General features: G+C 41.5%; 15 protein-coding genes across 28 annotated transcripts in view; 6 read left to right on the top strand and 9 right to left on the bottom strand.

Moving 5' to 3' along the window:
- Positions 1-13,556, bottom strand: part of GJA5 (gap junction protein alpha 5) — a 19,425-nt gene extending 5,869 nt beyond the window's left edge. Inside the window, exon 1 of one of the 2 annotated variants that reach the window (XM_063419364.1) lies at positions 12,391-13,556. The gene's annotated coding sequence lies outside the window, so the exon portion shown is untranslated. Of the gene's footprint in view, positions 1-7,222; positions 7,405-12,390 lie in introns of those variants that run through there. The other variant, XM_063419365.1, reaches the window with a different exon arrangement.
- A 10,847-nt stretch (positions 13,557-24,403) lies between these two features.
- GJA8 (gap junction protein alpha 8) lies at positions 24,404-55,901 on the top strand. 2 transcript variants are annotated; one of them, XM_063419355.1, is made up of 6 exons: positions 24,404-25,090; positions 25,903-25,996; positions 39,590-39,671; positions 42,491-42,692; positions 43,514-43,679; positions 47,444-55,901. In XM_063419355.1, the coding sequence occupies exon 6, from the start codon at positions 47,454-47,456 to the stop codon at positions 48,645-48,647; it is 1,194 nt and encodes a 397-aa protein (XP_063275425.1). In that variant the 5' UTR covers positions 24,404-25,090; positions 25,903-25,996; positions 39,590-39,671; positions 42,491-42,692; positions 43,514-43,679; positions 47,444-47,453; the 3' UTR covers positions 48,648-55,901. The 2 variants fall into 2 exon arrangements, with proteins under 2 accessions (XP_063275425.1, XP_063275426.1); XM_063419356.1 differs by lacking the exons at positions 24,404-25,090; positions 25,903-25,996 and adding an exon at positions 38,581-39,468.
- Positions 55,902-57,429: 1,528 nt separating this feature from the next.
- On the top strand, positions 57,430-73,901 carry GPR89B (G protein-coupled receptor 89B). Its single transcript, XM_063419340.1, has 14 exons — positions 57,430-57,552; positions 59,982-60,041; positions 60,799-60,902; positions 62,409-62,515; positions 63,290-63,391; positions 66,083-66,203; positions 66,439-66,519; positions 69,658-69,767; positions 70,698-70,786; positions 71,189-71,281; positions 71,587-71,682; positions 72,249-72,338; positions 72,997-73,062; positions 73,207-73,901. The coding sequence occupies exons 1-14, from the start codon at positions 57,511-57,513 to the stop codon at positions 73,411-73,413; spliced, it is 1,368 nt and encodes a 455-aa protein (XP_063275410.1). The 5' UTR covers positions 57,430-57,510; the 3' UTR covers positions 73,414-73,901.
- Positions 73,902-74,932: 1,031 nt separating this feature from the next.
- Positions 74,933-81,564, bottom strand: PDZK1 (PDZ domain containing 1). Its single transcript, XM_063419339.1, has 8 exons — positions 81,355-81,564; positions 80,804-81,053; positions 79,653-79,789; positions 78,240-78,435; positions 77,808-78,004; positions 77,141-77,335; positions 76,087-76,380; positions 74,933-75,153 (listed from the first exon to the last, which is right to left on the bottom strand). Exons 1-8 carry the CDS (start codon positions 81,562-81,564, stop codon positions 75,076-75,078), a joined length of 1,557 nt encoding a protein of 518 aa, XP_063275409.1. The 3' UTR covers positions 74,933-75,075.
- Positions 81,565-97,193: 15,629 nt separating this feature from the next.
- Positions 97,194-109,071, top strand: LOC134561936 (cell surface glycoprotein CD200 receptor 1-B-like). The gene is made up of 8 exons (XM_063419300.1): positions 97,194-98,317; positions 98,877-100,646; positions 102,840-102,921; positions 103,632-103,966; positions 104,861-105,110; positions 106,159-106,254; positions 107,032-107,078; positions 108,312-109,071. Exons 3-8 carry the CDS (start codon positions 102,861-102,863, stop codon positions 108,426-108,428), a joined length of 906 nt encoding a protein of 301 aa, XP_063275370.1. The 5' UTR covers positions 97,194-98,317; positions 98,877-100,646; positions 102,840-102,860; the 3' UTR covers positions 108,429-109,071.
- Positions 109,072-129,622: 20,551 nt separating this feature from the next.
- On the bottom strand, positions 129,623-156,944 carry LOC134561956 (transmembrane protein 45A-like). 2 transcript variants are annotated; one of them, XM_063419348.1, is made up of 7 exons: positions 156,604-156,944; positions 152,115-152,531; positions 140,694-140,903; positions 138,568-138,780; positions 137,912-138,096; positions 135,657-135,802; positions 129,623-134,498 (listed from the first exon to the last, which is right to left on the bottom strand). In XM_063419348.1, exons 3-7 carry the CDS (start codon positions 140,881-140,883, stop codon positions 134,405-134,407), a joined length of 828 nt encoding a protein of 275 aa, XP_063275418.1. In that variant the 5' UTR covers positions 140,884-140,903; positions 152,115-152,531; positions 156,604-156,944; the 3' UTR covers positions 129,623-134,404. The 2 variants fall into 2 exon arrangements, with proteins under 2 accessions (XP_063275418.1, XP_063275417.1); XM_063419347.1 differs by lacking the exon at positions 152,115-152,531 and having other exon boundaries at positions 130,587-134,498; positions 156,604-156,930.
- A 14,183-nt stretch (positions 156,945-171,127) lies between these two features.
- LOC134561948 (leukemia NUP98 fusion partner 1-like) lies at positions 171,128-180,051 on the bottom strand. Its single transcript, XM_063419337.1, has 3 exons — positions 179,896-180,051; positions 173,351-173,596; positions 171,128-171,328 (listed from the first exon to the last, which is right to left on the bottom strand). The coding sequence occupies exons 1-3, from the start codon at positions 180,040-180,042 to the stop codon at positions 171,128-171,130; spliced, it is 594 nt and encodes a 197-aa protein (XP_063275407.1). The 5' UTR covers positions 180,043-180,051.
- Positions 180,052-183,088: 3,037 nt separating this feature from the next.
- Positions 183,089-208,217, top strand: LOC134561900 (mitochondrial import receptor subunit TOM70). The gene is made up of 12 exons (XM_063419244.1): positions 183,089-183,379; positions 191,650-191,823; positions 192,886-193,012; positions 195,482-195,591; positions 196,912-197,060; positions 198,176-198,383; positions 198,945-199,079; positions 200,185-200,292; positions 201,389-201,505; positions 202,348-202,445; positions 202,971-203,093; positions 204,014-208,217. The coding sequence occupies exons 1-12, from the start codon at positions 183,131-183,133 to the stop codon at positions 204,165-204,167; spliced, it is 1,752 nt and encodes a 583-aa protein (XP_063275314.1). The 5' UTR covers positions 183,089-183,130; the 3' UTR covers positions 204,168-208,217.
- Positions 208,218-208,769: 552 nt separating this feature from the next.
- On the bottom strand, positions 208,770-219,201 carry LOC134561899 (omega-amidase NIT2). Its single transcript, XM_063419243.1, has 10 exons — positions 219,067-219,201; positions 217,044-217,162; positions 214,671-214,791; positions 214,463-214,551; positions 213,069-213,162; positions 212,014-212,088; positions 211,492-211,570; positions 210,788-210,886; positions 209,684-209,739; positions 208,770-209,267 (listed from the first exon to the last, which is right to left on the bottom strand). Exons 1-10 carry the CDS (start codon positions 219,092-219,094, stop codon positions 209,179-209,181), a joined length of 849 nt encoding a protein of 282 aa, XP_063275313.1. The 5' UTR covers positions 219,095-219,201; the 3' UTR covers positions 208,770-209,178.
- Positions 219,202-222,123: 2,922 nt separating this feature from the next.
- LOC134561954 (TBC1 domain family member 23) lies at positions 222,124-253,998 on the bottom strand. Of its 2 annotated transcripts, XM_063419343.1 has the most exons (19): positions 253,846-253,998; positions 246,900-247,011; positions 246,541-246,646; positions 244,403-244,607; positions 243,000-243,123; positions 240,709-240,833; positions 240,554-240,597; positions 239,538-239,641; positions 238,643-238,765; positions 237,579-237,671; positions 234,869-235,039; positions 234,604-234,646; positions 233,761-233,867; positions 233,150-233,292; positions 231,699-231,743; positions 228,699-228,787; positions 225,824-225,959; positions 225,117-225,311; positions 222,124-223,954 (listed from the first exon to the last, which is right to left on the bottom strand). In XM_063419343.1, exons 1-19 carry the CDS (start codon positions 253,884-253,886, stop codon positions 223,873-223,875), a joined length of 2,088 nt encoding a protein of 695 aa, XP_063275413.1. In that variant the 5' UTR covers positions 253,887-253,998; the 3' UTR covers positions 222,124-223,872. The 2 variants fall into 2 exon arrangements, with proteins under 2 accessions (XP_063275413.1, XP_063275414.1); XM_063419344.1 differs by lacking the exon at positions 231,699-231,743.
- Positions 253,999-254,893: 895 nt separating this feature from the next.
- Positions 254,894-474,761, top strand: LOC134561973 (uncharacterized protein C3orf26 homolog). Of its 9 annotated transcripts, none has more exons than XM_063419372.1 (10): positions 254,895-255,100; positions 454,875-454,975; positions 459,652-459,723; positions 462,702-462,831; positions 465,480-465,539; positions 466,220-466,322; positions 467,797-467,857; positions 468,696-468,783; positions 470,410-470,498; positions 474,539-474,761. In XM_063419372.1, exons 1-10 carry the CDS (start codon positions 255,031-255,033, stop codon positions 474,620-474,622), a joined length of 858 nt encoding a protein of 285 aa, XP_063275442.1. In that variant the 5' UTR covers positions 254,895-255,030; the 3' UTR covers positions 474,623-474,761. The 9 variants fall into 9 exon arrangements, with proteins under 9 accessions (XP_063275441.1, XP_063275442.1, XP_063275444.1 ...); XM_063419374.1 differs by having other exon boundaries at positions 254,997-255,091; XM_063419373.1 differs by lacking the exon at positions 254,895-255,100 and adding an exon at positions 300,674-300,755.
- On the bottom strand, positions 258,454-292,312 carry LOC134561976 (filamin A-interacting protein 1-like). Its single transcript, XM_063419379.1, has 4 exons — positions 292,171-292,312; positions 273,360-276,093; positions 260,404-260,588; positions 258,454-259,169 (listed from the first exon to the last, which is right to left on the bottom strand). The coding sequence occupies exons 2-4, from the start codon at positions 275,976-275,978 to the stop codon at positions 259,079-259,081; spliced, it is 2,895 nt and encodes a 964-aa protein (XP_063275449.1). The 5' UTR covers positions 275,979-276,093; positions 292,171-292,312; the 3' UTR covers positions 258,454-259,078.
- On the bottom strand, positions 326,202-444,575 carry LOC134561975 (filamin A-interacting protein 1-like). The gene is made up of 6 exons (XM_063419378.1): positions 444,212-444,575; positions 403,691-403,832; positions 358,744-358,833; positions 335,907-336,193; positions 333,555-333,728; positions 326,202-326,384 (listed from the first exon to the last, which is right to left on the bottom strand). Exons 4-6 carry the CDS (start codon positions 336,174-336,176, stop codon positions 326,202-326,204), a joined length of 627 nt encoding a protein of 208 aa, XP_063275448.1. The 5' UTR covers positions 336,177-336,193; positions 358,744-358,833; positions 403,691-403,832; positions 444,212-444,575.
- A 1,095-nt stretch (positions 474,762-475,856) lies between the features above and the next one.
- On the top strand, positions 475,857-484,958 carry LOC134561972 (cell cycle control protein 50C-like). The gene is made up of 7 exons (XM_063419368.1): positions 475,857-476,139; positions 476,958-477,068; positions 478,187-478,288; positions 479,664-479,754; positions 481,556-481,693; positions 482,670-482,879; positions 483,663-484,958. The coding sequence occupies exons 1-7, from the start codon at positions 475,927-475,929 to the stop codon at positions 483,851-483,853; spliced, it is 1,056 nt and encodes a 351-aa protein (XP_063275438.1). The 5' UTR covers positions 475,857-475,926; the 3' UTR covers positions 483,854-484,958.
- An 8,139-nt stretch (positions 484,959-493,097) lies between these two features.
- On the bottom strand, positions 493,098-535,891 carry LOC134561933 (discoidin, CUB and LCCL domain-containing protein 2-like). Of its 2 annotated transcripts, none has more exons than XM_063419298.1 (15): positions 535,514-535,891; positions 518,469-518,696; positions 515,080-515,217; positions 513,867-513,918; positions 512,446-512,518; positions 510,119-510,252; positions 509,442-509,482; positions 507,105-507,320; positions 505,248-505,372; positions 501,299-501,446; positions 500,713-500,883; positions 499,643-499,736; positions 499,221-499,270; positions 498,209-498,346; positions 493,098-497,138 (listed from the first exon to the last, which is right to left on the bottom strand). In XM_063419298.1, the coding sequence occupies exons 1-15, from the start codon at positions 535,626-535,628 to the stop codon at positions 496,696-496,698; spliced, it is 2,166 nt and encodes a 721-aa protein (XP_063275368.1). In that variant the 5' UTR covers positions 535,629-535,891; the 3' UTR covers positions 493,098-496,695. The 2 variants fall into 2 exon arrangements, with proteins under 2 accessions (XP_063275368.1, XP_063275369.1); XM_063419299.1 differs by lacking the exon at positions 535,514-535,891 and adding an exon at positions 534,191-534,309.
- Between the last annotated feature and the right edge of the window lie 40,825 nt (positions 535,892-576,716).

Below are 576,716 nucleotides of genomic sequence, written 5' to 3'. Positions count from 1 at the left end.
ACTGTTGCCCTCACATGCTTTGACCTCTCAGCAACTGAGCATCTGCAGCCCTTTATATTCCTAGTTTGGACTCAGTTGGACAAATCTGGTCTAACTCTGGCGTGACAGGGCAAAAAAACACCTCTGGGTATTTTTGTGGGGTCTCAGCACCTGGTAAAAGACAGCCTTGGCAGCAGGGTCGTGTAGATTCATGAGCAGTCGTGGGCTGTGCCACTGCCCTTCCATACTTTTGGCTGGCAGCTTTCTGCTGGATCCTCACGGGAGCTGGGTGCCGTCATGGGATCCTGGCACCAGGAGACGCGTGTGTGACACAGAGCAGAGGAGCTTGGCACAAATCCAACGTGGCCAGCCCGGCTCAATCATCACCTGGAACGCCACTGAAGCTGAGGAAAACTGAGCATCACCCCACAGGCCAAGCATGGAGTCTGCTCAGCTCCAGGCTGCCTTGTGACTGCCAAATTCCATGATAAAAATACCCCAGCGGGGACGGCACCTGCTAGTACGCCAGGCTGGCTCGCCAGCCATGGGCTGCTCTCTGCCATTCCTTTTTTGCACTGCCTTTATCTGCGGGAGGGGAAGTGTCTGTTGGCCTCTGAGCAGTTTTGCCCATCCTCTTGGTGATGCCATGTGCTCTGAAGGACAGGCAAGCATTTCACATCACTGCTGCTGGCTCCAGCCAGCACGCTCATTCTGGTTGGAATTAGCCAGGGCTTAGATGAACAGCTAGCAAATCCACACCAGAGAGCCAGGAGGGCTGTTCCTGTGCAATCATCTTTATATGAGTTTATTTCCCTGGGGGTCGCTAGGAAGAAAGTTTTCCCCTCTTCAGAAGACAGGCGAGACTATCAGCAGTGATATAAATAGCTGAGCTCAACACTTCAAGCTAGCTTTTCCCACAAGGAAGGTGACAGGAGGTCGCCGTCTCTGCGGGATGTTTCTAAAATAAAGTGGAGAGTCTGATTATAACACTGTTTCTGCTCTCCCTTGCTGGGCTCACCTCTTCCCCATGGCAAATCCCAGGGGTTCATGGAAAGGCTCTCCAAGGAAGGCTCCTTTGTGTGAGGCAAGCACAGTTCCCAGGGAGTGGGAAAGTATCAGATTCGAAGCCATTGCATTTTTGCCCAATCTCTATGCGTGATTTGCTCAATGAGGTACAAATGTGTGTCTCTGGGAATTAATGAGATTTCACAACGAAGTGGAGGGTCCAGGATGTTTTAAGAAACTCACACTCCAGACACGTGGCTGTCTGTGGAGGCCATGCAAGAAGTACATCCACTCCAAGCTACTGAACGAGGAGGCAGCTGTCCCCTCTGGGTACTGGGGACATGAGCAGTGACATTGCAGTGGGGCATCCAGGCTGGCTGGGGCATGGTCAGTGCCTAGGAGTTGCTCGTGGCTTTCCTCCCTCCAGCTGTGTTATCTCATACAGGTCCAGGCCAGCATGTGGCACAACAGATCCTGGTGGGTGTGAGGGCAGAGGTCTTTGCCCTGTGCTGACACTTGTTAGGCTGAACCCAGACAGGAGTGGAGCCCACACTGCCAAACTGTGCACTCACAGCTGTAGGCACTTGGGAAGGACACTTCAAGCTCTGCACGGGAGGTTGGTTAATGCTACTTTACTTAAGGATCTCCAGCCCCTTGTTAGCCTGAGCAGCTCATGCAGTGCAGATGTTGTCACCTCTGTCTTGCAGATGGTGATCACTGGGGAACAGAAGAGACAAACTGCTTGTTTGAGGTCACTGTGTCAGAGACAGTTTGGGGACAGAGCACAGGAGTTGTGACTTGCAAGACTGTGCTCTTTTTTCTACACAGCACTGCCTCTTAAACCTCATGACAGAAATACCACACTGCTTCTACAGCACATCTGCTTCTACAGACCACAGCCCTTTGCTCCTGTGCCCTCGGACAACACTCCCTTGGTTACCTGAAAGAAAACCCTCTCCTGCTGCCCTTCTATAGCAGGTACACCTGGCAGAACCAGAGGTGCTTTGTTTTGTTTTGTTTTGCATTGTGGGGACATGTGGCTTACAGTATTAAATGATGAATAGAGTTGGACATGCACTGTGCAGAGTGAGCACACTACTTTGGATTACAGAGGATTTGTGATGCTAAAGCCCGCCTCAGCAGGTATCTGTTTTGAGTTTACTGGCATTGGTTCCTTCCTATGGATATACAATGGACAAGCAACAACCTATCAGGCATTTTTGTCCAAACATCATCTTTCTGGCTTCATATATGCATGCATATGCTTATGGTAAGTTTTTGCCTGAACCAGGCCAGTTCTTTAGCCAAATTTGTAACTCTGATCTGCACATGAGCCTGGAATAAATAGTTTGTACTTAACCTTTTAAAGGAAAATTATTGACATGTTTGCATTGGTTCCATTCTAGTTCCTTGGGTTCGAAGTCCTGTTTTGAGCCAGTATCAGAATGACTTTGACTCTAGAGCTGAAATCTCATGGAAGGAGAACAGCTCTGTGTTAACAGCTCTTGTCCTAGAAGACAGACATCCAATGTTTCTTATCTTTGTGCTCCTCCCAAGTTCACTGTAATTTCTGGAAGGGTCTAACTGGTATCCAGACTGCTGGCCCTACTTGTAGTTGCAGACAGCTTGTTATTCCTTGACGAGGTGTGCTTTCCCCCTCCTCTCCAAATGTGGAAAATCTCAGAGTTCACAAGAAAGAGAGTGGGTGAGAAGATAAGGGAGTTGCATGACCCCTCACCTCCTACACACACAGGCACACAACCCTGACGCACACAGGGACACAGACAGAGGGGAATCACTCAACACCTTCAAGTGTGTACATCAGGGATGTGTTACACACACAGATGATAATAATATATAGAATATTTTCATCTGAAGTGATGATGGAAGCTGCAGACTCCCAGTCAGTTGAATTTTTATTAGTTGTCTGTCCAGAACATCTAATGCTGTTCCTCCCCCTGTGCTTTCATATATCCAAATATTAGGGCCAAGCTCTGCCTGATGTAGTCTCAGGAGATCAAGAACAGAAGAGACCTTGAACTCAGATGAGTCAAGCAGAGGGACGAATTTATCCCACTATCTTTAAAAGGCTGGCATCAAATAAATACATGACAATTGTATCAGGGCTTACTTAAAATGCAGGGAGCATCTTCCAGTTCTCTTGGGATTCTCTCTTTGCCTTAGAGAAATGTGTGTCCCTAGAGACCACAACAGATGTGACAAAACTGGACTTGAGATAAAGTAAATGAAGGGTCACTGTGCTTTTTCTAGGAAAAAAAAAAAGCCATAAATTCTCTTTCTAATGTAAATGTTGGAAACTTGATGCTCTTTCCAGTATCTTTCTCTTTGCAGAGAGAAGCTGATCTGCATGAATTTGCAGATGATACTAGATTGGGCAAAATAGAGGTGAGGAGGTAGCCAAAGAGGGCATAAGGATCTCTGGAAAACAAGCTGAGAAATTAAGGCGCTGCTGTAGTAAAAGCTGTCCCTGAGCTCTGCTGAGAGCAGCTGATCTCAAGCACTGCTCAGTCAGTGGGGAAGGCTGCTGTAAGGAGAGGTGCAGTGATGGCAGGCCTCACACTGGGCACAATATAGCAGAAATTAAACCTGCCCATGGGATTTTAGGCTCCTTCACAGACTGCATGAGGTGCAGCTCGTTATAGCGTTGAAATAAAACAGACTGGAGAGGTAATGGGAGAAGCTCTCACCCCAGTATCTCCGTGCCTACCAGTTCCCCATAGTTTCCCTACAGTCAAGCTCCCCCAGAGAGCGTTGTCTCAGTTTTTCTGTAGTTTTGACCAGCTAACTCTACACAGCACCCAAATTGCTAATTCTTTCAGGCTTAGAAAGGGGAAATTTTCAGTGACTATCTATTTCCCACTTATTACTGCCTTGTCAAATCTCATTTCTTCCTTCTTTCCAAAAATCTGTAGGATTTTTTTCACACTCCAGCCTCATTGCTGTATCCTTGCCTTAGTCTGGCTATGTGAGTGGATAATTTTTTGTACTCAGTGTATGCACCATGTATATATATATATGCACAAAAATACACCTCCCTTTGAAACCAACTAATACTAAATTGGCAAAGCCCAGCAGTAGGGAGTTAGGAAGTGCTGGGGTTACTGTTCTCAGTAATCTTAATTCAATCTCTTTGTGCCTGTGCCTCTTAGAGTCCTTAACCACATCCTCACATTGTCACCTCATTCTTTGCACAGGATGCCTGCCTTGTTCTGTGCCAGCCTGGCGGGGGCTTTCTTGAACAGCAGCTATTCAATGTTTTGTTTTCTCCTCATTGTTCAGTGGGTGGCCTGTGCCTCATTTACTGTACATTATTCAAGTCCAGCTCTAAAGACAGAATTATTAGTTTCCTCATGGGTTTTCCTATGGCTTTCATCACAACATTATCTGATGGCTTCACAATTATAAATCTACTTACTTTCATTACCACCCAGAGGTGAGGAGATGGTATTAGATCAGCTGTGCAGCCGAGGAACTAAGGCTGAGAGATTAACATAAAAACTGTTCATTAATTTTGGAAGCTCTTTGGTGATGTGACTAATCTGCTGGTGCTTTTTTTCCCAGTGTTTTTAGCAGTGTGTAATGTGTATCTAAAGCACAGCTCTGTCTGGTTTGTGCTGGGATAGGAGAGTTTATCACTTCCACCAGTTGCACCACATGTAGAAGTCAGATACCCAAAAGACAAGAAATGGGCATTTGTGGGGAAATGTGGCTTAAGTGATTTGCCTCATCATGACAGAGGAAATTGGACTAGGAAGCAAGAATTAACCCCAGACCTCTTGATAGCTTTATCTGATTACAAACTGGAGACAGATTTTCTCCCATCCCACTATTCCCTCCTTTTTTCACCAGACATCTGAGTGCAGCAGAAGTACCTGGAGCTCTGCAGGCATCACCCTTGCCAGACTGCTTCACTTTCTGAGCAGCCCTGTGCCCTGACCAAGGCATCTGTCAGCTTTTCTGCTTCTAAGGGAGAGCAGTTTCATATGGAAATGCTCAGCCATTCTCAAAGCATGTCCATAATGACATAAAAATGGAGAAAGGCAGAAATATAAGTGTAAACCCCGTAGTTCTTACATTAAAACCCCCTGACCTCTCTTCAAAGATACACTAGAGAGATTTCAAAGAGTGCATCTCTCTGCTCATTGCATGCTGTGTGGCATGAATATTTCTTTGTTTCAGGGAAGAGCTAGCATGCTGAGTATTGTTCACAGAGATCTCTCTGTTGCTTATCAATAGCAATAAAATTGATCTCCCCACCCCCTCCTTATGGATTCTTAGCCCAAATATTGAAGTCTCTCTGTTGTCTTCTGGGAATTATTTTTAATTTTAAGCCTCTGTCCTTGGGCCTCATACAACAGCACCCAAAGTGTGGAGAAGTCTCCAAACTGTGTTCCCTAATGAGCAGTGTAGTGCTCCCTAACAGTGTATTGCTGAATTACTCATCCCTCCTTGTCTATTTTCAATGCTGCAAGGTAACTTAGAAAATGGGCAAATGTGTGCAGAATGCGTGAAATCTGTCTGAAGGTCAAAAAGAGAAGAGAGGCTGAGGCATGAAGTCCTGTATTTTCTGTCAGAGTTTAAATTTTTTAATGCCCATATAATACTAAAAATATTGTGATAATATATACTGTTGAGTGGAAAAAAAAAAACAACCAGCCCCAAATACTTATAGTAACAGGAATGCTTAACATAGTTCCCAAGCGACCAGAGCCTGATGAGTATTTTAAACCCTGAAGCCTCAGGAATTCTCCTAGACTACTGCTCTGCTCCCAAGGAAAAAGGGAACAAAGTTAGAAATGTGTGCTCTTCTCAGAGTAGATTTTGAAAATAGCAACAAATGCAGGATATTTTGGCTCCTGGTACAAATACTGAATACTGTGAGGCTTCTGAATAAGTGTTTAAGCTGATCCTAGCTGCACACACATATGCATACATGTTACATGCATGAAGTTCTTTAAAGAGAGGAACACACAGGCAGCAGTAGGGGAAAACCCCCATACACAGGGCTTCACCAAAGGAGTTTTGATGGGTTTATTATCATGGAGAGAGAGTTTAATGCCTAAGGCTCATTCAGCACAAGACTTTTGTAGCTGAGGTTTGTCCAGAAAAGCCATTTATAGGATCCTCTAAGGTTGTTACGGTACTTGAGGGACAGGGGCACTGCCTCAGTTTACCTGAGTTGATAAAACCAGAGTGCCACAAAGCTCCTTAAACATGACAAATGGGCAGCCAAACGACCCTTCAGGAAATCAAAGGAGCCACCACAGATCTGAGGTGGCAATTAGTCAGCAACCTTTACTCTCAGCGATACTGCTCCTTTCCAGGTGGGTGTTTTCCAGGGCTACCATATTCTCAAAGTGGGCTATTCTTTGAAAAAGCAGTGTTAAATTATGGAAATGTAATTGCATAATTATTCCAAGTACAAAAAGGGAGGGAAAAGTTAGGAAGGCAAATAAAAAGAGGCAGCAGCTGCTGGTGTGGGAGAGGACATTTGTCCCTTCGGGTCTGTGTGCCTCCTTGCTGAGGCTGCCACGGGCAGTGTTGGGATGGAGGAGAAAGGCATTTTATTCCCTGGCGGGGCACACAGAACGTGTGACCACAGATACCAGCAAGGCACTTCTCTACACTGGAGTTACATTCCCAGGCTCCGTGTCACAGACCAGCCAGCACACAATACTCTCAAGGAAAAGAAACTGCAACATTTTGAAAGCATCCTGCGCACTTCAAAATATGGGCGGTTAATGCAGTCTCTTGGTAAAGTGTTTATACCCCGAGAGCCTCTCCTAGGTAAGAGTTCCCTTCACCACCGTCCCCTGAGCAGCTTGACAGCATGCTGAAATGGGATCTGACAGAAATGGCAATTTGCACTTTATACTGTCTGAGGGAGGATGTTTGGGGCTCTTATCCTGCTTTCCTATACATTGGAATCTATTGGTATCTAGGTTCATCGCAGGGAAGTTACTTGTTATTTCTGTAGCTGCCTGTGGCAGAACAGTTTAATTTTTAAAATGTCCCAAGCCCACCATGTTACTAGTGAGACTGTTTTGAAGAGAAAATGAAAGAAAAAGTAAATTTCTTAAGTTCTTTTTGGCCATCCTTCTTTTCCTGCCTCTCCAAATCCTTTTTTCCCCTCATGCCGTTTTCCCCTTGAGTGTAATAACTTGATCTACCATCGGCACTTCTGCAGTTCTATTATTTCCCCCTCATGGTTGCTTACCTGATTTCCAGTGTCTTGTCTTCAGTCTCCTTTCCTTGCTTTAGCACTTTCCCTTTTTGTAGTTAAGTTGAACTCCTTGTTCTCCAGTTGCTTTGTTTTATTCCTTTAATATGGTTCTCTCTCTCTCTTCCTCTCTTTTTCTCCACCCCCTTTCTGTGTCACTTTCTGTCTTCCCCACTGCCTCTCCGCCTTTCCCCCTCTTCTTTCTTCACCTACTTTTCTTGTCTCTCCCACCCCCTCCAGACTAATCTTTCTATTTTCAAACCTGGTTTCCTGTTGTTTTTCCTTTAAAGACCACGGATCTCATTCCTCCCTCTCCATTCTCAGCCTCTCCCTGTGCCACCCTCCTCATGCCGACAGGACGCATTTGCTGCCGGCTTCGCGCAGTCCCTTCCAGTCACTGCTGCTACTGTTCCTTTGTACATCTTCCCACAGATAATATTTTATGGTCTAAGCCTTCCCCAAAGTGACAGCTTTGCCCCACAGTTACACCAGCCAGACCCCGGAAAGCTTTTTCCATACAGGACAAAAGACAATTCAACCAACAAAGGACGTATTTCTGACTCGTTCAAACTTAATCTGGCAAAGTGGAGTTCATGTGGAGCAGGGTCTTCCACCTCTTCCAATCACTCAGAACTTGCTCTGCTGCCTTGGACCAGGGGCCCAGCACAGCTGCAGCCTTGTGCTAAAGGGCACCAAATGCTTCCCAGGGACTTTTTACATGCCATCTTGCTGATAAATAGAGAATAATCTGCCTGTCAAGAGAGGTGTTTTTTGTCACACCACCCTACCACCACCTCCCTGCATACACAGTCATATGCACAAGCATTTGGGCCTCTCTTAAAATGTTTCTGACATACCAAATGTCTGAAGGTCTTGTATTTCATGTATGTGTCAAGCTGAGCCTCTGATTCCTGCACATCAGGAATGGCCCAGCAAGGAGGCAGAATCAGAGATGCCTTCTGGCTTTGATAAAGGTCTCAAAGAAGAGGTGGCAGGAGAGCGAGATTTGCACAGAAGACTCTGCTGACCTGAGAACTGACTTGCTGCACACCAAGCTTGGTTGGTGGTTATCCCTCCAGCAATCCTTCTCAGGCTAGATATCTCCCACCCAGAACATTGCCTGGTGATCTCTGTGCATCAGTGAGCGCAGATCACGAAACAAAAGCAGTCCTGGGACTAAAACACAACACTCTTCTAATAATTTTTCTCCCACTAATTTAATACCTCCTTTAGTCACAAGATTGAAAGCCAGTCTATAAAAGGGGTAGTGCTGTGCAGAGGCTACCTCTGGAAGTGTGTCCTGTGTGGACACTCTCACTCTAAAACTAGGAGTGCAACTCTTTTCCAGGAGGGCTGTATCCTCACTGATGGTTAGTGCAGGATGCAGGACAAAGAGTGCACAGTAAATTCCCACAGCAGCTCCTGGTATAGTCATCTGCTGCTTCATTTCTAACTTTATTGAAAGCCCTTCTGTGGCTTTTAAGAAAATAGAAATGTTTCTGGAGTTGTTTCTCCCTCTCCTGTGTGGCAGTTGAGTATCTGCAATGGAAATTCATGGGAAGGAGACTATTATTCCACCTTTTTATCTTTCTAGAGTAATTTCCATGAAGCATTATTATGTAAACTCATGTTGATTTTATGCCAGTGAGATTGTCAAGGACTTCAGCATAGAAGTGTCCAAAAAAAAAAGGTGTTAATAATACAGGTCTAGCTCACAGATGGCTTTGGGATAGGCTAGGGATAAGGCTTGTCAAGTGTTTTTCACATGCTGTAGAGAGACAGGTCCTGTGAGAGAGCTGTCTGAAACACACTCACCTCCCTGCGTGGCTGACACTTTGCTGTACACTCAGGGTGATCAGGTCTGATTCTCCCTTCTCACTCCTTTGTGTTTCCTGCCCAGGTGTTATTCCTGGGTAGCATACAGAGGTAATCCTGAACCCGGCAGATACAGTCTGGTTGTGCTGAATGCATGAGGGTGGGGAGAAGGTTTCTGTCCAACACATGCATGATGCACAGGAGGTACCTGTTTGGAGCTCTTTCTGTTTTGATGCTGGTGGTAACTATTTGGATTTTGATGCACAAAAAGGAAATGGTAGAAGGCAGACAGGGAGACAAAAGACAGAAAGATATGCTGTATGGATACTTCAGCCAGCCCCTCAATGTGTCATCCCTTCTCTACTGCACCCTCTTCAGGGAAAACAGAGGTGTCCTGGCAGCTTCTCCAGCCCCTCAGTTAGAAAAATAGCTGGTTTGGTCAATCTTAAGCAGGGGAGAAGAATTTTGACTCCTCTCCCCAAGTGCCTGTTATGCAAAACTTGTCAGACTTGAGTGAGGAGAGCAAGTGGAAGAGAATGCTCTCCCAGACAGTGGGAATGAGAACAGCTGACAGCTTGCCATGTGCAGCAGTTTGTGATGCTGTGCAATGCATTTCGAAGGAAAGCAGAAATAAAACCAGGAGGGAAAGGGAAAATAAAACAACATGTACTATCTTTTGATCAAAACTTAAGAGCTTTCTTGGAACAAGATTCTCGACCCCCTAGGTAAAAGAAACATAGCAGACCTTGTCTACCTGGAGTTCAGTAAACCATATGATATGGTGTCCCAGAAGAAACAAATTAGTGTAGAAGATTCAGCTGAAGAAGACAGGGATTATTAAATAAATCCTCAGGTGAGGAAGAGACTGGCAGAATTGATACACCAGTTCCTTAATTTGAAGGTTGAAGGGAAATTATCTGTGAGGCTGCTTAAAGATTGCTCTTAGGACTGATCTTTTTTTATATTTCTGTTAATTACCTTGGCGTGGAAAGTAGAAATATTAATGAAATCTGCTGATGAAACCAAGCTGGGAGGTATCATGAGGGCAGAGGTGGATTCCAGCAGTACAAGAGCTGAAGGCTCTTTGTGACTAAAGTGATCAAGGTGAGGTTAAGTGGGAGAGTGCAAAGTCACACACCAGGAACTTGTTGCTTGAAGAGCAGCAGGAATCTCCATCTCCCAGGAGAGCTAGATGGAGAAAGATGGGGAAAGTTCATGGTTCGAAGGAGAAGAAACCAGTGATGCTACGTGGGAGTGAAAAAGGCAAGCAAACTTTGAGGATGTAGCAGTATTTCCAGTTGCAGTGAGTGGAAGTAATGTCATCCAAGAGGATGAGACTTCTCCAGATGCTTCTGCAGTGCTGCTTCCCCCCGTGCAAGGAGGATATTCAGCCTGGAGCAGGTGCAGAGGATGGAAGGTGTCTCAGCCAACAGCGTGTTTACTTATCAGTCACAGCAGTGACTGCACAGAGATATTTGAGCCGATTGGAAAATAGATGTGCTACCAGTTTGAGCTTTTCAGCATTAATTATTTTGCACTGAACTTCATGCTAGTGCAGCTACACAAAATAATTAAACCATGTGATGTGCCTGCAGGGTGAATACTATAAGGGAGCTTAGTTACTTAGTCTGGCAGAACAAAGGTTAAGAGAGGAGAGATTTGCTGCCTATAAATACTTTTAGGAATTGGGGGTTGGGAAGGTAAGTGCTCGGGAGAGAGCAGAGCTACACAAGCTAAAGGACAATGTGGCACAAGAATAAATAGATATAAATTGGCCATGAATGAATTTAGGTTGGAAATCAGAAGGTTTCTAAGCAACCAAGCAGGCAAGGAGGTGCTGGAGCAGCATTTTAGCAGCACAAGTTAGGGTGGAAACTTAATGAGATTTAGGACAGAGTTTAGTAAGTTTAGAAAAGGCCATTTGTTTTGTACTTGCCCGTTATTCAAAGGGATTGAACCTGATAAGCCAGGAGGTCCCTTTTCATTCTATTTCCTGCATTTGCCTTAGTGCCTTATCAGATCTGCACCCTTGCATACAAAAGCCAGGTAAATCTGGAGCAGAGTTTGTGTGATGAGTTTTTCAGCACTGATCCCAGGGATATTTAATGGAGGGATTTGTTCTGTGCCTGAGATTTAAACAAACAAAAAGAGCAAGCCAAGAAGATGCATGGAGGTCTGCAAATATGCAGCAGTATAGATGAGAGCTCACATATGATAGAGCTTCTTCACATAAAACAGGTGCTCCCAGAGCATCTGGCTTTGCTGGAAGGTTGTCTCAAATGCAGCTAGATGCTCTCTTGAGATGTGAAAACTGAAAGAGATTGTCTGAAGGGATAATGTCTGGTATGTTCCTGCCATTACCGAGGACTTTGTCCTTGAGGAGGATACCAGGTTTACTGCATCGGGAAATTTCAGAAAAACTACCACTCAGCAGTGGTTGAGCTCATCCCTGCTGCCTGGCCACAGCACTGCACTTATTTCTGGTTCTTCATAATGTTCCATGCTGGACAGGCACCTCTGGTATCTTCTCTAAAGCACCGAATGTTTCCTGATGAAACATTTTATCTCAAATCCCCATGCATGGATGTGATTGAAAGAGAAGGCCAGAGAGGCAAGTGCTCTGTTATACATTAGACCACTGGAGACAGTTTGAAGGCACCCTCCATCAGGAGGCAAATTCCCAAGGACAGGCTGGGCCCAAGGGAAGAGGAGCAGCAAGGCCCCTGAATAAGAACAGTTTTATAGTCACAGTTCCTCATTTAGTAAAAAAAACCCAGATTATTCCATATGGATGGATGTTTTCATCTTCCCAACCCAGAGTACCATACTAGCACAGAGTGAGAAAAGAGGAAACAAGAAACAGCAAGTTGTGAAATATCACTCTGTGTCAGACTCATTTGCCAGTGCAGTTTTCAGCAAGAAAATCTGGAAGAGATTTTCATCTCACTGATGAGAAATTGCCATCTATCCCAATGTAAATGCTCAGCTGTCAGCTTTATGTTACTGGGAAAAAAGTATGGCCCTCTCACCCCTCCTGCTTCCACTTCTCAACCCTGCAGCATCTCTGAGTAGTTGAGAAGTGCTTTGCAGATGATAACGAAATTGCAGCTCCTATAAACACCCTCCTTGTTTTACAGGTGGAGGAACCAGACCATGGAGAACATAAAGGATTTGTCCAAAGGATCAGCAAGTCATTTGAAAGCAAGGAGTCCTCATCTGCCTAGCCACCAGACATTCATCTTGTCCTGCAAACTTCCAGCTGGATGAATTGCTGCTTGACAGAAATATGTGTGTATACATATATACATAGATACGTTTCCGAAAGAAGAAAAGAAAGAAGAAACCTTTACCTCTTTTTGCTGAGCCTGCACAGGTAGAGAGAGGAAGAGGCAAAGTTGACTGAAGGGTGGGAGAGCTTTAGCACAGCCCTTTGGTCTTGCTGGAGCCCACCTCTCTGGCAGTGTTCGGCTCCCAGAAGAGATCCTGAAGTGTCTGAGGGAGGGTGAGTTCACTCTGGGCAGGGTGAGTGAACCCCGCCAGCTCCCAGGAGCTCAGCCTGTGGTCTGACACTGTCTCACTGGCTGGAGATCCCCTCCAGCCTGGAGGACCAATGCTGGGGGAGACTGGCTCCTGAGCTGTTCCTGACATGCACTGGCAGCTGTCTGCCTGCTATTCTTTTAAAGGGTCTTCGTGGATCGGGATAAAATGTGATCTTACGCAGGCGGCATTGTGAGCACGGCTTGGCTCGGGTTCAGCTCTTCCTCTGGCTCCCAGCTACTCTATTTTTATTGAAGGAATTTGGGGCTATCAGAAAGGAAGTCAAATTGTTTTAGGAAAACAATAGAAAAGCAACTTGAAGTTTATTAGCTTCCTGCCCAGGGCCTGTGACCAACTTGTCAAACTTATTAGAGTGATGGCAGGATTATTTATTTAAAAGGGCTAGCTACAGGACCCACAATTTCATTCCTGTTTGGGCCTTAGTGAAAACAAAGGAAAGCCATAAAATAATATCTGAAGGGAGCAGATGGCTAACTGGTAAATGGTGTGAGTCTGGCCCGTGAGCCATTCGTGGTGCTCACCAGTGCAGTGATTTTGTGGGATTTGCTATCAAATGAATGCCTGCACTTGAATTCACAGGCCAGTCCCATCACCCCAAATTCTTTACTGTGCTCAAATTTTCAAGTGGAAGCCTGACACCTAAGAAAACAAATTTGGCAGGAAAAGGTCTTCATTTAGAGCTACTGAAAGGAGTGAAACAATGCAGCAGGTCTGCAGGGGAGCCAGGAATAGAGCCCAGGTGTCCCTGACCCTGTTGGACTGCTGGAGCCCCTCGACTGCAAAAAATATTTATATCCTTCAGAAGCAGCTGCACTCTGCTTCCCCATCCAGCTCCCCCAAAGCAGCCACACCATGGAGCCACTGAATGCATGCTGGCGTGTGGCTGGCCAGAAGAGTGGGCAGCCAAACCATCAGAGTCACAAAGCGTCTGTGAGCCTGAGCCTTCCTGAGGAGCTTCATGGTTTGCAACAAAACAAGAAGAGGATAAAACAGGTAACGGAAAAGCGTTTGCAAACTCTACCCAGTGCAAAGCTATGTATCCCTTGTTCAGAGGGCCCTCTGCTAACTCAGTGTTTAACCAGCTTCCAGGGAGGATGTAGGAAGAACTCACCTCTCCTTTCAGCAGTGCAGTCTCTAGGAACTCAGGTGCTGAGGTACTGAGCTCGCAGAGCTACGCACGCAGGCTTTGCACAGCTCAGTAACTGCTCTTCAGATGTAAGGAAGAAGAGCCCCCCTCAAAAATTCTCTTCCTTCTCCTCCTCATTAGCTTAACTAAAAGTAGGAATGCAAAGCTGCAGTTTTCTCTGAGGCCTGTGGAAATAATGCATCTTGTATTGGCAAGTGATAGAAGATCTGGGTTATATGTTCCTTTTAATTTATCCAGGTTAGGTGTTTATAAAAGAGTCAAACTGAGTGCATTATCTCTATACGGGCCTAAGAAACTGGGTTGTAAAAACTTGGTAATTTAAATGTAAATGCAACGATCTTCCCTTTATTTAAGGTATCCTTGCAGCTTTTAGAAAGTTTCTGTAATTTTTGTCCCTCTGAGATATTGCCTTGATGAACAAATCAGCCAAAGAGTGCACTGAGCACTGCAGCATCCTAGTTCATCACAGTCTGTAGGTGTTTACTTAAAATTAAGTACATTCTTGAGTTGCATTGATTGCAGTGTAATTTAATAGTCTGGAAGTTAGGCACCCTACACTGCAGCCAGGGCAGCTTTCCTGGGGGAATCCTGAGGCAGGCAGCAGTGGATACACTTCTCCATAGCTTCTGAAGGAAGAGATGCCACGTGCAAATCGCGTGATGATGTTCTGGCAGCAGAAAAATATTTTATTTGCACTTATTTGGCGTTTGTGTCATCTGGGCTGACATCACTTAATCTGTGCTTTGTTCCAGTGAGTAGTGTTTGATCCTGAATGTGAGCTGTGAGAGCCTTTTTGTCAGTCTCTCAGGGCTGCTGGACTCTTGGTAGCCCCTGAGGCTGAGATCCTGCAAAGTCTTGGTCACATGAGTGACTTGATATAGTTACAGCTTGGGGCCAGCTGTGTGGGTAAGGTTCCTCCATGTACAAATGTCAGAGACTGGAAAATGCTGTAGATTGTTGGAACTCCTGAGTTTTTTTCTTCCAGGACCCAACATGGTTTCTTAGAAACTTCTGGAATGACAGCAGTTCCCAGCCTACTGCACACATGTCTGCTGGGGGACTTTCCACCCCAGAAGGCTGTGACCTGCAGCCGTGTGGTGCGAATGCTGGCACCAAGTCCCTGGGATGTGCTCTCTCATCCTGGAGTTAAGGAGTTGTGCTGCTGCAAGATGCCAGCTCTAAATCTTGAGGCTTTAGGAAAAGTCTGCCAAAGTGGAAAGAATCACAGGCACACGTCTCTTCCTAAAGCAAGCTTAGGGTAGAAGGACCTCAGCCTGCTCTATCCTTTCTCCACAGAGGGAAGAGAAATCAGGCCATGAATCTGCTCTGAAGGCAAAGTTCTCTAGAGATTTCCCTGGAAGTCAGCTTCAGAGGAAGAAACAGCTGAAAGGATTTGAAGGAAAAGAGACGTGCTTGGATGATGGTGAGTGAAACTGAAAAGTAAACAGCCTGAGTTATGGGAGGGTTCTCAGATGGTGCTTATTGCTCCCAGCCAGCTTGTTCTCTTTTGTGATGGTCTGTAAGAATCTCAAGGCACGACCTCCCAGGTAAAATTAAGAACTTGATTAATTGGAAAAAACCATGAATCGTGATTCTTCCCACCAGTTTTGTGATGTGTTGGCTGGATTCTGAAGCCTTCTGTAAAGTAAATCATAGCAAATGGCAGGGGGGAAGCATGAGGACAGTACTAGCCCAAGCAGATTAGAAAGGTGCATTTTATACTAGAACACCAAATATCCATGCATGTGCAAGAGCTCACAAGCCCAGCAGTGCTGTGGGGCGGGGAAAGTGCCTTTCAAGGGGCTTTCCTTTCCAAAGGGTGCCCTGTGAGAGAAGCAGGCAGCTCTGCTCTTTCATGCTGCACTTCTGCATGGCTGCATGAAGGCAAATCCTCTCACAGGCATGCACCAGGCACGTGGTGTCCTGAGGATTGATCAGAGGAAAGCTTGGAAAATATTTGTACACAGTTTTGCTTTCTGGAAGGGTGAAGGATTTGGTCAATCCAAATCTTAATTGTTTTTCTGGACACCTGGGTTTCCTGGTAAACCTTGTCTGGCTACGAGCACCTCCTGCCCAGAGAGGTGAGAGGCTGCAGAGGAAACAGGTGTGTGCATGAGTCACCTGCAGTCACAAAGCCAAGGAAGTGGGGCCCTGCCTTCTCCCCACAGCCCTGCTGGCTCTCTAGGTGGCCACAAGCTCATGTTTAAAGCTACAAGGGGTGGGGGGAGGCTAGGGAGTTCTCTGAGGACTGAAGGCCTGCATGGAGCTTTCCCCACCTAGTTTCCCATTTAATTTAATTTGAATTCTCTCTTGGTACTCGTACATAATATGATGCCCTGCTCCATATAAATCCAGGCACTGAATTCCCACTGGGTCCTTAGCATGCTGGAGCTTCTTGTTTTTAATGCTGTGTGGAGGCAAAGTTGACATATGACCACAGGACACCTAAGAGAAAACTGTCCCCAAAATTGCTACCTGTACAGAAATATTTCATTTGTGGGTTAATGTCTTTTATCTCCCTAATGTAGTGATTGACAGATGTTATCAAATTGGGCTTGCACTGTGGAAGAGCCCCTGTATGAGCTCATGCAGAAACCTGTGATAAAATCTGACCAGTAAGTGATGTCAGACAGGACTGTGTTTGCTTGCTGATGATGTTTATTGCTTCCCTTGAAGTGGTGGAAAAGGAAGAAATATTTTAACTTGATTGAAACAAGTTGAAGTAGCTATAAATTCATTGGTTTTATTCTGAATCTTGCAATTCTCTTTGGCTTCTTGGTGAGAAATGTGAAATTTATTTTCCTTAAAAACTACTCCTCAGGTTCAATTGGGATATGAAAAAATAGCTATCAAAATAATAAGCAATTTTTTTCCTGGTTGGGGGTGATCAGTTTCATCTTTCTGTGTGGGAGAAAAAGAGATGCCCAAGCAGTGCACGTTACTAGGATAGATGGTTTTTGCATGTGATAGCCATGTGATGTGGCATAGGGACTTCTTGTAATTATCCTGTGCCTGTTGAAGGAGAGCAGTAAATTGGTTCTTTCAGCCAAGAGGAACCCAAGAATGATTTTTCTGACAACGGTCTCAGTATTTAGGAGTGCTGTCACCAAACCAGAGACAGCACAGGATATGGCCACTGAAAGAGCACTTCAGAAAACGAGTGGCAGTGGATAAAAGCCAAGCAAGATCGCTCACAAGAAGCAGAGAGTAGGGAAATGGGAATCCTTGATGTTGTCTGCTGTTCCCACAATCTTTCCCCATTTTCCTCTCAGGCCAGATTTGTGAGGAACCATGTTTCTCCCTCAGGGAAAGTAACAATTTAACACAGCAGGGATGAAAGAGGTTTTGTGATGTGCTGCATGAAATGATGCAGTATCGCCCAACCAGCATCTGGTAAAGCATTCCTAAACAGCCTCATCTTCCTGTGTCAGCATTTCCAACATCAATAATTTTATTGGTAATAATCAGCAAGGTCTGGGATTTCTTGGAGGAGGATGGATGGCTGCATTTGGGGAGAGAATCCAAAGGGCTTTGAAGGATCCTGATAGAAAATGCTGAGGCAACACCACAATTACTGAGCTGAGAAATCTGCACTGATTTGCAGTTCCCAAATTGTTTGGAAAACATCAGAAATGCTGCTTTGGGAGTAGAGGCTGATGCCTTAATGCCATCAGATTCCTAAGAGCTGGAGAATTCTCAGAATACCACAGTCTAGGGTGAGCCTAAACCCGACTTATGTTTCTCCTGAAGCTCCTGTGGCTGTCCGTGCTGGCCCCATGAGGTGCTTTCTCCAGAACTCCCTACAACCCCCTCCCAAATATTTCTGAGAGAAGCTCTTCTCCCATTTCTATCTGGTAGGTCTAAACAAATCCAAGCCAGTCTTCCAATCAACTTCTTTCTAATCCAGGTCACACAACTTTTCCTTCCACCTGAGCAATCCTTTCAATTTCTCCTCCTTCTCTCAGATCTCTGATCATTCTTGCATTAAAAAGATATTTTGATAAACTACTTCATATAGTTAAAAAGAGTTATGCTCCACCCTGAAAAGTGGGCCCATGTGAAAGCTCCAGCACAGGAGCGACACAAAACTATCTTACAACTACCAAAGTGATGTGAACTGGGAGCCTGCAGCTGTGTAAGCAAATAGACCAGCATTAGAGGAATCCATGCAGAGGTCAGGGGTGATCTGTGGACTGGTATCTGAACTGCTTTGTGCAGGCAGTCTGCTCTGGGCTGACCTGCATGGGAACTCACATTTTGTTTCCAAGCACAACAAAGCTGTGAGATGGTTCAGCTATGGAAAAAAAGATGATGGAGATGAAGAAACTTAAAGTGATGCCAACATTAATATTATCTTGCTTGGTATGGTCAGAGTTCTCTAAATATGGAAATTTCTGGGTCTTCTGCTTCCTTTAGTCTTCTGCTGTTACCTCCTGTCCAAGTGGCTGAACCCAGCTGGTGATGGTCAGAAATGCCCTGCAGCATTTCCAGTCATTGGAGCAGAGCTATGGTGACATAGTCAGTGTGAACAATATTGAGAAATTCATTCTGGACTGGATTGTGAGGTGCAGGGAAGGAGAGTGGGGAGGACCCATCACTTCTGTACCTTAAGCTATCTTAAAGCCCTCAGAGTTCTGGACCTGTTTGAGGCTTCTTTTATCACCCAGAGCAGCCTCCAAGCAGCTCTACCTGATAATAGTTTCTTCTCTGAGCTATACTCCTGCTCAGCTTTGCCACCTAGACTCCTAGTCTGTCTGGAAATAAAGATGGGCTGCTGGAAGAACTGATGTCAAAAAGGAAGGCTGGTCTCAGCTGATAAAATTAAAGAACAAGAAGTTCAAGTTTCTTGATGTCCCTTCCCACCTGAATTATGCTGTGATTATAAATTGATGGGAGCAGATGGTCTGCAGCAGATCAAGGTCAATGCAACATCTTCTATACAGGTAAATAACATCAATGTACAGAATTTCTTCAGCATTTCAAGAATAGTAGTAAAAGGAGAAATTATTTGTGTTATTTTTCAAAAAAATCCTCAGATCAGGTGGTTAAGGGGGCCATGTGGCCTTGGTTTGAGAAGAAAACTTGTTACAGATCATGAATAAGTAAAAAGAAGGAAATTGATGAAGTAGTTTGCCAGTCTAACACAGAAAAAAAATAATAAAGGGACATATCCCAAAGCACAGATACTGTTTAAAAGATATGGTAGTGACCTGAAAAAGAACAAGAACATGACCAAAATGGTAACTAGTGCAAATGTATCTACCTACTGATGTGTGTATCTGGTAAGTAGTGTTATACATAGGCCCATATGTCCCATAGCATCAATAACATTCCTAATTTGGGGGGTAAAATTGCTCATTGAGGAGGTCTCTTCTATGTTTTAACACATTTTATTTACTTTTCTAGGCGCATATCTGTCAGAGTGGCTTTTTTTTTTGTTTTGATTGCTTGGGTTTTCCTGGTTAGAAATAAATGTATCAACTTTTTTTCATGGCCAGCTTTTCTTAGTAAGAAAGAGTCCTGAAAAACGGACACAGACATTGTGGATTCGTTTTCTTTCCCTGGAACATTGTTCTGTGATTGAGACTCCTTTGGCAGAGGATACTTTGTCCCCAGGTTTCACAGAGACTATTCTTGCCTCTGAGTTCCCGTTCCGTTTTAGGGAACAATTGCTGAAGTGCCTAGATTAACAGCTTTGTTTTCACGTGCCAGGGGATTTCTGAGGCTGTCCCAAAGAGCATCTCTCCTGCTCTGAGACACCATGGCACAAGTCCTGTGGGAGCTGTAGCCCGGACTCCTGTGATGGAGTAATCTAAAATGGCCAGGAGACGAAGCAGTGCAGTAGCAGCAGAAACCTCTGGAGGAATATGAGCTGCTGCACTGGCAGAGGAAGTGTAATGATCTTTAAGTACTCCAGGGTAACCTTAACTCCTCACAGAAAAGGTTGTAGGCAGCATTCTTGTGAGCAGCTCCACGACAAGAGAGGCATGATTGCCCCAACATGAGGGTTATTGCTGGAAGTGAAAAGACAGTGTCTCAATATTGATGAGAGAGTGCTCTGTTCATCTTGAGAACAACTGATTCGACACAGCTTGTGTCCATTTGGCTTTCCTCTGCCTCCCTTCCTCCCTCGGATCCCCAGCTGGGTGTTTTTGTCCATGCTGTCCTATGGGAGCTGTGATTCATCAAGCCAACATCCTGAATCATCCTGGGAGAGCATCATTGGCTGGGGAATAAGTGGTCAGGGAACATGCTGACTGCTCCGCAGTACTGATGACAGAGGGATCAGACTGGATCCTGTGCCTTGGACCTGTTTGTGAGTTTTAGATGGACCTTCACTGTTCAAGAGCACACCAGGTTTGGAAGAGGAGGAAGGTCACAAAGTAAGCAATGAAAGTTGACCATGCCTCTGAGCACAGGGAGAGAGGAAAAATTATATCCCTTAAATTGCAACCTGCTGCTTTTATTGGACTCCTTTTGGTAGTGGGTAAAGTGATGGATTCCTCAACTCCTAGCTGCCCAAAGAAGTGGATAAGGACATAATCAACACCTTTGCTAAACTAATGAGCTGATGCAGTAGTTACTTTGTGTAGCTCTGGACTGATGTGCAGGTCAGTGCTGGACTAGGATTGGCTTTTGCAGAGCCAAGTGGCTCCAGCCTTTTGTGTCTGTGGTATCTCCAGCCAAGCTCTGGGCATCAGAATTCCCAAACTGTGCATGGCTTGCTCTGTGCTGGGCACTGAGTACAAGCTGGCAGGGAAGCAGTCAGTCCTGAGACAGCACGTCCATCATCTTTGAAAAACAGTATTTGTGCACTAACTCTGCTTTTTGTAGAAGGGAAGCCACCAGCTATTAAATATCTAAGTTTGGCTTGGTTGTCCACTTGTCACAGATTGGAGGAGGAGAATCTTGGCTGATTCCCGACTGCTTTTCAACTTTTGGAAGGTGACAAATTTGTGGAAAGAATGAAACTGGAGCATAAAATCCTGCAGAAAAAGTTGATGCAGTCACACTATTACCAAACTCTGCATTCTTACACAGACAATGTTGCAGAGCGTTTCCAGATGCTGGGACAAATATCTTGTGTCTGCAGAGAGCACGTGCTGTGTCTGGAGATCCACTCCCTAGTGCACTGTGCTCTTTCATTTGGAGTGTCTTTGAGGTGAATTTATATATTGATGTTTCTCCAGTCAGTACCTGAAGGACTTTAATTTTTTTATTTTATCCTAAGAGTAGGTGACAATAAGGACCAGCATGTGTGTATATATAAGGTGGTTACAGATGAGATTTTTTTGCAAATGAAGAACAAACCTACGAAGAACAAAAAATCAGGAGCCAACTATATGGCTGTATGGACAACCAGAAATATTCTGGCTGGCTGAAAACCTGGTTGTTGGTCATTGCTCATCCTCTACTCAGCCAGATCAGAAGTGTTCAAGTACTGAAGCATGTTGCTTTTTAATGCACTGCAAATTACCAAGAAACCAAAGATTTTCTTTATTCCTGCCTGGAGCTCCCAGGAAGCCGTGTAAGTGTCTGTCAGTTCACTTGGCTGGGACTTGTGCTGCCTTGTTGGTCGGCTGCAGGCAGCTGTGTAATTTAAGGGGCAGTGATGTGTAACACCCTACAGTTGTTTGGTCTGTCGAACACGGAGGAGATGCCCTCACCTACTGACATCATTGTGGTAGCTAGTGCAGGCTGGAGCCCATCCTGCAAAAAAACCCTGCAAAAAACTGGCAAAAAAAAAACCTGCTCAGGAGGAGGGATAAGGACATTGGTGGTGAGCCTGTTCTCTGTGCTGTGCCACACGAGTTACAGAACTCAATGTGGCTTGTTTAAAACAAGGTCTGGTAGGAACAGCCATCACTACTGCAGCTACTGCAGTTTAAGGAGAAATCCAAGAATTTTTAGCAGGCAGAGGTGCTTTCTTCCTGCACTCACCTTCCTTCTCTGAACTCACCAGAACCTGAACACAGCTCAGTAGAAATGGTGGATGGCGGATGTGCTGCGTGGTGTTGGTGTGCCTCAGAGATCCTAGAGTAAGGTTCTCAGTTTGAATGCATTCCCTCGACTATCAGACACAACCATCTCTGGTTCCCAGAGACCTCTCTCCCCAGCTCAGTGATAAAAGCACTTTTTAACACCAAAGCTGCTGTGTTCCCACGCCTGTTGCTGTCATGAGGGAGGCCGGTCTTGAACAATAGCAGAGGAATAAAGAATGGCCTTGCTAATCGATATCCTGCCTAGACGCTGAGTCAGGTGGCAGCTTGGGCCTCTTTAAAATTCCTACATTGTTCCTGATTTCTCATTCGACTGGGATAAAGTTTTATCTTCAAGGAAAGAAAACACACAGGACCAAGTGTCTCTGCCTGCTCCACCATTCCCACACCACCCCCACTCAGTTTTGCTGTCTTTGTGCTGTGTTGGCCTCCAGCAGTGAGGGGTATGGATGTGATTTGTTAGTTTGGACTGGGAGCTGAGGGTGATGTGCTGTGGTCAGGACAAGGTGGCTGCGGTCTGAGCAGGGCACCCTGAGTCACACACACCTGCAAGGCTTTAGATAATGCACTCTTTCACACCCACATTTCCATGTGGGCTCAAATTTGGTTTTAAAATGGTTGGAAGGCAAGACAGGGATGCAGGCACAGGTTTCCAGAAAATTTCTCCTTAGATGAGTGTTTAGAGCCCTGGCAGGATGCTAAGACAGTCTGTGTGTGAACAGACATTTGGAAAATTGACAGAAGTGATATTTGCTTAAACAAACTGCAAGATCCAGTAGCTCAAGCTCTTGAATCCACCTCAGATGCACTAAAAACATTTTCCAGGAGAAGGGAGCCAGTGAGGCTTTTTGAAATCTCTGAATCTCACGGGGCCTTGCAGGATCCTTTTTGGGGATTCTGTTCAGCTCCTGTCATCCCTGAGCATCACCCCAGACCTCCTCTCACCAGCCTGGAGTGGGACAGGGAACACTGTGGCTCTGCTCCTCCACCTGTGCTAAAGGCTGTGGAGGAGAAAGCTCGGAGACCTTCAGGATTTTCTTCAGGGCTGGGGGGTCCCTAGGACATCTTTGGTCCTGCTTGCCTCCCGCTGAAAGGGCTCAGGAGAGGGGGAGAGCGTGGTCCTGGCTGTGCCACCAGGCAGGAACTGTTGGAGCTGCAAGGGGAACTGGTAAGGGTTACATTTGTGCGTGCAGATGTGAGATAAGAGCTGACCTACCCTTCACCCCAAACTGAACTCTCTGGAGCTCAAACAAGGTAAGCAAGTGCTTCTGAAAATGCTGGAGGGAAGCCTGCAGACAGGCAAGCTTGCTGCTGCTGTCTGGGGCTAGGAGCAGACCTTCAGCCACTATCCATGGAGTCCATGAGGAGCTTGCCAGGCTCTCGACTAAAACGCTTGAGGACTGATAGCATGGAGGAATGAGGAGCTGCAGATGCCTGTCAGGAACCAGAGAGAGGGGTAGGGGTGGAGAGAGAAATAGAAATTACAGGCAATGGAGAAATTGTTTCAAATTGAGTTGAAATAGCATCTACAAGATAATTGAGCAAGACCTTTCCTGCACGTAGTCTCTGATTGTTGCTCACAGATATCCCTACAGCAATACACATTACAGATGCTGCCACAGCTTCTTCCTCCTGTGCAAATATAAACAGGTCAGCATCCACATCTGTGTGACAGAGTTCCCCCATAGGAAATCTGTTTCTTCTGGGAAAGAAACATCTCCCCTTAGTGATATCCCTGAGTGCTTAACTCTCCTGGGAGCCTTGGATGTGTTTTTCACAGCACGGGAAGTGGTGCCTGCCAACACAAGCATGGTATGGCATGGGGAGGGCTGGCCTGGCCCGACACCAAGCTCTCACCCCTCAACCCTACATGCCTGCTGTCCTGGGAGTGAGCAGCAGGATCTGCCTGTCCTGCTACTGCCTGTGAGATGTGTTTTTGTATTGGATCTCAGGGAGTAGGGAGAGACTGTTTTTGCCCATGGTGTCTTTATGAAAACTAGGAAAGAGAAAGCATGGATACCTCAGGAGGTGTTTTCCAAAAAGTATACACTAAGAAAAAGTGACTCTCTCTTCTCTCTATGTAAATGTAAATTCAGGGTGTCGGAGGATCACACAGCTGGGCTGGTTAAATGCTCAGTGCAGCTCAGCCTTGCACAGGTGGGGACTCCCTGGAGGTGAACTGAACATTTCTTTCCAGGCCTGGGTGTCTGTGCTGAGGCTGCTCTTAAGGGCTTCATTGGCACCAGCTGGGAAAGGGAAGAGCTGAGCCAACCACACTGGCCCCATGGGAATACAGGGGAGTTCTTTAGCTTCTTACAGAGCCTGTGGGGGTTTGCTGGGCGTTCAAGCCTGTGGCAGGGCTGTGGTTGCTCTCTAGAGCAACCACTGAGCCACTGAGTCCCACCTGTGGTAGCTCACGTAGTAGGGGTGTCCTTGGTACATGTTTGGGTCCTGATTCCTGAATTTCATGTTGTTTTGAAACACTCCAGTCAGTCTGTGGCCAGTTGGGCTGCCTCTGCTCTTGCCTTGTGGAGTTAATGGTCACCATGCCAAGGATGCATCCAGGATGTTTTTGCTCTGACAGCACATATTGCTCTGTGATCTGTTTAAACCTCCTTTTCTTTTATGGGACTCAGCTCAGGGACTGTGGGTGCACAACAGAAATAAATTCCTCATGAGCTTGTTCACCTTCTCCTGCAAATCTGGTGGGAAAGACTTAAGTCCTAACCAAGCCGTTAGTCACAGCAGGTTTCCCAGGCCTTGGGGCTTGCCTGAGCAGGGGGCAAATCTCTGTGGGGTGTATGCCAGTCATGCTCCTGGGGGCTCTGCTCCAGGCATGTGGGAGTGCTTGCCTGGGAAAGAAGTCACTTCAGGCAGCAAATCTTTCCTCCTGGGGAGGCATGAAGCAACCAGGGGACATGTCCATTGGCATGTTTGAGCAATGAAAAATCTCCTAAATGCTCACTGAGGATTTAGTAAGAAAAGTTTTGTTCTGCAGGGCTGGTGTCGTGACAGCTTCCAGTGGAGATGGGATGGACAGGAGGCTGCGTACCGAGAGGAGAGGGTGAAAGGTGCCTCCTTGCAAGGCAGCAGCTGGTGAGAAGGAGCCTGGGCTGCTCAGTGTCAGCACACACGTGGCCCGTGGGGAAGCGTGAGCCCAGCTTCAATCCTTGTCAGTGGCACCTCGTTGACTTTTAGCGCTTCCTTATCGTGTCTGTGCTCACCTCGCGGCGCCGATAAAATGCCACGGCCGGGGCGATCTGCCGAGCAGCCCTGCAGAAAACCTTGCACAGCATGGGAGCCTGAGCTGCCAGCCTCCAGCCCAGGGCTCCAGGGCACAGCAAGGTAACAAAGGAACTCTCCTAACCTGGGACAGGGCGAGGGTGGCATGATCTCCAGGGTCTATCCGATGGGACTGGCACGGCAGCAAGTGAATTTTGGGTCGGAATAGGGGTTTGTGAAAGTTGGGCTTGCTATGTGACTTTCCCATACCTAGCAGAGTTGGAAGTGTAAGCCGTGTGAAGTGATTGCAGGATGTTAGCTCTCAGAGCTACAAACAATAGAGTTGGGAAGGAATGCCCAGGGTTGGTTGGTTTTTTTTTCCCTAGTCTTCTTTCTTTTCTTTCTTTTCTTTCTTTTCTTTCTTTTCTTTCTTTTCTTTCTTTTCTTTCTTTTCTTTCTTTTCTTTCTTTTCTTTCTTTTCTTTCTTTTCTTTCTTTTCTTTCTTTTCTTTCTTTTCTTTCTTTTCTTTCTTTTCTTTCTTTTCTTTCTTTTCTTTCTTTTCTTTCTTTTCTTTCTTTTCTTTCTTTTCTTTCTTTTCTTTCTTTTCTTTCTTTTCTTTCTTTTCTTTCTTTTCTTTCTTTTCTTTCTTTTCTTTCTTTTCTTTCTTTTCTTTCTTTTCTTTCTTTTCTTTCTTTTCTTTCTTTTCTTTCTTTTCTTTCTTTTCTTTCTTTTCTTTCTTTTCTTTCTTTTCTTCTGCAGTAATAGCATTTCTCTCTCTCGGGGTATTAAGCACCTAAGTAATCCTGGTACAAAACTTAGTTATCACTAAAAAAGGGTATTATTTTCCCACATGTTACTTCTGCCTTACCTCTAGGCCTACCTGTGGGCCCACAGCAATTTTGAAGAGTAGTTTTAATTTTTTTTTTTTTTTACAGGTGAGCAACTTGCAGTGATACACTTGGAAGAGCCCTCCTGATGGGTTTGAGCTGAGGGCCCCTGAATATAAAACCCTGAGCATCTACTGAGCAGGTATGTAATTTGTGAAACCTGTAACTGCTGCCAAACTGGTGAACAGTATCTTGCCACTGCAGGAGAACAATGAAACCTGACTGGCTGGAAAGAGGAATTCTCCTTCTGAGTGTGAAATTTAGATGTGCTTTTCCTTTATTTTTTATTTTAATTTTATTGTGTTAAAAAATTTAAAGGGTCATAAGCTTAGTGTCCTTCTTCCTGAACTGGAGAGAAAATCCATTATGCTAGAGTTCCTTGCTGAGAAAAACCTCTAAAGTTTTTACCACAGAATCTGGGGTCAAAGTCCTTTCCTTCTTTCCATGGTTGAAGTTTTGACTTCACCTTTACTGGTCCAAATATTCTAAGTGATTAAAGGTGAAACAAGGGACTTTTTTAGAGAAAGGAATGATAGTTAATAACAGAAACTTGCAGTGAAATCAATGAAAGGTTTCAATTTGACTCGTTCTTCTTCTTTTGCATCTTATTCAGAAAATAGGTTTAAGCAGCTCTTGGCATATTTTTTTCTTCTTTGGCTACAGCTCTGCTCTGCACTGTGTTGTTCATTGAATGTTATTATCCCAGATCTCTTATACAGCACTGCTCTTTGAATCATCCCTGTAATCACTTCCACATGCTGCAGACTTGCAGAACGGAACAAACTGCTTCCATATTCCCTGTATTGACATGAGATTTGCCAAGTTCTTATTCTCCAATACTTGCTGGGACACCTCAAAGTTTATTTTCAAAATCATAGTCCCAAAGCTCTTCTCACAGGAATATGCAGTGTTGCCCAGTCACCTTTAGGAGTCTCCTACTTCTTTCTCACCAACTTTGATCTTTTCTGTGCTTTTGAAGTGTTCTTCTCTTTTGCTTTCTTTTGTTTCTGCCCAGCATCTTGTACTAGCATCTCTTCATTTTGAAGCCTCACCATTTCTCCAGGCTTCCATCATCCCCCACCAACATCAGGAACTCTGTGTGGGAAACCTGGGCCTTTTCCCAAGGCCACCACTCTTCATCACCCCCAGCACTTCCACTCCTCTTCCTGACAGGGACATTCAGATCCCCACACCTTTTACTGTATCTAAGCTGTCTTGCATATGAACCTATAAGATCTCACCATTTTTGCCTCTGAAACCTGACTTTTTGTCTATACTGTCTGACTGAAAAGCTCCTCTATGCCTCTTTTCCAAGCCCTCAAAATTAGTTATACTGCAATTCAATATTGTTGATTGGTTTTTTTGTTTTGGTTTGGGTTTTTTTTGTTTGTTTGTTTGGTTTTTTTTTTGGTTTTTGTTTTTGTTTTTTTTTACTCTGTTCGTACAAGGTAGGATTGAGACCACGCCTTGAAAACAGTGAATAACTAATTCCCCTTGACACGAATACTGATTGTCTATCCACCTAGGAGTTAGGCAAGGGAATATTAAGGTGTTTGTTGCCAGTGTGCCACCTGGCACCCACTGTTAGCCCTTTGAGAGCTGTACTTGGACTCCCAGTGCTGCTGATGCCACCTTGTCTCTGGTTTCTGTCAGTAATGCCCTCAAAGCCTGTATTTTGTAACAGCCTGAGGATGGTATCCAATTGTTGCTTCTGTCCACTGGGATCCCTCTGCCTCTCCCCCTGTCAGGGCTAGATTTTGGACAGGTTTTTCTTTGGCATTTGAAGGAGCTCCCACTTCAGATTTGAGTGAATTTCATTCCAGAATGTGCTCCAGCCCAAAGGGCAGAGCTTTTTGTCCAAGACACTTGAGATCAAATGGAGAAAGTGTTGATCTTGATTATTTTCTTCTTTTTTCCCACATTCTAGAGAAACTTTTTAATTACTGACTTACTGGGCCACATTACCACCAGCCTGACCTACTATAATTTTATCTTTTTTTTTTTTTGTCTTGAGTGCTTTATGACATCCCCCCAGCCCCATTTTGTACACAGAGCAGGAAAGACAGCCGGGTGGTGAGTCCCATTTTCAGATGAATACATGTGCTACAGATCCGTGTGAGATATCCATGTCCTTATGAAACCATGTCCTCAGCAACTGTTTTTCCATGGATATCGGATGTGGCATCCCCTAAGGGTGCTGGTATTTGCTGATGCTCTTCTGAGGCACCCAGTGCCAGCCCCCTTCACTCTTCATGCAGCAGTGAGGAGATGTGAGCTACCAGCTGAGCTGCTCCTCTTTGCCAGTGAAAAAGTTCACCGTGCCAGCAAAAAAAGGGAGGAGGAGGAGAAGAAAAAGGGAACAGAGAAAATAAAAAGTGGAGCATGAAGTTAATGAAAGTGAGGGAGTATTTCTGGTATTATAATGTTGCCAGAATTAGGTTTCTTTTAGCTCCTGCTGTGCTTTGCTAAAAGCGAGTCTTGTTAGCAGCAGCAGATGTGAATGTAACAGCTGTACAACTGTCAGGGGAACGAGAGAAGCCATGAGAAATCCATGAATTAAGTAGATTCTCTTACTCTCTTTGTATGGAGGTCTTAGAAGTGGATGTTTCCAAAGAGTGTCCTGCTGGCTGCTCATGTCAAGTGATTGGGATGTTGTAGAAGGTGGGAGGAGGGTGCAGCAAGCAAGATGCATGGCGTGTTTTCAGTCAGGAAAAAGAGAGCACTTGGGGAATGGGTTACTGGAGCTGCTGGGGGCTGATGGGGTAGCTGGGAGGAAAGATGTATCTTAGGAGTAGACACTAATATTGCAGAAGTGGGGATGGGAATGCATGCAGCTAAGAATAGATGCATTTATGGAAAGGATACTGCTGGTTATTTGGTAACCAGAAACTTCAATGATCAAAGAGTCTAGTAAGACCTTCTGACTTTGCCTTGCCCTTCCAAAAATATATCCTGGCTGTGTGGAAGGTAACCTCCCATCCTTTCTTAGATGTTAATCACCCCCTTCCATATAGGTGGCCTATCAGATTGCATAGGCTGGGTAAACACTGGGATATGTGATAGCATATTTGCTGGGCTGCAGTATCTAAAGGTAAGGCTGATATCTGGGATGCCAAGATGTTTGTGAGGGGAGGCAGGATTCCTGCTCTCTTCAGCTGCTTGCCCTCCAAGTGAAAGGAGAAGGCATTTCAAATTCCTTGCAAGCTCCAGGCTATAAACAGGCTCTTCCTGTATGAAACAATAAGGATCTAACAGGAGTACTCAGGAGCTGTCTGCTTTTCTGAACAGTTCTAATACTACTGAGAAATGCTTTTGTGGGGAGGATGAAGCCCATCACTTGTGAGGACAGAAGTGCCCAGTGCTACTGATGTAGATCATCCAAGAAGATGGCACTGAAGACAGAGTCATGGGGCAAAGAAGAAATCCAAGTCCCATCGAGCAGAAGCAGAGAGAGACAGAAAGGAGTCAAAACAAAAAGAAAGCAGGAAAGAGGAAGAAAATAATTAGGCAAAGGTGGGAGAACTATGAGCATTGTTTTGTATAATGGAGAAGTGTTCAGCCATTAAATACACTCCGTAAACACTGTATTTTTTCAGCTAGCTGGGCTAAGGGCCTCTGTGGGGGCAAGCACACAAAAGATGAGTCCCCTAGCCCTGCTGCTCTCTCAATGAGAGTAGAATTTATCACCTATATAATGATCCTGAATTCATGTGGGGGGAGGTGCTGTGGCTCTAGCATGGTCTGGCTCCTCTGTATCAGATTTCTGAGTAAGCCTGTGTTCCCCAAAGTAATGTGAAGGTTGATATGAGCAAGGGAATGCATTTGGTATTTTACTTTGTGGATCACAGGGCAAGTCCCACATGCAGTAGTCATGGATGCTGTTTATCCTTACCCTTCTTGCTAACTTGAAGACAGTGGTGCTACTGCTTGAGTCTCTGAAGCTGTTCTTGGCACGTAGGCTTTTGGCATTAAAAATCTCCATGGGTCTGTCACCACAGGCCACAGCCATTCCTCGGGGTGCAGGATATGCAGGGTGTTGGTGCTTTGGAATTATTTGTAAGGCATTGCTCTGTTTTGCCTGGTCCTAGGCAGGGGACTGAAATGAAGGTTAATAAAATGCAAACCACTTGGATCATGCAGGAACAGAAGTGTCCCTTATACTAAACTAAAATCTTCTAGGAGGCAGGTTGTTCTCACACTCACCAGCTATGACAGTGGGGGGAAACATGCCTGACCAGGTATGATCTGTTTCACCTGGACCCTTTGTTTACACGGAGCAAACCCATGGGATTTCACACCTATTGTACAGTGATCCTGTAGTAAAATGTGAAACTTCAGGTATTCCTGTAGGTACAGACTGTGTGACCCTGTCCCAGATGGGAAATCTGCACAGTAGGACGCCAAGTCCATGAGCCCTTTTCCTGGGATGAAAATCCTTTTATTTTCCATTGGGAATCCTACCAGCCAAGGGTGTTGCCTCAACTTACTCATTAGCCAGCTAGTGTCGGTCTAAGGGTTAAGTAGTTAATCTTAAAAAATCCCTTGGAAGTCAAGGAATCCATACATTTGCGTATTTGTAATTTGTATACTGCCCCTGAGGCAAGCAGGCATGGGAATGTAATCTCATATTTGTGTATTTAACAACCGAAAAGATGATGTGAGAAGAGATTTGGGGTTACAACAGTATAAAGCAAACTGTGACTGTCTAACCTCCTGTTTCAGCTCCCCTGTTGCAGGTCATGCATCTTCCTAGTGCCCAGTCCTGTGGAAATCCTATATTTCAGCGTGCATTGAGACTGTCTTTTCTGGCACAGGATGGAGCTTAGAGTGTGCTTAAGCTTGTTTTTGTCCCAACCAGAGAGGGGAAAACTCTCTTCATTAGGGGCCTGTTTGTGGTAGGCTCTACAGAAACACTCATCAAATGTTGACTTTACTTAAAACTCTTAGAATCAAATCACACGAGGTAGGCTGAGCCAGGAATAGATGGTGCTGCTGCAGTGCTCCTAGAGAGGTTTGTTGTTGCTGTTTTTTTGCAATGCAGATGTTAGGACTTTACAGGAAACCCATCATTCCTCCAAATGGGTGGAGATGTGTAGTTGTAAGGAGGAGTGAACATCGGAAAGTTGGTAATTTGTGGTTGCATGCTACTGAGCAGGACAGTAAGACAGTAACTGATCAGTAGGAATGACTCAAAAATCAGTGATCTGCAAAGAAAAATAATCCCAGCCACAAACCAAAAAAACATTACTGCAATAGTCTGGATGACTCAGAAAGATGGGGCCAAGCATAACATTAGCTGCTGTAAGTCACATGTCAAAGAATAAGGAATACAGGCTACATTTATCAGTTGGCAAGTTTGTCTCGGGAAGGAGTGGAGGCTGGTGCAGCTCCCTGGCTGACTACAGGATTCCAGGAGGATGTTGTAGCTGCGGGAACTTGCGTGGATTTCAGTAAATAACCTCAAGCTGAATGGTTCTAGGAAGGGCTGAGTGTGTGTCTGTGTGATTTAGCACTAACATGTCACTTCCCATGTACTCTGTTTAGTGCTTTTGTTGGTAATTCCTGGATGGAAGAGGTTTCAGGGACAATGCCTGAGGGTGTTAAAGAATTGGAAGTGTGCCTTCCAGTAAAAGAGGCTGAAGAGGTGGAGTGAAAAGGGAAAGCTGAAGGCTAACTTTTTTCAGTGTCTAGACATACCTACAAGGAGAACAAATTTCCTATGGCCTAGCAGAGTGAGGGGCATGAAGACCCCAAAACAGGAATATGAAACTGGATAAAAAAACCAAAACAAAAACACATCAAAAAATGATATGAGAAAAAGCACTGTAACATAATCAGTAATCAACCACTAGAAAAACAGTGAGGCTTTTGGAGGATCCTTCCCACAAGGCTTTAAAGTTGTGGCTTGATTCTTGTCAGAAAGCGGACCCTTGTAGAGATGGGAAGGATTTCTGCCAAGTTTTCTGACGTAGGTTTGTGAAGATGTGGGTCTGGATGATCGTGCCACTTTCTGGCACTGCAGTCAGATGTTGGCTCACAGCTGTTGGCAGCTCTGGGGTTGAGAACTGGGACCTCATGGCAAGGGCCAAAGGCATGGCCTCTCAGCCCAGGCATTGCTCCTTTTCACCCTGTCCTGTGCAAACACCAGTGTTTGGTTCACCTTTTTATTGGCTGATGTTGCACTGATATTCCAAAGTAAACAAAGCTTCGTTATTCCAGTGAAGTGGTCAGTGATGACTAATTGTCATCTATCAATTGTGCTTCTTCAATTCTCTTCTAGCCAAATCAAGGCATTCCTTTGACATACCATCATCTATGGCTCTGTCATCCATTTCAAACTTTAAACCTTGTTACTGTCTTGTATTTCTTAGCCAAACTAGAATGAGCTTTTCCTTCTGCTACCTCAACAAACATCTTTATTTTTATTTGATTTTTTTGTGGAAAAGCTGTATTCCCGTGATGCCAGGTTTTGCTTTATTTCTTACCTTGTTCCCCACAAACTTAAACTTTGTCAGAGGCCAAGTCTGTGCCTGTGGAAGAATCGGAGGTGCAGTGTGCCATTAGAAATGAGAAGGAGCAGGATGGGTGTTGATGCAGGTGCAGGCTGGGACAGCATCAAGAGATGCCAGCAGAGGCTCGGAGCCTTTGCACGCAGCCAGCATGGCCAGGTCCTTGCTGTAACAGTAAAAGAACTTCCTGGGAAACACAATGGCCAGTGGTGAGCCAGCCTAGCCCAGGGCAGCAGAGGGAAGCCAGGCAGGGCAGCGTGTCCCTGCGGGCAGCAGGGCTGGCTGGGTGGGGCGTGCGAGGATCTGTGGATGTGACTGCCGAGGCTGTGCGGGGTGGGAAGCTTTTTCCTCTTGTGACTTCACCTGCACTGTGTGCCAACCCCGGCACACAATGTTATCACTGCAAGCCAGCACATGGTCAGGACGGCTGTGCTCGCACAGGGGGCCCCAGGAGACTTTCTCCAGGCCTTACAGCTTTTGGCCTTGATGGCTCTTGCCTGAAATTTGCCACGGCCCCGTTCCGTGGCTTTGTTTCCGGTGGTACCAGAACTGGCTGTGCTCGTGGATGACTTATGCTACCGAGGTGGAGATCTGGTTGTGAGGAGTAAAGGTGAAAGGTTTTGTCAGGACCTGAAGCAGGGACTTCAGCTCTACCCCACCCCTCTCTGGCAACCAGAGCCCTTGGCTCTTTCCTTATCCAGGGTTTATTGCTGTGCAAAACAGCCGAGTTAATGAGTCATTAAGAACGCTCAGTCCCTGCTGCATGGGGACTTTCCTGCCTGGATGAAAGTCCTTCCCAAGAAGCCCATTCCCCTCTCTGTAGCAAACACACAACTGTTGAAACCTCTTCGATAAATAAATGCAGTCCTTCAGGGCTCAGGCCCAGCCTATGGCAGTGGTTTCCATGGGTCAGGGATGAGTGGTCTTGCCGACAATCTTTACTTTTGTCACTGTTAAATACCTTGGCTAAAAGGGGGAGTTGGGCCTGGATCATCAGAATCTCTTGGCAGTTTCACAGATCTCCTTTCATGGCAGTCTACAGAAGCTCTATCTTCTCTCCAAGGACACACTGTAGATTAAATGCTGCCTCTAGAAGTCCCAGCCTCAGCCTGCCCTTTTCCCCACACTAGGAGAAACCCTGTATTGTTTATTTTTTTCTGTTGTTCCATGAATGAGACCTTTCTGCCCAGACAAGCTCAGGCATCCTTTCCTTAAACAAAGAACCTTTCCTTGAATTCTTTGGCAGACTTTGGTTTCCTTAGGACTGATGTTTCGAAGACATCCTTGTTTTCCGTGCTTTGACATCCAAAGAATGCAACAGCACTGGACTAGTTTGCAGAAAAATGCAGTGGTTCCAGCCTTTGACATCTGAGATTTGTCATTGACTGGTCTTTGGCATCAGGGAGATGCAGGACACTTGTTCATGTGAGTGTCTGTCTCCAGGTTGTTCAGAAGTCTTTGTGGGTTCATCAACAGCTCTCCAGGACTGGTGTTTGTACTTCAATGGAGTTGAAATGGTGCAGTACCAAACAGGAGTTTGCTGGAACCCTCATGCTGTGTGAGAATCCTCAGGATAATGCAGCATTTCACCATTTGTGACTACTCACACCACTTTCTGGGCTACCTCACAAATCATAAATTATTTTTGGGAGGTGGACTGGAGATGAACAGATCTGAGCCCTTAAAATTACATACCAGCAGCCCACGTGCAGATCTGCAATCTCATGTGATCAGTACAAGGTAAGAAGACACTTCTTGACAACTTCTTCATTCAAGATGGTAGGTAGTCATTAAATAAGTTGGCTTTTGAACCAGAAAATAAGCACTCTTTCTAATTTAATGATTTAGTGGTCATGGAAAACACATAACAGGAGCTTTTGACAGCAGCAGGCTTCCACAAAAATTGGAGGATAATCCAGGCAGGACTGGGGTGTATCCACCTTGCCTCTACGTGTCACCCTAAGAGGTGCAGTGGGAGTTCATATGCAGCTCCTCAGCTCCCCTGAGCTCAGAGCCCTACAGGATGTCACTGCTTCCTGGGGCAAAGTTCCCCACAGCAGAGCTACAGCTGGTCTCCCTGCAGGAGGGCAGGAACTGACCCAGTCTGTGTTAGTCCAACCCTCTGAGCTGCTCTAGATCAGCAGTCCCCTTTTTCATGATCCACCCCCCTCCAGAACTTGGTGACTTTTGTAAAGTGTTTGATGTTTTCTTCCAGGTTATTGACTAAAAATATCCTGATGCCAAACAGCCTCCAGGATCTTGGCATAAACATATTATAAAAAACCCCCAGTCACTTCTAGTTCTCAATTGTGTTTTGGAACCAGTCTGATAGGTCATTTATAGTCTGTTTAATGACTGCTATCTTATTTTTATGCCAAGCAAGTTCTTTAATCATAGTGCCACATGATAGAAGGGAAACTGCCTTCCAGGATCTCAAGTATATTGTACCAGCTTTGTTATATTTAACAATTGTACGATGCAATTTCCTCAGAGAAAAGTAGGAACACAGTTCAGTGGGGCTGAATTTTTCTATAAACTTGTGTTGGTTGCCCCTAGTTGTATTTCCCTCTTTTTATTCCCTGTGTTCTTTGTTAGCCACTTCATTATTTAGTTCAGGTTGGAGATCCTGTCACAGGTCTAGTTACCTGTGAGTAATTATGAGATAATTATAAAATAATTATGCCCTTCTACATAGTCTTTACAAAATGCCAGACTATGAGATTTCTTCTTCTCCTCCAGGACTTACGCATTGCACCAAGAAGTACAGATCAACATAATCATGGAATTATGTATGCAGCCTATGAAAAATCTCCCAAACTAAAGAAAGTTAGAAATTTTCAGTGCAAGGTACCTGGCCATGGTGATTTAAAATGCCTGATTTTAACTCCTCTGAGATACTACCAGAATAGACATGTCATTAACAAGGTCTTCATCAACTACTTTCTTTCCTCTCAGCAGTAGGATAGGAGTATTTATTGATTTCTTTTGTTGTTCTCTGCATTGTTATTGAATAGTCTAAGATTTCCATCTGATAACAGATCAATACTATGAGTCAGACTCATTCTGGTCTTAATTTACTTTTTAAAAAAATGCCTTTGTCAGTCTTTTTTTCCCCCTTTCACCTCCATCATATTTTTTATAACTCTTATCTTCTAATTGATATTCAGCTTCTGTCATACTATTTGTTATATGTGTTATACTTCACTTACTTAAAGCTGCCTCGTTTCAGTTTTACATCAGGTTGTGTTTTTTCAGTTGCACTATTCTTTCTTTACTGGTGAATTGTGTATTTTTGGTGCCTCGTAAATGATTTTTAAGCAGTTGCTAGTGATTATTTATATTTTTGTATTTATATACTTTGTGTTTATTTAGCTCAGAATTCTCTTCAGGGCTGGGAGATGGGGCTTTTTAAAGCAACATATCTTTTAAAGCATTGCATTGCCAGTTTGGACTTTCTTCTGCTTTCATATAAGAGTGCAGCGAGCTGGGGATCAGAGAACTTGCTACCAGCCTCTCATTCCTGCCATCACTTCACCCATCCTGATAAGGGAAATACAAGTTTTGTTCCATTTGGATTTAAAGTCCGCCAAATGAGGAAGCTGTTAAGAACATTTAAGAATCCCCAGGGCTGTTTATTGACTCAGCAACATCACCATGCATTAAGCTAAGCAATAACTCAAGATTTTTCTTTGGTGAGTGCTTGAGTAACCAGTGCTGCCATATTCTGGTGTTTCTTGGTTATCCATCCAAATCATCAATCCTGTTACCAGAGCACCAACTCACAAATATTGAATACTGGTAAGTAGGAAATTGTGATTCAAAGTCACAAACAAGCTAGCAAGTACTTCTATTTTTGCTCCACTCACTCTGTCTTAGGGCTATGCCTATTGATTTTAATATGGTCTTACAAACCATGCCAGCATTTATTGCAGTGTCTTACAGCTGTAGTCCCCTGGGCAGGCAAAGCCTTGATGAATATAAACTGTAAAGGAATGCCACAACTGTATGCAGCTAAAGAGGATGTACTGGAATGGACTTGACTTCTGTATTGTGTTCCTGTAAAGGAGGGCAAGCTTTGAAAGGCAGAGTCAGGGCTGCAGCTGCATAAACTCAGCACTGCTCAGGGGGAGTAGAAACCCACCAAACCTTCTGCACCCTGGGCCAAAGCAGGGGGGCAAACAGAAATATTAGACCTCATGTCCTTGCTTCAGAGCTTTGGGCACTGGAGAGACACAGCCCACTAAAAAACATGCCTGTATTTTGCTGAGGAACTACCTGTGATAGCTGCATTCACTGGGATGGCATTTATCAATCAGGCAAGAATGGAGTCTCATAGCACAGGGCGTGTGGGAGAGCATTCAGCAGTTGCCAAGGTGGGATTTAGAAGTAGCTCCTGAAATTTCTGCCAGGTTTCACACAGGATGGGACCCTCAGAGAGCCTTAATGCTTCTTTTAAAAGGATCCTGATATGCTTTAAACCATTTTCTTCCTAAGAATATCATATTCACTGAGCAGTAACAGGGCTGCAAGGGACTGAAGTTTGCTGGAAATACTGAAGAAAAAAACCTCTCCAGTCCTCTCCAAACTGGATAAGCCCTTTGGCTCTCCCACCTATATTTTCTGGCAGGTCTGTACACAGATAATCCTTGACTCCTTCCATCTGGCTGTTTATGAGTTTAAAGCCAAATTGTCTCAGTGAATGCTGAACACCTCTGGACCAATGATGTATCTATGGACAGGTTGTCTTCTTGATCAGGAAAAGAGAATGACTGGCTCAACAGCTTCCAAGTTCAATAACCTCCTTTACTTCTTAATGAATTGCTGAGGCATGAGAGCCTTCCGTTCCTTGCTGGCATCTTTTACACTGTGCCCAAAGAAACAATCATATCAGGCTCAGGAAGACTGAAAGGGCAGGGAAACAGGAACCATCCCCACGGATGTCCTCCCCAGAGAGGCTGGGAACACGCTCTGTTGTGGGAAAAGGGAAGCTGAGGTCAGCCAAAGTGCACAGCAGGTATGCACATCTTTTGGGATGGGAAGAAGAGATAATGGCCTGCTTTGCCATCCCCATCCCTGCCCTGGCCTGCTGGGGATCTTTCCTGGGCCACCTTCACACCTTGCATGCAGAGTGCACCTCCACTGGGTCATTCCGTGGTGTGGAAATGAAGGCAGGGAGATAAAGGTGGAGAGTGGGTGGTGACAACGTTCCTGAGAGCCCTGAGCCTACCACTCAGCAAGGCAGGCCTTGGTGGTGTGAGAAGAGCCCAGAAGGAGGGAGAAAGGAGTAGAGAAGGAGCCCCCATCCAAAACTGGAAAGCAAAAAACCCCATGGACAGTGAGGTAACACGGGATGCTTCTGGCCATACAGACTTGTTCCCATCTTTCAGAAGCTTTGTCCCTTCTAGCTCCTCGTGCTTGGGAATGTTAAGAGATTGTACAGAAAGTCTTGATAAAACAAACATATGGAGATTCCCCTTAAGAGGCTGGGAGATATTATTAGCTCCTCTTTTACTGGCAGGCCTGGAGCAATTAATTATTACCAGAAGTATTATCAGGTACTTGTCACTGCTTTCCCTGGATCCACTTCACATAGCCCAGACTGGCTGTAAGCAACATGTTCCCTGACTGGCCTGATACCCCACAGCTCCTGATAGCAGTTCCTCTGCTCCTCTCCTGAGGATCTCAGCGCTGGTGGAAGGGCCATAACCTTGAATTTATGCTGGGAGAAATTTGAGTCCATGGGCCACTTAAGTATTCAGCATGCCTGTATTTTTATGTCTTCTCAGTGATGTGCTCCACCTCTGTGACCAAGGGGAAAATTTTAGGCAAGAGGCAGAGAAAGGGACAGGTAAGAGGAGGTTATCTGGGGACCTAGGAAAAGGCATTTTGTGTGTGATGGCAGCACAAAGCATGTTTAACAATTTGCCTATGTGCTCTGGGCCCTGTCCCAGTGTCACTCTTCAGAAATGCCACTGCAGATGCTCTAAGAACGTAGAATTTCTAACCAACACACTCTTGTAAAGGTCTGTGCTTCTAGAAATAGTCTGGCCAGGTTTTGAGTGAAATTATGCTGATCCATGAAATCATGTGTCTAAAGCAGTACTCTTCTCTTCCTGGCCCTGGTGCTGCTGCTGCAGTAGCACAGCACCCACCTTTGACACGTGAGAATTCATCTTTTTTGCCTTTCTAGTTCTTTGTACTTTTAATGAATTTTTACTATTGATATACATTTAGTGAAGCTTCTATTATTAACCATGTTATTGTTAAAGGGAAATTCATGCAGGTCAGCTGGTATACCTGAGAAGTATTTGCTGGAAAAGGGGTGCAGGTTCAGGTGAAAATAAAGATTTTACTAGTAAAAAAGGTGCTTTGGCAACAAAGTATACACTGAGTCTGTAGGTAAAATTAGAGACATCGAAACGATCCTCACGTCAGTTTAACTCCATCTGTAAACAGTACTGCAAAAAATCCTACCCAGAACAAGTCATTACAGCATCACCACGCCTTCCCCGCGTTTGCCGTGCTCAGTTTTGTATCTGCAGAAGCAGCTTAAGAAGGGAGTGCCGGGAGAGGCGGGGTGCAGCCGGGAGAAGGCGTTTGTCACCGCAGCATCCCCGGCTGCGGGCGCACGGGTGGGAGCGCACTGCCCGCTAGCGGCCCGGGCTGCGAGAGCTCCGCTGCTGCTGCTGCTGCAGCTCCGCCGGTGCTGCTCCACCACCGCACCGGGACGAGGTGCGGGCCCCTCCTTCCTGCGCCCGCGGGTCAAACCAGCACCCCGGCAAAGGCCCGCGCCGGGCTGGGCCAGGAAACAGAGCGAATCGGTTCAAATGGGGTTATGGGGAGCAAACAGCTCTGCATCTGCAGCACGTTCAGAGGCATCGCTGGAGGCGCAGAACACGCGGGTGACTCTCCTGGAGGTGCCCTGGGGCCAGCCCTCCTCGCAGGGCAGCGTGGGGGAAGCTGGGGTGAGCGGTGGGAAGCAGGGCAGCACCGCCGTGCTTCGCTCTGCCCCGGCTAATTAGCCCCACTCCAGAGGAGATCATTAACTCTCGTGCAATTCCAGGCATAGCCAGCCTGCTTCCATCCCTCAGCTGGTGTCCCCCAGGTCAGCATGGCACTAGGTACTGTAGATAACCTAGGCTGGGTTTTCAGAACTTGTGGCAAGAGCCTATTTTTTTTGTTGTGGTTTTTTTTTAACTGAAAATATTTCTCTGAGATTTTTCCAGGTCTTTGGCCCCACCCAAAAACCATGGAGCCAAAGGGCTCAGAAAACCTCCCTCTCCCCCTGCTTGTTTTTCTGCTTATGAGGTAAGATCATCCTTAACAGATGTTTGTTTACCTCTTCATAAAAACCTCCTGTGATTCTACAGCCTCCCCAAGCAGTGTGCTGCCGTGCTTTGCTACTCTTGCCATTGCAAAGTGTTTCTCTAATGCTTAACTATATCATTTTTATTGCAAATTAAGCTGATTATTTCCTCTTCTACTTTTGGTGAATGTAGGGGACAACTGTTTAGTCTCTCCACCCATTATAACAAATGTTTATGTGCTGGAAGACTGTTATCATGCCTCCCCTCCTGTTGTTCTTTTCCTAGAGAAAACAAACCCAATTATTTTATCCATTCCTTATAAGTCATGCTTTTTTTCACCACTCTTATCATTTTGCTGTTCTGTTTTGGACTTTCTCCAGCTTGTCTGCATCTCCTGTAAAATGTAGTGCCTGGGAGTGGACACACTGTTCCTGCTGGGAGCTCAGCAGTATCAAGAAAATGCACAAAATAATTGCTTCCATTGCCTTATACACAAAATCCTCATTAAAGCACCTCAGAATGAGATTTGGCCTTGTCTGTGGGGATCTCCCTGAACAGACACACGTTGGGTCCCACCCCAGCTCTCTCTGCTGGACTGGTCACAATTTATTTTGGAGCAGCACACCTGGTATCTGTGCAGCCACCTTTCCTGAGCTGGACCTTGGTGCAGTCACCTCTGCAGAGGCAGCCCAGCTCCCCAGTGTCTCACATTCCTCTCAAATTCCAATCACTTCAGCCCCCTGCCTTCAGGAGGGACTGCTGACCCCCAGCCCAGCTGTCATCCTCTTGGTTTTGTCCTCTAGTCTGTTGTCCAAGGCACTCAAGGAAATACTGAGCAGCCCTGGAGGCAGAACTTCAGGGACACAATTCTCCCAGCTGGAAAAGTGAAGCCCTGGTAATTACCCTTGATTATGGTACTTCAACCTTTGTACCCTTCTGCACAGTGACTTTGCATGCTGCCCTGGGAGCCTGTAATCTAGATATTTTCTAAGAGTCTACTGAAGTCAAAGTATTTTACACCCACTGTTTCCTCCTCACCTGCCAGGCCTGTTAGTCAAAGAAGGAAATTAGCTTGGTTTGACATGATTTGTTCTTCAAAATTCCCTGCTGGTTGTTTCTTATCAGCATATTGTCCTTTAGCTGCTTATAAATTGATTGTTTCATAATTGGTTCCAGTATCTCTCTAGGTATCACAGTTAGGCTGACTGGCCTGTAATTCCCCAGGTCCTCCTAGAACAGTAATTTTCACAGAAGAACTGCATTTAACAGATATTGAAAGACATTCCACTTTTGCCCTGCTTATCTTTATTAATTGTCTACTTTGGTTCCATCCCTTAAATTAAAAACATGTTTCCCATTAGTATTCATCCTCTGCTTGAGGCTCAGCACAACCCAGCCCTGTCTTCACCTCTTCTGTATTCCTGCCCTTCTGTTACATATTTCCCCAATTTTCTTCCTCCTTGCTGCTTTATATCTTCCTCCCTCTCTTTTCTTTATGGTTTGCTTGCAGCTCCCTAACAAAATATATCCCCCAGCAATTCACATCCACCAGTGCCTGGAGAGACTCCTGGAAAAATCTGGGAGCCTGGCCCTAAAAGTGCAGGCAGTGACATTTGCCAGGCTCGCAGGGACATGGTAAGGTCTGCTTAAAGAATTGTCCTGGGCTGGCTACACTTAGATGAGATTCTGAGACCGGTAGGTGGCAGAGAGATGATAAAATCTGGGAGACTGATCCTGGTGATCAGAGGATGGATCCCTTTGGCTCTGGGATGGACAAGGACACGTGTTACTAGAGAGCTGGGTGAGTGTCTGGCAGAGGAGAGCGCCTTGGTGAAGGTCCCGGCTTCTTGCAGGGAGGCTGAATGTGCCCAGTGTTCAGCCTCAGCCACGAGTGAGAGGTCTGTGTGTTCAGCAGAAGAACAGGAAGCGTGTGCCACTTCCCAGCTAAGCAGATCCCCAGAAGATAACTTTGTTTGAGGGAGGGGTATCGTTATCCAGGGTTGTGCGCTATATAATTGCACAATCTGCTATCATGCATGAACAGAGCTGCTCAATAGCATGGCCCTGCCTTGTCCTGACATCATGTCTGTGTTGGAAATCCGTTTGGAATAAAAAATCCCACATTCCCCAAGTGACCTCGTAGTCTCTGAGCAAAAGGCTGAGTTGCAGTGGAGACTTCGCAGACTCAGTGGTGCCAGGGACAGAAGCTCAGTCACCAGCCTCAAAGCAGCTAAAGGTTGAGAAGTCAGCAATGAAGCAAAACTTCCTTCAAAAGAAAATAGTATTTTAAAAGTGCAGGAGATGCCCATGATTCTTTGAAAGCAAGAAAAATCCCAAAGGCAAGGAAAAGCCACTGTGAGTTAACAGTGCAGTGTTACTTTCACTAGCTGCTACTATTTTTGGCAGAGGTTTTTGGGGATGAAAGTATTCAGCACATCTACAGGTTGCTGTAGAGAGAGCATAAATTAATGAGAGCATAAATACCAAGCCAGCTACACAGGCTGGAAGTATTTGCCCTTCTCAGTCTGGCACTGTCAGTGCTGCAATTCTTTTGCAGACTCAGTGATTGTCACATGCTGCATGTGAGGTCCAGTCTTCTCGACCTTTGCTTTTATGGTCTCTACTCCTTTCTTTCACAGCCACTGCTTTCATGCTACAAAGGGAGCCCTGAGTTCCAACACTACCCTGATGCCTAAGAGAATCAAGTTTCCTTCTTGCTCTTCTCATGCTCTGCCTTCTCCTCTTCATTCCCATCTCAACTTCCCTGCATAGCCCCAGTATAAGAAGGATTCCTCACTGCCCATCTTCCTTTTCATTCAGACCCTTTTCTTCAGAGGGAGGAGGCCCCAGTGAGCTGGAGAACCTGACCCAGAGCTCAGTGGTGCCTTTGTAAAAAGCCTCCAGATGAAGGGACTCTGTGCTTTTCCACAAACCAGAAATGTCCTGCAAACTGATGTGCCCCATGCTAAAGACTCTGCACTCTGTGATACCAAAGAAAGTCAGCCTGATCGTTTGGACGAAGGTAACACAGACTCAAAAATCACAGACTTGAACATAATTTCTGCATATTGCAAGCTGTTCTGCAACTTGTCAGACAACGTTGGATATTTGCATAGTGTTAGCAAAAGGCAGATAGAAGGTTAGTGGAAAAGGTCTCTGACAGTAGCTGGATGTAATTTAGAGATGGACTACAGCCGTGTAGTTACATACCAGATTTGGGGGTTGGCTCATGGTATTAGAGAGAAAAGGCCTAGAAAGGCATGTGCACATTCAGCTGGAGCTGACTTTTCCAAAAAGACAGATTTGGTCTGAAAGGGAATGGGCAGTTTAACACCTGAACCACCTGCCCTCTGTGATGCACCAGCATCCAGGCACTCTCTAAAAGTGATGGATGCTGGTGGTACTGTTTAGTTCTCCCTCTCTTAGTGCTTCCCAGAGAGGGGTTGAGAGTGGCAGTGATGATCACTCACTCCTGTATTGATACTAGTTTATCTCAGTAGTGTATAGCAAAACAAAACAACAAAGGCGTTCCTTCCTCCTCCTCACTGTCCTTACTCCTCTCATTGGTCCAACCATGCCTTTCCTTATTCACTTCATGTTCTTGGGACTTGTGAATTCTCCACTGTATGTCCTCTCTCCAGGAAGGCTGTTCCCATGCCTTTATGTAGCATGGCTGAAAAATATTCTGCTACTGCTTCCCTGTTTAACAGAGTGATTTCTTAAGGTGTTCAAAATAGGACTTTCAGTCCAACTACATGCACTGAGGGTGATTTTTCTTTTGTGTCTCCAGACTGGTTCTTCTTGCAAAATATGATTCTTTTCCATCTCTCATTTACGCTTTAGCTCTTTTGAAATCCGGTTTGAGAAACATCATCTCTGCCTCCAGTTGTGCTTTGGACCTTGGGGCTCTGCAAATCAGCCTAAAAGCTGTGTGAAATGAAGCTCTGAACTTACATGGACACAAGTGCCCAGAAACACAGAAGAGTGGCCTGAAACTGTTGGTTTGAAGGTACAAAATTTTGTGGCCCTCGTGTTTTAATATCCCATTCAAATGCCAGCATTTCTGGAGACAGAGTGTCTCCCAGTGCCATTCTGGGATATTAAATTCAGTGTTGAGTTTGCATAAAGAGAGAGGAGAGCTACTTGCTGCTTCATCACTTTATGAGCTTGGCATCTGTATCACTGCTTAGCAAATCTTGCTTCCAGTAATCCTCTTTTTCTTCAGAGCTGAGCACCAAGAGCACATTCTGAGCAATGCCTCCAGAAAGACTACAAAAACCATACCTCAGAGTAAGGTTACAGCCTTTGACTTTTAATTAAAACTCTCAGGGCATTTAGTTGTATTTGTGGATACATTACTGAGCCTGTGATTCCTCTCTTCTGTGGCCTCCCCAGCATTTTTGCAGGTGGCTGGTGGTAGATGAGTGTGCCTAGGGTAGCATTCCTGTGTGCTGGGCTGCTGGAATTCAGCTATGCTCCTTAACAAAACAGTTTGGTTTAGACATTCTTGATGCATGTGCACATGCAAGATGCATTTGGAGGAAAAACTAAGCAGAGCTAAGACACTGAGAAGTGAGGTGGTAAAATTGGTCTTCCTCAGCTTTACTATTGACTGATAATCTTGTTTTCCCATTCTGCTGCTTTTTGCAGGTAAAATATGTTAAATAGCAGACCAAATATAAAACCAGTACTTCAGTATCTGCCTAAAAATCAGTAACGCACCTTGTCTGTCAGAGCTGGGTGTGGGGTAACAAATTAATTCAATTCATGCTGCCATTATCAGAGATGTTGGCGTTCACTTTTCACCTGCTGCACCACAACACCCACAAGTGTGGACACACACAGAGCTGTGCTGAACCACAGTGGAATTGCAGAGATGCTTTGGTCCCTGCTAACTGAGCAAACTCCCATTTATACATGTATTAGGTTTTCACTGCCTGCCGCCTGTTCCTCTCCCCCCTCTGCTTTTTCATGTTCAGTGGACTCTCCTCTCTGTGTCTCTGCCTCTCTCTCTCTATTTTTTTTTTCTCCCTATTGTTCCCCACGTCACTGACTGTCACTCACTTCATAAAGCCGTCTGGCTCGGAGCTTAAATATTGCAGGGCAACTAAAACCCACCATCAGAGCCAATTCAGTCATATCTGCTCAGTCGTGCGACAAGATTGGGGCTTTTAGGGTAGGGAAGAAGAGAGACAAAAGTTCACTCTTCCCTGCAGAGTGCCAAGAGAGGAGGGGGACACATTTCTTCGGTGGAGCCTCTCACAGCGGCAAGTTGCTTGCTCAACACCCTTAACCTGTTCAGGCTCTTTCGCCGGTAGCGCGCGCAGGTTGCGGCGTCTGGGAGCGCAGGGTGGGGGTCTGCGGCCAGCCCGGGAGAGTTCAGGACACAACTCTGTTGGCTCTGAGTGGGCTTAGGCAGAGTCCTGCTCTTCCTCCTGACAGGCAATTTCAGGGAAAAATACCTCGCTTACCCCTTTTTTTGAGGCTGGAGTGGCTGACTGCTTGCAGGTGGAATCCCAGACATTTTCGAACTGGTTGTGCCACTCATCATCCCTCCACCCAATATCGTTGCTTGCAGTTGAACCAACTGAGCAACCTCAAACTTTTCCACTTGCAGCAAACAGAGGGGATGGGCATGGCAGAGTTGTGAAGAACGTGGCCAGTTGGAAGTGATCTCAGGGAGGGCTTAGCCAAATGTAGGAAGCTGCGAGCAAGACGTGTGATGGAGTTAGACAGGAAACATTTTCCCTTCTCATGTGATAAGGTTAATCACACCTAGAGTGTGGCTCTTGCTCGCTGCAGTGGAAGTGCTCAAATGGTGGCGTAGATATCAGTGTGACTCACAGGGAAAGAAAGGGATGGAGTTAACCGAGGTGCCTGGGGGACAATGAGGCTTGTACTGTGTAGTCATGTTCTTTACAGAGCTGCACGTGAATGGGAACTGTCGGGTGTACTTTGCTCTGTGAATTAGCAGAAAGAGGATGTTTAAATCAGTTTAGATAATGTATGTAAACAGCATAATCTTCTGCTAGACTTGTTAATGTAAGCGCTGACATTAACACACTTCTTTACACGACTTTAATGACTGAGAAAGTAGCAATTTTCCTCGGTGATTAAATTATGTGTTTGCCGCTTATGTATGCAAGGTGTTTGTGCAAGCTGAAGGAACTGTGTTCTGTTCTTCATTTCCTAACATGGGTGTCCGGGGTAAAAATATTGTGAGGTTTGAAGGCAAGGAATATGAGTCCATCTTGCTTTAGCAAAATGCCATTGCCATTATAAGCTTTTTTTTTTTTTTTTTTTAAATTGAAAATTTGTGAAATTCCCCTGAGCCATAGAATTCTCAATATTTTGCGTGTTTGTCTATGTGTGACTACGTACACAGAGTAGTTGAAACAGACTGGTACGCGTTGGTGTGTCATAACATATGGCATTACAAATATATCCCAGTGGTATCTGCAGCAGGAGGGAAGTTTAGACACTCAGATTTTCATGCTGTTGACTGTACCTTCCTTTTCCCAGTGCATGTGCATGTATCTGCTCTTAGGGAACTATAGATGGGGGTAGTATCTAAGAGATGAACTTCTAGATCCCTGTGAACAGCTATTTTATGAATAATATTCTCTGTTTCACTTGTCATGCTCTACAAGTCGGTCTTTCTGGGCCACTGTAATATTCTGCATTCCTCAGAGACTTCAGACTGCTGTGATGTGTTAAATCAACGCATACAAAACAACTTTCATCTCTATTCTCCTCATTCATAGATTTCCCCTTGCCTGAAATTATATAGTGGGAAGTTCAGGATATGCAGAATAAAGCCCTGACCCAGGAATCATTTCTTATCATGCAAAAGTAATGACAGATGTAATATTTGACTTGCATTACTTGAAAATGGACAACTGCCTCAGCTTTCCAATAGTATATCTGCAGCTGACTCCCAGCTCTGTGTTAGCCTGAGACAGTGGCACTGACATTTTAGAGACAGCAAATAGTATTTTAGGTCCCAGTCAGAGACCTTGGTGTCTTCCCTAGGTTGGTTACTGTCAGTGTGGCAACCGACTTCAGAAGGGGATGCAAAAAATAGCCCCAACAGCACCAAATAATTACACTGCATATAACATATTCTACATAGCAAAATGAATCTAAGTAGTAGTTGTTAAGCTTATACAGCATCACTAACACAGTAATGGTGGTGTAATTGCTGTTCTTACCTAACAGAGTGATTGCTAAAGTGGAATTGACATTTGCAACCTAGAGAGAATTCAGGTTTGTTTAGGTGCAAGATGGGCGCAGATTTGAGATCTGTTTGACCCATGAGGGGTTCTGGTGCAGAAGTGTTTGTGTGCCTGAAAGCTTCACCCTGTCTTCTAACCACTGCAGCTGCCTGCTGATAAATCTGTTCCACTGTATTGCTGGTGAGCGTTTGTACGTGTACAAAATCTAAGCAGACTCACAGAACTGAGCCTGCAAGGTGCCACAGAAGACTCTCACCTGCAAAAGGAGATAAATATACTCCCTGACTGAAAAGTAATTGCCCATTTAGAGCCATGGAAGGAAGAATTTAGCAGGCAGCTTGCTGTGGCTTCCCAGCCCTTCTTCTGATAATAAATCACTGTGAACAGGCAAATCAGCAAGTAAACAACTGCCTTTCTGTTCTCAAAGCATATTAGGGAAATACTGATTGAAAGCAACAAAATACGTCGGCGGGAAAATCTGAAATCTTTAAAATTTAGCGTAATTTGTGGCCTTTTTCTTTGTTTTTTCTTCCCTTAGACCATAAGAAATGGGTGACTGGAGTTTCTTGGGGAACATTTTAGAGCAGGTGAATGAGCAATCCACTGTCATCGGGAGAGTTTGGCTCACAGTGCTCTTCATTTTCCGCATCCTGATCCTGGGCACAGCTGCCGAGCTCGTGTGGGGAGACGAGCAGTCAGATTTTGTGTGCAACACCCAGCAACCTGGTTGTGAGAACGTCTGCTATGATGAGGCCTTCCCCATCTCCCACATCCGGCTCTGGGTCCTGCAGATCATCTTTGTATCCACCCCTTCGCTGATGTACTTTGGGCACGCTGTGCACCACGTCCGCATGGAGGAGAAGAGGAAAGAGAGGGAGGAAGCGGAGAGGCGCCAGCAAGCTGAGGTGGATGAAGAGAAGCTGCCCCTGGCTCCAAACCAAAACAAAGGCAACAACCCTGATGGAACCAAGAAGTTTCGCCTGGAAGGTACTCTCCTGAGAACATACATCTTCCACATCATTTTCAAAACCCTCTTTGAGGTGGGATTCATAGTAGGTCAGTACTTCCTGTATGGCTTCCGAATTCTCCCCCTTTACCGCTGTGGGCGGTGGCCCTGTCCCAATCTTGTGGACTGTTTTGTCTCCAGGCCCACGGAGAAGACCATCTTCATTATGTTCATGCTGGTGGTGGCTTCTGTATCCCTCTTCCTCAACCTGGTGGAGATCAGTCATTTGATCCTGAAAAGAATCCGGAAGGCTCTGAGGAGACCGGCAGAGGAGCAGCTTGGAGAGGTCCCGGAGAAGCCCCTCCACGCCATTGCAGTCCCCTCCATCCCAAAGGCCAAAGGCTACAAGCTGCTGGAAGAGGAGAAGCCGGTGTCCCACTATTTCCCTCTCACGGAAGTAGGTGTTGAGCCCAGCCCCCTTCCGTCAGCCTACAATGAGTTTGAGGAGAAGATTGGGATGGGACCCTTGGAAGATCTCTCCAGGGCGTTCGATGAGAGGTTACCATCGTATGCGCAAGCAAAGGAACCAGAAGAGAAGGTGCGAGCAGAGGAGGAGGAGGAACGAGAGGAGGTGCCGCCTCAGGAAGAGCCAGGGGTGAAGAAAGCAGAAGAGGAGGTGGTGAGAGATGAAGTGGAAGGGCCTTCAGCACCTGCTGAACTTGCCACTGATATGAGACCCCTGAGCAGGCTAAGTAAAGCCAGCAGCCGGGCCAGGTCAGATGATTTGACTGTATGAAGGTGCAGGATGTGGGGAGCACGTGAAAAGGAAAAGATTGAAGAGAAAAGGAGAGATAGAGAAAGAATCAAATGATATTTTTAAGCAAAGTGCTAAAACGGCCACTTGAATATTATTTCCTTTTATGATTCTCAACTGGAAAGGTACTACCATGGCAACTGTGCCTTATTTTGCCCCATATGTCCCTGTATTTCCCTGTTTCCACATGCCAGCTCACTCCTTACAGTAATATCTACACTGTACACATAACTGATGTATTTTAAACCCTAACATGGCAGTGATACCCAAATGTCGCCACTGTGATTTACTGAAAGCCTTGTGTTCCACATTTCTCTTGGAATGTGGGGAGGATGTCTTTCAGCCAGTGAGGGGAAGGACTGATCAACAACTGTATCTAGTCTTTCTGTTTCCTCCTATGGCTCACTGAGCAGATCTCCCCTTTGCTGTTGGCATGGAATGGCAGTTATTTAATTCACAAAGTGAATTCTATGCTTAGCATCAAGACACTAAAATACTAAGCTCAACTTCCCTTCTTTATTCAGAAAATAAAGGGGAAAATGTCCCAAATTTCTCTGTGAATGCATATCTGAGTTAGGTAAAAATATTTTCCCTGCTCGAAACTATTTCTGCTCTTCAAGTGACATTGACAGTGGGCAAGGTTAACAGGCTCTCTACTAGAACTTAGCAGATGCCCAGAGATGGATTATATGTTCCCAAAAGAGCCATCAAGCCCTGAGATTAGTTCGGAATACTGGAAAGAATAAATTCAAGTGATATTTTTTACTTGTAGCCTTGTGACTTAAAGATCTGAACCTAGATTCAGCCAAGCAAGAGGGAAAAATCTTCTGAGAAAGGAAGGGACAGCTACAGCCTCCAGAGCATGAAACCAAATACAAGCCTTCATGGTATGATCCTGACAAGTGTTCAGTTCCTGGAGCTTCCAGGCTCCCAGGCACTCAGCAAATCTCAGGTACAGTCCTGAAGGCACTTGTGAACCTAAACCAGGGGTCTGGGTAACTATGTGACTTTTTAAACCTCTAATACAAAACTGGTTGGTCAAGTTTGAAAAGACTGATATGGTAAAAGTCTCTTGACAGCCTGTGTTTTTAATTTGACAGATGGGAGCCATTCAGTGGGCTACCTACATTCAGTGGTCTCCATTAAATGCCAAAATCTTGCTCAAGTAAGACAATGCCTTTCAAAAGATGATTTAGACCTTTTGTGCCAACAGGTCTGTACAGAACTCTCAGAGACTCAGAAAATTCTTTTTTTACAGAAGGCAGAAAATGATGTGCTTGCAAATGTTTAGATGTCTAATATAGATTTCTAATTTTAGGACTACAGCAGCAACTCTTGGCTGGGACAGTGCAGCGATGCGTTCAAAAGCTTCAGGTTAACCGCTATGTCCCCCCAAACTGAGCCTCATGCCAAAAAAGTGCAGGTATGCACTCTGCTCTGCTCTGCTCTGCAAACCTCAGACCCTGCCATCTCAGCAAATTCTTTCTGCTGGGCTGGAGCCCATCCCATTGTTCCCAGGGCAGGCTCTAATCCAGGTCAGGGAAAAAAAAAGGTCTTTGGCACAATGCATCAAACTCATCCCGCCATTAGCTAGAAAAGACCCCCTGCGGCCTCCCATTGTGGCAGGTCTGACTCAAAGCCCAGGGAAGGCAAATGGGTGTCTGTGAGAGCCCTGGGTAGGCTTGGGCCCCGTCCCAGCCCCAGTACAGTCAGTCCTGACACTCCTGATCCCACCCCTCTGGTGGGTTCCCTGCCTGGCCACGCAGCCACGAAGGTGGCTGGACTCTGCTGCCGAGTGATGATAAGCTGTACATATGTAGAAAGTTTGTAGGGTGCATTGGGATTCTTCAGTGCCACAGAGGTGCCACATATTGTTCTTTTTTTTTTTTTTTTTTTTTTTTTTACACGATTCATCCTTCTGCTCCTCTTGGGCCTGTGTATGTTCCCAAGATTTGCAACCTGAGGTCAAAACCTTTATTCCTTAGACAAAGGCTGTTGGGTGTCCTTCCTTGTGAAGGAAGACTGGAAGGTCCCTCCTCAGTTTTGGGAAGGAATATGTCAGAGCAACACATGCAGAGAGAGAGCCTGGAGGCTACCATTTATTTACTCTCTTAATATAGAAACAGGAGAACTGTTGTCACAACTGAGGAAAGAGAATGGCTTTCAGCAGGAAGAGTCCACTGTGCCCAGTTCAAGATATTAGAACTAAAGGGAGGGCTAAGATTTAGATGAATAACACAATCACCACACTTACAGTAGATGGGATCTATTTTATTTTCTCCATAGAAAGATATAAGAGAGTTTGAATGATTCCAAGCATCAGCCAGCCCACTTGTTGAAGGGGGTTGGAAACACTTTCCTGCAGGTAAAAACCACAACCTTGTAACAGTTTAGTATGAGGTATCTGCACCAGAGCATCTGAACCCTCCAGATACCAAGGTTCCGGACTGCTTGAATCACACCCACACCTGTTGACTTCTAATTACTTGACAATTCCACTCCTGATCCTTGACATTCATACATTCATTAGACTACAGGACTACTTAAAGATGAGTGCTTGTTCATCAAGAGGACGTGGTTCACCGCACGGCTGTCAGGCAGGGCAGTCTTTCATCACCACACATTAATTATGTCCTTTTCCACTGGAGAGCCTCAGTAAAATGCACCCTGTGCAGTGCACTCCATGGACACTGTAGTTCTCTCACAGCTGCTACAGGAACGCTTCTTTCTTCCTCTGGGTCTCCAACAGCACAAGGAGAAGCTGGCATTTTCCTCCTGCATCCACTCAACTGCTTCTTGATTTTTAATTTTTTTTTAAGCCAGTTTTCAAGTACTCTGCCTGGCTGGCAGTGAATCTGTAGCCACGAAGCACGGGCCACGGCATCAGGACAGTGCTGCTCGGGCCAGGGAACAGTCCAGTCTTCTGGCACTCAGCCTCATCTCTGCAAGGAAATTGCTGTGGGACTGTCAGCAAGTCATCCTTCCTTCCTGTGCAACTGGGAATCATTTTCTACCTTACAATGATATGTGAGGCCTGACGTTGTGCTAGTTATGGAAAGGGAGGGCCTTGGATGGAAGGCCCAACAGATGAGCAAAGGATTATTGCTATTTCTGGGTGTGATAGCACATAAATGTGCTTTATTCCTTCTCAATGAGACAAACTTAATCATTTATTCAAGAAATTCCTAGTGAAGTTGCATAACAGCCTCAGAGCTGTGGATTCAGGGTATGATTCTACTCAAAAAATAACTTAGCAAAACAGAGATATATATGATGAATGGGGAATATTATTTCCTTGGGAAGGGGGAAATCACTGGACAATTAGAGCCACGCCTGGATCATTTAAAGGTGTGTTTAGCCCCTTGGCTCCCTGTGCAAATAAATTCCTAACTGATCACATGGCTCTCTGCAAGGAGCATAAGATGCAAGTGTCAAAATCACCAAAGGAGGTGAAAGTAGAAGAGCAAGGTAGTCTCTTAGCTTACAATAGCATGTGGGGGTTGGTGTTCTCTAGTGTCTAGAGCAGTGGACCTAGGATAATAATCTTAGATTTATTTCCAGCTCTGCTTCTGACTTGCTGTGATAATCACTTTACCTCTCAGTGCCTGTTTTCTCCACCTGTAAAATGGGTGTAAGAATTTCTACCTACCTCACAGGGATGTTGTGAGGCTTCCTTAATTCTCTTTGTAAAGTAAGTAGGAATGATCTGATGAAAAGCACCGCTGAAATGCATGGTATCCTTGTTATTTCTTGGCAGAACTGCTAACTTGGGTAATACATGACTCCTCAATCAGAAGGGCAGTAGTTTGGAGATGTGAACACTGCACTGCACTGACAACATTAAAGTGGATGTGGATTTGCCATGGGTAAAAAAGGCTTTACTGATTCCCTCACCCATCTCTCCCACCTTAGCCAGGGCCATGTATGAAGCTGTGGTGACAGTGTGGTGACGTGGACCCCTCTTCTCCACCCCGGGCATCCATTCTGGGGCAGCATTTGTGCTTAAATAAGGCAGTTCCTGGAGCACTTGGTTCAGGTTGGTGGAGCTCTGACAGTTTCAAGGTGCTTGCCAGGCATGTGGGAGAGGGTTGTATCCTACAGAGAATATTGCTGGGCTTCTGTTTTAAACCACTCAGTGCAACAGAGACTGACACCCACAATCTCAGCGCTGAAATACAGTGAGGTGCAGATGCCTCCTCCCGCAGGAGAGGAGAAATTTGGGGGTTCTCTGCTCTCTAGGTCTGTGTGGGCATCAGATCTACTTACTGACAGGGGAAGTCCCATCTCTCCTGCTGCTCAGTAACTCACTGACTGTGCAGTTTTACATTTAAAGAGCGGCTGTGTCACACAGTGCTGAAAAAAAAAGTGGCAGTTTGCTGTTTTGTATAGAAAATGGCTTTTCAGACTGACAACTGAAAGTAATCCTAGCCTAGGCTTAGTTTTGTTTAGTAAAGACAGGAACATCCATGAGTACTACGCTAAAGCCTTCCTGTAAGCCCAAGGCAGCTGTGATAAAACAGTTTATGATGCCAGATTTCCTGAGGGCCAGGGCTGGGTAAATGTACCAAAATCAGGGGACTTGTCAAGGTACTGGAATAATCTTTTCCCCCAACAGAATGACACTGCCATTCCTTGGCCTCTGTGTGTGCTGTACCTTTTAACATGGCTCAGGAAAGGCTTTTTGCCAGCACCGAATGTGCTTACACAGCTGAGCAGTAACCATGGCCAGCGAATACGTGTCAGCTTGCCAAGACATAGCCTGGCACACAATCCTTTCCTTGCCACTCGCTTGGCACCAACCGTTTTCAGTAGGAGAGACAGGACTTATGTATCTGTCAACAATTGAATCTTTCCTCTCAGTAGCCTGCTGTACAAAGAGACACAGGAAGTTTGTTCAGCCTGGAGAGGAGGGGGCTGAGGGCACTGGGAGCCCTAAGTGCTTTCTCCAGGTTCCTAAGCGGGGAGGAATTCCAGGGAAGATGGAGCAGACTCTTGACAGAGGTGCATGGCAAAAGACCAGAGGCAACAATCACAATGAGCAGCAAAGGAAAATTTTGACTAAAAAAACTCTGACAAGGAAAAAACTTGTTCAAATGGAGAGTGGTTCAGCACTAAAGCAGGTGCCCAGAGACATGGTGGGATCTTCATCTTTGAGGGATGAAGCTTGGCTGGGAAAAGCGTTGAACATCCTCACCTGACTCTGTACTGAGCTGAAGGTTGGGCCAGGCGATGCCTTCCAGCCTGAACTATCTATCCCATGGGATATCCCAAGCTGACAGCTTGGTGCAGCCACTGCATGGTGCAATGACATGTGCAGGGCACTTTCTGCCTCCCAGGGTGCTCTGGCAGAGCTGTTTGGGCTGTCCCTAAGGCCACACCACCTCCCCAGGCACCGGCAGAGGCTGGTGCACAACCAGAGTCAGCTGTCCAAGTGTCCAAGGCCACGCTGGATGCAGCTCTGAGCAGCCTGGTCTGATGAAAAGTGTCCCTGCCCATGGCAGGGGGTTGGAGCTGGATGGGCTTCAAGGTCCCTTCCAACCCAAACTATTCTAGGATTCTGTGATTCTATGAACTGATGTTTGGTAGCTACAAAAGGTGCTTGAGGCCAGAATCGTGTTGTGTAACTGGTTTGGAAAAAGCATTACAAATAAAAAAAAAAAAAAAGAAAAAAGAAAAAAGAGAGTATGGCTGTCAACACATAAAATCATGGAAATATAGCAGCTTAGATCTTTCCATATTTTAACTTCAGCATCAAGTGTGCCTTTAAATCCATCTGAAAGTGCAGAGGACTGCATTTTAACATTCTGTCAACAAAAACCTGTGTGTTTTAAAGCTTGCTGATCTGGGATGAAGCAGCACTGAATAGAAATGGTGATTACAGAGCTACTGACAGAACATTTTGAAAAAAACAAAGACTGTTGGCCTTCGCCTTGCTAGATCCAGCTTGGTACAGTGAAAGCAAACCAGCCCTTTATTGGCTTCCAAGTTGGAAAAGCTATATAAAAAAATGCTCAGGTACACTTTTCAATACATACACGTTAGTTCAAAAAAGAGCCACAGACAACCCTGTAAAGGAATCCATGAATTGCCAGTGAACATCATCACCTGAACTCATCAAAAATAAACTCAAAAGAAATGCAGAAATCAGAACGATGTGGGAATACTTCCAGCTTCAGAGTTCTTGTTTATGAAAACCTCTGGAGAGAAGAGAAAAGAAAATGGGTGGCTGGCTGCCAGCTAAAGCTATTTGTCATAAAAATGCCCTGTAGCACCTTCTGGAAACCTGTGTGATTTCTAAATATACTCTTGGCCAAACCCCATGATTTAATTCAATATGCTGCACCTTCCTGTTCTACATGAAAGGCTTGATTTTGGTTCTTTCTACAAACTGAACATAAAATAGCCTCATTCACTATAATATGTGGAAGAACAACTACAACTGAGAAGCTGCCTTTGTACCATGGCCCTGTGGAGGGCCGTGGAGCCTTCTCCCCACACATGCACATCAACAACTGTCTAAGGAGGAACAGCACAAAAGAAATTTCCCATTTTTCCTCACTCTTTTTGTCTTCCCTGAAGTAGAAGTCCTGGGGCTGAGACGGGGGTGTGGGGCTGGGTTTTTCCTGAAGGAATTATCTTGTTCCCTGTGTGTTTCTCCCAAGGCCCAGGGATCAGTAATTTACAGCTAAGCAGAGACATGTTTCAAGCCTATTTCCAAACACATGCAAGGAAGAAGGTTTGAGACCTATGACCAAACTCTGCCTTGTTTTTTACCTTTGTGTGGAAGTTGCCAAGGCATAAAAAGGAGAATAATTTGGCTTTGTAAAACTTATTTTTAAAGGATTTCCTGTTAACCTTGGTCTCTAAAAGGCAACCAGCAGCTAACCTTGCCCCACAACCTATCAACACAGAACAAAACAACCACAAATCCCTCCAAACTCAGGAATCTCATCATTTTAGGAAAGAACAGTTTCTAAGTAGCAGATACAGAAAGAAAGAACAGGCAAGGCCTGATTTCAGCTCTGCATTAACTGGCAGTGATACCAGAAGCTGTAAAATAAAAGGTCTCAGATCAGATACAATAACCTGCTCCCTTAGTTCATTTCTCTGTGAAAGCTGAATGTTTTCTTCTCTTTGCAATGCTGTAGACAAGGAGAGAAATTTCAAACCAAGAAGTCTGAGAGCAAGACAGAATGCCAAGGAATCAGAGACTGTGGGACTAATCTGGTGATTTGGCACGACCATAGATTTGTTTTCCTAGTGAAATGAGTTGTAAAGAATAAAGTTTGCTGATTTTCAGTCAGCAGGGGCTCTGTGCTTTGTTAAACTCACAACTTGAGCACTTTCTTCTCTTCTGTTTTATTATTCTGAATACAGATAGTTTTGAGTGGCAATGGTTAGAATCATAGAATCAGAATCATTAAGGTCAGAAGAGGCCTCCAAGATCATCAAGTCCAATTGTAAACCCAGCACCACCATCAAACCATGTCCTCAGGAGCCATACCCATGTTTTTCAAACATTTCCAGGGATGGTGACTCCACCACTTCCCCGTGCAGTCTGTTCCAATGTTTTACAGCCTTTTCTGTGATTTTTTTTTTACCTCTAATGTCTAATCTAAATGTCCCCTGGTGCCACTTGAAACCATTTCCTCAAGGTGTGTTTTTAAGAGGAAAAAAGAAACAGATTCAGATGCCGTGGAGGTCAAGTGGGAACATGACTGTGACATGAAGGATTGGATCTCACACCGATAGCCATCAGGAAATTCCCTGTCTGCACTTTTGCTTCCTTTCTGGCCCCATTCCTTGACATATTGCAATTGCAAATCCTGAAGGGCAGCTGCAGCCCAGTCCTCGATGTGCAAAGAGGATGGAGAGGCCTCCACGTGGGAGATCAATCTCCCCTTAGGGGGAAGATGGGCCAGGAGCACTGTGGTGTGCCATGAGCCACTCACTGCTCCTGCAGAGGAGTCACAGTGGTGGTAAAATGGCAGAAACACAGAATTGGTTTTAAGAGACCTTAAAGATCACCCACTTCCACATGCCTGTCATGGACGGGGACATCACCCACTAGACCAGGTTTCTCAGAGATTCACCCCGTCTGGTCTTAAACACTTCCAGGGATGGGGCATCCTTATTTCTGGGAAACCTGTTCCAGTGCCTCACCATCCTCACAGTAAAGAATTTCTTTGTAATGTTTAATCTAAACCAGCCCTCTTTCAGTGTGAATCCACTCCCCCTGGTCGTGTCACCCCATGCTCTTGTACAAATCCCCTTTCCATCTTTCTTGCAGGCTCCCTTCAGACACTGTAAGGCTGCAATTAGGTCAGCCCTAAGCCGTCTCTTTTGCAGGCTGAACAATCCCAATTTTCTCAGCCTTTTGTCGTGGGAGTGGTGCTCCATCTCTCCAGTTAACTCGGTGGCTTCCTCTGGACTTGCTCCAACAGGTCCGTGTCCCTCCCTCCAGTGCTGGGGACCCCAGAGGTGGGTGTTGATCCTCCCCTTCCTGCTGTGCCTCGCACACTTCCTGCTGCCCCCAGGGCCAGCAGCGGGCGCCCTTCCCGCGGCTTTTGAGGGCAGCCCCTGCGCTGAGTTTCGAAAGGGCAGCCCAAGGGCTCAGGTTCGCGGGGACACGCCCGCTCTACTCCCTCACAGCGGCATCGCCATGTTATCCTGGCTGGGGGCGGAGCTTCCCCACCGCGGCCACGCCCCATTGGCCACGCCCCCGCCGCGAGGAGGGCGGGGCGCCGTGCCCGGGGCACGCGCCCGCGCGCCTGCGCGCTGCCGCCACCGGAGCCGGAAGCGCGGCGGGCGGGGCGGAGCGCAGCGGGCAGCGTTGGGCACCGCCATGAGTTTTCTCATCGACTCCAGCATCATGTTCACCTCCCAGGTACCCACCCCTTCCCCGCCGCTGCTGCGCGGCGCCTGCGGCCGGGAGAAGGGCGAGGGGCGGGGGGAGGTCCCGCCGTCACCGGGCCGCCTCTCCCTGCGCCGTGTCCGTGCTGGAGAAGCGCGAGCGCGCCGCCTGGGGGCGCGCGCGCGCGGCTGTGCGCGCGAGGGGCGCGCGGCCCCTCAGGGGCGGTGCGGCCGGACCGAACCGAACCGAGCCCGGCCAAGGCGAGCAGAACTCCGCACGAGTTTAAATTTAAAGTTTCCCCGGTTGGAACAGACAGGGAAGTTCATCTTGCTGATCTCTACTGAGTGCTTGGTTCATTTCTGTTATTTCTCAACAAGGCTGATCCTAGGCAGTTGGACCAGATGAGAATGCGTTTAAGTGGATCACAGAGGGATCTGATTTAAGCTTCTGGGCTGGTGTTAAAGTATTGCTTGGTAATGATGGGGGATGAGCTGAGGAAAAGGAACCTTCCCTCTCTCAGCAACAGGTGGTTGTTTTAGATAGACTTCAATGCACAACCCTAATTTCTGACAATTTTCAGGACAGCTTTTGACCATTTCTTAGAAGAAGAATCCCCTCCTATTTTATAATGCTTTTAGTTTTGCTTACAACGTGCCTTTTCACTCTCGGTGGCTTGAGCGTGCTTTGGTACTGTTAACAATTCACCCAGAACAAAAACTCCCACTTCTTTGCTTTGAGTTCTGCTCTGTAACTTAACTAATAGCTTTTCTTTAATTTCTGATGGCAGCTTTGAATCCTCTCATCATCAGCAGCAGTACCAAGTTAGATGTTCAAGTTGCTGCATGTAATTGTCAAATGCTCAATATTTTGCTGAGTTTACGTGTCACATTCACCTGCAGTGTCGTGGAGTGTGAACTTTTACCAAAATGTCTTTCTTTGCTTTTGTACAGTCCTAACACGGAGTGGGGTCTAATCTTCATGTTCAGTTTTCTGTTATTATTGTCCTTACTTATCTCTTCATCTTTTACTTCTTTTTGAAAATTTGTCTCTACCTTTTTGCTCCTTCCCACTGTTTAATGTGGAATTGCTTTGTGTAGACCTCATTTGCTTATTGTACTTCTTTAAATTACGACCTGTAGATAAGGGGCTTATGGAATATCTTTCCTTTTTACTAGCAGCTACTTTAAAGTCTGAAGTCCTCCTCAAACAAGTTTTGCCAGCTGTTTCCAATCACTCACTCAGACTCATTCCTATTTCAGTTGTTCTTTCAAGGCAGCTGTGTTTGATCTTCTTGCCCAGCATTCCAGGTATTCCTTGTCTGTAAATCATGTTAGTGTGTTGCCTTTGCCGCTGAGGTTACTCCTGATGTGCAGGGAAGTAATCCACAATAATTCCTTTGGTTTTGCCTTGGAATGTTTCCCATCTCCACGGCAGGATGGGCAGAAAGCTCTGGCCACTTCCATGTTCTCCGAGCAGATACACTGACTTTATTCCTTGGTGTCTGACATATACTGAATTGTGGCTTTGCCTTGGTCAGAGCTGCTTCTGTAAAAAATACTGAGTATTTCCTGAGTTCTCTTTTTGCTCGAGTTCTTTTAAATCATTACATTCCCTTTCAGTCTTATGAGGAATAAGGGATTACCCACGGGAGGCCTGACAGCACAGTCCCCTTTCACCTCTGAGTACAGGTGATTGCAAATTTGGCTGCCTTGTTCAATTTGTATTTACTTCATTTAAGTCATTTGCAGCATAGCTGTGATATGGAGTTGATCCCTTAAAAACACAGTGTGCTTTCACAACCACTGAAATGCAAAGTGTTGCTGGCTTTTTCTGCTTCACCTGCCGTGTCCATGTGGCTTTCTGCAGCTCCAGATTGTGGTTTGAAGCACTCAGCATTGCCTTTTCCCCATCTCAGAGATGCTCGTAGCACCTTTCACTCACAATGTGTCAGTGTCTGGCCAGATGTACTGTAAAGACCTCCATGAAAAGTTCACATGCATCTCTAGTCTACAAGAAAGAGCAGATGTTTTTGTAAAATTTACTCATCCCTAGAAGATGTGCATGTGGCAGACATTCAAGTGTTTGCTTTGCCTCCATTTCTGTATTTCCCATTGAAAAACCCATAGGCTTTAATTCTGTAGATTACAAGAGTGAAACAAGAATCAAGAGTGCCAAGGATTCTGGCAGACCAGGAACTGAGGAATTCTGAGAATTTAGGAACATCAAACTCTGTTGTCTTGACTAGATCTTCCTTGGGGCTGTAGCCTTGAGTGTCTGCTACACTTGGATATTTAAAATATAGGTTTTTTCCCATGGTACCATGTCAAATTTTAATCTTTTGTGGATCTTGGGTACTTTGGGTTAGCTCTTTTCCTTCCAGTTGTTGAATTTCCAGTCAGCAGTGCCGTGGGTTTGTGTTTGGCAAATGGATGCAGATGTTGAGTGCTTCATCTCTTCTGCAGGTGCTGTTCTTTGGGTTTGGGTGGCTCTTCTTCATGCGAAAGCTCTTCAAGGATTATGAGGTGAGAAGGAACCTTTCCTTACATTTCTGTGTCTTAAAAAATTACTCCCAGTTACAGAAATACTTTTAAAACGGCATTTAGCCTTATTTCTCTCGTTAATCTCTTTTCTCTTACCTGCAGTTACTTTCTTTTTAATTTCCTCTTGTGCGTCTATTTGAAAGACTCCTAGGTATCTGAGGAAATGTGTTCTTCTGTGGCCACTCAAAGTTTCCATGCTGGCTACTGTTAAATAAAAAGAAATATGGAGGAGATGCAAGGGTAATAGTAAACTGAGGGAACTATTTTGCCTTTTGCCCTAGTAAGCCCACCTTATCTTAAGTAAATTTTTGAGAGAAAATCAAATCCAGAGGTTTACTTTAAACTCAGTGCAATGTGTCAGTTGCAGCTGAATTGGTTGTGAGGCTTGGATGGGGTAAAAATGCCATTCTCTTATCCATAGTGGAGACTGTAGTCTAGGTCAGAGATGGTTTAAATGCAAGCCTAATTCAGAACCCAACAGTTTTTCTGATGTGGATTTTGTTTTGAAATCTATAAGGTTAATATCAAAGAGCTCCCTTAGTGTATTATGAGTTTGCCCTCTGTTTTCCAAGAGGCTTTTAGCTTCCTCCTAAGCAGATAAAGGGCTTGGTGCCTTTAAGCAAGAGAGTGAGTGGTGGGCCATCTTACCTTGTGATTTGTTCTGTTAGCTGAGGGATATCAGGATGCCATTCCAGAAATGTAAATGCCCACTGTCCCTGGATTGTTCTCTGCATTGCAGGTGCGACAGTATGTGGTCCAGGTGATTTTCTCTGTGACTTTTGCCTTCTCTTGTACCATGTTTGAACTGATCATCTTCGAGATTTTGGGAGTGCTGAACAGCAGGTGAGTCTGGGAGCCCACTGGGGACTGGCCTGTCTTGTGCTCTGCAGCATCTTCAGTCTGACTTCTAAATCAATGGATTAGTCTTGGGTTGGGGAAATCACAGGAGATGACTGTCAGCAGCTCAGGGAAGATGTTTGTACAGCAACATTTGTTTATTTGACAGAACGTGGGGCTAGTAGGCATAAGCTTCCAATTTTCCATGCAATTGCTATTAGGAATTGGTCCAGGTCCTTAGGGCAAGGCTTTAGCCTTTGATTTGCTCCATTTGTGAAGTTAAAAGAAATTATTTCTTTTATGGGAGTATTGTGACTCTTCAGATCATGCTAAGAGCACTTTTCAGATGCTAAAGACTGCAGAAACTTGAAGCACTGGTTTTTCTTTGGTGGTCAGAGGAATGAATAGGATGTGAAGCTAATTGTGGAGTGGAAGCTATGTCTGGAACAGTTCAGGATTTGTGAATCAAAGGTGAATCCCCCCTTGGCAATAGGGCGAGGACTTCTACTTAAAGGGGATGTTAAAAACTGTCTTCTTTGGAAGTCAGTAGGAAAGAGAAGATAGAGCAATAAGAAGTAGAGGCTAAGCTGGGTTTCTTCTTATTCTATCTCATCATACAAGTGTGAGAGAGCAGGCAAAGGGGTTGAGAGGCAAGAATTGCAGAAGTGATGAAAGGTACTGTTAGTTCTGCATGTTATTAATACGTGGGGCTGGGAGCCTGAGAGATCACTGAGGAGAATGCTTTTATAAGCTTCAATAAAGGGCTAGACTTCATTATACATGAAAATGTTTGCCTCTGAGTTAGGTAGGAAAAAGTGACAAGGATCGTTGTAACTTCTTATTCTTTGAGGATAAAGAGGAGGTGAGTTAATGTTGGGAGTGTGGACATGTATTTTTCTGTTCAAGTAAAGTGAAAGGTCAGTTCAGCCAAGATGAATCTCACCTGCATTTCACTACTCTAATTTGGTCAGAGGAATATTGATCCTGTTGATCTGTATATGTATTTATAAAACCTTGCTTTGCAAAGTCTTGCAGATGAGAGAATTCACTCCCAAGTGAAACATGCTGAATTATCAGCATTAAATATTTTTAGTCTTTTCAATATGAATGATCTCTTTTTTTTGACTCAGCTGTTCATTAGAGAATTAATTTCTGCTTGTACTTAGTTTTGATTTACTGTTCAACTAGATAAGCAGTCACATGAATCATGCTGCAACTGGCATTAGTCACCGTAAAAAATACAGTATTTGATAAAATACCCAGTGTGGTTTTCTGGATAGTTGTTTAGTTTTAAATAGACATTCTTGACCTCTGTATTTAACTGTACAAAACCCCAAACCAAACAATTCCTTCTCTTCTACCCTAATAAAAAAAATCCAGAATATTCTATATGCTCAGCCAATATTATTCATTGCTTGATGTAGTTGAAAAGATTTCACTGACATGCAATTTTCTTTGAGCAATCTGTTGTATTATGATATTGTGCTAATCAGAATTTTGGCTTTATTTCAGCTCTCGGTATTTTCACTGGAAGCTGAACCTGTGTGTTATTTTGCTCATCCTGGTCTTCATGGTGCCCTTCTACATTGGTTACTTTGTTGTGAGCAATATCAGATTATGTGAGTACTTGGTTCGTGGCAGGGGAGCTGCTGATTTGAGACCAGGACTACAAATGAGAAATGATTTTGGTCACTGTCCTTGTACCTCCTTCCTGCCCTGGCTTTGTTCTGGCTCAACACCTTCTCTTTGGAACTTTATGCTTTATCATGGACCATCCATTGAGCAGTCAGGAAATGCTTTACATGGCCCCAGCAGATGCTGCTTTTCTTCATGGGTTTCAGCAAAGTCGAGCACTTCTGAGTAATGTTACTGGGATTTGTTCCTTTGCAGTTTTAAGCTTGCAGCCAAACTCTGCAACCCTTGGCAAAGCCATGTTGTTGTGCTAGGGGGCAAAAGAAATGAGGCAGAGAAGCTCAATAAATCACTCTGAAGCAGAAAAGCTCAGTAAATTGCTTTTGCTTTTTTTGTTTCTACTGTCTGGATGAGGCCTCTTCCATGGGCTAATGGACACTTAACCCTTGAGCTGTTGATACCCATTGCTCTTTTGCATGAAGGTCGGGAATATTAAATGTGTAGTTTTGCCATGGGGATGGAATATTTAAGGTTCATGTTCAAGATCACACAAGAAGGAAGCAGTGAAGTGGTGCCATGTGGACAGTGGAGCCTTGTGGGAGGTGAAGGGTGCACATTGCAAGCTGTAGCTCTGTCAGGTGACACCTGCTTTGGCCACCTGTTCTCAAAGTAGCATTTAGATCAATGTAGAAATGTTGCAAGCTATAAAAAGCCCTAAAGGAAGAACCAATTTTAAACACTTCCTTCTTCCTCTCCATTAGTGCACAGACAGAAACTGCTTTTTGCGTGTGTTGTGTGGTTGACATTCATGTATTTCTTCTGGAAGTTGGGGGATCCATTTCCTATCCTCAGCCCAAAACACGGTGAGTTTCATTTTCTTGCTGATTTCTACCCTCCTGCAAATAGGCTTTGTTATTTCACTTTTATTTTGGATCTATTATTATCCCAGCTCTGCAGCTAGGACTGTAGAAAGTAGTTTCTGCAACTGAGGGCCTGCTCTGCTTTGAAATCTGCCATGTGAAGGTTGTCAGACTGACAGAAATGGGTGGATAAATTTCATTAATTTTCTTTCAATACCACAGGAAAACCTGAAGGAAGTAAGTCCCAACCAAACCTAGACTATGTAAGCACATGGTGTACTTTGGAGGACACACAAACTTTATCTCCTCACAGAGTTGATCACAATTTTTATTCACTTTCTTCTATTGTGGAGACTAAACCTAGTTTGTTTAAGAAACAGATCAACAACCAGTCCTTCATCTGACTTTTTTCAGTCAGGTTTTTCTTTCTTGTGACTGAAATCAGCTGAGTTTAGCATGAGTGGCTGTCCAGTTGTGTCCAAAACACAGCAGCGTGCCTGAACACCGGAGCTGCACAGACTGCAGCCAGCAGTGGGCCTGGTGGTTGTGCTGGCTTTGGTGCAGACTCCTGCTGTGCCTGAGCCCAGGGGCTGTGCAGCTGCACGAGACTGGAGTGTGCCTGCTGGATGCCAGAGCTGTTTGTGTGCAGAATTACCTTGGGTGTCTCTGTTGTGGTCGTGAGTATTTACGGTGTGAGGACACCGTGTGAGCTTGTGCCTGTTTGGGTCCAACATGTGCCTGGCTCTGCTGAGCCCTTGAGGCACCTGACTGTGCTGAAGGATTGTGACGCTGTCAGAAACAGACTGTTTGTCACCTGTGTTACCTGTGTAACTTACACTGCCCTTCAATTTCCCCTGCTCTGGAATATTGTTTGGATATTGCTCCCAACAGGTGAAATTCAGTCCATTTCACAGACATTGGTGAACATGTCTGTCTGCATGCAAAATGCTCAGCTTAGTCCTTGTGTTCTGTGGGAAGCTGCTTGACTCTGTACTCACGTGAGAAGTTGAAAGATATCAACTGCTGTAGGGTCTGCTCACCTTTTCATCTGTGATCCTAAAAGTTTCCTAAGAGAAAATGCTGCCAAGAAAAGCTTGTATCCATTGTGAGCTGCAGAAGGTAGAATGAGTTGAGTTGGCAGAATGTAATAATCCAGTGGAAACAGCCATGGGGTTTGGGTAATGCTCTTTAGGTCACCAAGAGGTTCTGGGAGGCTGTGTAACATCTGAAGATTTCCAGAATGGGTAGGAGGGGGTTTTCTGTTTTTCATTGTACTTTACAGGGTGGGATACCTCCACTTAAGAGTTTTGCTGTGCCTTATCCTACCAGGTGTAGACATGAGGTTAGAACAGAGGATTCTGCTTGTTTATTCCCTGCTGTATTGTTGGGGTGCTGCTGTCCTGCGTGGACAGACAAGGCTGCTGTGGGTGTCATCAGGGAGGGGTGACCCAGTTCAGGCAGGGGGTGAGGATGGCAGTGTCCTGCAGCTGAGGAGTGCAACCTGACTGCAACTTCGTTAACAAACCTGAGTTTGGGAGCTCACAGTAGAAGGAAGGTCATGCTTAATGACACACCAGTATTCTGATAAAGTTCTTACCTTGATCTGAGTTGATGGAACATTTGTTCACTTTATGTGTGACTCTCATGGGGAAGCATTGCTCCAACCAGTGGCATGTCATGTCATTTTGGAGGCACCTCTGTTTGAAGTGCTGCAGTCTGACAGTGTGTGGGGCAAAAGGCCAGTGTATTGTAGCACATTCTGTAGCTGCTGTAAATCTCTGTGCAGCTGCACATGACTGGGTGTCTCGGTTTCCCTTTGTGAAGTCTTTTTGCCTTGTTTTCATCATTCATTCCACTTCTCTGAAGCATGAAATGTGGCTTGGCGCTCGGCCATCTCAGCTTTGCAATCGTGTAAGCTCTAAATGTGCTGTGTGTGGCAGCTGCTCTATAACCAGCTCCCCAAAAAGGGAGTGGTGTTTACTACACGTTTACAACCTGCCTTCCCTGTCCTGGGAAGGTTGAGGTCTGCGTTGAAGAATAAATGCAGCTTCAGTGCTTGGTGATGGTTACAGCACAGGGTTGATGTTCATGTTGAATTACGTGTTTTAGAGTCCTCTTGGTGCTCAGGTAGAAGACCTTGTTGGTGGTCACCTCAGCGTGTTGTGACAGCTAGATGGACATTGAATAGCCAGGAACCGCTTAAGCTTCCCATGTCCACTGTCCTGCAAGCACCGCTTGCATCTGATCTGAAGGGGTAACTTCTAATGGGGTGGGGGTTCAGACATTTTTAGGCCACTTTGGCAGGACCAACTGATTTGGTAATAATTGCTGATAATTGCAGAAGTGTCTTTGTGGAAGACACTCCTTTAAGTGCTTGGTGGATGATCTGTGTTCCCACCTCAGCAAATGGCAAACATATTTTATTAGTTAGGAACCAAAATACTGATATTTATTCCTCTCCACATATCTATATATTCCACATCCCTGTTTCTAACATGGTAATGCGATTTCTGAGGGAGATGTCCTGCCCCTTTCTTCTCCTAGTCGCTGTCTGTCCTTCCTGTTACCCGGGGTCATTGCAGTGGGAAGGCAGTCAGATTAATTAAGCAGGTCTGTGTTGTGTTAGGAGGGCTCCAAGTGTGGAGCAGAGTGAGGAGAACAAGGTTGCTGATGCCATGTTTTTCCCTCCCTCAGGAATCCTGTCCATAGAGCAGCTCATCAGCCGTGTTGGTGTGATTGGGGTGACACTCATGGCTTTGCTGTCAGGATTTGGGGCTGTCAACTGTCCGTACACCTACATGTCCTACTTTCTCAGGTAACTGCAGCTTTATGAAACACTTGTCCAGCTTTTTGAGATGATTTTTCGCTTTTCATGTTGCGTTAAGTTGTTACTTTATTTCTGAATCTGGCTGTTCTCATGTCTGCATGCTAGAACCATTTCCACTGCTGCAGCATCATCCCCTTATAGAGGTTTTTCTTTGTCTCATGGGTAGGTGCACATCTCCTCTGAAATGGAGTAGCAGGCCTGATTGGAGGTCTTTATTTTGCAGGAATGTGACAGATGCAGATATTCTGGCTCTGGAGCGACGACTCCTTCAGACTATGGACATGATTGTCAGCAAGAAAAAAAGGTGAGAGGACAACAGTAGCACAGAATTATTTATCTCAAGGATTTGCAGTCTGTAGGGTATGAGATGATTCTTGAAGTGGGATAAGATGGATTTTGAAATCTGAATTGGGTTGAGCTGTGTGGTGTTTTGTTCTGGCCTGATACATGACTGTGTTTAACACTAAGCAGTGCCCTTTGTGGCTGCAGTGGCACAGATTAGGCTTCCAAGACCATTTGTAACTCTGCTGGCAGCATAACTAACCTGTAGGATGAGCACCTTTCTCTCCTGCTGAGGCAGGGACCCTTAGGCCACCACAACTGGCTCTTGTGGTTTCAGGACAGAAAGGGGTGGATCGTGGTCAAAGCTGAAGCAGGGTAGTGAGCTGGTGTGGACACAGCTAGATTCTGGCAAACAGCAAGGTTTATGTTGGTTAAGGTTTGCAGAATTGCAAAACATTGCTTATGTGGATATACTGTAGTACAGAAATGTGCCATCAGGACTCTGCTGGCATTGGTTTAGCTTATTCCATGTCCCCCAGGCTAAAAAAAACCACTTTCAGAAGCAATGTAATTTCACTGAAAAGATTTTTGTCTGCATATTTCATATCAATGTAACATATTTCATGTCTTGCTAGTAGTGCACAATAAATCCAGTTGCTGGGGTCACTTCAAAGGTTTGCTGTCTGACACAACAGTCTCCCAGACTTTACTTTTGGTGCTTAATGTTTCAATGGAACCTTTTAACATGTGCAGGGGAGCTTTTAGATAGCCTAACCTTGCCAAATTTATCACCATGTATGTATCTGCTGATGAGTATGAGCTGATGGAAGTGTAGTTAAAGCATAACCTCCTTCCCCTTTGAAAGTGTTAAGTGGTGAACAACTGTTAACTCTGTATTTGTGGTCACGTGTAAGATGGTAAGTAGCGAGAGAATTTAATTACTCGGGTTTAATTGATTTAATTGACTGGAAGCACATTAAAAGACTGCCTTTGGAGTTAAAAGATAGTGCTGTTTCTGACTCTGCTCTTTTGTTTTGTACAGTGTTTCTGGACTTTTGGTCCAGGGAGAGTGATGTTGGGGTAGAATTCAGGATGGCAGAGGCTTGTAACTAACTGGCACTTTCTTGCCTTCCTATGGCCAGGCAGTCTTCTGACTATGGCAACTTCCTAACCATTATGAAGAGCCATGTGTTAATCACTTGGGAATTATAATGAAGCTTGTGTATACATGTTTAAAAAAAACAACAAAAACCCCAAAACAAACTGTAAAACTGAGTAGTCTCAGAACCGTGCAAGAAGTAGCAGAAGCTTGAGTTCTGTAGATTTTGCTCTCTTTTTTGCTTTGACAGGGAGCAATGACTTGCATGATTGGACTAGTTGCTCATATAAAGCCAAATTGAAAAGTTTAGGTAATGTATCAGTCCAAATGCAACCAAATAATTGGCAGATCAAGTGGGAACAGCAGTATTTTCCAGAGCAGGGTAAATGACACAGTTCCATAAATTGTCAGTGATGTACTACTGATAGTTCAGAACTTATCGGTGAGCACAAGAGTTGCAAGGCAATAGAATATAAAGCTTTTTGTTTTCTTTGCTGATCCTGACATTTCTTCTCATGCCAACCCTTACTCATGCTGGCTCAGTCAGTAGGAGATGGTTGGTGAAAGTGGTTTGCCCTGATGGTTTTTGCACAGGAATCACTTTTCTCTCCTTAAGGTAAAGCCTTACGGAAACTCATCTCTAAGGCTGTCAGAGTCTCTATCCTCACTCTTGCAGGTGTGACACAACTAAGGCTCAGGTTTGAAATGCCAGCATTCTGATGGCATTGCTTCATTTGGATCATCTTGGAGTCAGACCAGGTGATGTGACACACAAATATCACATAGTGTTATTACCAATCTACATGCACAGAGCATGTGGAGTTTGCCTGTGGATCCTCTCTGTGAGGTCTCCAGAGCTCCTGGCCACTGTGTGGGTACAGAGATCCCTGCCACCTCTCAAAAGAGAAGATTTGCCTTTGTGTAGCTGTGACCTTGTGCTTCACCTGGACATTGCTGCATTTTTGCTGCAGTGCTGCGGATCATTTGGGATGGACCATGTGAATCTGTGTGCTGTGAAGAGAGCAAGGATGAAAATCCATTTCTTACATTTGGCAGCTATCAGGATTCCAGGATCTCTCTTATTTGTAGTCTGTGGCCATATGTGCTTTTATGTGCATGTAGGGTGCCCCAAGGGTGTTTCTTTGGCTGATGTGAAAGGAATGATGGAATGATTTATAATTCTTTTTTATTACACTGCTTATGAACAGCCTTGAAGAGTGCTCAGTGCCAAATGTAGCAATGTTGGCTGCAGCTACAAGAAAGGGACTAAACACTACAGAATCATGGATCATCCTGAGAATCCTGTCAATAGTTTACAGCTTAGGAGTGGGTAACTTCCTTACAAATTTCCGTGGGGAGAAATGTGAGGGAACAAGACCAGAAGCCAGCGCTGCTCGTGGGGATTATGCCGTGGTGTGCATGGAAGTGTGAGGGATGATACACAGCTGCTGCTGGAGTGTTGGAATTAACTTCAGGAGTCACATTCAGATCGCCTGAAGCATCCAGTGGTTCAGTCTGGGAATGGATTTGTGTGTTTCTGCTTCATAACAGCTTGTCATGCAGCCCAGCAGTGAGTGACAGCACATCAGAGTGCTCTGCACACCATCCAGAGCTCACAGCTCCGTGGAAAAGGGGGATCTGCAGTGATAAAGAAGAGGTGTCCAAGGGGAGGGAGGAGCATGAGAAGTCTTCTAATTCCTGAGCTTGAGATAACACAGTCATGTGTTTGAGGAGAGGAAAGCAGCTAATCATATGACTGAGAAATCCATTTGAATTCCAAAATTTTAACTGGGTTTAAATCCCCTTAGGATTGAAACAGGATCCTGAATGGAAGTGTCTTATTGAATCCCACTTGATTAGATCTGGGCTCTACTCCAGAGTTAATCAGGATAATTTTATGTAGTGGGATTGGTGTTTAGGGGAAGAAAAAAGGGTCATCTCTTTTTAGTGAATTTAGTTTAATAGCATCTTCTAAGAAACTGGTGGATTTTTTTTCTTTTTTCTTGTTTTGATTTTTCATGAAAATATATTCCTAAGGACTTGTGTTTTCTGTTCTTTCAGGATAGCAGTGGCTCACAGGACAATGTTCCAGAGAGGAGAAGTACATAACAGACCCACTGGCTTTTGGGGAATGATAAAAAGTGTCACAACATCTGTTCCTGGCAGTGAAAGTATCCTTCATCTGCATGCTGACACCTGCCTTGGGAGGTGGATCCACCTTTCTTTGTTTTGAGAGGGACAGTCACAAAGCATTTGTATTTCAGCACCTTCCAAGCCTCATGTCACTAAGTTTGTTCTCCAGCACTGTCTGACCTTTTGCCCAGGCCTCGGGCACAGTTTTGCTGTGACACAGGCAGAAGTTCTGTGCTTCTGCCCTGCTCTGTAAATGTTCTGTTGCATCACCATGGGTGAGGTCTGCCCGTGGATCAGGGGACACTTGATGTGCATACTTCCACAGAATCATAGAATGGTTTGGGTTAGAAAGGGCTTTAAAGATCATCCAGTTTCAGCCTTACCTGTAGAGGGAATCTGTTGGGAATGACAAGGGTCTGTACTTCTCTAACAGAGTTGCTTACCAGTGATTTCTGTCAGACGGTTGAAGTGTGCATTGTGCATATTTGGGGCTGAGGACTCCTCCTCCTCTCACACGAGCTGCTAAAATCAGAATCTGGCTGTTTGACAGACTCTTCGCTGTAATCACTAATCTCTTGGAGCAGTTACTCAGCAGTTTTGGTTATGAGGATGATCTGAGGTGACATCTTGTGAGATACACTTCAGTGGCAAGGGACACTGATCAAAGTGGAGCAGCAGTTTTTGAGAGCTCTGTGATGTGTTTCCCAGGGAAAGAAATAAAGAGTTTGTTGCATGTCTGCCTAAATACTGTCCTGCCTTCCTCCTTGAACTGGAGCAGTGTGCATCAGGTACATCCTTGAGATTTCTTTGGTGCTGTATTGATGAGGAGCATGAAGAGTGAATGACAAAGATGATCTGGATCTAAGGAGAGACCATTAGATATGGCCCTTGGGCTGAAGGTGGGGAGTGTTTTGTTCCTAATTAAGAATTCATGATGTGTTCTAGCCTTGACTATGTTGGTTTGCCAGATCTGTCCCTTATCCAGCAAGAAGTGGATGCCCTGGAAGAACTGAGTCGGCAGCTTTTCCTGGAAACTGCTGACTTGCATGCAACAAAGGTACACAGCAAATAATTGCCCAGATGGGTGTTGGGAGGTCAGAGGAGTATGAAAGAGTACAAATGTTATGAGAAATTGAAACCTGTTCAATAGGTAAATGGTGAAATGTTGTAATGCAGTGGAGTGAGGTTCTGTGTCTGTAACTTTGGGCTAGATGACAGTTCCCTTCCAGTTCAGATCCATCCCTGAGTCTGCCCCATGGCCCTACAACCATTCACAAGCTTATGAATTCACACTTAGGAGTTCAGAAACATTTGAATTAAAAGATGTAGAAAGATAAGGCTCTGTTTGCTACTGGCGGTACTCCAGTAAAATTGTAATAAAATTACAGTTGTATGTTGGGCATGATTGTGAAAATGACCTATTTTTTAATGTTCCCTCTCCCTCTTTTTGTATTTCCAGGAGAGAATAGAGTATTCCAAAACTTTCCAGGGAAAATACTTTAACTTTTTGGGTTATTTTTTCTCCATCTATTGTGTCTGGAAAATCTTCATGGTATGTAAATGTTTTATTGCATTTTCTGTGGATGTATGCAAATATACCCTGAACAGATTTCTTAAAAATCCAGAAATTCTGAAAGAAACTAGCCCTTGGTTGAAATAAAGCTCTAAATCTGGCTTTTTCTATACAGCATTAGACCAGTAATTCTTACATGGATGTGTTTTGTGCCTTCTTTGGCAATGTGACCGGCCCCTGCCCTGTCCTTGGTGGTACAATAGAAGAGTCATGCATGAGCCTCACCTGTGAGAGGAAGAAATGCTTTTGCCTTTTAGTTGAATGTAAATCCATCTCTCTTGCAGGCAACCATCAATATTGTATTTGACCGTGTGGGGAAGACTGATCCAGTCACAAGAGGAATTGAGATCACTGTCAATTACCTGGGAATCCAATTCGATGTGAGCCTTTATTAATTCTTACAGCCTTTTCAGCAATTCATATCTTACCTAAATAAAATCATCCTGCTGCTAGGGAGAAAGTGATAGACCCTGACAATGTGGCTTTGGCTTTTGACTTATTAAGGAGGAAAGGAAAATGCACCATGAACGTTGTTTTCACACTGATTTTATGCTGAGATGGTGATGTGGTCTTGCCAGAGAGGCAGGGATTTTTTTGTTGTTGTTGTTTTGGAGAAATAGAAGCACATTAGACAATCTGCTTAGATTGATACATTCGGCTACAGAATAATTTTGATTGTTTATGCAAATAGTTGTTCTGTCATTTACACTTCTAAAACATATGCCTGTGAAAATGAGGTTCTTTGTGATTGGTGTAAACTGACTCTGCTCTTGTGTTTGGAGTAAACAGTTGCCAATACATTTGTGGAAATGTCTGTTATATAAACCTGTCTTCAGTGGACATCTGTACAATTAGGAGAGACAAACCCTGAAGAATTGCAGCTGTACAATGTGGTGTAAATGATGTTAGTGTTAAAGTTTTAACTGTGTTCTTCTTATTGATACAGGTCAAATTCTGGTCTCAGCACATTTCCTTTATTCTTGTTGGAATAATCATTGTTACCTCTATTAGAGGGTTGTTAATCACACTTACAAAGGTAAGAACCAGGACTCTTAAGTGGTTTTACACAGAGAAATCAGATCTTTACCTTTTGATGGAACAAGTACTATATAAACTTCCAATATGCACTTATGTTTAAATGTCTGAATATAAATTCTTGCAGAGGAAGGAAGGTAGGAAGAATACCTTTTGCAGGATATTCCCCCAGTCTCTGTCAGGAAGGGATCTAGATGCTAAGTAAGATGCTAAATGTAAGCAAGGGTTCAAAATTATGCTGGAGCCAAGGCTTATTAGTAAGGTTAATGAGATGGTGATTAAAAACGTTTGGATTACTTAATTACTTAATAAGGTGCTGGTAGGACTGAAAGGCATTAATTCAGCAGACATGTGATTGATTGACTTGACCCGGCCTTTGGTACCTATGCTTAACCTTCTCTGTATTGTTTTGTGATTTTTAGCACAAGGTGCAACTGGCTGGGGGAGATTGATGGTTCAGGCTAGGGTTTGTGAAAGTTTATGGAAGGTTTATGAGAGTTTGAGGTTTATGAAAGGCTACAGATAGCCCTCTAGAATGTATGGGTTTGGGTGTTTGTAGATGAAAAGGTATTGCATGGTATGTACCTTTCATGCTGTCCTAAAGCATATCAGGCTTATCTAACTGCTTATTTCCAATGTTTTTGGGTTTTTTTCTCTAGTTCTTCTATGCCATTTCCAGCAGCAAGTCCTCCAATGTTATTGTTCTGCTGTTAGCACAAATAATGGTGAGTATAGAGAACCGTGGGCACACCCATGTGCATTTCTGTTGCACATCTTGTGTGTGTTTAAACATACAACAGTATCTTTGTGTGCTGCCCTGTTAGGCACAGAGCCTGTGGTGGTAACTGCTGTCCCTGTTTAACTTGCAGGGAATGTACTTTGTGTCATCGGTGCTCCTGATCCGCATGAGCATGCCACCGGAATACCGCACCATTATTACAGAAGTCCTGGGAGAGCTCCAGTTCAACTTCTATCACCGCTGGTTTGATGTGATATTTCTAGTTAGTGCCCTGTCCAGTATCCTCTTTCTCTATTTAGCTCACAAACAAGCCCCAGAAAAGCACATGGCCCTCTGAGGCAGAGCTGCAGCCATGCACTGCTCTCTGTCCTGTCAGCTGCACTGCTGCCACTCCTGTGGATTGCAGAACTTGGAGAGACGGGACTGCTCTGTGCGTTCTGGCAGTGTAACTGCAAACCTTGGAGAGACAGGACTGCTCTGTGTGTTCTGGCTCCTTGAACCTCCACACATGTCATCACCAAGCTCTGTGGCTCATTTTGTGCAGTGCCACAGCTGGAAGGGACGGGCTTGTGTTTCTTAAACTTGAAACAGTTCATTGCCAAGCAGTAAAAGCAGTCCTGGATACACCACTATCCAGGGGCATCAGAACTTCTGCGGCAGGCTGGCTGGGGGAACACCTGCTACTGTTGGAACAACTTGTTCACAGAAGGCATCAAGAAACATGATTTTTCTTTTGAAAATCAACTTATGATTGGGGTTTGGAGGACAGCAATTCTGGAACTGAATGTTTGAGTCTGGAATTAAATAAGCTCTTTTAATATGCAAGTATCGGTTGTTTTTTGTCAGTCCCAAAGACGTGGCTGGATTTGAGCCAGAAGGTGGTTAGGATTTGTTGTCCGGCAGAAGTGAACTCCATTTCTGTATGCAGTGTGTGCTAGTGTGTTATCACTAGTACCTGCTGTTCTTAGGAACAGGAGATTTGCTTTCTCTTACTGAGTGTCAACTTTCTTTTCTCTCTCTGCATAAGTGAAACTGAGGTTTTGAGTTCCTCTTTGCTAGAGTTCAGTGTTAAGTCAAAAACCACTACCATGCCTTGTTTACATTGTATGTTACTGATTTTATTCCTGTGACTTAAACTTTTGGGTTCCCATGGCCACTCTCTGAGGCTTTGTTTTATAATTGTTCTGGAACATAAATTGTAGGTGGTGAGAGTAAGACTTGGAGTGGAGAAAATAACCACTCTAAACAATTTATTTCTGTATTGTCTTTGGTGTACAGCAAGGAGGCAAAGTGCACAGCAGCAGTATTACAGAACCATTTATGTCACATTCAAGACAATGTGGTGGTGACTTGGGGTTAGAGAAGCGTGCATGACTGAATTATTTACACTATTCTAATCCACAGCCGTATGCAGAGGAGACAGAATAGTGATTAAACATCTTGGGTTGTGATTTACAAAGTTAGCTTAATGTTTGAAAGAAATTTCTGCAATGTTAGCAAGAAAAAGGATTATAATGCACAGAGTACCTGGGCTTTGCCATTTCAGAGCAGCTGTACTGCTCTAGGCAGAGGTGCTAGAGAGATTGAGGTGCTGGACTTGGATTAGGGAGAGAGCTGCCTTTCCTGGGAGATGGGCAGAAATCAATTGCTCTTTATTAAGAGCTTATCCATAACAGGCTAAGATGCTTACAAATCTGTAAAATGTTTCCAGCTTCTACTGCAGGACACTTAATTATAAAGTTGCAGTTCTTTAAGCCTTTTCAGAAGTGAGTGACTGAGTTCCCACTTTGCAAGGCAGAAATTGTGCCAGTGGAGCACAACTGCAGAGTGTTAAATGGATGCAAGTTACACTGAAGTGTTTATTGCAGCAAGAGTTTGCAGTCCTTTTTGGCTCTGGCACTCCTTGGAACAGCCAAGTTCTGAGAGGTGGAATAGCAAAGAAGAACTGAAGAAAAGATTTGGCAGATTTCTTTGTTGTTGTTGGTATGATTTTGTCTTCTCACAATTTTGTGTCATCACTGTTGTCACCATCAGCTCTTGTGGAGGCAGCTGATTGTGAGGAGGAGGATGAGTCTGCCTGCAGAGGAGTGATAAAGACGTGATTATGTTCAGTTTGTAAGCATGTTTGATAGTCTGCACTGTTGCAGACTCCTGTTTTCATCTGCACTAATCACACATTTGTTTAGGTGGCAGAATGAACCAACAAATGCCATTTTTGTCGTTGAAGGGTTTTTTTAGTTAAGTACATTTTGATAGAAATTTGTTCAATGGCAGGTTTCTCTTGTTGAATTCCCATATCTGCTCAGTTTGAACACAAAAGTTGTGCTAACTTCTGCAAAATGCAGCTTGGGCGACTAAGACATCCTTGAAAGAACTTACAGACAAGGCTAATGAAAAATAATTGGGAAGCACTATTGGTCTTATATCTCTTTTGCATGATCAGAAAGTAAGCATTATAATATTTACAGATGACCACACAGAGGGTTATAAGTGTTTCAAGTAATACCTTCTTGCTTTTCTGACTTTAGTCATGCTTCAGATTCTTTCTAGTGGCATGAAGTGAGTGTAAAATAATTTCACATCAGCACATTGCCTAGAAAGCTGTCAGTTGCTGTTCCTTCTCCAAAATGACCTCTTTTGAAATATTTCATGTGGTTTTCACAAATGTTTGTTTTTTGTGTATTTAAGCACTTTCCTCTCCACTTCCACAGTTGTATTGCCTGTTTCCCATCACTGGGATTACTGTATTTGGATTATCTTGCTCCATAAAATCTCTTGTATGTGCGTTCTTTGTATGATTGAATCTTGCATTAAAGGTACTCACTTGAATTATGTGGGGGAAAGAAGAGTTGGTGTGATAATTAACAGCTTTCTGTTTAATAACTTGCCAAAGTCCAGGCTCAAGTTAACCATCCTAGCTCTGGAAAACTTACTACCTGAAGAGAAAGTTCTTTTGCAGAAAGATCACCTGTGTGATTGCTCAGCATCTGCCTCATGCAGGAGTACTCACCCTTTCCCTTGGCTCAGGTGAGTTCCTCTCTGGCTCTGGTGGATGGTTTTCTGTGTAAGCAGGAGGCTCGGGAGGGTCTGCATCTGCCATGGAGGCTGTGATGGGAATGTTTTGGCCCTGGAAGTACCTGTAAGCATCTTTGCTGCACACCAGCAGTGTCAGTGTGTCCCCACTGCTTTGGATCCGGGCCACCACTTTGTCATAGGGTTCCTTGGTCACGTTCACTCCGTTCACTTCCACCAAGAAGTCGTCGTTTTGCACGCCTGCTCTGCCCGCTGGCCCCTGGCTTTGGACCTGCAGAGGGGAGTTCAGAGCAGGAGATTGGCAGAAAACTGGGAAAGATGCATTAACAGCTGAGGGTCAGCTGTTACTGCTTTCCCTAGAGGATGGGGCAGGAAGGAATTGGGATGGGTACTGGGCCCAGACATCATAAACATGGAGCCCATCAGTTTGAGATTTTAGGATACTTCTTGATCTTTATAGACTTACATTATAGGAATGTGGTGAGGTAAAACCATGAAGACTGGTAGAAAAACAGTTTTCTAACTATTTGGAGGTCTCTGTCCAGTGACTTCAAAGTTTAGTACAATTCACAGGTCCCTTAGTAATGAGTGGAACCCCTCCTCTCAAGAAAGCTGAATTTACAGATTTAATTTGGGACAAAAGGAGTTTGGATATTACCAGCTGTGGAATTTAGTGAATGTGGGTAGTGGTAGGGCAAAGGCATCTCCTGTAATAAAGCTGTTCTACAGTAAAAGCCAATTCTGTCTAAAATACTAATTTTAGTGTGCCAGACTCGTGAATAAAAGTAAAAATGAGGCAAAAGCTGAATTCTTCCCTCTAGATGTCTAACAGAAGAAGGAATGTTTTCTGGTGCTCATTTTTTGTCTTGGGCCAACAATGTCAGTCTGACTTAAACAATTCCAGCTCTGATCTGAGAACACTGGAAAAGAGACTTTTGTGGCTTTTCTTGCATTTGTCTGCAGGATAGAGGGCAGGAATCTGCCCAGCAGACTACTTGAGCTTCTCCTTGCTCCTCATTCGTCATTAGTACCTCAGTGATGAACAATCCAGGTTTGTTCTTGATCATGTTTAAACTGAAGCCAAACCCATTGGGTCCTTTGACCATCTTGCAGATCCTTGGCTTGTGGTTCACTTTCTGCTCAGTGTGCAGCTCCACTCTTTCCTCCCTTTTAGCTGGGGTTGAGTCCTGTGCTTTGTAGTAGTATAAGAAAGGGGAGATTTGAGCCTGAAAAAAGGGACAAAACTACATTAAAATAAAAACTTCTGTTGTGAAACCTGTTTCAAACATTTTGTTTGAAATATGTTTGAAAACTTTGTTAATGACTCAGATTTTAGCTGCAGTGAAAAGTTCTTCCCTATTCTGTCTGAGTGCTACAGTGCAATGATCTGTGTGAGAAGGGAGCTTCGTTATTCATAAATGGTTACACAGTCATGTAGCTCTGAATTTGAGTCTTAACAGCAAACCCTAACCCTTCTTGTGATGTGTTTGAATTTAGAACTGTTCCAGTAGTGTCTAGAAAAATCAGGAAGAGGCTAAAGATTTGAGTGTTGAGTGACTGCCTGTACAAGTGTAACTGGAGTTGCTGAAATACAAGTGTCTTTTAGACATTTCCTGCAAGCTGAGAAAGTGTCAGAGCAGATTGGCTGTTTCACTGTGATAAATTATCAATTCCTAGCAGTAGTTTGTGTTTTCTTACCAGTTTGTACATGCTGTCAGTTTCCTTATCCACCACCAACAGGGAGGTTCTTTCCTCACACTGCTTAATTTTTCCCACTATGCTTTCATGATCCAGCCCGTCCACACGCTCGCCATTGACAGCCACTAAGATGTCATTGTCCTTCAGACCTGCCATGGCTGCTGGGCTTCCAGAATTAACATCTTTGATGATGTGGTCTAAAATAAGAACGGGAGAAAGATTGCTGTGAAGGCAGAGCTTGGTGAGTGTTAAAGACATTAAAAAGCGTGGCAAAGGTAAATGGTCAGAATTGCACTTCACACTGAGGCTGTTTTCCCTGAGGGTTTCTCCTAGATGGCCGGTAAGAAGCCAAAGAGAATAAGGGCTGCAAACATCATATAGGAAGAAATGATACAGCAAATGTCATGGTCAGTGTGTTAACTTGGACCTTACCACCAGTATTTTGTTCCATCCGCAGGTAAAATCCATAACCACTTTTTCCTTTCTGGATCTCAATGAGTCGTGGTTTGAGGGGAAGCAACCTTAGGCTGGCGCTCTCTTTGCTCAGTGCCATCCTCTGGCTGGTGAAATAGCGGTCTGTTTCTTCATTTGAAAGTAGAAACATAACATGATTTTCAGACTTCTTTACCTGTGACAGCACATGTACAGTCTCAGATGTCACCCCTTCAACAGCATGTGGGAATTGGGGATATTTGGTAACTTGCAAATTGATACATAGTGCAGTTAGTCCAGGATAGTGGAGTTAGTCCAGGCCATGCTACTATAAATTGATTTTTCTCTTCCCCCTCTCCAGTTGGAAATTTAGACCATGACAAAATTGGCATGTAATATATGATGAAATTTTCTATATTTCATACTTTGTTCCTGACCTGTAGGGAATTACCTGTGGAGGGCCATGGGAGTGGCATACAATGCTCTAGAATCCAGGGAGCCTGAGTAGATAGTATTTGGCTATTCTAGGTGTGGAACTCTACAATATAGACTTATCGTGCCATCTATACTGCTATTGTAGATTACAGTGACAGGAGTCAAGGTTCTGTCACTCTTGGTCCTCTTCTGTCTCCCTGTATGACCGTTTCTGAGGTGAGGGGGATTTTTCTGCCTGTTCAACCTCTCCAAGTCTGTCTTTCTCTTAGTCCTTTCTACTCTAATGGGGGCTGTTTTTGCACATCTTAACCAGTGTCACTCTGCTGCTGGTGTTGCAGTAGCTCAACAAAACACAGGTAGGTGCTGCACGATTCCATAGTTAGCTGTGTGCACTGAATGCTGCTGGAGTGCTGGACTTCCATGGCTTCTGTGAAATCTCTTCACCTCCAGCTGCATTTTAGCAGTGCCAGCAGTGAAAAGCTGGAAGCCTCACTAGTAATGTTCTTTGCAGCCAATTAGTGAAATTACTTGCACAGTAATTTTCATAAGTTTCGGACTTCTCCCAGGAGAAAGGGACTACTGTCTCAAATCATGAAACCTTCCCTGCTCCATGCTGACTGTATCATCAGAGGCTTCCCTCTTCCTGCCCTGGAAACCACATCTGATGACTTGCCCTCCTGCCATTAGGAGCATTTCCAGGACCTCTAGGAAATGAATTTATTTAATAGGGTTCCTGGCAGCAGTATACTTGTGTTATTTGAGATCCTCTGGCCTGTCCTGAAGGCAGTGTTCATTGAGAGGCAGTTCAAGAGGCTGCTTGATAACAGCCGGTGCAGAGGACTGTGCTGAATTGTTGATGGTACATGAGCAGCAGCTCCCAAGATTTACTGTGAAGTGCTTAAATCAGCCAGCCTGGCCTCCTTAGTAACCCTGATAGGTTGCTGTGAAAGCAGGCCAGAACAGAAGATAAATCAATACCTTCTCCACCACTTCCTCGTGCGTGTCATTTTCCACATTTTTTCCATTGATTTCAATCAGGCGATCGTTATTTTGGACACCAGCCTTTGCAGCTGCTCCTTGTGATGAAAGCTCTACTATGAACAACCCCTTCTGTCCTAAAATAAATGAAAACCCATTACACAGGGTAAGTCACTGTAATAGGCCTGAATATAGTGCTTAAGGAAACTCAGCACTGATGTCCTCAGAGACTCTTGGCCTCTGCTTGCATGCGGATTACAGGAGCACCACCAACCTTCCACACAGACACTCCTCTGTCTCTTACTCTGGTCAGGAAAAATCCCTTCAGTGGTGGAGGGAGATACTTGTTCACTACATGCAGCTCAAACTCATGTTTATTTCCCAACCAGGAGTGCAAAGGGGCTGATTAACATAGCTGAAAAGGATTTGATTCCTGCTCCCTCCCACCCTCCTCTCCCCCCATCATTTTGAAGAGAGAAGCTGCTTTTACTGTTGTTTTCTACATTTCATAATTTCCTGTGTTTGGAAGCAGCCTATGTTTGGTCCTTCAATACGTTGCATTCCAAAATAGCCTTTAGAGGGCTCTTTAGAGTTGGTGCTCTCCAGAAGACCTCCCTCTTCCGTTTACTGGCCTTGGAAAAAAGGCATATATGGAAATGGTTCAAAATCCTTTTTCTAAATGAATTAATGTACAAATTAGAGAAAGTGTTTCTTACAGCTGTCTAGAATCTCATGTGCTGATTCCTGAGGTGATTTTGAGGAATGGAACAGGACTTAACATAGCACATTGAGCATATATCTACTGTTTGAACAGGGACTGTACATTTGGTTAAGTGGGCTTAAATAACAAGCAGAAAATAGCTTTTTATTTCTCTCTCTCTCTTTTTTTTTTCATCTGTTTTCCATCCCACGAGAAGCATGGTCCTCCGAAAACCTTGCGCTGCATCTGCTGTACAGAAATGTACTGGAGGTGGATCTGAACTCAGCCTGCCACTTCTCACTTCCTTTCTGTTAGCAAGAACAGTTTGTGTGTCCCCATTAACCCCCACGTGTTAACTGTGGTTGCCTCTGTCCCTGCTGCCAAATAGATAGATATAGATATAGATATATAGATATATATAATCTCCAGTTTCTTCTCTCCAGGCTCTCACCTTCTGTGCTTTTCAGGGAGAAGCCATAGCCTGTCTCCTCCTTCACGAGGTAGCAGAGCCGGGGCTGTGGAACTGCAGTGGTTCCTCTGTTGGCCGTGGATGGTGGGCTCTGCTGCTGCTGCTGTCCTGTGGATGCCTTTTGACCCAGCTCTTCCAGGTTCACCCCCTCCTTTTGTGCCTTTTCGTAGGATGCGTCATCCAGAACAAGGAGTACAACGGAATTCCCGCTGCTTCTGACAATCTCCACCACCTGTAATGGACAAGGGGAAATGGAGGCGGGCACTTGAGTGATGGAGCTAAAAGCTTTCCCCAGGAAAAGCTGCACTGTCCACTGTCTTTGTTGTCTCACCCCCCGCTAATGCACTAGGGAGGCACCCCAAGGACATTCCATGGCCGTGGTGGGTAATAGATTATACAGGGGGACACTCAGAGCAGTTGACTCTGCTCCTGGATTTCCTAGCCGTAAAAACTGGAAGGAAAAGCTTCACACAGCAGCCACGGGCGTGGGTAATGGGGGCATGGTGTGCATCCCAGACTGAACAGATCTGTACCTGTGCATGATCCTCCGTGTCCACAAAGACACCATTGACCCTGAGGACTCTGTCTCCATCCCTCAGGCCAGCCCTGTGGGCGGGGCTGTTGCGTTCCACGTTGCGGATGATGTGCCCTGCGGTGTCCTGCTCAATTCGCAGGAAGAAGCCGTATTTCTTTTGGGGCTTCTTGGTCACTGTACACTCCCGGGGCTGCAGAGCAGAAGTCATCTCTACCAGACAGGATGGAAAAAATAGCTCTGAGTAAGAACAGTGAGCTTACCTGGGGTATATTCCCTCTAAGTACTTGTCAAGAGGGTTTGCTTCAGAATTCTTGGTGTGGTTTTTTTTTTGGCTTCAGGAAATCCAGCTGTGCAAAGCTGAATTTAGTTAACAAGGTTAGAGTGAAGGCTTTTACTGGAAAGACTTTTTTTTCTGTCTCTTTACTGACAGAAGTCAGTTCTTTAGATCTGCTGGCAGTGAAATCCTTCTGTGTGAGTGCAGAGCAATTGCAGTGGCTATCCCTGCTGCAGACTCCTTGCTATGAGGGCTGAAGTTTCATTGTTGATGCTGCTTGGGCAGCACATAGAACAGCATGGATGTGTGGTGTGAGTTTGGCACAGATGTCACTGGAGCTGGAGAATACAGGAATTTCAGCTTGCAAGGATATGCAGCCTGCGGATCATGAATCACTTGTAGTCCCTGCTCAGGTGCCTTGAGCATTTTTGATCTCTGTGTACTACACTGACAATAACTAATAAAGGGATGAACTTCCCTGTTATTTGAACACAGTTTAGAACACATCATACTATATCAGTTGCAAGCACAATTCAAAGCAGCCTTTCTTGACAAACACGGGGAATCTGTGATAATTCCAGAAAGTAACATGCAAAACCAGTTCTACACAGAGCTGGAGAAACAGTAGGCTTCTATGGGATAAATTACTTATTTATTTAGAATTGGAGATTCTTATTTATTTAGAATTGGAATTTATTTAGAATTTATTTAGAAGTGGAGAGAAGGTTACAGTGCACTGCATATGATACCCTTTGATCTGTGCAAAATTATTTGTATTACAAAAACGAGTTTTCAAAGGGAAAAGGGATGAGGAGAAAATGAATTTCTTACCTATATATCTATGTAGAGCAGCCTTCACTGGAGTTCTCTTTTGCTGTTCCTCCTGTGGCTGTACGTATAAGTAAGGCTGGACTTTGATTGGGCAAAGGTTGATTTAAAAGATGATTTATTTAACCAAGTTTCACTGAATGTGTGATACCTTGATAGGCTGTCTTGTCCTTGTGGGCAGATGTGCTAATCATGTGCATTTCTCACCAGCTTTGCATTCTGTCCTGCTGGTATTAAACTCAAAAACTCACTCAAGGAGGTCATCTGAGGCAAGCCTGACCTTTGCTCTGGGCAAGAGCCTTCTCCTGCTCTGAGCAATGTCTTAAAGGGAGCAGGTTTGGGTTGTGCTGGATTGACCTGGACCAGCAGCATTTGCTTGCAGGTTAGGAAATTACTGGTTAAAATCTGTGTGCCCATTGTTGGATGAAACAAAAAGGACTGTGGCAGGTTAACCTTGACCAGCAGCCAGATGCCCACTGAGCCACTTTCACCCCCTTCCTCTACAGGACATGGGGAGAAAATTGGATGAAAGAGCTGGAAGAATCCAAGATAGGGACCATAACTGGGAGGGATGCATTGAAAAAAATGGGTTTGTGATTGAGGGGTGGGCCCTGAGTGTTGAGGCCATTACACGTGTGAAACATGCAGTGCAATCAAGTGACCCATGTAGGTAAAATCTCCCCGGAGCAGATGGAGGGAGGTGTCTGTGATATCAATATGGTCAGGCATGGCAAACTGGCTGCCCTGTAGGTGCACTGGGAAAGGCAGTGTGGAAAAGGAAAGTGCATTTGTGCGATTGTGTTTGCTCAGGGACCCAGGTGCACGTGGTGCAGGAGAAAGTGGCAATCTGCTGTGCACCTCATGGAGATTTATTCCTGGCAGAAAAGAGTCCATTATTTGACTTGTGTGGTATGGGAAGGAATACAGCAGGAATCATCTGAACCAACAGATAATGAGCCTCACCAGGAACCATGTGAGTGCAGGGCTGACCCACCCCAAGTGGGTGTTGCTTAACAATCCAAGGTGGTGCTGTCCTGAGTGATCCCCTTGACAGATATGACCAAAGTAATTGATTGTTATTATGGAAATTTGGGGGAGGAAGTGCATGGAATGGGAGAATAATATCTGTACATATGTCAAGGGACAAGATGTAGTGGTTATAGAGGATGTATAAACCTGAGTGTTGAATGTAAAGATGGTTTAGGTACATATGTGTTGTAAGTGTTGTTAAGAAGCAATTTCAGGGAAGATAGGTAGATGGAATGAAGAGGTTTGAGTAGGGTATAGAAATGAAGCAATGTGTGAGGGGGACAGAGGATACTTTGGTATCTCAGATCACACATATGTGAATGGTGTGGAATGAGGGGTTAAGATTGTGCTGTGGCTGGCTGGGATGGAGTTAACCTTCTCTCTGGCAGCCTTCGTGGTGCTGTGGCTAAGACAGTGTTGATGTTACACCACTTTTTTGGCTGCTGTAGAACAGTGCTTTCTCTCATGGCTTTTCTCCCCTTCACTCCTCCCAGACTTCAGGCAGGGGACAGAGTGGTGACAGCTGACCTGAGCTGACCAAAGGCATATTCCATATTCCACATTCCACACCATTTGATGTCCAGCTCAGCATTAAAAGCTTGGTAAAAGGAGGAGGAAGGGCAGTTGTTTGTGGTTATGGTGGTCTTCCCAAGCAGCTGTTGTGCATGTTGAGGTGTAGCTTCCCACAAAAGTAGCTAGAGATCTGCCTGCTGATGGGAACCAGGGAATGAATTCCCATTTTTCTTTGCTTGCATGTTCAGCTTTGCTTTCCTCTCCCTATCAAGCTATCCATATCTCAATGCATAAATCTAGCTTTTCTTTTATTTTGTCCCCATTCAACAGGAAAGGCGTGAGAGGGACTCAGGGTGGGTGTTTGGCTGTTGGTTGGGGTCAGTCTGTCACAAGGGCATATCTTATCCATGATCCATGAGCATGTGCAGGATGTACTTATGGACATGGACTGACCTGATGGTGTTTCTAATGCAGGCAGAAGCCTCTAAATTTGAGACCTTGGAATGCCAAGGTAATTACTAAACTGACCGTGTGAAATTCTTGTTAACTTCTTGTTCAAAAATCTAATTCAATTTTATAAAGCTTTAAAATGACTTATTTCTCTTACTGACTTGCTGCAGAATTGGATTATTAGAAATAATACCTGTGTTTTCCCTGGCTGTCTGTTCTGACTGCTTCATTCAAGGGGAAGATAATGGAAATGATCATAACCCAAATGTGCTGCAACATGACAGTCACTGATGTTGTAAAAGCCTGACTGTAATCCCCTGACTCTAAGTGGATTTACAAGCTGTTGTGGCTTGGTGTTGCTCCTTTTGGTACAACTTCAGATCTACAAAGTGAAGTAAGTGAGCCCTGATGTTGTAAGAACCAGACAAGTCAGACCTGCCCTGTCCTCTGCTTGCAGCTTTCACACAAGTCAGGCAGACTGGATGATGAAGGACATCAGAGTCATCATCAGCCAAGCACAGTGCAGATGGGAACTCCACAAGGCTCTCAGGTCAGCACACAAGGAAACCGCACCTGAATCAAGATTTATTTTTTCATTGTAGTGCCACTGTGATAGTCAAGGGAGGTAATTTTAGATCCTGACAGGATTTTTCCAAGAAAAAGGTGCTACACCTTTGTAAAATGTTAGCAAAGTGCAGAAATTCAAAAATTCCACTATCCTTCCACCAGTAGAATGAAAATGATTTGAGAATTGATCAGAGTAAAGGCAGCTTGCAATGTCTCCTTTTCTGGCTCTTGAGCTTTTTACAAGAGTGTTCTCAAGCATATTCATACAGCTACAAAAATGAGGAACATAACTAAAAAAAAAAAGAAGATTTCTTACTTTTTAACACTGTGAAAAGTGGTAAAATCTGAAAAAAGCCTCTTAATTTACAATATTCCTATATAGCAGGAGTTGGCAACAGTGACTTAGGTGGTGTGGTTCTGTTAGCACAGGGCTTAGATTTAGGGGGTCTGCTTTCTCTCAGTTATGTCCCTTTCCAACTGCAACTGGTTGTAGGCTACATGAACCTTAGTTTCTAGTGTCATAGCATTATCCTGTGCGATAACATTTACAAAATATTTTCTGTAATTCTTTTTGCCAAAGCTTTCCTGATGTTTGGTCAGGAAAATTTCTGTGAAACTCACATGTATTAGCAAAAATGGTCAGAAATAAGTGTTTGCCAGTAGTTATAAATGTATACATTCTGTTCCCTCAGCATGTTGGGTGAATGGAGGGAAGCGCCTTTGTTTTTAATTTTGGTACTTGCTACAGTCTCGGACTTTAGTAAATTCACAGGTAAAGTATATCTTTAATGTCTTTAATATGAGCGTAAATTTACAAGGTTCAGTTGACTAAAAAGTGCCTTTTGTTATTAACACCATTTTACAAGGAGTCTAGCCCTAAAATTGAATGAATATGCTTCATATGTTTGGCTCTGAAAATAAAGGTATGCTCAAATGAATGAGTAACACTGTATCGCTGCCAGCATTGTTGTGTTGACACAAGGTTTATGTGGCTACTTTGGTGTAAAAATATTCCTTCTTTGAGATGGTGACTCACTTTCTTGTCTGGAAGCATGTACATCCCTTAAAAATTGATGTAATGAGGATTTCTAAGTAGTGCTTGTTCACCTATTGCTTACTGTAGACTTGCTGACCACAGGCTCGCTTCTCTCCTTGCAGTGCCACCCTTTTCTTGGATGCATAACAAAGCAGTTAATGAAAATTCATTGTTAAATATTTGGAAGCATACTTTATTTGTTCCTGTATTTAAGCCTTTCAAAATCACTGCAGCCCTTTCCCTTTGCCCCTTCTTTTGCCAGTGATGGTTTTTCCACTTCAGTTTGGCAAGTGTATAAAGCACCTTGTGATTTGGTAATAGAAATATTTGGTTCACTGAAGTCCTCCTTAATCATGAAGCAAAGTCCATTTGAGCTACCAAATGAATATTCATCAGTCATCCTGTACAAAGCCAAGTGGTAATTAATTCTTTCTTTTCTGGTGACCACATGCTTCTGACCTGGTAAAGAGACTCAGAGAAAAAAAAAAGGAGGGGAAGCAAATGTTGAAATCCTACTGGTTTGCAGGATCTAGAGGAAGGGGGGAGAATACTCCTCCTTCGAGCATTTTGGGCTTATGTCTTCCTAAAAAGTAGGAGAGAAAAAAAAAAATCATTTGCTGTCCCTGTGTTTGCAGCAAAGAGGGGTTTTCTGTCCCCTGGACCAGCCAGGAAGGAACTACAGTTGCAGTCCTCTTGTCCCAGGCTTTGCTCTTTGTGCTCTAAATATTGAATTGTCTTCCCAAGTGCCCCTTTGACTGGAGAATATAAGCTCTAAACAATGCTCTCTTCTTTAGAATGTTCTGTGTTGATCACGAATTTGGGCTTTTAGGTGCAGAATTTATTACTGAGGTAACTATGAGGTCTTCTCTTTCTGTGTGTCAGACTGAAATCAGTGTTAAAAACCTGGGAAAATTTCAAAGGTCTTAAAAACGAGGACTCATGCAAGCTAAGTGGACATTTTTGGTGGAGCTCTTTTGTTTTTTCTCCGGTAGCTTCAGTCGGTGTCTCGGCTGCCTTGGTTGGTCTTGGTTAGGGGTGCACTTACGTACCCCCCTGTCCAAGCAACTCCGGCAAAGCTCTCGGGCACCGGCAACACTTAGCAAGCTTAGTTATAGTGATATTCAGCTCTTAGCAGTGATCAGCTCTTTAGCAGTGATTCTCAGCTCATAAGCTTGCTAAGGTGCTTTGGCAGACGCAGGGAGAGAGAGGAGAAGCGCCGTATGGAGTTCTACAGATGAATCTTTATTAGCTTCTTCGGTGAAGGGTTCCAGGGACAGCGGCTTCTCCTGAGCTGGGGGAAAGTGGGGTTTTTATAGGGTACAGAGGTTTTGAAAAGGTGTCCAATGGTATGGTTCGGGGTACAAAGTGACCTATTGTCTTACAGGGAGATAAGCGAGGGTCTAAGCGCGGGAGAAGAGTTATTTTGGCCTAGTCACCATGACTAGGCATTTCTGCCCTTAAGCAACTGACCGCCACGGGAGCCTACCAGGCCTCCCGGCTGCAACAGAGCTCCATGTTTTTTCCAGTAAATGGTAGTACACATGTGGATATATTCACATGCATGCACAGCAACCAGGCTGCCTGCTGCACTGTTTGGGTAACTGGAGCTGATGTTGGTGCTGCTTGAATGGAAATGCCTTTGGAATTCTCCTCTTCCCTCAGGCCCTGGTACCTTGAGAAGACTTTTCATTCCAGCTCACCCCATTGGACATTTTCTGGATGTGTACTTCTTCAGTTTTGCCTTTCAATTGCTCTATCATTTGGTGCTCTTTGGACATGCAAGATGCTGAGACATAAAAAATAATGTCATAAATTTACAAGTCTGGCTTTTTCCATCCAGCTCACAGATCGTTCTTTTTACTACAGTATGTACACTTATAAAATGTGGTGTTTTGTTTTTCCTTGACCCATGAAAGAAAAGTGTAAATTACTTACCTCTCTGTTGCATGTGAATTTCTTGCACTTTGGAGAGAGATTTCTGAATTTGACAGTAGACTGTGTTCCTTTTCTTTTAAGTTTTGAAATGTATAAATAATAACCACTATGTCTACTTCACCATTTTCCTCAAGGAGTACGATGGAAATGTGCTTATACACTTACCAGACAAAGCATATACTCTTCCTCCAGAAATAGAGCTCAGTGAGACTGGAAGTATCCAGCTCAAGTTGTTGATTTCTCTTTCTCTTCCCTTCTTCCATTCTTCTTCCTGCTCCCTGTGTCCCATCTCCTCCCACTCCCACCCTCCAAATCTCTAATCCTCCAAGGAAATGCCCCGAATTTCTGCATTAACCTCTCTGTAGTAGTCAGTGTTTACTTTCACTTTGCCAGTGAAGACTCTATTCTGAAATTTCATTACCCTAAGATCAGGCTGAACTGATATTTGGAGTGCTTGGGTGCTTTAGGTTCAGCTAATTAGGACCCAACTTCTGCATCAAATTTCTCACTGGGTGCATTTACTCTTGCAGCAAGAAGGGTTTAAATGAGACTAGCATTCATTTATCTTTCTATCTGAGATCAGTGAACATAATGGAAAAATCTGAATGTAGCCTTGAAGGCAAAGAGAAATACAAACTTACTGTAGGTTTCCATCTTCTTGGCCACTGTATATTGGCTTTTGTGTTGAGAGAACTATTGTGTTCTGCTCTGATGAGGCTTTTGTGATGCTTATAGAACTTTTAATAGGAACGTGAGGGTGGGATAATGCCTGGTCTTTATTAGTTCTTGTCACTTTGTGGCTTTGAAAGGCTTGTTATCTGTTATCACAAAAAGGAAATGGCTACTGCTATGTTTGGCACTGCAGAAATGCAGAATGCAGCCCTTTTCCTGTGTAACTATTGAAAACCATTATTATAAGCTTTGGAGGGGATATAAATCTAGACCCCTATTTGAACCCAAGAGTAATAAATAAAAATAAAGTGTAAAATTAAATTATTTTAATATTGTGTAAAAGCCAGTAGAATTTCTATGAGCTTGTATTTATTCTTTTAAAACTCCCTTCAAATAAGCAACAGATCCTATCAGGAAACCATGCCTAAGTACTAAGGACAGAATAAATCTCAATAAATTGCATACTTGGAAATAAGGTTGGTTTGATTGTAAGAGTAAACCTGGTTTTGGTTCCAACAGAACCTGTGCCCCTGATTTAACTGGAAGATGACACAAACTTTCTAGAAAATACCCACCTACATCTTAGCTTACTGCCTGCCTTGAAAATCACCCTAATCATCCTGATATGACTATACCTGGGCCTAAAAAAATGATCCTAAATGATCCTGAAATGTGGAACTGGATTGAGAGCTGCAGTGAGTGGGACATGCTTTTTCAAGAAGTAAAGAGAAGGAAAACCAAAAAATCCTGTTATCCACAGACACAGCTGAAGTTGATTCCTTGGCAGGTCATCCAGGAAGAATTTAAAGATCTTATGTCAGTGGGGAAACCAGCATAAGCCTGAATGAGACTCTTGTGTGTGGCAGCAAGTTCAGGGTTTGAGTCCTTAGAGCCAGTTCAAGATCCTGAGAAGGTAAGCAGTAAATAGTTTGTCCTGCTCTCTGCTTTTTGGCTTTTTTCTTTTTTTGCCTTGCAGGGTGCAGTTACACCATTATCTCTTGCTTTTCATTTTTCTGTGCACATGAGAGATTCCCAGCAGAGTTCTTTAATGATTTCCTAAACTTAAACTCCAGCCTCTCACTGAGTCAGGCTTTCTCATAATAATGGTTGCATTTTAAGCTGTTGCATGACTTTACTGTTGGACATTTTTTTTAAAGCTCACTGTGTCCTTTTGAAAAAGAGAATGATAGAATATGAACCCTCTTGTGTAGTGAAAGGAAAAACTAACTAGTGCACAATCTAAGTGCATTTATATTAAGTGAGATAATTGAAACTGAATGATGACTTAAACTCTCCTAGGGTTACTTTAGTGGCAATAATCTGTTATTTTAGTTTGAGGGCTTGATCACTTGGCTGTGTTACCACTGTAATCCTGTAAAGTTATATATTTAATTAATTTAGCTAGCAGTGCAGTGTTGATTTCTCAAGGTTTGCATACTTGTTATTTGATTGACATAATTAATTTTGTTATATTGATAAAAAAAGAGGTGCATCTTTTCACTAATTGGTATCCTGTTTTAATTCAATATAGAACACTTGGGTTTTGTTGTTAATTTTTATATTATTTTTTCTATCTTGATATAAGAAAGCAAAACTGGCAGCTCATTTGTCATTTCTAGAAGCCAATGTATAAGATATGTAATAATGAAGTGGTACTCTAGAAAAGGAAGTTGGATACTGAGGTAAAGTAGAAGGGTAAAAAGGTGTCTTTTGTCATCATTGAGTTGTTTGGAGTTGTATTTTTCCCCAGATGATGCATTTTTTTAAACAAAGTAGGATAGAAAATACCAGGATTTCAATAGCTAAATTTTATCGCTGTTTAATATTTCAATATCAGCACACACAAGAACTCAAACCATCTTTTTTTTTTTTTCTCCTCTTTCAAGATGAGGTAGGTTCCTAAAGCAGGACATATGTAGGATACAGGAGGACAGTGGAGAACACACTGTCTGATCTGTGTTTTTCCTAGTCCTGATTGCCTTGCAATCCTGTAATGAAATTTGCTAACTGTTGTATTGAATCCGATGGATTTACCAAAGCTGGGCTGTCTGGAGGTCTCACTTGCCTTAAAACAAATGGGCACATATTTGGATTTACTCATCAAGAGAAACCTTGCTATTTTTAATTTTTTGTGTGTGTGGTTGAAATATGAGATTTTTTCCCCTCTTTTAAGCCCTAAGCACACTGTCTTCCTGTGTTACTCAGCTCCCATGCTGTTGAGAATGTGTGTGCAGCTCACAGTGCTGACTTCAAGCCTCCCAAGGCTTTTTTCAGATAAAAAAGGTGGTTCACTACCCTGTTTCTGAGGGAAAAACCTCAGAGACGTGTCCAGTGCTCTGTGCTGGTGAATGTGAATCCTGAGGCTTCTCTGAGGAGGCTGAGTAACTGAGATTACACTGCATTGACTGACCCAGTGCTGAATGGACTTCAAAGTCCACTGCTTGCTCTGCAGGAGAAGGGATTGCTTTGGGATTGGCATGAGATATGAGAAAGTGGAAGGAGAAGAGAAAAAACCATCTTGCTTTGCTCTCAGAGTTGTGCATGCTTTGTGAATGGCTGCTGCTTGTGTCTGAGGTCTCAAGCCAGCACCTTTAATGTCTTCTTAAGGAAGTTTGGGAGCAACCCTGGAAGTGAACATTTTCCTGCACAAAGAGTTTACATTCTCAGTGTGCATGTCTGGGACACTGACCTGCTTTATGTTAGTAAGGAGGGGTTTGCTTGCTTCAAAGGCTTACAGAGGCTGTGAGCTGGCAGCTCCCATTATTCCCTTTCCATGAGCCACTGGGCTCTGTGCACCTCTGGAGCTGTTAAAAGAGCAACTGAACTGGTGCTTGTTTCTTGCAGTCTGAAGCTGAACTGTCTTCTGAGTCTTATAAGAGTGTGAAAATCACTGGGCCATCAGGAAAGGCTAAGCCAAGCTGGCCTCAGTTAGTAAAAGCCAACAAAATCTCCTGGTCCTCGCTAGCTGACCCATAACTGAAAGTTTAACACCAGAGTGCAATGTGGACCCTTTTAGAACACCAACAGAGAGCTGAAAGATAAGTGAAAAATACATATAATTGTTAAAATAACACAGGAGCCATCCAGACATGTAACTTCTTGCAAGTACAGCCTCCACAGGAATTTCTGTGCAGTATAGAAAGGTGCAGATAAATGCTTGATGGTAATTTTCAATCCCATTTGCTGCCCTCCCCTGCCAACAAGAAGATCAGGGCATACCAAACATAACTGATTTAAGTCAAAAAAGCACACAGGACACAAACAGCTTATAAGGACTGGGCAATGTGGAATAACCAGAAATCCTTCCATGGCTAAGATGAGAGGGGGGAAAAAATGAATCCCTAAGCAAACAAATACTTTCTTTTGATTTTTAGTTTCCCATTGGAAACTAAACCTACCCATTTGGAAAATGGAGCAAGCAAACCATTCTTGTTTTCTCCTTTCCAGCAGTGTACCAAATTCCACTTACTGGTCTGGCACTTAAAGATGTTTCTAAAAGACACTGTTTTTCTATGAAAAAAGAAAGATCTATATTTTGAAGTAAAGAAAGAAGCTCTCCTGCCTCTGAACGCTAGTCTGAAACAGGAGGATGTTGTGGTAAGCATTATTCTTTTTTCTTTCAGAATTTCTCTATTATTTTTCCTGATGCTTACATCAGAATTCTCCAATTTAAAGTACGAATTACAGTAATAAGAATTGGTATTTTTTTCATCATTGAAAAAGAGATGCCAGTAGCATGTTCTTCTATATATTCATGTTGGTGGGAGCCAGGCTGTTACCTGTGCCAGGCAAATAATTTGATACAGGTGCCCTCTTGAGGAGGAGAAACAATTACAAAGGAATTTTGCTTGCTTTTGGCTTTTTTTCAGTCCAGTTTAGGAGTTACTTGGTGTGGCCAGGAGGTGCTGCCCAGGTTCTGGGAAAGGAAGAACTTCTATTACAATAAGCTTCTGTTGAGGCAAGATGTATTTCAGTCTTTTGTTTTCTCTGTGCTCAATTTTGCCCAGAGAGCTGGGAGGTGAAACCTGATCCCAAAACAGAACTATTTTAAGCCAATCAGTATTTTTAGATTATGTTTCAATGGAACAGCTCAATAAAAGGAAAAACCTTCACAGGGCAGCAATAAAAACAAACAGCTGTCCCAGATATCCCTCTCCCCTGATGCTTTCACTTGCTTATTTTTTGAAGAGAGAATGCTTTTGTCATAGTCCATTTTCATGAAAACAGCAAAGCTTACAGAGAATATTCTGTTGGCATAAGGCCTTTGCTGCAAGATCTATATTAGGAAATAGATTTTCTGTCCTCTCATGTGAGGGAAAAAGTATTGTTTTCGTCGTGCTGCCTGTTGTCCTGGGTGCTCTGTGCACATCTGAAGCACAGGATATCCCCTCCTTTTCCAGTGCATTAACAAGTGAAGGGATTGGCCTGGCACAAAGGTTGGCTCAGTTAATGTCTGCACTCTCCCAGCACAGAACACAGCATGCTGGAAATCATTTATGCATCTGCCATGAAATACCTGGAAGGAGGAAAGAACCTCAATCTGAGCTGCCTTATCAGGCACCAGCAGAATCACAAATCACAAATCGAGGCTCACCAGCATGAAAGAGCCAATAAGGAAAACAAGACTGGGTTTGGAGAGGAGATGGAAAGCTTGCACCTCTCACAAAATGCAGACCCCATGGCAGAAGTCACATCCTCATTGAAAACTTCTGAAAATATGGGAAGTCAGCCAGTCAGACAGTGCCTGCTGTCAGTGCAGAGCCAACATAAAGAATATTTTCCTAACTACTGTGGGCCACTTGGTAGTGGTGTCTCAGCAGAAATTTCTGTGTGATAAAAGCCGTGTTCATGAAGATGTATCCTCTCCTCCTAGGGTGTGAAACTGAAATTGATTGCTGCCACACTCTGACATGTGCAATAAGTTTCATACTCCTCTGTCTTCATCTGTGCATGCTAAATGCAGGGCTGACACGTGAAAAATGTCAGGGATTTGTTTTACATTGGCTGTGGACTTCTCTGAGCTAATGGAAATAGCTTCCCATGGGATTTCTGCTCCACGCACCGTTACCAGAGCTGAAAGAATTTGGGTGAAAAAAGCAGTGTGGGAAAATGTGTGTTAGTCTCGGGTTAGATGCAGGTCTGCCCCAGCACACCTAGCATCTGTTCCTGGTTCATAGCCACAGCTGCATTCACAGGCAGCAAAGTTATTTTATCTAAAATAAAGATCTGTGAATTTTCTTGGATCGAGAGATTTGTGTATGCAAACAGCCCGGCCTTATCATCTCTGGAATTCATTTTCCTGTATGCAGACCTCAGGGAGGATTGGTGCTTAGGGGAGAGGTATGGCAGCCACTGCTGGGAGTTACCTTGTTCTTTTTGAGATGCCTTTTTAATTCTCCTGCTTCATTGGTCAGAAGAGAAAAAAATACTATGCAGAAAGGCTGGGGAGGCTGAAACACACAGTGGCAGTGCCCCTGTGTGATCGTTTCTGGAAGTGCTTAACTGGTCACAGGGTGTGATGTCCTCTACTTGTGCCCAGTGACTTCAGCTCCATATCCCCAGCAGAAGGAAATATCTATTTGGCCTAAGTAGCCAAGGGGGTGAGTTCCTAGAGCTTTGTGGGTTGGTTCTGCTCTGGGTGGGGCTGAGAAAAAAATTTGCATTCCTTCCAAGCTGTTTTGTTAAAATGTAGGGATTTATATTCACTCTTCTTCTTTAAGTTTTCGCCAAAATATTTTGGCTAAAAATAAATTTGATGCCAATTTTTAGGTAAGGAAAGACACAGTTCTGCAGACTTTTATTTGCAAGTTCATTGTTGTTTGAAGTTTGGCATTGCCAATTCCACAGAGTACAGAGGTTTACCAGGAAAGAAACAAAGCTCTGAGGGTGGATTCTGGACTGGAAGAGATGTGGGCTGTGGTCATGATATCCTGCATAATTGTGTATGTCAAAGGTAAGAAGATATATACATACTTTTTTTTTTTCTGAAAATAAGATGGATGCTTGATTTTATAAAATCACAAGTCTCTTGGGTGGATTTCTGGCATTGTCTATATATTGATTGACACTAGTTCCCCATTTTTTTTCCAGCTGTACTTTCTGGGACCTACCTCCCATGCAGGGTTTTTTTTTCCTTTCTTCTACTGCTGTCTGTGCAAAGAAGGATTTCCTGTGTTGTTGTCTCCTCTGAAATATCTTCTGGCTCATTTCTAGTCCATCCTCTGTGCCCTTCAGCTTGCTCTGAGAAAGCTGAGAACACTCTCAGTGGGATGAGCTTAAGGAGGGGAATGCACAGGAAGCAGAAATGAAGCTAGAGTCAAACTCACTCTTGTAGAAACAGAAACCAAAATAAGTTGTGATGTTTTCCCCAACTCTGTGATATTTTGAAAGCTTATTTTGTCTACAGCCTTTTAACACTGCTGCATCCCTTTCCCCTTTTCCAAGCACTGATGTAAGCTTGCCTTTTGTGAAAGGACTTCTCTCTCAGGCCTTAAAATTTGGTACCAAATGACAAGGGGAAGATGGTTACACCTGTATCTGTTTCTGTGGTGACTAAGGCTTGTCTAATGAGCACTGCTGGTCTCTGCCACATTTGTAATACCTGGACATGCGTGTGATGTTTTTGAGTGTCAAGGCAGACACATAGCCCAAGGGAAAATGTATCCCCTTGTCACTTTGCAAGGGATCTGATGGTTTATCACTTCTGAAGGGCTGCAATGGCTGCTGCTGTGGGAGCCCTTCAATCCCAGGCAGCCTGACTTTGGATTCTGGTTGAAATAAATGTGTAAGTCACATCTGACAGAACCAGCTGCTTTAAGGGCACCCACAGCAAGCAGCATAGATGCCTTGCTGGGGGGGAAGGGGATGTGGAGAGGCTCAGGGAGAGCATTGTGAGATGCTGTGTTTTGGGCTCCAGTGAGGCAGTTTGGACTGCAGGTATTTTTGGCACCGCTCTTCAGCAGGCAGCACGCTGTACAACTGCACATCAACACCATGCTTCTCCCGTAGGTTGGTGTAGCTATGTTTCCACCTCCTGGCAGCTACAAGGAATAGCTGTGGAGAGACTAAGGAGAATTTTTTTTTGTTTTTGCAAGGCACTAGAAGATGAAGTAGGAATTTTAAAGAGGCAGTTCTCTTGAGCTCAGGGGGATTCTTAACTCTTTAGCATTCAGTATTCCATGCTGTGTATAAGCATAGAAGCTGCTTCCAAATATCCTGCTTTGCAACAGCTGTGAATAGGAGTCCTTGAGCTGAAGGGTCATAAAAACTGCTTGCAGCAGGTCTGTGAGTAATAGGACACCAGAGGGACACTTTACCTTAAGGGAGGGAGTGTCAGTGTATATCCAGGGTAACTGGAGACACGAACACACCCAGTGGAATTCCAGCTCCATACACCTGTGCATTCTGTCTGTCAGGAACAACAGTTGCTACAGAGGCCAGTCCTGGTACAGAAGACACATCATCAAGACTAGGAATTCTGCGACATGAGTAGCCTTGAGAAGAAAATGCTAATTTTTTCTCAAAAATGAGGAGTTAATGTGGCTCAAAGAATCAAAGGAATTGGCAAAAGCAGGTTTAATATTAAAGTGAAAGCACAACAAAATGCATTGGCAAGGCTCACTCTGCTGCTTACTAGGTGGTTAAAGCACAGAAAAATCATGCTGAAATGTAATCAATCTAAAACTAAAATCAACACAAATGATCTATACTGAGGTTGGGGAAGGAAGAAGGGGAACGATGGGAAAAGATAAGGATAAAAGGAATAAGGAAGACCCTCCCAATGTTCAGAGAGGTCTGCCTTGCCAAACATAGGCCCAGACTTGACCAGTGACTTAGGCCTAAACTCAGGTCGTTATTTGGGCACGAAAAATAAATTTCCAAAGCTGTTTGTTAAAAACCAAAAGCTTATTAGACAGCACTAGTTCCTGGGAACAGACAGTGTTTCTGGTTTCTGATGCAGCTCATCAAGGCCAAGGCCTAACGAGCATTTTTAAATCACAGTGCGGCCCAAGGAGAGTGGGGAAGGTGTTCTGTGAATGTCCTTCAGTAGTTAGAAAACACTGATTTTCCCCAATAAAAATCTCTTGCACAAGTCAGTATGACCTCTCCTTTGTCCTTGACAACAGTAGAGCCAGAGCTGGGTTTTCTTTCAGGACCAGCTCAGAAATCTGTAGTGCCTGTTTCTCATCCCATGCCAGGGCAATGCCATCTCCCTGCTTCACAGGAAAGAATGAAAGTTCTTTATTCATCTCAGAACTGCCCTGTGTAAACAAGCAAAAGAAAACTTTGAGTAGATTGTGCAATACATGTTTCCAGAGCCTATAAAGAAATATAGACTGTTAGTCCAAAACTTCCAGATCAAAATATTGTTTTCAGTGAAAATGATTTTCAAGCTAACTGTCCAGGTATGCATTCAGCAAGGATCCTTCACCCCATATGTTCCGTATGCCTTTGCTAACTGCATTAAAACTACTTTGGAGAAGTTTGCAGCACATGTAACCCTGATGGAGTAGAGGTGCTGGACTCACTGATTCTCGACTTTGAGTGAGGTTGTTTTCCTCATTGTTCAATTGCAGGTACCCCCTATATAAAATGCCATCACTTGTCCATAGGTCATCTTCTTTTACATGAGGAATTACCTTATTTGGGGAAGATCATCCTCTTCAAAGTGGTTTGTTGGAAGCCTGTATAGTTCAAAGTTGCCTCTAGTTTATCCCTTTGGATGCATTTTAAAAATCATTTTGCCAGAGACTCTCTCATTACAAAAGCCATAAACTAGCTCTGACAACAAGCCATGTGGAAGCAACGTGCAAAACTCGTATTTTTAGGCATGGAGACTTTGCAAGCAAGCCAGTTAACTTTTCCTGCTGTGTCAGAGGGCTGAGTGCAGCAGCTCCAAGTGTGTGCATACAGTTGTACCTGTATATAATAATTTTTTAAAATATTAATGTATGTAGCAATGCACATAGACATGGCCACAGCACAGACACTTTCAGCAAATGAAGACAGGTTTTTTTCATGTGTTTTAAGTGAGCCCCTAGCTGTGCACAGACACAGCCATATGCCATACATAGCCTACACAAGCCTGAGGGTAGGGGTGACAAAAACGTCTGTGGTCTGTGGCATGAATGCATTCAGCAAAGTTCTTGTGGGAGTGAGCTAGAGGCTTCCTGAGTCTCTGTCTGACACTTCTGCTTCTGTGTGCTAGTTGACTTTTTTTCAATCTTCCCTTTCTCTCATTTCTTTTATAGTGCTGCGCCTCAAATTTTCACACAGAGCCTCTGGACACTGAATCAGGAGACAATGACATGGATGTTCTCCCAGCCTGGAGAAGCTCTGCCACCCCATCCTCAGGAGCTTCCCCTCTGGAAGTGTGCCTTAAGCCACTCTGGGAAGATGAGAAAATGAAAATCTTTTATCAGAAATGCCCACAGTGCCATGGCAGCATTAACACTTGTGGGACATGACCTGAATTTATTCTGTGTTTTTCACCTGCAGACCACTGGCCTACAAAATATGGGGCGAGGTTTGCTTAGCAGAAACCTCTATAAGGACATGTTGTAGGACTCCTGCCAGCAGCTCCATTCTCCTGCATCATCCTGCCTCAAATGGAGCTTAAAATCTGCCAGAAGTGCTGGTAACCAGAAAAGAGACGAGGTGAGAAATTTTACTGGAAACCACCAAAGAGAATTTTTCTAGACCACTGACACAGAGCTCTAGGTGCTCACTGGCTCATGAGACAGGGAGTCTATGGCACTAAAGAAACCTATATGGTGAGGAAGGAAAAAGGATAAGCATCCCCTTTGGAGTATTATGCAGCACCAAAAGAGTGTAGGCAGTGATAAATGGCATCCTGACCCTGGTGTCATGACTTGACTTGGCATTGGAGAGGTGGGATGTGTAGTTTTTTCCCATATAGATGTGGGTTTCTATTTTAGGTACATTTTGTTATACAACCAATTTATTCCACTTGTAAAAAAACCCCACAGAAAGGGAAATGAAAGAAAACTATTCCTCCTTTGCCACACAATAGCAGTATGTATTTCGTATTTGTAAGTGTTGATCTAACTGCTCTATAAACACAGGCCAGAATTTTTTTGCCTTTCTTAAATATATAAATAAGTAAAATACATATCTTCTTCCCTGCAATTACTCCAGTGAGAATGGAGAAGCTGTCTCTCAGCTAGCTGATGAGGGTTCCTGGGGCTTCTTGCAGGATCTTCACAACTTCCACGGAATGGGGAAGCTGTAGATTTCAGAGAAAACCATGTTCCCTGAAGTTAAGGAGGAGGAGCAGTGAGGAGCTGAAGGAGGGAGGTTGGGTAAGAGCTGCATCTCTGCCCCTGCTTAGCACTGCCTAAACCATGGTTAGCAATGATACAGGTAAGACTGACTGACAGTGAGGAAGGACTGCCTGGGGTTTTAGTTCTGCTCTACTCCAGGTCTTCTGCTATTTCTGATCTTTTTAAAGCAGGAATTACTTGATGTTTGTAGCTTTATGTGCAGTTTGGGATGTGTGGTGCAATTCCATCATGTTTGGCTGTGGAGCAGAAGGCCCGTACCTCTGACTGAAAGATGGGGAAGAAACTTTCTTCTGGGGAGCCTGAGATACGTCCTGATGCTTAGCAGAGTGTTTTAGAAGTAAAACGTCAAGCTGTAAACCATCTTCTCTCTGTTCATCTGTGAATACTTGTATGGAAGACAACTTCTCTGGTTATCCACAGCCGTGAAAGCAGTAATTGCACTTGTGGGTTGCTAATTCCCAGGTTTTTTCCTGGGAAATCTGCAGCAAAAAGCAGCAGGCCCACAAGGGGCAGGAGTTAAAGCAGTTAAGACCATGAACATATGTGGTAGATAGATTTGTCTGCTGCAGTTTTGGGATTGAGCAAGAAGTGCTGGGGAGAAATGGGAGCAGAAGAGGCTGACCTGGGAATGTTGTCAACATGCAGCATAACCAGCACCTCTCACTTCAGAAAAGCTGCAGGCTTTTGAGTTGGGTGCTGGGTGGACTTGGTGATGAGGTAGAAACATCAAATACTGCATGGAAGATGCAGCTGCTGCTCTGACTGCCAGAAGTGTGGGTTTGGATTTTAAATAACGTAGCCTTGATTTGCAGAGCAGTTACCTTGTCCTTATTAGGGAAAGCAGGAAAGGTGATACAGATGTGTGCCACTGCTTCCTCTTCCTGCCATCCCTTCCAGTCTCAGAGAGAACAGACTTCTAAGGTAGGGTCTTTAGTACCCTTTAAAATGTGTTTTCACTTCAAAACAGAACTGTATTTTGCTGAATTAAACATGGGAATGGCTCTGTGACATCCTGGTTATCCTTTAAAAATTGTGGTGACAGCTGATGCACTGATGGATACCTGACCTTCTCCTCTTTCAGGTTGTGTTAGCAAATATTTAATTCACGCTGGACCTTGCATTTATTTTATGTTGGATTTATTTTTATGATTTCACTCTGCCACATCCTCTTCAGGGCAGCGCACCACCAGAGGGGTTTTTAGACTCATCTCTTTCAGGGAGGGTGGAGCATCTATCTACATGAGAAAAAGCAGCTGCGTGTTAAGGTCTCAGACGCAACAATGGAAAGAAACGAGTGAACCATACGGCCGAACACAGGGACTGCCTGGGATGGAATCTCCTAAACTGAGATAGTTCCCACTTTGCAGTTACGTGCCTGCAGTTCCGTGGTGTGCAGGAACTGCCTCAGAATCAGCATCAGGACTGGGATCCCCGTGGGAGCGGCTGTGTGCCGACGTCTCCCTGCTCGCCCCAGAAGGAGAATCAGAACACCAGAGCACGCTGGAACTGCTGCTGCTCCCTCCTGGGCTGAGGAGGGCTCCTCTTGAGCCTGGTAACAGAGTGAATCTCCCCCAGCCTCAGCACTCCTTGGGATGAATCCGAGCAGGAGCGGTGCCGTTCCCCGGCTGGAAGAGTGACACGCGTATCGCACGGTCTTGTGCAGCCACCGCCACCGAGGCTGAGTAAAATTTTTAATTTATTTTAATGCAGCTGTTGAGGCATTTAGATTCCATCAAAGGCAGTAACACAAGGAGAGCCACAACAGAGAACACAAGTATTCCTTTGCCACTTTTAAATGGGTCTGCTTCATCTCTGCTTGGTTGGTCCTTTTTGGATTTTGAGAGTTCCTTCTCGCTCAGAAGCACAGCTGTTCAGGGGCTGTGAATTTTAAAAATTCCAGATTAAATTCTGCGTTTCACACATGAATATTTAAACTGAGTCATATACTCTCATCTTTCTGTAAGGTCCCATTTTTAATAATTAATGCCAGTTCTTTTGAGGAAATAAACCCCATATATGAGATTCGTATGCATTTAAAAAAAAACATACTTCTCTGGGACAAGTTCCAATATGACAATATTCTGTTATGAATATTTATGGACCCATCAAAATTGGTGAATACTGAATTTGCTGATAGAATTTATGGAAGGTTTGTTGTTTTTTGTTTTACTTTGCTCTTGAAAGAGACTGAGAAATTCTTTGCAAGTTGGGTCAAGTTCAGTACATGAGTCTGGTCAAAATGTATATTTTTCACTTTTTGGTTAAAAAAATTCAGCTTTTAAAGTTTCAAACTTTTTTGATTGAAAGCAACTTTTGCATGCATAATGTATTCAAGTGCAAAGAAAAAAATCCCCAAAACTTCTGACAGCACTGAATAAAATGAAGCAAAACAAAATATTTCCTTTATGTCAAAGATTTTATGTGAATGAAAATGAAATTTGAGACTTTTTAATGTAAGAATTGCATTACTTATTGCACATTAGTAGCAGAATATAGATCAGTGTGGTTGTATTGGCATTTTTACTGGGTTGTAATGAAAGCTTTTCATCCAGATGTACCACAATTCTGTGTTAGAGTTGTGAAAAAAAACAATTCTTTGAGGAAAGCAGTTCTATTGAGGGTGGCGAGGCACTGGAACAGGTTGTCCAGAAAAGCTGTGGATGCTTCATCCCTGGAAGTGTTCAGGGTCAGGCTGGATGGAGCTCTGAGCAACCTGGCCTGGTGGAAGTATCCATGGCAGGGGGTTGGAACTGGAAGATCTTTAAGGTCCTTTCCAACCCAAACCGTTCTGTGATTCAGTGACTTGAATATGCACTTGTGTTAGGGAAAACACCATCCCTTGCATTTGGCATGTGACTGTGGCAGCGTTTGCTCTTCCTGTGCCGCATGTGTGGCAGTGTTGTGGCTTCTCTCCTGTGCACCAGGCATCCTCACGTGGTTGGTTTCACATTTAAAATGAAATCTTTAATGCTGCATAGTTGAAGCCTGTACTCTCACGGCAGTTGGTACCAGATGAGCATTCAGGTCTCTGGGTGCAGAGTGAACCCTGGCTGCCTTTCCTTCTCTTCCCAGCACATGCTGGGGAACTTGGTTGTGTTTGAATCAGGGAGTGAACAGTGCGTGATCCAAACAATCCACAAGGAAAGTCTTGTTACTGCAAATACGACATTTCTGAATCAGCTGTTGCACAGAGATGTTTGCTTGTCTGCTGCATCTTGGGTTTTGCCTTGGGAATGAAAACATCGTGTCAGTATTTCCCATGGGATGAGAGCACAATTTTCTGATCATCTCTAGCTGTGGGTGCCTGATTCAGACAGTAAATTATTAAAGAGATAGAAATGGCAGCATTTATAAGACATGGTTTGTTAAAAGGTTTACATAGTTGCACAACAGCAGGAGTTACTAGATGCCTCTTTAGTTCACCCTGCCTATGGATGCAAGAAGCAAACTCATATAGTTTTGATTCCTTGCAATAGGAGGGTTGCTCTTTTTGTCCTGCTCCAAAAGGGAAGTTGCTCTTCAAGAAATTAAAGGCATGCAAAGGCCAGGAATAATTTCTTTGCCAAACAGCTGATGAAGTCTAGACCCTGAGTGGTACCAGAGGATTTAAAAAAAACCTGTTTGTAAACAGTAGCACTTTTGTTGTTATTGTTTGTTTTGTTTTAAATGTTGTGTCTTTATTTTCTTTTTAATTTTTTTTATTTTCAACCCTGTTTTTGCCTTATGTTCTTAAATATAAGAACGACACTTGACATGGTCTTGTTTAGGGCTCCTGCTTTCAAAGGAAACAGGGGTTTTACTGCAAGTTCTCTTTGAAGGGATGAGCACAACAATTTGTGACTACATGCCTTTTTCTTTGCCTTCATTTTCTGCAGTGCTGATTCCTTCTGCTAAAGATGGCTCAGAAATGGGCAGCTCTGGCTGTGCTCCTTTTCTTGCCAATCAATCTGGTTGAAGGTAAGTGAGAAAGATCCAAAACTACATGTAACGTTGTTTGGTCCTCTGAATTTCTGACTTTCCAGGACACTGAAACTTCATAGTACACCAGAGCAAAGTTTGCCTATTGTTTAGTGGGAATGGAAAGAGTAATGTCACCTCAGCTGGCAAAATAATTGAGTGCCTTGCAGAATGGCACAGAATGATAAATCTGATAGGAATCCAAAACTGGTCATCTAAAGACACATCTGTTCAGCTGGGACAAAGGCAGGAGAGCTATGATTTCTGGAATAAAAGGGATCCACATGTCTCTTACTAAACTGCTGCTCCAAGTGATGTTGGTTTTAACTGTGCCATAGGTGTGTGTTCCACAGCTGTCCCAGGTTTTACTGGCACTTGAAGCAAGGCACCTAATTCAGGAACACAATAAATTTTTTAAAAGCAGTTTCCTTTCCCTTAAGAGAGGATTTTACCTGCCCCATCAATTTTTCAAAGCCTATATTAAAGTGACAGAAATTTGTTGCCTGAAATAAAGGTGGAGGACTTGAAGCTCAAGTCAGCATCATTGTCCACAGCAAAAAGGCACCATCTCCACTGCACTTCCAAACTTCAGGAAGGTGGATCAGGAAGCTGAATACTAATATGTGCCCCAAGGTTGCCAGTGCAGTCAGGAAGTATTTTTGGAAGTGCGATGAAGCCAAGAGTTTCCTGTGCTTGTACAATGGCTGTAGCATCTTCTAAATGTAATTTTTCATCTTATGCAGCTCACAACATGAGTGTAGAGGCTGGCCATGAAGCTGTGCTGAGCTGCCCCAACGTCTCCAAGGTGACTTTGGTGCTGGTGACATGGAAGATGAGTTCCAGCATTTGTGTCCTGTCCTACAGAAGGGATCACAATGAGACAAGCAGGGAGAACTGCAGTGAGAGGATCACGTGGAAATATTCACCTGTCAGTGACCCTGCGCTTCGTATTTACCCTGTGAACCTTGGGGATGAGGGGAACTACACCTGTGAAATTGCCAACAGTGAAGGGAATTTTAATTTTTTCACTTCTCTGACTGTGATAGGTAAGACTGCATCACTAAAATAAAAATTAATTTAGTCTATCTGCAACATAGGCAGGAACAAAAGAATATTAGGAAGCATAATGAATACATCAAATCACCTTTTTCATATAGTCAGGTAAAATATATCTAGGTTTCCATAAATTGAAAAAAAACCCAAATAAACCACAGGAGGACTTTGTGATTTGGCTATATTAGTTAAATCATCTCAATATAACTAAAAATGATGAGAAATGAATTTTCAACTCTATGATTGCTATTACTAATTTTAGTCACTTGATTATTTTTTTTTTTTTTTTGGTTGGGTTCTTTTATTAGTTTGTTTTGGTTTGGGGTTTTGGTTTTTTTGTTGTTCCCTGCAGAATCTTACCTTTCTGATGAAGACATAGGTGTTGTGCAAGCCTTTCCCTGTTTTGCCAAATGCAGAATATGAGTTGTTGGACTTCAAGCAGAACAATTTTGCCCAATTCCTTTTTTTAGTTCCCTGCTATCATATTTTTGATTCTGCATATTCAAACCCCTAAATATTATACCCGAAGTTTCAGCAATCTGCCTTTTCATCACTCAAGTGGTAAATCTTAATTTAATCCACCCCTCTCTATCATCCCATCTCCTGTTTATCTGTTGTTATCTTTTGGAAAACAGGAGGAAGCAGTAGTTTAGATGCAGCCAGCTAATTTTTGAGATGTCCACCTTGGACTTTTCGATGTATTGTTTTTCCTTAAAGATGTGCTAATATTTCAAATTATTTTAAAATCTCAAGAATTGGTCGCACAACTAAAAAAAATACCACCTATTTGTCACTTTCTCCATTGGTGATTTTATACTAAAAATGAAATAGGATTATAAAATATGAATAGAAATAACAGTTGTGGTTTTTAAAAATTTCTTCTGCGGTCCCTCCTACGGTGGCTCTGACCCAGGACAAGAGCAGGGTGGCTGTCTGTCAGGCATCTGCAGGAAAGCCACCTGCTGACATCTCCTGGATCCCTGCAAGCAGTCACAGCTCTGGGGAAGAATCCCATCACCCCGATGGAACAGTGACCAGAGTGAGCTACCTGGGCCGGGCCAACAGCTCATTTCCCTCTGTCACCTGCCTGGTCACCCACCCAGCCATGAACCAGACTCTGGTCATGGACCTGAGATGTAAATAATGTTATTTGGTGATTGCTTTTTATCGTGCCTTGGGCACCTTTCTGCCCTCTCTGCTGTTCTGTGTAGTTGTTCCCACTAAATGCCAGGGCCCTGGAATGAGGTTGGCATGGTTATAAGGTGAAGTCCTAGCGCATGTTGAGAGATAAATTAATAATCCTGAAACCAAATGCTTTGTGGTACTGTAGGGAGAAGCTGTCAGAGTGTTTTTCTTTCAATTCCTGTTCTGTTTTACAAGAATTCCTTATTTTGCTTTCAGTGGGCTCACCTTGGCTGGCTGCCAGGTGCCCTCCAAGCTGCTTTATTGCCCTCCCCTTTCAACAAGACATGGAGAAAAATACAATGGACAGCTCGTGGGTCAAGGTGAAGACAGGGAGAAATCATTCACCAGTTACTGTCACAGGCAAAAGAGACTTGAGAGAAAGTAATTTCTTGCCACTCAAATGAGAGTAGGATAGGGAGAAACAAGAACGAATCAAAAAGCACCTTCCCCACAACATTTCGTCCAGCTTTTCCACAGTAGTCATGGTCTGGAGAAAATTTCCTTGCACAATGTCTGTCTGTGACTTGTAAGAGTTCCAGAGGTACTAAAGGCTAAAATTCAGCTTCTCCTCTGGCTGTGCTGGACCTGTTGGAAGTCTATTGCAGTAAGATTTGTAAGAACAGCTACATAAGTGCTCATATCACCAAAGTATCTCTGCTAGTAGAGGCATGAAGAACAGAAATCAGCATAAACCAGTCATTAGTAACAGCATTTTGCAGGGATGGCTGCTCAGTCATTCAGGGCTAGTAGTACTTGAAGAAAATGAGACTGTAGAGGCAGGTGAGTTAAAAATGAAAATGTGTTTATACACACAGATGACTGGGGGTGTGAGGCAGCTTCTTATTGCTGGTTGGCATCCAGACATCCCATCTGTGTCTCTCTGCTTTGTTTGGAAGCAGAGGATTAGCTTTTCCCTCCAGTTAAGGTAGGCAGTAACATCACAAATCCATAGATACTGACATCTAGCTCTGTATCTTGCTCTCTTTTCTCATTGCTCAGACACTTCCCATGGGCTTCTCTACATCCTGATAGGAGCAGCTGCAGGTGTCAGTGCTGTCACTGCTGTGACTTCATGCTTGCTTTTCAGGTGCAGAGGTGAGTCCTTTGGTGAACCTGAAATATATTACAGTCCCATTGCTGGCTCTGTGCAGGCACAAGGACATGCACTTTATTGCTGAGACTCAGGTGGGAGGCAAGGGCTGAGGGAAATGTTCATATATGCACTGTCCTTTTGGAGAAGTCGTGATAAAATAAGGGGGGCAATTTAAAATAAGTCTGGAGTTTTGAAAGAGCCATAGGTATCGTGGTATTAATGCATTACAGACATGTCAGAGATTTATTCAGGATGAAAAGGGTTCTTTCTGAGAATAGGGCAGGCTTGGAGTTTTTTGAATTGTTTGTTTTGCATTTACTGGCACAAAATTCTGTACTTAAGAATGACAGTTCATAAACTAATGACTAAACACAAATGATCTCTGTTTCCATGAGCAGTGATAAGTTTTCCCTTGAGCAAGTGTAAGAATAGGCCAAATATACATACTTCAATATCTTTCAAATAATTGTGCATTGGCATATTAGATAGCTGATTTGTTTCATTTCTCATACTAAATGAAAACACAGCTACTGAGAGGAAAATGAACTCTGCCCCAATAGAAACCAGGACACTCAGCAAAAGTTTCAATGAAGGGAAAAACACAACAAGAGCATGTTAAAGAGTAAGATGTAAAAAACCAAGAACTTAACATATGAGGGTTACCATATTTTGAAGAAAGTCTTTCAAGAGCTGGAGGCAGCTAGAGCAGAACCCCAGATACAACAGCTGTGTACCCTGCACCATCAAACCATTTTAACCTCCTGACATCCTCCTTTCAGCTCGCTGGTTACGTAAATGGGCACGTGGCCCGGCAGAACGCTTTACAGTAAGTGGCTTTTGTGCCTGTGTGTGTGCTTTGCAGGTTTTGGTGTATTCTTCACTAAAACTTGTAATTTCTTTGCAATCTGTCTGCTCTGACAAACCTCCCATTTACCTCTGTGAGCCCTTGGAGAGGGGAATGAGGAACACAGCTTCTGTGAGAATGTCTGTTGTTTGGATGGCCCTATCTTCATGTATAATCAGAGTATTTGAGCAATTGTTTAAGCACTGGATAGAGAGTGGTGTAGTGCATTTCCTGTCTATCAGTTACATCATTTACAATGCTGAATTTTAACTCTCCCAAAGCTCAATATTTTCATATTTCTGCCTCACAGAGTAGTCTTTACTCAGATTTTTACTTAAGAATGTTTATTCTTAATGGCAGAAGCCTGCCTAATTAAAGATTGGATGGAACCAGACATGCCTTTCACAGTAAGTGAAAAAGGTCCACTTTGTTTCACTATATTGGAGACAAACACAGCTATGCAACTTTATTTTTTACGTGGCAGTTCACATACTTGAAACCAGGAAACAGCAGTGATAAATCTGCCACCACAACTTTTACTTACTTTCCAATTCCAGTGTGTTGCGATATGTGTTTAACAAAAGGAAAACATGCTGCTTTTCCTCAGGGCTTCTGCATCACTTAATGCACATGGAAAGACCAATTATTTCCTATTTTGTTTTCTGCTCATGATTTAATTAATGGTCGTGTACCTTGTTTGTTGCAAACAAGTCAGAGTTCTCTGAAGTTAGAATGATTCATTTCCTGGCATGCTCTTGTGTGGCATTCAGGACAATTTCATTGCTGAGAGGGGGAGCTGCAGAGATCAAAGGCTTCCAATGATTTTAGGTGCCTAAATTGCATTGATTGTGGTCTGTCTGTTTTGTTTTTGTTTTTGGTGTTTTGTTTTCAGAGGAGCTAGTATTGTTCATTTTCATCTATTTTACTGTAGATACCAACATCTCAAAATTTGTTTTCGATCATATTAAGAAAAAAATTTCAAAGGCTGTCCTGTTGAGGCTTTGTGAAGGCTCTTTTTGCATCTGTCTGCCAGTTCATATTTCACCCTCTGTGCTCCAACCTTTTGCTCAGAGAGCTCAAAGAAATCACATTTCTTTTGCAGTAATGTTACCTACCAGGTTTCTTCCTTGCTTTTTGTTGGGGACCTGTAGGAATAAGGGTCCCACAAAATTCTAAAATATAATACAATGGTAAATGTTTTTCTTCCTGTTGCAGACTAAAACCTACAAGTTCCCACCTTCACCTGCGAGAAGAGAAGCAGTCAAGCCTCCTGACTTTCTAGAGGATATTTATGAGAATTACAGCCCAAGAACTGTTTATGTGTGCTTATAACAGTGCAGGCACAAGTAGTCAGCTCAGCTAATGATACTCAGGTACTCGAACTTGCACTTCAGCTCTTAAGACCTTACCCACAAAAACCTCTGTCTTTCCTGACCTGATGGTGGTGGGGCAGAAAGGCCCGTCTTAGTAAGGTTTTTTTTTTCTCTTTCTCTAAATGTCAGTACAGCTCTAGAAGAAGCTGGAGCTTTTAAAGATTGAATTAGGAAAATACCTGAGTTTTGTTTGAAAGTGGACTCTGATGTATGTGCTGCCTTTCCTCAAAACAGCGATGGACATATTTCTGTGCCAGAGTAAAAGACTGCTGGTGAAAATATAGCACTTCTCTTTCCATTTTTCAACTGGATTATCTTTAAAGTTCTGTGTTGGAAACCAGAAAGTGACATGGGGGACCTCAAAACACAGAATGTCAAAGCAATACATCTAACAGAAATGCAGAAATAAGAGAGTTTTAGGGTTTTTTGGTGGTTTTGTTTTGTTTTCTGGGTAGATGGTTGCACATGACAGACGATGATCTAGTATTTGACATATTTGTTTATTTTTGACTTTTTAACTTATTTCTTTTTCAATTAATCTTTCTGTTTGCATTGCTAATGGATGGAAAATAAAACCAATTTGATATTATACTGGATACGGAAATGAGAAACAGCAATGGACAATTTTTGGACATTCTTTAAAGTAAATGTACAAATATGCAAATACTTACCTGAAGGATTTCTGTGGTTATTTGTGTAAATGTTTATTGACCAGTTTCTGAGAAGCTGACATCACAACATGGTTTTACTGAGAACAGAAGTATCAAGTTGTATAAAGTGCAGGTGGTGGGCTTGTTTAAAACAAAGAAAAAAAAAGACAACCCTAACCACACCGTTTATTTCTTCTTATCTTCGTGTTCTCAAGCTAAAAAACCTCCACAGACTGGTTGTTAATTTCAGTTTTCATTGGTCAGGTCTGTCACACCTTCCAAACACTAATGCAGCAGTAACTCCACTGAAATGTGTGTTTTGAAGAGGCTTTTCCTGCTTGTTTCTGCAGGGTCATCTCTGCTCCATAAGTGTTCTTAGGCATGAGCATCACCCAGTGCCTTTTAATTGCACTTTATCACTTGTAAATAGACATGGATGTCTGCTGACATCACTCCAGCCTTTCATGTTAGTCAGAAAAGCATGAAGAATGGCTCTCTGCCTAAAGGAACAGGGCCTACAGAGGCCAGGCTGGTTTCCAGGCTTGGTGGACAAGCAAATCTTTCCTGTGGTGTTGAATGTCAGTGGTGGGTCGCTCTCAGAGCTGTGTGCAGCACCACCATGTCTGCTGTGGGGAGGAAGAAGCACTTTTCACGTGAAAAAACTCTGGGAGAAATAAGTGACAGCTTGGAAGTAGTGCAAATAGGTTTGAAATGATGCTAGAAAGGAAAAGTGTTTTGTAGCTCAAGTGAAATCCGCAGCAGTGCCTTAGTCCAAGGTGCTGTTGAGGGGTCACTTGTGACTTGAAGCCTCTGAAATAGAGGGAAGATTTCTTGTTGCTTAAGGATCTGCCCAGTCAGGTCTAAACCTGGGTTCCTGGGCTGGTGTTTCTCAGTGTGGTAAGTGAGCAGGGATTGTTTTTGTGGACAGCTACAGCAATCTGTGTCTTTTTCAGAAGCTGGATCATTGCAGCCAGACCGAAGGATGACAGGGCTGTTAAAATTAAGAGAGTGAGGCTGTGGAGCAGTCTGCTTCTGGGAATCACAGTGCATGTGTGCTGTGGTTATTAGGATATAATGTGAGACCTTTTTTTAATTCCTTTGCACCAAGTGAAATGTTGAAGGGATATAATGTTGAAGAGATATAATGGAGACAGAAAAGATACAACCTAGACAGGGAGTTGATGGTGTGTGTGGGGAAAGCTCTCTGAAGCTATCTGTGATCATTTGTCCTGGCTGAAAACTATGGTTTTCATGCTCATAACTTTATTTTCACCTTTAATTTATATTTGGTGGAATTGCTCCAGTCACCTGCAATGTGTCAGCACTTCCATTAACTTGGAAATTCTGAGCAGACTTAGTGCTGAAATGAGCTGCTCTGGCAATGACATGGGCTATCCTGGAATAAAATTGGCCTTTATGCTTTTTAGGCTTGTTGTGTATGATTAATAAAAGTTATCAGGCCAAAGAGAATAATGTGGCTATGGGGGTGGTTGGAAGAAAGGGACATCAATAAAGCTGCTATAGGTACTCTCACTCTTGGCTGTGACTGTTGAAGGGCAGGGTTTTGTCATATGTGGAGCTCCTGGCGTGGGCTTTGGTGGCTTCCACTCTGCCTGCCATGACCAGAGCCATGTGTGCCCTGCTTCTTGGGCTGATGAGCTGATCTGTTGAGTATTTGAGAGTGAGAAATAAATCACTTCAATATTTTCTGTCATGCTGCTTTTGTATGGAATAGGCAGCTTGGTGTAACACAAAGAACAATTCAAATTGTGTGTTTGGTGTCTTATAACAATTTGATCTCAAAAATAAGCAACTTAAAATGTTTTTATGAGTATATTTATCATGATTTCCTCCCTCCGCTTAATTAGAAGTACACTTTTGGTGACCCTACAGTCTTTTTATTTGCACTGAAAGAAAATTTAACCAAGGCAGGTATTTTACACTGCCAAAATGTGTAGGAAAATGATGACTGTTTGTTAAATAATCATTGTGAGAGAGCTGCTAAAAAGCAATGGGAACAGGAGTGAACTATTTGCAGCTCTGGCTGCTTTTGGAGTGCCAAATGTCTCCCACAATCTGACATCAGGAACATGGGGAGGTGAGTTTAGTTTCCCATGGAAAAGGGCCACCCTTTCCCTTTCCCTTTCCCTTTCCCTTTCCCTTTCCCTTTCCCTTTCCCTTTCCCTTTCCCTTTCCCTTTCCCTTTCCCTTTCCCTTTCCCTTTCCCTTTCCCTTTCCCTTTCCCTTTCCCTTTCCCTTTCCCTTTCCCTTTCCCTTTCCCTTTCCCTTTCCCTTTCCCTTTCCCTTTCCCTTTCCCTTTCCCTTTCCCTTTCCCCTTCCCTTTCCCTTTCCCCTTCCCCTTCCCCTTCCCCTTCCCCTTTCCCACCCCTTCCCACACCTTCCCTTCCCCTGTTTCTGAAGGCTTTTTCAACACTACTCGCTACTCCACCATCAGTGTTGCCAGAGATGACTTGTTTTTGTCTCCATCAAACTGTGGAGACTCTGATAAACCCTGGACTAGAAGAATTTGTCATTTCTGTACAGGGCAAATCCAGCTCTGCCACTGTCTGATGACCCTTTGCAAGACAAAGAGAAAAGTAGGTATCGATAGCAGATATCAGAGAAAGCTGATGGTGCTTTTGGAGAAGCCTGCACTATACACACAGTCAACATTTACAGATTTTTGTTTGGATTTTTTTTTAGAATCCATATAAGTAGTCGAGAACACCTGCTCTTCCCATGAATGCCAGGAGATAGCTTCAAGTTTTGCTGAGATGGGGTGTGAAAATAATTATTACCCTTCTCTTAGTTTCATTTCTGGGGGAAAATAGTGGTAAATGAGGAAAATAATATCCTAAATAATAATATATGCACACAGTCCAAATGGCCAGACTTTTAATAACCTTAAATAAGAAATAGTCACACCAGTGACATTTACTGTTAGTGCAAAGTCAGAAGATAAGAGACTGCCTAGCTTTTTGTCTTCAGATCCCACTTTTTGACTTTTTTTTTTGCACAATCCTACCAAATTAGAGTCCATCGCTGTGATTTGAATCACTCATCTTAACTGTAGCTTAAGTGAGGAAGCAAAATCCTGGATTATATACTAGACTTTGTTATTGATGTTATGCTTTTGACTTAAGATCAGGAGAGACTGATTTGATCTCTCTGATCTGATCATCAGGTGAGACTGATGTAACTGTACGTCTACAAAATATCACCAGTGTTCACTTAATATTGAAGAAATCTGCTTTTTTAAGATAAACTGTGCATTCAATGTCTATCTGTCTTGAGGGGAGTGTTTTGTTATACTGGCATTATGATAAAGGCTTTAATTACATGATCACTGTTTTTCCACAGTATTGTTGTCTGAAATGGTGAACAGAAGTGTCAGTGACCTGTTAATGAGTTATCCACTGATTTTTATTGTCAGTGCTGGATGTGTGAGGTTACTTGGTTTATCTCTTCACATCTTTTTCTAAAGCTGGTGAGAGGACTGAATTATTCATTTCCCTGTGGACTTGTATTTGAATGATGTTCACCATTATGTTGTCTAAGTGTTCTACTGCCTTCACCTTTGTTATACTGTTGTGATGTCTCAGTGTCACTGACACTTCACTGAGAGACTGAGGACAAGTCTGCTGGTTTCAGGTGCCCGGTGTGAAACTTGTGAGGTCAGAGAAATGCACATCTTTGAAGCTCAACTCTTCCACACCCACCAACTTCTGAAGCAACTGAAGCAGAAGAAATAGAATTTTTTTTTGTCCTGGTCAATACCACTTTATCCTCCAAGCACTGCAGAGTGTAAGTAATGGACATCTGGAAAAATCCCAAGTGAATAATTTTATTTGCAGGTGTTAGGATGTGGATGTCCTGGCTGACACCTGACAGTAGTAATAATTTTAGTTGAAATGGTTGATATCTTCAGATTTCAGGCAAAGTAAGTATGTACTTGTTCTTGATCTCTGTTTGTAGAGTTGCAGTCAAAGATTCAGCACATCTCAGTTTTAGAAAACAAAACAACTGAAAAAGTCCCAAACACCGAAAGCATTCCGGCCATTGCCTGTATCTTTGCATTCTTCTGTAAGTAAGATTACCTAGCTCATTTGACATATGCATTTCTTACCTGAGGCATCAGCATGCATAAAAACCAACCAGTTAAGGGCTTTTTCCCCCAAAGGAGATTTTTAGTGAATATTTATTAAAAATTTTCTGAGGTGCAGTTTTCAAAAGAAGAAAGAACATGCTATTACTCACAATGTTGAACAGCATGTGAACTTTACTACCGAGGTCACCAATAAGACCAGGAACAACATTTTCCTGTATTTCCAGTTTTTTTGGCTGACCCTTTCCCAGTGCTCTATCTGCAACAGTTAGCAGAGTATGAGTTAGGATTTATGATTCATACTGCTGTGTCCAGGTAAATCCAGCAACACATAGGACTTACTTCTCTGTGCCAAAAACAGAATCATAGAGGAACTTAATTCCAGTGGAGCAGACTGGATGGAAACATTGGAGTGTGAGATGTTGCCAGTCAAAGAAAATTCTTCCATTGTTTTTGTGAGGCTGCATCAAGGTAATGAGTGGGATAAAAGTTATCATTTGTTATTATACACCTATAGCTTCAGCTTCTGAGTTTCCTCTCTGATTTGGTTCTCCAGTGAGAAGTGCTCCTCCTTTTCTCTTCCCATCTTCTCTCTAAAGCAGAAGAATCCAGCAATGTTTACATTGGTGTAAATTGGGAATTACACATTGGAGTTAAGGGCCAAAAATATTTTTACTTGGTTATGAACTGCTTTTATCCTGAACCAGAAGGGGAAATGCTGTTGACTTACAGCTAAAGAAAATGGCAAAAGCTCGAGTTACCTGCTTGTAGAATTGACAAGATTATTGTGGCTGAATTCTGTTTTTTGGCATGCAAGAGCTGACTCACTATAGTCACTACTGCCACAGGTACCTGAGACAAGCAGAAAAAAACATGGCAGTATTCAAATGCAATTGAATAAATCACCCCACGTGATACACACTGAATGGGCAAAGTAAGAACACTTAACAAGCATTGCTTGAAAGTTAAACAACAGAGGTAAAAGGTAAAGGAAGCCATTCAAGAGAGCACAAACTTTGTGCCAATGGGTTCATAATGACACACTTTTACAAATTTAGTTTGCAAAGATTAAATTATTGACTTAAACATTAAATTAAGCTCACATTAGAATTTCACATATAGGTCTAAGCAGCTGATAAGTTTACACTCAACTCTGAGAACAGACCCGACAGTGATTCCACATGTAAGTGCTCAAGGACGCTTAAATAACTTTCCTAAATGACAAAATTAATGCATTTGTTTGTAATGTTATGTACAGTTAAGAAAAATAACAGTGTCTTTTCTGCTGGTGGAGGGGGTGCAGAATCTGCAGAATTTGGTATCCCAAATATTAAGCCCCACAGTCTTATTTTAGTCCTAATAAGACTCAACTGAAAGTCTTCTGAAACATTTGGCTTTTTTCTGCACTGCGGTGTTTGCAGCAGCAGTGATGGTCAGTCTGGTCAGTCAGTCTGGAATGGAGCTGAGGATTTGAGTGTTACTTGCAATAACTGAAACTTTCCTGGAGCTCAGTTTCAACCTGTGAGGAAAATGTCATTCAACAGAAACAAAAGCAAAGGAAAAAGAACCACCACGTCATATCATTCTCATACAAAATAAAAATATGCAACTAATAAAAATATACAAGTAATTGGCCATCTAAGATGCTTATGTTAATGTCAAGTATGTGGTGTTTGCAAACTCTCCCTAGAGATTGTTTTCATGAGTTCTTGGAGTATCTTGGGTTGGAAGGGAGCCCTGGAGGTCCCCTAGCCCAACAGGGGCTGAAACCAGGCTGTTCAGGGGATCACTTTGAATATCCACAACCTCCCTCAGAAAACTGCTCGTGTTTGAACAATGTTAAGGGGAAAAATATTCTTTTATCTGTCTGGAATTTCCTCTATTTCCACTTGACTCTGTGGGCACTCATCCTAAAACTGCACACCTTGAAGTACAACTTGGCCCCATTGTTCTCCACACTGTGCCATGAAGTAGCAGCAGGACCTCTCTTTTGTCTTGAGGTCACTGAGTTCTCAGTCTATAAACTTCTGTGCACCTTTCATTGTTCCTTAAAAAACCACAACAGGATTTTTTGAAAGGCCAGCAAAGGAACTTGAGAAATGTCCTCTGGATCAATCATGCCTCTCTACACAGATCTTATAGCCTGCACTGAGGACATTATCCTCACTTCAGTACATTCTACAGAGTTTCAGCTTGGAATAAATGTAAAAAAAAAAAAAAAAAAAAAAAAAAAAAAAAAAAAAAAAAAAAGAATAGCTATATGCACTGGCTGGATCCAGTTTGAGTCAGTAAGCACTAAATAAATAGAGATTAAATGTCTGTAGCATTTTAAAAGTCTAAACACAAAATGAAGCTGAGGCATCTAGCTATATCTTCGTATGATATATGAAAGTATAGCTAGATAAAAATAAGAGACAGAAAATCTGTAAGTCATCAGGTCAAATCATCTGTTTCTTAATCCTGTCAATGAATAACTCTACTGAATTGATTCAATGACTGAATTGTTCTCAAATTATTTATTTTGGGAAGCTACCAAAATCAAGATTAATTCTATCATGCAGCTTTGAAGCTTTGATAAAGCTTGGAATGGTAGGTAAGAAAAGTGAATGTGTTGCATAGGGAGGAAGGAAATTTGCATTTATAATTACTGGAGATGATATTATTTACCTTGAAAATCTCTGCATATGCATGACGGACCAACAGTACATCACAAACACCTGTGTTCCCTGCTCTTGCTTCTGACTTCTAGCATGATCTTGGATTCAAAGTAAATATTTCTATTTAAAAGTAACCAAATCCTTTTAAACCTGGGCTAGCATGAACACCTCCTGCTGCCATTCCCCAGCTCCCCAAGTGGCCCTCAGCTCACTAGATGGCAGCCTGGCATCACAGCTCCCACCAAACCCACACTGTACTGACGGCAGCAGAAAACCCAAATGTCACACCGTACTGGCACTAGACATAGCTACTTGTAATATTATATATTACTTTGAACCATTTAGTGAAGGCTATGTGCTGGAAAAGTGTAATATTGAGCTCGAGAGTTTCTCAGGGAAGGATCCAAGCATTGGGTTGAAGGTACAGTAGTCAAGCAAAAATGCACGAGGAGAGGACTTATTTAATGGGACTGTAGCTGGTGTGTTTGTTTTGGTTTTTTTTCTTTTTTCTTTTTCTTTTTCTTTTTTTTTCAACTGAGACTAGTGATAAGGAAATGAAACACAGAAGCAGCACAAGGGAAGCAGTCACTAATGTGCTTCGTCATGTTCTGCTCTCCATGTTTTGCAGATACAGCAGGGCTAAGCCTTAAAGGGAGACTTAGAGAGTTATGGATTTTATGGATTTTATATATGGCATTCATACAAGAGAGTTTGAATTTGGATTCTTAATGTACAGAAATGTTGACAGAATGGAAAGTCTTCACTCTTAATCCTTCTGAATCTTCCTTGGTGTCAGTATCATCCTCATGCCAGTCTTGTCCAGATCCTTTCACATTCTCACTGATTTGGTCCCCTGGGTCAGCATAGCCTCTGCTCAGAGGCATTTGCCATGAACTGGGAACCTGACTGAGGAAACTGCAGGCCAGTTAAGAAATATGAAATGGGATGCTGTGCTCAGGCAAACTCAAGCAAAATAAAATGATCACCGTTGGAAATTCAGGCCATCTGCAAAGCAGACACATGCCTAAAATTCCACTGGAAAAGGCTTTGGTAATTTGTTTTTCTTTCTGCAAAGTTTTGAGGAACATGAGATATATTTCCTGGCCCCATTTTCTATTCCCACTCCCCCTTTTTTTTTTTTTTTTTTTTTTCCCCAGGACGATGCAGAATCTCAGAAACTGTTTAAGTAGTAGTTTAAGATTACCTGTGATGCCAAGCAGTCCAGATTTTCATTACAATTCAGAATTCAGGGAGGCTTTAAAGTAGGAATTTTAATTTCTCTGGAGCACATCTAGATTTCTATTGAAACATTACCTGTAATTTTGTAAAAGCAGCAAGATATGCATTTAGTATAGAAGTTCTCATACATTCCCATGACTTCATTGGGAGTTAAAACTGTTCTGTGGTTGTGACACCCTATCCAGTGTTATTTTCTGTTAGCTTGTAAATTTTTTTCTTCCAGTGTTACAGGCAAACATAAATTATTTAACTATTTATTGTTATTTATGGAAGACTATTTATTTATGTGGCTTACATTCATGAACACAGAGGGGCTGACATTCTTTATGTCACAGACAGATAGGCTTTAGTTATGTTAGAGCTGCAGAAACACATCTTTTAATGGGGAGGCACTGGCATCAGCTCTGAGCTGTCAGACAGACTTTTTACCATGTTCTGAAAAACACAGTTTATATGTCATGAAAGAAATGCAAAGGACATGTGGAGCAGCTGTGCAGCACTCATTCCTCTGCAAGGTCTCTGAAAGCTGAGACAGTTCATGGATCTGCAGTTGATGGAAAACATCCTGAGTCCTAATGCTAAATAGTAGGATATAAACAGATTTTTTTTCTTTTAAAAGGCTGTTCATGACCCTGACTGTCCTCCCAGCCCCTGACAGGCACAGGTCCATCTCAGCATGTGTACCTGAAATTCTCTGCATTTGGAGTAGAAAGCTTTGCAGAGAAGTTGGTGCTCCTGCTGCCTGAGCTACGGAGTTCTGGCTTCAATCACAGACCTCTAATCTGGGCTAATAATCTGACATCTTTCACAAACCTTACATTTACTTTGGGGAAATGGGAGCGAAAGGAAAGAAACACATATACTATTCACAGTATCAGGTGCACATTCCTTTTTGGAGTGGCCAAATTTACCCACTATAATCTGTTCAAAAGGAAGGTTTTTATGTTGCTTTCAGAAACGTTCACTGTCTCATTACTGTAGTCACAAAAATTAACCACACAGAAAGAAAAAAAAAATATATTTCCAGATTAAATATTTTTAACATAAGGATCAGTTTTCAAAAATGAAATAGTACTGAGAAAATAGAAGTTCATTGAATCTTTTGCCCTATATGAAATAAAAGCACTTAGGTAAATCTTGTCCAAACCCAAGCTTCCAAGCTGCCACAAGAGACATTTTTGAAGTCAGTGAAGTCTTAGAAGCCCATACCTTTTGCCACCTCTTCTATTTTCACTGTTTTAGTCCTAGAAAATCTGTAAAACATTATAAAGCTTCACCTTTGGTGTCTTAATACCCAGGCAGAAATCAGACTTGGTAACCTAATGCCACATAATACAGCAGAGGGCAAAATTACCCGCTTTTGTGTATTTTGAACAATTAAGGGGGAACAGTCCTTTGTGACTCTAAACCATGATGGGTTGGATTTGGCTTTTGGTGCAGGAAGTTTCTGCCCTGCTGTCTGCTGGACTGGGACAGGCTGACCACCCCAGAACCCACAGCTGATACTGGCTACATCTAAAGGCAGCATGGTGAGCCCAGTGAAACCTGGCCTGGCCCAAAATTACATTATGTAATAATGTAAATGTAATTTACGTTAATAAATAAATGTAATTATGTAAAATAGGCCTGGCAGCCTATTACATTCTCATGTATCTTACTGCTATAACTTAACACAAATCTGCCTCACAAAGATGCAAACACTTGGAAAAAAAAATTCAGCACACATGCAGAAAATTTTTGCTTCATCTTATGACTTGCAACATCCTGGTTTTTGCTAACTTTTGCTAATTCAGACCATATTTCAGCTGACTATGTCCCATCAGCAGGATTGACTCAAAGCATTTATGGTCAGGGTCCTCAGGGGGCTTAGGGAATCTGGAGTGTTCTCTGTGTTCTGGCACAGAATTTCATGTCAAGTTACTTAACTTTCTGTGGATTTAGTTTTCTACAGGGTCTCAGTTTCCTACTATACAATGACACTTTCCTTCTACACAAATTATTATGAACAAATAAGGATACACAGTGCTGCAAAGATGAGGTCTGCCTTACAGCACCATACCTGAGCCTTGCTTGCCAGAAGATGGTTAGCAGGACAAGGTGACTCAAAAATGTGGTGGAAGAAACCTCTGGAGGGCATCTGGGCCAAACAGAGGCTCCACAACCTCACTAGGAGATGTGCTGCAGTGCCATGATACCTTTCCAAATCCATGAATTTGTCTTCATGCTCAATCTCAGCATCTTAAGCTGCAGTTTCTGACTGCTGTGTCTTGCTTTACCCTCTGCTGTTACTGAGAAGGTTTAGGTTTGATGGTCTTTGCAACTCCCTCTCAGCTGAAGGCAGCTGCTAGCTCTGCCCTCCATCTCCTCTTCAGCACAGTGAACAAGTTCAGGTCTTTCCCTGCTTCCTGCAGGCCACCTGTCCAAAGCCCCTCACTGACCTCACTGCCTCCTGCTGAACCCTCTCCAGCTTCCCTGAGTCTGGGTAACCTGGCTGGCAGGTGGCAAAACTAAACTTGTATTTCCCAGTGGTGCCTCACCAGGACCAGGAAGGGCAGGGTGAAAGTGTCCATCAACCTTCTCCCTCCACATAGCACAGCTGCTCTTCCACCCTGTTTGCAGAGAACCACACACTGTTGACTCATATTGAACTTGGCATCCCCTGTCATTCCCAGGTAGTTTCCAGCAGGCCTGCTCCTCAGCCAGCAAGTTCCTGCTCTGTACCAGAGTCCCTGGCACGGAGATGGGCACTTATTCCTGTTGGACACCGTGAGGTTTCTGCTGGAATGATCTTCAGGTTTCCCAAGTTCTTCTGCATCGAAGCTCTGCCACTGACTGTGTCAGCCACGCCTCTGCCCCACTCCGGGTTCAGAACTGTGGGCACACTTGCTGACATGGCCCAGGTGGTGGATGAAGACACTTCTTGCCCAGCAAGTGGCTCTGCTTTTACAATATCCCGATCAAGTCACTGATCACTACCCTTTGAGCTTGGCTGTTGAGGTGGTTTTCAGCCCAGCAAGTTGTTCATTCACCCAACCCATGTGTCTTCACCTACCAAAGAAGCATGCTGAGGGACATGGTGCCAAAGGCACCTATAAATCAAAGTGTATTGCATCTTGTTACTCTTCTGTCTTCTGCATACAGTTATTTCAGGTGGCAGACAGTCAGACTGGTCCTACATGTAAATTCATGCTGTTCCTGATGATCTTCTCGTCTCTCATACATGGAAATAGACTCCAAGAGGATATGTTCCAAAATGCTTCTAGCACCTGAGGTAAGCCTGACTGGCTTATGGTTCCCCCAGGTCTTCTCTTGCCTTTCTTAAAGGCCTTTTTCCAGTTCTCTGTGGTCTCTCTTCATAGGTGACAGGGGTCCCACAGGGGCCTCAGTCAGGTCTTTCAGCTGTCTTGAATGAATCTTCTCTAGACCCATGGGTTTGAATACCTCTGTGATGATCCTGCCTTCCCTGTGAGGGATGAAAGCCAAGAGTATGTTGCTACAAACACGTATGCATTCATACAAGCCTTATTATTTTTTTTCTTTCTAGCTATTCAAGCCTTGATCTGAAAGTGGTTTGGGCTGGTTTGTATGCTTATACTACTCAGTTTCAGACTTAGAAAAGACAATCCATCTGAAACAAAATTTTCCCACTGATGCAAATCTCAAATGATTCCAAATATTTTAATGCCATTAGGATCGCTCCAGATTAAAGCAAAATAAAACCAAACCAAACAAAAAAAGATCCAAACAGAACAAACCACAAGCAGAAAACCAGGCCCATTGTCATGATTTGTGAAAGAAAATAACCATGACATAATGTAGAAAAGCAATGAATTATGAGCCAAGTGGAAATTTTTTCATCATTACTGGAACAAAAGTAATTGGGTTACAAAGTTGTCTATGGTGTATGCCATGCTCTCTTTTCCTGGCAGTAAACTGGATCACCTCCTCCATACTCCCAGCACCTGACTGTCCTTTCTGCCCTGCTCAGCACCTTTGGCACTGTGTCCCATACTCGTCAAGCTCCATCATGTCTCAGTCCCTCTAACCTCTTAGATACATCTTTATATTTTCAGTACATAAAATATACATCTCTGTTTTGTTAGCTGGTGAAGAGGAGACAAACATCATGGGTAATTTATGAATCTTAGTGACTGGACTGGATTGACTGAGGGAGCTGGGGTTGTTCAGCTTGGAGAAAAGGAGACTCAGGGTGACCTTATCACTCTCTACAACCTCCTGAAAGGTGCCTGTACCCAGGTGGGGTCGGTCTCTTTCTCCAGACAGCAACTGACAGAACGAGAGGACACAGTCTGAAGCTGCACCAAGGGAAATACAGGTCGGATATTAGGAAAAAAGTTTTTACAGAAAGAGTGAGTAAGTACTGGAATGGTCTGCCAGGGGAGGTGGTAGAGTCACCATCCCTGGATGTGTTTAAAAAAAGACTGGATGTGGCACTCACTGCCATGGTTTAGTTGAGGTGTTAGGGCTGGATTGGACTGGATGATCCTGGAAGTCTCTTCCAACCCAAGTGATTTTGTGATTCTGTGACTGGTCATGCAGCCTCAGCCTCCTCATTGATGGTGTAAGTCTCCTTTCCTTTTCCTCTTTGAGATGTTTATAGTGTTGGTCTTCTGTACCCGGCTAGTGATATGTGCAAAACTCATAAGATTTTGAGACCTTTAAGATGCATAAGCACCTAGCAAATTTAATTGAAACTGGGCAGCAAGTTAAAGAAAGTGCCAAGAAAGTGGAACAACAGACAGATGGACAGTATAAACTTTCCTCAGGAAAACAGTGTGAAATTGAGGGTTTGTAATTTCAGTAATGTTTGTTATGATTTCAAGTTAATTATGTCTGTTTAAACATTTTTACCTCATGCATTTTAAGAACTATAGCTATTAAAATGTATTCTTTAAGGCAATTCACAGCAAATCAAATGGAGAATACTTGAGCAGTGAACAAAGGAAATTACAGAATCATCACAATGCTTTGTTTCCAGAGCTGAAATCCCAGCCATGATTATTTTATTTAAGCCAACTTCTCTGAAACATTTTGCCCAAATGTTCCAATCAGTCATGAACTTATTCAATCTATCATTGTCTGTTGGATGTGCTGCCCATCCTGTGATAAGGGAAATAACATGGAGGACCTGAACTTTCCATCCACCTGCAGTCCTCACCAGGCACATTTTCCTGGGTACACTGCAGATATTTTGACATCCTTCTGACCAGACGTGTCACACCATTTGACAAAAGCCCAGCTGACACATGACGGTGTATTTGCGTGTCATACTGGCCACACTGTGGAAAAAAGGGGAGCTGGGGATTTTCCCAGCTCTGGAGATCCTGCAGCTCACTGAGCTGGCAGCCTCCCAGCACAGGGTGGTGCAGAGATGCCCTGTTGTGGCAGAGGGGACTGAAATGGGAAACCAGGACAGTGCTATTCCAGGTATAGGAAATTTGACTCATCCAAGACTCACCCAGTGCCAGTGGCAGCAGGAGCTGAAGGCAGGCATTGTCCTGCTGAGGTGGATGGTGTCCTCAAACACAGGGCAAATCCAGACACGCAACACTGGTCACTGAGACTTGAATCACATTTTCAGGTCACTGTGATCTTCAAGCAGGGGAATTCAAACAATGGCCAAGCTGGCTAGAAACAGGCCACAGATTGTGGAAACCTGTAATGTCTTCCCCAGATGTGCTATTCCTTTGAGGTGGGTGAAAAATACGGCCTCACCAAGCAAGAGCCACGGCACTACTCACAGATCTGACCCTGCTGAGCAGATCTCAGCAGCAGGAAGGGTCAGGGGTCTCCCAAAGGGGAGGTGTTCCCGAAATGGTGCCAGCTGCCCATGCTGCCTGTATGACAGAGAGATCCCACCCACTCCTCTGGGCACACACAGGCTCCATCCCCAGAGCTGCCCCTGCTGAGACAGAAGCACGGAGGTTCCGTGGGCTCTGTAGTGCTGTGCAAACAAAGAATCAAGATATGTCTACATATATCTACATCAATGGGTATGTAAAATAATGTATCTACATAATTTGATGAAGGAAAGAAAGAAGCATGATATTTTTGAAGCCTCAGCTACAAAATATTTATGATCCATAATCTTACCCATATAATCAGTCACTTGCCCCTAAAACTAATGGCATGATTCTGGGGCCAAATCTTCCAAACATGAATTTGCATTCCCAAAACAATGTAGGTGGAAACAGTTTTGTGCAGATGCTGAATGAGCAGGAGTGTGGCCCCCCAGTCTACCAAGAGCTCAAACTGCTAAGTCCATGAAACACCCAAATTATTTTTGCAGGAATTCACAGGACCAAGAAGGCAAAACAAAGACACAGATTGCCAGTGCTGAAGGGCCTGGAACAATAATAAAGACAGGGCTAGTCACACATCCGAGAATTAGATTAAGATGCTGTGATTTAAGACAAGCATTATAGGATAAAACAGAAAACTCCCATGCCTCAACCTCAGCCAAAGCCTCTATACCTACTTATGGACAGGTGACAATTTGTATTCTGTCTTTTGGCAGAAATAGGGGGTTTTCTTTGAAATAGTCATTGAACTGGCTGCCACAGCTTTGGGAAACAAAAAGGCACAGTCTAAGCAATAGCACAGAAATTGCAGATCTTAGAAATTTCTGAATATATTATGGTATTTCCTGTGTATTATGCTATTTCAGAGTAAACTCTGAAAATGATAAGGTTTTTTTAAAAAGAGACTGGGAAATCTTGAATGGTTAAAGGGGCTTTCTGCTGCAGAAATTGTAACAGGGAAGGGGTGAGTGGGCCTCAGTCTTAGAAAGATCCAAGAGCTGGCAGACCTCCACAGAGCAAGGTTTCCTCACAGTCAATCTCACCAGGTCCCTAAGTGAAGGATGGAGCTGGAATCCTTTCCAGTAAGGTTCACAGTGGAAATTGCACACCTATGCACCGGCTGTATGGTTTCAAATAATGCAGAAAACTGGATTTGAGGGCTGCCATTTGTTCTGATATTTTAATGCCTGTGTTTTGAGACACTGACAGACAAAGTAAAGCCAGAATGCTCAAAAGTAAACAGCACTGCCAGGAACATGTGTCATTGTATACTTCTAATGTCCTCACTGAACTGAAGAGATTGCTTAACTTCTTACTCTTTAATGGGATTCATATAACTGGAAGATTATTGTAAACTATAAGGGCTGTGCCACGTGGCAGGGGTAATTCTGTTCTTGGCTCTCTTTGCTCAGCTTTTGCTCATGCTATTGCTATTTAGCAGTTGTGTTTCAGGCTGTCTCAGCTCCACTGCAGCCAGATGTCTCTGATGATAGTGGAATAACATCTAAGTGTAGCCAGGTAATGTCTGTCCTAGCCATCAGCTTTTCAAAACACGTCGCCTCTCCATTGGAAACCTTACAGGAAGGAAAGGAAATCTCCTCCAGCAGCTGAGATTTGTGTGGCCCAGATTTGTGCAGCCCTAAGCAGCTGTGAGGAACATCTGGATCTGTGGGAGCTGGGTGTCTGATCCTGCAGTTGTTGCTCCAGTGCCCAGCAGCACTGTCTCACCAGGCAGGCCCTGGGTGTGGCTCATGGGGCAGAGCAGTGCCCCTGGGGCTGGGCCACCTGCCTGGGCTGGGAGCCTGGGAACCCCCAGGACACCGGGGAACCTGCAGCACAGCTCCAGGCTTCTGCCCTGCCTGCTGAGCACGAGCCCAGAGCAGCCAGGCCAGGCAGGGCTGCGGGGTCATCGGGCACCAAGGATCCCCAAAACCAGGGAGGGAGCAGGGCTGGAGCCCGGGCTGCCTGCAGAGGAGCAGTGTCTGCGACAGCCTCAGGTGGGAGCAGTGCTGGAGCTGCTTCTGCAGCCGGCTGGGGCAACGCTGGTCGTGGTCTGCAGAGGAGGCAGGGAAAGAGAAAGGTGAAAAAGTGGACGGGGCTGAGACTCCTTTGGAAGCCACAAAGCAGAAAAGCAGGCAGCTGTGGGGTACAAAGTTCAGCATTTACCCCTGGAGGTGCAGACAGAGCTGCCATGAAGCCCATGCAGCAAAGGGCAGGTGACAGCAAAGGGGAGGTGACAGCCTTACCTCTGCAACAACGTGACACTCGCAGGACCTGTTAATGCCAGGAGAAGCTGTGCCTCTGTTTAGAGCTTCCTGGTAACTTTTCTCAGCCTACTATTCAAAGTCTCATGAAGCTTTTTTTTTGTTTCTGAGGGAAATCTGTTTTTTCCAAATGCAAATTCCTGAGCTGACTTATGCAGTCACACCTACTGCACATGTGGTAACTCATCAGGCTCCAGTTATTGTGGCACAGGCTTAAAATCATGGAGTTCTTATGGTTTTAAGAATTTTATTTTCAGAAAACATTGTCTTTGTCTTTGTCTTTGTCTTTGTCCTTTAAGTTTTGCAGACACTAATCATGTCAAGAATCCCACTGATTTTTGACTGTATATATTTCTAAACTAAAACTGTTTGATTCTTACATAACACCAGGTCACCATGAACTGCTGAGGGTGTTTTAATCAAGCATCGTGGGAACTGTTGATGCTAATACTTGTGATCGAAATCTAAATAAAGAAGAAACTTTAGCACTAAGCACAGCAAGCAATGCGCCAGATGGGCATGGAGGTATTTTCCATCCCTGGAGTAGCTGTGGTTTGAATGCCTTTCTTAGCAGCTCATTTGCCTGCAGCTGTGTTAGGCAGGAGCAGAGATATCCCTGAGACTTCATTCCCATCTCATCTGGCTTTGGCTCCATCGAGTCAAGCAAAGGTCTGAGCATGTACTGATATTAGCAAAGGTAGATTATTACTGACATAATGTTAAATAATCACTGTTTACTTTTGTGTCTTTTCTTGGGCTCAGGTATGTTCAATCCCTACAAATGTCTGACAAATCTCTTGAAGTAAATGTAACCTAATGAATCCTCATCTAAACTTTTCTTCAGGCTTCTTGGTCTTCAGTCATGTCTGATTCTACTGGACAAGCAGCCAGGATTATTGATTTTTCAATGAATTTTGAATATAGGTCTGTGCATAGTTTTGTGTCACATCAATGTAGTGAGAATTTTGCTGAGAGGAAACAGTGACCAGTTTTCCTCTCCAAGTTTGCACACAGAAATATTCTACAAGAATACATTGACCTGATATTCAGATAGAGAAATGCAAGTCCCTGATATTCTTTCAATAAATATTTCTGCAATGCAAGTTGCAATGAAAACATGAACAGCTGCTATATGCATGCAAACATACAAACATCTGCAAAGTAAATATTTCCTTTTTAAAATACAATTTACTAGACCAGTTAGAGGTTTGTTTTTTCTCTTTTGAAAAATAAATCAAATTTCTACCAAAAGGGTGAGAAAATGTCAAGACATTTCTCAAAGTTAGATCAAAAGAGTCATGAGCAGTGTACACAGGTTCCAATGAAAACATTTCTGAGATTGTTTGTCATCCTATTCTGTCTTACAGGAGCATACAAAGTTTGGGGTACTTCTCCAAACATTGTTGTAAGAAAAATATTTCCTGAGAGATGTGCCACATGAGTGTGATAATATTTGCCAGCAGTTATGCTTAAATATTTAAGGAAAGGAAAAAGAACCCAAAGAGTTCAAATGGGTGGAATAATTTCTTACCTGCTTTGAACCTGAGGAGCTGCCAAGTACACAGCTCCCAAAGGGTCACAGTCATTACACAACAGGTGACTCCAACCAAAATTCTGTCCCAGTGGAGCGAAGGCATGTTGCAGTGCAGGCTGTCTGCAATGCTATAAAATGGTTATTATACAATCATTCTCTTGTCATAAACCATTAGCTACTTGTCTACTGATAAAACTTTAACCTTTTCCGTTCTAAGAAAAAGAATTTTGGCACGTTTGTGTCTATTACCTCTTGGGAACTGACTCTGGTCCTCAGTATAGACCTGCACGTACCCTGGGTGGGCTGGTGCTGGCTGGCACAGGGTGAAAGTCAACACAGTCAAAGTGAAGAAGAAAATAGAGTTTTTTAAAGAATGAGTTGGAATAAACACATCTTTTTTTGGCATTAGCATTCAGTACTAATTCCCATTCTGTAAGTGGGGACAGTACCTTGTTTTTACATGATATTTTTCACTAGTGAGAAAAGATATGTTTGGCTTTTTTAATTGCCAAAGCAATTCCATCTCAGTTTAAAAAACAGGACTCAACAAGCTGATGTGATGTGCCAAGGATGTAGAGAAATGCAGTCAAAAAAAGGGTTCTGGTCTCTTGGGATGTGGCACAGTGGTCTAGCCATTAGATACTACTGATACTGCTGCTGCTACAATTCCAGACTATGCTTCCTTTAATGCCTTGCAGATTGTTATGATGTTTTTCCTCTTATCAAGAATAAAGATGAGTAATATAAGATATGTACTTGTTATTTTAATTTAACTGGTGGCAATCTGGAAGGTTCTGATAATGATACTTATATTTAAAATATTCATACTGAAAATAAAAAAATATCTGATGTCAGGTGACCAAGACACTCTGTATTGAAGAAAACTCCTAAGGACATAGGAAAGTCTAGGGAAATGCTGAAATAATTAAGATTACTTTTACAAATGGGAGCACCAAAACTGTTAATGTGCTCCTTCAGATAGCCAAATGTCTCAATAGTCTGCTCACAGAGGTTTTAGTTAAGGACAGGCTGTGCCACCACACCAGTGACAGACTGGTACAAACCTTTAGGAGGGACAAGGCTGCACGGTGTCCCTCTGGGCTCAGCTCTGTCCCTTGGGGGTGTCACTGCCCGGGTCCAGCTGCGGGGAGTGGTAATGGATCCTTGCCAGCAGGGAGACAAGGGCTGGGACATTCCTGCCAGCAGGAGTCACTAACACCGATGATCAAGAAGTGGGACTGACGAAGAAAGCCCAAAAAGCAAAGAATTTAATAGCAAAACAAAGAAATAAGGCATACATATAGAGCTCCTTCGAAGATGTGGAATTCAGGAAAACATGACATTACATAGGAATTACCTGAGGGTAGAGAATCAGCGAGTGATGGGAACTAGAAACATTTGTGTATATGGAGTATGTTACCAACCAGTCATAACCCAGAGGTCAGAACACTGCCTTACGAGGAGCATTCCTCATAAGGAATTTGTTGGCGTAACTGTACCCACAGTCCTGTTCTCCTCGCCATAACACAGCCAGATCTTTCCTTTCTTAACATCTCTTCTCAAGGCCTGGAGTTGAGGCCTTTGTTGTTAACAAGGGCTGGCTCACTATCCATCCCAACCAGCTGAACTCCCACAGGGGTGTCTGCCTGCCTGCCTTGTTACAAGCGCATTTCTTGTCGTAGATCTTTCCTCTCTTCACCTTATTCTCATTAGCATGGGAGACAGAAAAGGGAGAATATGCTCAGTGCTGGGATCAGCACAGAGACATGAAGAGGACACAGGGGCTGTGTCACTCAGGTGATGGGTGGGAGTTGGGAATCAGCATCCAGGGGCCACCGGAGCCCTTTCATTCCCTAAGATGCCAAACTGCAGTTTCCCCCAAGGGGATTGCCAGGGAATGGGAGGCTTCGTCAGAGAGGGGCAGACAGGGGGCTCTGTGGGGCAGGACAGCCGTGGGTGGAGGCCGGGTGGCACTGCTCAAGGGCTGGCCCCAGTGTGCATCCCAGTGCCCGGGTATCCCACGGGCTTGGAAGTATTTGTGGGGTTGGCCAGGCAAACCATGGGAGCCTGCAGGCTGCAGGGCCCAGCTCTCCCACTGCTGCCAAACTGTGAACAGCAGCAATGCTCAGCTGGACAGAAACATCTCCTCCTCATCCTCCTCAGAGAGAATGCTTTGGGCCCTTGAAATGTTAATTACTTTACAGCCTCCCACCATAAGCAGTTAAATGCTTTTCTGCTGTCTAGAGGGATAGGAAGGTAAAACTGGATCTAAGAGACACACATGAAGATTCTCATTCCTGAGCAGGACTCTTACGGACAAAACAGAACCAGGTGTAATTTGGATCTTGAAGATGGGGAAACAGTTCAGTGACATTTGGTTAAGCTCCATCCAGCTTTGCTAACCTAAGTCTGAGGTTTGTGGTATATTAAAAGCATACCCAGCTTCTGAATCACGAATCTGAGTCCTTTGCTAATAGAAAGACTGCTAGATGATTACAGATATTTTTAAATGATGAAATAGGAAAGAAATCATGATTCATTCTCATGGTTACTTACACTGCCCTTCCTATTCAATGGAAAGAGCATCCTTGCTTCTTTCCTTTACATGGCCAACATCATCATGGATGTCTTTGACTAGAATGCTGAGCTTAGATATATGAAATACTAAGAGTCCAGAACTTTGGATTGCAAGCCCATCTTTGCAAATGGAAGACAGTTTGTCAGCTGGGAAGTTGCAGTAGGATTGTGAGCAAAACTGATTGTGAATTTCTAACTTCACATGAACAATTTATATAAAACAGAAAAAATGACGTAAGGCACCAGATGGCAAAAGCAACACAAATGAATGAACACCTCTTAAAAGATAGTATACTTTTATTTATGAAAATATTAAACCATGTTTATATGATAGAATAATCCAACTGAAAGGGACTCTTAACACTTGCAAATTTCTATCTGTTATGCAGATGCAGGGAGATAAAATCGCTCTTGAGTGACTGGATATATTTCTTCTGCTTTCCTCCATTTCTTTTAAGCCTTAATTAGAGCCAGATGTTTCTTATTTCCTTTCTTTTTTGTTTTCAAGTGTGCACAAACTGTGGTGCCAGCAGTAAACACCATCTTTGACTTTTTTTTTTTTGTGTCAACTGCATCTGAATCAGAGTCACAAAACAGTAAAATTCCAGCAAAGCATTGCAAGCTTTCACTCTGTCATTCTCACTGGAAGCAGGAGATTGGCATTGCTGTTTCCTGTGGCACAGGAGTCATAAAAATCCCACCATGAGTCTGAGAGCCTTGCCCCTGGTAAGTAACACTGGAGGCAGGAGGCAGGAATGTTGTATACCATGAGCACAGCTGCCCCTCCCATGCTCTTCACAGTGCTGGGAGTGATTTCTTGCTGCTTAATTGCTATTCAGCTGTATGGATCTGCAGCCTGCTTTCCATTTCTTCCTTCTCCTCCTCAGGGAGGCAGTGGCTGGTAACCACAGCATGCAGGCAAAACCATTTCTGCTCCAGTTTCATGCCTTTATTGTGCCCTTACATTGACCTCTTAGGTGCCATCCTGGCTGAGTGTTATATCAGTAAATGGCAGAAGTCTTTAGATGAGAGCTTCCTTTCTAAATAAATTGCTAAGTAGTATTGCTGTAGTATTTATAACTATGGTTTTAATCTCCTTTTCTAAACATATTTTCATTCTAAGAAGTGTATCAAATATAGAATTCCATGAACTGCAACTATTACCTAGCAAAGAGATAAAAATTAGTATTCAAAAAAGGACAGGTTATTCCTTATTTGACAAATATTAGGCTTTTTACTCCCACATATTTTGAGCAAGCACATTTTGTACCTAGGATAGATTTTAAGGACAGATTTTCCGGCAGTTTTCCAGTTGTCTTTCTCCCTTTTAACAGATGTGCTCTTTGTTGCTTAGTCCTTGGGAATCGGGCTCCCTTCCACTACTGCACATGCTGAAGGCCTTTTTGGATAAAAAACTATTCTGTTTTCTTCCACCAACTTCTGCACAACTCCCACCCCAACTGCTGCATTTTGGAGGAACTGAAACTTTTTGGGGAAGGGCATTAAAGTACCTGATCCACTGAAGTTTTTTAGTGCCTAAGTTTTAAGGATGAGGGAACCTGGAGGATTCAAATTCCTTGCTGTGATATTTGCTCTTCGTTCATGTTAGTTACAAGGGGAAAATGTATTTGTTTACAGAATATAGAAAAAAATCACACTTTCTGATGACAAGGTGGTACTGACCTTTCTTGAATTAAAGTGCAACTTGTTCAAATGTCTGGATGCGTTATGAGAGTAATGTGTTTATCCCATCCCATCCTGTCCCATAAATGGTTATATTTTTTCCCCTGAAAACATAACAGACATCTTACATGAACAAATCAATTTTATTTAAATAAAATTACAGGTGTATTATGTCTAGTAAAAACTACCATATAGTTTTTCAAAGGCACCAATATTTAAAAATAATTTAAATTTTCTTGAGAGCAGCTTCCTTTTTCTGAGTGTTGTTTGTAAACTTGTTGGACTTCCCTCCCCTCATTCAACTCAGGCAATACCTGCTGCTTGTGAAATGAAGAAGGTTGTATCTTTTTCATTGTCATAGGTGCCCTACTGTTCCTGGGCATCTCTTTTGAACATAGGAGAATGGGTCAACAATTCCATGTAGCAAAACCCTACTCTGAAATAGGGTGTATCTTTCCTTTGTGGCACCATAAATTTGTCAGGCACAACCCTCCACTATGATACTCACTTTGTATGTACTGTAAGTATTAAAAAACAAATTCAAAAGACCACTGTTTCTTTGAGACTTCAGGATCTGTCTTTCCTTGCATTTCTCCAAGCTTGAGAATGCAATGCCACCTTTTTTAATGTGAGGAGAGAGCTTTTTGCACGAAGCCTGCCCTACAGTTCTGTGTCACAGACTGCATCAGCCTCCAGTTTGGGCTTCTTTAGAGGTGTCTTTGCTCAGCATGGTTACACCAAGGCCAGCAGACTTGTGTTGGGATTATTTGTCTAGTTCTGTGATTATTTACAGGAGATTCCCAGCAGGGACCCAGAGGGAGGTGCAGGCACCTCTCAGCAGGCCAAATCCTGCCCAGTTTCTCTCCAAAGAGAAGACCCAGCTCTGCAGCCACTGCTGGGTATGGGTAAGGACAGAGCCAGAGTCCCCAGGCTCCCCACAGGAGGAACCGCGTCAGGCAGCCCCTCCCTGGCCAAAGAGTTCCAGTACTGTCACTTTTTGCTTCTTCTGTAAAAGCAGAGAATTTTTTTTAAGAGGAAATTTTGTTTAGCACCTTTCATGTGCACAGCTCACCCATAAGGGCCACTTCATCAGCTGATTTTGGCTTACTAAAACAGACTTTTGTAATAATCCCCAAATCTTCTGCGATGCACAAACATCTTCTCTGCCTAGCACTACAGAAGATTTGCAGCTCAACCATTCTAACAGGAAAAAGAATCTGCCCTTTAAAAATCCCCACAATTTAGAGACAACAGTGATGAGGTGCAATGAAGGTAAGATCAGAACAGGGATACATTTGGCAAATGTATCCCTGCTGCAATTAACAGACAAGCTCCTCAGGGAAGCCATGGATCTTCCTTCTACAGAAAATCTGATTTTAATGGAACCACAGTAATCAAATTCAAGTCTCAGATTTGCAGAGTGGAGTAAATACAATTATTTCAGAGTTTGTAGTAAGACCACTGTAAAGCTGAGACAGAACTACAAATACACCATACCAATACCCATCTTACAAGAATGTCCTGAGACAGCCTTTACTAAAGTTTGCCAAAATCTCCAAGAGCCTTCAGAGGAAGGCATTGAAAAAGGGCCAACAATTGCTAAGAAAAGCAGTGGTCCTTGGCTAGCAATGTGCAATTTCCTCTTTGATATTTGTAAATGTAGAAATGTATGTGAGCCAACTGCTCTTGCTTTCCAAAGAAGATTCACCTGGATAATCTGACACCTGGTTACAGGTGTTACTTCACAATACAAACATCTAAAATAATTTTAAAAATTAACAACTGAAGTCTTCTAAGATGACATACAAAAGCTCAGACAGTTTACTGTGTTTTTCATCCTGCTTAGGTTGTCCCTTTAGAGATACAGCACCTTAATATTTGCACAGCATTAAATGTATTTATCAAGAACAGCAGTGAAGGAATGGGCATTGTTCCTGCCTGTGAGAAGCAAAGTAGTTTCTGAAGTTCTCCTTCAGAACAAACAACACCACTGATTTTGGAAAGGCACTGACAAAACTGACAGATTAAAATACAGCATTAACAGCATGTGCAGCTAAGAAAGGTGCTCCCTGAACAAGGGGAGATAAAAGAGACATCTTAAAAGTGAAGTAAATATTTATGCTGCATTGAAGGTAAAGTAGCTTTAGAAAAAGCCTGTAAGGACTTTTGGTATCTTGGGATCCCTTTGAGGTACAAATTATTTTATTAGCTAGCTTTTTTAAGCAAGCAGTTTGCTGCCATTGGCCATGGATACTGTGCTTTTCACTAGATCAGTTTGCATGGAGAAAATAAGTGCAATTAAAGTGGTGTTATTTTTTTTATTTCCTCACTGGCGTTAGTTGCTGGGTACGGAGGTCCTAAGAAGGCAACCCCTCCCACAGCTCTCTGTGCAGCTCTGTGCTGCCTGGTGACTGCAGGGGTGACACAAGGAAAGGGATGCAAAACCCTCTCACCCTGCCCACAGAGCAGAATTACCCACTCCTGACTCAGGTGGGGGGTCACATGCCTGCTCTGAATCCTGTAGAAAACCACCAAATTCCACCAAAGGAAAGGAAAGAGATTTGGGAAAGAAGCTGGGTTTGCAGTTGGGTGCTGCCTGACCAGACACCCCTTTTTCTGGAAAAGAAATTGTTCCAGGCACCAAGGGAAGGCAGAGTCACTTCCACTGCCTTGCAAAAATGGACAGGACTGTCAAGGCACCAGCATGAGCAACTGCACTGGGTTTGTTCCCCACACACATCTTTGGTGCTCCTGCCAGGCTTGGTGCTGTCTCTGGGGGGGTGAACCACCCCACACTCCTCAGTGAACCACTCCAGGGGTTCACAGTGAGAAGTTCTTTCTGTTTAACATAAAGCCACAAGCAGGGACACAAAGTTGTCACACAAGACAGCTGCAAGACTGTGGTTTCTTTATCTTGTTCTACTGTTCTCCAGGTCTGCAGTTTTTTATCCACAGGTACTTGCAGGGCAACCAACACAAATATTTAAACATCCTAATTATGGAAACTTTATGTCCAGCAGCAGCTGAAAAACATTTTACTTAGCTTTTAATAAGGCAAACACACAGACTTCATTGTGCCATCTCATCCTCGCCAAGTCTGTCTAGTACTAGTCTGATTTTCTGTGAAGCATGTGATAAGCAGGGTACTAGTGCAACCACCATGAATCAATATCAAGCTTACCCTTCACAAAATACCAAAACCAAAAATGAAACAACAACAAAAAAAACCCAAACCAAAACAAAAACACCAAAAAACCCCTGTGTAGACGTAGACATCATAGAGGATTGATATTTGCAAAGCAAGTCGTAGTAAAGAATGGATAAGATGGCAAAAAAATGTGTAGAAATGAGGTATCAGTTAGCCTAATGGTTGGAGTGGGCAAACTGGTCAAGCCATGCTTGTGCTAAATTTCTTCTTCTGACTCATGATCTCGTTCAGACGTTTTCAGTAAACCCATTTCCATGGGCTGGGACTGCTTAACCTTCGAACGGACTGCCCTGGAAACAACAACAAATAATAACTCAAATAGTCAATAATATCTCAAAGGCTCATCTGACCATTTTTTGCATGGTAAAATCCTGTTTTATCTCTCTTATATCTCATCAGCCAGTTAGGATGACTGATTCTGTGACTCTGTGGTTAGGAAGAGCTGCCTTTACTGATACATCCTGACTGCACAGCTTGTAAGCACCTGTTCCTATGGACATATCACAGAGCACTTTAAACAAGCCTCAGTGGACCCTCCAGAAGGTTCAGCATTGTGCAGGCGCTCTGTTCTCTTGGGAAGGGACCATAAAGCTGTGAGAGGGTCTGGCCAAAGTATCCTCAGATGTGAGATTGCTGCCACACTCTCCAGAGCTGCCCTTCTTCATGCAGCAAAGCAGTCACCCAGCCTTGAGTGCTGCTGCCTTTCAGACTGAGATACATTTGCATCTCAGTGCAAATGAAGACTGGAAGAACCATGCATTTAACATGATTAAATCAGGCTATTGGGATGGTAGGGATAAAGCAAGGGGTGAGAAGCATGTTCAGGATGCTGCAGGAAGAGGCTTGGTAAGGTCCTGTGGACAGAAGGTGATCACATTCTGTGATCTGATGGCAGAGGCATTTTTACAGCCAAATTAACACTGCAGTTGGAATTTTGTCAGAATTAGCACTGGGCAGAGAGGAAAAGGGCTAAGTTTAGATATTAGGGGATGAAAATGACTAGTGAAAGAGATATCAGGTTTGATCACAGGGAATTTCTAGCAAGGAATTCTGTGTAATTATCTTCAAAGTAAAGTCATGAAGCCTGCTCACTAAGCTGCATAAAATTAGCAGAGTTGAGCAGCGGAAGACAAGATTCTGCAGGTAAAAAGAATCTCCTACTTCTGACTTTGCATGCACTTACAATGTGGAAGACTACTGGAGCTCACCTGATGTGAGCAGTATTAGGCTGTCAGAGCTGTATTTATGGATGTGTTTTTTTCCCCTTTCTACTGAAGCAGTGTCATGTGATCTTCACTGATTACTAATAACTATTTTTATTTTACCTTGCAAGACAATTCATTACTTCATAGAAACCTTTGTATTTGTCAGTGAAACTTTTCAAAAATAAAGCTCCTGCTAGACTAAATAGACAAGTCACCAAAGTTTGAGTGTTACAAGTAACTTACCAGCTGACAATTGTGTAATTCACTGCAAGTATAAGAAAAGCAAAAGCATAATGCCAGCAATAGCACATGGTCAGGAACATCATATTAGTGTGATCCATCTGATTCCACTCTGGGCTCCCATTTGGAGGATAAAGCACAAAGCCAATCTGTAGTAAAATAAAAAGAGATTTAGTGCCTGTCATTTGATGAGCATTCTATGCCGTATCACGTTTTATGCTACCCATCACAAGGCAGACATTTAATTTTCTTATGGTGTTTCTTATTTCTGTGCTTATTATTAAAACAATTTTTTAGTCGATCTCAGATGTGATGGAGCACTTTAAACACATCTGTGGAGAAATGCCTTTGGAGATAAAGTGCCAGTCCCAGAGACTCTTGCCCAGAAAATGAAGGAGCCTGCCCAATCACAGTTCACAGTTCACACCAATCACAGTTATGCACTGTAAGGAGAGGGGCTGGTGCTCAGCCCTGTGTGCTCTGAACTGAAATCCCCTCTCGGATCAGAAAACCTGCCTGGCCACTTGCACTGCCTCCCTTCTTCCCAGCAGTGTCTGGGAATGCGTTGCAGGCTGGGAAGAGGAATAATAAATGAACAAATAAAGGGGAGCCACAAGTCTGTTTCTTCTGGACCATCCAAGGGAAAGGTCAGAAATGGCATAAAAATGGGGCTTCCCCATGCAAGACTGTAAGTTCATGTAAATTATGTGGCTGATTTGCTTATTCAGAGCTGGGAAAGATCCAATTCATATTTGTGCATAAAATGGGAAAATGGTCAATCCTGTGCCTCTGCAGGGTTTGCATGACAAACACCAACCCTCTGTACTTAATACTCTTCAAAGTCATCACTCAGCAGTTTAGCTGAGAATTTAGAAACTGGGAAGAGGAGAGGAAGAAGGAGGGGAGTGCATTTTGCTTTTCCATGGAGAGAATTCAATGAATGAGAGTGTTGATGATGCAGAAAGAAAGTCCCTTTACCTTTTACAAATTTCCTGGGCTGCAGTCAGAGTGTGGTTTTCAGTCAAACAGATGGTTGAAGTCTGATGCGGGTGTGAAAAAGCCACACTTAAATTTCTTCTATTTTTAGTACTTCAGTTTTTACTTTGAAACAAAACCCACATTGTCTCTAGAGCTAATGAAATAATGTGTTCTAAAATTAGACTAGGCAGAAAACAACAAAAAATGGTTGCATCTATTCCTCCTATGTAAAGCTTCTTAAATCACCAGCTGAAAGTTTACAAACAAGAAAATGAAACAGCAAATGCTGCAGCACCACATTCTTGAGTTCACTTATAGAAAAATACAGCCAGTTCTGAGGTCTGTCTTCATGCCAGAGCAAGCATTTAAATATTTGATTTGGTGCTGAGTGTCCAGTTCTCCCAAGAAACAGCAAACATTTTTATTCATCGTGTCTGGCCAGCAAAGAAAAAAGGGAAGCCAGTCTAGACATGCTGGAAAGAAAAATCCTTGGAGTGACCTCAATTCTCCACTATAAGATGAAACACACATCAGCACTAGTGCTCCTGTTTCTGTTACAAACTCCAGCAACTCCTTCAATCTCTCTCTTGTTCTGACAGCAGAGAAAGAGCTGCTGTCAAATATCTGTTATTGGACAGACTCACAAGTAAGTGAGGGCGTGGAAGCCACATTTTGAAGAGTCCTTTCAGGAGCCACATCCCTGAAATATCCATGTTTTGGCTGTTCTTTTTTCTTCTCAGCTCCCAGAGGAGCAGGACCCAGTCTCCTGATGAGAATCTGTAGCTTAAGTACCTTTGGAACCTGGCAATGTCAGTGAGGCCTTTGCCTCACCTGTCCAGTGCTACACTGGGCACCTGCTCACTGCTCCAGCAGCTGGCAGGGGAGACTCTCTGTAAAGAGCAACATTAGACTTCCATGCTCTAAAATCACTGCTGTTTGACTGGCAAATTTGGAACAGGATGTTACAGGGATCAGAGAGCGCTGTAACATGGGAGAGCTCAAGAAAAACTCTTTAGCTTCTTTACTGATTCAAATAAAAGGCACTTGAAATAAAACAGCTGCTGCTTCTTCTTCTGTGAAATGGATAAGAGAAATACTTTTATGTCCTAAAAGGAATATTTTTTCTGTATCTCTTAAAAGGAACTTATTTTCTAATAAGTTAAGTAAGTCTTTTGAGGTCTGTGATTAAAAGGCATATATATAACCTGTGAAACATCTGTAAAGGGTTAAAATACTCCTTTTGATGAGGAAGAAATTACAAAGGCAGAAAAGTGACCTACCTGCCAGAACCAGCTGCCTTGTAATATGCAGAGGCTTGTACGGAGCATCTCTAGCACAATACTGCCACGGAAAAAAACTTCCAAAAATATGCAGGCAGCAGCTCCAAAGATAGCAAATAGCAGTAACTGATGAACATGAACATCCAGCATGGCTCTCCCATGAAGATGGTAGCAGAAGAGAAAACCTGGAATAAATTGTGATCAGTTTAAGATCATTTCTTCTCTTGCAATTTCCCTGCACCTGCTTTTAGAAAACAGGGAAACATTTCTGGCATTTCTCTTTATGCCAGTATGACCTTCACTCACGCTGGCTTTGGCTAACTAGTTGTGCACCATGTCAGTACCTACATCAAACACATGCCTGAGCTACTGAGCACTTACCCCAAACAGGCTTTTGCTGCTATTTCCATAACATTTCTGTTGCTGTCTGAGCCAGGTAGGGAAGCTAAGCTACACCTCTACAGGGCAGGATCATGACCTGGGCAGGGTAAGGAGGGCCAAGGCTGATGTTTTTGTGATCTCTGTGAATTGTTCCAGGGAGTGAAACACCCAGCTCCCACAGGGTCATGCTGTAAGGCTGCTCTGACATTCCCAGACCAGTGATCACCACCCATGCACGGGATTCATGCCCATCCCTGCAGGGAAGGCAAACTGACCTTCAATGAAGACTGCCAAGGACAGCATCATCCTGTCCACAGCCACCGGCAGCGCGTTGGTGCCGTGGGCCACGATGTCCACCAGCCCTGAGATGCCGTAGAAGAGGTACATGGTGGCATGCTGCCAGTTCATCAGGTGATCCCAGTGCTTCTTCTCGTAGTTGTACAGCTTCAGGTGAGGTCCATCAGGAACAAACTGCTCAGCCACCATCCCTGTGCATGACACAGGAAGAAAAACCATTTGTTCTGGCAGTTAAGGTATAAACTGATGACAAGAATTTACACAAGCAATAGAGGCAGCAATATATCCCCAGGCAGAGTAATGCCAGTGAGTTTGAGGTTTTAGCATCACGTAATCTGGAGAGTGGAGAGCCAGAGGAAGTCAGGCTTCAGCTCCACTCCTGCTGGAACTATTTGCATCTTGCAGTTTCCAGCAGTGCAAAGGAAATCAGTTATTCTGTGCTGCTTTTTCTTCTTTTAAACAATTGCTATTGTACTAGTCCTGTGACCAAATTTTTCAGCTGCCTTTTCCAATGGTTCAAACATGAGCATAACACACACTAAAGTCTCCAAAAGAAAGATTTACCATTTCAGTGCCCTGCCACATGCAGGATGGCAGAGTTCAGACTCATAATCCAAAGGGGATTTTTCCTCTAAAGCCATAAAAGGAAACCCCTCCACCGTGCAGTGTTATTAAAAGTGCCATGGGAATGTACACAGAGTTGGTATTTGAATCTCTGCTCCATTCTCTCCCTCACCTTGGCCCCTCAGTGTCTTGCTGACTAGCTGAGATACTCCAGCAAGGGAAAACTGCTTTTAAATGCTTCATCTGATCAGTGAAGTTTGGGAAGACTTTAAAAGTTGTTCTGCTTTTAAAACATTAAAGCTGCATATATTGTTTATAAAGCATAGGCCAGCATCCTTATAAGTACATATGCTGTAGAACAAATGCAGAGTTGTTCCACCTTTATTTCCAGTTTTCCTACATGGAAACAGCAGTCTTTACTGTCTGTTTTAGCTTTTTTTTTTCCATACTTTTGATTGGAGTTGGAATTTCCATATAATTTCCATATGTTAAAATAATAGCTTGTGGTTTCAAAGTGAAAACGATACAGTAGATTAATGTTTTAGCTGCCAAAATACCTCTAGACACAGACTGGGAGATTTGTAGGGAAGATGTCCACAGTGACATCTCAAGATGAATGCTATTATTTAGATTTTTATCATTTTTAATGATAAAACTGTAGACACAACATCCCTTCAGTGATGATGTATCTTAACAGAGAGAAAGGAAAAGCAAGAACAAGACTCTGCAGCAGCCTGCACCTTGATTAGAAATGAGGCAAATCCAAAGAAGAGCAAACAAATAGATCTAGAAGTGCAAAAATGTTTAAAATTTAGATATTTTTCAACTTAAACTGCAGATGCTGAGCTCCACAGATCCCCCGTTGTTTAGTTTACTTACCCTCTAAAGCTAAATTGCTACCATACAGCCTGCCAGGCTGTAAACAAGAACTAAACACTTCCAGTCAGCTACACAGCCCTCAAAGCCATCCCAGTGGGTTTGTACCCAGGCCTGGACACAACAGAAGGACAAACAGCTCCCTCACACCCCACACGTCCTGCAGCAACAAGATCTGGAGTTCAGTCTTTTTGTGGGAATATTTTCACTGTTGGCTGAGATTAATCAAAAAAATCATCTGCATCATTTACATATTTTATCAATACATCAGTGGAGGCTTCCAGCATCTGATGTGTTTGAATTCAAAATAGAAAAGTAACACCTTCACAGGCGGGTGCACCTAGCCTGCACTTGAGCACCCCTTGCCTAAATATCTTATTCCCCTCCCTGAAGACTGAACAGTACATGAGCACTGAGATGTGATCAGGAGTGGTCAAGTGCTCAGGAGTGGTCAGGAGACCTCACAGGAGCTCCAGAGGAGAGCTGTGGATGGAAACCACGTTATGGCCACAGTTGAGTCATTAACAGCAGCCCCATCACCTCTCAGTGGTTAAAGGGCAAAAGAGCAGAACACAAGGAGATAAGGAGATCCTTTTATCAGAGAACTAAATTAATGGCTAAAAGTGTTAGAGGGCACAGCCTGCCCTTATTCCACCTCACTTACCAATGAGGGCAAAGACAGCTTTGATGATGCCCTCCACAAACTCCAGGCGCTGGAACCCTGCCCTGGAACCAAGGTAGCAAGCGTTCTTGTTTTTTCGACAGGCATACTTCAGTGGATACTTCACTGACCACCACAAGCCAAAAAGAAGGAAAAAGCTTCCAGGGAGGGCATGCCCTTTGAAATTGCCCATGGTTTTCTGCTAGGCAATACCTGAAGGAAAAACAAACAGAGACGGATTATGGGAATAGTGGGAGAATTCTGTGGGTTATAATTTTAAAGTATCTCCTCACACAGATCAAATGGGTGCCACTGAATTGAGGACTCACAGTTAATATGAAAATAAATTTGAGTGCTTCTCTTCCCAGCCAGCCTCCCCAGTTTCATAGCTTTGCAGAAGCAGAAACAGAGACCCAGCTGCAGAGCAGCTGACCTGAAATGCAGAGCTGGCAGTCAGCAGGGTAGAAGGAAAGCCATAGCACACTGTGTCTTGCTGAAGGAGTTGGGCTAGCAAAAGAGAGAATGAACATCCACTATTTGGTGTTTTCACCTTTAGAGAAGGTTTTATATTTTTTTCCTTCATGAAAAGAAACCAAGACAATACCTGACTGAAGGAAAAATGAATTGCATATCCATCAAGTGGGCAAATATTCACTAATAAATTGTATTTTTTATTTCAATTCAGATGTCTTTTTATGCTTTACAAACATCAGTAACTCTCATTATTTGATGGGTGGATTATGCACTCACAACTAGATATATGTTATCAAGAACAGCAAGTGCACTGTGTGACAAGGTTATTAGTTGGTCAGGATTATACATAACCCTAGTAATTCTGGTCATCATCCCAACATTTAGGATAGTTGTCTTTGAGCCAGTGGCTTCTCCATTAAAATGACAGTTCTAACATTAAATTGCAATTTTGCTTTAAGATATTATAAACTGAGTAGCTGTACCTCATGCCCCAAAGACATACTGAGTCTCTGCACAGGCAGCAATCAGGAATAACCACTTTAGAAGGATTGACAGCATGTACAATCTGTTATAATTGTTGCTGACTTAAAATTTCAATTGCCACACTGCACTGGAGCCAGCTGGCTATGAATGGAACATGGAAGCTCTGATATATCTTTCTTTTTCATGAGTACTTCCTGTGGTCAGCTCTGCATAAGAAGTTTTAAACTGTGGCTTCTGGGCAGTGGAGCCCTTGGTTCACATAAGGCTGTCCAGTCACGTAGTGTGAGCCCTCTCCTGTTTCTGGAGGCTCAACTCCACTGAAAGCACTATTTTGGGGGATTTTTTTTAAGAAGAGAAACTTTTCCACATGCACAGGTCATGGAGTTCTCCTGAGGCTATCCCATCTGCATGAGGAGAGGTGACCGCTGTAGCCACAAAGGAGAAGAAAAGAAAACACGGCTGTTCATGTGTAGCGTGAGTCTGGCCTGATTTAAACAGGGTGCTGAAGAGGGTCCTGCAGCCCCTGCCTGTCACCTCCTCTTCCAGAGCTGAGCTCTCCCACTGTACGGGCTGCTGAGTGGGAGAGGTGAGCTTTAAAAGCTTTCCCTGGATAATACCCTGCTCACCTAATCTCTAGGGAAGTACAAGAGCAGAGAAAGGTGATGCTGGTTGCCCAAGCAGGCCCAGTTCTGGATGTGCCCCCGCAGGTGTTGCAGGGTCTGGTGTCTGCACATGGAAGCTGGGAAGGAGAACGTGGAGATGGGTGAATCCAGCTCAGGGAAGCAGCACCTGCCAGTCATGGGCAGCCAAAGGGGGCATGAGGGCCGTGTCTATGAGCAAAACATGAAGGACTCCCACTTGGGATTTCTGCTGTGTGGGGAAGGCCTCCTGCAGCTGAGGGTCCAGGGGCTGGGAGAGCCTTTCTCCACCTCCTCCTACCACTGGGTTGATGCCTGTATGTTTTATTGGCAGGTGGGGAAAGCACAGCTCACTCTGCAGCACAGTGGGGCTCTCACTGGGGAGGTTTGGGGAGCCCAGCCCCATTGTGGCACCCAGCCCCTGCTATCTCAGCCAAGTTCTTTCTTCATTTTGGGACACCTGTAGTTCAAAGGGTCTGACCTGCCTGCACATCCCTGCCTAAGTACAGGGCAGTACCAACAGCTTCAGACTGTCGTCTAAACTTTGCTTTAACCCTTAGAATACTTCTGCTTTTCAAACCTTAACTTCTGAGGGGTTTTTTTTAAACATGCTGGCCTGGAAGGCATTGCTGTCTTTTGAGACACGCTGGTCTTTTCCCTTTGACTGAAAGAGGGAAGGAGAGGGGAGTGGCTTTTCCTCACCGTGTCTGATCTCACGGAACACCGCTCATTGGAAAGACTTTATTCATTATTCATTATTATTCACCACAGGTACAAAGCAGTTCAAAAGGAACAATTTACCCTGTACTGCACAGCAAAGCAAAACAATGGATTAGAAAGGCAAATGAAACCTCTGAATAACCTTCCCTTAGGAGAGTACAGCTGCAGAGGATTGGAATGAAGAATTGTGTTGACGTCATTTGTAGGGCACGGTATACAAAGCTTCAAAAGTAATTCTTAATTTGTAAATTCACACCTGGGTTACTTAGGTCTTTAAACACTGGAGGATTTTTCTGCACTAAATCTGGGCAAGGTATAAAGGAACTTTGTTTTAAACTATTTTTTGCCTTTCAAAACAAGCAAAAAGAATAAAAGACTGATAAGTAGCTGATGTTCCACATCCAATGTAAACAAAATAGAACCAGAAAAAATACTTTTTTTGCTAAAAGAAATATTATTAGCTTTAGAGAGTGTTAAATTCCAATTGAGTTCATGCAAAGGTGTTAGGGATTATTTGTAGGATTTCTCTAGAAAGACACACATCAGTTCTGCTGGCCAGCTGCTGTGGCAGACCTTTGGAATGCTGCATCTCTACACAGCTGGTGTCTGAAAGGACTTATACAACTTACCCTTCAAAGTTTCAAGTAAATTTGAAAACATTGTGACAGAACTTGTCTCAAACTGATTAAACTTCCCAATTCATGAGATGAATTAGGTCTGAGGGTTACTTCTGGTGAGTCCAAAGTCACATGCCAACACCCAGTTTCGATGTGAGAAATTTTGACTGCAAATAAACTGGGGGATATTGCACAACTTGGGGGCTTAGTATGGAACTGAGAATGTGGTGAGGCTGAGCAGAGACTCCTTGGTAGGAAAATAACTGTGGGGTCAGAAGATGGATCTGGGAGGTGGAAAGCAGGGTTGTAATGGGAGGTGAAAGTAGAGGAGAACAATATGTCAGGCTGCTGCCTTTCCATGTGGCACTTTGGCATCCCCCTGTGCAGCCTGGGACAGAACATCTCCTGCCAGCTCTTCTGCACAGCTTGAGAGCCAGACAGTTTTGGTACAGCAGGTGCTATTTATTGGATAAAAATGTCATCAGCGTGTTATGACAATACTTGATAATTCTGAGGGCTTATTTTTGCAGAGCCTTATCAGTCTATATCTGCAATGTTGGACTGATGTGCAGGTTGTACAAATCCAAGACCCTCTTTTTTACCCTCAGTGATTTCAGGGCCAAGGGTGTTGGCAGAGCCACAGCCACATTCTCAGCAGCAACATTCCTTGCTGCCCACAACCCTCCCAAGTGTTCATCATCTTAGATGGGATATTGGGAGAAATTTCTTCACTGGAAGAATTGTCAAGCCACTGCCCAGGGAAGTGGTGGGATCATCATTCCTGGAGCTATTTAAAAGATATGGAGATGTGGCTCCTGGGACATTGTTCAGTGAAGGACTTGGCAGTGCTGTGTTAACAGCTGGACTCAATAATCTGAGGTGTCTTTTCCTACCTAATCAATTCTGTGATTCTATGGTCTGCCAGAGTTGTAAGCAGAGTTTCCCCACAGATGGGGGCCATGAGGCCTGGCCCCAAAGCCACCCAGTCCCACCAGGTGCCACAGGCACTCCTTTAGCTGGTGACCTGCTCCACAACTTCAGCTCTGTCCAAATCCTTCTCCTAATCCTGCCAGGCACAGCCAGTGGTTCTGAAGCCTACAAAAGGCACACAGACAGCTGACATCACAGAATCACAGAATCACAGAATCACTAAGTTGGAAGAATTCAACTCTAAGATCATCAAGTCCAACCCATGCCCTGACACCTCAGCTAAACCATAGCAGTGAGTGCTACATCCGGACTTTTTTTAAACACCTCCAGGGATGGTGACTCCACCACCTCCCCAGGCATATCATTCCAGTACTTTATCACTCTTTCTGTAAAAAACTTTTTCCTAATATCCAACCTATATTTCCCCTGGTGCAGCTTCAGACTGTGTCCTCTCCTTCTGTCAGCTGCTGCCTGGAGAAAGAGACCGACCCCACCTGACTACAAACACCTTTCAGGGAGTTGTAGAGAGTGATAAGGTCACCCCTGAGTCTCCTTTTCTCCAGGCTAAACACCCCCAGCTCCCTCAGCCATTCCTCACAGGGTTTGTGTTTCAAGCCCCTCACCAGCCTCGCTGCCTCCTCTGGATGTGCTCAAGCATCTCAATGTCCTTCCTAAACTGAGGGGCCAGAGCTGGACACAGCACTCAATGTCCTTCCTAAACTGAGGGGCCAGAGCTGGACACAGCACTCAATGTCCTTCCTAAACTGAGGGGCCAGAGCTGGACACAGCACTCAATGTCCTTCCTAAACTGAGGGGCCAGAGCTGGACACAGCACTCAATGTCCTTCCTGAACTGAGGGGCCAGAGCTGGACACAGCACTCGAGGTGTGGCCTCACCAGTGGCGAGTGCAGGGGAAGAACAACCTCCCTGCCCCTGCTGGCCACACTGTTCCTGATCCAGGCCAGGATGCCCTTGGCCTTCTTGACCACTAGGGCACACCGCTGGCTGCTGTTCAGCTGCTGTCACCAGCACCCCCAGGTCCCTTTCTGCCTGGGCACTGTCCAGCCACACCATCCCCAGCTTATAGAATTGCAGGGGGTTATTGTGGCCAAAATGCAGGACTCAGCACTTGAACTCATTAAACTTCATCCTATTGGACTGCACCCATCCATCCAACAGTTCCAGGTCTCTCTGCAGAGCCCTCCTACCTTCCAGCAGATTGACACACACTCACAGCTTAGTGTTGTCTGCAAATTTACTAATGAAAGACTCAATACCCTCATCCATGTCATCAGTAAAAATATTGAACACAACAGGCCCCAGCACAGATCCCTGAGGGACACCACTGGTGCCTGGCCCCCAGCTGGATACAGCGCTGTTCACCATCACTGTCTGGGCCAGGCCATCCAGCCGGTTCCTGACCCAGCAAAGAATGTTCCCGTCCAAGCCATGGGCTGCCAGCTTTCCCAGGAGTGTGCTGTGGGAGACAGGGTCAAAGGCCTTGCTGGAGTCCAAATAGAAAACACCCACAGCCTTTCCTGCATCCACCAGGGTCACCTGGTCATAGAAGGAGACCAGGCTGGTCAAACAGGACCTACCCCTCCTAAGCCTGTGCTGGCTGTGTCTGATACCCTGCCATGCTGTAGGTGCTGCATGACAACACTCACTATGAACTGCTCCATTACCCTACTGGGTACTGAGGTCAGGCTGACTGGCCTGTAATTACCAGGATCCTCCTTCCAGCCCTTTTTGTGAATGGGTGTCACATTGGCCAGCTTCCAGTCCTCTGGGACCTCACCAGTGAGCCAGGACTGTTGGTAAATGATGGAGAGTGGCTTTGCAAGCTCATCTGCCACCTCCCTCATCCCCCTGGGATGGATTCCATCTGGGCCCATAGATTTATGGACATCGAAGTGGCTCAGCAGTTCTCTGGCTGCTCCTCCTGGATGACAGGGGGACCATTCTGCTCCCTGACACCATCTACCAACCCAGGAGGACAGCTGGCCTGAGGATAAGCCAGCTTCCCACTAAAGACTTAGGCAAAAAAGGTGTTAAGCACTTCTGCCTCCTCCTCATCTGCAGTTGCTAAGTTCTCTCCTGCATCCAGTAGAGAATAAAAGTTGGTCTTACCCTTCCTTTTGCCATTAGTATATCTGTAAAAACATTTTTTATGATCCTTTACAAAAGTTGCCAAATTAAGTTTGAACTGAGCTTTTGCCTCCCTAATTTTTTTCCTACATGCCTTAGCAACCCCTATACTTCTGGAGAGACCTGACCCTCCTTCCAAAGATGTCACATCCTCTTTTTATTCCTAAGTTCCTCCAAAAGCTCCTTGCCCATCCAGGCTGTTAGTTTGCTTCATCAACTCATTTTTCAGCACACAGGGACAGTGTGTTCCTGTGCCCTCAAGATCTCTGTTTTGAAGCATGCCCAGCTTTCCTGAACTCCTTTGTTTTTAAGGGCTGCTTCCCAAGGAACCCTCTCAATACATCTCCTAAATAGGCCAAAGTCTGCCCTCTGGAAGTCCAATGTAAAGGTCTTACTGATATTCTCCTTGTTTCACCAAATATTGGGAACTCTGTAATTTCATGATCACTGTGCCCCAAGCAGCCTCCAACCCCCACATCTCCCACCAGCCCTTCTCTATTTGCAAACAACAGGTCTAACATAGTCCTTCCCCTGGTGGGCTCACTCCTCAGCTGCAGCAAAAAATTGTCCTCTACACACTCTAAAAATTTCCTGGACTGTCTCCTTTCTGCTGTATTGAGTTCCCAGCAGATGCCTGGTAGGTTGAAGTCAAGGCAAGATAAGGGCTGGTGATCTTGAAACATTCTCCAGCTGCTTGTAGAATAAGTTGTCCACATTTTCTTCCTGGTTAGGTGGTCTATAACAGACTCCCACCAGGATGTCAGCCTGGTTGACCTTCCCCTTAATTCTTACCCACAGACATTCAACTTCATTGTCATTAGTTTGAATACCTGTGGCATCAAAAGCCACCCTAATTTACAGACCCACCCCTCCACCTCTTCTACTTTCCTGTCTCTCCTGAAGAGCTTGTAGCCATCCAGTACAGGGCTCCAGCTGTGAATCATCTCACCACATTTCTGTGATGGCAGCTACATCACAGCTCTGCTGCTGCTCCACGGCCTCCAGCTCCTCTCGTTTGTCACCCATGCTGCATGCCATGCATTAGTGCCCATGCACCTCAGCTGGGCTGCTGATTTCACCCCTAGCTCAGGCTTACCACCCTTGGGCCTGCTTTCACAGAGCCCAGCTGCATCCCCTTCCCCCTTCAGACCTGGTTTGAAGCCCTCTCAGTCAGCCCTGCCCATGCAGGGGCTGGAATCCTTTTGCCCTGGACAGACACATGGAGCCATCTGGCTCCAGCAGGTGCCAGGAAAGTTGCCCCATGATCAATGAACCCAAAATCCTGCCCATGGCACCAGCCCTTGAGCCACTTATTGATAGTGTGGGCTCTCCTGTTCCTTTCATCATTTCTCCCTGCCACCAAAGGCACTGAGCAGAGCACCACCTGTGCTCCTGCCCCATCAACCACTTGACCCAGTGCCCTGAAGTCCCTTTTAATTGCCCTGGCACTCCTCTTTCCAGTCTCATCACTGCCAGCCTGCACCACCAGCAGTGGGCAATAATCAGAGGGCTGAATCAGCCCAGGGAGTCTCTCAGTGATATCCTGTACCCAGGCCCCAGGGAGCAGCAGGGCTCCCTCTGGGATGGGTCTGATCAGCACACAGAGCCCTCTGTTCCCTCAGAAGGGAATTCACCCACTACAACTCCCCTTCTTTTCCTTTTGGTGTCAGGGGTGTGCTCTGTGTGACAGGGTGATGGGGAGGCTCACTGGCACATCGGTTTCTTCCCCTGTCCTCCCCAGGGATGACAGGGTTGGCTCCCCAGCACATCCTTGCCCACTGCAGATCGAGTCACGGCTGTTACCTGCTGTGTGCACCCCCAGGATTCCTGCAGATCACTCACTCCTGATGTCTCCACCCTGACGTTTCACCACTCAGCACCCTTCCACTACCCCCAGCAAGCAGCCATGGAGCCACAGCAGCCAGGGCAAAAGTAAATTTTGAGCTCTAGCAAAGCAGATTTTGCAGTCAAGATGAGGAAGGGTCCCCTTCTGCCAACCAGCAGGGATAAAGCACACATTCCAGCCCAGACCCAGGCTTTTCACACATTCCAGCCCAGATCCAGGCTTTTCACACATTCCAGCCCAGATCCAGGCTTTTCACAGTGCCCCTTGAAACGCTGCTCTCAGGAGAGTGTGGCACACGCCAGGACAGGAGGCTGCTGTCAGGGTTCCAGGACACCCACAGGCTTCAATTGCCTCAGTCCTACCAGGACCCCCATCCTGGCACCCCTGCTTAGGGGCCTGTGTCCTCAGAGGAACTGGGGAAAAAGGTAATTAGGCATAACTGTGGCAATAAACTCAATTGTTGAGGTAGTTTATAAATTTGAAGTACCAGTCAACGTTTCTGCAGCTGATTGGAGTAAAGAACAATTTACAGCTACCTGTCAACGTGAGATGCTTTTTATTAATGTGAGAATTCCAAGTATAATTTTTCTTGGAATAACCACAGAAAGCACTGCATGATTAAGGTTTTTCCAGCAATTAGAAAGCTGCATGGTATTGCAAAAGTGTTTTACATCCACACTTTGCCAAACCAATACAGGCCGTCCACAGTTGCCAACAAATTCCCAGTGTAGCCGTAATGCTTTATGTGCTTGGATTGTTCATCCCTCTTTTCAGGCTGCATCTTACTCCTTGGGGCCAGAAGGGAACACGGGATTCCACTGATAAAGGAGATTTCAAAGTGAGCACTCAAGAAAAGGTGTGCATTTTTGTGGCTATTTAGAGCTGCCTTTTTAGCCTGAAAATTATCTCCCACCATCACAAGCATAAAAGGCAGGCAAGAAATAGACTCAGATGGTTGATTTAAATATCCTCTGGTGTTTTTGGGAGAGATGTTTTGTAACATTTACCAGTTTGATTTCTGATCCCCGCTTTTGTAGGGTCTGAGGCAAACTTGGAAGTGCTGTGGAGAAACCCTACACACCACCTGGTTACTCAGAGGGCTTCTCAGTTGCTTCTGGAAGAACTAGGTTAGTTTCCCTTTTATCCCCTTCCCCTTTAAAGGACACACACAGGGTTTAGGAGCGCAGCCTACATGGGACAGGGACCTGAGCAGAGCCCGCCCTGCAGCAGGCAGCTTCCCCTCCCTGCACATTCTCCTGCCACAGCAGTATGCCCTGCAATTTCCTGTCCCTGTCAAGCCCTGGGGGATGCTGCAGAGGACTGTCCACCAGGAATGTGGATTTCTTTTCCAGAAATGGCACAATTCATAAAGCCACAAACTCACTCTGCTGCAATGCTTCCATTTCTGCTACACAACCATATGACAACAAAGGTTAAGACCAAAGATTAAACATCACCAATTTTTTTCCATATGCTAGATTAGACAACAGGGATGTGGAGTTTATAATATTTGATGGGAAGTGTTTATTTATCCATAACAGCTGCAGAAATGGATTGTGGTATCAGTGAGAATGATGCACCCAGATAAGAGGAGGAAATGACAATTGTAGGCATTTCCTAATCAGTGCCCAAGCTTGATCATACAGTTTTTACAAAAAATGGAAACCAGCAGAGCAGAAATGTGTGCAAGACAAAGAAAATCACAGACAAGTTCAATTCAGTACCCAAGTTTCCTACTTGCAGATAGAGATCTATTCAGGAGGCAAGTGCCTTTTGTCCTGCAGCCATTATGCTGTGAACACCACAGAGAGCCAGGCTGATCTCAAAACCTGTCTGCTCCAATTGTTCACTAAACACAGCCCTGACTTCATGTCATGACTGAAAGCATTTCAGCGATTACAGCTCCGTGTTGCCAGATGACATCACTGCTCTGGTGTTAAGGAAATATTCAGCCGGTACCTATAGCTGCTTTAGGATTAAACTGGAACTAAGTACTGTGTGTAGGAATGAAAGCAGGACACAAGGCTGTTGGAAATGCTAAAAAGTGATGGGACAGCCTTGGTATTTTTGGTTTAGGGGTGTGGAAGAAAAAGATTTTCAGGAAAAGAAAAAAAAGTAATGTCATAAACACACATCTTCAAAGTCTGTAGCAGAAGAATTTAGGCCTTGAGAGAATTTTCAAGCCTAGAAGACAGGGATGAAAACCAAAAATGCCAGAGGTAATGACCAGAAATTTATCTGCTGGCCCCAGGAAGGAGGGACTCTGGGACACAGTCTCCCACAGTGATGAGTTTGGGCCCACAGCTTGTACCACTCTATTCTATTCCAGTGCCTTGCATCTGTCAGAGGCTCTTGCTTCCCAGATACTTGTCAGCCCTCTGAGTGCTCCTCACTGTGTTTGTCATCTCTCATGACCCTCAGTTTTCTGGCTCTCTTTCCCTGTTCTCAGTGCACGTGCTGCCTGTTTCTGCTCCCATAGATGAGCAGGCTATCTCCAGGGGTTATCCAGGGACAACAAGTACTACATAATAATCTTACCATTGGCTCTTGATATCTGAGCAGCTGCTCGTCCGGGGATATGAAATTTTTTGGTCTTCAGGACTGCCAAATCAGAGCCTTTTTCAGAGCACCACAAATTCAAAAAACTTACACACACAAAAAGTAAACCTGGTAAGTGCATGGGACATATAAGAGTAATTTTTTCCTATGAAAGACTCATAGTTCCTGTATTGGCCATAAACCCTGGTATTTCTTGGCACTGAAATATTTATGGCTGCAATAAAGGGTGGAATAGCACGGGTGTGTCAGTAAACTGTTGCAGGTACAGCAGTGCTGCCTCTGGTGGGGCCAGGCTGGGCTCCAGCCCACGGCGAGGTGCCTCCTGTGGGTGGCCCTCCATCTGTTCCCCAGGCAGGCTGGCAGTTTCCTGCTCCACAGAGGGTCCCAGCAGACTGCTGCACTCCGGCTGAGGTGCTGCACGGCTCCTCCCAGCTTGGCAGGTTTTGGTTGTGTGGGGCAGGGGCAGAGTGCTGCCAGAGAGAGGGCATAAGGAGAGACTTGCTGTGACATCCCACTGCTGGGCTGTGGGAGCTCCTCACTAACATCCAGACAACCTCCCCTTTCCAGTGCACCCAGAGCAAGATAACCTGGATCTCAGTGCTTCCCTATTTTAACCCATGCTGTGCTGGCTAGTGAAACTCCTATATGCAGTCACTCTCCTTTGGAAGTCAATTCCTTTTATCACAGAATCACAAAATCATGAAATCACAGAATGGTTAGTGCTGGGAGGGACTTCTGCACGTCATCTAGTCCAACCTCCCTGCTAAAGCAGGTTTATCTGGAGCAGGTTGCCCAGGATTACATCCAGACAGTTCTTATACATCTCCAGATTATCTCCAGTGAGGGAGACTCCACAGCCTCTCTGGACAACCTGTGCTCAATCACCTGCACAGGAAGGAAGTTTTTCATCATGTTCAGGTGGAACTTCCTGGGTTTCAGTTTTGTCCTGACACCAGGCACCACTGAAGAGATTCTGGCACCCTCCTCTTGGCAGCAGCCCTGAAGATACCTGTATGCAGTGATGAGGTCCCCTCTCAGCTGTCTCTTCTCCAGGCTGAACAGGCCCAGCTCCCTCAGCTGTTCCTCTGAAGAGAGATGCTCCAGTCTCCTGCTCTTCCCTGCTGGACCCTCTTTAGTAATTCCTTGTCTTCCTTGAACTCAGGAGCCCAGAACTGGACACAGCCCCCAAGACGGGCCCTCACCGGGGCAGACCAGTGGGAGAGGATTGCCTAAAACAGTCCTAGTCACTTCAATGAACAACCTCTGCAGGAGTCTAGCTATTCCTGGAGTTCCATGGTCCAGCAGAGGTTACACTGCCACTGGGAAGATTGCTCCATGGCTTTGCCACAAAAACCAGTTCTGTAGAGTGTAGTCTCTGGCTCCTCTTTGTCTTTCCAGTTGTGTTCACTTAAATGTTCTCTGCTTCCTAGGAGAAAAAAGGCTTCTTAGGCTAGGAAAACGTCAAGAGAGCAAAAGTTTGATGTCTCAACTGATGATTTAGAGATCAGGGCTCTGCTCTGGAAAGGAAATTAAATAAAGTATGGTTTGGTTTCTGTTGGCATCCTTTTTATGGACTTCCTCCTACAGCATCTTGACAGTACAGTTGGGGTTTCAGTCAAATGATCTTGTAAAACAGCAAAGCCGACAGGACTACTATGGAAAATAATTGTAATAAATACTAATGACCCCTTGGGCTGTGAAAGATCCTGCATTTGGCATTTACAAAGCTCTTTACAGACTTTTTGAAGTTAGTGTAATTGCTATTTATGTCTCCAAACACTTCTTGAAGACAAGAAGACACAACCCCCAAAAAGGGAGGAGTCTACTGAGAAAACTTAATGTTTGAGTGGTCTTCAATGGGTATTTTCCACCAGCAAAGAAGCCATATCTGAAAGAGAACTCCGTGCTTAGGGGACGTAAGGTCACAGAATCACAGAATTAGCTTGAAAAGCACCTCTCAGATCATTGAGTCCAGCCTTTGGTCACCACGCTGTCAGCTACACCACGGGGCACTGACTGGCATCTTCAATCTTTGCACACCTCCTGGGACAGTGACTCCACCACCTCCCTGGGCCATCCAATCCAGTGTCTAATCACCCTTTCTGTGAGGAAATTCTTCCTAATGTCCAGCTGAAACCTCTCCAGGCACAGCTTAAGACTATGCCCTTTCATCCTGTCCCTGATAGCTTGGGAGAAGAGGTGGACCCACACCTGGCTACAAACTCCTTTCAGGCAGCTGTAGAGGACATGTGAGGGCATGAAGGTGTGAAGAACAGGGCTTGCTGACCTCAATATCAGTTATCATGCTTTGGTTGCAAGGGTTGCTCCCTTACAATAACTCCTGGTGACTGTGCAGAGAAGGCATTAGAATTTCTCTTCATTGTGTACAGTACCAGATGTTGGGGTAACCAAAGCCTTTGAATGAGAAACTGGATTACAAGGAGGACCCTGTTTAAGGAATCACCAAACAGTAACACAGTATGGGAAGCAGAAGTGTCATCTGTGCTGTGTGTATTAGTAAGCTTTCATTTTAAGGACAGTCTCAAACTGACAAAAATGGGAAGGGAGCTCATATCAACAAATGTGAGGTCATTATTAAGTCCTTGATGGTTTTCATAGGAAGGACTTGGTTTTGTTACTGAAAAACTACAAAGAGACTCAGTTTGCTGATGTGATGCTCATAACAGCTCATACTTGGGCAACATGCAGGTGACACGTGTAAGAGCTGAACTTCTGTCTGCTGCAGGGGAGAAGGCTGGAAACATGGGCCACGTGTGTCCAGAATATTGCTTCTGCTGTGACACTGCTCTTCATTTTCCTGTCTCATCCCATAGAGAGCCAGCCACTTGTTCATGAATCTCTGCTTTCTGAAGTTATTCCATTAAGTGTTCATAACCTTATGATAGAATTATAGAATAGTTTGAGTTGGAAGGAACCTTTCCACCTTTCTGGGCAACCTGTGCCAGTGTCTCACCATCCCCCTCACAAAAAAATTCTTTCTTGTATCTAATTTAAATAGACCCTCTTTATAGTTTAAAACCATTACCCCTTGTCCTATCAACGAGCCCTACTAAAAAGTCTGTCCTCATCTTCAGGCACCCCATCTGTCTGTGCAGTAGTTAGGTGGTGTGAGCCCTCGTTGCAAACCAAGTGATTAAAAATAAATGTTTAAAACTTGCGGATTTGAAGATTGTAACCAATTGTATGAGTGCTTGGGGCTTACAGCATTCTGCTGTGATAAGAAAAAAAATACAAAATTTTTCTTATCAGTAATTTCCACAAAGCTGCCCAACAGAGCAGGTGGGGTTGGTACCTAGAGCTTTGCCTTGGCTAACCTGCCTTTGTACCTTGAAGTTTTCTCTGCAGTCTTGTCTGTCAGTCTCAGGCTGCCTGATGATACTGCTTTCTCCAAGGGGAGCCAAATGCACTGCCTCTACCAACTATAGCTTGGGGGAAACACACAATCAGCAGCAGAAAGCTGTGTAGATCAAAAGGAAAAAGAGAAACACTAATTAATAAATGGGAGTGTTGGCAAGGCAAGTATTGATGCTGGCTGGGAGAAAAGAGCTAGAAAAGACAAAATGCTTGAGAGGTGTAGTTCCATTCTAGGGAACCACCTCATACTCATTAAATTGGAATCATCTTGTGCTTATACAACATTAGCAGAAACTGAAGAGTCCTACATGATACAAGGAGCAGCAGCTTCAGATCCTGCAACCCCTCCAACAACACAATTAACAGAGGGAACAGACCCAGCAAGATCCTCTTCCAAAACCACTGGCGTTACAGATGGTACACGATTTGTGTTAGAAATGTGTCTCAAGTGCAAGGTGATTTGGAACAAGAGTTTTAGAGTTGTCCCTCAGATAGTATTAAAGTGTTATAACAGTGTTATGCCTGATTAAGCATAAACTGATAAAAGGACTTAAGTCTTCTTTTTACCTCCTGGAGCAAAAAGTTAGGGCCCAAGGTCTGGGTCATGCTGCATGATGGGATAGAACTGCCCCCAAGGAGAGCCACTCCACTAAAAATGAAGATATTTCAAAACCAATGTCAAATCATTTGTAATTCCTGGGTTTAGAAGCTTGTCTTGTTCGTGGCTTGGAAGAGAAGGTCAAAATTGCTACTACTGCCAACTGCAAGTGAGCATGAGTGTGTAAGAAAAAGGAGCCAGCTGACAAGAGTTTCAACTCTGAGAGGTCTTGGTTCATGTACCTCTTCAGACTGGAAACAAGGAGCCCATTTTTGCACTGCTGCACTGGCCAGCTGCAGTGCTGACTAAAATGATCTTTGCAGGCTGATTTGTGTAGGAGAGGAGAGTAAACAGCAGTTTGCCTAAACACAGGCACAATTATTCCAGCCACTCCTCAAGGTTCATTTGAGTTTTCTCCTCCAGCAGTTATTTCTACCCACAGTCTCCACAACTGAATGAAATCTGTTTGGTTTGCCCAGCTTCATTTGTAAAGAGAAAAATACAGAAAAAGCCACACAGGCAACCCTGAAAAGCAACAAAAGACATCTGGGCAAACTTCTGAAAGGTAACTCCAGAATACATCTAAAATGGATACTGGAAACATTCCTTTAACAAAGTACTTACAGGGACTTGGAGTATAACTCATGCCACCATTTAAAGAGTTCCACAGAAGCAGCAATATTAGGTGATGCAAACAAAGTTATACATAGTGGAGAAATCACAAGTCCTAAGTATGCAAATGCATGGCAATCATCAAACACTTGGTTTTAGAAGTAAAAAGCAGAAATAATTTGGTCTTAGATACTTCAGTTCCCAAACTTCTCAGGAAGCCCTTTATCAAAAAGATAATAATTTTTGGTACTGTGTCAAATATTAAGTGTTATTAGGAGAGTAGAATATGATTTATTGATGGAAAATTGAAACAAAATGGAACATATCCAGGGACAGAAAGTGCTTTCCTGAGTCTTACTCTGTTTTGCAATGAAATAAAATAAAGAGACTAAGATAATTTTAGGGTTTCTCTGATATAGTAAGAAGTCATGAAGTTCATTTAACTTCTTTCAATTTTGCCTGGAAATTGGATTTTGGATGTACATCTCCATTCGACACATCCAAGAGGGAGGGAGAGGAAAAAAAAACCCCACAAAAAAACCCCAAAAAACAACAACAAAAAAAAACCACGCAGAAAACTTAGAACTGAGCCGAACACTTAATTTCCCCTTTGTTCAAGGATCCAGAACCTCGGCTGCGAAACCCCTGGCACACGAGGCAGAACGCTCCGGATCCCTGCAAGGGCCACCACGCTCGCCTTTGAGCACCAGCAACCCTCGCTAAAGCCATGGCTCATTTAAAAGTCCCGTCGGGGCTTTTGGCCTCAGAAGTGTCCCCCGAGCGGAGGCAGGCTCGGAGCATTTGTCCTTTCACCGGGCAATACCCCCCACCCCCGGCCCCGCCGCCGCCCCTGCTGCCCTGCCCGGCGCTTCCCGCGGCCGGGATGGGGGCCGGGGCCCCGGGCTGCGCTTACCTGCGGCTCTCCCTCCCTCGCAGCCCCCTGTCCGCCTTCCTGGCCCTCCTGGGGGCTGTGGCTGCGGGCCGGGCAGCGCCGGGCAGGAGGCTCCAGCCGCGGCCCGGGATGCGCCGCGGCCGCGCCAGATGTTGGCGGGGCGGCCGCCCAGATGTTCCCCGGCGGCCCCGCGGGGGGCGGGCGCTCTCCTCTCTCCCCGCCCGGCCGGGAACGAGCCGGAGGCAGGCAGAGGAGAGGGGCTCGGGGAGAGCCGGGCTTCGGCGGGATCCAGCCCTGCCCGCCCCCTCTCCTGCCCCGCTTTCCAGGAAAAGCGGCCCGGAGCGGGCAGGGCTGGCGCGGGGCTGGCGGCCGGGCACAGGAGAGGAAAAACAGAAAAAGTAGAGAGACTTTCAGACGTACAAACCTTCCTTTGATCGGTGCACATAACAGAGGCCTTTTTTTATTTACACACACACCGACAGCCGTGGTTTTCTCCACGAAAATGAGCACCCGTGGCTGTCATTCCTGTAATTTAGCAGGAATTTATGGTACAGCCCTAAATCCAAAAGAAGAATGTCTAAAAATAGAATTTAAAGAATGAAACCACTGCTTTATTTGCAGATGTCATCCTGTAGTAAACAGCATAAGTGACATTACAGAACCATTCAGAGTGTGAGGAAGGGCATCTTACACGGCAGCACCTCTGTTACAGCAGCCAGCAGGGAACACCAACGAAAGCCTCAAAGCTTTCATCGTGGAAAAATCCCCCTTGGAGGTATTTGCCAGGAAGTTGTGATAATCGGGTTTTGAAGCTCTGTTTAAACTACACCAGAAGACTCCCTTGACCCTTTTCCACCCCTGACACCATCAAGACCTTGTGTTGCCAGATTACCCTGTGGCTGTAGGAATCACCAAGCCGAGGTGCAGCTCTCCCTACCAGTAAGTCACAACTTGGACTAAATTCTGAGACACACCCCCGTCAAGTCCCCTGATATAAGATTTCTGCTTTTCATGATCCAGAAGCTTGCTTTTTTTTTTGTTTTTTTGTTTTTTTGGTGGTGAAAATTTGTGGAGGAAATCAACTCCATGTCAAGATTTAAACTTCTTCATGCTCACTTGTCTTCTCAGACACGCCTGCTGTCTATCACAAAGGGACACTTTCACTCTCAGATAAAAAGTACTCCAGCAAATACCCCTCAGCATCTGGCAAGCAGTGCCTTTGCAGGTTGGATGATGGAATGAGTACAGAGAAAGGGGCAATAATATTTTCCAGAAGGATGCTCTCTCTGTAAGCAGTGCTTCAGGAATCCAGCCTCATGAAAGCTGCTTCCTATCCATTACTTTTTCTGCTTTTTTTTTTTTTTTTCAAACAGCAGAATGCATTTCACTTCACAACATTAAACCCTACCTAATAGATATCCTTCTCTTGATGAAGAGTTTCCAGTTAGACTGAGCTATATGAGTCAAGAATACTGATAATTGTAATTTCCTCATCTATTTACCACCAGTTTGATGCTTGTCTTGGCAGTGGAGCAACAATCGCTTCCTGGGATTCCTCATTTCCACCCACACTTAAAATTACTTAAAAATCATTCTAAGTGACAAACAATGTTGCCAATGTAAAAAAACCTCCAATTAGCATCCCTGGAGTCCTGCAGGAATCCTGCACTTCTGCGAGGCAGTGAGTGTCAAAGTAACCACAGAGACGTGCATGCATAAAATATTCTACAAAAGTGTTAGAGACTATGGGAGTAACATAACCTCTTTTGCAATGTTTTTACCTAAGGTCAACAAAAGCCAACAGTGCTGCCCCACTCAGTCAAGTTCAGACCTTCCTTCGTTTTGACCTTACTCTTTTTGCCTTATTCCAAAGTGAGTTAGGAAATTAATTCAACATTCCTCTTGCAAACTTAGGATACGTGCTTGACACACAGAGAGGCAGCTGAGCTCCTCTCTTGCTGGAGGAACAGAGCATCCAAACAGAGCATTTGTTTGGTTGTTCACTGCTGATATTGAGCATTGCACCTGAAGCAAGGAACTAAAACATTATTTCAGGGCAAAGCCTAAGTGATGTGAGATGAATTTGCAAGTAGTGCTTGAACAACTTTCCACAGGAGTTATCCTAATGTAACATCACATGGCCAAATGTCTGTGGCTCCAAGACCCACAGGTCTATTACATGCATTTAATGTGGTGTCCAGTGCTTTTGCTTCATCAAGGTTATCACAGATAGCAGGCACTAACATCAACCATGAAGTCACACATCTGTTCCTTGATCCAAATAATTCATGAGCACATTACAGACAAATTAGAGCCCTAGATGTTTTAGGATTATTGTAACATCTGCATTTTGGCCCAGAAGGAAGATAGCAGGTGAGCTGGTTTCAGCCTGGGTACTTGAGGGAACTCTATTTACATATCCATTACTTGTTTCTGGGTGAAAACTGAGGTGAAATGTTGATATACTCCCCTGAACACTTGGAGTCCAAGGTTTGCATTTGCTGCCTGTGGGTGTCTTTGTAAAACTACACCTAATTTATAGCTGGGGGAGTGAAGGCCCTCCCACCATAAATGAAGAGCAGGTTCAGGAGCACCTGATGAAGGTGAATGGCCACGAGTACCTGGGACCTCGTGAGATGCATCCCAGGGTCCTGAGGGCACTGGCTGATGTAGTTCCCAAGCCACTTTCCATCATATTTGAAAAGTCACAATAGTCAGGCAAAGTCCCCAGTGACTGAAAAAAAAAAGGGAAACATTGCTCCTGTTTTCAAAGAGGGGAGAAAGGAAGAGATGAGGAGTTCTGTACTGAGAATTCTGTACTGTGAGGGTGCTGAGGCAGTGGCCCAGGTTGCCCAGAGAAGCTGTGGATGTCCCATCCCTGGAGGTGTTCAAAGCCAGGCTGGATGGGGCCCTGAGCAACCTGATCTAGTGAAAGATGTCCCTGCCCATGGCAGGGGGTTGGAATTTGATGGTTTGTAAGGTTTCTTCCAACCTGAACCATTCTATGATTTTATGAAATGTACCATAGAAGTGTGGCTGGTAAAATAATAGTTCTCTGGATAGAGTGACCAGAAAGTTAAACAAATAATTCCTTAAAAAGTTCATGCAACAATTCAATAAAGAGCAAATATATGCATTGGCTATGACTTGAGGAAAAACAAGCATTGACATTCTGGTTTTAATACAACTTGTAACACCAAAATAAATAAAAAGTGCATTTGAGTACAAAGATCCATCTCACAAAAGTCCATTATTTGGAGTGCTATTAGGGATATTTGCTCTTGTATGGATTTTGAAGGTACAAGTTTCAATCTGTAAAGTTTAAAAATACTTCCAGGCCTAATCCTATCATCTGGGGGGGGGGAGTAGGCAAATGGTGACATTATACATAACATTTTTAATTTTTTATAATGTTAATAATTATTTGCTATGTTTATGTTGTCTGCTTTTTGGTTCTTATTAGTAGCCTATAAGACCTTTGTAGGAAATTTTCAAAAGGGGTACTTTTTCCAAGTTTGTATCCTGTCCATGCAATTTGTCAAGCTGATTTCTACATATAAAAATGTACCCTCCCTTATGAAAGTCTTTCATCCAGAAGAACATGCAAAAACAATAATGGAGATTTAAAAAGTCAGCAGAACTCATCTTAATGCTATCTACATGACCAGAGGAACTGCAGTGACTGCAGGAGCATTTCCTGAAACAATCTATAATTCACAGGTAATTGGCTATGTTTCAAGTTGATCAGAGTCCTTTGAAGTAGTCTAGCAATTTGGCATGGAGAATCCAGTGTAATAAAGCCAGAAATACCAGGAGTAGTAACAACAGGAACTTTCTTCCCAGACTTTCCTGTCCCTATATTATGATGATGAAGAACGGAGAAATCTGGGAAAAGCAGAAGCACCAGGAGCAGGTTGAAAGTTCCAAAAGTTTTTCTTCTCAGAGTTTCAGTTCTTGAAGCAAATATGTCTCAACACTGAGAGCTGTGCAGGTGAGGTTGTCCGCAGTGCTGTGCTGCTTTTGTGCAAACGTTAAACCATGATACAAATGCACAGAAAATGGTTGAGCAAGAATCTTTGCTTTTGCTTGTCTCATCGGGTATCAGCTGAAGGAGAGAAAAGATGATTTTAAAGCTGCAAATATCAAGGGGGAGCTCTGAAAAATCATCTCTGAGCATGTGGAATGGCATTTCTTGTTACTATGCTCCAGCTCATGATGCAAGTTTAGTGTTAGAAAATGAAAGATTATTCACACTGAGGAAAATGACCTGGCAGTTTTTGATGAAGGACAGTCAGCAACAGAAGAGTCAAACAAGTTCACAATACATGACTTCTAAATAGCATCAGGTAGTGGAGAGCCCATCTAGTGTGCTCACTCAGGGTCAAATATGAAGCCAAGTCCTACCTTATCTGGGACATGGAAACCTAAGACAGAGGTTTGTGGGAAAACAGGGAATAATCTAGTAGCAGAGAAAGAAATGGCAGCTGAAAGAACAAGAAACTCTCCCTACTCCTATCAAGTTCCTTAGTCACATCTAGGTGGGATATCTTCATGTCTGGCTTATGGTTTCTTGGTTTTAGACACTTGGTAGGAGACATTTAAGTTATAGATTTATAGAAGTACCCAGCACTCAGAACAGCAAATGGAGTCTGCTGCATCAGTTAGTAAAATCATAAAGTATTCTGAACAAATGCCAGAGTCAATGGAGTAGTCAAAAAAAACTTCATCAAATCATAATAAAAAGTTCCCAGTTCCCTGGAAATAGCTTCTCACCTTTAGGCACACTGTGGTGATAAACAGTCAGAGGCCGCAGGGAAGCCAGCCCAGAAAACCTCATGGAGAAGCTGTCAGCTCCGAGTTCAGGGCAGTGTCTGGGTTGGGTGGTGATAAACGGGGCTCCTAGTCACACACTCAGTCCAGGAAATGCAGAGACCAGCTTCATTCCCAGACACTGTCCTGCGTTTACCCTAAATGAGGCACTAGTCCTGTGGGAAAAATAGTATGCAGCCAAACAATTAAATCATGTCACATAATACACATTGTGTGGGGGAAGGGAAAAGGGGGCCAAACTATCCCTCCAAAGGCAGCCTTAGGTCTGGATTTGTCCAGCATTTGAGAGTGTAACTTTGTAAACCTAAAGGCGTTCTTTCCATCTTTTTTAAAAGTTGCAGTTTTGTCTTCCTCGCTGTTTTGTTAATTTTTGTTCTCTCAGTCTCTCTGGCTCACTTGCTGCCGTTCTGCACGTACCTCGGGTGAGTCAGGATAGTTAGCTGGGGAAAGACATCAGGGTGAACAACCCTCCAGACAGAGACACGAGGCAGAAGGAACAGGATGGAAAACCGGCCAGTTAAGCAATGATAGGAAAAACATCAGCTGTAGCCCAGCCTAGGGAGAAAGAGGGAAAAATGCTTTTTCATCAGAAGAGGGAAAGTGGGAGCAGGAACACAGCTGTGGAAGGTGAGCATGGATGGATGAGGAGGTTGGAAATCCAATGTCACTGCATAGGCATTGCCTCCTGCCACCCTCCTCCCTTGGCTCCTCTGCAGCACAGCAGGAAATTTCCTCCTGCCTGCCACGAGTGGTTGTTGCCTTCATCCCACAGGACATCAGGGCCATAAAATCTCTGGTGCACAAAAGCTTCCCCAATACACACACTGATCACTTAGACGAAGAGAAGGAGCCATAACAAGGAGGGAGTCCATCGAAGTCACAAAAGTCTCTGTGACCAGGTGCAATATTCCCAGGAGACAAACACCTTCCCCTCAGCCACTGTCCTCCCAACCAGCTCCTTACAGACACAGAGATGTGTCCCATCTCACTGGGAGATGGATCCTTTGGTCTCCTGGCTGGCTGCCACTTAGGGAAATTTTGGCCTCCCAAAACACCTGAATTTACAGAGCACCTATGAACCCAAAACACCTCTTACAAGCTTCCTTCCAAAGGCAGCTCTGGGCTCTCTCCACCACACTCCTCCCCAGGGATGCACTAACCAGACATGAAAAAGTTCAGCCTGAGCTCCTCATCCCTGGCATCATCAACTCTGCTCCCAAGCTGGGCACCTAGTCACAGCTGCAGAGCTGCTTCAACGTTAATTCACCAGGGTCCTTCTCCTCTTTGCTTTAATCCAGAAATCCAGCTGGCACTGCCACCTCCACAGTGCAGACTCCCTCTTGTTCCTGCCTTTTCACAAGGTTTCCCACAGCATGGGAATGTCCATCTGCCCATGGGCTAGAATATATTGACACAGACACCTCATCAGCACTTGAACATGGGTTTGAGCTTGCAAGATGGTGTTGGATACAAATGGGGTCACAGGCAGTCAGCTAAGCAGCTCTGCAGGAAAAGGCTGTTGTAGGTAAGCTGGGGATTGATGGGGAGAAGGCTGTTTCTGAGCAAGAAAGTTGAGGGAAAGCAGAGAAACCCAGGGCAGATTGAAAAGTAATAGTTTGTGACCTGGCAGGAGGAGAGGTGGACAGAAACCCACAGTACAGCACAGTTCTCCTGGGAGATGCAGATAAACAAATCATGTGCTACCTATTGTCAGCACATGTCTCTGAGTGTGATATACATATATATATATATCTCATGTATATATGTATAGTGCATATATTATATAAATATACATAACATGTTATTTTGTACCTTGGTTTTCTGCTGACCACGGGGTAAATACTGCAGTCCCTAATACCAGACTAAGCTCTGCCATTGGTTTCAGTGTATATCAATTTCCTTTATATAAAAAAAGTCATATATGAACAACACAGCAAAATGTGACCACTCGGACCTGGGCTGCTGCTGCTGCTGATGGTTGCCTCCTGCTGGCACTGTAACTATTTTAGTCTTAGACTCGTGCTTGCACTGGACTGTAGTGCCTGTTCTCACTTGGTATGGACAGACTCCCTCTGCTGGAAAATGGCTATGAAGGTTATCTAGTTGATTACTGATCGTAAGTGAAAGAACTTGCAAACAATGTATTTTGTAGCAAATGTGCAATTTTGATTTACACTGTCTAAGGAATTGAAAAAATAAATTTTACTTCTTCTCTAATCACTGGGAAGGAGCTACAAGGTTTTATCTTCAAAATTCATCTCTGAACTTTGTAAAAATCCACACCACTTACACTAACCTTATAATGCATTAATGCACTGAGTAAAGACTGGATTTCTCTTTTCTTCTGCATCTAGAATCAAGCCTTGAATAGTTCATCTCTGTAATCCTAAAGGACCCTCTCTTCCTCAGTTCTCTATCACGGAGGACAAGGACCTGCCACTGACTTTACAGATGCACCAGGACATGACATGTGGGACAGGCTGGTTTCTTCAGCAGCAACTTTTGAAACCATTGTTTAAAGCAAGAGAAAAAGAGCACTTGCAAACAGGATTTTAATGCAAGAATTCCTGTTAATTCTCAGGAATTTTAAGAGGTGGAGCTGATATATTCCCTTCAGAAATTAAGATCTCTGGTCCAAATTATTTACTGGATCAGTGATCTTAAAGAAAAGATGGCTACTATTGTTAGATGAAGTCCTCTTATAATCAGAATAACTTCAACAGGATCCAGGTGGAAAAAGCTTTATATTTTTCTCTAGAAGAATGTGTTATGCAGTGCTTTCTATTTTTGCTTATTTGATATCAGACCAAAGAGTATTGAGATAAGATTTGTGTTTTAAAGCACTACTATAGCACAGCAGTTATGCCAGCTTCTCTCACTCCATCCCACCCCATCACTGTGTCTCAGATGCCACTTACAGAAAGAACCTCCAAAGAGAGGAGCACTTGATGCCTTTCCTGAAGTTATCAATCTAGGCAACACCTATATCATATAATTTATCTCTACCATCATAGGATCACAGAATGGTTTGGGTTAAAGGATTGTTTGGTTCCAAGCACTGTGCCATGGGCAAGGGACATTCCAATAGACCTGGTTACTCAGGCCTGGCCTTGAACACTTCCAAGGAGAGGGAGTCCACAACCTCCAGGCACTTGTGAAAAGTTGCTATCCAGAATTCTTGTAGGTCTCCTTTAGGTACTGGCAGGTGCTCTAAGGTCTCCCTGGAGCCTTCTCTTCTCCAGGCTGAACAGTCCCAAAACTCTCAGCTTGTCCTCATAGGAGAGGTGCTCCAGGCCTGTGGTCCATTTAGTGGCTCAGCTCTGGACTCGTTCCTACAGGTCAGTGTCTTTCTCCTGTGTAGGAGCCTGGATGAGAGATGCAGGACTCCCAGGCAGCTCTTAATAAAGCTGCTGTTTATTGTATAGATGAAATTACAGCAATCCTGGGTCGTGGGTAAGCAGAGCCAGCTTCAAGTTGCCAGTCACAACTGAAAGCGTGCTTGAGAGACACACTAATTCTGGTTACAATACATTATATATTTTTCTGTACTGAGTAGGCTAATTTACAACATCCAACCAGTAAAAGACACAAATCCTATAGAATCTACATACAGCCTATTAGAAGTCCCACATTACCATACTGTGTCACATTTTAAGCCTATTAGAAGTCCTACATTACCATACTGTGTTACATTTAAAACCCTAAAAGCTACTTTCTAGACCTCCTTTTTCTTCTCTGCTGTAAAAAACATGGAATGTTAATTCGTGTTCTTATGGGTTATGGTATGTTAAAAATCATAAGTAACCATTGTAAATATGTTATATGAAAATGTAACCTTAGTTCCAGCCAGCCTTGGAATTCACTGATCCTGAGGCAGACACCACCCTAGAATTAACATTTAGGAAAAGACGAAGAATGGTTGGGAAATCCTGGCTCCTTCATTGGCATCAGAAAGGAGGACACATTAAGATAAGCAATCAGTCCTTCCTCCCGTGGACAGCAGAGCTATCAGAGCACCATCATCGCCGGGATCTCTGGAGAAGAACGCCTTTCCATTCACAAACCTCGGTTTCCATTCACCCACGGGAAGCCCGAAATTGGCACCTCTCCCTACCGGAGGAAAATCTTTTCAACAGACCAACGACCACTATGAATTCAAATAACCGGTCCCGGGAACAAAGAGACTGTGGGGAAATCTTGTGCCAGGGGCAAAATAAAGTGTATAAAACCTGAGCCCCAAACTAGGCAAACTTGTGAACTTTGGGGGGGCGGCAGCGTCCCAGTTCACCCTTTGAAGATTTCCCGGGTATATCGTTAACATAACTCCGCTGGGGGTTTTACCGAAATTCTGTTATTTGATCTTTCAATAAACCAAATCATATTTCCAATTGGACTTTTGGATTGGCATTTATAACATCTGCCAAACTGGCAGGGTCTCCCTGACCCTTGGATCCTTGGCATCCCTTTATTTGCTAAGGGTATTGTTCCATCAGCAGGGCTCTTCCCTTCAGCTCACTCACCCATTGTCTTTCCAGTTGTTCAGGAGCTGACTGGCTTGGCACCTTATACATCAAAACTAGCTCTCGTTTCGATTTCACTTATAGGTTTCAAATTCTCAGATTCTTTTGCCAAGCAATCATATTTATAAGACTTTTCCAACACTCCTGTTGGGGGCCCCAGAGCTGGAGACAGTACATCAGCTAGCTGGGAATTAGGAGAACTGATTGCTCCCTCTCTGCAGCGCCAGCTCTGAACTGCACACATTGAAACACCCAGCTGCTTGCAGCTCTTTCAGAGCACTGTGCTCCACTTTTCCACTAATACAGCTGTTTAAAGAATGACACCCTCTGGCTGCAGCAGCTTCAGTGTGGCTCACCATCTTCACCTTTGGTCTTTCCATCAGTGCAAAACCTTGATAAAAGCCATTAAAGATAATACTGAGGGTTCTCCCACCTTGTAAGTGGCATCTGGCAATACAGGATTACTGCAGCAGCTCCAACACACAGATGTTTCACCTCTCAGTCACCAGCATTCAGGGTTTAGTCAAGATTTGTCCTTCTTCTACTCTCTATACTGCAAGTAACAGAAGATAAGGCCCTGAGATTTTGCCATAACCCCTCTTTATGACAGCTGTGCATGCAGTGAAGTTCTGTGCTCCTGTCAATCCCCAAGACACCATGAGAAATTGCACATGGATCCAAACCTCCTTACTTCAACTGAAAAGAATTTTTTATCAGTCTTACGCATTTCAGCTCAGAATTTCTTTGGATTAGGAAATCACATTGCAGTGAGAACCCTGAGTGAGTGATGGACATTGTGGTTGATGCCCACTGATCAGCTGAGACCCGGATTATCCTAGTGTGAGAGTCCTTTTGTTCCATGCAAAAGGCATTAAAGGAATGGAAGATCTGTTATCTGAAGTAGCCTCATCTGCAGCTGTGGGCATGTAGAACTTGACACAGTGGAGAAGGAATTCATGAATATATATTACGTATATCCCAAGTCCTGGGTAAACTGTGGTTGCCAGTCCTGCACAGGTGGGAGCAGCCCAAAGTTACTTTGTTCTCCCTGAGGATCTTTTATTGCTGCTGGGACAAACAGAGCAAAGAAATGCCCTCTAATAATTTCTCTTTGCCAGGCATGAACTTGTGCTAATCTAAAATCACTGTAGCTGCTTTCTGACAGACAAATTTCTCTGTATAGGAGTCCTCAGGGAGTAGACCCACTATATTTACCAATCTAATGAGAAACATTGAAGATGTATTTTGTGTGTGCAGGAATAGCAGTTTACCAAATGAGAGCCATTGCACCACGTTCCAGGAAGGGTTGCTTTTCCAAGGACCAAATCTTAGCATTCACCTCATATCATGGGATGTGGCTGCAGGCAACCATGTCCATGAATCCTGCTCAAGCTTTAGAGCAAAAAAAGAGTTCTTTTTTGATATTTCATTATCAGGAACAGGACTAATTCTGCAGTCTGAGGACTCTCTGCAGGGGCCTCGATGGCTTTCAGGTACAACAGTTACAAGTTGACTGGTTTCTCAATAGACCAAAACTTCTGTCAGTTTAGAAATTGTGTGAACTGCAGCATTTTGACAAACATGTAAGAAGGACAAGAATGCATCCAGTATGACAGAATATTGATGCTCATTGTGTAAATTCTTATTTTCTGACCTCAGGGACAAGACACAGCTGAGCCAAATTATCTTTTTCCAAAGAACTGTAGATACTGAGCTGGAATTCAGAGGGATGCTCCTAGTAGGAGCAATAGCATCTGTCAAGCCAATCTAAAACAACAGTGAAAATGAAAATCAACATACTATGAGCAGTGTTTTCTATGATGAGTGGGTTTATTTTCACATGTGTTCTCACACAATTACCTAAAGCTCTGGTACAACAACTGCAGGCAGAGCATTCTTTATGAAGTTTGTTGCATTTCAGTGTTCAATTTTCTCATTGAATGACTAGATTTTGGCTGGAAATATTTCAAGACCTGTTCATTTACAACAGTTTTGGCAGAAAGCTGCAATAAGCTCAAAGTCCCATGATTATGATTCATTGCTGTGTGAATAATTTCAGTTATCAAGCTTGATTATATCTTTACATATTTTTGCACTATTCACATGTATACTGAGTGCATTCAGAGCCAGGTCTGTGCTTACCCTGATACCATTTTTTGTGCTAAAGAACAAAAAACTGCCAATTAATATTTTAGTATTTTTTGTATTTAATAATTTCTTTTTTAATAGATATTAAATTGTTCTTCAGTTATACATTGTGGTTATTGCATTTCTGTTTTATTCATGCATTTAAATACTTCCTATTTTTTCCCCAGAAAGGGTTGTTGTGAGCATGTACATAAATACAGCTGTTACACCATTTAACCTGTATAGGGGATGGTATTTCATATACCAATACATGATAAGTTAACCAGCACTCAAAATTTAATTTACCCTCCAAACCATGCTGCAATTAAACAATACCTGAGAAGCATGCATAAATATTTTGCTTTGGGAATGACCACCCAACACATGAGGTAACCATAACTAATGTCCTCTTCTTAGTCCTCTCAGAAAACACTGGGGTATGTCTCTCTTGCTCTTGAAAGGTTTGTGTGTACTCACATCTTCCCTTCCCACAGGAGCACTTTCCAGCTAGCCTGAGTTGCTGGAAGAATTCACATGGATGAGCATTTTATCAGACCATGCTCTTCTACTTGTGAGACACAGCAAGTTTAATATTTCCTTCATGGGTCCCTGAATCACACCAGTTTTCATGCTCATTCCCCTTTCTGTTTCATGTTTTCAATATTTCTTATTAGTAAGCATATGGACTTTTTTATCCCTTTGTCTTTGCTTCCCACTGAAGCCTGACCTCCTTCATGTCCAGGCTTTGGACTCTGATACAACTTGCAGCCATCCCACTCTTGGAAAGGGCAGAAAAAGCAAACAGTGTTTGTCCAGGAATGGGTGGGCAGAAATTGCCTGCAGCCAGCCCCGTTGCTCTCAGAATTCAGGATGGATCCAAGGCAGTGACTATTTTTTATGTCAGTCACAGCAGAACTAGTGGCCTACTCTGAGAATGGAGCCCTCTGGAATCTTTCTGACCACTTGTATATTCCACTTCCTGTGGAAACAGAAATATCAGACATGCCATTGCAATCCGATTCCTCTTTGGATGGTTACCTGCCTTCCCAAATGCCTGATTTGTGATGGAGTACTTGTTAATTTCTGTGGAGAATTATTTCATTGCAACATGCAAGCTCCAGTCCATCTAAGTAATCCTATTGCCTCAGACGGGAAGGGGCTGAGCTGGAAAGGGCTGTTGGTCTAATCAGCCATGATACAAATTTTGATTTGTGTTTTCTTTCCATCAGGTCTGGTGTACAAATATTGGTCTGATGAACACAAGCAAATTCTGCTGGGGCCTGTTGAGTTGACCTGTCTGTAAAACTGGAGGAGGTAGCTGATGGCCTGAAATCCAGGCAAAGCTAATGCAGCCACAGCATTCGGCTCTCCCAGGATGTGAGGGCAGGCTCCTACCTGAAAGGATGTATGTGAGAGGTTTTATCTGAAGAGCTCAGACACTGCTGGCCATATTCTTTTCTATCCTGACCTTCTGTAATGCAGTCTTCAGATTAAGGTTGTAAAGGAAAAGTCATTTGTATTTAAGTTTTGGCTGACAGAAGAACTTTATAAAAATTCAATCTGGATCGGGAAGGACAGGAACTATGCATAGGAACAACATTTTTCCATTATTAATTTATTTGTTTATAATATATGTTACCAGGCAAGAAGCAATTTACAAGCATCAGTAAGGGTTCAATTGCATTCTTATATAGCCCCCAAACCCCTAAAACAACATCAACAACAAAAAACCCAAACAATGCAATCCCTTAACTGATGTAAGTGTTACAAAGTTTTAAGGATGCCCTAAGCTTTTAAAGGGCTGAATATTCAAAAGTAAGGCTCTAAGGTAAATTAGTAAGATCTTTGTTAATTACAGAAAAATCACAGGAAGAATATCCATCAGACCTTGACTTTGGCTCATGACTTCATTAGTCTTCACTCTTTTCTAACCATACAATCCAAATCAGGCTTTCTCCATACTAGGCCTGGGGAGATGATTCCCAAAGAGAGCAGGGTTGTATCTGCAGAGAACACTGGCACTTTGAAGAAAGGGAGGCATAGGGGAGTGTGTGTGTGTTTGTGAGCATGTGGAGCTGAGATTTACACCTGCGTTCAGGAGATCCTCAGCCAGAAAAACAGAGCTTTCCTAGATCCTGCTATAACACATAGACAGACACTTTGGCCCAAAATCTGGAAAAGAAAAAAGGGTTGCAATGCCTCAGCAACCCCTTGATGAAATTATATGGAAATATACGAGACAGAACATCTCTTGTTTTACTGGTGAATTTTCAGCAAGGCTCAGATGTTGATGAAGTGAAAGTAGGGATATAGCAAAAGAGATTGGTAGCTGCAAGGCAGTAAAGTAGTAAATGGAGAGAGGAAAGGCCACAAAAGAAGCAAGGTAAGGAGGGTGAAGTTGGGAGAAATAATTAGTTGTGTGACTGGGGAAATGGGACTGAGGACACGGGAGAGGGCTGGGAGATGCCAGTGAAATGAGTCACATAGCACAGTGAAAGGAAAAACAGAGAGAAGTGAGACATCAGGGAGGTGTAGAAGAGAACATGGGCTGCTGTCCTCTTCTTTACATAAATTTGGAGCTGAAAGATTGTCAGAGCAAAAAGATACCTGTTTTCAAGACAAATCTTAGTGAATGTCAGGGCCAGGAAGCAGCTGACTGTTTATGTGTACTTTTTCCTTCCCAAACCTACCAAAAAGCCTGTTTTCAATTAAAAAAGAAACAAGGCTTTGCATGGCTCTGTGACACACAGACGGTGGTGGTCTCCTCTTAAAGGAGCACATCCACCACTGTCCTGCTGCAATGCTAAATATGCCTGAAATCCCCTCAGGATGGTTAATCTCTAATTGGGATCCTGCTACTGATACACTCCTATGACAAAGGTCACATTTCTAATGACAAAAGTGAAGAAAGGAAGGTAGTGACATGGTGCCAGTGATGCAGTTGAATTTCACTTTTATTTTACAACTTAGGGGTTATTCTAGCTAATAGGCCTCTTCTAGTGAAACAGAACAAGAATGCTCCCTCTGCTCTTCAGGGGGAGTGCTAAGATTGGTTATCTCAATGCATTCTAGCTGCCTGTGCACACATAACCTTTCTGAATGCTTCCTTGTGATGGAAACTGTTTGCTGTGTTTTGCAGGTACTTCTGAACTTTCAGCTTCTTCCCGCTCTCTCCTTGCTTCTGATTTATCTCCCATTTTCTTATGAGACTTGCTTTTTCTCAAATGCAATTTTTCTCTTTCTTGTCTCTCTTTTGCACCTTCAGGTTGCTGAAAGGAAGAGAAAAAATAGCAGGGAATTAAAAGAGATTCCTAAAAGAACAAAAAAATTAAAAAGCTTATTATTTTATTTCACTGTGTAACAAAATATTCCAGTAACCTCCCTCACCAAGATCAGCTTTACCATCATGGGCTCAAAATCAAGACCCAGGACAATCACCCTAAAGCTCAGAGAGAAGCAACAGACTGTTTTGATTTTACTCTGTATGTGATAGGAAGGTCACAGGCTCAGTGGACTTGAAGAGGAGAGCAGACAGGAGGGAGAAAGGGAAGAACTCTGAAATTTCAGCCCAGACTCCAAGTTTCTATCCTTTCATGTGATCCATTTTAACATCCCTGAAGGCTGCTCAGTGCTAGCTGCAAAGACCTCACTGAAAACAAGGTCTGAAAGGTTCTCAAAGACACATTTATATGAGAAAAGCAATAGGCAGGAAAGGAGATGAATTACCTTCCCCACACTGTTCACCTGTCTGATCATGGTGGTTTGAATTGCACCCACAGAGCTCTGAATGCAAAAAAATGCTGCATTGGAGTCACAGGTTTAAGCCAAATTTCCTTTCAGATCTCTGACCTATTGCTCAGTTCTTTGAGATTCACAAGTCCTCCACATCTCCCAAACTACAACTGTGACTGATGGAATGGCAACAACTTGGTCTGCTTGAAAACCAGATTAAAATACAGCTCAGCCAACCTCACTGCTGATTACAGAGGGGCACTGGAATCCATGTTTTTAACTGGAACCAAAGCCATATTTAATACATTATGCTCACTAAACCTAATCACACATCAACTACACACTCACAGACTTTCTAGCCACAGGCATTTTTGAGAAGTTTTAAATGATAAACCAGACAACCACTGGTGAATGATGGCACATGAGGCAATGTAAATTTCCAAATGAAATCAATTGAATAGCTCCCAAAGAAGAAAAAGAAGATTAGGGAATGCACTTGACATTTTGACAATGGTGTAACAGTGCTGTCATCATCATAATTCTCCATAGTCTTAGAGGACTGGTCATGCAAGCACTATAATTATGGGACTGATCATGTAATTATGCTGCTTACTGAAAAGAGATTTTTTCCCCTCTTTTGCTGTGCAAAGAGAGTTGAAAATTACTTTTCCATACAAACTGTCAATAACAAGAAACTGGGAAAAAAAGATACTTCCTTCTGTGGTTATTTGATGCTAATGTCAGGTGTTATTCAAGCACAGTTTTTTGAATGAAGTGACAATTTGATAGTATTTTTCTGATACATTAAAAATTAGTTGGGATTTATTACCCTTTCTTCCATAGCATGATACAGCAGATACTATGGATCATAATAATAAAAATATATTAAAATGTCAGAGACAAAAAGTTGTTATTGGCTACTTCATTAGCACACACTAGACAAAATGCTCATGGCTCTGGACAGAATGATGGGGAAAAGGATGAAATGTGGGGAGAATCCCCTGCTGCCTGCACGCCCTTCCAGTGAAAATATGTTCCACCACTTAGGACAACAGCTGCTGCTGCATGGTGACACTGCAGAAAGCAGATGGATGGAGTCCTGAGGGGTAAATGAGAAGCCTCTCAAACACTGCAGTGCCTGGCAGTATTACACATAATTCCACACAGGTTAAGTCAGGTCAGCAGCAGTGAAAAAGGAGCTGGGTCTTGCAGCAGGAGTGAAGCAAACCTGGGTTTGTATTGTCATATTTTGTGGCCACAGCCATAAAAACCTCTGAAAACATTGCCACGTGAGCCCGTTTGGTGTCTCATTTTGAGATTAAGCATTCCTGAATAAACCTAGACAGTAACACCACATCAAGAATCCCTCTACTAATGATACAACTTTTACCTTGTTTGTGCTACTTGTAGTAATTTGAGACTACATAATATGAGAAATTCCAGTTGGAGTCTATTTCTGCACTTCCCCCAGTAGTCACAGCAATTACACAAAGGATGGAGCTGACTTGGTTGGTTGGGGTTTTTTCTTCTGTAGTGATCTTAACTTGGTTGTTACCTACCAAAGAAACTGAGCGTTTGCTTTTGAGATGCAATTGCTTTTCAAAGGACTCTGCAAATTCCTGAATGGAATTTGATCTTGTCTCTGGACATGAGCTGTCTGCTGAAGGTGTTCTGCTTGCCTTCCTGTGGCAGTGGCACTTGACATCTTGGTCTTCTTGAAATTCCTTGGAGCCCCTGAGGTGGCCTGAAGATGAGCCTTTGGCAGAAGCATGAAGTCGTGTTGTATGGAGGGAGGAAAGCTTGGCCTGAAAAACAAAAAGTCTTTGTTGACTATTGAATAATAACACAGAACACACAAGGCAGATTTTTTCTGCCACAGACACTCTCCCAAACAGTGGTGCAAAGTGAAGAACCTTCCCCAGAATTCTATATTTTTCAAGTGTAGGAGAATCACACTGCCGAGAACTTGCTTTCTGGAGGCAGCAGTGGCAGAATTTCATCTTATTCCTGGGTTTGAGGACATAAGTTTTGGCACACAATGAACATTTCAAGTGCACTGGGTCCTCTTAGTGTTCACTGACACTAAAAGGAACTGGGACTCTTCATAACCTCAAAAACTCAGGCCTTGAACCTGGCTGCAGTTTCTAGGCAGGACTCTCAAAAAGCATTACCCAGCCTTTTTCAGCCAGATGAGTCAGATAAGAGGTTTGACCCATGAGTGCTGCGGGTCTTATCAGCTGTTTGAGTTTAGAGTGTGACAGCAACCATTTCTCACCAAGTTCTGTCAAGTTTTCAGCACGGCCCACATGCAGACAAGATGCTTTAGTGCCCAGACTTGAATTTTCTGCTGGTTTCTTGGGCACATTCGTCTTGAACTAATGAAGGAGCACTTTCAGGGTATAAGGGACACATCCCTACCAAAGAACTGGTAGGAAACAGATTTGTACAATTATATTTGCAGGTCTGAAGTGGGGAGTGAGTAGATAGTTGTGTGAATTAGAATTTAGATTCTGTGTGAATCAATTTTCCGAGGCCTGGCATGCAGATAAAAGCTATTGATCTGCATCAGCTGTGTTTAATTGCATGTCTGCAAAGCAGATTAAACTGATACAGAACTGCTGTGTCCTGTGGAGTCATACTGGTGGTTTTAGAAAGGGACAGACATATAGAAGAGAGGCATGAGAAGGACACCATACAGAGCCAGGGATACCCCAAACCTGCCAGCTGTTGATGGTTTTCAGGATGAGTAGCTGAACACTGGTAAGATGCAGATGGTGAAAGTTGTGAGAGATGCAAGGGACTGAAAATTACACCCCTGCAGGTGTCAGATTAAAGCACTCCAGGCACCCAGCTTCTGCATATATTTTTGAATGCATATATATTTTGGACATTATGAGGAATTTACTCACAGAAAGGATGACCAGATATTGGAATTGGACTGCCCAGGGAGGTGGTGGAGTCACGGTCCCTGGAGGTGCTTAAGGAAAGACAGGACATGGCACTCAATGCCAGGGTCTAGCTGACATGGTGGTGGATTAGTCAAATCTGGACTCAGGTCCCTGATGCTCCCAGGGGTCTTTTCCAACCTACCTGATTCTGAGATTCTCTGTTTTGTATAAGCCTGGTGCTAAGCCTTCAGCTACCGAGTAACCCCATGAAGATCTGCTTTAAGGGAGCTGTGATTGTTTATAACAAAGGAGGGTTTATCCCACCAGTTCTGCAATGCTTCCTAAGAAAATCCAGCATGAAATCCTACACTCAGCACAGGGTTTGGGGTGTGTGTATTGGTTGTTTTGTTATTTTAACAAACAGGGAAACTAAACCAACTTGGTATAGCGTTCACATGAATCTACAAACCTTGGACTGCAAGGGACCTGAAACATGTCCTGCACACAATTTCATTCACTCTGACCCAGATGCTACTATAAATCCATTGGCACAACAGGGACCTAAGCAGCCTTCCTCTGAATAGAGAGGCTGTGCATTCCTATGGTTGCAGCTACATCACTTTAGACAGCCTTGATGAGAGATGCTAAAAGTGATAAATCTCACACCTGACAGAAGTACCTAATACTGAAGGGTGTTTACAAAATACATGGTACGGGTTCCATTCCTTTTCCAGGCATAAGCTTACTATGTCCAGTATTAGGGACTGCCTCTGAGAGTAGTGTTAATGATTGCTGCCATATTATTTTTACTTTGGTTTCAAACCGGTCAATACAGCTGCAAGTTCTGTAAGGTCATATTGTATTGTTACTTTAGAAAGCATCAAAGCAATTGCATTGTGCTCGAGGGACAGGAGCACACATGCCATGCCAGGCTCAATAAGCTAAGTATCTTCTCTGTCCTTTTAATGGCACCAACATATATTCTTTCCTGGAAATAAAAATTGTCTCATGGTAAAAATCCCTGGTATCTGTTCCTAGAGGGTGTGGGAAAAAACCAAACCAAACACAGGAGGACAGTGAAATGGGGGATTGTATTCTATCAATCCTGTTTTGCCAAGTTCATAAATGTTTTCTTTTACTAGGACATTGCTTTTTAATTTCCCTTCACAGACCGAATTACAGTTAAGCCCTTAACAAAAAGACTGCAGTTTACCTACTGATTTGGCAGCAGTGGTCCAGAAAAGGGACAAGCTTCCCTCTGAAATGCCCATCTGCCTCAGTGGGCTAAGGCTACACAGACAGGTCTGTGCAGTCATATTCCTGTGACTGCGCCTTCTCCCACAGTGCCTTTGCACAACACACTAAAGTCTTCACTATCAAAATGGGGATTATTTGCCAGTGCTGGGAAAGCCAGAAACACCAAGGGATCTCAGGGATTGTTTCTCATTCCCATTAGTGCTCCTTTTTCCTGTGTTGGGTAAAGGCCACTCATGTTCAGTGTATCTATTTACAAAACAGCTAATCTGCTAATTGCCCATCTCAAACACACAAAAGGTACACAAACAAAAATACTTCACACAACAAAAATTTTTGTCAGTATAATTTGCCTTATCTCTTTCCCAGTTTCTGTTGTAGACAAGTTAATTGTTTACATCTTTTGGGCTTGATCTGAGAGCTTGCACAACTGTCAGTAAGAACATTAATCTTCAGTGTCAGTACAAGTGTTCATTGTTTGTTGGAGTTTACAGAATGACAGAGTATTTTAGGGATATTTTGGAACATCTGACATTCAGATGCTCTCCTATGGCTTCATTTCCTTCCAAGAAAGCTTACAGAAAAGCATATATTTCTTGAAAATGTTCTGGTCTGGCCTTCAATTGGTCTATAGTAATAATATTGTGGTAAATGCTCAGTCTAAGTTTAGTTTAAATTAAATGTCAGTAACTTCAACAGCAGTCATTTGCTCTGCTCCCACTCTCAGCTGTTCTTAGCAATTCTCTCCTGTGAGCAACGATGTCTGTTTGAAGGTGGACACATGTGTAGGGTTGTAAACTTCTTATCAGTTCTCCTTTGTCTCCAATCTTTTCCTTACAACAAAATGTCTGGGAGGTAAGAGGTGTTCTGAACCAAAATATATAGGTTAATTAGAATTCGTCAAGGAAAGTCATAGCTGGAGGCTTCAAAAAGGGTATCACAGTTAATTTGTCTAAAGTTTGACAGGGGAACAAGTTAAATAAAGGAGATGGAAACAACTGACTTAACTATCCCCAGGCAGTTTTTATGTTCAGTGTTGGCCCACAGCAACACACACAGCTCTGAGCTTTCCAGGAGAGTGGTGCTACATGTTGTTTTAGCCTGACAGATTGGAGTTACATGCTTTAGCCTGACTTGTAAGTGACCCAGTGAGGGATGAATATAATTTTGTGTTCCCCTCTGCAAAGGGTGAACGACAAGAGCAAAAGCATTTTGTAAAACTCATCTCAGTAGTGTTTGTGAGGTATACCAAGATATTTGGGGGAGAAAAAAGAAAACTGTTGTTAGTTTGGAAGTTATTCTTCAAAGCTTTATCCATATTTAGGGTGGGAGCTGTACCACGATAGGATACCAGAGGAGTTTAGTTTTGTCTTTGAGCAGTGACTCGAAAATCTCACTACAGCACAGGAAAAACTCCAAAGACCAACACACCAGTTTGGAGCTGGAGTGATATTCCAGCAGAACCACCTTTTGTGCTATCCTGAGAGCACTTTGCTGTGTAGCACCAAAAGGCTTAACATTCACATGGGCAGGACTGCTCTGCTGCTGATGCCCTCAATTCCTTGGATATGAGACCAAGTGAGCTGGCAGTGCTCTTCTGGCAGTACCATTGTATCTGCACAAGGAGCTTTCTCCAGCAGCTGTGTCAGAACCTGCTGAGTTGATCTTCACCTAGACAGTGGAGTTATCTCAATTTTCAATGCTGAGACAGAAGAAAGGGTACACTGTGACCTGCTGTGGAGGTATTAGCTTTCAGAAGAGATGCACACTAATTTCAGTTATTATTCCTCGTGATAATTAGCACTGTTCTGATAAAATGAAGACAATATTTAAATAACAGTATCGGTATTTTGAATCTTACAATAGTTATAATTTGCAATAATGAATCTTACAGTAGTTATAATTTGGAGTAACTGTGCAAAAAACACACATCCAGGTGCAATAGTTCTCAAGCTACTGCTCTCAACAACGTGATGCTCTTTCTGGAGGTATTTCCAAGGCATCAATAGTGCCCATTTGTTTAACCTCTGGCTTTGGTTAGACAACACATAATAGTGCTCTTCACTACCAACTACTCAACTTCCAAATCAGGAGTTTGTTTCAAAATGTATCCCTAAATCATAAAATCCCCAGACAAATTTTCCTGTCTCATTCAATGTATCCCTAAATCATAAAATCCCCAGACAAATTTTCCTGTCTCATTCCTCCAGTCAACATCTGGCACTGAGAAATAAAGCAGGTAAAATTTACATCCTCTATATGAAACTAGTGGAGCAAGACAAATTTGTGTGAAGCATTAATGTAAAGGCCAGATATAATTAGGCGTCCACAATATCTTTAGCTTGTTAAACAGTGACATCAAAAAATCATCACCTTTCTGTCAGCTAACTTCATCTAAATTCTAGGTATGGATTCAGGAATGTAAGTATAGCAAAGTATTTGAATAGCTATTAGCTAAATATTTAAATAGTTTTTGAACAAACTGAATATAAGGACATGCTTCAAATGAAATGTCTGTGCACACACAAACACAGACGCAAACCTACGTGTTCAGCACCTTGCTGAATGGAAAGAGATTTCAAGTACATTCTTACACTCCAGTTTCTCTTGAGGCCTAAAGAAATCACATATGCATGGGTCTCTGAGTGAAAAAAGTAAAATGCAGTAAAATTAATTAACCTCCTTCCTCTCCCATTAATAAATGTTATGTATTCAGCATTCTGATGGAATACAGCAGCAAAGTTCTAGCTCAGAGTCTGTCTTGCAATCTGTGGCTGGCGTGAAATATAAGAGTAAATAACAAATGTGGCTGATCAGACCAGAAGTTATGAATGAAGGTTACCTCTCCAGCCTGTCCATGAACTCAGACAGGGAGGAAGTGGTTTTGGAGTCATTTGTTTTTCTTAGCTAATTTTTTTGGAAATGAAAAATCCCACAGCTTAGAACCTGACAGATGTAGAGGAGAATTTTGCACAGTGGAAACATAGAATGGCACCAAAAAAAAAAAAATAGTTTGGAAAAGATTAACTGTTTCTCCCCCAATATATTAGCATTTGCTTCATTCCAGCCATAATTATCTCAGGATATAAGTAAAAAATGGTTTGTAAGGAAACATAATACCTTTGTTAAAAAACTTGTGTAGCTGGAAAAAAAGAAGACATGCTTGGACCACCTAAATATTCTTTCAAAAGCTGAAAGGAAAGCAACAATCTTTGAATAAAGAAAAGGCTGTGAACAGCTGTTTTCAGCTTAACCTAATTTTGATAATCGTTTAGACACTTGTGAGCTGCCTTCTGCACATGAACCTGCCTCTTTCCAACTATTTTGTCTTAAGAATAAAGAATGTACTTCTATCTTAAAATCTTGCTTCACAGTTTAGTAAGCTTTGTTATGTGTTGTATCATTGTTTTCAGAGTCAGATGTTTTGAAACAGGAGGGACTGCCTCCGCTAGCTTAAAATAGAAGTTGCATTTACCTGAAAACAGGTAAGTCCCAAGGGGTAAAGGGCAAAACTTCCTGGAGACAATATAGTTGCATAATTAGGTCAAAATCCTTTTCATACATATGGAGTTACACAGTTTTTCACATGAGAACAGCCTCGTTACAGACAGTCTTTATGTATGCAGGTGCAAAGTGTTTTGATCTCTGCCAGGTTGTGTTGAGCAGCCAGAACAGCACTGTAATACATAGTTAGGCAGCTAATACAACCTTGTCCTTACATTTCTGGTCCTATCATCACTTCCCTTGGAGTTTGCCAGTTTTCTGTATTCCAAGACCCAGAGGCTTGACCCTGTCAGACAGCTAAGTTCAAAAAGCAGCTAGCAGCTGCCAGCAGGAACTGAACTTACTTGGCAAGGTGTCCCACACTCCTCATACCTCCCTGGGGCCGTGCCTCTGGGGATGAAGTTATATTTATACACACACCACGTGCACACACAGAGAAAGCTGCACACTGCTCTTACCGGTAGCGAGGCTCTCCTTTCACTGCAGAATCGTGGCTGACGTTTCTTGTGGCTTCTGCCTTCTTCCTCCTCATCAATCAAGTTGTGGCCCCAGAAGCTGCTCATCCATTTTGCAAAGAAAATATCATCATCCTCATCATATTCCATGTACAGATGCTCCAAACTTGGGGGGGGTCTCCCAGCCAGACAAGGCAAAGCAAGGTCAAATTCCACCCCCAAGCCTGTAGCTCCACACTGTTCTGCCAACAAGAGGAAGCAGAGACACAGTTTCAACCTCTCTTTCTGCACTCCCTCCCCAGAACCTGTCCCACTGCAGCCCCGGGCGCTGTCTAACCATAAAGTCAGCCCTTTCTCATCTCTTTTCAACAAGGTTTCCTTTAACCTTTCCATTGCAGCGATGTCCAATATGACACTGCCGCAGGGGGTGGGTGGCAGGGCTGTGGCTGCTGCCTGTGCTGCTGCTGAGTGCCCCAGCTGTCAATACCAATGCAGAATTGCCCACAGTTACATGCCTGCGGGGGGCAGAGCCAAAGCACGACTGGGATTTTTGAGAAGCGGAATTGACGTATTGATGTTGGTCAGAAACTGGCACAGCTGCTCGCAGAGACCTAGCTGGCTCTGCGGGAGGGAGCACAAATGGCCCACTCTCCCCCTGTTGCTCTCTCTCTCCTGACTTCTGTTGCCTCTGCTCTTCCTCCAGTATTTCAGAAACATCCACTGTCTAGGTAGAAACCCTCCCTGAAGGAACTGCTCATTCATTTTTGGGTTATGACAGACAGTGCAAGCTTGCAGCTGCTGCTTTTCACCTGAGTAATTTCATCTGCCATATCAGGGGGTAGGGGAGGCCCTGGCTCACTTGAATGCACTCAGGGTAAAATGTGCTGGTTCCTCCTCACCAGCCCTGGGTGTAAGCTGTACAGGCCCTGCCTATACCACGGAACAGGGCCAGGGAATGACTTCTGGCCCTCAGACCAAGTGTCTGCACTGACCATACGTACCCTACGTGGTGTTTGAGCTGAGGGACTCTCCTCGAGGCTCTGCCCTGTAATCACTGCACTGTGACTGTAATACTTCATTGTCATTTTTGTGTCTCCTTTATTTCAAAATCTCTGACATAACACAAAAACTGTTGTGGCCCAGGAAACTGTTGTCTGCATGGTATGAAATTAGAAGATGTGTTACATATTTTGGGACTTGTCAGGAGGACAACGAGGGCTCTAAGGCTGTAGAGCTTGTTGGGATGATGCTGGAAGACTGCATGGGAGGAAGAAGCCAAAGTTCTTACTGGAAGCAGTCCTTGGTGTGTGCTGGTGTTCTTCTGGTGCTCAGGCACTGCTGTGGAGATGCTGGCTGGTTGTGGCCAGAAACATGCCAAAAAGCTTGCTGGTAATTTAGCAGGATGGAGAATCAGTGGTCCACATAAACATTTTCCCCAACCTGTTTAGAACTACAGATGTAGCTACAGAACTCCAGTTTCATTCTTGGGGGTGCAGGTGTAAGTGCAGTGTGGGACTGTTCATTCTGAACAATACAGGTGAAGGGAGTGATTGGGCCAATTTACCTTGTCCAGGGCAGGCAAGAGTGTGATGAGCAGAGGGACCTGAGCACACAGAGGGTGTGCAGATGGCATTGCCTCAGAAGTTCTGTATGAGAGCCTGGAGACAGAACCATGCAGGCAGCAGCCTGGACAGGAGCAAGAGGAATACCTGCAAAACAGTGCAGTAAGGAGACACCTGGAGCAATGAAAAGCATGTGCAGGCTGATTTTCTAGGTGGGGAAGGATACTCCTGGCCATCTTCAAACAGCATGAATTTGACTGACATCCTGGAGGCCACCCATCTGTACAGGCATGGCCCACAGGAAGCACGATGTGGGTGCAATTGAGGCTGTCCCAGCAGGAAGCTATCGACCTGTTGGATATGTATTTTCTATTGTGAGGTGACAGGGAGAATGGGGAGAGAGCTTGTTGCACAGCTTTGTCAAAATATGCTTACATTAATAGTAATAATCCATCTATTAAAGGACATTTTTCAAATTGTTTACTACTAGGCACATGGATACACTGACTCAGAGCACAGCAGGGCAAATTTTATTTGGGACCCTGAGGTGTTTGCTTTGCAATCTTATTGTTGTTTTTACTTGCAGCTGTTTATTCTTCTGTGCAATGTGTGTCTTTTCACATTTCCCTCCTACCTGCAATGAAATTTCCAGGCATGAGATGACTGGAGCTGGTTGTAAAAACACATCAAAAATGACTCCTCTTCATCTTCAGCTGAGTGCTCCACAGAAATAAGTGGAGACAGGAACATAAGCTTCCTCTGCCTACGGGTAAGGATTTGAACTAGGCATAGACACACACACGAACAAAATTCCAGTATTACACATTAATTATTTTTATGACAGATTCAATTAATAACTGGGGAGAAAACAGAAAGATTTCATTCATAACAAGGATTACTCCAAAACTCCTAAGTACGAAGTCCTAGGAAGTCTGAATCAGCCACATTTGCTGAAACTTCACAGAATTAGAGAACCAAGCAGGTAAGGTTGGAAGGGGATCCTCTGGTCCAGGGTTGTATCCAGACAGGTCTGGAATATCTCCAGTGAGGGTGACTCCACAGCGTCTCTAGGAAACCTGTTCCAGTGCTTGGCCACCTGCACAATAAAGAATTTCTTCTCCATATTCTGGCGGAACTTCTGTGCATCAGTTTCTGCCGCTTGCCTCTTGTCCCACCGCGCAGAGCCTGGATCCACACTCTTGGCATCCCCTCTTCAGGTACTTGCATGATGAGAGCCCCTCTCAGCCGTCACTTCTCAAGGCTGCACAGCTCCCTCAGCCTTTCTCTTAAGGATTCCCTTCATCACCTTCGTTGCCCTCTCCCGGAGCCGCTCCAGGAGCTGCACGTCTCTCCGTACTGGGGAGAACTGGACACAGCGCTCCACATGTGGAGCGCACTTCTCGTGTGAGCGGCTCAGGACTCCTCCCGCACGGATCGCTCCGGCCCCGAGCGCGATCCCGAGCGCGATCCCGAGCGCGGCCCCGAGCGCGGCCCCGAGCGCGGCCCCGAGCGCGGCCCCGAGCGCGGCCCCTCACGGGGGCTGCGGGTGCCCCTCCGCGCCGGCAGGGGGCGCTGGGGGCGGGCGGAAGCGGCGGCGCGCCCGCGCGCTCCCGGCGCGCCCCGCGTGTCCGCCGGCGCTGCCTCCTCCCTCTTTCCTCCTCCTCCTCCCGGGCGTCATGGCCGCCTCGAAGCCCGTGGAGGCGCCGGGCGGCGGCGGCACGGCCGGGCTGTCCCGCTGGCAGCTGGCGCTGGTGCTGGGCGCGCCCGTCCTGCTGGGCGCCGGCGCGATCTACCTGTGGGGGCGGCGGGCGGCGCGGCGCGGGAAGGGCGCGAACGAGCGGAAGACCCCCGAGGGGCGGGCGAGCCCCGGGCCCGGCGGCGAAGGCGGCTCCGGGCAGCCCGACGGGCCCGGACACGAGGAGATGGTGAGCGGGGAGCGGCGCCCCCGGAGCGGCGGCTGGGGCCGGGCCGGCCGCGCGGGGAGCCGGGGCCGGGGTCCCGCCGCCGGCCGGGCCGCCCGGGGCGGCGTGGGGATGCCCGGGCTGCGGGCGGCAGGGCCCGACGGGCCGCTCCGGCCAGCGGCGGTCAGGGTGCCGGCCCCGACCGAGCAGCAGGCGTGTGATGGATGGAGCTCGGGTGACATCCCGGTCGTGCTGTGCGTGACACGGCCGGCAGGTCACGGAAGCACAGGCTGGGCCGTCGGAAGGGCCCACAGTGGGTCCTCTGGGCCAGCCGCCGGGGTGGAGAGGGGCCATCCCGAAGCACATTGCACAGAATTGTGTCCGGGAGGTCTGGAATATCTCCTCTGAAGGAGACTCCACACCCTCTCTGATCAACCTGTTCCAGTGCTCGATTACTGCTCAGTAAAGTTCTTCCTCAGGTTCAGGTGGAACTTCTGTACATCAGTTTCTGCCCATTGTTTCTTGTCCCGTTGCTTGGCACCACCAAAGAGAGCCTGGACCCATCCTCCTGACACATTCCTCCAGATGCTGATAGATATTGATGAGATCCCCTGTCAGCCATCTCTTCTCAAGGCTGACCAGGCCATTCTCCTTTAGGTCTTGCTCCTGTGGGCGATGCTGCAGTCCCTTAAATCACGTTTGTCAGCCTTGGCTGGACATGCTCCTGGTGCTCCGTGTCTCTCTGTGATCAGCCTGTGTCACCCACAGAGCTCTCAGCTGGGCATTCGGGGTGGCAGTTCTGCCCTCGCCGCACAGGGATCAGGAGAAGTTTGTTCCAAGGTCAGGCACGGCCAAATGCATCTTCTCATCAGGTGGCTGAGCACGGATCTGTGCTGCTGAGGGGAGAACATACCTCTGCCTCTGAGGTCTAGAATAGCTGTGAGTTTCCTCCAGTAAATTTCCTTCCTTTTGAAAAGGAAATCTGTGATCTGTTGTGTGTGAGATGCTGGACACAGCAGAGTGGAAAGAAAACACAACCAAGATCGTTTGAAAATAAAATATGTTCCATGAAAATATAGAAGCCGCACAGTTTATGAAGCAGAGACTTTGATGTGTAGAATTTGCCTGAGTAGACATGCTCTCAAAACATACATTTATCCTGTTGTAAATTACCATTCTGAGAACTTTCAGATAAAGTGATCTGTGCAAAAACTCAACACAACATGTAAGGATGGAGTCCAGATCAGATCCATGGTTCTCTTGCATATCTGTATTGGAAAAAAATACCTCTAAGATGCACTTTCTGCACAGCTGCAGTCCCAGATGTGCCTTGCCAGTCATGCAACGTTACTGAGGTGAGGTTGTGGTTGACAAGCATGTTTAAAGTAATGGATTTGACAAACTGATTGGCTTTAATAAGAATATCCCATACTGCATTCTCTTCTCCCGTTCTTGTGTATCACCCAAGGTGCTTTGAATTGTCAGACAGTTCAAGCTTCCCATCTGAAATGGTCAGGAGAGAAAAAAAAATCACCTCTTGGAGACTGGAAGAGGTCATTTTTAACCTTGGTGGTTTGAGTGATGAGCAGTGACGCGCCTGGGCGGGCAGTGCAGGCACACAGGGGAGTGGTGAGGAAGGTGGCAGCTTCCCCAGCTAGTGAATCACAGCCGCTCTGGGGCATTCCTGAAAGCACAGCAAGCCCTAAAACCTATCCTGGACCTGGAGGCACTTACTTGAATGCAGTGATTTGTTCCTTCCTGGGCACCAAACAGGGCTGAACACTTGTGTACACAGGATGAATTCAGACTGTTTACTGTGGTCGCTTTGGCTCGTGGCTGCAAGCAGCATCTGGAATATTTATGGGAGTGTGCTTGCTGCGGGTGAGCTCTGGTTTGCAGGCTGCTCGTGACCTTTGTCTTGCTGCAGTGACTTCCCTGTTAGTGCATTCACTCTGTATTTCTGAATTGTGTTCCTGACTTCCAGCAGTGTCCAGGGGTTTATAGTCATTCTGCAGTTGTAGGAAGGAAGCACTTAAAACATTTAAAACACTTACGAAGCATTTGATTTAAAATACTGTGTGTTGCTCCACAGATGGAATTACCAGAAGGCTCTGTGCATTTAAGAGTAAGTTGAGCGATGCAAAGTTTCTTGAAGAGTGTCATTGCTTACTGTAAAGAAATGAGAGATATTGCTTAGGAAAGCTGCAGAAGTTACTAGATTTGATTGATTACATGAGATAATTGTCTTGCTGGTCAAAATATGGCTGCATCAGGAAAATAAATGTGGCTGCAAGTTCCCAGGATTGCTTTATGTGTGTGTAGAGGATTGTCTTCCTGTTACTCATATCCAAAACAATGATACCATGTAGATTTTATGTTTCCTCTCATACTTTATTGGATATGGATATTAGTGATTGAAAGACCCATGATTGAAAATGCAACCACTGCAGGTGCTTCATTTGTAAAACTGCCTGTATTGTATTAATCTGCCTTTCTAACATGATGGGTATTTTTTGAAACTCAGTTGGATTTCACGTACAAGTCTGCACAGTGAATAAGAGCTGGTAATTCATTTCACAGTTGAAATACAAGAGGAAAATCTGGTAAACACATGGGTCAGTAATGAATCTGCTACCAACAGCGGTGTCAGCTAACTATTCTTGTACTCATAAATGTAACTTAGGACTCACACTTTTTTGTACTTTTTATTAAATCAGCCCCTTTATCCATTTGATGTTCTGGTCACTGTTTCTGAAGATACAAACTTGAGTTTTTTTCTTTGTCCTTTAAAAACATGTAAGGTCCAATATCTTCCCTGTTCTTTATTAAGACTTGTTACTATTTTGCATGCAGTTCAAGCTTTTTTTTCACCTGCTGCTCAGGCCTCACATTTTTTTTCCCAGTCTGTGTCTGCAGCAGAAGATTCTCCTGACATGGGTGCACTGGCCAAGTGTGTGATCTGTGACTGACACGGTGTTGGCAGAAACCCTTAGCACAGGTGCTATGTAGGGAAAAGCTGAACTGCTTCTGAGAGTCCTTCTCCTGTAAGCACAGCTCCTTTAACAGCACAGTAAACTGGCATTATTGGACCAGTTAAGTGATGATGATAAAACTGCGCCTATGGATGGCTCAAAGGTGGTAAAGCCCAATTGCATCTGTTAATGACAATTGTCATTGTTTCTTATGGTTTAGATGGACTGTGTTTTAGTCACTTGGTAGCAGTTGTTTTTTATGTGCTCTCCTGGTTTGTAGGGAGGATTGCATAACTAAAACACGGAGTGCTTTGCATATACTGCTTTAGTTGGTGCCCAGTTGATTCATTTTTTTAAAACTTATTCCATGATAAATTCTTAACAGGTTTTTATACCCCCCTTGTATTACAGGAGTGAGCACTGGTTAGTCAGTGAGGTAATGTGTTGGTTGCTTCAGTATTTTTTTCCCTGGAAGTTGGGTTAAATTCTTTTTGCAGCTCTGTGATAGTCCCAGTTTGACCCCTTGGCTCTTCAGCAGGTTCCCAGGGTAGCCCTGTGTTTGGTGTGAGGAGGTGAGCTGGGTGCCCTTGAGTGCTGCAGGCAAAGCCGCCGGGGTCCACAGCCGTTCCCTGTCCGCGCACACTTTCCATGAGCTGGGTACCGTCCTTGAGTGCGGTGGGTGAACGTGACAAACGCCTCGGCCTTTGTGGTGCCACAGATGGGGACCAGCAGCCAAGTGGCGTGGCTTCCTTCCAGTGTCTGTTTTAGCAGCAATCGCTGGATGCTGCCTCTCTCACTGCGTGACATTAGATCAGGATATGGACGAACTGAGCCCCTTAGTCTGGATACACTCACATTGGTTCTTACTCTAAATTGATCTAAGCAAAGTAATTAAAACGTAATTTCTATTGTACCGTGCACCTGTTGCTTAATAAATCTCACTGTCAACCTACTGTAAGTCTTCTGTTTCATGCTAGCTGTAGTGGACAGGTGTAGAGAACTCCTAAATGTGTGTGTGTATAATAGCAGTAAAACACTTGTTACACTTTTGGTTTACTCATGGAAGGCATGGATGGCAAATTCATTTAACAGGAACGTGACTGACTGAGAACACTGTGAATTTGTCCTGTAAACTTTGTTTCATTTTTTTCTGCCTATATTACATCCTTGCTTGGGCTTTGAATTTACTTCTAAAGCTCATGTAAACATACTTTTTCTCATAACGGTTTTAATGCTAAAAAGACTTTAAAAACCATTTATATTCAGTTAATGCCTTTGTTTGAAAAAAGACTTGAGGTGAACCTTAATCGAAAAAAAGTAGTGGAAAGATAGATATTCAGAAAAAAACCAGGATTTTTTTTTCTCATCTCATTAAGAGAATACAAGTACCTCATCTCATTAAGAGGGTTCTCTCCCTTGGAAAGGATGAAAAAGAGGTCTAGACTTTATTTTCTGGCAGTTTGAATTAAGATGGCTGAAACAGTTTTTGCCCTCCATGGCATCTGTCAGACAAGGGCTCATGCAAATCCTTTTCAACAAAAAGAAAATGCTGAAACTCTCTGCTCGTGCTTCTGTTGTGAATCACTGTCATCGTTGGCTGGCAGGAAATTTCTTGTTCTGCTTTGAATAACAGTATCCCTGAAATATATAAGGTTCTGAACTGCTAGTTTAACAATATTGGTATTGCTGGAAATTAATAAGTACTATTATTCTTGCAGCTGGCAGTCTGTTGCTGTTAAGTTGCTTTTTACACGCAGTTTCTGAACATTTTGTGAGGAAAGCACATTTGCTGAGGTTAAAGTAAAAGTTAAGAAAATTTTGTCAGTGTTGTCTATTCCTTAGCCAGTTAGCAATCTGCTTGTTCAGGTACCTGGGTAAATAACTCAATTTCTCAAGTGTCCTTTGGCTTAAGTTCTGTTCTAAGACTTGTTAATGAACAGTCACTAAAGCAGTCCTAAGTACTGAGATGTTATTTTTTTGTGCAGCTGCAAATAACTTTGGAGTTGAGCTGTTATGAACTTACATTCATTTTATTGAGCTGGTTTGGTCATTGCACAGATTCTTTGACCAGAGGATGACAAACTGGAGAGTTTTTCTTACTCTGTATGGACCTTCACCTTGTGGATAAAAAATGCCCAGTGTGCCACATAGGATGGTAATGGGTCAGGTGAGGAGAAGCAGTGAAATTTGATAATAATGTCTAGAATTATTACTTTGGCAAGAAAATGGAAGAATGAGGTTTTTGATTACTTGTGCATGAGGTACATGAAGTTTGTTTGCATAATCAGTTTCTTATCTACACATCTTGTCTATGTCCAGTGTACCAACTGAGAAGGAGTTTTTAAAAATATGCTTAAAAAATTTGTAAGGGTTAAAGTTAAGACTTGATAAACCTTCAAAAACTGATATTATGTGAAGAATTAATTTTCATATTCTTATTTGTGCTATCACAAAAAGGTGTTGCAGCATATAATGTGATGTGAGTTCTTTAATTTTTTTGTTTTTAAATAAGCAGCCACCAAAAAACCTCCAAACCAACAACAGCAAAAAACCCCACCAAAGCAAACAAAAGCATACATTGGATTTGGTGTTTGGGGCGCATACTGAGGGCTACAGCAGAGTAGTTTGAGTAAGGGTGCAGAGAAAAAACATCTCAGAGCACGCAGTCTAGTTTAGGGCAGCATAAACAAACAAGCAGATTTCTTCCTTGCCTTGGGCACCACTGCTGACTTCCCTGCGTGCGAGCACGTTGTGCTCTGAGTTCTGACTCCTTTCCCCACATTTCTTGCCTCATGCCATGGGTGCAGCAGGGGTAACCAGGGGTCAGCAAATGTTCCCTGGTTCATTTCTGGGTGATTGGTGCGTGGTCTGGGATCCTGCAACTGTTACTGGAAGTTGACTCACACAACAGTTACTGGCGTTAATAACTTCAGCGTCCTGTCTGCAGTCTCTGAAGTTTTTGATCACTGTTGTGTGCACTCTGTGGGCTTGTCTGAAGGCTTGATGCTTCCCAAAAACCAGCAGAGCACCACTGAGGGCCCCAGACCTGCACATGTCCCATTCCCATTACAGTTCCCCCACCTGACACTGGAGCAGCCGCTGCACTGGGGTTATTCCGCAGCCCTCATCCGCAGCTTGTGTCTTTACTCAGGGATGGAGCACACGGACTGCTCAGCCTGGGGCACATACTGGGATAGGAGAGCCCTGGGATGAGGTAGCTGGCAGGGATCATACAGTAGTAATCCAGGTGCCCTTAGGCTTAATCTCTGCAGTCTTAGGTAATTGTCTCACGGGGAACACAGGTATGAATGTTACAACATGGCCCAGATCACATATCATGTGTTATCTTTTTCTACCCAAGTTAATAGGAGCAGCACTGAATTTTGTAAGATTATTACACAAAGGCATTTTTAACGTGGTTTGCTCTAGAAATGCACAAGGAAAAATTCAAGCTGACTAGCATGCATTTAAGTTTGCAGCATATGCATAACCCTTCCCTTTGTTAAAAGAAAAGCATTGTTGTATTTGGAGGTAAATTTAGGACCTACTCAAAATACATTTAACCTTTTGAGATTTTGTTCAAGTTTTAAAGAAACAACTTATCAGATGCATAGTTACTTTTCAGCAAAAATAGTTGCACTCTAATTTTGGTTTGGCGTTCCGTAGAGTTACACATAGCGTATGGAGTGCAGTTAATAATCTTTTATCAAATTAAATTTGAAGCTTTACAACAGAAAAATCTGAAAGCCTTGCAAATTGCCTTGTTCTGTGAACAATAAAGATGGTGCAGATTGATTTCCTGTGAACCCTGTGATTAATGACTTGTGAGAGAAGAGCTTTGCTGGCAGTAGGGATATTTAAGAAATTCACTCCCTTATATGGTTTCACTTGTAAGTCTCCCCTCAGGAGAATGCCTTTTGTTCTATTTGGATGCCTACTTTTATGTAGGAAGTGAGGCTGGTACCCATTAACTGATTCTCTCCTGCCAGGATAGGGATCCAGGCCTTAAAAGACAGGTTGTAGAGCAAGTCCTGGCTTCCCCTCAGGTTTTCAGTTTTAAAGTAAATCACTGAGATGCAAATATGATCAGGTTGGAATGAAATGAGCAGACATTAAGGGGAATGGGCAAATGAAGTGCAAAGTTGCTTTCAAATTTGTGTTACAGCTGTCTGTGTGTATCTGTTCAGTTTGGCCCTGGCAGTGGATAAGTGGGTAGAGGAGGCAGAAGTATGGTCAAAGAGCAGAGGGACAATTCCCAACAAATCCTCGATGATCTGAAGTGCAGGTGGTGTGTAGTGGATCCTGCAGCTATTGTTAAAGGCACTCCTGCCCCCAGTGTGCAGCCTTGCCCTCCTCAGAAGGGTTGGTGGAATGGTGTGTGTGCTCATACTGCTGTTCATTTTGGTCTGGCAGAACTGCCCCAAAATGTCCATGAAGCAAGGCTGGGACAGAGGAGCAGGAATCCAGAAGATCAGTGTTAGGATCTTTTGCAGCTCTTATTTCTTGAATGTGGGTCACACCCCTTTGATAGACAGAGCGTTCTTAGATCTGATCCCTTACAAACCACAAGATTTGACAACTGATCCAGGGATTTCAGGTAGGTAGCAGTGTTAATTTCTGCAGAAATACCGATCATCAACATGCGGTGCAGAACATAAAGATGCATTCAGCAGGATCTCAGGCCAGTCAGCAAAGTTTCCCAGTTTCCCATCCCAAGATGGTGATGGTCCAACACTTGTCATTGCATGAAGCAGCGTGTGTGAAGCTGTGCAGGAGGCAGCTGTAAAGTTGATTTGCCTAGTGCATGAAAGGCAAACGAGCTTTATTTTCCTTACAGGTTTTATTTGTCTTGCTCAGTAGGTCTTTCCACAAAGTGTTTTCTGTATTTAATTCATAGTCTGAGAATCTCCTCTGGTCTTATAGGCTGTATGTATTTCAGAAGGAAACTTCTATTTGAATTGCTTTGAGGGCTTTGTTATCTTTGCACATTTAGCCTTTGAAAAAACAACTTACCTCATTGGTTCTTCTGATCACCAGCCATGTAAAAGATGACAATCTGTTTAGCTTTCCAAACAGAAATCACTGCATCATTTATTACCATTGTAGTGAATCTTGTGAAAAGGTTGTCTTCTATCTGATACACTTGCAAAAGAAAATTCTTGTGTATTTCCAGGAATTGAAATCAGTGAGATTTTTCAGAAGTCTGAGCTACAGTTTACAACTGAGGTCCATTTTATATCTTTGAAGATGAGCCCTAAAGTGCATAGCTTGTGTGCTGTGATGCATTTTTAATTTGAACTGGCCTCTCGCTTTCTTTTCCAGAGTCCTCTTGGTAGAGCCCAAGCAGCCAAGAACAAAGGAAACAAATACTTTAAAGCAGGAAAATATGAGCTAGCTATTCAGTGTTACACTGAGGCTATCAGCCTGTGTCCTCCTGAGAAGAACCTGGATCTTTCTACCTTCTATCAAAACAGAGCTGCTGCCTATGAACAACTGGTAAGAAATTAAAGATAGTTGTGTGTTTATTGTAAAAAGTAGCATTATCAATTTGGTGTTTTGTCACTTTCATCCAGTGAAAGGTCCCAAGTGATGACATCTGCTGCTTTCACAAGATGCTGTTGCAGGTGTTTTCAGCTCATCATTCTTTTCTACATATAAATAAAATTATTTTCTGTTAACTACATTCAGTCTATCTTATGTAATTCTTATGCATCCTGTTTTTCCAAGACAAAGTTTTAATCTCTTATTCTCTGTAGTAATTTTCTTGTATATAAGTTAATTTTACTTCTCTCTACTTGAGTGTTTAACTGTGAAAGAAAAGTGAAAGGCCAAATATTTTGGAAGGATGCTACTTCAAACTTTAAACAAAAAAATCATTGAAATCGTAGTAAAGGCCAAGGCCTAAATCTTGCACATGGGGAAGTAACATTTACTCGACAGCTGAGTATACTTGGTGTTATTTTAGAAGTCAGCCAGTGTTGCTTATTATGGTATGATGGATTTGCTTATGAGGTCGAGTTGGTGAGCTGTATAAAGGAGTGGACAAGTTGGCCTTGTACAGTCTGAAGTATCAAGTGAGAGACTGTGCTTACATAAATTGTTGTTAGATTTAGTTCTTGTCTGACACAAATTTGTGGCATAATGAGTCCCAAATGTATGTGGTTCCTCTATTAGAAAAGCCTGTTTTGATTAATTGAAATAACTTAAAAAAAAAGTTTTAGCACTTTGGTAATCTTGTTTGCTTCCATTATATTTCTATCGTTTTTCTTCTAGTTGTTTTACAGCATCTTTCAGTCCCAATGTTGCCTCCTGCAAGCATCTTTGCATCAACTCCCTATCTTCTCCCATGGGGTCTGTACGCTGTGTGGTGTAATATTTTGTAGGAGTTCCATTTCTGGTTTAGGTGGTTCGCAGTGTGCCCAGGCAGTTTCTCCCTGTGGCTCTTGCAGAGCAGAGGGAAGCCGGGAGAGCCCCGGGAGCCGCGGCTGCCGCTGGGTGCGCGTGACCCCGGAGCTGGGGGACACAGGAGCTCTCACTGTGTTGTTTTCCTGCCCACAGCAAAAATGGACAGAAGTGGCACAAGACTGTACAAAGGCTGTTGAGCTTAACCCTAAATATGTCAAAGCTCTCTTCAGACGTGCGAAGGCCCATGAGAAGCTAGACAATAAGAAGGAATGTTTAGAAGGTGAGTGGCTCATGCTGTGTGTACTGAAAAGTGGAATTAGCTCTGCTACTTTGGAGATGGCAACTTCTGGAAATGTTTTGTTTTACCTCTGTAGCTACAGTAATACAGAATTATGTATTTAAAACCATTCACAGCTTCTGCAAATACATATTCTTGTCAGAGAAAACCTTTTCACATTTCTCAAGCTTTCTTCTGCTCACTTCTGAAATGACTGCTGAGAAATTGATGTTACTGTAGCAACTCAAGGTATTCTTTTTCCAGGAAACTCCTTCACTTTAGAATAGAATTCATCTAACTTGATGAGTGGATAACCAGGACAACACTTGTTCTATTTCCATGCAATAAAGAGACTTCCTTCTTCTCTGTTTGTTTTAGAGAAATCACACTACTACAGAAATGATGGTGTTTTTGCAGGAAGAGATACATGGTCAAAAATAAAAGTATTGCAGTAATTTAAATGCATTGGACAGGTATTAGAGGAAAAAAGCTTCAGTAGCATTTTTTTTGAAGCATAGCTTATGAAAACCAGAACAGATTGATTTTTTTTTTTTAATATTAATACTTTGTATTCAGAAGAAACTACTGTGTCAAATCCTTCCAGTGCTATTCCTGAACAGAATACGTTTTGAACTGTCAGGAAGATGTCACTGAGAAGCCACGGAATTTAAGAATTACAGGTCAGATGTGTTGTCTCATGGCACTTTTGAGCTACACTACACTGCTTGAAGTTACCCTAATAAATTTCATCAAGTGAAACCATTCCTGCTGATGTTAGTTTAAAAGACAGATGAAAATTTCAGCTGTGCTCATTATCAAAGAAGGACAGAAAATAAGGCAGTGCTTTGGCTGGCAAAGCTATCTGTTAAATTAGTTTCATTATGTGTAACAGCTAAGAATTAGGTCTGCCAAATTAGAAGGTAAATTAGATGAGGAAATTTTATCTATGTGTTTATCTGCTGGCAGAATGCCTTCTTGCCCTTTGAGACCATAGTGACTAGAAAAGAACAGCTTTGTTCATTTGGTGCACTCCTTTGCAACCACTGTGTATCAGCTGCACTTCCAGAGTGCTGTAATAAAATCTAAGCCTTATGTAGCTGCCAGGTGATAAAAGCCCCAAGAAAGATCAAGTGTCCCTGTGACAGTAGGACAGTGTTAAATATTCTTTTTAGTGTTAATAGCGGTAATGTTAGTGACAATTATTTTCAGCCTTGATTTCTATTTGATTTTTTGCTTGCAGTTTTTCAGATCTGAAGCTTTCTTGTTTTTTTGAACTACACTATTTTTCTATAACCTTGCTTTTACCTGCCAACTACATATGGCCAGTAAAATCCCAGGAAGGAGGGTATGCCCATGTAGTGGACAAATGCAAAACCAAAGAACCCCCAAAATGCCAGCCACTACCAGCAGAAAACTCCTCCAGTGATCCCTGGCAGTATAATTTGGGAAGATGCTGCTGCTGCAGCCAAGCTTGGAGTGCAGCAGTCTTTGGGCAGAGTGTTTGTGTAACACGTTCTTTCTTGGGGTGCCACATTTTCCCAGGCACCCTGATGTGCTTCCTGACCATGCCAGAGGTGCAGGGAGTTTCTGTATAAGTGATGGATAAAAAGTCCCTCTAGCAAAGTAGATTTAGAGAAATATACTAAAACTCCAGGGCAAGACATTTACTTTTCAAACATATTCAGACAATGCACTACTTGAATTTCAAGTCCAGGCTCTGTCCATCTTCACTAATGTTTAAATGAGAACAAAACAAGGAAAATCCCTGTGGTAGCATTGCATTAAGTGGAGGATCCAGAGAAACTGTGTGTGGTAAGAGTGCATTTCACACTGGGAAGCTTCACTCGGGCAGCAGTGGGTTAACATGTGCAGAGGTTTCTCTGTGTGAATGAAAGCCACGTGATAGGGGCTGGCACTTCAAATGGGCCAGCAAGGGATTTCTCCTTGCTCCCTTCCAAAGTCATGGAGGTGAGCAGAAAAATTTGAGGTAGAATTTAGGCAGATTTCTTCAACTGAGGAGTAAGTGAGATTTGATGGGACTGAATATGAATTTTAGAAGTAGAAAATAATACCAGCCCCAGAAGAGGGGTTAGCACTTTTAATGTGAACATCACATGAACATAATTACTCTCCTCAAAGTTTCAAAATGGTGAAAGCCCCTGACAGAGGTATACATTTTCACTGTTGATTTAAGTGTGTTTGTCTCTAGATAAAAACATGAACAGAAAAATAAATGTGATTTCTTTTCATTCACTGTCATGTAGTCCTTTTATCCCAGGAAGATCATTTTGGATACAAATACATGTCTTGAAAAATACAGTAAATACAGCAAACTGGAAGCAGAGGCTTCTGCCTGAGAACAGGACATGTATTAATTTGGCATTGCCTTGTTGTACTCAGTGGCACATTTTATAGTGTACTTCAGTGACTATCAGAATTCCTTTAATCTCACTTCCCTACGTTGTTTCCTAGATGTCACGGCCGTCTGCATTTTAGAAGCCTTCCAAAACCAGCAAAGTATGTTATTAGCTGATAAAGTTCTTAAACTCCTTGGAAAAGAAAAGGCCAAAGAGAAGTACAAGGTAGGACTTGTGATGCTGCTGACTAATAGTTATTTCACCTGACCAGTTGTGGCAAAGTCGGTTGTTGGCATTCTGTCAGTGTTGTAAACAAGTCACTGTCTTCGTCTGCTCAGGCATAACAAGCGACACAAACTGGTTTCTACAAAGCTGCCATTGTACCAGTGCTACTGTCCTTTGAGACCTCTGCTGAGTTTTTGGAACCTCAGCAGGGAAAGAGATCTACTTCTTGCAGTTGTTTTCCTTTAAGAATGAAATTTGTTACGACATTCAGGAGACACCCTGAGCTGGTGTGCTGCCCTGCACAGGGCTTTTCTGAACTTGCAGCTTCGTGGAAACTGGGTGTGTTGGAACAGACAGCCATGCATGAATGTGTGGGAACGCAGAGAGAGAACTGTGGAAGCACAGTGGTAGCCAGGAGCAGTCATTTTAATTGGCTGTAGGTTTACAAAAAGGTTGGGACTGATATTAACACATTCTTGGTTGTTATTAAAGCATTGTTATTAAAGCGTTCTTGCTTGGGTTTTGATGGTAGTTGAAGTACTGAAATCCCGTGTTGGTTTTGAGATGCTGAATTTCTTTCCTGCAGAAATTCACATAAATGTGTAGTGTAGAGGTAACAACAAATAATGTTATGAGTGTGGTGGACGTAGATGGATGGGCTTCAGAAGAGTGCATTCAGTGTTTTCCTGCAGGAGAGATTGACTTGTAATTCTTGTGTGCAGTTTATTTTAAACAAGAAATATTTTTTTGGCTGTAGGAAAGATTCATTACCTGAGAGGTGTTACTTCTGGGACTTCAAGATGTGTGGTATTTGGGCCAAGTTCCACCCAGAACTAGGGAATTGCCTCATTAATCTCCACTGTAACAATGGCAGCTGCTTCTCCTGGACAGGTTGAAGAAAAGAGAAAACTGCCATTCAGAATCTGCTTGAATTTAGGCTCATGCTTAAATCACCAGCTTGCATTTTTCACCCAGTTTATGTGCACACATGCAATGCTTTAGTGCATCTACCCAATGTCTTATGATATCCTAAGAGTCCTTATTTCTAGCTACATATGTGGAAAGATACAATCTCCCTCCTCCCCGAATGTTATCACTTTGTTTTCACTGGTGATGGGTATTGCACTGTGATCTGAAGCTTAAAGAATCCCTAAACCTCAAAATGGCAAATCCAAAACACCAGGCTATCAGATGACATAGTGAAAGTCATACACTGGTTCTTCCATCAGGTTTTTTTAATAATCATGTTTGCTGTTCATTTCCATCTGTACCATCTGATCTGATCACCTCATGACTTGGAATTACCTTTCTCTGTTTCAGAATCGGGAGCCTCTGATGCCCTCACCACAGTTCATTAAATCCTACTTCAGTTCTTTCACAGATGATATAATTTCCCAGCCTTTGCTTAAGGGTGAGAAATCAGATGAAGATAAGGACAAGGAGGGAGAGGCTTCTGAAGTAAAAGAAAAGTGAGTGTACAGTGCAGTTGGGAATTGTTTGGTACTGGAATTAAGTTTTCAGTGATTTGGACGTTCTGCTCAGTGTAACGTGCTGCTGTTTGTGTAGTACTTGGCATGGAGGTTCCTTTGATATTAATGATTTCAGTATTGCAAGTGAAAGCTCAGTGAAAGCTGACTGGCTAGGTCCAAACTTGCACTAAACAGAAGAAGGACAATGAGACTGGGAAAATATCCTGAATATTTACTGCAGTATCACCGTAAATCTTAGGAGATGGGAGAACTGGAGAAGGCTGAATGATGACTTGGGGGAAAAGAATATTTTATACTGAAGGAGCATTTCCAAGGAAAAGAGCAAGTTAGCCTTTGCGCTGGCAGGGAGAAGATGAGCTAGGAAAAGGGGATTTTTAAATGAAAACATGCATTTATAGCAACTGAGGCTGAAAGGGTGTTCTGTCTTTCTGGAATCAAATTGCCCATAAATGAAAAGTGTTGTGGCATTGAAAAACGTGGTTTTGTTCTGTATTTTTTTAGTGGAGCCTGAACACCACATAAATGGTTCTTTAATTTATTTTGCTACTTTCCAGATTATTTTTGGAAGATAGCAGTGCAGTCAGTTTGGAAACCATTGCAAACAGCATTATGATTTTTTTTTTTTTTTTTTAAGTAAGAGAGAGTGTCCTGATCTGCAGGCAGATTCACTGAAACCAGGATACAGATGAGAACAAGGGAGTGCTGTAACTTTTTGCTATTAAACAATTTCTTCCACATACAAGCTGCATTGCTAGGTTGAATATTTCACATTCCTGTCCATGAATTCAACTTTAAACCAAGATTATTGCTGTTCTTCATGTGAAAAAATACCTCAAGAGACAAATGAAGCTTACATTCAAAATCTTTAAACCATTTTTCTTCTTTATTTCCAATGTGATTTGACCATATTTTGTGCAAACTGTTTTCCACCTATGATGGCTCCATCCAGGAATGGATGTTGCAATGGGACTATGCTGGTGTTGTAAAGTATAGCACAAGTTAGTGTTTGTAATGATTTGCTGAAACATCTGAATGGAAATTGCAGTGTTCAGTGAATGCATGTATATATACAACTGTTCTTACATCATTTACAGCTCTGGCTATTTGAGAGCAAAACAATATATGGAAGAAGAGAACTATGACAAAATTATCAGTGAAAGCACAAAAGAAATTGAAGCAAAGGGAAAATACATGGCAGAAGCTTTGCTTCTGCGAGCTACTTTCTACTTACTTATTGGCAATGCAAGTGCTGCCAAACCAGACCTAGATCAGGTCATCAGCATGGAAGATGCAAATGTGAAGGTAAGACTCTGTCACAGCTGGATTGTAGTTGGGATTGAGAAGTTAGATGATAAACATGCAATATACTTCAAGAAGTTTTTTGTCCAAATTTTCAGATGTATTAATGGGAATATTCTGGTTTATTTACTGTTATTGACAAATTGGTTTTTTCAAGGGCTTGTTGATTTTTGAGACAGCTGTAGTGAACTAAAGGTGATACGTAGCACAAACTAAAGAATGAGGGAAGTTGAATGAATTGGAGGCTTATCCACTCTGGATAAGTGAAAAACCTTAACTGCACTTGCATATTCAGCTGCCTTAGAAAACACTGATGTATTTTTAAACATAGGAATTGAGAAGGATTTTGGGGGGGGCTTGGAAATCCACTGAGATGGAAGCATAGGCTGACATTTTTGAAATTAAGTAAGGGAACTCATTCATTAGGGTCAACATGAAAATCCTGCTTAGAGTAATTGAAACCTGTCAGTGGGAGAACCTAGTGAAATGACCCATCTGCTGTGACTGTAAGGAGGTGTTAAATGTGGCGATCCCGGTGGCTGACGTTCCTGGCCTGTTTTGCAGCTGCGGGCCAACGCTCTGATCAAGCGGGGCAGCATGTACATGCAGCAGCAGCAGCCCGTGCTGTCCACTCAGGACTTCAACATGGCTGCTGACATTGACCCGCAGAATGCTGACGTTTACCACCATCGAGGACAAGTAAGGAACTCAGAGGTTTGGTCCCCACGCTCGGCTGTACACACTGAAGGGAAAAACGGTGTCACTGGAGACGCTTGATACTGTGTGTGGCAGAAAAACATGAGCTCCTAACTGGGAACTTCTGTGGGATAAACACACAGTCTGGTTTGGAGGTTCAGGTCAGGCAGAAGCAGTTTATAGCTATAGGAAAGCCCTCTGTCAGTATGAACTGAGACTGAAAAGTGCTGGGGCTTGTGTACATTTACAGCAGATAAAAGGGTTCTGTGAAGGGGCCTGGATGGCAGAGCATCATCTGCACAGCAGGGAGCTTTGGTACAGCAGAGGAAGCGTGTCCCTGACAACACCTGCAGCCCTGTGGCCTGGACTTGGATCTCTTCAGCACATCCCTCTCTGCCTTGTGACACTGCTGTGTCCTTGACTAATTTCTAGCCCTAGAGAAGCCTGCTGCCACAGATGTGTAAGATGAAGGGTGCTGGAAGTAAAAAAGGAACACTAGAATATGCAGATAGGCTAAGTCATATTTGTAAGGAAGACTTCCATGGATCAAGGGTTTTTCTCCATGTGTTGACTGAAGGGAATGAAAGTTTTCTGCAGATTGAAATTTTGTGTTTTACAGTGGCTTCACAGTAAAGTGTGAGAATGATGAAGTGAACTCTGCTTCTGTGGAGGAGTAAGAATGTCAAAACAAAACCAAAAAAACCCCAACCCAACAAAAAAAGTTGAAATACAAGCTGGAAAAGCTGAAATGTTTCAATGTCCATATAGTCCACAGACACTGGCTACAAAGAGGCAAAACAACTTGAGAAAATATGGGAAAATTTTGGAGACTGGTCATAACACTGGCACAATGATGGCAAGTCTCAAATGCCAGCATTCTCAATCCCTACACAGGGTCACTGCCTGCTCATGTAGGTAGCCAAAGTTTCACTGGTGGCTTTGATCATACATTATGACAGGGGTTTTTAGTTACAGATTTTGTAGGTTTCTAGACAGTTCTGCAGCTGAGCTGGAGATGATAGGAGTAACTGATGCGAGTTGAATTACCATGTAAGTGTCTGAAGCACAGATGAAATAGAGAAATAGGATTCTTTTTCATTCTGGCTAGCTGAAAATCCTGCTTGACCAAATTGAGGAGGCTGTGGAAGACTTTGATGAATGTATCCGATTGCGACCCAATTCCGCCTTGGCGCAAGCACAGAAATGTTTCGCTCTGGTAGGTAACGTGCTGGGGTTGATGTGGGTTCTTCTGCTTTAAAGAGTTTTGGAAAACACCGTGGTTCTCTGGTTTATTCCAATTCTACAGGAAAGTAGGGCAGCATACATCTCTGTCATTTAATAAAAAGGCAAAGGAATAATGCAGCCGTTTCTTCAGCTGGAGTATGGGTTTGCTGCTTTCCTGCTGGAACACTCATTATTCAAAGAGCAGAACATCTGTTCTGTTCTGTGGAGAGGAACCAAAATCTTGATTCTAACTGGAGCACGTAAAATTGATTTTAATGAAGCTTTACTATTGTGGAAAATGGTCATCATCAAGATATTAAAAAACTATTCCAAGCTAGTACAATGACTCAGTGTGCAAGAATCTTGTCAGGACAGCTTTGCATGGTGTGAACAAGGAGGAATGCCAAGTTTGGAATTTCTAAGCATTTGAAATATAGGGAGGCTGTCACAATTATCAGGCCTCATGACTTCCTTCTTTCACCCGTTTTCCTCTCCAAGTCTAGACACTTGGACATGTGGTAGGTTCCCAAAACCAGATTTGCTAGGAAGTACAGGCTTGTCACCTTCTGGAACTTATCACAAAATCCTACAATGGCCTGGGTTGGAAGGGATGTAAAAGATCATCTCATTCCAACTCCCCTGTCATGAACAGGGACACCTTCCACTAGACCAGGTTGCTCAGAGTCCCATGCAACCTGACCTTGAACACTGCCATGGATGAGGCATCCACAGCTTCCCTGGGTGCTGTTCTAGTGTCTCACCACCTTCACAATAAAGGCTTTTTTCCTAATATCCAATCTAAACCTGCTGCCTTTCAGTTTGAATCCCTTCTCCCTTGTCCTGTCACTACATGCTGTTTTAAAAAATCCCTCTCCATCTTTCTCATGGCTCCCTTCAGATAAGTGAAGGCCACAATTTGATCACCCCAAAGCCAGGCTGAACAATCCTAATTCTCTCATCTTATGTAAAATAACTTTGAATTATGATGATGCAGGCAACTCTTTGGGAGGTGGGTAGAGGCCTGATCAGCCTTTTTTTAGTCTGTTGATGGTGTAATTTTTTTCTTTCATTTTTTTCCCTTGGAACAGTATCGCCAGGCTTATACAGGAAGTAATGCTTTGACTGTGCAAGCAGCCATGAAAGGCTTTGAAGATGTCATTAAAAAATTTCCAAAGTGTGCCGAGGGCTATGCACTCTATGCTCAGGTATGTTTTTCTCTCTCTTAAAGCAAATGCTGCATTCTCTAAAATGCTTTTTATCTTGGATATAACATTTCTTCAAAGAACAGGTGAAGATTTCTGATGCTAACTTCTGAGATTGTAGATTCTGCCTGGAATAAGCTACTTGCATTTATGGTTATTGGTGTTCTGAGGCAGAGGAAGTACAGGGACAATTGGTGGAGCAGGATATAAGTAATGAGAGTTGAGGGTGGTTATTAGGAGACAGAGGTTATTCCTGCATGATTCCCTCCTTCCTGCATGTGTGTGTCATCTCAGTTGATGAATGTCAGGGATTCTCTGGGTAATTTGAGAGTCAGATGTGTGGAACTAGGGGGACATTTTTGTTCTGCTGCCAGTGGCATGTAGTGGTTTAGAACAGCTGCTTGGAGTACGCTTGTAACAGAGACTGTAATTTCTCCTCTAAGGACATACTGCTGGTTTTAGTAGGAAGCATGAGACATTCTGATTTTAAGTAGGTTGGCAATATATATGCATTTCCTTCTGAAAGAAGTATATTTGAAAAAGAAAGAGTTGAAGCTTGCAGGTACAGAGTTTTAGAATGGTTTTTATTTTGAGCACACAGCATGTTGCTTGTGGATCTCCCATTACAGGTGACACTGTGGTCTGTAATTTGTGCACTTAAAGCCCAGAAGCTTTCCAAAAAACCTCGATTTTGAAACTTTACTCTGGTAACACATGTGCCTGGCCTGCTCTACCACAAATGAACTACATCCAGCCTCACATTGTCAATACAGTTTTAATTAGAATTAGCTGAGTGCAGAGTGCATGCTTTGGTTGCTTATTGACAAAATTCTCTTTTGATTCAGGCACTAACTGATCAACAGCAGTTTGGCAAGGCTGATGAAATGTATGATAAATGCATTGACCTTGAGCCAGACAATGCCACTACCTATGTTCATAAAGGGTATGTATTGAATTTGCAGTCCCTTTGGTCGAGAGCAGTTGGTGTAGTTAGATGAATCAACCTGAATTTAGTGTTTATGTTTAGAAGTTTATAGAAGTTTTAGAAGAAAAATAACTTTCTGAAAGCATCTTTGTGCTCTTAAATGTATTTCTATATTTGGTCTTGACTAAGCTGCAAATAAGTTTCAGGAAAGTTTCATCAGTGTTCGTTGCTAATTGAATAACTACTTGAAGTATATCTGACTTTTCCTTTAGCCTTATTAGTTCCAGCTTTATGTTGAAGTTTGGTTTTTTTTTATAAAACAACATGTACCAAGTCCTCTTGGGAAAAATTTTTTTGAGTTATTAAAGCAGTAAAGAATCTTATTGAAAGTGACTTTCACACAGGTGTTTTTAAAAGTCATGAAGTTACTTAGTTACTGTGTACTTGCATTAGAAATGAAATACATTTGGGATGGTTTTGCTTACCATGATGAGGTTTTCGAGGAGTATATAAAGCCTGTTTGAAATTGTCTCTCTCTTATAGTTTACTTCAGCTCCAGTGGAAGCAAGATTTAGACAAAGGATTAGAACTCATAAGCAAGGCCATTGAAATTGATAACAAATGTGATTTTGCATATGAGACCATGGGAACGATTGAAGTGCAAAGGTAATGCTGAATTGCAATGTTTAGAATTCTGAGTTACTTCTGAAGTTCTTTAAATTTCCTCATGGATCCTAAGTCTTGAGATCTTCTCCCTGGTGTCCTGTAAGGGCAGCTCTTACCCAAAGTCCTGATTTCTGTTCTGTAACTCTTAGGTAAAGCCCGCCATTCTCTGTGGCATAATTGTGATTTAGGATCTGACAACTTACCACCAATTTCATACTCAATGGACAACATGCAGATGAGTCCATGTATGTTTAGATACTTCCCTTCTGCATTTAAAGTGACTTCCTTAATCATTACCTGGCTTTGTGTGTATCTGCTGTTGTCCTTGGACATTGGACTGTCTGTTCTGAGGATCCTGTGCTGTTTTCTCCCGCAGCCAACAGGACTCCAGTTTACAGTTCTTGGGGGAAAGAGGAATGCACTGCTCTGTAGCATTGTATTGCAACTGTGCAAAGGTTTGGGGTGTAGCTGACAGTGCAGGCAAGTCTCTTTTTAATAGTTTGTTCTCTAGAGGACAGACAATTAGACCACTGCCATGAGAAATTTTGCAAGTGTTTCCCTATTTAAATAACGTGCTTCTGTCTGTGCTAGTTTTCCTCTTTTGTATGCTGAGTCCTTTCAGGGGAGAAGAGACTTCATTCAGTTGCCCAGCATTATCTTTGTGGTGAACTTGGTGTCCTGTGGGAGATATTTTATCCTGCACCACCACGCATGGGGACTCTCAAGGGGAAGGCTGTTTAACAGCTGTCCTGGTTCCCTGAGTTTACTCAGCAGCACTACACGTTCTTGTGGTGGTTCCTCCCAAAGGCCTCTTAAGTTATTAATGGTGGAGAGTGTAAGTCCTGAAAGAAACAAGATGTTCTAGAGATGACAAGATTGCTTTGGCAGTCTTAACTGGGCTAATTTTTTGTTTATTTCAGAGGTAATCTGGACAAAGCCATTGAAATGTTCAACAAAGCTATCAACCTGGCCAAATCAGAAATGGAGATGGCCCACCTCTACTCACTCTGTGATGCTGCCTATGCCCAGACAGAAGTTGCAAAGAAGTATGGATTGAAACCACCAACACTGTAAAGAAACAAGGAGGAAATGACCTTCCAAAGTGAAGCTGCCCACTTCAGCCAGCCCTAAAGACGCTGTTGCAGACCATGCTGAATGGTGGAACTTAGTTTTTTCCCGTTCGTGGTGTTGTCATTTGCTACATCTGTTAAATGTTTAGGTGTTGTGGGAGTGGTTGTTCAAGGAAGTATGCAGTGCTGCACCTTGTTCCTTCTGCAGCAAAAACCTTAGAGTGTTTTAAGGGAAATAAAGTCGCAGGGGAACCAAAGGAACATATTCTGGCCATGCAAATAAAAACTTCACACTGGTTCATTTTGGGTGATTATGTTGTGGGCGATTTTTGCTTTATCAAATAATATTACAGCATGTGGGGTTTTTTCCTGTTGATTTTAAAGATAATACTAGTCAGTGCTGTAAAATAGGTTTCTTTTTTATATACAATTAATCCTTGAGGGTTGATTTTAATTTTGCAAAAATTAATTTTCAAACTTTATTAATAGAGGGTTTTTTAAGTCAGTAGACGTGGAGAGAATCCCTGTAAATATATGCAAGCATGCACAATCTTCCCTTAAATCCCCTTCTTCCACCCTCTGCATAACTTAATTAGAAATAGTCCTGTGGCAGCTATCAGGGAATTAATTTGATAGTCCATATTCTCACCCCAGGAAGCCCTACAGTACTGCATAGGAGAGCTAGGAAAAAGGTCGGCTGTGGAAGGAGGTCAGGTAACATTGCTTCAGTGTAGACTTTACTGGAAGAAAGAATGTATTCCTGTGCAGCAGTCCTTACTTGAATGTCAGAGGAAGTTGTTCTGGAGGGTTCAGAAAAGAACCCTCAAGAACCTCAAGAAAAGAAAGCACTGCTGGGAGTCAAACTCCGAAAGGTAAGGTCGTGCTTGCATATAATCTTTGGAATCTCTGATGCTTCTGCATAAATGTAGCAGCTGATAGACTGTCTAAATTCTCTTCACTCTCTAGAGACTACTGGGTTATGATCTCCTTTAAGAGCCCCTTGGCAGGATTAAGTGAGATAAGGAACAAAGCATAGGCTCAAACTTCCAATAATGGATTCGCAATCTGCACTCATCTCCTTGTTCTGTAGACCGTGTCTTGTCCAGGATTACAAATACTGTAGAAAGGAAGCAATTGTGCTGCATACACCAGACAGGCAAATTATGAAAGTTTTCCTCTTGTTAGGAACTTCACAGAGGGCCCTCTTGCTTTGGGTTCATCTTTCTGGTGTGGAAGTCACTCAGTCCATCTTGCCTTTCCCTGGACTGATGTGGCTGGACAAACCTCATGCAAATAATGTAGCTTAATTTATGACACACTAGTTTGGGTTTCTTTCCATCCTGAAATCATAGATGTGTTTGTGGTGAATTGTCTAATGTATTTAAGCTTTTACAGAAACGAATGATGCTGTAGTCAAACTGTCTTGGTCTGTAGTTGTGCCACCACACAGCAGCAGCTTGTGTTTTCAACTTGACCTTCCTTTCTCCCAGCAACAGGAGTATTGTTGAGTATTCAAATGGTGGAGAGTAGATATAAAGATTGAATCATTACTTTAGTGGGTCATTAGGTGATCTGAAATCATAGCACTGGTGTGGAATTGAAGATATGGGAAGGTACTGGCAGCTTCTAGGGGCACTGAACGTAACAAGTGTCAAATGTCTTCTCCAACTCCCAATCTCTATCAATTACCTGAGAACAAAAATATGCCAGACTGACGAGTCCTGTTCTCTGAGGAGTTTTTATTCGCATGGCCTTACTTACATTGGCATTTTCTCCTCATCACCCCATCTGTACCCCATTCCTTACCCCACCCAATCAGTTAAGGGAAAAAAGCATGTGCTGTCAATTACTAGCATTCCAAATCATCACAGACTTTTGCCTGTTCTGCAACTAGTTTGAAACTGCACTGAAAGGATGCATTGTCTGTAATTTTTTTGTAAATGACATATCACCTGTAAACTGAAAAAATAAATACTACCTTCAAGTATCTCTCTCTGACATGTATAAGAGCAGGTTTGGATGAAGGTGTTCTCTGCAGTGGTGAGCTCGGTGCTTATGTTCTAAGTCTAGGAAGAACTGATACTTGACTGACTCCTTGTCATCTTCTCTCACTTCAGCCTTTAAGAAAGAATGAGGAGACATAGAATCAATAAATCCAATCTCTGTTTGCTTCTGTCACCTTCAGAGGTGTGATCTTGAGTGCTGAAAATTACAGGGAAAAGGGAGTGGAGCCAGGAAGGCTGGGAATCTGAGTAGCAGCTGAGACCCTATTAATGTGTGTACGCAGGTGCATCCCTGGGATGAAAGGGACTTTTGTAAATGGCTGACACAGTTGAGGTTTTATTTTAAGCCAGGTGTGCATGTGAACTTTGAAATGAAACAAGTATTATTGCTATTAAAAAAAAGAAAAAAGTTGAAATGATGTAGGAATCTAGTACTGAAGACTTGGATAAAGCCTGTGTATCCTAGCGGGATACTCTGAGAAGTTGCTTCTACATACAATTGTCCAGCAACTTCATCCTCACCATGTATGGTCCCTGCTGTTCACAGGGACAGTGCTCTCAGGCACACGCTGTGATTCTTGGGATGTCCTGCACAGGGCCAAGAGCTGGACTCAGATCCTGATGGGCCCCTTCCAACTCAGCATATTCCATGAGTCTAAGCTGTGCTTGAATTCCCAGGATCTAACTGTGGATGGAAAGGGAAGAGGGAACTAACATACACTGAAGAGCTGTATTGTAACTTACTCTGGAACTATCAAGAGCAGCTTAGATGCAGCTTTAACCAGCAATCCTAACACTGCCCAATTCTTTAACAATAATTTAGATTCTTGCAGGCTGAGGTTCTGAACTGTTTCAGGGTTGTTACTGATTGGTTCCCTGTAATATTCTGTATATTACAGAATACTGGTGCCTGTGTGTCACATGGATACGTAAAAGCGCCTGTTTGCTGCCAGCACAAAGCTTGAGCATTGCCTGCTTCAAGTGCTACGGCTAAGAACTGACAGTGCACTTTTTTTCAGTGAAAGCCTCACAAATTCAGAGTCTCATCTGTATCACTTCTGACTGCAGCACACTGGAGCCCCTACTAAATACCCTACTAAAACAAGGTGCTTAGAAGTTGTCCTGACAGACTGAAAAGAACTGAGCTCATGTCAGCTCTTCAGCTGAGTTCACCAAAGGAGCTTCTAATAGATTTTCATCCATGCTCTCCCTTTGGGATTCCAGGGAGGAGAGTTCAGACCACAGATTCTGGAACCTGTTGCAGTCTGCACTTTGCGTTTCTCAGATTGAAGTGGTCAGCCCATGAGAGTCCTGCATTACTCTAATCCTCCAGAGGTAGCATTCATTTACTTCTGTGTGTTGAATGAGTAGAGGGAGGGGAGGGAAAGAGTTAAAATAGTTGAGTTAGAAGTTGGAGCCCAGCAATGGATGTGGGTTGTTGAGTATGTGGGAAGCACTAATCTAATGCAGGAGACTCGGCTCAAGTGGTAAATTGTTAAATTTTTAATATTTATTTTTCAACAAATAAACCTTCGTTTCACCTTGTGCTCTGTGGCTTGTTTCTTAGAAGTTCCAGGGCAGCGTGTACACCAAAATGCAATGAAAAGTACAGACCAAAAATACCTGCTGATACAGAATGCCACTGAAGGGAATGGTGGGATCTGCTTTTGAGGGAAGGGTGTGTCAGGGCTTGTTTTATAAAACACACACCAAGCTCATTGCAGAGAAGACAAAATGTTAAAAAAAAATACAAAACCACAAAAACCCCCACCAAACCAAAAGCTGTGGGAACAGGAGGATTGCTGAACATGAATAAAACGTAAGATGGTTTTGGGGGAAATGTGGTTAGCTAGAGCAAGATAAAACTTTCTCTCCCTCCATTTTTGTATTTTGAAATCTCTTTTGGCCTTACAGCTGTTTCATGCTGCAGGAAAACTAAAAGCTTAGCAGTGAAGGCTGATCAGTTGCTTCTTGTTTTCAGCCCAAGGAATAAAAAGCATAAATTTTAATTTTTTTACATTAAAAGACATCTTCCTTCAAAAAAAAAAAAACCCAAACCAAAGGTGCAACATGCTTGGCTGGTTTTCAGTGTTTGAAAGCCACTTTCCCAATCAGTTTGTGTCCAGCAATAAGGAATGTTTCTCTGCAGGGGATGGGCGCTGCCCATGGTAGCAGTGATGCATTCAAACACTGAGCACTGTTCTGGGAGACCGTGGCCACAAGGGCTCGGTGCAACAGCGTTTCCAACCCGACGCCCCTCAGCCTTTTCCAGGCACCACTCGCACATTCTGTGAAGGAAGCAGAATTGAGCAAAGGTGTGGCAGCTGTGAACTGTAACACAGTAACCCGTGTCCCTTCAGCAATGAACAGCACTTGCCCTGAGGAGAATTTAATACACACATCCAGACAAAACATAAGAACCAAAACCTGGTACAGATTCTTCTACAGGAGCAGCTCTGTCTGGCAGCTTCTCGCAGTGTTCTGAGTAATGCAGAGCAGTATTTGGCCTGTTTTGCTAAGTGTGTTAAATTTTAAGCTTCCCAAGTTAGAAGTAGGGCATTCAAGGACTTAGGTTAAGTCATGTACTTATCTGTACTCATCTGAAAAGGACAGAGTAAGAATCATGCTTTGAGATTTTCTGACAATTCACTGAAAAATTCATAATACCAAAGCTGACTTGAGAGAGAGTTTTAGAGAACAAGATCTCCATTTCTGTGTTCTACAAAACAGCCCTCAGAAGGCAACTAAAACATTATGATGCATAAAAATCAAAGTTAATCACTGTGTTCAGCTGATTTCATCTCCATCTTTATCCTAGCTGTAAAATACTATGAAATACTTAAGTATGAGAGGAGATACAAAAGTTCTATTTCAATCATATTAGAATTGCACCAAGTTTTTTGTTATGTGGTGGTTTCTTAACTGGCACATTGGGCAGTAAATTGTGGAAATCCTTCCAAAGATGGAGGCAACAGCCATTGTGACAGCTGAACCTTCCCTCTTCACTCAGCTTCACTTTTTCATCTCTACACCATAGAGATCACAGCGCTTCTGGCTTAAAATAGGAATTTGTTCACGTATTTCTGCAAGTTTCTTTAGATCTGTGGGGGAGAAGAAAAGAATTAAGAGAACAGCAGCCAAAAAAGAAAGGTCCTGACTTGCTCTGAGGTAAGACGGGGAAAATAGCAGCTTTGATGAAGAATGGGGTGGTCGGGCACTGCAGGAGAGCAGCCAGGGCTGAAGGAAGCCTCAGCTTTGCTTTATCCTGATGTGGCACCTTCTTCCTAAGGAAGTGATCTAGAAGGGCACAGCTATAGGGTATTATATAGAGAACAGTATAGGCAAGTGCTGCTGCTTCTTGCTTTAACCCAGCAAAGTGTGGTCAAGGCAGAGGAATGCTGCAGCATCTGCAGCTGCATGTGTAAGGCCACAGACGTAAAAAACTGTCTCTCCTTAGTGCCATGACCTGTACTCCAGAAAAAGAGTGGGGAAAGAACCAAAACAATTCTTCCCTTACCTATGTCTGTGTATACAACTGTTTCCTCAGCCCCAGCTTTGGCTATGACTTCACCCCTGCAAAATCAAGCACATTTGTTCACAGGATTAACACACTGGTCTCAAGGCATCAGCCCAGTTGCTGCAGTTTGTACAAAAAGGAGTTCTCACCATTGATGCCTACAGCTGTAATGACAGGGCTGTCCTAAAAATAGCATCATAACCCATAACTGGCATGATAGAAATGGCTTCCAGGCTTTATAGATGGCACTTTTTACATGTGATATATACAAACTTAATGTAAGTGTCCTTCAAAGATCAGGAATTGTGCTAAGAGCCACTCTGAGAATCACTGCCTATGAGCATGTAACACACCTCAGGGGGAAAGGAACAACCACACTGGCAAAGATGAACACTTTCACCTTGGAAGATCCTACTGGGTTTTAATAGTGTGCTTTTACTCTGCATGAACTACTGAATATGACCATGTCTCCCCCAGGTGTTCTGTCACTGCTTTCATCACATAAAGTTAAAAGCTCAAGACAGACAAAGTTTTTCTTACTCTGGAAACAACTGGAAGAGAACTATCAGTAGATTTATCTGAAGGAAAAAGAACTGCCTGAAGATTTGGTCACTTTTACTTCCTGTGCACCTGCGTGACTTCTGCTCAAGTCAGAATCTCTCTTCTCTAGCTGAAGACTTTCTTCTTGTTCTTTCTTATGTCAAAGCAGTGTTGTTCTTTGAGGAAACGAGATCGTTCTGTGTAAGCTGTTTAAGATGGTTTGCTTCTGCACAGAGAATTACCATATGCATGGCATACAATGGACTGAACTTCAGGGACAAGGTGACAAGGTCAGCAGTTCAACTAATGCCAAATACCAGTACTAAGTAACGTCTTTACTACCAAAATGAATACATACTCAAACTAGTGCTAGTTCACTTCTTGTTTTTTAGTTTGGCTGTTTCAAATGACGATCTTGAGAATGTAGGATCAAGTCTCATGTGCTTTTTACCAAGAATATGCACTTTTAACAGTATATGGAAAAGTAGGACTGAAGTGTGACTGCCAACTAAAATACATTTTTTAACCAAAAAAGGGTGGTGTGTTTTATTTTATTGAACTCACCAAGGATTTACTACAGTGCTGTGTCCCCAGGCAACATAGGATGCTTTTTCATCTCTAGCAGGAGATACAGTAGCTACGTAGAGTTGATTATCAACAGCTCTGTGTTGACAGAAAAATGAAGGAAGGGGGGGAAAAAGTGAGAAGAATTGTTTTTTATAATACCATTTAATTAAGCAGAAGAGAAAGAATCCACTCTGAAGGACAAGCTATATATATCCTCTAAATGACTAGCCCAAACTGAACGATACAAAGGTCAGAGAAAGAAGAGCCTGGAAAGAGAAGTCTCTAGCACCTGGCTCTAGAGTTAGAACCTACATATTTCATGTAATTCTCAGGGTCATTCAGTATGTAGCAAAATTGATTGAAGCTGACCAAATTAATAAATAATACTGCATTCAGGAATCTCAGAGTCTATTTCTACTAGTGAGTAGAGCACTTCCCAAATGGTTACTGGCTCTCCTCTGTAGAATTTGTGTGTGAAGGGTGCTTATAAAGCCATGGGAAAGGGTCATTGAAAGGGCATAACGGGCAGGCAGGAGTAGAGGCTGCTTTTCTCCTTGGCAGTAAAATCATTTTGGTGTCCCATGCAAGGCTTGAGGGATGGTACAGCTGGAAGGTACAAGTGTCATTTGCAACACACAAGTTCTGTTCCATGCACCAAAACTGCTCTAGAACAGGAGGATAAGCTGTAACTGTGATCTTACCTTCCTCTTTGTAACAGTTCCCAATGAGCTGGTCCTGTTGTCATGTTAAAAGCCCCAGGATATATCAGCAGCTGGCAGCCTTTGTTAAGACACAAACAGAACCCCAGCATCATTAAGAAGAAGACGGTTTGCCCTAGAGTGGCCCTTCACACTGCAACCCAAGGTGAGGTTTCTTTCCATACTTCCCAGCCTCTGCCCAAAATGGAACCCAACAGAGCCAGTCCACGTGTACCAGGTCACACCAGCCAAGAGCTGTTGTGGGATACCCCCATCTCCATCACTCCACCAGCACATGTGGATCAGGAAGGGATGGTTACTTTAAACCCTGAGAGGAGTCGCTCATCTGAGTAAGAGTCACTGGGGGCATTTTGTGTTACTGGGCAGGGATAAGAATGCCTGATCACAGGATCAAGGAATGCCTGGTCACAGGGATCACCCAGCGTGTACCACCCAGAACCAGCCCAGCCCTGCCTGGCCCTGGCCTTAGGGCTGCTCATGCTCCCCTAGGTGACCCAGCCTCACCTTTCTGGCCGTAGATTTGAGCCATCTCAGCAAACCTCATATCATAGCAGATGCCCAGGCCCACTTTGCAGTATGCTGTTCTCAAAACACAAGAGACAGCAGTCACATCACTAGCACAAGTACACAAAACAACAAACTCCCTGTAGCCATCCTGCCAACTGTTATTTTACATGGCTCACAGCAACAGGAGGAGCTATATTCAAACGTGTGTCCAACAAGCATTGGCTATTGTGGGGGAGAATTCATGCTTCATGATTACAAAGACTGTGAGAAGCAGTCTTATCTACCCCTTAAAAACAGCCATTTCCACACAGTCATGTTGTATCAGGTCCTTGTGTAACATATTCCTCTCTCATTTGGCTGCAATTTTTTCAACTATTTTCTTTTCAATAAAAGGAAACACTCCCTGCTTTTCATGGAGTAAAAATACTATTGTGTACTTTCTTAGAGCATGCACATTGCAAGGAGGAGAAAGTGACTGTGGCAGGCAAGACTCTTTGGAGAGCTCAGTAAACAGACTGTGCCAGTTTCTGAGCAATATGGGGTGAGGAGGAGTAGGTATTTTTGCTTTTTTATCTGAGGTGGTTGTTCAACCATCTTGATTTGTTCAAGAAGGCTGGAATGGGATTCCTGATTTAGTTAATTGTCTCCATTATTATATCATCCTCGCATGAAGCAGTGTACCAGTGTAGGCTGTTACATATTTTCTTTTCTAGGCTATGTTTTATAAGAACCATTTTCAAGCTGCAACTGCTATAAAAAATAGTCACTTCTCTAACAATTCAATAGGATCATTCTTTAATTAAGTGGGGTGACATATGTTTCAACCCTTTCTACTCCTCTGTCCTTGTGCAACCACAGTGCCTTTTTAAAAGGTTCAGAAATGACCCAAACACTTGAAGGAAACTTAAACTATATTTGCCATGGTTATCAAATGCCCAATCTGACAGTCTAAAAATGCACTTCTGGGAATGAGGAGGGGGAAGAGAACTCCAGAGTGACTGTAGTGTTACTGCAGTAGAGCTCCTTAAAGAGAGGGCTTGTCTTATACTCACGCGTGTCAAACATGGAGAAACTATTCCCTGGACTCAGTGTTTCAGACTCTTTGAACTGTATCTTCCCAGGAACATTAATGTCAAACAAATGAACCTGAAATTACACTATGATTAGTAACAATTATTAGCAATTTCTCTGCTTGGTATTTGAGCCTCTTCAGGCATGTCTTTTCTACTGTTATCCAGACTACTCTTTTGGAAAGATTTAAAGTAAAAATTGCTTAAGATCGTTAGATCCCCCGAAGATGACTTAGTGTTCCCTTCCTTACAGAAATACACATGTCTAAAGTTGTAAATACATGCAAAGCAGCTAGATGTCTTGACCTAATGAGTTTTTTCTAACATTTGAGTCTCATTCCTGTAGAATTTCTCAAGAAAATCCCTTCACCAAGCCATTAAATTCTCATGACTTCAGCTATGCAGATGCCTCTGGGGGCCTGCAGCAGCCTTTATCCCTCCCTTGCAAAGGAAGGTGTTGTTCCTAACAGCAGAGCTGGTTTTATTTTATTTTTTGTTCATACTTAGCACAAACCTGCAGTCATTCTACAAGCAGCTCTTGTGCTTGCAGACTGCTGTGCTGGGAGAGGTGGAAGGTAACACAGAACTGCTCAAGGTGATCTAGTAAGTGATGCTAATGTAGAAGCAGCAAACAAATAAATGAATCCCTGCACCACCAAGGGATTTTGCACCTTATTTGTTCCAAGTAACCCTGCATTATTTTTTGGCTTACCCTTGAAAGAAATAAGCTGTTGTTCACTCATGGAGTGATCCCTGTTTGCACAGTCCCATGAACAGAAACTGGGGATAAGAATGAACAGAACAGTCCCATGAAGAGAAACTGACTCTGGAGTTACAAATGGGAGGCACTTTCCCAGAAGACACAAAGCAGTGTTGAGGTGAAGATGACAGCAGGCAAACATCTACCACAAACAGCAGTGACAGCTTAACTTGGACTCTGCATGTCTGCACTAATCACATGTATAGCACAAGGTATGTAAAGAACAGTATTTATTGTAACAGAAGGACTAAATCCATCAGGAAGCTGAGGGAAAATCTGATCCCACTCAAGTGGCACTGTGTTTTAGACTTGGGCCAGGGTACAGAGATATCTGAATTAGATCAGTTTTTATTCTTTATCATGGTTTTCCCAGCATGCCAACTGGGGAAAACCAATTACACCTTCTATTATTTTGTCATCCTTATCCAGAACAAATTTATGACCATCTTTTCAAGTGGTGTTTACATGCCCCAAATAACAGTTAAATTTCATGGGTGATGGTACACAACTTACTATTATTGCAAGGTTCTACTAATTTATATCTCCTTTAAGTACAGATGAAATAGTTTGTGTAACTACCAAGAACACTTTTCATGGCAATATTGTGCCATCTTACCTTCCTGTGCTTTGCCAGCAGAGCACCATCAGGCCCAAAGACAGTGCATGTATTGTAGAGCTTCCCACCATCCTCTTCTGGAATGGATCCTTTGCAAAGGCGAGAGCAGAGATTTCCCCCTCTGTATTACTGATGGAATTTGGATCCCATGGCAGTAACAGACACTGCCCATTTCCCCCCAGTGAGATGGGCACTAAGAGTAAACTACCTCCAATGAGATATATGCTGCACTCCTTTGCAACTTCTGACAGCTTTTGGGTTGATTCCCCAGGGATCTTCTCTGCATACTCCTTAAAGTATTGGGTTCCATATGGAGAATTAAAGCATTCCTGGAATTAGATGGGGAAAAAAAGGCTGAAATCCAGTAACACCACTATGAGATGTACCTAACTTTCCAAACTCCTCTCTAACCATGTTCTGAAACAACCTTTAGTTACAAGAGTTTAGTTTATAGGAGCTCAGTAAGCAAACCAGAAAATGCCAGGAAGGCCAGAGAGACTTGAACAACTGTTGAAAATACAAGAGGTGTGTTTGTGGAGTGCACACCAAACAGAACACGAGCTAACACTACCATGCCAGCTGCAAGGCTAGCACATTCACTGCTCTGGGCTTAGCAAGAGCACAGGGGATGTTCACATCAGAAGGAGGAGCCAAGTTCCACACAGCTCATTTGACAAGCTACATCTCAATAGATCCCCTCTAAACTGTGAAATGCTCATGCTCATCCACAGCCCATGATTTCTTAATTTTTAAAAGGATAGCTGCAAAAGCATGCATTTCTCAAAATTACTTATTGCTTTGCTAACACAATCCTTTAAACACGATTTCCTCACAACTGAACAGTGTCCTCCACCTTAGGCCCTGGTTAAAGATTTGCCATCCCTCAGAACCAGGCATGTAATCTTTACAGTGTCAGATCAACAGAGCAGTTTAGATTCCTAAGATAGGCGGGCTAGTGGTGTTTGAGATACCAAGATATGAGGAACTTCCACTCTGCCTTGCACTTGCCAGCTCTGTGAGGATGTGAGACACCTCACCCAACACTTCTTTGTCCCCTGAAGGCGGACAGCTGGAGGCCTCAGGCTATCAAACTGTGGCAGCAACTTCTCTTTGTGAGAAAGAAACTCCCAGCCCAGACACCTCCATTGTTCCCTTTGCCCATCAGGAGTGACAAACACACCCCCACCCCCGCAAAGAAAAAGGGAGAAAAAAAAAAAAATCTAGCTGTGACTAGCACAAAGAACATTCCTGCTTTATCTGCTCAAGCAAAGTCCTTAACAACTGAGGTAGGTTCTACTGAACGGGCATGAATGAACCCAAGCTGGAAAGGCACTAGGCCAGCAGGTACCAGCTCACCCACAGAACAATCTGTGGATGGAAGAAGCAGGAAGGGAGGTCTGCAGGCTGTCAAAATGAGCTTCCCAGGCTTCTGAAATCTGGGCTGAACTTCCAAGAATTGAAAGCAAAACCAGCTGCCTCCATCTTCACATATTCAGTGTGAGTTACTTTTCTTTATATAAAGTTATTAAAGCAAACAATGAACCCCTAAATAAACAAAACAGAGGGAGGACAATATTTCATGCCCATACCCTAACATTAATGCAAAATGTATCTCCCAAAAGTCTGTGAAATGCCTTGCCCATGTTTGACACCTTGTATTCTAAAAGCATAAATCATGGTTGGCAAAGGGAGTATCTCAGCTAAATAAGTCTGGAAAATTCAGTGTTTGTACACATGTTGAAATCAGTAAACAACAGGTATTCTCTACACAGGGAGAACACTGAATGGTCACGTCTGCAGCACAAGAACCACGTTAGCACAGGGTGCTGGGAAGGTTGCTCAACTCTTCCCCCATGACAGCAGGAGAGAAAACATTCTGTGTGTAGAACTGAGACACAAAGTTCACTCAGACGAACTTTGCACTCCTGTGTCAGACACTGCAGGGTGCAGGAGTAACACAAGTACCCATGAAGGGAGGAGAGAAGCTCAGAGCTGCACTGGGAAGGCCACCCTGTGTGAAAATGCAGGAAAGTAATTATGGCTGAAGTTCAAAAAATAAGCCAGAAGTGATTGCCCACTTTAAGTGGCTATTTATGATTCTACACATGGAAGTCACAAGAGAAATGTGTCTTAATCATAATTCAGCCAGAAATGACCAGCTGGAAACGTGTTTTAAGTCTATTTTGTTTTTCATGTATCTGGAATGCTTACAGCAAAAAGAGTTACTGTGTACCATCTTTCACCTTCACGTCAGCATTCCTTAGCTGAAAACTGTCTTTTTCTACACTTCTTCAGTAAAGATTCAAACTACAGCGTCACTTATCTGAATTCAGAATACATCCATGATACCATTGCCTAGGATCTAAACCATCAAAACTTTACCAGAATCTTATCAACTTGTTTTTTGTTTCCCTTTTCATTCCTCACCTCTTAGTGTGCTGCCAGATACAACCCCTGTGATTTTTCAGTTTTATTTTGAACCTTCATACAGCATCTAAGCTGTCCAGGGAGGAAGAGGAATATATACTGCATTAATAACATTACAAAGAGGTTTGAAGCATAAGGCCTAATCTTTACTCACAGGTAGAGCCACAAGTTTTGCTCCTTTAGCTGATGCTTCTCTCACCAGGCCACAGGCTCGTTGGAGATTATCTGATTTAACAGCAGATACATGCAGCTGGATAAGAGCAAGACGGAAGGCTGATGGCAGAAAAAAAAAATATTCATCAGAAGTCCCCAAGGAAACTCTTCCAAATTTGAATTCAGCAACGAGCATTGAAGAAAACAGATGAGTTTATATATAAACATATGCACAAACCACTACCAAGTCATTCTGCAGCCTATGTGTCTTAACACAGGGGGAGCACTGAAACCCAGGATTGCCAGGGAGCCATGCAGGGCCACCACCCTGCAAAGATCACAGAGCCCCTGTGCCAGCAGCACCCAGTGCACGTTCCAGGGGAAGGGCCATGCTACAGAAAGGGAGAGCACAGGTCCCCCAGCCCCTCCTTCCCAGGCTGCTGCCCACTGTGGGAGCCTCTTCTTGTTGCACAGGTCACCTGAAATGTCACTACCACACCAAAGGACTGGATAATCCCAAAAGCACCAAATAAAGGAAGTGTTTGCTTTTATCCCTCAATTCACACCTAGTCTGGGAAATGGCTATAAAAATCAGAAAGGTTAACATCTTTCCTTAGCAAACTGGTTTCTGGCCAAGTTGCAAGTGTTATCAACAGCTTCTACTCCCACAAAGCAGGATACACATTTGCAGGCTCTCCAAGCAGCCAGGTCTTGTGCACACCCCTTGGACTTCCTTCCATTAACCTCTGAGTACCCTAGGTTGTAGGGAAACACACCCTGAGCAGGTAGAATAGTTTCCTTTAACACAAACACCAACCAACCAACCTTCTCTGGCTTCATAAAAAAAAGTATCGCAGTTTCATAGCACTTCTCCTGTTTGAAAAACTCCCCCATCATACAGTCAAATATCACAATAAGAAAATGACAAAGCTGGAAGTAACACAGTCCCAGTGGTCAGGGAACCTGGAAAAGCTGATTCAAGTGAAAATGAGACTGGGTCAGGAGCAGTTGAGATACAACATTTTTCCTACTTAATTCTCACTTCAGTAGCTGAGCATCTGATTTCTAGAGGTTAAGCAAATGATTAACTGTTCCCTTTGCCATTCCTCATGTGAGAGACTTTTACTGTTGGCTCCACTGAGCAAACAAAGCTTATCTGGTATTCTGAACAGGTGTAACCATAGATCCAGATCCACTGAGATAATCGTACTAGGGATCTGACAAAAACTTCCCAGTATTTGTGGAGTGTGTTTTAGTTCAGAGAAGTTGGCCACTTAGATTTACACTTCAGTATAAAAGAAAAAAAAAAAAAAAAGAAAGAAAAAAAAATAAAAGAAAGGCACTAGGAAAAAACCCCATAATGTTTAAAACATAAGGAAACAGAAGTAAGGTAATTAATATTATTTTCCTATATACAAATATAATATTATATGCCTCAGGTTTGGTGTTTGATAAGGTGCGAAACTGAAGCTCAGCCACAACAGAACACATGTATTTAAAATTGTACCAGTTTCGTTCACAAACACTCAGATGTGGAAGCCACAGAAATGCAGAGAAATGTGCAGCAGTGTTGCAGAGACCTCTGCTCCCAGCCTTGACCAGCTGCCTCAAAAACTTTTTAAATGCAATTCCCAGGAAACTTAACGCAATGCAGGCCACAACCAGGTAAAAGCGCATCGGAGTAAAACAATGCTTCACATTCGTAGCACTATATCACAAAACATGCTTTTTTTTTGTTTTTTTTTAAAGCCCTGGAGCGAAGCACGCCCTGTTTGTTCGCATTTCTGGCGGAGCTGAGCCCTGCAGGGCGAGCGCTGTATCCCGGTCCGTGCCCAGCCCAGCGCCAGCGCCGCTCCCTTCTCCCTGCGCCGCTCCCAGGCCGTGCCAGCGCCCAGCACCGAGGCCTCTCCCGCTCTCCCCGGGGCCGGGCACTCCGGGGAGGCGCGGGGCAGCCGGCACAGCGCCCCGTGGAGCCTCTCCCGGCCGGGAGGGGCAGGAGAGGGACGGGAAGGGCTCCCACTCACACGCCATGGCTCCGGCGGCCGCCCGCATTCCCGGCACCGCCCGGGCCGCGCGGGCTGCCGGGACTCGCCCGGCCGCGCTCACCCAGCGCCGCCCTCGGCCCGCCCCGCGCCCCGCTCCGAGCGGCGAAGGGCAGCGATGAGGCACCCCCGGCCTGCCCGCCCTGCAGCAACAGCGGAGCCCCCACAGCTCCGGCCGTGCCCAGAGCCGCTCCGGCCGTGCCCAGAGCCGCTCCGGCCGTGCCCAGAGCCGCTCCGGCCGTGCCCAGAGCCGCTCCGGCCGTGCCCAGAGCCGCTCCGGCCGTGCCCACAGCCGCTCCGGCCGTGCCCACAGCCGCTCCGGCCGTGCCCACAGCCGCTCCGGCCGTGCCCACAGCCGCTCCGGCCGTGCCCACAGCCGCTCCGGCCGTGCCCACAGCCGCTCCGGCCGTGCCCACAGCCGCTCCGGCCGTGCCCACAGCCGCTCCGGCCGTGCCCACAGCCGCTCCGGCCCGCCCTGCGCAACAACCCCTGGCAGCCTTAAGTGTGCCAAGGGCTCATCCCAAGGCACCTGTAACCTTACTGGTAACTCGTTCACCTGGGACATCCCCGTCCTTCTTTACAAGAACAGCATCTCCCAAGGTACGAACACCTCCACAGAAGTGGAGCAGTGTCCAGTCCTGGGCTCCTCGGTACCAGAGAGACAAGGAGCTATTAGAGAGGGTGCAGTGGAGGCTACAAAGATGATTTGGGGTCTGGAGCATCTCTCGTATGAAGAGTCTGTGTGAGCTGGGCCTGTTCAGTCAGAGAAGGGAAGGCTGAGAGGAGATCTGGTAAGTGCATATAAACATCTCACAGGCATTTGTCAAGAGTGTGGTGCCAGACTAATTTCAGGGGTGCCCAGTGACAGGACAAGCAGCAATGGCCACAAACTAAAACACAAAGTTTCACCTCAACATGAGGAGGAACTTCCTCACACTGAGGGTGGCAGAGCACTGAACAGTGAAAGTGAAGTCTCCCCTTCTGGAGACATTCCAAACTCACCTGGACAAGTTCCTGTGTCACCTGCTCTAGGTGACCCTGCCTTGGCAGGGAACTTGGACTAGATGAGCTCCAGAGGTCCTGTCCCACACTGCCAATTCTGTGAAACCAACACACCGAGTACCATGCTGCTCTTCCTTGGCCTTAAACACTAAGGGCTCCTCTTTACTCAGCACAAAACATTGCTGTCTCACGTACATATTTCCCAGCCTTGGGCTTTTTAGAAGCATGTTTATAGAATTGTAGAGTTATGTTGTGTAGCAATATTCTCACACAAGATTATATCTGTAAGCCAAAAGCACATAACAGCAGAATGGGGAAAGATAAAATGGGTGACCCAGGGTGATCAATCCCTTACACACCTTCCCTTTCAGGAAACACGCAGAGAGATAAAGGATGGGAAGTGCATAACCACTGTAAAATAAACAACCATGACTGTGTGCAACAATTACAAACCTTCCTTCAACCAGAGAATTGTTCAACCTGTCCCTGAGGCAGTAAAGGGAACCACTCATCCCAATCTGGCCAAGCCAAAGGATGGCAGAACAGACAATGCAGCAGCCCTCAGCAGGCCTCCCTCCTTTTTATACATGTCCATAGTGGTAGAAAGAGCATATGATTTTTAATTTTTTTTTCCCCAACCATCACGCTTTGCAGGGCTCCAGGTGCAAAGAACAGCTGTCTCCCAACTTCTTCCCAAATAAGAAAAAGAATAAAAAATTAAGTTGTATCATCCATTCAAGGTGCAAAGCACACCCAAAAATCCAGTTTCCCATGGGTCAGAGAGATAAAGTGTATTTTTCAAGTTTCCAAACAAAAGTATCTGAAAGCACTAAGTATGGCCAGCAGAACAAGTTACATAGTACGACCCTTTTCCTTCCCTAAAGGAAAAATTTTCACACATTCAGGAAGGAAGAAAAAGATTTGATCACAGGTAAGACCCATGTGTTAGGGCTAACTGGAAAAGGCAACTTTAAAAACTGCAGCTTTGCAATCAACAGCATTTTTGGTGGGTAATACATGTAAAGTTCTTTACAAATTCTCATACAAATCAGAACCTAAATGAATTTGTGAGACGAGTGAAGCACAGAAGCACCAACTCTCACTGTGACACAAAGGTAAGAGCTTTCATTTGGCAGGGAAGTTTACTCCAAGACTTTTCCCTACTCCAGATCTCATTTCTATCACTCCTGCATCATAACAACTGTCACCTTATATTCAACAATATAGACAGGGGTGCATGCAGAATAAAACAAGAGCCAACACATCTCTAGCAAATAATTTTTAAAAAATCCTTGAAGCTAAAATGGACAGGAAGTACCATACCAACCTTTTTGATTTTCCTTTTCAAAAAATGTCACTGCAGCACTATAATTGGAATTTCTGCTTAGTAATACAAGTTTTATAACAAAAATAGTAACTATGGGTATGTACACTAAGGCAAAAATGGCCCTTAGACTGTAGGTAGAGACACACCAGAACTTGAAATTATTCATAGTTTGGGCTGAGCTTTTTAAGATGAGAGGTCTGTTGATAACTTGTACATTGCCTTAAAATTTACAAATAATTAGCCTTGAAGTGGCTTGCATTATATTTTCTACAGAGAAGGGCTTTAAGAACTGACTTCCTGTTGCTTTGCTTGCTGTAGATCTCCAAGGCCTGCTGTATTTGCTATCCTCATAGTGAAGCACACACATTAGCCACGTTCCACATTTAATACTCAAACACACCTGTTAAATGACTGTCATTCACTTTTCCCCCTCCTGACTAGGAGAAATATGTTGTATCATTCTGTCAACACTTTCATAATAAAAATATGATGCTGAGAAGTCTGGAATTTATTGCAGAAACCTTTTCTATAACTTGATTATTTGTTAATTTACTCTGACCTTTCTGTGAATGCTCACCCAGAAGTCCTTCATGAAATGAACTTATATTCTGAAATACTTACGCTAAGAGGTCACTGGTGGTAGCTCCCTATGATCCATAATCAGCTTCTTCCACTCCAAAGATCAAATTCACTTCCATTTACAAAACACCTTTAGGAAAAACTTTTAATTGATTCAGAGAATTTACACAGTATGCAACTAAATGCCTTCTGACAGAACAAGTTATGTTCAAATTGTACTGGTTTATTTACAACTGTAGTTTATAAACAGTAGCACAAACATCTTTACATGAAAAAGTCTTGTTGCTGAAGTAGGCACAGAGTCAGAGACTCTTGAGGATATTTTCAGAAGGGATTAGGAAGAGGAAAATGTAATACAACAGCTGCTGGGCAAAACTATAAATACATGAGCATTGGCCCAGGTGCAATTTCATGCAAATATTTTCAACAGTTCAAGTTCTATTGATGTTTACTCAGATAGTAAGAAAAAAAAAAAGTTATTAGTTCCAGAATTAAGGTGCCCTAGCTTGATTCCTAGTAAAATAACTTAGAATAAATGTTTTTTATAAAGGTCAGTTTAACTTATTTTACCTTCTGATGAAGTACCAAATCATAGACTTTGATTCAAGTACTCAGAAGATTTCATGCAGCAAAGCTAATCCCCATTATCTTTATTTCACAGTTTTTGGTGATTTCCCATCAGTCTACAAAGATGCTCTGCCTTGTCCATGAGAACATTCCTGTACTGAGTTTTGAACAACAGAACCATTCTTGAACAAATGGAAAGCTTATGATGAACAATCATACAGTTGCCATCTCCCAAATATTTACTAATATAGAAGTTCTTACTCAAAATAATAGAAATAAATGCTTGGATCAATGAAGGCAACTGGTTAAGAATACATTTATCACAGGTATTTACATTTACATTTAGCACTGGAATTTCTTCCCTGGTTTTGTGTGCATTCATCTTCTTGCTGAACACACCTTTGGTCAGTGTGTACTCACTTTTGTGCTGAACTGAAGGGTTTTAAACATCTATGTTTCTTAGACATTTTGTTTCTGAGGAGCAAGGCAACTTGTTTTCAACTGTCATATTCTATCATGAAACATGCATTTCAATGCACACACTCATCTTTACAAGGGAAACACCCTCAACCTATGAAATGTAAAATTCTGCATAATTTTAAAAAATCACAACCCTGTAGAAAAAACTACAGTTAATTTCAGTATTTAAAAATAATCCTCACCACGAATTCCAGTTATTTAGCCTAGTAGCTGGTAAGACTTTAAAAAACCCTTAATTTTACAAATTGCTTGTATTTTTTCCATTTATCTGCAGCCCAAACTGGGCTTAACCGTTTTTAATGTGAAAAGAATGTTTTTAAGATTTGTATCTGCTGTGCTCAAAACCCTAAATTTTTTAATTAGCCTCTGATACTACCTGGTAGGCAAAATCAAATTTCTAGACTGTAGGCAATGGAGACATTTTATTTGCAAGGGATAATAGTTTAAAAACCAATGTGTTTTCAACTGCTTCTCTGTATCTCACAGTCCTTCACTGCTTGAACACACTTAACGTGAACCCAGCTGCATCTGCTCTTGCAAAGATACAGATCGCTCCCATTAAGGCTGCATTAACATGAAACAAACTGACCTTTATAATAAACACTTCTCCAAAACAAACAAACAAAAAATTATAATTAAAAAATACTAAACAAAAATCCTGTTCAGAAATGGATAATAATTTACCCTATCTTAAGCCTGCTACTCAGGCACTCCCACCAGCAAACCGAAAACTCTTAAGTTAGTATTCAGCTGGGAAACAGTCAGCTTGAGTCCACATACAGTATCTTGGCTGCTTCTTCTTTATAAACTGGTCTCTACAAAGTCTTTAGTTATTAACTCTCCAAGGCATCCAATACTTTCATGATCTGTTGTTTTATGGCTTTGGTAGCATCACCTGCATTTGGAATCAAATACCTTCAAAAAAATAGAAAAAGCCATCATTAATTCACTATAAAATTTTTGAGTATAAATTCCATAATTCTTTTCATTCTTCCTCTCTCTAGGAGGAAGTGAAGAGGGGAATATATTAAAATGGAAAAATACTAAGAAAATAATGTTTAATTCCTGATTATATGATGCTATGAAACTTTCTCTCTGTGAACTTAGAACTGTTGAGGAGTACTTCACTGGCCATCTTGGAAAGAAGAATTGACAATGGGATTCAAGATCTCTACAAACAGCACTGTCTGACTGAAGCACAGCAGTCCTTGCTTGGTTTATGGTTTGTGGTATTTTGTTATTTTGTGGTTTTTGTTCTTTTAATTCCTACAGATAGCTCTAGATCAATCTGCTGCGGTCCACAGTGAGGTGATGAAGTAATTCAACAAGCAGTAAAGATTTTCTGCAAAACTTTAATTTCTCTTTGTTGATCCACTACAAACCTAAGCAGCCAACAGGCACAGAACATTCCCAGTTAGGTAGGAAACTCATCTCCCCTCTCTTGTGAAAACAGAGCACCCACTGCACACAGTTCGCTCCAAGGAGGAGGATGAGAAAACCCCAGCTGGGATCAGCAACCTTCTTAGAACAGTGCCAAGAAAGGGCAGGATACACCAGTGGGAAAAAGCCTGAGACACTGCTCCATCTGACCCCTTGCCCCTCTTAAGCATGCAAATACAGAGCACTGCAACATGTAACTTCCAGGAATCAGGTTTCAGGGAATCATGGTTTTGAGTTCAGGCCTCTGGACTCCTTGCACAATGTGCAGAGAATGAAAGTCAGAGGTCAAAAAAAAAACCAATTCCACAGAAGAATGACCATACTCTTAAATCCCACTCTTCCCAAATCCATATTTTTGCTGCAGAGAACTGTCCACTTTATTTTTATTTAAGACCTATTACAAAAAGAAAACACACACACACATCCCATCCCCAACAACTGTAGCTGCAGTAGTTGCAGTTCCTTTCTTCTGGGCCTCACTAGCACTTATCATTTTGCTGGCAAATCTTTTTTCCTAGGTCATATCTGAATTATGTATTCCTAAATAAAACCTATTATTTTGAACTCAATTCTGGGAATTACAGCACACCCCTGATCTCCAGTGTACAGTATCCTGGATATCATTACCTCTGCTTACCTTTCAACTGCCAGGACTTCTATGCCTGAAGTATTGCTATTTCCATACTTAAAGGTGATCAGTTCTGGGTGTTTCTTCTTGGATGTGATTTTGACTACAGAGTTGAGTGCCTGTCGAGACTGTATGTAAGCCAGTCCCTTTCGTGATGGAATCTCCCTCAAACAGTACATGTGAGTTGCTGTTACTAGGAGATGACTTGAAGGAAAAGAAAAACACAAGTTACTTTTGTTAACAAATTAAATATCAGCTATTTAGAAAGTTAAACTACATGGAGAGAGCTATATAATACAGCTACTAAATCTAAAAAACAGTTTTAATACTTTCATATTACCTAATTAAGAAATCTCTATAAAATACTTGAGATTTTCCTTGAGGACTATAGCATGGCCATTTCTGAAAACAAGGATGGTATCACCCCCAGCATTACTTGTGCACAGAGCATGGAAAGTACCTCCAGCTCCTCTCTCCCCTTCAATTTTTCTTACTATCTTGTTCTTCAAAGCAAAACTTTACACCAGGTTTTATGCACAATTACTATTCTATAACACTGCAAATACAAGAATGCAAATACAGTAATACTTTGTTCTAGGTTGTTTCATACTTTAATTTCCTAGTTTAACATAAAGGATAAATTAAGTGACCAAAACATTTTTTTGAATGTATATCAAGATGGATGTTTTCATTGAACTTAGGATTAATTTTAGTACCTGGGAAACATATGTCCATTTTCTTTTACTTCATTACATGGAAAGTTGTACTTCACATCAGGTTTATTAATCCACGTTTGGATGTTGACGACCTCTTTTCGATCATCGTCCGACATTGAGGAGCTATCAATTTCATCTGTTTTGAAAGAAGGAGGTAAAAATGTTAAAAAAAAAAAAAAAGAAGTATTTTCACACCCATCAGCCAACTTTTTGATTCACTTGAACCCCCTGTAGCTACACTAGTTCAAAGCAAGTGGACCTAACCATACAGAATTATTGAGAGGGAAGAAAGAAAAAGGCATATCTGGTATTTCTCTCTTAATTTTCTCTCAACAAACAAGTGCTTTTAGGTCAGGGGATATCTTAGGCTGATCTGATTTCTCCATTCAATAAAGTTTCATGGATTTCTTTCATATGGACTTGTCCAGACTTTCCTTGAAGCCATATAAACCCTTTGCATTTAAAGCACCAATATCTTTTGGCAAGGAGTACCAAAACCAAGCCAACTACAGTCCAGGAGAGTCTCTTCTTGTGGCTTCTAGTTTCTTTTACAAGGAGAAATGAACACCTGTTGATCCCTTTCATGGCCAGACATTATTTTTGTGGATCACTTTTCCTCCCTAAAAATGCCTCTTTCACATAACAAAACTTCTAACATTCAGCTGTGCCTCTTGTGAAAGTAATATCACATCGTTCCTCACCCTTCTTACTCCTCTCTGAACCTTCTCCTGTTCAAACATTGTTTCTCACATCACGGGCAGAAAACACACGATATTTAATGTGTGGGTGAATCATGGATTTCTGAGCATTTGATTTGCTTTTCTGACACCTAAGGACTGCTTACTTATTATAAGTAAGCCAAAAACATCTACCCCAACCAGATCTGAAAGCAGAAGTGGTTGGATTTTTTTTAAATGACTTTCTTGCATTAAATTCATACTGAATTTCATGTACCATTTTATTACCTAGTCATCAGATTAGCAAAAGACTCAGTCTGTCCTTGCTATCTCAAATAACCTTGGATCATTAGCAAAAATTCTTGTCTTTGGCTTCACATTCATTTTTCAGGACATTTGAGAACATATTCCAACCCCATATTTTCAGCAAAGACCTCTGTGAAACACTCAAAACTCCTGCATGTATTATTACTTAGTTGCCAAATACTGTTTTGATGTCTAAAGATGGTGATTATGTTTACATAGTAATTTTGGTGCTACATTAGAAGAATTTAGGCAATCTAGTTATCTAATAAAATCAACTGTATTAACTCCATACAAATTACTCCCAGAAATAACTCAGGACAGCTCTTTAAAGAGCCTTTTTCAAAGTCAGTTCCCTGCACTTGTTAAACTATTTACTTCTATGCAATTCAGAATTTGAAACACACTTTGGAAAGCATTTTCACTGAAAAATACATTATGGAATTGAAGCAAATGGAACAATAATCCACCCTCATGTCACAGAATGGCTGAGGACAGAAGGGATCTCTGGAGGTCACCTGGCCCAACCCCCCTGCTCAGGCAGATATACCTAGAGCAGGCTGCAGTAATTACAGCTGACTGCAATTACTTACTACAGAAAAAAACCAAACACTACAACTTCACAAAACCAATTATACACAAACAGATTCACTTCTTTCATTCTTCTGTATCAAAATTATATATATTTCATTTCATATATATTTCAAAGTTGGCTTTGCTTACTCAAATTGCTCTGATTCTGCTTACTTACCAAGTGTAATAGTGCTTTTAAAAGCAAGTATTAAATACAACTCCACAAACAACCATTACTGAAAACGTGTTCTAGACAATCTGCTTTTCTGAAACTACACAGACTTTGCCAGACACTATTATGGATGCTCAAAGAACTGTGCAACTAATTACATGGCATTTGGAGAAAAATCTTGTTAGCATTAAAGCTTCCACCTGATAATTTCACTTTGTTCCTTCAAAATTTTTATTGCAAATAATGTTCAAGTGTTTGTCATCCATGTTATTTAAGTCTGTGACTCTCATTTATCTTCCTGAATTGTTTCTTTTGCACGTCAAAGATTCTCAGACTAGTTACTTGTTTCTCCCACAGAAGCCAAATATGCCTTTTGGCACAGAAGAGTTATTTGTGAGATGATGACTGGGAGTGGGCTAAAACTACCAGAGCAAAACCAGGGCAGCAGTAGGGCTGCACCATTCCAATGTTAGAACTGCTCTCAAAAACCCTCCAAACAAACCTTTTTGAAATGTGTGGTACTCCAGTTTTGCCTGTAGAATTTCAACTACAGAAAAAAAAATTCAGTAAAAATTGCACTTTTTTTCTACAGCAATCTGCATGCATATCAAGAGATGAATTCATTAGTAATAGATTCAGTGCTGAAGAGCAGAGTCTGAAACACTGGAGAGGTGTGCACACATCAGCCATTTGAAGTCTAGCTCCAACTATATTTCAGAAATTCAGATCATTACACTAACTGACAACACTAGACATTTAACCTGAGATACATCAGCCAAACTAGGTTTTTTACATTTTGCTTACTGTTGTGAGTAATAAAGGCACAATTGCCAGTTTCCATGTACAAGATCAGTGTAGAAAAAGATCTTTACCACAGAAATAACGAGTGAGACAAAAGATCCACTATATCTGCTTATTTCAATTTCTTCCTGTTGGCTGTTTGGTGCCTATCACAAATTATTTTTTATTTAATCTGCTACTATGTATTTGAAGAGGGCTGGTCCTAGGCATCACCATAACACACATGAACAACAATAATAGACAAGTATCATACTGCAAGACAAAGAGTTAAGAGACACTCTTTGATTTTGTCCAACTTAATAATTTTGTCTAAATAAGATAATCTAAGTAAGAGGAAAATCTACTGTACCAGTATCATATTCTTCCTCATCTCCGATGCTGAATACTGGCTTCACACCACGGTAGGGTTTTCCCACTCTGTCACTGCTGCTGACGTGTCTGTTGGGAGAGGGCAGGGGACAGGAGAAGAACAGTAACTTTCAAACTGATGGGCTGAGCTCCACAGTGACATACTAGCAAAATGTAAACACAGCTGTGTGACACACAAGGACAAGAGACTGTCATGAAGCTGCCTGCAAGGAAAGCGGGAGTGACCCATCGAGCAACTTGGTTAGTGAAAGCACACAGCTCAGTTGCTTTGTGAGGCTGACTGTTGGAATAAAGAAAGTAAAAAGAAATGCTGTTTTGTTTTAAACACCCCCCAACTTCTGCTCAGCTTCTCAAATGGCAGCATACATTAGAGACCTGAAAACTGACAACATGCTAAGTTTCTAGCACGAAACTAAAACATATCTGGACAGTCAGGGCATGTCTGGCAGTTAGATTTTTCTAGTTAATTCCTCAAAAGATAACAAAATGCCTTAAGAATTACACAGTGGGGTTATTACAAACCATCCACTGTAGTCTAAGCCCTGACTTCCTGGTTATTTCTCCCAGCTTGAGTCAAATCTTGAAATATTTGCTCAAACAATTCCTACTGCTACAATCCCAGCACCATTGTGATATTGATGTCAAAAATCACATTCAAATTGTTTCTACAGATCATATCAAATGACACAAACACAACAACTGAGTCTTAATGTGAAGAATGTTGTGATTACATGGTCACAGCTGAATTAAAAGTTCTTGCCCCTTGAAAAATATGACAAAATATGAGAAAAAACCCGTAAGTTCAGAAAGCAACAATACAGGCAATTTGTGAAAAACCCAAACAGTTCATAATTTTAGCCTTTAGAAGTGAGAACGCTTAGCAGTTTTAAAGAACTCAAAACAAGACCAAAAACCTTGCCTTTCCCTTTCCTCTAGTTCAATAACCTCCTTCCCCACACTGTTTATGTTTCCTACCAACTCTAGGCCTTGGTCCCTGTTTTAAGTACATGCACAACTCCAGTTTAAATGCTACTGTAGAACCAAGCTGGACAGGGAACAGGTTTAGTAACAGGTAAATTAATGTTACTACTTATGGATATCTGAAGGTAGAATTGAAAGTTAGAAAAGAAAACATTTTCTATGGGTAAAATTTACTAATATAAACAAAATAAGGAAAAGCTAAAAAAACCAACCAAACAGAAATGTGGTCTACAATGGCACAAAAATAAACATACAATAACATGCTCATTAGTGTTAAAAACAATAAGCATCAATGACACTGACAATTCAAGAGGGCAGTGCTTCCATATGGAGGCTTCTGTAAATATGTTTTAGTAATGCATAACCAATTGAGTAAGAAGCAGCACATTTAATCAATGTCAAATTGAATTATACCCACGATCTAAGAGCAGATCTCACTGATGTTATCAAGTGAAGTTAGTCAGGACCAGAGAGTAATAAGAGAGTAAAAAGCTACTTTATAAAAGCCTGGTAACATCTGAATCTAGAAATTGATTCCTTTTAACCCGTTTACATGGAAGGCCATCATTACATGGTTACAAATTGAATGCAATGTCCTTTGGTGGCAAACCTGCCAAAGGGAACATCCTTGTGATAAACACAAAGTAGACCTAATTGAATGGATACAGAAAAAATGCCATTCTAGGTTTTTAAGAACCGTAATTTTAAGAAAATACTCTAGGGATATACAGTGTGAGCTAATTTATTATTGCACCTACCCAATGAAAGAAGATGCGCAATAGGAATGAAAGGAATAAGCAAAATAACCAAAGTAAAACCTCAATATATCAAGACTTCTTGGTTACAAATACAGATTCACGCATCTCTGAGTTATCAAAAAGTTACTATATACTTAATGTGGTATTTTAACATCTTACTATATTTTAGGAACAGATCAACAAAATGTGGAGTACAATCCCCATGATCTTTAGTATTTCTAAATTAACAAAACGTACTGTGTGCTACTGGGCCATTCCCATTGTTCTTTTACAGAATACTGGTTAGCACTAATAGTGATTTTGCTCACACAAACAACACCTTTCTGTGATGCTTTTGGGTGATTCCCAGCTCAAATTATGTGTGAACTACTTGAACGAAAAATTAGTCAAAAATCCTTGAAAACCCACTTTTAGAATTTTCAATAATTCATCCAGCATTAATCTTCATACATTGCAGTGTAAGACAGTCAAAAGCTACAGAGCTCAAAGTATAGCCAAAGTTCCAAAGAGATTATGCATGAGCTGCTCTTCAATTATCACAAGGAATTTTATAAAAACTCAATTTACAGTTTTTTATTTCTGAAATAATTATAAGACACTGTATGTGAGGCAAATGTGAAGGGCCTCCACATTTGCATGAAATGCAGTAGTTATGTGAACAAGATGAGGTAAATTGCAAAGCATATTTACTTATAATATTTCTTTTCCCAGTAATGAGCATGTCTGTTTCTTTCAGTGTGTTCTATCACTGTGTGATAAGAAGCATAAAGATTTGAGACTTCCAGACAGAATTTCCATATGGGTTCCCTGTCATATCTAAGTACTGATAATTTTTTATGAGAAGTTTACTTTTCATATTTATAGTCTCTCTTGTTAAAACCTTAAGCCGTAATTTGTTCAGCAATTGCTTCTGATGTCTTCTACTAGTACAGGTTATTAATAAAATGTATATAGAAAATGACAGATTAAAAAAAATTCATAAAAAGCAATAGTAAGGAGACAACAGAAATAACAAAGCAGAAACTATGAGAAGAAAGCACTGCCAATACATTCTTTTTCTTCCTTTAGTCTCTTGACCAGTGCTTGTAAAAAGCAATAGTTTAAATATAATTCAAAAAATTAAATTAATACCAAAATACTCAAGCAATCTTGTCAGTGTAACCAATGCTTACAAACATTGTGATGCCATGCTAAATACAAGAAAGGTGGTTTTAGTCAGACTGCTTAATTATCAAGCTTACCGCTCCATGCTTGCTCTGTCTGGCCAGGAAATATTGAAAGGTATTCTACAGTACATTGGGGCAGAGGACAGAACAAAAGAATTAAAAAAATGTAAAGGAAAAACCTAGATAAATAGCTGAAATTCTCTACATTGGCAATGTATCTTCTTCAAGGAGGATGCTTGTAAATAAAACCAAGGCTTCATGAAAGCTGGACACAAGGTAGAAAAATATTTGCAAAAAAAATCTATAAAAAGATGCATTTCCTATGCTCCCTCTGGCTTCCATGTAAGCATTACTTGATTTCACAGCATGGCTGGGGGTGGAAGGGAGCCCAAAGACCGTCATGTTCCACACCCTGCCCTGCACAGGGACACCTCACACCAGAGCACTCTGCTTAAAGCTCCATCCAGCCTGGCCTCGAGCACTGCCAGGGATGGGGCAGCCACAGCCAGGGCAACCTGTGCCAGCGCCTCACCACCCTCACTGTCAAGAATTTCATCCTAATAGCTAAGCTACATCTATTCTCTTCCACTTTAAATCTCCACGTTCATTTGGTTTATTTCTTCACACAGTAAAAGCTACTATCAAATGCTATTGAAGAATTTTTCCACTAATTGTGAAATAAAAGTAATAATAATAATTTAGAAAAACATTTTCCAGCACAACAAGAAGGAATGATCTGAGGTATAAGACTATTAAAAACTTCTCTCCATTTGATATTTTAAATGCTGCTATCAAGCAAATGCTAGGTCTCTTGAGATTCCTGAATACCAGTGTCCTGGTGTTCAACATACCAATCCAAAGACTGGAATTTAAAGTACTACAGCAAGAGTTTCATTTAAAGCTGTGACAGATGAAAGCTGCTATTCCTGTATTTAGTTAAAACAAGTATTTGGAATGATGACTTCCAAATTTGAAAGTGTTCTGCAATCTACTTGTACATTCTCATTCCTTGCTGTACCTGAAGACACAAAAACCAAACAGGGTGGATTCTGAGTTTGAAAAGCTTTACAAAAGGACTTGAAAAAAGGCAAGATCTTTAAAAGAAATAAACTCAATTTGGCAAGATGCAGCACTGAAAGAAACCAAACCAAACCCAACCAACCAAAAAAACTTATTCAGAATGTTGCTGTCATTATTTCATTAGCGTCAGGATGGGGAGGAACTGAAATCATTGTTCACTTTTAGAATGAACACAAAAATTACACATTATAAGAAGTGAAGTTAAATGACAAATACTAGATTAACATTCAAGGCAACAGGAACCCACACTGGCCCTGCAATAAGTACCAAGGAGCACAGTATGCTCCCTGGGTCACGATAAAATTGTGAGGAGGGCTCGGGCAGAAAATCAAAAAACTGAATATGGAAGATCCCTTTTTCCTAATTTGCCCAGTCTTCTCTCTCAGCCACATGAAACAGGAAGTCACTTCTCCCAGGTAATGCACAGTGAGATATAAATGACACACCTGTCCACTGGAGTAGATGTATTTTCAATAAAACTGATAACTTTCTCTTTCACATTCACAGATTTAGTCTTCAAAGCAACCGTCATTTTATTTACCAGGGACTTCACTCCTTTCCCATCACCTGAACCGTTAGGAGAATCACCCTGTAAAAGTAACACCTCTCAGGATTAATCACATAAAAGTATGTTATTACATCTCAATGAATTTATTAAAAAGAAAACAGACTACAAAACAGCAATTTACTTTTTGGTACTCAGTAGAACCTTAATTACACAACTGTGTATTTCTTTAGAGTTCTATCGAATAACAGCTATTACATGTGACTGAGGAAAATATCATCCAATAAAGCAAGCTTGACAAACCACATTACCGAGCACTCTGCTATGGATATCTAGACAAAGGAGTCCTATTAGTGATACATTGCATCTAAATTAAAAGCTTAATTCTACACATTAATATATCAGCTGTGATCACAGTTTGAAATTAAACACACAAGCGAAAACAGTCATGACTTGCAATAACGCATTTCACAGAACAGAATGAGGAATGTGAAGAAAAAAATCAGTACCTAGGGCTCCCATCCCACTGTAACACACTGAAATTTCACTTACATCAACAGAGCTGATGCTATTTCTTGAGCCTGAGGTACTAGCAATCCAGTGGCCATATCCGTTTTCTGGTCCTTCCACATTGATATCTGCTAAGTGCTGTTGGAGGGCTGTTAAAAGGCCATCAAAAACACTCAGAATTACACTGGACTTAGTCTGTTGATGAAAATATTGTATACACCCAAGACTAAGCAGTAACAATTTTTTCCCTTCAATTCAATAAAATAGATAAATTCAGCAATCACTATAATAATCCCTGGCTTTTCTTTCACTAGTACAAAGTCATTAAGATAATCTATTTAACTACCTGATACACTAATTATTTTTGTAAACATTTAGAATACAGCAGCAATTAAAATTAAATCACTGCTTTGACCTTGAAGGCAACTCTTGCAACACCACAGGTATTGATTAAAAATGCCTCTATTGTCATACTGTAGCACAGATATCTCCACTGTTGTAGAGCCTGATTATTTCCAGCAACATCAACTGCAGAATCACGAACTCCTGATTTAAGAAATTGTAACAACAGTAAATAGTAATTATGAAGTTACATCTTCATATGAATCTACAATCCACAGTGGCTAAAACATCAAGAATGACAAGTTGGAAGAGGGAATTTCCCTAATTCCTGCATTGATTTTTCACCACTCAGAAATTTGGGTAAGCCCCAAGAGTTAACCACAACTGTGTAAGTCCACAGTGTTTACTTACACAAAACAAAAACCTGACAAATGAGACCTAGTTGTTATTCATTTAGATGGTTTTTAGCAAAAGCCTCAAAAATACCAACAGTGTTAAGACATCAAGATTTTTCAAGTCAAAGTTCATTATTAATAAGCTTACCCATAAAGCCTCCTTTGGCAATGCTTACGTACTCCTTATTTTTCTGCAACAGAAAAGATAATTCTGATCAGAGCAAAAACCTGTGGCATGAGATTGGCAAGTATGGTAATGAAACAGGGGTCAGTCTGTTTACCAAAAACTGTAAACTCAACTAATGTAAAATGCAGTTCAGATTTTAAGGAGAAAATGTGTTACCATTCACCATCAATGACACATGCAGACACCCTTTACTGCAGCTGTTAAATCAATAGCAATTTAACTGTACCTGTAAGAAATGTGCTAACACCATGTTCATATACATATCTTCCTCCTCCCTGCCACTTCCCATGAAGCAGAGATGTTCCCCACCAGCTATGGAGCCAGACTCAATGGATTGTTTTTGTGCTTCTAACAGGGATTTTACAGACTGTGCAAATTCTGATGGGTTTTGAAGCATCTGTGGAACGAACAAACAAAAAAATGCTGTGTGACACCAAGATATTGTAACACAAGTTGTGAAAGGAGACAAACTTTGAGAATGGTTACAATCTGAGCACAAGCAAGGCAACATCAGCACTGTGCAAGTCTCACACACGGAACCTGACTGAGTCCTCATGTTACACAATGAACACTGTGAATGCTCCTTTACTTCCTCAGCCCACTTGCTCTCCCCAGGAAAGACATACAGCTAACATTTGTTAGTTTATTTCTGAAGGCATCAAGTAATAATGGAACAACTGTTTGCAACTTTCATGCTGTGTTAATTTGGTGGTAGAGCAGTGGGACTGGTTTCCACATTTATACATCCTTGGGAACCACACATTCAAACTTTGGGGATTTGAAACCCTTTAAACTACCTCGAATTTCTAGATGCCAGTAAAGTTTTCCTCTTGTTGCCTCCCCACTAAGCTTTTTCTCATTTACTTATCAAGAACTGGGAAAAGAAATTACGCTGAGAGTGCAAGGAGGTATCTGTGATTCTTTGTACTCTCAAAAAGTTAAGGCTGGGCTACATGAAGGCTTACTATGTATGCAAAACCATGAGTCCTATATGAAAGAGGTGGAGAAACAAGGACCTTCTCAATACAGCTAAAATTTTAACCTGTGTTTGTGGGGAAGGTACTTAAACTCATAAGGGAATTTTGACCTGTAACTGGATTGAAGGGGGGCAGGGAGGGGCCAGAAGGGAGTCTCATTATCTTGTCTGTGCAGTGGATTAAATGATGAAGGACAATGTCACAAGTACACAACCTAGCCATCAGTAAGTAAGGCTGAATTTTAACTGAGGTTTCCCTAGAGATAAAGGCTACTGCTTTATTACACAGGTCTTAAATCTCACTCCTTCCTCTAACTATAAATGAGATGGATTCCAAAGTGTTTTCTTTCCCCATTGTCTCTCAATACAATAATTTTTGTAATATTTTATATATATATGTATATAAATTATTTGGGAATATAAAATGCACTGAAATTCCATTAATGACTTTTCATCACAAAGACTTTTCCCTATAATATTTTCCTAGCATTGAACATTTAAAAACAAGGATGAACCTGATGACATTCATCCACCATTAATTCCAATATACAATTTAAATACATATGAACAAATCACATCTAATTTAAGACTTGTTTGCATGGATTCCTTTTTCATATACTATCTACTATTTGTACTACTTAATAATTTAAAATACTTATTTCTATTTCATTGAAAATGACATTCAAGTAAGTCTAGCAGAACGCTCACTTAGGACAGGAGAAGTTTTTTCCTAAATGATTTTTGATCTAGGTCAAAAACCACACTGTATCAAAGAATCATTCAGGTTGGAAAAGACCCTTGTCATCGAGTCCAACCATGAACCTCACCCTGCCAACTCTCCACTGCCAAGCCACGGCCCCAAGTGCCACATCTGCAAGTAATAAACACCTCCAGGGATGGTGACTCAACCCCTTCCCTGGGCAGTCTGTTCCAATGACTGACAACCCTGTTGGGGAAGAAATTTTCCTAATATTCAACCTTAACTTCCCCATGAGCAAGGTGAAGCCACTTCCCCTTGTCCTACTGCTCGTTACTTGGGAGAAGAGACTGACACCCATCTTGCTCCAACTCCTTCAGATAATTACAGAAAGCACTAAGGTCACCCTTCAGCCTCTTTTCTCTCCTATGTCATTACATTTAATATTATATTTACATATGTGCATATAATACTGAATAATGCAACATTTAATTACAGAGATAAAGATATTAGATGCAGGACTGAACTTAACTAAGGTATAAAAGTCTTTTGTGGTGTATATCCAAATAAATCATTCCATATAGCTTCCATAGGCTGCTTAAAGTAAAATAGTTGAGGGCTAATCTAGAAGTGATGAATACACTGCTGAAAAGGAAGTGATTTTAGGGAGAAAAAAGGACAGAGAAAAATACAACAATTCAATTAAGAATTCATAATCAAACAGAAAGTACAAAAATATTGAAGTTATTCATCCATAGCACATCTCAGTGCTAAAGTTAAGCACTTTTTCTTTCCTATTGTACAGCAAAAATTTTAAAGAAGTGACCCAATCCTTTTCAAGATCTATGCCCTGTAAAAGCAGACTGTAATAAGACTGGCTGAGGCAAAAAAAGAAAGCGGCAAAGAAAAAAAAGTGCTCTTTTAAAAAATTAATTACACCTTTCACTGTAAGTTAGGATGCTAAAAAGATTTCTCTTCCAAGCAATATTTAGTCTTTAGTCTGTATGGGTTTCCATTCCTAACCAAATAACAGGAAGTCTGAAATCCCAAATTCTAATGTCATTAAGGACTAAACTTCTCAGTAAAATGATGGTTCTACCATCTTCTTTAGAGAAGGTAATTTTTGAAACTTTACCATCACACATCTAGACACTGCAGTCCACAGACTAGAGCCTAAATTAAGGATATAAAGGCCGGCATTTCTCTCCCCTTCTACCTCAGTTAGGATTCAAATATCAGTAAAGAAACAAAAAGCATACAAACCAAATCTGAGTCTAAATGAAATGCTGTTGATAAATGCCCAGCATTGTATTGCTCTGCAGGACGACAATCCACGACAAAGAATCTCACTCCTTCCTGAAAGAGAAATTTATATATTTTAAAATTGCATAATTATTGACAGAATCCAGTTACATTCTAATACTAATTCCAATACACCAGGAACTGCTCAGAGAGACCAAGAGCTATTAAAAGATATCTTACTTCATTTGAATAATCTGAATTTTGTCTACAGTTACCAGACCTTCAGTAGTACTCTAGTATCAGCTTGTGCATGGAAATACATCATATTGATGCATATTAATACATGAGTTTGTGCATGGGAAAGGATCATCCAAATGCAATTATATAATTTCTACTGAGAGGAAACATAGTGGGTATGAGACAATCCAAGAGTCCACTACTAATCAGCACAGCACATAAGGATGGGTTTATATCCCACCAACTTGGACAGTATATAAACAGATGCTTAACTTTATTTGGGCAAGGAAGAAATTCTAACTATGCATGACAAAACTAGGGCCTGGAAACTGCTACAAGAAGGCAATAGTCAATAAGAAACACTGTAATCTAACTACATAATGATCCATATATGGGTCTTAAATATTTCTAGTGAAGTCCCAGCATACGGGCCTCCAATTAACTTTTACTGAAACAGGTTCAATAAATTTTATTTTTTTCATTTAAACCTTTCATTGACAAAAGACAGATATTCCTTAACAGCGTTCTTCTCAAAGGTACTGAGTGGTGAGTTTTAAATTTTCCTCTACAGGAGTTACATTTGGAAAGGAATTCAAATTAGTAAGATACTACCTTCAGCTCACACTCATCAAATTCAAGTCAGCTTAAGTTCCCCTATGCTCCTTTCTACAGCACAAATGCACTGAAGACAGGAGATCACTTACAAGGGAGAAAATTTCAAGACAAAAATATTCTTCCTGAAATAGCAAATAATCATTTGTGCTGTTAGCAGTTAAAATTTATGGTTGGTGAGTGATTCTTCTCCTTTTCTACAAAATTGAGGGGGAGGATTAATTCAGTATACTGACTCCTTGTTGCTGATTTGCTTGCAGAATCTCAGACACAGAAACTGCTAGACAGAGAGCCTGGCTCAAGTCCGTGTCATCATCTTTGAGGCCCAGCAAGCTGCTGCCAAAAAGACTGTGGTTGTCCTAATAAGGCAAGGAAAAAAAAGGTTAACTGAAGGCAATGTCTTTATGTGTGAAAGTTAAAAATAAAACTATATCCACCAAGTCACAAATATTAAGTTCCACACATGCGTATCCTGTGCACATAGTACTGAAACTTTTGATTAACTGAAATTCTTGCCAAGGTCTGCACTTACATTACAAACACGCTTGTTCACCACTTTGGCCATGCCAACACAATGCAGTGCCTCTGGAATTTGTGGTTTAGTTGTTTGTTTTGTTTTTTCCCCACAAAAAACCCTCCCATACCTGCCTACATACATCAGAGAAAGTACATACAAGCTGAGGGCAATGGCTATCAAATACTTTGATTTCATTCATTCACTAAGTCAGATATCATGAGTAAGAAGAGCTGCAAAAACAGTGTAGGTGATAACAGATTTATCTCTAGTAAGAGACTTTTTCCTCTTTGTTGTTGTAAATACAGCTAGCATTGCTGTGCAGTGTACTACAATGCAATTGTGCCAATGTGAAGTTTAGCCTCATCAGTTTTTACAAGAACCTCGTTTGGAAAATGAGGTTATCAGTCATCAAGTGAGAATATTGCAAGGAAGCTTCTCTCTAATATGTTTCATTAACCTTATCTTTCAAAGATCCTAACAGTAAATTCCACTAGAGTAACAACATGAAAAAATTGTTTAAAAAAAAACCATTGCAATGAAATACTCAGAGTTACTGTCAGCAGGAGCTTAAACGCTCACCAAAAAGAAGAGAATTTCAAAATTACTGTTATTACCTTCCTGAAAGAAGCCGGAGTTTTGCTACAGTAATATTGTGCCAAAGAGAAGAGATCTTCTATATCCTCTAAATTGAAATTGGCTGGTGATGTTTCTAAGACTTCTGAGACAGACAAACAACATAAATGCAACACTATTTCAGACACAGAAATCAAGCAACATAGATCATAAAAGAACTTATTTTTAATAAGGCATAACAACCTAGTGTACTGATTAAACATGAATATTGATCCACCCTCCAGATGAAAAGTGAAGATACAGGAAATACTCCTTATTAACTTATAAAAACTTATTACTCCTTATTAACTTATAAAACTTATACTAGATGTTTGAACCTTGGATACAAATTATTTTTACCACATTCTTACTTCTGTACAGTTTCAGCTTTCAGTTCTAACTCTAAGTCAGCTACTTTTCTAAAGAGCTCTGATCATGAGAATCCTTTAAAATGAGTACTTAATCAGTAGCACTGTTCTCTGTCCAGGATAACTCAAGGGTGTAGTTCTGCAGTGTATGGAAAAGCCACAAAATTCCAAGCATTCTCATTTTGAACTACTAGAGATTACAAATTACACTGTACTATGTATGTAAAAAAAAAAAATACAAAGGCAAGAGTTGTTTAAATTTTCCACTGAAATTTAATGCATTTTCTATAAAAACAATGAATTAGGCTCAAATCAAGTGTGCATGAAGACAATCCAGAAAATACAACAGGTGAAGGATTTGACAGCTGTTGCTTTGGGCTTAGAAAGACCAGGTTTTGGTGATTGTTTCCAGTACTTCAAACTGAAGTATAAAACTAGGTGTGGGAATACTAAAAGGAACAAGGAAAGAAGGTCAAGGACAGGGCAGCAAAAGAACAGTAAGAAAGGAATTAGTGGGTGAAGGGATTCATTAATGAGAAAAATCAGATGGAAATTAACAACCTAGCTCTTTAGCACCAAAAATAGTAATAAATGGGGATTACAGTATATAGTAAATATTTCACTTGCAGCTATGTAAGAGAAGTACTTACTTATCATTTCTTCTTTATCTGATTCTTGTGCTAAGATAACGTCTCTGAAAACAGTAAAGTCACAGGCATAGATTGTCAGTAAAACCAAAATGAAACAAACCTGGATTAAAACAGTGTCAGCAAAGAATGTCCCAAAGAATTAACTACACACTTACTTTGCATTGACAAGGATGATCAACATCAAGAAATAAATAAAGAATGGATCTGCTTGTTGTAGGTATCCATCCCATATTGCCTGAGTGACTTCAGCTGAACAGTAGTATGAGAAGAGGCTTCCAAGCTAAAAATTTGGAAAATGATGTGAGAAAAAGCAATTACCAGGAACAATCTCATCAGGAATACATTTTTAACAGAGATACCAGATATCTAAAAGAAAATAAACCCAACAAACTTATGACAAAACCTGCGTCTGCACAGCATCCTGAAGGATGGTTCTAATTTCTAAAACAATTTTTATGGAAACAGTGCACAAGACTACAGATTATCTGTGAATAAATATGACTATTGTGAAGGCAAAGTTGGCTGTACACTGCCAGCCTTGCAAATTCACCCACAGATAACACAATGAAGCTGGAGTACTGTTTCACTCACAGCCACTGCTAAATACCAATTACACCAACAAGACAATCATAAGAGAATATATTTACTCTAATAGCATAGCAATTAGGGCTTTGAAAGGATCCTGCAAACATAATTATTTTTATTTTCCACAGTAGAATTGGGCTAATTGAACATGGTTCACATTAGTTTGACAACATCACTTACTTAGCATTACATTATGATGCTTTATGACTGAGTAATTAAACATTTGCAAGCATCAGAAAATTTTCATTACCATTTAAGAAACTCTTTGCCTGTTCCCATGCTCCCACTTGGAAATACATCCTCTCTGATATACCAGGTTCAAAGCAGATAAAAGGTAGGAACTGCTTCCCATACATGCCAGATAGGGCTACAACCACACCTAAATCAAATGCAGGCCACCTGACTTCACTGGGCTCTTACTGAACTTGCTGATGCACACAAATTCTGTACCAACACAGCTACAGCTTTCACAAGCTTGGTACCTGCTTTAAAACACTATCATGGAATATTTCAACACTTCCTAGTACAGTTTTATGGCAAAAGACAAAAAGAACCACTCAATTCTAACTCAAATGCAACTGAAGACAAAACATCCATGAACAAATGGCAGTGGCAGGTCTCTGTATGTTGCTTATGTATTTCTAAGTATTAGAGATACACCTATATAGACTGAGATTTTTCACAGATGAAACAGGGAATTTTACTGTAATCTCATTACATAAAATGCAACTGAAGGTTTTTTCCTAGAATTGTACACAGGAAGCATGGCATTGAGGACTGGCAGCCACACCAGCTTACTTCACTACCACCTTTCAGAGAGAAGATCCTTTTTCTGATTAGGTTGCAAAATTTTAGTATACAACTTCAAAGAATTTTATATTTACTAAGGAAAATTCTATTTAAAAAAGGAAATTGAGTGGCCAAAAAAGACCTGATTTCTCTTTTGAAGGCTCATTAGACTGGCAAAAGGCAGATTTTGAGAAGATGAAAATTTTTCCTAGATGGACTTTTATAGTAAAATTGGCAGTAGCCTTAAAAAAACCCACTAAAACACAAAGCCAAAACAAACAAAATAAAAACCAAAACCAAAATACAGATCTCACAGTTTAATAATTCATTTCATTCTTCTTTAACTGAAAATACACGAAGTTGAAAAAAATTTCACATAGCCAATGAGTATGAAAGAAGAACTTAGAAGAGTTCATGGGTCAAAGCTTTCTCTATTAAATTACAGACTTGGCCTGTGCAAGCACAGTATCATGATTTTGTATTGCATATACTAAGTACCATTGAAACAAAAATTTTGTTGTAGTCCTGATATAGAAATTTTATAAAAAATTATTGAGGTAAGCATCGTTGTAACTACCCACAATCTGAGGCAGTTTTGAAGAGGAAATGAGTAATGCTTTAAAAGTTGTAAAATATATGTGCCTAAATTCTAAAAGACATATATATATGTCTTAGCAGGGAGGTTTTTAAAACAATTCCTACCTCAGCTTTACAAGACCTGTTAGACTGATGTTTATCCATATCTACAACATACAGCTGCCCACAACCAAAACTACCATCAGGAGTTCTTGCTTTTCAGGAGTCAGCTGCTCTCACTCTCCCTTACTCCAAGAAGTTTCAAGCATCAGAGGCTCAATAAGGTCTCAGTACAACACAAATGTGACATTAACAAGACCTCATACCTCATGCTAAACACTAAAGACAAAAAGTCCACACTGTATTAAAACATGCAATTTATTTTAATATATGCAGTTCTAATTGCTTGTACTACTCTTAGATAAACTGGCAACATAAAGTTAAATTGTAACAGAAATTTATTTTTCATTATGTTTCCCTACTTTCACTTTATTACCCAGTTGAGTGCATACGAATCTGGAGTCATCTTCTTGGTATCAAGGAAGGAGCAGAGTTCAGGCTCATGGTACTGAAGCAACAGTCTAAATAGATGAAAGGGTCTTCCCTTCATAAAACAATCCCTAAAAAGTAGCAATGAAAATAATAAACTCCTCTGCAATATTGCAGTTTTCAGACTTACAGTAGCAATTGTTTACTATCTGTGATTATGTAATTTCCTGCACATTGCTCTTTTAATTCACAGGGACTGATCATGAAGTCAACTTGCCTCAGGAGTCAAAAGACCAACCAACCAAATCAAACCAACAAAAAACCCACAAACACTGAAACGCCCACTAAACTAACAAGGCAGCAGAGTGAAATACTGTCAATACTTGACAGATTACATAATACAGAAGCATCTAAAACAGATTTAAATCCCAAACCAAGACAAGCATGGTACCAATGAAGCAGAGAATCACTGATCTACTACAAGTTGCCTTTCTATGTCTCTCATTCTCCCACTGAAGAGAAAAAACCAGGACAACAGTCTACATCTCCTTGAAACACCACCTAGATTCCTACACAGAAGCTCAAATGCCAGATACTCTGCAAGCCTTCCACAGCTGAAAGCACACGAGTTATGTGACCACAGTGCCACCATCCCCAAACTGCTCACGGAGCCCAAGAGTGTTCCAGAGCAGAAAGGGACACGAGCTGAGTCAAGTGACAGGAATCATAAATGCTTCCTGCCACTACAGCAAACATGCACTTTTCATATTTTGGGCACATATCCATCAGCCAGGCTGGAATCTGCTCTACAGGCAATCAGACTAAGGTCTTTAATTACAGACTATCCAGCCTTGTTGAAGTATTGTGGTTCTCCAACATATGTAAGAACTTATTTTAATGAGAGCACCTACATAACAGCATGAAAAGCACAAATTTAGTATTTGTCATTAAAAATATCTAGCAATTTAAAAATAAATCAGACCCAACTCAATAGAACATAGAGAAAATTACTTCTAAAGAGATTTTGAGACTTAATTGGTGCTTATGAATTACTGTTTCTGAAGGAATAGAAGTATTTTAGATACCAAAAATGCTAGGAAAGGGAACAAACCCCCAGTTCTACATAAGCTATGTGAATTAGTTCATAAACACATGTTTTTGATATTGCATGAAAGGACAGTTCTTTAAAAGGCATACTGAGTCTAGATCAGTCACACGTTAACTTTTGGCATCTTAAACCAACACAATCATCTCCTGGCTTTCAAACCAACAGGTACTGACATTTATGATCACATGAAGGAATCTGACCACATGGCTACAAACCGTGCTGCTCTAGCCAAAACCAACATGCACATCTTTCACAGAACACTCCTACTGCCAAAAAAAAGAGTACCTATGGAAGAGTTTTACCTTGGAATGAATTTATTCATGATAGCGTAGAAGCAGTTGTACAAATCACTGCGGGGCAAATGAAGGTGCACCAGGGGTTTGAGCAGGTGTATCCAGCCCAGGCAGGAACTGTATTTGACATTGCGGGATTTACAATAAAAAGTAATGACGGACTCAATATCCAAAATTAACACTGACTTCTCCTCTTCTGGCACCGACAGCTGGTCTGAAACAGGCACAGTGATATAAACTGTGTTAAAGGCTTTTCAGAGAAACTGGATGAGATTATTTCATAGCAGAATTGCACCAATAGGGACTGCTCAGGGAAAAAACCCGACAAAACCAGACAAACAAACAGCTGCCTATTTGGATTAAATTCTAACAGAAAGGCATTAAAAAAGGTATCAAAACACAAGTGATTTTATAAACCCAGTAGGATAAGACATTCAAATATCATTTAAATACAACAAGAGGATGAAAGTAGTTTGGGGGTTCCAGATTCTGCATGAAAGAAGGAGGTAGATTCTTTCAGTGCACAGAACTCTGCTCTTCTACTCCTATTTGGTGTGCTCAGCACACAACTTAGGCTCAACTCCATAACAAATTAATTTGAATTTCAACATGGGTCAACCACAATGCATACCTTCAATTCCGCAAAAGCTGACTGACATGCAAATTTATCCAAATCAGAAGTTTTTGTTCAGCTAGGCTTACAGACTCGAATTTGAGCATTAAGTTATAAATCACAATTTTTTATGTCCAGGATGCGGGAAAGAGATCTGTACCCACTACATTAACATAGTGGCATTAAATTTCTAGGAAACATCTTTCCCCCTCAGTTACAAGAAGACCACAAGTCTCACTACTGTTAATAATTTTTTATTACGGAAGTCTTTAACACTTTCCCATCAAAGCCAGTCAATATTTGGCATTCCTTTTCTCTGCCTCTCAGAAAAATGAAACAGTACATAAAACTCATGCCAGCTGAGGATATACTTTAAATTTGGAGACTACTTGCTTTGCTGAAACATTGAAATAGAAACAAGCCAACAAAAAAAATGAAGTCTCCATATAACCTTCTTTCTGAAGTAACTTTACATTTCTTCCCTTTATCAGTTTAAATCCTTACATATCACAAAACATTTGCCAATAAATACAAAAAGAGAACTATCAGAAACCGAAGTGCTTAATTTTGTATGTCATGAATACAACCAGGACATTTTGCATCTTCCTGAAGAGAGACTGTGATTAAATAAGAGTGGAAATTCCAGCCCCATCTCTTTCCTTTATAGGACAGAGAGAAGGAAAATAAGTCCTACTAGACCCTAAGGCTAGAAAGTGTAGAACTGCATTTCAAAAATGGTAGGTATGTACACATGCATCAACTCCATCCTCTGCCTTAACTTTAGATTGCACAAGAATAAATAAAGTGATAGGTAATAAATTAGAAGATTCTCTTACTGAAGTCGTGAGATGCATCTTGATTTATGATTTATCAGCATTGATTCCCTCAAGTGATCACTGCTATCAGTGTTGTTGACAAACTCCAGGGGTTTGACCAGTTCTGTAATGAGCTGCCAAGCAGATCCTGTGGCTGCTCCTTGCAGACACACCAGAGTATTATTCCTCTGTCCTGGCAGCCCCTTGCTTGCACAAACATAGCCTTGCATTTTAGCTGAAAATGCTATTAAAAAGTAGCTTTCTTTAAAAGAGTTTTGGAAGTCCAAAATGTTTAATGTGTTTCTTCTCTCAAATATTATATGCATTTTTTGTGCTACAGCAGGTTTTCAGATTAAGAACCAGGCCTCCCACAAATAAAAACCTGACATTATACAAAGAATGTCTGCTTTAAAAGATGGAGCTTAGAAAACAATTACCATGTTTTCATCTCTCAAAGCTTTCTGACTATGCAAACTATCATTTACAAGCTAATACTTTAAACTCCCACGATGTCATCTCCCAAAACGTCTGTGTACAGTTAAGATACTATTTGTTTTCTTACAGTTTCTTAGTGATTTTTATCTGCTCTTTCATCTTCCTCCTCAAAGCTTCCTCCAAAATGTAAACATCATTCAGATAAATTAATTGAAAAAAGTCTCGAGACAACTGAGAATACAGATGTTTTCACACAGATGATCTAAAAATGTAACAGAACTTACCAATGAGCTCTTGGCAATCCTTATGAATTATACTCTGCTCAGGTAGGTCTAAGGAGCCATCCCAGGATGCCAGGCTGTCCCCCTTTCCTACAACATTAAGTGCAATCTGAAAACAAAAGTAGAAAGCCCTCTAAATATTTTAGTGTCTTTTTGCAGTTGTTAAATTACTGAACCCAGTAATTAAAAAAAATAAAAATAAAAGAGAACTATTCTTAAACTGAATCAACACAGACGCATATTAAAATCCCAGTACTACATCTCTTCTAGATGTAGTAGAGATGCCTGGCAATTAAATCTTTTACCTCAAATGAAATACAATTTCTAGCATTTCCTGCTTCTTGATTTAAGCTCATATTTACCTTCCAGACTTTGGCCCTTAGATCAGCGGGCAATTGCCTTCCTTGGATGATGTTTCTCACAGTTTCAAGATCACAACCTCCTTCTTCTAGAGCGTCTGCAAGATCTTTTATCCTAAAATAATGAAACATAATTTAAAAAATCAATTATACTATTTCTCAATGTTTATGTAGACTGAAGGCTACTGTCAGGCAAATCCCACACATATGCAAAGGTATAAGACAACTTGAAAATTACTAAAAGCAAATGCTTGCAAAATGTTATTTTTTCCTCTACTTTAAGGTTGCTTGTAACTCCATTTAACTTACATAAAAGAAAAAAGAAATTTGCTTTTTTGTTTTCATTCAGTGACAATGTTGTAAAACGTATCATAAAAATGCAAATACAATTGCAGTTTACAACTTTCAATTTCAATAAGTTTTCACACACAAAGCAAACATTGCACCTAAATTAGACAGTGGAGTTATTTTAAATAAAATATTAGATGTCCTAGAAAACAGAACACTTATTTCCAAGGTTTAGAACAGTCAGCTTTTAACCTCACCTTTCCCCAAAATGGGAAAAATCCTTTTAGTCAAACTCAAATTTTTATATAGTTCCAGTATTTTAAGTGTGGACATATGCACAAGTCTGAATTAAAACATACAAAAATGTTAACATAGAAAACAGAAAAATACACAAGCTGACAAGGCAAACATTAATGACGACTGCTGTAGTAAGACAACAAAAGTTCCCAAGCATTATAGATAAGAAGGAACTCAGCATTCAGGAATGATTACTTTACAATCTCTCTGACAGCTTCTGCAGCCTGGTTCAATGTTTCCATGCTGTCAGCAATGGGAGAACCACATCTGATGATTTCAGGATTTCAATATCATGTAGCAGAGCAGTGGCAAAACAGGTTCACTGGAAAAACAGCAATGGCAGTGACACATAGGCCCCACAGGCAAAACTTCTCCCTTGCTATATCCTCTTAATTCTTCTCTACTTGCTCTGACATCTGCCTTAAGAAAAGCTTTGCTTCAGATACCTGGTGAATTAAACACATCCAGGAGGTTTAGAGCCAGAGCAAAACAAAGAACAGGATTGTTTCTCCAGATATTCACGTGGGAAGATGCATTCCTGGTGAATAACACATCTATTTATAGACATGCAGTAACAGATGTTGAACTGTTATCAGTACAATCTCTATTACTCCATGCCTACCATGTAGTCAATTCAAATAGCCACAGAAAAAGAATGTCAGCTGTTGAACTCCTGGCTACTTAAATTTCCATATATTCACAACTAACTCCTTCATATAAAGGTTCACAAGCTTGGTCTCCTGAAAACTTCAAACACACATTGCTGATTTTCTAAATAACATCCTTTTGCACAAATAGATTAGAATCTTAGACCTTGAAGAAAGTATGCAGATATTTGGCTAGCTTTACTCAAGCCTTCTTGAAATATTTACAGGTCTGAAGAATAAGCATTTCCCTTGCTTTGTACCAGCCAGTTTCTTTGTCACTACTTTTTGGTTTGCATTTTAAATCATATTTCAAGTATACACTGGGGTACAACTCCATTTTCTTCAAGTAATTTTGTAAATTTGGATGAAAAAAACCATAGATTACAAAGAGACTGACTTGCCTTATTTTCTCACATTTTTAATATTACAAAAAAAAAAAACCAAAAAAACCCAAAAAAACCCAACCAACCAAAAAAAAAAAAAAAAAAAAAAAAAAAAACCAACAAAAAAAACCAACAAAAAAACCCACAAAAACAAACAAAAAAAAAACAAAACAAAACAAACAAAAAAAAACCCAACAAAAAACCACCAAAAACAAAGAAATCCCGAAGTCTGTTTTGTATAGGGATACAGGTTGCACAGGTTGGCAATCCCTTCCTCCAGGCAGAAATGGAGGGAAAACAGAATATGGAAGCACACTTGCACTTCCATCACCTATCCTGTTGTCCAGTTGTGTACATAATGGTCAATGCCTGCAAAGTTAAATTAATGGATCGGTTAGCACTGAATAAATTCAATTATTTCCAGGACATCTACACAAAGAGACCTCCTAGCTCTCAGCAGAACTGCATGAACTCTAGGATGATCTAGCTTCAACAGAAGCCAACATCAAACACCAGCTGGAGAGAATGAGGTGCACTTCAACATATCGCACGTTTCTGTGAACACTGTGTATGAAAAACAGACTAGAGAGCAACAGCCAGGCCTTGAATTACAGCACACAAAACATAACCAGCTGATACAACTATATCCAAGAATTACACAGGTATGTGGAAATGAATGCAACAGCTGTGTACAAGTTCCATTTCTAGTAGAAAGGTCCTAAACTGCAAAACTTTAACTTTGTTTCTATGTCACCCAAAGAAACTCTTTTGAGAATAAAAAAGTAATTTTTAATTGAAACAACACTTAAAACTACATCTACACTAATTACAGAACCACCTGGCAAAGAATGTTTCACAAACCCACAAGTACTAATTCTAGCAGTTACTAGTACCCAGCATTCCAAAAGCTGTGCATGGGTTAACACTGAGTTCAGCGTGGTATCTGCAAATGTTTGTTTCTTCTGCTTGACAATATACTAAACATTTGCAGAAACTTCTTCCACGTGCTGTCACCCTCACTTTCTATACTGTAAAGGTGAGAGGCAAATGCCTCACAAAGCAAGACACTGACATGCCCATCTGCCACACGAAGAGATGTGATACATTACCAACAAGGAGTTAAACGAAATAGTGGGGGGAAAAATACTTTGTTCTGCTGTGATTCAATTAGGTGCTCATTTCCTCCATCAACTGCAAGATTGCTCACAGGCTGTAAGTAAGGACTTTTCAAAGATTAAGTAAATTCTTCGCTAATAAACTTTTATTCAGGCTAGCTTGCAAAGTACAAAACATGAAAGTGACTTCAACACTTAAACACATGTCCACTCGCTGTTTTACCTCATTTCTCTCCGTTGTTCTATAAATATTCCAGTAAACCCCTAGCAATCTGGATCCTTGTCTTTCATGAGTGATGAGCAGCTAGGAAGTCTTCTGTTCACATGGACAGCTATGACACTTATTTTGAACAGAAAGCAGCACTTCTCCCTAGGGGCAAACTCCTCCAACCCGAACATCTGCACTTTCTGCTCTGCCATGGCTTCAGTGCCTGTTCCTAGGTGCTACTCAAAATTTTGGTTAGATGTGTAGAATTCCAGAATTCTACACTCGAGCCATGGCCTGATAGGTAAATTCCCACATGATACACTGTTCAAAATGTCATAATACAAAATGTTCCTATTAGTGTATCTGCAGTACATCTCCACACTTACAGAAGGATCTCTTACATTCATGCCAGTCTGGTGACATACTATAATCAGTAAGTAGCTATCTTCACAGATATTAAACCGGACCTTTTTAAACTTAAGATGTGTCAGGTGGTGGCAAGAAAAATTGATCAACTGTTGGGAATTCAGCTTAAGCCACTTTTTCTAAATATTACTTGTATATGACTGAGATACCTGGTAATCATCACTCATAAATACTAGTGAAGGGAATGTGAACAGCAGGAAAGATAATAGTAAGTGATCAATAAACTCCATAAAGTGTTAAGAATATTACAATCAATTTCATACTTTTATAGAAGTTATTACTAGAAGCTATTACTATAGAAGCTATTATACTTTTAATTCAGGATTTTCCTGACTACCAGGAAAAAGCCTCAACAAGAGCCATATTGAATTGAAATTAATGAGTGTTTGTTCTCTATTGAAAACAAACAAACAAAAATCAATCCCTCACATTTGCTTCAAAATAGCCATTGTACCCAGCACACCACTGAACCATCTATTATTCTCCAACAGAATTTTGGAAAAAAACAATTCCCTGACATTTTTTCTTCTATTTCATGCTTAACTGGAAAGGATTGTTCTTGTTCATGGGCTTTCAGAAGAAATACCACAGCTCCAAGGTCTAATTAGCCAGATTGTGAGAATGGGAAAGATATATGGAAACCAGATTTGTCCCCCCGTTGTCTTAGGCAGTTGCAGTGCATTTTGGGTCCCTTAAGATGGGTTATTCCAATGCAACGTTAAACACACAGGAACAATTCCATCTGTGGTTACAGTTATATTTAGTTACTTCAGGTCCTGATTTTCCAAGTACAGATCTTAAAAATCACTACTTGAGCAAGTTTCCTGAAGCTTGAGTATTAAACAAACACTTGCAAAAAGGTTTTAGAAATTAATTCATAACCATTAATCCGTTTGAAAACCTGAACAAGAAAAATAAGGTCCAAATCATCGATTTCCTTGATAAATGAAGAGAGAAAAATCTATAACTTCCAATTACAAACATTTTAACTAATAACAGACCATCTTATTTGTGTCTATACAATCTACTGACTAGATGTACTCATCAACTGAAATTATGAGGAAAATAAACAAATAAGCAGACCGAAAAAAAAAGAAACAAAGAACACTTTACAGCAGCTTGAAAGTAGCCTGCCTCCTTTGTGTTTCACAGCATTCTTACCTTTGGACAGATATGTCTTCCAGAACAAAATTGTGCTGGCAATTTCCCAAATTAGCTTTTGAGTATATGCCAAATAGCTCAAAAGAAACATTTAGCAAACAAGGTCTATCCGGTTTTGCTCATTTTTAAATCAAAACTGTTGACAACAATTTCCTGTACCTACTGAAGAGAAAAAAATTACACTCTCATCTTTCTCTATACAAAAGTTTGGGGTAGTGGTGATGCTGGGTTTTCTTTTTATTTTGTTGTGCAGTGGCGAAGTACCCTGGGTTTTGTTGCGCAAAACACCAAGCAGTCAGTACACACATTGAAGGGTTTAATTAATAATTAGTTTGTGACACCCTCACCCAAACCCCTTACACCAGCACTGCATGACAAGTTAACACAGGGAAAACAAACAGGGAATTTTATGTTAGCGAGGATAGATCCACATCTGGATTCTACACACTCAAGGTGCTGCAACAGCCTCTGAACACAAAATTCCATCTGTCTTTTAATCCTCCTAAGGAAGTGAAGAGAGGACACGGAATCAGCACTGCCAGTTTTGCTCCTAATAGGCTCAGGCATACATATGGATCATTATATGTTTGGGTATTTTTTAGATTTGAAATCCTATATACTTCAAAATACGATAGTGTAGTAATTTACACCAAAAAGCTCTTTTAATAACAACTGTTCACAGCATTGAAACATGAATACAAGACAACACTTATGGATAAATGAAAAAGCAAATACTCCACTGAAACTGGATACAAACAAAAAACAGAACAGGAAAACAAACCCAAAATGCCATGTAAAGTTTCTAAGCAGGCAATAAGGAATGCAACATTGTCACTCACAGCACACAGCTCTAGTAACAGGATGCACTGTCACCTATTAATGTAGCATTTAATCATAAAACTCTTTAACTGTTCCCATAAAGCCTTAAATCGGTTTTAACAAATGCCTTCAAGTTTGCATTTTCTAGTACCATCAGCATATTAAATTTACTCTAGTTTTGAAGCTGCCAATCAGAATATCAACAATGCAGGCTGTGCCTTGAAATGTCTCTGGAAACACACTTGTCCTCATCCTTAACAGAAATTCTGGAGAAGTTTTGTGATCTGGGAGACACCAATATTCTAATATTAGTAATGGAAGTCATCTGAAGTATTTTTTCCAGATGTATTTGAAGTATGTCTCTTATTCAATGACCAGGATTATATTTCAAAGTGTCAAGAGTGCACTGTCAGTGAGTCCATCCTCGTATTTGTAATTATAGGGCCCAACAGTCAGGCCTGTATTTAGAAATAATGTCTATGCAACACTGTGCTTATAGAAGTAGCTTTATAAATTTTGAGGCTGTAACTAAAAGTAAAAAAAAACAAACCAAAAAACAACAAGAATAAAAAATGACACCAACTAACTTTCATTTTCTAGTTAAACATACTCAGTTGTTTTAACCAAGAGCTGTATTTGTAGAACCAACCTAGACCAAGAAGAGGTTCCACCTACACCTGTGTGTGTGTTCTGGCTTCTTTACAGTGAGATAACTAAGCACAAAGAAGCTAGGCTCAGTCTGCAGCAAACTCTGAATCTGCCACACCAAATAGAGCCTAAAAGCAAAAACATCAGATTGGAAGTGATCATAGAAAGCAGCTCTGTAAAGTGACTGCTTGAAAAGCATATACGTGGAGAGGACAAAGAGCAATGGTGTGGCACAGAGCCACAGAAGGAAATCACATGCAATGCAGAAGCGCAAAGACAAAAACAAAGTGAAGGCGCAAATGGATGTGCTGGATGCAGTAAGAATAGTTTCAGTGTTTAAACACAGTGTTTATTTAAGCCTCGGCAATCCTGAGTCAAGACACATGCAACAAATACTAAAATCACATCGCTGTTACCATCAAAATGATCCTATACACGCTCCAGAAATAGTCTCTATTCTTGTCCTAGAGGTTCAACGTAAAATCCATTATAAGAAATAGCTGTGCTAAAGGAGGGTGCAAAATCATTCAGAAAACGAGGCAGGACCCACTGCTGTCACCTGTTCCTGGGACCAAGCACGCAGCGAATGGGAAAGCTGAACTGAACAAAGCAACTCCACTCCAGGCAGACTCCTGGAGCAGCTCCTACCGCATATTAAAGCTGTCATTTAAACTGGAGCGACCGCTTGGCTCCAGGCTGGGCACGGCCCTCGTTTTGTGTCTCGCCCGTGTTTTGACGGGCCCCTCCTCTCTGGGGCGCCGGAGCCGCCGAGCAGCGCCGGCGTTTGCGGGGGGCTCCGGGCTGGCTCCCAGCGCGACCCCGCACACGCCCCGAGCGCGGCGGCTCCCGGGGGGAGAGCGGCGGCGGGCAGGGCGCTCCGGCCTCTCTTCCCTCGTCCCCGCTGCGGAGGGGAGGGAGGCGAGCGGGAGGGAGGGCGCCCACACCCCCATAACTCACCAGCTGCCCGGCGGCGGCGGCGCCTCTTCCCCTTCCGCCATAGCTGTTGACGTGCCCGCTCGCCCGGCCGTAAAGCGCGCTCGGGAGGCGTTTCTTCGCCGAGGCCGCTCCTCCCGAAGCCTGTCCCTTTCCCGAAGCCTGTCCCCTCCTCCAAGCCTGTCCCTTCCCCGGCTCCTGTCCCCTCCCCGAAGCCCGTCCCCTCCCCGGCGCCTGTCCCCGCCTCCCCGCGCCGCCGGGCTGAGGGCGCGGGCCGCAAAGCGCGGAAGCCTGGCACGGGCGGAGGGCGGGGGCGGTGTCTGAGGGGGCGCCCGCGCAGCGCCCCTGGAACAGGGCAGGGGAGGCGCGCTGTCGGAGTTTTGAATGTTTTCGGTTTTCGTAGAGCTGAACTGCTTTGCCACATGTAGGCTTGATCATTAAGTGACTTCCCCCATGGTGTTTAATGTACTACAGATTGGACGTACTCCGCGAGTCGGGAAAATCCACAAATTTCACGCCGTTTCCGAGGGCTAAAAATCTCTTGGTGATGTCCATTAACAATCCTGGGCAGAACAACACTAATGCTCTCTGTCATGCACGCTCCTTACCCACCTGTATCCTCAAAGGTGGAAAAAATAGGGTATACTTCAATGGAAGTTGAGAAAAATCACTGGGGCGGGCTGTACACGGAATAACAGTGCCGCCTTACGAGGAACTGCAGTCCTTACACTGTGCCACTCCCCCGGCGTGGCTCGGGACGCGCTCAGCAGGTGAGGCCCGGGCCGGGAGCGGGGAGAGACACCCGGTGGGGACGCGCATCCCGAGGGAACTGCACCCTCTGCAGGCGCCCAGCTGCTCCTCGGAAAAGATTACGTGAATTACCTCAACCAAGAAAGTGGGTGTTTTACAGTACGAACCCGGGTTGAGGCAATTAAGTGAATGCTGTGAAGAACGGGATAATAGTTTTAATACCTTTCTTGTTTCTCTCCCTTCTATATTTTCCACTAAAAAAAGAAAGAAAGGAAAAAAAATTCAGAATGCCTTTGAAAGCCTCCTTCTCTTTCAGAGGACTGTCGTGTGACTGTCAATGTCAGCTGCGGTGGCTGCGGCCGTGCCCCGGGCAGCGCCGCCCCGCCCGCCCGGCAGCGCGGGCAGCCCGGCCCGGCGCGGCGCGGCCCCGCGGCAGTGCGCAGGCGCGGCGGCGGCGGCATGGGCGACACGCTGGAGGAGCCGTGGTGGGACAGCGAGCCCGCGGCGGGCGGCACTCCAGGCACTCCAGGTACTCCGCTTCTGGAGCTCCCTCCTCACCCTGGGGTTGAAGCGTTTCGCCTGAGAGCCTGCCCCCTACCCTCCTTTCCTGCCCTCCACCCTCCTTTCCTGCCCTCCTTCCTTTCCGTTGGATTTGGGTGGGTTTTTTTTCCACTTCCACCCTCCGCCTTTCCCTCCTCTGCTTTTAATTTACTTCTCCAGGTTTTCCACTCTCGGTTTTTTTCCCCCCCGTTCCTGCTTTTCCCTGCTTGCTACCGAGGGCGGGTTTGTTTGTAAGCAGAATCTCTGCAGCGAGGTGATGTCCAGTCTCTGATCAGAGCCCTGGGGCAGATGATGGAGCGGCAAACGAAAATACCAAACCCTAGGTAACGACAGGAACCCACCTAACACAAATTTATGCAAAGTTTAAAAAGCGGGGCGACGGGAATGGGAAAACCTCTTGCTTTGAATTCAGAGCTCCCTTGCATTCCTTTACCTTCCAGACTGTATCTTCTTCCCAAGAGTTTATTTGATGGAAGGCTTTTGCATAATGTGTGATCCTTGTGGGTTCCTTCCACCTCAGAATATTCTGTGATTGTGTTTGCCATTACCGTCGTGAACTTACTTGCAGTCCTGTAAAGCCTAGGAAACAGTAAATCCATAGTAGAGCCTTTGGAGGGAAAAGTATCAGTGGTACTTGAAAAGCATCACCCGTGTACTCGCTGGGGTGTGTCGCATCACCCTTGCCATGTGTTACTGTAAAAGGGCAGGAGTGAAAAAGTTCTCTCCAGCCATTGCTCTTTGGAGTAGGGTGCCGTGACTGATTTGTCTTTTTTTTCCCTGATGGTTATGATATCTGGCTTATATACTTATATTTTTTCAGTGTGTTGAAACAACAAGCTGTAAAATGTTTTATCTGTAATGCTTATATTTACTGTGAAAATTTAGGTATATCTAGGCACCTAAAATGACTTTAAACTTTATAGTGCCCTATTTTATTGATTGTTTTTTAAATTTCTTTTAAAATACAATATGGGCAAGGGTTGGAAACTACTGGGAGTTATCTGCACCTCTGCAAAGACTCCAGGTTTTGAGTATCTTGATAATTGGTGTTTATTTCCTGTGAAGAGCTACTTGGAGAATAGTTAGAGTGGAAGCAATATAAAAGTTGTATGCATGTAATAAAGGGGGCTCACAAGACCTAATTAGACTTCTGAGCATTTAATTTTTAGTTTTAGTCTCATGTGGGTTCCTTAAGCAGTCCCAGTTCCAATGCTCTTCGTTAGGGATTTTTCTGAAGAGCCCACCTGCACATTCTGCCACCACAGGTTTCACTTGGGGTGGGTGGTTGCAATGTTGGCAGCTTTCCTTTAGAAACTGGATACAGAGCAGGACTTGGATGATAAACTTTTGACATAATGGATGAACCATCGGACTTTGAGGTGAGACTGTGAATGACAACCTTTCCAGCTATGAAAAATTCCTTGGGACTTTCACAATAGTATTTTTGAGCTACTGAAAGAATCCAGGTGGAACGCAACCTCTGGAGGTGCCTAACCCAGTCCTGTATACTTTACTCCAAGAGCATTCTTTGGAATGAATGAGTGTTATGAGTAGTGATTACAGGTGGGTGTTGTGCAAACCAGGTACTCTGCTGTCTGCAGCCCACCTTTGGAAACTTTTTGGCAGGTTCTTTTTATGGAGCCTGTTGTTGGATGAAGTTGACACAAGCTATCAGTAAACATAAAACATCTGTTACTTTTATTTTGTGTAGCTATTTTTCACGTAAAACAGGTAAAATCAAAGATTAATTTGTACAGCATCTTATTGATACTGTAAAATGCTTTAAATTCAGTTGGCGTAGAAGAGGAAATCAGGGTTCACAATGTATGATGTAGGCAGCAATACAAGAAAATATTTGCACATTACTGAGCACCTTTGAAAGACTTGGTCAATTTTATTTCTGTGAAACATCAAGTTTCAATAAAAAATACTATTCAACCTCCTTTGCTGACTATTTAAAAATAACATCTCTGCCATAACTGCAGGTGCGAAGCAGAATTCAAAATGTACTTTTGAAATACTGATCTTTTGCCACATCCTTTAAAATTAACCCTAGAATAAGCTCTGACTACAGAGTATTCATCAGAACTCAGCTCTCAAAGGTGTTTTAGATTTTAGCCACTTGTAGTTACAAAAGGCTACTTTTAAAATGAGTATGAACATTGTTCATACACTCCACCTAAAGCATATGAAAACACAAAATAGATATAAATACATATCCTAGTGTACGGATATGTAATTCTAAATTTGCTTTTGGCCATATCATTTGAAGTCATTATTTTAGAGTTCATATTAAAGATTGAAGGTAATTACTCTCACCTTAAGACATGAATGTTTACCCTGCTGCAAGTGATGTTTAGATGTACAAAAAAGCCCGCTAAACCCAAGGAAAAACAATGTTAAAGGGATTACCCATCTTTTTACCTTGTCACATGACAATAACGAAGGAATCTTGCCTAACAACGTCTTCAGCAAACCTCAGAGATGCGATTTGTGGAGGGACTAGTTGGGGATCATTCCCTGCTTAGCAGCGTGATTTAGTATTACATGACCCACGTCATGTAACTGCAGGACTTCCTTACCTTCCTTTTTCCAGTTTGTGTCACAACTTTGTCCAGTTTTTCATGTGATTTTTATATTGCATTTGGAATTGCAAGGGAAAGGATAAGGAATTCAGAGGAGTTTATTTCGTTCTGATGAAGGACACCAACTTTCTCCGCTTCCCTCTGTGAACAGAAAAGAAATTCTCACAGCACTATAAATGTCTGGATCTTGCCTGTAGCCAGTGTGCCTCATCTCCCAGTCAGTCAGAGGGAGAGGGATGCAATTCTGTTTTTCAGAAATTCTTCCAGTTTCCTCCTTTTTAGTCACCACTCCTTGTCTTTCATTTTCCGTGCTTTCCATATCGCCCTTAATCCCACAGGAGTGTAGTATCCCCATTTGTCAGTTTTAGATGCTTAAATAGGATCTACCTGTGAGGGGCATGGCCCTCATAGGTAGAAATTAATTGTGTCGTTGCAAGACAGGAGCAAAACTCTTGTATGTCAGCACTACAAGTAGATGAGAAGTGTAATATGGGACCACAGGATGATTTGGCAGTGCTTGTGGGGTCCTGTGTGGGCTCTAAAGCAAAGGATGCTGTTGCAGGAATTGATTTCTTTTGCCAGGGCTTCTGTTTTCTTTCTTCATGCTGAAGGGTGCCAGTTAACATCAATTTTGAATGTGTGATTTGCAGCCATTGAGAAGCAGGCTCTTCACTGTAGTGCGTTCAGTGGGAGCACTTTTGTTTGATCGGAGCTGAGGTCTGTTGCTGGGCTCTGTATGAAGAGGTTTGTTTCTCCTTTTTGGCTCATCAATGACTTGCTGTTCCTTGTGATAGAACTTGGTCAGTACTTGAGGATCTTTCTGATAAGCATGCCAAGCTGACAGCTGCTTTTTGAAATCTAGGTTTCTTCCCATCAGTGTACATTCATTCTGCTGATTGCAGTGGTGGGCTTCTGTGAGCTGTGTTGGGATCTGAGCATACATGGTACAGACTCTCAGAACTTGATAGCTGCAGATTTAGTGAATACAATGGGAAGCCTTTCCTTTTTACTGAGGAAAAGTCAATCTTTATTGTCTCCATATTAACACAGGTGTGTCTTGTAGGACACAGCTGAAATAATTTTTCAGTAGATTGATCTTTTAAAACTTTTTAAAGTACTTCCAGAGAATTTCTTGTGAAGCTGTTGAGAAAGGCATAGGTTTCTTGTGGATTTGCAAAAACAGTCACACAGCAGTGCTAATGTGTTGTACTGTCTCAGTGCTTAAGGTAAACTTTTAGCTGTGAAATGAAAGGGAAAAATCGGGTAACTGAATGCATCAGAATCTCTCCTTGCTTCAGCAGAAGGATTGCAGTTCTGGCTATGGCACTGTGATCACCACCAGCTTTTGCTTTATTTAGGAATTAGGATTTGGCAGTTCTTAAAGAAACGCCTATGTGTAAGGAGTTTTCCCACGTATTATCAGTTGAGCCATTTAGACTGTTGGAATGCACTCTGTTAGGGGAAGAAGAATGAGGGAGACATTAATGCCAGAGAAATAAATTAATTTTTATATTTTAAAGCAGTAACTAGTGTTAGTTGGTATTACAGGACTCTTGTGGGGGGTTCCTTGCTGTAGTATTTTGTTAGTCTTTCTTAACATCCTATAGAACAGTGAGAAATTTTCCTGCAGAGCAACAAAAGCTGTTTATCTGAAAACTGGAAACAACAAGCAACTCTTCTCATGTTTTTGTTTGTGTTTGTTGTTTGAGGTTTTTTGCATGTGTATGTTGGCTGAAGGGAAACCTTGAATTTTAAGTCTTTTAAAGAAGTTACGCTTTAAGAAAAGCACAAACGTAAATTCTCCCATGGTTGAACTAGAATTTCTTGTGCAAAGAATTCAGTTAAAAAACCCCCTTCACTAGGAGCAATGAATCCAGTTACATATTATAAGTGAATGTGAGGAGTTGAAAGGAAGGGCAAAATTGTGGAGGAATGCAAGAATAAAGTTGCACCTCTGTGTAAGCCACAATTTACTGTTAAGCTTGATACTAATATTAATCAGTTCTAGAATACTGTTTAAATGAACTGAAATCTAAATACTGTAATCCAAATGGTGAAAGTTTATGTAGTTGATGCAAACCATGTCCATCTTGATTCTCACATCTGTTTTTCTAATACAACCTCTGCATGAATTGGAGATAATCACACTAGTTAAGTCCTTGAGGAAGGAGTTGCTTATCTTCACATCATGCTTTTAAAGTGATGCAAGGATTGCTGTGCATTTCTCTAAATTCAATATGTTATACAAGAGCAGATTTCTTGAACCTTTCTTCCATACCGTGACACTTTCAAAGCTAAACCAGCTTTGAAAACATGACACCTTCTGCAACCCCTCTTCATGTGATTAACCATGTTTTTATAAATCTACTTAGATGACCTTACTATTGTTATTTGTAGAACATGTCAGAAGTGAATTTGTAGTAGAAACCTGTTTGTGTCTTGTGCTCCTGTGCTGTGAGTGGCAAAATCTGGAATTGCACCACAAAAAAGGGAGCAGGGCATGGTTCCTGCAGACATGCAGTAACTTTGGCTCCTAAGGACTTGGCTGTCCTGATGTGCTGTGCTTGGTGACCATTGATGTGCTGACCATGCAGATGGTTCCAATTGTTTTTATCCAAACAACTGCTGCTGAGATTCAGATGGCTTAAATCCATTTTAATGTCACAGATCACAGAAAATGATTTACCTTCTCCCTCCACTTTGAAGGCACGCTTTAGACACGGTCCTTACAATGCGTATCTTTCCAGAAGGGCTGTCTTGGAGTGGTTTGTTGAGGTGCCCAGCAGGAGTTTTGCCAGGTGCTTTGGTTGTGCTTGCAGGCTTGGGTTTGGGGATCCGAGTTGGGATCGAACGACGGAACGTATTGGTAATCTGGAAATAAACCGAGAAAAGAAATCATGCATTAGGGAGGAGAAACAAGTAGTGGTGGTTTTAGCTTGGTAGGGCTTTTTCTACTTTGTAAACCTGACTGCACTGCTTTTAGAACTGTTTGTTTAAACTTCCTTATCTTGTTGGTAATGAGACAGAAGCTCTGTGTTTAACTTACCTACTTGATTGGTGAATGTCAATGAATCTCGATGGATTGAAACTCCGAGTATAAATAAGAGGGATTTCCTGTCTGTCAGCTATCAGCCCTGGGAGCTGAGTGATGCAGTGCAAACTCTTGAACTGTGTGGGTTCTCTGGGTGAATAATCAGAGAACTTCCACATGCAGAAGCTAAAGTTGATTCAATCCTGAGTAGAAGACAATACCCAGGTCATACTTTACTGAGACATCATTCTTTGACAGTGACCAGTGTATGCAAAATTAATGAATTTGTGGGACAGCGCACCCTCCAGAATGATCATAGTCATATTTAATTGCAAAAAATGTAAATATGCCCCCAAAAAGTTATGATGTGCACTGAAGAAGGGGTGAAGAACTATAAAGGCAAGAAGTTTGTTTGAAAAGTACTGTTATCTGAAACCAGGATTAAACATGTGCTACTCATGAGAAAACCTTTTTGCCTCACAACCATTTTTTATATCTTTTTCAGTCAAGTTAAGGGTAAAAGAACTTCACTTAATGTTTTTGTAAAAAACCCATAAAATATAAATGGTGTTGTATATGAGGACAATAGAAAACAGTGTTGGAATTCTGATGACTTAATTATGAGTAAGAATGAGCTAGGTCAAAATGGATTTTGAGAAAACTTCCTAATGGTCTGTCTGGGCTGATGAAAAAATAATCACAAATCAAAAGCTTGCCATTTACCTGTAGATAATTATGTATGACAAGGGCTTTTTTGATAGAATAAAGCTGAACTAACATCAGATCATTGCATGTGTTCAGCATGGAGGAATTTGGGGGAAGTTTGCACTTCACAGATGTGCTTAATGAATCCTGAATAAGGAAAAAAATGAGCCTGGGTTTAAATGAAGTTTGATAACAAAGAGACAAAATAGTAATGATCTCCCAAAACAATGTGATATGTTTCTAAGAGTAGTGAAGGAGATGATTTTTAACACTGCAGAATCCTTTTTAGTGATATGTAATCCACCATTGAAATTGTTGGTGATGCTAGAAGGGTGCAATGCCACTTTACTCTAAAGCTTCACAGAAGACTCATAAAAGTAACTGCTGAACTGATCAAAGTGTAGAAATGTCAGTTAAGTAATATGTTTGCCCTCACGGTTACCGATTTTGTGAAAACATTCACATTTCTTGTCAGGGATAATTTTTGGGTCTGTTAGTGAGATATTGTTATATAGGTACATGCTATTGGATTGTTTAGTGATGAGACCCGTGTGGGAGGAAGAGAACTAGGTAAGTTTTAAAAAAATCCCCTTGATAGTGGTCTCTAATGAAAGAATCTTATGAGAGCAGATTTTGTGTGCAAACTCTGGAAAAATAAGGAAATTTCTCAAGGTTTATAAGTGGCAAGTGGATAGGTAGCAGAGAGTGAGCTAGTTTTTAATAGTATAGTGGAGATGGCATCTGAATCTCACGGACACTTCTGATACTCAACATAAACTGCACAGAAAGACAGTACTGAAATGACAAATTTGTATATGGTATAACAGGGAGAATATTAGAAGCTGACAGTAGTTTGCATTAGTGAGTAAAAATGAGTGTCAGTTCAGTGTTAACAATTGAAAAATAATATATGTAGGGAAAGCTAGTTCATGTACTGTAGTGACATTTATTGTCAGTCAGAACACAGATCTTGGAATCCCTGTGAATTGTCCTCATTGCTCAGCAACTGGCAGTTGTCAAAAAGGTAACAGGCAGGTTAGGAATGACAAGGAAAAGAATAGAAGAAAACAAACCCCATTTTTTAGTGTGTGAATCCAAACCATCCTACACTGTGAGTGTTTTGCTGCGTTTTGTCCAAGCAGCTCTAGAGAGGGTATGCCAAAATGCAAAAAAGGAGGCAAAGACCATCAATTATGAAATGTCTTCTGAGTGAAGGTTAATAACATACACTAAACATTTTCAGGACTGGAAAATAGATGGTGGTGAGAAAAATTAAAAGGCAGTGGAAATGTAGTATTATGGTGAATAGAGCAATTCTCTAACATGCTTGAGGGGGCATCCACTGCGGGTGGATTAAAGATGTGAAAAATGTTTTCCCTTGTCAGTGAGCCATGAAACTCATTGGGACAGACAGTTTTTGAGGTGGTGATATAAATTGGTTTGGAGAGAATTTGTACTGATTCGGGGCATCCATCAAGGACTGCTAAACACAAAGATCTGTGGAGATTCCAGCCGTAAGTCGCAGCTGCCAGAGGCTGGGTTTTCTTCTCTGTGTGTCTGGTGCTTAACATTCACAGACATTTACTACTGGTCACCGCCAAAGAGAAGATAGTAGTCTGAGTGTCTAAAACCTCTTTCATGTTTCTGTTTTTAAAATCAGCATGGTTCAATTGTAATACTTCTAATTTTTTTTAAAATGCATTGAGAAAGGAGATTGGCTTTGAAAGTGAGTAAGGGAAAAAGAGATGCATTTTTCTTCCTATGTTCCTTCAAGATTTTACCTCTAGGTGGCAGCGAAGATTTCCTTTTGTATTGCGTCCCAATATTTCACTTAAACCCGACTGAAACTCTTCGTTAAATGCTGAATAAACAAAATTAACATGCATTTTCATGCTAGGCTGGAATTTTAGCATTCATATTGTTAGTAGGAAAGAAAGCAAAAAAAAGAATTCCCCCCTTGCCCCCAAACCAAAAAGCATTTTGCTTCAATTACTAAAGGTGCTGTGTTAAGAAAGGAATTGATGTTGGAGGGGATAATTATGTTACTGCTATGTGGCTTTCCATGAGTACTGGGTTGGAAGAGTTTGTCTCTGACCATATGATATGGCCTGGTAGATAGGGCACAATATTGAGAATAAAATGTTTGGGTTATTTGGGCTATTACTGGCAGTGCTACTGCCTGATACAATTATGGAGATGATAGAAAACATGTCTGTTTCCCAGCTAGAAAAAGAATTACGTTAGCTATAATTTGCTAAGTATATTGAGGTGAATAGATAAAAATATTTATCTGAAGTCTTGCATAGTGAAGTGAGGTTGTATCTCTAAGAGTTGTTTTTGGTTGTTTGGTTTGGGGTGCTTTTGAGAAGTGTTCCAGTTCAGAGATTACTTAGGTTGCAAAGTGATTGTAGTATTGTCTGGAGTTGCTTGACCAGCCATGTTATTACTTCAGGAAGGTATTCATAGGCCCAGATTTTTACAGGTTTTGTGCATCTGACTCTGGTATTCAGGCCATAAAGTTTTATTGAATCAGGGAAAAGTTAGGTGTTGAAATATGCCTGTGCTCTGGCCTATAATTTGCACCAGTGTCTAGCCCATGAAAACCACCATTGACAATATGGCCTTCTGCAACATCAGACTTAATTTCAAACAAAATTTTTTTGTGATTCAAAATGATGTATTTTGCAGTTCAGAATGACAGTATTGAATACATCTACATTATTATCACCTAGTGCCTAGAGGTGCATTATAACTGATGGACTTGTCAAAGTTTGATCTGCTTACAGAGTTTGTATCGCCCTCTTTTGCTTGTGTCATGTTTGATTATAGCCACAATATCTGCATTGCTCTAACTCCTGGCATAGGCTCAAACCCGAGGATAACAGTGGTATTATGGGGCTTTTTTTCCTATGCAAATAAACAACGGAACCCTGCACTTCAGTGGTTGTACCAATCTAATTTCTGATGAAGGCAAGGATTTAACAAACTGCCCATCTAGTTCTCTTCCTTCTCATACTGCTCTTAAAATTTGGTTTATTTTTTCATCATTTGTGATATAAATTCTAGAGAGGAAAGAACGAATATTTTATATTTAAGGAAAACACTTACTGACACTTAACCTTTTGAATTCAATTACACGTGTAGCTAGATCAAGGACTAAATTTGATTTATTTTCTGAAACTTGTACTTGACAAATTATGAATCTCAGATAAGAGCTGTAAACAGAACATTTGGGGTCAGTTAACTAGATTGGTGCTTAAGCTGCTGTAAGATGTACTCATAAAGAGGGAAGGGTACTATGTGGGAGTTGTCTGGAAAACACTTGGAAGTAACCATATAAAAATTCAGCATTGCTTTAGTTGTATGTGTACTCAAAATCCTTATGCAATACTCCTAGGCCCTTCCCTACTGCTTAGTGTAGAGGCACGTAAGCAGATAAATTGGCCATAGCAGGATTGTATCTCAGGATGTCTGGTTTGGTTTTTAGGCAGACCTGAATGACTGAAAACCCCTTATATATAGATTTTGATGGGCATTTTCAATTTGATTTTTAACTATGTATGGGAAATCTGTGTGCACAACGTGAATTACTTCAGTTCTCTTTAAATGCATGCATCCTTTCTGCCAGTTCTCCTGGTAGAAAGAATGTACACATTTGAAAATAAAAAAGTTTTCTCCTTCGAGATGAATGTTTTTAGTCTCCCTCATTCTTTTTTGGACTCTCATTTGTATTCTGAATTTGCTGGCTTTGTGTTCATCTTTGCTGTTTAGCTATATCTCTTGAGTTCCCATATGCAGGCCACTTTTTATATCTGCTATCTTTCTAAGTCAGAGAAGAGAAAAAAAGTTATGTTTGTTCTTCAACAAACAAGCTGAGCTGCCTTTCATGTTCTGGAGATCCCTTCTGAGTTCCCATTAATGCTCTTGAAACACCCCCAGAAACAAAATGTTGCCAAGGACTGACCTGTCTGAGTGGTTATGCATTTTTCCTTTACTTAATGTGTCCAAATAAGCATCGGCAAATAATCACTGCAACAGCAATGACAGCCCCCAAAGCATTAAACTGGCCACTTTTAAATGAGATTATGTGCTGTGTCTAAGTATAATAGCACCATAGTGGTTCAAGGCATTAGGCTTGGAAAATAGCAGTGTTTAGTTGGAGAAATGAACAGATAAAGCTAAATTTCAAGGCAAACAGTGATCTAAGAATCAAGAAGGCTGCATTTTAAGTTCATTTTTAAATTAACTTCTGAAACAGACATCAATTGCCTGTAATAGGAATTGGCAGAAGAAGTGTGAACTCTACAAAGGAACTGCATTTGTTGTCTCTTAGCAAATGACAGTGGGTACTTCAGGGATGGGGACAAACACTGGCACAGGTGACAGTTGAGAAATTTTCACACATTAATGTGAAAATGGCCCTTCTAATTTCAAGAAGACAATAGAGAAAGCATGCTCTTAAATATCAGGATGTATATTCCAAACCCACCCTTTTTTTCTCCCCGGTGGCAACAGAGGTGGCTTATTTGTATGGGCCAGCTTTTAACACGATGCAATGCTTGCTTTAGGGAGTGGGCTAAGGAAAGTGTGTGTGGGAACCTCAAGGAGAGAAAATATTTCTGTTTCTGTGCTGTTGAAGTAGTTCTCCTGCTTTTGGTCCTAATCCTTTCCCTTTCCTTCTGAAAGTATGTTGTGTGCTTTGCTTCTTGTTTGAACTTTATTCATTTAAATGGGGGGAGCATGGATTATTTATGCTGTAAGTTTTCTTATTTGTTTTCCCATGTTATAGTAGCACTTGATCTAGGAGAAATAACTTTAGATAAGGTTCTTTTTCACTGCAAAACTTTTAATTTAAGGTATTTGAGTAACAGAGTATCATTTGCAGCCTTAGTGAAAGTGTCCAGGGGATGGTGCTGAAGGTCCTTTACTCAGAAGTCCATGTCTCTATGTGCACAAACGTGCCTCTTGCCAGACTTAAGTTTGTTCCTGGATGATTGAATGCAGTCGTAATGAAAGCCAGGTCTGCAAGTGAGAACGAGTTAAGATTAAGTGATAAACTTGAATATTCCCTTTGGTCTCCAAGCCAGACAGCTTTGGCTAAAATTTCTGGTTAACTGCACACAACATTCAGATACTTCCTCTTCTTTACTTTTCTTTCACTAGATCGTGGCATTTGTTTTCTAGGAATCCAAAGTGAGAGGTCTCAGTGGCTCTGAATTCCCTTTTATGCGGCACACCTATGTGTGTGTGACTGTTCTGAGATGTGTGAGCAGGAGCAGTGCAGTCCTGGCTCTCAGTAACTCACTTAGGGCAAGACCTGAGCCAGGCTGGTGTCTGGCCTGCCTCACTGCATTGTCACACCACTGTAAACAGCTCGGCAGAGGGAATGTGACTCTGCAATGGTCTAGAGTCTAGTACTTGAGCTATTAAGTGGGAGAGCAATTGGGTTTGTTTAATCTGGACAAAACAAAACTGAGAAGAAATGTGATAATTGTCTTCTAATATGTGTTGCAGAGAAAATAATTTTCAAAGTCCAGTGGAGAGACAGGAAAGAAAATACTGGAGCACAATTTCAGCAACGTAAATTTAGTTTGGAAATTAGCAAGATTCTTAATGGCAAGGATATTTCAGCCCTGTTCTGGATTCCTGGATAGCTGTGAAATTGTCATTGTGAAAATTTTTAGAACTGTATGAACCAGGTTTTTATTTGGACGGTTTTAAGCCAAGTTATAGTGAGAAAATAGGCTCAAAAAATGTCCTGAGATCCTTTTTAAGCTCTATTTTATGCACCATCTACTCTTCTGCTGCTATTTGCTTTATTAGAGCCCTCTTGATTTCAGTAATATGGCATATTTGACAGAAAAATCTGTATTAATATTAGAAATTATTTCCATCTATGTGGCACAATTTGCACTAATGCACTTACATGTGTCACTGTGATCCTATTTCCTGAATGCAGAGTTTAAATCGCCTTTTTGCTGGTGGGGAAAAGAAGAAGGGCTGGATGCAGATGTTGTATTTACAGTTTCTAAAATTCTGTTGCGTGCCTTGCTTTTCTTGGGACACGTCTTCATTGGCAAGTGTGATGACATTATTTTAAATTCAGATAGCTTAAAGACTCGTTTCTAGCAGGTAATTGACAAGATGCAGGGAAGGGCAGGGTTATGTTGTGGGCTGACTCCTGTAGGATGAGGTTACCTGGGGCTGGCCGATCAGCATGGTCATGCAGCTACAATGATCAGCTGTTTGTGGTTTATCTTCCCTTTGCCCCTTGAGAGTCCAAGGGGTCTCAGGCACCTTGATAGGGCTCCCTTGGGGATCCCTAGGAACAGAAATGTGTGGCCTTTTTAGAATACTACAGACGCTGCAATAGCAGTTGTGTCCCACACAGGGGAGTGCTGGCACTAAAGTGCTTCTGCAGGCACTTAGTGTCCGTGCAGTTGGACAGAATACAGCCTGCCTGAGACCAGCAGTCCAATTGCTTTAAAGCTGCTCTGCCATTTGTTGAGTAAGATTCTTGGCAGTGGAGGATCATCTGTACAGACTGGGGGCACGGTGGGATATTTGTGTTTGGGTGTTTTTAAGGCAGTTTTTAAAGGTGTGTGAATCTGCGCTTATAGCCACACACGCCTTTGAACGTGAAAACATCTTCATTATCATTATTGTCTGTTCAAAAGCTTTGAGGATGTTTTCCCCATTTTAGCAAATTTTTATATTGAAAAGGTTTACAGAGGTTCTGCATGGAGAAGGAAAAAGACCCTCTTGCTGTTACCATCATGGCTTTACTCTGTCTGTGAGTAGGCTGTTTTCCCCTTGGAAGGCCACTTCAAAAGATGTGTTAATCAGAATCCTATTTTCAGTATATATTTTTTCCCCCTAATATATATAAAATTATAACTAAAATAAAAGACTCTCTAGCTTTTATCCCACTAAGACTGATGTTTCTTCAGGACAAAACATAACCTATAGTGGCTTGAGTATGAGACAATCAAGGATAAGAAAATGTAGGTACTAATCACATTCGAAGCTGCCTTGCTCGGTTTTTGCACAAATCAATTAACTTCTCTCCCAAGAGAGAAGTTTGGTTTTTGTTTCTTTTTTCTTTTTTTTAAATGAGGATTTGTGGAGCATGGCTTTTTGTTTGTGGTTTTGCTGTTGTTTTTTTAAATCCAGGTTAGTGTCTTGACCTAGTTCACAGTGCTGCCTTCTGGAACAGTGGTGACAGCACAACTGAAAGGGCAGTATTTTGTAATCTGGGCTGTGGTAGGGGTGAAAAAGGGAAAGGAGCTTCTTTGGCCCATCCCTGTTTGAAGACTGATATCAGACCACTGCATGGCAAATGCGGAGACATTGATTAAGGGAGATCTTTGCACTTGTACTCAGAAAGTGTTTCTCAAGAATACTTTGTGGTCAGAAGAGAATCATATTCGGTTGGCAGCTCTGCTGTTGGCTTTCTGGGTGCCCACAGTATTGTGGCTCATTGGCTGAAGTGCTAGCTAGAGCACAGGGAGAATGCAGCTTCATCTTGGGGCCACTGGCTGCAGATCTGTGAAAACACTTCATGCTGCTTAAATTGTTATGGCTTGTCTTTTCTTTGAGCAATTTCCCACTTAAACTACTTGGTGTTAATTTTGAAACCTTTTTATACACCCACTTGTGCTGTATTTGAACTGTACGATCTTTTTCTCTTCTGTTTCTTGGTAACATAATGTTTTGGTAGTCTTTCCTTAAGATTAGGCAGTTGTCAGTTTTTGTTTTGCCTGTCTCAATATCTGTTTCCTAGGGACAAAGTCATCCTGCAGATGGTTACTCCATTTCCATCATCTAACCCTGCAGCATCCATTGAATCTTATTCAGAAAATAGAGCTGTACAATTCTGTTTCTGATTATTTTTTCCCTAGTGTAGGGAGCACGCCTTCCTAATCCTTGCATGAAATGCTTACATACGGATCTTTTTCTTATTACAGCCTTACATACTGTCCCCAGACACCGTATTGGCTACAGCGTTTTAGATCAGGAAGATTAGCAGTCTGCTCCTGTAGTTTTTGTCAATTCTGTTTCTTAATTAGTGGCTTGCAGGAGGTCTTTAAATAACTTGAGATGCTGCCTCATAGCTGATGGATGGGTGCTTTGGTCTCAGATTACCATTATCGCTTCACATTATCTTCTTTTTGCTTTTCCTCCTTTTCCCTCCCTCCCCTCATCCATCCTCCCTGTAAGGACAAAAATTGCAACTATTTCTTCTGAGAAATGTAATCACATAAAAAGAATGGCTGAAAAATGCTGAACACCAAAGTGTTGGTGCTGCCCTTGCTTGTGTCCGTTTGATCATTCACTGAAATAAACCCAAAAAGATGAAGGAAAGTGGGCTGGTAACTGCTGTCATTTTTAATCAGTTAAGTCTCCCTCTCTTTTGCTGGGAACTAAACATAAAGGAGAAAGGGTAGGTTTTTAGAGCTTAGAGATGCTTGCCAAGAGTTTTGGAAAAGAGAAGGATTGATATTACAATCTGCTGAAAACTGTTTTTACGCTCTCTTTCAGTTTAATCCCTCTGATATATGCTTCTTATTATGTGACCTTATTTCCCCGTAACATTTACATGAACCATTACATACCTGTCAGACTTTAGTCTTTTGAGCAACTGCTGAAATCAAAAATGTCTCAGCCTCCAAATTAACAGCAATACTTACCACTTACAGAGTAGTTGATATTCCTAGAAAAGCTGCCTTACTTGTTGAATTTTAAAATGATTATGCTTGATGGTTTTGTTCGGAGTGCTAGAATCAATGTGCAGATAACTTATTTAAATTTCTCCTTGCTCTGCTGTTTCCTTATGCCAAGAAAGCAGGTGGCTATTCCCACTCAGAAAAATAGAAATACTCTGAAATATGGAGTGATGAGCTGAACAGCTCAACATTAATTTGTAATTTGGTAATTTGATTCCTGAAGCTGTGCTTTCTATTTGCTATTTTATGATAAAATTACAGCTTACTTCTTTCTGTTTAAACAATTAAGTTTCAGCTCTCAGCAAATACATCCAGGTATTTATTTTCTCTGCTTTGAAACCAGTCTTGGGAATTCAAACAGAAAGAACCTCTTTCATTGTGCAAATATTATTTTCAGGCAAAAAGAATTACTTAATTTTTTTATCTGTTGGAATGACTGACAAATTTTTCTGTGAAATCAGTAAATCTACACAGAGGTTGTTTCATCAGTAGAGGAATGTAAGCTTCCCTCAATCGAGGTGTTTTTTTAGAAAATGTAGCAATTTCATTTCCAGGCACTGCTGAAGCTTCTTACTTAGGAGTTAATGGTCACGAGTGGCTGCTTCCTTTGTCTTTTGTCAATGAGACAGTTTCTGATAAATCATTATGAGTTTAAGACAGGGACAGGAGTACTGTACTGTTAAATGATTATACTTATAAATGGTGTGAACTCTCACCTAGGTTTTGTACTCAAATCTTAGCTTTAAAGACTGAACTTCCTTATTCATAATAGCTTAGTAAGCGCCCAAAGGACTCTGTGTACTTATTGTTACACCCTAATTTGAGCTTTTCTTTTATAAGATATTGTAATAGATGGCCAGGTGGTTAATTATCAACACATTTCTGTGCATTTTTGAAGGTAGATCTGATTTTTTTTTCTACATGCTTTTTAAGTCTAACTGAAGAAAATATTAGTGCCTCTGGAGGACAAGTGTTACTCCTTTAATTTTTGGAGAATTTGGTGTCTGTTTGTATGCTGGCAAGTGGCTACTTGAGACAGTTATTCAGTACCATGCTTGTAATGTGTTCCTGCAGAGACCTTAGCTATCAGCAGGATATGCAGTATCCCAAAGAACAGAAGTGCACAGAATGTATGTTGAAGGTACTCACTTCTGGGCTCTTAACTGAGCCCTGCATTAAGAATGTGCAGCCTGAATGTAATTAGATAACTTGTTCATATAATTAACACACTCTAAATATTTTTTGATTTTGATTTGCCTGAATTCCGGCTGCTGTCTTCATCAGTAACTTTTGCTGAAGTTGGTGTGAGTCAAAGTTTGCTTTGCAGAATAAGACTACTCCTTCTGACCCAGGTCTTAGTCAGAGCTTACTCGTGCAGCCATGGAGATAAAGTGAGACAAAACAAGGAAGAAGGACCTTTCATGGAGCCTAGTAACTTCAGATTATATAAAATGGGGTTGTGCAGGTCCACACACAATTTCCCTTTTTGAAATTGCCATTGTTCCACTGTAATACATATGTTATTATCCATTTCTATCACATATCTTATATAATTTAATATTTTTCTCTTCACATTGTTTACTGAAAAAAGTGTATATGGGCAGTGGACTTTGCTTTTCAATAGAAACTATTCTAAAAGCAGTTATTTTCTACCATTATAAACATTTAGTTTCCTGTCATCAAAGGACTTAAAGTGATAGAAGTCCCCTTGTTATGTGAGATCATGGGCCAAAGTTCTTTGCTGAATCCATTGCTAAGTTATATCACAGAAATATTTTTTTCCTCTGGGTAATATAGGCAGAATAAAGATAAGAGTTTAGTGATAGGGACTTTCTGCTTACTTGCAAACTTCCTTGTTGATAAGGAGGCTGCAGTTTTAATTTTTAAAAAAATAATACATAACATCACCACCCCCCCAAAAGCATCAAATTTAACTTTTTAGAATAAGAATAATTGTTACAATTTAGATTTGGAGTGCACAGCTTTTGTGAAAAAGAGAAGTTTGAAAGTGCATTCCAGATCTTCTGGACTGATTTATATTGTATGTGAAGCTGCTCTACCACTTACAGTATTTTATGGGAAATTAAAATTGACTGCTTGGCACATGTGTAAAGGACAGAATTGATTACATTTCTGTCTTTTTCCTAGGCCCAAACGCTGTAGCTGTCACTGAAATACCTTAACCTGCTTTGTCCACTCTGTGTGGCACTCCCATTTATCCCAGACTCAGGGGCCTGCATGTTTGGAGACTTGGTCTAGTATTGCTTCTTAATGCTTCTGCCAAGCTTTCTCTGTCTGTGAGGGGAAAAACATGAAGGTATGCCACAGTTTGGTAATCTTGTTTCTTCTTCAGTGTACTTGTGTGAGGTATTCTGTTTGTCAAATTGATGGCTAGCAGCTTAGATGAAATGAGAATATTGTGTGTAAATCTATTCTCCTGAAGCATTGTTTATTGTTTTATAGCGTACCTAAATGATTGCAGTTTTCCTGTTGTATTGGAATAAAACTCTTGTTTGGGGAGAATTGCTTTGTGATACAAGTTTCTGAACTCGGTTCACTTGCAAGCAAAGTTTGCAGGAAGGTTTAAAAAGAGCTTTAACCAAACATTATTATATAATACATAATATTTTGTATGTGATGTAGTGATAATTACCTGAAATGAGAGGGCTAGAAGGAATTGGGAAATAGCAGGGAAGATAATGAATCAAGTCTTATCTGAAGTTAGCAGGCAGTATTATGGCTTAATTCAAATTCTACCATCCATGCAGAAAAATACAAACCACACATAACAAACAAAAAATTTTCAGCAAGCAATGATGAAAATAATCAATTATTTACTGTTTTTTTGTAATGTTAAAATACTTTACCAAGGCAAGTTGCAGTCAAAAGTAATGTGAGTTATTTTGAAAATGACAATACATAAAGATGCATTTATACAAGTGCAAGACTAAATATTTTACATAACTGTATTTCAATGAGAAGGTATACAGTAAGTGCACACTTGATAACACTAAGCAGGCAAAACTTAACGTTAGTTCCATATGCTGTTGTATAGTTCATGCACAGATCTTTCCCAAAGTAAAGAGGCTGTTCCAAATAATTCTTGCTGGGATGAAAAACAGGATGGGTTGCTGGTAAGGGTGTCAGCATGGATGGGGGTCAGTTATAGACATTACTTACTGTAATTTGTGATTGCCGTGGAAGAGGAGTGGCTGTTGGTGTGATAGTAATACTGCTGGTGATTTTATTGGTGGGCTTAGTGGGTAGGCCATTAGCTAGAGGTGGAGTTCTGTTGTCTTGCACTGCATTGCAAGGGCTGATGGGCTTGGAATTGGTGAGAGCTTGGACATAAGGACTTCCTAAATGAATGTGGATTTTGTTATCCTCAGTAGTTATTACACTTGATCCCGTACTGTTAGATCTCTGAAACTGCCACGATGACTGCCTGTCTGGGGATACTCTAAACACAGCATGCTTGGCTCCCATTTCCAAAGGCTCCGAGGAGAGTGTTTGTTCCTGAGAACTTGAGCCTGGTAAAGCCAAAGGGGACATTGTTCTTTCAGGAGTTAAAGAACCACATGATTCTGGAGTCTGAGATCTTGCATAAGTAGTCATAGTAATAGGAGAAATTACATGCTCTGGGGTCATGTAACCTTCTCCTGCTTTTGATTTTACAGGTGTTAAGGAGGCGTTTTGAATAATGGTTATTCTTTGCTTTGGAGTGCCACAGTTGGGTATAACTGCTGTGCTTGTGTAGGAGTGAGGGCTTTCAGTGGTAGGACTGGTTATTTCAAGGGTTGCTGTGTTGTGTCCATGGTCTGGAGTTACTTTTATGTGAAGGGGTTGGCCAGGCGTATGGCTTAGCACTAGATCTCCAGTCTGTGCACAGTTTCCATTTTGCTTCGTGTGTATCTTTCCATTTTGAGGATGGCTCTCTTTGGACTTCATCCAAGGGATCCATAATTTTTTGTTTGCGGCGTTTGTGGTGGACGAGTTGCTTTTGAAAGACACTGTTTGTTCCTCCTCGTTATCACTGTCTTCATAGAGCTGCCCATTTACGACAGTTCGCTCTAAAGGCATGAGGGTTTTGTAATCGGGTGGTTCATTGTCGGCTGGATCTGTTTGGATTTCTTTAGAAAAAACTTGCACATCTGGAATTTTCTTTCCATTGAGACCGGGCCTGATGTTCTTGCTGAAGGATCTGTACCTCTCCAGTTCTTTTGTGAGGTTTTCCATTTCCCTTGCTAACTCCCTGTTTTTGTTTTCTTGCTGGAGGAGTTTCTTCTGCAAGACTGTGTGATCACCTCGCAGGTGACAGATTAGGTCTTCTGTTGCCACGTATTCATGAACTTTCTCTTTCAGTGCATCTACTTCTCTGGAAAGGTGGCTCGATTTAGCTTCCTCTTCTTTGAGTCTCTTGAAAAGGTGCTCCTGATTGGATTCTGCCTTTTCTGTTAATTTATACCTCGCCAATTCCATTTTCACAGCCTCCAGCTCCTCTGAGAGGAGCTTGGCTCTGTCCCGTTCACTAACATACTTTCGTTCTAGAGACTCAAATTCATCTTCAGTTTTCATAAGATCATCTTCTACAGACTTCATTTCGTTGAGCTTCTGCTTAAGCCTCTCAACTTCTTGAGAAAGCTCTTTGATTATGTTGTTTTCCTGCTGCAAGGAGGTGCTAGATTTAGTACTCTCCTTACGTTTATTTTTAAGAAACTCTTTTTCAACATCTTCCAGAGACTGAAGCCTTTTACTTAGAATATTCACTTTGGAAACAAGATCACTTCCTTTCTCCTCTTCTGCTCTGAGTTTGTTTTTCAGTTCATCTCTTTCTTTTGTAACACTGGACATTTTTTCCTCTGCATCAGATTTTGATTTCAGTGCCTTTTTACTTTCCTCCATCAGCTTTTCTGTAACCGACATGACTTTATTTTGTTCCACTTGAAGCTGAGAAGTTGCAGCTTGCAGCTTTTCTTCTGTTTGCTTTATTTTTTCACCCATTGTTTTTCTTTCATCCACAAGCATCACTGTTAAACTCTTCAGCTTTGTTAAATCTTCTTTAAGTGTAAACTCAGTTTTCTCTAACTTGCTTTCAATTGCTTCAAGCTCGCCAACTCTAGCTTTTAAACCATCCAGCTCATGGGCCAACTGTTTTGTTAACATTTTTTCTCTTTCTAGGTTGCATTTCAGGGAGTAACATTCTTGTTTACTCTTGTTGAAAGCATCTTCTAGTTTCTCCAGTTCCATAATTCTTTTATTAAGTTTATCAACTTCCCCTTTAAGGCTCTTGCTCTGTGATGCTTCTTTTTCTAACTTTCTATTAAGTTCTCTGCACTGATCTTCCATTTTTATGAGCTCTTCATCTTTTCCTTCCATCTCCAGCAGTCGTTTCCGAAGTTCTTCTACTTCATTCATAAGTGTGGCATTCCCACACTCTCCCTTATTTATCTTATCCCTTAGGTCTTGCAATTCCTCTTCTGCTTTTCGCAGAGATTTGTTGGTCTCTTCCAGCTCATCGATTTGCCGGCTGAGAGTTGTTAATTTTAGCCGGAGCTGGCGATTCTGACTGTCTTCATTGGTTAGTTTGGCCATCATTGCTTCTTGGTCTTGGGAACCCTTACTGCTCTGGGAGCGAATTTCAGCCTCCAGCCTGCTGGATCTTTGCTTCTCTTCTTGAATTTTTGCCTCAGCAAAAGTCAGCTTTTCGTGTGCTTGTTCTGTAGAAGTGGTTAATTCTTGAATTTTTTTACTTTGTTGATTCAACTGCTCAGTGAGTCTTTGCTGTTCATCCACTACCATTAAAGCAAAGGATTTCAGTTTCGTCAATTCTTCTTTCAGTTTAGCTATTTTCTTGTTGTTTTCCTTTTCTTTTTTTGCCTGATACACTGTCTCTTGTTCAAGAAGCTTTTTCAATCTGTGGGAGGAAATAATATTGTATTTTGTAGCCATTTTAGTGGGCATTTAAAAACACACTTGAAATATTACGACATTTCTGCCAGATGTCCGTGAACATCCAATTGTAACTACAAGCAGACCTCTCCTTGCAGCATCATTTGGAAGTGCCCACTGGGCTCACTTCCTATTCAGAAGTTCTTTTGTAATGAACACTTCAGTATGATCATTTAGACTTGGCAACTTCAGTTACTGTGCATCTTTGATTACATTTTCAACTTTTGACAGAGATCAGTGCAACAAAACTGTTTTGTTATTCTGCACTGGCACTGCACTTGTCTCAGCTGTTTGCTGAGGCTAGGTATGTGCATGCAAGCTTTGTTTGGTTTTTTGTGTGTGTTGTGCCCTTTTTTTTTATTTTTAAGAAATGTGATTATTGTAATGCTTGGGAAATTAAGTCAGTGCAGCCCTCAAGGGCAGATATAATTTGCAGCATCATAAACTTCCCAGCTTTGTTACTTATAAACCGTCCTGAAATTGTACAATCAACCTTAAGGATGTTTGAGTGTGTGAAGGAAATGTAGCCACAATGCAGTTAGTCAGGCTGCCTAATGTGAATCCTTAAGCAGCATACCAGAGCACAATTAGGTGAGTCTGTCCTTAGTGAAAGTGCAGGCCTTGTGACTTTGGGTCAAACACACACACACAAGCACACAAAACCCTGGTCAGCAGATAAACAGGTATTTAGTTGTGCCTTTTGAACTCAGCAAAGCCCCAATGTGTGTTAGGCCCGGATTTGCAGATATGCCTCAGTGCAGCCCTGCTTCTACATGATTCTTGAAGGTTTTCATGATGATTTTCCAAAATTAGTTTTACAAGTTTATGTTAATACTCAGCCTTTACTGGGATGCAGCATACTTAGTTTGCAAGAGACTTGGGATAAGGTTGTGTGTTTGTTTATGTAAGATCCTAACAAACCTCCAAATACCTCAACTTCTTAGGTTCTTTTGTAGACTTTTCTTTGTCAAGGAGATGCTTGTGCAGTTCATCTAAAGTATGATTAGGTTTGGCCAGCACATATGCCTCCTTTTAATTACATTTTTCCTACAGCCAAGATAAATATATTTTGGTATTAAACAAAAATCTGAAAAGCCTAGGTTAAAGTAATAAAGAATTAGAATTTGTATGTTGTTCATAAGAATGGTACAGACTCAGTTGTGTAGATCATGTGAAGGAAATAACTTGGTTACCAAGACTGTATTTGTCCAAAATTACTGTTTAAGCACCCACTAAACCTTATTTTTTCCCCCTCTGAAATATGATGACAGCTGTGTGGAAGTTGCTGCTGAAGCACAGGATTCCTATTGCACATTTGTCTGTGGTCACTATTGTGATGTGCGTGTGCAAGTGATGAATCTTTACAACTTCCCACTGACAAGTTCCTGTTGCAGCCTCCCTTGTTGTTCAGGAAGAGCGTAGATGAGGGCCTCCTTTGCACAGCTTTTAATTAGCTGTTGACTGACTGAAGGCATATATTCCTGGGCAACAGGTTGGCTCAGCAGCATCCCCTTTGGAAACAATGAAATTCTCCTGCACAGAGAGAGAAGTCCTTGCCATCGTACAACTGTCCACCAGACTTGTCTGATTTAATGGTGATGTTGTATAGAAATCCATGACAATAAAATTTCTTGTAACAGCTTCATAATCCTTACTGTTTCTATTTTAGTGCCTAAGTTGCACTATGTTAAATGTAATGAAATGCTTTGTATGAAAAATTAACAGAACGGGAAGTAGCCATAAACATCAAGGACTTGAAGCAGTCACAAATTCTGTACAACAGTCAATCAACATAATGGGGGAAACAGATATGAAAATGTAGAAATGGAGAGGAGAGGTTTGTGAAATGAGTTTGAAAGAATGCTGCTGGTTGACAGAACAAATAAATGGGGACTGCACCATCTCAAAGGCAGCTTTTAACTGTGTTCATGGTATATAACTTTTGTCCCCTTTTCAGTGCTACTTTCAGTTCTAATTCTTTTCAGTGTAAAAATCTTTTTTCCCTCCCCACCCTCGTCTCTGAATGCTTTAGTAGTGAAGTTCAATTGATGATTTACTGTTGCCATAGCTATAAAACCATAACAGAAGTACAACTAACAATTTCATTTGGAATGAACTCAGGCTTTGTGTGTGCATGAAGTTAAGACATATTAATATGGTTGCTTGGACTTACTAGCATTTGATTTATTTTAGGTTGCTTCACTGTAATTTATTTTTTTAAGGCAGATTTAGCTGTGGTCATTAAAACCTTAGGTAATCACTGTTTTACCCAACACTTGTATATTAATGAGTTGATATCTCTCTGGCCAAATGAAACTCTAATGATCCAGCAAGTCATGCCCCTTAAATTGCTTTGAAAAGAAGCTCTTAGGCCAAATAGTAACAAACAGTTATAATTTTCATAGAGATGCTGTCCAAATTTTTTATATTCAAATAAGATAATTGTGCATAAATAATGAATAAAATAAGTGGACAGTCATGTTAAGTCTGTATTGCAAGGGCTATTTGAAAAAAAGTCCCTATATTACTGGTACCTGGATTGTTGTGTGAGGATTTTCAAGAGGGTCTGTTTCTTTGGTCATGCCAAAAGACTTTGGGTATTTAGAAATGATTCCTTCATTCAAAAGACAGTATGCAGTTTGAAGATTCAAACAGACTCACAAGCAAATATTTGCAATAACTGAGATCTATTTCATTTTTAAAAAATACTTCTGTAAAATCACTTGATTGAAGTTAAGAGCATAGTGGAGCAAGTAGGAGTTAAAGGATTTTAATGTGTTTCCAGAAAGAAAAAAGGAATGTATTAAGCATGGTATATTTTTTGATACCGTGTCATTAAGTGTTTTCACTTTCTTTTGATAACTGTATGCTTAGTCATATATTCCTATCTAGAAAATAACCTCAACAGTGCTGAATAGATAGTGATTTCTTGGATAAACACTGATATTGTAAGAAGTCAACTGGGTGTCTGTTAATATTTGGGAAGAACTTTCCTTGGCTGCTGGGTTCCTGTTTCATGGTTCAGTAGAGCACAGTGACTGTTTCTGCACATTTGCACTTAGGAATGGAAGAGGACCCTAAAATATTTGGAGGTTTTGATGTTATGTGTTTGCCTGTGTTCTTAAATTAATTGCTTAATTTTGGTCAGAGGTTTTTTTTGGAACCCGAGTTCTGTGAGTTGGTGCTTGGTTCTGTATATTACCTGAATTAAGAAGTCACATGCTTGAAGAAGTGCTTCAGTTGATAATAGCACTTAGTGACTTCAGTGACAGGGTTTTGTGTTAACTTCATCCAAAATACTGTCCTCCTGAAGAACAGTATCCAGAGTATATGAGAGAGCAAGTTTACTGAAAATATGCAAAGGTCAAAAAAGTTGGCTTAAATAAATAATATTTTTTTAAAAAGAACAGGCACTCCCCTGTCCAATAAAATATTTTATCGTTTTCTTTGCCAGCTAAATTTCATGATCATGTAATTCTGTATTAGGCAAAGGTAGGTGTATCATTTAGAAAAGCTTTTGCACAACTCTAAGCAGTTGACTTCACAGGACTACAACAATCCTTTCTGAATTGAGGCCAGCAAAAATAGACTTTGAAAACTGTTTTTATGAACATGACTGATAGGTAGTTAAAGAGAGTCAGGGCAGTGTCTTATTACTTCAGAGCTTCTGTTATAAATTATTGCTTTATTATGGCTTAATATGGCACTTATTTGCAATACCAGTTAACTGCTCCTTTATTTTCTGGAAGGAATTGTTTGTCTCAGCTCTCCTCTGTTCATGTAGGTGTTTTCCTCAGTATGCAGACCACAGCTCCTTGGTGTTAACGCTGTGCATTCAGCTGTGTTGTCTTGTTTTTCCTCATTTTTGTCCTGGTGCATATAGCTTCAGCTACACTACATTATATTTGGCAACATAATGATTGCATTCTCTACAAGATGTGGAGACTCCCGTAACAGTTCACTGTCCTGGTGTCGTGTCATAACATTTTGTCTTTAAGAGGGAATTTCCATTTTCCTGGGGTGACCTGTATTACCTGGAGATTGTGTAATTTATGTTTTTAAAGAATTCTAAGGGGGCGACTTTTCCTTTGAGTTTCACAGATAGCAAAGAAAGTATGAGGCTGAGATTACAACACTCTTGTTTTTTTATTTTTTTAGTTTATTCTGGAATGAATCATTATTCTTTGAATAATAAGAATTAAAATGATGATTTTTTTTTGTTTAAGCAGTGTTGTGGTAACTTTAGAAAAGGCTGTCTTCTAAGGATGCAAGTGAAATAGATGATGGTTTGTAAAGCTCAGCTTTTGTCTTTCCTCTCACTGAAGTGTTGTGGAGTTTTTAATGTACATACTGTCAATATCTGTATCAGACCATTCGGCAGAAATGATAGTGATTATTAATTTCTGTGATTCTTTTTATTTAAATCATAAAGATAGATATTTTTAACTAGGTCCTGCTCTTCACCCTTCCCCAGATGAAAGATGTGGTTTATGAGAGGTTCTACAGGTTATTACATGAGGGAGACTTACTTCTAAAGTTTTTGGACATATGCTTGAATTTCCCCTGGTACAAAGCAAATAAAAGCTTTAAGCTGAAAGCTTTTAAATGAAGTCATGCCTCTTCCTTTTGAGGCACTCTTCCCAGTTAGCAATAAGACATGGTCTGGCCTTTAATAAGAGAAGAAACACGCTTCATCATTTCTGGTAAATGTTACAAGTTGTTGTAATTTTTTGACACCAGTGCAGTTACATATTTATTTTTGTAAGAAAGCCAGTCTGTGCCTTCCACAGTTCATTGAAACAAAAGTTGTGTTTGTTAAAAGTATTTCTGGTCTTGGGATGGTAATGCATTTTTTTCTTTTCCTCTGCCTACAGTTCTATTTACCAATATGCAGTTTTTATGAAGACATATGTTACAGCTTTGCTCTCTATTATCTTTATTAATGCTTCTTTTTCCCCTGTCATAAAGAGAGTCAAAAGCCTTTGAAATTACAGCAGCAACAACATACCATAGCTGTTGTGTAATCTGCTGGCTTCATCTGAATCAGTCAGCACTTCCCAACAGAATGTGAACACTTACTTTAAAATTCGTTTTCCATTATATTAATTTACATCTGTGAATTTCAAAGAATTAGTTTATGCTAGGATGCAAACCTCCACAACGGGTGTCTCGACTGCAAGAAGCTGTGTAAGGCACATTTCCCAATAAGGAAATTTATTTTATAAAATAATGAGGGGGGTGTGAGTTCTTATTACTCCATAGACTATCACAAAGTAATTATCATTTTATCTGATGCTGAAAATGCTGACTTGCTTTACAGGTCTTAATGGAAGTCATAGAAGATGAATAGTATTGCCAGTTCTGGGTTAATGGACAAAATTTCACATGGATAACCAGATGTATTTACCTTGATGATGAGTAAACATATGTAGATAACATATGCTTTTAAAAATTAATTATTCTGGAACACTGATGTTGTTTGTGACCATGATTTCACAACTACTAAGCTGCTGAATATTCTTACTGGTGATACAGGTATATTTGCACTCATAAATGTTATGAAATCCTGTGCCAATTCAGTGACAGTAAACGGTGTGAGAAGCTTTTAACAAATTTTTATTGGTTAATATAAGATTTAAGACTGGATTAACTTTCAGTTCAAGTAATTTTACTTCAGCACTATAATTCAGTTTTGTTTTATTATGAAACCTCAGCTTAAGAAAAAATTTTCTATCCTGAAGTACATTCTTTCCTTATCTAGATGTTCTTAGAAGTCATCTATCAAAACATCAGTCTTATGTAAAAAGAATTAATGCTTTCTGTGGCAGTAAGGATTTGAATGTCAGTGTAATAATTATTCATTCTGATGTTCATTTCTAATCTTCTGATGGCAGCCATCTACAGTGTTTGAGATTATGATAGGGAGGTGAGAGTGAAGAATATGTTGTCCTATGAAATTTTTGGCAGGTTTTTGGTTTAGTTTGTTTTTTGACTTGACTGCTTATCCTGAAAACATTTTGAGTGAACAGTAAGCTGAGAAGACCGCAATATTAATGAGCTTTACTTGAAGTTAGCCTTAAAATCTCTGTGTCCCAGCATTCAGCTTATTAGAAAACATGGCACAATGAATTGTGAGCTGGGCTCTGATGTGTCTCTGCTTTTGAGATGCACTCTGCTTTCTTCTTTCCTCTTTCTAGATTTAACAGCTAATTCAGGTATTCTTTGATGTCAGTATCTATTACTGTTGGCATTTCAATACCATATGATTGTGCATGCAGCATGACTTAATCCTCTTCTGTTCTGAATATAAATACCTCAATAAGGTAACCAGCTTATAGGAACATCACTTAGGTTTTGTTACTTAGTAATTTGGGATTTTTTTTTAATACCATATTGTATATTTACCACCTTCCCCTTGCTCCCCCATCTCTCTCAATGTTTCCCATCTTACTGCCTGTAAAGTCAGAAATAAAGCCAGTAATTTCAGATGCAACACCAGAATTTGGAACTCTTCAAATTTACGTCAGCCAGCAAATTATAGTTTTGCAGATGAAAAGCTTTCTGAAGGAAATGGAAAGATGAACCACAAGAGATGTGGTATAGGGGTCAAAGCGACAAGACGGAGGCAGAACTTCCCAGTTACTAATTCAGGTCCTGCTTCTGTCTTGTCTTCATCTTTAACAAGTGAAATTTTGTGCCTGATCCTCAGATTTATTAAAATGGAAAAATAGTGTTAACTTACTGTAACAGATTTTGAGAACTATTATTAACCCAAATAGGTTTTAAGTGCAGTAACTACACAAAATAGACCCAGACAACTACTGTTTTTTTAATTTGTGATTTTTAAATAACAGTGTCATTGAAATGATTGCATTTGATATTTGATGTTACATGCTAACAAGTTAAATTGATGGGAGAAATTGTGTGTCTTCATGAACCTCAGTTTTAAGTGTATACTTTAAGCATTATTCCTGATAGAATGTTATTGTTATTGCTTGAGCACAGTTACTGAGCTGTTTTTAAAATCACCAGCGTGATAAAACACTCAATACCGCAGAGATAAACAGGTCAGGGCCTAATCTACCTCTTACCCTGTGGGCAGGTGGATGGGTTTGCATTTTCTATTGAGTGTCAGTACTAGGAACCGATCATGTTGCAGTCTCCTGCTAGGATGTACCAAGTGAAAAACGTGCAGGAGTTACCCCAGCTCCTGAAAGTGTCCTTGGGAGCCCGCCTGTCTTCACCCCCACTCCCCATGGGAAGAGTAGGCACAAATGAGGGAGTGCAGCTTGCCCAAGTTGTGGATAGCTCTGGTGAGGCAGCTACAGACTGATAAATCCCAGCCACGTGTGTTTGGTTTGTGTAAGGCAAACACTAATTTGCTGTCACTGCTATGCTGTGTTTACTACTGATGGAAGAGTAATTTTGGAAGTGTCAGTTTTTGTCTTGGCTATTTACTCTGCATCCTTCAGTTGACTGAGGAGTTTGCAGAAGTTCTGGTTCTCTGAATGAGTCAGTTGCCTCAGCTTGGTGTAAGTTTGCAACCCTTAAGTCATATTTTCACACTGTTTTACATTAAGAGAACAGTCTGAGCTTTCTTTAAGCAATTTCTATACATAAATCCTGTGGGTTTTTTTAAAATTATTATTCTGTATGTAACATCATAGTGTGTAGGTTCAGGGTGAGCCTCTTTTATAGAATGTTTTTTGTGGGGGCACAGGTAGGCAAATGGGTGCTGTTCTGCTATATGATGCACCTGAGGCAGTTCTGGTGCTGCTGTCTTGACCAGAATTGGGCATAATTGTGCAAGGATCTAATTTATACAACCTTTTTTAACTTCAATTAGTTAATATTTTTGGTATGACAGAAAATGGCACTCAGCCACATCATGTTACTCAGAAGAGACCGGTTAGCTGTAAATGTCATTTTCCCATAACATTTACAGGAACTGGATGTTCTCTAAAACAATTTTAACACACATTTTAAATAATAATGAATGTCTGGTGCTGCATTTTCATCCATGGGCAGAGTAGGCACTGTGCCCATCTCTTATGCTAACCATGGCCTTATTTTATCAGTCATCAGCAGTGGAAAAATATAGAACTTTCCATACTGCCATGGCCACTTATTCTTTTGAACTGAAGGCATCTTACTCATGCTGCCAGCCCTGGATAAGCTGCTCAATGGCCACTTCTAGACAGGTGGAACTTGTCTGCAAACTTTATTATGCACTCTTCATGCTCAGTGTGCAAGAATTTATGTGCTGAAATTGTGATTTAAACAACATAGATTAAACATGGTAAGTTAAATAAAGATACTTTAGTGCTGAGTGGCACCATTAGGGAAGACTGAGAGTTTGCCATTATTTGGAGGAATGAGGCCAGTTGTAAACAATTAGACAAACATTCCTCAGAAATTATATAGATGGTGTCACTACTTTGCAGGACGATTCAAAATCTGTTACTTCTTGAGGGTTCTGTTCTGTTCATACCCATAAATCTTTATTGTATACATGTATCCTCAGACAAAAGTAAGCCCTTTTTCTGCTGTGCCTATTTCCTGAAGAAGTTCTGTGTATGTGTTTAATAAACTTTGAGTGTTTGAAACTGGGCTTGGGTGGCACCCCACTTCTTCTTTTTTGTCAGAAACTTAAATCTTGATTGCTACTGCACATTTAGTTTGAGGTATTTAAATTTTCCTTGATGCTAAGTTGCATGAAGCAATGCAGTTGAAGCTTTTATCAGGTTTGCTAATACCGTTCCAACTTTTTCTGGTAGCCAAGACTGTAAGTAATAATGTTAACAGCAGTAGTGTTAATATCAAACAGAAGTTACATCTTGAAGCTAAATATGCATCTTTTCCCATAGACCTGACAATGTGAGGGTGTCCATTTTCTCTAAGATAGGCTTGGCCAGCACTGCATGTTGGAGGCACGGGTGAGAGAGATGCATTGTGGCAGGGTTACTACTTAAGCTTGGCTTTGAAGCTGCAAGCCATGAAGAATCCTGCTGGTTTCCTGGTTTGCACTCTGTGACCTTTGGAAATTGTATTGGAACTTTTTCTTATGCATTACAAATTGCTTCTGGGTACAGTTCTAGGTACTGAGCCTCTACACCTCTGGTGACTTAGCGACCTGGCAGATAATTCGTTTTCTTGCTATCCATTGTAAACCTGCTGAATGTTTGGAAATTGTATCTTCTCCCAGTAGCCCTCTGGCCACAGAGACCTGGGAGCCCTTGGTGAATTATCTACAGCTGCAATGTCAATGTATATTTTGTCTAAAACATGTTAATCCTGAGCAAAGGTGCTCTGCTTCAGCATTTAAGTTTACATGGTTTCTCCAAACTGATCCTCTTTAAAGAGGACTAACATTGTTTAGGACTCCAGGGCAGGAAGCTATATTGGAAATGATGAAGATGATAGTTTGAGAATTTTTTTAATGGTTAGAGTTCTAACCAAGTTTTACTTAACAGATTAAATTCACAGTTCAATAGCAAATGATAGTTTAAGTAGCTTCTTTAACTGTGATGAATTGTCTACCTGAAGAACATCTTTTACTCTCAGTCCTGTTGATTATGATGTGTTTTCTGTTTTTGTGCAGCCTCGGTTGTTCACTGTTAAAGATCAAATACCCTGCTTAAGAGTAAAAGAAATTGGATTCTTTAGTTGTATGTCCACTCAGAGTGCCAATAGCAGTGTTTAGGGTGATTGTGGTGTTTTGGGTTTTTTAGCTACTTGCATGTGTGTTCAGCAGCTGGAGTAACTTCCTTGCTTTGTAAAATAAACGTTTCTCTATTTCCTAGGGGGAAAACCCCTACAGTGTTAAACGAAAAAAGTGGATTTAACTAGTTCTAGCATTTCTGTGATCAATTATTTCTTTTAAAATTGGTCTGAGCAGTCTTCCTAAAGCCAAGAGAGAGACTTTTTCCATCTTTAGTTGTTTTCCAGTGTTCTTTGCCTTTCAAAAACTGTCATAGGAAAAGGCTTTTTTAGGAAAGTGAAGGGTCACGTGCATCTATGCTTCCCTTGTGCTTGCATGTGGAGACTTTGTGTTCCTTGTTCTTTAAGGAACTATGAATTCAGCTGAACATTCTGTGCCTTGTTAGTGTACCCCAAAGTGATTTATAAGCCAGTATCGTTATGTGACATTTGGCTACATGCCCTAGGTGATGTCTTTCCTTGCCTCTTGGCTGATGGTCTGCGGTGTTCAGGTTATAGTTTCTTGTTTCAGATGTCACTGAAAATGAAGGAGCTGTAGCATGCTTTCATGTACACTATTATTCTGATGGAATACATTTTAGCTTTTATCATTAATTTATATAGCAGTTTCAAATGCTGAAAGTAAGAGTTCTCTCTAGACAGAACTTGCAAGTTTAGTTAACTGCTTTAATCTATAAGAGGGTCATTTACAAGTTATAAAAAGTTACAATGTCAATTTCTGACTCCTTCCACCCAGTTAATCCTGACTGAAATCAGGAAATGTTGCTATTTACAGAGATGGCAGTAATCCTATAGAGCTCTAGGTGGCGGGTGGGAACAAAGCAGGGGCGAGAAGACCCTTTCCAAAGCGGCTGCTCCTGGGTGCGTTTTCCTCCCTCCTCCTTTGCAGGGGTTAGGAACCTATGGAGGCGTGACTGTCCGTGTCAGCTGTTTGCTGCTTGGCCAGAAGGGATGTGGGACTCTCCCAGCCCAAGCTAAGCATTCCCCACCGGTTGGTGTCGTCCCCGCACCGCCCTGGTCTGCAGCGATTTGTCATCGGGAATTGGCCTGAGGGAAGCTGTGCTTGCTGACTGCGCTGCACAGGCTCTCATCCCCTGCGCTGCTCACTCATGGCATACAAATGAACACGCTCATTTATATTAGATATGGCTTCAGAAACAGAGAGTTTAGAGGGTTGAGGGCTGCCAAGGTTCCTGATGGCCTTTTCGTTGAAGATAATTCAGTATTTAGTTTGGGAATTTAGTTTTTGGCTGCTAATTAAAAAAGTTTTCTCTTTACATGAAAGTTTTACATTTTGCAAGTTAAGAAAAATGTTTCAGATTTTAGCATTAACACTTGAGCACAGCATTTTTTTCCACACCTTCCTACATCCAGGTTAGTGTGTTCAATACTGGATTTCAGATATTTAGATTAGGGATTGGCTGCTCCTAATGTGGTGTTGTTACACCCTCAGGTTCATGTGACCAATACAAATCACTTTCCTTTTTTTTTTTATATGGATATTTTTTTGGTACCAGAATAGCTCTTCTGAGGTGTAGAATGTGCTTGACCAGGGGGTAGCATTTTGAAGTTGAAAACAAAAACAACTGTGGCATTTATTAGGCTTCTTCTGAGAAACCTCTTTGTGGCTAAGTAGAATGGAATAATTTTTGGGAATGTGATGAGTGATGTTAGTTCAGGTAGGCCAAACTTACATGGGATAAAATTTCCTAATTTTCTTCATAATTAGACTTAATGACTGAAAGCTGTATAAATTGTACCAAAAAAGATTAAATCCATTGAAAGCTGACAGAATTCAGTCAGCTTAAGCTTAACTCTTAGTTTTGTCCATGTGCTAAAATTCAGTGTGTAATTAACATGTGAGTTTTATGAGTGCATTACTTTCTATTTTTAAGCAGCCAGTTTTGTGGGTTTTTATGGCAGTAGCATCGTGCTGCTTCATTTCAGTTTTTAAAATTTTTCTTCATTCTCTTACTCTGTCATTGCGATAGTTGCTATGCAAACACTAGATAAGCTCCGTGTCTCTAATAAATAAAGACAAAGTTTTAAATCAGCTGTGTGCAATGAACTAGAAAGAAAATGCTTTGAATATTACGTTTAAGGCAGATCTTCAAAACTCTATCCATCATTTAAGTACAACTGTTGTGTTCCTTCCCAGACCTTTGGAAATCTGTAAAGGATAATGAAGTCTGAGGTGTTGTTTCACATCTCTGACACGTCTGCAAGATGAGTGTTTTTCCTGTCAGGAGTGGACTCTTTCCCACCCACGTTTTCAGTCACGTTCACTAGAGCTTTGTGCCCCCTACCTGACATACCTCTGTGAAGCTTGGGGAAGGTTGGGCAGGAGCAGTTGTGGGCTCTGGTTTCTCAGCTTCTTTGAGCACGCAGCCTGAACCAGAATGGCTCAGGGGCTGCTGCTGTGCCTCAGCACCACTCTCTGGTGGTCCCCTGCCAGCCTCAAGTCAGGCTGCTGTGTCACATCATCCCCATGTGCACCATGAGCTGCAGCAGCAGCTGTGACTTCTGCAACAGGCAAAAAGTGCCTGCATTATCAGTTTGAGTGAGCAAGGTTATGGTTTTGGGTTGTGTGGAAATGTGTATACAGCAAGGCTGGGTTGAGCTTTCACCCCCAGTATTTCCATACTGCTGTTAAAGGAGGGTTCTATGATGATGTTGCTGGATGTTCAGCCAGCATTCATTGTTTGCACGAGCATTCACCTCTTCACAGTCACATCAGCCCTGGTAAGGAACAATTGTTTTGGGAGATGTTTTTTGTAGTTTTTTTAACTGCTGGCTACAGGCTGCCTGAGAAAATCTTCAAATACATTCTGCTAGAAATTGTGAACGCATACTGGAGAAGTGAGCTGTAAGTGCCTGAGAGTGCTCCACTGATGCATCGGTGTGAATGCAGCTACTGAACTTCAGGAACACCATCGTGCACTGGACATGCAACCAAAGGGATTTTTGTCTTGTTGACAGAAAACACAGCAAACCTCAAAATCAGCATGTTGTACTGAGAGGTGTTAAGAGCCAGTGTCCATTACTTCACTTAAATCACAAGACTGGGCACTATGTTTAGAACTTTTCAGCAGTGATTTTTATCTTCTTGGAGCTGAGTAATACAGTTTAGTGAATGGTTAAACTAACCAAGCTTTCACCTGCATCAAGAAGCTCAACCTAAACCCTGAGGGTGCCATGGCAGAATCTATTCAGTATGAAAGAAAAACCCTAAGCAAGTAAAAATTATTGCTAAGACACAGTTTCTAAGTTCAAATCAACTTGGTGACAAGGTAAAGTGTTGAGGGAAACTATTAATGAGAGAGAACTACAGTTTTATACAATGGTTTTTAAAGATATGTCTTCCTACATTGTAAACTCCTTAGGATTTTCTGATTTAGATATTTTAATTGCTTTTTTAATGAACTTTATTCAGGTAATACCACACCCAGGATTTGAGGACAGCTGCTCATAGGAAAGGTCCAGAGGAGCTGTAGTTGCTCAGTTGCCCATGCCAGACTATTTCTCCTGTGGCTTTTAAGATCTGCCACAGAGGAGAAACTCACTGGGAGTAAAACCAGGCTTTTTTTTTTTAATCCCATGACAAGTGCAAAATTCGTTATTCATCACAGTATTAGGTAAATAGTATGAAAATTCTGTTGCTCAGCACAAATCAAGAAATACTTTGATTTTACTAATACTGAGGGGAATAGAAACTAGCCCTTGTCTTCTGGATCAAATCCCTAAAAATTCTGCTGTCAGCAGATGTTTGTCAGTGGAGGAAAGGGAAGTGACGGGAAAGGAACAAAGGGTCAATGCAGTTTGATAGGAAGTTGACTTTCATTTCTGGAGGATATATTTGTTCTTAAAATGCTTTCACATTGGATGTTGTGAAAAATTATTATAAAAAGAAATTTAGATGAAGAAATACAGTTGTTTGAGTCTGAGTTATGTGATGATTCCTTTCTATCACTGTCTCTTTTTAATTAAAAGCAGCTAGCATTTTAATCACTTAAAATTAGGAATACCGATCAATTAATACCCAAAACATGTTAAAAAATCTGATATAATAAAGGATTGTAAAACAGCAGTGAGACAGTTTAATCATTATGCCTCCGTCTAATTATTTTGGAGTTTTACCAGTATAAATAAGAGCAAAATTGGTCCTGTAAGTATTAAGTGAAGAATGTTTTGCCTTTTAATCTAAGGAAGACAGACTGTGGGAAGTAGAGTTCTGGCTTTTGATAGATGTTATGATTTGTTTTAGGCTAGCCGTATTCAGAGTACAGATGGTACTTTAGATACTGCTAAAGCAGTAATTAGTGATAGAAGTCACCCTTCTTTGTTGGATTTGGAGCAGCTGAAATTGCCTCTTACCTATGGGGAGACTTTTTTCTTTTTCTACTTAGTGTTTTTATCAAATTTATTGCATGCACAGTATTCCTGTTAATATTTTTTCTTTACCATATTGTAGTCTTTCGACTTCTTTAACTCATCCTTTCTACCCAGACACACTTGTTGAAGACTGTCACTTGACTTTGGTTCCTAACACATCCGTTCATAACGTAGCTAAGTTTTGTTCTTTGTAACTTGACAATGGATATTTAGAAAACTAAGTAATCATTTTAAAGCTGCGAGGACTCTGCAGGTATGACAGAATAGCAAGCAGAAGACTTTTTAAGGGGCTCAGGATACAGATTTGGGGTATTGTTTTTATACCGTGAAATTACATTTGTTCTGGTTGCTAGGATTCTTTTCATTCTATATATACACTATAGAGTGCCCTCTTCCCTGATTCTCTCAACAGAGGTATAAACTTCTCTTGTTACAAAAAAGAGTATGTTGGAAACATGGATGTGACTTTTATCTAATTGCCAGGTTAATAATAACACAAATACCTGAATTATCTTTGAAATGAAAAGTCTCTTTATAGTTACAATTTTTGAAGCATGTTGAAAATAACTGCTTCATATTTTGTCCATGTTTAAAGCCCAAAATAAGTTATTAAAAAGTCCACACAAGCTATTTTGGCTCAGTGTCTAAATTCATGTATGCATGATACTACAACAATGCATATGTTAGTACCAGCTTTGATTTTTCCAAAATATATAATTGAACAAGGATTTTGCAGGATTCAAAACATCAAATAAAGGGAAGAAGAACCCTTACTTCTCTCCTAAAATTGCATTTATTTTTGTATTAAGGAAAAGGAGAACATACCCCAAAAACATGTTTTACCTGTAAGAAGAGTTTGAAATGAAAGGTCTTAAAGTCTAACTTTTCTAACATTCTGAATTACACATAGGACTCTGAAGAGCTGTGCTCAGTAGTTCCAATTTGGAAGTAGGACAGTACAATTGACTTAATTGCAGTTGTTCCTATGAACTAAGATTTGACAGGGTTTGGCTCTTAATTAACGGAGAGGACAGTGTAATTTTGCTTACTAAGCAGGTGTGAATTATAAACACACTGAGGTCTCATCTTTCAAGGTACCTTGTGCCTCGTCAGAGCTGGTTTTCATTCCCTGTTTTCTGCAGTTAATAGCTGCAATACTGTTGAGCATCTTGCAGAATAAGCCTTGAAGAGAGCAGTGTGCTTTCTGACCCTCACACTCATCATGTGTTTGACCAGGATTAAAAGTTTTTTTCATCAAAATCTGACAGTTCTGCCCTCTTGTGATTTGACACTTGCACGCAAGACGCAGAAGAGGGAAGCAGCATGTATGAGTTGAAAAGTTAGTTAGTAATTAAACTAGTTGCAATTCTTTCTTTTAGACATAACATAGTCTTATTGCAAAGTAAAATGTTTGTGGCAAGTTATACATCGCTCTGAAAAGTACAGTAGAAGTTGTTCAAAAGTATAGTAAATGCTTAGAGACATGCGTGTGTACATGTCTACTAATACATAGCATATGCATGTAAATGCAGCAGAAGGAGAGGCAGTAGCTCTACCTAATATATTACAATACTGTTGGACTCCTTCCACAGCCTTAAATGCAGTCATGATTTTATCCGACCATTTGGAAAGTGTGTGTAATTCATAACTCTGTCCTTCTTTAATGTTTCGTTAATTCCTCATCTGTTGCCTCTGCAGGAATTATTTTAAAGACAGACTTGAAATAGTCACCCTATATATGATTCACCAGACATCCTCTAGATCTCCTGGTGCTGTTTTGGGGTATTTCACTGTTTCTCAGTCCTCACCCCTCTTTTCTTTTTTTTTTTTTTTTTGGAAGTGACTTCTTTTAAAAAAGGTATCTCAACAGGAAAAAGCCAGAAGCGCCAGTGCTCGCCAGAAGAAGCTTGCTTCCCACCCTGTGCCTTACCTTGCGCTGGCGGGCTGCAGCACTCCCGGGTGCGCCGGTGCTGCGGGGCGCGGGCGCTGCGCGGTGCCATCGGCGCTGCTGCGAGCGCTCGGCGCTGCCGCCGAACAATGAGCGGCGGCCGCGCCGCGGCCCCAGCCTAGGCACCATTACGTCAGCGCCTTGCCATATAAGGCGCGCCGCAGCCCCGCCGCTCTGAGCCGCGGCCGCTGCCCGGGCGGCTCGGCCGCCTCAGGGCAGCGGGGCTCGGCCACCGCCGGGCGGCGGGGCTCGGCCACCGCCGGGCGGCGGGGCTCGGCCACCGCCGGGCGGCGGGGCTCGGCCCCGGGCGGCTCGGCCACCTCAGGGTAGCCGGGCTCGGCTACCTCACAGCAGCGGGACTCAGCTCTCGGCCACCGCTGGGCAGCGGGACTCAGCCCTGGGCAGCTCGGGTCCCTGTGGGCAGCTCAGCTCGCCCCGGGCAACTCGGGTCTCTCTGGACACCTCGGCCCTGGGCAGCTCGGCTCTCCCAGGGCAGCTCGGCTCGCCCTTAGCACCTCGGGTCCCCCTGGACACCTCAGCTCGCCCTTGGCAGCTCCGTTCCCCGTGGACACCTCGGGTCCCCCTGGACACCTCAGCTCGCCCTTAGCAGCTCGGGTCCCCCAGGGCAGCTCGGTTCCCCCTGGGCAGCTCAGCTCGCCCTTGGCAGCTCGGCCCCGGGCGCTGGCTCTGGCTGAGCCCAGCACTGTGTGAAACTCTGCGTTTGTCCACCAGCTCAGGGCCAAGAAGAATGCGCGGAAGGTTTGGGTTAGGGCAGTTCCTCTCTAGCGCTGATAATAAAGTCATTAGAGGTTGTTGCTGATTAGGTACGATGTTTTCCACCGAGTCCCACAGCCTAGAGTTTGAAAACAGAAAAACTAAACTCCAACTCATCTTGTTTAATTAGTTGTTCTAAGGGAGCTTTTTCTGTTTTTCTGCTTCCTTTTTTTTTTTTTTTTTCTGTTAATTTTATTACGACAAAAAATGCGACTTTAGCTGAACTCCTCTGAGGGTGGATATGAACTTTGAGCCTTCCTTTTTTTTTTTTCCTTCTGTAAAGAGTCGGGGTCCTTGGAGGATAGTATTTTATTTCCTGATGATGTAACTACAAAACAATTCTCTTAAGTGATGATGGGAAGGCCAGATGAAATCTGATTTTTTTTCTCTCTCTTAAATGTTTTTTCTACAAACCCCTTTCCTTTTTCGTATGTTTGTGTTTCAGCTAACACAATTAAGCACTCCAACCAACTATTTTTAGTAAAAAGGTCTTGAAGAAATGAGTAGTTTGTTTTAATATTTAGGAAAGAGGCAGAAAGCCAAAAAGTAGGATTTAGATTGAAGAATTTAAAATGTATCTCTTGTATTCCCCGTCCTTTAGTGTATACCCTGAATAAATATTGATGACAGAAGGAAGAAATAGTGGAAATAAGCACAAAATTTGTTATTGAAAATCCACGAAGCATTAACAGGAGTGAGTGAAATAAACTCCTTTTATGTTGGTGGGTAAATTAGACCATTGAAAGGCATTCTATACACTCCTAAAGTAGTAAGTAGGTGCATCCACAATTAATTTATTTGCAGCATTTGAATTTTAGTCTTCATCTCTATAGCTTAAGCTGTTCTCTGCCTGCTTTTAGTATGTTTTGTCATTTTGAATGTAATGCTATCAATAAGGGAAATTATTTATTTGGGGGTGTTTTCTGCAGGTATAAAGACAAATGGTGGTTAAGATGTTTGCATTTCATTAACAAGACAGACATCTTCTAGCTATGTTGCATATATTTACCCTGAGTGCAGCCTGGAAAAGGTACTTATTCTTTAGTTAGAAAATTCCAGGCAACCCCTTGCATGGTTACTGAGTACAGACTTGCTGAGACCTCTGCTGCTTATTTGTATGGGTGATCCTGCCGTGTCCTCTTTGTATCTAAGAAAGTTCAGATTTGGGTGCCTCATCAGAAAACTTTCAAATTATTTAATACTAACCCTTCCCAAATGGTTTTGGAGATAGAAAACATCTTATTTGAATTTAGCAATGGACAGACCAGGATATTACTTAAGTTGCTATTCTAGGGAGAGTTAATAATCAAATCCAAACAAAAACAAAATAACCTGTGATTTAGCAGACATTGCTGTATTCAGTTCCTTGGCTTAATGTTTGTGGAGGCTCACAATTTGTCTAGTTTTTCTCAAAAGTATTATGCCAATATGGCTCATTTGAAATACAAGCTCATCTTGGTGCCCTTGGAATGGGAAATATCTTTAGCTACAAACTCAGCCTTTCTGCTGGGACTCTGTTTAAAATGACAGGACAACTGCAGGTACAAGGTGCTGTCTACGAGCAGGCTGGGGAGGTGCTGCTGTATCCGGCTCTGATTTGCAGGGGGAGTCAGGAAGTTACTCAGTGGGGGCTAGGTAGGAGTTAAATGTCACTGCCTTCTTTTTATATGTATATATGTTTGTATGCAAGCATAAATATATAAATCCTTAGGGGTGAGAACTACTGTTTCTGTCCTGGTTTTGTAATTTTTTTCTTCCCTTCCCTTTGCAATGGTTTTATTTTTCTGCAACTTTCCCTTCACCTGCACACACCCTGTTTCTGTAGTCCGTATGAAAATTGCCTGCATTTTTGTTCTCCCACATGAAACAGTTGTTTTAGGCCATAAGCAACTTTGAAGAGGAGGACTTCTCAAAAGCTGGTGATCAAAAATTCATCCTCACAATCTAGTTCTGTTCTGGAGTTGCAAGGAACACAGCTCAGATAGTGCTGGTGATAAGCTTATTGGTAGTCTGGGAACAGGGAATAGGAAATGCAAGTCTTTCTGTTTATAAGTCTGTGTTTACATCTGGGGATGGCCAAAATACAAACTCCTCATTTCTTAATAAATTCCTCTCTGCAATACAAAAGCGCACATCTGTAATCTTCTGCAAAACAGCTTTATCAAAGAGCATCAGCTGAGTGTGTAATGACCTGACTTCCTTCTCTTACATTGTTATGACTTACAGGACATTGTACAGTGCTACCAAAGCCCTTAACAACGCTTGGATATATTATTTAAAAAAATTCTGGACTGCTATAATATGAAAAGCTTATTTGTATCTGAGGCAATGAATTGAGTTACAAAGTTGAGTTCCTTTACTACATTTTTACAGTTTCTTTCAGTATCTGTAGGTGGAATCCTGGCACCGGTGAACTATACTGAAGAGGGAAAAAAAAAAAGTCTTTGGGCAGGCAGCTATACCTGTCTCATTCTCTGTTGCTCCCTGAAAATGGATTCTGTTTCCTTAGTTACTGCACATAGTTTTGCACAGAATTGGTGCATTTGCAAGTATTGTGACAGCAAAAGGAGCTGTTAATTTGTAGAAAATGGAGACCAAAAGAAAATCTTATTAAATCATTGGTGCATCCAGTGTCAATGCAGGGCTGCTCTCTGCAGCTGCTTGCAGTGACTTTTTTCTAGTCTCTGCTTATCGTTTTGTATTGTTTGTTTGTGCCCACGTTCTTTCAGGATTCTATTTAGAAAAATAGAACCTGGGAAGATGGAAGATTATGTGAGGCAAGGAGAAGATAGGAGAAAGAAGCTAAAAGTCTTTGAGGCAGTTTTTTAGACTTTATCTTAAACTATCTGAATTCCTCCCATTACTTTCATCGTTAAACTGCTTCTCTTTCTTTTTTCTTCCCATGGCGTTTCATAGCAGCAGTTCCAGTGTCCTTAAACCCATAACCTATCTATTGCAGCATTTGACCCCTTCTTTTGGCCATTTTATATCTAAGATAAATAAAGGAAGTTAGAACTTGGGCCTCAGTTCAACAAAGCACTTAAAACTTAGCCCTGTGTATTTTTGTTGAAAAAGGAAAGGACTTCAGCAGAAGTCTGATTTTAATGATATATTGAAATGCTTGGCTGAATTGGGCTCTTGGTCACATTTACTTCATGTAGATATTGTTGAAGCTTTGGGTTAGATATTGTTGAAATTCTCCCTGGGGTCTAAATCTTTGGGTTACTTTCATATTCTAAAAATAAACATCTACTGAAGTACAAATACTGTCAAAGATTTTATTAGTATTTTACATTACTTAAAGCTGTTCACTTTTTTGGAGGTGGTCTGCTTAAGTTTTGCATGTGATACCTGGAGAACTGAAACATATGCAGAACTGACAAGTTGAATTTTATTGCCTTGCATAAATGGGGTTTGATATTTAATGTTTTAATGACTCATGTGAGCTCAAGGATTTTTCTTAAATGTGTGCTCAGCCTTGTCTCTGAAATCTGTGGGAGTTAGGACATTACTCAGTGGAAGAAGATTCACTCTAATTGTTTCTTAGATTATTAGCATCCTTCAAAAATTTTCTAATTTATCTTTATTATTTCTGATAGCATTGTGTTTGATTCTTTAGCTTTCATCCAGAAGGTGTTTCAGGGCTTCATATCCTAATGTAGAGATTAATTTCTGAATATTGCAAAGAGAAATATGGAGGTTATTATGGCTTATTTACAGTCTGAAATGTACTGACAACTGATAAATGCATGTGGAAGGCAAGGGGCAGAAGTAGGGGAAAGTTCTAAAGATAACATTCTTCAGATTCATGTGTCTTTTACTGTGGACCATGGGTGGAAAGAGATTCATATCTCCATTACTCTGTGGCTTTAATTTTTTTTGGCAGCAGGCAGAAATATTTTTTCAAACTCTCCTATTGTTTGCAGATTCCATTATTCTCCCTTTTTTTTTTTTTTTGGCAGATACAAATAAAATTCCTAGCCAAATGTTAAGGATAATTAGATCTCTTTATGTTGGGTGCTGTATTGGGAAGTTGATGACTGCACCTCTCAACTACTAATGGCTTCTCAGGAGAACTTGCAAGTGCTTCATATCTGCTTGGGAGATGGTTTCATTTTGTGTATGGGACCAAGGCAATTTTTAATGAAAAAGACAATTTTTGCATGGCAGAGTTTACCATGAACAAGGATGGATAGAATTTAATTTGTATGCCTTCCTCTACTCTATATAAATCATATATACCCAAGTAATCTTTTCTCCGTGATAAAATGAGATGGTGTTTTTTAGTTCAGGAAAACTCTGTACAAGAGTGTATTTTAAGAAGTAGTTTGGGATTGGAAGTTTGTTTTGTTTGTGATGGGTTCTGCAGTGAGATTTTTTTTTATCAGCCCGTCCCCACCCACAAGTGTGCCTGTCTAGTTGGGCTATTTCTGGAGGCACGACAGCCATTTCAGTATTAATGCAATAGCAAAAGTGAGTTGTAATCCTGTGAAGACTTAGGACCTTGGAAGGTGCTCAGTTTCATGTCTGTAAACATGAAGTAGAACATATTTTACATGTCTGTCTTTAGTCATTAGACTGCAGAAGAAATAACACTATGTACTACTTTTCTTCATCCATTTCCTTTGAATTCAGTCAAAGCAAGATTCTTTTTGTAGAACTTAAGGGAAGTGGTATGGCTGAAACATTCTGGGCTTCAAGTCTGGCTCCACATGAATCCCTCTTTTTAATGTATTAGTCTAAGCTGTGAGTTCAGTCATTTTATTCAAAGATATCAACTCCTTTTCAGAGCAGTATAATTCTTGTTTGAATAAAAACTGTGCAGGTTTGTTGACTGAACTTTTCACACTGCCATGAATTGAGTATGGTGCCAGTGGAGGATGCTTCCTTCAAAGCTTTGATGATAATGAGGTGAAAAAGTAGCTCAGGTTATTGCAGGCTCTTTCAACTCCTCCATATCGGGCACCATCTCTTCCCTTATGCTTTTCCCTTCACGTCTGTTGTTCCTGCACTTGTTGGGGATGATGCTGTTCCAGCAATGTCTTGGAGAGCGAAGCCCAGCACAGAGATAGAAGGGGTTTGCATTCAGTGCATTTCTTGCGGGCTGCAGGTTTACAGGAGCTCCTGAGGCCATTGGCTGCTTTGGAAGCACAAGGCTGTCAGGCTTGGATGCAGCATCGGAACTGGAAGAAGGCTCGTTGGTGCCATTGATTTTATGCAAAGGGGAGTACAAAGCTGTCATGCTTTTTTCTCTTTTTTTGGTGGTTAAGTAGAGAGAATCCAGAAATAAAATGTAGCATGAAGCCTACATGTCATTGTTATAATTCTGTTGAACAGGCTTCTCTTGCCTCCTACTGATTAACCCAGTGAAAACAGAGCTGTTAAAGAGCTTTTTTGAAAGGGAGTAAGGCTGTAGAAGAATGAGTATGGTTGCTAAGGAAGGCAAAATTTGCAAGGAGAGAATGTATTTTTTTGTTGGGCTGAGCAGTGTAAAACACAAACATGGTTTTGTGCCCAGAGGCCCTTCTTTAGGTCTCCAGATGCTGCATCTATGTTACAAAATCTATGTCATAACAGACATATTGTCTGCATTGATAAATCCCCCCCTTAGGATTCCTGGTAAGAGATACATTCAAAAAGGCTTTTCTTATTCTCTGGAATTTCAGTAGCTGTATGTTAGTTCCTGTTCAAGGCACAGTGCTTCAAGTTATTGGTGATTTTGGTACCTGTTCAAGGAATACGTGTTGAAATAACGCAGAGGCAAATGTATCCTATACAGGCTGGTTTAGATTGTGGATTCCTAGGGATGTAATGTAGCTCGTAAAACTTTGATCCCATTGGGGTTCAGAATTGCTGAGCTATCTGATGGATTCATAGTTCAGAAATGTGACTTAGTTGTGCGGTTCAGTTCCCTGGTCTGGAAAAGTATTTACAGAATTTCTTGACCTCCTAGGGTGTAGTCACATGTAGCTCTTTGTGTTAGTCTTGCCCACAGCAGGTACTGTTCGAGGAGTCTCTTGGGCTTGGGGAAATGTATTTAGCAGACTCAGACACTCCACAGCTCCAGAGTCTGCAATAAAAATTTCACAAAACCCCGGAGTGAGGAAGGGGAACAAATACAAAAGGGTATTAATTTGGATTTTTTACAGCAGCTGGCATGAGACATATCAGCCTTAAGAAGCATTACTTTCGACTCGGCAATATTGAAGTTGTGTCATTATCTGGGAACACTTTTATTGATCTCATGTCTCCGGGTGTTATGTCAACAGGATGGACTATTGCTAAGAAAGTCTTTTAGGAGATGAACTAAATGCTTGAATAGCCTACAACTCGCTTCATACTTGAAAACTGAACTAAAGCACAAAATAAAGTGGTTTAAGGAAATTCTCATCCAGCACCTGAAGGAAAAGCAAAATTTTATTTTAGTCCCTAAAATCCTATGCTGTTTAAACAGTCTTCCCTGCAGCTCTTCCCACTGCTTTATAGTCTGCTTTATTTTGTGGAGCTTTTTTAGTTGTTTAGTACTTTTATTTTTAACCTGTTTTGTTCAGTTGCTATTTTTAATTGTAAGGATGAAGCTTCTGTATTTAAACTTGTTTCCCCTGGGTAACTTAATTGAAAGCATTTTGACAGAGCATAATTTCTGGCTTCTGTTTGCTCTGGCCAGTGAACTCAGGAGCTTCTAATACGAAGACTAATAATAATTAGATGAGCGATAGTTAGAGTCCATCCAAATTTCACTTGTAAAGTGTGTGGTCAGGATGGACTGTGTAGAATTGATTAAAGAGAGCCACGTATTGGGTTCTTTCTTGTAGTGATACAACTTCATGTAAGTGAAATCTGTAGTGGCATCTTCTGCCATGAAATCTCATAATACATTTGATAATTGCTAATAATTTATCTTATAAGCAGACTGTACTATTACTTGAGAAAAAAATAAACCAGCAAATTTCTTAAATGGATTCAACGAAAGAACATAAACTTTAGTACTTTTAGATGACTCTACAGAAGCAAGATTTAAGCACTGTAAATTTGTAGATCTTTGGGTTATTTACCCCCCTGCCCCCACTCCAATAAATACAGAACTATATGTACAGGTAAAGATTTGTGCATAACTCTAGCCAGTAGCAAGGACAGAGGAGAAAAGGGGTTGTAGTTATTGTAATGCAGTATTTATGGTAATAGTTATGCATTCCTCTTGTGTTTAACTTTTGAAATGATACAGAAATGTCTTGATTCCATTTATAATAAACAGAAGCCTAGAACTAGAAAGCGGCAAAAGAACAATTATATTTTTGAATTCCTACTGTGTGTTATACTGGTTAAATCCAGATCCAGTTGTGCATGACCTCTTCATTTGATTGAAGTTTGGGACACATGAAATTTGTTAGTTCTTTTCTGTTTTATTTTTCTGATTTTAATTGGTTTTATTTCAAATTTCCATAGTACATGGGCAGAGGCTATTCTCACATAAAACAAATCAGTCTTTAATATTGCTGCTGAGTAAAGAGGAGCATACATGAAGCCAACACTACCAAAATAGGAGGAGTTATTTTGCTAGAAGCCTAAGATGTGTCCAGAGTGACGCAAGGTTAGACAGAGCCTGACAAGAATAAACACTTTGAGAGCTATAAAATTGCTTTGACCTTGGGGCTTGGGAACCTAAGTGGAGCCTTAACTTTTAGCTATCTGTGTGTATGTAAATCAAAGCAAGTCATGCCCAGAAATGTTGCTGAGTATATTTTTCTCAGCAGTCAGTGTGACGGATGGTTGCAGTTCTTGGAACGCTTGTGGTAGGTGCAGGTATCCCTGGAGCAGAACCATGCATAGCTCAGGGGCTTGTGGCAACCCTCATCAGGGGCTTTGCTCGTGGAGAGCACAGCCTGAATTGCAGGGTTGGAGGGAATTCTGAGGTGCCTCCAGATCTGTTGGGAATCACTCTGAAAAGCTGATGCAGTTTTACACAAAGGAGTTGTGGGTATGTCTGAACTTCAATGAATGATGGTTCCAATGGGTTTTGACTTCTTTCAGCTAGCTAATATTTAGAATCAATGACTGAGGAATGGTAGTGATACCTTAGCTTTAAATGATATCCTGGTCTGTATTGCTTGTATATTGATGTCATAGAATTTGGGTCATTTAGTCAAACTTGGACTCATTACTTTTGCTTCGATATTGGGCTTTCTTGGAAGCATTTTCTCTATTTTAGGTACTTACCAAAGCAGCAAAGCTGCCCATTTTTGGTAGTGAATTCTACAGGCTTCAGGGAATAGCATTAACATAAATAATAGAAAAAGAAATGGGGAATCTTGTTTGTGAATCCTTTTACAAGTACAATAATTTGTTTCTTTTCATAGCTGCAGTATAAAAGAGGCCAAATCACCTTGTGAAGTTGTTTGTTTTGGTTTTTTTTAACTACTGCACCAGCTATTAACAAGTTTCTTCTCTTCTCTTCTCTTCCTGTGCTATTTTCTGCCTCTGTCTGTTTTTTATGCGCATCTAGGAGCCAAAACCAATAAAAGATGCTAATGTTGGTCAGGTGAGGTTCCAGTTGGTCGTGTTAGAAGAAGAAAATCCATTAATGGATTATTGGAAGGTGAAGGGAGGCCGTGTGAAGATGCCAATGTCCAGTGGAGTGACTGGGAAGGAATGGTCAGAGGTATTTTTAGCATTTGTACTGGAATGCAGGGAGGCTCATTGATTGCACTTTCATTCCCTGAGGGAGGTCAGTGGGAAAAGGAAGAGGTCCAGAATCGGGAAGTAATCCACACACAATTGCAAATGTGTGCTTTTCACTTTTACATTCATCTGAGCTTAGAAAGGAAGATGCCTGGGGTTTGCATTTCTGCATGGACTTATCTTAGAAATCTTGTGTTTCAAATAGGGCCAACTTGTTACTGTCATTTGCATGGCATTGAGGACAGAGGAAATGGTCACAGCTCTCATAATGAAGAAAAATGTTCACTTTGTTTTCTAGTAGAGCTTTGGGGTTGGTTTTTTTATCTGTCTTCATTCTTCTGACCCTGACATTGTTCTCTTGCTCACTATTCATAGTAATTTCTTAATTGACAGTGATTTTACTCAGCTGATAATAGAACCTTATTGTTTTGTTGTGTATTTTTCTGGTGAATATTTCAATGTTTTATTTTCACTAAACTTTTCTTCTCTTTTAAAAACCACTTCTTCATTGACCTGAACTGTGACAGCTGCTGTATCTAAACCCCCATTGGGTGACAGTTCTTTTAAAGTGTATGTTTGTGTGCATGGTTTTATGACATTTAGAGGCTATTACTGTTTCTACTTTGATAAACAATGAATGTATTGGGAATGTGTTCATGTGCAACATTTGAATGCAAATCCTAAGTTAAACACCTTCATAACTCTCAAGCTATGTGTGTATTGGTACAAGCTGGAATTACACATATAATTTCCCTCTTAGCAGTTGCACAGATCTCATAGGTGTTATTTTGGCTGCTGCCTTTTGGGTGTACGCGTTTTTTAAAGTTGCCCGAAGAAAACATTTTTTCTTTCTTGTTCACAGATGCAATTTGGGAGAGAATTTTATTCCATTTTTTGAGGGCCTGTAATTTCAAATGAATTTGGGTTGGGTTGTTCTGTGTGGTTTTTTTGTGTGACTAGTTTGGAAGAAAATTGTTTTCTGTTCTTGGTGTCAGAAAGTTTGTAAGTGCCACAGAACAAGCAAACCATGAAGGGGGACACAGCTTTTGAGTAGCTGAGTGGTTCAGACTGAAGAGTGCTTGGGCTTCTGAATTCTGTGGTTCACAGTGAGCATGCTCAGATGTTTTGTTACTTCCAAAGAAATATGACATCATCTTACTTGCAAAGTCACTAGGCTATAGCTGTCTTTACATCCAACTGAGTTCTCAAGTGGGATATCAAATACATGCATTACATAATCAGAACAAAGCCTTTATTGGCTGATTGTACCCTTAGGGTGGGATGCTGAATGGTAGTTGCATATGGAAGCCATAATCTTGCAGAATTAACCATTTCTTAACCATCCTGTCAGCAGTTGTGAAGTGAAATAAGAGCCTGGTGATAGGATTCACTTGGGAAGGGTGTAGCTAAAAATTTTAAATTGGTTTAATGAGTTCATCATCTTTCTGTAAAGCACTTAAATGTATTGAAACAAACAGAAAGAACCAGAAGAGTTTTATGGATATATTTATAGACCGATTTGCTGAACTTTCATGTGGTGGAATTCCTGTTGTTAATGAATTCAAAGGAGGTAGACCAATTTCCACCCAGTCTTGGTTTTAATTTACTGGAAAATGATCCACTTAAAAATACTGGAAATAAATATTTTGGTTATGGAATATTAAATTTATCTTTCTAAACTAATTGAAGCACTTTTTAAAGTTATTCACTTGTTAAATACCGTGTGTGCAAAATATGTGTCTGGTGATTTTAATTGGTCCAGTTCAGAATGATCTGGTTTTTAATAAGACCTTTTTTTTTGTGAAAAGTATAATATAGAGCTTATAATTCTCAGGCTACATGAAAGTGATACCAGAGTTTGGTCTTTTATTGATTGTCGTGGTATTTTTTGTGATCTCAGTCTAGCTTTAATGAACCTGGATTTCATAAACCTCATTAAATAAATTAAATAAACAGGTAAGTCCTTACTCTGGGAAATGAGACCACATTAAAAAAACAAAAACAAAAAACAAGCAAAACCCCCACATTAAAAAATCTGAGCTTTATGTTATGACCTACATGTGATTTCCTGTGTTATCTTAATGCAGTTTTTGTATGTGGCTTCGGGGTAAAATTGCACTGAACTTTCAAATTACAACTGCTAGTCAGCCTTTGGGTATGTGTACCTTTTACACTGGAAGGTGTTTTTCAAGGAAAAAGCTGACTGAACCCAAGGCATGGCTTTTGTTCCTCTCTTCACTCTTGTACTGCTCCCAGACTAAAGTAGGCTCCAGTATGAGTAATCCATCAATATTGACTTGCTGTTGAGGGACGTTTTTTGAAGAGTGGGAACTTGTTGACATGTTCTTTTTGTTACTGTGCCTGTCCCAACATATCCGTAGAAATAAAAAAAATTGATTTGGTCATTTCACAGAATCCCCCCAGTTCATCACCACATCCATTTCAGATGGACAGTGCTCCAATAAAAATCTTGAAACAAGATAGTGATTTTGGAAGTGTTGGCCTCAAAATACTCTCCTTGGTCCTTCGAGGAGCACTGGGACACAGGTATGTGTAGTACTGAAGATCCTCAAGTGAAAAGCAAGGCATGTACAGCAGAATTTAAAACTTCCTTGTATTTTTGTCCAGTTACAGCCGACAGTGTAATTCTTTAAGTTTTTTTTGGAAATGCATACCCAGGACAGCATGGATGAGAGCTCAATAGACTTAATAAAGCTAATATGCAAATTTTTGATGAATCCAAGTTCCAGCTGTTATCCATTGGATGGGCAATAGGTGATATTTAGCATCCTACCAACTTGCTTTCCTTTTACTTGTAAGCTGTTCTGTTTAGAAAAGTGGAGAAGGGGTGAGCCTGTGTGACATTTTCTCACTGACAGTTATTCCTGCAGGCATCTTTCTGTCTCAGTCTCCCAGTGATATTTATACCAGTGGTGCAGCAGACATTGGGACAAAGGATTACTAGTTAATTTGGAGAGCTAAATATACATGTGACTGGTGTGTTAAGGAAAACATCACCACAAACACCCTCCAGGTTTTTGTGGGGAAGCATCAGCCTGTAGGATTTCTCTTTTTGACAGTGGAGCTTGCTGCATGACCTTTCTGCTTTTTGGCCTCTCTGAATTAATCCTGAATACTATCAGAAATGTAGGGAAAAGCATAATTCTACATGAATTGCAGTCAGGTTCATGGGACACCTTGGAAGTAACAAACATCATACCCTGGGGTGAAAATTAGGTTTAAAAACCAGGTAAAAATAACCCAGCATGTCCAAGAAAAGTTAATAATAAAGCTAAACAAAAGTAAGACGTGCTGGATAGTTCCCATTCTTAGCATAAACCCATGTCTTTAAGTAACTAACCGTGGCTTTGCAATATTTAAAAAATACCAGGTTTCAGGCTGGGCATCTCTGTTGGTTTCATTACGCTCTTGAGAATTTAAATGGAAGTAAAAGGTAATTCTTGAATCTCGACTATGCAGTTTAGGTAATTTTCTGACATTGAATGAATGGCTCCCTTTTTGTCCTTTGGAAACCTCTGTCTGCATCTCCTCACATTAAAATCAAACCAACAATCAAGAAACCCTAACCAAACAAGAGAACAAAACAAAACCTTGAAATCAGTGAACCAAAGAAATGAAAAACAAAACCAGAAAAGATCGACTACTGTTACGTAGTGATTGTGATGCTGATAATCAGTGCAAGAGCATCAGAGAAGAAAATAATGAAGTTTTATTTTAATTCACTGTAGTTCATTAACACTTTTTATTCTATGAAACTTGTCTTGAAGCTGGGCAACATATCTGCTTTTGTGCTGTTTATCATTGAGTGACTCCTTTTGAAAATGCTCGGTTATTTAAAACCTATTTTAAAAATTTCTCTCTTGATGGACTAATTACTTCTGTTTAATAGTGCCAAGGTAATGGCTCACTTCTCTTTTAGTGGATAACATTCATTTTTCCCCCCTGCCTTCATCTTTTACCCTTTTTTTCTGCCCACCTTTCTGAAGAATTATCTGCATGATTTTAGCTTTTCATGGTCTTCTCTTGACAACAAAAACAAGGGCATGTGTAGTGTTATAAATGTTTTTTGAGGTGCACTACCCTGGAACTGTGAAATGTGTGCCCAAGCTGACCTTGGGAAGCAGGAGTTGCAGAGACAGAGACTGCAAACCCCTGGTAAACTGCGCAGTAAATTTACAAGAATGTTGGATCACCAGTGTTGATGCTTGGGGAAGCGATTCACAACGGAATCTTCCATCTAGAAACCTAAAGGAGAAAAAAATTATTTAAGGTGGCCTTTAAAAAGAAAAAAAAAGGTAAAGAATTGCTTCTCCAGTCCATAGCTGCAGCTATATATTTTGCAGCATGAGTCATAGATGACTTTATAGTTCTAGACCCCTTGCATAGGAGGAATAAACTTTGGGGAAGAGGAAGTTAAGAGAAAACAGAAGTGTGAACAACTGCTAATGGTGCTCTCTCTGGCTCCATTCAGTCTGCCATTCCATCATACTTGAAGGGGGTAATTCAGAGATTCCTTTCTTGGCATATAAGTGGCAACATATGTTTGAAACAGTGAGTGGAAAATGTAGGAAAAAAATGACAGGCATATGGCAATAGGAGGGCAAGGAAAAATTTGTTGCCCTAACGTTAGCCACATAATTGGTACACTTAACTTCTGAGGGACTGATTTATTTAAAGACAAAAATGTATGCTCCATTTATTCAGGTTTTCTATACGTGGCCTTCATCTTACAGTGCCTTCATAATTTCTCTGCTCTCAGAGGGAGTGGAAGGTGATAGGAGAGGTTCAGAGCCTCAGCCAAGGAATAGAGAGGGAAATCTGGATGCTAATAGACAAACCAACCTTCATTCATAGTCTCATTTTAAAAGAGGAAGCATTGAAAACCTCCTTTATTTTAATATTCAGTTCTGTGGCCTTTTTTTTACCATATCAAGTTAGCTAGAATGTTTATGGCTTAATGCAACATAAGATGTACTGCTTAATGAATAGAAGAGCTGTCCTGGAAACAGGCATCATCCAAAGTAGTGTTTCCAGTGTGCAGCAGTACATGCTGAGGTAACCTGCTGACTTTTTAAAAGAAGGGTTTCTACCCACGCATACATCTGTGCACAATTGTGAGCAAAATGTAGACTCTCCAACTGTATGTGATGTGGGCAGAATGTGGATAGTTCCTTCTGTGTCCTCAGTTAATTTTGTGCTCTGACTGGAATAATTCATTTCAAGGGAGAGTGTTGTCGTGAAGGTCAGGGTCAAACCTGGACTTGCAGAGTTTCTGATGACATGTAAAATGTGTGTTTAGGAATGCTCTTTGGCCTGAAGCTGAAAACTCTACAATCCAAATAATATATTCTCGAAAATGCTTGGGAGGAAATCAGTCTGTTTTCTTTCTGTTGAAAAATGATTTATCAGAACCCTGGGAGAATGTCTCCCACCACATTTGCCTTTGGAACTGTGGCCTCTTTTCTGAAGAGTGGTGAGGCCCTTGGAGAGCTGTAACTTGGCAACTGATTGATCTTGTTATGGCCCTTATTCCTTGGGGATCTTAGTCCTTGCGTGGAAAAGGAAAATTCACTAAACTACATTTTAATTTTGTTCACTCTTCTTTCTGACCTCTTCTGGCTCTGGGACTTTATGGTCTAGTGGTTTAATTTTGAGATGCTAAGTCCTATGTGAGATTATAGAGACTGGTAAGTCGATTGCATTATGCTAGCAAGTGTGGCTTATTCTGCGATGTGAAGGACAGATACCCTACCAATCTTATTTAAATTCAGAAAGTATGCTGTGTTAAACTTCTAAAAATAGATTAAAAGCCAGCTCTAGCTTTTAAAAAAACAAAACCAAAACAATGAAAACAGCCTCCATAATTAGCATTGTGTTAACAAGTAACACTCCGGAAACTTGAGAATCTGAGCTAGTATCTCTACCAGAGTAAATGACATCACAAATACTGTCAGCAAAATTAATTAAAACAAATGTTTTGAAAGGAAACCTGTTTATGCTATTGTGGTCATTACCCATGTTAGCAAAAAGCCAGGAAAATGCATCTGAAATTCATAGAAATCTTTGGAGTTCAAAAAGAAGAAAATAATTTCTTACTATATGGAGAGAGCAACCTGTGCAACAAAAAAAATTAATGTACTACTTGTTTGAGAAGAAAGAGGAGACATTTTAAAAGAAGTTTTAGGAAAATTATTAAATATTTTCTATTTTGTAGCTTCTCTATGTCTTATTTTACTTACATGCAAATGCATTCAAATGCCCTGTAATTTTGGGGGGTATTTTGTTTGATTGTTGGCTTTTTAGTTGTAAATTGACTTTGGTTGAATCACTTCCATGCAAGCAGAATTCTGCAAATGTGCAGACTACAGCAATGCAGGTCAGAAGGGACAAGGACATTTATCCTTTCTGTGAGGCTCTGCCTCCTAATTGTGCATCAGTTTGAAGAGTGCATTTAAAGAGGTTTGGTCCTTCTGCTGCTGTGGTCATGTTTTGGTTTCTGAGCAACTAACATTCTGTGTCATAAACACTTCAGCTGATTGGAGTTTTTCCTTGGACTGGCCATCACATAAAATGCTGTGAGGACTTGTCATGTTTGAGGAAGAGGTTTTTGCTTCAGCACATTGGCTAAACCATCCAAACTGTGACCGGCTGTCAGGTGTCAGGAGGGAATCAGTGCATGGCTCTTGTGTTGTTGAGCTCCACCACCATGTAACTGTAGTCTCAAGGTGTGACATCTTTATGGTGTGGGAAACTCCAAATGGTTTGTACAGCTTTTTAAAGCACCAGGGTTGTTGGCTGTTTGTGTGCCATGAGAGGCAGCCATGCAGTAGAAGGGCAGATTTCAAAGGGATGTGTATGGGCTGCTTGTGGGTATGGAACACACGTGCACACGTAGTTATTTCTTGTGGAATGCCAGCAGTGAATTCATCCTTTTTCCCTTTCCTTTTCTTGAGTTGGTTCTACTGCTTCATTTTACTTCAATCACAATATAGTGAATGCAGGAGGAGAGACAGCCACTGCTGTCATGCCTCTCTGATTGAAGGCTGAAATCTGTGCTTTTATGCCACCTATCTTTAGATAAGATCCACCGATGTTTTGTCTTTTTCTAATAAAATGATAAATCCTTCTCTAGATCCAGCTGAGCTTTAGGGTCCTGTTCTTAGCAGGAGTACTGGGAATTAGTTGCCCTGTAAAAAAGTCACTCTTGTTTTTACTGAACTATTAGCTTCTAAAGGATAGCTTTGGATATTTGAAAAAGCTTTGTGCAGATGTGTAGCTCTGACTTTTGCATGTGTGACCTGTGCTGGTGCACAGCAGTGAGTGTGAACTGTTTTGAGTATAGTTGCTAATTGAGTTGGATTTGGATACCATGGTGGGGTTCAATCTGCTTTTTCTAATGCTGAGAAGGTGAGATGTTCCCTCAGCTGCAACTTCTAATGGAAGTAGATTTTAGCTTTTTGAAAATTCTTTCAATCCTTTTATCCAGTGTCACTGGAGTTGTTTTTTTCAGTCTCAAATATAAGGTGTGTTGGTTTACTGTACTGAGATGAGTTTCTTCTATGGTTCTTGGGGATCAGTATTCTTTTTTACTTCCCCATCCTGACTGGAGTGCTGATGCTGTTGTAGATTGTTTTTCGTGTTGAAATTTTGCCTAGAGATGATTAGGAATTGCATACTCTGGAGAGCTCTCTGAATAAACTAAAGACGCAGACAACAAATCTAATGCTTTGGGAGTTTATTGCAAATTATAATTTGAAGTTTGTAAATATTCTAAGAAGAGGATGCAACGTGATTAGAGTAGACATCCCATGTAAATATTTGGGCTTTAAAGTCTAGAATGTCTTCTGATGTTGTTTTATACCATTTCCTTTTAAGCAGAATGTTTGTGTGTTTTTAAAAGATGTAAACTCCTAGGATGCTAGCTTATTAGTGTGGAGCAATTAAAGTGTGCAAAAATATCTTACCTGTATACCAATGAAATAAATATTTCAACAATGTAAGTAGATGACAGTAATTGAAACCTAAATGCACTTGAAATTATGGTCACCAGGACAGGAATTTTACATTTCTGATTGATTCCTCCGTGTCTAGGAATAGGCATTACAAACTCCTTTCTCTTTGCTTCCTTCCAGGAATTCAAAATACCTTAATTTTTTTCCTATTGATTTATGTGTCTTAAGGGCACCAACAACAGCCATTGCTGTTTCATAGTGACTTGGAAGCAGAGAATAAAAAGATTTGTAAAGCATGTACTTGTTCTAGCATAATATCAGGACTCTTGGCATAGAATGCATAACAGAAGTGTAGGAGGCAAACTGTAGGGTAAGCATGGACAGAATTATTTGTTCTATAATAATGTCTCATTTTGGTTTCTAATCAAAAGTACATTTGATTTCAAAATAATATTTTTCCCTTCTTTTTCACGCATGCTGCTAAATCCTCAGAAACAAGTGTCAACCATTTCAGTGCATTTATTTTGCATCTAAAGGCTCAGCAGAATTTCCTAAACTTTTGGGCTTAGAAAATCCTGGTTGAAGTGTCATGATCTCTTTATCAATAAAAGGAACAACCTTTTGATGTACCTTTAGTTTTGAAGTTACCCTGGGTTTATATTACTAGAGGCTTTCTTTTTCCATAATGCATAAACTAAAGAACAGTTCCTGAACAGCCTTCACTCTCCATTCATGATGCTTTGTGTGTGATGCATTTGATTGTGTCCTCTCTTAACATATGAAATAAGAAATTGTGCAGAGACAGTAGATGAGTGATTTTATAAATGGGTGTGAGAATTTCACTGGCTGTGGATGTTTCAGCTGAAAGGTGGAACCCAATAAAGAACATCAGATGTGCAAATCTGTAAAACAAAATGTATCTCAGTATACGTATGTGCAAAAACATGAGCGTGTTTATGTGTGTGTATGTGTGTATATGGACTTAGTTCATCTACTGCATTAATGTCAAATTCCCAGAAATGTGGTGACAAGAGAGGACCGTTTTAGCTCATGTCAGGACAATGTGCTTTCGTAATTTCTCCCTCCCTGGAGAGCTTATTAAACACTAAACAAAATATCTCAGAATATAACTGATTGAGTGCTTTAAATTATGCCCTTTTGTTTGGCTCTTGGCCAGCTGCTCATTGCACAGGGCTGTGGCAAACAGAACCAGTAATTTACACTGACAGTATCATGCAGTTCACTCTGCAAGCTTCTCAACTCAGAACTTTTTTAAAGTAAACATTCAAACAAACCTCAGGTTCTTAATGTAAACACATTTTGTAACTCTAAACTTGGCCAAACAGTTAAGAATCAAATACGGGTTGTATTTTTTCCCCTTCCCATGAAAATGTCATTATATATTTTTCTTTTCCTTTGCTGATAAATAGGGCTATCTCTACATGAGTAATGAGAAAAGACAGCAGTAATCAAAGAACTTTTTTTTGTTCTCACATTTCTTTTTTTTTAACCATGTGGCATTGGGACCAATTTCCTAACTGTTTTTTTTTTTTTTAATTACCAAATGTATCCCAGTGAGAACTGTCACAAATTCCACCATATATGTCATATCTGCTTATCACATTCCACTTGGTCCAAACTCAGAATGCAAATTGTAATTTAGTAGACTTCTATGAAATGTATAATTTTCAGATATTTCTGTGATTTTGCTGTTTGCCCTCCCCCTCCCACCCCCCGAATTGGATGAATTAATTTTCTTTCAAGAGAGTGTTTCCTTAAAACTGAAATGTGAAGGCTAATGTGGAGGCAGAAGTAGAATGGTAAGAAATGTGAATGGGCAGATGCTGTTGATGTGAAACAGATAAGCAGGGTCAGAGCCATTAGTTAATACCTGCACACGAGGGACAAGTACCAGAAACTGTGCTGCAAGTGATTGTGGTATAAATAAAGAGCCCAGTACAGATTTATCCTTCAAATTGCTTAATCAAAGAGAGGTTATGGAAAGGAGCAGTGACCTAACTATGTCATCTACAGGTCATCACTTCCAGAATGGGATTTTAGTGTGTGTACAGATGCCTATCTTTAGTCACTTGAGTGGAGCTGTATTTCCTTGGACAGCACTGAGATCTTGGGCACCAGCCCCAGAGTGGAGGCATCTGAACAAAGTCCCCCACTTTGGATCTATAGGCTGAATCCTGCCTTTAATGTTAAACATGGAAAAGAGTTCATTTTTTTTGTTTCTGAGCATAATTTACAGCTGTACTCAAAAGTAGAGGGGGGACATGAGCAGTAGGAGGACAGAACTTGCTCCATGTTAGGCTTACTAGAAGGTGCTGTGATATACCTGCCATGAGATCATCTCCTGTAAGAATGGAGAAACAGAAACATCATCTGAACAGGAAGGGAAGGGTGGGATTCTTTGTGAGCTGCAATCAAAATTCCACGTTTTGCCATAATGACTGCAAAACTACGTGCTCTTTATAGAGCTGATGACAAGAACAGAAAAGGAAATTGAATGGAATGATTTTAATACTAAGGACTGAAGTATCTTAGAACAGATGGATCAAATAGAATGAACATTAAAAAACAAACAAACCAATGCACAAAACTTGGATCTGTATTTCTGTTAGTATATACCTTATGAAGTATTTATAAATTCCTCTAACATGTAGTTGTTTGTACTCTGTTGTTTGATGTATTTGTTCTGAATGCAGTGACAGTGAGTAAGGCTTGGCACCTGTAATGACTTTGAACGTCATCATTCCATTTTATGCAGGAAAGTGAGGAGTTTGTGTGAAATAAGGAAGTGCTTCTTGAGTGTTATACAGCAAATAATCAGCTTCTTCTTTCCCACTGCAATTATAACAGCTGAACAAACAAAATGACATGAAACGTTTCTTAAATAATTAAGGTAGATGTCTGAATACTACAAGGAAGTGGAATGGTGTTCAAATGGTTCAGGATGGATTTTTTCTGCATTCCTGGTCTTAGTGTCATCTTGTGTTGGGATCCAAGTATTCCTCTGTCTTAAATTCTTAAAGATGTTTCAGTGTCTTAAATATTCATCATATAGATTTTGTCTAATTGCTCTTTTATTTGTGTGCATTCATTTGAAGAGAACTTGTGATATGTTCTCTCCAGCATTTTTTAAGATAAATGTAATTGAAGATATTTTTAGTATTTTTCTTTTAAAAACAAACAGCCTCTCCCTTTCTTCTTGGAGGTAGGAGAGCTCTGCTTTATTTGGAATAATTTTTAAAAGCCTAACTGTTCCCTTGAGCTCAGCATCTTTATTCCTCTCCCCATTATTTTTATGACCTGCTGCATGCCTTATTTCATTGGGAAGTCTGGCTGTGGCTCTCTAGGAGGATGAAGGCTGCATGCCTGAGCTCTTTTCAAACTATGACGCCACATGCTAGTACTTACTTCTTTAAAATCTGACTAAATATTTCATTATAGATCTTTTCGAGAGACTTACACATGGGTTCCCATGATCTCATTCTTTGATTTGTAGAAAGAAAAGAAGGAAAAAGTGAAGTGATATTCTACAGCTATCCAAATATTCAGCTTTTGCAATGGCAAATCAAACTTCTGATAGTGCTTCTTTGTTTGGGTGCAGTAAGGATAGGCAGCTGTTTGGGAAAGCAGCATTATTTGCTGTGGAAAAAAGCTGGCTCTTTGTACAGTTAAAATAAATGAGTTATGGAAGTTTGTTTCATGACTGGATTTGTTTTATTGACCAATAATGTGCAAGCTACCAGGTTTTCCACACTGCTGGGAGGAACACAAAGGTTTTCTGCAACATACTCTTACCGAGGTCAAACTGCACTCTTGCTTACTATCCTGGACACTAAAAGATAACCTGTTTTCAAGAACCCACTAGATAATGAATAATTCAGAAGATTCTTGCATTTTAGTTGAAGTTAGCTTATGGATGAGGAAATGGGATGATGATGGATAGGTGCACAGGCTAAGAAACTCAGTTAAAATTGGCCTTTGTAAATATCTGTTTCAAACAATTGTATGTAAATAGTCAAACCTTCAAGGGGTTTTTAATGCACATTAAAGAGAAATGTATCCATACTGGGAGAGGGGTAAATGAACTGCTCTCAGCTCAGTTAGTCTTGCTTAAGTTCAGGTACCAGGATTAACAGGATAGAACAGCAAAGCATTACTTGAGGACAGGTGGGGAAGGAGAGCAGACTTGGCACATGATTCTGCTTTTCCCTCAACTGGCTTGAGATTTTTGTGTTCACCACACACATGCCAGTTCTCTTCTTTAGTATTTTTTTCTTTTCTTGTTAAAAACTAGTGCTGCCTCCCGTTTCCCTGTCGGCTTTAAGGACCCACCAGCTAATAGTTCATCAGTTTTTCATGCTAGTTCTTTTAAAATACTTACATACCATTTAGTCCTGGTAATTGCTAGTAAACTTGTTGCTTTGTGTTGCACAAATTTGATTTAAAGCTTTTTCTGCTAGCAGTTTGGATTCAGATGTCTTCACAGACTCTTTCTCCATAAAAAGTCTAATGTGGAAACCTCCTTGGCTTCCAAAACATTGGAATCCAATGCTGTCAGTCAGGGACAAATGCAAATAAAAAAGAGATTGTGACAAACAAACCAATTTAATTTTATACTTCATTGTTCACAGGAGAAAGGTCTCCAGAATCTGATTTCAGCCCTTGTCATTGTTTTTAATTGATGATCAGTAGTCTAGCAATTACGTGATTATCTATTCACAGAAGATTTGGATATGCTTTTACACAGATAAATACATTTCTCTTGTTTGGCTCCACTTTTCTGCTTTCGTTTTTATGTTGCAGCTGTACAGCTCCCACATCAGCATGATGTGTTCTCTAATTTTGGTTAAATATTTACCAATAGTATAATCATATTTCTCTGAATGTTCTTCCCACATAGTTTAGAAGTATAAAACCAAATTCTATCCATGACCACATTTACAACTGGACAGACTAACTTTTATGTTGGATTCTTAAAATTGCAAAGGAGCCCTTGCACCCTTGTTCTTTGACTGTTTGGTTTGTAGTTGTTTTTGTTTTGCAGTTTTTGTGTTTTGTGGGGGTTTTGTCTTTTTTGTTTTTTAATTCTTCTTGTTTGAAATGCTATTTGGTTAGACAGAGCTTTGCTATTTCCTGTCAAACTTAATTAGCTACTTAAATGCTTTAATTCCAAGAATACAGAGTTTTAATGATTGCATCTCTAATTGGTGTGTTATCTTGAACTGTACTTGCATCTGCACCTGCCAACTTTGTTATTTTTAAATAGTCTTCATCTCAATTTTGAGCTTAAATACCAGTAGCCTGTGTTGTTTTATTTTAGATAAAGTTGTGCATCCTACTCCAAAAGTCTTCCGCAGTCTAATAAAACTGAATTCTTTCTTTCTGCACCATTTTTTCAACTACTTTATGAAATACGACTGTAATGCCAGAACCTGTGCTTTGGTACTAGAAATATTTAAAAGATGTAGCCATGGAGACAGTCTTGTTGTCAGGTGGCTAAAAAGCTAATTTTTTTTCTCCAAGCACTTTGAAAATTCTTTTATGTGTCGTTATTTTTATCATGAAAAGCTCCTTCTCAGTTTTCTCCAAGAAATTCTCTGGATATCTGCTATGTATCAAAAAACCACCTGTCTTTGCACTTAGTAATCAGAATACCCAAGGGCAAGGTTGTGTGTACTGTTTTGAGACTAAAATCTGTGCATTTGTAACCATTAAACAGCAGATTTTAATGAAATGCTGGCAGGGAAATCTGATGTTGTATGGAATTAGCTGAATTTTAAGACTGATTACACACAAGAAATTTTGACCAAACTAATCCTAAGATTTGATAATCCTTATAACCATGTGTGGAAAACAGGCTGATCCATGTAAAATAAATGTTTTATGTTGTGCAACTAGTAAAGGCTCAGTTTGGAATGCCTTCTTTTCTGTCTTTGTATTGGAATGCCTGCTTTTCTCACTTTGCATCTGAAGTTAATACAGAGCTAAAGAAGATGGGAATTCACAGAGATCAGGATCTTGAATCTGTAAGAACATTCCTTTGATGAAACTACTGAGTTACACGCCATGCTGTTGGATATTTGCAATTGCAAGAAATGACACATTCCAAAGTGGTATTGCAAACCTCCTTACCCTCTGGTAGACTGAGGGCTTAGGAAGCTAAATCAGCTCAGCATTTGTACCCTTCTGTAGGTTCAGTTCTGTGTATTTCAATCATCCTTTATTCTAGGCCAGGTGCTACACTCAGGGAGACCTAAAGCACATACAGATGATCACAGCAGTTTTCATTGTCTTTTCTGGAGAACTGAACTGTGTAAACTCAGAGTTTACTCACTGCTTCTTCAGTGAGAGCTAGTGTTGGCTGCTACAATGTGTTCAGAGACCATGAGAAAACTGGGTTCTGGACCAAAGGCAATCTGTATAGGGCTGATATTTCAGTAAGAGTTGTGTATAGCAATTAATAACATGGATTTATGGATGTGGTGCTGCATTACAGTGGTGAAGCTTTGATGAGCTTTGATAAACATGTTTACAAGGTCCTTAGAGTTTTAACAGAGTGATTTTCATTAACTTAATTTATAACCTATAGTTTTTATTGGCTATACTTAAATCTAGCCTATAAGGATTTTGGAGGTTTATAGCAAACTTAGAGATATAAAAAGTTAAGTAACTTTATCCACTGAGTGTGTTTATCCAAATATGTCGTCAAACTTCTCAATTTCCCTTTTAGAAAGCCAGTTAGGGACAGACTGACTCATTCTCATTTTCTTGTCTGACAGAACACAAAGACATCCAGAGTTTAGCTGGCAAGACCGTTGAAAAAAAAGGGAGAATTTTAGGATTTCAGGGAGTGGGTCTTGCTTCTCAGTTTCTCAGTTGGATGCAAGATGAAATTTTGAAATGAGAAACATGTGAAATCTTGTCTAAACATTTAATAAATGATGTCCCAATTTCCTGATGACTTAAATGCAACTTGTAGGATCTGAGCATTCCTAAAAGTCATTTTAATAGTAAATTTATATGTCAGAATAAGGTTTACAGTGCTCAGAATTTCCTGATAACCCTGACATTTTTAGCAAACAAATCTGAGTGAAGGGAGAAGAGGGTGCATGGTCTCCATTTCTGCTAGGTTTTATTTCCTTTTCTGCAAGGTTGTCTGACTTTGTTCAGACTATGAGGAGGAAGGAGGTCAGCATCATGTGTAAGAAGTGCAAGTGAGATGTTAACAGTTATGGTTTACTGAAATGAAAGGGTAGTTTAAGAAAAAGAGGGTTTAGTACCTGTTAGTACCTGATAATGTTTGTGGGGCATGTGTCTTTCCCCAGTGACTTGAAGATGCTGTGAATCAAAGTGCTGAGGCTAAGGAATTTCCCAGTAGCAGATAAAACCCAAAGATCTTGACTGCTTCTAAAAGTGAAGAGCTCTGTTTTAAGTTGCAGGTTTTTAGCCAGTTCATGTAATTTCAAGCAAAATGTGTGACTTGGAAGGTATTGGCAAGGAAGCAAAACAAGGCAAAGAGCAGCTTTAGTGCTTTTGCAGTGCCTTCAGTTGGATGCTGTATCTGCTGAAGATGCTCAGTGGACCTTGGTCAGAGGAAGAGTATAGCTGCGAGCCTAGCCAGAAGGACACATGGAGCTGGAGTTCTGGGTTGATCAGAGCAGCAGGGCAGAAGCAGCTGCCTTGTTTATTCTTCCTATTAAATACCTCTAGCAAGGTCACCATGGATTGGAGGGTGGCATCCCCACCTCTTACCCACATTGGTCAAGGAGGCTGTCATTCAACCTCCCCTTCTCTTGGAGAAGGAATTCATAATAATGGCAATATTTACGAAACATGGTCTACTGTTTACATTTACAAGCGTGAGAAGCCGCACACTTCTACTTTAGTATGAACGCTCAGCAAACTAGGAAAATCTCATGGTGACAGAAGAGAGCAGACCTGTACAAGGTATATCTCATGAAGCTCATGTACACATTTGAAAACAACCATGTTTCTGGATTCAGTGAGTTTCCCTTCTCCAGCACAAAGGCAGAGTCTGGGAGAAGGTATCTGGTGCTAGGCCAAATCTGGCAGACGTAAATCAGTTAACTGAGTAATTTCGGTGTTACTGTCCCTTTTGGGCTTTTAATCTCTTCTTTTGGGGAGGGGAGGGGAGTAAAAGTTTTCTATGGCAGAATACTTCCCCTGACATCTCTCAGTAGTCATCACGACTGTTGGGTTTGGGTTTTTTATCTGCTTGTTGCTGTTGTTGGTGATCAAGTTGTGGTTCAAGAGTCTTTAGCGCTGGAGCCTTCCCTTGCCAGAATGTCTGTACAAGATTCAGCTTTTACCAGCCACGTTTCCCATCGTAAACTTTTCTGTGGGAGCATGAAGGGACTGCTTAATTCTCTACCTGCTCAGTCTTTGGAGTTCTTTCAGGTTGTGCCTGACAAGGGCCATTGTGTCAGATTTTGTGTCAGATCCAAAGGGGTGTGCAGCTGAGACCTGCCACGGGAGGGGAGATGGGCAGTTCTGCATTTGGGATCATCCTGAAGCAACAGAACTTACTGCAGCCCACTCAAACTCTCCTCCCAGGGTTTTATCTGCTGTGGAGCTCTCTGTTACTGAAATGGGTGCCTTAGGTTCTTTTTCAGTCTTAGCCAAGTATTTAGAATCTTTCAGTACAGGAAGTACTGTATTGAGCTGTTAAAGAGAATGAATTATTGAATGGAGATAAAAGTATAATTTTGTTTGTGACAATGCAACTTCTGTAGAACATTCCTAGGGAGATGAGGGCTTTTCTGTATTTTGGACATCCGAAATAAGGACTAAAATTGTCAACACTGCGTTTGGAGAACAGCTCTGTGTTGCAAGGGAGAGAGTAGATGGTCCAGTAGGTTTTCTTGTATCTACTCCCATTTGCTACTCTGAGCCACCCATCTGACCAGTGCTTCCTCATTACACACACTGAAACATACACAAGTCTGGATCACAAATTCTAAAAACCAGACTTCAATATGTCCTTCTCAAACTTTTAGATAATTTCTGTGGCTTTTTTCCAATCTTCATAGTAGAAAGATACAAATATTGAAGATAGAAGATAGTTTTTCAATATGGTCACATTTTTGATCTTCAGACTTTACATAGGTTGTGTTCCCTTGTCCCAGTGCATGGTGTTTATCTGAAAGGCTCTAAAATGTGCATTTCAGGCTCAAGAAACAAAATAATGTACATACATGAAAATCAAAGTTGCCATGTGAGATTTTGGTGTTTATTTTTAGCAATTTTTTCAGTTTTGTTATTAACAGATTTAGTTAAATCTCTGTTCTTAACAGATTTAGTGCTTTTGATCTTTTTATTTATTCTCTGTTTAAAATTACTGTCTTGGCACAGAGACTGAGGCTGGGTTATTTTTCCTAAATTGCTGCAGTCTCCCATGCATGATTCTCTCATATGTGTGTATATAATAGTCAGAGGTTTTCTAGCTGGGCATAAAAGCATTGACCTCACAGCATGCCATGGGAAACTTGGTTGAGTTTAGATCACAAGTCTTGGTAACTGATGTGTGACCTTCATTCTAAGTTCTCATGGCCATTTTCTCCTGCCTGTTTTTAAGATATGAAACTAATTATAGCCCATGGAAGTCACTTAAATTTTTCTGCCACAAGAAAGATCATAACTTCATTGAGATCTCTCCTCCTCCACATTCAAACAGGAGTACATCTTTTCCCATAGCAATGGCTTTTTTTTTTTTTTAAATTATGAGAGTGTCAAGTTTTCTATATCTTGGAGAACGATGTAGGGATTTTTCTGTCTGTCTGATGTTGTGTGTTTGCTTTTCAAAGTTACAGTTACAAAACCCTGTGCCAATTTCTCCCTCTCTCACAGCCCCACCCTGCAGTGAATCAGAAGTGCACCCTGTCTTTCTTTGGTCACAGGTCTTGGTACAGTCACTGCTTCTATTGTTGCTTATGATTAGACTTGTTATGCTGTGCCACTCACGGAGTGGTGCACTCAGTCTTATTTGGAAATGTAAATTGGTGACTGGAGCGAGTCCCCATTACTGAGGGCAGTGCCTCCCCATGAGCATATTTGGCCTGTGCTTCATCGCCCATGCTGGTCACTGCTTAGGTGTTGATTTACAAGAGCCATAAATATGCTGGGACTTGCCAGCTTGGAAAGGTCACCCTTCCCTTTGAGTTCTGACATGAGGGTTAAAAGTGCTGACCAGGGCCACCACCCTGGTGGTAAAGGGTGGCTTTCCACAGTTGTCCCCTTCAGAATTTGTGTCCTTTTGCAGGGAGGGCAATGAGCATCTCTTTCACCACACAGGAAGGGAGAGAGGGGAGCAGCGTAGGAGAATGTCCTTTGGCTAAGGTTGGTCATTGTGCCCTGCCCATCCTCCAAGTGTGCAATTGTATTATTGGTTGGTAATAGTGATAGTGTGCCTGAAACAGTGAACAGACATGTTGCGTGCCCAGAATTAAAAGAAATCTAAATATGAATCTATCTGTCTGTGTCATTCCACCAATGTCAGTGGAGTTGCATGAGAAATGTTTGTCATCTAGGTCTCACACCTTCTTGCTAATGACAGTAGGTGGAATAATTTTGAATTGCACCACTGATCTAGAAAGAATTTCTCAGTTATGTTAATGCTGAGCCCTCTTTCTGTTTGTATTTGTTCTTGGATTTTTCCATTGAAAAAACATAATGTGACCTTGTTTAACAGTTGTGGGATCTTAACCCTAAATTCTGTTTATTTGCTTTAAGATATTTTTATCTTTCGTCATGCACAAAGGCTGTTGTAAGCATCTTCCAATCCTGGAATTGTGATTTGATTTCACAACATCTGTTGAAAGTTATGTAGTGCAACAGTACATAGTTTTCCGCACATGAGCATGAGGTAATTAATCTGTGTACATCACTTCCTCAAGCCTCTCTTCGTGCCTCAGTGGTGTTATTAGTGGGACTGTCCCATCGGAGTGTGATGTAGAATAAGAATGCTAATGCTGTGCTTGTGGTGGGTCTTTCTTACTCACCTACAGAACACAAGATACCCATGAAAAAGGTCAAATGTACACAGATCTGGCATCCATTTCACAGCTTGCAAGACATAGTCTCCAGCATATGTAATACATATAACTCATTGCCAGAAAGCTAAAAGGAAATGATTGCATTTGAGTACAATGCAATCTACAACAATAGTTCAGTGTGCATGAAATTAAAAACCGCTGGTAACACGTGTAGAATAAATAAGTTGACAGTGTTTATTTTTACTGCAGCTCTCTGCAGAGATAAGGTCCTGCTTCTTATAATATTTAATTGGCTTCATTAAGAAAAATAGCAAATATTAATTATACCCACTCTTCCAGAATATTGAATTTTCCAGAGCTGGACATGCAAAATATCGTTATTCCTATGTGTGTGTTTGAATTAAAGTATGGCAATGGTATGCTGGCGACTAATACACTTCACCTTTTAGTTAAAATGGTTCTTCTTTCCTCGATACCCGGTCCTGAATTTCAAGCACTGTTTACTTGATCTACTGTGGGTAGCAATTACTTTCATCTGACACTTTAAAATAAACCCAGAACACTTTGCCTAGAGCTCTCAGTTTCATGAAATTGCCTTTCTTACCAACTCAAACCCTGAGCAGTCTTGTAATACCATTTTATTTTGGTGCAATCCTAGTGTGATGTTTAGTCCATGTAATAACATTGCATTAGAGCATAAGAGTGTACTGTTAAGGTACACAAGAGAAAAAACATAGCCCTTAATTCAGTATTGAGCGTGCATCCAAGGAAGAGACAGAGAAGGCTGAAGTAGCTAATGTGGAAATTATCAAAAAGTATTTTTTAAGTGAGGGTCTAGAAAATGATTTAATTATTTGGAAATACAGAAAGCTGTTTGGCGTATTTGGATGTGTGTGTTTGGCTTGTTCTTTCCTTTGTTTTTTAATATTTATTTTTCTTGGAGGTGCTATGAACAAGAATTTGTGAGACTTAAATGTAGGAAGGCTCAGGTAGCGCGGGCTGAGTGACAAGCAGTTACCCCAGTTTTAAGAATGGAGGTATTAGAGAACTGTAAGGATGAAGCCAAGGGCCAAAGGATAAAAGACTGATTCCCTTCTGTTCTCATGGAGTTGGGAATGATGACAGGTTGCTCATATGATGAGATTTGTTGTTTTGGTTATGGCTGGAGTGCACTTGAGTCATCATCATGGAGATGATGGCTGACTTTGAGTTTCTGTGAGGAGAAGCACAGGGATTTAAGAGATGAAGAAAAGACATAAAGAATAAGAGCTATGGAGGGCTGTGAACAGGGCAGAGGTGGACAATGTAAGTTTCCAACTCAGAGTACACTGTGGAACAGTGAGAGAAATAAGCCCAAGCTGGAGTCACAGAAACTGTGTGGGTAGAAATGGCAAGGAAGTGCTTGCTGAAAGCTCCTTTGTGCCCAAGGCAGCCAAGTTATCAAAGTGAAGATGGATTGAGTTCAGAGCTTCATATTAGTAGATGATCCTTAACCTTAAGGTCTTATTAATTCCTTCTGTACCAAACTGCAGAGTTTTCTGCTAATGTTTGAATTCTGTGAGCAAAATTTATCATAACTGCCTTTAAAAATGTATTTACATTGCTTGTTAGCAAAGTCCCTTTTTTCCCTGTCCTATTGAATAGCATTCACCTGTTAACAGGTGTATCTTTGTAATAAAACGTTACCCTTTGTATAGCTGAGGGTCTGTATAGGATATAGAAAGTATGAAGACCTATGCATTGGGACATTTCTTCCTTTCATCCAGTTTAACCCTCAAGTACCTGTGATTGATTTATTTTCCTCAAACCTTCATTTCATTTCAGTAAGTGGAAAACGGGGAATAGCTGTGCTTTAATATTTAAAACTCTTTGAGATATGCAGTGGAAAGAGCTGTGTAAATGCTAAACGTGTTACTATTTTGCTCTTTTTTGGTTTTTGTTTTGTTGTCGTTTGGGGCTTTTTGTTGTTTTGGGGTTTTGTTTGGTTTGTTTTGGGGGGTTTTTTGTGTGGTGGAGAGTAATATGTAAATGCACAAATACTTGTATATGTATGGCATGTGTTTTCAAACTGGGAACATGCATATCTGGAGAACCTTCCAGTTTCATATTTTACCTTGTAAAATGTTTTCTGAAACAGCAGCTTTTATTATTTAACTGTGCTGCAAAAATTTGGAGTGTGGATAAGTGATTTTGGACAAATGCATACATCCTCAGGGAAGATCCTATGGACTCTGCATTAGAATCTAAAGTAAGTATTCTTTGTAGTCCTTAATCCTGCTCTCCATCTTCCAACCCCATGAAATGCAAGAGCTGCTAAACAAGGCCAGTAGCTTCTATAGTATGATTCTTCAGGTGCACCTAGTCTGTGTATCCACCTTCTGGACTTACTGTTTTTTATATTCCTCTGAACTTTGGTGGTGGTGTTTTTTTAAGTTCCAACAATACGACCAATTTTTCCCTTCTGGAAAAGGGTGACTTGGTCTGCTACGCTGCCACGCACAGGTTGTTTGTCTTGGTGTTCCCGTCTGGTCTGCACACACTCACAGATTATCATTCATGTTGAAGGGCAGGAATAGACCTATCCAGTTGTCCACTAGCCTGTTTTTCTCCACAGAATTTTCCTTATATGTTAGGGGTTTCTCAGGCTGGTGGCTCGTTCGTGGCTCCATGCTTTAAAAGTGTGACTGAAGACGAATCAATACAGTGACAGTAGAATAGTTTTATTCTGTGTTTGCTGGTAAATGTGTGTTGTAAGGAATGAGACTATTCAATTTGAAGATCAGTCTTTGTCTCTGAGCTACAGCAAGAGCATGGAGGACTAGTTCTTGGCTGGCAACAAGAAAAATGCTTAAAATACCTAAAGGGTTAACATTGAATGCTAATCTGGTTCTCATATCTAGAAGGTTTTCACTCGTCCTGTCATGAGCCTAACGTCCCAAATCTGACAATGTACAATTGCTGAGGATTGTCTTGTTGCCTTGCTGTAAGTCCTGAATGGTTAAGGTGAAGAGCTTTAACTGAGTCATCAAAGACTCTTACATTTTGCACAATCCAAACATTAACTCTTTCAATGAGAGATGCCATCCATGAAGGGCATAAGGGCATATAAAGGTCCTAGAGATGAAAGGTTGTCTAGTTTATGTAAAAAATGATCATCTGATAAATTCATCACTAACATTTTCATTTAAAAATTCTTCAGTTCTGTTTTTGCTGAGGCAAGAGAGAGGAAGTGCTTTCTTTCTACCTTATTTGAAAATATATCCAGAACAGTTTGTAGGACTTGGATCTAAGTAATAATTTCTTTATTCTTGCTATAAGAAGTAGTTTTCAGAATCTCAGCGTCACTGTCTCATACAATTTAGGTTTTTTGCCTTTTGATCACACAGTCCCCTATTATTCATGTACCTTCTTTGGCTTGTATACATTGTATACCCTGCAAGGATATCTTTAGCATATCTGTAGTCTTGCTCTTTGATAAAAGCAAGGCAAGTCTTTGGCTAATTGAAAGTCAGGGATTTTGCTTTGAACCTGAAATACTGTTTGGAATGCTACATGTCCATCATATAGAAGAGGATATTGCTTCTAGTTAAAAAAAAAGGTAAGTTCATTGGTGAATACTTCCTATCTTTTTTTTTTTTTTACTTGTATTGGGGGGGGGTAAGCAAAAATTCATGTCATTGCTTTATGTGTGAAACTTTTTATAAAGTTCTGTTTGTTCTTAATCCAAATACAAAGTTTGCATCCTGAGAAAATGTAAATTTTGGTAAGAATTTTGAAGTGGAAGAAAAGGTCACTTTACCATGTCAGGCAGGCTCATGTAGGAAGAGCTGTGTCTTAACTTGGTGAGTGGTTTTCTGGTTGTGGGGTTTTTTCTGTTGGTGTTTTTTCTGTTATGGCAGGCAACTGTGTGGAGATCTTGATGGTGACATTACTTGGCAAACAATTTGGAATCAGCTCAGCTAGTGACATCACATCCCCTTAAGGTTTTCCACATAAAATACATCCTCAAAAAAAAAATTGAGACTTAATCTGAAATCTATTATTATATCCTCTAAGGGCTCTTTAAGCACCTCAGCATTCCCCCTCTTCCCACCATTTTCCAGGCAGCTTGACTAAAAGTAGCAGACAATAGTGATAAATGTTTTACAGTCATCTTCGGAATGGGAACAGAGGTGGGGCAGAGGAGGAGGGATAGAGGAGGACAGGGAAGAGAGTTTTAATCTCATGTCTATCCTGTTTAAAAAAACAAATTACTCCAATGCTTAGTCTTTTCCTCTGTGCAGCTTTTCACAGTGTGAGCACATTTTGATGTTGCATTTTGCCACTCTTAGCAAGTGGAGTTGTCTAGCTCTGCCTCTAAGAAATGAATGTCTCAGATTTTGAGGAGAAGACAGCAGAGATGAAAACTCTCTTGATCTCAGGGTTTGGTTCCTGATTGATGATGATTCCCAATAAGAGTTCCTAGTGTGTGCTTTTCTCTGTGTGCCTGTGCTTGCCTGCATCTGTACCCATTTTTAATGAGGAGCAAAGCGATTTCTTCCGCAGCCTCTGTAGCTGCGAGCCGTAAATCCGGCTGTGTGCTTGGAGAGTGCTGCCTTTGACAGACGTGCAGGAGAGAGGTGCAGCACACGGGGTGAGCGCTGCCAGAATATGTAGGACATGATGTTACACAGGCCAAGCAGAGGAAGAATTATCTATGCATAATGTGAGTTTAGAATAGGCTTGACGTTCTCACACCCAAACATTTCCATCTGTTCCTAAGTGAAAGGAAACTGAGACAATATTCTCCTATCTTCTGGGCTAGCTATACAGGGAATAGGAAATGTCTCTGATATTTTTTTTCCTTAGGATATATTCAGTTTTATTGCAGATTTGGAGAAGTCACAGTATAATGTAGCTTCTTTTAAAGACAGTAAATGATATTAAATTCTTCTTAATTCTTTTGAGAATTGGCATTGAAATTCTTAACACTGTACTTAAACCACCTGTGGTACTTTTAAGTTATTCTTAAAAAATAAAGCTGTTTTTATGGGTTTTATGCCAACCTTGATATGAGACCTTTGCCATTCTTACTTTCAAAGCTTTCTGGAAATTATCCTCTGCCTTTGCTTTCTCTCTGCGTATTTCTGTGTTTTGTCTAAACATCTACTTTTCCTCATGTCTTTTTATTCTGCCGTGAAAGGCTGCATGCCCGAAGACATTCTGTTCCTTCCACACTGTAGTGTGTACCAAGCTTCTAAAACATACTGAAAGGTTCACCTGTTCCTGGTGGTGACAACGTCCTACATCTGCACGTCTTCTTTGCAGTGTAACATCCTCAGCATCCCGCAGCACTGCTGAAGAGTCTGCCAACCATTTCACCTACCTTGCTGGCTGATGGAGATGTAGACATTGCTGTTGGTTGGAAGTCATTAGTTACATTTTCACAGCTGAACTCTCAAAATACAATTCCACAAATATGCATGATTTTTAGTGGATACAAAATAAGAAGGCAGAGAGATCCTTAGATGTAATGTTAAATTGTACATACTTCGTAGTACTATGGTAAGAAGTAACCTTACCTTTCACATTCTTGTTCCAGCAAGTTTGTAAACTCATCACTTTTTTCCATGTATTTGCTGTGCTTCCTCTTCTCTTCCTCGAGTTCATACAGTGTCTGTCTGTGTGCTTTTTCTACCATTAGAAGTTGTTCCAGCATTCTCCTGTGAACTTCTTTCTGTTTCTCTACAACTTTATCAAGCTGAAAAAAAAAAGAAAAACTCCTGAAATATTTTGAAATTTTCGCTTTCTTGGGTTTTCATAACTAAAAGAATTTTAAGAACAGCTTAGTAATAATAATATAATAATAAGCCTAGTAGCAAAGTCATCTGGTATCCGTTTAATTCTCTCAGTTTAATCCCAGCAAATTAGAAAAATAAGGTACTGTTTTTCAGGACCCTCAGTCACCTTCCTTCCCTCCTCCTGCCATGAGTGATCCTCAACATTTTTTAACTAATTAACAGATACTGTTCCCAGAGTTGTGCTTTTCTCATTCATCATTGTGCTAGAGAACCAGATGTCTTGGCAGAAGAAGCATGGTCCAATGCTTCACACAGTGGATGACTGACTAGAAATAGCTGCCTCACTTATAGCTGCCTAGGAAATAAAAGCATTAAATTGTTTTTGTAAGGCAGAGGTAGATCAAAAAGCAGTTTTCTGGTTTCACAGTAAATGCATGGTTGTGCCAAGAGTGCAAAACAATCCTTATTCTGAGCTTAGCCCTGGGTTTCTGCAATAGATAAGTGCTGAATTTTTTAATAGTTAGCAATATTGCTTTTTTGTGGTGGCATTTCCTGTTATGTTGCTCAGATTGCATGTGTTGTTGAGGTCTTTGTCTTTCAGATGGCACCTTTATAGCAGAGTTTGAGCATAAAATTCCTCTCCCTTCCTCAAGGATTTCTGCTTAACACCTGACCAGAGAATCATTAAGGTTGGAAAAGACCTTCAAGATCATTGAGTCAAACTTTTGACCAAACACCATCATTCCAACTAAACCATAGCACTAAGTGCCATGCTCAGTCATTTCTTGAACACTTTCAGGGATGGTGACTCTACCATGTCCCTGGGCAGTCCATTCCAATTCCTGACCACCCTTTCAATGAAAAATTTTCAATTTTTCTAAATATTACTATATAGTGATATTTTAATATAAATAATCTATTTTAGCTTTTGGCAATAACTTTTAATTTTTCTAAACCAGAAGAAGTATTGGCATAACTGTTCACTAGACTTATGCTGTTAAAATAACTCCACAAACTTAGAGAAAGCCGTGATTCTGAGGATTATGTTACAATTTTGAGTTCAGTATTGCGACCAAGTTGTGGAAGTGTGTGTATGAAACCATGAGTGGTTTTCCTCCTTGGCCATTACTGATCTAGCTGAGGTTTCAGGGAGGATCACTGGAGGCCATCAAAAGATCTGGGAAGAGTCTGTATTTGTGAGCAACTTTGTTCCTTGCTTGTTCCCCTTCGGAGACTGCCTCCCTCATCAGGTCACCATAGGAATCCTTGTGTCCTTTTTGGAAAAGAGGAATTTTGAGCTCACAGCCCAGTCCCTCCTTTTAACCGCAGCCTATTCTAGTAGGTCAGACTGATTGTAGTGTTTCACTCTATTAATAGGAAAGAATTCACAAATGGGCAGTGTGGGAAGCAAAGCTGGTTCTGGTTCTCTGATGGTTCCCCCACAAGGAATTCTGTGTGCCACAAGAAACACTGGGGTTTCAGGTTCTTAGGGCCACCACGTGTTTTGGACAGTTTAATTCCAGGGAGTGTGATTAATTATCTTTTCCTCATGTTTATTCACAGTTTGGCTAATAGAAGTGGTGACAGGGAGAACTGGAATGCCTAAACATGAGTTTCTTGAATGAGTGAGGATATCATCAATTTCTGCTTAGGTTTCCAAGTCTCCTTCTGCTTATCTCAGCTTCTTTTAAAGCTATATATATTCTCTCATGTTCTTCCTAAATAATTGTTAATTTTTTGTTGACACTGCTATGATTGAAGAAAAAGGAGCTATTGACAAGGCTTTGAAGATGGTTTGAGTACAAAATATTCAAAAAAAAAAAAGTGAACCATTTTTTAAAACTTCCTGCACTTTCTACTTAAGGCATTAGAGAGTCTTTTCTGTTGTAACATAGCTGAGCTTGTTTCATCATAATCAAGAAATACGAAGAAACCTTTGATTATTTGTTTTGGTGCTATTTTGTGGTGTTCTTATGGCAGATCATTAAGGCTTTTTTTACCTTGTTCACTGATAATTTGTATGTTTTACCCTAGCAAGGTGACTGCTTTCTGGAATCATGATCCTGAAGCAGGGTTTCCTCTGGAAAAACATTTCTTACCTAAACTCTTGCATGTCCAATCTCTCTTACTAAGCAAGAGTCGCCTTATACAGGAGTCTTTTGGCTGTGCTTTCTATATCTTTTAAAGCAGCTGAAAAATGGATTGCCTTAAAAGGTCAAGTTGAGGAAAACTGTCCATTGTAATTTCTTCACACTCTCCCTTATTTTACAAGAAGTGTGAATTTTAAAAATCGAAATCTTTTGTTTAGCTTCTAACTTACCAGAAAGATGTTTTGTCAACCCTCCCCACCACTCAAGATTGCAGAAGGGTTTTTAGAACAGGTATTACAGATGCATCAAGTGCCACCTAAGTTTCTAATCCTTGTCTTTGTAAAGATGATACTGTCAGATGAATTTTCACTGTTGTCAGAAAGCAACCTGGCTCCTGGTTTTTGACAGAGTTTTGATGCAGTGCTGCTTGCAACTATGGCTCTGTTTTGCTTAAATTGATATGAGCTGGGCACCAGCTTTGCACGAGTGCCTGCTGGTCTCAGCCCTCAGTGTGAGGTCAGGCAGGCTGCATGGGTGGGGTTAAGAAAGTAAAGGCATTTATGGGGATTGGACCACCACTTTGAAAGTAAATGTAGATAAATATCTGACAGGGATATGTAAATTGCTGTCATACGAAAGCACTGGCATGTCTGGCTACAAGCTGATCATAAATGAGGTGATCCTGGTTCTGAACATGTAAATGCTTGATTGAGAGGAGGGTTAGTCATCAGCCAAGCAACATTAACCAAGTATAAAATAGCCCTGCTTCTTGCGCTGTGTGGTGTAAAGGATGTGGGACCTGCCAGGAGGGTTTTTATATGTTCTGTATTTTTTGTTTGCTCTAGAGTACTTGTTGAATGGCTACAAGAGGTTAATTCAAGCAGTAATCTAAGCAGCATGCATGCAAAAATAAAAGTTAGTAATTCCAGGGTTTTGTTTTGCAGCTCTCAGTACTTTACACTTGACAGTAGTGCATTTGTCACTGTTGAGATTACAACGGTTTGGATTACAAGCTGGTGTTTGGGATGGGTGAGGTGTGTATTCAAGGCATGGAGCTGGAACAAAGAATTTTAAATGGGAAAAGAGAAGAGCAGTACCTTGGGGAGACCTGCTCAAATGAAAGAGTGAGAGAAAAGTAAATAAGCTGCTGTATTAAAGCTATTTGCATGTTGCAGTTTTCTCCTGTTGCTAGGACTAGAAGATTCATTTCTGTTTCTTTTAAGCATGCTGTCAAATCATTTCTGCTCTGAGCATTTGGCGGTTGTGGCTGGGAACAAGGTGGAGGGTGTGAGTTCGGAGGGGAAGGGAAGAAGTGCTGGGACTGTCTCCTGGTACAAATGGAGAGAATTGGAGAGACAGCTATCCTACATCACAGTTACTGCACACACTTGAGATCTGCACGTGAGATATGTAAGGGGAGTGGGCATTTGGCCCTGTGCCACTCGTGTGTCCCTGTGCAGCACACCTTTCCTCCCTGCCCGACCACACAGAGCAGAGCCTGGCACTGGGTTGCTGCACTTCTGTGTGGTTTGTTGAGAAAATGATGTGTCCTTCTGTAAGATAAGGGCACCTCCCTGGGGAGCAAATGTGACCCTTGCATTTTCCCTGTGAGATCTTGTGGCTGACTCCCGTGTCTCCGGCAGAGAAGAGGGAAGTCAGGGAAGAGGGAAGTCGTGTGGAGCCCTGCTGGTGTGAGATCCTCACCCAGAAGCGTCTCCAGCAGCCCCAGGTTCCTCACATTGCTCTGGCCAAATGCTAGATCTACCCATGCAGAAATACCCATTTATATGCAGGCACACAAGTTCACTCAGTGCACACAGCCTACACAGTTCTTAGCTAAAAACCACAGAGGACTAATAAGCAGCAGTATAAATGTCTTCTGTTGAAAATTAAAGTGATAAAATCTTAATTAAGTGATTTGTTGTTTTGTTCTTGCTAACCATATGGGCTTTTTGCTAGAATTAATACTTGAACACACTGTACAATACAATGGAAAATCAGAGGCATAGCCTTACGTAACTGTGAATAGTTGAGCAAGCCAAAACTTCACACGAACTTAATAGTTTAACTACATTTTGCCACTACCTCTTGACTGAAGTCAAGCGAGGATGGTGTATCTCATATCCATTACATCAGAACCGAACTCTTCATCTTTCTCCTGTAGATTGTTTTGTGTTTGGTGGTGTGCAAGAAGAAAATTCAAGGTAGTTACACTTTGTATCCTAGGTTCTGTGTAGTATTTTTCCTGTTAATAATATCCTCACAGTCATTGTTTATAAATGTATAATCCTGACTTTAGGATTACCAGAGATTATGGGAGCACTTCATCCCTTGCCATTTTTGACTCCAGCTGAGCCAAATTTCCGTGCAGAAACGTTGGTGGTCTTCTCCTGAATCACCTTTTCAGTGATTCTTCTCCTGAATGCCACCTTATCGGTGCCTTGTTTCAGTCTCTCCCTGTGACTGAGATATTGGTGCCCTACAGCTGTGGTCCTTGGAAAGTTTTGACCAACACTTAGCAGATGTTGTGAGGACACAGTCAGATAGACTTTCTTAAAATACTGATGAGGGTACAAAGTTTCTAAAGACAAAGGACAGACTGCCAAAGAAGCAGTAGTTTACTTGTCTTTCCCCGAGGTGATTGGTAATGGGATTTCAGAAATTGGTTTAATTTTTAATTCTCCTTTTTAATTCTCCATAATGATGGATGCAAAGCACAGGCTTTCCTCTCATTTCACTTCTTTTAGAGGAGCTCTCAAACTGGTAAGAGGTTCGTCCTATTTCAAACAGTGAGGCATATGATTTTTTTTATCTTTGGCTGTATTATTGTGCTAGAAACCACAATCTGCTTTCTGATACCATGAAGAGAAGAGAAAAAGACACTATAAATTCTGCAGTGTCTTCATCTTTATCTCTCTTTTCCTACATCTCTGTTTCTGATTTCTTGGACTCCTTTAAAAAAAGATTGTTTATTTTTGGATTAGGGAAAATTATTCTTAGATTGTTATTCTGCATTTACTAGAATGTTGAATACTTTTCATTGTCAATTCAAGAGAAGTGGTGACTGATCTGAAGATCTGAAGACAATTTTTTTTTTTTTTCCCCACAAAAACTGACTACTTCTAAATTTATAAACCATGCAGAAATGGAAAACCTTTTCAGGCCTTTGAGTCAGAAACAAAACCAAAATAAAAGTCTAATTTATTTTATGGCCCTCAAATGGGAGTGCTAACAGTAATCTTACGTGATTCTTTTTAGGTTGCAGAAAGAAATAGCTGTAGAGCAAACTTGATTGAAAAAAACTGTTTTCAAAAAAAATAAAAATATCTCCTCATGGCCAAAGAAGAAATGGCTTTGGTCTGTCACACTTCTCATAGGTTTTGCTGAGGAAGATGTGTTAATACTGCTTTCTAATTTGCTGCATTTCTTCACCTACAAATCCTGTTCCCAATGAATAAAGTTGTCCAGTCACCAAATTTTCCCACTACATTCTCATTCAAATATGCCAAGAAACTTTATGTATAGAATAAGTAAGAGAATTGTGAGAGAATGGTAAAGGACTGGAAATCTTACAGTTGCCTTCTGACATTAATTGTAATTTCACTTGAGTTTTGGGAAGATTCTCTGTGTTCAGAGCTACCAGACAAAACTCCCAAGGGTGAGATGCACATGCAGAAACAAAGGTATATTGTCCTAGTAGCAAAGGGGGGAATTTAAATGGTCTGTTCATGGACTTTGTGGCTGGTTACACCTCTCCTTTGGTCTTTATATGTGTTTTAAAAATACAAAAAAAAGGAAAAAAACCACCAAACCAACAACAAGGATCTCTAGCATAATTCAGGGGGATTTTGAAACTGAAATTGTGGAATGCCTGCCTATTATAGCATCCTTTGGTTACCCAAGACCAAGAAGTGGCAGTGGTCCTTCCACTCTTTCAGTTGCTCTCAGGATGTTTACCTTTGCCTTTTGAAATTGCCAAATCCAGCGGTGCTAGAAATGATTTCTCTGCCATTAAGTGTAAGAAGGAAAGAGTGTGTATAAACTTACGTAAAGTAACAGACTGAGCTTATGTTTTCAAACTATTTTGGACTTCTCCTCAAATCATTTCCATTTGTGCTCAAAGTTTCTGTGACATAATACCACAATGTTCTAAAATAAATGAAGCTTCACAGATGAACTTTATCTGTTTCGGATTATATCCAGAGATTTTAACCTTTGAGCTTCTGAAATGAGAGTTGACCTTTTGCCTGATATAATTTTGTCTGGAATGATATCTGTGTCCTTAAGTACATTTCTGTTCAAAAAACTTGGAAACCACTTGGTGGGAGAATTTTTTCATAATTTCTGCTTTTATTTTGTGATGTTTATCTATACTGAGCAGTATGTTAAAAATATTTATCTGAATTTGAGACAAGTACCTGGGATAAAAAAACCACAGTCTGATGTGAAGGTGTTTTAATAACCAGTGATTTGCATTGCAGGGCAGAAATGAATCAGGTAACATTGTTCAGAATGTATGGCAGCTGCTGCTGCAGTGTAATTAACTAAAGGTTACTTAGGTACAACGTGAGAATATTAGATTTCTGCCTGGATGAAGTTTCTAAAGCCAGCTGGTTATAGTAACTCTGCAGATGAAGCAGGTATCCCCAGGGCTGCTCCCAGTTAATGGGAGCAGGGCTATGCAGAGGTGCCCAGCCGTGTCACTGCTGCTGGATGGGCCTCCATGAGACAAGGGGGGCCTGGCCAGGCTCCTGCCTCTGTGGGCTGGGAATGTGGGTAACAGAAAGGGAAGAAGAAAAAGAAGATGGTTTGAATTAGACAAAGTCATGTCTGTGGGTCTGTAAAGCCCCCAGTCTCCAGTGCAAGTGAGGATCGTGAGATTCAGGTCCCAGCTGGACCCTGGACTTCGTTCTGCTCACACTTATACTCATGTTCCATTCCAGATTTAGAGCTCATTTGCCTCCTTCCATGGCCATGGGTGAGAGATTTTCTGTTGAATTTGGTGGGAACTATGGTTAAATATCAATGACTCGTTCTTACCTCTCCCATAGGCTTTTCATAGATATCTTCTTGCCATTGCTCAGCCTTTGTTTGAATAGCATCTCGCTGGAGTGCCTCTAACACCTTCTTGGGAGTAACAAAGCCGTACTGTGCTTCGAGCAAAGCCAAGTCAATTTTTTCAGCCTTAAGTACTCCTATAACTTCATCTTGAGCCTGCAGAAACACAAAGTAAGGCTTTATCATGTTAAACTCTATGTGTGTATTTACAGGTTAACTCTCTGCTTTTGATTTTAAGAAAACTGAAAAACTTCTAAAATAACACTGTGTATGTAAAGTGCTTCAAAACAGTAATGTGAAGACAGCTAAAAAGCATGAGGGAGGTATTGGTCTTTGTATTTTATTAGTTCAACATAACCTCCAAGATCTTCAGACCCTTCATCAAAGCTTAAGTCCTTCTTTAATGATTTGATCATTTTGCTCTTTCTGGACCAATGTGTAGCATTCACAAGACAAAGTTGCAGGGCAAAGTTTGGCTTGTGGCATTAGAAACTGACTTGTTAGTGCAGGATGGTGGGATGTTTCTTGAAGCCTGAAAGTGTTGTACATTCTGTATGTTTTGGGTGCAGATGACTTCTGTAGTTTAAACCCACTACAGATGTGGCCCTCTCAGTTTTTCCCCCACTCCACATCCTCTAGTGGTGAAGGTTGCCCCCGCCTCCATTGCAGTGATACAAACTACATGAACTGTCTCAGACATCCATTGTCTGCAATTACCTCTGCTGAAAACAGCTACGTGCTGCTAATCCTAGAAGGGTAGAATAGGAAGGAAGGAAATCAGAGAGAAGGATATAACAGGGAAGCGTAACACTTTTAGTCTGACTTCTTTTGGCTAGAAGACTTCTGTATCCACATTTATGGCTGTTTAAACAAATGTTAAAATATGAAATAGTCTATTTCCAATCCTTAGCATTGATGAAAAAAATAGAAGAGTGATCTTTGTACACCTTGAATGTTCTGGAATTTGGAAAGGAATGACATCTAAATTAGAAGCTTAGTTGTGGTTGGATTGGAAGCAGATCTTCAGTGATTTGACTTGGCATTACAGGAGGTGGAAGATAAGGGATAAAAGATGTCATATTTTTCATTCATAATGCTGCTTCCTTTTCAATTTCAGACATGATTTAAAATGTTCATGTCAGGCTCATTGTTTTCCAGTTTCTCATTTCCCTATTCTGGCTTTAAACCTTAATAATTGAAGTGCATGCGTGTATGCGTTGTCTGTATTTATATATTTATATTTATATATTTATATGATGCACATGTAGTGAAGAGTGTGTGTATAATATAAATAAATATATAAAGCTGTGTGACATCTGAATTTTAACCTAAATTAAGAAAGGCCAAGTGGGCAGGAGAGAAATGTTTTGCAAACATTGAAATTGTTCTGTTTGCATAATGAAACAATCTGTAGAAGTTTGCCTTGGACCCACCCTCAAAGACTGGTGCAGCTATTAAATATTCATATATATGTATGTTCTGTTAAGCATGTCTGTATTGGTATATAAACATACACATGTATGTTAAGAATAGAGCTACCCAGGTACTGTCTAGGTAATAAACTCTGACACCATGTGCTGCACCCATTTAGGGCACTTTGGCCAGTTTCCTTTCTTATCTGCCTGTGAGTAGTTTTAAAGTCACTGCTTCTGTGCAATAAGCCTGCCACAGAAATATTTTCCCTGTTCACTGGAAATCTGGTTCCCACTTCCTGAAATTATGTTTGACCAGGTTAGGCATCATTTACCACTTGACAGACAGTTCCTTTTCTAGGTAGAGAAATGCTCACTCTTAAAATCCAGTAACTTGTGGGCTAAGTGGCATGTAACACTTCTGCTTTGTATTATGGGAAATAAAATGGCTATTTTGATTTTTCTAGCAAAAAGTGTTAGAATACTGTCAAATTAGTTACTTATTGTAAAGTGGCATATGCTGCTTCGTAGGGAGTAAAGCTCACGACTTCCTAGGAGTGGGAGGATAAGACATAATTAAGTAAAATATCTTAAAGGTCTGTAATATGTTCTCCATATCAGCTGTACAATGACAAATACTTTGTATTCAAGATACTTAGAATGGGGCAGCAAACTAGAAAATTTTGTGAGTTTGTCTGCTTTGAGAGTTACTTGTGGTATAAAAGTGATGTTTCCTGTATGATAGCTACAATAGCTATAATTTTGGGGTGTTTTTTATGCTACAGTTCATGTTTGTCCTGTATCAGACTGGATAAGGTGTTTCCTTAACATAAAAGCAACATGTGTTTGTGGTGGAGGGGGGAATGGGGGTGGAGGGTGGAGTGTCTTTTAATTTGGAATATAAAGTAGGACAATACATTACCTGTAATTCACCCTCGAGGACACTGAGAAGAAATAGCAGGTCATCACGAGAAAGATCCTCCCTTTTCTTGACAGAACTTTTTTGTTTTTTCTCTGCCTTTGGACTTCTCAGGATGGTGCTGGCTTGGGCTGCATCGTCCTTCTCTTTCTGCTGTGTTTGTGCATTTCCTTTCCCACTGTAACCAGCCCCTTCTTTGCTGTGGTCTTTCGCCCTTGGCTGGCTCAGCTTTGGTCTGGTTGGGCTTTCGGTGCTGTTACTTCTGGAATGCATGGTTTATATCTCTGAAGCTGAAGGAAATTGGGGAGAAAAGTAATTGTTTTAGCTATCAGAGACTATAAAACTATTCCTATAATTACTGGTGGGTGTTATTCCCTTCAGGATGGTAATTGTCCTGTCTGCACAAGGCTGTTTGTCATTTGACCAAAGCTGTCAACCTTGTGCAAGCCAGCAGGACTGGGCTGTGATCCTTACTGCATGCCTGTAGTGGAGTGGTCTTTGCTGGTCTTAGGCTTTGTAACAGTTCCCTCCTTGACACTTGTCAGGCATCATCTCTAGCAGCAGCACGGGGTGTATCACTGCAAACCACGTCTCCTATTTTGTGACAAGGCCTGGCTCACCTTTCAGGTAGATACTTATGATGATGAGGCAGATTTAGGTTCAGAAGCTTTTCACTGGGAAGATCTTTCTGTTCCACTTTAATAGTGTCCCAGCCTGTACTGTGTTCTGTTTTCCTTTGTCTTTCCAAGAGAGAGCACAAAAGCTCCACTGCTACGAGCTATGCCCGCTGCATTATCCACGTTTGGCAAAATGCAGGGACAAACAAACATCCAGACTGCAAGAAGGGAGCAGCACTGTAAATGCTCCCTCCCCAACACCACCAAAACCAAACTACCTGGCAGATCATGACTTGTCCAATCTTAAAACTGTGCAGTATAAAACCTTCCTACTTCTTTAGTGCTTGAGTCCAGCACTCTAGAGGTGTTAGTACCTGGTAAAAGTGGACTTATCCTAACTAGGCCCCTTTGAAGTGCACTGTTAAGGGAACATGCCCTAATGCTTTGCAGATAAATGACTAACACTGTGCAAATATTGATTACTCTCAGGAACTCGTGTTTTGGTTATCACCACTCAGATTAAGGAATGAATAGATTATAGTCCACCTCTGCTGGAAAATTATGGTCATGGATACCATCTAGCAAACAATAGCCTGAACATGTGATTCAAAAGTGAAATTCAACATGTTCCAAATACAAATAAGGCACACTTTTTCTTATTAAACTGCCAAGCTAATTGCTGAAAAGTCCAGAAAATCATTATGGTCTATGATAGGCACTAGATGATTTCTTGGCTGCTTTTTTGCCTCAGTTCTGTGGCTGATAAAATTCTTTTAGAGCCTCCTCCCCTTCTCCCTTCCCCCAGATTCCAACTCTAAATCCTAAACTCTGTGACTGCACTCCTTAACTGTGGTAACTTTCCACTGAATGGAAAGTTTGTTGTTTTTCTGCAAGAACAGAGGAGGCGGAAGTAGCATTTGGTTTATAATGGATGACGACTGAGAGTGGGGTGAATTGATCAAAAACATTACAAAAAAAGAAAGTGACATTTTCTATAATGTTGAAGTCTCTTCTAGTCTGATTTGAAGCACTCATTAATAAGAAAAACTTGTTTCTCTGGGTCTCAGGAAACTGTGGCATGTCAGATTTGCATGGCAGTGTGCACTGGAAAGTTTTGTGAGCTATCAACAATGTCAGGTTAGGATGGGAGCTTATTATAGTGCATGTAGGAAACCAGGATTTGTTCATAGCAGGCTGGCAGCGATGTTAGCTGGTGATGGTTAGTTTTAGTTGGTGTTCATCCTGGCCTTTCAGTGAAATGCAGATTCTCTTTACCCACTGTGGTGTGTTTATTAGGATACTCACCTTTTGCCCCTTTGCTTACAGATTATCATTACTTGGGAAGAAGGCTGTTGGTTTCCTTTGAGTGTAGGATGCTGGATGCCTGCTTGGCTTTTGTGTGCAGTTAAAGGTTCCTGCTTTTAAGTTCAAATGCAGGAGTTGTGAGTTAAATCAGGTAACCTGAATGTACTCTGAGCTTGTCTGTGGGCTTTGACACCACAAGCACAGGACACCATGAAATGCATAAATAGTCCAAGAAATCCCCTTCATGCATGCAAGTTGCAGCAGTGGTGTAAACTGGACTTCAAGCTGCTACCAAACTTGTTGACAACAAATGTCAATATGACATTTCTTTTGAAAGGAAAGGGAAACCAGTATATGGGGAAGAGCTTCATACCCTTTCAAGCTTTTGGAACTGAGTGCACCTGGAAATCCTGAACTTGGAAAAACAGTCCAAGGGGACATCCTCCCCTGCACTGTGTGTATGCTGTTGGCTCCAAGGCCACATGCCACCCAGTTTTCAGAGCTGCAGGGAGTTAACTGTGACTCCCTTTTAGGTTTGTCATTCCTACTTCCTAATCAGGCAGATCAGTCCTTATTGCACTGGCAAAAGGCACTTGGTCCTTGGGAAAGCCAGCTGACTGGCCAGACAGGCTGTGCTCCTATGGACAATGACATCTTTTCAGTCTCCCAGGATGGAGTATCTCCTTTTCTTGTTGAGAGTTCTTATGTACACTTTACCTGCATTCTGTTTTGACACCACTATTGAATCTGCTAATGCAAATATTTATCAAATTAGGCGATTAATGTGAATTATTAGATGTTGAAGTGAAATACTAAAGGTATACTTCAAGCACTTTTTAAATGGTACTTGAATGTAGCTGATGAGAGGCACAAGCTCTGGTATTAGAAGCCTGCTTTATTAACCTATTCTTTCTCAGTTGATTTATTCAAACCTTCTTACTACCTGTACACTGATAAGCATTATTATTTATGGTGTTGTCTGCCTACAGCAGGCTGTTAGTGCTAAAGTGGTTGTCAGAGGAGGCAGGTATGAGTAACAGGGCAATTTCAAACTCCAAATGCACAGTGTAACTGCTGGGGTAGCAAGCAAAGTGAGACCTCAGAAATGGACAAAAGCAAACATCCCATCCACCTACTCTGCAATTCCTCACTTCAGATTGTCAGACTTCCTAGATGTGCTAGCACCTATGGGACTCACCTTCAAAACACTCCTGACATTTTGGACAGAACATCAGCTACTCATGCCCTTGCACTGTGGCACAAAACAGAAAAAACACCCCTTCTATTCCAGAGGATGCTGGGTTTCTGCAATTATTAGACCTTGGAATGACCGTAATGGGCCATTTAGAACAAAGGTAGCATCATTCAAAATTTTTCGTGAGTGTGTTTTGGTGCATTGGATTGTTTTCTGATTTGAGCAATTCTTTCCATGTTCTTGAAGGGCAACATGTTCTTGAAGAGCAACATTTTATTTTGTTGGCTTTTTTTTCCACAAGGTAAAAATGTTAATAGACTCACAAAGTTTATGGGTATCATAAATGTTGTTCGTAGCACCCAAAACAGTGAGCCCAGGTTCTCAAGATTAGACTAATGAGTGTAAAATTTGCCTTTTTGCATGTCTGTCTCAACCAACACTTACATTCTATAATGATGTGTACAAGAAAGCTGTCTTGCAAAAAAAAAGGTAGGAAAAAAGTGTTTCTTCTTGTAACAGAGTTTGTAATTCATAGAGGCTCTGTGATTTATTCTGGAGCGCCGACTCTTGAGTCTTGTGGTAAACTTTTGTATGGAATTGAAGCTCTTTTTCTCTGTACCACCAGCAAGGATGACAATATAAGATGCCTCAGAAAACAGTAAACAGCAATTGCTAAAAATGAATTGTGTCTGTGCCTTGCACTTGTGATCTTTCATCTGTTTTGGCTCAATTATTAAACAGCAGGGATTGTAGCTATGTAAACTGAAGAAGCGAGGATATTTGCCAGCATTCTCATGTGATGCATTATGAACCATTGTTTGCATCAAAATGAAAAGAAGATTGAAAGGGAGCATCCAGATCACCCAGAAGTCACATCTCTTGAATCACAGACCACTATGCTCTGGGTACTTAACAGAGATTAGTTTTCCATAATTGTGCTAATGGAGTAGCACAGGACTTGTGTTCTGCACTGTTGTGCTTTCCTTCATGTTATGAGATGCCTGTTTTACAGAAGATTTTTGCACTGGTATTTTGCTTGAAGTGACAGTGTGATGGTTCCCAAGCTCATCAGATTTGTGCAGCTTGGTAGGCTGGGTCCAGATTCCAAGAGGAATCAGATTGGGTTACACTGAAACATTCTGGTAAATCAAAGAATTGCGAGTTAGAGACTCAGCAAAGTTTGCATCTAGTCTTAGTGTTCGTGTTCTTGTTCTTTTTACAGTTTTTTTTCTGTTCTGTTTTTTGAAGATCTTGCTCATCTCTGAACTGAATGCTGTCCATCTGCATATAATGGAGGTATTTTATTTTCTTGGTGATGACCAAGCAATCTGAAGTGTCAAAATATACTTTCCTTAAGAGCCAGGTGAATAAAGGACCAAATGTTTTTATGTTGTTAACTTGGTCTCCCACCCTCTCAATCATATTCTGAAGGAGATTAAACTGCATTTGTCTCTTTGGCAGCAGTGAATTAGCAGGTGGTTCCGAAATCCCTGCACTTTTGTGGGAAAGACTGAAATATCCTTCAGAGATGGCTTCATCTTAGAGTTTTAAGAGATATTTTGGCATTTATTTTCACCTTTAGTGTTTTCCTTTTTAGTCAGTGATTGATTTATGAGCTAACAAAATCCCTCACAGGATTACATATTCCATTAATCCCAGGGTAAGGACCCTGAATTGTTAAGAACTTGCTGCTTCTTCCAAAAATCTGTGACTAAGCAGGGAATTATCTCACTCTGGTTTTTAGCATCTCTTAAAGGGCAGTGCTTTTGATTTGCTGAAATGGCTAGGACTCCTACCAACAGACTGACTTTTAAAAGGAATTGAGATCAGATTGCTTGGCATACCAATGTAATGGGAGAGTGTCATGATGTGTTTTGGAAAGAGGTCTGCAATGCTCTGCCCGTCACTGTAAGTGTGGATTGGGGAAAGAAGAAAAGGGGTCCCACGAAGGTTTGTCTTGTTCTTCTTTTGCAGTCCTGGTGTGGCCTTTAGACCAGCAAATGCACCTACTGAACTGGGGTAGAACAAGAAAAAGTCTTTTTAATAATTAGAATCCCAGCACATGGCCATTTCACAACATCACTAAGCCTTTCCTTGAATTGGTGCCTTCTGACAGAATGTGCTTAGGACTCTTATTCTTCCCCTAAGTGGAAATACATTGCTTTGTGGTAGATTTGCCCTACTTCCAAAGAAAACAGCCCTTTCTTTTGGGTAGACTGTGTTAGTGTTTTCCTGAAAACCGTTTGAAGTGGCTTCTATCCAGAGGGATGTTCTATCCAGAGGGATGATCTCTGCCATGACCAGCTATCTCATTTGGCTGTGCTCTCATTCTCAGTAGACTTTGTGCTGGTTTGGTGCACAAAAGGATGGTCATTTAGTGAAAAGACACTTCTTTAACAGGTTCTTCACTCAGGGAATCTGGGATAAGTAAGGGTTTCCATCCTGCCACAGAAATGGCAAGATAAGTCATTTTTCTAGGAAGACTGGTGCAGGAGTGCTTACCTGTGTATCCTGGTGAATCTGTTGGCATGCACAATTGCAGGAAGTCAAGCAGCAGAAAAAAAATAAATTATCAGCCTGTTTCCCCACTCACAGGATCTTGTCAAATTTTGGTCTTTGAAGGCCTTGGGGATCCTGCAAGAACAGCAGTAACTCATATGGGAAGAAAGTCTGGATTCAGCCAAGGATGTGAACGCTCCCAGACAGGAAATGTGCATGGGTGAGAACTGGACATCATTTCTGTGCTGGTTGTGGTTTATGTTCATCTGACCACAAGCCAGATTCCTCATCCCTTGGCTGCAGGGAGCCTCTTCTGAGACACTAAGATCCCTTTTGAACCATGTTAGAGTTGTCATGGTACTCTGCCTGGAGTGAAGGTACTGTGAAATTTCCACCATCTGTTGCCTCCTCCTCCTCCCCCTTCCAATCCTGTAGTGTTTTGCCGGATATGTTGTAAGTGTGGTAGCTAAGATCTTCCCAGGTCCATTCTGCATATGTGCAGGCTTACAGTCATCTTTAGAAGGCTGAGGCTGTGTGGGAGGTCTTGACCAGGTTCTTTTGAAGAATATATCTGTATCATTTGTCCGTCGTTTCGTTACTGGTGTGTAAATTTGTGATCCAGTCTTCATTCTTTTAATGTCTCAAACTACAGATCTATAGATACAGATAAACACACACACATCTTCCCCCATCCCCCAGTGGATTTTGTGCCAGGCCAAAAGTAGAGAAAAGAACCTGTGCCATGTGATTAGTTCTTGCTTTTGTGACCTTGAGCTCAAGTTAAGCCTGTTCTGTAGATTAACTGATCTCAGCCCATCTCCTACTAAGCCTTAGGTGGTGTTTGCCCACATATTTGGCAGTTTAAAGCATACACATTCACAGTGCACAGCATAAAAGGATAAGATGCTCACCTTGAACGAATTTGAAATTTTCACATTAGGAATATATGGTTAGGAATATATACTGCCATTCAGAAATGTCAAATTTTGTTTTAAATAAGATTCTTCAGATGGTTGAGTAATAGACCTCTTTGTGATGATCCATGAGAAAATGAAGAGTTTGGGCTCCTTGATGCATCGCATAACATTTCTCTGGCAAAACTCAGTATCTCTTTTGAAATTGGAGGCCTGGATTCCACAAAGCTTCCAGCTCAGAAATCAGTACTTTTGAGACATGGACTGATATTTTTTTTCCTTCTCTCTGGTAATAATTTGAAACAACTTCTGCTAAACCCTTCTTTCCTCTCCTCCATAGGAATTCAGCTCTCCTAGTTTGTGGTCCAGCATTTTGCCAAGTTGATGGTAGTCTTGTAAGATGACAGTATATTTATCACATTATTTATCACGTGTATTTATCATGTTCTATTTATCACGTATATTTATCACTGTACAAGTGTACAGTTCCTGTAGCCAGTAGGTGAGACACAGTGGACATGCTTGAGGTGATTTGTCCTCTCAGTGAGGTGCAATGAGGCCACAGTGTGAAGCCAAGGGTTTCACTGCTGTGGGAGGAGGACCCTGACATTGCAGGTGCACTGTGGCTTCAATGTGCTGCTGCAGGGTGACAACACTGGTATAATCTTGGGAGGAATCAAAAGTAAAATACCTAGGATGTGTTTAGCTTTCTACTGATGAGAATGAAGCATTGAGGGGAGTTTTACACATTTTGATGATTTGCCTCTGAGATTAATAGGGTTTGGGGTTTTTTTTAATGTATAGTCCCTTGGGTTTAGGTTTGTTTTATCTTTCTTTTTAAAGTAAAATGTTTCATATTTACTTTGTAATTAGACAATAATAGTGGATCATTTATAAGGATTAGTACAAGAGAGATTTTTGGTGAAAAATGTGAAGAAATATCACTATAACATCAGGTAAATCAAATCTAAGTGTAGAAAAGGTAAACTCTGCAATGCTATTCAATTTGCTTCTTTTGCTAAACAAAAAAAATGTGAATCTTGCACTAACTGTAGGACAGATTTTTATTAGTAAACAGAAATAAAACTCAGCTGCTCCAATTTCAATTATATAAATTTATTTTCCAAGTATAGAATTTCCTCTTTTTATGAGCATAAGAAATAGTTATCATTATTTAATACAGTGTTTGTAGTTTAATATTTATTAATACTTCATTTAATATTGAATTTAATATTTATTACTGCTATAAACATGATTCAATATTTATTATTCAGCTGCTGTAATTTTGACTCCAATGTATAATTGCTGTGTAATTACAGCACTATCTGAAGCAAAACCATGCAATAGTGCTACATGAAAGAAAAATGTTCCTGTCTTAGAAACTATGTGTCTAAAGTCATCCTTTTTCCTGAATATCTTGGAAACTACCTGGATTGTAGACATTTATGTAGCTGGATAATTCAGTGTTTCAGTTGATAATTTCAGCTTTTCCTCACTGTGGCTATTTTTGAACTGTCTGAAGGCATCATTTTCCCTGATATTTGCAGAGATGTCAGTACCTTTTCTCCTCTCTCTGCCCTGTTTGGAACTGGCTTTGATTCAAGCTAGGACCCCTGGTTAGGAACTGGACAAAAAGTGCAGCCTCCTTGCTGCAGAGAAGCAAGCTCAGGCTGTCCTTAGGACGAACACACTGGGAACTTTGGTTGGCCCTTCCCAGATTCATCTGTCCTGGAGACATTCATGAAACTGAGGGGTAGGATATTCACACTTGTGAAGCAAACAGGTTTTTGCATGTGTGACGTGTTACTGTAGATCCCACGAGCAATAGCTCAAGTGAGGTATTTTAGGATGCAAGAAGGGATCTCCATCTGTTTGGCTTCAGTCTTGTTATTTTACAGAAGAAAAAAAACCCAACCCAAAATTTTCTAAGTTTTGGATTTCAGGATAGGCCAGAATTTTCTGTGTGGAAAGTCACACACTTGTCTACTGAATGGTGAAAGAGGTTTGGTTTGGTTTGGTTTGGTTTGGTTTGGTTTGGTTTGGTTTGGTTTGGTTTGGTTTGGTTTGGTTTGGTTTGGTTTGGTTTGGTTTGGTTTGGTTTGGTTTGGTTTGGATTGTGGTGGTTTGTTTGAGGGTGTTTTTTTACTAAATTAATGAAGGTTTTTCCTGGCTTTTATGTTTTACAGGTTATCAATCTGATCTAGTTCATACATTCATGTCTCATTTCTCACTCTTGCACGTGAGATCCATGTGCCTCCCAGGTCAAAACTTTGCTTCTGGCTTTTGCTTTCCCTCTCTCTACTGAAACTTAGTAAATAAATTCACAGGTTCATGGTGTGAACCTATGCAAAGGTATTGTCTCAGCAATGGCATTGGTTTTCTGTAAGTACATGTTTTGGCAGAATTTAAAAAGCAGGGAAAGTTTCTTACTGCTCAAATCTCCCCTAGATGTTCCATGTGCTTGCTTAGGCATGGATGGGCCCTTTCCTCCCTGGGTTCAACAGGATTTTGGTAAATGGGAACCTACAAAAGCCACTATTTTTGTCTTCCTGACAATATAGGTTAGATAATTGCCCATACTTCATTTGCTGTCCTTGGCAGACTTGATGCAGCCAAAATTACCATAATTGTGTGGTACTTCTATAAATATTTCAAGGTGAGTTTTATGATAGCAGATTTAAGAAAAACTAAAAATCCCATTTTTAAAGTATTCTCTCTCACTTCCCAAAACATCCTATCACTGCCAGAAAGGGAATTTTTAATATTTTTTTTAATCATCTAAGCAGGATTTAACCACTATAAATTGAATATTTTTCTTTCCATGTTTTTAGCAGTGTAACAGATCTCTTCATTTTAGAAATATTTCTCAAAATAATTAGGATGCAAAATGTGAATATATCTAAGAGAAACTTGTAAGAATAAAAAGCAAAGGAAGTTTACTCAGCCCAGTGCCATTTTTACACCTCTGACTTCTCCCTGAGCTGGTTAACTTTTCCTACATGTACACAGTTGCACATACCAGCACCATTTCAGTGTTTACTCTAATAAGGTTCTGCCTTTCTGACAAAAGGTAAATTTTCTCTGCCAAAGTGCTTGTGATAGTCATTTTCTGTGCCCTTCAACATGCTGGTAATGTGGTACAGGGTCACTTTGAAAAGCAGCCTGTAATCACAGTTCTTCAGAAAGAATCTACCTGAAGAAATACCACATCACAGTGTCATTAGCTATAACAGCTGTGGGCAAAAGAAAAGGAAGAAACCAGTGGTAATTCTTGTATTTCAGTGTGCACGTGTGTGTCTTTATACACATATAACATTTGAAATAATGTATTTGTGTACCAAGTGTGTATCTGTGTAGTGCTCTTGTGCTTGGTGCTCACAGCAAATACAAAATGAGTAGCCTTAATAAGACACTTTCGTCAAAAGCACAGTAGAAATCCACAAAGTTTTGAAGTATCTTTTGTTTTCAATGAAAATGTATGGTTAGTAAGCAGGGTTAGTAAGTAACTATGATATGTTATCTAGTGTAAATTAATTTGTTACCCCACACTAATTGGTCTGGGTATCAGACCGAAACTTCTTAACCCTTGCAGCCATCTCCATTTCCAGTTTACTCATGGGGGTTTTTTGTCTGCTTGGTGTTTGTATGGAGTGCTCTACATCCCTGAGTTGTGAAATGAGGAGCAGAGGCTACAGTGAGAACTACAGAATAAAAATGTGCACTTTCAAAGTGCATATATGTTAATTTTCTTCAAGGGTATTTTTGACAAGCGTAGATGTGTTGAGACATTTGTGTGGGAGTGTTCACCTCAGTGTTTCTTTTCTCCACACATGAAGATAAACCACAGACTTTTTAAATATCCTGAGAAAAATTTCTTCAAAGACAGATCAAAGGTCTTTACTAACGTTTGAGGAAGCTGCCTCTCTTGTGAACTCATGTCTATGGAGAGCTGGTTAAGACAATCAAGATCATTATTCCATTGATTTGATCATTTGCAGCCTACTCTGAGAGGAGATGCCTTGTTTGGAGAAGGAGGAGGTGGGGGAATCCACAGATGCTCCTAATTTTACCAAGGAAGTCATGAATAAAGTAACTTTTTAAAACCAGCTCTTGGTTTCCCCCCCAGTATGCTCCGTGGGTTGCTCTGCTTCAAACAATTGTCTTAAACAGTGCATGTACAAGAGTTTTGTGTGAGAATGAGTCAATTGACATTTTGTAATTTTGTCAATTTTATCTGCTTTCGTTGCATTCAGTAAAATGTCCAGGTATAACTTTTACATCACAGAAATTTTACATCTTTGTTTGCTTATTTCTTTGTTTTTGGTAATTTTTTGTTTGGTTGGTTTGGGCTTTGGTTTTTTCCATCATGGTTTTGGTTTGATTTGTCCAGAGATCTCTTTCTATCTCCTTTTGCATCAAAACAACACAGAACACATATGAGCTAAGCTTTGAAAGTTTGTGAACTTCTCCTTAAACTGGAATTCTCCACCTTTAGACAACAGTCAGGAAAATAAATTGATCTTATTCCTTAAGGCCTGTGTTTTCTTTCTTGTCTATTTCTTATGTGTGTTTGCTTTGTGGACTGCATCTTTTATCATTCAGGTCAAATTTTTATAGGCTCTCTAACAGCAAAGAGCTCTTAACTCTTAGAAGCTGTTGAGAACAGTTTCTCTCTTTAAGCATTTTACTGGTTTTGTCATGCTGCCACAAAGCACCTGTGGCTGCTAGGTAGGACTTCAGGCTTGTATCTAGACCTAGGGTTTCCAGGTTGGTGGGTTAAGGTTTTTTTGTTAGTTGTTGGTTTAAGACAAACATTTTTAATACCATCTCCATCAATGACTGTGTTCTACTGCTACCTAGAAAGTGGACAGTAATCTTTTGTTGGTTAATCTGATCATCAATGAAATAATTTAATTTTCTTTTTTTGTAGATGTTAGGGTTTTCTTTAAGCTGTGGATGGGATTTTTCTTTTATATCCTAAAGTTTTGATCTTTATTACATTCTGTGATTTGGTACTTCGGAACAATACCAAGGTTTTCTTTGTAGTCTGTAATACAAAACCAGTGTGTTATTGTTTTATTTTCTCATTCATGACAATACCTCAGTATGTAACAGCAAGCTAACATCTTTTTGTCTGACTGGGATAATCCTTAGCTGTGCAAAAAACTGGCTTTGGCATTCTACTTTTCCAGCTGCAGCTACAAAACAACGACACCTGCATGGCTGTGGAGGATTCCTCAACTCACATTCCCCATGCTCACATCCTCAATGTTTAATATTCAAGAGGAAAATTTGGATAAATATCTGAAATATTTTTCCTGGTGTTTAATGCAAGTATATCTCTCTCAGAGCTCCAGTACTCTCACTTTTCTGTGCAGATTACACCCTATTGTCTATGGAACACAGAGGGTTTAGGTTTGGGGGTTTGGTGAGGGGAAGGGATGAGTGGCAGGAGTTCCCTGCTCACCTCTGAGCCAGGAGTGCTGACTGGCACTGCCCTGGATTCTGCTTATCCAGCTCCACACATGCTGCTGTTGGGCTCTTGTGATGCCTGTGGACAAATTGCAGGGTTTTGATAAGAGTGCCCAGGGGACACAAGGTGCTCCTAAAAGATCTTGAAAACATTAATTCTTCTAAGCTTTGGTAGAAGTGGAAGTAAGTCTTGTGTTGGTCTTTTGAATAAAAATGCCTTTTTGTGACAGAAATGTGTATTTCTGCCTTTTTTTTATTTTGGAATGTTTTTATTTTGTTTTCTCTGTCTTTTTTTTATTCTTTCTTTTTGTTCATATTAACCTCTAGTTCTACCTGTTGATTGTTATGGCAGCTGGATATTTTAAATTATCTACAGCATGTTCACCTCCACACAAATGAGCACAAAGGAAATGTGAGCTTCCTTGTAAATTCTCAAGTCAGCTTTGTAGTTTGTTTTTAGTTTTTAAAGATTTTTTTTTCATTAAATTTATTATTGCCTTAAAATAAGTAAAAGTAAAATTGCAGTGATGGCTTTTTTTATATTGTTCATATTAATTAGTGACTTTGCCTATATGTGTCTGCCAGGAAAATGTGAAAGGTAGAGAATTTGAAAAGTAACTGTACACAGTGAAATTAATTTTTGTATGTTTTAACATTACATGTTTTACTAGCCACGACGCTCATTATTATTTATTGTAATGCCTTACAGTATTCCCATAGGAATAGGCCCTTTTCTGGTGATGCAGCTTTGGAAAATGCAATGAAAACACACTGGAAAGCTCAGCTTTCTAATGGGAAGTTTCTTGTAAGCAGTGAAGTTCAAATGCCTCCTCCCAGTAAAAGGAAGTGGGACAGAGGGCAGTGAGCCAGGTAAATGTCCCTCCTCTCTGTCACCAGCTGTGCTTCTTCTGCCTTTTCACTGTGCTGGGAGTTTGGTCTTGAGGCCATCACCTGTGTTTTGGCCTAGGGCAGGTAGAGAAAATCCATGTCTTCCTTTCATTGCTGCATAAGGACATCACAGTTTTGCCACATGAGGTTCACACATAAAGGCAAAAGTTACTGATTTGTGGCTGCAGCTGTGACTTCATCCTGGTTGTGATGATCCTGTAGCCGAGTCCTTGGGGAAGGACAAGGTGTGTGGCATGCAGCACGTACTGCTGTTTGTTCCTCTCTTTGTTTCTCCACTTGCTCAAATAAAATATCTCTGGCTGGCTGCTAGCCCAGTGGCTAGTGAGAGTGGAGGCTAAATGAAAGCATCTGTGAATATTTTGCAAGAGTCTGATATTCAGAGAGGTCTGAAGGAAACACCAAGGTCTGGATGCCTTCTTCCCCATCTCCACCTCTCTAAAGGCCTCTCTGAAAAGCCCACTTGAAACACCTTTTTACCCTTTTGGAAGAATCGTACTTAAAATGAAAGCAGAGTCTTTGTATAGCCCAGCTTAACTGCTTGGCACCAGTTGTCCTGCATTTTGGTGCAGCTTTGTTACCTGTGTGTTGGTGCTGGAGACGTGCAGAAAGCTTTAGCCACCTGCCCCTGATGGCCAGTGACAAACGGGGTGGAACCTGGGGGACACAGTAGGGACCCTTCTGGTGCCTGTGTTCAGCCCTGCAGTTATAATGGGAGCACTGGGGAGGGAACTGCTCCCTGAGCAGCAGTTATCATAAGTGGGGTGATCTGCCAGGAGAGCCCTGTTGAAATTGCTTTTTTGGTCTTGGTGGCAATTCTATGACATTTCTACTGGTGTTTTCCTGGCAGCTGGGGACAAGTCTGCAGTTTTTAGGTGTGTTGAGGAGGGCATGAATAGGTGGCTCCAAATGTTTGCATTTAACATGCAGGTCCTTCCTAACAAAGCAGTGAGTCATATCCTGCAGGCACACATCCTTAGCTTGCTGCTGAGCAAGACTTCACCAAAATTATTTTATCAGAAGCTAATGTTTAGCTCCTGAGAGCACCATGCCTCTTCTGCACATAAATAGTGCTGATTTGTTATACATTAAACCAGTGGGTTAATGCCACTTCTGACAGTGTCTCATCATCTGAACATACAGACATCTCTCCTGTAGCTATAGTACATATACAAATATGGAACAGACACTGCCTGGTCAAACTCCTGACTTGTGAGTTTGTTAGTGAACATTTAGCATGAAAAGAAGAAGATAAATTCCAAAGAGGACACCCCTTCCCCCTTTTGATTGCTGGGTGGTTGTAAAGGAGTCATTTTAAAGCACACAGGTGTGTGTATGTTGTGATCATATGTTCCCATGCATTAATAGTATTTATGTTTTTTCTCAAAGGGGATAATTTCTTAGTGCTCTGTTCAAATCAGTTCTGAGTGAATAAGTATTTAAAAAGTGTTAACAGTAGAGTGGATTTACCTTGATTAAGATGATGTGCAAGCAGTTCTATTTGGGGAGCAATCACAGATCCTAATACTTCTTTGACACCAAAATTTAAGTTAAATTTCCAGAGGTAAAATAAAGATAAGGCTTTTAAATGAAAGGCTTGGGAAGCTGTTCTGTATCATTTAGTACCAAACACCCAGAGAACACCAGAGTGCACATGGTGGGATTCTGCAAGCTTGCTTTGTGCTGATAGGCCCAATAAAGTCTGTGGGGCTGCACGTGCAAGATTGGATTACGGGGTTAGGGACTGTATTTTGTGACTCTTAGTGCTCATATAACTCTGAGGACATGTATTTTTCTTTAAGTATAGTCTGGACAGTCTCAAAATGCAGCACTTTAAAGGTCTCTTGTTAACATAAGCATATCTATTAATTAAAGAAACAAATGTAGAAACAGTAAGATATTTAATTTAAGGTTTGGTCATTTTCTTGTCATAAAGCCTAAAAACAGAAAAAAATGAGAAAAAACCCCACCTCCCCCCCCCCGCCCTGAACAAAAAAAACCCGCAAACCAAACCAAACAAACCCTAAAGAACCAGCACTACCACAAAAAACCCAAACCCTTAACAACCACCAAACATTGAATTTACTGGGGTAAGCAAGGGGAAGGCATATTCATAACCTAAGAAGTAAAACTGACCATCTGATTTCATTTTTAGCACTAGAATGGAAGGAAAAAATTCAGAAGAAATTCATATGTGTGATAAATATGGCATTGATTGTGGCTTTTAACATCAGCCTTAATAGTGTCAGGAATACTGTTCACCGTCATTTTCTGGTTTTGCATGAGCTTAAGACAAATGATGTAGGTTTATCCTTGGAGCATTTACATAGTGAGATTGTTTAGGTCATAGTTTCACCTTCGTGCAAATTAGAGCTGCTGAAAAGTACCCATCTCTTCAACATTAGTGATTTGTTTTAAAATGTATGTGGTGACAGGCAAAGGCTTCAACAGTAAATACTAGTTCTTGTTGTTTTAGGAAATAGAATTAAATTGGAATGAGTTGCTTTCCTATGAGTTAAGTAAAATCCAGTCTTTTTGGGATAAAATGAGAAGTAGCCAGTTGCTAAAGGATATTCTAGATTTAGTTTTGCTTTATTTGAACATTATATATACAGCTTCTTAATGTCCTGCTAGGTCCTAGGCAGGGTTTCTAAATGCCACTGAAAAAATTGACAAGAGTGATCATTCAGAAACCTGATCATCTTTACCTTACTGTATCTGCATTACGCCTTTAAAAATGAAGCTGTTGCTAAGGAGATATTGTAGCACTGCATTTCCTTGGGATCTGAACAATGAAGAGGCCTTATAGCAAATTCTTGTTCTTGAGGTGTTCTTCAAATGTCTGTTAAGCCAGTGTTATCCCAGCTGATATCCTTTATGTTCTGTGATCAGCAGAGTTTGTCAGAGACGTGAGGCTTTAAGAATCTAGACCAGATCCAATTGAGTTTAGCAAGCAGAACTTGATCCTAAATGATTACTATTGTTCAGGGCCTGTAAAAATAGTTTGGAGGCTTAGTCACTACTACAGTAATAAATGTGGTGAGCAAGCTTTGAAGAAAATATTAAGACCAGTATCCCATGAAGCTCTATAGGCCACCTGTGCAAGACGTAACCCTGTGGAGATTGAAGGCTGCCTTCCCGAAGGGCCTGTACGATCCTTGTAAGGCCCAGCTTTGTGGAATTTGCACCTGCATGGTTAGCCATGGACCCTGGACATGTGCTGCCCGGCCTGGCAGGTCCTGCAAAGGCAGCACGGGGCTGCTGTGCAGCTGCTGGAGCAGCAGAGTTTGCCAGCGTTCCTGCGTGTCCCCGCTGTGCTCCCCACCCCGGCTGCCCCCGGGTCTGCCTCAGTGTCCAGAGCTCCTCTGCACCTGCTCACCTGGCACTGGGGACAGCAGGGTGGCCTGGGAGGGTGAAGAGAGGGAGGGAGGAAGCTCTTGACAAAACACGTATGATGGTTTTGGGGAAGTGGCCATGTCACCAATAACTGTGGGACACAAATACGGCTCATATGTATTTACATAGATAAAAGTACCTGTCTCTAAAACTACCTAGTCATACACATATGCCAACTCACTCCACTGTGAGGAAGAATTGTAAGGGCTGAGACCATGATACCTTGTAAAAATTCTGTGTCCAGAATCAGATCTCTTAGTATAAATGCTTGTGCAGGAGAGTTTTCACACTAGCTTTGCATGTGTGCCTAGGCTGCCTGGCTGTAGGCAGTGAAGAGGGATGGAGCTGGTGTTCAGAGGGCACTTCCACAATACCAAGGGTGGATTCCCACTTTGGAGAAGCCCTGATTTCTCCATGAGGTGTAGCAGCAGATCAGTTGGTTAAGAACTTAAACTCTGAAGTATGAAAGCCTCTTTCCTTCCCTGTTGTGCACTCTTCCTTTCCAAAGGAATCAGTGTTGCTTCTCAGAAATCTTGAGCTTCTTGTTCAGTGCAACACACCAGAGTCTGCTTTGCTTAGGAATTAAATGTCAGAATTGCAGCAGGAAAATTGTGAAAATAGGTGTCTTATCAGCCTAATTAATTAGGTACTTCTGTCTCTAAGAAGTCCTGAGGCAGTAATTAGTGACTGATAGCCAGCATAGAGGGCGTGTGGGAGATCCCTTGTCATTGTTCTGGGAGTACTTTGTCTGCAGCAGTGCTCAGAAACCAGAGAGCTTTAACACAGCAGGTAAGCTAAACCAGAAGGCATCTTTATGCCTTTGTGCAAACATATTTAGGGTATGGCATGCAGTCGATTCCCTACCTTCATAAAATGTAAAGTAGCACCAGACTACCTATGCTCTTATCTCCTGGGATAAGCAGATCATAACTGCTCCAACAGGAAAGAAAATGTGTAATAGACGTGATTTAGGACTCAGATATCCTGAGCAGAATACATGAAGGAAATGGAAATAATTATTTGCTCATAGCATGGTGATGGGGGACACTCAGTGGATCAGTTTGCCACAGAATTGAAACAAAGTGAAGTATTTTGATGTACAGCATGTAGCTAAACCCCTGAGGCGAGTGCTACAGGATACAGCTAAGGGGTTTTCAGTGCTTTCAGTGAGGAGATTCACAGAGGAACAGTTTAGTTGTGGTAGTTCAGAAGGGTGTTCTGAAGACAGCTTAAATCCTTGAGTGACAGATGAGGGCATGCTAGGAGAAGGATCCCTGTCACTGCTGTCTTTCTGCAAACATCTGCTCTTGGCCACTGCCAGAAAGGTTTTTGAACTAGATCAGTCTCTGGCTTTCCTGATGCATTTTTCCTGTGCATGTCACACAGGTGAGACTCTTGACTATTAATTCTCCAGTACCTTTAATGTAGTGAAATACATTTTGTAGCAATCCACTAATTATATGCAGTAAGGAGTCAGGCTAATTTTGCCCATGCAATGCTTTATACATTAGAAGTTAACTGCTGTCACGAGTCATTATTTCCATTGAAGAGAGTGATTCATCTTTCCGTGAGTAGTCAACAGATCTCTCAGTGGGAATGAAATTTTAGCTCATGTCACCATTCTGCAGGAGAAAATACATATGTAAACAGGACATTGTGTTTAGGTACATGTGTTTTCTGTTGAACTGGGTTGTCTGAGAACTTTTGTCTTGTGTATTTTGAGCAAATTTAGTATTCATTTGTGCATGGTTAGCTTGAGAATGGTAGTTGTGGAGAAGGGTTGCTCTTATGGGTAGTATAGCCTCTCAAATGTGCCTCTGTCCTGATTAGGAAAATCAACTTTTAGCTGCTATAACGGCTACTGGGGGTGGTTTTCAATCAATGTGTTATTGTTGCATATTTCTGCTGTATTCCTTTCATATGTGTGGTGGAAATTTGCCTTATTTTCTTTAATTGCTCATCAGAATGGTCTATTAGAGATGTCACTTTACACTGGAAAAGCCTCTTGGGCAAGAGCTAACCGTACCAGATATGCCTTCTGCAATACTGTAACTGTCAAAATTTGCAAAGAATAACTATCTGGAGAACACAATTTCAGGATCTGTAATAAATCCAGGATCTGTAAATAAATATCACAAATTACCTTGCACTTCATTTGTGCCCCTGTGTTGAAATTTTTGTTTTTATTTTTTTACTTTGGCTGTCTTTTTAATATTCAATGTACAAACTTAGTAGGGAAGTTGGATGGAATTTGGAAAAATCTGAAGTTCAAAGGTCACTGTTTTACAAAGAAAATAAATATGCTACTGAACAGCATCTGTTTTAAGTTGGGGTAACAGTGTACATATTTTTAAGTATTGTATTTCTTGTGAAGAGATGTCTGTGAAGGTTAACTCAAAGGACAGCTTTTGAGAGGGCTTGAAACTGTGCACCATGACAAGATACAGGACTTCAATCTATTTAGTTTTAGGAACTAAATTTTGGCACAGTATTTGTCCTAAATCCTAGTCTTCAGGAGTCAGGACATTGTGACATCCTTAAAATGATTTTCACATCACAAGCCAAGTGCAGGAGAATCACTCCTCCAAGTGCAAGGTCCTAAGCTTTGTGCAACCACAGAAGTGGTGACAGTCAGAGGAGCACTGTGAGAATGTTATCAGTCATTTTTTTCTTTTGGTGCTTCCTGCAGCACACTATGGTTCAGGCAATGATTGTGGTAAGAGGCTTTCAAACTGATGTAAAGACCAAGTTGATCTGACATGTTTTTTAACCAAGTGTTTATTAGTTGAAATAATCTTGGGTGTTTTTTGGCATAGTTTATATTTGAGTGGGAAATTGAATCATTGTCAGAAGTCTGTGTATATTTGAGCATGTTAAGCTGAAGTTACCAAATGGAACTGTGGGAGGCTTTTGGCTTGTGTTTATGGAGTAGAAACCAAAGCTCCTACCTTGCTGCCTCAAGAGCCACAAAAATGTTAATAGAAGTCAGAGATGCACGAAAAAAATGTATTCCATATAGCCTGTCTACTTGCCAGTACTAGCTTTTTCCTTAGGTTAATTTCCACTGTTTTGTTGTATCTAGTTTAGGGTATTACAAGGGATGAGACTTCCTCTGCATTCCTGTGGAAATTATTTTGCAGTCCTCATAAGACTTTGTGATATTTTTTTTTGCATTATTTATATTTCCTGGTTCTTACATTTCCAGAGCAGAATCTGCACCAAAACTATCAGGGGTTGCTTTCCTCTTAGCTTTGGCAAAATGATTCAAGCTTCCTTTTTGCTCCTGTCTGCTTTTGTTCAGCTGAATGAACCAGTGAACACTCACATGCCTCAAACTACAAGTCTTTTAGGATAGGTGATACTTTGCTGAGGGCTACTCTGGACATTTTAAATCAACCTGCATGTATCAGGTAAAGCAGCTGGAGCTCTTAGAGTTTCTCTTATTGCATTTTCTTCTGTGTCTTTTAGACTGGGTTTTCACTCAAAGCCTTCCTAACTGGTTTCCCATGTTCTCCTCTCTTCCACCCCTCTCCCCTTTAAGGCACTTGTGGATCAGCCTCACAGTAGGCTTAGGGAATGGCCAATTGTAGGCACTTCAAACTAGACTAAGATGAAGTCAATGATTCATTAGTAAGCAAAAGCTGAAATTAATCATGTAACCTGCCTGTAAGATTTGGCAGATTTCCCCATTTCATCAGAAGTAATTTGTCCCTAAAGAATATGTTGCTTGTATTTGGACTGTTATGTACCCCAGACAAACTAAGTTGAATTGTTGTATGAGTCTCCAGGAGCATGTGAGTTTTTGCAATTGTTTCAAACCTCAAAACATTACTGATCTATTATAATATAATTGATTCCCTCTATTTTATCTTTCAATTATGTATAATAAAATTAAATACACATTTACTTGAATCATTGTAACTAAATTCATCAGGAACTGTCATGATAGGTCAAGGAACATTCATTTGAATGTTATTTGCTTCATGAGCATTCATTAATTTAATTCATGAGCCGGGTGAAGTGATTGGAAATTGCTTACTTCTTCATTCTTTGTGGGTTTTTTTGGTTTGCTGAGCTAATTTCTTGTGTGTTGCCTTGCTTCTGACCTGCTGTACACAGTAAGGTGCACAGTGGCAGCTGCCTGTTGAAAAGCTGCCATTTGGAAGGAAGCACAGAGCTTGTCCTGCAGGCCTGCACGCACACGTATAACACATGACACGTGGGTACGCCCTGCCCCAGGTGGGAACACAGGCTGCCAAAGGCACACAGAGGCTTTTGCAACACAGAATCACTTCTGGGAGAGATTTGGGTTTAAATCTTTTTCTCCCCCCAGGTCGAGTTTGTAAATGCTTTGTGAGCTCTGCTGTACATTCTGAAGCGTTTCACAGTCTGGTTACAGATGAGCTAAGTCGCTCGCTGCCAAAACCCTGCGAAGTGTGAGCAGTGTGGAGCCTAGGGAGGAATGCTGGCCTTTAAAACTATGCCAACCTTAATATTGTAACCAAATTATGGTTTAAATCACAAAGTCAGCACAGTATCCTTGGAAGAAGATGCAAACTAGGATCACTGCACATAAAGGGGGAAGATGTGTGCAACACCTGTAAACACAGTGAAAAAGGAAAGTAAGAAGCTGTGGGTTTCTATCTTGTCAGGATATCTGTGCTGCATGATCACAGTCTCTCACCAATCTTACAGCTGAGCATTTTTAACACATACTCTGCAGTCTAAGTTGCTGTTCCCTCAGAGCCTTTTCTGGTGCCTGAATTGGAGAGATTGTGGTGTGGTGTAGAGCTGTTCTTGTCTCCTCCACAGCTCTTACACAATGTGTAGAAATGCAACAAACCAAAGAAACTTTGGTTTGGTGATGTGCTAGGTTTGTTTCTTCTCACAGCTGCTCAAAGGGAAACGCTGGCCAGTGCAGTTCAGGAAACTGATAGCAAGGAAATTAAGTTCCACCAGGAGTGGAACTTTAAAATAATTAAACACATTAACTTCTACACAAGTAAAGCTTATATGCCAGATACCATTTAGCCTGCATCTTTGTGGCTGTCTGCCCTCCCACAGCCAGAATAAAAAAAGGTGCAGATTTTGGCTTGTTCAATGGAAATATGGGCATGATTGATACAGATCAAATCAATTTTGCTACTGAGAGATTAATTCATGCGCTGAGCTTATGCTAGTGATTGTGTGAATGCTGCTTCCTATATGAATTTAAAAGGTTCCTGACAATCTGCCTGACCTGAGACAGCTAGTTTTAAAACATCAGGAAGTTTTGTGAGGGTACTGGGGATGGAAGTTTGTTGTATAACTCTATAACTAAGTTCTCTGCAAATTCAGAGTACTCTTTGCTGCTTATACAGTTTTAGTGCACCTTTATTGGTGCTACTGAGCAAATGAACAGTTTTATTTGCTGAGAGTCAGCCAAGTGGCTCTCTGTGGGAGAATGCTGAAAAACCTGACTATTTTAAACCCGTGTGTCTCTCTGCTCTTTTTCAAACACAGGATGTCTCTTTCTTCTGTGTATATCATGTTGTCTTGCCTCCCCATCCCTGATTTGGCCTGGCTGCCACAAAGGTGGTAACATTTCTTAAGTTCTCATCCCTCTTCGTGATCTTGCTCATTTTTTCTCCTCTGAAAAGCTCAGTCTTTTGCTTCCCTCTGTCAAACCCTTTGAGACTGTTCAGCGTGCTGAGAATTCATTGTTCTTCCAGTGTTCCTGCAAGGCTTCAGTGTCTGTTTTGGTGAGGCAAATAAGGAGTTAAAGGCTTGTGGAGTTTCAAAGAAATGCCGGACAGCTGCTGTAAAGTATTGCTACAAATCCTAGGTGACCTCATTCTGGTCAGACACCAGTGATAATATCCAAAACCGGGTGCAAGACAGGAAGTGTTCCAGGAAGGTGTGTGCTTCATGCAAAGCCATCAGAAATGTGCTTTACTGTAAGATCCATGTTAATTTAAATGAAACAGTGAAACTCCAGAATATGTTTACACAAACAGCATTTCAGTCCAGAACAAACATTGCTTGTTGCTCGAATGTACAAATGGCAAAAGCAGTCGTTGTAATCACCGGATGTATTTAATATAATGATATTGCTGGCTGTATGAACCTACTTTTTAAACACATGGGGGCTTCCCATAATTTATTATTTTTTTTTTTTTTACTATTTAAGAGGTATCTTTGACTTGAAAAAGTGGTAAAGGAGAAATACAAATCTACTTACATATTCCCATTTACTTTATGCTCAAATCATGATATCTAATGTGCTTTTCACTAATTTAATCAATGAGTTCCTAGTAAGCAGAGCAAAATCTCTTTTTTCCGCTAATGCATTCTTTGACTTAGAATTTAAAAGAATTGGTTTTTGAAAGATTTAACATTTTTCACTAGTCAGTCTACCAAGTTATCTGCAAAAAGTGTCCTGTATGTACAAGCTCTTGTGATTTCACTGTACTGAAAAGTTCAAGCATGAGAATGCTTGTATTTTATTTATATTTTTCAGAAGTACATAAAAGCATGTAAATAAAAGTAATTCCTACCAGTTCAGAGCTCTTCTGCTGATAGTTAGGGATATTTTCCCTAAATTTCCTCTTAGTTGTCTCCAGAATTGTGCCTCTTATAGTATGAATCTGCAGTAAAAATCAAACATAAATGATTATTTTTTTAACAAGCATAAGTAAATATTGCTTGAGAGATTTTTTTATTTAGATTGCAGAGGTGCTTATTTCAGCATTAGCTAGATTAATTTTTATAAAATAATTTATTAAGAGTTAGACTAGATCCAGTAAAGATTCTACTGTTTAAAAAGTTGCACGTGAATAATATGATTCACTGAAATGAAGTCTAGCAGATGCCTGTAGGAATACTAAAATAAAGCATTGCTGTTTAGCCTCTAATCTTTGTTTCATTTAAAAACTTGTTTCTCCTGTACCTTTTTTCTCTATTCTTCTGTAGTTTAAAAAATACTCATTTATGTTGGTAGTGAGTGAACCAATTCTAGCTGCTGGAACTCATGTAGCAATTTCCTCTCTGGAAATTGGCCTGTTTGTGAAGCTGGGTCGCTGCCCTTGAAGGGCCCTTTGAAAAGTGCAGCTCATGGCCAGGGATCCTGGGGATGCTGAGTGGTAAAATAGCAGAGGTTGGGCTTTTTTACAGAGATGTGACCTTGGACCTTGGGTGAGGTGTATGAGGAGATAAAGGCAGGCTGGTGGACAGAAGACCTGAGTGCAGCTGAACTCAGTCAGCCCTGCACATGCTGAGGAATGAAACAAGAATGGTCTGTGTTTTCAGATGGTCCAAGGATGTAACAGAAAAGAAAGGCAAGGAAAATGGGATTATTTAGATGCAGGAAGACATATTTTTTGTTATTTGCTGGTATCAACTCATTTGATATACACACACAGTTGGTTCAAACTGAATTATATTTTAGATTTGTCTGCTGTTTCTGGAAGTTATTGCCAAGAGTGAAAAACCACATAATACATTTCTAGCATTAAACCATCTATTACTGATGGGTAATGACAGAGGAGAGGGAGAAGGCACCAGTTAGTCTGGATTAGCTCATGTGCTCTGGATAACTCTTTCTTGAACCCTTAGGTTTCTAAAGTTCTACTAGGCTGTGCTGATTTCCTGCAGCTTTTTGGATGAATTGTCTCCATGTCAGTGTCAGGTAATATCAAGTATTCCCATGATTGTCTGCCTCAAACTTTTTCAGGTAATGTGCCTTTTGACCACTTTTCTATTGGCTATTTTAATAAGATAACAAATACCAGAAAGGCTGCAATAACACCTTTTAACAAAAGAAGCATATTTGAGTTTTAAAATTACAGATGCCCTGTCACTTGCATTTTGCTTATCTTTGCTAGATAAATGCTAGTGGCACAAAATTTTGGATCTGTAGTGGCTTTCATGTTTAAATTCTGAATTTTTGGTAGTGAAGCAGGGAATTCAACCTCAAAGTCAGAACGGAGAAAGTTTTTGTAATTACCAGTTACTGATTGAGACACAGGAGGGAGATAAAACCAGAATCCTGTTTTACTAATTGTTGATTAAAACAAAAAAAAAAAGTGAGATGGAGTGTAAATATTCACCTTACAAAATTATCTAGCAGTGCATGATATGAGAAATGATGTCAATCCATGAGTCTGTCTCCTTGGCTTCTCAAGGAGATCTACCACAAGGAACTTTAATGTGTTTTCTTGTAACAGTGATGTAAAAAAAAAGGGGTTTTTTGTTTGTTTTTTTTTTTCTTCAAAGTATATTGGGTTGGTTTTGACCAATAAATGTGGATTTTGATTCTGTTCAGTCCATAATTCCAGCCAGTTCTGTGACTGTCCCTTTTTGATCTCAGTGTATTCTGATCTTTCTCCTGCATCTTTAGACATCCAGCTGAAGCATTTGCCTCCTCATCAAATGTGCAGAAGAATTTGGCTCTTGTCTTGGTATTCTGAAAGAAACTAAAGCTGGCTGTTGTGATTGTCCTCATCAAAGGCTCTTGCATGGTACACACAGAGCATCAAGGAATATATTGTCTTACTGCTTAGAAAGCTCTGTTTAAAAATCTGCGTCTTTGTTTTTGAAAAGAGTAGGATTTCTAATTGATTTGGTGTTTTTTTTAAAAAAACAAGCAATTGAGATTTTTTTGTTAAATTTATGTTTTAACCTTGATGCTACTGAGCTTTTTAAGTTGGATGATTGAGATAAGGCCTGGCATAGATGAGCTAAAAGTGTCAGTTTTGTGAGTGGTTACCTGTGAAACAGAGAAATGCTCCAAATCACAACACCCTGCACTCTCTTGCGTACTTGGAATTTCACCTACAGATGAATGAATAACCAAAAGGAAATACTAAAGTATTCACAGGGTGCATGAAAGTCCTGATAGTGGCAAGGGTAGGTAGTGTTTCCAAAGAGCAAGGCTGTAGTTTAGGGTGGTTTGATATGTCTTCCTTGAATGAATAAATGACTCCACTGTTGTCACCTCTCTCCACCCTTACAGCCTATTCATGTGCTTTTTGAGTAGTGTTTGTACAAACTCTCTGTAGTTGTACAAACTCTCTTGACCATTTTCTTACGGAATTCTTGCAATCGCTCCAAGAACACCATTTGCCTTGCACCTCTGCCAGTTTGGTAGGAGTTGTGTGTGCTCTGCTTTGACTCTCTACCCTTCTTTCAGAGGGTACCATTTGACTCTTCTGAGCCTGTTTCTGCTCTGCTGAAGGGGGTGGTGATGCTGCCCTGTTTTGGTAAGGCATCCTTCTGATCAAGAGGTGAAAGACCAGCTAGAGCCTTCTTTTTACTGATCCCAAAAGAGTCTGAATACAAACTGCATGAAGGCCTGTTGTCTCTGAAGGCGATTTAAGGAGATCCTGCTGGGATTTGGTTCTGTGTCTGAGTCATTTGAGCTTGTTTTTTGACCCATTAATAAACCCTTGTCACACTACTGCTGTTGCCTTTTGTTACAGTCATTACATTCCTCTGAAGTCTCTGTGGCCATTGTCTGCTTTGTTTCTTTGGTTTTGTTTTTCTTCACTAGGGATAGATTTTTAAATTGGCAGAAGACGTAAAATTCAGTTCCCACCACCAGAAAACTCTGTGCCTTTGCAAGGGGTATAAAACAGCCATGCAAGCTCCACTGCATGTTTCCTTTGGGAAAGTGCAGCTTCCAGTCTCCCTTGAGTAGCTGTGCAGCTTCGTGGGCTGTGAGTGTTCCTCCTCCTTGCTGTTCTGCACAGGTTGCACAGAGGAAGGTACAGGAGAAGCCTCCAAGGCCCCAGACATGTGCTGTGGGATATTCAGCACTGCAGAAAGCTCCTCTCACCCTTTTGTGTGCATGAGGCACGCACAGGCTCTCCCCATGGGACAGATACCTAATGGATTTGAGAGAGTCTCTGCAAGCTCTGGCTTTCTGCTGAGTGTGTGTGGGCCATTTTAAACAGCTTTCTCAGAGGGGACAAAGGTCAGTTTAAAATTTTTAGGTGTACTATGTAATGCAAGCTGTTGGCAGATTTGGAAGATCCCCGTGAAATCTTTGTCAAGGAAGAGGCCTTTTCTTTCCAAGAGAAAGTTTTGGATGCAGAGTGGGAAGAGGAGTATTTGCTAGATATGTCCGAAATATGTTTGTTTTGAAAGCCACTATTGAATTAGGTGTAAACTGTGAGCCTGGTTTATATTCCTCAGGGCAGGAGAAGATGGAATCTGTTGTTTATCTGAGTGGAGGTTTTCCCCAGGGTGCTTATATACACTACAGAATATTCATTAAACTGTTGGCATTGTATCTCTAAATCTTTTCTTTGATTTCAGTCTTAAATTAAAAAGACAAGCTAGATATCCCCACTCCTCCCAAAATAAACCTAAGTTGTGAAACTGTCCTTAACACTTTTGCTGAATGAAGCACAAACACCTACTGTTTTCTGGCAAATCCTGTTTATCAATGTAGACACTCTTCTGAGAGTTGTTTCACTGTGTCCACGTAGTCTTTACATGACCTTCAGAAAGACTGATGACAAAGGCACATTACTGCCTATTTCAGATTTGGGGTTATCTGTGTTTTCCAGCACATGACATTGAACAACCACCAGGGAAGAAAGAATTTTTTGCTTCTCTCAAGTTACTGTTGGCTTTAAAGCAAGAAGCCAGGAAAGGAACATGCCATTTACAGAAGTTTAGAAAACCTTCAAAACATCTCTTCTGAAATTTCCATTAAGAGACATAAGGCTAGTGTCATGACATGATGGAGAAGCTTTCCAAACTGGCTTGAGAAGATAAATGCATTTTCTTTGTTATTTTGCATTCCACTAATATTGTGATCATTGTGCTACCATTTCAGCTATTACAGTTGGTCATATTTTGTACACTACTTTTAATATTGCAAAAAAGATGCCATTAACAATGAGTAGGAACAAAATGGTTAGCTGGTTTTAACTGAGGTGACACATTTTGACTATTTCAGCTCAGCTGTTGTAGAGGGTCAAAGGAGATTTCAGTTTCTAGAGCCTTGCTTTAAGATGGAAAGTAGACCTGAGACCCTGTGGTTCAAAGCCATGAAGGTAATAAATTAATTCGGCAGTTCACAGAATTGTGTGCTAAGATAAAATGAGAGGAAAGTGAGGGAAAAGGGAGTGTTCAATGGGAAGGAAGTATCAAGAAATTAGTCTATTTAGGAAGACTTAGAAACAGATGAAACCATGAGAAACACATGAGAACAAAGTGCCTTCATAAGTGGGTTTGCCATACACTTAGACTTAAGCACACATTTTCTTTGGTGTCCTGGAAATTACTACTATGACATGGCTTTTGTGGATTTGAGTTTTAACACAGCGCCTGCTACTACCTGCACACCTTGTTTTGGGTGATAATTTTGTTTCAAGAAACCAAGGTTAATTCCATTCCACTTTTAAGGTTAATCTGCAGGGGATTTATTTGCTTCAGAGTGAATGGTAGTGATCTGCCTGTCCTTCAAGTGACCATTACTTTTACAGGATATTATAGGTGAAATAGCCGTATTGCAATAATGTAGATTATAGCCACATTTATCAAAGTGACTGCTATCAATTCAGACTGAGTAATAATTTTTAAGTGAAATTCTGAAATTTTCCATTTTTCACTTGCCCCACTGATTCCCCTTATCCTTTTTTGTATTAAGTGGAGTAACCAATTTACCTGGCTGGGACATGAATCTTTCCTAACAGTACACTTTGTACTCATTGTACAATTGGTTCCCAACTGTACAGTATAAAAGATGTTTAAAAACATCTAGACTAACATGGAAATTACGTAACTGTGGTGAAAACTTCAAAAGAAAGCTTGGGGGTTTCCCCCCCACCCCCTTTGCTTTGTTTAGCTACATGTTTGGGCTGGATTTTTAGCTGTGCACTCTTGCAAATCCTTCGTATTTGTTCTCTTAAGTAACTGGTTCATCAGGAACTTTTAATGAAGTATGTAATCTCACGCTGGGAAGATACCTTTTTTTGTTTTTTCTTTTCCCTAGTTTCCATGTTCTTTTAGGGTGTGGTTCAAACTAAAATGAAGTGTAGGTTGGCCTTTCCTTTTTTGACCTGCCAAAGGGTTTGTTCTGTTAGCATTGCTCTGCTCCCTGTAAATCAGACATTCTTCCTGGGCTGCGTCAGGTTACTAATGACATGATTAATGCAGGAAGGGTAGAGAAGGGTGACGTAGTGGCTCATGCAAAGTTTACCTGAGAATTATCTGTAGCTCTCTACTGTTTAGTGTCTGTGTGAGTCATGGCCTGAAGCTCTGCCATTCCCTGTTCTTCAGCTGGGCAAGATCACACTTACCTCATTCTATGTATGCATTTCTCTCCCTTTCCTGCCAGATCTGATTAGAAGCACTTTTGTTTTAAACTCTGTTTATGAAACATTCAATACACTTTTTGCAGATAGCTGACCATAAGGCTAAATGAAAAGTGCCATTAGATTTCTGTGATCCAGACAGCTTTAGAAACTTTCTCTGTCCTTACATGAATTTTGATTTTTATCAGCTGAAGCATTTTCACGTTCACGGGTTTAACAGTGATAGTGTTTTGACATTAGTGAGCTTTGCAATAGGGCCGTGAGTCAGTTGCTGTCTGTCAGTAGTGTCTCCTGTTTCTTCTTGTGTTTATGTACAGATAAAAGCTTACAAAATACAAACAGCAAGTTTGTGCTGCTGTCTCTGGCTTTTGAAACTTCCTTGTGCTGCAGGTGCATGAGTTCCCATCAAATTTGGTTCACCTATTGATTCCTTAATGAAGCGTTTGGGAAATTCATGTTTCTGATATGAAAATGTTCTTCTGATACCCTTTGAAGCCTTGGTCATTCCCTTGTTGAGGGCTGGTTCAGTGTTCCTGCAGACAATATCTGTTCTGCCATTTGTTTATATGTGTCCTTCCACTGTCACGTGCTCTTTTAAAAGACCAGAATGAAGTCAGTGTAGAATTTTTAAGTAATGCTGATTAGTTTTTCCAGATTGCTTTTTTTTCTCTGTAGAACTGTCACAAAGTCTTTGGCATCCTTCAGGACTGTAGCTTTCCTCAGCTGAAGCTGTCGCCTTTTCTCTGTGTGAGCTGCTGTCTGAATTATCTTCTGTAGAAAGTGCTCAATGTTTAACTGCACAAGAATATGCTGAAAGCAGGCTATCGTTTTCCAGCCAGCTCGTATCTCACAACCTGCCAAAGCCTATATTGGGATCACAATGTGTGGGAAAAAGTTCTAAAATGATAGACAGAAAAATGTCTTGTGGGAAACCTAAAATGCCTTGAGACTCATTCTGCTAATAAAGCATGTTTTTACAAGCCAGCATCATCCTCTTTACTTTTAGATATTTTCAAAAATGAGAGCTGGAGAGCATAACATTTGTGTAGTATGTAAACAACCTTGATAAGTGGAAAAGTGACATTTCTTGGAAATAACATTGCCTTAAGAGAAAAGAATGGTCAAAGTGCATAATTAGCCAGAAAAAAACCCCAAACCAACTCAACTTAGTTCTAAAAGGCTCAGCTACTTCTAATAAGGACTATACTGATGCCTGAGATAAAATTATATTTGCACTTTGATTACATTTTGCAAACATATCTTAAAGAAAAATAAACATTCTATGATCTGTTAATCTCAAAAGGTGCACCAGACGAGTAAATTCTTATTGTCAACATATCATTAAAATATCTAAAAGTTCTTGAATGCAATGTGAACACATTTTATGTACAGTGTAGCATATGCTAATGGAGTTAATGATGATAATTACACAGATGCCTGAATGGGGATGGCAAAAGTTCATGTTCAGCTTGATGTATTTAATTTTCCTGCTTTTAAAGGAACTGTTTACATAAAAGAGTAACATAGATTTTGTTCAGTGAGTTGGTGTTTAGGCAAAAAATAAGCATATTGTTTGACACGTGCCATTATGTAAGCTGTGTTTCTAGAATCTGTCTTTCAGTTTGAGCAGTGAAATAGTATTTCTGGCTTTTGTTTTAATCTGGTGAAGTAGCCAGTGCTGTAGAACTGATTTTTTGCTTTTTGTCCAATCCTCTCTTCTTTCATGTTTGCAACTAGAAAATTAATCAAACGAGGCTTTAAAATGTCTTTTTCTTTTTCAAAATTGAGAGGCACTGAATGAAGTAAAAGTGTAAAAAATAACTGTTCCATAAAACTTGCACCTTCACTTGTGCAGGTTTATGAGACAGGACATCGCCATCCTCCAGTTCATCAGGTTGTGATTACCTCTTGCTGCACAAAGTTACCTCAAACTGCCCTAGAGAGAGAGAGAGCAAGCTTTGTCTGGCTCCTTGCCTCAGGCAAGCCCACAAATCCCGAGGAAGCTCTGATTGAGGAAGGACCCAAGAGGCAGGAAACAGATGTTGGCAGCAGGGTCCTGGCTCAGGTAGCCAGATAACAAATGTACCAAGCCAAAATAACCAAGTGGGTTAAATGGTAACTGCAGCTCAGTCTTATTTATTGGGCTACTTGAATCTGGGTTTACCTAAGGAATACTGTGCCTTTTGCACATGCTCTGCTTTGTTTGGCATGTGTGGTGTGTTGTCAAGCTTCAGAGACCTTGTCTGATAACACCAAGGTCACCCACCACGTGTTTTGGTGTGCAGTTGGGTACCTTTCTCAAAGGCTTGCTAGGGTCATCTTGGTATTTCATTATCTCCTATGTGGCCAAAGATCACCATACATAGGGGGGTGCAAAAGGACAACATTGGAGTCTTACATGTTCAGAAAAAGTCCTTTGAGGTCTCCAAAACAATGCAGATTTAGTATTTTATTTTTGCTGTCTATACTTTTCTTATTGTGGCTTTGCTAGTACATTAGTTGTACCAGCACCATAGGAAGCCTGCAGCAAATGATTTCGTTTGTGTGTTGGCACCTTATCTTCCAGGGAAAGTGCATAGAAATGCATTTTCCAATGTGCTTTCAGGCTTTGGATGTTCCTGGTATCCATTCATCAGTTCAAGAGTCTCATATTACAAGATCCCAGAAGGATATGGGGAATCTCAGGGTTAAAAAACAAATTTAAAAAAACCCCATAAACAAACCCACAACAAAATAAAACCTAAAAAAAAAAAAAAAACCCCACCAAAACCAAAAACACCAAAAACCAAATAAAACAAATAAAAACGCTACCCTTGAGTAGTACAAGTGAAGCTGTGAAACTGTGATCTTGGGGGGCTGAACATGATGCTTAAAGGCTGTGCCAAGAAGACATCCCTTGTCAAAGAGAGGTGGTCCATGCTTGTGATGCAGTGGAACAGCAGGGCAGAGTTCTGTGCCTGGAGCCTTTCTTGTGGCTCCTCTGGCTTTTGAGGAGGGCCTGGACAGCGCCTCTGTGATGGGATTTCTTGCATTTTGTTTGAGACTCTACATCTGTCAGGTGTTTCTCAGAAGCAAAGCCTTTGCTCCTGGTTTGTTGGTGGCCTGCCTGGACTTTAAAACCCTTTCAGGGTTGTTGCTGCCCGACTCGTGGCTCGCTGGGGGAGCCCTTGGTGTGAGCTCCTGCAGGTGGATAGCCACAGGCTAATTCAGAGGGTTTCTCAGTGCCCTCTTGATCTTTGGTTTAACAATGTGAGAAAAGTGCATCATGTGACCGTCAGAGATCTTCCTTCATTGCTGCTCTGAATTTCCTCTTGGGGTTTGGTGAGTTTGTCTTGTTTTTTAGATTGCCCTGATTTTCCCTCATCTCCCATGATTGCCGCCGCCACCACTTTTCCATTTGAGAAGCTGTTTCCAGAGATAACCTCTTAGGCTTCCTGAGTGCAACCCTGTGATATCCTTAATTTGTACATGTTATTTTCTGCCACTTCTCTCGCGCTGGAAATTTCCATTTCCCAAATCTCTTCAGGAGCGGTAGGACAAAACTCGCTGTGTGCGGGTGGTGTATTTGTCTTTTAGACCTCTATAACAAATATTTTCCATTTCTCTATTAACTAAATCCCACTTGTATGGAAATATTGAAATGTGCTGACTGGGGATTTGTTTTAATATCATGAAAAGGTTTTTCTCTTGTAATGAGTCTCCTAAATGCATGAGAAAGATAACAAGATGTCACCGAACACTGCTATAGTATTTTAGAAGCTGGTTCAGATATGAAGAGAGTTTTTCCTTAGTTGAATGCCACTTAGTAAAAATGGAATGAGGCTGTGTAAAAGTAGTGGATCTGATACTTCTGTCACTGACCTGTTGTTCTAGGGAAGAAGGACTTTAATCTGGTTTTCAGTCATTCCCAGTGGTGGGGAAGGACCAGCTGAGAAACAGAATTTGATGATAGTAAGTTCTACCAAATTTCATTTCAGTGGCTTCCCAGGTAGGAGAGAGAAATCTTGGTGTGAACTTGTGGATCTACTTATGTCTTTTCAAATCCCCATAAGGCACAAAGTCATGGGAAGCCAAACCACACTGGTTCCACTGTTTGTAGAGCTGCTTGCTCTTTTCTGTGGTGGTTTTTTTTAAATCAAATTTTGTCTGCCTTTGCTAAACTTCTGTTGTGTTGCTAGCTTTACTGTGTATGTTCCAGTTGCTAAAACACAAGAAGCCACAAAGGGCACCAGTGTAATAAACAAGAACAAATAAGGACAGTCTGAAATGCTGTTACTTGCAGATAGTTGACTTAAAATCTGAAATAAAAAATGCTTCTGTTTTTGGTATTTATTTTATTTATAACTTTCTTACACCACTATGAACTTTCTTTTCTTCCACTGGAATAAATACAAGAGGACTACTGCTCACTTGCAACTATTTAAGAAATGCAAGCAATGAAAGTAAAAAATACTTCAGATTTGAGAATTAGTTTTATCTAAGAGTAATGATTTTACATTCTGAATGTTGGATCTGTTTTCAATTCTGTATGCATGTTCCTTAGGCAATCTTTTGAAAACAACTTCTGATGAAAGTTCAAGTTTCTGATTTTTCATCTTTTTTCCAATTACCATTTAATATAATGAAATAATCACCATGGTGCTTATGTTACTTTAGCTGTAGTTATTTATAAGTAACAAGAATTGGGCATGGAAATCTATGATTATAAAAGCAATTTAGCCTGGTGGATATCCTTCAAAATCCTGTTTATGTGTGACAACAGTATGAGATTACATTCAGTTTGAGTCCTGTATTTAAAAGTTTCTGAATTTCTGTGGTCCAGCCTCCTCTTTGAAACCTTGAAAATTACCTGTTTGAAGCTTGTGTCTGCATGATCCTTACTACAGAATTGCGCCAATTTCTTTAGAGAGCCATCTAGAGACCCATTTAGAGACCATCAGGCAAAGTGTTCTTATATTCCCTTGTCATACTGCTTCAAGACAGATTTCTCTCTGGTAAAATGGTTTCCTTTATTACCTATTTGTTTGTATTGATAATAGTTTCCCTCATAAGGTTAATTACTGTTTTGAAGAAATTGCCATTTCCCATTCTCTTGTAACTTGCTTACTTTAGATTTGTTTGGGAATTCTTTCTGTTTTGAAGGTGTAATGCTCCAAGAGATGATTCTTAATCTTTCTTACCTTTTCCTCTCTCTTTCTTTTCTGATTTTAGGTAAGAATGAGTTTTGAAGTATTTGTTGGTTTGGAAGAACTTCTGCTTGGGTAAAGTATTAATCTGTCTATCTTCCTTAAAAATGGTATTCATTTTCTCTGAATTTAAGGGAGGAGAGGGAATTCTTGGCCAAAGCTAGTGCTGTGCCCTTCTAAATACTCTGATATAGTTGCTGGTAGAGTTTGAAAATTTCAAGTAGGTGTTTGAGGTTTTCTTAATAATTTTCTATATGCAGGATGATAGTAAAAAAGTACAAGCAAGTTATTAACTGTCACCTGTTGTAATTTGGAGAAGTTTGAAATACATTTCTCTTAAATGAAGCAGTGTACTGCTTCAGATCTCTTGTTGAATAGCTGCATGCTCAAAGGCTCTGCCCAAGTATATAATAAGGCTTATATAGTAGAAGCTCTTCCTCTGTCTATATCCAAGAAGAATATAAAACTAGATAATATAAAGTAGGTCAGCTAAATACACACTGAAAATTAAATGGTAATTCAACAGGGCACTTAACACACATTGCAATACCAGGATTTCAGAGTTGTTTCTTCTCTTTTGAAATAAAAAAGCCTGCTATGTCCTTGCTGGGTAATAATGATGTGGGGGCTGTTCTGAATTGTGTTTTTCCTTCCACAGCCATTACTAAGAGTAGATTTGGAAGCTTCTGTTAAGAGGCTGCAATCTCAAGGGAAAAGATCTTTCATTTAGCAAGCCTAGGGACAACTTCTGATTATAGGAGAATTGGTTTATTGTGGAAAGAAATGCAACTATAAATATGACTTCCTGTGCAGTAGACATGTTTGCCAGTTTCTGGAAGCTTGAAAAAGAAGATCTTGTCTGGTTACAATTCACAATCAACCTATGGAAAGGAGTTGGGAACAGCAGCCCATTTCTTTTATCAGGGACACTCTTGGTTCAAACTACTGCAGTTCTGCTTTTTGTTCTTTTTCCTATACATATACAGTTTTAATTAATCAGTGAGAGGCCCAGCATGAGGTAATGCTGGAAATCAACAATTTGAATCCTGTGATTCTTTATAGAGAATTAATGGAAGCAGAGGTATTGCTATCTCCTTGGTCAGAAAGAATGTCATTTGGACAGTATCTAAAGGCAGGCTCTGGGCTGCTGTGTGCATGCTGTTCCTTTGGGGTTTGGTTTCAGAAGATGAAAACTAAAACAAGAATACTGTAATTCATACTGGGAAATAACCCTGATCTTTAAAATTCTCTAAAATATGTATTGTCACAACTTAGTCAGAAGGACCCTCTGTAGTCATCTGGTCTGATCCTTTGTGTAATGTAAGGCAAAAATCTCTTGCTTATTATTCAAACAGATTTTATGTGGGCTTCAGCCTTTAATAAAATCACTGCAAGCTGTGTTAATTTTAATTTTTCTCAAGTCTTAAATATGCTTCTCCCTTGCCATTCTGTCTGAAGGGCCATCAGAGATGATCTCAAACGAAATGTCTGAGATGCTGTGCTTCTAGAGACAAAGCCTGTAGCTGCCCAGAGGTGGGTGCATGGTGCTTGTCCTTATCTTTAGGGCTCCCCATGAAACTGGATCTCAGGTGGCAGTGAGGACGAGCTGGCAAGCAGTGTGACAAGGACAGTAGGGCAGAGAAGTAGTGACACTTGATGGCATGAGAATGAGGAAAAGGTGTGAGAAAGGTGGCATCAATAACTGCTGCAGAAAGGTAAGAAAACATTGATCTAGGACTTCACAGATGGGATTCTCGTATTTGTTCTCTATATACTGGCCCTGACTGTGTTCTTATTTTTAGAGTAACCAGACTTAGAAGAGATTCAGGCTTTTGGATAGTGGTTCTCAGTGGTAGAAACTTGAGAGGAGGAAAGGGGGAAAGCACTTGTGTCCCACATCCTGCACACACTCTTGCTTATATACTTTCTCTCACTCACTGTTGTCCTTTCCTGGCAATCTCTTCTGCTGGTTAAAGAATTACCATATTTGAGAGTTTGAGGCTGAGCACAGCTTTAATTACCTGGCTGGTGTATTGCATTAATTTCACTCTCTCAGCTACCCACCTCCATATGCTCTTCCCACTTTTGTCCAGCTGCCCTGCAGTGTTATGTACTCCACAAAGTACATAAAAAGTACCAAAAAACCTGGACATTGTGCCCTGCTGTGGGCCACCTCAGCATGCAGTGCATGTATGCACACTGCACACACAGCACAAGCCTGGGCCCTGTGGACAGCCTTGCTACAGTGCACTTTTCTTGTTTCTCTTCTGTGCCTTGTTCTCTGAATGGACAGGAGCTTGGGGGCAGGGAGGAAAGAACAATACACTGAGAAAACCCTAGATTTCACTTCCTTAAGATCAGGTTTTGCACTGGTTTTATAGAGTCACTTTATGTCATTGAGTTAAGAAAATGGTGAATAGACCTACACTTGAGTACAGATAGAAACACTACTTTCTTTGATCTGAATTCTGTCCTGTGACTTAAAGGAGCCACCTTCCTACAGACAAACTGTCTCCTCTGAATGTCTTCAACATCATAAAGCTCATAATCTGGGAAAGAAATTAAGCATGCAGTTCACATTATTTATTTTGAAATATAAGTTTAACTAAAAAGAAAAGAAAAAATAATTAAGTATAGCTGTAGATTACATCACTTGTTCTGCAGTACTTATATTTTCTACAAGGATACCAGTTTACTGCCAAAATATGACTCAAAAGATCAATAGCAAACAATCTGTACAAGTTTACACAAGAGAACTGAAGTAGTTCATTCCATAAGCATTGTGTTTTAAAAGCACACATTTCAAAAATAGATACTTCTTTAGGAAGGCTGCTTTCTTAATTTTCACTGTTGCTTTCAGAAGTATGTCCAAACAGTTACAGGGTTGTTTTTTTTTTTTCTGAGAAATCTGTTGCTGCACACTGAGGATGTAAGGGAATTGGAATGGCTATGGCTCTAAATGCTTGCAGTTAACAGAGGTCAGTCATAATATTTCTGGCCACAAAGACAGTTTTAAATTTTAAAAAAAGAATACCATTTGATGCATATTTATTGTAACAGAATTGAAATGGAGGTCTGGAAGGTACATTGCTATTTAAGGTTGTGCTGATCATGGTGACTGTGGCTGAGGGAGACTCATTTGTCATGTCTTTATAAATATTGCTGTGCTGTGCATTTAATGTTTAATATGTTTTGATTCCTTTAAAAACCCCTGGATTTTTAAATCTAAAAATCTGTGTATTAAGAAGTGAAGGATACTTTCTCCATATCTGCACTTGGTTAACATTTTACAGAAAAAAATTACTTGCACAACATAATACTGCACTAATAGACATATCACTTATTTCTGTATGGTCCGTTTTTGTTGAAAGTGTCAAACATTTTGCTTTTCAGTCATTGTCTTCAGAGTTCTTTTATTCATCTGTATGTTGGTCCATTTACCAAGCCAAATATCAGAAGAGAAAAGGAAGGAGAGCTGCCAACTCTCCCCTGTTTTTTGTTTCTGAGATTAAAAAGTTTCACACAAATTTCTCAAGCTCTAGGAGGGAAAATGCACAGTTTAGGAATGAATCCTATCCCTTTTGTTCAGCTCATGCTTTTTATTAAACTCTTTGGCTCTTGATTTTACATTATCTACCCTGTAACTGATAGTCAAAGTCTCCACAGCATTTCCAACAATTCCAGAGGCGTCCTGACCATCTACGGATAGTAATGTTTGATAGCACAGGGGGCTTTTTTATGCTGCAAATGTCTGGGTATATCATAGCTTTTAGATTTGAGAAAAAGCACACACATTTTAGAAAAACAACTGAAAAAAGTAGAAATTGGACAAATTAGAGTAGGTGGGAAAGAAAGGCAACTGAGTAGTCAGCTTCTGGTGTATTGCTGAATGTTCCTCAATTTTGGTACTTATCTGTTGAGATTGTGAGAACAACCTTCATTATTCTTAGCAGTTCACCCACCACAAAGGTTTGTTCTCCTTTTATAGAGGACTTGTCAAAATACTATGACAACTAGGCTGATTTTAGACAAACAGACCCTGGCTCTAAAAAGACAGTAAGTCTGCAAGTCAAACATGGAGGGCAGCCATTGGCACAGGGTGAAGTCAGAAACCACAGATTGTTTTCTCATTGGATGAAGAGCTTGAAGCAATGTAAAGTTAATTGAAGAATTCCTTGAAAGTGAAGTCAGCCTAAAATAAAAGCTTAGGGGTCTATAATTTACTATATGTGAAAGCTTTGTGAGCGGTAGTGAACATAAAAGTTTGAAAAAAACATATTTTAGTAAACATATCTGGCTTGTGTTATGGACTGTCCTGTTTTAATTATTCATCCAAATAATGTAGATTTGCAGTATGATCTCTAATTAGGCACAGTTTGATTTATTGCGCTGGCCCCACATAAACCGTGATGTCATGCTGTACTGCTCAAAATTACAGCTCTGCTCTTGCAGTTTAAAGACGATTATTTTTAACTTTGGAATGCTTCAGCTTTGTGCTTCTTGGCTTTTAGCTTTGTGAACTTAAGATGTGCTGTGCTCCTCTCCTCCTTCCTCCCCCCAGATCAAAGCAATCTGTTGTAATGTAACCAGACCAAAACCCATTGAAATGGACTCCTGAACACTCTCAGCTTTAATTTTTGTTGGTAAATAAGAAGAAAGGCAAGACTCTTCATGCTTGCTGTCGGGAGGGGTTGAGAAATAGGTACAATAGGTATTGAACTATGTTTTGCCAGGTGTCCAGATGCTGATGCCATTCCAGAGCAGGAATGCTTCATTTATGTCTCTAAAAGATCTTAGTTTCCTTTTGATGCTATAATTGAAGAAAAAGAAAAAGAAAAAGAGGGGGGAGGGAAAGCAGGGAAAAAACCCAACCACACACATGGACACACAAAAAGCAGAGAGGTGGGATCTGCACTGCCTGTCACTGCAGGTAATAATTATTTATTAGGAATGGGAACTCTCACACACGTGAGTTTTTACTCATATGTGTTGCATTTTCTGCTTGTTTCCCATTTGATTAGGAAGATTTGCCTTTCCTTAAACCAAGGTCTGTTCCAAATGCAGAAGGAAGCTTTGCACAGGAGGACTTCTTCATTTCCCTACAGAAGGAGGTCTTCTGCAGCGATGAGCAACATCCCTTCCTACCAGCATTCCTGATCTGGGCTTGTGGGCAAAGGGCCAACACACACCAGAATGTGGAGGAAAGGAGAACTGAAAGCTGGATCTGAGTAGGATCTCTCCTGCCAAGCTCACTGAGCATGTCAAGAAGAGATCAGCATTTCAGGGCTGTGGGAGCCTTTGTGTGGAGGTGTCAAGACTACTTCAGGCAAGGCCTCCATTGCCTGACAGCAAACTGGGAAGGGAACAAGAATAAAGGCATGGAGGAGTCACAATTATACTGGAGGCACTTAATTACCTGTGATATCAGAGGTGGGAATTGTGTTCCGAGGGCAGGAGCTGTAGCAAAGGAAGGCAGACTCCATTTTCTATCAAGCAATTTCTGACTGGGAGGGGAAGGTGAAAATACCTTCCTGTGGAGTTTAGTGAGAAGATTGCGTGAGCTGCTCTTGGTAGTGATTGCAGTGTTTCAGGCTCATGCAGGTTGAGAACAATGCACATTGAGTCATTGCAAAGCTGTACTTCTCACGAGGAGCCTTGATTATATAGCGGCTGACTCAGTCTCTATGCTATAAATTGATTACAGCTTAAAAGACTCATAAAAAGTCATGGGATCGCTTAGGATTTTTTATAAGAATATTCTCAAATGAGTATCACATTTTTAATATAATCAGTTGTTGACTAATATATTGGTTTTAGCTGTGTAACTGCTCGTAGGTGTCCTATAACTATATTCAGTTTAGGTAATGAGGCTTGGAGACAGTGTTGCTGCAGGGGAAAAGGGGAAAGGAGTTCATACCCTTTCGGTGCTTTGGTGCCAGTGAATGTAAGTGGATGGAAAGTGTGTACGAGTTTACTAATGAATTATATGTAGAGTGGAAAGTTTGGATGTCTGAGCTCATCTGCTCTTTTTCTGACCTGGCAGAATTGCCAACTGAAACTAAATTTAACCATCTAGAATAAGGTGAAAGCATTAATTCTTTGAACATTGGGTCTCTGTAATGTCTTGCTTATAACATAGTACCAGTAAAAACAGCCAACATTTGCTTATGAGCAGACCACCTGTCTTGCTTTGATGAAATGAAATGAAATGAAATGAAGTAAGTGGTAGGTTTCAGATAATTCCCTTGTAAGATGCTCATGTTTTGTCTTGTGCTAATATATGTTTGGGGTTATTTTTATTATAATTTTCAAATCTGAATATAATCTCTTTTCCAGGATGGTAATTAGCATAGTTGAAATGGATCTTGCCCAGAGATCTGAGTGCGGTGGCTGTCATGCACATGCATTGGTTTTGTCCTCACTTTCTTTAGTGGATCTGGCAGTATATTGGTACAGAAACAGTCAGACCTTGAGGAACTTATGACTGACAGCAGCTTAATGCTTTTCTGTGTATTAAATGACTGATGTAGGTTTAATTATTTTTCTTTGGCAGCTCTTCTTCTGACACTTGCAGAAACTGGTCTTTGAACTTAGAGGAACAGCTTGCCTCTGAGAGTAATAACAGCTTCTCCATCATTCCATTTTGTCACTAAAACTGGACATTCATCCACAAGCTGTCTCACAGCTCTGTGGTTAAGGACTGAAAATACTTTGTGAGGATCTCTAGCCTGCAGTATATGCTGACGTGATCCTTATGGCCAAAAAGTTAAGGGGGTGATGATGACTCTCATGAGAAATGAACAGGGAGGTGGGACATGAACATGCCTGCTGTGATACCTCTGGAATTGCCAGGAGCTGACCAGATGGAAAGTTAATGAGACTTTGCAGTTACAATACTTCCAGTAGCTTCCCCTTCCCTTTGCTCTATAATGTAAAGCTGTTTGGTGTTACATAAAAAAACAGTCTCTTCAAGAACATGTGCCTGAAATTATTTTCTTGATACTGATGCCAAAACCAACTGGGATCACAGCATACAAAAATACTTGAACAAGAGCTGGAGGTGATCGAATCTGGTACACAGGGAGTCTCATGATTGTGGAGTCTTGTGAATGACCCAGGGAGGAGCGCATCTGGCAACTTCATAATTTGAACAAGGCCTTGGGCATTGATTAATGGTGTGCTGGTCACATACAAGAACTTAGCACATCTCTTGCAAAACACTGCCCTCTCATACCAACTTTCTCAGCTGCAATTGTTCCATGGCTTGTTTTGGTCAAAACAAGCAGGCTCAGAACAACCAAAAAAACTGAGGGAGCTCATCTGTGCTGATCTGTTATGCATGGAAATGACTAGGGAATGATCATGCAAGCAGCTAGGCGAGTTTGGGGAGTGTTGCCCTGCCCTTTGGCTGTGTACAGGCAAAGAGAGACACATCCTCTGAGGAGAGGTGACTCCTGGCAGAGGATGCATTCTCACAAGCAGTGATGTCTCTGCCCTGATCTGGGGCTGCAAAGGCAGCTGCACACAGATCATCACCTCACTGCTGTGTCCCGTGTTGCTGGCTTGAGCTGGTGAGCAGAGCAGCCACGATGCCACAGGTCAGAGTGTGGCTCTGGGAAAGCTAAGCAGCTTTCATGGCTGCATGCTTGAAGGCAGACTGCTGCACTTGTTGGCAGAGATGAAAATAGCACAGCTTTGCTTTTGGTGTGTAGTGAGACCACTTCCAGCAGGCAGAATGGAAGGCGTTCTTTTCCTCCAATGCAGCTTTTGCCCAAGTAAAGCTTTGGCTCATTATTGATTATATCTGGATTTCAGGAGGCAGTGCTAAGATGATTCACATTCATTAAGTAAACTTCCAGCACCATCCTGGGAGGCAGGTTTAGAGAGGGTTTAGAGAGGAGGAAATGCAGATGAGTAACCTAAAGGTGCAAAGGGAATCTGAGATTAAACTTTGGCTCTAGGCATTGTGCCTCTGGAAATTCCTACACTGAGTTTCATGTCAACACTCTCCCATTACAGCACTGCAATTTAGAGTAATTTATAAATCTGTATCTGTGGTGGATAAGATTTGCTTAAACCACATCCATTAACAATAAAAGGACTGCTATTAAAAAATTAAGTAATAAAAAGATCATAGCATCAGTTGCATGGATAGGCTGTTTAAGGAAGTGTATCACTTTATATCTGGCTTCTACTGAGCATTGAGAAGCAGATGTATTCTCAGACCATTGGCCACTTAGACCTGTCTGTCATCTATAATAGCCACAGAAAGATTACAGAAACAGGACAAGTCTACAGTCATGCCTTTTTTTGTCATGTCTTGCTGGTTTTGACATATCTACTCAAATTCTATTCTGAAATCTATTTTCAGCTTTGGATTTTGGAAATTGTGCCTTGTTGTGGTAACATATCCATAATAATCTGTCTTTTCTTGTGACTGTACGATTAAGCACACCTGAGCCTCCCTCAGACACCTTTTGTAATCACCATCAGCTAATGGTGTGTTGTGATATATGCTTGCATTTGTGAAGTTTTTTTAAAGCAGCATAAATTTGTCTGTCCACCATAGCCTAGAAAACTTGAGAAATGTGGGGAGTCCAGTTCCAGTGTTCATTCTTTCATTCATTTTATAGAAGAATTGGTGGTTATGGAAACTGCCAAAAGACCCTTGCCTGTAGGAACTTGAAGGGAGATGAGGAAGGCCCTTATAAAATGTGGAAGAAGTCACAGTGTTTTGTGTTTTCTTCCCAGAGCTCTGTAGTTGCCTCCTTGCCAAAGGTAGGCCAGTCATTTATGCTAGCATAAGGACATGCTTGCACTGCATAGCTTTTGCATTATCATAGGCCATCCAGTCCACTTAGTTATCTTTGAGAAAAGTCTTTTATGGCTTTGTTTTTAGTTCTTGTATGAGCATTGTTCTTTTAAAACAACAACATCATAAAATGATTTTATTAGAAGTTTCAAAAGTGGGTAATTAATTAAAATCTTTTCTATGGTTTTAAAACCAAAGTTGTGATTTTTTTTTTAGTAGTTACACTTGATTCCGTACGTCTGTAAGGAAGAAGGGAAATCAGGAAAACAAAATTCCCCTGGTTTTCAGGGGGAAAATGCAAGCACATGGGTCAAAGACCCAGCATGTTGTTCTCGGAAGAAGCCGTTTCTTTTTTCCTAATGTGGGCATGCAGTACTAAAGCTTGCTGCTTTATGACTGAGCAGTACTAAAATGCTGTTTATTGTCAGTCTCTTCACATCTGAATCACGTTATTCAATCCAGATTTTCTTTTGAAACCACTGTCAGATGTGCAGTATGGGTGAATGCTTGGAGAAACCAAGGGGTGTTCAGCACTCTGATGCTTTTAATTATTGAGGTTAATCATTAATTTCACACATAGAGAGAAAATGCTTATTTCTGTTATCTATTTAGATTTACATGTTGAATGAAAGATTTACACGTTTCTTACCATTTCTTTTGGTAAGAAAAAATAATTATGGAGAAAATAGTAGGCTTTTGCTTTGTTTATGCTATGCATTTGGAAACAAGGTAGAGTTGGTTTTATGCATCCCTTTGTGATCATGAATGTATTTCTTTGTTTGCTTGAACAAGTATTTCACTAGGAAACAGTGGCATTTGGTTTCATTGTTCCTTCATCCAAATTTTACTGAGGAGGAGGAGAAAAAAAAACTTTCTGGGTTCTTTCAAATAGTGATACCCTCTCTTCCTGCAAATAAGTGTATCCTGATTTCTCATCTGTAAATAAACATTGAGTTATCTTCATTTCTCATGTGCAAATAAAAGGCAAGAGCTTCTCATTCCATCTGTCAACTCAGTGGTTGGTATGTGCTTTGTTGCATCCTGACCTGATGCACATCGTTTTTATTTTCCTTTTATCCCTTAATTTATAAAGGTGACTGAAACCTGCAGAAAATACCTTGGTACCTGGAAATTTAAGTTTTAGCTATAGGAAGGAAATCTGGTACTAGATACTGCCTCTTTCCAAGAACCTTGTTGTGCCTGCATTTTACAAAGTATTTCAGCAGCTTTTATTTGATGCTGTATGGATGAGCTTCTGATGTATTTTTCTTGTTTATAGACAATATTTATCAAGTACAAGTAATGAAAAATCAAAGAGCCATACCACAGAAGCAAGAATTTCATTTCTGTGTAGAACATGTGCCTAGTCATGATTGTGAAGATTCTTTTTTCTGCTCTTCTGGGTTTTTTTAAAATGCATGGCTCGAACATCCCACATGCTGTAATACTTTCCATTTGCAGAGCCCTCTGTTTGATGATTGCAAGCTGCTCTGTAAACATTTTTTGGTCTGACAGTCATTTTTCAGAGTCTGGAGCCCTCTCCATTTTTGGTGGGAATGTGGCTAAGTGATTTGTTCGGGGTCATGCAGGGTATCAGCTAGAGCATAGTGGTAACATGGATTTGTACAGTTTTTGCTTTTCTGATGTCTTTATTGTATTTTTCTCTACATTACATAGTGCAGTGCAGCATACCTGGAAAATAACCAGAAGAATGTTTTGGGCTGAAAATACAAAGTTTGGAGAATAACTTGAGAGAGTTTGGAATAAGGAATCATGACTTCCTTACACATTTTAAAAACGATGGTCATTGAGAATGATAGATAAACTGGACTACACTAACAGTCTTATGAAGAAACTTCCTTTTGGATTATTTGAGATCATACACAGATGCTATTTATTGCTTATGTGTACACTTGAGTTTTTAAAATTCCAGAACAGAAAATATTCAGATGTTTTGATCTGTGTGGTCTTTCTCTTTGTGTTTAGTGGTTTGGGAGGGGGTTTTGTACATGGGGTTTTTTGGTGGTTTGGGGGTTTTTTGTGTTCTTTCCTCTTCCCTACTGAATACAAGTGCAATAGTTCCACTGGTGCTAATTGTAAGCAAATCTTGCCTACCACAAAGGTGATAGGCAGAGGGGATTTTCAGTAGCTGAACACAGGAAATAGTTTCTAGGTATATAAGGAAGATCTTGCGGAAGAATTTTGGTGTCCCTAATAAAGGGGAGCATTTAATAACAATGGGGTTTCTTCTTTCCCTTTTTCCTCTTTTATTTTGGTAGTTTCTGTGGACCATTTTTTCTGTTGCTGTTTCAATACTTGTGTTTATGGAAAGATATCATCACTTGGAATAATACTTTTGTATAGATGATGGTATTCCCTATATATAAAATAACTTGAGAATTTCAGGAAATTCAATCATGTAGTCACAGGGGATTTTCGCATTGCTTTTTGTGGGTAGCATAACTCCTTAAAAAGGATTTCCTCAAGGGTGTTGAGAATATTTTACAAAGATGAGTTAAATGAAACATTAGTTCAGTTACCAGTGGTATTCAATAAGGAAGAGAGCAGATGTGATAGAGGTTTGGGAGGCAGCTGAGGTAACATCTAGGAACATCTGGTGGATGTTTCCCTAGCAGCTGAAGGAACTACACAGATGCTAAATATTTTTCCCCATGTTCTGCCCAATAGTCTTATGACATTTGTATGTTTGTGACTAGAAAAGACACCCATCTCCGCCAGTATCAATTTATATTTGCATCAGTGAAAGTTTGCCTATGAAGCTGAAGAGAATGATATGGAGATTTTGAAAATGCTTTACTTAAAATTGCATCAATGTAATAAAGCTTTTGGCCATATCTCTCCTGCACCCACTGATCACTGTATGTAAGGGATTCTGTACTAGCTTGTATTAGAATTTTGTATTTCACCCTAGGTCACAGGCTCTGTTTCACTAATCTCTGAGCCATTAATATACATAGAAACAGTTTCAACTTGGCTGATACCTGTTCTCAGAAACTTTGAGCTGTTTTCTTATAGATATTTTCCAAATAGAAATCTGATGGTTGGTTTGTTTTGTTTTTGTGTTTTGCAAATAACAATGAGTTTTACCAGCTGTTAGATTGATTGTTGAGACTGAAAAGGTAAAAACAAAATAATTTTACTGTCTTCTTTTGAGAACTCAACCTCATTGAAGTTATGATAAGATCTGGGAATGTTACAAAACACTGAATTTTTTTTTCAGTAGCATCTTATTGCAAGTGTTTTCTGAAACCTTATCAGTCAGCCATCACACTTGTACAAGTCACATTAACGCATTCCCTCAAATGGCCAGACTGAGAGCAGATGTCCCTATGAGTTTCAGAGCAGCTGCAGAGCTGTCTGGAGTCCCAGCAGCACAGTCACCTCTCCCAGCCTACCCAGGCAAAGCTCATTTACTGTTGGGTGCACAGTTTCCATTCAGAGTGCCATGGTGATGGGCAAGAGCACGGACTGTCTTCAAAGCTTCAAATTTGCTGTCATCTTTCTGGCTTAAATTGGTCATTTAAGTTGTTCAGTGTCTAATGAAGCCTGTGGAGAGACTGCTGTGGGCTGCTCTGTGGTTAGAGAAGCTAGCAGAGCTCATTCCCAACTATCCAGACTCTTTTGCTCAGCCTGAATTAAAACTGCTTGGTGGAGCAAGCTAAACATGAGTGGGATGCCCTCTGACATGACCATGAAGAATTACCAAAGACCATAACAGTGTTTTCATCTGAGGAATCTTGTTTAGAGTTTTTCCAAGAATGCATAATTTGAAGCTCATGTCACCACATCCCTTGACCCTCCCAATTAACAACTGGAAGATAGGCATGTGAATTTATTTTCAATAGGCTTGGCCATCATGAGCCATGAATATGCCACTTCATAGATTTGGCTTGCCATGATGATTTGCAATTGACTGCAAATGCTGGCTCCAGCCTCCAGCAGGTGCTTACAGCACTGTTTCTGCTGTAGAGTTCTCCTGCCAGCTGAGTCCAGGCTCAGTGGAAGGAGGAAATTCTCTTCTATTTATTAAATAATATTTTAGATCAATCAGAGTATTTCTCAGATATGATCATTTTTATTCTTGCTGTAAAGATCATCCAATTCTTCTTGTGGGACTAAGGCAATTTAAAATTCTGAGTTCTGTGTCATATGTTTTGAACTCAGCATAGCTGAGGACTTTGAGCTACCATGTACTTTCTCCATTGCCCCCAAAAGGAGGGAGAATAGGGAAGCAAAGCCCTTACTGCTGGTGGTTGCAGTCTGAAGAGTGTTGTGCTACCCTCTGTAACAATTATGTCTTATGAATGTATTTTTTTGGTGCTTTTGTTTTCTTTCTACTCTCTTCTGGCTTACATTTTTCCACTTTGTGTTTTCTGACTACTAATTGCATTATGCTTTAGAAACAATAATATGGGGAGTTGCTAATTAATAGGAAAAAACTTTGATATATTTTGGTGAGTTTCGCTTGCCAGCAACTTTAACCACATAACCAATTTTGGGAGAGAAAAGAGGGAAGCAGCCCCTTCCCCCATGAATTCTTAATTACAATAAATGAGTTACGGTATTATTAGGGACATAACCTAATGGCCACACAGTTGAATATTTACTTTCAAGTTTGTTTAGTACAGCTTGCTTTCTTTTCAAGCTACAGATTTCTACATTGCATCCTTTATTCAACTGTTTGGTCTTCCTAAACTCATAATCTCTGTATCTGTGATGTTAAAAAAACCAGAGTGTGAGGTCAACATTTCCATTACATAGCCAGAGAGGAATTTCAAGGAACAATGCCAAAATCACTTAAAAAAATAAATTTACAGGAAAGATGACTCATCAATCAACAATTGCTGTTCTAGAAAGAATTAGTTATATATGTTCTGAATACAGAGATGGACAAAATGCACCCTGACAGGCAGGGTTAGATCAGGATGATTTGTTTGTTTGTTTCCAGACATTTTTACCTTGACCAATGCTTCTTTTTCACCCTTAAAAGGACCTTAAGTAGCACACAGCTTCACATTGCCCAAAGCATTGCCTCTCAGAACTACAACTATGTAGCCAAAAGAAAAAGATTTTCTGGTTTCTTGTTGCTAATTAGCTAAGCAGCTGAAGGGCAAAAGGAATAGTCTCCTCCTGTGCTTAACTGCTCTTGAAACTTAACATGAGGCCACCTGAGAGTTTAAAATACAGCGTCTTATACTTAATGGAGGTGGCAGACTTCTGCTTCTGTCTGCAGTAATATGAGTGTGAAAAATATGTGACAAAAAGCAGTTTCTCCTCTTCTAAAATACTGAATAAATAACACACAAGAGTGAAAACCCTTCTGAGGGGAAAAATGTTGAGCTATGGCAGTGTCTCTGGGGGAGTGTGGCAGGCCTGCTGCTTGTGGCTTTTTGTGTCATGCCAGCCCTTCAGTGGGAAAGGCTCTGGTGGTTCTGGTCTTCCTGGTCCCTTGAGCCACACCAGCTTTTTGCTGGGTTAACTTTACATGTGAAAAAACGAATTAGTAGTGTGGCTTAAAGGAGATGGCATTGGAGATGAATCTGGCACACCCTATGGTTTTTCTGCAGCCGTGGTGGCTTTCTGGTGTGAACAGGGAAGGAAATGGTGTAAGCACTCACTGTCCCTCTCTCAGAGGGTAGAGTGGAGAGTTTGCAGGGCTGGTTGTTTCTCTCTGACAGAAGACATAATGACTCTGTAAAGCTTTCCTGCTCATGAGACACTTCATCAGAGTAGCATACCAGCTCAAGGTGTGACTTCTGACTTCATTGCTTTTTGGCCTTAGAAAACATCTAGCCAATACTGGAGTTATTTGTAAGTAGGAAGCACACTCTTGTAACCTGCATTATACATGTTGTTTTTACAGATTTTCCCTTGCAGTCACATTCTTTCCTGGAACAATAGTGTGGCAACCTTGACAGTACATGCTTTTTGAAAAGGCATGTGATCAGCAAGCCAGCCCTGTCTGCTGTATGTGTTTTGCTGCACTGAAGTTTGATGCTTCCCTATGTTAGTGTTCTGAAGACGTTAGCATATTTAGAGCTGACTTCCTTTATTGAAGCAGATAATGTTTACGAGAGTGCAGACTGCCTGTTTCTTCTGGAGCTTAAACCTGTCAGAGCCACATCTCCTCTCTCAGTGTCAATGGGTAGGGTGTTACAGGTAAAGGGTTGCACTTCTCACATTCAGTACATTTGAAAATACTTGTGAGAAACAGCTGAAGCTCTTCTGGGTAGAAGATGTGTCATTGACCTGCTCTCTGTTTCTCCCCTGCAGTGTCAGATGTGTTTACAGCACGGCAGTGCAGGGTTCAGTGCATGTTAGCAAACAGCTGAGTGTGGTTCATGTGATTGGGGGCCACAGTGGTGTGGCTGCAGAGTCCTTTGGAGGGTTAAATGGGAGTGCTGCAGAAATCGATGCATTCCTTCACCCCAATCTCTTTTTCCTTAGAGTTTGGATTTCTGGATATTTGTTTTTCATGTGTTAGTGCAGAGAATTGGCTCATGGGTGACATGTTTGAGTGATGGCTACAATACTTGAAGCTTTCGGAACACAGCATGGGGGCCATCTCTTGGCTGAGCCTCACCCTCAAGGGTGATAAGTAAACGCACCAAAAGAGTTTCTCCCAGTCGTCCTCAAGAAATATTCCCTTTTATCCCTAGAGGCTGGAGAGCCTAGCAACTATCTCTGTGTTTTATTTTCCTTAAGATGCTGTGATACCATGGTGATGAGTTATTAATAAACCTCCAGGCAGATGGAGAGAGCTTTTAACTGAGAATAACCATATATGAACAAATGTCACGATTTGGTCTGTTGGGCAGAGCAGCTGAGCATTTAGTGCAAAAATACGACTTAATCTGCAAATAAATCAGAGCAGTCATTTGGTTAAATGTCAAAATTACACCATGTTTATGGAAGAGCAAAGGATTGTAAAGCACTGCATGGATTATTTTAAGTATATGAACATAATGAATTAGAGCTGAGACTCTTTTTTTCAGATTTGTTGCATTTCTGGACATATTATGAGCCATTGTAAGTGCAGTAAGAGTTTCCCATACAGCATAGTGCTCTGCTTTGATGGCACTGACACAAAATCCTGTAAGCCTTTATATTAATGTGCAGTAGTCGCTATAACAGTGACACTAATCCCCTCTTCTAGTATGGAACTTGAGTTAAAAAATCTGTGAAATGAAAGCTTTAAAGCAGATTCTGGGAATCAGTAATTTATAAACCGTCAATCTGTCATCCATACCAATAGAAATGTCTTCATAATAACAGAGCAACAGGGTGCTCACGTTAGGAAAAGCAGTGAAGCCTTGAGGATTTTGCTTTTTTTCCTTTGTTAATGTGTGAATGGCATTAATTGCATAACAGGAGCAGCAAGAGACTGGTTACAAGTGGTGTGAAATTATTATATTGCCCTACCCAAATGATGCATCCTTAATCTCTTGTGCAATTTTACTGTAGGCTGCAGTCAGCCTACATTGTGCTTTGGCTGTTGTTAAAGGTTTGAGGTAACAATGTCTTACATAGCAACATTGCAGGCTTCCTGAAGTTCTCACTTATCAGCTACTCAGATGTTGATGAGAAAAAAAGCAGCCATCTCCACGGATGTGGAAAGCTGGACAGAACATTTTTTCTAATATATCACTTAATAATTTCAGATGTTTGTATTTATTGAGAGAATAGGCCCTTATGATTCTCCAAGTGCCTTGACTTGTAAAAAAGCTTGTTTGCTGTTCTGTGGCCTTGAGCAGGAGTTGAAGTGTAGCTGTGAAAACACGCAGGTAAACAGGTAAGAAAAGCCATTATGAGCATTTGTGATGTCTGTAACACCCAGTGACTCCGATAATGCTGTGTCCTCTTACACTTCACACACAAGGTGAGAGGCACTGTCTGTGGCCAATACTCTGCTTCAGTGTGGTACAACCCTGGCTGGGAGACTGTGACTGCTGGGGTGGGGTAGAGTGCTGTGTGTTCATTGGGTGAACAGCATTTAGGCCATAGTGGTCTCACTATCAAGAGAAATTAGAAAATGTTATCAGTGATAACCATATTTCTTTCCTCTTTCTGCTATGATAATCTGTATTGGTTAAATGGAATTTGTGTTCTGAAATTTGCCTTAAAATACCATAGAGAGACCTAAGCACACTGAAGAACTGAGAGCAAAATTTACATGAGCTCTCAACTGAGGTATTTGCAAAATATAGGTAAAGTGTCAAGAACTGCTGTGACTTTTTTATTCCATATGGGGATATAAGGGATTTTGTGAAGCATTCCAGCAGAGTGAGACAATCAGCAATCTTTCTGCTGTGTGCCTGAGGTTGTATTTTTTTTTCATGTTAAGAATGCTTCTTTTGAGTAAAAATCTTTTGTTGCTTTGGGGTGGTTTTGCATTTGTTGTTGGGTTTGGGTGGGTTTTTCTAGCAAACAAAGACAAAACAAGCTGTTCCATCTGTAAAATGCACTGTTACTCTCCAAAGAAAACTTTTTAGTAGAAAGATGCTGGAAAAGGGACAGTCTTGATGAAGCAATTGTCAGGGAGACTGGGGGAGGAAGTGTATTGCATGAAGACACATTGATTTTCTTTGGAGCAGCGACGTTCTTTTACTTTTGAGGTTTCATGAATTCACAGGATAAAATATTTCTTAATAAGCCCATCTCTTTCTACCTGTGGGAAGAGTTCTGTCTAGATGAAACCTCGGCTGTAGCCTTGCTGCTTTTGTCTCTGGCTGCATTGTGGTAAAAAAAGGGAATGAGCCATTATAACATGTAGTTTTCTTGTGACTGTGTCAGGTTGGAGTTCTCAGAGGTGCTGGGCTGGGTGCTGCCCACTGTGCCAGGCATCCTGTGGAGCTCTGCTTTGTTGCAGCTCCTCTGTCGCTGCTTTATTGTAAAGCACCACACTGGCACGTTGTATCACAGAAAAAGGGAACGCATTTCTCTCAGCAGGCAGCTGAGTGTAAGTTCAGGGGTTTACAGTGCAGTGTTGGGCTGTGCAAATAAGCTCAGAGAGATGGCAGGGAGTACAGGACACAACAGGAAGATACAGACACACGCAGTGGAACTCAGAGGAGCAGTAAAACAAATGCAGGTTAGAGTTGGGGCAGTGGTGTTTCCTGTGGATTTAGGCACAGTATTTTTCTTCTCTTAAAGTAAACGACTTTAGGAGAAGCCATAAACACAACAAACCAAGGAGCGATCTGAGGAGGTCAGGCAGGCATCGTGCGTGAGAATCAAAGAACTCGGTAGTGAACAGAATGTGGCTGAGGAGCTCTTCCCATCATGTCCTAAGGATGTGAATTTGGTGTGCAGGTGGCGGCAGTCATCCAGTTTGTGGTACAATTTCGAATAATTTTCTTACAACTCATTAATTCTCCAGTTTACAAGTTATTTCACCTTATTTGGGTCCTGGACCCTTACTGCCTGATAAGGAGAAGTTGTTACTATTTATAATTCGGAGTTTTTTACTCAGGCTGCTGTGATGTCTTAAGTACTTCTGTAAAGGAGGAATGCAATATGGAAAATAATATGAATTAATGAGGGAATTGCAATAGAGATAGCAATGTGCGACTGGTTTGAAAACCATTGGTGGTGTGGTAGAAATTGGTTTACTAAAGGTACTCTGTAGAACAAGCAGTAATGCTAATGAAGTCTCAGTGCTAGTGCTAATGCACAAATGAATTTTTAAGGTAATCCAGGAAGCAGGGCATTCATTAGTTGGATAGAAACATGAGGCAGTTTTATTAAAGGTGCAATTTGAAGTGGACTAGACTGGTATTAATTGCATATATTATGGGGCAGGTATAATTCTGTGCCCTAGCCATCTCTCTATTGTTTACTGTGAATTTTGTAAAAGCTGCAAAATTGCATTCTCCTGGGGCTATTGATTTCTTTTACAAAGAGCAGAAGCTCTAGTACCTTGATCTCTTACATTGTACTGGCAGGCAGCAAATTCCAAATTGAAACCTTTCTTTAATTTTCACCAATATGACATAAATGGGCATTGCACATAAAAGGCTGAGCTATTGCATGTGGCTCCTGGTATAAAGAGTATTACAGTAACAGAAATGCCCTGGTAATAAATTTATGTGAATGGTAACCATGTGTCTCTGAATGCCTCCTGTTTCTCATTCAGGTTAAATGTTGCTCTATCAATACTTGCCAGATATCTTGCACTCTCATGTCTCTGCAATATTTTTAAGCCTTTTGGTGCCTTTCAGTTTTTGAAGTTATCGTATTATTTTTGAGATCCTTAAATTAGGTCATAACAAAAATATTTCTGTTTATCTAATCCATTTCCTTGTCTTCAGACTGCTTGGTGTACTGGAGCATGTAATAAGGAAAAGAGATTTAAACAGCGTCCATCAATATGAGGAGAAAATACTCTGAAAATCACAAGTTTCCTTTAAAAACTGAAGCTTTTTCAACTGATGCAGTGTGATGATTAAATTTCCCTGCAGGGGGTAGGATTTGTAGGATGCAGAGCTAGTGAGTTATTATTTCCAATTCTTGAGGGGGAAAAAGAGGGCGGAAAAAGGATTTCTATAGCTGTTGACTACTGTGTGTCAAAAGTGTTGTGTCTCATATCAGTTTTCCAGGCACTTTGGTTGGATTCAGGTTGGAACCCAGTGGCCATCCAGTTGTCACTGCTCACAGAAAGAATGGAGGAGTTGTGCAGGTTTTTATTAATCACACCAATTATCATCTCTTGTTAATCTCGTGCCCTGTTGGCCAAAACATGAGCACATTTCCCTTAGTGCTTGTGGCTGTTCTGTTCTATGTGGTGAGGAGCCTGCCTAGGTGGGTGAGAGCTAACAGGAATTCCCTCCTCACTTTTGCTCAAAGCTGCAGTTGCTGAGGAGAGATGATATTCACAGCTTGAAGTCCAGGAACAAGCTTTTCAGGCACTGCTTCTGTCCTGGAGTTACTGTCCATCCAACACTGCCTTTGCCCTCACTATTTAGCTAACACCTTTTGCTACCTTTTGCTAGGTTCTGCCTTCACTCTCAAGTTGCATTTATTCAACACAATGGGTAGAGCTCCTAAGTAAGGATCTCGTCAGGAGGCAGTGACCCGATGCAGCATTTTGTCTGGACCCTGCTTATTTTGAGATAAGCAGTGCTTTTCTCAAACAAGGCCTGACTGTACTCTACATCTATTAAAAGCACCCTCTAGTTTAAAAACAAAAAGGGTTTTCTGGAATCACGTAGTCCTCTGAAATGTCTCAAAACTATTCAAATGCTGGCAGCCAGCATAAAGCCTTTGCCTGATCCTAATCTCCAGAATGCAACAGGCATCATTGCCTGGCTATTTTCAGCCGATTCTGTGTACTGCACATCTAAAACTAGAACAAAACTCTCACTGCTCTGCTCTGCTTTCCAGCCCAACTGCTGAACTGCCCTGTCCTCTTTTTTTTTTTTTCCCCTCTTTAGACATTTAGAACGAAATCAGGCACTTCAACCCAATGTGGGGTTTTTTTAAGGTTGCAGTGCTCTTTGGGCTGGAGGAGTGTGACATTTCTGTTGGCAGGCATTTAATTCCTATACTTCCTGATCTTTGAATCAAATGAGCAGCTGCTTCAACAAGGTATTTATTGATATTCATAACTCCCATATACCCATCAGCCTTTCAGAACAAACCTGAGTGTATTCTAGAAGCTTTTGTGGGATTTAATCCCAGACTTGGTGATCTCCCATGGGCTGTATAGCTGCTTATTGTCTCCCTTTAGCATCCCACATCTATGTTTCCTGCTTTGCTTTTCTTACTGTTCCAAACTCTAAATTTTGCCACTCTTTACTTTTATTTGCACTTGCATTGCTTGCTGATGAGTTGTCTCTAGCTGTTGCTTGTCCTATGGTTTCTTCTCATCCCTAGGAGCAAGCTGACTACTCTGACACTGCTGGTGAACTACAGAACTATAGATTTTTCTTTGTCTCACTCTAGAAAAACAAAACAAAACCAAAACAACAACAACAACGAACCTAAAAAAAAATAACTAAGGTCTATACAACTTCCTTCTAGAGAAGAAACACAGGTCTGAATATTGGGCTGTCATTTATGCCAGAAACAGAATACGCAGTCCTTTAATTTTGTGTTGTTTGCTCTGGCACATAACAGGTGAAGGAACCTCTTTACTATGTGGGTAGAAAAAGAGGAGAAAAGTCTATTGTAAATTTTTTTATTGTTAAGAAAAAATTGGTAAAGGTGCAGGAACACAGGGGAGAAACACAGGAGTCCTTGAGCTTGAGGGAAAGAAAATTTCTAGCTTACAGTACCCAGCTCAGTGGAACTGGGCATGGAAGCACAGAAAGCACGAGGAAGTGTACCTTGAGAGATTTTGAGGCAAGCTGGGAAAACGTATGTGGGGATATAATGCTTAATAATAATGCATAATTTTTTAATATATATATGTATATACATCATATAACAGATATAACAGGTCATATATTAAATAAAATTTTAAAAATCTAAGTCTGTTATGCAGTCATAGGAAACAGAATGCTGTGTGGTTGGAACTGCCCATCTCGAGGATCTTTATCTTGCTCACCCTGTCCTGCTGTCACATATCAGTGTTGGGCAAAAATTGGGAGGGACAAAGAGAACAAAGTGTATTTGGTGCACAGGGTTCTGAAAAGCTGGATTTGATTATTTGAACAATATATTGAGACAATATCAGTTGACCTGTCCACATGGTCTTCCATGAATTCGGCCCTTCTATTTCTCTTAAAAAATTATTTTGTTGAATTTAGGTGCGGTTTGGCCTCATCTCTTTTTTATATAAACCTATAGAATAAAGACATTCTAGGATTGATGTTTCAGCCACCTGATTCGGATTAGACTTGTTACATCACTAAAATAGGATTTTATGACTTTCCTACTATAACTGCATTTGAGTGCTTTTAAAAGCTATTTTTTTAATTGGACATGTTAATATTTGAGGCAGTATTTTGGCTAATTGTTCAAATCTGCATTTAGACAATTGTTAAAATGAATACTATTTTTGTTATGTAAAGTTATAAACCACACATGCCCTATAGTCTCTTCTCTAATTAGGAAACAATTAAAATTACAAAAAGTCTTCTTGACACCGAATTTTAATGACTTTATGCTTGATTTGTACTATAGCAGCTCAGGGGAATACTAATAGTACATTTTATCCCTTTAAAAACTTCTATGAATGCCCATGAAGGAACTGAAAATAAATATTCTTTCAGTCTAAGTGACGATAGAGATAAACTACAAGGACTGCTTCTGACCTTGGTTGCCTCAGTTCTAACATTGTACAATCTGTAGTTGTCACAAGGTAAAATAGCACAAAAGTTGACTGACACTTTTTCAGACTCCATAAGAGAAAAGAATAGAACGTCTGATTTACATAATTGAATAGATTTCTAAAGTATTCAGGTTTGGAGATTGAATTTCTATGTAGACCAAGCTTTTACATTGGGAAATAAGACTCACCAATATATTTCATATTTGCCTATGCACCACAGTATTCACAGCATGTTTTTTTAATTGACTTCAGTTCAACATTTTGATTATACGTTAAAACACAAATACCTACAGGCCCAAATAATTCTCGTTGTGGACTGCTGATTTTTTTCCTTTTTAGATGATGGAAACTGCCTGAAGTCCTCAGACAATGGAAAGTTTCAAGATTTTATGAACAAAAGTAATGGAAGAAATACTGGAGTGTGCCCTCAGGCTAGTTATTTCATGCCCTCCCTTTCTTCCTCACAGAACCGTGGTCTGAGCATCTATTGAAATATTGCTTGCACTTCTAGTGTAGGGTTTTGCCTTTTTGTTAAGGTGCATAGATTGGACAGGAGCTGAGGGTGAAATTGAGGTCGTGGTTCAGCCTTCTACCAGCTCTGTGACGCTGCCCATAGGAGTAATGATTCATCATTCCATCGGTTTTGTCTTCCAGCAGCTCTGAGAATGTTTATGGAATAGCTTAGAGCGTGGGTGAAATGTTCATTAAATTATTGCTCATGCCCAAAAGCCTTAGGCAGCCTGACTGATCAATTCTCTCTGGGTGTCCATGGCACAAATTATATCTCTATTGTGTGAGGATCTTCAGTTCTCCTGTCTACATCTAATACTCTTTTCTCTTAAAAACCTTCAACTAGATTTGATCTCTTCTCAGTCATGAGGTAGATTGGATTTACCTGAACTCCAAGCACAGCAGAAACCAGTACTGACTGACCACATTGTTTTAGTTTGTAGGGCAGATGGGATGCAAATTCTATTTTATACACAGTCATCATTTACCCAGATGTGAAGGTCCACCTACTCAATTCCTGACTTTATTAAAGCACTTGGACAAGGTAAGACATTAATCAGGGCCTTCATATAAATATGGCTATTTCGTGGCTTCATTGGAGTTAATGTCCATCCTGAATTTGTTGAAGTAGTTGCTGTTATGAAGAGATTTGGTCTTGTACTTGAGCTGAAGCTGGACAAGCTCCAGTGAGTGGCACTGCATGTGGCCAAATCCACGGTGATAGGCATCATGGAGTTGCTTGGAGGACTGAGTGAGCAGAAAGAGGAGATGACTTCAGGACTCCAGTTCTTTGATCCAGAATTTGTTATGGTACTAATTTGACTTCAAATCACAATCCTGTTTTGTTGTCTGGGTGGATATAATTTTTACCCTACTGAAAATAGGGGTTGCCATAACTATGACAAGGATTTGAAGTTGGAGGCCTGAGTTCTGATTTGTTTCTGACTGACAAATGAGACAATCAGTGAATGATTTTTTAGCTAAGAGTTGCTAAAACTCAGTATGCCTTGTTTTCAGCAACTCCAGAATCCTTTGCAGCCAAAACTGCTGTTGTCAGACTTCAAGGACTGAATCCAAGAGATTTGGTTTTCAAATTCTTCCCAACTGGAAGCTGGTTTTTTCTTTCAAAAAAAAAAAACTCACATAGGAATGGAGGGTCTCATTTATCCCCCACACCATTAAGTTCCCCATACTCTACACCACATTTTTGCTACTTTGGGAGAGTCACTCTCACCAGGTGGATTACTAACAAGGTTGGTATATGAGCTAATCAACTGCTCTGTGTTCTGTAGTCACAGCTGGGCTGCTCCCATACCCGACCCTCACAGAGCTCTTGCAGTGTGTCTAGACATGTCTTTGGCACTGTGTTGGTTGCTTACATGCAACGGGAGCTCTGCATTCTCTTCCCTTATGCTTGCAACATCTTCAGCTTTTCCTCCTTCCCAGCTTCTCTGATTGCATTCATACGAGGACAAAATTCTGTCATTTCATCCTGCATGCTTTCTCAGTATTGGCTGCCAGATAAATAGCGTGTGCTTCCTCTTCATTTGTTGCCTTAGACACTGATTTTGCCTGCTTTAAATGACTTTCAGGTTTGGCAAGGCTAATATTATAGTGCAGTTGTGTTCTTTCACCAAGTTCTTCCTCTTAGCTTGACTGCTTTTCTGTTCCAGGGGAGAGCAATAACCAATTTTCCTTTCTTGCTTTCACTGCCCAGCTTGACGCTAATCTGCCGGCATTTCTTTCTCTGATCGCTTATTGTCTGCCCAGCCTCAGTCTTGCTTCCTTTATTCTGACAGCTGCTCCAGACTCGCCTTCTTTTATGTCCTTCACATATTTGTGTGTGTGTCATCGTTGCTGGTGCCTTTGATGTTTGGCATGACCTTACTGAGGTCTCTGCTTGAAGGAACTTGCCTTTCTAGTGGCCCAGAAGGCACCGAAGAAGCAAATGAAGGAATCATCTGGAAGCAATGAGTTCATGGGCTTGTTTTCAGCAAATAGTCCTGTGTCTTATCCATTCTCCAATGGATGGGACAGTGTGCAACCTCTTACGTTTTCATCCTACACCTTGCACGCTCTGTCTGCGTCTGCACTGTCCAGAGTGACCAGGTGCCAAAATAGGCTGGGGCTTGTAACTGGATGTTTGCTTTGGTTTAAGCAGCTGGTGGATTTTTTCCCCCATTAGATTACAATCTTGTTTTTAAGGATAAACATACTTGAGATGCCTTTCACTCTCCCTTTGCAAGAGGCAAGTATTTTTTTCCCCCCAAAATACGAGGTATTAAATTTTACAATACTGCATTTTTTAACCAGTTGTGGTGATTTCATCCTGGAATTATAGGAGGGTTCCAAAATTATATTTTACACAGTGAGGTTAGAATATGCATCCTTTCACTGTGGTATTTTAAAGAACTGATAGGCAGACTTCTACATGCAATTCAGCATTTCATAATTATATTGTATTGCATTTAGAGTATTTGGTGAAGAAATGGGATTACGAATAAACTGGTGGAGTAACTTTATCACCAGCTGCTTTGAAGTAGTGCTCAGTCGTTTAATTTCACATGATTTTTTAATAATGATTCCAGCCTATTTATTGTATTTTATTCCACTTGGTGTGGATTCTTAGACCTCTGTGGTCTGTCAGTGACAGAAGGATTTTGAGACATGAAACTGTTTACTTTCTGACCTTTCATTTGCTTTGCACTTTATTCCTTTTAATAATTAAATGGTTGTTTAATATCTGAGGTTGACTGGAAGCAGTTATTTTTCATCTGCTTCTCACCAGCACAGTTGAAGCTTCTCAAAAGAAAAGACATAAGATCTGAATAGCCCAAACTATCTAAATTAGTGTACTTTTTCTTGGTGATAAATAGTGCCCTGGAAAGTATCAGTTAATTCAGCCTTGAATGTTTAAGAGGTAATTTTGACAGGGTCCTGTAAATGTAGAAAGTTCAACAGAGTAACCAGAGAAAGGTTCCTAATGAAATCCTGGCTTTGGTGGTGAAAATGTCTGTCTAGTTTTAATAAAAGCTTGATTACACTGCATTCATGAGGATTTCTGCAAGTCTGCCCTGATGACATATAAACTTTAAATTAGGCATAGCCAGTAAAAGGCCACCTAATATGGTTTCATATTTTGAGAGGTTTCCCCATAATTGCCCCAGCTAGTTAGTCTGTTTTCTAACCATTCTGGCATCTGCATGTGCTGAAAGAAATCATCCTGGGAAAGATGGAGCTTGTACAGCTTGTAATGATGTGGGGTGACCTGACAGAGACCTGCCCCCTGCCGCCTCCTTATTTAGTGACCTTCCACAAGTGATGAGGCAGCAGCCTTCTCCCAGCAGCTGTTTTCTAAATTTGGTCTGACAAATGGTATCATAAAGGTGGCAGGTGAGGTTAAGAGATCTGATCAGAACATACTGATTTAGCAGCCACCAAAAGGTACAAAAGAATATAAGGAAAAACAATCAAGTGCTGTCTCTTTATCATTGTATCAGTTTTCTCTGCATGGTCCCTTGTGAAAGCTTTTACTGATGGCTTTCAGCTATGTATCATTATAATACCTCCAATAAGCATTACATAATAGGAAAAATATGCTCCATTGAGCAGTGAAACTGGTGTTAGCCAGTCCTGTGGCCCATATCAAAATGCTCTCACTAGTATTCCCTGTAACAACACTTCCTCAGATGTAATGGACTACAGCATATCATCAAGTAAGAGTTCATACATCCACTTTAATGTTTTTTGCATATCCCTGTTACAAGTAATGGCTGTGGCTACTCAAGAGAAAAGGAATCCGTTTTTTCTCTCTATAACAGTTCAGGCAATTTTCAAGCATATTCTCTGCCATTGCTGTGTTTGCATGGCTAAATAGGCAAACACTCTATGTGTTGGTTCTCTCGGAAAGGGGAGAAAACACAGTGATGATAAAACCACAAGAATTAACTAGAACAACTGGGTAGACAGTAGCACTTAAGTGATTTTTATTGTTGGTTCTCTTACTGACAGTTCAGTAGATTACAAGTCGTCTCCTATTAATGGTGTGGTTTATAAGAAGAAATCTGCAGAATAAGTGCATCTGAGGTGCTCTGACTAGAGTGGCAAATCCCTATTTCAGAAGCACCTCAGGTGTTAGAAGCTTTGAAAAGGATCTTCCCTCTTTACTGTAGAGTGATATATCAGTATATACTTTCGGAGGAAATACAAAGAAGTCATTGGAAATCAGACCTGCTGAGTGGATGTGTCACACCTTCAGTCTAGGATAAGTCAGGAATTCAGGTGCTTAGCTGAAATGGAGCTCTTGTTCTCAACTTCTGTCATAAAATTATTCTTAACTATTTGAATTCTCCTTACATTAAAACATTGTACTCTTTAAGGTGCTAACTGAAAAAAAAAGGTCCTTTATTTGGATGGTTATTTCCTGTGTTTGCTTGCTGGCATTAAAGCATAGAAATTACTTTCTGCATGGGACTGAAATGTTGCAAGCTCTCTACAGGTTGCAGATTTTCAGTTGTCATCTCAAACAGTTTTGAAGACTATTATTACAGATACAGGTAGGTAGGATATATATAGGTTTAGAGGTCTTTTGTCATAAAGCTTCAGTCTGAAAAACTAATGTATTCCAAAGAGGTTGAGTTATAAAAGGCACATGTCTCTATGGATGAATGATAGTTTTGGCCAAATGCAACATAATGTGATAAGTATTAATGTAATGGATGATTAGATTTGTCACATTTATGATACAATGAATTCTAGCACACAGGCACTGTAAAGGGGAAGGTGACTGGTGGCAAAGGAATGGACAGATCAACTTCTAAATGCTTGCAGTGAGAGCTGGAGATGATCATTTTTGGTCACGATTTTTTTTTTTCATTTACATTTTAGATAACTATCTGAGAGTAAATTGACCCCACAAGAAAGTTATGAAGGCTCATGAATTATGGAGGCTGGAGAAAGACATTATTCTGTAGCTGCAAACAGGCTCTGTCAGGCACTCAGGACCTGAAGAAAAGTGGACAGTTGTACCTGTAGCCGTGCATGGTGTTTGCAAGGTGTGGGAATGATTTATTTCAGCTGGCTGAGAAGCTCAGCATCTGCAGAGTGCTCATGGGTCATCACCTTCTAAGCACAGGCAGGCACCCATCCTCATATTCCAGCCTTGCTCTGCTCCTGCCAGGCAGAGGGGTGGGAAGGGCAGCCCACGAGTGCATCACAGCAGTGTCTGCTGTAAACATTTATGTCTGCTTCAGCCTGCACATGGGGAAGCAGGACATAACAGAAACCCAGCCACAATCCTGTTTACCCAGTCAGCATGTTTTAAGATATAAATATTTTATTCTTTTTCTTTCGGGTATTTGTGAAGTGTGTTTTGGGTTCAGTGGGAAATTTACAGTTTGGTAGCAGTTGTGTATTTTGTGTATTTTGAGGATGGTGCCATGAGAAACAGGATGCTCAGGTCCTACCTTGTTTGAATGATCTTTCCAGGTTTTACTGCCATGCTCCACACCATGGGATGCAAGTGCTTCCCAAGCCCTCTGACCTGCAGAGGCAAGGGCAGGGCAGGCACTGTGCCTTAGGTTTCTTACGGATGGAAGCCTTTTGCTCCGTACTTTGGAAGAGTTTTCTCTGATACAGCAGAGGTTTTTGTTGCCTGGGTTCTGAGGCAGAGTTCTTCAACCATCTTAAAAGTTGTTGGCAAAGTGACCCTGAAGAAAATTGCCTCAGGTACTGTACTGAGGAATGACACGGTATTAATGTGTTGACCTAAACTTCAAATCCTAAGGTGGAATAGGGTGGCGGCTGTGTAAGAAGCAAGTTAACCAACCAGGGCTGTAAAGTGCCCTTGTCCAGGGCATACTGAGGGGCCAGTCAGGATCTCCTGCTTGCCAAACACAGTTCAAATCTGAACAGGCCTTGTTCCAGAATCAATGGAAGGAAAAATGTGGGGAATACAAAGGCAAGAGCAATCGTGCTGCACATGTGAAATGAGATTAATGTTATGATTTTTGTTGTGGGGAAATAGCATGCAAGAAGGAAAGACTGTTTTAGTGAAGAGGAAGAAAACTAGAGAGAATGGAGGCAGAGCAGAAAGAGCTGAGCATACAGTTAGAGGAGCCAAGAATAAAATAATGAAGGAGGGCGCAGAGGTTAGAGGAGGCAGAGAAACACCATGATTAAGTAAGGAATAAGGGTAACCCTAATGCTTGTACTGCACTGTAGATTTTTGAAGAGTGCATCTTGACCTGCAGTAGTACAATATTTTCCTCTGACATGTTGTATTGGAAAGCATGGATGCAAAGGATGAGTAGAACCTGCTGAAAGTAATTGTGCCCATTTGATGAAAGCTTGCATGTCTACTCAGTGCTTGGGTCTAGAAGCAGCTTTCCTTTTTCTTCCTACCCTCCAGTCCGTCACAATCAGAATTCCTATACTGCAATTACACTAAGAAAGCTGCAGACCTTATATATTGTTCCTGTGTTGGCTGTAAGAGAATTGGACCTTTCCCTAGACCAGTTTCACTGAGACTAAGAACCAACTACTGTCCTACAGTCTGTCCCAGGTCTAGCCCCCCTCACCCCTGGCTTTGGAGTCCAGCCCTTCACAGCTTTTTGTCTCTTCTGGGTTAACTTTGTCTTCCCATAGGATGAGTCCCAAACTCTCCAGGTCCCTATGTGCCTCCAAAGAAGCTCTACCCTAGGCCTGCATCCCTTCCGAATTTATCCCACCCTAAGATATATCCCAAGAAGCAGCTTTAGGCCTTTTTGTCTCTGCTGAATGAAGGATTCCCTTCAGTAGTCAAAAAAGCAGAAACCTGGGGGACAGAAAAGCAGCACCTGATGTGGGCTTTTGATTTAGAAACAATTGAATGTTTTTCTGTGTGTTCCTGGCATTGTTGCCTCCTACACAGGATGCTCAGAGCTCCTCCATTGTACATGGGCAGCTTTGAAGATGCACTGTAAGTATTTGCAAGGAACAGAGAAGGTAACTTGTAAAAATCTGATGGCCAGTAATATTGATGAGGGTGGGTGAATCTCAGGAAGAAATTTAAGGCTACTTTTATCTTTTTCATCCTGGTCCTGCCTCCCATTTTGGCACCCAGAATTTATAAAATGAACCAGATTAGAGTATTTTGGTATCTTTTGTGTGTAAGTTTTGCTTTTTCTGTGAATGCACTGTAAAGAGCCCCTGCACAGCCTATGTCCCCGTCTCCCACAGCTGTATGTCAGTTGGGTAACACCACCACAAGAGGCCATTTCAGCCTCCCAGCAGCTGCCCTTGCCATTCTGTTGCACAAAAAATGGTGTTTTTCACCCTTCATCAGAGATGGAGACGTGCGTGCTGCAGCGCTGCAGTAAATAGTAAGGCAGTTTGTTTTCTTAACCTTTGTCTATCTGTGTTTCAAAACTCACAATTTATCTAGTAACTTCATCAGGAGGCTGGGATGTTTCTAAGGCATCATAAGCAGATATACCACATAGCAGAGTTTGTTGGGAGGGTGTGACTAATGGATATAAGGAGATCCACCATGACTGTGGTTTTAACTCCCAGATTTCCAGTGGGAACTTTGGGAACAGAAAGCTGCCACCACCTTCCAGGCTGTGTCCTTCCTCTTGGTGGGGTGGGACCTCTCTGACACGGGGCTCAGCTCACACCCCACTATGTCCTCTTCCAGCCAGCTCCTGGTTTTCCTCCCTCAGCCGTGTGCCTGCTTCAGCTCAGGTGCTTCTGTCCCGCAGTGACAGACACAGCAGAGAGCTGCAGTGCAGGTGTGTAACTGGGGACAGCTGTTAAATCTTTGCAAAGGAACAAACTGCACATTTAAAGTATAAAAGTGAACATTATAATGGGTGCTATGACAGAATGCATTTTTACTTTTGCTTTTAATAGCCCTGGATGGATTTAGTAATGTTTCCTTTCTGGTTTTGTTTTGGTGGTTCTTTTCTTACCTCATCTACACTAGATTACTACATTCTATGGCTATGTAAATTCAGCTTACAAAGCTGAACACATACACGTATTAGCAGTGAGAGAGTTGGGGATTCTTGAGTTGAATGTGTGTGTTGGGTTTAAAGTGTCAAGTCTTCTGGTCCTCACAACATTTGGGATGGGATTCTTTCTTCCTCTGCGCATATTCTGTTTAGCAAGTTGACAGTCTGATATTGATTAGGGGTTTTAGGTGCAACAGGAGTACAGCTAATGAGAAAATAATGAGTTGGTATGTATTTCTGTGCTGTGCTGCTCCCTACTGAATTGTCTGACTGCCAAATACATTAAGGAGTTAACAACTGAGAGGTTTTCCTGGAGGGGTGCTGATGGAGCCTGGTGGTTTTACAGCTGAAGAACAGGGGTTTAGAGCAAGCTGTGCCAGCCTAAGAAGCTTCTCTCTCTATTCGTATCATAAATTGTGATAAGAATTATCATATATTATCATAAATTAGTTATGCTAAGGTGATACTCAGCAAAAGGCAGCTAGCAGTGAGTGCAGCAGGGTCTTTAGATGGTTAATGTCAGGGTAAAGAGGAGGAAAGGTGATTTTCCAGTGTGTGCTGCATGTTCCAGGAGCCTTTTCTGTGCAGGGAACAATCCCATGGTCATAGTCAACTGTCAGTAATTTACCACATTTGGATTCCCAAAACAAAACGCAATGTTTAGTTCAGCTTTGAAGTCCAAACAGTTCCTTATGGAGCTTAATTGCTTTGTTTACATGTAGCTAGTTACTTATCGTGTGGCAAGAACAATAGGCTGAGTGCCTCGCTTAACCCATGATCAGAATGCGATAAAACACGGAAGCCAGTGAGGCTGTATTTCTTAAGCAGCCCACAGGTCAGCTGCAGCCTCCTTGGCTGGCTGTCTCCTAGCAGACCTGCTCCTGGCATACCCTTTGTCTCCACAGCAGCTGGGTGCCTTTGCCATGTGTCCTCGATGTCTGAGCTTCAGCTAAATGCAAGTGGTGTTTCTTGGGTCTCTAATTCGCGTGGACCAGGCACTTTCCTGAGAGCTGTGTGACTCACTGACCATTCCTGGCACAGTTCACATTCATGCAGTGAGCATCACACCAGGCTTTGACCTCACGTTACCCCACGGCTTACCCTGGACCATGCCCAGTTTGCACCAGAGGCAGCCGGGTTTCCTCCCTCCGGTAAGGAGGCAGGCCAGGGCCTTGGGGAAGCGTGAGCCTGGATCTCTCAACCAGCCACACCTGTCTTGTGGGATGAGGAGCAGAATGGAGTTTACTTAGTCAAGCCAGATCTCTGCCTGTCAGTGGTGCCTGCTACTGACAGCAGCCCTTTTGACAGGAGTGCCTCAGCCATGCCAGAACACCTTTCTTGTTGTCACGCACTCCTCCAACCACAGGCAGCACCCCGTGATCCAGCACGGCAAGAGTGCGTGACCCAACACGTGCTTTCCCTGCCCAGAAGTTGAGAAGTTCATTGTCAGGTCTGCCAGACTAATAGAGACAAAAGAAATTTTTTGGTTGGGGCTGCAGCTCTCACACCCTCGAGGAGTCCCTTGTGTCTTGGGGGAGCGCGGGGCTCACGCCACATCTCCCTGCAGAACTGAGATTTCCTGAGCTCTGAGCAGAGAGGACATTCCAGAGATTTTCATCTGTTTGCTTCTCCATTTCACTGGTGGCTTTTCCCCTCATAACATCTGAATTAATAGTCAGAAAGTTTGCTGAGAAAGACTCCTAGTTTGTTCCTCAGGTAGTTTCTTTTGGCAGAAGGGAATTCTCCATTACACCTGCTTGTACCAAAGGAGTAAGATAGATGTACTCCATTTATTTGCCAGAACTTTAGTAAGCTTCAGCCATCCCTGCAAACTGGAGAATTTGCTAACATCTCTTATTTTGTTAATCTGTGTGCAATTGGGAATGAGAGGCCTTTGAAAGTGTGCACAGAAATTTTATGTGCAGGAGAGCACCTGCAAACCAAAAATCTTCTTTATCTTTTTCCATGAGTAAATTATTAACTGGCCCAGTTGTGTGCTCAAATCTTAGGTACAGTTTACAGTTGTCACTTGCACCTGAAGGGGTGCAAATGGGGGCTGATATCCTTTGTAGCAGCCATCTCCACAGCTGTTCCTCTTCCCTCTGTAGGCAATCTCTCACTTGCAGAGATGATGCAAGGCAGAAATATTTCTTATTTTTTGTATCTTTGTGGTACAGAGGAACCAAATCATGCAAATAGCTCAACAAGACCACAATGACAGTGGTACTCTAGAGAATACCACAAATTATCATTACCTTCCCAAGCCTTTAGACTATGAAAATAAACTTTGAAAGTCTACTTAAGATTTAAGCACTAAGAGCCCCTTCCCTTCCATCACCACCTAAATATATGAGCTGCTTCTAGAGCTGGAGGCCTCCTCAGTAAGACTACCACTTGGTTTGAGCTTATACAAGCATTTACAGCTACCATATAAATTGGAAGCTTAGCATGTCTGCTCTTGCCTTGTCATTCTTCTGTTTGTGTAACACAGAGCCCAGTAGTCATCACAAAAAGAAGTAAACCTTCGGATATATGTCTTTGAGGAGGAAAAGACCGCACAAAGGATCAATTATATTCCTCACAAGTATGCAACATCTGAGTCAGGGGTTCCCAGAGACTAACCTGGAAAGCTGCTAAGTGTGTGAGCCTCAGGAAAATTTTCAAATTGTGGCTTTTCTGCACTGTCCTGCTGAATTTTTTTTTTTAATGGTCATGTAACCCCTAGCCTGATGTCTCTCTCTCATTAGGTTGCCCTTCATGAACAAAACTCAGGGAACTCCTGAGTTCATCATCCAAGAAAACCTTTATTTTGGAATACAAACTGAAAAAGATAATCTATTTTGTCAAGTGTTTCCACACCTCTGTAAACATGCAGTCTCCTTGTCTGGATGATCTCATGCATATATTCATCAAAGTTCTTCCTTTGCTTTGAGACCACATTTGCAGCAAAACAGTAATATATGCAATATAAAAAGGTTTTGGGTGAGATCCAGTACAAGCATCTCATGGTGAAATCATTCTTAATATTATTTAACAGCTACCTGGTGTCTGATCCAGAGAAACTGGTCACAGCTACATTTTCCTTTAGACACTTAAGTGAACAGCACATATGAGCCTTGGATGTTACACAAATGTAGGGCAAGGAGGACACAGCCCATAATTTGTCTCTCATTGTCAAGCACATTCCTCCTCCATCTTTTGACAGTGGATTGTTGATAGAGTGATAGCTGCTAAACAGGTACGAGCTCATCGGCACTCTTTACCAAAGAAACATTGTCTGGAAACTCTTACCTCTCTCACTGGAAGTAGAGGGGAGGAAAATTGGAAGTCTCTGGCTTAAAGAAAAGCATTTGGTACTACAGAAGTTAAGTGAAGATCAGCTAACCTGCTGGAGCATCACAGACTGGAAACCTGAACGTTCTGGCAGATGCCGTCATTTTGGCAAGGCGCAGGTGGCAGTCCTGCAGAGTCCTCATGATCTTTATCACGTAGTAGGAAGTGGCATTGCTGCCCTGGATGCAAACATCCTAAAAAAGAAGCGGTTAGTTAGTGCCTCCACAGAAATAAACTCTTGGACACAGCTGATACCACCAGTACTGAAATGCAAGGTCACAGTTTGAGTGCTGTAGAAGGAGTTATCAGTGTTGCCAGTGATAGATGTAATACCTATCAATGATTATGTCTTACAAAACAAAACCCCCAACACCAAACCCAGCAGCCTTACAGACTCCTTGCTTTTCAGCTTTCAAAACTCTTCTGGGGAGTTTTTGCAAATGGGTGGTCTAAAACCCAGGCTGATCAAATATCTGCTCTGCCTCCTGTCACCTGGGAAACAGGGAATGCCTACTGTGAAAACAATCTGAAGGATCCAGGATGGAAATTCAGATGTTCATGTACAAAAGACTTTTTCCCCTTTTTGTGTTGCTGAGAACAATAATACAAGAGTCCACAGCAAGGTCTGCATTTCCAGCTATGTGCTCAGTGTAACAAGTACATTGAGGTGCTTATGGCAGGCAACACTTGATGGTAAATGCTGCACTGCAACTAGGAGTGCCCATGTCTCTACTGCTGAAAGAAGGGAAAAAACTTACTTCCACACTCCACAATGCAGAGCATGCACTCACACAGTATTAGCTCCTTACCTACTGTAGCTAGGTTATTGTAGGCCATGGTAACTATCTATGTTGTATGTCTGTTCTTGCTTGCATCCCTGGGAGATAATGAGATTGTTTAGTGGTTGTATTGACAGCAGGGTTTCTTTTCCAAATTCCTTTGCTTCTGTTCTGTTCTTCATGCAGCCCACTGAAATAATCTCTCTCTAAACTGTGGAGTTCTTCCAAGAGATTTTTCTTTTTTGTTGGGTACATTCATAAAAAACCAAGGAATTCTACCTTGTAGTTTTGTTCCCTCAAAACATCAGTCTACATCCACCCATTTAAGTCATCTTACTTTTGTCCCTAATCTGTCTTAATATCTTCAGGCAACCAAGAAACTGGCCTTTCATCTGTCTTGAACTTTTGAGAATTGCTCAACAGCTGCACAAAATTGTTTTTCCTCCTCCTGCTGTAAAGATAGTACCAAATTAGGAGTGCATTATGGGCCAGGCTTTTCCCAATTGCCAGGGGCTGTGATCTCGTAACCTAAAGATGGAGAGATGTTCCTTGCTGTGCGTGACACGGAGGCCTGAAAGTCCTGTGCTCCTTAGGCAATTTAGGGTTCTCACTGTCTTACAGGGACTTGATTTCCCAGCTTTCCTGGCACTTTGTGTGGCCAGGTAAATGTTACAGGGGTGCACAACCAAAGAGTACAGTACCCCTAAAAGATAGTGGAAACAAGTGGACCTAACATTAGGCCTGATTTTCTTGCTCCTTTGTCAGAGGCCATTATGGATTTAATAGTTTGTGATAACTAAAACATTGCCCTTCTAATCCTGTTTTTTCACTAAATTTCAAGAGACATGCCAGAATTACCACCATGGGTTTAGTTTGGGAGTTATAGTCTCAACATTAGTGGTTACAATAAACCAGGATCCTCAACTTCAGATCACTGCTTGATGTCCTCTTTTCCTAGAAATTAAATTATGCTGATTTAAATGTCTGCATCCGTTGTCTTTCCAAAACACAGAGCTTGGTTTTAAAGATAAATGCTTGCCATTTGGGGACAGACTGTGTGCTAGGTTTAAGTTCACTTAGCAAAGCTATTTTATTGGAGTGGCTCATATAACTTGTTAACATGCAAGAAATTATTAAGCTTTCAACTTCCTCCACTCCCATTTCCTGTTTGGATGTTGAAAGGAAGCCCTGATTGCTAATTTGTGATTAGCCAGCAACCCAGAGTGAACCTGATCCTGTGGGTTTGTGTGGTGCTTGCCCATGCAGATAGAGCCTCACTCGGGAGTGGGATTGCTGCCCCTCACGTTTGGTGGGGAGAGCTGTAAAGAGTCTGCTCTTCTCTCTGTGAATTCACGGCCTGCCTTCTGAGAACAGGGGTAATGCCTGCCCTGCCAGAGCTTGGCAGGCAGCACTGAAACCTTGGATGCTGCAGGGGAGAAGGGGCTCATGAGGGTGCTTCTCCAGTCCTGCTTGCCCAGGAGGTGGCACTGTGCAATAGTGGGATTTTTACCTGCTGCGTTCGTCCTCTGACCCGACTGTCATTGACTGAGTCGTGACAGATGAGTGAAGCTCCTTAGTCAGTAAAAGCAGAGTGACTTGTACTTCCTTTAGGATGCCCGAGCTCTCTCCTGTGTGAAACGCATGGCACTGTCTGCCCTGCACTCATGCCTTAGGAACTGCCCCTCCTGCGTATTCTTGTGCAGTCAGGGTCAGAACTGGGTGTGTGGGTGAAATTGTTCTGGCCACAATAGAAGTGGAGATGTCTTTAGAGCATCTTTACTTCCAAGGCTTTTGTGCAAGTCCTTTGTGTCCCCCCAGACCTACTGACAAAGCAGCCAAAAAGAAGAGCTGTATACGTGTAGCATGTGCTAGAAAACTCGAAAGTTTTGAGGAGTCTCTGTGGGATCTCTCTGTCCTGCACACACTGGGCTATGCTCCTGTCAGAGTACTGGTTGGTCTGGTTTAGTGTTTGTATATAACACACACAGAGCTTTTTTTAAGGGATCTCTGACCCCACCTGCAAGTGTTTCACCTGACTTGTGCTGCCACATGCAGGCCAACACAGCTGAGATAAATGTAGAAAATCTTCCAGGTCTTTCATTTTTATGATGGTGATAAGCAGAGACCTTTTTCATTTCTCCAATAACAGCCTGAGATTAGGAGCACATACAGATATGTGGGTAATTCTGATCTTGGAATGGATACACCGCTTTACAAAGGCTTAGGCAAGCTTATTAACCTGCTTATTTTAATTCCCAGAAAGGTGGAAAGGGGTAATGCTTTCATAACACAAGAAATACAAGAATATATTTGTAACACAATGTAACAAATATGTTCACAATATACCTTGGAGCTAGAAATGTTACGGGAATGGAAAATACTTTTGTTATTATTAATCAAATCTTGAGTGGCCTATACATCTATAACAAAGGCCTCTTAGCAAACACATCCTTTGAAATAGCCTGACCCTTTCCACTTTTTCAGAGACATTAATAGTTTCCTGGCTCAGTGTTTTAGGAAATGTCGTCATAGTCTGGAGGAACCAATAAAAACATAAGTCACCTATTTTGTCTGATCATTTTACACCAGGATATTTGAGGCTGGAAGCTGTGGAGTGGTAGGAGGAGACTGCTTCATTTGTGTGGGTGGAAGATGTAAAAGATTTAATATAGCATTCTAGAACTGTGTGTAAAATAGTATATTTTGAGTTCACAGAGAGAGGCTTTAGATAGTTTTTGTAACTATTTGATTTTTTTTTCTCCTTCCTTTGCCATTTATTGCTTCAGTGCCTGATGAAGGGATGTTGTCTTTGGGGAAGAGTATTCTGTTGGTTTTAGGCTTTCATTGTCCTTTAATAAAGAGGTAAGAGCTCTTAAGAAATGACAGTGCCTTAAAACAAATGTTGGTAGCTGATTATGGCAATATGATTTATGGGACAATAGCTTATCTGGTGTGGTCAAAGAAGACCATTTCCTACAAGCAGGAAATGTAATTACTTGAATTAAAGAACTACTACTGTATGAAATCTTAGTACAAAGCATCCTTGCATGACATTGTGAAAAGCAAACTGTGAGTGTGTGCAGCATGCATGCGGTGACACTTTGTTCTCCGTTATAAATGCCAGTGTTTACAGTGGGACAAACCCTGCCATCCTGCCGTGGTTTGGGTTCTCTCCCTTGCAAGGCAAACCTTCCAGCAGGTGTGTTAGTCCTGACTGTGGTCTCTTCCTGTGGAGAGCAGATATGCCTGGCAGTTTTTCCCTGCTGTGCTCTTGTCTGCCACAAGCTTCACCTCAGAGGTAACATCTCTGTTACTGTGGATTCACACTTGCTTGTGTGGAGCTGGGAAAGGCTGTCCTGACCCCATTTATCCTCTGCCTTTTCCCAGAGCATCCTCCAGAGAGGACCAAAGTTTTTGCCCGTTTTTGGGAACTCACGCTCCGTGTTTTCTCTTCTGTGTTCCATCAGCGTTGGAAACCAGTGTAATGTTTGTTAGCAGTCTAGAGAAACTGAAGGATAACACTTACTTCATCCTGCATAGCTGTCTTTACAGAAATGAGCTGTGGCACCAAAAGAGACAGCCACCACCACTGCAAGCTCCACTACAATAATGCATTGTATAGACTCTTCTCACCTGCCCCCCAAAGCAGAAAAATCAAACATGATTTTGATTTCTTTTCAGCTTCTGCTGTAGCCTCAAACAGGAGTATGTGCAGCTGTCAGTGGTTCACTGAGAGTTCAACCCATGTTCAGGCTGCAGTTCAGGGTCTGCAAACCCCCGTTAAAATGCGTTTCAGAATTTCAGAAAGATGCAAAAAGAAGGCAAGGGTACCAAGATACCCTGATTAGAGTCCAGTCTAAAGGGGGAATTGCTGCTGATCTAGTGCATTTGTGTTTTATGAATCCAATAAGGTTGGATTATCTCAAGACTTATACAAGAAGCCAACAAATGAACCCCACAAATGAACCTTTTTGTTAACTCTCACCAGACATCTGCCCTTTATGGTTTTGGAAGCTTTTCTCTCCACCTTTCAGCTTAGTGTGCTGAAAGCTGGTTCTTATTCTTTTTCAAGCTGAGTTTGCATCAGTCCTGTGGCAAAGAGACTGTGTCCTGTTACCTTCCACTCATGACAGCCTCTAGGAGATGTTGCCACAGTAGAGGCATCCCCTCTGTACCTGTCAGCAGGGCTTATCCCTTTTGTGGATGCTTTCGCAGGTCAGGCCTAGGCTTGTTCCTGTGAACTATGCCATGAGATACCCCTTTCAAATTCCTCCCTAGGCTGGAGCTGGATCTGTGTGTGGAGGTGTCCCTGGAGTGTCAGGATCCCCGAGCTCTTGGTGCTACCAGGGTCCCTGCTCTGTCCCAAAGCACAACATGCAGGCAACAGCCAAACTGGGGCAGTTTCTTTCCCAAGTAACACCACTGGAGACCTGAAGAGATGTACATTGAGCAGGATGTGTAGGTGAAGGGGTGAATACAACCTTGTTGTTGTTGTTGCTTGTTCCCACAACAAAGTGCCCATGTGAGATGCTCCTACCAACTGCTCGTGGCCTTTGGAGTAGACAAGTCTCTCTTTCTGACTGCTCCTTCCATGCTTGGATCTCATCTCAGTCATCTGGAGGTGTGGGCCCTGATGGGAGAAGTGTAACTTTTTCTCTCATCTCTGTTTCTTGGGTTTTCAGGGTCTAGGGAAGGCAGAGCTCCCCTCAGTTAAAGCCTGAGTTCAGTCATTTGCAAATGGGAGCTTTTTAATTTTTATTGGTGTGTGGTTAAAGTGTCACGAGCTGCACATGTATCAGTTCTAAAACAAACACCTCTCTCATCCAGCAGAGGAATTGTGACCTCAGGAAGAACCAGATTCAAAAATAAGATTATCATTTTAATTCTCAGCTTACACCCTGCTCCCCTCAGGCTTTTGTGATGATGGCTGGAATTTCTTCACTGAGTGTAGGATGTCTATCAATAAACAGCGGTATTCTCCCAAACCAGAAACTATCCAATCCTACCCAAAGAGATTTAATGAAAGTGAAAGTGCAGAGAAGATGCAGGCAAACTGTATCTTACATTTTGGTCTTATTGCTGTGTCCTACCATATGACTTGGCTGTAGCAGTGGTGTGAAAATGCGTGACCTTTTCTGTAAAGCCGAATACGCTGTGGCCTCTGTGTTTACAGCAGATACAAGGAAAAGGTTTTGTCTTCAGGCATGTCTGTGCAGGGCCTAGAACACTTTTGGCTCTACATAAGAAATAATAATAATAATAAGGCCAAAACCCCTCTGCCAGCTAGTGAAATGAAAATGCTATACTTCACAGTTATGTCATTGGAGAATTATATTTCATTAGAGCTGATATTAAAAACCCTGATGTCAGTTGTGAAATGTGGCTGACTTCAAATTTGCAAAACACATAGGAAATTTTTTCGTAACGTGTTGTCGCTTCAGAAGTCTGGCAGTCCTTTAGGTTCACTCATAAAACTTTAGGCTCTCAGAAGGGGAAAACCCCAAGGCTATTTGCCCTAAGCTTTAAAAGCTTTGCTTTTACTAGCAAATGCCATTTTTACAAAGTATGTGCAAGTAATGTTCTGGATGCTTCAAACAGCAGCAGCTGTTAGGACTTTCAGGTTGGAGAACTGGATTAAGTAGTCATGAGAAGTAAGTTACTCTGGATGTTTAAATGGCAGCTCTTAGAAGTCAGTGAGCAGGGTAGAGAACAGCAGTCCAGACTGTTTCTGGTTATTAAATGCAAAAACGTGCCTGTTGTTTTGCCGGTTTCCCTTCCCCTTTGGTGGCTCACAGGCCTGTGTTACTGGGCAGGACTGTGTGCACAGCACTTGTGTTGAGTTGGTTCCAACAGGTTACTGAGCTGCAGAACAGTTTCCATGCAAGTTTTCACGAATTTATGAAGTACTTGTAAATCAGACTTGTGTGCTAGTCACAGTAAAGACATTAGGGGTATATGTGAGTATATGTACTAGCTCTTCTTTTTGCTTGCTATACAGTATTTAAATGTCCAGTGCAATATGTAAGATTATTTCTGTTACAGTTATATTTATTGTAGGAGATGGTAAATTGTGCTTGATTCTAGGAAGGATTTTCTGCTTTGGGTTTTTTGCTTAGATGTGGAGAACTTGTGAACATACATACATAGTCATTTGCTAATAGAAAAATATATTATGGTTAAACAAGCAAATCCACACTGTTTGTGGCTTGAAAATAGGATAATGACTAGATGTGTGTCCTTTTCTGCTTGGATACATCCAACTCCACACTGTTCTCCTTATTGAATGCTACCCTGGGCAGTAGCCACTGTCTGCTACATCCACTCAGAAGCTGTTTTGGTGCCGTAGCATCAAACAAGACTGACAGTGGCACAGTTCACGTGTGGGGGCTTTTTCCCTACACACTCTTGATTATAATCTCCTTTCTCTGCATTGAGTTTCTACCAGATTTTTAGAAGTTTGCTATTTTCAGGACTTCTCTCTCTCTTTTGAAATCTGGCAGCAGTGATAAGGGACAATATATGAGATACAATTGTAAAACATCCTGTGCAAGATTTTCTTTAGGAAGGAGTCTCCAATCAACCTGGTACAACCTTTATTACAGTTATATTTAATTATGTATAGCATTTCTTAAAATTCAGTGGAGTTAATGACACTAAAGTGGTGAATCTTAGTAATGTGAAAGCTGTTCAGTGGACAGACAGGGCTGAAATGCCACTTAATCCCTGGCTGGGCAGATGCAGCTGTTCCTTTTTTACTTTGTCAGCCTACTTGTGTGAGCAGGTCATTGTCCCTTTGTTGAGACAAAGGAGTGGGATGCTTGTGTGTAAGGGTTAGATCAGCCTGTGGGATCACGGTCTGGTTAAGGGAGTTTGTTTTTATCAGCACATTCTGAGGCCAGTGGAAACTAGATGGTTTGGATTATCAAAAGTCCCTGAAGTGTGCATATGTTCAGCTTGTCAGCTTCATGTACTTGGGGACTGTAAAATCAGTGACAAACCCACCTTTTCTTTTTTTTTTTTTTCCCCTTCTTGGCTTTTGTTCACTGGTTGGTTGATTTGGTTTCTTTTTATTTTGGTAAAAATAGTAAAGTCACTGAAACACTCTCTGGAAACAGAAACCATTCCCAGCTTTTATGGATGTGTGGTCAGCCGGCTCTTGCTCGTTCCCTTATAAGCAATATTCTTAACGGGAAGAAGTTGCTGCTATTTCAGGTCAGTGTGTTGTGTTTTCTTTTACAGTTGCCATGGCACTGGTAAGACAGGTAGGTTCTGTAGTTGTTTGTCTTGTTATAAGATGTGAATTTTATTTTCAGCACTGTATTTGCAGCATAATAGAGCGTGCAGTAATTTTCCATACTTCACCAAAGTTGCCCATGTTGGAGTTAATGCTTTGGCTTTTTTTTTCTTTTTTGTCCTTTAATGTTTCACGTGCCCACCTTTGCTGCACTACAGTCAATAGCTCCCACATACAGCCTTTGAATTTTGGATATTCTATAGCCTAGCGGATACTTAAGGTTAGAGACATTATGTCATGGTTGCAATCTTACATAAACACAAACCAGAGAGCCTAATCTAGTAGTTTTTTATACAGCTTAATAAATTTGGCTGAGCTACAGCTTATCTTCTGAGGGGGCGCCCAATATTGATTTAAAGACTTCAGATGATGGAGAATCTAACCAAGATTAACTGTAAGTTATAGCTACTAAATTCTACTGAGCTCTGTCAGTGTTTAAAAATGTAGCTTTACTTAAAATAAAAAACAACAGCAGCAACATTCATAGCCAAAATCTACCATTTCTCCTTGGTTTTCCTCATGTTTTCTCTTTTTTTTAGTGAGTTTTTCATCACACTGATTGGAATCAAATCTCGCAGTACTGCAGCTTCTACTTGTTGCTATTACAGAAATAATTTTAGGAGAGTCCGTGGGGTTTTGAAAGTAAATTTGACAATCTGAAGTGTGCTGGCATAATGAGAAATGAGTGGAGCCCAAGACGCACTGACACGGGCGCTGAGCCGCAGCTTTTCCCCGGTTCCTGTTCCTTTGATGACACCTCTCGTTGGCTCACTGAGAATCAGCTTGGACTGCCTGACTGTGAGATGAGTCTGTGATAAACAGACAGGAGACTGCAGTGAGGTGTCTGCAGGGGTCACAAGGCTCTCTTCTCCTACACGTGGCATTTGGGTGCAGTATAGTATTGAAGAAAGCCAGATTTTTTGTGTTGCTGTGTTGTGGTTAGCCAGATCAAGTAAAGCAAACCTGTCTTGTCTTTGCATCTCTTTGGCCTTGCCTTTTTAGTTGATTTGTTTGCTTGTGAGGGTTTTCTTTAGGTCTTTTTGTTTGTTTTTTGAAATAGCTGAAAAGACATGTCAGTTTTGGAGGAAATAGTGAAAGGAAAGAAGCCCATAGCTACCAAAACAAACTTGACTGCTGCTGAGTCATGAGAGAGTGGTAGACCTGTTCATCAAGTTGATTAGCAGGGCATGTGAGAAAAATGTAAGAGCATTTTCTGCTGTTACAGAGTGCTAGGTTTGAGAATAACAAAAATTAAACCTTTTCAGTTACAGCAGTGACACAGCCAGAGGCTGATTTGGAGGTGGCATCACTTACATATCCTTTTCACAAGGGATCTAAAACTTAATTAGGGAAGAGGGGTTCACAAAACACCCATCTCTCTGTTTAGTTGAATTTGCTTGTTGTTGGATAGTGTTTAGGGGCTTCTGAATTAAAAACAATTAAAAACTGTCTTGCTGCTCTCAGCTGTTGCATTAACCTTGCTGAAGTCATCCCTTAGTAGATACAAGGGCAAAGAAACTCTTTGCCAGCCAAAGGTATTTACAGAAGAGGGAGCTCGTGATTTCTGTCACACCTGTTTGCATCAGTATGCCCTCATGGCTTCTTTTCTTTTATGGTTCCACGAGATGAACAGAAGAGACTGTTTATCCTGGATACATATGCAAGAGTTACGTTTCTAAACTTGAGACTTTTCTGAAGTGATCAACTCTCATTCAAGCTAGTAGAACCTTGACTGAGAGTAAGAATTGACCCAAACTTAAGTTACAGGAGTGGCAAGTGGGCTGGCATCCTCTTTTTGGATGAGCCATTTCTCATCACAGATGTAATCTGAAGAGCACTGCCCTTGTTTTATTCTTCGTTCATATGCAGTTTGTAAGTCAGCTTTTGTACCCGATAAGAACATGTAGTCTTGAACCATTTAAAATTTTCCAGGATTTGGGGTTTATTACTGCTGTAAAAGACTTCCATAACAGACTTCCTTCAGCTGGTAGTTTGTATTTATTTTATGCTTATTATTTTGAAATTGATACTCATCACTGCCATTTACTGACAAACTATGAAACGAGCTTTCAATTAATCAGTATGCTGTTTTTGTTGAGCGAGATCCTTCTTAATTGTCTGTTTTCTTTTCTTGCCATATACATCTTCTTTCCATGATACGTATTTATTTTAAGTGGTATAAAAATGAAGAACTCAACTTCTTCAAGAGCTATGTAACAAAGAGACAGTGAGTGTAAATCAATGCCATTATATGCTGGCAGTTAAGAAGTTAAATAAGTTTCCAATTCAAGAAACAAGGTGGGAAGGTTGTCTGGAGACACCTGGGGCTGTGTCCTTCCAGGAGCCACAGGTCAGCAGGGTACCCCCTGGCACATGGGATAAGCAGGTGCCACACAGTACCTGGGCCCTGTGGGGCTTACAGCCAGTGCTGCTGCTGCTGCCTTTGCTATGTACAACTTCATGTCCCTGCATTCCCAAAATTTGCCTTCCAAACTGTACCTCAGAGAACACCCTCCTCGGCCTAATGCTATAGGTGCCATTAAGGACCGTGATGTAACTTTTTAGCAGAATCTGTAGTCAGTGCTGGAAACCAAAAGAGCATCAGAGTGAAAAATGTTTTGGCTCCTTAACTTAAATGCTAACGTCAGCTCAGCTGAGCTCCCAGATTCCCATTTGGCAAGGGACAGATTACATAAGCAGCAGTAATTTTCCCCGTGCTTGGAAAGAGTTGGTTGAAATGCTTAGCAACTCCCCACAAGTGCAGCAGGCTGCTGCCTGCAGTGCTTGGTCAGAACGCAAAAATACCTCTTGGCAGGAGCGTGGTCAGGGAGGCCTGCCTGCTCTGCTGGCCACCACTCCTGTTCTCCCAAGGGATGTGCTGGACTAGCTGAACGCATCCTGTGTGGCAGAGCCAGCTTGGGAGCACTGGGTGAGGCCAGCCTGAAGGTACCCATGGTTAGGGTGAATGTTCAGTGAGGTTTGTGGAGTTCTTTGCCTGAGAGTAAACTAAAAGTTTTTTTAAAAATCAAGAGACAAATGCTTAATTATTCTCCTAAAGCGAGAGGGATTGGCATTTGTAAAATTCACCGTCGCATATGTTTGGAATTTATTTTCATGCCCTCTGTGAGGATTGTTTTGTCTAATCTCAAGTGCCTCTGTTTTGTACTTCTAATACGGATGCCATTAATTCTTCCTCTAAATTTTACCGAATGTTCACTAGGAAGGGCAGATGTTCACCAATTACACAAAAATAGATTAATTGAAAAGGAAAAGAAATGTGAAGGTAGGGCAGGGCATTTTAGTTGCCAGGTCACGCTTGTATGGAACAATCTGCTGCATTTTGTGAGCACAAAGGAAGACAGAGAATCCCAACTGGTACCCTGCCCTGGACACCTCCCAGGCATCACTGGGACCATCGGCCCAACAAAGTCCCACCTCCACAGGCCCAGATGGGCACAGGGTCACAATGACAGGCAGAAAACTAACTAAAGACACAAAGGAAGGGACACCAGGCCTAGAGTCCTTTCCAGGACTGTCTGAGGAGAACCTCAGCCCCAGAGTCCAGATCTGAAACCCATCAAGATGAGTCAGTGCTAGAGCACTTTTTGGAGATACCTGGATATGTGTGTGACAGTCTGTGCCAGCAGCTGGAGTGGGCTTGTTTGTCTGGTGCCAGCAGCTGGGAGCACTGGGATCCAGAAGTGGCTGCTGGGCAGACTGAGCCCAGCAGCTGAAGGAATCTGTGTTGCCCATGTGTGTGGACATGTATATTTACACACACATGCATAACAAGGCCACGTGGATGCACATCAGACAGACTTTCTGACTCGCAGAGCGCTTCCCGCTCAGGCAGGGAGGGGCTGTGTTCCCTGCGGGCTGCACCTGGGGCTGTGCAGCCTCAGCTCTTCTGACAGCACTCTCAGATCAGGCCTGTTCCACTTATTCTCCTAAGGAGAGCCACCTAAACTCAAGCAGATGAGGAACATGCAAACTGAAATTTTTTAGAGCCTGGTAGCATGTGTGTTTTTAGACTTTGTAGGGTACCAGGTGAGCAGCAGGAGCTCGAGTTAGTGGTATGGATATGCATTGAAGGAAAATAATGACCAAACAAACTTTTTTGAGCATTGCCAAGCAGTGACATCCAACTCTGCTTCCTTGAAGCCTTTTCATTCCCCTGTGAAAGGATGGCCTTTAGTAACCTTCTTACGCCCCTGTGCCTTGGAGTTCTGAGTATTTCTCATAATGCTGTAATCTGTGTCCAAAATACTTGGATAAGAGGATTAGTAACACTGCATCAGAGCTTCCATCTCTGCATGGACACCATCATAAAATTCAGTGCAAAAGATGCAAATAAAATCTGACAGTAAATTCCAAAGATTGTTTTAAAAAAACAACTTCTAAAAAGTGGTGCTTATTTTGCAGCTGGATGTCATCACCTCTTTCCTTTATCATTGGTCAGTTTGGCTTGTTAGAATTTGCCTAGTGGCTAGGTTTTATTCACCGCTGCTCGTGTAAAACCATCTATTAATCACAGTTACTTTCCTTTGAATTTTAGAACCTTGCTGGTTTCGATGACCCATATATCATGCATTTTTAAAAGTTAAAATTAAAAGCCGTTCCCTTGCCCCAAAACAAGTTTCTAACTTGACTTTTCCTCCATTTGAAAAACTTACAGCAGTTCAGTTGGGAAAAAGATGGAAAAAACAGGCTTGTGTGAAGAAAATAAAACTAATTACTCAGGTATCACGAGAGGGGAAATCTGATGAGGCAGATACAACCTAAATTGGGATTTGAACAAGCTAGCAGCTGCAGAAGATGGATCAGTTTCTATGTTTTAGTGCAAATAAATGGCCAAGGCTGAAGTTTTATGTCTTTAGCAGAAGACAACAGCCCGAAGAGCTCGATGGAGGAGGTAATATGGAAGAAGAATGGCTTTCATCATTACTTTAGGAGAAGGAAGCAGTAAATCTGCAGCATTGATTTTAGTGCCATATGAGGTGCACTCACCCATGCTTGCTTGCTGAGATCACATGAGATGCCTAAGTGTGTTTTATGATAACACACATTCTTGAGGGCTTTGTGGAGGGCTTTGTGTAAGCTCCTATGTAAGAATCCTTTAGTGCTGGTCTGTCTGTTTCATACAATCCTATCAGGTGCTGAAGTTAAATTTGGCTCCTGCTTTTGAAAGGTTTTGATGATGGAATGGTTGATGATCATGATGCCTGGAATCTGTGAGCCATGACCTCTGGAAAAGTGTTATTTTGAAGCTTGTCTTTACATTGATACTAAAACCATTGAATTTGGTAACTGAAGCAGCATTTGTTTTTATTCTAGCAATGGAAGCTGGATTTAGAACATTGTTTTTATAGTGATTAAGAAATCCCTCAAGGAGGAGCCCTACAACATCTTACTTAAAGGGGTAACTTCTTGTTATGTTACTCAGCTCTCGTTTAACTCAGATGATTGTGCGGATTTTGGATTAGCAAGGCTGCTCCCAACACCTTCTGGTGCATCAAATGGTTGTGGAAGGTGTAAGTGCAGAGTAAGGACTCATCTACTGACAGAGCCCACTGCTCCTTAAAACCTGCACTGCTTCCTACAGAAATCTGACCACTTGGGTTTTTTCAAAGGATAATATGGCATGTGTGTGCTTTATCCTAATTTTATACATGGTTAGCTTGATTATGTTTTAGTCTTTTGTGGTCATCTTTTCCCAGTTTATCTGCATAATTAAAAATTTGCTTGAAACACTTCTGCACTTTCAGTTACCACTGACTAGTGCTGAAGCTAAACCATGCAGTAGATCTGATTGGGGCAAGCTGACTTTTGTTTTTTTAATATTCTCCTGAAGTGTTTTGTCTTCAGTGTATTAAAATATAAGAAATTATAAACCAGTAGCGGTCAGTTGGTTTGTTTGTGGTGTACAATTGATGTTAGTTGTCTCTCCAACAAACACAGCTTCAGTGATCTACAAATAAATTACCCCAGTTTTCAGGGCCAATAACCAAAATCAAGGAATTCTGTTTTCTTCTGGAAAAGCCATAGAAAGAAACTTCTAAATGAAAGAGCCAAATTAAATATTAGCATCCCTTGGAAGCAAATAACTATTCAAAATATGCAATAAAACCTGCAGTTATAGTTACAAGATTATCTAATTAACTTTCATTTATATTTTGCAGATGCATTTAAGGCCTGTTGAGGCAAGTCCAGCCATTTGCAGAAATTTAGGAACTTATTTATTTCCTGATTGAGTTTCTTGTTTTGGTCATTTTGATTTCGGGGGGATTTGGGTTTCTTTTTTTAAAAAAAAGCTTGTTAGGTATCAGTATTTTCTCTGAGGAGTTAAGAAATAGTGTTCAACTTACACGTGAAGATCTAAAATGATGCTTTAGATTTATTGGGGGAAAGACTGGCTTAGCTATTTAGAGGAAAACAACTGACCTCCAAATTTGTGAATTCAGTTACTTTGAGAAAAGTCTGCTATGTCTGATGTGGTGTGTATTTATGTGTGGTGTGTATTTATGTGTGGTGTGCTATTTTATGATGCTAAGATCTGCTTGTAAAATACCAAGAGAGTGGGAAGGTAGAATACTAAATAAGAAATACCAAAGGATGTGAAATTTTAATTTTGGAAGAAAAGTTTCAACATCAGGTGCTTGTGAAAATACGCAAAAAGTTTTACCTTAGTACATATATTGAGGAAGTCTAATGTCAGATTCCTTCTGTGTTTTTTAATAGATAAGTGTCTGTGACTAGAAAGAAAGTTCTGAATTCCACAAAATCAGTAGGAAGTTTGCCACTGAATTCCGTGTGACTAAGATTTGGCTTTTGCTGTTCGTGGCACTCAGGCTGGATTCCTTTCTTAGTCACACTGGTGAAGCCCCACACTGTTTGCTGGTCACTGGTTGTAATCCACAGCGGTGGGTTGTGCACAGCAGAACCCTCCAAACAGGTGAAACATTTAATAAGGAAAGCTTTGGAACCATTGGCTCTGCTGGGGCCAAGTCTCAGGCCATCTCACCAGCCAAAGAAAGGCCAGGCATTCCTTAGCATAGCACAGAGAAACAGAGAACTTCATTGATCAAAACCAGCCTTTTAAACTTCAACCAGGAATCGCTTAAGCATAAGTACAAAATATGCTTCAAATTTGTCTGCTTTCCCTTTTCTTGTGGATCAGCAGTGAAGTGTTAGTTCAGATGTTTCTAGGAAGACCCAGCTTTATTTCAGATGTTTGTTGTGAGTCTGCACTGTCCCTCTGGACAGGTCTCTGTGGGCAGAAGAAGATGGAGTTTCTGCCATTGTGGAATTCTCCAAGTGGGTCCAACACAAAGGCCATTTCCAACCTAAATGATTCCATGATCCTTTGACGTTTTGTCAATGTGATAGCCAAAGCAAGCAAGTGGTTATAATTTGTCCCTTTCACTTTCGCCATTAACTAAGAGAATGGAATTGATAGACACATTAATTATTCTGTTACATTCTTTCCAAAAGAAAAATTCCCAGATCACAGTAATTTCATGGAAGTATTGCAGCAATGCTTTTTAATCAGAAATCTTAATGGCAAGAAGATGGAAACTACTATCCATATTGGGAGAGCATAGCAGACCACCAGACATCAAGAAATAGCCATAATAGGAATTTTGGTTTATAGTCTTTTTAGTTTGAAGCCAAGAGATCTAACAATCCTGTTACACAACATACTTACGCACTTTGCTAAGTTTTGATCATTAGACTCCCCGTGGAGTTTGAAAGAAAGGAAATAAAAAGCCCATGACACTAGTTTTGTTGACCCTCTTCCAACCTGCTAACAGCCCTTGTTATTTTTTATTGTTTAGGAAAAAAAATATAAAAATTGTCTTGCAAGAGCGTGGGATTCCAGCTATTCAGCAAAAGATAAAAATTCTGAATATTTTATAGGATGTGAATTGCTGGAACTAGAGGCTGTGAAATTTGCACTCTGGTTTTTGAAACACAGCTTCAGACAGTTGCCAGTGAAATACATTCAAAAATGTGCTTTACCTAGAATTGTAAATGAATCTCACAAGGCAAGGCTTTAAATAACCTGTGTCATAGAGTCCCTGTGGTTACATGTGAGAATACTTCGTAATGCTGGGTTCAATCTACTACATGACTGGCAGAGCTTCAGAAATACAGTGCTTTGGAAAATCACATTAAATATTTTCCCATGCTTCAGTTGACTCTTAAAAGTCTTCTGAAACACAAAAGAAATTATTAGTCACTGCAAGAACATGTAATGGATCTAACTGCTGTATTGCTTCATTTTTCGCATTTATTTTATTTAGCCATAAGCATATGTATTGGCACTATTTGAAGACTTCGGTCAGGATTTCTTTGCACCAATAGAAAAGCTCCTATTTAAGTCAAAGGCACAGTAAAGACCCCCAGTAGGGCAGCTGAGCTAATAAGGTTGAGGTGTGAGAGAGTTGTGAATGATCAGGACATTCACAATGGATGGGGAAAGTTGCCAGATGCAGGATGAGAAACTAGGGAGAAAACAAGAACCAGTTTTATACTAGGTTACACAGCGATGCAGAGCTGGTACAATTACATACTGTAGACCTTTCTTTACTGCTTTTTTGGGTGTTCCTCCCATGTCTTCATCATCCTTCCTAACAAAATGGATGGCAATTCACTTCCTTCACAATATCACAGTTTCATCCTGGAGCTTTTTAACTGGATGAACCAGGCAAGATGCTGCAGTAGAAAAAGGTTTGTGAAATACCACATCATTTGAGGTTTTAAAACATAAATGAGACATTTGCCTACCTGGATCTGAATGCACTTGCCTGCTGCATGACCTCAAAGTCCTGACATGATGCAAGATGTTTGTAGCCTACAATTTATTTAGGTAAGTGCTACTTCCTTAGGAGGGCAATTTATTGGTTTTATGTGACAAGCAGGTCAGAGCTGTGCAGAGTCTTAGACAATGAGCTGTGTCTCTCTGTCACCTCTGAATGAGAGATAGAAAAATCCCACCAAATTAACCTGTAGGGTTTTCCCTCCACCCCTTGTTTCTTCTTGGCTGCCAGAGGTGGTGGATCTCTACAGCCCTTGCCAAGGAGTGTTCAGAGGGTGTTACTGTGAGCCAGCTGTGGAGAGCTCCTCTTTACATGTAACGTCAAGTCAGGCTGCAAACCTCACCATCTTTTTTTACTGCAAAGGCATCTTAAGGAGATGGAGTTCAAAGGCAAGTTAAAAGTAGAGTGAAGCAGCCCTGTTACAAGAAAACATTAGCTATACACAAGATTGTTAAAGACTCTGTGAATGTATTTTTTTTTGTCTGTAGTTTGAATGAAATATTCAAATGAGGCTTGGCCTCAAAATGAAGCAGTTAAACAAAACCCATCAAACTATACTTCCTTGTCTCTTTTAAGACAGATATCTATTTTTCTGCTTTTTTATTTAGGATGTGTTTTAAACTGCTTGCTATATTTCCCCAGGATTTTAATTTGGTTTGGAATAAAATTTTCAGATGGAAGGACTGTCTTACTCTTCTGAATTAAACGTTGCGTAATGAAACTGCTCAGGGCTCATGCACTGAGTAATAGCTGTACTGTTGCTTTGTTCCTACATAATTATATTCACTTACTTTGTCAGTGGCTATAGAAAAAATTAGTCCGTTTATTTAGATTTTGTGTTTGAAATGTCTGCTATTCCTACTGACTGCATGATTTGTAACTCCACATTCCTCACCACTGTGCCAATAGAAGAAGTGTCATTTCTGGTTTGGGATAAAACTGTTGTTTCCAAATGGTTATATCAAAACAGCTGAATGAATTCTTTAGACAATCAAGGGTAGGATCTCATGAATTTACTTTTAATTTAAAAATGTGTGCCCACTTTAGAGCAGTTGCTTTTAGTGGACTGTGCAAACAGGCAAAAACTGAGGGGAGCTATTGAACCGCTCACTACCTATCCTGGAGTTATAAAAAAAAATCCAAACCTGTAAATTATTTGGAAGAAAAACTACAGAACAGAGAATATTCTGCCAGATGATTATATATGGGTACTTGGGAGTGTTGTAAGCACATTATGTTGGACTAATGTTGAGGGTCACCTGAGAAGGAAAGCTGCTGGAGTTCTATCCCTTAGTGTCCCTGTGCATGGAGAATCCTGCTGGCACTCTTGACCCCTGGCAGTGGAAGTTCAGTAGATCACTGGCCATGTAAAATCAGCTCATCGCAGGAATTTGTCCTAACAGGCTGCTAATCTTTTAAATTTGGTAATCAAACGATTGCCACTCTAAACTGTGCTTGGTAGGGAAAAGGCATATTCTCTGTAAAGTGTATCCTAGGCAACACAGAAGAGACTAATTGCTCAATGTTCTATCTATACATGGGGATAGGAGTGTTTCCTTAGTTTTAGGCACTGACTGTGTTCAGCAGTGCTTGTGATTAACTTCTGTGGGGAATATAGACAGTAGAGAGGCCCTTGGATCCTTACCTGAAAATGCATAATTTTGAGCTATTTTGCATCTGGAAGGAAGGAAGTTCCAAATTTTGAGGTCAACCATATTAACAAACCTCTCTAGATATATTTTTAGTTCATGGAATGAAAGTCAGATTTGGCTGGTGAAGAATGTGTTTCCTTCTGCTAAGTGTGTTAGCTGATACTCTATTACAGAATGAAGTGTTTTCTTTCCCGTTTTTCTTGCAGCTGGCAAAGTGTAAAACTTCCAGTTTGCACTTGGCCCCAGAGAAGACTTTCCCCTGCTTTCTCCTCAAATTTCTGTATGTAGCTTGTCAGTAGCTTTTATGGTATTGTGGAAAAGTCACTGTTATTGTGAAGAAATGGAAAAATTGCTAATTCTTGTATAGATTCAAAGTAGCAGATGTTTGCTATTGTCTTCTCAAGAATGAAATTTAATTGCTACATGCTACTAGACTTTAGGATCGTCAAGGGAACATTATCTCACTATAAAAATAATTAAAACCTTCTTTCAGGATAATGCACGTGTGGCTAATATAAATGTTGGCCACAGGCATTGCATCTGGGGATTTTATGATTGAAGGTATTTTTTGAATGCCACGTTGTGATCTCATGTCTGTGGGTATAATTCCATTGACTTCAGCTGAAACTGTTCTGTTCTCATCTGTGAGATCACAGTTCCTAAAACCCAATTCCTAATATTTTTATCATGTTCTATGCCCATCTCTTAGAACATGAGAACATGGAAGTGGAGCAACTTGTGAGTCCATTGGGTTTTCAGAATGGTGCTTTGAGCTGGGTTTATTTCAGTAATATGTAGAATTATAAAGCCAGGGGGCCAGAGCAGCGAGTTGGCCTTGAGATGCCCTGGACTATGTGTCTGTGCTCTTGCAGAACCTACTGTAAATGTTTACAGTTTTTAATGTGTGGATTCAAAACCAAGAGCTTCTTTGTGCTCTGGTGCTGTACCTGACAATAGAGATTCATGTGTCTTATCAGCTTTTGAATAGAATTCCAGATTTTTATGAATTAGGTGTTTCCAGCACCAGGCTAATACCCAGATATCAGTGTAGTACAGCTTGGCTACATCAAGAGAATTATTTTTTGTTAGCTGAGTGTGAGACTTTGGCTGCATTAGATGCAACTGACCAAAAGCTGTTTTTCTTCCTTTCTAGGGTCCTAAAAAGTATGATTTTTTTTGGTACTGGAAAAGACAACTTTTTTTTTCTAAAAACTGGCACCTATTGTAAAAGACTGAGTTAGAGGCATGTCCAGTTTTCTAGAATTGTGATCGATAAGTACATTAAAAAGGACATGCACCTCTTTGAGTTGCTGACATTATATAAGCACTGAGTATTATACTTTTAAAATTATTTCTTCCTTAGTTGTTAATTTGCCTCTAAGGGAACAAAACAAAAAAAACGTTGATCTCAGAGTAGTGAGTAATCCTCAACTGCTTGGAGTAAATTGCAGCATACTGGGGTGGGGAGTGGCAGGGGGAGAAATATTTAGGGGAGATCACTGTAAATCTGTTTAACCCAAGCAAAAGCCTTATTCTTGGAGTAGTTGCTCTGTGATGTTGCCCTGATATGGTTGTTCTGGTTTAACTTGGTCTCAAGGCCAGTTTGGTGGTAGATGACCAATAGACCAATGCAGGACTTGCCTTGCTTGCAGTGCAGTCCACACGAGCCTGTCACAGACTGTGGGTGGAGAGCAGTGCCAGCTGCCTTCATCTATGGATCCTAATGCTGCAAATACTGCAGCTCAGGCAGCTGAGGCTCCTGTGATTTAAGGCCTAGAGATACATGTCCTTGAGGTCATCACTGTAGAAAAACAGTGAAAAGATTTGCATGAAAGAACGTGGCTCGCTGCATTGATAGGTGTGAAATTCTGGGCCCATCATATGCATCTTCTGCTTTTTTACTATACTGTTGGTGTTTCTCAAACCTTTATTTCCCGGTTAATTTCCCCTGAATGTCTGCAGCATGTTACAAGGATAAGCTTCAGTATCAGAGAATATTTAAATTCATACTTTAAAAAGTAGATTTCTTTCTCATATTTAGGGGGAAACTTGGGTGAGACTCATCTGCATGGGATAGATCTCAAAGTGGACAAAAGCTGAAATGTTTTGACACCGGTCTCAGCAGAGAGGATGTAGGTTGGGGACTTTCAGAAGTGCTCATAAGGAGCTTGATTTTCTACCCGCTGAAATGTGTTGTTTGTTTTGGAAGTTTTTGTTGCTGTTTTTCTTCTACTGACTTCTCTAGGAATGGACTTGAACCAAACTAATTCTTAGTATTCTAATGTAGTGGCCATGTTTCTTGAAGGACATTGGATACCTGGATCTCTAGTTCTCTCTGTACCTTCACTAGTGTATGTGTCCACATGCACTACTAGTGTGGATTTTCCTGTGGCCTGTTCCTCCTGTGCTCCCTCATTGGATCCACGTACTGCTTTAACCCCAGCACGATTTGTATGTGGGGCTTGTGTTTTAAATTTCTCTGAATAAGTGGTTTTAATTCCTGCTAAACGTTGTTTACTTCCTGCCTATGAATAATAAACCCTCAATGTCTGTTTTTCATATACTGTTTCAGGAACCTCATGCGATCCTAAATGGAATGCCCTAGGGAACAGCAGATGAGGTCAGCCCTGCTGCTTACTTATCTTGGGATTCAGCCCTTCCGCCCTTGTTCTTCAACAGTCACAATCTTGGTTCTAAGCCACTATTGAAAGGTGAAGATCCCATGGAGAGCCCACAGAGTCCACCTGGAGCTGGTGTTGTTGCTGTGGGGGGAAGGCCATATTTCAGAAGGGAGCCAGCATCCTCAGGGGCATTTGGTAACTTCTTGCACTCTGAAGTACGGGTGATGAATTTTTTCCTTTGATGAGGATCAGGTGGAATTTCAAATATATTCACTGCTCTTGGGTTATGTATTAACCTGTATCTCCATCCTTGATCTAGAGCATACTGAAGGGTGAGATGCAGTACTTTGAAGAGCATAGTGGCTGAGCAAGCACTGAGAGAGGAGGGCACTCAGCCACTCTTTGAAATGATTGCTCATGTTTCTGCTTTTTCTGATTGGTAACTTGAAGTTTTTTCTCATGTGGTGACTTCATTGTTCTCTATTTATTGCACATCTTAACTGTATTTTAAAAGAACTTGAGCTGATGCCAGGATCAACATGTCTGAGCAGTTTGATGCAACTTAGGTAGCTTTAGGTCTGAAATCATATGGAAAACATTGCTTTAGGGACTAAAGTCTTAAATATTATACCAGCAGGAGTTTCTGTAGAGATCTCAAGAGAACTGGGCAAGTAATTCTCTAGAGTTGACTACAATAGCTTTTGTTATCAGCTTTATAAACTTCGGGATTAAATATAGTGAGTTTTTTGGAACAAGTGTATTGGGGATGGGATAGGGGGATTAACTTGGCATGGAAGGTAACATTCTGCAGAATATTGATTCAACACAATGCTGAATAACAGGTTGCTTAAATTACATTATCACTAGGAGAATGTATTCTGATTCCACTTGCAATTAAACATACTAATATACAAAAAAGTATTTTTCCAGCTAATCCCCTATTTTTTCTCTTGAATACTTTTCTTATGGCTGTTGCAGATTTCAGAAACCAATTGGAAGGAAGTAACTGACTTTGTTTTAGAAGTGATCCTGCACAGTATCTTGTCTGCAGATAGCTGACTCCCTCCATAACAGCAGAGCTCTTCGTTTCTTGGCACATCCATTAAGAACAGTCATGCCTCCAAAAGCTTTGCTCTTTATTGAGTGTTTGGAAGACTTGCTCCCAGTCTACATGGGTGAGAAGCAGTCTTGCTTGGAACAGATTTGTATCCACAGCTTCCTCCAGTCAGGCAGCTGTAAATGCTCTGGGTACCTCTCAAAGTATCTGGCCTTTCTGGATGGGCAATCTAAAGGAATTGTTACCCTGTACTGTACCCTATTGGCTGCACACATTCCTGTGTCACACTGCCTTGGGGCCTCACTCTGGACCTGAACTTCAAAGGAGAAGTATAAAAATTAGGAAGTCTAATATGTCATGAAAAACCACTTCTGGAGACAGAAAATATCTAACTTCATGTTCTTGCCTAGTGTTCAGCATATTCCAGTTCCCAGGAATGTTTTCATCATCCACGTTTAGCTATTGCTTTAGCTTTTTAAAGCCTTGCATAGGGGGATAAGGTGGAGGCAGCGATGCTGTGTTTGGATTGACTGTGCTCACATGAAAAGCATGTCCTGAACACTTCTTTTAAAGTGTCACTGTTGTGTTGTGGTTGGCTCAACAGGTTGGCTCGACACAGTCAGGTGAGGTGTGAGTGACATCAGCTTTGGTGTTTCCCCTGAAGGGAAAGGCTGAGCTCCTCAGGCAGACTCTGCTGGGACACCCCTGGCTGCACACTGGCCCTGCCAGGGCACCATTTGGAGGATGTTGATGGACTGCAGTCGGGATCATTGTGTCACGTAGGTAGGAACGATAATCCCTCTCTGTCCGAAAAGTGCAAGTGCAATTGAGCCCACCTGTTAAGCCAGACTCCATTGCTCTCTGTGCTGATTCACAGTGGGAGCTGACATGAAATATCAGGCAGGGATTAGCATTCACAGCGTGCTGTGGTTAAGAGCCTGTGCCACTTGGTCAGACCACAGCATGAAGCTGTGGTGAGTGTTGAGTTGCTAATGTCTCCTCAGGTTACTCCACTTGGGCTTGTGTGCAAACAGAGCAAGGTGGCTGATTGGCAGGCTGGCTCCAGAGCCAGGGTTGTAGAGCACTGCTGAAGAACAGGCCTGAAATATCACCACTTCCACTCCCTCACCAACAGGAGCAACTACACTGAAGCCTTACTGAGGAGGGAGAGCTGGTCTGGATTTAAATTGATGTTTTAAAAGTACGTTGCTGCTTTTTTCTTTCGTATAGATTCCCACGTACTGGTGAGCTAACAAGGCTCTCCTTGCTAGGAAAGATTGTCTTTTGTTGAACTTCCCACTCAGGAGTGGAGGAGAAGTGGCTGTTGACCTGGGCAATGTAAAGCATCAGAAAATCAGGGATGAGAGATTAAACTCAGATCCTTGCCTGATTGCCTATTACAAGTTTCACAAATGTGTAGGACCTGGTGTATTTTGGTCCCTTCTTTAGACCTCAGGCACCAGATCTTTGTGTCTGTTGCAGGTCCCAGTGCAGATGAAGGCAAGCAAATCAAACTGATCAAAACTATCTTAGGAGATTACGATGAAGGATCTGCTCCCGAAGCTTTTTCTTATGCTGGAGTCTTTGTGGAGGGAAGGATGCAATTGTGCCAGTACATTATTGTTGAATATCTGAACTCCCCCTCCCTGTTGCTGGCTCTCAAATACTTTGTTATTGCCAATTCACTGACCTCTCCTTTGCTGATTGCACAAGACCAGGTTGAAGGTCTGTCATGTCATCACCTGGGAAACTAGAAAATAAATGGAATAATTCCCATTAAAGGATCTATATATGGGGATTGAGTGGAGAGGATTGGATTTCACAGAGATATATTTAGTGCAATCATAAAGCTTTTTAAAAATAATTTTTAAATCAGAGATGTAAGAATTCTGTCAGTGTTGGTAATTTCAACTTGTGAAAAATAACATTCAGAGCTTCATGGGGGGAAGAAAGGAAGCTATCTGTGGGATGGAGAGAAGGTAGTGGTGTTAGGTAGCAAGATTTGATGCAGTTGGGGTGAGTGGACAGAGCTGTAGGGAGTCCACAGCTCTCCTGCCAGGCTGTGTTTAGTTTCTGGGATGATGGAAGTTCCAGAGAAGCTGTGTTCTCAGTTCTCACTCACTGGTGAGATCCTCTGGGCAGTGCAGCCACATGTCTGAGTCTCCTGTGCTCCATTCTGTGCTCGCTGTGCTCTTACCACTGCTGCTGTAGTGGGCAATGTGTGTGACATGTGCCTGCCCAGGTCTGAACTCCTTAGGAGAGTGCATGTCTGGTCGGGCACAACTGTTTCAGCCTGGAAATTCATGGTCCTTTTGCACTGAGGCTGCATCCTCACACAGTAAGCTGCAGTGGGAAATAGTTTCCCTTTGCATTACTATGCCAGCAGGGAAGTTTTATGTGGCGTGATAAGGTTTGTACAAGCCCTGTCTTCCTGCTGTGGTTTTTGCTGGCCAAAAAGGTCACTGCCTGCTTCCTGCAGTCGCCTGCAGATCTCCAGGTGAGGGGCTTGCTTTTGCTCTGACTGCCCTGGATCATCACTGCAGGGTGAGCAGCAAACAGCCTGAGCAAAGGGCCATTGCCAGCCTGGTTTGTGCAGCTCAAGTGTACGTGGGCAGCTAAAGGGGCCCTTGAATAAGGGTGAGGATGGGCTCAGTCCTCCCCTTTCCCCTCTCATTTAAGCAGTCACAGCTGACCAGGATGTGTGATCAAAATGTTCATAACAGATACCTGTGGTCTGAAATACAGGCCTTGAAAAAGTACACTTAGCTACCCCAAGACAGAAGCATTGGCTCTACCCTGGTGCTTATTGCAGAATGGATGCTGTTCTGTATTTGAATGTCCATGCACACAGGGTTTGAAAAGAGGCTTAGAAACAAACAGGATTCCTTACCACACCCTGTCATTGGCTTTTTTTTTCCCTTTTTAATTTGGAAAATACAAAGTCTGCTTTTATAAAGATCCTTGCTGTGCTAGCAAATGTGTGTCACCCACCAGTTTGCTCCCTCCTGATCCAGTGCTGGGAAAATTTAGAAGAAAGAATGGAATAAATCATTCAAATGACTATGTTTTGCAGAGCCTGCCTAGCCAGATGAGTAGTTTTCTGAGCACTGGGGTTGAACATGCCTACTTGCCTATAAATTTGTGTCCAGTGGTTGACTGTGAGTCTCAGTGGATACTTTTCCCATGGTTGAGGAATTTGCTGGGATGCTCCCCTCTCTCTGGGATTGCACATGCCAGCCTCGCCTTTCACAAAGATAATTATAGAATTGCCTTCCTGCCTGTTTTCACAAAATTTGTAAGAACTTGCAGGAATTTGCTTTCTCCAGCTTTTTGTCAAATCTTGGCTCAGTGGCTGTGAGCCAAGACAAAAACTCTGGGATCAACACACAGACATAGACATACACACAGACATATTGTGGTTGTCATATATAACTCCTGATTCCCTAAGAAGCAAGGAAAATGGGATGTGCAGTGGGAACTGCATTGTGGGCTCTGCATGGGACAAGGAGTCACCAAGAGTGTTCTGAGAAACAGGGATATTAAACATACAAAGCAGGGAGTAGGAGGAGCACAGCTCCCTCCCTTTCCCTGCCTGCCCTGCTCATGTGCCACCAAGACCATAGGGGATGCTTGATGGCTTTCTTTTTCTTTTGTGATGTAACTTGTAACCCAAGTTCAGCACAGTGGGCACTTGGAGAAACAACCTTACCAGTGTAAGAGACAGGGAGGATTTGCCCTATTTAACCACAAAGAGTTTCCAGAAATGAGAGAAATATGGTACTATTTCTAGTAACCCTAAGAGACTTATGGTAACTGCAAGCATAAAGACACAGGATTTTTGATGAACAAAGGCTATTCAAAGGTGTGTTTCCTACTCTGTGAAAATAATGAGCAGTTACAGGTAACACTCCCCAAGTGTAAGAAAAGCACAGTTCGGTCTTGCGTATGCAGCATGTGAAAAATGACTAGATGTAGAGACACATAAAAGAGCAGAAAAGCCACGCATGGGCTTGCAGATGTTTTACCACATCAGTAAGGTTTGCATACTGTTCCTGGCATTGCCATTTAACTTGGCCTGTGATTTGGGAAAAAAATCATCTTCCCATTCTGTGCTCTGGCATATCTGTTTTCACTAGAGGCTGTGGCTGCCCTCTGAAATCTCACTCTACTCTTCTGTAGAGAAGATGGCTTTTGTTTCTGATGAGGTTTGTAGTATTTTTTCCATTATATGTACAGAAGATTCTGGGAAAAGCACTGTATTTTGTAGTTGCAGGACATAGTTTGAGTATCCTGGGTTTTATTAGATTCTCAATCTCAGGTTTAAACCCAAAATGAAGAACTAGGGTTTTAGCTCATGGTATAGGATGAGTTGGAGCACCAAACAAGCTTTTCAGATATGGAGGTAAACCTGAGAACCAGGAGCAGAGTCAGGCGTGGAAGTGCAGTGGTGTTTCTCAGAACCAGCCTCTCTGTGAGCACAGTGGCTCGTGTCATGCTGTTAACAAACAGCACCTCAGGGTGTGAAATGGAGCTCCAGTTTACAGGAAGGCCTTTGATGGCTTTCACCTTGAGTGTGGGATCTGCTTTCACGATGATGTTCAGGTGTATGGCAGCTACAGGATGAGAGGTTTATGGGCATGTGATAGTTTAGCCTGTTATTTACTGATGGGCTCACCTCCCTTTGTGTAAATGAACCTTAAAGGGAGACAATAGATTCATGTTAGCATTTGCTTTATCTGAGAGAAGTTACAGTGTTCTTTCCTATCTCTTCAGCTGCTCAACAGTTCTGGTGAGAAATTCTGCTTCTGAGGCTAAAACTTTCCTGTGTATACCAACATTTATTTATTTTTGGCTTTTCTGAGAATAGGTTTCAGCCACACTTCAGTAATGAGAGAAGAATGAAATGAGATTTTCTTTGTCCCCAGAAATGCTGGTTTCAAACATCCTTTCAGCTGAGTGGATGCAATTGTAAAATTGGGATGTGACAGTGATGCACCAGAATTCTCCAGGGGTGTTTGAGCTTGACTTCATGGTTTCATGCAGTTCTTTGTGGCTGATACAGAGCCGATGATGCAGAGTTTTCCAGTTCACTTTTTCTGAAGCACACAGCTAAGGAAAGATTGACTACAGAAGCATCTGCAGCTGATTTAGCAGCGTAACCCAATGAAGAATATTGCTGCAAAGTGCTACAGAGACCTGGCATGGTTGGTGGCCAGGCCAGAGAATAATCCTTTGTATCAAAATCAAGGTGCCTCGGTCTCTTGTGTTCATATTTAAACGGAAGGAGAGGCAGCTCTTTTCTAGAGTTTTCCAGTGGTCTGAAATGGCAGATTATTTGTCAACACTGAGGTGTTGTTTCTCCTTCCCCTTTTCCTTGGTGACCCTTAGAAAGATTTTTGATTAAGGAAAGGTGGAGCAGAGTATTTTGCCAGCCACATTTAGTGTTGGCATGACAGCTGAGTCCTCAGTGCTTTCCTCAAGCACGTCACAGTGCAAATGGGCAATTGAAAATGGTTTCCTGGTAAAAGCTGTGTCCAAACTGGTGAGGAGAGAACAGAGAGTAGCTGATGTCTGAAGAGAAATGTGAGGGTTGTTTTTTTGGTTTAATTTTGTTCTTAAGCTCTTTCCAAGAAAAGACCTGGCTGCCATCGCTGCTCTGATTTTTCTTCTTATCTCATTCCTTCCCTTCTGCTGGCCCATGTTTGAGTGATGGGATATGACCCCTCTTGCATTATTCCAGTCTCTTTTCACAGTTTTCATATGTCTCTCTATTTCCTTCCTAATTTTTGTCATGATGTTTAAACAAAAACAACGAAACCCCCAAAATTCTTTGATGGCACCACATGGGCAGAAAAATGTCTGGAGTATCATGTCATTCAGTCTGCACAATGCCTGGATCTCAGCCATTCTCTGAGTTCATTGCTTACATGACCTCTAAATATTTATTTTTGAAATGGGTTTATAAATTGCTACAATTGATTAAAAGACTCCTGAAAAATGTGACTTTTTCTAAACACATGCAGAATGGTGGTTGGTTTTGACAAAACAAGACAACAAAAAAAGCAAATAACTTGTTTAATTTTACATGAAGTATCAGATCTATGCCAACCTATAGGTTGTTTTATTCTTTACATCTGGTGGGTAGAAGCTGAGTGACCAATATGTATTCAGAATGACCATAACCTTGGCAGCAACTCTGAACTCATACATCAACATTTCTACATGAGATGCAACCATAATTTTCCTTCAACAGCCACGTTTGGGGGTGGGTATTTTCTTTTGATTTTTAGTGTATTCCCCTCGTGCTTTTGCTTGGACAAATACTGTGTCTTACATTATTAAAATCTAACTCTCTTGCTAGTGTATATTTAATTTGTTTTGTCCTGTATAAACAGGCAGATCTTGGCTCCAACTCTACATTAGTATGTGAGACATCAGATTGTTAAGACCTCTGGTTAATTGGAAGTCAGGTAATGGGAACTAATTGTCATTGCCTTGTGATGGAGGCTTAGTGAAAGTATCTTAATAGAAATACATGGGTGACTGTAAGGGTCAAACCCAGATATGAGTGCGGGGAAGGCTAAAGGCTAAAGCTAATTTGTTGAGCTATAAATGCTTATCCAGCCTTCCTCTGTTGCAATGATAAACATTCAAAGCACCTTCATTCATATTTGCCAGGTAAATACATGGGAGTAGGTTTGCCTTGTGATTTGAGTATGGATGTATAATACATTTCAATTTTCTAGTTGGAAATCTTTATTTTTTTCAAGTACTTCTTACCAGGACTGATGCTTCAAAGCTTGTCAGCCTGCTCCAAGAAGCATAAAGAGCCCTGTCAAACACAGATTGATGACAGATTTTTATTTGCCATGACTGAAGTTATGTGGCAAGTGTGGCAATGTAAAAATTGCAGTATTTGAGGAGGTAAATGGCTGCTAATCTTGCTTTCTGAAGAGTACCTGAGTGTACAGATTACTTGCTTTGCCAAAATCAAGCTTTAGGAAAAGTAAATTTGACATCTTGTTTTGATGGTATAAGTGGGTGAGGGTAATATTATTCAGTCAGAGTATTTCATTATAATTACCAATTTTAAAAATAGCATGATACTTGAGAACATGTTAATATACTAACAAGATCCAAATCCAGCTTTCACTGGAGAGTCCAATTGTAAAATGAGCACGATTTTTGAGGTTAATACTCCTTTACCACACAGTGCCTCCACACACAATGGCAATAACATCCATATAACGGGGCATTTCTATTGCTTTAATCACCACTTACTGCATTCTAACTGGTCATTTGTTCTATAGATTAATGACACAAACATGGATTTATTAGTGCTGTAAGCCTGTGGAATACAGTGGGTCAAATTAGTATCTTTTTCATAACAACAACTGATGTACTTTTATTAGATCTGAACATGGTGTGTCACTTTCTACAGTAAAAATGACAGCTTGTGAGCCATTTCAGTTGCTTTCATCGCTTGATTGTAACCTTTTGAATTGTAGAAAACTCTCTCACTTGCTAGCAAAGTCTCAGTTCCTGATTTAGGGGATCAAAAACTGTTTGGAATTCACTTTTTACCCCAGAGTGAAGTGTTTTTATATAAAAACAGCTCTTCTTCACATATAATGTTGACAAAGCAGAGACCCCTGAATTCCCTGAGAGGATGGGATATGCAAGACGTGTGTCTTAATGTGACTGTTCATAAACCAACTTACTGCTGGACTGCAGCCTGAAATGTAAAACTGGTCAAAGAAACAAGTTTCTGATGCAAAGTTAGCTACAGTAGTTAGTGCTCTTTGCATTTTAAGGAGTTAATCTACCTGTCAAACCATGTTTTTGTAGTGCACCAGTCTGTGCCCTGTCTACACAACCATGACAACATCTCTGAGATGGACAGAGACTTCAAAAGTTCTGTGAGTCAGTAAAAAATCCATTTCTTCCCTCTTTTTGTGTAATTTGCCATCAAGTTCATTAAGGTCACTTCTAAGAAGGGATGATGAATAAGAATCATATCTGCTACTTCTTATAAACCATTTCTTAATGTTGTTAGATGTTTCTCAGTTTTGTTGTCTTTCAGTAGCAATGCACTATTTTATTTACAACATCAGCAACTGGGTGGTATTTTGGCTGTAATGCTCCACAGCTGATGGAAAGAACCGTAGAAATTGTTGAGCCTTAGAACCAAGAACATGAAGGATTTGTTAGAGGTACATTTTAAGGAATTGTTGAGTACAGTAGTTTTCTTTAGTGTCCATTCCTGTGCTCTGAGAGGTGTGCTGCCCTATCTTCCACTGGCTGCAAAATCTGGGCATCTCCTGTTGGTCTGATAATGACAGTCCTTGCTTAACCCATCCAAAAAAACCTGAATGGATGGGCTGTTTGGGCCAGGTCCTTGTATGAGAGAAAGTGGCACGGTCATTGTGTAAGCAGAATATAAAGAAAGGAGTGTGCTGCTGCTGGGCATGCAGAGCCATGGAGTGGCATGTGAATCCCAGCAGTTGCTTTGATAGGCATGGGGAAAAGGAGAGGGGAAGGATTCTGAATCCTTAGGAAATATTTCTTAACACATACAAAGATTCAATTTCCTTGTGCTGAGCTGGAGACAGCTGGTATTGCTCCAGACACTGAGGAAGCTGGGCGTCAGCACTGTCTGCTTCAGATAAGATTAATAATGTATGGATTCATGGGGAGTGGAGCCTGATCTGCTGGGATGCCACAGCAGGCACTCCTAGTGAGGAGGAGCAGCTGCCTGCTTTGGGCCTCGGAGAGGAACAGGAGGAACCATCTGAGAGAGACTGGGATTGACTCCTGTTTGTCCTGCAGGAGAGCTGCTCACACCTTGTAGCAGACTGTGTGGAATGCACAGATCTATGGATGTGTGATCATGTCCAATTCCTGGCTCTGTACTCTTCAGAACTCTTAGAAAAATGACCCCACAACTGAACACAAGAATACAGCTGAAGGAACTTTCTTTCACCCTTGAATAGCAGACTGCAAGTGTCCTTAGTGAAATACAGGCTAACACAAAGTCTTGACCAACAAACCAGAGCAGCAGCAGTCTTTTGAATTGAAATCCTCTGCTGTCACTTCTGCTTCCCATTTTCAATTTGGAACTTGAGAACTGTTTGGTCTCTTGAATTCTTGCTGTATTGTACACAGGTTGGAGGCTTTTGACCTATCTCTTCTACACCTTTCTTTATCAGCCAGAGTTCAGAGCCATGGAGTGACAGAGCTTTGTAGGCTCAAGCTGTTTTGGGCTCCCTTCTGAGGTCCTGGCTATGATCTGCCCAAGTTTGCAGTTTTGAAGCCCTTTTTAGGGTCAGCCCAAGGTGAAGTGGACCATGTTATTTACCTTTCCTTGGATACAATTAAAAGATATGGAATGAGTGAAGAATAGAAAATTAGGAGGGGAATTGTTGATCACTCGAGGCTGCAGCATGCAAGTGCAGGTACTATCACACATTGCTGGTGCGGGGTTTCCAGTCTGGTGCTTAACCTGAGGCAGGGAGAGCCACAGCAGCTGTTCCTTTCGTGCTGGCTTGAACACGGTGGAAGTGGTGGTGTACTCAGTGGGTGTTAAATACATCACTCAAGCTCTTCTGAAACCTGAACTAAATACTCAGTTGGTTGCCCAGTATGGAAAAAAAAAATACAATGACCGAGGCTTGCAAATCTGTGCAGAGACTGCCTCTCCAAATTAAAAAGTCAGGTTTTGGGCCCTGTTCTGCAGTAATAATTTGATCCTTTTTTCTTTTTGAGGTTTGCAGTCCTAGCTCTTCAAGCATTGGTTTCACAAACAGTTACTGCTAAGCATGAATGACTGGTTTCCAGCCTGGAATAACTTTACATGCTCCAGAGAATGCCATTGCCTTTACCCAACTCTGTGATTATTTACTGAAACAAATTATTACTGTAACCTCTGAAGTAATGACAACTGTAAAATAGAATATCTGTGGTACTGTTGGGTTAGCAGAAGCAAACAGAAAATAATGAGCTAGATGCCTTGCTAGAGACATGAGCATAGGACTGGACCTTGCCTGTTGTCAAAGGAAATCCATTACCTTTCTCTTAAATCAGATTTACTTCTCTGCTCCTGCACAGAAGTGAGATGTGCTTTTTTATCCTGCACAGACCAGTTTCACCCTTGAAAACTAATCTAATTCATACTTTATTTTAATTGGGTTGGGTTTTGTCAGCTTTATGGATACATTGGGATAAGGGATGTGTGAATTTACTTCTCTCTCTTTCCCCCAGCCTCTTCAGTGCCTGTCTTTTCAAAAAATGTAGGTAACAACAGTGAACAGCTGGCAGAGTTGGACTGCATTTGTCCTGGTGGTGTAGCAGGGGGGGACTTGGTACCCCTTCACAGGGGTAGGAGCTGCCAGGAGCAGGAGTGTTTCCACCCCTGTGTGGCAGTGCCTCTGCAGGGACCATGACTGTCCAGAGCCTGACCCTGTTGAGAAGGGGAGAGGCTTGGATTTTGCAGAACACAACGCATTTTCTGCATGACAACAAGGAGAAATGTTCTGGCTCAGAATTAGAGCTCCACATCTCTTGCCCTCACTCCCTTTCCTACCACCTACTGCCACTGGCTTCAGTGGCATGTGCTGGCTGCCTTTCTCTTGGGTTTGGCTATTTCTGCTTGAACGTTGTCTTCAGGGGTTTTCCTGGTCCTTTCACATTGTCTGGATCTTTTTCTGGCTTTTACATCCCTCTTGAAGGAAGATTTGGTATCTGCTGCTGCTGCTGGATGGGGACAGTGTGCAGCCACCTCTGCAGGTCACGTTTAATGCTGGGGATTGAATGATACTGGGGACTGCAGTGTCTCAGGAGAAGCAGGGACAGTTTTCATTTCCATACAGCAGCAAACACTGGTGAATTCATGATGCAGAGGAGAATGCACAGGAAAATTTATGTGCTTTCTAAATTTAAAGATATAAATGACATCATCTTAAGGGTCTTATGATGTATTAGCTCAAAACTTGCTTATTTTGGGATCTGGTTCTTTGCTTGCCATGTTTTTCTATGCATCTTTTGTCAGACTTTAAGCATGACTCCCATAAGCCTGAAGTATACAGAAAATGCATATGACACTGCACCATGTGTTGAACACTGAACATCCTGCTTTTTGTCTTCTCATTTACCTCTTATTATTATGCTAGTTCACTGCTGAGCCTTTTCTCCAAATGCTACTGTGGCTCATCTTTATTATAATAGAGACCTATTTTAAATTAAAATGCTTTATCGATACAACCCCCTCCCTTCTTTTACAATTAGGAATGTTTTTGTGTTTTTAATTAATACAAGTATTGAAGAGGTATTTGGTTTCTGATGCTATATTTGGCATTCCACAGCCACATGATTTTAGTGATATATAGTTGAAATGTCTTTTGAAAGCCTGTATAATAAAAATAGAAGAGAAATTAGATTACCTCTGAGACTTAAAAGAACTGTTGAAGAATTTATTAGAGCAATGTTGAAGTATGCTGTAAAATGAGTCATGTTAGTGTCCAAATTGATCTGGGATATCTGAGGATTCAGAGTGCTGTACTACTTGGATTAATTAAAATGTAGTTAGCTGAAACCTTCACTATAATCAAAATTGTTCCCCAGGGTTATACCTTCATTACAGTCCTGGTGTAGCCTTCCAGTCCTGACCATCGCTGAGCTAAGTAATTAGTTCAATTTAAAACAAAAACCAAAGGATAAAATGACCATGACAGTACTTAATGTATTGTTTGGGGGTTTTATTGCTATGCTGGGCTCTGTTTGATGTCATTAATTGTGTATAACCATTCTTTCTGCTCCCAAAGACAAACAGTGAGAGACAAGTATCTCTGATGTGAGGGTTATGCTGTTTCCCATATTGTAAGACATGGGATAATTTACAGTTGCTGTTTTCTGTAACTTTGGCTGGGGCTCTGATCTCCCTGCACGGATTGTCCCTCCTATCTCGTCCCTGTCGTGCTGTGGGTCGTGTTCTGCTACACAGGAGTTCCCTTATCAGCAGTCCTGCAGTAAATCAGCAAGGTGGAGACTGCATTTCCCAACAGGGCCTCGAAGGAAGAACTCACATCATGTGAATTGGTGCAGGATACCAGAGGACATCTGCCTTACAGGGCTGTCCCTGGAGCCCAGACTCCAGGACCTAGATAAAGCACTGCTTCTGTCTCTCCCACCCCGTGTATATTCTGGCCTCAGCTCTGCAGAGTCTATCAGCAGTTTGTCCTTGAGCTGGATGCAGTAGTGAAACCCTCTGGATAAGGCTAACCCTTATCTTCCTCTTGTGTCCTGTCAGGGGCACTCTCCCAGAAGCTGCTGAATAGCAAAGACATGACAAAGAAGCCTTTGATTGTGGCTGTCAATACAGGAACCTGGAGACTGTAACTCAGAATCAAAATGCATCTGACTGAGCTGTGGGTCTGGCAGAGTGAGCCCCAAGTTTGGTTTTGTGCTGGTGATCTGAATGCACCTGGTTTGGATTCTCAAAAAGACTTTTTAAAACACTTACGCTTTTTCAAGTATTAAAGAAAGGGATTTCATGTCCTTTCTTCACAATGTAAGAAACTGTTATATTCTCCTATAGCACTTCCAGAATCCCTATAGGACTTTACAGATGTTTTTTAGGCTCCAACAAAACCCATTAAGGGATATTTCTGCTTTTTCTGTTTTTCCTGCAGTAAGACAAACTGAGATAGAAGAAGTGCTAGTGGTTTGCCAAAGGCTAAGCAGTCCCTCTCAGATGAGTCCCTCTCAATGAATACTGCCAATCTCTTTAGTATAACAAAACACATACATGCCCCTGATTCCATCCAAATAAATGCTCTAGAACTGCCTCCTCTGACCACGTGGACTGGGCATTCACACAAAGGAGACACAGCATATTGACTCATCTGTGTAGTACATCTTCAACAATTTAAATTAGAATATTAGCTGCTTAGTATACATCTTAGCATTGCACTTCTAATGATAAAATGTCTTCAGTGTTAGCAGCTCTGTTTAAGTGACATGTCACAGGAGGGGACAGTAGGAAGAGTCTAGCTGTGCCTTCTGCAGTGATCACTCCACACCCTGCACTGTTTGATGAAGCCTGGCATTTCTCCCTTTTGTTTCAGTGTCAAGGAGCAAACTTGATGGGAAACCTGCCTTGTATGTTTATGACAGGGAAGTCTAAAATAGAGGAACATCCAGGCTCCCAAAGAGATTTGTGAAATTCTTTGCCCCAACCAATCTCAGGGAAGGTTCAATAAATCTATAATTATACTACACGCTATCCACCTCAGATAGCTGGAAGTCAGATGAAAGTTAGTGTGGTGAGGAACAAAAGCTCTGGTTTTCCCCCTTCAAGAGCCTCCAGTTGCAAAAAAGGTCACATAATCTCTATCTCTTGGTGTCTACTTGTCTGTGTTGAGAAACTCCATCGCAGCCTGGTTGTCTCTCCTTCCAAGTGTGTTGGTGCTGGTGAGTGGGTGAATGTTCAGCAAGGAATGTGCAGCCCTTGGCCTGGCTGAGTGAGAGGAGCTGCACAGCAGCAGCAGGTGCTGGAGCACACGAGCCCTGCCACGTCATCCCAACCCTTCATTTTCTCATGGACTCACAAGCTCATCCTGTGCTGTCTCACTTTCTTCCCAAGTGGGACTTCCTTGCCACCCCCTCTTTTGGGCAGGTGTTGTGAGAGGGAACGTACATCGAGTGCTGCTGGATGACATCTCTAAGCACTGTGTTAGCAGAAGAGAGCTCTGTGACAGGAAGAGTGCCTGCTGCTCATTTGCTATTTAAATTGAGTGTTCCTAAACACCGACAAGATGGTGTAAAATGCCTATTTTTACTGTACTTTGTACATGATTTTTGAATTGTTTCTTTAGGGAGAGCATTAAATTATTTGACATCCATTTAGAGATTTTTTTTTTCGTCCTTCATTCTTATATCCACCCACAATATTATTAGTGGTTAAGAAAAGTGCATGAGGACTGTGGTAAAATATAACCATGTTGTAAATACTGATTTTTTGCAATGTTATTTGGGCTAGGGATTGAACTCTGTTCTCCTGGTATATCAGACTGGTATACTAAAAAGCTGGTTATGAGTGAAAAGTGAGGAAGTTCACCTCCAAGGATTTTTTCTAACAGGACTATGTTTTATTTTATGTAAAACTGTAATTCACTGTTTTACAGCTGTCTATATGCACTTTCACTCTCTGGTGTTTGAGACAGAGAAAGTCAAGAGTTGTTGGATTACTTTCTGTGGCATTTTAGCATCAGTAGTGGTCACTGAATTTGCTTCAATTGAAAGAATTTAGGCTTATGTAATGGAAGATAAGAAATTCGTGTCACTATTATGCAATCCCAGTTTTAACTGTCTTCCTGCATATCTTAGCAATGCTACACTGTATAGGTGGGATTGTCGTTGGAAATTGTTTTATATTTCACAACCTTCATCTTCTCACATGAACGTGTTGTATACCCATCCTGAATAATCACCAAGGTAAGGACTGAGAGCCAGGAAATTGTCTTGAGTGGGACCACAAAGTTGTCTGGGCGAGAGGTAGGGCACTGGGTGTAGCAGATACCCTGCTGTGGTCTGCCTGCAGTTTTCCTGAGTTCAGAGCTGCCAAGCAGTGTGGCACTGCAGGTCTGAAGAGTACCTCACTGTTCCACTGGATTTCTTGTCCTGTGCCCTACTGTGCTTAGTTATGTGCGTGTAGATTTTTTGTGCTTTGAGTAGACAACAGTTAATTTGCCACAGTTAAAAGTAATAAATGTGAAAACCAGTGTTGGGGAGCTTTCTGTCAGTCCCAACACTTGTATCAGACTGAAAGAAAATGCAGATGATGGGTCTATTCCTCTCCTCAGGGCAGACTGTTTTCTGCAACAAGATACCACTCTACCAGCAAGGCACCCTATGGAAAAGTTATGTTGTTGGGGTTTTTTCCTTCCTGTTTTTGAGAGATGGATTTGTGAAAGCAGAAAAAATTTGGGGTTATGTGCTTGGTTGTGAGTATGAACTTTGATTTCTTTCCCTGTCCGTACTACAAGTAAGTCTTAGGGAAAAGTACCGATTAGCAGAATGACTAAAATTATTTAATTAGCTGTTTGCATAATTATAGCTTTGGGATTCTTCTGTGTCTGTAAGTATCTGTCTTTCCTATACAGCATATATTGGCGTATCATCCATCCCATCCTGGAAAGTATATTCAGAACTTGTGGCAATAGTCACTAAAGGTTTTGAAAGAAAATTTCAGTGCAGGGTTTAAGGCAGAGCTCCTTCAGCAGTTGTAGGCACCTGTTTTCATACCAAATTCTGTGCACACGGAGCTGTACCCAAGTGCTCACAGACTGACTCCAAGTGCCACCTTTACCCTTCTCTCACTCTTCCAAGCCCTTTTTGGGTGTGCCTGCCTCAATGCTGGCTGCAGCACCAGCTCTTCATTGATGGTGGATGGAGGTGAGGCTTGGGTCCTGCAGGCTGACCGCAGAGCCCTGTAGCGTTGGTGCTGTGGCAGCTGGCAGGACCTCGTGTTAAAGGTCCTTGTTTCAGTATGAGTTGAGGTATGCTTTGGTGAGCCTCCCCAAAATCCCAGTGTGTTTCTGTCTGTTCAGCTTGGCAGGGAGGGAGAAAAGTCCCAGGGTTGTCCGTGGTTTGGTTGCACCAGAGGAAAGCCCCCAAGGCAGAACATAACTACAGTGAGCAGAGCAGGGGATCTGATTTATCCCCCAGCACTGCTTGGAGTTACCCATCTGGCTCTGGCCCTGCTCACACCTGTCAGCTGAGGAGCACAGTGCCAAAGCAAGGAGTGAGTGAATGTCCTCTTGGAGCTTTGCCTGGCCAGTTGGCACCGCACATCATCAGCCAAGCTTTCCCTTCCTCCTCCTCCACAGCCTTGGACGTGTCATTCAATAGGTGTGGCCATGCCCTTCCACCACATGGAAGGAAGGTGGGTTTCAGCCCTATCAGCCCCTCTAATAGAATTGAAGGATTTCAGTCTTTCATTCTTTCTTACATGAGAGGAGAAAAAAATAAATTTCCTCCTTTTAATTTTTTTTTTTCACTTCCATGGTGGTCTCCACTAGAATGGACATATTGTGCCCATTGGAGACCACACTGTAGCAAGACAAAGCTAGCTCATGGTGCTGGAATTTTTTAATGGAGTTTTATGAGGAGAGAATAGGAAGAGGAAGAATCCCACCAAGTAGGATTGGCCCCAGAAAGAGGTTAGAAGCAGGCTGAGGTTTGTCTGCCTTAGAATATGAGGCCTGTTCTCTCAGATGTGCCTCCTTCCAGCTTCTTCTGGTAATGCCATGCCCATCTTCATTATCCTACTGTCATTTTCCAGAGCTGTCATCCTGTCATCCCCATGTCAACAAACCTCCCACCAGTCTGGGTGACAGACACGTTTTAGGCTCAGCTCTGGGGAGGGTGTGTGACCCTTCCTTCAAAACAAGCCAGTCCCTGTCTGCCACTGTGACACGGCAGTGCTCCTGTCCATCTGCCAGGGGCTGTTTGGGAATGCTGCATTAGTCAGCTCAGTCACATCACTACTGCTTTTTTTTTGAGTCAGCCCTACATCCCTGAGGTCTTTGATGGGGGAGTAAGTAATATTTTCCCACGTGCAAATGGAGAATAGTACCACAAAGTGTCACAAAACCTAAGTTGATTCATTAAGCAATAACTTTGGCAAACCTGCACATCTACAATTTTTAAAGACTCATTTTCCCCTTTTCTATCAGTGTATAACTACTGTTTATAAAAGATTGTTCGGATCTTAGACTGCACTAGATGCTTTTATACTGTGACACCTTTTGCTTGCTGATAAATTTGATAAATGCATTTGCAGTACTTCAGTAACCCTCCTTCAACAGCTTCTTCAAGTTCTCGTAATATCAGCCTTCTGGATGGATCTGAGTTATCACATGTAACACAGCCCAAGTTTGTTCCATGGCATGATACCATAATTTTCACTTGTTAAAGAGTCTTAGGACTGCTAGGAAGGTATTTTGTGTGAAATGGATGGTGTTTATTACTCCTGTCAAATAAACTTAACACTCAAGCCTCCAAGCATAAATTACTAAGCAAAATCAGAAGCAAAGAATGAGAAGATCTTGTAGATAGTTGAGAGTAAGCAAAACGAGAAGTCTTTTTGGCAGATAAGACTTTTGCCAACTTAGAATGTTTTACAGCCTGATGCATGGCATCATTTAAGCAGCAGCTATTAAGAAAAGACAACCTGAAAGCAGTACAGGAATTCACCCAGTCACCTTAGCTGAACTCACAGTGGCTTGGTGACCTCTCTGGCTCTTTGCTTACTTTTAATCCAGAATCCATCTGCCTTTCTTCAATTGCTTCTGCTAAGGTTTTTACACACTGCTTATGTTGTGAAGAATGTTTTGGTGCTGCCCCATCAGTGTTTGGACCTTTGGATCAAGTGGACCTTCCTGCCCATTTTTTTCATGTTACCATTCCTGTGGCCTTGCTGTGGTCGTGTTGCATTAGAAAGTGTGTGCGTGTGCCAGTGCTAAATCCATGGCTCCAGAGTGTCTTTACATGACAACATTCTCCTCATGTTGGATCCACACTACAGTATCACGATGCCCATGTGACCTGAAGTGTGCTAGGATCTCCTTACAGGCAGGTATGCAATGATGTATTCTGTCCAAAGGGGTTTTTTTCCTTAAGAGTCACAACAGTTTAAAATGCTGCTGAGGAAAATGTTGAGCCATATGTGTTTTTAAAAAGAGAAGCAATGCTGAACCAGTGTGTAGCATGCAGTGGAAAGGAAACCAAATTTGGAATACCAAATACAATATGATCTGTAATACTACTTGTACTCTGGAGCTAAGCAACTTCTTTGGAACTATACAGGGATTTGAGCACATGTTCATTTATTAATTATTATTTTTTTACTTATATCTGTGCCATTTACAGCAAACCCTATATCACAAACTTGCTGCCGTGCTTGCTCATATTGTGCAAAATAATGTGGCTGAAACATCACTCAGCACATCTAAATGCATGCCTGTATATGTAATCAATGTGCATGTAGCCATACATTTGGGGTTCTCATTTTCAGAATGATACAGGCTATTGGCATGGCTGTGTGCTTTTTACAGTAATTTATCAGAAATCAGATAGTGTATATTCTATTGCACATGCTGATACCTATTTTAATTACCCATTTCTTATGGACAGTGCTAATGAGAATTCATATTTTTACATGAAGAATTTCATTATCCAAAAATACCTTTAAATGCCGACATGCATAACTGGAGTAGCAGAAGAAGCATATCTGATCAAAATCATCAATCGCTCTGCAATTACAATGACAATTCAAAAATGAAGCAACCTTACCTTAGCTCAGGAGAGTCTTTTTGCTCTTTCCCAGGCAGTTTCCTCTCCTTATTCAACTGAGAAGGGAAAATCCACTTAAATAAAAAAAGATAAGGACTAGAAGAGTGAGGGATTTAAGGAGTTCTCATCTGAGCTGCTGATCCACTTGTTTTTAGCAAATTGCAAAAAACCTCGATCCAGCAGTAAGTAGCTCGGAGCGACTTTGCTATCCTCGTGTGTTCTGTGGGCTGAGAATCTGCAAGAATAAACCTGAGACGGTGCTGCAAGAGAGAGACAGCAGGGGGGACCTTGGCACGGAGTTGGACCAAACTCTAAATATAGCCCAACCCACTTTCTGTGCAATTCTCTTCATACTCAGAAGGCAGATGACCTTGTCGGAAAACTGACCTCTCGGTATGTCCCCCTCTTAGTAGAGAGGATCTAAGGGAACAGGACTGCAGCATAAAGGGAGAGAAAAGCAATCCACCATCTGCTTGCAGCAAATGAATTTAGGTATGAGCTCTTATTTTCCTCGTAGTTAGAACTGATTGACTCGTAATGTGCTTTATTTGATCATTTAGACAAATGAGCTGCGTGTCAGTTCACAAAAAGCCTGATGAGATAGAAATGCAGATGAGATTGTATTGTAATCGTTAGTCTTAAATAGAGAGCACTGACACAGATGACAAACCCAGTGCCTTTCCTCCTCTCTAAAACCTTAATGCATCAGTGTGCAGTATTGCTCTAAATGCTTCTGACTATGAAAAATTATCCCTCCTTTCACTTGCTCTTATAATAAGTAAGACTTTTTGGAGAAGTGAGTTAAATCCACAAATGTATATTCTAGTACCGTGTAAATTTGACAGGTAAGGATAGCTGAAAAGGGGATGAGAACCTGCAATATCAGAGAAATGTGAAGTGTATGCAGAGGAGGAGGAAGCAAAGAATAATTGGAATAGAAACATAACCCTTGTGCCTTAGATAGGGAACTGGTTTTCAACAGATGTTTTATAATCTGGGGAATTTGCCACTCTAACTGTGTGGCAACATGTCAGGGTATTTTGTTCTTAGCCTGAAGGAGAGTTTAACTTGATATGAGTCAACCTGATACTGTGTCAAATGGAGACCTGATACTTCTATGCCATATGAAGGCTTCTAAATAAAAAAAAGCTGCAGAAATCAGAGCAGCTCAAAATGTCAACTCTCGTGTGTAAAGATGGGTAGGAGAGTTGGGATCTAAAACTGTTTGCAGTGTTGCTCTTCAGGGGGATATATTATTTGGTGGTGACATCTATCTGAGTGTATGCTACATTTCATGCATGCGTGCAGTTTTCCATGTTCAGAGAACACCTGAGAAAAATCAGCACTGTGATAATGGCATGCTACAGATGTGTGCATCTGCAAAATATCCATGAGCCAAAAAAGTGGGAATGGTATCAGTAGTCAGTAACTAGCAATGTGTCTCTGTGAACAATAATTTGCGCTGTTAAGTTTTTGTGAAGTGTGCTATATATCCTTTTTAATTGCAGCCTACTATTTTTGGCAAGTTCCAGTGTGTAATTTTATCATGATCTATAGACTTGAAGTGCACAGGAACAGCCAGACTCTCTGTGTTACCCTCACAGCAAGAACTGCAGCTGTGAGCCACAGCTGCTTCCCAATACAGAGAACAGTAAAAAAGCACAAATTACTGGCAGCATTAAGGGAGACATCACATCTGGGACCATGCTACGTTCCTGGCCAAAACCCACTCATAGTCAGACCTAGGCTAAACCCCACCCATTAAGTAGTTTTATGGATTTATCCAAGTTCATCTTTCCTCCCAGTTTACCTATTTCTTGCCCATTAACAAGAATAAATGTTTGTCAGAAGTCAATATTGTAACAAATGAAGAAGGCTGGTTTTTGATTTAGAAGAGAAGACCTGAAAAAGTAACGAGTCCACCTCCAGCTAGATGTATATTGAATAGCACTGTGCAAGTAGTGAAATTCTGAATGGGCAGGTCACCAACACCCCTAAGCATGGACAGCATTGTGCTCTCTGTGCTCCAGGGTGGTGCCCTCATGAGAGCCACACCAACCCTGCCAGTTCCAGCTCCACAGTGCCACTGCCAATTCCATCCCTCTCTCTAGTGCCAGGATAGCGAATTCACCACAGATCCCTTCATTCAGACCAGAAGGTCATGAGGATAAAGGAGGGAATACATATGCTCCTCCCCAGCATGAGGAATGTACTTTGCACCCTCTTTTCACCCTCTGCAGCAAACAGCAGCTTCCATACACAGTAGATGGGTAGTTCTTAGATAGAGAAGAAATCACAGTGCTTGGTGGATCTTAAAGCACAGCATAGTCATACTTTGTCAGGAACTGGGCCATGCACTTCTTCCATAGGAATATTGTGGAGAAGGAGTGATTTCTTGCTCGTACACATAATAGACTGGCTTTGGGCAGGGAGTTAATCTTTGGGGAGGCTTTTATAGAGTGGTGCTGTTAGCGTGTACAGGGCTCTAAATGTTGCATGACCAACCTCAGTGATGCAGACTTCCTGGAAGAAGGGGAAAAGGCTTTAGAAGTGGTTATATGTGTTCATCAAGAGGGATGGAAAAGTGTTTTGTTTGAGAGCTGCATACACTCCGGTTTTCTTTAGGATGACTTTAATTTTTCTGTCTGCACCATGAAGAGGAAAATTCACTAGAGAGTCTGGCCCTAGTTTGTGCCTAGCTTTTCCTGAGCTCTTGTGTTTTCCTTGTGATTCTGAATGGTTTTTCGTCTTATTTGTTGACAGTTTGACTGCCCATGTTTCTTTGGTAGCATTTCCTCTGGAATGAGTTGGTTCTGGCTTTTCCAGAGCCCAGGCCATTTCCTCTCCCAGATGCCTGTGTTGGACTTAGTTCAAGCCAGGCTCGTGGGGATTCTCCCTCAACACAGTTAAACACTCTGTAACTAGTATGTGTGAGCTGATTTTTCTTTTGATTAACCCCAAATTCCTAGACATTTGTAGTTGTTTAAATATCCCGTGGAGCATTTACAAGGTGAGACGGTGAACCATAATGGCTCAGACAGCTCCCAGTGTGGTCAGCTGTATCCTGGCTTGCTCTGTTCCTCTGCTTTTCCGAGTTGGATAGTGTTGTCTAATGAGCATAAACTGTTGCACAGGATTGCTGGCACCCTTTTGAGTGGTTTCTAAACTGACTGTATGGTGTGGCATCTACCAGGAAGACAAGCTCTTTTTACAGGATTAACATTTATAGTGTTCATCCACTAAATTTGAAAATAGCCAAAACCCCATGCTACTTAAACAAAGCAGTCTCCCAATTCCCCATCTCTCTAGAAATATGCTTTTGAATTAAATTTGGAGTTAGAAGGAGATTATTGGAAGTTTCAATGTGAAGAATAGTTTTTGAGAGAACAAAAGGAGTAGATTGAAGTGATTTGTGGATGTTACCTCAGCCTTCACTCATTATGCCATTGGTGAAGGGTATAAACTACAGAACTGATTTGTGCCCTGTGCTGAAGCCTCTGGTTGCTCTTTTTTTGACAAGCTCATAATGAAGAAATTAAATTGGATGGCAAACTGTCAAAGGACCTGTCATGTTCCTATCATGTCAAATCTTCGTGTTTGTCCTTTGCTTACCATGGGTTTTAAAACTCCAGTGACTAAATGAATACCGAGTTCTCTCTGCTTACCTTGGTGATGCTGTTTTCCATTGTCCGAGGCATAAGTAGGAGATCATATTCAACCTTCACCTAGCAGGTGAAAATGTTATTCTTATTAGAAAGGGAGTGGCCTACTATTTTTTACCTCTGATCAGTCATGTTCAGAGGCTTTTCTACCATCTTTCTGTCTTACAGGCAAAATAGAACAATGAAAAAGTCAAATTATGAGTAGGATGAGGTTGTAACTATACTACGAGGCCTAGCCTCAATCATATAAAATTTATTCTCCAGTGCTTACATCTACACAACAGAAGATTTCCTCTGGTCTTATTCTCTGATATGCCCTTTATTTTGTCTCTTAATTCATTCCCAGTCAGTTATGTCTGTGATAAAATTTTTTTTTTCTTTTTCAGATCAGAATATAGTGAAGATTAACTTGATATTATTCCATTAAGACCTATTCTTTTTTGCTTGAATGGACAGCGATTTTAATTTAACTTATCCATCAGGGTAAAGAAGAGGAACCTAAACTGAATATCCTGTCACAGGATTTATCGGGCAACAAAAGTGTTTGTGCTAGATATGCCTTTTGAACTGCCCCAGGGAAGGGTTTGCATTTTTGGAAGAATGTTGTCTTTGACTTTGTAGTACAAGCTTTTGCCAGTCCTTAGGAACTATTACAGGGAATTCCTACAGAGTGGCTTGGCACAGGCTTAGCCTGGCTGGAGTGTGAAGAAGTTTCTGCTATCGGAAAATGACCTGTGGGGACAAAGCTGAAGCTGGTTTGATTCTGATAAAGTCAGAGGAATGGTTACTAACTGGTCATAACCTGCAAGGGAGCTTTCTGTGCAGCTTTGTGCTTCCTAGTGACAGTAACAGGTACCAGGGCATTCAGTGTTCCCTCCTTAGTTCTCAATGGTCAAAATACCCAAATATTTTAAGGCCTTATGAATGAAGGCACTTCATTTGATTCATGTGCCCATTTTGCAAAAGCTAAACTGCAAAAATTGTCTAAGTTTTCCATTAAGCTGTAATATTATGTCTCTTGATACTATTAAATACTATTTTTTCATTTACTGTGCATATAAGTTCTTGTATTGATTCTTAAAAATAGATCTTATGTTACTCTACTGTTTTAAATGATTTAACTAATCCTTATTTAAGAAGATAAGCAGATGTTTTGTTGTTTGGGGACTTTTTTCTGTAATGTGTCATATAGATTTCTCTCTTGTGCCACTCACTGCACTTCATGCATTCCTGTGATGGAGAGAATTACTTATTTTTCTTGATGTGCCAGAGGACCCTTTCTAATTTAGCCAGAGCAATCTGAGAAAAGAAAAGGGTGCTGACACTGTCGTAGCTATTTTTAATGCAATGGTTATGTGGTGATCTTCCCAAGGGCAGATTGCATTTGTGTCTAACTTTTTTATCTCGTTTACTAGAAATTTCTAAGTTATTGCTGTGATAAATAGCCAGCAACTGGTCTGAAGAACCATATTAATAATAAAATTTGCATTCTTAGCCATCCTGTGGTCTGAAAGTCCCCAAAAGAGCTTCATAGCTATTGCTTGGCCAGTTGGCTTTACACCATGGGCTCCAGGGTATCTATTATTAGGCTTCTCAAAAGGAAAAATCAAAGCTGTCCACTGCCTACAGAGAGGGAATTTAGGGAGGATTGACCTGGTAGACATGAAAGAGATCCACCTTTTGGGGTCAGCTGTGCTGGTGACACACAGCTGAGTAATTTGGGATTTGTCCAGAAGAAGGTTTGGACTGCTGTGAAATGCTGAATTCTGTACCTCCTTCTCCCACTGCTGTGCAGAACCTTTCCCTTGTGTCAGGGAAGTGTGTTAATCCCTTTTTTCTGAGTTAACCAGCCCACCAGCCCTGCCTGTTGCATTTAGAGGAGCTCATCTGTTGTTTGGGTACTGGTGGGCAGCATGGCAGGGCCCGCCTGAGCCCCGAGGAGGGATGTGGTGTAAAATCCTGTCACTGCCACTTTTAGCCCAGCTACTGTGGTCAGCACAGCTCTGCTGGCAACAGGAGCCCTCTCAGCTGAGCAAGGATGAACAGGGACTTGGGAGCCAATTCTGCTGACAGCTGTTACAGTTTACAGAAATTTAATTGACCTTGTGCTGTGTGTACCTGATGGGACGGGCAAGAGAGATGCAGTGAGAAAAGTTCCAAGTCGTGCATTGACCTTGAGATTATTTAATCTGATTCACTGAAGATTGAGGCCAGATTTTAATGGCAAAACCAATAATAAGGAAGTCTCCAATTTTTTTTTTCTCTTACCTCATCTCTTCCCCTCTTTTCCCTTCCTCCCAAAGAAAAGTCTCAAGATGTTCCAAACACACTTGGCATTTTAATTGGCGTCAAAATGTTTCGATCTACTGAATTTAGAGGTGGGAGCCCTGAAAAATACTTTGTCTCAGATTAATAAACACAGATCAGTACAATTTAATCAATCAGTAAATAAAAATACCACTTACAAAGCAGCCTGAAATTAATCCGTCACAGCACACCCAAACTGAACTATGCCCACCTACAGAATAATGACAAACACATCATTTCCTGTAATGTATCTGAAAGTAGAAAGACAGCATATAACAAATGCAAAACCTGTTTCCACAGTGTACTGAATCTTTTGTTAAAAATACAGAGGCTTTATTTAAAGTCTGGTTTCAGATGTAAAACAATTTTAGACTAGCCAGAGAAGGATAGAAATTGGAAAGTGGTAAAGGGGTGGGGGGCATAATAACTTTTGTACAAACTTTGTTTTCATGTCATTCTAGTTTAGTACTGATACATAGCCCTGATGAAAGCATAAGGGAAAAAACAGGGATTTCTGACCCAGAGTGTGTCTGATTGCAGGCAGATACATCAAATAAAGGTTGAGGGATTCTCCCTTGCAGGCATGTAAAACACATTCCCTCCAAATTTTGTCACAGAGATTAATTTAGCGGTAAGAATTGAACTTGTCCTGTACTGGCCTCTGTCACTGGGAGCCTTTTGGACACCAGGTAGATGCCAGACTTCGCTTAGCTCTAGAACAAAAAAACCCACTCAAACCAAAACAAAAAACCACCTAGTAGAAATTATTCTCTCACTTATCTTTGGGTATGTATGCAAAACAACATATTTCTGTTCCAAGTTTTCTTTTTATTACAGATTGGTTGTTCCTACATTATGAAGAGTTTTCAGAACCTTGCCTCCTTCCTCTCTGGAAAAGCTCCTTTTGTTTTCTTCATATTCTCCTCTTGTAACAAGCTTCCCATGGCTGGCATAGTTTCTGTAAGCTGCCTTTATCTTGATTTCAGCTGTAGGCTCACTTGAACCACAAGATACATTTCCCAAAGAATTTTAACATTATTTTCAGTCGTAACTTTTTATTTCTTTTAAGGCATTTGGAAGTGTCCTGCCTAGAAGAGTTTCACTTTTTCAGTCAGCCTTGATTCTTACAGGAATTAATTATTTATGTCGTTGTCACTACAACTCCTATGTTAATAATTTCAGAGTAGAAAAGTGGCATGTGAAGGTCAGAAGTCTCAGTGATGGTGAATCAGCCTAGCAAATGCAAGTTTATATGTTCTAGCTATTTTATATGAACAAAATTGCATTCACATCAAAGCACATGTCATTACATCCTATATCATTAAGGTCTTGTTTGCCTTTAAAAATACTGAAATAATAATGAAAAAATATGAATTTGTTGTGAATATATTAGTTAATAAAGGTGATTATTAAAGGGAACCTGTGAAATTATCTAAATATCTCTGTACTTTATGTGAATGTATATATGCCTGTAGATGTGTATGTATTAATACATGTGTTTACATGTATATAATTAGTACACAGAGATGTACTTAGGCTAAATGCATATGTTAATACTAAATTTGAAAGAAGTTAGAAACCAGTGCACTGGATGTTTTTAAGCAGTGATTGATATAAATAAAAATGTTTGTTTTGTGTGTGTGTATGTGTGCACGTGTGAAGCAGAAATGGCTTTTTCCATTTTTACATGGTTCAAAATAACATCAAATATAAATTCTTCATGACTGGGAAGCCTGTTAGCATGTGCCATGCTGCTGATGTAATACCAAAGCAAAGCATGTGGAGAGTTGTGGAATTCTCATTTATTTTTCTGTATTGAGAGCATTTTGTGACTGCTCTGATGCCTTGGACGACCTTGTGGTTGTGTGAATGGTGTAAGTCTCGGGGAAGCAGAGGCAGAGAATTGCTGTGCTCAACAGCATCCCCCTACAAGCAGAGTGTCCTGTCAGCACCTGCCTGCCCACTCCTTTGCACCCCAAGCCAGATGAAAGTCAACTTTGTATTAATCAGTTAGGCTCTGCATTTTCACCAGCATTATGAAGGGAGGATTTGTGAATTCTCCTGTTCTGGCAGAGAGAGGTCTCCTGGGAAGCTCAACACCTCCAAGCAGAGCAAACAGTGCTGGTCTGTTACAGACATGTATGTGATCTCTGAGCTTCTGCATGTATTTGCATCAAGCTAGGGTTTGTTTTGTGAATAACCCTGCTGACATCAAGGTAACTGCAGAAAAAGGTACACAGATTAATGTGAGCATGGTTGGCAGAGTCTGGCCTGTGGTACTTTTATGCCTGCAACAAAACGCTCCTGTCATCACAGGAGCTGACATGGTGCCACAAACAATTACAGCTTGAGACGAGCTGCTGTCCTGACTGGCACTGGGGTGATTGTTTCTGGAATAGGTAGAAAGTTCTCCAGTTGGATGGAATAAAGATACTCAGGTACTGCTGAAAGATGTTCAAATTTGAACTGATGTTTGTGGAGTCTGAGTCTGTGCCCTCTTCTCTCACTTCTTGCTGAGAGCAGAGGACAGTGCACCACGAATGCTGTCCAAAATTCAGATGAGCAGTGAACAGGTGCTACATTGTCAGGCTATTTCAGATCATGGAAACCATTTGTCCAGTTTTAGGTTGCTCTTGCTAGCAGCATGTCTTTCAGTTGTGAGAAAGAGAAGAGGTTATTTAAGACTTGCATGACTCCCGTTTGCCTTTCAGAGCATGCCAAGTGGGATTTCAGAAGGAATGCTTGCAGATCACAGGCAGCTTCCCCTGAATCTGTTTGCTGCAGTTCTCATTTATTTTCAATGTGAAACATTGGAAAGAGCTCACACAGCAGTTCAGTTCAGTGAAACATGCACAGACTTATTTTGGAGTGGGTGTTTGGGGCTCAAACACAGTGAGCAAGAGGGATGAAGAGGCAATTCTGCTTTCTTTGATGTACTTAATTTATAACATCTCTCCACAGCCTGCTTCAGTGCAGTGTCCAAGACCCCAGGGGTGTGGAGCTGGTGTGTGTTAAAGCTGGTCACTCTTTCAGTATCTCTGGAGCCAGGGCAAGTGAGACAGAACTCACTGATGTGTATTTAAATACAGAAGTTGCCCTTCAAAATACAGCCAAATAAATTTGCCAGAGGAAGGGTGATCCACAGCGAAACAAGCCCATGAAAGTGCAAATAAGTGCTGTCATTTCTTCCATGGCATCTATTTCGGTCTTGATTAAGTTCATTAATATATTTATCTACCCTCTTCACTTGGAAGTCTCTTAGTTGTACTGAACAGAAAACAAATTCTCAGTTGCTGCTGTCTTTCTAAAGCTCTTGAGTTTTGCCAGGAATCTAGTCTTTATCAAGTAAGATTTCATGACAAATGGCATCCAACCTGCTAAAATATTCGCTGATTCTCTTTACTATCTTTCAACTTCCTAAATTTTCTTGAACTCCTAACAGCATTCAGAACCCAACTTTAGGGTGCTGTTACACAGGCTTTTCAAGGTGGGAGAAAGGAGTGAAGATTATGAGATGGTATCTTTCCAGGAATAAATAGGTACCCATTTTGTTACCCATTCTGTCACATTAGGATTTTTAAAGCCACTACCTTACTGCCACATAATATATAATGCTGCATTTGTGGGTTCATAGAGATTCTTCCCTCCCTTCTTTCATCCCTTTACTCACCTTTCACTTAAATTCTTTTGCATATTTTTCATGTATCCTTTCACTTACATTTTTTCAGTAGATAGCTGTTTCAACATGGAATTTATAAATACCAGCTGTAAGTGATTTTCTCATTCTCATGTGCTCTGGCCATCAGTTTACTCTGCTCTCAACTAGTGTTTGCATGGATACAGTTATACCATCTATACTTGGGGTGAAGCATAAGAAATCCTATTCCTCTCTTTTCAAATAATCTTGAAGCTGTGAATTTACAACTTTGGAATACAGGAGATTGCAATAATGACTGAGTACCTGTTGGGCAGAAATATTCCAGTTACGGGAGTTGAATTAATTCAGTTTGATGGATGATAACACTTCTGGCAATAATCAGGGAAATAACTCAGTCCCCAGTAGAAATGTCTGTCTGAATACATCTAAAGCACTGTTATAACACTGTTGGAGGAAGCTGTTGCTGTGCATGTATTTTTTTCCCCAAAGTCTCTCTGTAGATAAAAGAGATGAAGAAGAAAATATTCAGAGACACCTGAATTTAAATAATTGTCTTTTAAATCATAATTGTGTTTTAGTCTTGTGGACATTCCGCTCAAACTTTGCGAGTGGTGCCCTTGTCTAATTATTGCTGAAGTAAGAGACACAATTAAAATGTACTTGCAGGAAAAGTGTGCATATTTTTTACACAATAGGACATGATACTGTCTTGTCATTTTTCCTCTTTAATGTGTGTCAGTAAGGCATTTGGGAGCTTGGAATGGGGATTTTGTGCGTTTTTGTATGTGTTTGCTTGGATTTTTTTTCCCTTCATCTGCAAGACTTGTTTTAGTAGGAGGAAATAACTTTATTTTGAAAGAAGTATCAGCAAACTTAGCAAGAAGAATGTATTTGTTACAGCTGTATTTATTGCCAATCATGAGAGTGTGTTATTGTGACATCCTTTCAGCTAGAGATTTTATCCATTTTTGAATGCAAAAATGGATAGATGGATTGGAAAAACAGTAACAAGAAGTTTTCTCTTTTTTCTGATTAGATCCTTCTGATGATGAAGCTATTGAAAAAGCAAGTGAAAACAGGACAGCAACATGTCAAGATTCAGATTCCAAACCTGCTGTGAAAAAGAAAAGAAAGCAGGTTTGTAAATTAGGCAATTGTTTAGCACAACAATGATAACGCATGGGGAAGCATAATGTCCTTTATTTTCAGTAAAGGGACAGTTGTCTTCACTTCCTCTGATCTGTTCATGTATCTTTTTTTTGTTTTTAATTACGTGTTATTTAATAATTTTTTAATTTTTGTTTTTGATAATAGTGATCTCATTCTAGTACATTTCAGCAATAACTTCACACTTGTTTTGTGTGAGTTGAGATTGCCAGGCCTGTCCTACAGTGTGACAGTCCAGTGGTACAAGCCTGGATGGTGCTACTGAGTATCCTCCCCTGCAATTTTTTCCCTTTCCCTGCACACTCAAATCTGGAAAGCTATATTTACTTGTACAGTTTCTCTACCCAAGCATGTCCCCAGTTCAAGGTCCAAGTGAAAAGAATTTAGGTCTTCATGGGTTGATGTTTTCTTACCCTTGCACTGCTAAAACCTTCATTTAATGCCAAGAGGAACTGTGTTGTTCAGCATTACTTGGAGTATGCCAAGGAGCAGGCAGCATCACCCCAGTCTGAGGGAAAAAAGTCATCTAGAGGTCACCTGATTTTAAGAAGTTTCTTGTCTGAAGGTAAATTTGTTCTGCCTTCCTCATACCACCCAGGAGAATCGACTGAGTGGCTGTCAGAGAGCTAAAATTACATTGGAAGCTATCTCTCCTTCAGGTTATGGATATTAATTTTGACCCCTAGGTCAATAGTAAATTCACTCTGTAATGCCTAGGCAATTGCCCAAGTGAAAGCCATTTGCAGGGATGTTCTTTTTTTGTAACAGAGAAGTGTAAACAACACGGTAGCAATTACTGTGCTTTTGGGTGTCTTTCCAAAGAGACCAAAGGTGAAGTGATCCAAATATCTGAATGAGATCAATGTTTTGATTAGGAAAGAGAAGCAAGCAATACAGGAGAAAACTGGATTGCCTTTGTACATGCTCTACCAGGGGGTCAGATGCTGAGGGGTGAGAATTCCTACAGAGCCATTTTTTATCACCATTTTCACTTAGGCATTTAGAAGTAGGTGAAGACACTTTGTTTGGAAGGGTTGCTTGACCCTTTTTATGAGAACATTAGAAAGGATAGCCAACACAAGTTACTTGCCAAGGTAGCCTGGAACTGCTCAGCTGTGGCAGAACACCTGCCACTGGTCTTTCTGTCATATCAAGAATATCAGCCTGCGTGTTGGAATCAGGTAATTTGATGTTTAAATGTGAAACTGCAAGAGGGAAATGCTTTAAGGGGGCTCAAAGTCATGGATGGGTTATTGCCCATCTTTTAGACATAAAAAACCAGAGTTATTTATGGAAAGCTGGTGGTTTTGTAATTCTGGTGCAAATAACAAAGCCCCCTTCACTCATGCCTGCCTTATTCAGAGGCTGGAAGCTGTTCTGCAGTGGACTTGGCACCTTAAAGCCTGTCACGAGACAGGCAGAGTTATGAGCATCCGTGTTCCTGGTGTGCAGGCTGTCCTCGGGCTCGCAGTGACAGGAGTGACCTGTCTCCAGTCTGGGTGATGCAGTGGTGTGTTTACTGTGTCACAAACTCCAAAAGTCAGAGCCTGGGGCTGTCCTGGAATGAAAGTTTCACACACATGCGAGACTGTTTTCACTCGACGGTTGAATTTCCCGTAACTTTGGCAACATGTGAAGAAAAAAAGCATGTTAGAAATATAACAGGAAGTATTTTATGTTCGGTGTATGACTAACAAACAAGGAATTTATGACATTTTAGTTCATAAATCACTGGTCTCAGCACAAATTTCCTGTTTTGTGCATTTTAAGAATTTCCATGTAAAAATAGCATAAAAACACGGGGCACAAGGGAGCCGTGTCAAAAAACAGTGGTTGTCTGCTTTGTGTCTTGCATAAGAAAAGCATGCAAATGACCTTTTCTTAAGGGTGGCATGCAAAGAGCTATTGCATGAGTAGGTAGGCAGCTAATGCTTGCATAAGGGTCAGAAGTTCAGGACACATCAGATGCTGAAATATTTTAGACTGCACATCACCGAAGACGTGTAAGTTTACAGCCATTCCCCACCACGAAATTTCTCTTTCTATGCCACTATTTTTAATGTCTGAATAAAGTGGATTTGCTATTGCTAGGCTAATAATATACTATGCTTAAATATAAATATGCAGCGCAAAGGAGGCAATTTTGAGTCTTAACATGCTTCTCTAAGGAAGCAAGGCTTTGACTCCAAGCCTGCTGTGTGCTTGTGTTGCCTGCTGTGTGTTTCTGTGGCTGTTGAAAGAGAGGGTTACACACTGCCCTCAAAAAGAAGCCATGGCATTTGGTGGGACTTTCAAACATTTGAATGAAGGCTTAGCAGTGAGAAGTTTTTTCTTCCAGAGAAATTTTTTCAGCTTTGTGGCACATTTCATTCTTGTCTCATACAGGTACCAGTTGGGAGGGTTTGCAGAGTTATGTAAAGCAGTTCACGATGTATAAGAAGGGAGCAATGGGCCCAAAGTGAACAAATGACATTTTTCAGTATGCTGGGAGAGTGGTACCACCACTGGGATAGGGAACCATCATACTCTGCTGGAGGACAGAGATTCAGGTTGGCCTTTTCCTGACTTTTAGATTGCTTGTAGGTAGCCCTTGACTGAAGCAATCCAAAGGCTTGTTCTCTGCTTAAAATACGATGTTGAACATAAAATTTATGATTAAAACACCTGGCAAATGACCTTTAAGTATCTATGGACAGCTGGGTTGTGTAAGAGTAGAGCAGAGGGTAGCTCTGTTTCAGTCTCAATGTCTGGGAATGCTAATGGTAGGGATAGGAATGAAGAAAAGTATGGTGGTGTTTTAAAAACACTTGAATCAGAGTCAGGACAGAGATATTTAAAATAGCAACAAAGCAAAAATAAAGCCAAAAAAACTTATATTAACTCTGGAACAATTTTGTTAATTTAATTGAGTTTCCACTTGCAGTCGTTCCCTTCATTTCTAGTGAAGATAATCTCTGTTCATACCTGAGAAAATGACAGGGACAGACCTCTGTTGTTGAGGCAGGACATAATCCCTGTCACAGCTTCTCGTGGGTTTTGATGCAGGCTGCCTCCCATTCCAGCCATAGCTGTGGAGTGCTCTGCTAGCTGTAGCAAGTCCCCAGCCAGATCTTCTCTGATAATTCCTGAGTTTCATTTCAATCCTCAACCCGTTTCAGAGCCACTGCTGTACAATACTGCTGCCTTTGCAAGGGCAGTGACTGTGGCACAGCACAGAAAGCAAGAGGTCCTTTCTTTGTGTTCAGCATGGTGGTCACCTGTTTTAATAGCTAATTTAGTAAGGGGAGTGGGAAGGAAAATAGAAATGTAGACGTAATAGGAACAGCTAAACTTCAAAAAATGCATCTGGTGAGGCTGAGAGTGGGCTTGCAAAGTCCGGCGTGTGCTGGGTTGGGTCATTTAGCACCAGGTGCCAGAAAGTGTCCTCCTCCCTTTAAGGTGGGGCAGTGCAAGGAGGGCTCAGAGAGGCCCAGACACTCTGAACTTCTCTTGCTTTCCTTTGGCCCTCTTGGCCTGACTGAAGCTGCCTTCCCAAGGGAACAGCTTCTCTGCCTTTCAGCTCGGCTCCCTTTGCTGCTGTTTCTTTTCTTTCAGGCTTTCCCCAGGGAGGAGTGCTGGATTTGCTGTTCCTGGGCTTTTTAGTGCTCCATGTGATGAGTCTTCTCCACATTTTCTCACAAGAGCACAGTTTTCCAGCCAAGTGCATCGTAGCAGTGTGGAGCTTTTTCCTGCAGCTCAGCCTATTTTCCCATTACTCTTCATCAAGTCACTTATTAAGTTCCAAAGCCTGTTTATGGAGATAAATGTGCATTTCCATTAGGTGGAAGGCCCTAAGAAGGTGAAAAAGAGAATTGCTACACTCAAAACAAGAGAAGTCTATGCCTTGCTTCCTCTGTTTTGGACAATTTTAGGTGGCTAAGGACAAATCCTAGCCCTGGATTATGTGAACAGGGACTCTGCTACAAATGGACCAATTCAGCCTGTTCACTCAGGCACTAAAGAGGGTTAATGATAGCAGCACGTGTTGGATTATTCTGAAATGCACCATGGATTTTTCTTGTGTGTATTTAACCCTGCCTGCTATGAGGAGACAAAGCAAGAATGGGGTAGGACAAATCTGAAACATGTTTTCCTAAATTTTGCATTACAAGTGTAGAGGGAAGTCCAGAGCATGGTTGTTTCCAATTAATCTCGCCCAGTTCCATGTTATTTTTTACCATCTGGATGCTCACCTTAGACTCAGATATTTTAGAGCACTACTGGCAAATTTAAAAAAAAAAAACCTCTCCTTTGCAATAGTAGAGATTAAAAAAAATAAATTTAGCAGTAGATTTTGTTCATATTTTCCTCCTGATTTTTTTTAAAGTATCAAAACCTGCTTTTCACCATTTTATGGGATTATGACTACACCCTGAATGTTTCAATTTTCTCTTCTTTTATTCCCTCTCTTGGTTGCAACAACGATCTCAATTCCAAAATTACTTTATATGCATATAACTGTAAGGATTTGATTCCTTTTATAGGTGGGGGAGTTCAGTTTTAGTTGTTTTTGCCTAGTCCAGCATTACAGTTTCTGTATCTCCTCTTACTTTCTTTACCTTCCTTTGGTCACTTTTTTTTTCTTCATTTTTTAATGTGTTTTGCAGCCTACTGAGTGTTTTTTGAGTCAGCCTGAAGAAAAGCAAGAGAGCACTGTGAAGGCCAAGAGGAGGAAGAAGGTATGGGTGTCTCAGAGTGTGTTTGGGGTCTGGGCAGTGGGTTTATGTCCTACTGCAAGATGCAGAATGGGGACAGACCTGTGATGATGAGAAATAATATGGTCATAATGTTGCAGCCTCTTTTGGAGAAGAGGAGGAATTCCTAATTTTGAGCCTTACTCAAGATTCCTATTCCCAAGCTGACCTGTGGCATTTTGTCTGTATTCCACTCAAGGGTTGTGTGTGCCTCCACCCCACTCGCAATTGTTGCCCACCAGGAAAGGGTGACTGGAGGAAAGGTGGAATTTCAATTGCTGCAGAATCTGACCCATCCCCACAGTGTGGTCAGGCTCCAGCTGCGGATACATCTTTTGAGCCAAGGACTGTCCTTGTTCACTCTTCTCCTCCTAGCATAAGTGTATAAATAAATACTCTGTGTTGTCCCTCTGGCTGTGCTCCATCCTCACCCACAACAAACACACCCTGCAGCCTAAATGGAGATTATGTGGCACCAGGCAAGTGCATTGTCTTTCTGTAGGGGGTCAGACTGTAAATATTTGGCTCCCACACAAGGCTGAGGGGTGGCCTTTTCATGTTATGTTAGCCCTCCTAATCATCCAGGGAATGGGAAGAGCAGGATTTTGCTTTCAGTGTGGCTCTGGCAGAGTAAGGACAGTGCTTACTCCACTGGAGCCAGAGCAAGGGCACGCCATGGCAGAGGCTGGCAAACCCACCCAGCAAGAAACCCCATTCTCAGGCAAAGGGCAGCTGCCTACTTACACCTCTGCTTTCCCTTGGCCGCTAAGCCGGCAGACACAGCCTGTCAAAAATCCCATTAGGAAACATTTATTAGGTTGATCTGTGGCTTCCAAACAAAGTGCTGTCTCCAAAAGTAAGGAAAAGGTGGGAAAGCCCTTTTGTTTTTTAGCATCTGGAATGAATTGGAAGAAAAATAATAAAACTTCCTGCATGGGGAACATTTCCCCACAGCACTCCTTGAAGGAAGAGAGTTTGCTCAGGTGTCCTTGCTCTTTAATAATTTCTTGTTGTATCAGGCTTCTCCCCTCCAGAGGGCAATGATTTTTCTGAAGGAACCAAGTGGCACAATGAATGATGTAATGGTCCTGTGGAACATTATCTTAAGCTGAATTACCAAGTAAAATGAACCTGATAGTTCTGTCTTGCTCTCCCCTAAATCAGAGGTTCCCAAATGTGGGTCATTTCAGAGGCAGCTTGTGAGGCAGGGCTGGGGAAAAGCGTTTGGGGTTGTTGAGAGGAACAATGGAGAGGTTTGGCTGTGGGTCTCTCACAGAGACTGTCTGTGCTGCTCACAGCCTCTGGTCATGCTTTGGGAGGACACTTGTTCCATGGCAGAAAAATCCAGCAGTGGTAAGTGCTGGGGAATCTTGGGAAGGAACGCTGCAGCTTCAAGCACTGCAGAAACCTGCCGAACAGCCAGACGTCCTCTGCAAAGCCTTCCAGGGGCTGCAGAGGGCTTTGCACCACGCCGAAACTACTTCATCTGCATGTCCCCCACTGTCAAAGGTTCAGCTGGGGTCTTGCAAACCCACAGATGGCTTTTAGCAGGGTGAAACAGGCAATGCCAAAGTGGCAATGGCTGGGAGAGGCAGTGCTTGCTTTGCCTTTGCTGTTTTGGCAGCCCCCAGCTGGCTCTTCCCAGAAGCTTTCTTCAGCATTCTGCCCTCATGCTGCTGTTATTGGAGTAGCTGGACTCTGTTGGGCAAGGGACGAGAGGAGGGAGTGGGTGCTGAGATGGAGCGAGGGAAAGAATGGATGGAAGGAGGTCTGTCCCCGACATTAAAATTCCTGCCATACCTCTCTTCAAAATTTCCATTGATCTTTGCTGTCCTGAGCCTTAGCCTACCAAGCTGAAGGTACCCCCTGTCCCTCCAAAGCTGCCAAAACTTCTTCCAGACCCACCTCATCTCTGTGAAACCCCCTTTGCCACAAAAATACAGATCCTTTTGCTCCATCCTAACCACAACCTTCTGCTCCTTTTCACTTCCAGACTTACACTGCCATGTGTCCCCTTGATGATGATTCAGTTTAGCTTACACAGCTGAGAAACCTTAAGCTGCCCTTTCAAAAACTAAACACATCTCAGTGAGAACTGGAGAGGCATCACATTCTTGTCATGCTCTCCAGACTGCCTCCATCCTTGCAAATTTGCTGTTCTCTTAAATACTTAAAATTTTACTTTCTTAAATGCTGGTAGATCAGTCAATGGGAACCTTAGGCTATTCTGCCCACGTCTCCTTTAATTATTAAGAAATACAGCAATTTTTTCACTTCAATGAGAATTCAGACCTGTTACTTGGTAACATTCCTAAGGTATAAAACACAATCATTACAAACTTATATTTAGTCTCTAAAAATTAGTGGTTTTTTTAAGAATTACACAAATGTGTGGGAGAACAAAGCAGCTGTGAATTCTCATTGCTTGACCTGTGGTTTTGGTGTTTTAACTTATTTTCATCACCCTGCCATGGTATTCTGTGAACACAGCTAACCATCCTCCCTTCCAAATATAGATAGTTACTCTGTTTAAATCGAAATATAACCATATCATATATTATCACTTGATTCCTGTTGTTATGCCTTAAGAATAATAAACTAAAGAAAATTACAAAAAAAAGCCTGAATTTTCAAGCTGATACTAAAGTGTAGCAATAGCAAAACTCAACAAACAGCTTTCAGTTATGTTTTTGTTACAGCAGCATTTCAGGTGAGTGCACAAGATTGTTCATGTTCAGGCTCACAGACCATCTTGTCCAAGTATCTCAGCTTGCACCTGAAGTCTGCATTCCCTCTAAAGACAAAGGAAATCTTGTCCCATTGTAAGGTGTTTTTCCAGTTAAAACGTAATGAAACTGATGTTACTATATAAAGATATGGACAAACATTTATTTTCAGTGTTGTTAGCTAGCCAAAGAGTATATGGAACTACCATATTAACCCATTTTACTTGGATTTTGTAGAAGAAGATTTCTGATGTTCTGCAAAAATCTGCTCCAAAACCTGGTGCCCCTGAAGATCTACAAAATCTGCTTGCTCAACATTTTGGTGAAAACCGTTCCGTGATTGAAATAGAGGAATTACAGCTGCCAGGTAACTTACCCTATATTTAATATATAAATAATGTTTCTTTCATGATACTATTGGCTTATTTTTCTGCAGAAGAAAGAAGATATTTGAGGCAGGTCTTGAGTTTTACTTTTTAATGGTTTTATTTCCCTTTTTACTGTATATTAATTTGCTGTTTAAGTTTAAATGTTAATCTCCTTGGAATAAATGTGAGGTTTCTTGGAGTAAGTGAAATGAAACATTGTTTAAATGTCTCTTTTTATTGTAAAGTATTAACTTCTGGAGCTCACTTTTCTGATAGAAATTTTACGATTCCTAATAGTAGCTCTCAAGATGCTATGAGAGATTTATTTTGTTCCTGGGATTATCTGAGTCAATCCAGATGCATAATAAGGAGCTGACAGAAACAAAGAAGTAGTGAGGCATCATTCTCATATGGGTATGAGATTTTGAATGCAGTGTTTTTTCAGGGAGTGGCATGAATTGAGGTGGTAATTTTGGTCCACGTGTGAAGTGACCAAGCTTTAGCCATGAGTACCCTCTTTGTTCCCTGCCTCCAGTGAAAAGGCAAAAAGCAGGACAGAGCAGGCTCAGCTTCTGTCAGCTGCAGATTGCCTTGGAGATGATGGCAGTGTTGAGCTTCTCTGCCTCTCCTGTGCAGACAGAGACACTGCCCATTATTTGTTGTTCGGGCTCATGAAGAGCAACAGCCTGGTAACCAAACTGCATTCACCTTTGGGACTTCTTGAACTGTCAGTGACCTGTGCCCAATGCAGAAGCCTTCTATCCAGCAGTGCTTTTTCTTTTTAATGCATGAGCCTGTCTCTCCAGGTAAATGTGCTCTTCCTTAATCCCCATGATTCTAGGCGGACCCTTCTTTACTTCTGTGGGGCAGTCTCAGTTTTGTTACTGGATCAAGAAAACCTGGAGTAGTCCCATATAGATTTCTTTGAAAAGCTTGTGTTAAGTATTTTTTGGCATGTAAGGTTTTTAGGAAATAATAAAATGCTTTGGTTTCTTTCTTATTAAAAGAGCCCTTTGGGCTACTGAAGTGACCCGTTTCCATATGTGTTGGATGGAGATATTTTTTCCTTAATTTTTTTGCTGGGAGTTGAAGGCTTAGAGTGCCAAGGAGTTTAGAACTTGTCCAGCTGTCAAGTCATTCACGTCAAAGCACCGAGCAAATAACAAGCAGCTACTTTGGAGCTGAGTGTTCTGTTCACTGACAAAGCGCAGAAGGTCAGGGTTGGTCAGAAGGCAGCCTGGTCTCTTGCTGCAGTCTGGAGCTGTGCATTTCTTCCCCCCCTTACTGAAACTTCTATTTAAAACTGATGTAAATACTGCAGTTGCTGGACTGTTGGTGGGGGTCGGTGACTGAAGCTGTGTCCTTCAGAAAGGACCCCATGAGCTGCCAGTCATTAATGAGACCATGTGTTCAGAAGATCAGCCCCTGCCCATCCCCAACAGCATCAAGTGCATCTTTTAAACGTGATTTTTGAAATAAATCAGCTGCTGATCCTTCAGTTGGACATATCCATTTCCTTTGAAGCTCAAGGCCCAGTAAATGTCAGTCTCAGGATTTAAGAGGAATCAGTGCAAAATAAAAGGTTTTAGCAGGACAGGACTTCAGCCAGGCATTAGCTACAAACTAAGTTTGTGACACTGTCTGTTCTCATGAAGATCCTGGATTGGTGCTCTCAGCATTAGCACAGTGCACCAGCCATGTGAACATGAATAACATCTTTGAAGAACTCCTTAGTTTAGAAAATGTATCAGCAAACATCCATGAACACCCTGAGGGGCAGTGCTTCATGCCAGGTGATGACAAATATCTTTAAATAAATATCTATTTATGTCTTTAAAAACAGAATCGTTAATGCTCTGCAGAAGCACATTGTTCCATCAGGCAAAGAGCCCTTAACAACAGTGGCAAGTTTTCAGACCATGGAACTTTAATCACCTTTTTAAGAACTTTGATTTTCTGTATAGGCGTGAGAAAGGATCTTCCAAAGACCCTGCTAGGATCTTCTTGCCATTATATGGAGTTAAACGGCGTGTCTGCCACAGAGAGCTTTTAAAAGCCTTCCTAGTTAACGTGGGGCCCAGAGAAAAGGAAGTCAGCAGGAAAAGGAGAAAGGCACTGAAATGCAGTGGAGGTGTTGCTGTTAGGGTCGATGGCATTAGGTAGATTACCACAATATGAAAGGCCAGAAGGTGAACAAACCTATTGGCAAGTAAATGATTGGCAGATTCTTGCATTCATGTGGTATTAATTATTTGGAGGATGTACAAACATATCTCATCATAGGTGCACTGGAGGAACAGTCTAGGAGTGTCAGACTCTTGGCTGAGGCTTTGATTCATTGAGACAAAGACATATGAAAACTTTCTTTTAAACATTTGATCACACCTGTACAGCAGCCTTGTGTTCAAGGTTTGAGCCTGGGAGAAAAAAAGAAATTGCAATTCAAAGAAGTTACCTTCATTGATTTAATTCATATAAAGTTTCTTCTACATTAATTTTTGTTTCAGAAATGGTAATTTGTTGATGATGGATTTATGAAGTTGGGATTTCATCAATATAATTAGTGGTTATACTGCAAACATATATTTTATATATCCTTTGCTGTTAAAACATACCAAGAAAAATATTTTTTCCTTTATGTTTTCAGATTCCTGTTTTTTGCCAGCCAATGATCTTACCCACAGTTTTTCTTCATACCTGAAGGAAAGTGAGTTTAAATGCTGATTTGGGTGAGATGAAAGTTGTATGAAAAATATTGTTACGACAATATTATTGCATCTTTATATGTAGCTGCAAATATTGTTTATTATGAAATATTAATCACTTTAAAGCTTTTAAATTTTTTTATGACAAGGCTTGTTTTTCTGGCTCTTTTTTTACTCTGTTACTTTTTTTTTGGTATCAAAAAGGTTCTGGGCTTTCTTTTAATTGCTAGGCATTATTTGTCAGTAATTTATTGTGGCTTCATGAGTAGGTGTATGTATTATCTTACAATAAAAGTCCTGCAGCTGTCTGCTGACATGAACCAAGAGAACTTTTATTCTCTTGTATATTTATACAGCACTTCAGGTCTGGTAAATGTTTCTCTGCAGTTGATTTTCTCTGATACGAATTGCCACATGTGGCAAATGAAGACAATGGGCTCATCACCTTAAAAACTGTTGATTATCAAAGCTTATCTAGTTTGTTCAGTTATATGATATTTCTGTATTTTATTTATTTTGGGCGTTCCAGTTTCCAGTTTCTCAGCCGTGACTGAATGCTAGCGTTGCCAAAGTCCTGAAAGGAGTCAGCATGTGTGTTCTTGCTGCTGGCTACCATTCATCATGTAATTCAAAGTTGTGGCATGTGGTGCTGTGTGTGGGTACAAGGGCTTTTCCCTTGCAGTCTGTCCCAAGTGGGCGAAGCTCCGGAGGAAGCACGAGGAGAAGAAGTCGCTGGTGCTGCTGGTGCTGTGCAGTTCTGCCCTGCGCTCCTTGCAGCTCATCAAGTATGTCGCGAGCAAACGCCGTGTTGGGGTTGGCACTCGGTCAAGAGTTTGGTCTTGGAACCACAGGCTAAAAGGCAAAGCTGGGACACTGTCCTCTGCTAGCCAGCAAATTCGCTGGCTCAGACTGATGCAAAATCCCTTCCTTCTTTAAACTCTGGGAGCGTGGTGTTGGGTTTTGGACTGAAGTAATGCTCAGTACTTCAGTTCCCTGGGAAGTGTTACTTTCATTAAAAACCAGAAGTAAAGTGTAACCAGTTTAGGGGAAACATGGAACATGTTAAACTTAGGAACTGAGTAAGCCCATGAAGCACCATGGTCCACCACTAGAAGCCATGGCTTTGCACCAAAGGCAGCGAGGACATGGCGTGTCAGGGCCTCAGATGCCAAGGTGTGTCTGGCCTGAGTGCTTCCAGGTCTGTGTCAGGGTTCTCAGCTGGCGCAGGCTGGCACAACTGCTGCACAGAGATGACGATTTTCAGTGTGCCCTGGTGTCTTGGGCTGAAATTCCAAACCAAGACACCTGTCCCTGCTTTTTTCCCCTTCTTTATCCTCCCCCTTCTCACACCAGAAGTTTTGATGACTTTGATGAATTAATGTATACCTCACAAATTTTATGGTTGTCTTCTGTGTCTTGACCCTAGTTCCTGTGCTTATCTGTCAGTACAAAATGAGATGGAGAGTTGGGAAGTTTGATTCCATGGCACAGATATGAGCATAGATAAGGCAGATAAGGGCCAGTCATGCATGCAGCAACTAGCACCTGAGACTTAGGTGGCTTGGATGTAGATAAACCTTTAGGTTTGCAAATGAAAAATTTGGTGCACATGCAAGAAGCATGCAGAGCAAGCTGTCTTAAGTGACATTCAACAAAGACTAGTATGTTGTCTCCTGTTTGATGAATACAGAACCTAGAGGTGTTACTATGTGCAAAAACGGAGTGTCAGAAAAACAAGTCAGGGTTTCTAACAGATTAGTTAGGTTAATTGGAATTTGGACATTGTCTGCAGTAAAGGCAGTGGCAGCCTAGGTTTTCCCAGCAGCTGTGCCACAGGAAGACTGTAAAATGTAGATTTGTCCATACACAGATCCTTCCTTTTGTGCACACACACTCATACTCATTAATACCTTTATCTCAGTAACTGAACTATTTTTTAATTAGGATTTGGTGATTAACCAGTTTTGAATTAAGCCAGCTGTGAAAGCACCGGCTGTAATATAAAATATATCTGAAAAGCTATCTAAACAATATTGCCCCCTACTGATACCTTCCATTGTGTCTGTCCAGTTGTTGATCTCTCTTGGTGAGCAGCAAACAAGAATGTACACAGTGTTCAGAGTACAGCAGGGTTCACTGGAGGACTGTGTGTGTCTCAAACATATTGAGAAATGCCAGTTAGTTTTTGTTTCCTCATGTGTGGTCTTAAGCCCAGCCCTGCTTCTTGTATTTCAATGTTCATTTTTTTTTTGTTGCTAGGTCAATGACAGCCTTTAAAGGAGATTGCAGAGTCCTCAAGTTGTTTGCAAAGCACATAAAGGTAAAGAATTTTAACAGAGCAAATAAACAGCTAAATAGTGTGATCCCATTTTCTTTTTAAACCCTTTGGCAGCAAGTGCCTTTCATGCAGTGTTCATATGGAGTTCCTCCCGTCAGACAGTGCTTCCTTTGGAAACGCATTGCTGCAGTGTGAGGAATTCCACTAAGCACCATCTCCAGTAGCTCTGGTGCAGCCCTGTGCAGAGTGTAGAGGCTTGTGCACCTGCTGAGCCTCCCTGTTCCACATTCCCATCAAGTGTTCCTTCAGATGCAGAAGGCTCACACACACAGGTCTGTGGAAGCAAACTGTACCAGCACCCACATTTGGATTATGAAAATGGAGTGCCTGGATCCCCAGTATCCATACCTGTTAAAAAGCACATTATGGGGGTGTTGGCAGTAATGAGAAGACACTTGGCCTTTGATATAAATGCTGTCAAACACACAAATGTCATTTGCTTTATTTCACCTTTTCCCAGTATCTTCATCTTGAAGGACTTCAGAGTTAATTCAGGTTTTTCAGTATTCCAGAGAACTTGCTTAAATGCTGAAGGAATCTTGTTGTTCTCACCTCCAAAAATAGTTGGTGCAATTGCAGATTTTTAACGTTAAAAAAGATTGAACTTCTAGAGAAGTGTGATGCCCAGCTGGCTTGTTATATTTCTTAAACTTTCTACCAGATATAATAGTCTGACAGTTTGAAAGACAAATATCATCTGTTACTTGATTATGTTCTAGAAAGAAATACAGTGAGATTTGGGTTTATTTCCAACTCCTTAAGAAGAAATTTTAAAACAATTATGGATTTACTGCGGTTTGTCTCTCTCTCTTCCAACTAGATAAAGGAACAAATTAATATGTTGGAGAAAGGCGTGTTCCACATTGGGATTGGAACTCCTGGGAGAGTAAAGGCACTAGTGGAGCAAGGTAGGAGAACAAGGAGGGTTTCCTCCCTAGATATCTTACATTTGGTCTCATGAGAAGTGAAACTTCCACTGCTGTTTTCAGGTTGACAGGAACATGTAGATGTGGGTACTAAACTGTATGGTTCTGTTTCTCCACTTGTGCTATGTCAGTCGAAACAAGGTCAAGGTTCTAGTACTTTGTTTTATGATCACCTTAAGCTGGCATAAGCCAGTATTAGCAGAGGAAGGCAGAGTAATTCTTCCTCTCACCTGCCAGTCTGTGCTTATTCCCCCTTCCTGCTCCCTGTGCAAGCCCCAGAGGCTGGCAGCTCAGTGAAATGACCCCAATTAAACCAAAAGCAGGGTGCACACAAAATCAGGTAATGAGCAGGCAGAGGTGGGAGACTTCCTCTTTTGACAGGAATACTGATTTATGCTCACTTGAAAGTGATTGCAAAACCATAGTGTGAGATTTAAAGCTCCAGGAAGCCAAACACTGCAAGTGGATCAAAAGGAAATAGTGGCAGAAGTCACTGTATCATATGTCACTTGAGCTCAGTGTAAACTTTTGTGAGGGGTGGGTGAAAGATCTGCTTGCTGATTTGATCTTATTTCTCATTTGCCTGTAATAAAATTAATTATTCTATATAAATCTCCTTTTCTCTTCCCAAATCTGGAGCATTTTTACTTATTCGGTAGACAGTATGTACACAAAGAGAAAGAAACAACAAAATGACAAGATGATCAGGCAATCCTTTCCATTCCTCTTATGCAAGACACTGTCTTGCTCTGACTGTGGGCTCTTGGGCAGGGACTGGTGGTGCTTTGGGACTCTACTGCTCCTTCCAAAAGAGTGCAGGGGTAGCATTTTGTTGCTTCCACCAACATTAAATGTTAGCACTCAGCACTTCAGCACATTGCTGTGAGAGTGGTGAGGCTCTGGAACAGGGTGCCCACAGAAGCTGTGGATGCCCCATCTCTGGAAGTGTTCAATTTTATCCCAAGCTCTAATTCTTCTTTGACAGCTTAGTGTTGCAGTGCCAGGTCACTTAGAGAGGGGAGAGGAATCAAAACCGATGGGGAAAAATGGTGGGCATCATGTAGGGAAAAAGACCAGGGAAAAAATAGGAGAATGGCTGAAAAGCAAGTCCAGAAAGGGTCTTCTTTTTTTTTCACCACTGTTTATTTGAAGGATAAAAGAATTCTTCAGCAGCACCACTGACCTGACTCATATTCACATAGCACCCTGTCCTGTAAATTGCTGAACACTGTCTGTTCCTGTTAACATCAAATTTTGGGTTAGGGTCCTTGTAACTTACCAGTGACATCAGCTGTGGAAATTCAACTCCTGTGGTTTCATCAAGAGGAGGCTTGAGGAATTACTTTCTGGCAGGATGTTATGCACTCGACAAGTCTGGCAACAGTAGTTGTTCTGCTTTTGTGTTTATCTTCCAAAAAGGCATGGGATTATGTGGCTAAGGGAGTTTGCAGTGTCAGTGCATTAGTTTTCCAACCAGCAAATGTAGTACTTAAGTGTTCAAAGATTAGTTTCCTTGGAAACAGACAGCAAAAGATGTAAAAGCCAAAAATCATTTTGATAAGCACACGCGAAATTATCTTGGTAGTGAAATTTCTGTTGCCTTTTTAGATGCCCTGTGCTTGAACTCCACGAAATATCTGATTCTGGATTGGAACTGGAGAGATCAGAAACTAAGGAGAATGATGGACATCCCTGAGGTATTGTATAAGCACCTGTGTGTGTTACATCCTGTGTATTCATTACTTCTGTTGCCAGTTCTCAGGTCTTGGTCAGTAAAGTTTTCTTTCTGTAAAGCTGTCTTCAGTGGTAAAGGAACACAAAGAAGATCACACTGACTGAGAAGTTTGTACTCCCAGGTCTCAAAATTATCAGAAAAAGAGGTTTTCCTTTGTTGTTGCAAGTCACAGCTGTGACTCCTATGGTTGTGCTGTGAGTTTCCCCTGTTTATGTCCAATGGATGTCCTACCTGTCCCCAGGAAGTTCCCTCAGTAGGAGAACTTTGTACAGAGTCCTAGGCCTCAGCAAAGGAGAGAGATGGGCACCACCAACTGTGTGAGATTTAACAAAGGGAGGTGCTGGATCTGCACCTGGGATGGGGCAGCGCTGGAGGTAGGGACAGACTGGGGGATGAGACATTGGAAAGCAGCACCATGGAAAGGGCCCTGGGGGTCCTGGTCGATGGAAAGTTGAATCTGAGCCAGCAGTGCCCTGGAGCCAGGAGGACCAACCCTGTCCTGGCGGACATCAGGCACAGCATCACAGCCAGGCAGGGGAGGGGATTGTCCTGCTCTGCTCTGAGCTGGGACAGCCTCACCTCGAGGGCTGGGGGCAGTTTGGGGTGCCACAGTACAAGATGGAGAAGGGCCTTGAGGGGAAGCCCTTGGGGAGGGGCTGAGGTCACTGGGTCTGTTCAGCCTGGAGAAGAGAAACTGAGGACAGACCTCACTGCAGTTACAGCTTCCTCAAGAGGGGAAGAGGAAGAGCAGGCACTGATCTCTTCTCTGTGGTGATGTGACAGGACCCAAGGGAACAGCCTGAAGTTGTGTCAAAGGAGGTTTAGGTTGGATATTAGGAAAAGGTTCTTCCCCCAGAGAGTGGTTGGGCCCTGGAACAGGCTCCCCAGGGAAGCAGTCACAGCATCAGGCCTGACAGAGTTCAAGAAGTGATTGGGCAATGCTTTCAGGCACAGGGTGTGATTCTTGGGGTGTCCTGTGCAGGGCCAGGAGCTGTGTTTGATCCTTGTGGATCCCTTCCAACTCAGCATTTTCTGTGATTCTGTGAAAAGTTTCCTCAAAAACTAAACAAAACTATGGCCAAACATCTATGATTCTCCAGCTGAGAGTAAGATAATATCATGTGAGTTAATCTACAGATGGTTCTCTTGTTGTTTTCTTTTCTTTCTTGTCTTTTTTTTTTTTTTTTGACAAGAAATAGGGTACAAACAATTTAGAACCATCCATCATTTGTACACTCCTTCTAAGACAATTCCCAATTCTTTCCAGTTCTGTAATTCAGCTTTTATATTTCTTGCTGTAACAAGCTGTGTTTATGGTATGCTGTGGGGCATCACCTTTTTCTAGCCAGATGAAGAGGCAGTTTCTCCATTAGTGCTTGTTAGAAAGCTCCCAATTTCCTTCACAGTGTCCTCAGGTTTTGTACATCTAGAGCAGGTCCATACATGGAAGGAATCTCCAGGGAAAAGGACTTATTCTGCGAAACAAATTATCAGTCATTACTCCATCTATGTACTTGTCTAAGTATTTGAATGTGCTGCATTTTACACATACACAAAACAAACAAAAAAAATACATTGAAGAAATGAAGTAGCAAAAACCCCTGCTTTTGCTTTTTTTGAGGCAGGGAGGCTCCCTCTTGTGGTTAATACATAATGCTTTTTCTGTATGGTGCTTGCACTTACCTGGAAGTTTTTTATGAAACTCATGAACATGAAATCACCGACAGTCCAGTACAAAATCACAGGCAGTACAAAAGGTGTTGATGGCAGCGGGATGGATTTTTTAAGTTGTCTGAAGTCAATATCCATAAAGTAAACCATAGATGTTCCACCTCCAAAAAATGAAGATTATGTTGCCAGTATTTCTTTTTGGGCTATTGCAAACCTCAGCTATAGCTTTCATCTCACTGTAGGCAGCATCTTGGTAGTTCTGTGTCTGTCTAGAAATATAGGCCAAAAACTGCGACTCCAAGTCTAATTTTATTAAGGCAAAATCCGAAGGCTATCTTAGCATAAAAAGTCAAAGCTTAGTTCAAGTTAAATCCTGATAGGTAAAAACATTAAACCATCATGTGTTGTGTTAGGATGAGCAATAGATATTTATGTGTGATCACAGAATAGTGAATATGTAATTACAGAAGAGTCTTCAAACTGTAGGAGTTGAAGGTAGCACATCATAAAGGAAGGATTTTGACATCTTGGGCTTTATAAGTGAAGTATTTTGCAGGTATTTATCCCACTGCAGACACCAGGCAGATTCCTTAAAGTTATGTATAATGAATGTCAACAGTGAAAGACACCCAAATAATATTTTGATGATAAGACACCTTAACACCACATGTAAACCAATGAGATGTACCAGCCACTTGTGGTCTTCAAATATGGAATACAGTCTTCATCACATAATTACATAAAAAATATTTTAATTACATTAAAAATGCCAACTATGTGCTACGAATAGTCATAAGCTTTCTTAGAGAAATACACTACCAAAGATTTAGAGAACTGGCTGTTTGTTGTACTAATTTCTTTCACCTGTGTTAGTTATGGAGGCAAAATGGTACACTCAAAATTAGAAACTCAGCATAGTGGCCTATTTTCAGGGCAAACCTCAATTATCAATAGTTTCTTTGCATACTTCAGGTGTAACATTGCTAGGCTTCATTGTATCTATAGCAGAAAGCAAGAGCAGCTGGAAGCACATGTCCATTATTGTACTTGCTGTTTTTGTAGTCACCCGATGGTCAGTGGAGAGTGGGATATTCTAATAAATATAGGAATTTAAAAACACGTGGAGCTTCCCACGTGGCAGTTCTGTATCCCATCATATCCACACAGTGGATGGTGCCCTGGTCCACGGCTCTGTCAGCTGCCTCAGCATCTCATTCGCTAATGCTGTTGGAGTTTTTCATTCTCTGCTTCTGTGTCTTTCACTTCATTCATCCCAAACAATGGAGAGAGAAGGAGATGAAAGGTCCCAGAGAAACCACAGGAGGAGTGATTGAGTTTATGAGACTTTGCCTTGGCACACTGGAATTGAAGTAAAGCATAAAGGTGTAAATAAAAATGGATTGTATACTTTTGATCTGACCAAAGGACAAGCTTCCTGCTTTGAAAGCTTTTTGTGCAGAGGTGGGTGGCAGTACAGAGCAATCTCAACTCCTCAAATGACGTCTTCCTAAGATTCAAGTGAAGTTTTATTCAACAAAACCCGATATTGTATTGTCTACAAGCACACACCAAGCCTTCAGTAAACTTGAAAATATGCTAAGTTTAAGTTTCAGACTTCGTGAAAATGAAAGGTTTGTGAGAAATGGACTTGTGATAGAAAGACAACTATTTTCACCTTCGTGTAGCACATCCAGTCTGAAATTGAGGCTGGCTGGGCTTTCTTGCATCATTTTTTCCTCTGCAAAGTGGAGGTGCAGAAAGACATAAACTTGAGAGAAAACCTGCAAACAAGTAATTTATAAATGATAAGAGAGAGCTATAAGGAAACTCTGGACTGTGATGATAAAGAATCTTGTGTTCCCTCTGAAATATGTCAATATTTGCTCTGTAATACATTTGTTTTATCTTTAGATAAGCTGTAAGGTGCAGCTGTATCAGTGTCATAAACCAAAGTACTTGGTATGCAGCACAGGCAGACCTGCCCTTCGTGCTCCCTTTCCTTCGGGTGTGCCTGTTGCACTGCCCTTGAGCTGCTTTGTGCCAGTTGCTACTCTGGAAAGTCCTGTAGGGATTCTGTAGCCCAGGGTGGCCCTTCTGCTGTGGTGTGCTTTATCAACTGTGCCAATGGCAACCTTTCTGTAGCCCTGTGAAATGAGACTTCAGGGCTGCAGGGCAAATGACAGGTATTTAAAAAACTGGAAACATTCTAGAGCACATTGTATAGGAATCTCTTCTTTAATTTCTAGTCCTATGGTAAGATGCCTGAGTAAATAAATAGTGGTATCATTATCAGTAACTCTTTATGCTTTCTTTGATTTTTGTTTTCTTTAGATAAAGAAAGAAACAATTGACCTACTGGAGAAGAGTATTATAAAGCTGTGCAGAGATGGATCTGTGAAGCTGGGACTCTTTTAATAAGTTTACTAACAAGGAAGTAATTTGCAGCTGCATTTTACTATTATCTGCAACTGAAATTTGACTTTCCAGAGGTCTCAATACAGAAGGCACATTGCAACTTTTTCTGAGTTTTCTTTTAATAAAAAGCCAGAAGGTTTGTTTGTGGTTCTAGTATTATTTTTATTGCAGGAACAATGTCATATTGAGATCAGAGTTACACTGCTTTCACCTGCTAGATTTACTACTATCTGTCACTAGTAAGACGTGGAAGATGAGCAAACATGGGTGTGAAAGTCTTTGCACAGCTCAGTTTCCTGTTGCCTCCCTGTGCTGTCCCAAATGAGACACGTATTTCTCTCATTAGAGTGGGAATCTAGTTCTTGCACTTGGGGGTCTTTGAAAAAATTGTATGAATTTCAGTAACATGTTAAAAAGGTATTTTTCACCTACCTGTTCTAGAGCTGTCCAAATGCTGCTTTTTGCTTTCACATGGTAAGTTATCTGTATATTATACCAAGGTTTTATTTTGGTTAAACTGTTGAAGTGTGCAAAAAGTATTCTTATGTTTGTGCATTTAAATTAAAATGAGGTGATCTCTGGGTGATTCTTTTGTCATTGTGAATAGTAGGGAATTGATGGATTCTTCTCAGAGAACGAGATGAATAGAGATGAGGAAATCATCAGTGTCTTGGATACTGATTGACCCAAACTGGATATTTTTAAAATGAGTAGTCCTTCTAAGATAAAGAACACAAAACCTTTTTACGACTTTTATTTGCGTCTCTGTCAATAGTAATGAATGTAACAGGTTAAGAAAATTGGTTTGGTCTTCCAAAGCAGTGTTCTCTGTGCAGTGCTGTCTCAGCACCTGCGATCCTCCCCAGTGGAATCCAGTGCAACTGGAGTGGAACTCCTTTCATTGTGTGCCATGCCTGTTAGCTGGGCAGCTGTGGAAGTGAAGGGAGAAGAAATGATGCATCTGAAATTGCACAGAAACTCCAGTATAGCTGACAGTATCCCTGCACATGAACAAGATATAACGAATCCTAATGAGCTGTGGGGCAGGAAAAATGTATCTAAGCTTTCCACAAGGAATGAACTGGACACCCTGATCAAAGTACACAATCACTGGATTGGTACAAGCTGATCATAGGGATCCAGGCACAAATACAGAAAGCAAGGAAGAGAGAGACCTAGTTAATAAGTAATTCCTCACCATAATGCAAGTTTGAACAAACAATACAGTCTCTCAACAATAAAGAACAGTACCTCAGCCGAAACAGTCTCCAGCACAAGGATTCCTTTCTCTCACCAAGAGGAAAATGAAAAACAAGACGAGTTTTCTTCCCAGAGAAGGAGAAGCCCAACCTTCCAGGTGTCCAGATAACAGTGCATTCAAACAGCAGAGGCTGCCAGCCTGGAAGCCCCAGCTCACCATTGCATCTGTGCTCTCCTGCTTCTTTCTGACCGGGGCATTCTGCCTCACTGTGGGAGTCTGCCTTGTCCTGTCTGCAAACAGCGTCAGAGAAATACAGGTTGGTTTGGGAGTGGCGCTCTTTGATATTCTGTAAAGAAGAAAGCAGGCCAGGTTTGGAGGGAAAAGGCTTTGAGATTTTGCTTCTGAGTAAAGATGATAGCAATGGCTTCATGCCTTGGACATATGTCCAGCAGTTGGTATTCCTGTGAAAATCTTCAGAGGCAGTCGGTCATCAATAAAATCAGAGCACTGGGTGATTAACTGGGTGGTAATATCTGAAATATGGGTGATAATTACTGCCACTGGTTGCTAATACCAAAATGTTGTCATTATTTTCTGGGGTTTCAAAGGGAAACAAGCAAATCCCTCGGAGATTGTTTGACACTATAAGAACATAAGTGTTTGCTGGGGCAAAATCTTGAATTAGAGGGAGCCCTAATGTTTAAATCCCTCCTGCAGAAAAGGCTATTCAGACCTGTGGTGTTGTGAACAGACTCCTGTGTGAGCCAACACTCAGCACTACACCCAGGCTGTTCAGCTGGGGTGGGCACGAGGGGATTTGTCAAGCCTCACTTGGTCAGCCAGCTCAAGGTGCAGGAGTGTTCTTCACTCAGCACGCCTTTGCCGAGGAGCAGATGGGAAAGCTCTGCCACAGTCATCAAAAGGCTCTAAACCACCTTTAAACTAGGGATGAATTTTGTGGTTGTTCATTGAGGCCAAGTCCTCACTCTGCCTCTTCGTTTTCAACAATGTTTTTGGCAGTCCAGAGTCACTTAGAAGAGAACGGCTCTGAGAAGCCTTGGACCTGAAACACTAACCTTTCCCTATGAGCATTTTGTTTATTATTATGTATTTGCTTGTTCACTTCTCTGACAGATAGATTATTCAGATAAATGCTCAGATTGTTCAAAGCTCCGTGAAAATTCCTCTAACTGGAATAAGGAATGCCACTGTTCCGTAGATTTCACGCTAAAGGAAGAAATATTGGTAAGTGGGTGCAGAAAACCAGCTCAAGTTGGTACCAGCTGTTACTTATATCCCCAATCATAAATGACAGTCATTCCGTTCTGTAGAGCTCCTGACTAAATTTGCTTTGTGCTTTTTCATAACATGTAATGCTCAAAATTTTACATTTTGCCTGTGTTTTTCATTTGGGATTTATAACCAAGACCAGGCTCCTTGGCTGGGAGATGTCCAAGGAGAAGAAGGGTGGAGGAAATGGTGTTTGACTGTGGAGGTGACCTCTCTCTGTGTCTCTCTGAGTCAGTGGCAAAGCCTTGCCCTTGGCCTGGGGTTGGTTGTTGCTGCCCTGCTAAGCTCTGAAGTGAGAAGGAAATCTGAAGCCCTGACCACTTTACATAAGTAGACCCCTGCAGTCATTTTTACAAGGGTTGTGCTGCTAATCCCCCAGGTCTCTGAAATAATTCAAGTCTAGCAATGTGATTCTGAAGTTGCTTTTGGAAAAAGTATCCTTCGATTCCTGCCTCAAACTACCAGGTTGTGCTGTTGAGACTGTTAAAATGCTTCATGTTCTGCCAAAGTGATCTTATACTGAGTAAATGATCCCTTAAAATTACAGTGCAATTTAAAGTCACTTTAGGATTCTTCAGCATTGGGGAGGCTGTTAAAATACTTCGTAATTCTTCAGATCACAGTGATGTTTGAGATGAGAAGTCAGTTTAACCGAGTAATGGGGTTTTTATTGTTACATAATTACCCTTCATGTGAGATTTGCCTGCCTAGAATTCTCCTTTTCATGTGAAGGTTTTTGTGCACCTTCTTTTATGGAAAATGGGTCTCTGTCTCTACAATGTGATTCATAGTCATTGCAAGTTCATGGCCAGCCATGCCATCTTGAGTAAAATAATTATCAGGCATTTTTATTTAAGGTTTTGTTTGGTGATTTAAATTATGTTTAATTTTGCGCCAAAACATAAAAATTAGGGTAAAGATTAGATTCTAGCCCATGACTGCTGTATTGCTTAGGGTGTAGTTACAGACATTTTAATGTCTGTACTCCCTTCCCCTCTTTTTTAGCAAGTAGAGGGATTTCTCATTGCCTTCACAATCTCTCCTTATTGAAGGGCTTTATCCTTGGATTGTAGGGCGATGTTTTTATGTACTATGGTCTGGAAAACTTCTATCAAAACCACCGTCGGTACATGATGTCAAGGAGTGACGCGCAACTGCTGGGCCGAAATGTAAACGTAAGTTTTCTTTTTATGTTGTGAGATCAGCACTTCCAGCAAGTGTGCCATGTGGAGAGCTAACTAGGCAGAACCAGAAGTGTGTTTAGGTGGCTCTAGGGAGTAATAAAGTGCAGATTTTCAGTGTTTGGTCACGGCTTTTATGCTTTATAAAGGGCCATTATAACTAATAAGTTAATATGTTGGGGGGGGAGGAAGGGGGAAATAAAAGATGTCATTCCAGTGTTGTAGTTCTCAAACCTGCACCTTGTAGTGCTGATTAAAAATACATTGGCTTTTTCAAATAAATATACAGAAAACTTTTCCTTCTTGTGTTGTCAGTCTTCGTAGCCATAAGTGCTTTAAGCTGTGCTTTTATTACAGGGCTAGGGAATCAAGTTATCCTAAGTCTACTTTTGCTATCTGGCTTTGGAAGAGGGCAAGGAGCAGGAAAAGGTTTGTTCTGAAATAAGTGATCATGTAGCATTCTAAGTGTGCAATTTAGAGGTCTAAAGAGGGAGTAGACAGCATCACCTGCGGCAGACCTGCATAAAGGAACTGGGGAATACAATCATGGCATTCTGGTTCTTTTACTTACAAATCAAAAACGTATTTTCTGTGCCTTAAAAGTAACATTTCTTAATATACACATAGCCCACATGTCCTTTCAGTAGATATGATGGTTGTGCCCTGATTATCTGTTGTTTCTGTAAAATGCTTCTTACAGCTCTCCAGACGTGTTCCTCATTTCTATAAAATGCTTCTTCCAGCTCTCCAGGTGTCCTGGCAGCTTGTTTGTTTGCATCCAGATGCAGCTGCTTTTAGCTTTTGTGCCGATCAGACAGATACACACCTCATTGGAGTTACTCAGAAAGGTTTCTGTGTTGAAACCTGAAGATTTATAGTTCTTATAAAATGGGATAAGAAAGATGTGATAAAGCTGAGGTGAACTTCTGGTTTTCATTCTGTATCTTCATACATCATTCCTCTTGTTCAGCTGCAGTAATGTGGCCAACCATGTCTGCTGTTCTCCAGCACTAGTGCAGCCCAGGTCAGAATTAAAAAGAGGGAAAAATAAGATGTTTTAGGGTAAGCCAAGGCTTCACTGGAACATTTTCAGTTGCAGCCATTTTACAGTAGCAGATCCCCAAACCTGTTTTTGTAGTCTGGAGCTTGCACGTCGGCAGCAGAATTTGGTGAAGACCTTAAGTTTCCGTACCTCGATAGGGGGGGTGTTCCTGAACTACAGACCCGTCCATGTGGGTGTCTCTGATGTGACCGAAAGGCACTGGAGACTTCATTGTTCAGTGGCTTTTCGGAAGAGGGCATGGGAGGACAGCAGCAAGTTGAAACCAAACCCGGGGTGTGCCTGACTGTTGTGTGGCCTTGAACGCAGATCCAGAGGAGCTACTGTGCGCCCTTCAGCACCTACAGGAACGGGACCCCCATGGCGCCGTGCGGGGCCATCGCCAACAGCATCTTCAATGGTACGTGGGCACCCTCCTCTGCCCCTCAGGGAGCCCCAGCCCGAGGGAGGCCTCTTCTTCCTCCCACAAAAGGCTTTGTTTGGTGGAGCTGCTCTGCTGAGGCTCTGCATCCTCCTCTTTAGTAACTTGGCCCTTGTTTGGGAACTGAGGGAAATTTTTCATTGTCTAAGGCCCTCTTCCATGTGAGTGTACAGCAGGAGTGAGGAATGTAGGCTCTCTTGAAATAAGGAATGAGGATACAACAGATTTAATGTACTTCCTTGCTGAAAAGCACATTCTTGTACAGTGGGAGAGCCCAGATTCTGCCTTCCCACGATTATGTGTTTAAGAAGGAGGGATTCTCCGTGTTCTCCGCATTAGTTTGGGTCTTTGGATCTACATGGTTTCATTTTTGTTTGTAGAATGCTGGAAGCATTCATAGTCTTAATTTGATCCTGGACTTGATCTTTGTAGTAATCTAGTGGGCATAATCTGCTTGTGAGTACAATTGGGAGATTTCAGAATGTATCTTTGGAAGGAAAAGCAACAAAAAAACCCTGTACAGACTTTTCTCCACTACCTCAGCTTTTTCGTCTTCCAATTTCTACCACTCCCCGCTCCCACTCTTTTTTTAAGCTGTTCCATGCAGCAGGTTTTGAGAAGGCAGCAGCTCTTTCCAAGCAGCTGTGCCACCCACACCAGGGGATTTGTGAAAGCCAGTTGCATTCAGTAACTTCTAGATCCATTTGATTTTCATCTGCCTGCTTGCCCACCTGCTGCCCTGGAAGTGTGATTTACTGGGCTGGGCTCAGGCCTAGGCACAGCCCAGCTGTGTGCAGCCCACGCTGCTCTGGAGCATGGCAGGGAGAGTCAAGACAAGCAGCTGAGCAGGCAGAGCTCAGAGCATTGCAACTCCTGTCAATGACATGGTGACAAATAGCTGGGGATGTGGTGGGCCACAGAAGGAGCACTTCCCCACAGGAGTGTGTCTGAGCTTTAGGGAGCTGTGTGAGCACAGGTTTTGTAGGAGGAGACAGAAAAAGCCTGTGTCCATGGATGCTTATGCAGCTGAGCTGTGCTTTTCATGTGTTCTGAAAGGCACCCCCTCCCCATCTGATTGTCTGATTGTCCCTGCCCATCATCCCATTGGCTGCCTGGGGGTTTACGGAGCTGGTAATGAGCCCTCTAGTGGTTTTACCTAATGTTAAACTAATCTATGTAGGAAAATAACAATGGATAAAAACACGTGCTGTTCATGCACTGATACTGGGTGGCATGGTTAGGCACAATTTTAGCTAAATAGTTTTTGACTGAAGGAAGTGTTTCTGTCCAAGTTGGTAAGCAAGCTCTAACTGGCATAAAACTAGAGCAAAATTTTCTCCAAAGGACTTTATTCCTTTGATTGTACTTTTACCTCTAACCTAGTCCCTGGAAACACATCATGTATAGGAAGGTTTTGGGACAACTGTCGAAGAAATTCTAGGGGAAACCAGGACAGTACCTTCCGTAACTGGCTAGAGAGCTCAAAAAGTGATTTGCAAAGAAGGCAAACACACAGGATCTGATGGACCTGAGGGACGTGCACAGGGACGTGCACAGTAGATGTTCAGTCTTTAGAACTGCAGGAGTTCTAAGACTCTGGTACCTTAATTCCTCTTGTGAAATGTGCAGTGCTCCATACACATGATGAAACCTTTCCCAGGACGTTCAGATTTTCTAGCCACTTGAAAGATGCTTCAATGTGACATTTTTTTGTTAGTCATGCTGGCAATTAGAATGACTGTCTTTGACTCACAGATGTTGCTTATTGTATTCCCTGCAGATACTATTGATCTTTTTTACAGTCATAACTCATCTGTGATTCAAGTGCCACTGCTGAAGACTGGAAACAGTTGGTGGACAGATAAAAATGTGAAATTCCGCAATCCTGTGTCGTACAATCTCTCTTCTGCATTTGCAGGTAAGAATGGTTCTGCTGGTGGTCCTCTTCTTTTTCAGTGGCTTCCCTATCTCCCCTTCATGTGTCTCCTATTCTGAGAAAAACAACCCAAAGCAAGTTGAAGAAGCAGCTTTAGAGGGTGACTGAGAGCAGAAGGCACATTCAGCCAAAATACCACCTTTTTACTTGTTTAATCAGTGACCACAGAAATTGAGAGAAAATGGTGTTGGAAGACTGAAGTTAGCCCACGTCAACACCCTTCTTTAGAGTTTCTTGTAATGCCTAATCTGTCCAGAGAGAGCAAGGATGCTGTTGCTTTTTTTTCCCTGTTGCAAACATCTGTGAAGGAGAACTGCCTGTCTCATCTTTCCTTCCTGCCTTTGCAGATTCTTGGGCAGTTGTGGCACGTGAGAGGCCGCCTTTGTCACTAGTTCTTTCAGACCTGTTTCCTGGGGCTGTTTCCTTGTTGTGGTGGATCTCTGTTGAAGCGGGGCTAAAAGCTGCCTGTTGTGGATCAGGGCAGTGCTGTGCTGGGTGCAATATGCAAGAGTTCATTATCTAAGTAGTTTTCATGGGACAGATTCTAAGTGTCACAGGCTGTGCCATTAGACAGCAAAGTGGTGCCTTTCTGATTGTGCAGGGATATGTTAGTGTGTAAAAATGAAGGCAAGCTCCTCATGATAGAGAACATGCTGCTTGCTGAAGAGACAAGACTCCAGAATAAACAGGATTTTCACTTGTGCAAGTCCCTTTGTTTTTCCTGTGCTTGAAGGTTCTAATGTGTAGCAGCCCCTGGGCACTGTTAAACTGTTCATTCGTGTTTGAGGTGAGTGGGCGTGCTTGGAGCTGCTCTTAGCTGGCACATATATGATTTTGGTCCCAGTGTCTTACGTCTCTCCCACAGCTCACGTTCTGCGTTGGTTGTGCGAGGCCCAGAACCTCGGCAAGCGCTGTTTTCACTGACAGTGTCTTTGCTGCTTTGTCCCTTTGTGCCCAGGGACAGGCAGGCCCCCTTACTGGCAGAGGCCGGTGTACCTGCTGGACGAGGAGGACGCGAGGAACAATGGCTACGTGAACGACGACTTCATCGTCTGGATGCGCGTGTCGGCCTTCGCCTCCTTCAGGAAGCTCTACCGGCGCCTGCAGCGGGTGCGGCGCTTCGCTGAGGGCCTGCCCGCGGGGAACTACACCTTCCGCATCTCCTACAGTATCCTTCAGCTTCCCTCGGCCTGCTGGGGAGCTACGGGGGATGGAGGGGAGTAGGATTTGTGTGGGCAGCTGGCGAAGAAGCCGTGAGGAACCCCTGTGTCAGCAGAGCCCTCTGAGGGATTTGGGCCCGTCCTGACCGGCAGGAGCTTTTGTGCTGCTGCAGCTGCCCCCTCACACCCAACAGTGGCAACTCTGCTGGCTGAAGCACTGCTTTTGTCAGCAGGAGCTGTGTCAACATGACCGTGAATTTCTCTTCCTTCTCAGCTGATAGAGATGTGGTTTTAAAAGTTCTGCCACGGTTCTGTTCTGACAGCTTCCATGGGAGACGTGAAAGGTAAACTCATAGAACACTCTGGCTGCAACGTATTAGGTAGAGGTGAGCCCTTACCCTCACAGAGGCTATGTGGAGTGTCATGGTAGGCTTCCCAAAAGGCCCATTTTCAGCTGAGCTTTCATAGCAAATTAATGCAGTAGCAGTCCTATAATTTATGAATCTGAAATTTACAGTATTTTTACAAAGGAAGTATCTCCACATGCACACAAAGACTGTACCTAAAATAACTGGGTTTCTTACCACCAGCTGCCTACCACCTCCCAGCAAGCAGCTGAGGTTTTGGATCCAGAACAGCAGAAGCATCAACAATCAGCTAAAGGAGTTTTGGCAGCAAATGCAGACCTCAAAGCTCTTTATGCCTTGGAAAGCTTCTTGAGCGTGTAACCACTATTTTCTCCTGGAAATAGTGAACACTTTGTTAGCAAAACCTTAACATCCTTCTCTCAGATTTCCCTGTTACCTGGTTCAAGGGGAGGAAGCACGTGATTCTTTCCACCGTGGTGTGGAGCGGCGGAAGAAACCCATTCCTGGGAATTGCCTACCTGGTTTCTGGCACGGCAGCAACCCTGACAGGTTTTGTCATCACCGGCATCCACTTCAAGCTCAGGAAAAAGAAAACGTACTTCCAGAAGCAATAAGGGTCACCTGACTTGCTGAACAGAGACAGAAGTGTGCAGTGAGCAAAGAAGGTGCAGCACAGACCTTTCACTCCTTCCCCTGAGCTCTGGACCATTTTCAGTGTCAGCATTGGTGAATGGAAGCAAACTGAGGGGCAGGGTTGTTCCATCATCTAAAACCCAACTTACCTGGGGTGCCGTTCTCATTAAAGTCCGTGTGAGCCTCAATTTGTTTCCTCAGAAAGTTGTAGTGAGATGAGCTTCAAACAGCAGCTAGCACAGGTTAGAATCACAGTGGCACAGTGGAAATGATGTGGTGCCAATGTCTGGCCAGAAGTCAGGGTCCATATTAATTTCTTACTCAGCCCATAGTTCAGACATTTCTCTTAACTGAAATGGAGTTTGGATGGGTAAAAAGTGAGGTCTTGATCCAACAAAAAGCTTGAGCAGGTAGAACTTACTGCTAAAATCTGCTTTTGGGCCACATACCTGTGCTGAATGGCTCGGCTTGGGTTTTATCTACCTTTTTCAGCTCTGCTGAAAAAAGCAACCAATTGACATCAGTGTATTCACTCCAGTTTGATACCTGATCTGTGATTGAATACAGGGCATTTCTTAGGAGTTCGGAGTTTGTTGACACCAAATTTGTTGGATGTATCTAGCACCTGAGAGCTGGAGGGCATCCAGTCACTGATTTACAGTTTTTTAAATGATGGTTTAATAGAAATCCTAAATTTTAAACTCCTTTAATGCACAATATTTTAGCAGAGCCATCTACCTAGTTTAACTGTTAGGCCAAAATTGCACTCCTACCTACCCCACTCTTCCATGCAAAAGTTCACAGATTCTTACCTGACACAGAATGGTAATTTACTGTCAATAAAAAACAGAGCACCAGAAAAGCTGTGAACTTCATTTAAAGCATACACTGCAGCTTATGAATAGGTTCATCAATGTTCGTGTTTCTTGTTCAAGATTTGATGCATTTAGGACTTATTTCTAGTCTCACAAAATGAAGGAACAGCACGGAAGAATTTAGGTCAAGCATACCACGGTAGGTGTGAATTTTTTAAAACAGTTTTTCTGTTGTCAAAGTGCGAGTGGAATAAAACACTTTCAGTTCCTTTCGTAACTATTTTGTGTGCCTTGCCTCTCTCCTAAAAAGCCTTCTCACTAGAACAAGAAAGAAATCACAGACTGAGCAGGAGGAGGGGATGTGGGGATGTCGAGGCACACTTGGCTGCCTTTGAGAGTGTCTGGGGCTGGGCATCTGGTGACAGGTGACAGTGGCCCCTGCTGACAGGGTTTGCAGCACAAGGTGCAGTTTCCTTGATGTTGTGCTTGTGCCTGAGCCATGAGCAGCAGAAGGGAGCTGCTCCAGTTCCCAGCCCAGCCTGGCAGGACAGTCCTGCTCCGCCCATGCTTTGTGCTGGCCTGGGAAAGGTGCCTGTCCCCTCCCGGGGCCATCACCTCCATCCTGAAGCTGTAGAAACGGGGCTCCTGGACTTCACCCTGGCACCTGGACCTGTCAGGAGCTGTGGAAGAGCCCCACCCCTCCCTGGGCTGGACAAGACAGAGCATGGAGCACTGCATTCAACAACGCTTAGGGTCGCTAGTCCAAGGCACTTTTAGCAGTGGGACGTGCTCCTAAATCCTTTAAGTCCTTTTGAAAATGTAATCCCATGCAGCTCTCTGGAAAACCCTGATGGGATTTCCTAACAAAGCTGAACTTCTGTTTTCTAGCCCCTAACAGACCACAGGAACTTCTTTATTTACTCTTTCCCTTTCTTTTTTATGTTTGGTTTTTTTTCATTGTCTGAGAAACTGACTGTCAAGAAATGATGGGGTGGTTAAATCACCCTGTAATTGTCATCGAGTTCATTTTTTCATGAAGTATCTGGTAAAAAAAAGTTCATCAAGGGAGACTGAATAATGAAGTATGTATTTCAGTGAGTCAGTGTCCACCAGGAAAATAATTTATCTAGAAGGCACAGCCCAGCAGGCAGTGCTTGCCCATTCTCTCCCAGAGGTTTTTGCAGGAACCTCTTCTCTTGAAATATAGATTGCCTTCAAAGCCCTCCATAGAGAAGACCTGTCTTCAAGCAAGTCTTTCTGGTTTTCCTGGAGTTGTCTAAGTCTTTGTTTATAAACCCAAAATCTCATTTTTCTTCTTACCACAGCTCTAAACATGCCTTGTCTCTTCCTGGTACCCTCTGAGCAGTGTCCTTGGAAGCTGCTGCTGTTTCTGTTAGCTCTGAGAAGCTCTGCAGTGTCTGTCTGGCTCAGGATGCTGCTGCCCAGACCAGAGCAATGTGTCGGAGTCTAGAACATCCCTCTGGCCACCCTGGAGGGTTTGGAGACCGGACAGGGGGGTCTGGGATCTGTACAGGGGGGTCAGTTAGACCCACACAGATCCCAGGAGGACACTGACTCTGATTCCTGTCCATGGGAGTGAACACTCACATGCAGGAAGAATCACAAATCCTAAGAATTTGAAAGAAGTAGTGGATGGTTTATTATAGAATATAAATATAGAAATTAGGATTCTTAGCATATGGGGCTGAAGAGACAAGATGGAGGAATTGAGGAGTGGCCCCTGTCTTCCTTGTTCTTGTTCTCGTCCCCCATCTTGTGCTGAGTTGGGTTTTAGAGATTGGCTTAGAGTAGAACTGACATGTTAGTATAGGTAATAGGTATTGGTAAAATTTTGTAAATAAAAAATACGTCTCGGACAGTGGTTGGGTCAGGGGTACTGTACATAAGGTGCGGGGCTCTCTGATCCGCCCAGTCTGCCGCGTGTCCTGCTCTGCTGGGGACGCCTTGCAGAGCAGAGAAAGAACTAAGATAAGGTACCCTGCCAGGGAGGCCTGGCAGAGCTGAAAAAGGACTGAGATAATGAAGAATAAACAACCTTGGAAATGTGCACCGGCGGACTCAGCTTGTCGTCTCTACCTCTGGTGTGAAACACTTAGGGCAAAGAGAAGCCTGAAAACCTTATTACCTCTGGGAACAGCAACCCAGAGGAAACCCTCAGGGAACAGCAACCTTGGGAGACCCTTATTACCTTGGGGAACACCAACCCCAAAGAGAATCTCAGTGAAAAATAAACTTGAGAGCAATGGGCATGGCAGGTCTGACTGATGAATGACTCCCAGCAGATGGAATCTGCCTTGCTCCAAAGGGTGGAAAGTGTCAGCAACCTCCTAGCCCTGCCTTTGTGCCAGTGCTGCAGCCACGCTGGGGCTCTGCCCCTGTGCCAGAGCTGGCACAACTGTGCCTTCCCAAGGGAGCTTTGCAGGTGCTTCCCCGTGCCCAGCCTGGGAATACCTCCCTAGCTACAGGAAATGTTTGTTCCATTTGTTTCTGCTGCTGCCGCCTTCTTCCCCTTCATGCAGGGGCTGGAACAGGAGTGGCCTAAGCTAACAGGAAGATGGTGAAAGCCATCATCAGCTCCTCCTCATTGTGCCAGGCCCCGGGAGATTGTCCCTTTTGCTCAGCTGCTGATCACAGCAGGAGACACGGCTGCAGGCAAATATCCAGCGAGATTGGGAATTGATTGATCCTGGCTATGAGGAGATCATTAGGTCAGCTGGATCAGGAAAAGCAATGCCAATGTTTGGAGGGCAGAGGGTTGAAGCAGAGATGTTGCACTTTTCCTGAGGTACAGATTGCTTTCAGAATACCTGCAGTGTTCTGACCAGCACTGTGTCTTTGGCACAGGGCTGCTTTGGCCTTGGACTTTTGATTTATGAATTAAAATTCTGTGTCTTGAGTAAAGACAAAAGTAAAAAAAGAAGACAAAGGGGGAAAAAAGTGCCTTGGTAAAAGTTTCCAACATAGAATTTGAATTAGCTTACCCAGCAAACACACTCTCAACAATAGTAGGACAAGATTGCATCATTATGAAAACCTTACCTACAATTGAAATCTCATTGCTAAATTACAGGGAGGTGTAGGGGACATTGAAATTTTAATGTCAAAACTGTTGTAATGGTTTGGTTCCAACCGGTTCCAACCGGTTCCAACCAGTTCTGAGCAGTTCCAATGGGTTCCGACCGGTTCCAACCAGTTTCGACTGGTTCCAAAAGGTTCAAACAAGTTTAGACTGGTTCCGACCGGTTAAAACCGGTTACAACCGATTCTGACCAGTTCCGACCAGTTCTGACCTGTTCCGACTGGTTCTGAACGGTTCCAACCAGTTCAGACCGGCCCAAACCAGTTCAAACCGGTTCCGACCGGCTCAAACCGGTTTTGACCGGTTCAAACTGGTTCCGACTGGTTCGGACCGGTTCCGACCAGTTCAAACCAGTTCCAACCGGTTCAAAACTGTTCCGGCCGGTTCAAACCGGTTCAGACCGGTTCAGACCGGTTCAAATTGGTTCCGACCGGTTCTGACCGGTTCAAACCGGTTCCGACTGGTTTCGACCGGTTCAAACCGGTTCCGGCCGGTTCAAACCGGTTCTGACCGGTTCCGACCGGTTCAAACCGGTTCTGACCGGTCCCTACTGGTTCAAACCAGTTCTGACCGGTTCTCACCGGTTCAAACCTGTTCCGACCGGTTCAAACCGTTTTTGACCGGTTCAAACCGGTTCCGACTGGTTCAGACCTGTTCAAACCGGTTTTGACCGGTTCCGACCGGTTCAAACCGGTTCCGACCGGTTCAAACCGGTTTTAACCTGTTCTGACTGGTTCTGACCGGTTCAAACTGGTTTTGACTGGTTCATACCGGTTCAGACCAGTTCAAACCGGTTCCAACCGGCTCAAACAGGTTCCGACCAGTTCCGACCGTTTCAAACCGGTTCCGACCGGTTCCAACCGGCTCAAACCGGTTCTGACCAGTTCAAACCGGTTCCGACCGGTTCAAACCGGTTCCGACCGGCTCATACCAGTTCCGACCTCTTCCGACCGGCTCAAACCGGTTCCGACCGGTTCCGACCTGTTCCAACCGGTTCCGACCTGTTCCGACCTGTTCCAACCGGTTCCGACCTGTTCCGACCGGTCCCGACCGGTTCCGACACAGTACATTGTGAATATGGTTTCACCTTCCCCTACTGTGCTGGGAAAAAGGCTATAAAATATGCACAGCAGCATCAATTATTTGTGTTTTGCTGAGAAAACAGAATTGACATAGCATTAGTTGTAACGGGCTCTTAGGAACTGGAATTTTGTTAGGATGTTGGGTCTTTTTCCTTCACATCAAAGTACTGAATTTTGATCTCATTTTATTTTGAGAAACAAAGGTAGCTGAAGTAACACTGGACAAAGTTACCTTTAATGCATATGATTTAGGAACTTCAGGATTTTATTTATTTTCTCTGTTATGGTATTTTTGTTCTAAAATTGGTATTGTAATAAGTTAGCAAGACTCCATTTTCTTCATGCAGGAAAAGCCAATTCTTTATGCACATCACTTATTTGACACAGTTTTCACAGACCTCATGTGTAGTGTAGCACCTATTGGCTGGGAGTTTTCTTACCACTTCATTTATTGCTCAGAAGGTGATTTGTGTGCACGTGCTAAGATTCAGGTTGTTCACATTTTTCCTTGATGGCTTCTCATGGCACAGATCTTGTTGTTTCCACAGATGCCCTCATTCTTCAACCCAGGACAGGTTGTTGTGTCAAGGAACCTTTCATACCAAGATTGTTTCTGCATGGGAACCTGCAAATCGCTGAACTACACTTAGAGGAGATGACAGGCTAGCTATGAATTTAATAGAGCAGGCCTGATTTTATGAGGCCTTTCTTTTAGACTTCTTCTGCCTGTCACAACAAATTGTCATTGTAAAACCTGAAGAAAAAGCAGAGGCTTGTTTAAGTATTTTGTCTCAGCATCTGGAGAATGTTCTGATTTTTGTTCTGCAAATGCAATCCTGAAAGAATTCCAAATATATTCCACCATAGGTGTTTTACATACACAAGTGAGTTTACACTTTTGTCTGTATTTTATAATGCTGTTATTTCTGATAGTGAATATTGTTTTGTGTTCACAAAAGGAGCTGAAAACAAGTCCTGGATCTCAACAAGATTCTGCATCAGGGGCTTTCAGTGCTGTGTCAGGAGATTGAACATCACAGGCCAGTTCAGGACAGGTGCTGTTTCCATGTCTGGATGAGCTCCTGCTCAAGGCACTGCTCCCTGCTAGACTGCAGTGAATGTGAATTTCACATTCCTGACTCAGTTCCCTGGAAACTCTGCAACTTTGTGAGGGGATCTTCTGTGGGGCGCAGCTTTGAGATGGATTTCCCTGGACCTCAACTTACAAGTGAGCCTCTAAAGATTTTGCAGTTTTCAAAAGAAAAGGGAAGAACATAAAGAGGAGAGAATCACAGTTAAGGCAAAACACAGAAAGACATCATAAACCCCACGTGTTCCTGTGGTGTTGGTAGAATTTGACGTGCAGGTAATTGTAAAAGACCTTTGTTCTTTTTTTTTCTGGTCAGTTTACTTTCAGTGTATTTTGTGTAACACTCCACACTGGTTTCAAATTCTTTTACCTGTACCAAGTTTTCCAGTGATGTTTGTCATCACTGGAAAATTTCTCATCTTCCCCTTAAATTGAGTTTACTGTGATAGAGCAGAGTTGACTTTTAAAGTAAGGTTGGTTTCAGTCCCTTTGAAATATGAAGGAGTACAAAATATCACTGACATTTTTTGTTTATTTGCATCAGGCTCTTAATGACATTCTTTATTGCCTTGGAGGTAATGTGTGGAATTTGTCTGCCTGTTGATCCTGAACCACAAAACACACATTTAACAACCCCTCTGCTCAGCAGGAGGAGCCATTCCTCACTTGTTCCTAATAACTGCTATGGAAATTTCTTTTTGTCTCTTTAGTTCACGAAATGCAAAGCAGACAGCTTTTCCTGCCTTTGGCAGCTATGGAATGTTACTTAACTCTCGACACAAGGTTTACCTTTCAAACTGTTGTTGTTCCACTGCACTTCTCTCCTGCCTGCCTCCCTTCCCTGGCAGATTCATGAAGCCTTGGCAGAGGCTGCACTTCTGTGCTTTGCTGGCATTGATGGGGATTAACTTCTGAGAAATACTTTTTATTATCCTATCATGAAGGAATTGATGCTTTTTGCATTGTCTATGAGCCAATCTTGAAAAAGCCCAATCTGCAGGCTGTTTGTTTATCAAAAAACCCCTAAGGCAGATGGCCAGGTGAAGGAAACCCAGCTGAGTGCTTCCCAGTGCAGAGCAGCAGAGAGAATTCCTCTGTGAACCTTCCATTCTGCTCTAGCTGGTCAGGTATTCTGGAGAACATGCAAGACCAAAGACTGGAGCTTGTATTTCTCTTCCTGTAGATTCACTGGCTGCAGGGCAGCCAGCTGAGCTCTTCTCAAAGGGGGATGTGTTTCAGTAAATTATTTTTCTTCCCCTCTGCAAGCATTCGGTGTTTTGGTCATCAGAAAGTTGGCAACATTTCTCACTTTAGGAAAGAAAAAAAAAGCCTGTATTTCATTGTGAGCAGGCTTCAGTGAAGCCAGTATAGCAAGAGTACAAAGAGGTTATACAGGCACAAGAGAGGATTCAGAATTTGCTCAACTCATGAAAAAGCAGACACAGCTTAGGTCTTTCAGGTAAGTGTATTCATTATGCTGCAGGATGAGCAACACCACAAATCTTGCCCCACCCAGAAGATGGGCAAGACATGAGGAACTTCTCAATACTTTTAGATGCCTTCTTATCAGAAATAAGATTCTAATCTTGGCTATTCCTTCAGCTGAGAGGCAGCTGCTCACCTCAGTTGCAGGTGACTTTATTGGATGATCCAGCGCCTTCTTATCCCACACTCACAGCTGGGCCATTGTGTGACTTTTGATGCAGGGGGGGAAATATCACAATTCCTGAAGGTACAGCAGTACAGACCATATCTTTGAACCTACTTTAGAGAGGTTATAAAGGGAAGGTGTAGAAGGGCTTGAGACAGACCTATTTCTGTGACTTCTGAAAGAATATTTGAATCATCCATCCTTTGTATCAGCTGGTTTAGATAGGGATCAGGTTCCTTATACACACAGCACTGATTCTTTTTTTTGCACTAATAAAACTCAACGGCTTTGGCTTATTTCAGAAAGCCTCATGTACTATAGCATAGTCCAGAATGAAGGAGCCTTCCTGAGCAGAATGGGATTCTGGCACTCAGCCTGTTGCTGCCAAAAGCTGGGTATGGAGAGCTAAAATCTTAGGAAGCTGTAGCAGGTTCAGGAGCAAGGCAAGTGATCTGCAGGTACTTAGAAAATTATATAAGACTTTATAGTCCGTAAATGACTTTTAGGAATTGTGGCATTGTATTTGTGTGCAACCTGACCTGCAGCCATTCACCTTCTCCTTCACCTGCACCCTGACCAGTCTGGACTCTGTCTTGCATCAAGCCATGTACAAAGGGAAAAAAGATAAAACATCAAAACATTTTGAGTTTGGCTTTAGGGAGACTCTGATTGTGCTGTAATTTGTTCATAGAGTGATGGGGGTGTGCTCGCTCTAGGTCAGGTCAGCTTGCAGACAGGACACTTAAAAGCTGTTCTCATCTTCTGATATTCAAACATGAATGTAAGTAGGAGTCTCATCCAGTTCCCATGCAATACTGTCATGACATGCAGAAAACCCGTTTCCTTTCCTTTTTCAAGGCATGAGAGACAGCCTCAGAATGAACTTCTGGTTATGCCAAAATCTGACACCAGTTTCAAGTTTTATAACTCTTTTTGGATGAGAATTTGGTTACTGATCATGTGTTTTCATAAAAGTGATAGTTGTGCATCTCTCAAAGTTGAGCCACACTACTTTGATTACATTATCAGCAATTGTTTTAATTCTGACCTAAGGAGCAGACAACTCATAAAAGCTGACCCTGGACTATCATGGGCAGTAGAATTCCTTAGTACTCATCTCCCCACAGGTCAGCATCACCTGTTTTAATTGTGTGCATTTCTCTGATGTTTTAAGAGACACTTGAAGTGCCTGGCAGAGCAAGAGGAGCTTCTTCCAGCTTGCAACGAGACACTGTGAACTCTCCCTACGCTTACTCCTGAAAGAGTAATTATGGCTGAGTTCTTTGTGTGAGGCACTGCAGTGCTGGAATTCATACGAAAAGGAGGAAAAAGCAGAAGCAGCATCAGCTTTGCTCAGTAACTGGCAATAGCCATGGTCTAAGTGAAGACTGAACATGACCCTCTGTAATTCACAAATAACCCTGGCATTTCCAGACTGCAGATGAATTAGATGCAAGGCAGGTGTTAACTGCAAACATGCCGAGTAATACGTATGTACAATTTATTTAAAATACTTTTGAACATAGAAAACCCCCTCACTATTTATACAGTCTAAGTCCTAGCAACATATACAAATACTGAGCAACTACAATACATGCTGAGGTAAAGAACATACATTCTGGGAGAATACTCAAGCCAAACAAGATTGAAATACATTTTATATACATGTCTTCATATATAAGAGAGACCCATGAAATGTACCTTTGCTTTATTGTACACAGGCAAATTCTAGTCAGTGTCATGCCATTAAACCCAACTGTTACATGTTCAAATGTATCTTAGCCCTACAGATAACATGTCCAGGAGCAAAGCCTGGGACCAAATTCCTTCCAAAAAGGGGCTTAAATTTTAAAAACATTCATTTCTTTAATAGCTCATGCTCCTCAGATAATGAAGTTGCATTATGTTTGCTTAAAATATAACCCACTGTAGAGAAACTGCTTCATTCTTATACCACCTTAGCCTTCAGCTATCCACAGTTCTACCATTCCTGGTCTGCAGTAAAAATTAAATACTGCCTTGGACGCATCCATTTATTTTTATGGTAGATTAATTTTTCTAAGCCTAAAGTGGTCCAGGCTGAGAATGGAGAGGATTCTTAACTTGGTTGTAGCTGTATTGTCACATCTTAGTGGAAACGAACAACTTCCCGCTCCTTGAAATAAAATCAGCTCAGCTAATTTCAGTCATAGTTGCTGCTGGTAGCTAAGAACAGTTACTTACCTGTTCAAGCAAAACTACAAAGATTGCAGACTATTTTTGTCAGGCAGAAAAAGTTGCAGTAACATCAAAAGTACAACTACAGGCAGGACTTTGCTGTTCACAAGTGGGTCTTACTTACCATCCTTACATTCACATTTAGGCTTAAGACACACAGCTCAAAAACAAATAATTAGAAAGTGTCATTCTCAGTGACTGAGAATGAATGATCAGGAATTGTAGAACTGGGGTTTAAGGCAGCACAGAGAATGTTCAGCATCCTTGTTGGGGACAGGGACAGTGGGACTGAGCACACCCTCAGCAGGTTTGCCCACAGCACCAAGCTGGGAGGTGCCAGCAGCATGCTGGAGGGAAGGGATGGTGTCCAGAGGGACTGGACAGCCCTGAGAGCTGGCACCTCGTGGAGACGGACAAGGAATTGTCCTGCACCTGGGTCAGGGCAATGCCAGGCTCACAGACAGCTTGGGCAGAGAAGTGACGGAGAGCAGCCCTGCAGAGAAGGACTGGGGGTGATGGGGGATGAACAACTCAGCATGAGGCAGCAGTGTGCTCTCACAGCCCAGAAAGCCAGTGGGATCCTGGGCTGCATCAAAAGGATCAGAAGGTGGTCAGAAGGGAGAGGGACTCTCCTCTGCTCAGGTGAGACCTTAGACCAGACCTGCATCCAGCTCTGGTGCCCCCAACATAAGGAGGACACGCAACTGTTGGAGCAAGTCCAGAGGAGGCCATGAGGTTGGTGAGAGGAGAGGAGAGGAGCAGCTCCCTCTGGAGACAGGCTGAGAAGGCAGGGGCTGCTCAGCCTGGAGAAGAGCAGGTTCTGTGGAAACCTCCTTACACCTCCTAGTATCTGAAGGGCCATAGGGAAGCCAGAGAGGGACTCCTTCTCGGGAACTGCAGTGACAGGACAAGGGAAATGGGGACAGACTGAAAGAGGGGAAGCTTAGCTTACAGAATAGGAAGAAATTCTTTACTGTGAGGGTGGTGAGACACTGGAACAGATTGCTTAAAGAAATTATGGCTACCCCATCCCTGGAAGTGTTCAAGGCCAGGTTTAATGGAGCTCTGAGCAACCTGATCTAGTGGGAGGTGTCCCTGCCATGGCAGGGGATTGGATTAGAAGATCTTTGAGGTCTCTTCCAACGCCAGCCATTCTGTGATTCTATGTAGTACCTTATTTTAGATGCTGAACAGGCCACAAGTGATTTTTGACTCCAGAGTTTATATCCAGCCCCTCTGCAAAGAGAGTTTCAAGTGGTAAGTGAGGACATTGTCCTGGTATTAAGGCAGGTGGCAGCCCCTTGAACAGCACTGCAGTTTCCATCCAGATATTGGCCAAGGCATTTAAGGACCTGGGCAGTAAACAAGGCTTTGAACTGCATCACAAACAAACAGTAACCCCTAAAGTCCATAAAACTGGGCTACTGTGTAGGGAGGGTCCCACATGTATCAACCGATTCAGCATCCTTCCAATAGTGCTGTTAAAATAAAAATGCAGCATTTCTATAGTGGGGTTTTCTCCTACTTAGGTAAGAAAGATGTGCTTTTTTTTAACAAGATAAAAAATGGCAAATATGGCATTCAGACTGTTTTCATTTTGTGATTACCTAGCTAAAATGAGTCTACATTACCCCAGTAAATGACCAACTGCAATAGTTTTCATAGTACAGAACACTGGAACATTCAAAGGATACAAACTCCAATAAATATGTCTGAAATGGACACTCTTTGGAATAGTACTGGTTCTTTCGCAAAGGCTTTGAAATCTTTCATGCTTCTAATAAGAACAATCATTAAAAAAGCCCTAAGGCCAGATTTGGCAGTTGTGCTAAAAAGTACCATATGTGCTAAATGCATGTCTAACACAAACTGTGCACCATTAGAATATTTGTGTGCTTCCTTAAGCACTCACAAAACTATGTACACATCTTTTTATGTATCAGCTCACACCTGAACACAGAATATGGACACTTTGGGGGAGGGCAGGGCAGGGCCTCTCTCAATTCAAGTCACCTCCAAGACCTGGATGCTTCTTGCACTGAGCATCACACAAGTCTGACTTGGAGGCAGATACTATTCAAGTGGCCCTCACAGCACAGGGAAAAATGTAAAAGCAATTGTCAGGTAGTTTGCTTGTGTCAATCTGAGCCTCCTGGATCCCTAGAAAGGAATAAGTCTGAGTGGCATAAGGAGAAGAGGCAAAAGAGACTGTACAGACAGCAGCTTCTAGTTTTGGAAGGCTAACCTAACCAAAAAGGCAGGAAAACCTTCTGAGGAGCACACAGCTGAAAAAACCCAATTCTGTTAACAAAAGCTGAAATAATGTAATTCAGAATCAAAACTATTTTATGCCATGAAAAAAGGGATTTTTCCCATCAGTCTTGATAGTAGCTTGTTAAGTCCAAAGTTGTGCAGACATTTTACAAGGAAAAGAGGAATTTTAGAAGCTGTGGTGCTTGCACAGAAATTAAGAGCTTTGGGTATTGAGGTGAGGTGTTTTCCCCCAAGAAATAGTACCATTAGGAAGAAACAACCGGTTTTTGTACCTAAACCGTTTCTCCCAATTTATCACTCACATCTATGAATTACTGGAGCTAATCACGAAGAGTTCTTCTCTCATGTCTGACAGACAATTGTACAGTAGTAATAAAAAAGTCCACGGTTTTGCAGGAGACGAGCTGTTAGTTGTACATACAGCTTAAGGAAAGCAGAGTTACTGTCTTCCCAGGCCTCCCACACCACATCTTTTGGTTCAACGTTGTATTATTTAAGACTAACAGTACCAAAACAATGGAATTAAAAAAGTGAAACTGTGAGCTTTATGGAACTGGCTTTTATAAACAAGCCACGGTTCTACCTTCCCACGAGCTAACTTTGCTCATCCTTACTCCTGGTGGGATGGGCCACGCTCTGCGGCACCTGGTACACGAGCTGGTCGGCGCTGCCCGGCGCCGGCTGCCCCTTTGGTATATCGTACAGTGCCCGTGCTGAGGAGGCACTGTCTGTCCTGGATAACAGCTTATTGCACGTTCCAACCAGTGGAGGAGGTTGGTTCCCTGCAGCTTTGAAGGTGGAAATGGAAGGAGCGCCAAGAGGTGTGCTGGGGTGGCTGGACATGTCCATGATGATGGGAGTGGCGTACTCGGGTGCGGTTACGGGCAGTGGCTCGGCATAGGCGTGGTAAACTTCTTGGATGGGGGAATTGTAGGGGTCCAAGTCAGCGTAACTGGCTTCCTTCCCTTCCTCTGGTTTGAAGGTTGATCTCTGGTGAAGCGTGCCCGCAATTCCCCCTACCAGGGGCTGAGCATATTCTGTGTTGCAAGCCCCAACAAAACAAAACATGAACACATTTAATGGATTGTTTTATAGTGGCATCACATTAAACACAACCTGGCAGTAGCTCCCAGAGATCACTGCTATCCTACATCAAACCAGCGGTCCATCTCTGTCCACCAGTGCCAATCACAATCCTTTTCCACCCAACAGGTAAAGCCACTGAGATAGCCACTGAAACATCCCCACTTGTCAGGTTTATACTTCTTCCCAGATGAGCTGCAACTTCCCATGCTTCAAATCTGCCTGAAAATGAAGCTTACTGAAATGTTCTCCTCTCAGTCAGATTTAAATAGAATTATTCTGCCTGGATCTGGATAAAAAGTGGTCCTTGGGGTGGAGGTTGTGTCCTTTGAGGGGGGAAGCCAGCATGCAGTCTGAGATGTTTTAGCTCAACAGATGATCTGAGTTACAAGAGCTGGAGGTGAAAAGCCTGACTAGTTGGGTCAAAACAGACAAGCAGCCAAAAGGAGAAAAGTGATTCTGCCTGCAGTGAAGCTGTAACTCCTGCACCTCTGCTCAATTCTGCAATCAGCAGGTAAGCACACAACCAAAGGCACAGCCAGTCATCCTCCCATGCCTGGGGCACCAGGGAAAGGGCATCTGCCACTATCCATAAACCTCCTTTTCCAGATCACAAGTAGGATTTAACCCATATAGTGAGATAGAGAATCAAGTGACACATTTCAGACTTGTGCATAAAAATATTGTGATGAAATTATTTCCAGTGCTTGCAAATATAACCAAAAGAATTCTTTACTCCTTTATGAGGTGTAAAAACGACTAAAGAACCTTTCAGTTACTGCATTAACTTGGGCAAGTCCCTATCTATAGCATATGAAATGAGAGAACAGACGTGAAAACGCCTGCATTTTCAGAGATATGCTTACCCACAGAACTATTCATTTCTCCTCTGTCCCCCCCCAAACCAGGAAATAACTAAATGTAGCCAGATTCCTGACATCTTTTGGCATATGTATCTATATATAAATATAAATATAAATATAAATATAAATATAAATATATATATAAATGGCCCACAAAGTACCTGCAGACTCTGTTTGCAACATTGTTGGGACTTCTCTTGGTCTTAGGTGACTGATTTCACTGCTGCTGTAGCGTACAGGAGTTTCTTCATGTTCTGCTGATTTGGTCGGGAAAAACTGCTTCATCCCTTTCCACCATCCTTCATATGGATTGTAAAAAACCCAACAAAAAACCACTCAAGATTGTATATATACTGTATTTTAAGCTACTAAAATATTCTTCAGCACAGCTTGTATTTTGTTGATGCAGGTAAGTAACTCAATAATCACTATTTTGAGTAATACCAAGACATCAGAGCTGTGAGCTATCTGAAGCAGACATGTAGCCAAAAAAGTGATTAAAAGGTTTCCTGTCTAAAGGGTAAAACATACCAAAGACTGGCTGTGAGCAGAGACATGGATGTGCAAGTTTTCACCAGGAGGCCAGAGAAGTGAGGCACAGTCACACAGCAGGACCAACCCAACTGCTGCAGCTGCCCTTTGCACCAGGGGCACTGCTGCTCTCAGGATCATTGCAAAGAGCTGCTTGCTGCAATTCTCTGATCTTAAGTTTATAGGCACAAGACAGCAGGATGGAAGATACACCTAAATCCCACATGCTTACCAGGGCAATGAAGACAAAATTTTTGACGGAACTTATATGCTAAGATCAAAGATTTTCTTCCAGGACAAAAAAGTACCAAAGGAATGGTTAAGAAATGTATAAATACATTCCTTATAAATTAATTTTCCCCCCTCATGTTGTATAATTAAGAGGTTTTCTACTTTGTTCACAAAAAAAACCCTGAAGTGGTCAGCTCAACCAGGAGACATAACATTTACTATTTCTAAAAAAAAGAAATGAGAGAAAGAAGGAGTGCAGTTAAGTTTGTGCAGAAAAGAAATTCAGTGTTTGCTATGCCTCCCTCAGTTAGCATTAGAGAAGCTTATGCTAGTGGAAACTGTAACTGCAATCTGAAATACACATTGACCAAAAAACATTGAGTAAATGGTTTCATAAAACCATTTTGTTACCTGCACGATCCCAGTAAGGTAGATCATACGTGCCCTCAGTTTTTTTCTTGCTGTGAAAAGAAAAAGAAAAGAAGGGTTATTTTAGCTAGTCTGCTTATCAAAAATGCATTAATTAATGCTCAGCAACTATCACCTTGGCTGTAACTGGTCCTCAAATTTAATGTCTAAGCACCAGTAACCTGGCTTGCCATCACCAGTCTGCTGCTACCAGAGAAACCAGTTTTTGGTCAAAGCACTTCCAATGAAAACAGTTACAAAAAGCTGGTTTGTCCTCACTAGTCAAGTGAAGTTTTTCCCAGAAAAAATGCAATTCTTTGCACAAGTGCAGACCACAGAGTTCCCACAGCAACACATGCAGCATCTCATTCCCCCACACCAGGCTAACATTCTTTTAAAGCACTTCCATCCCTCTCTTCATTTACCGGTTTCTCCAATGCCACGCACAAACTAAGATAAGAATCAGAGTAGTGAAGACCATCACCAGCACTGGAACCAGAACTGCTGCCAATGCCACATCTGAAAGCCATTAAATTAAGTGGTGTCAGACAGAAAGAGCTTCTCATAAATCAGTTTTTGATTTGAAAATTACTTGGGTAAAGAACACAGTTTTCATGTTGAGTGTCTATCACACCAGATCCCCCAGCTAAGCACTCTGCTGGATGCTCCCACAGTGCAAACTTCAATTAACATCTGGCTCTTCTACATGCATGCACAGCTGGTGGCTTTCCAGGGCTTTCCATCAAAATCAACCACTTTGTTTTAATATACGGTTTTTCCCTTACAACAATGTATTCTATTATTTAGGTGGAAAATCCCTTAGTGCCACCATGTCAGTTTGAACCTCCTTTAAGAAGTAAATTCCACAGTACCTTAACAGTTAATCCCAATCAGTCTGTGCTGGGTCTGTGTGTGATCCTGTCCCCTGCCATCCAAAGGACACTTCAGCAGTGCCCACATCTGCAGTGACTTTGCTCCCTTTTCTCACCACTTTCTTTGATAAACAAAATGATTATGCCAGGTGACATTTTTCAAATTTCATGTCAAAAAGACTGCTCCAGAAAAGATTTGCTACATCAAAGGGTTTTGTTCTAAGAAATTATTAAATAAAGCAGTTGTACCTATTGATTCAGAAGGGAAGTCTAAGTTACAACTGCTCCTTCTGACAAAATTTGTTCAGCCATTAAAAGCTGAACTCAGTTTGAACAAGTTCTGGAAGATGGAACTATATATCTATAAAATATATATTGTATATGCATTTATATTATATATATATATATTACTTGGCAGATTTGTTTCATTTCTGCATGCAGTATGCAACTACTCATCTTTTATCATATGTGTATTTAATAACTAGTAAATATTGGACATAAAATATTGATAATCTGCTGTAATTTGTTACGTTTTGAGAAAATTTCAATGCAGAAAGCACGCTTAATATATGCCAAAGCACTATAAGGAGTTCTAAACATTTCTACTGTTTAACAATGGATACCTTTGGTTACACTTGGAGTCACTGTAGTGTTTTTTATTTCAGGTGTGAAAGTTGTTTTATCTGTCTGCAGTGAAGTCTTCACAGAATGAATGAAGTCCTCCATGAAGTCAGCATTCTTCTCATCATTCTTGCTCTGAGGTGGTGGTGGCAAGGTGATTTTAGGAGCACGACCTTCAGAAGAAAAGAATTTATAAGATAAGTTCTTTGAATTGCTAGTTTCCTGTATCTTCTTTTCAGAAGACAGCTGGAACAGTTTGCTATAAAGCTTTTGTTCATGTTAATATAATGAGGAAATCCCCCCTCCTCCCACCATGAATCAATGACACAGAAAGCAACTGGCATCTTTTGAGACACTTATTTTGTAAATTACCTTGTGTACACCTAAATTCAGTATCTTCCTGGTTAAGTGTAATAACTTTTGGATAAACTCAGAAGTACCAGTTAAAGAAGGATCATGCAGCCAAGAACTACTTCAGACTCATTGAAAATATACCCATGATATAACTTTTAACCTTAGTAATTTCACTTACAACCTTAATAGTTTCACTTCTTGTCTTGCACAGTTGAAAGCTTTCAGTTCTCTTACCTATACTAAACTGACATCCTAGCAACTCTACTTTCATTGCAATTTTCTGGTGCCATTTTAAGGGGTTAATCCTAAAAAAACGTGCAATAATAGGTGGAATGAAATTATTGCGAACTTCCTGGTACAATTCAGTATTCCCTTGAAATATCTAGAAAAGAAGGAGAAAAAAAAAGAGAAACATTATGTTCTACAAATACAACAGCAATTAAGTAAGTAGTACCAATTTTGATGTTTTGTTTAGGAAGAATAAACAGTGAAGGATCCAGTTCACCCCAGAACGGCGCTGCTGCCTGCACTTGCCCTCTCCCTTGGCCCCATTACATTTACAGCTAAAAGAAAGGTGTGAGCCTGTATGCACACAGCCACACAGCTCAGAGCAAAGGTACCATGAATATCCTACTGATGCTCCCCAGGCAGTGCTGCTGGTGCACACTTCTCACACGTTTATGGCACTGAGACATCTCAGCTTGGTCCTTCTTGGTATTTTGCATTTACTCTTCAAATATACGAGGATTGCAAGGAGTTGTGACACTGTGCAAGCAGGAACTGAGCGGTGCCTTCACACAGCCCAGCAGGTCAGCACAGCCTGTCTGAGGATGGTATTCATCAGAAAGCACTGGGAGGCACCTCAAGTGTGTAACCACACTGTCCTCTCGTGGCTGCTGCCTACAAGTGCTGAGCCACAACAAAATAGAAGAATTTGGGTTCAGGATGTGAAAGCTCTCCTCAGTCTCACACTGAGCCACGAGGTTCTGCAAGAGAAGGGCGCAGGCTCTGCGTGAAGGATGAGCTCAAGCTGGTCCTTCACTGCCATCCTTGCACACACAGAATTCATCAAAATGACACTACACGAGTCTGGTTGAAGTTTAAAGGCAGTGAGTGGAGGCCCTGTGAGATGCATGGTAAGCACACTGACAGACTTACAGACTTACAGCCACCCATGGGTTTTCACCCCCGAGCTGCTTAAAACAACCCAGCAGCTTGGCCCAGTACTCCAAGCCTCCCCGTCCTTCAGGACTGGTTTGGCACCAGGGTTTTGGTAAGAAGTGAACTCCCTCTCCAGTTAGTGCACAGCAGTGGGGCTTTGGCCCTGCACAAGCAACTCTGTGGAGCTGCTGCAACACAGGTCACCCCTGGGATGGCACTAAATGAGTTCTTTCTTTTGAAAGTACTGACAGACACTGCAAATCATGGTGGACACAATGCAGAACAGAATTATGGCACTTGTCTGAAAAAAGTCAATATTACAAGGAGTTTTCTTCTCACTCACACCACTTGGTAATCAATATAATACCTTCCTATTCTTAAAGACAAGCACTGCCTTGTGTAACAGCTGATGTGTCTGCATAACACGAAGCAGTCAAGAGCTTTTAGCACATCACTGATCAATACAAATCACTGCTCTTTCAATCTTGATACACAAGAGAAGAGATTTCTGTATTGCACTGCTGAGTTTTGGAACAAAATGTCTAGACTATCCCTACAGGTCTGAAACAATTCTTCTAGTAAACTATCCATTCAAAACAAGTCCCTTCTCTGAATTTAAACTCTTCTTGTTCTTAAATATATTTAGTAGCAACAAATGAAGACAGTAAATGCAGGGGCAAGCCTATGATGTTGTTTTGGAAATAAATGAATAACACCAAGTAGTTAAAGTTCAAGTGCCCACAGCAGACTGGGCTCCAATTTACAGCCACTTTTCCCTTAGTACTAATTTTTTTTTTTTAAATGACAGGCTTGTAGCTACAGATCTCACCAAAGAATTTCTTGTTTTGGTAAGAATGCCAGTGAGAAGTAAAACAGAGGTGACTTCCTGAGGGGATGGCCCCAGCACAAAGTGCTGTACTGCATCCTTGCCCATGCTGTGCCTGCCAGAGCCCAGCACCAAAGAAGACACATCTGGCTGTCCAAGCAACACATGCAGAGGTTGCACATCAGGGACACAGATGCCCAACTCTGAGAGTTGAATCTCTGTCAGGTTACTGAGCGTGTAACAGCAAGGGCAAAAAGAATCAATGCTAACTCCTACCTTCAAGAAAGATTAACAGTAAAGATCTTTACTCCAGGCTTTTATCAGTCAAGCTTTTGATGTCCAGTGTTACAGAAGTAACTTCACTTTACCTGCAGCTCTGTATTTTTTGTTACCTTAATTTTTGCATTAAAAAAATAATTTGCTTCTGTTACAATACAGTAAAAACTTTTTAATTAAAAATCACTTTTGTGTTCTTTTTATTATCAAACTCTTTCCCTTTCCCTCTGTGCTGTTAAACAAAGCTTTTCCAACACTGCAACTCTGATTTGTCCTTTTTCCCCAATTCAAGCATTTACTCTTTTTTTCATCCATGAAAAGTTAAGAAAAGGTTTTCTTGAGTACTGCCTAATCTGTAAAAGACATCTGCAGAAAGGACTACAGGAAAATCTTCTAGTCTCCTGAAAAACGTCGGGAATTCCAAACATGTTTCAAGAAAACAGGGTCTAGCACCTCCCACCTGGTGTGGCATGGAAAAGGGAGAAGCCTGCAAGCAGATGCATCCAAAAGCAAATCTGTATCAAGTGAGGTGATGGCAGATAGAGAGAAAATCTGCTATTTTGAACCACACTGAACCATTTTTTCTGTCATTTAACTACAGCTGCCAGTTCCTGGGTACCTATGATTCCTCATGCCCTGTCCCTTAATGTCACACAGAGTGCAAAGAGAGATCTGCTGCTGTGATTTCAGGCTCCACAATTTGTTTCATTCCATGAGCATGCAATAGGAACAATGTGCTCAAATTGAAGACAATAGCTGCAAAGGTTTTTAAAGGAAATTACCAAACTAACACTGAAGCCTAAATCTAGGCAGCCTGCTGAGATCTTGTTTTATGGCCAGAAGAGGGCACTCAAAACTAGCAAAATATGCTGGTTTCTTCCTTTTTTCTTGAATACTTCACCCCAACAGTCACTTTAGCTCACATGTTGGCTCAGACCCGACAGGAAATTCTCCCCCCCCCTTTCAAGTGTTTCCTACTGCAATTATGTTCAGTGTTCAAAAATCTCCTAATTTAACAAACTTCAAACCTTTTACTTCTTCAACAGGATGCTATATCCTACCTTGAAACATTCTGAACCCAGAGTAAAGAGAAGACCAAGGACAGGCAAAGTGACCATTCTTAAAACCTTCTGCTAAAAAACTACCAGATTAGTAGTTATAGTTACATGTACACAATACCACAGGCCTATAGAATGAAGGTAAATTACATTCAAAGATTTAAAAAAAAAAGATGGAAAATCTATTTCCAGTCACATTACTAAGAATCCTGTCATTTCTTTAAGAAAATCTGATCTGAACCATTGGGAAGACATGAATTTTCTCATTTTTACTGTCTATTAAATACTGCAGAGCTGTAAATATAGGGAAAATAAGATTATCTTGCTGCTAACATTAGGGACTTTTTCTGTGTGGCAAAACATTTGCAATCTGAACATAACCCCTCTGCAAGGGCTGTTCTCTTACATAAGAAATTTAATAGTACTTGGCTAAAAATTAAGTTTGACAGAAACATCAGAAAACATGAAAAATAATACAACTTGTAACATTTATTTTCTTTAACCACAAGAGGATAAGAAAGTAAAGCTTAGTTTTAAAACATATAACCTATTTTAAAAGAGATAAAATTACTCTTGAAGGGATGCAGTACCAGACAGCCTACCACTGGCAATAGAAATATCTTGTATAGAATATTCCCACTCAAAATAGTAATAAAAAAAAATTAGAACTCAATTTCAGAAGTGTTCAAATCTTTACATATTTGCATATTGTCATATTTTCTTCTGCTTATCTGCTTTTATGATTCAAAATTACACTGAAAATGGAAGTTATTTAATGATTCCTCACCATACCAAAATGACTTGCATTTACAATTGTGAAATCTCCACAGAACATACCTAGAAAATATGTGGTATTTTTTACCTTATCTTTACCCATGCCAGGTTCTCTGTACACTGTCCACTTCTGTGCATCATCACTGTATAAAATTCTGTAGGCTGAGACATAATAGTAGTGCTCTGCTAAAGTTGATCCAGTAGTTATAATACCTGTGAAAATTGAGATGCCCAGTTAGGACAAAATCTGGGATCACTTTGTAAAAATTACCAGATCGGTTTTTGAATCCAGAGCTGCACAGTGGAGACTCTTCACTGGTCCAGTGAGCTTCAGGAAGTTTATCCAAAGTGCCAGGGTCTGAAGCTTCCACAGTGACTGAAATTTAGTAAACTCAATTTACTTAGTTTGCATTTTAATTTTCATGATACAACCTTGCTGAGCCCTTTTCCCCCGTTTCTTGATGGGAACAGCCCCTTCATTTGACCACTCCTGTCTGCAGCTGCTGACACAGCTCTTCCCTGCTCTTGTACTGCCAGCCTAAAGGCAGCACTGAAAGAACTGCAGCTTCCTACAGCTGACACTGCAGCACAACTCACACAGGAAAGCTGTTTAGAAAAGCTTGTTAGCACAGGAATTAGAGGAGTAATGCAAAATCCAAAGATCCTCAGGGAGGTAGTAAGAAAGGCCACTGGTAAATCCAAGTTGCTTAATGACAGCAAGCCATGCTGCTGATAGCAGGGTATGCAGCTGAGGTTACAGAGACCAACTCAGGCATTTTGGAAAGAGACAAATGCAAACTGACCAGCGGAACGTGTTTCACAATAGCCTTAAAGCCCCGGATTCCATGAAGCACTCCATCTAAATCCAACTTAATTCTGATTTACATCAGATGACAAACATGTCCATTAACAACAGCAAATCACCTCTGAACGATTAAACCAGGAAACACCAACACTGGCACTGAAGATACAATAGCTGCATAGCTACCCTGGAGATTAAAGCCAAAATCCCAATGCCTCATGAAGATTAAAGCCAAAATCCCAATGCCTCATGAAGATTAAACCCAAAATCCCAATGCCTCATGAAGATTAAACCCAAAATGCCAATGCCTCATGGAGATTAAACCCAAAATGCCAATGCCTCATGAAGATTAAACCCAAAATGCCAATGCCTCATGAAGATTAAACCCAAAATGGCAACACATCAGTGCTTCGCTACTTGGAATGGGGAATGCTGCAGTCAGTAGGAATTGGTAACCACGAGCTGGCTGCTCAACTCAGAGCAGGAGACAAACCATCCAGAGCAGCCTGCAAACAGCACCTCCAGCTGTGTCTCCAAATCAACAGAGCTGCTTAAAATCAGCCCCTGTGTGAAGGAGCAGGGCCAAACCCAGAGTCTGGCTGGCTAAGCCCACACTGCTTGCCCTGTTTGCTGCAGTGAGGCCCAGCAGAGACTGCTGGGGGGATGCAGTCCCCAGCTGGGGGCCCAAGCCCCACCTGAGGCGAGGAGGTGAAGGAGAAGAGCTGTTCTCCTGTGTCTGCTCTCCCTCACTCTGCACTGGAAATGCTCCTTTCCTGCTGCTGGAGTCACTGTGGCCATGATGGGCACTAGGGAAAAGCCAGGAACACAAGTCAGGACCCGGCGTCACAGGTACCAGCGGGCTGAGCTGACTGCCAAGGAGACAATGAGCAGGAAAAGGGAAGCATCACGGATCCAATAAAACCACAGGAAACACTTCAACAAACTCTGATGGAAGAGATGTCTATGAAACTACACCTTTGCAGCTCCAGGCTCCTCAGTGTATTAGCTAGGACGTGGAAGCAAATTAAGTGTAATGGTAATTAAGCGCCACCTGAGCTTTATCTAAGGCCCAGCACTGGAAAAAAGGATGTCAGTAACCAAAAATTTTGAATGCTGCTGAGAAGCCACATCAGATTCACTTACCTGTTATTTTCTTTTCTTTATTCAAGTCAATCTGCAACCACTGATGCTCATCACTGATAAAAGCAGCCCAAGGAGGTCCAATCCTTTTTAGTCTGGCATTTTCAGGTTTCCAAATGTTTACTTGTCCTGTTTGGTTAGGCCACTCAAGAACAGATGATGATGTGATGTGGGAATCAGGAATCACCCCAGATTCCATCCCCAGTGTCCCATAGCAACCTGAACAACAGAAAAGGTGAGAAATGAGAACTCAAGTTACACTGCTTGGATTTTAAGATTTTATATGCAAATATTAAACTGCCATCTAAATTTATTCCATAACAATACCAACAAAGCACACTGTCTTTTGCTTTCTAATAGGGATGCTAGAATCAAATGAGTCATGAGAAGCCATGATTTGTGCCTGTTCCAAGAGCTGTGTGGATATGCTCTCAGTCACCACTCCCACAGAGCACTCAACGAGAAGCACTGGGGAACCTTCATGGTCTAAGAGTATCTGTGGTTGATGCAGGAATGGGAAACAGACCATTGGTTCATTCTTTTCCTTTTTTGTGTCTCTATATCTTCTTGAGTTTTTAAACTAACTCCAGCATCACAGTGTTAATTTGAACAAAACCAAAGCATGTAGGAAGTCATGTCATAATCCTGGTCTTGAGCTCAAACACATCCTTGAGATTAGTTACATTTTTCTGGTTGCCATTCTAATGAATTGTTTCTTGCCATGTTATCTTCTGCTGGTGACTGAAAAACATCTCCTAAATTCAAGGCTAAATTTCTTGCTCTGTAATATCAGTTTTCCCCTCTCACATGCACAGTCCCCAGAAGCATCAGCAGAGAGCAATCTTTGCCTTCAGTCAGACAGGCTGAACAACCCAGCCCAGTTTCCCTTTGCCTCTGAACTCCCTCTCTCCCTGCAGGCCCCTCTGCACCAAGGTGGGCACTCATCCCTCAAGGGAGGCAGGGGTGGCAGAGCCCACGTGTGACTGGATCCCAGAGAAGGCTTTGCCCATGTCCTGTGAGATGGCATTAACAGATCCCTGTCTCTGCTGGACATATGTCACCTGCCACAGCACACGATCACCTCACTAAGGGAATCCTTTCCCTCATCTGTCATTTCCCATCTAACATGCTGCCACTTGGAAGCAGAAATGCCTCAGTCTCTAAATACCTGCTACATTCCACTCTTTGCTCTGCGATGCTTCAGGTAGTTTCTATCAAGTCTCAAAGTCAGGCAGTTCTTCCTATATAAGCAATCTCATCTTCCTCTGCAGTGACCACGGCTCTAGCAGTAATAACACACTCTTCTATTTCATGCCAAGCCATGAAACCAGCTACAGCAGCAGGAACACACTAGGACCTTTATCAGGCTAAAAAACCTCATTTGAATATACTACAGGGGCTTTTTTTCCCTCACCTAACTCCTAGGCAACCCAACTACATTTTAATTTAGACCTGCATCTTGTCTCTAGTTTTTCAGTGACTCCTCACATGTCACTGAAATCCACAAACTCTACATCAGCATTTTGTCCTATCTTTTCCAATTTCCAGGCCATTTAATTACTTTCATACACACTATCAGATCATATTCTGAAAGACAAAAAAACCCAGCAAACTCTGCCTGGATCACTGTATTTAATATTCTTTATGCATAAGGACACCAGACATGTAATTCCTCCTCTCAGCTCTTGCAGATGTCTGAGAGGGAAATAATTTTAATATTATGTGCACTATATTTTCCATTTTTTGCTTATTTATACATTTCCATCACCAAACACTTCTGCCCATCAGATTCCTGTCTTTATATCCCCATTCACTGTGCTTTTTATTTATGTATTAGGGAAAGTCTTTGTTTACTTTTGAGAAGTATATGCATGACTTCCCTCCCTTTCTTTTTTTAACTTTATCTTTATGAAAAACATACTTTATGGTTTTATGGTTTTTACACTGTTATTAAAACAGTTAAAGAGACTAAGGAAAAGCCACTCTCTTCACATTATTTCAAACATCCACTCAAAGATGGCATTTAAAGTGACTTACAGAAAAACTAGCTTCCACTTAGAAAACTACAGCTAATTTATTAATTACCCTGAAAGAATCTCTTCCAGCAAATAAGCAAGGCTTACTTGAAACATCACTGTACCTATAAATGTAGTGATGATTAATCATCAAATTGAGATAGTAAAACAATTCAAAAAATATACATTTATTGAGGAATAGAACTGCATTTAAAAAAGGTTGCACAAATGATAACAAAAATTTAGAAATCATACCCACACACTTATTTCTATTCACAAAGTTTGTGTGACAGCAGGAACATGTAATACATGTGATAACACTTACCACTCGTCTTAAAGGTGAAGAGGCTTGTAGATAAGGGTCCCCTGCAGGGAACAAAAGATGATGTTTTGCAGTACCCAGTGAGAAAAACTGGAACAAAGTGTCTTCAGTTTATTTTTCTTGTCTGACTGCCTGCCACTGAAACCCATGCACAAATGCCTGAACAAGCCCTTAATGATTACCACATTCTGCCAGCAAGCTGCAGCACTTTCACTCAAACACCTTCCCAAATGAAATCAAGCCCAGAGACACTGGGTTAAAGGCTTTCAAACAAACATCTACCCAGCAAAATGCAAGACTCCATTAAAATGCTTTCTTTTCACATTAAGCTAATCACAGTAACACAAATCAGTCTCCTGTGATTGCTTTCATTTGTGGGACTTGAGATACAATCACAAGCTACACTCTTTCCCTGAAACTGAAAAGCCACCATTAAATTACTGCTTTTCCACAGACCAGTTGGAATTTATCGCCAAGAAGGTGAAAACTCCATGCAGAATTTGGAAAATGAAGATTTCTGGTCTAGAGATTGAAGATATTTGGTAAAACAATTACACTACAGCATAAGTGTGAGATACATAGAGAAGAGAACCTGTCCAAGAGCTGAAATTAATCCCACACTGAGACACTACCAAGACCTAAGGTGCCAAAGATAAGGAAATTATAGGGAATACACTTACACTTTTGAGGTGACATTGTTAGCCAAGGAGCCTTCATAGTACGGAATGCCCTTGCTGATGACAACATTAATTTTACCACCCAGAGTATTTGACACGACGCCTGCGTGAACACCAGCCATACAAAGTGATGATGACTTGAAGGAGGGAGGGAAAGAAAAATTTCATACTATTAAGTGAATAATGGTGTTATTATTACATTAAAATACTATTCTTAATTGTTATCTTGGTTATTTAGAAACCATTATTAAGCTTTATTTATTATTGAATTTATAAAAACACAAGAAGAAGGCCCTACATTTCCCTGTGTCCTCACCTAGATGTATTTAGTATATAACTGCTGTAATTAAATAATCTCAAACTAACACCAAGGTGTATCAGTCTGAAAAAGCCAGCCAGGCTCAGCCAACAATAAATTATATTAGACAACAGAAGATGTAAATACATAGGAAACCTTTTAATAGAAAGCACATTGAAAGTATGTTTGTTTATTTTCTCACAATTAAGGGGTGATGCACTGCAGATTTTGTAGCTTTTAGGCAAGGGGTTGTATTTTTTATTGTAACTTGTGGTTGAACACAGTTTAACCATCCAGCACACCGATCCATGGAAAGCCACAGTAATACATGCATACAACTCATCCTAAACAAGCCAATTGTTGTACAAGTCAGTGGAGATAAGTAACAAAAAACGTTTTTGCAGGGTATCATGTTCTTGCCTTCTCTCCCTGGGTGACAGAATGTACTAACAAATGTCACAGTGACACCTCCCTGGCTTGCAGGCCACAGATGCCACAGTGAGCACTCATCACACCAAGTCCTTCAGGCTCACAAAGAGTAATAACAGGTCTGGGATCAACACAGCTCCCCCTTCCATTAAAGTAAGGGCACAGAATTCTGCAGGAGATGCAGCTCTCTCCTCCTTGCTCACCAGATGTCAGCAGTGAGAGCTCTGAGATCTTAAGGACTTTGAACATTAGGGTTACACAGAAAAGAATCAACATTTGGGGTATTTTTTAAAGCAGCAAACAGTTCCTGTACATTTGAAAGAGATGCATGAGAAACCTCAACCTGAAACTTTGTCTAAAGTGTTAGACAATTTCATTTCTTTCCACATAGCCTGACTTCTGGGAAATTCTCTGCCCTTTTTGAGCAACAAAGTATACAAAAAGATAGTCAGGGGGCATTTATTTCTTAGGAAAATGTTTCCTTTTACTTCATAGAAAACAAATGTTCCAGATTTTGGCAAAAAAACTCCCAAGAGGTAGAAAATTTGTGAGGCAGAGAATCAATTTCATCTTGTTACTAGCTACAAAAATTACCTTGCAGCAACTTAGTTTGGACTCACTGCAGACCAGAATAAGTAACACAGTTACACTGTGGTAACCTTTTTACATGGGCTTGATTGCTGAAGCAAGCAGCCTGGGATTCACAAATATTTGGGGGAAAAAACCCAGACAGGCACATTTTAAGTTTGTATTTAATACTAAAATCTTTAGTTACTAATGTTTTTACATTGTCTTACCTCTGTGCTAGATCTAGGGGCTTATTAAAAAGTATTTTCCGATAAAAACCAGAGATTTAATGTCATTTTTAGCAGACTGCTAGCAAAATTATAATCACTTAAAAATAAACAAAGCAAACATCCTCCCAGCCTATGGCAAGTTCATCAATTGACTTGCAAAGGCTTACATTAGAAAAATATTGTACAGGATTTTGCAATGTTTTAAGTAAACAATACATCATTAATGATGCTCATTACCAATTTATGGAACGACAGTTACAGTATTAACTTTGTTTTGCAAATTATTTTATTTAGCTGCTGAGTATAAACAGTATATATATAAATATATATATTATTTACTTTAGTTGCTGAGCATAAACAGTATTTCATCTCTCAAGTGTAACAAAAATTAAGATAACCACTAAGACACTGCAGAAAGAAGCATTACAAGTGTCAAAAATAAAGGACGTCATTAAGTAAGTCATTCTTTCTTTATAAATCTCAATTTCCCAGCCTGAGAAAACCAACAAAAGAAAAACAGAGAGTAGAAAAAACCCACTCTTTTGTTTGATTTACCCTTCTCTGCAGGACTTTGAAAGTACTTGAGACTCCACTACACTACTCCAGTTCTTGGAGATGGCAACATCTGAAGCACCTGTCATTTAGCAGCAGCACTAAAAATTTAGTACCATGTTATTCACTTTTAGGAGGCACAAATCCCAGCAGGACTCCAGGAAGCACAACTAATGCCAACAACTACAACTGACTTGCATTATCCATCATGTGTTTTACCAAAATTCACTTGAGCCCATGGTATTTTTACTTACATCTCTGTATCCATGAGGAATAGTGCCTGAAATATCAGCAAAAGGAATCACACACCCAGCTGGACAATACTTACTGAAAGAGAACAGAATATCAAGTCAGGATATGGGTGCACCTACAGCTCTCTTACTGTTATAAAAAAGTCATGGTTTTGATTTACAACACTCTGCTATTCATGTATCACTAAGTAAGGACACCTCCTAACTGAAGACCCATCAAATCAGACCAAAAATACAAGTACACAATAGGAGAACAGACACTTAAAAATGTTTTAAAACAAGTCTCAGCTGAAAGTACAGTTCCAGTCTCAATATGATGAACTAATAAAGCCAGCATTTTATAATATGAATACCACATGGCTCTCATAAATTCAGTCATATAAATAACAATATTAATGAATTTATTTTATTAACTAGAGACCTGCATATCTATCTGTTTTGCATCCTTAAATAAAACATCTGAAAAGTAATGCTATTTTGTAATAACTTCTGGGAATGCTTTGATCATAAAAAACTGGCCAAATTACCACTAGTTCATAAAAAGCAAGAGGCAAGACACCAGCACCTCTGGAGCAAGCCTGGTTCATGTTCTAGGGCATTTCATACTGCACACATGAAATTATTACATCTTCAAGAGCTAAAAGTAAAGTGGAATAAACTCATCAACATTTTCAGCACAGTTCAGCAACAGCCGAAGCAATGCTGTAGGTTCCATGAAAACAGGGGGACTCAAGAGACTTTGTCACATGTTGACTAAAGCCAGAACCTATAACTAGAGCCCTGTTTTGGAACCTGGGAAAATGAACGAGAAATGCAAAGATTGCACTTTGAAATGTTTCATGTTGCCATGGTCTAAGCTCTCCAAAACCAGTAAGTTCAGATACTTCATTATAGTTTGCAGCTTTAAACATTGCCCTTGCTTTAGATGGAAATGGGGAAGGAGACAACAGGGAAATGAGACATTTTCCCTTCAGCATGTACAGCATTCTGTGTCTCCACAGGACCTCATTAATGAGCCCCAGACTGTGAAATTGGTTTGCAATTTCTAACACATTTCACCATTTAGTGCTCCTTAGGTAACTGTAATACAAATGTCAGTAATTAGGTTGTGTACCTGCTATAATATATTTATAAAAGCAATATTCTTTCTGTGGAAATGAGATATTAGCTCCTATGTGTTAGTGCAAATTAACGAGGTTCTACTGTATACTGCATGTAAATAACACAAATGGCAGAGACAGGAGGAGGAAGGAGGAGTGCAAATGTCAAAATTCTTCAGCTCTAACCCTAATTAGTTTGTGTCTCAAGTTCTCTGGATGGCCAATTTTCAAGCTGCATCACATCTATGTAACAAAGCAAAGTAGAAACACTAAAATTACTTCATTAAAGAGACTGGGAGGGAAACAGGTAAAAATCAGTCTTACTTGAATTCTGGTTCGGAAAAGTGACTTGCATTGTCTAAACAGGTAATTAGGTCTGGAAAGAAAAAATGTTAGGTCAAGAGGATGATAAAGACAACAAGCTTGAATATGCTTTTTAAAGTGCACAAATACATACATTTGAGCCTCTGAGGCTTAACCAAAAGTCTCAGAACAAAAAAAAATAACATTCCTACTAAATTTTCTTGCAACAGATTTTGTATTACAGTAGAACCTTGCTAATTTGTCTGAGTAACTGGGAAATCTACTGAGAATATTATACAAGATAATACTACAAAAATCCATTTTCTGTGTAGCTTTAATTTATAGCTATATTTCAGAGATATCAGAGACAGAAACATATGCTCTCTTCACAAAATTAAATTAATGAGCTAATGAGGCCTGTGCTTTCATCATTTAATGGTTCTGCAGTGCTGAACCCAAGCACCACAGAGAACAAATGTTAGATTGCTGTGTTATTGGCATCCATGACTGATACCACCAATTTTGTGTTTGTGTCTGCTGTGTATCAACACATACAGTCCACAATTCAGAAAGGAAAGCATCAAAATCCCTAAAAAATTAAAAATTGAAACTCTTTATCTGCTCTCTTTAGATCAAGTTCCAGATAGGGTTTTTGCCTTCTGAGGCAGTTTGTGCTGCTCCTTCATTTCTTTGCACACCACATACATCACTCAGCTTTACAACGAGTGGGAGGAGATGCAAAATGCAAATACAGCTACCTCTTTCAGAGGCTTAAAAATCAAAATCAGGAAAAAGACCCAAGAAAAAGACAAAAATCTAGTCAGCAGATTATGTCATTAAAGAGCCAGCGGAGTACAGGATACTGCTACTGAAATAAAATTTTCCACGAGGATAGTCTGTATAAAATACATACAGTTTGATAAGAAAACTTGTTAGCTATCTGCCACTTTGACTACTGCCTGAAAAAATGAATTTATCCTGGATCTGAAGCAGTTCTTTTATTTATAATAGAGAAGTGACATTTTTACTTTGCTATTCAAGGTAAGCTTTGATATTTCTTGAAAACTACAGCAACTTTTAGTCAAATTTCCAACACAGAAGTATCATGGTAAGTGTACTAAATTTTTAGAAGTTATTTTGTGAGAATGTGAGAGTAAGTGAATTGGTTCTGTGTTTTTACTAAACTAAATCTAATTCTGCCAGCAGAGAAAAATTACCAAATAATTATAAATACCTGATTTGTCAGAGGTTGAATAAGCTGCAAGAAATCCACGTCCAGAAGTGTGAATTCCACTCATGAACTGTACTGTGACTTCATTACTTTTTGAGGTAATTAAACCATCCATTTGAAAGCCAAACCCACAATATTTTCCTGTGGAGAGAAGGAGGAGAACAAATACTGATCCAAAACAACACATGTAATAAGCATCTTACTCAATTCCCAGCCTCTTGTTTCATCTGCAGTGTAGACTCCCACCAGTTCTGGTGTATATTCCAAAGCAAATACATGAGCATGACACTAAATAATGTGCTTAGTGACCATTTAAAGCAAATGGCAGACTGTGAGTTCCACATTTATCACTGTCAAAGGTCTCTCCTACCCCAATACCCACAGATAAATATGACCTTATCCCATTCACCTCTAGCCATGCATGACCTCCACACTCAGAGCTTCAAAGAACATGAGCAATCTCCCAAGGAAAAGGATCAAGTTAGGACAATGAGAAACATCTACAGAAGCAAATGAGCAAAAAGCCCTCCTTCTCCCAAAGCTGCTGGAGCACTTCCTCCTCACAGACTCTTCCATGGTTTCTGTCACATGCTTTCCTTCATTCTGGACAGCAGCAGGCACAGCTCACTGTATTTCAGCACTATCATACATATATCATATATCATATCATATGCCATACCATAGGCAAGCACCATTAGGATACATTACCAGTTAGTTCACTTTCTATTCTGTCACACCTAAAAAACATAACAAAGGTTCTATACCCGGTACTTCTCTTGCCATACAAAATGAACAAAAATAACACAATTTCAACTGCTGGAGTCCACAGATATTGATAGTGTTTGCCCTGTGAGGTTCCAGAATTGATACCAAGTCATATTAATGGGTGAATGGCTGTTAAACAGACCCCAGTCAATATGGAATTCTCCAGTCATACTACCCAGAAGCTTTAGTAAAGAGACTGACCAGTTAATTAACTTGTTAAGAAAAAAATAATCTTCTGTTCTACAGGTTACCTTGATCATTTGATATTGTAGAAACCATCCATAACCCAATTTAAGATTCTGCAGTGGATAAGCAAAGTGGATAATCACCAGCAGTAAATGACACCGCCTCTGTTCCAGCTCATCATTCCACTTGCTTTCTTCATAATGAGCATGTTATCATATTGTAAAACAGCAGAAAAGAAGGCAAGACTCCTTTCTCAAACAAAGGCAAATTACAATACTAATGAGGAGGAAGTGGAGTAACACAGTCATGCAGGAATAGTTCTTACCAAATATAATACAAAATAAATATAATATGGGTGTCAATTTCCTTTAAAAAGTGAACTGCGTTCCCAAACACTAACAAAATAATTTTAAAAAATTTTAGAAGTTAAAATGCAAATTCCTATCATAACTCAGAGCTTTTTTTTTTAAGTTTTGTTTTTAGCCACTGGATCTTGTTACATGAGTGACCATCATGAGACTCCTCTCAAAATAGCATTTCTCCCCTTCTTCAGGCAAACACACAATGCAAGCTATCTAAATCCAGCTTGGATAAACCCTCCAGTGCTGCTTGCCCCATGGACATACGGACTTTGACAAACTGCACTGTATGATTCATGGCAAGACACACTTTTGAGACTATAAATCATTTTTCTATCTCTTCCCTGGCCTCTTGCCTGATTTTTGTCAATCTTTTAAAAAGCAAGCACTAGGAATGGATGAAGCATGACTGCAGTAGCACCTCTGTCAGCTGTATGTGCAGAAGATGTGATATTGCCATTTTGTCTGTACTTATGCATTGAAGGATCCTGAGTGCCTTTGTACAGCAACAACACAGCAGGAGAGGGAACTCCCACGTCTTAAACAAGTACATCTGAGTGCAGATGCACAGTGATTTGACTGTACTGAAGTCTCATAAAGTCTAGATCTTACTGATTCTAGAGACAAACTCAACACTGAGCATTTGAATCTTCTTTTGATTTCTTGATAAATAATCAACAGGTTTGGAATAAGCACTAGCCCTTAAAAGCTTCATTAGAAATCCTCTCTATCAGTGAGCCCACTAACAATCTATTTTTTAATCTAACCAGCCAACTCTTAAGTCATTTTGGGTTAAAAAGGTATGACTGAATTTCAGATTTTATGTAAAACAAGTATTTTAATGCTAGACCATGTCAGTAGTCTTGAATGGAAAAACTTAGGATAAGTCCAGATTTCTCCCAAGAAAATTTAAGTCGCTGTTTAATCTCTCCAGTGTCTGTTGCTTCAAACATGAAAAAACCCAACCCTTTCCTCATCTGCATTTGCCACTGTTAACATCACTGTTTGTCCTGTAATTTAATTTATTAAGGGCAGGACAACACACACATTCCCTCAACACACTGTGCTGCTACACCAGCAGGCCACGGCTGAAAAGCAAGGGCAACAAACGAAGCAGGAATTTACTCCAAGCCATTAAGCCCCTTGTAAAAGTGAGTAATAGACTTATCAGAACTTGACGTGCCTTGCCATTTAAGGCATTCAGTGTTTCCTATTTTAGACCAAGTCTGGCTCAACACCTCCAAGCACATACTTATTTTCACACACACTTACCTAGGTAACAGCTGGAAAAGAGGGTTAATAAACCTAACACTCCACTCGTCTCTTTAGAAAAAGACTCAATTTAGCAGGATCAGCATTTGAACTGCACAAAAACAGTCTCAGGGAAGTAAATCCCTCTTTCTCTCTCTCCAAATTAAACCTTTAGGAAAGAATATAAAGTTAATCTGTATAATAACAACTAAATTTAGGGAAGGAAGAATGACAATTTATTTTGAGTTTTACGCAAAGTAACCACAAGAGTCTTAAAACCCTACATATACACCTTGATGTAGATGATAACATCCCACTGCTATTTGAAAAAAACCCACTGACCTCTAGTCACGAAATTCTCCTGAAGAGAACAAAAATTAAACTAAGAACATTATCAGAAGATGGAGGATATTTGGACTATACACCTTTCGAAGCCTGTCATTTTTAACACCACCAAGATGAACAGCTCAAATCAGAGTGAATCCATATAAAAAGAAAGGCATTTCAGGTAAGACACATATACACACATGTATGTATGTATATACATAGGCTCATATATATATATATATTTATATATATGTGCTCCTTTTTTTAAAAATGAAGATGCTTCTAGTTTTACAGTTCCCTCTTCACTGCTTACAAGAACTTTGCAAGGTACTAGGAAATGTCTGAAAAAAACCCCATACTGCAGTGGAGCTTCCTTTGAGAATCTCAAGAATCAAAGATTATTACAGGATTTCTGTTGCATTTATCATCCAGCTGTTGTTAAAAAGTAACAAAAGTACCAACACAAGACAACAGCTCTCACGTAGTGATCATTAAAGCTCCTACCTATCTCTGTCCTGTTGGGGCCAATGCCATTATGAACTCTCAGGTAACTGGAGTGACAGGAATCGGAGTCATCAATGTCAAAATCACCGAACTTGAGCTGGACTCTCTGGCCAGGCTTCACACGGATTTCCCACTCGCACACGGTGCTGTTGGGAGAGGTCCGGGGGTAGTTAATGGAGGCCAGGGTGCCGCTCTCAGGGCCCAGCACAGTGTGTCCACACCCGTCACCTAGGAAAGAACACAAAGAAATCAGCTCCCACCCTCATCTCCAAAGCCTCCCATCCCACCACAGCAAGCACCTTGGGAGAACACCCCACCGTAACCCACAGGCAAAGGACACAGCAGCGGTGACAAAATCCCATCCAACCACCAGTGCCTTCTGCTCAGCTTAGCACCACGGGTGCCCTGAGAGCTGCTACAGCTTCCTCAGTGAGATGGACACTGACCCACAATGACTTAAAAAACAGCATGGACAGTACAGGAAGTGGCCCTGCTATTTCATATTTCCTCAGCACCTCAGTCCATAAGGAAACAGGTGCTGAAAAGGACAGAGAAACCTGACAATAAAACAAGAGCACGTTGGTTTTACTGAGTTATCGTACTCACAACACAACGAAAAAGAAGCAGAAAGCAAATAAAATACAGCATCTTAAGTATCGCTCTGACCATTACCAAACTGCTAATATGTTGTTTTCTACTGTACCACTATTTTAATGCTGCAATTCACTCTAATTTGGAGAACATACTCAGTTTTTCAGAATTTGCTGTGACTCCAACCTGGGGCCTTCTACTTAACATTTGAGTATCAATTTTAAACAGTAATAACAGTACTAAAACTGATTTGTTTAACAAGTGGAAAACAATAGCACAAATTGTGTATTGTCAATATCAAATTATAAAGAGCAAACTGATAAATTCATTACTCAACAGCTAGACATGCATTTCCCCCAGTATGTAGCACAAAAAGTGTAAAAATTTCTGCACTGGTTTAGAAATGTGAATGTTCTTAGAGTAACACAAACTGATCACCAGAATTCCTATTGACACAAATTTGTTTTGACAGCTAAAAGCGTTTCATATTACACAACAATATGTGTAGTTCCTCTACTAAATATGAAAAGGTAAGCAGAGCTTTAGGTACAAAAATTGTACACATATTTGAAAATGTTACCTGAATTTCAAAATTTTTGTATGTATTACATGTAAGACTGAGTGGACAAGTAAGCCCAATGCACTGAAGTGATGTGGAAAAGAACAAACCCCTGTGATTAAGTTAACTAGGTCTGATTAATCTGTTTGCAAACACACCTAATTTCTGGTAACAAAAAGTATTTTCCTTGTAATCTGAGCCCATTGAAAGATAGCTGCATGTTATAAAAGCTAAAGCAGTGCTAGTATACACAGACTCATAAACAGATGCAGATACAAACTACAGCTGTTTATCTTGCTGGAATGAAAATGGTACATCCTTGGAAAACTTAACTGGAATATCTGCTTAGTAAAATCAAAACTTACATTTGTGAAGCTGTTCTCCAGCCATGTTTTCATTACTGCAATTTGCTTTAGAACACTTTGTTTTAACTCATGGCAAATACTATTTCCATTTGGATGACACCTGATAAATTACTCCTGTAAGTTAGAGTTCTTCTAACATGAGTCACCATAGTTCAACATTACAAAGAGGTAACTTAAACTGCATATTTTATGTATCATTATAATCCTGGTTTCTTTCAAAAGGCATGTTATAAACCTAAGAAAAGTGAAAGCTTTATTATGCAGAACTTGCATGGCCTTTTAGTTTATTAGTTACTAAGCATGCAAATGTCAGATTTCTGATTTGTCTTAATATGTTAACATTTAACAATAAGGATTGCTTTTCTAGTAAAATAGCTTTTCACAAGCAAATACTCACACACATTACAAAATGCATGGAATTTATTATATTAACAACAACAAAAACAACAAATATATTCATAGTGATATATGGGGTTGGCATTTCAAAACTCTTTATACTGCAGATATAAAAATAATTATCAACACAAGTAGCAGTCAGTTTTGGGTTATGTCCTAAACCAAAGCAATGAGCCATTTACCAGCTCTGTGCTTTTCCTGTCCCATGGTGGGGTAAGCAACTTCTTATCCATTCACAGATTGAAAATACTCTGCACACACACTGACACTGTGGCCTTCTGAGCATGAAATCACAGTAGCATTCACCTGTATGGGCAGATACACTGTTCTGAGGGCATCTTAAGGAACATAAAAGTCCTTGCATCAACTGCAATGCTCAGAAGTTAGTTATTTCTCATTTCAATAGGCCTGTTATTGCAATGCAGTCACCACACAAATACTACTTAAAGCCAGCAATACCAATAATGCACATGATTCAGTATCTTTCATTCTTCCCCACCTTCTTTTGCATCTTAAGCCTATGCTGCTGGAAATCAAAGACAAAGGAAGGCCTGGGTCTTCTCTTTGACCCAAAATGTATTTAAACCGTAAATTTCTCCAGTTAAAAGCAGAAAAGGTCATGTCTAACCTTCATTTAAACATTTCTCTCTGTTAGCTTGCTGTTCAGCTGTCTCAAGCATGAAACAATACCTGCACTGTGCATGATGAACAGGGCGTAGCTGTCTGATGAAAAAAGCAAAAGAACTCCAAAACTAAACACATTTAGGTGACAAAGTGCAAATAAAATAGTTCAAGTTTTAAAAAGACATTGGGCCTTTTCTTTTAAAGACACATCACTAAAAAATGACATTACCCCTTGTAGTTTGGAACAATGTCTTGTTTCCCATGGCTAGAGAGAAAAACTTTTTTATTTGCTTCATGTAATTTAATGGAAACATCAGTCTCAAACCTCCCTTTTGGTGTAGGCTTCCTTAAAATCATGAGAGGAAAAATACTCCTCTATCCATATTAAAGAACCTGCTGTCAAATCATACTAGAAAGGCAGGGAAAGGAAATCAACAGTTGTGCTGAACTGCAGCATCCTACTGTGAAGCTGATTTTTAAAAGTAGCTCATTCTGAATGGATATTTTAGATCTTTTTATTACATTTAACTTAAGTTAGTGATAACAGAAATGCCAGACACTTCACGCCTGAAGAATTTGAAGATTACCATGGCATATACAGTCTGCCAAGGGCAGCAGCATCACTCATGAGCTATTTGGAAAATTTTAAAGATCACAGTTCCAGTGAAACTTGCAGAACAATGAACCCACATCTTGTTGTATTGGTGCTATAAAAGGGCAATTCTCGAGCCTCTCCATGTAACGTGGTGCTTCATCATTTCTGCCATACTTTATTTAAACTCCACTGATGAACTCCAGAGACACATACACACATCCAGCAGCAGGGGAGCAATCTGCAATACTCAGCAATTTCTCCAAGAAAAAGTACAATTCCTTGCATTACAGCAGCACATCCAGGAGAGCATTCACTTCGTCCACTTGCAAGTCATTAAGTGCCACAGGATCTTTTGCTTCTCTTGACCTGTGGGAGTGGAATATCTGAGAACACATGGAACAGAGACATCAATTCCCTAATCAATTATTCCTGGATGGGCTGACAACCTCTCTTGTCGGTACACAGCTGAACAAGTCTCCTGCTTTCTTTCAGACTTCTCTGTCACCCCACACACCTCCTGCACTGGCAGGATAGATAAAGCCCTTTGTAGAAGTGCCAGATCACTCGTGTGCACACATCACACCTGACACTTGGAGATGTGCGTCCAATTTTACACGTCCTGGGGACCAAGGAGCAAAGAGGAAAAGCTCAGCTCTTCACCAAAACTTGTGTTAGAAACATGGGCACCTCTTAAGCAGCTGGCAGAGGAAGGCAGACTGCTGGCATGGGGAGCCATCTCTTCTGCAGGCACCTCTGAGTGCAGCCTGGATGAACCCTCCTGACAGAGCTCCTATGACCCCCAGCCACGGCACACTGATGTCTGATGCAGTCATGCAGACGACTGAAAACAATTCCTTAAAGCCAAGTTCTTTACATCAACAAAATACAGGACTTGGACCAACACAAACATAACAAATCCACAGGATTTTGATACTTGAAGAAAATGTGGAATTTGATAACATGAAAGAATAAGCAGGAGTGGGTGCTAAGTAATAATTACCCACAAAAAAAAATTAACTATACTTTGTAGTTGTGGAAGTCAATTAATCAGAACTTTTCCCCCTGAGAAAAACTGCTGTTAGTGACTGCTAAACCTGTTCTCGCTATCAAAACATGTTCAAAATAATTTTTTAGACCAGTGAATACTTTCCTGTTCCTTACATGGAGAAGAGCAAATGATAAAGACATCAGACAATTCAATATTGTAGTCTGTAATCCATTACTGATGCATATCAAAACACCAGTCTCAGATTTAACACGTGGCACTCCCTTTTGGCAGTGGCAGACTCAATTTAACCAGTGGGTTTCCTGAGAAGATTTTACATATAGAAGCTATCATTTTCTGTATGTTTGTGACTAAATATTAGATGTAATTAAAACTTTTTAAATGAAGTAAAGGTAGAACCAAATCTATAAGAGTCATGTAAGCAAAAATGGGTGGTTTAAAACATTCATTTTAATTTCAAATACACAATTCTTTCTGATTCAATGCATTACTATAATTTCTCCTCTTCTGTTCAGCTCCTCTGCTCTTCATTTCCCTACTTTTTATCAGCATACCACTAAAAGACACTGTATCTACTTTTTGCTTTTCTCAGTGTGAGCAAGAAAGTTTACACAAAGAACAAAAGAGTTCCATGAATAAGAAACACTGAGGAATTAAATCACAGAGACATCAAATTCTAAATAGCTTTTTCAAGTATTTTCAAATGTCCTTTGTGTCCTCCAAACTCACTGCTGTTTCCACCAAATTCCACAGAGTGATGTTCTTCAGGAAGGAATCTGTTCCTCTGTCAGAATTAATTTTCTTAACAAGCCAACAAGCACACAGTCCACTTTGATCTTAATGCCATTTATTTGCCTCAGTAACACACTGGTTTGGGCACTTCATCCCACTGCAGATGTTTCACTGCATAAAATACCCCACACTGCCACAAGCGAGGCCACAGCTCAATAAACACTTGAAGGCACTTTAAATCAGCACAGCCACAGACAAAAGCAAGCCTTGTCTGCCTCTCGCTTTGGGCCACATGTTCTCACACCCTTCCTGGTACTGGAGGCAAACATTTAGGCAGCCACATGGCCAACCAGAGCAGGGACCTGGCATAAAAACAGCTGTTAGTTTTACCCTAGAGCAACCCTCTAATTTATTTGAGTATGCACATGCAGCGGTGCCTTCCTTGACAGAGGAGTAAGGCAGTGAGAAAAGGGGAACAGCAGCAAATGCTTCTTTCAGCAGCACTGCCAACCCGTGTTTGCATTTTGAACAACCTTGAATGCCAACCAGAGAGGCAGAAACCATCCCAACCCTGGGAGGAGCAGTCACACAAGAGTGGTGCACTGGCTTGAGGAACCAAGCTGGCTGCAGAGAGTGCCCCAAGCCAGGGCCACCACACGGTGCTGGGTTTCATCAACCCAACTCTCTGAGGCAGCTCTTGGTGCCCCTGCCATTGGCAGGGCAAGGAGTGGAGGGCAGGTGGGATTATGGATTGATTTACGTGCCGTGGGACACCCTTAGATAGTTAATGAAATTATGGGATGAGGTTTAACAAAGACAGGAATAGGACAAAAGCACGTTAGGCATTCTGCTTTTCAAAATGTTGGCAGCTCAGTGGGGTGACAGGAGACAAGTGAGAGGAGATAGAAGCTCATTCTTGTTCTCACAGCAAAAGCACAAAATTTAATATGCCATTACAACAAAATTTTACTGTTTTCATTTACAACATGGGCCACGTGCTGGGCTAGTGATAATTAGCACTTTATTATTCTAATCTGTACACGCAGCTTTACAATCATCCTCTCTGGAACTCCAGTCCTAGCTTTCAATCACTGAATTTTATACAAAAGAGTAACACTTAAGAATCCTAAATTTAGCATCCAAAATATGACAAGACTTTAAAACAAATTATCTAAAATTATGAAGTTGTCAGAGCAGGTAAGACAAGTGCTTCCTCTGCTGTCATGTACTGACTGAACTGAGTACTTCAAAAGAACAGAAGAGACATCAGCTGTGCAAGACTGTGCTGCAGAGCTTTTACCTACTGGTGCCAGAGAAACTGTGCAAGCCCCCAGGGACAGCCATGACTTGCTTAAATAGTATGCTGGCCAAAGGAGCCCACAAAGACAGGCTGGGCATGGTGAAAAGTGATTTATACGAGGAGTCTGTGAGAGGCCTGTGTGCTCAGTGGTACATAATGCAGAAGCCCCTCTGATCTGCTGCCCAGGCTGACTCACAGTGACAGCTCATGCTCTGTGTCTTTGTTGGGCTGGCACGAGCAGCTTGCCCACTTCCCAAGACACAGCACTTACTTTGCAATCTGCACCAACACTTTCTGAAAAATAAACACTGTTGTGCTTCAGTGCTTGAAGTGCTACACAGCAGAAACACAGATGATGAATAAATGAAACATAACACACAGACCATCATGCAAAACACAGTGAGAATAAGCAATGGTCATGGTCAGAACGGGCTTCAAACCCCCTGGAAGTTCTTCAAACTCTTCACCACACTCGGATGACATGAAATTTCACAAGCCTCACATATGTCAACTAAGAGGCAAAACATTCTCCAGTTACACCAAAAGTTCACATGTTAAATTAACACTACACTCAACATTTCCCCTCTTCCTTTTCCAGTTCATAAATGAGGCTGTACAGCCTAAACTGCAGATCCACGGTGGCAGCATCATCTTGCCTCTCATGAGCAGCTGCCCTTTCCCTGCCCCACCCACTGTACCCCTGCTGGGCTGCACCCCAGTTCTGAGCCCAGGTTCCCATCCCAGCTGCCCTCTGTTGGACAAGGGCCCACCACCCACTGGAGCCTGAAAAATGAAGAGGATGCAAGGTGGGGACAGGGAGGAGACTGCAGCAGTCACAGGTAAGAATAGTTTTTGGTACCGACAGAAGCTGGCACAGAGGAAGCTCCTGGTTTGGGTACCTGAACAAAAAGAAAAAAAGTGTGTATGCCTTCAGAAAGAAAACCTCAAAACACAGTTGTCACTGACAACCTCAAAGCACAATTGTCATTATTTGCACCCCACAGCTGCACCAAGAACCAAGACTTTAAATATATTTCTAACCCTCTTTAAATGTTGTCATCCAACTGATGAAACAGTCCCACTCCACATCTGTGCACCAGCAGTTCCTTCTCCCAGTGTAGGCGGCATACAGCATCATCTTGATTTCTAACATTCATTTTCTAACCTAATTTCAAAATTATAACAGGGACTGTTTGGAGTTTCCCCATTTTGAATGATTTGGCTTCATTCTAGCATCACAGAATTTAATATACAGTCTGTTCTAGAAAGTACTTCGTTCCTAATTTTGCCCTATAGATAGTCCCTTAAAACAAAGATTTTGTCACAGAGATTTTGACCCTCTATGGATACAACCAATAAAATAAGAATTATGTATTACTGAGTAACAAGATGATGAGCTAGGAAGATGACAGTAAATTTAAATGTTTGAGTCACTGTTTTTTAGGCGCCAAATTTATCATAAAAGGTATAGCAAGAGCGTGTAGGAAGTCAGTGTGTGAAGCTTCAGTAAAAACTATCTGAACTTTAAGCTTGCCCATCAGGTTTGCTGTAGCTTCTCCATAGTAAGAAGGAAATGCTGCCTTGTGTAGGAGGACCGAAGAACTTGAAAACATTTCTTTTACAATGAAGATATAAAGTAATGCAAATGCTTTATTTGAAGTTTTCAATTATACTTAGGAAGAAGACAAAAACTGATCATCACTAAACTTAGTACACAAGTGTTCAAAAGCATTCAACTTAATGCATTCCTCTTTCCACCCTTGTGATAATGAGATGTACTTTGACACAATTGCACACAACTGCATAAAAAGGGAATTGAACAGATAATGTGGTTTAGGGCTTCTTGGTTTATCACAAAACTCACAGATTGGCAGAACAAAAATTAAGCACCAGTGGCTTCTGTCCACCACACTGAACAAGGAAAGGTGTTTTTCTCCGTATCTTTAACATTCTGGAGCAAGGTTAGAATAACCAGATATGGGCTTTGACTGGCTACAGTCCTGCTGAAGATGCAGCAGCTGCCAGCGTGAAGCCCTGTGTGGTCCTGCAGGAAATCACACACACACAACATACTCAGCACCCGTGCTGCATCTCTGTGGTACCTTCCACAGGCAAGATACTGAAGATCTTTCACCTGCCTCATTCCTGCGAAGTTGCTCTCCAAAAAAAAGCCCCATGTTTACATGCAAGTAGCTATACAAGTGGTTTGTCTTGCCAAGCCTTATCAAAATACTTTACACATCCTATTTTTGCATTTTTAATTCTATACTGGAGTGGAACTAAAGAAAGCTGTGGCACAACTGCTCAAACAGTTCAGTGTCATCCTTCAACATCGAAAGCTGCAACTGGGCACTGAAACAGCTACTTCTTCTACTCCAAGAATTTGCAATTAAGAGATCTGAAAATATTTCCTCTTCACAGTTAAGCAACCTTTGAGGTCTTACGATGGCATAATCTAAGTTTGGGAAAATCACAAACGGATCACTGAATAGAAGGAGAAAATGGTACTCAGGAATGAAAAATAATTATCCTTTTGCAAATCTGGAATAATTTTACAGAACATTTATATGCAAACCTTGATTAAATGCCAGGTCACGATAAACAGTGTTAATGTGATGACTGACAGCATCACTGTGGGAAGCATTTACACCATCCTCCTGTTTAGAAATCATGACAGAACAATTATCTGCTCACAACCATTTTCAGAAGCATGTCAAGCTTTTCAAGTTCCCTTTTCCACCATTAACAGTATTGACAAGGATGTATCAAATTATTACCTCTGACAGCACTTAAAGAAAGAAGAAAATCAGAGGGGTTGTTTTAAAGAAGTGGTTCTATCAGAAAAACCATTTGGGTGAAAAAAAATTAAAAGAGAATCCATGTGACCTCATACACAATCCATCAAATTCCAGCAAGACTGACAATCCAAAGATGAGTAGCTGGCAGGAATTATCATTCTGACAGATAATATGCCAATCCTAGATAACAAAAGCTCTTCCTTGAGCTAAAAGTATATTTGGAAAACTTGAAAATCTGTGAGGAAGATTTAGAGCCGGGATTAACTAGTGAAGATGTAAAGTGGGAAGGGGAGTGTTTAATAAAGCATATGGATGGTGTGACCATTGATTTTATTTTCAGTTAATAAATGATGCATGATCTATGGAATATGGTTAACAAGGCAATCTCCTGTGATTAGTTGAATTGAGTTGTCACATCATGAAGAAAGTTAAAATGTTATTTATTACACAAATCTAAAACTTTTACTGAACAATGACAAATGTTAACAAAAAGATACCCACAAGAACAAAAAAAAAATCTTAAAATAGCTGTTTGTTTTTTTCTTTAATACTACAATTAACAAAACCGCTGTAATACAGTTTTGCCAATGAAAGACAAACTCTGGCATAAAGAAAATGCCAGAAATGCCAGAGAAATAATTCCAAAAAAAAAAAAAAAAAGGAATATTGAAAAACTACACAATTAAAAAACTTCCAGACACTCTCTCTCAAAAAGAAAAAAGTGGCAGGTTTGAACCTGTCTGATCCTAATTTTTAAGTCATTTTACACAATGATGGTTTCATAGTGCACTGAAGAGCATAAAGGCCCTTCAAAGTATGATTTCTTGTAGTAGTACACCTACACTACTTAGACTTGGCTAATCACTATTCTAACAAAGGGGAATTCAGGAAGTCGCATTAAATTTCTTTCCAGAAAGTTTTCAGACTTGAGCAAAGGCATCTTGGGAAAGAGACTTTTAAACTATTTCTAAAGTTAGCGTGCTTTAAACACCTGGTGAAGAAAACAAATTAAAAAAACCCCACAAAACCAACTCCTCACCCCCACCTCATCTGCTTCTACGACGTTATTAAAAACACATCTACTGGTATGGCCAAGAATGACACAACTGAGTCCACAAACTTGGTTCAGCTTCCACAACAACATTTACTAACGCGATTGCAACGTCCGCAGCTATCGCAGCCGTGGTGCGCAACTGGGGCCTCCTAACCGGGCACCACCCGAAAACAAAAGGCATGGGATTCCTGCTAACAGCACAGAAATCACCATTTGCAGTAAGATATGAGAACAGAGGGTCTTAAGATCAAATATCTGTAGGAAAATAAAGATTACCTGAGTCAAAATGCACAACAGCTCTCGTACAGAGACCCGTGACCAGGCCAACACATCCTCCTCATGCAGCAAACATTGAAAACAAGCATGTCTGACACACACATAGTCAGCCCCCATTTACACATATTCTGCTTCCAGGAATCCCTTCTCTTCTAAAGAATGCACTTTTATAGAAGCAACAGCCAGTAGCTGCTAACAGTTCTTGCACTTGTAATGGTTCATGGACTTCCATTTCACATTGCTACTGCAAATTTGTTTTACAGCCAGAGAGGTCAACTCAAATCGCAGTCTCACTGCTAACTTGCAACAAAGTATTTAGAGATATGAGCTGTCACTTACTGCAAAGATAAACACTAATATGCTTGATTTTTCAGGATGCAGCTAAACTCACCAAAATCAAAGAGACAACTATTCACTGAGCTTCAGAATCCACCTGCTGTGCTGGTCTAAACCTTACAGACTGCTAACTCACTGAAAATTATTTTTGGTTTGGTATTTGCAGAGAAAAGAAGAATATAACCCAAACAGAAGTGACAACTGCAAACACAGAGACTGTGAAGAAACTCCAACAGGAACCATTCAAATGCCATAAGCAGTACCAAGTGACTGTGTTACAATTCCACGATCCTATTGGTTGAAATACTGAGCTAAACATGTATGGACTATCTGCTTGAATTTCATTTTTGAAGAGTTTAGCAACAATAAAGAAATATTATCCTCTTTACAACTTTTCACCAAGGGAAACTAAGTGGTCATGCAGAGAAACACCAGAAATTACATGCTTGGGAAGGAATTACAGGTTAAACACTTCTTACCCATCCAAGGGCTGGTGTTTGGGTTTTGGGGGGCTCTTTTTAGGCACTAGACAAAAAATGCAGAAGCCACTTTCAAAATCAGTGTTATTCTGTGGTCCAAGTGTCAAGTCACTATTAGATTTTCAAGTATAATTTTTGTTTCAAATTACGAAGTGTTTGGTTATAAAGCAACAAGCTCAAATACACTCTGAATAGCACAGCTCAAGCTGTGCTGGAGCTTTGTGCCTCCAGTAATGGATGGCAAAGGAGGTAGCTTAGCAAAATCTGATATTTTATAGCCTTGCTGATTACCGAACAAGCTTCACAGATAACAATCCACCACTCTGTATAACAAAACCCCAGGACTGAAAATTTTATTTTAAATATGGCCTTCTACATCAATATTACTCCCTTTCTCCCTCTTCACCTCCCCAAATTCCATTTTAGTAACAAATGCACACTCTATGCTTGGACAATGGTTTCAATGATACTATTTTAAATAAAAGGACCCTGAATGTTCCATAATATTTGATTTATAGAAATCAATCTAAAAGCAACTCAATCAGAAAATGCAGGAGGAAAAGGAAATATCTTGACTACAAAACAAATTCCAGGTTTCCCCAAAGCACAGGGTGCAGTTATAAAAGTGGGGGTGACAAGCAATGGCTTTTTTAAAAGCCTTTCAAAATATAGACAAAATAACCAACACAGAAACATTTCATAATACACTGAGCAGCAATTCTGACGAGGATTGCATTTGAACTGATGACTGAGCTATGAAAGCTGATGCATTCAAGGCAGCCCTTAACCAGCTGATGACTGAAACTACACAGAACAGCAGTGATCGCATTAAAAACCTAATGCATCATTTCCACAGCATAAAGCACGTTGGCAGAATTGCAGAGAAAGGAGACATTTATTTTTCTCTTACATGAATAACATAAGAAAACAGTCCTGAAAATCTTGAGAGCTGAACATCTCCATTCAGTAGCAGAAAAATAATTCTCGTGAAGACTGCACTAATGTGCTAGAAGGTCACTGCCTTGAGATGCACACAGTACCAGCATCCAAGCTTCTGAAAGAACACTTACATTGCTTTTTTAAGCAGATGCTTGATTTGATAGCCACACACATATAGTTATATCCATAAAACAAACATGCACTGTACTGCTGAAATCCAAAATGCAGTACATTCTTATGAGTATGACAGCTCCAAAGGGTATTTACACAAAAGGGTGATTCCTGCATTCTTTACAGGAACGGACAAGGCTAGCACGACCTCATCCGGCTCTGACAGGAGCTGGGCTGAACCACGCCAGGACTGGGAGGCAGCCACCCAAAAAGAATGTTCTGCAGAACACATGGATGTACCTTTTGCCCACCAGATGCACATACCCGCTTCAAATAAGGCTCATTAACTGGAGGAGGAAAAATAATGTTGCTGAGATTCTTGTTTTCAAAAGCAAAGAATATTGACTCTTTTCAGATCTATACTTCCCTTCAAGAACAACATTCCTCCACAAAATTCTTTACAGCACTGTTCCTCCTCTCTAAAGCCATCTTCAAGGTGCAATGCTGAGAAGTTAAAAAGAGCATCAGAAAACCTGAAAAAGCCTACCCTAACTTTAAACCCTGCTCTTGAAAAATTCTTCCATACCTCTCAACACAGGGATGAAAGGGATTTGCCTCAGCACTCCTGCCTAAATGGTACCAATCCCTGACTCCTCAAGCTGCACAACCGCATCTTCAAAACACTCCGCACTCTTAAGTAAAACTGTCTCATTAAAAAAACAAAACAGTTCATTAGAGCACTGCCCTGCTCCTCACAAAACACTTAATCTGATGTTAATTTGAGGGACAATAAATCTCTCATGCAAAGATCTGAGGGTCTTTTAAGTCAAAGTAATTCCTTCTGGGTTTGGCTGTGACTCCCTTCCCTCCAGATGAGCCCAGCCAAGGACAAGGGATACAATGGGCAGTGAGACACCACCCAATCTAACTGAGCAAGAATAGGAACCAACACTTGTGTGCAAGGCAGCACATGGCACTCGCTCATGTGACAGACGGCTTTGTGGCAGTGCTTTATATTCACGGGCCGGAGCTCCCTGCAGCAGGAAAAGACACACCTGCAATGGGCTACCCTGGCAGGCGCAAGGAACCCTTTCAGCCCCTGTGCTCCAGCAGGAAACCATCTCTGCCAGGACCCTGAGGGAGAAGCTGCACTCCTCCTCCACCCCGCTCAGGCACTGGACGTGGAGCCAGAGCCATTTCTCTTTGCCCGATTCCTTCTGCCCAGAGCACGGCTGAGGGATCAGCACGGCTGAGGGATCAGCACGGCCCGGCTCTGGCCTGGCCGCAGTCAGAGCCAGCACTGCCTCTGCCCCGCAGGAGGGACAAGCAGAGCTGAGACCGGGGCAGCTGCACAGAGAGGAGAGGAGAGGAGAGCACACCGAGGAACTGATGGGAAACAAGGAACACACAAATGATCCACAGATGCTGCGGCTGGGCCCCCGAACACCAGGCCATGGAAAACCATTCCGTGAGGCTCAATGTGCACAGACCCATTCGTTCTTTCACTTCACTCTTCAGATGACAATAACTCAGTACCAGACATTCAAAAATTATTTTTCTCTGCTACACCGAAGCAAACATTCTTAAACTAAAGTAGTGAATCACGTTTTTTGCACTTTCTTCAACGAGGCTTGAGCATATAACAACATCCTGATGGGCCACCATTTGTTTAGAGCAAAATGTGGGAATCACATTCAAAAATAAGCATCCAGTACTAATTTTTCTTATAAAAAGACTGCAAATAAATCTGCCTCAAGTCACTGGGGAATCAGCTCCAGAATAAAAGTTTCTCTTTAAATTTAGGCACTTTTCCCCAGTTTTTAGGTATGTTGGTATCCAATGACGCTAACAGATGGCTACCAGAATAGTTTGTGCATACTTTTTTTGCTATAAAATTTTGGGCCCTTCTATTTTGAAGTTCTTGCTCTACAGACCCTACAAGCTTCATACCTTTAGAATCACTGAAACATTATTCAACTTCTACTTTGATGAAAGCTAAGCAACCATTCCTCCTGTAGCTGTGTTTTTCTAAATTAAAATTTTTAAAAAAAGAGGTTAAACTTAGCTAATGAACAGACCATACCAAATTTATGTCAATACCTAAACATCTGCTAAGAGCACGGTTTCTCAAAATGCAATCCACACAGAGCAGGAAGCTTAGCTGCTGGCTTGCTTTCATTCACACCTGCCTAATTACGTGAAAAACAAACAAAAAAATACTCTAAGTATTTTTCAAATATCAATTTCCTTGCAATCAGGAGCTAGAATCACTACACAACTGTTTCAAAAATCACAAGAGCTGACTTGCACAGCCATCAGCTGGACAGTCCCCCAAGCATGAGATTATGAAATGCAGCACAGGGCACTTGTGAAGGTGTTACAGCTAATAAAAAAGGCTCATAATTTTCAAAGACAGCTACACGCTCAAATTCCAGTCCTTGACCAAGGAATTCTGAATTACATACACCGAATGATTTTAAATATGATAGACTAAAAGAAATTCCATTTGAATCCTACAAGATAATACAGTGGGCTACTGTGAAAAACATATTCACCACAGCAATACCTGCACTTTTTCATTTCTCAGTTTGCTGCTGTCTGGAAGGAGAGCATTTGACCCAGCACTAAAAACAAGCTTCACGTTGACCAAAATAATGTTATTTTTAAATCAGTTCATACCAGGAAGGTGCTCTGCAGAAAAGCATGTGAGAAATGAAAACACTATCTTCAGAAAAAAATTTAAATACCATGTTGTATGTGAGGCTCAGAGCTGCTGAACAGCGGAAAAGAAAATGAAAAATGTTTATTAACACAGGATCAGCCTCTCTAACATAATGAATGAGGCTAGGTTCCTACATAGTATCACTCACTGTACTTTTATAAAAGAGCTTAAAAGCAACTTTAATTGTGGAATTCCCCAAGTTGTGGTTACTTTCACTGTCAATCGAGATATTCTCTTAGAAGCCTGTTCACATATTTAATGCCCTAATTGAGTAATAACTTTGTGCAGACCTTCAGGAGCTAGACAGCAGCTTCATTCCTCTATGGGACTCCTTACCCAAATCAGAATTACGCCACCATTTAGAGATACAGGATATGGGCTCCCCAACCTTCTCTGGAATAAGATAAATGAAAATATTTTGGCAAGGAAACAGTCTCTCACTAGCAGAACTCTTCTTGGAAGCTCTAGCAGTTTCTCATATTGAGGCATTGTATTCAACAATACCAGAGTCCCTCACCTCAGAAACAAGCTCGCCTTATCGTTAGCAAATAAAATGAAGCTTGTCAATAAAGAGGTTCTCCTCCTGCTCAAAAGTGAGACTTCTGAGCAAGCTTTAAGCATTAACTAGAGTTTCACTTTATCTTTCTGTACTTTGTTTGACTAAAAGCCCACTGTCCTCGATAGCGCCACTTCTTGCAGCACGGTCCCACCCCCTCTAACACAGCACTCTCTACTCAGTGAGCCCGTTCGACTCAGCCATCTGCAGGTGAATTATGACTCTTCCCTACCCCCACAGTAATTTCGGTTTTCTCCTGGAATAACAAAGTCAGTCTGCTCACCAAAAGGTCAGACGAGTGTCAGGTCAGCACAAGCACGATGCTCCTACAGCATGAACTAACACCTTGCTGCTGCCTGCCTCATCCAGCAGAGACCTTCAAAAGACTAAATGTTAGAACAGCCCAATTTCCTCTCATCAGCAAATGGGTCTTCTCCAGCTCCACTATAAATTACAAGAAAACAAACCCAGCTGTGTCAAATGCTTATTAGCATTAGTTTTGGATGTGTATAGGAACATACTTATATGCAATTAGCTGTAAATAAGAGGAAAATCTCAGTCCACTCAACTACCCTGCTCTATGGATACATCACTGAACTTCTCCTGTTCAATTAATTAATTTTAATTAGGTTTAATGTTTAATATAGATGCAAAAACAGTAGCGTGCGTATAGTTACTATTCTTTTTGTGCATTTAAATGCAACATTTCTGAAATTCAACCATATTTCCATCGCTGAGATGCAAAGAAAGAGAAAGTTATGTGACAACTTAAAACAGTTTCTGAGATTAGTTTCTGAAATGATTCAAGACCAGTGCAAGAAGCCAGTGGAACTGAAAACCACAAATCTTCCCAAACCCAGAAGTGAGTTTCAAGATGCTGTCAAAACACTCGTTCCCACCACTTTGTCCCAAGCACATGATCAAAGTGACAGTCACAGTGGCATCCTCTGATCTTCTGCCATGAAGTGACAAAACTGTGCCTCGTGATTTTCACGGTGCTAAAGCCTACTCGTTAATTCCACCCGAGGAGGAGAAATCTCGTCGATTTCTCTAAAACAAACAAACAAACAAAAAACCAAACACCACCAAAATAACAACGCCTACTACCCTGTCTGCCACACGTTCCGGACTCTCAGCCTATATACACTGCTGCACAGTCTTGGGCGAGTGTAAGCTAATTTTGACAGCAAGCAGATTCTCCCCTTACCCGCCTGCGGCTCACACGGACACTCCACAGCCCGCAGGCGGGGCTCACCCGCGCCCCGGGCACGCCAAAGCCCGCACGGCCCGAACCCCGCACGGCCCCGGCTCCCTGCCCAGCCCCGCCCGGTGAAGCCCTCCCGCCGCCAGCTCCTCGTGGGAGCACAGGAGCGGGGAGGAAAAAACGTTTCTTATTTCGTTTTTGGTTGGGTTTTAGTTCGGTTGGTTGGTTTTGTTTTTCTTTTTCCCGAACGGGGCTGTTCTCTCTCCCTTTGTTGGCCAGGGAGGGGGCAGGTTCGCCACATGCCGAGGGGCGCCCCCGTCCAGCAGCACAGCCCCGGAGCGCTGCTTTCCCCCCCCGGCCGCCGCCGCTGCGGGGCTCGCCCGCCGCCGCTCTCGCACTCACCTTTCTGCGCCTCGGTGCTCCGCAGCAGCAGCAGCAGCAGGATGAGGAGGCTGGGGCGGAGCAGCGAGGCCGCCCGCCGGGTCCCCGCGGGGAGCGGCGGCCCCGGGCTCACCATGGCCCGCGGCGCGCCCGGCGGTCCCAGGGCATCGCGGGCTGCGGGGCGGCCGCGCCGGGCCGCGTCTGAGCCCTGCGCGCCCGCCAGCCCGCCCGTGCCGCGGCCGCCCAAGCGCTTCCGGGGGCGCGGCGGGGCCGCTCCGCTTCCTGCCGCCCCCTCCGCCGCGCACGGCCGGCCCCAGGCCCCGGAGCCCCGGCCCCGCCGAGCGTGGGGCCCCCTCGGCTCCCGCCCCGAGCCGCGCCCTGCCGGGCGCCCTGCGCGGGGCTCACGGCCCCAGACCGAATCCCCCGGAGCCAGCCCCTCAATTCCCGCTCTGTTCCACCTCCGCCCTCCTCTGCGAGCTGGCTGCGAGTGTTACACGTTTTTGAGCTTTTTTCCCCTCCCAAAGTAGAGATTAAGGCAAAATTTACAGGAAAAAACCTCAAACAAAAGTCCTCGGAAACACGAGTATTGCTGTTGTTAATAGAAAGGATAATCTGGTGTCAGTGCTCCACACGCAAGTGTGAATTCAGCTCCTCTGGATGTGGGAGGGCTTGGCTAAGAGGTCCCAAGCCATTGTAGCTTAAGCCCTTGTCCCCCAGCTTGTGAACACGCACGGTGTGTGATTAGAGAGCTTTCCCTAAAGACTGAAGTCACCTGTGGGAAGTACGTGCTTTTAGAAAAAAACAAACTGGAACTCTCAAGTCTTAAAATGATGACATTTTAACCACTATTAGGACCAAAGAATCACCTTTCTAATACCATCATTATGGAAAGGAGCACTTTCTATGTGTTTTTCAATGGTAGATGAAAAGAATGTAATATCCAGGTGCTGATAAAACATCACGTCTGTGCTTCCACAGCTGCAGTCACAACCCAGATTCCTCCCAGCAAGGTTTAAGGGTCAAGAGGAAGGGTGGGAGCCACACCTACACAGGCATCATTTCCCATTTCTCTCAGCTCCATGACTGAAGCACTCAGCACTCCGCTGACCATGCTGTCTTCACTACAAAGCAGAAGGGACCTGGGACTCCCCAGCTTCCAAAGATCAGCCTCTCAGCCAGCATAGTTCATGGTTCACCCTTTCTGCTGTGGAAGGGCTGGTGCACATCAATCCCCAGTGGCATCCAGATCCAGCAGTTGGACTGCAAAACATGTCGTTAGGAAGAAATTATTCTCCTCCCAAGTAGCTCTTTGAAACAAATACTGCTTCCTGGCCAGGAGTGCCCAGTGCTGGCCCCACCAAAAGGGCAGGAAAACCATCTCAGGAGTCAGTCTTACCTAATCCACAGAGTTGCTTGAAGAATTATTTAGATTATGTTTAGTAATTGTTTTAACATTACTGTTCCCTATTAAGATGCTGAAAACTGAGCTGTGTCCAAGCCTATGCTTACAGCTCATTAAGGGCCTTGTATAAGGTTATTGTAGCCTGTTGACAAAGAAGCATGGAGAGCATTGCCTCTCCTTCCTTAAGCATATCATCCATAGCGCTTGTGCCAAATCACAAAGTGGAACAGAAGATTCCAGAATTGATCCAGTTCCTCAGACTAAAGACTGCAAAATTTTGTTGCACATTTTTTATTTGTTTGGCCCATATTTGTGCCACAGCTCCTTAGGAGGTGGCTTCTTATATATTTAGGGAATGATAAACATGGGGATTTTAGAACATTTCATATTTTTCCCCTTTTGAAACCTTTTAATGACATGGGAAGAGACCCCAATGAAAGCAAAGTCAATGGAAGTACATCACAGATGAATTTTTTTTCAAGTCATCTTGTAAGATGTAATAGCCACCAAGACATCCCGCAACATATAATGGAAGGTGAATCAAAAATAATTTACAGACATTGCTTTGTCTTCCATTCACCAGACACAGAAGTTCATGCCATAGGTCAGTTCATGCCATGAAGCAGTTGTATCGCTACAATAACATCCTTTCTGTACTACAGAGACCACATTCCTAAGATCACCAATCATTGGTGATTTGTTGTGTACTGGAAAAATCACTCCTTGAATAATTTGTGCCTCAGGGGTGCCAGGGATTAAGAGGAGCATCTGAACATCCTACATGGAACTCAGGAACAGTCTCTGGTGGACCTGACAGAGGTTTCCTCCTGTGTTACGTTCTGTTGTCAAGGTATTTTGTGAACTTGATTTGACTATTCTAAATAGTTTATTTGTGCATGTAAAAAAGGAGTATCTAAATCTGTGAAAGGGTTTCTAAATGGGGTGTGAAAACTTGCAGAATTCCTAAGAGCAGCCAGAGGCCAAATCTGCCTAATCGATCTTGGATTTATTGCAAAGCTACATTTCCTGACCACAAATGGGTTTTGTGGACCATAGCTTACATATTTTGCAAAGGGAACATCACCATCCTGACAGAAGCAATGGCAAACTATTAAAGGTTATACACCTTAAAAGACTCAAAGATTTATAGAATCTACAGAGCCAAGGGATTACCAATGCATCTGTTTGAAAGGCTTAATACATGGTTTTCATGCAATAGAACAATCTAAAGAATTAGATAAATCCAGATGGTCATTACGGCTTTCAGAATCTTCCTTCTGAGGAGATTCCAGCACAAAATGAGTTTAGGTACACCAGCTGCAGAGTACTGCATATTTTGGTCTGTGAGAGTCCCCAGGCAGTTCCTCTGGGGCAAAAAATTGTGTAAGATTCGATTTTAGTTTGTGACTTAGAACTGTTACTGTCATCAAAACAGATACAAAATTAAAATGCTGTGGGAAGCAAACACAAATATAATAACATATGATACCAATCTCATAAGGCAGGTTGCCAACACCTCTTATGAAATCAGCACAAATACCGTTTTTTCAATGTGGTGAGAGAGAAGACCAAACCAACTCCTTAGTGCTGATAGAAGAATGTTTAGCCAACTAAGCATTTCTGTAATGTTTCCTTCCCATTGCGAGTAACTTCTAGAGGTAACTGAAACTATCATCTCCATCTGGTTCTCTCATTTCCCTCGAGAAGCTTCAGAGTGCTGGGCTTCTTTCCCACCATAGCTCTCTAGATTTTACATTCTTTTGTTACATTTCGAAAGCTGAATTCAGCTGGAGGGCAGGGCTGCTATTCAGAGAGAGCTCCACAAGAGCAATTCCAAGTTCTTGCATCTGGGAAGGAATAGCCCCACGCAACAGTACAGGCTGGGAGCTATTTGGAAGCAGAAGAGGACCTCGGTGTCCTAGAGGACAGTTTGAATTTGTGTCAGCACCGTGCTCTTGCAGCCAAGGTGGCCAACAGTGTCTTGAGCTGTATTAGTGAGAGGGGAATGATCATTTGTAACATCTCATCTCAGCACTGTCACTGGTTTGGGGCTCCCTCCAGGACAAAACAACAGAGTCAATCAAAAAGCCTGCAGAACAGTCAGGGGCTGGAGAACGTGACCCACATGAAGAGGCTGATAGAGCTGGGTGTTTTCAGCTCGGAGGAAAGGAGACCTTGTTGCTGCTTACAGCTACCTGACTGCAGGACAGACTGGAAAATGGATCCAGCCTCTTCTCATAAGTGTACCATGATGGCACAAGAGCCAACAGACACAAACTGCAACACAGGAAATTCCACATTCTAGAATAAAGGAGAAAAATAAACCATGAGGATGGTCATTCACTGGACTGGGCTGCTCAAAGATGTTGTTGAGCCTCCATATTTAGAGATGTTCAGGACTCCCTAGCCCTGATCAGCTTGATCTGATGAGATCTGCTTGAGCAAGGAGTTGAGCTAGAGCGCCCCTGAAGGTCCCTTCTGACCTGTTATGACTGTATGCTTCTAAGGCACAAGGGATGTGTTATGGGTGAAAGTCCTGTCGTTCCAGGTGATGTTCTACAACCCAGCTTTTGTTGCTCTTGGCTGCTTTTTTTCATCTTGTTTGGGACTTCTAGGTTTTGTTATAGCCTTCAGTAAAAATCATTCTACTCCTCTCTTTGCTCCCATTTTTTTCTTTGCTCCAGTTTTTATTGCCTATTATGCTGATTATTTTTTAAGAATAACAACAAAGTCTTGGTTGCAGAATGGATTTAAATTCATCCTTTTAGAAAGGAAAATGGGCATTGATTATGTATTACTCACATCAATGTACGTAATTAGTCTCATCCTCAGAAACACTTTTATAAAGCCACCATGATATATTTACCTTCATTATTAATTCACTTCAGATAGGAGCATCATCACTGTACATAAAGCACATTTATGTGACACTCTAGAGTTATTTTGTTGCTGACTGGTTTGTGTTTTTAAAAGAGAGTAAACACTCAACATTTAGTTATGGATTATTTTAGTAAGAAACATCTGTTAATTTTACTGTGCTAAAAGTCATTATCTGGGGAAAACAGTAGCATAAATTCCAAGAGTAATTTTTACTTACATTTTTACTGCACTGTATGTATGAAACAATTCAGGGATGCTGGTGATAAAAAGAAAAAGATTTTTTTTTTCTTATTTAAACACTGTAAATAGAGAAGGAAAATATTAGGCAGGATCTCTTACTGTCTACTTGTTCTACTCTTGAACAAGTTCAAGTTTATTGGATCAATGCCCAGTACTACTAAGATCCTTCAAGCAAAAACAGTTAGAAAAACACTAAAGATGAATTGTGTCTTATAACTGTGGGTTTTATACGTTTAAATAAAAGCAGTATTTCAAAGTATTGAGCCATTTAAATTCCCAGGATACAGTGAATCCTATGGCTCAGTGAAAGCTGAAGGAGGAGTCTATGATTACTCTAGGATTAACTAAGCACTTAAGCACAGGTAAAATTTTAATCATGGCTGTAGCTGCTGTGGGAATTAAGAGCATACTTAAGCATGTATCTATTTTGCTTAATCCGGAGCTATGAATCCTCTACTTCAATTACTTCCATACATTTCCTCTCTGTTTTACAGTTAAGATACTGTTCTTCACATTCTCTTCAATGTCCTGCATTTTTGTCAGGATTTAGTTTTGTCTTTTAGCTTTTCTTCTTGCATGCAAAGCCCAGGTTTGAACAAACATTTGTGACTTACACCTGCTCCAAACTGTGTATCTTGCCTATATTGTTCTATTCTCTTCTCTGCCTCCATTCTTGTTTGCTTTTACCTCTGAATTCATTTAGTCACTGTACCAGGCTGAATAATTATTTGATTTATACTGATTACTGCTTCCAACCTCATTGACCAGCGGCAACTAGAAAAATTTTAAGTGTTGAGCTCCTCAAGTGTTGCAGTTTTTTACTGATACATTTACATGCTTGAGGAGAACAGATCACATTTATGATTAGGAGAATAATTAGGAGCACCCTTTCTTTTGTCCTTATGAAGGTGAAAGAGAGGAATTAAGTGTGGCACATTTCAGGGCTTTGTATCCAGTCTAAAGACAATTCTATGTCTGTACATCACTGTCAGAGACCAATGTAATGTTCAGTTGTAATATATTTGTGCTTAATGCTGTCTACAGGGGAGCCTCAGATGTCAACAGAACCTTGAGATGAGACTATAATGGAACAACTTGGGACCTGTGAAGATGATGTCTGGAAGCTGAGATCCAAAAGGAAGAGCTTCAAGCAAATTTCCTGTTTCAGAAATACATGCAGGTGAGATTGCTAATTTCCTTGGCAAATAAATTAATTTGTTTCAAGAGTTTGTACTTTGACTGTTCTTAAAATGGTGACTCAGGGTATGAAATTGTTGACATCAGCTCTTTCTCTCCCAGGTAAAGAAACTAGAGAGCTTGGCTTTGTCTGATCTTTTGTTGCAGTCCCACCAACACAAACTAAGCTGATCTGCAACCATATCAGTACAGTGATGAGCAAAATAAACTGTAGTGAAAAGAAGAGACTCAAAATTTAAAAGGATATTCTAGAAATATAATCTAGAAAATCAGATTACTAATGAGAAGCTTGATATCTTTTGTACAGATTTAAGTAATGTGCTGCTGATGGACAGCTGTAAGTGGTGCTGATGAATTCAGAGCTTGAACTGCAAGCAAAAATGACTCAATTTCAAATTGGTGTAGCATTTAACTGAAATAGCAGGGAATTATAATTTTAAATGAAGAAAGCCTGAAAATATTAAAAGCTTTAAAGGAAATATTACACTTTGCTAATAAAGACATACATAAACATTAGGGCTTTTGATCAAATTTAAAGAAGAAATAGAGTTGGTTTGTGTGACATCCTGCTTTGTGCGCAGGGCTAATTCTCTCTGGAGAACAGCATTGCCAGTTACTAAAAACCCCACAAACTTGGGTTTTTTTCTGTTATTGCCAGCACTTGGATGCTGACTAGCAAAGACTTTGCAGGAATTTCAAGAATCAAAATCCAAATCAAAAAATAAGAAAGAGAGAGAGAGATGTTACAAAAGGGTATGTTTCTGGCCCTTATGATTATTAAAATAATTTTAAAAGATTCCCAAATCAACCAGACAGTTTGATAAAAACAAAAGATAGACAAAAGACTCCTGGCCCTGCATATTCTTTAAATAGCATTGTCTTTTCATGCCTAGTTGTTTTTTTTATATAATTTGTGATGGGCAATACTCAGTTCCCCAACCCTTTTGCATTTTCAGACATAAGGGGCAAATGCACCCACTCCTTTTGAGGTGCAACACCACAACTTCTGTGCCAGCACTGGCCCTGAAGTGTCTTCTGGGCAAGACTTAATGAGAACGGTGTGAGAAGGACAAGATTGCAACCTCGTAGTGCCAATCTCTCCTGTGAATGAGACAGGAGTGACACAAATGTTAGTGAAAATGATTTGGAGAGACTCCTGAAGAACTTGGACAGGCAGTTTGCAGCAGACGGGAAGGAAAAGGTTCACTAAATCATATCTTATGAGCAAACGTAAAGGGAAGGAATTGCAGTATTGAATATCAGAAGGTTGGAGCAGTAACTTACAGGCTTCCTGAGATGAGGCCCAGCAACACAGATGTGCAATGTTTCACTGGGAAATCCTGGACCAAGTGTGTATGTGCAATGATTCTGGCAATGCACAGACACAGGAAGCATGGCAACCCAGCTTGCTCGAGCAAAAATAAAAGTTAGGGAATCCTTGTCAAAAAGGTCAAGTAAGCATGGAACCTATACTTTTCAGTATATTTCTAAATGTTAGGAATTAAAGCCTGCAGCTGCTTGTATGTTGAGAAGGAAAAGAGTGTCTTTTCAGACTTAAATATAAATAAATATTTTAAATATATACGTTATATATATAATATATAGTTTATATTATATAAAATTATGTATAATTTCATACACATATACATTTATTATACATAATATTAAAATGAATATTTAAATATATGATTTACATAATTATATAATAATACATAATATATAAATATATTTTAAGCAGAATGGCTCAGTAAAATGTTGCAGATCAGGAGAGTCTCTGATTAGGTTGGTGACCATTAAGTACCTGATTATATCTCAGTGTAAGATGAAATCTCCCTGTTTGGAGCCCGATTCAGTCCAAGAGGGTATCCGAAATGGGGATGGCTTTGGTGGTAAGGTATGTACTGAGATATGAGGTCCAGTCTCTTAAACAACTTCACAGCAATGGGGGAAAGGAGGTGAACTAAAAGAAGCACTTCTGTCAGCATGACCATGAAAGCCTCCTGCAGCCTCTCATGCAAGTTGTAACGAGGAGAATCAATCAGCAACACTGATGTGCTTCTTTTACCATCTCCAGTATCCTTGGGCAGCAATAGCACCTTCATTTATATATCAGAGAGCAGAGTGTTCTCTGGGATGCATTTTAAGTTTCAGTAATGATTTACGTTCATTCCGCTGCAATAAAGGCCAGATGATCAACTCTGTCATGCAAATGGAAGCACGGAGAGGGCAGGGAAGTCAGCAACTTGAAGTGGCAGAAGGAACAAATCCCATTCTGTTCGTGGGGCTGCTTTTCTTTATCCCTTGACCTTTCAGTAGCTATTTTGCCTGCAAATTCTTATTCAAGGGGAAGGGTGCAGTCAGCTGGAGAGTGATGAAACCACTTCATGACACAACTGAGACTCATATTAAAGGTGTCCAGTAACTAAAAGCCTTGTTACTTTTAGATTTTAGTCCATATAAACTCTCAGTAGTTTAAGCAAACAGTCTGCAATTCATTGGTTGCTAAGACAGAGACTTATTTTAATGCCATGCAAGTAAATGTGGTACCTATGCATTATTGTATTTGTATTTATACGTCATTGTCATTTTACATTTGTCTTTCTAGAGATGTGAATGAAATATTGAACTAAATATCAGTCATACCCTTCAAAAGCAGTGACTGTGGACCTCCAGAGCCGAATCCATTCTCTTCAGCATAAGCTAAATTACCAAGCTCCCAGGAATGTGAGACAAGAACAGTTGTAAAGTAAGAGGTTTTCCTGACCAGCAGACTCATGTCAGTATAATTGTGTCATTCTACCTGAGGTAGCTTACATTCAAACAATATATGCTATAAAATCATAATGTAATACTTCTGATATTTAAATATTACAAAAATTAAAAATTATTTTATAAAATCTGTTTTGAAGATTTGAACTGCGTGTTAGAGATTCACTTGGGAGGCAAGCCCTGAGCCTTAGGGAGGGCTATAAGATCTTTGTGGATATTCATATCTCACATCCACTGAAATACATTAAGTTTTCCTGTATGAGATTAATGCATACATTTTTTATTTTCTTTCTTCTTTTCGGCTAGGGTGGAGAAAGAATTCTGGGGAAAAACAAACAAAAATAAACACCCCATGTGTGAATTAACAAATTGATAAATAAATATATGTATAAAATTAATACACTAGTAAATTAAATAAAATTAATAACTCCATTGCATTTTCAGGAGGTAGGGAGATAATAATTTTAATTCTACCTGTGAGGGTGGCATCATTCAAAATCTTTTTCCCAGGTCAACATATAAAGTAGGCTTACAGCCTCTATTTTGTAATTTAAAGGTTCTGGTTCTGAATACTTCCTGAGCTTTGGGACACTTCATACCTGACTTAAAATTCATGGCAACATGTTTCTGACATTTGTATCAATGCTCTTGATTCTCTTCTGCCAGCTGTAGTCCTACTTCAGTGGATTAATTTCTGAAGTTTAGCCCATGTCGAAGGAAAATGCTTATGTATGGCTTATTATCCCTTCTCTTGCTAAAATTTCGTGTTTTTCCTAGGGCTACTTACCCAGATGTTTTGAAGAACATTTTCCTTCTCACTCCGTATTGAGCTTGAAGTTTGTGGTTTCCATTTCACACCTAAAGAGAGATTTGGGTGCCTGAAACATTCGTTTTTCACATCTCATTGCCTCGATGAAAACACATTGCCTCTCCCTACAGCCCTCGCCTGCACCTCTCCTGAGAGAAACAATGCAAACTATAATGACAGCACCCCACAACTGGCTCAGCCTGGAAACCCTCACAGAAAAAATTACCCTTACAGTGAGCCCATGTTTTGCCTACTGTGACATGTCAGGCTTTGGCCCTGTGCTTCTCATGTAAAGCCCCTCCCAGAAGAAAGGAATCAAAATATCTCGGATTAATCATTATGTTTATGTATAAAACAGACTTACTGACCTTTTGGTAAGTGACCTACTAACAAAAGCAAGGTCTCAAAGGATTTGCCTCTTCATGCTCTGTGTGGGGCAACAAGCCAGTATAACATCTGCTCAGTATGCATTGCAAAGCAAATGAACAATGCTGAGACCATTAATCAGCTTGTCCAAGTGAATAAAATTTCAAAAGCTGATGTAAGAAAGCTTGGCTTCAAAAGCAAACATTTCATGTGGATCTGCATGGGCTCATCTAATGATGAATTAGTTAACCCTGAGAGATGAAGAATGACTCCAGCCCTGTGTTTGAGGGGGCAGTGCATGTAAATCTGACAATGTACAAAGATTGTACAGAAATTAGAGATATGGGAAGTAGTTTTACAAAAATTGATCGCCTGCCATTGGTGCCTCAAACTTCAGTGTGTGATATTAAACACAATGAAGAAAAACCACCTTGTTTTGAGTCCTACCCACAGGCTGCAAGCTGTCATTAAATGTATGTTTTTCCATTCATAGAACTGTTAAAATGAAGGTAGCATTTTTTTCCCTTTCCCTCCTTAGCTGGGCCACGGAGAGGAACTGTACCTCAAAGAGAAAAACTACCTGGAATTAATTTCAGTGGAATAGATCAAAGCAGTGCAGCAGCAATTTAAATCTGGAGCTAAATTATGAGTGAAAACTGAGGGAAAGTCAGTAAAGGGAGCTGATGCTTCCTTATTTAATGAGGAGTAGAACGTCTGTCAGGGAAAGAGAACGTAGAGAACACAGAAACACGAAAGCTACACAGAGAAGCTACAGATGGAAAAAGTCTCCACTAGCCAGCTTAAAAATGTAGTTCCTATTCTATTGCTTTGTCAAATCTGCTTTTAAAAGCCCAAGACTTTTCTGCTTCCAAGATTCCCTTTGGAAGATGTCTCCAGACTGTAGTGTATTTTGATCTCGGTATATTTTTTCCTGATATCCTTTTTTTTTCCAACCTCAATTTCTTCCCCTAATTACTAGCACGCTCCTTTGGAATACACTAAAAGTTCTCCTCCCTCAGTAACCTTCACTACCTTTTTTTTAAGGACCTGATTCTCTTATGTCTTCTCAGAATATCATGCCCAAAACTTATTCCATTGGAAATTATCAGGATTATTCAAGGGACAGGGCTTTATTAAAGAATAAAGTGGCATCACTGGAACAGGTAAAATGTGTCTTAAAAAAACCTCAGACGATTTTTTTTTCATTGTGGAGAAAAGACTGTATATTGAATGCATCAGTCTCTTAATCATAATAAATCAGAGACCAGGTAAAGAGAGTGGCCATCACATGAACTGAAAGATGTGCTGTTCTAATAGAAGAAATACATTACTTTTCTATTGTATTGTTTTCCATTTAGCTCAGGAAGTATTTATTGAAAAAGTTCTACTCAGTAAGGACTGTGTCTTTGCTCCACCTGGCTAAACAACAAGAGTAGCATAAAATAGTTTGGGGTCTGATGATAATGAGTTACATCAGATCAACATAAATTAAATTATTGTAAATAACCAAGAAGAAGTGTTAGAAAAAAAAGAAGAAATTTTATGAAGAAAGAGAACCCTTTGGAGAAGCAGGGTGGACAGAATTGTGTGGAGACCTGAATGCTGAGAAAGTTTGGGAGGACTGGTAAATAGGAGATGCAAAACCTCTCTGTAACTCTTAGAGGAGGGATCTTACTGTAACTGGATGAGCAGGTACCTGAAAAAATATGTTAGAAATAAACAAAAACTTAGGAAAAATCTGCTTTGAAGATAAGAAAAAATAGCAACAAAATATGGATTATCAAAAGACAAAAAAAAAAAAGGGGGTGTGGAAGGAGACTGTTTAAAAAAATGGATCACTGTTTTAATATTACCAAATCAGAAATGAATGATTACCTGCCAAAGACACCACAAGAAAATGGGGGCTGTTTTTTCCATCTTGTATAGGAAATAAACTTCTGTATTTAAGAATACAGACAGAACATGCTGATGCAATTGTACACGTAGCATACAAGGCTTTAGAATGTGTTGCCAAGGGAAATACTTTATAAGGCATAAAGGTAGTAAAAATAGGAGAAAATAGAGTTTGAGTTTATGAAAAATAACAGATTCTGCTGGCATTGTTTTTGACAGCAATCAGGTTTTTAAGGGAAAGAAAATATAGTGAATTTATCACGACTGCCGTAAAGCATTGCCATGCAGTTCATAAATTAAAGTGGAAAAGATATGAAATAGCATAGGAATCACCTATGTGAATACAAATGACTATAATAACAGCAAGAGGATTTGGCAAGGAGAGTAAGGGAAAGAGAGGATGAGGATTTATCACTGAGAGTTCAAGGAAGATTGCAGAGAGATGTCCTCCAGGACTGTTTATGGAACTCAGCATTATAAAATACCCTCATGAATGGCCTTGGCACAAAGAATAGGAGCACATTCAAGAAATCTGCTGATGACACAGTGGGAGGCATTTTCAGTGTAATGATAAAACATTGTATGAGGAGGGGGAACATTATCATACAAGAAAGATTGATTTATAAGTCAGGAGTGATAGAACTGTGATGAACTACAATAAAAAAGACTAATAAGAATTTCTCATTTAAGCTGAGCATTTATTATTTGGAGGCAGGGACAATGACTTGCATGTTAGATTGATGGCCTAACTATGAGATATGAGTGACATGAAGATATGAAAAAGACGAATGTATTGCTCAGCTGAGAGATGAGATATTTTAACAGAGATATAGAAACATTAAATTAACTTTACTTAAAATAACAAAATGTCTCCTGGAATGGGTCACCATTATTCAAAGGATTAACTTGATCTGGATTGGGTACACACAGAACACTTTCAGAGATGGGATGCTAGGCTGCTCAGGAGACTGGATTCTACATTCATGAAGAGCCCATCTGGATAAGGTGCCTAAATGAGTGATGATGTTCAAATGAACAAATAGGTAAGGTCATAGATAAAAGGAATTTGTTCTTATGTGCACAAGATGATACTGGCAAATGGAGAGGTAGAGCAAGATTTCTAAAGAGCAGAGCAGGCAGTTAACAAACTGAATTTCTGATATTAGAGGTGCAATAAGATTAATTGTGTTTTTAAAGGACTGTCAACAGTTTATGAGTAGATTTTTATTAAATGACTGTTTGCCATAAGAGCAGGTTGCAATTTGTGGACCTCAAGGTTTTTATACAGAACCTCATGACCTTTTTCCTCTCCAGTTTCCTTTGCTTTCCTCCAATGGAAAGCAAAAAAAGCAAAGAAGAAAAAAGACATTTAAAATTGCCACTGCTGTTTAGGACTGAGGAATCTACTTAAATACAGACAGTTTGAAACATTCTCCCTATGACCTCAAAAAGCTGTAAGTAGTATTTAGCTTCCCCTCAGGCTCTAGTGAATTCATTACTTGTTCTTTGACTCCTCAGTACCTCTGTATTGTTCTGCAGAACTCCTACTCCTTGTTATAGTGCTCATCTAAGTTCAACTTTTTCCGGCGAGGCTCAAAGAGTTCTTGTCTAGGTTGTGATTAGGCAGAGTTTTGAAAGAGTTTGGAAATTCTGCAACATCCTCTGCCTCTGCCTGATCATGGTCTGCTGCTGATATCAGATGCACCCTTGGCTTTTGCCTTCCCAAGACAACATGTCCCTGTTTTTGCTTTCTTGGCCTGCCTGCATTCACTTTGAGAGCTGCCAGGTGTCCCCCAAACACACACTAACCATTCATGGCCGGACAACGATGGCTCCTCCAGTGGAGCTGGGCTGGGCTGGAGCACCATCAGTCAAATTTGGGACTCCTAAAATCACCATTAGAAGAATAAGGCAGAGACATAGCCACAGATTTGCCTTCCACACATCAGACTGACTTTTAGAAATGCTCCAGCAGAGATGGGGAAAGTACTTCTAAGGCATGCCCTTGTAAACTGCAGTGCCAAGCTCACTGAACTGGAGTGCTGGTGATTAACCCTGATTGATTAACAGTGATTGCTTCCACTCTGTTGGCTTCATCTTCCCCTCCTTGGGCTCCACAGGCTCTGCAGAGGTGTCCTGGTGTGATGCTGTGGCTGCTGTTTCTATAGTCTGTTCCCAAGCTGAGACAGCACAATGTGAAGGTAACCAACAAAAAAGATGGCAAAATGAAAATAAAATGAGAAAAGAACAGTCTGGGCCTCAGATATCACTACAAAATATTATCAGAAGGGAGTGAGAATGAATCTTAGACCTGCTAAATGGGAGTTGCAAATTCAAATTTAAAATATATCTTTTAAAATAAGTCAGATTCAAACTGAACATAAGATCTGATTAATTAAAAAGCATCATGTTAGATGCGTACCTAACAACTCAGCATAAAACATTCTGGAATATTAGAAATCTCACAGCTCTTTCATTTATATTTTGAAGAGTAAGAGTTTCTAAAAAATTATTTTGATCATTAACTCAAACAGTCTAAAGAAGCTCTTCAGTTTCATACTCATTCTAATTTTTTTTTTCATATTCAGCTATTTACAGTTACATTGGCATGACAAACCTCTGTAATGGTCAGAGAGGCAGCCTGGGCTTACGGGATGAGTGCCACTAGAAATCAGAGTTAGAGAATGACTCTGCAGTGAGATAGTTAATTGTTCCATTTCTAAAGAGAATTTTTCCTTTCCAAATTTGCCTTCCATCCCTTCCAGATGCTCACAGCTCATCCTTCTCACAGCTAACATAAAAGCATAGTTCATTACACTGGTGATGCTTGGCTGGCACTGTTAAAGGTATTTTAATACTCAGACAAACTAGAACATTACCCACTTTATAAACTACCACCTCCCATTTTCTTGGTTATTATTTTTTCTTTTCAGGGAGGCGTGTGTTTGTTGGTTTGTTTGTTTTTTCTTTTAATCACAGCTGTTGCAACTAGTGTTGTGATTTACACCTTCTGGTGCAGTTTCCTGCTCTATAGTCTGTGTTCATTTACTGGGTGTCTGCAAAATGCCCACCACAGAGACTTCCGTGACAACCTCCAAATTCCTTCTCATTCCCTTTCATATAGTAACTAATAATAAGCAAGAGTCAAGACCACAATTCTTCAGCAAATTCCATTGCTATGGAATCATGATATACACAAGGCTCTGATAATATCTGAGTATTTTGTACATAATTTTGTTCCTAGACAACTGCACACAGGGTCAGATGCCTTGGGAGTTTAAATCATTTTGTTTCCTGTGCATTATCTGAGTGAGGAATTGCATGCAGGCACAGATTGCCTCCCATGTTATCAGGAAGCATCTTGAAATTTGACCTATGTTTGAGAATGAGTTTCTCTGCACTGAATTTCTGATGTAAAAGTCCTGCCTGCTCACAATATTTGTCATCACACTTTATTATTTCATCTACTTTTTCTCAGCTCTATAGATACAGTGTTAGTTTTTAATTATACTTTCACACCACTGTAATCTCCACTCTTAAACATTCAAATCTGTTTAACTATCAGGTTCGCTGTTCTAACACAAATTCCTGAAACTCTCCTAAACAGTGGTCTCAAAGAAGGACTAAGGCCTGATTTACTTCATGTCAATAAAAAGGAACTCCACAAAGTTGCTGGAGATCCATGGATCTCACAAGCTGATTCTTTACACCCTTTCTGTCTCGGGAGTACCCAACAGCGTTAAAATGTAGCAGTGTTGCTGTAGCACCAATAGGCTACGAAGGAAGTGGCCTTTTTCTAGACCTGCTGGTAGAACTAGCAAAACCCAAACTGGTTTGCCTACGACAAACCTTTTCTCTGGATAGTTTGATGAAAGGCATGACTTTCCAAAAACTGTGTTTGGTGCTTAAGAGAAGATCTTAAGCAATGGTTTTTCCTAGACCCAGCCCACACTGCTCATTTAACATACATTTACATAAGCAGTTGTTGTGTTGTATTATCTGATCATCCTCTTTCAAAACTCACTATGAAAAGATATTAGCAATTGTTCCCCCAGGGCTAAGGGCAAACCTGAAAAATCCCTCAGCATTTCTTGTCTCAGAAGGAACTTTGGGGTACCCATGGGTGGGATCCTGAGGAACCCCACAACATGTGGTGTGCTTCTAGAGAAATTATGATCAGATCTGCATACAATTTCTTGATATCCTAGGCATTTTTCAAAACACTTTGTCTATCATTTCAATCAATCCAAATAGACACGTCTAAATTACTAGAAAATGTTCCTGAGAAAGCAGAGTGTGCTCTGTGTTTATCAGGAACAGGCTGGAACTGTGGAATGTGTATTGCTCTGACTAAGAATCCTGGAATGAAAAGCTGAATCCTTCCTCAAAAGCCTGTTTGCTTGCTTTCCTTTTGTTGTTTTTTTTTTTTTTTTCTCAAGAAGGATATTGACACAATTTGCTGAGTGTTCCTCCATTACTGTGAAAAAAATTCCCTCATCTCAGAAAAATATCCTCCTTCAATTAGGAGGCAGTGAAAGGATCAGCACACAGTTTACAGAAATACTGCATTATAAACAGGTTGTAAAACATTCAGATCTGTAATTTTGAGAATATAATCCTGTGATTTTCAGTGAAAGATTAAAAGCGAAAGGTCTTAGGATATAAGAACAGGACCAGATAATCAGCATATTTACATTTGGGATAGTTGTGGTCCTGTGTAGCAATTAAGTAGGTTTTCCTGAACTAACTCACAGCAGAAATGATCAGCCCAAAGATCAGTCTGCAGCATTTGTCCCAAATACACAGCTCCCTGACAGAAGAGTCCTCAGAAACTTATCCATTTACCACACATCATTTTCAGCTAGAATCTACCTTCTAGTGCTTTGTAGGCTGAGATTGCAGTCTTGCTGGAAAACTATCAGGAAGCCACGGAAACAATAAAATCTTGGGAAGGAGAGATGTATCCCAGAGTGGATGGTAAAAAGACTTCATTGCCTGCAACTGCTCCACCTCTTTCAGGAGCTGACTCAAAGATTTCTCCTGTTTCACGACTTGACTTTCCGCTGGGCGGTTGGCCAAGGGCCAGCATTCCAATCAGGCACGAGCTGGAAGACAGCCCACAGGTCAGTGTCTTTCCCTGGACACCAAAGTTAAGATAAAATCTTAACTGAGTTCCAGCCAAGATCAGACTGCAACCATCACCTATTCATTCCTCATCTTTCACGATGTTGCAGCTGGATTTGTACATCTGAAAACTGGGAGACAGTAATGTGTGAAGCCTGGATGGACTTTTTCATGTATAGGAAACAACAGGGAAGAAGCTCTATGAGCAGGAGCATAAAAACAGTGGAAGGACTCACTTTGCAAAAGATAGCTTAGTGGATGGAGTTCACGTGACTGAAATAATTTCCATCTTTACAGCACATTTTTGGAAGCACTATAAACAACTTATTTATACAACTGCCATTGGAAGTAAGAATGCAGCATTTTCCTGATATTATGAATAGCAATATTGGAAAAAATATTTTGAAGCTACAGAATACAATGATATAGCTGGGACCAGATAATCAAAACATTAAGTTATCAACAGTTTTACACAGCTTAAAGTCACGTTTTCATTGAACTGGGCCATACAGGCACTCACATAAACCCCATGAACTGACCACCTCTGTAAAACAATAAAACAACATGATCCCCGCCTTGTAGATGGGGAATTGAAATGCAAATATATTTTGTCACACAGGAAAAAGCAGGATCTGAACCAGATGTTCGAAGATATGGCCCAGTGCCTTAAGCACAAAATAATGCTTTTAACTCATAAAAGTGCTCAGACAAAACTGCTCTTTCTCACCTTTTATGATCTGCTTTAGTAAAGAAAATAGAGAAAGATCAATAAGTACGCTGTTAATTCAAAGCCAGCTTGGTGATAAGAGAACATGCTTTGATGACTGTGGAATGTTATTTGACTTTTTCTTAATTAGAGGGGTGGAAAGAAAGTGTCTGTTTTGTGTAGAGACATTTTCCAGACTTGAATCCTTTCCCTCTAAACTCCTTTTTCCCTTTGATACATCTTTTCCAAAATTACCCAGGGTCAACCCGTATGGATGGCACTGCAAAAACTGCCTAAGCTGCTTTCCAAACTGCAAATTGTTGTGAAAACTTGATAGGACAACTACATGGATCCATTATCTGCACTGGGAAAATACGTTTCAAAAGCATTGTTTCTCCAGAATGTGTAACTAAGTTTGACTAGGGCAGTTGTGCAGAGAAATGCTGTTGTGCTGTCATCTCCTCACCCCTCTGGATGCTGGATGCCTTGGCCCTGGTAATTAGCCTCAGCCCCTGTGGGAGCAGAAATGTGCTGACTAAATGATTGTTCCTGTTATCTGGGTTTCCTACTGTGCTGGGAGTCCTCTGCTTTAATTTCATTAACTGCCTGAAAGCCCAGCCATGTGCAAAATGTCATCTTTTTTTTCAGCAAGATCTGCATTAAGGCAAAAGATGCTGTTTAATAGCCTAGTTAGTGGGGTGAACAAAGAGCTGCATGACAGGTTCTTCATGCGAGTGAGTGCCAGTCCAAATCTATTTAACCACTGTAAATTGATTTGAAGGCAGCACCAGATGTGCCACTAGATTCCCATTTATTCCTCACCAAAAGTCAATTAAATGCATATTGTCTGGAAATTGTCCAAGGGAAGCAGATGTGATACGTTTCTCGAGGCTTTGACAAAAGACCAATTTTTGAAGCTTCAGACAGGAGCTAAGGGTGCTCAGCCTCTCCCAGGAGACTGACAGCAGGATGGCTGGCCACAGTGCACGTGGAACCTGCTTTGAGTAATATGACCTAGATTCAAGAAGTCTTTTGATTAATTCTGTGAATGGAAGACTAAAATCAAATAGATATTTAAACTGTAATAATCCTTTCCTTCAGAACCCAGATGAAACTACTTTGCTTTAATAATCAACATCATAATTCTTCAGTTCTATTTTATTTTGCAATGTTCATTTCCTGTGGCCGTTTTCTAAGATCTCAGCATTTACAGGAAACCCAACTCCCTAACACATCCCACTTGGAGAGAGCTTTCACTGCTCACAGAAAGGTACTGAAAGGTGCAAAAGTTCAAACATACTCAGCTGCAGATGAGCTCACCTTCACCAGTTCTCTGCAGCTGATTATAATAAAAACATCACATCCCATGTGACCAGCTCTTGCCATTGAAAAGTAATAATGTCATCTCCGGTGGGATCTTGGATGACATACAGCTAGTATTAAAACACAGATATTTCTCCAGGTTTCTCTGCAGCCTGTAATTTCCTTTAGGGAAACAACTATGTGATCAGGCAGAGTTTAAAGAGGGTAAAGGAATAAACACTCTGTTAATATTAAAGGGAATCAAAAAAACTGGCCACTTTAGTAAAATAGATTGTAGCTTGGCAGCTGGGGTAAACATAGGGCAGCATTGATGATAAGGGTTGATATTTATTCTTATAGGAATTTATATGGCTTTGAATTTTAAAAGTTACTATTAGCATTATTCCTTCAAGTTAAAGATGTTATTGTCAAGTCTGATCAAATAGCCCATGGAAATATTTGTTTTATGGGGCATTTGATCAAGTAATCAGAACATCTAGATTAGCATCTGTTGTACAAGAAATTTGCCTTTCTGTGCAAGAATGCTATCTCCAAGAAATATCACAGACTTCTCCCAAATTCTGCTGTGCCTGGCGGCCTTGAGGAAGAGCAGAGGCATTCCTGTGAAAAGAATAAAGCCCGAAATTCTTGCTGGCTATGTGTACTTGCTCATTATAGATGCATGACTACTTGCTTAGCATTTAATTTGTGGCAGTCTTCCTTTCTCGGAAAATAAAACCCCAAACCCATTATATTATGCATATCTGTCACATAAGAGAAGATTAAATATTGTTACTTGCAGACAAAGGAATTCAGAAACCTTCAGAAACATTAGATAAGAATTACAATATGCCCCAGAGTTTGCTTGAGATGAGCAAAGCCGGGGGAGGCTGTGCAATTTCCAGACACTCCTCTCAGCTAGACTCCATCACCAGGCAGAGGCATGTATCGTAATAAAAATGTAATATCGTCCCTCATGGTTTTAAGAAGCTATCTCCCATCTTTTGGGAAGGCAGTAACATAAAGCTAAGGAAGGAATCTCCTCAGAAACCTCCCACCCAAACTAGAGAGTCTGAATGCAAGAAACACGTCTGCTAAATATTCATATTGAGTCAGACTCCTTTTGTGCACAGAGAACATATTTTCAAAATAAAGGATACTGTGTAATTTTAACAGAGCAGGAGGAATTGCTAGCATTGCAGACTAATCAGTGCATTGGAAATTGCGGAGTAGGCACTGCTTTGTTTTCACAAAACACAAACAGACCTTAGAACGTGTATTAGCTGCTGATGGCTTCACTAACTTCCTTAGAGTCATCTATAGCTCTTCCCAGCTCTTTGTTATTTCTGTAAGGAGAGAACACAGGACTAAGTGAGCCTGAGATGATGAATAACTTACAGTGTACTAGCTATCATGACTTCTTAGGATTACCTTTTGGAGGTAAGAAGCTACAGAAAGTGTAAGGTGAGCCTACACCTGACACAGCTCAAAATATGAGAAGATATGGGGCATTTGAAAAGAAGTCTTCAAGGTTAATACTGTTCACATCATCAGTGCTGAGGCAACTCTTGGGATGCTCTAGAGATTGTGAAAAAAGAGGATTTAAAGACAAAGTTTGGCCTATTGAGATTCTTCTGTAGGAACTCAAAGAGAACATGTAAGTCGGGTTAAGCAGAACTTTTTATTCCAAATCAATACCCAGAGTCCCCTGTAAAGCCCTATCCATACACAAATTAACTCTCAGAAATTGTTACACCTCAGCTGAAGTAACACCACAAGTTCTCTGAAGTTTGGATGGCAGAAAATGACCACTCATAATTCAGCTTCACTTCAAAACTGACACAAGTTGTTTGTTTTTTCCCCCAGAGCTAATAGGACATGTTCTGTGTAAATTGTCTGTCAGTGTACTGTCCAGGGCTCACCAATGTTCAGTAAGCAAACAGACATTTGCCTGGACATAAGGCAAGGCTGAGACAGCATTCTGTGAAAGAAGTCCTCCTGTAGGGTTTAGAAGATGCAGGAAGAGTCAGATGAGCTTGAAAATTGACATGGCTTTTCTGAAATTAACTGATACGTTTTGTAGTACAGATGTAGGATATGAATTAGAGATACCTAATTATGTGCTGTTCCCAACAACTGCAAAACCATTTTTAGAAAGCTGTTCAATGGGTACAAATTTTCCTGCTCTGAGGAAAAGCGGCTGTGAGTGTTACACGCATACTCAACATGGCACAGACAAACACTACAATTCAAATTCTAGTAGAGACAAACTCTGGATTCCCTGTGAGAGCTGAGGGTGACCAGACTCAGTGCATTAGAGTGAGGGCCTGCAGAGAGGCAGGAACAGGTGTAAATGCTGTAGATATGCAACTGAAAGACAGAAATATAAACACGGGCAGACAGAGCTACAGGCTGCTGGCTCTGCTTGTTAAATTAACACAAGAACAATCCAATGCCCCACCAGAAGGGCTTCCCCTAAATGTCCAATTACCGACTCAATTTTTTCAAAAAGCAACAGAAATCTTGTTAACCAAAAGAGATTTAGGGTTTGATAATTTCTTGCCAAGCTGGCAATGTTGTGCTTCATACCCTTGTGTAGAAGCTCACAAAAGAAACCCAAACTATTGAAGGTAAAGCTGAAGTAAATGTGTAATAAAACTTGCAGTTTTCTGTGTCCCTTTCTAACCTGGCTTTCACTCATCTCATGTAGAGTTAGGTGTCCTAAACCAGACAAAAACTTCAAAGCTTTGCCAAAGTCTAACCTGTTGCCAGCAACTTGCCCAGTACAGCTAACAGGAGAGCATTTGACAAATGTAAAGCTTGGATGGTTAGAAATCATCCTGCAATTTCATCTTAAATATTCATAGTTAAGCAGCTTTAGTAAAACAACTCAATAATTCCCTAACAATATCTACACCATTATCTCTACCCAGCCATAGTGCACATGTGCGACTCCAAAACTGCATTTCCCAGAAGGTGTTGACTTCAGTTTTGAATTTCTGGGTATAAAGAGAGAGAGTAGGTTTTTTCAAGTCACAAAAGAGTCCATATGAGAGAAACAATTATTTATAAAACAATCTTTTCATTAAAGGTGCCACCTTGGAAAAATTCTTGTCACTCACTTTGAAAAAAGAAAACCACAAGCTTAGACAAGTAGGACTCACATAAGCAGAGACACAGAAGTACTACCCAGGACATACTCGAAGAAAAACTTTTTTGTGTGTCATTTTTTTGCAGATTTTGAGCTACTGTGAGGTGGGTGAGTTGAGGAACAGCAAAGTCCAGCTGTTCCCAACGCTGGGGAGCAGCTGGAAGCCAAGCATAACAAGGACAATAGGGCAGAAGCCGTGTCAGCCCTGTGCTACCGGAGTAAACCAAGCACGGCCAGTCAGGTGGGGCAGCCCGAGACAGCCCAGAGCCTTGAGGGTACATGGGCATGAGGTAGGCCTGAGGAACACAAATGAGAATTAAAGCAAAAGCTAAAATAAGGAGAGATTTAGAGCAATTCATTGCGTCTTATAGAATTAGACAGTAAGTAAACTCTCCTGGTCAATCCCTAGGTAGAAACCAGCCACCTGCTGTGGTTATCCACTATGAATGGCAGTGCAGAATCTGCAGCTTAGCCCCTTACCAGCATCTGAATGGGTCAGATTTGTCCAAGGTAAGATAAAATACATTTTAGGACAAAGACTCTGTTTTCCTTTGTGCTTTTCAAGGCTGATGCAGTTCTGTGCTTCCCATCTTGGAAAGCAACACTAAGCAAAGAGCAAATTGCAGGCTGGTGACATCTGCAAACTGCAGTAGAGCACAGCTTGTTTATCTGTTAGACTGTCAGGCTCACCTATGATTTAACTTCTGTATTTTCTGTGTCTGTGAGAAATGTTAGAGGATCTCCCAGGTCAAAGCTATCTGGGAAGGAAGAAAACAGGCAGAGCAGCAGCCTTGTGAGTATGATAGAGATCTCTGCCAGTGATAAAACATATGCTTAAATTTTACTTCACTGAAAAACATTCAGTAAGGAGACATGGTATTCCTCTCGAGAAAAAGATAGCAAGGAAACTTCCATTGACTTTAGCTGTTGGGTGAGGAAAAGAGGAAAAAAGGTGGAGCAACTTTTGCGACCATAACTGGGTTCGTGCTGTCCTCTACTGGTGAAGAACACAAGTTACGGTACTTGTGTAAGCAGTGCTCACTCAAATAGTATGAAATATTTTAACAAACCTTTAAAGAAACGAAAGGTGTAATAGCTGTACAAACTAATATATTGTCAGTACTAAAACTAAATACTATTTTTTTTAATCCAGCCACAAAGCACAAGTAAAACAGGAAAAATGCAGTATATGCATATACAAGCAAATATCCATTTCTCTTTCCCCTTCTGTCTGAACAGACAACTGATGGGCAGATTTATTTAGGCAGACATGCCTGCGAAGTTGTTCTAGAGATGCTGGCAGTGGTTTTTCATGTGTGTGGGTTGTGCCTGTGTGGTTCTCTCCGTCACCCTGCTCACACACCCCAGTGAACAGTGGTGCTCCAGTTCCAGTGGGGTTTGCTGAGCCCGGCACGGCTCAGTGCCAATGGAGCAAGGTACCACATATTCATGCAGAACCACAAACAAGTCTCCAAAAGACATTAGGAAATGTCCTGCAGAGCTTTGTTTAACTGCAAGAGTAAACAGCAGATGAGGAGCAGGGCACGGCCCACAGGCAGCATTCATCACAACAGATTGTTCATTGTTTTACCTGAAGTGAGATCCGGAAGGTTTAAACATCCGCCTCTCTCCTGGAAGGCTTGGGTCACAAAGTCCCTTGTGGGTCTCTGCACAGACCTGAAGAATTCATAGCTAGAGAGGCTCAAGCACGGTCTAATTCCTGAATCTGTATAATGATTTGAATTCTTTTTTGACTTACACACTTGATCTGTGGCTAGGATACAGGTCTAGTTCTTTGTTCTACCTTCCTTTGTGGCAGCCCCGTTTCTTCCCATCCCCGGCAGAGATTCACAGGGATTAAGAGCAGACTTACAGCCTCTCCTGTGGTAATCATGGCAGTATACCAGGGCTGATGAGAAATTCTGAGAGTTCAGAAAAGAGTTGCCCCTGCTGTGATGCAGTATAAGACTAATCCATATTTTCTCTACTTATCTGGAGTCTCCTGTGCTATACCAGTGCCCAGAAGCAGCCCAGAAACAGCTGTAAAGCACCACTAAAAAGGGACAATTCTGCCTCAGGGCAGTCCAGAGGGAGCATGAAATGACATAACCTGCCTTCACAGATCCCTGAGCTGTTTTTGCACTAAACAGAGTTACACCCTAAGGACAGAAATGGAACTGATGAAAAGGTCATCTTTGTTGTGTTTACATTCTGAGAAAAAAAGCATCCATTAGAGGTTATCAGAAAAGGAATTTTATTTTTAGAATGCTCTTGTTCCCATGAAACTCAAGAGAATTTTTATCTTTGACTTGAAGGGGAACAAAATAGTGCCCTTGGGAAATGACTTCTTACAGTACCAAGAAAGAAATATGATTAGAAAAACCTGTGGAAAACTCCAGGCATTTGCTTTCTAAGAAATTTTTATATAGAGAGAAGTATTCATGTTAATTCTGAAACATTTTGTCATGCTGTTAGTTTTATAAGGCACTGGTTTACAGTACCTTCCAGAACCTATTAAAATTAATGGGGATCACAACTTTTTAATTAGCACAGGATTAGAAGAGTGAGAATTTTACAGAGGAAAAGAGAGAATATGATTTCATAAATTTATTTAATGTTTTTTGCAATAAGTGAAAATACCTTCCAACACATACAAATGTAAGTAAAGACAATGATAAAAATCCCATCCAACAAAGCTCTATACAGCTTAGAGCTGGTGAAGCATTTGCACATTCACTGGAGACAGTGTATTTGTCCTTGCACAGCATTTCTGATACTGTAGAAGCCTTCACGTGTTTTTCCTTTTGCTATTAAGCAGCAAATAAAGATTTTCTGTTAGCCCTGGTTTGTAAAAGCATTGACAAACTACACTAAAACTAAAGCTCGTTTCTTCAAACAAAAACACAGTTAAAACTGACAGCAGTACCTTTAAAAATGGTTTTCAAGCAACAGTTGAGAAAAAGGAACATATCACTGGCAGATAGTTTTCCTGTATTGGCATTTTGCTGCCCTGTAAGCCTAATTTCACAGGTTTCTCATCTGGCAGTGGAGAGATGATTAATCTGCAGGTGATTAATTCTGTGGCAGAGAGGACTGGTTACAGGTAAGGTTACAATTGTGGCTGATGTTCTGGAGTGGCAGGGGTGAGCTGTGTGGCTACAGTGGAGGTTAGGGTTCAGGAAAGGAAGAGCTGGACAAAGACATTTACTTCAGGATCTTGTCAGTGTGGTGTGTCTAGGATGAGCGCTGGTGGGGGCAGGGATTTATAGCTTCTGGCCAGTTGCGATAGGAACAGTAGACCAACAGTTTCAGGACTAGTTCTCTTGGCAATGAATAATGTGTAATTCATCCTCTGACAGAAAACAGTGACTGGACCAAGGATGCAAGAGCATTCACTGGCAGGAATGCTCTTGGGTGGCTGTGGATCACAGGTGAGTAAAAGATGGCTAAGGTCTTGGTTTTACATTTGGTCCTTCAAAAGCTAAGGAAAAAGAACAAACTTGGATATCAGAGAAGTCACTTGTAGTATGAACTCAGCAGAACTCATTGGCATTGTATTTCAAAAAAACCATCCTGGTCTTGAATGTTATGGTCCAGGAAAGGGGAGGCTACAACAGCAAGTTAATAGGTGGATGACCTACAAAGTTCTGTGGGAATCATGTAGGAGCTATTGTGTGTAGTGAGCTGTGTGGTTCTCTCCAAACTTAATTTTTAGGGTGCTTGGGTTGGTGGGGTTTTATTTTGTTTATTGGCTAACATTGTGTTTAAGGTAAAAGATGAATGTAGAAAATTTCCTTAAAGGAAAAAAGCAGGTTTGTGGCTGATCCCTCCTATGAGTAGTGAATGGCAGGAAACATTGACAAGGTTTTGGATACAATAACTAATAGGACTGGATTTGAAACTAGGGATCTGTGAAGCAAAATTCAAACACTAAGTGTGGTTTCAAATATTAATGTGGTTTCCTGCAGGGAACTGAGACCTCGAGCAAGGAGATTATTTTTCTGGACTTGAAATTTAGCATTAAAACTACAGTTCAGACAAGCAGGGGCTGCAGAGGTCAGCTTATTGTTGGAGTCCTTCAGTTCTCTAGGGCAGGATGAAAGCCATGGTTAGGAAGGGTGTGTGCTTTCTGTGTGGGCCAGTAAGGCTTCTGCTGAGAGGGGAGCAATGGTTGGTGCTGTTTTACATAAACAAAGCCTGAGGAACATGTCCTGTGGCTGGGTTCTGTGAGACCAATAATTCCCCTTTCACTGTCGATCTAAGATGTGAAGAGCAGGAATGTAATCGGTGAAAGAAGTTAGGGCATGGATAAAACTCTAGACAAGACTTTCAGTAGGATTTGCTTTAGGTCCTTAGTAGCTGCTCTATGTTCAACACGAGTTTTGATAGAGCTGAAGTAAAGTTTGGCATCAAGAAAGGTTAATCAGTATTCATTTCAGTATGGCTGGAAAGGAGGATCTGGAGAAATGTGATGTTACCAGTTCTGTTGGGATAGGAGAGGGATTGGATTTGGGGATGGACACTGGATTTATACCTTTTGGTTATTTTTGGAGACGGACAGGTGTTAACAGGGGTCTGACGAAGACTAAGATGATTCCTTTATGGATTATTTTGAGACTGGATAGAATTATCTGCTATAAAGAAAAGCAAGCAAGCAAGAAATCACAGTTTTGAGCTGTTTGTGAGGCTGGTAAATAGCACTGCAATTGTTTCATCCCATTCATGCATGTTTCATTTGATTAACGATAGTCTGATCTTTCCTTTTTATTCTATTTGAAATTTATATATATGTTAAAAGGTCAAGAAAATTTTTAAACTAAGCACTATTTTTAATACTGATGGCTGGGACAAAACAAGTCCTTTCATTAATGCTCATTTTTTAATTTATGTGTCAAATTTTTCAAAACAGATTTTTCTCCCCAACTTTTCCATTTGGCTAAATAGCCTAAAATCCTCTTTCATAGAGCTAAATTATTTTGCCATACCATTTAACTTCATGCATGGAGACTGACATGGATACAAAAATTAAAGAGAATAATAGAAATATTGATAGTATTAGTGAAAAAGCAAACACTTCAGGTGTTTCATGTATCACTATGGCATGGCACAGGGGATCACAAGAAGTGTGTTAATGGGATTTTCTGCCTAAGCTTCCACCGTTCACCTCTGTTGTGTGGGAAACACTAAAAGTAAAAAGGATTTTTACTTTTAAAGCTGAAAAAGCAGGCCTCAGACAGAAAAAGCTGAGAACTCAGAATCTGCTGCAACTGAAAAGTTTGAAACTAGAAAAGATACACTAGTACAGCAAACAAGGACATGGGAAACAATGGCTGAGTTCCTAGGTTTGGTTTGAATAAATCTTGTCACTGCAGAAATATATACTTAACAAGATAGTAGAAGATCTTAAGCTTAATAAGGGTATTGTGTATTGTTAACAGGAAAGCATTCAAGTGAGCATTGTCTGAAGGTGTACCTGTGCTAGAACTGATCAGCTAAAACAACTGTCTGTAAGCTTTAGCGGTGTACTACTGGCTGAAAAGTTTTCAAGATGCTCTGTAATAAAGAAATTCGTGGCTGCCACTGCCAGGCTGTGAGCTGTTGCTTTTTCTCTGTTGTCTCAACCCCTGTCATGAGACTGATGCTTCATTAAAGAGGGAGAACAGCTACCCCGGCAGTCCTGTCTGTTCCTGCCTTCTCAAACACACTGTTGCTTTCCTTGTTCTGCAGACGAATGCAAGGTTTCAACATTCAGAATAGTCCTCCTGGCAAACATTATGAATATTAAATATTCATATATGAAATCTGTTCAGATCCAACCTTGGAATCATTTTGAGTTTGTTTACGACCAATTAAAATGCCATATAAATTTCAGATTCTGCCATCTGAGTAGGCTGAATGCAGAGAATGAAGGACAATATCCTGTACTTCTAATTTAATTTTCCCATCAGTGTTTGTTTGAACTCTATCTGTGGGTCAGGATACTGCAAATATTTTCTGCTTACGCCAGCCAGGACTGTGTACATAATTCCAGTTAAAATTTCTGCAATAGTTTATAGTCAGTTAAGATTACTTTTTCCACATAGAAAATAACACTTTCAGATTGAGAACTTTATTAGTGAGATATATGTGTCACTTGCCTGTGGCAGAACTTTGTATTTGTGCAGTCTGGACCTCTGGCTCCAGATCTTGACTGGAGTTTGAGGAATCTTATAATCTTCAGAAAATGAAATTTTATTGCACTTGGAACGGTCCCATAAGCATCAGAGATTTGCTGTGCACACAGAGAAAACAGAAGATAAGTAATTGGCAGAAGAATGTAGTGAGTCAACCTGCAGAAAGAAGGTAAAACGTGGAAGAAGACAGCAGCAGGTAGAGGATGCAGTTTCCCTTTGGGTCAGCTGGATGTGTTTTTCCATCCACTTTCAAGTTTTGTCTTTTATTCCAAGTATGATCAGCCTTACTTATGAGTGACAGGGAGGTGGAGAGAGGAGGAAAAGGCACTTCCATGATTCTCAGCTTGGAAAAACAAAGTGGGAATGTCTGCCAAAGAAATCTGGACACTTTGGATTTTCTTAAAAGATCCAAATGTTGTTATTTCCTGATTTTATAGGCAGTATCAGGAAGACAGTGACTTGTAAGTGTTCCCATGGTCTTTGCATACACAAAGAGGAATGAGACATTTTCAATGGCATTTATTTTAGACTGATGGAAGGAACAAAGAGCCAGGCAGCTTGCAAGAGGGTGTTTCCTTAGTGTGACCCTGAGCATAGTTTGAGAACAGTCTGGCTGCTCCCTCTGAGCACAGACACAGCTCCTGGAAAATGAAAAGGTGCCTGCTATCAACAGTAGACAGACATGGCAAGCTCATGCAGCCAAATTCATATATTAACAGGGAAATATGTCCTCAAAACAGGGAAAGCTGGAGTCAGGATTTTGGGTGCAATCATTGAGAGGCCCATTGGAGAGACAGGCCCCTTTTGCAAAAGCTGGGTGCATGGTCAGATTGTGGGCGGCTTGAACACTCAAAAGATACTCAGAAATGGGCAGTGAATTCAGTTCTTAATACAGCATCAAGTGGGCTTATATTTTTACTACCAATACCGTGCACAGAATAAATGTGAAATAATTTCTGATAATCCCATTACAAAAGAGATAAGGAGTTAGTTTCCCTCACTGTGTGTCTCATATCAAGACCACTTTGAGTACTGATCACTTCAAACCTGAGCTGTGGCTGTTTGTAAACAGTTTTGGGCCAAATTTGCTCAGTCTGTATTTCACATCACCTCGGTTTTTTGGACAGCAGTCCGTACTGCTCTAAGTAAATACTCCATCCAGTCCACCCCTGGAATTATATAACTCTTTTGGTTCCCTCATAAATTACATGGAAACTGAGAGAAATGTAATAAATCTGTTTTAAGTCTCCACCTATTGAAACACTAACACCCAGAGCAACCAGAACACTTACACAATCCTCCAGATGTAGGCTTGGTATGAAGATCATGGTAATTTTATTTTTATCCATGACAAAACAGAACACAATGAAAATGTATCATGTGTAAGAGAAACCCAAGGCATTTAAACAGGTCATTGCGCAGCTTACTTCTTCTTCCATTACAGAGAAGATTTTCATGGCTAAATTCCTATTTCCAAATAATCCAGATTCTTTCAGACCATTTCTTGTGATGATTCCACTCTTCCTGTGTTAAGGGCTGGATGGTCTTTAAGGTACCTTCCAAGACCTGACTTTCTATGATTCTGTTATTTCATGTTGCCGAACTGTGAAGCTTTTCACAGTCATGACTTTCTTTAGGATGGAAACTGAAGAGTGATGGAGTGAACAGGAAAAAGGAAACAATGCCACCTCAGAAGGCAAGATGGGAAATCTGAAGTTGGTTTTGGAAGAGAAAATATAAAAAATCCCAGAACCTAAACATTACATTTTGGCAGTATCAAAAGAAAATTATCTTGACTGCAGACTAAGAGGTCTCTGGCTCTGTTTACATTCTTAAACCTCTACATACATTTGAAGTCTAGAAATAATGAATCCTGGAAGACTGAGTTTTCAGATTTTAAGAGGGAGCCTTGAGGCTGTCCAGATTCTGAAAAAGAATTGCGCAAGACCTTACTTACCGCACCTTTAACATTGTTGTCCCCAAAGCTATTCAGACAGTGTTCCAGAGTGACTCAGGAAATGAAGGCTCCCAGGGAGTTTTTCTCACTGAAAAAATGCAGCCAAAATCCAGGTTTAGGCTTCTATTAGAAGGGTGTTAGTGTAATGAGGGATCCCTCTGAGATACTCTAGGATGACATCCATGATGATAAAAGCTCTTCCCAGTCAGTTTTCCTCTGCCTCTGTTCAGTGACCCTCAGAAAAACAACATGAAAGCTGACAACCACATTCCATGAACATTACTTATGGGACATTTTAGTGACTTCAGCTACAAACATTTCCTCCTATTTTTCTCATTGTTGTAATCATTGCAAGACCAAATAGCTCTAAGTATTCGCTATCACAATTGATTTAACCTATCTGTTTGATACGAGCCAACCTATCTGCTTCTAATTTCATTTTGCCTTCAAAACAAGTTTATATAACAGGCTAAGATGGATTTTTGTAATTTCCAGCTACTCCAGACAACCAATCTGGACTTCTATGGATCTCAATCACTTGTAGATATAATAGGATAATATCTCTGAAGGAACTTTTGTCACGACAGCATTGTGGCAGGCCCAAGTGCATAGATGGAGGGGCTTCAGACCAATACTTGGCAGAAAAAAGCAGTATATTGGAGACTTACAACTGTTCAGTTCAGTATACTAAGACTGAAGTCCAAGTGAAAAAGGGGTGGCATTAATAATTTTGGAATTGGAAGGGGCGGTCTGACTTCAGCTCATTTAATCTGTCAGGATTTCTGATTCTTTAGTGGCAAGCTCTGCAGAATGGCAGATATAGCTTTTAAATGCATTTAAAATCATTAAAATGCAGTGGAATTGCAGCACATTTTCCGAGGGGTACAATTTCTGCCAAAAGTGGAGAGAAGCCATGTCATTTATACCAGCTGTCATCTTTCTAAAGCTACCAAATTCTCTTTGCAGCTACAAAAGTAACTCTTATTTTCTTCTCATCCCTTCAGGGACTTATTAAGAGCCAACATGGTTGTCTTTTATTTCCTTTACACTGTTCTTTGTAGCTTTTGTACTTTCCTTATTTCTCTGTGTGTCTCTTAATACACTCTTTTCTGTACCATTTTCCCAGCTACTGAATGCAGAACTTTGTAAGAAATGCTTAAAACAATCATCCTGGGTAAACTGAATTACAGATTTAAGAGCAAAACAAAACCATATCTCAGGAGTTCTTTATCTCTACGATCTCCGGAAGCATTTCAGGACAGTGTCCAAAATATTTAATGCAATTAAGATACTGTGTTCTGGCATGGTGGCAGCTGAGAGTAATCCTCTTCAATGCTTTGACTCAATGATAAATATTTCTAATGGCTGTGTTTATTGCAAACTTGGGGCTCCTTCTATCTGGACATGAATTCTTATCAGACAGTTTAAAGCCTTGGATTAACCTTCAAGCAATCAAAGCATTAACTCTTTTTGATTGTGAAGAGCTAACTTCCCCAGACATGAGTAAGTATATGGCTCTTGGCTGGTTCTTAGATATATTTTACATTTTAAAAATGCAGAAAGGAAGAGAGAAAAGTTTGGGCAAGGTTCACAGTCACTAAGAAGCTGCAGTGATCACAACTTCAGGATAGCCTTTCTCCCATTCACACACTGCCTTTGACTGGCTGGACTGAAGCTGTTTGCATGTTCTTGTTTTGGTCTGAAACAAAAAGACATGAAGGGACCAACTATCAGGAGCAAGAGCTTGTAGGACATTACCTGTTTTAATTTACTGCACCAATATTCTGCAAATTTTGATCGTTTATGTGCCTACATTTTCAAACGTAAATGAAACACATCAGTTGTGCCTGGAACTAGCTGACACAACTGAGATGTACCATTTATTTTCCTTAAATAAACTAAGCTTATTTTCCTCATTTTTTCTTTTTTATATGGTCTTATACCTGTAAAAGAAATTACATGATGAATGGAAGCCTCCCCAGGGTGTTCCACTGCAAAGAATGCATTTGTCATTTGGTAGTGAAGGAAGAAAAGATTTTTGTTTCTTGACAAATCAGATGCAAAATCATTGGAAATTGAAGCTGCAGATGGAGTAGGGACAAATGGTAGATTTTTAGAGGTTGTGCTGTTCACCTTTGAAGCAAGATTTTTTATTACATTTTGAAATTTAAACTGAACATAGAAGTCTTCGAAGTACAGACACCAATACTGAGGCTGTCATTAAGTGAATCTCATTAGAGTTAAGGAGAGATTCCCTGCAATGCAGGCCCTTGGAATAACATTTTGCCACTTCAGTCTGAAGCACAGACCTGTTTACATAAGTGAGTTGATCAGAGACAGTTTCTGGCCAAACAAATGTTCAAGAAGATTAATGGCGAACACATGTGGTATTTTGTTATCTAAAACAACACCCAAATTCTCAACTGAAATCTAGGTTATGTGATGACACGGAGTGTTGGTTAGGGGTATTTCCTGTTTTTGGAGTGTTAACACAGTGTTCATTTTTGTTGCCTTTTGGAGAATGCATTTGGGCTTTTTGTAGAAGAATTTCAGTCAATTACTAGGGAAAGGATAAATTTTCCTTCCTGCTGAAGGACAAAGAAATCTGAGGTGCCCCAAATACCTATGTAGAGATAACAGAATTGTTTTATCCACAGAGACAACAATGAGATCACTAGCAAAAGCAGCTCCTCCCTCAACTCGAGCTATTCTGCAGTGTTAGGAAGCCAATCAAGCTTATGGCCCAGCAAGAGGTTCAGTATTACCCTGGTTCAACAGAAACCACAGTAATGTGCTGCTGGTTCTGTCAGATCTAGGTGGTTGACTCCATTCTGCTGAATTATCAACAGCCTAGAGGCCTTTTCAGAGCTTCCTGTGCTACTGAATAATTAAATAGCACTGATGCAGAAACAGTCCATGATGCACAACAGACCAGGCGTGTTTATCTTTGTATTACAGAGAAACTCAAGCAGTTAAATCAAGGAAGCTAAAGAAAGCTACAGCTGGAACTAGCCATCAATGTGGAACAGGACATCAGACGGATGTCCTGGTGGACAACAAGTCGAACATGAATTAGAGGTGTGCCTTTGCAGCAAAGGTGGCTGTTGTCACTGCATAAGGGAAGAGCATGGCCAGTAAGTCAAAGAAGGCGATTCCTCGCTCATCCTGCTGAGGCCACATCTGGAGTGCTGGGCCCAGTGCTGGGCTCCTCACTGCAAGAGGGACATAAGCATATTTCAGCCAGTCCAGGGAAGTGCCACGAAAATCACAAATGGATTGGAGCATCTGACAGAGTAGGAGAGGCTGAGGGCTGGGATTGTTCAACTTTGGTAAGAGTAGGATTAGAGGGAATTCTTAGTAGCATGGATGGATACAGTGGGTATAAAGAAAATTGAGCCAGACTCTTCTCAGTGGTATCCAGTGGAAGGACAGGAGGCAATAAACATAAACTGAAACACAAGAAATTTCATTTCAGCATCAAAAGCCTCTCTTTTAATAACTGAAGAATGATTCAGGATTTTCACAGGTTGCCCAGAGAGGTTGTACATCTCTGTCCTTGAAGATATTCAAACTCAGTTGAGTATGGTGCTAAGCAACCTGTTGTAGTTGAGCCTGCTTGACCAAGGGATTTAGACTAAACAATCTCTACAGATTCCTTCTCACCCCAACCATTGTGTGATTCTGCAATTGCAGGCTTAGCCATGCAAGTGACTGTGGTACACTGGGGATTCACTGTCCACATCTCAGCTGCAGTCAATACAGATACTAGCTTAAAAATCGCATCCTAGCTGAGCATTCAAAATCCTATGTGAGTTAATATCACCTACAAATTTACTCCTCAGCGTGTCTCTGGCAGTTACTTTCTACCTTACAGTTCTTGTGTCCTACCTGTCAGAAGGAGAATTGTGAAAATGCAAGAGCAAGAGAGAGAGGAGGTCCTGGTGTGTGTTTATACCCACATAACACGGGCTGCAGCAGACCGTCCTGCCTGGCACGGGAATGATCACACACACCATTGTTGCTGGACCAAAGTCACGTTTTCAATTTGGCACTTCAGAAACTCTGCCCACACTGGTGCTGTCCATGACTGCATCATCTATTTCAGGTTACAGATCTGCCAGCATTAGTGTTGTCTTTCTATTAGGTGTTGTTTCTCTTCAGTGAAGACTGAAGAAATACTGGCCCTTGGCTCACACCAGGGACTTCAAACGACTTTGTCATGCACCAGCTGGTGGCCATCTCCCTTTTACAGAGGTAAAACCAAAGTCAAAATATAATCTATGGCCTCCAACTCATGGCTACAAGTGTTTCTAGGAGTGACAGCTGAATGTCACTCTCACAGGTTGCAGCTCTGTGCAAAAGAAGCCAACAGTGGGATTTGGGATGACAAAGGCTAGGCCTGCTTTTGTCAGAGCAACATAGGAAATGTATGGTACAGTGGAAAAAGAACCCAGGGGTCTCTGTTGCTGTATCTGATCTCCACTTTATATTTTGTCCAACAATATGTCCATTCCTTGCCAAGTAAGTTCTAAATGATTCATTTTGTTACTGGATAGTCATATTCTGTGGGTAGCCACTAGTCAGTTTGAGTTATTCACTTCTACAAAATACTTCCTCTAGAAGGCACCATAAACAGAATTAATTTTAAAATTGTTTGAGTTGTTTGAAAGCCATGAGCAATGGTTATTAATATTGGCACAGAACAGGTCACATGCTGATGATTCAATGGATAGAAACTGGAACACTTTTACAGAGTTGATGTTTTTATATTCACTTGCCTTATATCCAGACACTCTGGTGGTATAAGTGTTAACTATACCCAATACAGCAAACTGGAGAAGTTACAGGTACTAATATGTGTGGTAAAATAAATCTATAGATGAAGCAAATATTGTATATTCAAATAATTTCGTTTCCATTTTTCAGTTACAACATGCAATTTTGTCATGCATCTCTTCTGCAAGACAAAGGAGGAGGAAGGAGCTTGTCTCATTGAAGGCAGTGGGAAGTATGCTTGATACAGCATGCACAAATATGGACATGAAGCTGTGAGGCTGCACTGCTAACAGCCCTTACAGATGCAAAGAAGCATGCACTCAGAGTCTCAAACAACCTACAGTGATGTTTTCAGTTGAAATTTTTTGCACTGAAGCTCATTCTTGTGATAAAAAACGGGCACTCCCCAGCCAGTTGGCTCAACAAGCCAAGAAATCTTGCCACTTGGTGATTGCAGCCTAGTTACTGCGCGCACAAATGTACATTGTTCTGTTCCCTAAAAAAATAAATAAAAAATATCTCTAAGGCTTGCCACTGTTTGGAAAGAACTTGTAATTTTTTTGCACATGTCTAGACTGGTTTACTGCTTTTCAGTGTGACTTCTTGTCATGGTATCACAGCCAGTATGTACTTTTTCACTGCTGCTGACCAAGGCAGACTCTGAGTAGTCTTTAAAAGCAAAAGAATTTGCCAGTAACTGAGTCAGTTTAAGCAGCCTGCCAGGAATTTGTAGCATGCCATACAATACATTTTTGAGTCACCATCTGAAAACAGCCTTGATGAATGAGTACTTGACAAGAAAATGAATCTGAAATTCCCAGCTGGTGTTATGCCAGGATTCTGCCATGTTCCCTTTCTCTCCAAAGTCAAGGCACTTGAAGTGATCTCGGTACAAATGGCTACTCCAAATATCCCGTTCAACAAGGAGCATGACCTGGGGCTGCACAGGGGCTTTGACAATGTCACCTTCCGTGGAGAAACACCGAAGTCTGATGCAACAAGACACACACAAACACACACATTGCCAGGGACTGTTACAGAAATGAGGAGATGCTTGGATGTCCAGATCTCTGAGGGTAATGCCCACCTCTCTTGCATTGCAGTCCGACCAAGAACAACGTGCCTGTGGAAAACATGGGTGAATCCTGAGGGAAATAGAAGTTATTGGCCTTTAATTCACCACTAGGTGTCACAACGTCTTCATTTTTAAGCAGACTGCTGAGTTTTTCCATGCCTCAGGAAAGAAAAAGCTCAAGGTGAAGGCAGGAAGCCAGTGTATTAGCCAAATACCTAGGCCAGCTCCAATCTCAGTTTTTTTAGTAAAGTCAGGTTGGTAGATAACACACTCAAAAGAAATAAAAAATGAGAAATAATCTCCATCCCTTTTGCAGATTACTTCTATCCCAGACCATAGTGAAACATGAAGAATGTCATGAGTGCAGGTGACTGTAAAGTTCAGGATGCTTAGTAAGTCACGGGATTCTTCTTTATATCTATTTGCATTACCCTGCCAGAAATGAGCCCCAGATGCAGCAGAACTACAGGTATATGAAACTGAAAAAGGTTTTCTCCACACTTAAGACATGATTCTGCTTTCAAGGGTATCTCAGAACAGCTGATTTTGCTGAAAGTCCATCCTTGTTGTTACTGACAAATGCTGTAATTTTTTGTGGCTTTGTAGACCAATAAATACACAGACACAAATCTGGGTACATATTTTAATATACATTCACAGGAAAAACAGGGATCAGGAAGAGTTAATGCAACTACCCCTCCCATTTTTTGCCATGTACTTTTCCTATGCTGCCATGCTCTCCAGGGAGGTTTCAGTTCCTCCTGCTTTGCCGGCTTTTCTACTGAAAAAGCTGGTTTTATGTTCTCCACCAACCTGAGAATTTTATCTCCTTTCTTGCAAGTAGACCACTTGTCTTCAGGGTAAGGCTGGAACGTATTTGATTTTTAAGTGTGTGGACTCGAGGCAAACCAGCAAAGGAGAGAGGAGCTCTCTCTCCCTCTCCATGGTTTCCACAATCCCCTTCAAGTTGGGATAAAACACTTAAGAGTTGTGGCCTTGTCAGGGGAAGGATAAACAAATGGTTCATAAGTGCTTTCCCCCTTTTCTCTGCATATTACCTGTCACATTTAATGCACCAGGGTCTGGGGTGGACATGAACCCACCAGCCCAGGAAGAGGCAGGAGACCTGATGCATCAGCCTAGATGCTTCTGGGCATTTTAGGAACTTGGCAACAAGAGGGGACTGAAGCAGCTGCCCAGTATGGGCAGATGTTTTTTCCTCTGACCCCTTGTAGAGTGCACATTTACTGGATGATGTACAGCTTGTTCTCTGAGCCAAAGGAAAAATCCAAACATTGCTGGCTGCAGTCAGATTTTATTTGACCTCTTAAGTAGTTTAACATGGTACTGGCCTTCTTTCCCATTTTAGGTCTTTCCCTTCCTAAACAGCAGAAGGGATTTAATGATACAGCTTCTCAGGCACCTACCTAATGCCCTGAGCTGGATTTGTCATAATTGTCTTGAAAATAAAAGGCCTTTTGTTCACTTTTTGAGACATCCTAGAGAAATAGGGAAATCCAGAAGGGAACCTCACAAGTGATTTTTTTTTCTCTTCTAGGTCCAAAGGGTGTTTTTATTGTAATGTGCTATGAGTTTCCATCTTCCTATTCTTTAAGTTAGGAATTTGAGAATCAGCATTTGCATGAGAATTTAAGACTCTACAGTTTCCTGCATCCTTCAAAGTAAAGTCATTGGGTGGTCTTGGCCCTGAGCTCTCATACGGGGCCAGTAAAGGTGACTTTTATAAGTACAGAAACTGAGAGATCTGATTCACATTAAAAATGTGTAATTAATCTACTGCATAAATTAAGATTGATTCATATTCCATATGCTGTGTTGAAGCAACACTGAAAGATTTCACCCCTTAAAATTTAATGGGCATTTTGGATATTTGTTTACAAGGGATGCCATTCCATTTTTTACTTTTTTTTCAAAATTGTCTCTTAATTTAATATTGTTCACTTAATATTCCCTTTGCTATTACAGAAATTTATATACAATTTTCTTAATATTTTTTCAGTTTATTTGCCTTGGGAATTTGACAATATCTTGTGTCTAGTCTGCTTCATTTTTTTAAAATTGGAAAGTATTATAGTAAAACCACAGAAAAGCAGGGGAATTCAACAGCAGGTGCTGGGACTAAGAATATTTTTCCACTCATTCTCTAAATTAATGGAGTGTATTTCAAAATGCTAGAGCCTTTAATCTACAAATGTAGTTTATTAATCACCATTCTTAACAAATACAGGGTAAACTTAATATCATCTATATTTATTTCTTGCGTCTGATAGGAAATGAGAATATAGGGCCTCCATTTATTTTCTGACCCCTCATTTTCAGGTCCTGAAACAAAGCCCCATGCCTCCTAGACTGAGGATCCTGCCATTTCTGTAGCTGTATGATTCTTCTCTTCCAAATCTGTTCTACCTATGTCTTCTTTGGTACTGATGGGTGGTTCCTGGTTCACTAAATACTTGCTGACTTGTATAAGGATAAATTATTCTGCAGCAATTTTACCCTACAAGAAGTAATGCCTGTCTAGTGAGAAAATAATGGAAACATCCTCAGAGTATCCAGATGCCTTGCTTTAGCCATAATTATATCTGAACATTAAGTATGAGTAGAAGAAATACATATTTTTTTCAAGAGTTTTGCATAAACTAGATTGAGTGTTGAGGAGGAAACGCTAGAGATCTCCTTATGTTCCTACAGAAACATTAGCACTACAAATTGATCTGATCTCCAATACATAAATCCTATCAATGCCAGTTTGCAAATTCTACCCAAACCGCAGTAGAGGGCTGGGATTGGAATTACAGAGACATCAGATTAAACTCTTGAACAGCAGATCTAGGCGTGGATGAGTCTTGCCAAATCAGAAGCTGTTCTGAGCATATGCAGAAACACGGGTTTAGTGCTTGGGAGATCCTTTCTTGGCAAAGCTAGAGGATGTGAGAGCTTAGCAGAGTCAGATTCCACACCTGGACTTGGCATCTAAACTCTATTTAAATCTCTCTTCAGAGCTAAAAATGGACATTATGCACTTGATCTGCACTCTTCTCTTTGTTCCTTTTGGAAAACAGGGAAAGGCTTCATAGTGCTCCTCTAGACCTACTGCTGGAAACCACCTTAGGAGAGGTGGGGGTTGTACCTGTGAGCAGAGAGCTCACATCAGTGAAGGAAGGGGAGCTGGCCTAGGGACTGTGAAGTACTTGTACCCTGTGACAAAGGGGACAAAGACCTCAGAGTTACATGGAGCTGCTCTTACCTTATTCTCACACAACACAGACTGAACTTGAAGAGTTGGACTTGAAGGGGAGTAGAAAAACATCTAGAGGGCAAATAGTAAGGTTTCCTTGTAGCCTTAAAGAGAGACAAATGCTGATTCTGAATGAGAATTTAGACTGCTTAGGAGTAAATTTGCTTAAAAGCAGGAGATTCGCAAACACAGATCATTTCATAGACAAAAGTCCTTGAAAAGTTAGACCTTAAAACAACTGACTGTAGGATATGAGAGGCTGTAGTATTCTCATTATACACAGAGAAATCTGAAACACTGTGAGATCAAATGACAAAGAGGGGAAACAAGAATATGGCATAGATAAACCGTGAGACTTTGAGAAGGCAGCTGGACTGCTCCTCCCTTGCAAACTTTTTCAGGTGCTGAATGGAGATGTGTACATCTCTTCATGAGATGGCTGCAAACTAGGAGATAACTCTGGCTTGTAGTAATTTAATTAACAACATTCACTCGCTGCTGTGTATTAGTTTTTGGCAGATGAACCAACATGTTACCCATGGACAAGTTACAATGCCTCTGAAAAAATGGAAGCAAGTCAGAATTGAATTGCTAGAACACTGTGACATGGTGAAGTCAGAAAATATCTTTAGGAAGCAAAAGAATGTTGCTCAGAGCTAAAGCCATCAGAAGGGGTGTCTTTCAGGGAGCTAAAATAAACCCACTGAAGTAGTTTGGTGACCCCAGCAGCAGGCAGTAAGAGCTATGTCTTGGAGGACCCACTTAACCCTGGAACATGTCACTCCATCAGCACAAGCATCTGTTTCAAAAATGCACGTCATCAAAGAGGCCGCTGAGATGAAATTGCAACTATTAGCCAAACACATGCTTCATAAAATATGCACTCAAAGCACAGAACTCAAACTGAAAAAAACCCCAAGTTCTCACTGTTGCTCTATAATGTTCCTTAAATAGCAGCTGGGAAAATTAGTTGCATGCAAATCTTAATGAATGAAATACAAACTGCTATCTCCAAGCTTTTGAGTGAATGTCACCGGTGGGTCATTCACAAATGATACTGTTCCGTTTATTGGCCTTTTTATTCCAGATTTGTGTGCCTAAAGCAGTCATTTATGACAATGGCCTGATTTTCACAGCAAGTGTTCCCATATGCTCCTGCTGGAATTGTAGTTTTCAGAGTCTCTAAAACAAGTCTGCTTTTTGAGTGGTTAAAATGGCTTTTAGTTGTGTAACTTTCAGGCATCCCATATCAGAGAGTTTAGGCTAAGTGGAGAAAGTTACAGCAGATCTCAGGCAGTTACTAAGTCCTGCCAAACCCCAGGGGACTGCTTATTCATCAGATTTTATATACTGAAAACTTGTCTTTGCTATCTGGGAGCCACACAGTCAGTCAGAGTTCTTGTCAGGAATGAATACTGCAAGCATCTCCCAAAAACAATGTGTGTGTGTGTTTGTTTGTTTGTTTGTTTGTTTGTTTGCTTTAAAATGGCATTTCTCCAGCCAGCTGGACTGAACATCCTGGGCAGCCCTGATGGGGACTGGTCTCCCTGATGACCACAGAAACTGCTGATAACCCAAGCAGAGCACATTTTGGGCATCACAGAGAAATAATCTACTGAATGGTAATCTGCTGAGCAACTTGTTCTTGATTGACATTTTGCCAGTTCGTGTTAATTGGCCAAGCTTTGGTACTACTTCATTTTGGGCAATCTTTTCTTGCTTTGATTTTATCTTTTGACTTTGTTGAGCTGTCTTGTCATGTTAATGAAATGCTATTCAGGGAATTCAGGTGGTATTCACATTATTTGAGATTTCTATGGTAAGTGGCATAAATTTCAACCTGCTTGTTTTGTCCTTGACCAGAATTTTTTCTTTGCACTTTATCTTCCTTCTTTTGTCAAGGAGGACAAAACAGATGTGCTGGCATCTCATTTTTAAAAATAGTCATTTGATTGACCTCACTAGGATCAACCTGTCAAGGTAATGGACTGCCTGATGGACATCCATTCAGGAGCAGGTAGGTAGCAAAGATGAGACTTAGTTTGTTTTTAGACTTTTTTGGAGAGCACGCCTTTGCCAGGCTGTCAAAGTTTGTGCATGCTGAGCCAACTGTAGAGGGAATAACTTTATAAATAATAGATCTCTA

Source organism: Prinia subflava, chromosome 25 (assembly GCF_021018805.1).
Source record: "Prinia subflava isolate CZ2003 ecotype Zambia chromosome 25, Cam_Psub_1.2, whole genome shotgun sequence".
Classification (NCBI taxonomy): Eukaryota; Metazoa; Chordata; class Aves; order Passeriformes; family Cisticolidae; genus Prinia; species Prinia subflava.
Note: the sequence above shows the minus strand (reverse complement) of the source record. Positions and strands in the feature narration are given on the sequence as shown.

Excerpts from the sequence above, each read along its gene's own strand:
- LOC134561973 (XM_063419370.1), top strand. The coding sequence starts at position 424,905 with ATGGAGAGCCCACAGAGTCCACCTGGAGCTGGTGTTGTTGCTGTGGGG. Across the intron at positions 465,540-466,219 it reads TTCTTCATACCTGAAGGAAA|TCTGTCCCAAGTGGGCGAAG; the intron begins GTGAGTTTAAAT and ends TTTCCCTTGCAG. Across the intron at positions 467,858-468,695 it reads TGTTTGCAAAGCACATAAAG|ATAAAGGAACAAATTAATAT; the intron begins GTAAAGAATTTT and ends TCTTCCAACTAG.
- LOC134561972 (XM_063419368.1), top strand. The coding sequence starts at position 475,927 with ATGAAAAACAAGACGAGTTTTCTTCCCAGAGAAGGAGAAGCCCAACCT. Across the intron at positions 476,140-476,957 it reads ACAGCGTCAGAGAAATACAG|ATAGATTATTCAGATAAATG; the intron begins GTTGGTTTGGGA and ends CTTCTCTGACAG. Across the intron at positions 482,880-483,662 it reads CACCTTCCGCATCTCCTACA|ATTTCCCTGTTACCTGGTTC; the intron begins GTATCCTTCAGC and ends TCCTTCTCTCAG.
- LOC134561933 (XM_063419298.1), bottom strand. The coding sequence starts at position 535,628 with ATGGTGAGCCCGGGGCCGCCGCTCCCCGCGGGGACCCGGCGGGCGGCC. Across the intron at positions 510,253-512,445 it reads TTCCTCATGGATACAGAGAT|TCATCATCACTTTGTATGGC; the intron begins GTAAGTAAAAAT and ends CCCTCCTTCAAG. Across the intron at positions 509,483-510,118 it reads AACAATGTCACCTCAAAAGT|GGGACCCTTATCTACAAGCC; the intron begins GTAAGTGTATTC and ends TGTTCCCTGCAG.
- LOC134561899 (XM_063419243.1), bottom strand. The coding sequence starts at position 219,094 with ATGCGGGCGGCCGCCGGAGCCATGGCGT. Across the intron at positions 214,792-217,043 it reads CAAAACTTGTGGCTCTACCT|GAATGCTTTAATTCTCCATA; the intron begins GTGAGTAAAGAT and ends ATCTAATTCCAG. Across the intron at positions 214,552-214,670 it reads CAGCATATATCTCATTGGAG|GATCCATTCCAGAAGAGGAT; the intron begins GTAGTTTACTCT and ends GCCTTTGCAAAG.
- LOC134561956 (XM_063419348.1), bottom strand. The coding sequence starts at position 140,883 with ATGGGCAATTTCAAAGGGCATGCCCTCCCTGGAAGCTTTTTCCTTCTT. Across the intron at positions 138,781-140,693 it reads AGCTGTCTTTGCCCTCATTG|GGATGGTGGCTGAGCAGTTT; the intron begins GTAAGTGAGGTG and ends TGTCATGCACAG. Across the intron at positions 134,499-135,656 it reads AATTACACAATTGTCAGCTG|GGCAGTCCGTTCGAAGGTTA; the intron begins GTAAGTTACTTG and ends TGTTGTTTCCAG.
- LOC134561976 (XM_063419379.1), bottom strand. The coding sequence starts at position 275,978 with ATGGTAGTGGATGAACAGCAAAGACTCACTGAGCAGTTGAATCAACAA. Across the intron at positions 260,589-273,359 it reads CACGGCAATCACAAATTACA|ATTACCAATACGTTCCGTCG; the intron begins GTAAGTAATGTC and ends GTTTATTTCCAG. Across the intron at positions 259,170-260,403 it reads CTTCAAAGTGGAGGGAGAAG|AGTGCATTCCAACAGTCTAA; the intron begins GTAAATCATTTT and ends TTCCCCTAACAG.
- GJA8 (XM_063419355.1), top strand. The coding sequence starts at position 47,454 with ATGGGTGACTGGAGTTTCTTGGGGAACATTTTAGAGCAGGTGAATGAG.
- LOC134561936 (XM_063419300.1), top strand. The coding sequence starts at position 102,861 with ATGGCTCAGAAATGGGCAGCTCTGGCTGTGCTCCTTTTCTTGCCAATC. Across the intron at positions 102,922-103,631 it reads GCCAATCAATCTGGTTGAAG|CATCTTCTAAATGTAATTTT; the intron begins GTAAGTGAGAAA and ends CAATGGCTGTAG. Across the intron at positions 103,967-104,860 it reads TCACTTCTCTGACTGTGATA|GTCCCTCCTACGGTGGCTCT; the intron begins GGTAAGACTGCA and ends ATTTCTTCTGCG.
- LOC134561954 (XM_063419343.1), bottom strand. The coding sequence starts at position 253,886 with ATGGCGGAAGGGGAAGAGGCGCCGCCGCCGCCGGGCAGCTG. Across the intron at positions 243,124-244,402 it reads ATGAATAAATTCATTCCAAG|GGATTGTTTTATGAAGGGAA; the intron begins GTAAAACTCTTC and ends GCTACTTTTTAG. Across the intron at positions 225,960-228,698 it reads TGAGGAAGAATATGATACTG|ATGAAATTGATAGCTCCTCA; the intron begins GTACAGTAGATT and ends CTTTCAAAACAG.
- LOC134561975 (XM_063419378.1), bottom strand. The coding sequence starts at position 336,176 with ATGCATTCCAGAAGTAACAGCACCGAAAGCCCAACCAGACCAAAGCTG. Across the intron at positions 333,729-335,906 it reads TCCTCGAGGGTGAATTACAG|GCTCAAGATGAAGTTATAGG; the intron begins GTAATGTATTGT and ends GTGTTTCTGCAG. Across the intron at positions 326,385-333,554 it reads ATGAAAAGCCTATGGGAGAG|CTTGATAAAGTTGTAGAGAA; the intron begins GTAAGAACGAGT and ends TTTTTTTTTCAG.
- LOC134561948 (XM_063419337.1), bottom strand. The coding sequence starts at position 180,042 with ATGGAATATGATGAGGATGATGATATTTTCTTTGCAAAATGGATGAGC. Across the intron at positions 173,597-179,895 it reads AAAGGAGAGCCTCGCTACCG|GCCAAGCTTTCCTCCCTCCA; the intron begins GTAAGAGCAGTG and ends TTTGTTTTTCAG. Across the intron at positions 171,329-173,350 it reads GCAAACGCTCAGTTTCTTTG|CAACCTGAAGGTGCAAAAGA; the intron begins GTAGGTAACAAC and ends TCTTCCTTTCAG.
- PDZK1 (XM_063419339.1), bottom strand. The coding sequence starts at position 81,564 with ATGACTTCTGCTCTGCAGCCCCGGGAGTGTACAGTGACCAAGAAGCCC. Across the intron at positions 78,005-78,239 it reads GATGGAACAAAATACTGGTG|ACCACATCATCAAAGATGTT; the intron begins GTAAGGTCCAAG and ends TTCTTATTTTAG. Across the intron at positions 77,336-77,807 it reads CTGACAGCATGTACAAACTG|GCTCAAATCTCCCCTTTCTT; the intron begins GTAAGAAAACAC and ends CCCTTTTTTCAG.
- GPR89B (XM_063419340.1), top strand. The coding sequence starts at position 57,511 with ATGAGTTTTCTCATCGACTCCAGCATCATGTTCACCTCCCAG. Across the intron at positions 62,516-63,289 it reads TGTGAGCAATATCAGATTAT|TGCACAGACAGAAACTGCTT; the intron begins GTGAGTACTTGG and ends CCTCTCCATTAG. Across the intron at positions 71,683-72,248 it reads ACCTGGGAATCCAATTCGAT|GTCAAATTCTGGTCTCAGCA; the intron begins GTGAGCCTTTAT and ends TTATTGATACAG.
- LOC134561900 (XM_063419244.1), top strand. The coding sequence starts at position 183,131 with ATGGCCGCCTCGAAGCCCGTGGAGGCGCCGGGCGGCGGCGGCACGGCC. Across the intron at positions 198,384-198,944 it reads TGGAAGATGCAAATGTGAAG|CTGCGGGCCAACGCTCTGAT; the intron begins GTAAGACTCTGT and ends CCTGTTTTGCAG. Across the intron at positions 201,506-202,347 it reads GCTATGCACTCTATGCTCAG|GCACTAACTGATCAACAGCA; the intron begins GTATGTTTTTCT and ends CTTTTGATTCAG.